The sequence below is a fragment of the Scyliorhinus torazame genome, chromosome 17 (genome assembly GCF_047496885.1).
Source record: "Scyliorhinus torazame isolate Kashiwa2021f chromosome 17, sScyTor2.1, whole genome shotgun sequence".
NCBI classification, from domain to species: Eukaryota; Metazoa; Chordata; class Chondrichthyes; order Carcharhiniformes; family Scyliorhinidae; genus Scyliorhinus; species Scyliorhinus torazame.
This window is the reverse complement of record NC_092723.1, coordinates 14,814,908-15,391,623: the sequence shown is the minus strand read 5'-3', so window position 1 is coordinate 15,391,623 and position 576,716 is coordinate 14,814,908. Positions and strand designations below refer to the sequence as shown.

The window sequence follows — 576,716 nt, the reverse complement described above, 5'->3', positions numbered from 1 at the left end:
CAGAGTCCTTAATAGTCCCCCATACTGGACAGATTAGCAATTTCCTTCCCTGAGGAAGATTATTTGGGAAAACAGATTAATTTTTGCTACAATCTGAAGGCTACATGGTCACCAAGAACGAGGCAAACTTTCATTCAACATTTATTTACGCCGGAATTCTTCAGCCAATGGGATTCTCTGTTTCCAAGGGTAGCGCGCCCTCACCCGGGTTCCCGGCGGAGTGGGGAGCCTTCAATGACAGGAAATCCCAATGACAAGCAGCGGGAGCAGAGAATCCTGCCGCCAGTGAACGGCTCGCTGCCAACAATCGCGCGGCGAGGCGTGCTGAGAATCCAGCCCGTAATTTCAGTTTGGGATTTCTGCGGTGAGTAACTCACCTCCTGACTCCCCAAAGCCTGCCCACCATCTACAAGGCACAAGTCAGGAGTGTGATGGAACATTCTCTATTTGCGTGGATGAGTGCAGCTCCAACAACACTCAAGGAGCTCAACACCATCATGGGGAGGTTACAGAAGTGGTTTACTAGGATGTTGCCCGGTAAGGAGGGCATTAGCTGTGAGGAGAGGTTAGATAAATCCCGTCTGTTCTCACTGGGATGACGTAGGTTGAGAGGTGGCTTGATTGAGGCCTACAAATTATGAGTGACATGGACAGAGTGGATAGTCAGATGCTCTTTCCTGGGGGAGGAGGGTCAAGTACTAGGGGACATAGGTTAAAAGTGTGGGGGGAAAGTTTAGAACAGATGTGTGAGGCACGTTTTTTTACACAGAGGATGGTAAATATATGGAACACGCTGCCTAGGGAAGTGGTGAGAGCAGGTACGTGATGCACGATCAATGACCACCAAAGCGAGGTTGTAGTCCAACTGAAGGCTTTAATAAGCTAGATGTTTCCCCCAGCAGCTCAGGTACATAATGAAGGCTGCTGGGGCGGCACGGGCTCTTATACCCCGTCTAGCAGGGCGGAGCTACCATGCATCCTAACCAATAGAAAGCATACAGTTTCCACCAATGGTGCTCCAGCCTATCAGGTACCGTAATACCTCTAATGCCACAGTACGATAGTGGCATTTAAGGGGCATTTAGAGAAATATATAAATAGGGTGGGAATGGAAGGATACGGACTCCGTAAGTGTTTGCCGTTTTAGTTTAGGCAGGTACCATGGTCAGCGCAGGCTTGGAGGGCCGAAGGGCCTGTACCTGTGCTGTATTGTTCTTTGATCTTGGTTCTTTGTATAACAGCCCGCTTGACTGGCACCCGCTTGACCGGCACCCAAGCCACCACCACATTCAACACCGACACACAGTGTGTATCGTCTACAAGATGCACTGGAGCAACTCTTAAAGGCCCCTTCGACAGTACCTTCCAAACCCGTGAACTCTACCACCAGGAAGGACTAGGGCAGTATGGGTACACCATCACCTGCAAATTCCTCTCCAAGCCACAAACCATCCTGACTTAGAATTATATCGGCATTCCTTCACTGTCACTGTGCCAAAATTCTGGCAGTGCCTCCCTAACTGTTTCGTGTTCAAAGATAGCAGAGCAGTCTCAGTTCAATTCTCTATTTGCATTTCAAAACCCGAGCACGAACAGCACTGAGGGTGTTCCTACACCACATGAGCTGCAGTGGTTTCAGGAAGCAGCGCAGCGCACCGCCACTTTCTCATGGGCAATTCAGGACGGGCAATAATTGCTGGCCTAGCTAGCAACACCCATATCCCATCAACAAAAAAGTAATGAATGACTTGAATTTAAATTCCCACACTGCCACATGGGATTTGAACTCCTGTCTCCAGAACATTTGACTCGGGAAAACTCACCCAGCAGCACAACTACCATCCTATGGCACCGTCGGGAACCCCGTGGGTGTGGGTGCGCTTCCGGCGGCCCGGAGGATTCTGCCGACGGAGAATTCCGCCGGAAAAGTATGGCCTTGGGAGCAGGAACTGGGGATGGGTCTGATTAAAACCAGGGTTAAGTAGTACTCCTCTGTACCATGAGAGTTAATTTGAGTTGGAGCAGAATAAGACAGGGAGAGAAATACAGTATTATATATGGGTCTTAATGTGTGGGAGGACATTGAGGTGATCCTTTAGACGAAACTACAGGGCAGATGTGGAGATGATTTTCATGCATTGAATGCTTCAGGGCTACAAATTCAGACCACAGAACCTGTCAACAAATACAATATGGTAACTCAAAGGATTGTGCACTCTGCTGACGTGTCGAACCACTCTTGACTCTGAATCCAAAAGTTGGGTGTTAAAGACCCGGCAGAGCCACGAGCTGTCTCTCCACTGCAGTGCTGAGAGAGTGCTGCACTGCCAGAGATTAGGGTGAGACATTAAACCAAGGCCCCGTTTGGCCTCCCAGGTGGACATAAATTGTCGGGTGTCACTATTTTTACGAAGAGCAGTAGAGATCCCCCCCAGTATCTTGACCAATATTTACCCCTTAACCCACCTCACTAAAAACAGATCGCCTGGCCAATCACCGTCGCTTATGGGAGCTTGCTGCATGAAAACTAGCTTCCACATTTCCTACATTACAATTGCAACCACCCATAAAAAGGAAAACTTAATTTTCCAGTGTTGGGGGATGTCCTGAGGCTGTGAAAGATGCCAGAAGACATGCAAGACTTTTACATAAGGGTGAGTGAGAGTGACCGCTATCCATTGTACAAGTCTCACATCTGATTCCTTTGGCAGTAAAATCGTCGATTTTCTGGTCATCATATTCCTTGAGTAGTTGCCGCTGTTCTTCTCCTACCTGCTCCTACCTGCTCCATGGCAGGGTAGTTTTACAGGGTTAGACGGTGTCAAGCGCAAAGGGGAAACAATCGTGTTCAATATCTTGGTTGGGTTTCACTCGCTACTGCATGTCGACACCTGCAGCTTTAATAATCCCCTCCACCAATCACTCGGAATAGCACCTATCATCTTATGTTGTCTCTCAGGTTTTGGGCTAGATTCTCCGATATTGAGGCTATGTCCGGAGGAAGTGACTAGTTCTATGATGAAAAAAATCGTCAAGGCCCCAGCATCGACCCTCCCAACGGTAAGCGGCTAGCAGCTGTAGCTATCTGGGATGGCCACTTCTCGATTACAAAATGGACACTCTGCAAAGATTGCAGGGAAAATGGACAATACTGAGAAAGCAAGCAGGTGCAAGGTTTGTCTGTTGATTGGAGCCGTAGCTCCCAGACAAGACCGATACTGCAAAACCATTTCCATACGAATGAGCCATCCCCGGGAACAAAAAGGTAACATTTAAGTAAACAATACCAAGACACACACCCCGGCGCCAGAGGAGACCAGAACAAAGCAGGCTAACGGCCACCTAGGGCACGCCCAGCAATCAGGGTATCCACCCCTCTATTGGGGGAAATCGATCGGAACGATTGGGAAACGGCCCAATTAATTGGGGCCAAGTTCAAGGCCCGCCCAAAAGCGCGTGAAGCCCCTTTTGGGTATAAGAAGAATCCCCCAAGAGAGAATCGCTCTCTTGTGGCTCCGGCTCTCACCGAGGAGAGACCTGCCCAACAGCAACATCAGAACAAGTAAGTCCAAGGTCAACGCACGCTACCAGACAGACGCTCCTAGCTGTTATTCCGTACCAATCCGACCCCAGCAGCGTCAGAACCGAACAACGTTCATTGCTCCTCTGACTGAGTGGCCGCCCGAAGCTAAGTATAGGCTTTTAGCAGTAGTGATAGTTTAGTCTGTAGTATATGTGCATGAGTATATTTAACTGTATTTGTAAATAAATGAGCATTGACTTTGAACTAACTAACTGGTGTATCGAGTCTTTGATCAGTATTCGGTTTGAACCTTGTGGCGGTATCAAGAGATACCTGGCGACTCGAGAGCAAAACGTAATTATAATTAAGGAACGCGACCATATTGGCCGCCACCTTCAGAGCCAAATAAAGAGAAACACAATTAGCAACACAGCCGCACCACGTAAAACACACGCCCTTTACGAAATAAACGGCCAGAGAATTGCTGGGTCCGTGGCCGCGCATGTACACAGCGGTCGCACCGTACAACATGGCGCCGGCTGCGCGCGTATCCGACCTGCCAGATAGTGCCCCCCTGGACACCCCTTCGCCACCCCCAGACCACCCCGCACCAGAGCCCCCAGCCCCCGCCGAAGCCAATCAAGTCAGCGGCACGGCTTCCCCCGACTGTGACGGTGCTGGACACAGTCTGCAGCCGCAACGCCGGGTTCACGAAAACCGAGAGCACACGTGCCCCGTGCCGTCGTGAAACCGACCCATCGGGGGCGGAGCATCGGGGAAGGGCCTTCAGGTGACATCCTGAGGCTGTCCCAACGGTGTGCCGAGTGCTCCTCGATGATGCCGTTTTGGAGGGGGTGGTGCATCCGAAAACAGGCGCCGCTCCCGATTCGGTCGTAAAAAGGGATTCTCCGCCCGATCGCCGAATACGAAAGCAGAGTCGGGGAACAGGGAATCCCGCCCCTTGTTCTTGGTTCAAGTAGCCGTTGGACAAGTAGCCATTCTTATGGTGGGTAGAAATTGTTCCACCCCCCTTAGGGGCAGCACCGTGGCGCCGTGGTTAGCACTCCTACCTCACGGCGCCGAGGACCCAGGTTCGATCCCGGCTCTGGGCCACCGTCCGTGTGGAGTTTGCACATTCTCCCCGTGTTTGCGTGGGTTTTGCCCCCACAACCCAAAGATGTGCAAGCTAGGTGGATTGGCCGCGCTAAATTGCCCCTTAATTGGGAAAAATGAATTGAGTACTCTAAATTTTAAAAAAAGAAATAAAGAAAAAAAAGGAAAAAAAAGAAATTTCCCCAGAAGATCTATTTTTTTTACATTGTACATGACTGAAGCAATTTTAAGTGCTACCTTTAAAGGCCCACAGATACACCAGCATTGTGAGCTACTAATCCAGTAGATTTGGGTTATTGATCTGACAAATTAGGTTCAAATCCCACTGCAGCAATTGTGAATTTAAATTCAATTGAATAAATAAAACTGGAAAAAGAGGTAGTCTATTCAAACTATTGAATTGTTGTCACCACCCATCCAGTTCACGAGTGTGATTTCGGCAAGGATATGTGCCATCCTTACCTGGTCTGGCCTAGATGTGAATCCTGACCTTCAGCAATATGGCTGATTCTGAACATACCTTCTGAGGTGGACTAGTGAGACCCTCAGTCTTATTCAAGACAATAGCTGGCAGCTCGCCACCATCACCATCCCAGGTACCTTGCCAGTGATGTCCACATTCTGTGAATGAATAAAATTCTGGGCTGAATCATCCTCTGGGTTCAGAAGAACCTGACCTGCACACCAGGGCCAGGTTTGCAGTGCAGTTTGTCAGCCATCCTGGAATGCATGAGGAATGTGGGGACAAAGTGGGCCAGTTAGAAGATCTGCCTGGGTTCTGCAACACAATATCCCAGCTCCCAACTCTGTTTAAAGTTCCTTAAACCTCACCCTTTACCTCCCCCCTCCATCCACTCCCATATTAGTCTATGCTCCCTCAGATCGCCATGCCAACAGCCACCTCCATGCTCCAGATGTATCCTCCAAATCCACTCACCATCTCATAGAAGCTTTCATATAGTTGAAGCATAGGAAAAATGCATTCTGTCATGCATCAACAAACCAGAAACCACACCAAATCTGTTATTGTAACTTCTTGAAATTGTAATTCAGTCTCAGGTGAATGGAACCCATTAGCACTTGAAACTCAGCGCCAAGCATTCAGAACGGCTACAGTTATCCAAACAGTAAGACCATTCTTGGGACAGGAAAGAACCACAAATGCTCATTTCAATTTCAAATCAGAGTGCCTGCCAATCGATATAAGGAAACAGGTGGTTAAATGTTTTCAAGTGTCAAAATTGCTCTTCCTTTAATCGGCTAAAGTCATTTAAATCACAGTAGAAAATATGACAACACAGGCTGACCGGAGGGTATTTTATAACATTTTTTCACTGCATTATGTTTCTTTTTTTTAAATTTTATTAGCTTTTATTTTATTATTAGCTAATTTTATTAGCTTTTTCAAATTTTTTCTTATACATAAATTACATTACATATATTTAATTAACATTTAACAATCCTTTCCTCAACCTGAAAATAATTAATTTACTGACTACCCCCTCCCATTTTAGCTGCTGACTGAGGTTAATTGCTTAAAGTGAGACATAAATGGACGCCATTATTTTTTGAAATTAATCATCGTTCCCTTTAAACTAAATTTGACCTTCTCTAGGCTCAGAAACTCCATTAAATGTCCCAGCCATACTGAGGCACAGGGTGTAGAAACTGACCTCCAACCCAATCGGATCCATCTCCTCGCTACCAGCGAGACAAAGGCTAAGACATCTGCCTCTGCCTCTGTCTGGAGCTCCGGCAAGTCCGATACCCCGAATGTGGCTCTCATTGTCTGGGTTCTAGGTCCAACTGTAACACTGCCGACATGGTGCTAAAGAAGGTGTTCCAGAATTTCCTAAGTTTCAGGCACAACCGAAACAAGTGTACGTGATTGGCCGTCCCCCACCCCCATCTGTCGCAAATGTTCTCGACCCCTTTAAACAGGCGACTCATTCACGCCCTCATTAAATGTGTTCTGTGAACTACCTTCAATTGTATTAGTGCCAACATCGCGCATGAGCTTGATGCATTTATCCTCCGTAATATTTTGTCCCAAAGCCCTTCTTCCAACGTCTCCGCTAATTCCTCCTCCCATTTGGCCTTAATCCTATCCAGAGATTCTGATCCTGCATCCATAATTTTTTTATAAATAGCAGAGGTAACTCTCCCTTCTATCCCCAAAACCATCAACATCTCCACCATCAAAGAAGAAGGGGGTAATATTGAGAACGTAGGGAAGATCTCCTTTGTGAAAGGAGCTTACATTTCTCCCTCAATTCATCAAATGTTGCAAAATGACCTTCAAGAAACAACTCTTTCAATATGATCACACCGTTTTTCTCAGTGTCTATTCTTGCAAGTTTAAACAGATGGTTTCCTTGGACTGGCATTAGTTTCGACCCTTCCCCGAATATAAAATGTTTGCCAAACTGCTTCCGTATCTTCAGTGTTGACAGTACATCCAGGCTCTTTGAGTATCTCCATGCCGTCAGTGAGAGTGACACTGTAGCCAGCTCCCACAGCCTCGAATCTGTACATGTCCCTTCCTCCATCTGCACCCATCTGGCACCCTACCCCACCATTGAACCTTCTCGGCATTCGCTGCCCAGTAATAGTGCCTGAGATTCGGTTAGTCCGCTCGATTGTCGCTCCCTCTGAAGTAACGATTTACGAATCCTAGGAACCCCATCAGCCCATATAAATGAAGAGCTCAATCTTTCTACCTCCATAAAAAAAGCTTAAGATGAAAAGACCGGGTGACATTGAAATAAAAGTAAAAACCGCGACTGAACATTCATTGCTACCTCTTTTACTCGGACCGCAACCGATAGGGGCAGACTATCCCACCGTCGTAAGTCTTCTTTAACCCTTGCTGTGAGGCTTGTAAAATTTAATTTACGGACCTGAGCCCAGTCACGAGCTACTTGTACCCCCAAGTATCTAAAGTGGGAAGTTACTGATCGAAATGGCATGTCTTTCACGCTTTGGCCTTCTCCCGGTGTTGAGATTGAAAAGCTCTCACTTTTTCCAAAATTTAACTAATAGCCTAAGAAGGTTCCGAACCTTTTTAGCAGTTCCATAATGTTTCCAATCGTAGGTAACAGGTCAGATATATATCAAAGTAAATCGTTGGCGTGCAATGATTTACTGTGTTCGCCCCTCATTATCCCATTTATTCAAGTTCCTCAGCCCAATGACCAAGGGTTCTATCCCTAAAGTAAATTGTAGAGGGGACATGGGGCACCCCTGTCTGAATTCCGGTTCTTGCTCCATTGGAAACGCACTGTAATTTATGTGAACAAATACACATGGCTGGTTAATGTAAGGATTAACTTACCTTGAAACGTAGGATGAATACCAGGAGGGTGTTTCCTCGTGAAAGGATAACTAGAATTATGGGACACAGTTTAAAAATAGTATAAAACTACGAGGTCTCTCTTTTAAGACAGAGATTAGGGAAAAGAAATTCTCACGGAGAATTTGTAGTCCGTGGTATTATCTTCCCCAGAAAGCAATGCAGGCTGGGTCCAACGGAGGCTGAGATAGACAGAGTTTTGATAGCCAAGGGAGTCAAATGTTACAGGGGACGGGCAGTAAAGTAAGAGTCGAGACCACAGCCAGATTAGCCAGGATCTTATCGAATGGTGGAGCCGGTTTGAAGAGCCAAATGGCCTATGTCTGCTCCTGAGTCCTATGTTTCTATGACAGATCCTTATGATGAATCAAGGCATTAATAATAGTGACAATCGAAGGTGTAAAAACATTTTACACTTACCTTTCAGAATGTTCCAGGCTCATTCAAAGCATTTTGTTTTCTACACAAGCTCTCAAACCTGGTATATTTTTAATGGGCTTCCAGAACATTGAATATGGTATGGGGGGAGGAAACCGATCTGCGGGGGGATGAGGATGAGGTTTGAGTTTGAACTACTCCCGACACACAGAAAGGCCCCGCACAGATCACTGGCTGACACCTCGCACTCTCCCCACCCTATCTTCATGCTTGTTCCTCAGGAGCCCCTGGCACCCAGCAGCAAACCCCTTCATGTCCAGTTGTGGTGCCCACCCCTGCCACCTCCGATAGACCCCCCCCCCCTCTCCCCACCCCGGACCCAGCAAGCGTGTGGCTCACAATGCCCTCTCTTAGTCTCTGCAGAAAAAGATAGCTCATATTAAATGGGAAAGGGCCAAGACAGGGAGGCGGAATCCCAGGAATCCAAGTGCTCACCTCCTGTGAGGAACAGGTCCTGGGAATTGGCCGGAAAAGAGCATTCACCGACAGTGAGGTTGGCCTTCACCCGGATGACCTGTCTCAAGTGAGTTGTTCATGTCAGACAAAATGATCTTTCCCTCTCAGTGACCACATGTCCATTGTCTCGCAGGATCTCCATCTGGTGAGGCCGGACCACCCAGAGACACCCCGCCTCCCGCCACCCAAGGAGGAGAGCTCTGAGGAGACCAACGGCGAGGCATCACAGCTATCACCGCAACGTCCGTCAGTGCAGAGACACACACCTTCCTGAACCTTGCAGCCATGGGCGACATTCGCGGACAGGCTTCTGGGGCACAATCTGCTGAGCACCGCACAGTTGCTGATGCACATCAGGTGGAGGCAGGAACATCCGAGATAATCAGCAGCCGGAGGTCTGCTGGATCCCAGGACTCAGCCAGGTCCCAGTCAGATGTCGAGCCTCTGGACAAGCTTTTCCCAGAGCTGATTCAGATGCTAGGACATGGCCGTAAGACTCAGGAGGTGCATCCCAGCGACTGCATATCCGATTGGAAAAGTCCCAAAGGCTTCAATCTCATTGCCGGCAATGCTTGGCACCAAGGCCAACACTGCTAGGCTGGCGACCGCAGAGGATAATCTGGAACACGCTGTCTGCGGCTTGAGTGGTGGTGTCCAAGGTATGGTTCAGTCGACGCAGTGACACTGGTAAGTTGGGCGGGGCCCTCCGGCTCCAGGCCCTCCAGAGGACATGCGCCAAGAACATCAAAGGTCAGAGGGCGAGGAAAGCAGCAGGTTGCCTCGATCTCTGATACGCATGCTGGTGACACACCTAGACATAGCAGTAAACAACAAAAGATCGCGAAGAGAGAGGAGCACTGAGTAGGCACTGCCGGGGTGGGGGGTTGGGGGTCATTATCTGTGGATAGGGTGAATGGAAGTGTCAATAATTCACTATTGAAACATGTAACACCTGATACATGTGAAGCCTCTGTCATGGTAATTTTCACAGTGGACCTGTCTACATCCCCACCCTCTGCTACCTCCACCCAGCAGCCCCCCCCCCCCCCCCACCCCCCCCCAGCCAAAGTGGTCCAAGATCAAAAGCGCCCGATACAGACCCCGTTCAGAGGATGGGTGTGATGCGCTGTCAGCAGAGAGAGAGGAGTCAGACTTTGGCATCGACCGAGGAGCACCAGAGCTTTCCTCACAGTGAGTTGTCATCACTCTCCTGCCTTGTACATAATAATAATATAATAATCTTTATTAGTGTCACAAGTAGGTTTACATGAACACTGCAATGAAGTTACTGTGAAAATCGCCTAGTCGCCACATTCCGGCACCTGTTCGGGTTAACAGAGGGAGAATTCAGACTGTCCAATTCACCTAACAAGCATGTCTTTCAGGACTTGTGGGAGGAAACCGGAGCACCCGGAGGAAACCCACGCAGATACGGGGAGAACGTGCAGACTCCGCACAGACAGCGACCCAAGCCGGGAATCGAACCTGGGACCCTGGAGCTGTGAAGCAACAGTGCTAACCATTGTGCTACCATGCTACACAGCCGCCCAGCAGTGCCAGGGTGTCACCCTGCCCAGAGGGCAACCACCTGGGGGCGTTTGATCACCTGGGAGACCCCCCCCAAGTGCCGTTCCGCCCGTCTGATCCCCATCTGTGGGGACCAGAGCTTGATGGCGCTCACCTCAGGTCCCCGACACGAAGGGGTCAGATCCCAACGCCCCGGGTAGATCAAGCGATCTGCATATTAGAGTGAGACGAGCTACTCGCTCTAATATGCAGATTTGCCAAATACTGATCCCGCCCACAATGGGTGGTAGATGCCGCCCACAGTCTTTCGCACATCTAAACAGGCCTCCTCACCGAGACGAAAATTCAGCCCCACAAGTCTGTTTTTTCCTTCACTGCAAGTGCCGTCGGGCACATTTCAATTTGGTTGCGGATGTTTAGTATCGCTATTCAGCAGCACTGGAACATTCAGTTAGCATCTTTAACTTAGCAAAGCTATCCCAAATAGTTCCACATGAACTCTATTAGAAATAAGGCTGTAGCTGAGCCACCTAAGATATTAGGATGGGTGACCAATTAAGGTGTGACTTGAAGGAGGAGAGAGAGATGGGGAGGCGGAGAGGTGAAGATGTGGAGAGGAGAGAGAGGTGAAGATGTGGCGAGGAGAGAGAGGTGAAGATGGATTTGTTTATTGTCAGGTGTACCAGGGTACAGTGCAAAGTATTGTTCTGCGTGCAGCTCAGATAGATAATTCCGTACATGGAAAGAAAATACAGAAAATACACAATGTAAATACATAGACACAGGCACCGGGTGAAGCACACAGGAGTGTAGTACTACTCAGTAGAGAATATGTGTCAAGAGATCAGGTCAGTCCATAAGTGGATCATTTAGGAGTCTGGTGACAGTGGGGAAGAAGCTGTTTTTGAGTCTGTTCGTGCGTGTTCTCAGACTTTTGTATCTCCTGCCCGACGGAAAAAGTTGGAAGAGTGAGTAAGCCGGGTGGGAGGGGTCTTTCATTATGCTGCCCGCTTTCCCCAGGCAGTGGGAGGTGTAGACAGTCAATGGATGGGAGGCGGGTTCCTGTGATGGACTGGGAGGTGTTCACGACTCTCTGTAGTTTCTCAGGGGCTGGTTTAGCACAGTGGGCTAAACAGCTGGCTTGTAATGCAGAACAAGGCCAGCAGCGCGGGTTCAATTCCCTTTCCAGCTTCCCCGAACAGGCGCCGGAATGTGGCGACGAGGGGCTTTTCACAGTAACTTCATTGAAGCCTACTTGTGACAATAAGCGATTATTATATTATTATTATGGTATTGGGCCGAGCAGTTGCCATACCAAGCTGTGATGTGGAGAGGGGGGGGAAGAGGGGAAAGGTTTAGGGAGATAGCTCCAAAACTTAGTGCATTGTGAGTGACGGCGTGGCCAACAATGGCAAAGCAATGAAAATCGGGAATATGGGAACGGCCGGAATTTGAGGACAGCACAAATGCCTGAGGCTTGTAAGTTCGGAGGTTGGCGGAATGAGGCCATGGAGGCACTTGAATACAATGTTGAGAAGGTTAAATTCAAGGCATTGCCAGGCTGGGAGCTCAAGGAGGTCAGCGATTCCTTCGATGCGAGTTAGAGCTACTGAATATTGCATTAGCAGACCCAAAGGTTCTTGAAGTCAAAGCCATCCGAAGATGGTCTATCACTATCATCGACCAATTCTTGGTTGATTGAATGTGTGCCATTATATGAGCTTTTAAGCACCTTGTCAAGATGATATGAAACTTTCTAGCTGGAAGTAAGAAAGGAAAACATCCTTCTATTGATTTAGAAATCTCAGTTAGCGTAAAAGAGCAAAGAGAACTACAAGGCCTGTCGATGTTGACTTGTCAACCATTGAGGGACATGTAGGTGAGTGACATTTTTATTTATTTATCTGTTTATGCATAGGTTGTGGGCGACTCTAGCAAAGTCAATATTCATTGATAATGTGAATTGCTGCAGTCTACAATGTGAACGCTGTTAGGTCGGGGTTTAGGACTGGCCCAGTGGTGATGAATGAACGGCAGTCATGACAGCCAAGTAATTGGCCTCAGGAGCTAACATCATTGATTGATGGTTTCCCACAGGTCTATACAATCGTTGTTTTAAAGGGATAGGTAATGTTACATGGCCCTCAGCCTTAGCAACGAGACACCATAAATGTGGGCAGTACCTTTGTGTCTCTCTGAGGATGGGAAGTGAGGCAGGTGGGGCCTGCAAATATTGGTGTTGGCAGGCATGTCAGGGGCTGAGCAATTCAGGCTGGCCTCGATACCCACCTTGCCTACCTTGCGTCCTCAGGGGACCCATAGGCAGACTGGAAAATCTCAGTCAGCCACTTGACAGTAAACCTTTGTCCGCTGTTAAGTCCTTTCAATGGATTAACCATTGTTTCAAGCCCTTCCAATAGCCCCTCTGACTCTGATCCTGCCTCAGTGAAAATGGCCTGTGATTTGATGAGTGAATCTTTGTACCTGCCCACTCAGAAGAGGGCAAAAATCCTGCCCCAAAAGTTTAATAATCTTAATTATTAGTGTCACAAGTAGGCTAACATTAACACTGCAATGAAGTTACTGTACAATTCACCTAACAGCATGTTTTTCGGGACTTATGGGAGGAAACTGGAACACCCGGAGAAAACCCATGCAATCACAGGGAGAACGTGCAGACGCTGCACAGACAGTGACCCAAGCCAGGAATCGAACCTGGAACCCTGGCGCTGTGAGGCAACTATGCTAACCACTGTGCTACCGTGCCATCCCCAAGTTCAGGTCAATGACATTTACAGCAGAACTGGGGAAGTTAGATACCGAATAGGCTTGGAAGCGAATGAAAGGCAGGATGGGAAAAAGAACAAAAGGTAAGGTCATCGAGAGGATGGGACACATAAGAAATTAAATGACAAATGAGTTAGTGGGTGCAAGGCCAAAGGACGGAGTAAGGGGTGAATAAAGGAAGAAAAGATGCGCCACGAAGAGGTGCAAATAACAAGCTGCTGAAGAGCTATTAGCCGAAAGTAAAAGCAAGGGAGAAACGAGGGTGTAATGGAAATCTGTAAATAAAGAAAGAAAATAAGATGAAGCAGAGTACTGGCTGAAATGGTTGAATATAATGTTGGGTCCAGAAAGCCTCAGCAAAGGTCAAGACCAATGAGGCTTACCCACGACTTATAAAAGTTTAGTAGATTTACTGGGTTCCCTGTTTCTGAGGCTGAGTGCCCGCGCTAACGGAGAATCCGTGGTGCTCCACGACGGGGAAATGGGCGCAAATTCCGCACCGATCCCTGTATCGTTGAGGGGTTGGCACCGGCACCGCATGGAACACCCGCGAATCGTGCGGAGAATGGCTGGAGAATGGCCGGGTCCCGGGCCGCGCGTGTGCCAGGCTGGCGAGCTGCAGCCACGCACGCCTACGCCCCCACCAGTCACGCTGGGAAACATGGCGCCGGGCGTGCTAAACAGCATACAACCTCACAGCCCACACCCTGGCCACCCCCCCACCCCCCCCACACTCCCCCCAGCCCTAGCAGAAGCCCGCCAGCCAGCGGCATGGATCCCGGCTGAGTGTGGCAGTGCTGGTCACTGTCCTCAGCCGGCACGCCAGGTTCCCAACCGCTGGGAGCACACGTGGCTCGCGCCGTCGGGAACTCGGCCCATCAGGTGCGGAGCATCGCAGGTGGGCCGGGCTGATGGCATGCCAACGGCATTGCGGCTGCTGCGGCACGATGCGGAACACCCTCTTTATTGTCACAAGTAGGCTCACATTCACACTGCAATGACGTTACTGTGAAAATCCCCTCGTCGCCACATTCAGGCGCCTGTTCGGGTACACAGCGGGAGAATTCAGAATGTCCAAATTACCTAACAAGCACGGCTTTCTGGGGCACAATCTGCTGAGCACCGCACAGTTGCTGATGCACATCAGGTGGAGGCAGGAACATCCGAGATAATCAGCAGCTGGAGGTCTGCTGGATCCCAGGACTCAGCCAGGTCCCAGTCAGATGTCGAGCCTCTGGACAAGCTTTTCCCAGAGCTGATTCAGATGCTAGGACATGGCCGTAAGACTCAGGAGGTGCATCCCAGCGACTGCATATCCGATTGGAAGAGTCCCAAAGGCTTCAATCTCATTGCCGGCAATGCTTGGCACCAAGGCCAACACTGCTAGGCTGGCGACCGCAGAGGATAATCTGGAACACGCTGTCTGCGGCTTGAGTGGTGGTGTCCAAGGTATGGTTCAGTCGACGCAGTGACACTGGTAAGTTGGGCGGGGCCCTCCGGCTCAGGCCCTCCAGAGGACATGCGCCAAGAACATCAAAGATCAGAGGGCGAGGAAAGCAGCAGGTTGCCTCGATCTCTGATACGCATGCTGGTGACACACCTAGACATAGCAGTAAACAACAAAAGATCGCGAAGAGAGAGGAGCACTGAGTAGGCACTGCCGGGGTGGGGGGTTGGGGGTCATTATCTGTGGATAGGGTGAATGGAAGTGTCAATAATTCACTATTGAAACATGTAACACCTGATACATGTGAAGCCTCTGTCATGGTAATCTTCACAGTGGACCTGTCTACATCCCCACCCTCTGCTACCTCCACCCAGCACCCCCCCCCCCCCCCCCCCCCCCAGCCAAAGTGGTCCAAGATCAAAAGCGCCCGATACAGACCCCGTTCAGAGGATGGGTGTGATGCGCTGTCAGCAGAGAGAGAGGAGTCAGACTTTGGCATCGACCGAGGAGCACCAGAGCTTTCCTCACAGTGAGTTGTCATCACTCTCCTGCCTTGTACATAATAATAATATAATAATCTTTATTAGTGTCACAAGTAGGTTTACATGAACACTGCAATGAAGTTACTGTGAAAATCCCCTAGTCGCCACATTCCGGCACCTGTTCGGGTTAACAGAGGGAGAATTCAGACTGTCCAATTCACCTAACAAGCATGTCTTTCAGGACTTGTGGGAGGAAACCGGAGCACCCGGAGGAAACCCGTGCAGACACGGGGAGAACGTGCAGACTCCGCACAGACAGTGACCCAAGCCGTGAATCGAACCTGGGACCCTGGCGCTGTGAAGCAACCTGCTCCGATTCCGGCATCGGAAGCCATTCTCTGCCCGATCGCCGAACCCGATTTTGGCGCGGGCTACGGAGAATCCAGCCCGATTTTCTTTATCGAGACCCTTAACTACTTCAAAGGTTGGTGCATGTTGCACCTACACCTCTCTGTTCCTTTGTAAAATTGCACGCACATGTCAATCTGGAAAACTAGGAAAACTGGTAAATAGCTTTTAAATAGTTACCAACCCGCAGCATTATATTGTGGAAAGCAACACTGCACACAGGCCTCTCTCTGATCAAGGTCATTGCTGCAATAAACTGAATGCCCTTTATTATATTGGATCTCAGGATTTATATTTGTGTTTTGGGATCATAATTCTACAATTCAATTTCTTTTTTGTGAAAACAAACCCAGGGGGCTTATGAGCAATAAATGCATTGCACTGCGAGCGCTGCTGTCCATGGGCTAACCAGGAAGTTAGCTACAATTTGGTCTAACTATCTTTCAGCTGGCCTTCTCCTCCCTTCAGGTACCACGGAGACCGTGGATTTCTATTGGATTGATCCACGATTATATTTGGCAAAGTACTCCTGCAGCACAAGGTTTGCTGTTGCCTTGTGCAGTATGGCTGACCAGGAAACATTTCTGCCCTTTGCCACTTGTCACCAGGCCCATTGGAAGGATTTACAGGCTAATAATCAATTTGTTCAGCCACGTTGGGGTTTTTTTTGTATGGGTTTACAGGATTTGGGCGTCGTTGGCTAGGCCGGCATTTATTGCCCACCCCCTAATTGCCCTTGAGAAGGTGGAGGTGAGCTTCCATCTTGAACTTCTGCAGTCCCCAGGGTGTAGGTACACCCACAGTGCTGTTCGGGAGAGAGTTCCAGGATTTTGATCCGACGACAGCAAAGGCACGGGCGATATATTTGCAAATGGTTTGGAGGGGAATTTCCAGGCGGCGGCCTGCCACGTGTCTGCTGCCCTTGTCCTTCTAGATAGTAGTGGTTGTGGGTTTGGAAGGTGCTGTCTAAGGAGCCTTGGTGGGTAATGCACACCGTCCATGACTGTCAAGCCCTGAAGTGGGACTCGAACCTGGACTTTCTGGCCCCAAGGTAGGGCTACTACTCCTGCAGCACAAGAACTCCTTCAATTACACCGCAGAGGGAGAAAAACCGAAAGTATGCAGAAGTGGTGAATGTAGAAGATTTTAAAGGAGGAAGTGACCTCTGAGTGTGCAAGGGGGCGCTGCTGGGCAGCAGTCAGTCAGACCCCAGCCCAGGAAATACAGCTCTGAAGAAGGTCCAGACGGACTCATAATGTTAACTCTGTTTCTCTCTCCCCAGATGCTGGCAGACCTGCTCAGTTTTCCAGCATTTTCTATTTTTATTCCAGGAAATTCTGATTTATTTTTTTTGTGATAACTCGGGTGCGTCCCACTGACGTCTATGGGGGTTTGGCATGCTCCACACCCTCTGCTGCTGGGGAATCCATCGTGGGCAGGTGTGCCGGTCGCCACCGGTGGGACTGCAATGGCCAGAAAACTCCGGTCACGGTTCGTTTTGCACCGTCAGATATTAATGATCCCTCCCTCAACCTTTCCACCCCTCCCACCCCCCTCAAGATGTTTCTGAAAACTGCTCTCTGGCTACCCTGACCTAATGTCCCTGTATCTGGCCCGGTGCCAGATTTTGTTTGCCAATTGCTTCTGTGAAGCAATCTGCAAGATTGAAAGCACTGTATAGTAAATGTAATTAGCTATAGTCCATGAGGGACCATTAGCAACTCTCTGTTGGAGAGAGGGACACAATTGGTTACAGAGCTTGAGGGGCATCACCCTATATCAAGCATGAGGTGCGACAAGGAGGCCGTCTTCCATAGCTGCCACATCAGACACAGGGATTGGATTGAACCCACACCATTTGGCATTATATGCCACCATTAGCTATCTAGCCAACTGAGATGACTGACCCCACAAAACCCATTGTATATGAAAGGAAATTGTTGTTGGCCTGGATAATGGAGGCAATGTTGCAGCAATAGGCTTGCTTAAGTCATAAATGACAGGCATGAAAAACAAAACAACTAATTTCAAAAACATTTTTTTAAAAAACAACTTGGTTTCTATTACGCTGAAGAACAGGAAGACCCTTGCGTGATAATAGGTGGACTATCATCTGTATATAATATGAGTAGTTCATCATCACTGTAAATTCTACGATCTATGTTCTGCATGTGTATTATAAGTTAAATGTTTTACTGTTGTAGTTCTACCATCCGACCAGCAGATGGGATGAGTACAGAGTCTCAGGACTCGGGATGCACCATGTGCTCCTTCAGAAGATGTTTGTTAGGAGTTGATGGCAGTCGCATATTAGAGCACCTCTGATGTATCTCAGTGTAAGTTCATGTTAGACATTTTAGTTATTCGTTAATGTAGTGTAGGTAATAAATAGATTTGTTAATAAAACAAAATTTAATGTTCTTTGTTCACATCAGCCCAATCAAAGAACATTACACCTTGTGCTTAGATCGTCTACAATATGATCAGATAACAAAACAGGCTTGAGAGTCTGAATGGCTTGTGTCCCTGTGTTTCACCTCACGCCTAAATTATCCTGTAAAGTTTGAGCTGTTGCTGGAAGCTCTTTGAATCAACTCACCCTGCAAGAGGTCTGTAAGTTGGTTCTGTATGATTTCTGTCTGTAAGTTTGTTCTGTATGGTTTCCCTGCTGATATATGGTGCCAGTTTGAGAAGAATACGTCCGATTGCGTTACAGCAGCTTTCGAGAGATTACTTGAGATTGATTTTACAGGCAAATTCTATTATCTTTTCCAATACAACAGAAGTGGCAAATGTTCTCATTAAATGTACTATTTCTTGCATAGTTGAAATATGTTGCCCCACTCAAGTAATCTATCCCAAGCTTCAAACAATATATCAAAAATAAATTAAATCATATTTCTGCACTCGTGTTCCATCTGTTTTATAAATGTCTGCTTTGAAAATATATATAAGTACAAAATAATGCTTGAGCAACACCAAAGCAAGTTTGTTTTCTGCAGATTTATCCACCAAAGCATTGAGAATGTTGAAGTGTGATGTAGAGATGCTGAACAACATAGCTCTATTTCTCCATGTGTATAATACTTGAGTGAGTAAACAAGTGTTCTTTGCCTTGATTCACACCATGCAGCATCTCACCCATCTCCCTATATGGTAGGTGTCACAAGGGTGAAGCAGACAATTGCTCCAAGACCTCACGTTCATCTGGCTGGCCTCTCCATCTTGTACAATCCATAAACATGAGCTCACCCCAAACTCACACCACGCCCTGTTCACATACCATTCTATTTGTTTGTGGCTTTTTCATAGCGTATCTTCACACATTTGTTTCCCTCTAAGGGAATAGTGGTCGAATGATTTGTGGCTGCTTGTCAGCACCATCAAACCACGTCATGAATTCTCCTTCCATGGCCAAGAGGTCCTGGTGTGGACCTGAACCCAAAGCCTCTGGCGTAGAGGTAGGGAAGCCACCCACTGTGCCACAAAACCCTACCCTCGCTGGCCCACATTGGTTCCCAGTCCAGCAAAGTCTGAATTCTAAAATTCTCGTCCTTATTGACAAAGCCAACTCGGTAACCTCTCCCAACTCTCTGAGCTTTCAGAGCTCCTCCAATCCTAGTCTCCTCTGCATCCCTGATTTTAACTGCACCACCATTAAACAACAATATCTTCATCTGGGGAGGTGGTGGCATAATTCTTAATGTCGCAAGGTGTGTAACCCAGAGGACCAGGCTCTGGGGAACGAGAGTTCAAATCCCGCCCATAACGGTTGGTGGAATTTAAATTCAACTAAAATCTGGAATGAAAAACTAGTCTCATAACAGTGACCATGAAGCCATTGCTAATTGTTGTAAAAACCCATCTGGTTCACCAATATTCTTTAGAAGGTAATTTGGCATCCCTACCTGGTCTGGCCCTCATGTGACTTCAAACCCCATGTGGTTGGAGCTTGAACGTGTTCCATCGAATCAGTTGGTCGTCGAGGATCCAAATGCTCCACAATCGAACAATCAGTACTTTAGTTCTGTCTTTTTTTTCTAACCTAATCTAGCTAGTATTGTTCGTTTAAAGCCAACCTGGTACCATCTTTTGTTAATTTACCGTAGTGTGTTTAATAATAATATAATAATAATGATCGTTTATTGTCAAAAGTAGGCTTCAATGAAGTTACTATGACAAGCCGGCACATTCCGGCGCCTGTTCGTGGAGGCTGGTACGGGAATTGAACCCGCGCTGCTGGCATTGTTTTGTATTGCAAGCCAACTATTTAACCCACTGTGCTAAACCAGCTTGCACTACTGAGCGTTACATGCGTTGCTCAATCCAGTTGCTGAAGAGGCTTTCTGTATCTTGATGAAAAAGACTCAAAGTCTTCCAGAGGTATTGAAAGGTTTATTGAGTAACTAAATTAACAACTGCGTGAGTTCTTTACTTAAAGATCACTGCAGTTGACTCTTCACTGCCCTCTGAGATGGCCCCAGCAAACCATTCAAATCAAGGACAATTAGGGATGGGCAACAAATGGTAGTCCTGCCAGTGATGGCCACATCCCATGAAAGAATAAAATCTGCATGGACTATAAACTCTGGATTTTTCTCTTCCTTTAAGATGCTGATGAAAAACGCACTTTTCCGATCAAATATTTGGTCACCTGTCCTAATATCCTCTGATGTGTTTCAGTGTCAAATTGTGTCTGATAATGCACCCCCCCCCCCCCCACCCCCCTCCCCGAGAAGCATCTTGACATTGAGCTACAGTAAAGGAGCCGTGGTTTGATAAAAGAGGTAGAATGTCAATGGGCAGCTTTTAATGGATTGTAGAGTAACATAGATTGTAGAGTTTATTGATCTGGAACAAATGATGAGGAAACTTCAACCAGCACAAAACCAAGTGACTTCCTTGTGCCAGGACAAAGAGCACAAAAGGAAGCAGAAAACTGATCTCCAGATAAAATCTTGCTTCATAGAACTGCCAGCCATTCAGAGGCCAGCAGCTTTCTACATTGGCAGTGCCAAGCAGGAGTGGTGGCCACTGCTGGTACTGCAGGTGGGCCAAAGTGATCTCTCGGAGTGCTCTCTGGAGCAAGACCGACAGGCCGCAGTGAGAGGGGTTGGGTCCATGGTGGATAGGGCTGGGGGGGAGGCGTGACTCCGATTGACACAGGGAGCCTGGGAAGGAGGTACCCACTCCTTTCATTGACCAGTTCACTTGTCAGGGTGCACATCGTGCATGTGCCTCTCTAGCTGACTGTTCTACTGGAGTGGCAGTAGAATGAGAGTGTTAATTGGTTATTAATTGCTCTCTAAGAGCCTCAATTGAGCTACAGGTAGGCGATTCACCTGACATCTCCCCTGCCACCCATAAAATAGTGGTAGGGCAGGAGTGGTGGACAGGCAGCAGGTTTGCCACCAATGGCCTGCGCCCTTAGTTACAGATCCACCCATTTGTTTCCTGCCCATCGGTGGCCTATAAAATTCAGGCCGTTTTTTTTAACTCCATGATAATCTTTCTGAATTGCTGTTGGCAGCACTGTCCTGGAAATTATCATTCAATTCTTGGTAGACTCCAAGGTAATCCAGGAGAGTTGGTAACAGCAACTTGCAATTGCACAACATCTTCAATAAAAAGAACACGCCATTGTGGTCCCCACCCCCAGTTCTTTTGAATACAGCTATTTATTGGTTATAAAAATATTGGAGATTGAGGAAACTATCAAGAGTGAATTAATCAGATAACAGAGTATTTTTCTTCCTAATTGGTGGAGTATCATGAGGATATACATGTTGGCTGACCAGAAAACAAAATTTGACAAAGAACCACATCAGATTATTAATAGTATTAACAGTAAAAGAGGAGTGAAGGATAGAGTGGGGCCCGTAAGGGACAAGCAGGATAAACTGCTCACTGAAGCGGAGGGTATGGCAGTGGTACTAAATGAGTACCTTGCTTTTGGCTTCACCAAAATAGAAGATGGTGATAATTGCCCAGTTGAAAATATGGGTGTTGAGCAACTGAGCAGCGTAGTGATAGATGAAGAAAAGAGGCTAAAAAGGCTGGCAGCACTTCGGGTAGAGAAGTCGCCAGGCCCAGATGGGATGCATCCTAGATTACTGAGAGAGGTAAGGGAGCAAATGGCAAAAAGATTTCCAGGCCTCTCTGCACATAGCATTAGTCCTGGGACACTGGAGGGTTGCAAATGTGATGCCATTGTTTAAGAAAGGGACAAAGGATAACCCAGGAAATTACAGGAAAACCCAGCTTGACATCAATAGTGGGAAAACTATAATACGAGATAAAATCAATATATACTTGGAGAAAAATAAGTTAATTTTAGACAGCCACCATGACTTTGTCAAGGGCAGGTCATGTCTGAAAAATTTAATTGAGTTCTTTGATGAGGTGACATAAGCAGTAGATGAGGGTAATACCGTGGATGTTGTATATTTGGACTTTCAGAAAGCATTTGATATGGTGCCACATGGCAGGTTGGTGAATGAATTAGAAATGTTTGGGACTTATGGATCCTTGGCAGCATGGATTAGTAGTTGGCTAAGAGATAGGAAACAGAGAACGCGATTTACCCAAAAGGGAACAGAGTCCCCGAGCGAACATGTTTAGCCGCATGTTTACGGGTGCTTACAGTGCTGGGAAACACATGGCTATTCAACACGAATATTGTGTTCTGTTCTGGGCAGACATGTAGGCATATCTCAGAGAAGTTTAAAAATAATAGTGAAAATGGGGGATTTCAACTTCCCCAAAATTAACTGGGGTAGCCGTGGTGTGAAAGGTTTAGAGGGAGCAGAATTCTTAAAATGCATCCAGGAGAACGTTTTAAGCCAGTATGTAGAAGGCCCTACAAGAGAGGGGGCAGTCCTGGACTTAATTTTCGGTAACAAAGCTGGGCAAGTAGTTGAAGTATCAGTGGGGGTGCAATTTGCAGACAGTGATCAGAACTCCTTTAGATCTGCAAGCTCTCCCAAACAGATCCTCTTTTTACATCTCATAATCGTACTCCCTATTATGTATTTTCTTTTTCTTTTCTTTTCATGTCCTTCATGATCTGTTTGAGCTGCTCTCGGTACATGTGACACTAAACAAATCCAATCCAATCCAAAGATTGAGTTGGAAAAGTACAAGGATGGGTCTGAGATCAAAGCGTTAAACTGGGGAAAGGCCGATTTTAATAAGATCAGATATGATCTGGCCAGCGTGGACAGGAAGCAGGCATGTTTAGGTAAATCTGTGACAGAACAGTGGGGCACATTCAAGAAGAAAAGACGGAGGGCACAGGATCACCATGTTCCAATATGATAAAGGGCAGGACCAAGCAATCCAGTGAACCCTGGATATGGAGTGATATACAGCATTGGTTCAGGAGTAAAAGGGAGGCTTATGGCAGATATCGAGGGCTCAAAACAGCTGAAGCCCAAGAAGCATATAGAATGTCTAAGAGGGAACTTAGGAGAGCAAAAAGTGGACATGAAAGGACATTGGCGAGTAAAATAAATGAAAATCCCAAGTTATTTTACAAGTACATTAAGAGTAAAAGGATAACTAGGGAAAGAATGGGGCCCATTAAGGACCACGGGGGTAATTTGGCTGTGGAACCGGAGGATGTAGGTAGGGTTCTAAATGAATACTTTGTGTCAGTGTTCACTCGTGAGAGAGTAAGTGTGGGTTTAGAAATCAGGGAGAAGGACTGTAATAAAATTAATGAGATTAACATAGACAGAGAGGAGATTCTGAGTGGTCGGCAGGCTTAAAAGTAGACAAGTATCCAGGGCCCGATGAAATGTATCCCAGGCTGTTGAGTGAGGCGAGGGAGGAAATAGCAGGGGTGCTGGCAATAATTTTCAATTTCTCTTTGGCCACAGGAGGACTGGAGGATAGCCAATGTGGCACCATTATTGAAGAAGGGAGGAAGGGATAAACCAGGAAACTACAGGCCGGTCGGTCTAACCTCAGTGGTGGGGAAACTATTGGAGACAATTCTGAGAGACATAATTAATCTGCATTTGGAGAGGCAGGGATCAATCAAGAACAGTCAACTTGGTTTTGTTGAGGGGAGGTCATGTCTGACCAACGTGATTGAATTTTTTGAAGACGTGACCAGGTGTGCAGGTGAAGGCAATGCATTTGACATAGTCCACTTGGACTTCAGCAAGGCTTTTGATAAGGGCTCACATGGGAGACTGATAGCAAAGGTGGAACCCATGGGATCCAAGGAAATATGGCAAATTGGATCCAAAATTGGCTGAGTGCCAAGAAGCAGAGGGTGATAGTGGAGGGGTGTTTTCCTGACTGGAAGCCTGTGTCCAGTGGGGTCCCACAGGGATCAATGCTGGGGCCCTTGCTGCTTGTTTTGGATATGAATGTAGGAGGGCTGATCAGTAAGTTTACAGATGATACAAAAATTGGTGTGGTGGTAAATAGTGAGGAGGCTAGTCTTCGATTACAGGAGGATATAGATGGGCTGATCAGATGGGCTGATCAGTGGTAAATGGAATTCAATCCGGATAAGTGTGAGGTGATGCACTTGGGCAGGATAAACGAGGAAAGGGAATACAGGATAAACGGCAGGACCCTGGGAAGCACCAAGGATCAGAGGGACCTTGGTGTGCATGTACACCCGTCCCTTAAGGTAGCAGCACAGGTGGATACAGTGATTTAGAAGCCATATAATATACTTGCCATAATTGCCCGAGGCGTAGAGTTTAAGAACAGGGAGGTTATGCTGGAACTAAAAGATTATCATCCATATCATCATCATCATTATCATCAACTGTATAAAATGTTGGTTAGGCCACAGCTAGAGTATTGTGCACAGTTCTGGAATCCACATTGCAGGAGGGATGTGATAGCCCTGGAAAGGGTGCAGAGGAGATTTACCAGGATGTTGTCTGGGCTGGAGAGTTTTAGTTATTTAGGTTATTTAGCTAGTGGAGAGAGATTGGGTGACTTTTCCTTGATGCAGAGGAGACTGATAGGGGAAATGATTGGGATGTATTAAATTATGAGGGGCACAAATAGAGAAGAAGGAAGGAACTTTTCCCCTTGGTGGAGGGGTCAATAATGACCAGGGGGCAAAGATTTAAGGTAAGGGGCAGGAGGTTTAGAGGGGATGAGAGGAAAACCTTTTTACCCAGAGTCCGATGATAGTTTGGAACTCGCTGCCTGAAGGGTGGTGGAGGCAGAGACCGTCATAGTATTTAAGAACTATTTAGATGGGCACTTGCGATCCCAAGGCACACAAGGCTATGGACCAAGTGCTTGAAAATGGGATTAGAATGGTTAGGTGGTTGTTTTGACCGGTGCCGACACATTGGGCCGATGGGCCTTTTCTGTGCTATACGATTCTATGGCCACTTTATTTAAGGAAGGATGTTAAAGCCTTAGAGAGAGTGCAGAGGAGATTTAGTAGAACGATACTAGGAATGAGGAATTTTAGATATAAGGAAAGATTAAAGAAATTGGGCTTTTTCTCCTTGGAGCAGAGAAGATTAAGGGGTGACCTTATTGAGGTGTTCAAAATGATGAACAAGGTTTAACAGGGTAAAGAAGGTTATTTTGTTTTCACTAGTTGCCAAGTCAGTGACTAGGGTTGGGGGGGGGGGGGGGTGGGGGGTGGGGTCACAAATTCAAGATTGTCAGCAAAAGAGCTAGGAGTAAGATGAGGAGAAACCTCTTTACTCAGAGAGTTGTTGGGGTTGGGAATGCGCTGCCTGGGAGAGCGGTGGAGGTGGATTCCATAGGAGGTTTCAAAAGAGAGCTGGGTATATATTTGAATGTGATGAATTTAGAGGGCTATGGTGATCGGGTTGGGGGATGGGACTGGCCGGGTAGCTCTTTCAGGAGCCGGTGCAGACACGATGGGCCGAATGGCCTCCTTCTGTGCTGTAAAATTCTATAATTCCTATGATTCTAAGATGATTTCAGGGCAGATGACCAAAAGCCTGGTCGAAGAGGCAGGCTTAACGGAGGGTTTTAAAAGAGAGGGGGGGGGGCAATGAAGTGGAGGGAACTGCAGAACTGCAGAGCCCAGGCTGCTGAGGTCAGCGATGTTCAAGAGACCATGGCCGGGATTCTCTGCCCTGCCGCACCTACATTCCGGCCCGGCACCCCCCCCCCCCCCCCCCCCCCCCCCCCGCCGGCAGCAGGATCCTCCTTCCCGCCAGCTGACTAATGGGGTCTCCCATTGTGGGGCCCTCCCTGTTGTGTTATGCTTCTTCATGTAGCATAAGCTGCTTCCTTGATGTATACTCTGACAAAGGAAGGTTCCGACTTGGAGATAGGTTGAACACATTTATTGAACAGTTAACAATTCTCCTACTTGAGTTCGACTCTCCTGCTGATCTTACTGTAGTAACTCAATCTAACTAACCAGTCTGCTCTAAGCCATGCGGTGGGTGTGATGCTTCCGATCTGCCCCGTCTCTCTGAGTGTCACCTTTGGAAAAGAGAAAGAGCATGTATGCCCTGTCCTTTTATATGATGTGGAGATGCCGGCGTTGGACTGGGGTGAGCACAGTACGAAGTCTTACAACACCAGGTTAAAGTCCAACAGGTTTGTTTCGATGTCACTAGCTTTCGGAGCGCTGCTCCTTCCTCAGGTGAATGAAGAGGTATGCTCCAGAAACATATATATAGACAAATTCAAAGATGCCAAACAATGCTTGGAATGTGACCATTAGCAGATGATTAAATCTTTACAGATCCCTTTTATATGGGTTGCCCCTTTGTGGTAGTGTCACCTCTGGGTGTCTTGACTGCCCATTGGTCGTGTCCTATTCTATGTGTTCATTAGCTGTATGTCTGCATGTCATGACATCTCCGGTGCTCCCTCTAGTGTCTACTTAGTTGTAGTGTATTTACCTTAACCCTTTGTGCATTTATAGTGATCACCACACCCCCCACGCCATCTGGAAATCAGCGAGCGTGAGTGCCAACGGAGAATCCAGCCCCAAAATCCCCAGAGGCTTGAGGGGCTGGGGGAAATCACGGAGAGAGGGAGGAACAAAACACGAGAGGGATTCGAAAACAAGGGTAAGAGTTCCAAAACTGACAAACGCGAGGAGTCATAGAAGAAGGAGATCAGGTCAGGAGGGGTGTGTCTTTTGTCTTAGTGAAGCTACCCTTCATCAAGATTAAAATTCCATCTCTCTTTTAGTCAGTACATTTTTCCTCTTCTCGAATTCCCACGTCCAACCAAAGGGAGGCTTTCGAACTAAATGGCTTCCCTTTCCTGAGGCAACGCCATCCTGAAAATAAATAAGTGTCATGTGTGTGTGATGCTATTCCCAGTCATTCTAGTGTATGAAAATGAAATGCGCTCAAGTGTGCAGCGTTATGGTGACGGTTTTATTGCACACGGCAGAGCTTTTCCTGAGCATAATCTCAATGGGCTCTGAGCAGATAGTCAATAACAGAAATGATTAAAATTAAAACCCACACCACATCCAACTCCAGAATTATTTCCAAATAATCCCAGTCATTTGGGCCAAATATGAAGTTTCAACATTTTAAGGAGATTGGGTTCAATTTCCTCAGCCGCTTGTTGAAAATGCATTAACTTCTTATTCATTTTCATTTCGTTTCATTTCTTTCAAAACTCAAGATAAGCTCCATTTCCAAACGTGACAGCGAGACTTTTAAGCTGCATTTTGAATTTGATAAGAGTTGAGGGAGCCTGCCCTGATTGCAACCACTATCCTTCTAATCCTATCTGCCCTCGCCATTTCCTTTGTCTATTTCTATTCTGTTGCCTCTTCTGCCATTTTCAATCTATCAGGCGATGATAGCCTTGCTGCTTGAGCAAGCTTTGAATTGGAGGAGCTCAGAAAGAAATAACATCCTGTCATTCATTTTTGACAAGAGTCAAAGTCTGTGAAATGCTGTTTGCTTTCAGAGAAGGAGCCAATGCACTTTTTGAACTCCTGCTTAAAAAGGTCACAGCCAAGCTGACAAATGAAATCCTGAGGGGGAAAAAAGGTTATTCAGATATTCCACAAACATTTCCTCCAACTTAGGTGACTGTATTCACTGCTGGGTTGCAATATTATAGCATGATAAGGCTGTATGGTATCAGTGGGGGGGGGGGGGGGGGGGGGGCGGAGAGTTTGCAAAAGCAGAGCGACCTGTGGGAGCAGTGGGGTGGGGAGGGGGGGGGGGGGGATGCGTGTGAGGGTGGGACTGGCAGTGGTGTGGCATGGTGGCGACAGTTGAGAAAATGTATTGGGTAGTTGGCTTTGTAAATAGGAACTTGAATGCAAGAACAAGTAAGACTGTTAAAACATTTCAAATCACTGGTTAGGTCTCAGCTAGAGTATTGTGTCCAATTCTGGGCACTATAGTTTTGGATGGGCAGCAAAGCCTTGGAGATGGTTCAGAGGAGATTTTACACCATGGCGGCACGGTGGGGCAGTGGTTAGCCCCTGGTGACTGTCTGTGTGGAGTTTGCACTTTCTCCCAATGTCTGCGTAGGTTTCCTCCAAGGGGCAGTGTCAGGATAGGACCTAGTAGGAACTCCTTGGGGGATGGGCTGCGTATATGTGTGGTGGGCTGGGGGGAGAGCAGACAATTGTGTGGGGGGGGGGGGCAGCATCTGCCAGCGATGATTGTCAGGGGGTGGGGGGGGGGGATCAGGGATCTGCCGCCGATGACTGTTGGTGGGGGGAGCCCGTGACCGCCAAGATGTGGTCCGGGTGCAGCACAGGTCAGGGCATCCTTTGAAGATGGTGCCCCGATCTGTTTGAAGCTACTTCCGGGGTCTAATAAATCCTGCCTCATCAGAGTGATGCCGGTTACTATGCCCACTCACTTTTTTTTCCCAAGAAGCTGAAGATTCCTTGAGAAATCCCATTGGCAGAGACGGGCTTCACTCTGTTTTTCTCACCTGGACTGACACCTGGCCATTTTTTGGTAAGGTTCTGCCCTGAGTGTTTCTATTCCACAATCCATTCTGCTGCAGTCAGCCATTTAGATCCGGATAGCCCAAGACTCCATCGCCGGTCGATGATGAGACAGTTAACCTCAAATAGGACAGAGATACTGTCACTTCAATGTCAGCTTCAGCACTGCTGGGTCAGGGAGAGAAAGGGACAATCCCAGGGGCAGGCATGGTACCTGTTTTTATTTTGACTTCTATCCAGTAGCCAAAATGTCCACGGGCATGGATGTCGGGTCAGGGTAGGATCACGGGTGGTTGGGAAGCCCTCGTTGCCAATATTCGCAAATGCGGAGAGGCCATTGAGTTGTGGGTATGCTTCCGACAGACGTAACCGTATTCCAGAAAAAAACCCCAAGCCAAACCACACCTTCCGAAGAACAAAAGAACGAAAAACAAATTGTTGCTCCGTCGACAGGAATGACGTGCGATGACGAGTTGCTGGAAATCTTCACTGCTGCAAAGTGTTGGAGATTTAGATCTCATTATTTTCGATGGTGCCCTTTGAGACTTGCCTGATGTTGGCGCTACTCCCCTGACGGAGGCTTGACAACTGTTAATGAACAACCTTACCAAATAATTATATGCAGGAGAATCCCATTACTGTCAAATATACCCATTATAGAGAGAGCAGCGATTCTACTGTTACTGGCACCCCGCTGCTGTGTGGCTCTGGTAAATATCACCAGACACGCTCTCAAGGTGCCTGAGTGACAGGGCAATGTTCTGATCATGGTTGTCCACGGAATGAATCGCTGTTTCAATCGTGGCCATGTTTGAAGGGTAATCTCAGCAATCAATGGCTGAACTGACCATCCAGGCATTGACACTGCTAATTCTAGCTCCCTCATCTGAATAGTAGGGCAGGCTGTGACGAAAGTAGAGCTACTAGCCCACAAGCAGCGGTAATCTATTGAGGCCTATTATTGGAGGCCAACACAGAATTTCCTGTTGGCCTCTATGTGCCTGGAGGCAGTGGAGGTCAGTACAGGTTTAGTGGAATTTTTTGAGGACATTAACAGTGTGGTAGATAACGGGGAGCCAATGGATGTGGTATATCTGGATTTCCAGAAAGCCTTTGACAAGGTGCCACACAAAAGGTTGTTGCATAAGATAAAGATGCATGGCATTAAGGGGAAAGTAGTAGCATGGATAGAGGATTGGTTAATTAATAGAAAGCAAAGAGTGGGGATTAATGGGTGTTTCTCTGGTTGGCAATCAGTAGCTAGTGGTGTCCCTCAGGGATCAGTGTTGGGCCCACAACTGTTCACAATTTACATAGATGATTTGGAGTTGGGGACCAAGGGCAATGTGTCCAAGTTTGCAGACAACACTAAGATAAGTGGTAAAGCAAAAAGTGCAGAGGATACTGGAAGTCTGCAGAGGGATTTGGATAGGCTAAGTGAATGGGCTAGGGTCTGGCAGATGGAATACAATGTTGACAAATGTGAGGTTATCCATTTTGGTAGGAATAACAGCAAAAGGGATTATTATTTAAATGATAAAATATTAAAACATGCTACTGTGCAGAGAGACCTGGGTGTGCTAGTGCATGAGTCGCAGAAAGTCGGTTTTCAGGTGCAACAGGTGATTAAGAAGGCAAATGGAATTTTGTCCTTCATTGCTAGAGGGATGGAGTTTAAGACTAGGGAGGTTATGCTGCAATTGTATAAGGTGTTTGTGAGGCCACACCTGGAATATTGTGTTCAGTTTTGGTCTCCTTACTTGAGAAAGGACGTACTGGCGCTGGAGGGTGTGCAGAGGAGATTCACTAGGTTAATCCCAGAGCTGAAGGGGTTGGATTACGAGGAGAGGTTGAGTAGACTGGGACTGTACTCGTTGGAATTTAGAAGGATGAGGGGGGATCTTATAGAAACATATAAAATTATGAAGGGAATAGATAGGATAGATACGGGCAGGTTGTTTCCACTGGCGGGTGAAAGCAGAACTAGGGGGCATAGCCTCAAAATAAGGGGAAGTAGATTTAGGACTGAGTTTAGGAGGAACTTCTTCACCCAAAGGGTTGTGAATCTATGGAATTCCTTGCCCAGTGAAGCAGTAGAGGCTCCTTCATTAAATGTTTTTAAGATAAAGATAGATAGTTTTTTGAAGAATAAAGGGATTAAGGGTTATGGTGTTCGGGCCAGAAAGTGGGGCTGAGTCCACAAAAGATCAGCCATGATCTCATTGAATGGTGGAGCAGGCTCGAGGGGCCAGATGGCCTACTCCTGCTCCTAGTTCTTATGTTCTTATGTTCTTATGTTCTTATGGATGTTACCTCCGCATAGCTAGCCAGAGCGAACGCTCTGGGCTGGAAAGGCCTCAAAGCATCCCTGCTTTCAGCTGCGGCCACAGACCCACTCTGTGAAGGGATTTCTTGGGACTGTATCAACAGAAACAGGGGCAAAATTCTCCCCCAACGGCGCGATGTCCGCCGACTGGCGCCAAAAACAGCGCCAATCAGACGGGCATCGCGCCGGCCCAAAGGTGCGGAATGCTCCGCACCTTTGGGGGCCGAGCCCCAACATTGAGGGGCTAGGCCGACGCCGGAGGGATTTCCGCCCCGCCAGTTGGCGGAAACGGCCTTTGTTGCCCTGCTGCGGCGCATGCGTGGGAGAGTCAGCGGCCGCCGACAGTTTCCCGCGCATGCGCAGTGGGGAGAGTCTCTTCTGCCTCCGCCATGGTGAAGGCCATGGCGGAGGCAGAAGGGAAAGAGTGCCCCCACGGCACAGGCCCGCCCACGGATCGGTGGCCCCTGATCGCGGGCCAGGCCACCGTGGGGGCACCCCCCAGGGTCAGATCGCCCCGCGCCCCCCCCAGGGCCCCGGAGCCCGCCCACGCCGCCTGGTCCCGCCGGTTAATACCGGCTTTGATTTACGCCGGCGGGACAGGCAATTTCTGGGCGGGACTTCGGCCCATCTGGGCCGGAGAATTGAGCGGAGGGTCCCGCCAACCGGCGCGGCCTGATTCCCACCCCCGCCCAATCTCCGGTACCGGAGACTTCGGCGGGGGCGGGATTCACGGCGGCCAACGGCCATTCTCCGACCCGGCGGGGGGGTCGGAGAATGACGCCCCAGATGTCAGACATCAGGGGCGAAATTCTCCCCCAACGGCACGATGTCCGCCGACTGGCGCCAAACACGGCGCCAATCAGATGGGCATCGCGCCGGCCCAAAGGTGCGGAATGCTCCGCATCTTTGGCGGCCTAGCCCCAACATTGAGGGTCTAGGCCGACGCTGGAGGGATTTCCGCCCCGCCAGCTGGCGGAAATGGCGTTTGTTGCCCCGCCAGCTGGCGCGGAAATGCGGCGCATGCGTGGGAGCATCAGCGGCCGCTGTCAGTTTCCCGCGCATGCGCAGTGGGGAGCGTCTCTTCCGCCTCCGCCATGGTGGAGGCCGTAGCGGAGGCGGAAGGGAAAGAGTGCCCCCATGGCACAGGCCCGCCCGCGGATCGGTGGGCCCCGATCGCGGGCCAGGCCACCGTGGGGGCACCCCCCGGGGTCAGATCGCCCCGCGTCCCCCCCCAGGACCCCGGAGCCCGCCCACGTCGCCTGGTCCCGCCGGTAAATACCAGCTTTGATTTCGCTGGCGGGACCAGGCAATTTCTGGGCGGGACTTCGGCCCATCCGGGCCGGAGAATCCAGCGGGGGGTCCCGCCAACCGGCGCGGCCCGATTCCCGCCCCTGCCCAATCTCCGGTACCGGAGACTTTGACGGGGGCGGGGGCGGGATTCACGGCGGCCAACGGCCATTCTCCGACCCGGCGGGGGGTCGGTGAATGACGCCCCAGTTTCTCCACATTGCCTCACTATGAATGCTTGGCTGAACTCTGAGACTCACTAATGGATTAGCACAGCAGGGATCTATTTTCGCAGGCTAAAGTGGAGTGTTTGCTTTGATTTGTTGGGCGAATTCTCCGTTTGGGAGACTAAGTGTTAACGCTGGGTCCGAATTGCGCATGGTTTGCATTCCCATTGGGGGCGCTTTTGGGGGAGCAATCCAGGACATGCTAATGGGTTATCACTCTGCCCCTGTGTATCGACAGCAATTCACATTCCCTGCCGGCATCGGATCCGCTGGAGCCAGAATTGGTGCTGGAGAACTTGACAAGCTGGATCTGCTGAAAACACTTCACTCCTCACACACGCTCTCATTCCAGCCGAGAAGGTGGCAGAAGGGAGGACTGCTCCATGGATCACTGAGACTAAGCTTGATCGAATGCTGGATGTGGTGGAGAGGAGGCGGAACGCCCTCTTTCCCAGGGTGGGCAGGAGGCTCCAGCCCGCGATTATCAACCAGGCCTGGGCAGATATGGCCGAGGCGGTCAGTGCTGTCATGCCCGCCAGGCGGACTGGAACGCAATGTCGCAAGATGATGAACGCCCTCCTTAGGGCAGCTTGGGTGAGTCACCACCATTGTGCCCCTGGCATTACTCCTGTCCCTCACTCCTTATATCACACCCCCGCTCACAAAGAGGCCAATCAAAACCCACCTGCCCGCATCTCCCTCACGTCCCACCCCACACCAAACCCCAACACCTGTAATGTCCTCTTTAGGCACGTACCATGCACACACATGCCACCAGCTACAGAACCCCCCTCAATGTAACTCACCTCCATGTGTCTCACCGAGTTTTTTATGTGTCCCCTAGGTAAAGGCAACCCATTTCAGTAGAGAGCGGGAGAAGACTGGAGGGGGTGTCCTAGACCTCATGGCTCTCAACCCTACTGAGCAGATGGCTATTGAATTAGCTGGGGATGGACAGGAGTGGGCTATCTCCGAGGCATAGGTCGGCATGTGACAGCCAAGTGAGCTCCCAATGTAGAGCTCCCTATAGCAAGTGAGTCAGCTGTCATGCAAGAGTGCCTTTAAGAAATTGATGTGTAAGCAATGTACCTTTAAGAAAACAGTGATGTCAGAGAGTGGGTGGAGCTCAGCTCAGGTCAGCCATTTTGCAGGTTTGGTTTTGCTGTTTGAAAAGTGCCTGGCTGGTTTTGCTGTGAGCAGTTTAAAAGTGCCTGGCTGGTTTTGCTGAGAGCAGTTTAAAAGTAGAAAGCCACTTTGAGACAGCAGCTTGAGACGTTCTGGTTTACTGTGATCTACTTGAAGGGAGAAAGCCAAGTTTGAGAAAGCATCGTGGTTGTGTCTGTGGGTTTCCAGAGAGCTGCATGAAGAAAGCAAGGTGCTGGAGCTGAAGTCACCCAAGCTAATATATCTCTGCCATAAAACAGAAAAAATATATATCCTTTAACTATAGACCAGTGAGCCTTACTTCTGTTGTGGGCAAAGTCTTGGAAAGGTTTATAAGAGATAGGATGTATAATCATCTGGAAAGGAATAATTTGATTAGAGATAGTCAGCACGGTTTTGTGAAGGGTAGGTCGTGCCTCACAATCCTGATTGAGTTCTTTGAGAAGGTGACCAAGCAGCTGGATGAGGGTAAAGCAGTTGATGTGGTGTATATGGATTTTAGTAAAGCGTTTGATAAGGTTCCCCATGGTAGGCTGCTGCAAAAATACGGAGGCATGGGATTCAGGTTGATTTAGCAGTTTGGATCAGAAATTGGTGAGCTGGAAGAAGACAAAGGGTGATGGTTGATGGGAAATGTTCAGACTGGAGTCCAGTTACTAGTGGTGTACCACAAGGATCTGTTTTGGGGCCACTGCTGTTTGTCATTTTTATAAATGACCTGGAGGAGGGCGTAGAAGGATGGGTAAGTAAATTTGCAGATGACACTAAAGTCAGTGGAGTTATGGACAGTGCGGACGGATGTTACAAGTTACAGAGGGACATAGATAAGCTGCAGCGCTGGGCTGAGAGGTGGCAAATGGAGTTTAATGCAGAAAAGTGTGAGGTGATTCATTTTGGAAGGAATAACCGGAAGACAGAGTACTGGGCGAATGGTAAGATTCTTGGCAGTGTGGATGAGCAGAAAGATCTCGGTATCCATGTACATAGATCCCTGAAAGTTGCCACCCAGGTTGAGAGGGTTGTTAAGAAGGCGTACGGTGTGTTAGCTTTTATTGGTAGAGGGATTGAGTTTCGGAGCCATGAGGTCATGTTGCAGCTGTACAAAACTCTGGTGCGGCCGCATTTGGAGTATTGCGTGCAATTCTGGTCGCCGCATTATAGGAAGGGTGTGGAAGCATTGGAAAGGGTGCAGAGGAGATTTACCAGAATATTGCCTGGTTATGGAGGGAAGATCTTATGAGGAAAGGCTGAGGGGCTTGAGGCTGTTTTAATTAGAGGGAAGAAGGTTAAGAGGTGACTTAATTGGGGCATACAAGATGATCAGAGGATTGGATAAGGTGGACAGTGAGAGCCTTCTTCCTCGGATGGTGATGTCTAGAACGAGGGGCATAGCTTTAAATTGAGGGGAGATAGGTATAAGACAGATGTCAGAGGTAGGTTCTTTACTCAGAGAGTAGTAAGGGCGTGGAATTCCGGCTTGGGTCACTGTCTGTGCGGAGTCTGCACATCCTCCCAGTGTGTGCGTGGGTTTCCTCCGGGTGCTCCGGTTTCCTCCCACAGTCCAAAGATGTGCAGGTTAGGTGGATTGGCCATGATAAATTGCCCTTCGTGTCCAAAATTGCCCTTAGTGTAGGGTGGGGTTACTGGGTTATGGGGATAGGGTGGCGGTGTTGACCTTGGGTAGGGTGCTCTTTCCAAGAGCCGGTGCAGACTCGATGGGCTGAATGGCCTCCTTCTGCTCTGTAAATTCTATGATAATCTATGGAATGCCCTGCCTGCAACAGTAGTGGACTCGCCAACACTAAGGGCATTCAAATGGTCATTGGATAGACATATGGACGATAAGGGAATAGTGTAGATGGGCTTTAGATTGGTTTCACAGGTCGGCGCAACATTGAGGGCCGAAGGGCCTGTACTGCGCTATAATGTTCTATGTTCTAAGTTCTATGTTTAAAGGTGTTAAGTCTCTTGGAAGTTTGAAGGAACATTTTAAGGAGTTATTTACTGTTGCAATATTTTCTGAGTTATCTTTGAAGTAAGGGGTGTTAAGAGATCCAATGTTTATTTAAGATGTTAAGTTGAGTTCATGGAATAAACAGTGTTTTGTGTTTAAAAACCCCCGTGTCCATAATTGTAATCCCACACCTAGGGAAAAAGCCGTGTGCTCGGAAAAGCAACAAATACATTAAAGGGTGAGGTTGGTTGAACTCCATGATACATTTTGGGGTTCTGAAAATGCCTCGCTCCTAACAATTGAGGGCTCGAGGGGGATAAAAGTCTATCTATTGGATTGGATTTTGTGAACTTAAAGGCAGTGAAGGATTGTTGCTTTTCCGGTGTGGTATTTTAGTTTAAGTGGTGAGAGTGTTGTGAACAATGGCTCTTTCAGGCTCAGAAGTTTTTGGGGGTGGAGAATGTCACACGTAGTACTTTACAGACAGAAACGAAAAGCAGACTATTAGATTTGGCAAGAATATTGCAGTTAACATTACCTGACAAAATGCGAAAAATGAGGTAATTATGGTGGTGGTTAAGCATTTAAAGTTGCCTGAGATAGAGTTTGACTCATTGGAAATGGCAAAAATTCAGTTGCAAATTAAACAAATGGAACATGAGAAAGAATTAAAGCGGCTGGCATACGAGAGTGAGAGAGAGGAAAAAGAAAGAGAGAGAGAGGAAAAAGAAAAGGAGAGAGAAGAAAGGAGAAAAGAAAGAATAGCCCTAGCAGAACAAAAAGAAAAAGAAAGGGAGATACTGATCAGGGAGAAAGATAAAGAGAGGGAGTTTGAACTTCAGAAACTGGCCATGAAACATGACAATCAGTTTAAAATTTGCCAGGCGTAAAGGGAAACGTACAGTTGGATGATAGTGATGAGGATAGTGAGAAAGAGCGTCATAGTCGAAGGCTTGGTGGGAATCTATTTAAATATGTCCAAGCATTGCCAATGTTTGACGAGAAGGAATTGGAAGCCTCTGTCATTTAATTTGAGAAGGTAGCTAAACAAATGAAATGGCCACAGGACATGTGGGTGTTACTGGTTCAAACAAAACTGGTAGGTAGAGCTAGTGAAGTGTTTGCATCACTACTGGAGGAGGTATCTGGAACGTATGAGGAGGTGAAGAAATCCATCTTAAGTGCATATGAGCTCGTGTCTGAAGCTCACAGACAAAGGTTTAGAAATTTAAGGAAAGAATTTGGTCAAACGTACATGGAGTCTGAAAGGCTCAAACAGAGTAATTTTGATAGGTGGATAAGGGCTTTGAAAATAGACCAAACGTATGAAGCTCTCAGAGAAATTATACTTTTGGAGGAGTTTAAAAATTCAATTCCTGATGTAATGAGAACTCATGTGGAAGAACAGAGGTTTAAAACTGCGAGATTAGCAGCGGAAATGGCAGATGATTATGAACTAGTTCATAAATTAAAGATTGGTTTCCGACATCAGTTTCAGCCGGTGAGGGATAGAAACTGGGGACATGAGAAATACTCAAGTGGTAAAGGTAAAGGTGATCTGATGGGAGACAATAAAGAGAGTTTAGATTAAAAAGAAATCAGGAGGGTGAAAAAGAACTGAAAAGTTTCAAATGTTTTTCACTGTAATAAACTAGGCCATGTAAAGTCACAGTATTGGTGGTTGAAGAAAAGCACTGGGAAGGCTGATGTGGTAAAACAGGATAAGAAAGTGGGATTTGGTAAAGGAAAGCCCAAGGGAAACGAACGAGGTGCAAACGATTGTACAGCCTGTTCAAGAAGTGATTGTTAAGAAGGTGCCAGATGTATTTAAAGAATTTACTTGTGTGGGTAAAGTTTACTCATGTGTATCAGGAGGAGTAGGTAAAGAAGTCACAATTTTAAGAGATACAGGGGCTAGTCAATCTTTAATGGTAAGAGATGAGGAATTATGTAGTTTGGGAAGAATGTTGCCAGAAAAGGTGGTGATATGTGGAATTCAGGGTGAGAGGAGTAGCGTTCCTTTATATAAGGTAAGGTTGGAAAGTCCAGTGAAGAGTGGTGAAGTGGTAGTAGGAGTAATAGATAAACTATCTTGTACAGGAATACAGTTTATCTTGGATAATGATGTAGCTGGATCACAGGTGGGAGTGATGCCTACTGTAGTTGATAAGCCAGTGGAAAATCAGACAACTGAAGTGTTGAAGGACGATTATCCTGGGATCTTTCTGGATTGTGTCGTAACAAGGTCACAAAGTCACAGGTTAAGACAAGAGGAGAAATCAAAGAGTGAAGATGAAGTTGAAGTGCAATTATCAGAAACTATTTTTGATCAGATGGTTGAAAAAGAACAAGAACAAGTGAAGCATGAGGCGGATATTTTTAGTTCAGGAAAATTGGCAGAGTTACAACAGAAAGATGTAGAAATAAAATGGAATATCAGAAAGCATATACAGAAGAGGAATCTGAGAATATACCAGAGTGTTATTACCATAAAAATGATGTCTTGATGAGAAAATGGAGACCTTTACATATGCAGGCGGATGAAAAGTGGGCAGAAGTTCAACGAGTAGTATTGCCGGTAGGGTATAGAAAGGAGGTGTTGTGAGTTGCACATGAGGTACCAGTGGGAGGTCATTTGGGAATAAGGAAAACTCAAGCTAAGATCCAGAAACATTTTTATTGGCCTGGACTACATAAAGATGTAGTTAAATTTTTTCAATCATGTCACACATGTCAAGTGATAGGGAAACCTCAAGCAGTGATAAAACCAGCGCCCTTAATACCCATTCCAGCATTTGAGGAACCTTTTACAAGGGTCCTAATCGATTGTGGAGGACCGCTTCCTAAAACAAAAAGTGGGAATCACTATCTTTTGACTATAATGGATGTGTCTACTAGGTTTCCAGAGGCCATTCCAGTACGTAATATTACAGCTAAAAGGATTGTGGAGGAGTTACTTAAATTCTTTACTCGATATGGACTACCCACAGAAATTCAATCGGATCAAGGAACAAATTTTACTTCAAAGAAATTATGGATAGCTTAGGAATAAAACAATTTAAATCAACTGCGTACCATCTAGAATCTCAGGGAGCTTTAGAAAGGTGGCATCAGACATTAAAGACAATGTTGAGGGCGTATTGTCAAGAATATCCAGAGGATTGGGATAAAGGAATCCCATTAGTATTGTTGGCAATTAGGGATGCATCTAATGAGTCGACCAAATTTAGTCCTTTTGAACTAATTTTTGGTCATGAGGTAAGAGGACCACTTAAATTAATTAAGGAAAAATTGGTGGGTGAGAAATTGAAAATTACACTATTGGATTACGTGTCAAATTTTAGGGAACCATTAAATAGAGCAGGTGAATTGGCTAGACAACATTTGAAAGTTGCACAAAATGTGATGAAACGGATAGCAGACAAGAAATCCAAAGTTCGTAGATTTGCCAGTGGGGATAAAGTTTTAGTGTTCTTACCAGTGGTAGGGGAGCCTTTAAAAGCTAGGTTTTGTGGACCGTATCAGATTGAAAGGAAATTAAGTGAGGTGAATTATGTGGTAAAAACACCAGTAGAAGGAAGACTCACCGAGTGTGTCATGTGAATATGCTTAAAAGGTACTTTGAAACGGAAGGAGAGAAAAAGGAGGTTTTAATGATTCTAGCTCGAAGTGACAAACCAAATCCAGATGACTGTGAATTTGACGTATCTCAAATTAAATTGGAAAATGCGGATGTTCTTAAAAATTGTGATGAATTGTTAAGTTACCTTCCAGAGGAAAAACAAACTGACCTGAAAGAGTTACTGATATCACATGGGCAAGTTTATAGAGATAAATTGGGAAGTACTAAAATGGCTATACATGATGTAGATGTGGGAAATGCTGTTCCTATCAAACATCCATATAGACTTAATCCTTTAAAATTGGCACAAGTTAACAGAGAGATTGAGAGCATGCTGAAGAATGGCATAATTGAAGTGGGTTGCAGCCAATGGAGCTCACCCATAGTAATGGTACCTAAACCAGATGGTACCCAATGGTTGTGTGCGGACTATCGAAAGGTGAATGCAGTTACAAGAACGGACTCTTATCCTGTCCCACCATTGAAGGATTGCATGGAGAAAGTGGGCCAATCTGCTTTTGTTTACAACTTCCAGACATGGAAAGAATATTTTAAACATCGTATGGAGTTCTTCGATCGACATCAGGAGGCGGCGATGATGAACCTAGCCAAAAGTGAATTTGGAGAAGTCCGAATTACTTTCCTTGCGGAGTTTCCGATACCCTCAAGACGAAGGGAAATAATGTGATTTCTTAGCATGAGTGGATTTGATCGAACATTTGTGCAAAGGTTTTGTGGCGTGATTACTCCCCTGATGGACTTGCTAAAGAAACTTTAAAAATTTCAATGGACAGCGGACTTTCAACAGGCATTTGACTGCCTGTAAGCAGTGATCACGAATGTTCCTGTATTGGAGAATTGCAAGGGACTCTGTGGTCAGATTGAACTAAAGTATCTGATTCTAAAGAGAAATGCCGAGGAGTAGAGGAATGGATGGATCATGCAGAGACTTTGTTCAAAGAGGCTGTCAATCAAGAAGGATTTTGGTTGGAGGAAGAAGAACAAAGAAAAATGGACTATATTATTATACCTGTTTGCATGTGTTGTTTTTTAAAAAAAAAAACGAAGATGTATATTTACTGTGTGCATTTCTTAGTGGATGGTGCAAAAGTGAAAAATGAAACCATCTTGAAGTTGATGGTTTATTTTTTTTTCTTGGGGGGAAGTGTCATGCAAGAGTGCCTTTAAGAAATGGACGTGTAAGCAATGTACCTTTAAGAAAACAGTGATGTCAGAGAGTGGGTGGAGCTCAGCTCAGGTCAGCCATTTTGCAGGTTTGGTTTTGCTGTTTGAAAAGTGTCTGGCTGGTTTTTCTGAGAGCAGTTTAAAAGTAGAAAGGCAGTTTGAGATAGCAGCTTGAAAAGTTCTGGTTTGCTGCGATCTACTTGAAGGGAGAAAGCCAGGTTTGAGAAAGCAGCGTGGGTATGTCTATGGGTTTCCAGAGAGCTGCATGAAGAAAGCAAGGTGCTGGAGCTGAAGTCACCCAAGCTAATATATCTCTGCCATTCTACAGAAAATATATATACCCTTTAATCTGATGTGATACTGTTTAAAGGTGTTAAGTCTCTTGGAAGTTTGAAGAAACATTTTAAGGAGTCATTTACTGTTGCAATATTTTCTGAGTTATCTTTGAAGTAAGGGGTGTTAAGAGATCCAATGGTTATTTCAGATGTTAAGTTGAGTTTATGGAATAAACAGTGTTTTGTGTGTAAAAACCCACATGTCCATAATTGTAATCCCACACCTAGGGAAAAAGCCGCGTGCTCGGAAAAGCAACAAATCCATTAAAGGGAGAGGTTGGTTGAACTCCATGATACATTTTGAGGTTCTGAAAATGACTCGCCTATAACACACCCCTCTCCCCTAGTCCACTCCTTCCCAAAATCTCACCATGTGTCTTGTCTTTTGTCTCGCAGGACAAACCAACAGACCATGTCGGCCCCTTTGAGGTGCCTCGCGCCCAGCCACAGCCCCAGCACGCACCGGAGCACCAGTCCGGGAATGACACCGACTTCACTGCACTGCACTCAGCTGCATCCTCCACCATCGCAGAGACTATCACCTCGGTGGGTCATATTAGTGAAGAGGTTCCTGACTTTCTGGTGCGCATGTCACACATGTTGCAGCACATCATGTGGAGGTAGGGAATCCTGACCCCAGGAACCAGCTGTAGGCTGATAGTATGACCCCTTCACTGGTGAAGGTGCACATGTAGAGCCAGGATCTACAGGAGGGGGTGTCAGCAACTTTCCAGTGCCTGCAGACACAGCTAGAGGAGTCCAACTGCAGGAGATGGTGCCGACAATGAGTAGTACCCAGGCCAACGCTGAACGGGGGACGTCTGGGATGGAAGCCTTGGGTCAAAATATCACAGCCATGGGTCAAGATTCCAAGCATTTGGGCAATCTGTGCAGTCAATGGCTGAGGCTCAGGTCAGGGGAACCCAGTCACAGGCAGCCATGTCCCGGGCCCACATGGCCATTTCTGCGACACCCCACAGCTTGGTCCATCCTCAAAGCGCTACAATTTTTCCACAGTTTTTCAATCTTTTTTTTTAACCTTTTCTCTCTCTCCCTCAACAGCCATGGTGACCAGTCCCTGTTTTTAAATACCGATAGCAAACCACGTGGGCGACTTCCGCCTGAGACGTGCGAAGCACCGCGGTGGTCCGGAGCATTGCGGGTCAAGCACGCTGAAATACATTGAAATGCGTGCAAATGCCGATTTTGCATGCTGCCACTGGTGCCGGGCGAAAACCTTGTTATCGCCACCACCGATATCAGTGCCAAGTACGGACTTCAAATCTGCCCTGACATCTGATCCTCCACCCGATCGCGGTTCTCATTTACGGCTTTGCATGGTGGAGAACTCCGCCCATTGACATCTTTGTGATGTTCCATTGAGTTATTTTTGAATTGTTTATTTCAATGTCTGTCCATTTATTTGGCGGTGAAGAAGTGAGCTAAAACGTCTGTTGTCCAATCCGCGATGGCTCTGTTTGAGTGATACTTCTATAGTCATGCGGTGTCTGGACAGAGTAAATAGGAAGACACTGTTCCCACTGGTGGAAGGGTGAGAAGCAGAGGGCAGCAGCTCAAAGTGATTGGCAAACGACCCAGAAGCATCATGAGGAGACACCTTTTCTACGCAGTGAGTGGCTAGGGTGTGCAATGTACTGGTAGAGAGTGCAGCGGGGGCAGATTCAATCAAGGCTTTCAAAGAGGAATTGGTTCATTCTCTGAAGAGAAAGATTTTGAGGGGTTTCGGGAAAAAGGCAGGGGAGTGGGACTGGCTGAGTAGCCCTTACAGAGAGCCAGCATGAACATGATGGACCGAATGGTCTCCTGTGCTGTTACAGTTCTATGGTTTTACAAACTGCTGCAGTGTATTTGCTGTATTATAATTTTTCAGCTGCAATGGGGCAGCAGGGGTAGAAACCTCAATTTAGAGGCCATCTGGGACACATACTATAGAGTTCTGCAAGTTTAATACACAAAGTTTTCTGAGTGCCATTGCATTGTTGACCAGTGATTTTGATGGTTGAAGGGGCTTGGACTGGCAGCTAAGACTCCCGGCAACTGTATACAGTGGCAAATTGAGGTCAGCTTTCAGGGCGAGCTGTCGCGCCGCTAAGCCTGATCAAGGTTGACCAGCAAGAGGGCGATTTCAGTAACTGTCCCTCATTGGGAGAGAGAGACTCGCCGTCTCAAATGCCCCAGTCTAAATAAAACAAAATGTGTCACAACTGGTTTAATCACTCGTAACAGGATCACCACAAATCGGCTCAGAACAGAGCAAAGACAAAGGACCTTGGACCAGCAAATAAACTTTTGCTGTCATTCCCATACCACGACAATGACCAGACAAAGCAGCAAGTAGAAAGTTTGCGCTCTTTCGAGGATAACGCGGAAGGACTTTTCCTCTCCCGCGTTTCTTCCCACTTCCATCTTTCCCCAATCACGGACGATGTATCCCAAGGAAGGTGCAACAAGTGCTGGACATCCCCTATTATTTCACAGCTGAACCCAATGTGATTCTCACTTGATATCCCTGCACATGTCCATCGGGGGCGGGGGGTGGAGGGGGGGCGGGGGGGGGGGGGGGGAGTCACTAGACAGAGTTCAGTGAGGTCATCCTGAACAAAAGTCACCAAAAAAGTGTGCCAGGATACGTGTAAAAGAAAGAAAAGAACGACTTGCATTTATATAGCACCTTTCTCAACCTCGGGGCATCACAATGTGCTTTACAGCCAATGAAGCACTTTTGTAGGAACCACAACAGCTCATTTGTGCACAGCAGGATCCCACAAACAGCATTGCGATAACAAACAGGAAACATGGTCAGGTTGACTTCTGAAAAATAATGGAAATCCTCACTAACTTCATTTATACTATTGCATTTATATAGCACCTTTTTCAAACCCAGGACAATTCAAAGTACTTTATAGCCAGTTAACTACTTTTTAAATGTGGTCAGTGTTATGTCAGCAGACACAGATGAATAGAACGCCTCATTCACAGCAGGTGGAATAGTCTAATCTTACCTGGTCTCTTCTTGGTGGTCGCTCCCCTTTGCTCCTTAATGACAGCCCTCAGCCTCCATCTCAACCTGCTCTGCCAACATAGCTGGCTCTGGAAATCGAATGTAATCCTTTGTGAGGCTTACTATGGTGTCTCATTCCAGCTTATTCCAGCGTTTGTGTGGAATTGTCACTGTTCCAGGAGCTTCTGGGCAGGAGAGGTCAATCTCCAGGACACTGCTGTGAACAATACCCAGGCAGAATAACACAGGAGGCAGAAAGAAAATGCGCTGCTCTTCATTGAACATTTGAACAACAGATGCGTGTAAGGGAAAGCAAACTCATTTTGTTTGATTGGTTTGGTTTGGTCTATTGCCACGTGCACCGAGGTACAGAGAAAAGTATTGTCCTGCGTGCAGCTCAGACAGATCATTCTGTACATGAAAAGAAAACACATAATAGGGCAAACATAAAATACACAATAAATACATAGATGCAGGCATCGGGTGAAGCATACAGGAGTGTAGTACTGCTCAGTAGAGAACATGTGTGGAGAGATCAGATCAGTCCATAAGTCCATCAGTCCATAAGAGGGTCATTTAGAAGTCTGGTAACAGCGGGGAAGAAGCTGTTTTTTCATCTGTTAGTGCGTGTTCTCAGACTTCTGTATCTCCTGCCCGATGGAAGAAGTTCGAAAGTGAGTAAGCCGGGTTTTTTGATTATGCTGCCCGCTTTCCCCAGGCAGCGGGAGGTGTAGTCCAATGAATGGGAGGCGGGTTTGCGTGATGGACTGGGCTGTGTTCACGACTCTCTGAAGTTTCTTACGGTCTTGGGCCGAGCAGTTGCCATACCAGGCTGTGATGCAGCCCGATAGGATGCTTTCTACGGTGCATCTGTAAAAGTTGGTAAGAGTCAATGTGGACATGCCGAATTTCCTTAGTTTCCTGGAAAGGTTTAGGCGCTGTTGGGCTTTCGTGGTCGTGGGTAGTCCAGGACACATTTTTGGTGATTTGCACTATCAACCATCTCCACCTTGGCCCCATTGATGCAGACAGGGGTGTGTACTATAGTTTGCTTCCTGAAGTCAACGAGGGAGAAATAAATTGAAGGATATAGCGATGGGGTTAGGTGAAGAGAAGGCTCAGGTGGAGCACAAAAGAAAACATGGACCAAATTGTCCCTTGCGCGCATAATCCAGGCTGGCGCTACTCTGCTGCCCTGTCGGAGGTGCCAACCTCCGTGGTACGGTGGCACAATGGTTAGCGCTGTGGTTAGCATGGCTGCCTCACAGGGCCAGGGACCCGGGTTCAATTCCGACCTCGGGTTACTGTCTGTGCGGAGTCTGCACGTTCTCCGCTTGTCTGCATGGGTTTTCTCCGGGTGCCCCGGTTTCCTCTGATGTGCAGGTTAGGTGGATTGGCTGTGCTAATTTACCCTTGATGTCCAAAGAGGTTAGTTGGGGTTACGGGGATAGAGCTGGTTGTGGACCTCGGTGGGGTGTTTCTTGGGAGGGTCAATGCAGATTTGATGGGCTGAATGGCCTTCTTCTGCATTGTAGGGATTCTCTGAGGGATTCTAACCTTCGGATGAGCTGTTGAACCAATCCCTGTCTACCCAAATGGTAAGAAAGATCCCATAATACTATTTCAGAGAAAAACAGGGACTTCTCTCTGGTGTTTTGATGAAATATTTATGCATCAACGAACGCCTAAAATACATATGTCACCATTATCATTGGAATGTTTGTGGGAGCTTGCTGTGAGCAGATTGACAGCCACATTCCCACCATCCAGCCGTGGTGACACTTCAAAGTATTTAATTGGCTAAAGACAGCTTTATGATGCCTTATGGTTGGAAACACCAAGGGCGGGATTCTCCGCCGGCGGGATTCTCCGTTTTGCGGCCACCCGGGGGTTTCCCGACGGCCCACTCTGGGAAACCCCATTGACCGGCTGGCGTAACGGAGAATCCCGCCGGCGGATCAGGGCAGAGAATCCCGCCCCATATGAATGGAAGTGTTGCTTTTCCATTATTCTGACATTTCCCTTAATTACCTGCATCCCTTTAAACTTCACCAATTTAAGAAGGAAATAGATATATTTCTTGACTCTAAAGGTGTTGAGGGATATGAGGAGAGTGCAGGAGTATGGTGTTGAGATGAAGGATCAGACATGATCACGCTGAATGGGTGATGTCGTGTTATGCACTCTGGGATAACATAGGCTGCAACTGGATGCAGCTTTAACCAAAAGATACTCCAGACCTTGAAGTTAGTTCAATCTGATTTATTGAACCAGTAGCACAGTTAGCACAGTTCTCTATGAGTTCGACTCTCTGCTAACCTAAGTGTGGTTACTCTGTCTGACTGAACCAGACTAGCTCTTAGCCACGTGCTGGAGGTGTGATACTGTACATACACCCTGACTCACTCTGTAGATGTTCATCAGTGGAAAGAGGCGGAGTGTGAGTGCCTCGTGCCTTTTATAGTGAGTTGCCACCTCTGAGTGTCCTGCCTGCTCATTGGTCATGTCCTGTTCTCTGTGTTCAATAGCGGCCTGTCTGTGCCTGAGTGTCTATCATTATCTGCATGTCTGCATTTCATGACATCTCCCTTTTTAAAAAATGTTTTGTTGGCATATGGGAACGTGTTTACACGTGAAGACAGCTGTCTAACGTGAGAAAACAGAACATAGCAAACAAAACAAATGTTCATAAGTCCGGTCTCTGGGGCTTGCGTCTGATCCTGGTCGACCGCCGGAGAGGTGGTGGTGGGGACGACGGCGCCTTGACAGGCGGGATGGAAGCCTGACTGGTGGCCTCATAGTTCGTGGTATCAGGAGGTGGCAAAACAATGGACGGAAACGGAGAAGAAAGCGGTTGCGGGCAGGCAACTTTGCGCAGTGCCCGTCTGTTTCGTCGCACAACAGAACCATCAGCCATACGTACAACATACGAGCGGGGTGCAGCCTGTCGAACAACGACAGCTGGAGCAGACCAGCCACCATCCGGTATCTTGATCCTGGCAGTGTCTGCTGGGGATAAATCAGTGGCATGAGCATCATAGCCCTGCTTTTGCTGGTTTTGGAGCTGCTGCACCTCCTGCAGCACCGGGAGGTGATCCAGGTTGGGCAAGTGTATGGCTGGAAGTGTCGTCCGCAGGTCCCTGTTCATCAGGAGTTGAGCCGGCGACATGCCAGTGGACAGTGGGGTCGCCCTGTACGCAAGCAGCGCGAGGTAGATGTCAGAAGCAGAATCTGCGGCCCTGCAGATGAACTGTTTCACAATGTGCATCCCTTTTTCAACCTTCCCATTGGACTGCGGATAGTGTGGGCTGGAAGTGACATGTTTGAAATGGTATGACTTGGCAAACATAGACCACTCGTGGCTGTTGAAGCACGGGCCATTGTCACTCATGACAGTGAGTGGGATACCATGCCTGGAGAACGTCTCCTTACAGGCCTTGATGATGGTCTGAGATGTGAGGTCTGAGAGCTTCACGACTTTAGGGTAATTGGAGAAATAGTCAATAACCAACACGTAGTCACGACCATTCGCACGAAAGAGGTCGATGCCAACCTTGGACCACGGGGAGGTCTCGATTTCATGCTGCTGGAGCGTCTCCTTGCTCTGCGCTGGCTGGGAGCATTGACAGGTCGCACAGTTGAGGACCATGTTTGAGATGTCCTGGCTAATGCCGGGCCAGTAGACAGCCTGCCTGGCTCTGCGTCTGCACTTCTCGACGCCCAGGTGTCCCTCATGGATTTGGCGGAGCACCAAGCTCTGGAGACTGAGTGGAATAACAATCCGGTCCAGCTTGAGGAGGATACCATCAATCACCGTCAGGTCGTCCTTTACATTGTAAAATTGAGGGCACTGCCCTTTCTGCCAGCCATTGGCGAGGTGGTGCATGACACGCTGCAAGAGGGGGTCTTTGGCTGTTTCCTCGCGTATACGAGCCACCTTCTCATCAGACGCCGGGAGGGTGCTAGCACACAGCTGCACCGTGATTCAATCTGCCGGATGATTTCCAGCGGTACTCTAGGCAATGTGATGGAGCGGGACAATGCATCAGCGATGATGAGCCCCTTGCCAGGCGTGTACACTAAGTCAAAGTCGTACCTTCTGAGTTTGAGGAGGATGCGCTGCAACCGAGACGTCATGTCGTTCAGGTCCTTGTGGATAATGTGGACCAGAGGCCTATGATCCGTCTCGACAGTGAATGTTGGCAGGCCGTAGACATAGTCGTGAAACTTGAGAATGCCAGTGAGAAGACCCAGGCATTCCTTCTCTATTTGCGCAAAGCGTGTTTCGGTGGGCGTCATGGCCCTCGATGCGTCGGCTACTGGTGCCCAGGATGAAGTGGCATCGCGTTGAAGCAGCACCGTACCAATGCCATCCTGGCTCGCATCTGTCGAGATCTTCGTCTCCCTGCCTGGGTCAAAAAATGCCAAGACAGGTGCAGTGGTGAGCTTGACTTTCCGCTCCAACCACTCTGCCTGATGTGCTGCCTGCCACTCGGCAGTGGACGTTTTCACCAGGTTTCGTAGGGCCATGCTGTGTGAGGCCAGGTTTGGGATGACCTTGCCCAGAAAATTGACCATGCCCAGGAAGTGCAACACCGCCTTCTTGTCTTCAGGGACCTTCATGGCTGCGATGGCCTTGACCTTGTCTGTGTCCGGGCGCACGCCCTGCTGAGAGATCTGGTCACCTAGGAACTTGAGTGTCGACATGCCAAAGCAACATTTGGACCTGTTCAGCTTCAGGCCATTGGCGTGGACACGGCGGAATACCTGCTGGAGTCGGGAAACATGCTCTTCAGGGGTCATGGACCATATGATGATGTCGTCCACGTACACATGAACCCCTTCAATGCCCTCCATCATCTGCTCCATGATGCGATGGAAGATCTCCGATGCCGAGACAATGCCAAACGGCATGCGATTATAGCAGTATCTGCCAAACGGTGTGTTGAAGGTGCAGAGCCTTCTGCTGGACTCATCCAGCTGGATTTGCCAAAATCCATGTGAAGCATCTAACTTGGTGAAAAACGTGCGTGTGCCATCTCACTGGTGAGTTCCTCCCGCTTCGGGATGTGGTAGTGTTCACGCATTATATTCTTATTGAGATCCTTGGGATCAATGCCGATGCGCAGGTCTCCCGACGGCTTTCTAACACATTCCATCGAGCTGACCCAGTCAGTCGGTTCGGTTACCTTGGAAATGATGCCCTGTTGCTGAAGATCCTTGAGCTGTGCCTTCAGGCGCTCCCTCAGCGGAGCCAGGACCCGGCATGGTGCGGGGACCACTGGCTTGGCATCAGGTCGTAGCAGAATCTTGTATCGATATGGCAGCGTGCCCATCCCGTCAAACACATCTGGATACTGAGCGAGGATGTCGTCAATGCCGGCCTGAAGATCCACATTGGAGGATGGCGTTGTGTAAACCCGCTGCACGAGGTTCAGCTGCTTGCAGGCATGTGCGCCAAGTAGGGAGCCCTGTCTGGCTTGACAATTTCAAAACGAAACCGTGCATGGGTGCTCCGGTTGGAGACGAGTAGATGGCAGGATCCCAGTGCCGTGGTGGCATTTCCGTTGTAGTCCAGGAGCCTGCAGGCTGCTGGAAGGACCTTGGGGGGGCTTTGTGATGCGTTTGAAATCTGCCTGTGAGAGGAGGTTGGCAGAAGCTCCTGTGTCCAGCTTAAACTGGATGGAGCAGTGGTTGACCTGCATCACCGCACGCCATTCGTCCGCAGAATCCACAGCGAGGATGGATTGAATTTGTGATGAGTTGGATGAGGCATATTCACATTTGGTAATGATGCCCACACAGTAAGTGGAGTCCAAGCATTCTTCCTCTGGATCCATTGTGCTGCCAGGATCAGAATCCTGTAATCGTTGTTGCACACTCTGAATGCGCCGTCGTCGGGATTGGGAGCGCTGGCCCCTGACTGGTGGTGCAGACCTGCACAAGGCTGCATAATGTCCAGGCTTCCCGTAGTTTAAACATCGCCTGCCTCTTGGAGGGCAGTTTTTCTTTAAGTGGGCGTTGCCACAGTTCGAGTACGTCATGACGTCGGTATCCTGACGCTCCGTGCGTCGTCGCACATGCGCAATGCGGGTGTTGGCTGCTTCGTTATCCCGTTCGCATCGCGCATGTGTGGGACCCCGGGAAAAGCACATGAAATGGCCACTTTCATCAATGCTGAGGCGCTGCATCCGGGAGATGGCCTGCTCACTCTCTGCCTCATGGGAGGCAAGTTTCTCATTTTCAGCCGATTTGTACTGGGCATAGCGATTTTTGGCGTGCTCATGCACTGTACATGTTTCAATCGCGACAGGCAGGGTCATATGCTTGATTTTCAGTAGCTGCTGTCTGAGGATCAGAGTGAACTCCAAAAATGATTTGGTCTCTGATTATGGAGTCAGCAATATCACCAAAGTTGCAGGACAGCGCTAGCAGGCGGAGGTTAGTTAAGAAGGAGTTGAAATATTCATCTTTACCTTGTAGACGCTGTTTGAATATGTAGCACTCGAAGATTTCATTGGTGTCCACTTCACAGTGACTGCCAAACTTGTCCAGGATGGTCTGAAACTTTGTCTTGTCCTGGCCTTTGGTGAAGGGAAAGGAGTTGAAGGGTTCGATGGCTTGATCACCTGCTGTTGAGAGGAGAAGCGCGATCTTCCTTGCATCAGACGCACCCACGAGGTCTGAAGCTTCGATGTACAGCAGAAACTTTTGCTTGAATGTCCGCCAGTTGGCACTGAGATTGCCGGAGGTCCTGAGCTTGTGAGGAGCCTGAATCTTCTCCATGGTGCCGGGATACATTCGCTGGTCGTCACGGAACGGACTGAGATAAACCACCTAGATTAAGCAGTCTCCTGGTAGCATGTTGTGTTATGTACTCTGGGATAACACAGGCTGCAACTGGGTGCAGTTTTGACCAAAAGATACTCCAGACCATGACGTTAGTTCAATCTGATTTATTGAACCAGTAGCACAGTTAGCACAGTTCTCTATGAGTTCGACTCTCTGCTAACCTAAGTGTGGTTACTCTGTCTGACTGAACCAGACTAGCTCTTAGCCACGTGCTGGAGGTGTGATACTGTACATACACCCTGACTCACTCTGTAGATGCTCATCAGTGGAAAGAGGCGGAGTGTGAGTGCCTCGTGCCTTTTATAGTGAGATACCACCCCTGAGTGTCCTGCCTGTGCATTGGTCATGTCCTGTTCTCTGTGTCCATTAGCTGCCTGTCTGTGCCTGAGTGTATATCATTATCTGCATGTCTGCATATCAGGTGAAGCAGGCTCGAAGGGCCGAATGGCCTACCCCTGCTCCTATTTTCTATGTTTCAGACGTACCTTTTCATCCCAGCTGCAAAAATCAAATTCTCCACAGGAGCCCCTCAGGAACATTGGGTGGAATTAACACTCCTCAATCCAGGTAAGTGGAGCAACCCATTTGAAATCATTTGGGTGTAAATTGCAGCATCCAGAATCAAAACAAATCTACCTTAGTGCCTCGAGAGGGAAGAAGCGTATGTGAGGCTTGGAGCTGAGGTAGAGAAACAGCCGAGGAGACGAGAGTTGGCATTGGATGGCCTCGATGGTATGACATATAGAAGCAAGGGCACCCTTTGTCACAGTGCGGAAGACATCGCAGGTGCAGTATTCCCAACAGAGTGAGTGCATAATGGCAGTTCATCCCTGTGTAAGGATGAACTGTGAAAGTAGAAGATCTTGGGAAGGTGAGGAGTCTTGTCCGTTCTCCGATCCAAGCATAAATTCCTGGCTGCAGGGTCCATGCACCCCACCCTCCAGCTGGAAGGAAGAACAAGATTCGGACCAACCATGGACAGGGCTGATGGGTGGGGACGGAGCGCGCAAGCCAAGGAATAGAATTCTCAGTCACTGAACAATTGAAGAACTCACGTTGAGAGGCTATTATCGTCAGTTTCAATTTAGGTTCAACAAGGTTGTGCATAAATATTATGAGACTGGAATAATAGTTGCACTTGACTGCTAGCTTCAGTGAGAAATGCACAAAGCATCACCCCTGGGAGCTTCGTACAACAGGTAAAGAGCATCATTATCCTTTTTGCTGCAGGGCCATTTTCACGCATCTATTCAACACTACTGTAAGAGATGTCAGAGGGGCTCCTGTTGGTAACATTTTTTACCATTGATAGAAAACAGTACATCCATTCCATTAAAGGTCTCCTACCATCTCTCTTTTCAGAGAATTGTGTAGTATTTTCGGAGGAATTTAGATTTTTAGGCATCAGGTTCTTAAGGGGAACAGAATGTCCAGGCTGGACAAAAGAAACTAGGGCCTGCATTGCCCGCTGATCGAGTGTGCGTGCTCGGCGGGCCTAGAAATGCCCGCAGTGTTTGTTCCACCCGTGAATGTCGGGATGATGTGGTTTCCTGCCTATTTGGCGGCACGGTAGCATGGGGGTTAGCACTGTGGCTTTACAACACCGTGGTCCCAGGTTCAATTCCCAGCTTGGGTCACTGTCTGTCTGCGGTTTCTTCCCACAAGTCCCCGAAAGACGTGCTTGTTGGGTGAATTGGACATTCTGAATTCTCCCTCCATGTACCCGAACGGGCGCCGGAATGTGGCGACGAGGGGATTTTCACAGTAACTTCATTGCGGTGTTAATGTAAGCCTACTTGTGACACTAATAAAGATTATTATTATAATGGTCATCCAGCATGAAATTCAGCCTGACATTGGTGCAGCGCTAACTGCAGGGCAGGAACGTGGCGGGTGTCAGGTCGAATGTTGCCCCGGAAGGGGGTATAAGACGAGCCGCAGCCACCTCCCTGAAGGCTGGCAGTAGTGGGTGGAGCCGAATGAGCTGCCGACGAGAGAGTGGAAAACCCAGTTACAAGTGATAGCCTCAGCACTCGGCAGGCAGGATGCCAAGGCTTGTGGGCACTCTGCCCCATGACCCCCAGACGACAGTCTGCACGCTGTAGTGGAGGCAGCAAGTACCCAGCAAGCATGGTGTGGTGCGCCACACATAGATCCAGTGTTGGAAAAGGTTGAATGATCTTCAGCGCTTCACAAGGGTGATGGCGGCGCTTAGGAAGAGAGATGCATAGTGTCAAAGGGAACATATCCCTGTGCAAGTCAAGTTTGGGAGATTTGGCTATTCCCCTTGTGTGTATGGAAGGGTGCGGAGTCCCACTCTGACGGGCACTTGAAGCTGGTTGTACCTGCACAGGCATTTAATGAGGATGCTCTTAATGACACAAGCTGTTTCTCAAAAGTGCCACCCTCAGGACTCGCCACTATAAACTTTTATAGTGTTTATGTCATGCCCCTTTGTGGTGATGCCACCTCTGAGTGTCCTGACTGCCCATTGGTTGTGTCCTATTCTGAGTGTCCATTGGTTGCATGTTTGCATATCATGACATTTCCCCCCCCTTTTTTTAGATGTATATACATGTGAATGTGTCTGTCTAATGTGACTGACTGAGGAATACAGAACTCAACAAACAAAGTCCAGTCTCTGAGGCTTGCGCCTGATCCTCGTCGACCGCCAGAGAGGTGGTGGATGGGATGATGGTGTCTTGACAGGCGAGTGGGAGGCACGACTGGTGGTTCGAGGTGTCTGGAGGTGGCAATTCGACATGTGGAAATGGAGGGGAAGGTGGTTGTGGGCACGCAACTTTTCGCAGTGCCCTTCGATTCCTTCGCACAATGGAGCCATCAGCCATACGTATGACATAGGATCTGGGCGCGGCCTGTCGAACAACGGCAGCCGAGCAAACCACCCACCATCCAGTATCTTGATCCTGACCGTGTCTGACGGGAATAGCACGTCCAGATCGGTGGCGTGGGCGTTATAGCCCTGCTTCTGGCTGTGGCGAAGCTACTGCATCTTCTGCAGCACCGGGAGGTGATCAAGGTTGGGCAGGTGTATGGCTGGAAGCGTCGTCCTGTAGCATCGTCCCTGTTCATCAGTAGTTGAGCTGGCGATATGCCAGTGGACAAGGGAGTTGCCCGGTAAGCAAGTAGTGCAAGGTAATCTTCTAGATTACTAATTTAGTTCTAGTTTATAATCATCTAGATAGGAATAATATGATCAGGGATAGTCAGCATGGCTTTGTGAAGGGTAGGTCATGCCTCACAAACCTTATTGAGTTCTTTGAGAAGGTGACTGAACAGGTAGATGAGGGTGGAGCAGTTGATGTGGTGTATATGGATTTCAGCAAAGCGTTTGATAAGGTTCCCCACGGTAGGCTATTGCAGAAAATACGGAGGCTGGGGATTGAGGGTGATTTAGAGATGTGGATCAGAAATTGGCTAGCTGAAAGAAGACAGAGGGTGGTGGTTGATGGGAAATGTTCAGAATGGAGTACAGTCACAAGTGGAGTACCACAAGGATCTGTTCTGGGGCCGTTGCTGTTTGTCATTTTTATCAATGACCTAGAGGAAGGCGCAGAAGGGTGGGTGAGTAAATTTGCAGACGATACTAAAGTCGGTGGTGTTGTCGATAGTGTGGAAGGATGTAGCAGGTTACAGAGGGATATAGATAAGCTGCAGAGCTGGGCTGAGAGGTGGCAAATAGAGTTTAATGTAGAGAAGTGTGAGGTGATTCACTTTGGAAGGAATAACAGGAATGCGGAATATTTGGCTAATGGTAAAGTTCTTGAAAGTGTGGATGAGCAGAGGGATCTAGGTGTCCATGTACAGAGATCCCTTAAAGTTGCCACCCAGGTTGATAGGGTTGTGAAGAAGGCCTATGGAGTGTTGGCCTTTATTGGTAGAGGGATTGAGTTCCGGAGTCAGGAGGTCATGTTGCAGCTGTACAGAACTCTGGTACGGCCGCATTTGGAGTATTGCGTACAGTTCTGGTCACCGCATTATAGGAAGGATGTGGAGGCTTTGGAGCGGGTGCAGAGGAGATTTACCAGGATGTTGCCTGGTATGGAGGGAAAATCTTATGAGGAAAGGCTGATGGACTTGAGGTTGTTTTCGTTGGAGAGAAGAAGGTTAAGAGGAGACTTAATAGAGGCATACAAAATGATCAGGGGGTTGGATAGGGTGGACAGTGAGAGCTTTCTCCCGCGGATGGAAATGGCTGGCACGAGGGGACATAACTTTAAACTGAGGGGTAATAGATATAGGACAGAGGTCAGAGGTAGGTTCTTTACGCAAAGAGTGGTGAGGCCATGGAATGCCCTACCTGCAACAGTAGTGAACTCGCCAACATTGAGGGCATTTAAAAGTTTATTGGATAAACATATGGATGATAATGGCATAGTGTAGGTTAGATGGCTTTTGTTTCGGTGCAACATCGTGGGCCGAAGGGCCTGTACTGCGCTGTATTGTTCTATGTTCTATGTTCTAAGGTGTATGTCGGAAGCGGAGTCCGAGGCCTTGCGGATGAGGTGCTTAACGATGTGCACCCCTTTTTCGACTTTGCCATTGGACTGCGGATAGTGCGGACTGGAGGTGACATGCCTGAAATTGTAGCTCTTGGCAAACGTGGACCATTCTCGACTGTGGAAGCACGGGCCATTGTCACTCATGACGGTATTCGGGATGCCATGCCGTGAGAATGTCTCTTTACCGCTTTGATGACGGTCCGTGAGGTGAGGTCTGGCAGCTTCAGCACCTCAGGATAGTTCGAAAAGTAATCGATGATTAGGTTAATGCCAACCTTCGACCACGGAGATGTCTCTAGGTCATGTGGTTGGAGCGTCTCGTTGCTCTGCGCTGGTTGGAACCTCTGACAGGTTTCACAGTTCAGGACCATGTCCGTGATGTTCTGGTTGATTCCGGGCCAGTAGACAGCTTGCCGGGCCCTGGGTCTGTACTTTTCTACGCCCAGGTGTCCCTCATAAACCTGCCGCAGCACCGTGCTCTGGAGACGTAGCGGGATGACTATCCTGTCCAGCTTGAGCAGGATGCCATTGATCAGCATCAGGATGTCCTTGACGTTGTAGAATTGAGGGCATTGCCCTTTCTACCAGCCATTGCTAAGGTTGTGGATGACTCGCTGCAACAGGGGGTCTTTAGCCGTCTCTTCTCGAATGAAAACGATCCTCTCATCTGTTGCCGGGAGAGTGCTTGCACACAGTTGTCCCTGCAATGCAATGTGCTGGATGATCTGGGTGAGTTGATGGAGCGGGACAATGCATCGGCGATGATGAGCTCCTTGCCAGGTGTGTACACCAAATTGAAATCATATCTCCGGAGTTTGAGCAGAATTCTCTGCAAACGAGGCGTCATGTCGTTCAGGTCCTTTTGGATGATGTGGACCAGAGGCCTATGATCCATCTCAACAGTAAATGTTGGCAAGCCACAGACATAACCATGAAATTTGAGGATGCCGGTGAGAAGACCTAAACACTCCTTCTCAATCTGCACATATCTGGTCTCAGTGGGTGTCATTGCCCGTGACGCGTATGCCACGGGTACCCAGGATGACGTGTCGTCTCTTTGAAGCAACACCGCCCCAATGCCATCCTGACTCGCATCTGTGGATATCTTGGTCTCTCGGTCTGGATCAAAGAATGCAAGGACGGGTGCAGTGGAGAGCTTGGCTTTCAGCTCCAGCCACTCTGTTCGGTGCTCCGCCTTCCACTCAAAGGCGGTTGATTTTTTCACCAGGTTGCGTAGGGCCGTGGTGTGTGTGGCCAAATTCAGGATGAACTTGCCAAGGAAATTGACTATTCCCAGGAAGCGCAGTACTGCCTTCTTGTCCTCGGGGACTGTCATTGCCTCGATGGCTTTAATTTTATCTGTGTCCGGGTGCACAACGTGTTGCAAAATCTGATCACCCAGGAACCTCAGCGTGGATGTCCCAAAACAGCACTTGGACCTGCTTAGCTTGAGGCCATGTTTATGTATGCATCGGAATACTTTCTTGAGTTGCGACACATGTTCCTCTGGGGTTGTGGACCAGATTATGATATCGTCAACATAGACACGAACCCCTTCTATTCCCTCCATCATCTGTTCCATGGTACGATGGAAAATCTCTGATGCCAAGATGATACCAAATGGCATTTGGTTGTAGCAGAATCTGCCAAAAGGCGTGTTGAAGGTGCAGAGCCTTCTGCTGGATTCTTCAAGTTGGATTTGCCAAAATCCTTGGGTTGCGTCCAATTTTGTGAAGAAGCGCGCGTGTGCCATCTCACTTGTGATTTCTTCCCTCTTTGGGGCAATGTTCCCGCATACTGTTTTTGTTTAGATCCTTGGGGTCAATGCAGATGCGTAGGTCCCCCAAAGGCTTCTTTGCACACACCATCGAGCTGACTCAGTCGGTTCGTTCAGTGACCTTGGAGATGATGCCTTTTTGTTGTAGACTCGTGAGCTCTGCCTTCAGGCGGTCTCTCAGTGGAGCAGGGACACGTCGTGGTGCGTGGGACCACTGGCTTGGCATCAGGCCGCAGTAGCATCTTGTACTCGTACGGCAGGGTGCCCATCCCGCTAAACACATCTGGGTGCTGGGTTAGGATGTTGTCGATGCTGGCCTGAAGATCCGACTGGGACGGCGTCGTGGTGTAGACCCTTTGAATGAGGTTCAGTTGCTTGCAGGCGTGCGCACCTCGCAGGGACGCCATGTCTGGTTTAACAATCTCGAAGCGTACGCTTGCTTGTGTGTGTCGGCTGGACACTGCAGATGGCAGGACCCCAGTGCCTTGATTGCGTTTCCATTGTCGTCCAGGAGTTGGCCGGCAGCTGGAAGGATTGTGGGCGGCTTCTTGATTCTCTTGAAGTCCACCTGCAAAATCAGGTTGGCGGAGGCACCTGTGTCCAGTTTGAACTGGATGGGGCAGTGGTTGATCATCATCACTGCGTGCCATTCGTCCTCGGAATCCACGGCCAGGATTGATTGGACTCGCAATGTGTCCGGTGTGGCGTATTCGCACTTCGTAATAATGCCCACTCGGTAAGTGTTGTCCAGGTATTCATCATCTGGATCCGTCGCGCTGCCTGTTAACACAGCTCTCAAATGAGTTCGACTCTCTGCTAATCTAACTGTAGTAACTCAGTCTAACTGTATCAGCTTGCTCTAAGCCACGAGCTGGGGTGTGATGCTGCTGATCAACCCTGTCTAACTCTCTAGATGTCTGTCTGTGGAAAGAGGCAGGGTGTGAGTGCCTCATCCCTTTTATAGTGTTCATGTCATGCCCCCTTGTGGTGATGCCACCTCTGGTGTCCTGACTGCCCATTGGTTGTGTCCTATTCCGAGTGTTCATTGGTTGCATGTCTGCATATCATGAGACCCACATGCAGGTGATACAGGAAATGGGTGCCATAAATATTATGTAGCCATTATATTCCACACTTGGAATATTGTATACAGTTCTGGTCACCCAATTAAAGAAAGGATATTATTAAACTAGAAAGAGTGCAGAAAAGATTTACTAGGATGCTACCTGGACTTGATTGTGTTATAAGGAGAGGCAGGATAGACTGGGCCATTTTTGCGTAGGAAGCTTAGGGGTGAACTTATCATTAACATAGAATTTACAGTGCAGAAGGAGGCCATTCAGCTCATCGAGTGTGCACCGGCCCTTGGAAAGAGCACCCTACTTAAGCCCCACACCTCTACCCTATCCCCTTAACCCAACCCAACCTTTTTGGACATTAAGGGCAATTTAGCGTGGCCAATCCACCTAACCTGCACATCTTTGGACTGTGGGAGGAAACCGGAGCACCCGGAGGAAACCCACGCAGACATGGGGGAGAACGTGCAGACTCCGCACAGACAGTGACTCAAGCCGGGAATCGAACCTGGGACCCTGGAGCTGTGCAGCAACTGTACTAACTACTATAGAGGTCTGTAAAATAATGAGGAGCACAGGTAAAGTAGATAGTCAACATCTTTTCCCAAAGGTAGGGGAGTCAAACTAAAGGGCATAGGTTTAAGGTGAGAGGGGGGAGATACAAAAGGGACCAGAGGGTGGTGAGTGTCTGGAACGGGCTGCCAGAGGCAGTAGCAGAGGCGGGTATAATTGTGTCTTTTGAAAAGCATTTAGACAGTTATAAGGGTAAGATAGATAGAGGGATATGGGCTTAATGCGGGCAGCTGGGACTAGCTTAGTGGTAAAAACTGGGCGGTATGGACAAGTTGGACCGAAGGGCCTGCTTCCATGCTGTAAACCTCTGTGACTCGCTGACTCTATTAATAAACACAGCAGGGTATTCGGACAAAAACTATCCTTACCCAGAGAGTGGTTAGAATGTGGAACTCACTGACATGAAGTGTGGTTGAGAAGGAGAGTGTTGATGCATTTGAGGAGCAGATAGATAAGCACTTGGGGAGAGAGGAATAGAACGTTATGTTGATGGAGTTAGCTGAAGAAGGAGGTTTATGTGAAGCATAAACATAAGAACAGGGATGCTTTGAGGCCTTTCCAGCCCAGAGCGTTCGCTCTGGCTAGCTATGCGGAGGTAACATCCATAAGAACATAAGAACATAAGAACTAGGAGCAGGAGTAGGCCATCTGGCCCCTCGAGCCTGCTCCGCCATTCAATGAGACCATGGCTGATCTTTTGTGGACTCAGCTCCACTTTCCGGCCCGAACACCATAACCCTTAATCCCTTTATTCTTCAAAAAACTATCTATCTTTATCTTAAAAACATTTAGTGAAGGAGCCTCTACTGCTTCACTGGGCAAGGAATTCCATAGATTCACAACCCTTTGAGTGAAGAAGTTCCTCCTAAACTCGGTCCTAAATCTACTTCCCCTTATTTTGAGGCTATGCCCCCTGCTTCTGCTTTCACCCGCCAGTGGAAACAACCTGCCCGCACCTATCCTATCTATTCCATTCAGAATTTTATATGTTTCTATACGATCCCCCCTCATCCTTCTAAATTCCAACGAGTACAGTCCCAGTCTGCTCAACCTCTCCTCATAATCCAACCCCTTCAGCTCTGGGATTAACCTAGTGAATCTCCTCTGCACACCCTCCAGCGCCAGTACTGGCATAGGCCTGGTGGGATGCATAACCCATTTCAGTATTTTCTGTTACTTTGTGTAATGGATGCCCATAAAGGGTGCATAAACTGACAATAGCAAATAAATTACACAGGGAATTATGGTATTTGGATCCTCTGCTCTCTGCTGCTCCGAACCTGCCTCCAGCTTGGATTTCTTGCACCTCACAGATAGAATGTAATGATCCCTTTAAATCTTTAACTTTTACATGAGGACAAATGGGATACTCCACGACCACACCGCATTGTATCACCCCGCGTACAATGGCTTGGCTGAGCGGGTGGTCCAGACGTTCAAACGTGGGGTGAGCAAGCCGACCATGAGGTCCCTCGACATGCATTTGGCACATTTTCTCTTCCACTACCGCACCACAACGCGCGGCACCACCAACGTGGCGCCTGTGGAGCTCCTTATGCGTCTTCGACTTCGGATTCATCTCAGCTCACGCTGCCCAATATTGGCGAGATTTTACGCTGTGGACAGGAGCAGACGGAGCCTGGCCCTGGTGGGCGTGCACCGCCTCAACAGTTCACGCCGGGCGACACGGTCCACGTGCACGAATTTGGGGACAGCGTGAGGTGGGTCTCAGGCGCTATCGTTCGGCAGACTGGGCCAGTATCGTGCCGCGTCTGTGTGCAGGACCGGGAATCGAACAGGCACCTTGGCCACCTCTGCAATAGAAGCTCCACATTGAACAACGCCCTTTTGGAGGGCCCTGGACACCCCAGCACCATCACCTCCGACGCTCTCCCACGGGAATCTCGATGTCGAGATGCCAGGTGCCAATGATTCAGACTCCGAGATGGAGGCGCCGCCACTGGATGTTGCCGGGGACAACTCTTCAGACGACCAGCCACTGGGGGCAGTGTTACCGAGATGCTCAACGTGGAAATGTCGGTCCCCTAAGTGCTCTGCGCCCTCTGACGCTGCCCTGACGACGCCCGAACGGCTGCTGCCGGCTAATCAGTGCAGGGTCTCTCCTCCACGCCCTCCTTTGGCGGGTGCATTTTCGGACTTGTGGGTGGTGGTGGGGGGTTGTGGGGAGTTGTCATGTTCTGTAACTGGCTGAAGTAAATGATAATCTACAGAACATCTAGTTTAAATAATTTATTATGAAACAACTTTGTGATAAAGCCAACTAAGATAAATAAAATAGTAAACTACTAACACTAATTAACTATTGTAGAGCTACTGCAAAATGTGTCGATCCCTTAGCACAACCTACAACTGACTCCCCAGCCGCAGGGTCACGCAGTGGGTTTACACTGCCACCTGGTGGTCGGAGGTTGTGCATAGCATTATGCACATACTTGCTTTATGCATATCAGCACAGGAGGAATATTGTAACCTACAGGAGACCCACAGGGCCAAGCCAATTAGGCTCCCCATGAGTATTGTGGAGTATGAGCCTCCCCGCTGAGGGGCGGAGCTCCCGCATCAGCAGGGGAGCAAATCAGAAGATAGAAGCCCCGGCACGATTGTAGGCAGGGGGCAGGTAGTCCCTTCCGGGACCAGTCTACATAGAATCTTCGTTCTACGTCCCTAAACCTTTTGTTTCCTTACATTCCTGTTTGGTCGCTTCCTCAAATCCAACACATTCCGTGATCATTAAGTCCTGGGGTTGGACTTAAACCTGGAGCTTCTGGCCCAGAGGTAGGAACACTGCCCACTGGGCCACAGGATCGGCACGTAGAATCTTAATAGACCTCAAGTCATGCACACTAACCACATGCTGTTCATTATGGTACCACAGCAACTGTTGTGAACGAGCTCCTACAAAATCTTGTTCTGTTTACCGTCAAGCATGGAATTACTTTAGTTTGCTCCATTGTCCATTCCTTAATCTCAAGACAATGTTGACTATCTCCCCTCATAACACAACGACAAAAAGAGAAGAGCAGGCATGAATCCCACAACCTGCACATTCAGCAGAAGCTAAATAACGGAGCCAGGTAAATTGTATCCAATCTTGAAGGATTGGAAGTGAACAACTTTCGGGCTGTTTTGCTATTTCTGGTAAATGAAAGTAAAACAAAAACATGAATCACATGAGGTAAAACTAAATCCTAATCCTCCATATTTACGCACACTACTCTGGTATCTTAGGTGAACACAATAACAGGATTAAGTTTGCAACCCATATGGTTGTCAGTTGCGAATTGTCTAGCAATTGGCGAAAGCTCAGAGAGATACTGGCAAGGCAGATTAGAGCATTGAACGGCCAGGTTTCAAATTCAATCTTTGTTACTGAATCATCTCGACACAATGGCACCTCCTTCTTGTCCCACAAGGGGAGCCTTAAAATTTAATGAACTCGGTATGCTTTATAAACTGACAATATTCCGCGCCAGTAAATCTGCATATGAAATCAATGCAGAGGCCACAAATCTTTTAAGCACATAGTTGACTATTAAATTTTCACTCTCTTGGGCTGGTACTTGCTGTGGGAGCAGACTTGGCCACTGGTCCATGAATTTTACTGTTTAACTATTTGCCGAATGCCAGTTCTTTTTTCGAATTGGCGACTGGTAGCGGCAGGATGGCTAGCAGCACGTGACTACAACAACAATTTGCATTTATATTGCACCGTTAACATATTAAGTAACCCAAGGAGCTTCATTGCCCTGTGTGGTGTTCTTTGAAGTTCAGTTCCTAGGGTGGTTGGCATAGTGTTCACAAAGACCACAACTAGCTTTTGTATTAAACAAAGCTTAAGATTTATTGACGCCACTTAATTGAAATCGACCTCTTAGTTCCCATATAATAAACAATTGACAATAAATATACTATCTACACTCATCCCCCACTAATCTCTACACTAATACAATAACTATGATCTGCTCTCACGCAGTGGTTAGCACTGCTGTCTCACGGCCCCAGGTCACTGTCCGTGTGGAGTTTGCACATTCTCCCCCTGTCTGCGTAGGACTCATCCACACAACCCAAAGACGTGCAGGAAAGGTGGATTGACCCGTTAAATGGAAAGAAATAATTGGGTACTCTAAATTTAAAAATAAATAAATAGATTTGGCAAATCAGATTGGTAATAATACCAGAGAGGAGGACTTCCCGGAATGTATACTGGATGGTTTTATGGACCAATACGTTGAGGAACCAACTAGAGAACAGGCCATTCAGTGGGCCAGGATACCAAGCGGTCTAAGGCCCTGCATTCAGGTTGCAATCTCCTCTGGAGGCGTGCGTTCGAATCCCACTCCTGACGTTGACTTTTACGGGCGGCACAGTGGTTAGCACTGTTGCACATCACCAGGGTCGGGGTTCAATTCCTGGCTTGGGTCACAGTCTGTGCGGAGTCTGCACGTTCTCCCCGTGCCTGCGAGGGTTTCCTCCGGGTGCTCCGGTTTCCTCCCACAAGTCCCGAAAGACGTGCTTGTTAGGTGATTTGGACATTCTGAATTCTCCATCAGTGTACCCGCATAGGTGCCAGAATGTGGCGACTAGAAGCTTTTCACAGTAACTTCATTGCAGTGTTAATGTAAGCCTACTTGTTACAACAAAGGGTATTGTGTAATGAGAAAGGAATAATTGGAAATCTAACTGTGCAAGGCCTCTTAGAGCTGAGCGACCATAATATGACAGAATTCTTCATCAAGTTGGAGAATGACGTGGTTGATTCTGAGACTAGGGCCCTGAGTTTTAATAACGGAAACTACGATGGAATGAGGTGCGAGATGGCTATGATGGATTGGGAATAGTTACTCAAAAGGTGGAAAGGCAGTGGCAAGCATGAACTGCAACAGTTTTTCATTCCTGTCCGACGCAAAAATAAAACAGGACACGTGGCCAAACCATGCCTGACGAGGGAAGTTCGAGATAGTATTCGATGCAAGGAAGAGGCATACAAATTGACCAGAAAACGCAACAGGAGCAGTTTAAAAATCAGCATAGGATGACCAAGGGATTGGTTAAGAAGGGGAAAATAGAGTACAAGAGTAAGCTTGCAGGTGGCATGACCGGCCGTAAAGGTTTCTATAGGGATGTGAAGTGTTAAAGATTGGTGATGATAAATGTAGGTCCCTTACAGTTAGAAACAGGGAATATAATGGGAAACATGTTATGGCTGAACAACTAAACACATACTTTGGTTCTGTCTTCACAAACGAGGACACAAATAAATACCAGAAATGTTGGGGAACGCAGGGTTTTGGTGAGAGGGAGGACCTGGAATAAATCAGAATTAGGGAAATGGTGTTGGGAAAATTGTTGGGATTGAAGGCCAATAAATCCACAGGGCCTGATAAGCTACATCCCAGAATACTTAAGGAAATGGCCCTAGAAATAATGGATGCATTGGTGGTCATCTTCCAGGATTCCATAGACTCTGGAACAGTTCCTACAGATTGGAGGGTAGCTAATGCAACTCCACTATTTAAAAAGCAAAGTAGACAGAAAACAGAGAATTATAGGCCAGTCAGCCTGAAGTTGGTAATCGGGAAAATACTACAGTCCATTATAAAAGTTTAATAGCAGACCACTTGGAAAACAGTGGCATAATCGGACAGTGTCAGTATAGATTTACAAAAGGTAAATTATGCTTGACCAATCTACGGGAATCCTTCAGGGATGTAACTGGTCGACTTGATGGGGACGGGGGGGGAGGTGCTGTGGATGTCGTTTATTTGGACTTTCAGAAGGCATTCGATAAAGTCCCACATCAGAGGTTAGCATGTAAAATTAAAGCAAAAGGGATTAGGGGTAGCGTATTGAGATGGATAGAAAACTGGTTGGCAGACACGAAACAAAGAATAGGAATAAGCACGTCTTTTTCTGAATGACAGGAGTAACTAGTGGGGTACCGTAGGAATTGGTGCTAGGACCCCAGCTATTCACAATATATATTATTGACTTAGATGAGGGAAATAAATGCAATATCTTCAAATTTGCAGATGACCCAAGTTGGGTGGGAGGGTGAGCTGTGAGGAGGATACAGAGATTTGGACAGGCTGAGTGAATGGGCAAATGAATGGCAAATGCAGTTTAATGTGGATAAATGTGAGGTTATCTACTTCATAGCAAAAACAGGAAGACTGATTATTATCTGAATGGCTATAGGTAGGGGAATGTGCAGCTAAACCCGAGTGTCCTAGTCGCTGAAGTTAATCAGGCAGGTGCTGCAGGTGGTAAAGAAGGCAAATGTTATGTTGGCCTTTATAGCGAGTGGATTACAGTACAGAAGCAGGAATGTCTTGCCACAGTTATGCAGGACCTTGGTAAGGCCACACCTTGAATATCGGCTGATAATTTCCTGTCCTATCCCAGACTTAAGCCAATGGTCTGCCGCAGATGCACGGCGCGACGAACTGGAAGTGCGGACGCATGGGCGTGCATGCTGGAAGCGCAACACATTTAAATTCCCTGTCCAGCTATCCTTCCACCACTGCACAGAAGAGACAGATGGAAAATCCTGGGACGGCGCTAACTTGGTCAACCCCATGTCAGGGGAGTTTTTAACTTATTTTGTTTGCGCATCTTTTTCTTGGTCCAGGGTCATCGAGCTAGAGCCATGATTTTTGCAGGTTGATGTTTTATTTTATTCGTGTTTAGCATTTATAAAAATGTTTAAAATGCAGATCGAGTGAAAGGAGGATATGTTTTTATTTTTTTAAACTTTGGTTTGTCCTGAGGATGTTAATTCCATTAAAGGAACTACAATGGATAGAATGGGTTTGGAGTGTATGTAATCTTTGGCGATCACTATCCAGTATGAGTGTCCATCTAAGATGCTCCATGTTACTCATCAGGGTTCTGTGGGTCCATGGGTGGCCGATGAACCTGATCTTCGAGCTGCATCTTCATTCACTCACTTGGCAGGAGTTTCCAAAAGGTGGGATCGGCCCTTGGACACTAGATATTGCATTCAGCAGCTGCTGCCTTTGGACTTTGAACTTCCAAAATTAACAATTGATGTGGCTAAACCTTCTCTCCCTTCTCATCTCACTGCCTCCCTCTCTCCCTTTCCCCCTCTCTCCCTTTCCCCCTCTCTCCTCTTACCTCTTCTTTCCACCCCTCCACAAAATGTCAAGTACTTACTCGGCTTATTCCCAAACTCAGACAGTTTTTGCTTTGTGAACTCTAGCCTGCTGTGTCAATAAAGAGTCAAGATCCACCCTACCTGTGTTAACCAGCTTCAGCAATTGCCAGCTCGGAGCCTTCCTGTACCTCTCTTCTGCCTTGATCCCAGTCGGCACAGGCTCTCGAACATTCTCCACCTCTTGTAGGTAGTGTAAGAAATAACCAATCCCCTAGCATACGCTTTGCAGGTCTCTCCCAAGGTCAGAGATCACAATGCTCCCCATAGAGCAAGAGGATACAAAGCGCAGGATAACCTTAGTCACAAAAAAATAATCAATTCCAGTGCAACATTGACGAGGGTCTAGGATACAAAGTCCTCCACACATCCAGATACCCCGGGCGGGATTCTCCGATCCTGGGGCAAAGTGTTGACGCGGTCGTAAACACCGGAGCATTTTACAACGGCGTCATCTGACCCCAAGGAGCAGCGATCCTGCGCCACACAGAGGGCACTGCACTGGAGTGCATCAAGCAGCTCCAGCTGCTGATACGGGCGCCAGCATGGCCGGCGCGGGTCCAACATGCGCACAACGGCAGGCGTGGATCCGCGCATGCGTGTGGGTTGCCGTCTCTGTGCCGGCCCCCAGGCAACATGGCGGAGTCCTACAGGGGCACGGCGCGGAGGAACATAGGCCCCCCTGCAATTAGCCCACCGGCCGATCGGTTGGCTCCGATCGCGGGCCTGGCCAACGTGGAGGCCCCCCCGGAGTCGGATCCCCCCCACCTCCCCCCCCCCCCCCTTCCACCAGGATGGCCCCCGCAGACAGAACGCCGAGGTCCCGCTGGGTCGGACCACACGCGAACGACGCCGGCGGGGCTCGGCTGAACTTGGCGGGCATTCGGCCCGTCGAGCTCGGAGAATCGCTGGGGCGCGGCCCCCGACCGGCGGCGCATCACTGGAGAATCGGCGGCCCGGTGTTGCAGTAGCGTTGCGGGATTCGCGCCCCCCCCTACCCGGTGATTCTCCAACCCGGCGCGGGATCAGAGAATCCCCCACCCCCCCCATTTCTTCACACGCCAAGGCCAGCACTCGCGGCTACAGGGTGGGGGGAGATGCTAGTAACCTGGAGCTTGTCCATCAAAGGGTTCAGAAGACAATTAAAGTCTCCACCTACAAAATAATTAGCCGAGGTCAACTCTGCAAAGTCCAAAAAAGTCTGTGTGTTAAACTCCAGGGAGTAGTTCGGCCAGGCCATATACATTCATCATTGAAACGGTTTCGCCATGTGCTAACCCCTTGACAATCGCATACCTGCTTCCCTTATCTCTAACACAATTCTCCATTTTGAAGGGAACATTCTTGTTCACCAAAACTGCCACACCCCTGCTGCTCGTGCAGAAGGCAGCCAAGAAAGACCCGCCCCACCCAATCCCGCCTTAACGCTAAGTCGTCCAAGTGAGTCTCCTGTAACAAGACCATGTCCACTTGCTCCATCATAAGGAAGGAAAGGGGGCGGGATTCTCCGACGGCGGGATCCTCCGCTTCGCCGGCAGCGCACTCACGCCTGCGGATTTCCCGATTGGCCGGCTGCCGGGATGGGGGATCCCACTGCCGGCTGGGGCGCGCCGTGTCAGTAAACCGGTCTGGCGGGACGGAAAATCCCACCCAGGATTTTTTTTCCTTTTGATAGGATGATGAATTCCACATAAATTCCAACAGCAAAGTCTAAAATTAATTACCGCCATTGCATAGACCCCCCAGAAAAAAAGTAGCATCGGACGTTCGTGCCACATTCGGGGGGGGGGGGGGACATAATACCCCTCCCCCATCTCAGCACCAGAGGCACCAGAATATACCTACCATGTCCTTCGCTCGGATAAAAGGCCTGCCTGTACCCTTGCAGGATATCGTCAATAATATAGAAACCCAAACATAGCAAAAAAGCCAAAGAATCACATCCACATTAGTTCCAATAGAACCTTTCTCAGCAAAGATGAGGACCGGTTGGGCTAACCCCACGGCCGTATTGTCATTTCCATCAGGGAACAACCTCCTTAACAAGAAGAAGAAGAAAAAGAGCAACAAGGGATTGGTCCCCAAATGGCCCTCCTGCATTTTGAACCCACTTCTGATGAGCTTTACCCTCCACCCACCTATCGGCAATGGCACCATTCGGTTCTAACATGATTAAAGAGAGGATATAATAAGAAAAGACGACGGGTAATTAACACGCGGCACAGTTACCACGAATAATAATCAAAGTCCCTGGAACGCTCAAGGACAAGAGAAAGCCATTCATTAGAGCGCTCAAATGTTAACCCCTCCCGTTGAACAGGATACATGACAATTTAATCAGACATGATGGGGAGCAAGTCCAGGTTTTAAATTTTCCAAGCGATAGAATATCAATGCAATCCCTGCCCTTTATGGGCTTAATGAAGGCCAAAGCACCGGTCAGATCGCCAAAAGAATGAACGGAGTTGTTGGATACCACTGTCAGGGTCGCAGGATAATGCCGGACATAATTCATTGCACCTGCCTTGACTTGCCTCCGAACTATTTCGTCAAAGCCTCGACGCTGCAGCTGCATTGCTGCCGAAAAGTCCTTGAAAAAGGAAATCCAGGCAGCACGGTGGTTAGCACAGCTGCCTCACGGCGCCGAGGTCCCAGGTTCGATCCCGGCTCTGGCTCACTGTCAGTGCAGAGTTTGCACATTCTCCCAGTGTTTGCGTGGGGTTCGCCCCCACAACCCAAAAATATGCAGGGTAGGTGGGCTGGCCACGCTAAATTGCCCCTTAGTTGGGAAAAATGAATTGGATACTCTAAATTTATTTTAAAAACGAAAAAGGAAACCTTGTTCCTTTGTGTAGTGTGGTCCACCGCATCTTTCCATCTCCAGGGCACTCTGGCGGTCTATAAAATTGTGGAAGTAAAAAGGCTTGGGGCGTTGACTGTTCTTTAGCCCACGATGTTAAGCGTAAGGTCCTGGCATGGATAGAGGATTGGCTGACTGGCAGAAGGCAGAGAGTGGGGAGTAAGGGTTTTTTTTTCAGGATGGCAGCCGGTGACTAGTGGTGTGCCTCAGGGGTCTGTGCTGGGACCACAACTTTTCACAACATACATTAATGATCTGGAAGAAGAGACTGAAGGTACTGTTGCTAAGTTTGCAGATGATACAAAGATCTGGAGAGGGACAGGTAGTATTGACGAAGGAAGGAGGCTGCAGTAGGATTTGGACAAGCTAGGAGAGTGGGCAATGAAGTGGAAAATGAAAGACAATGTGGAAAAGTGTGAGGTTATGCACTTTGGAAGGGGGAATTTAGTCATAGACTATTTTCCAAATGCTTAGGAAATCAGAAGTACAAAGGGACTTGGGAGTCCTTGTTCACGATTCTCTTAAGGTTAATGTGCAGGTTCAGTCGGCAGTTAAGAAGGCAAATGCAATGTTAGCATTCATGTCAAAAGGTCTAGAATACAAGACCAGGGCTGTATAAGGCTCTGGTCAGACCCCATTTGGAGTATTCTGAGCAGTTTTGGGCCCCGTATCTAAGGAAGGATGTGCTGGTCTTGGAAAGGGTCCAGAGGAGGGTCACAAGAATGATCCCTGAAATGAAGAACTTGTCGTACGAGGAACGGTTGAAGACTCTGGGTCTGTACTCGTGGGAGTTTAGAAGGATGAGGTGAGATCTTATTGAAACATACAGGATACTGCAAGGCCCGGATAGAGTGAACTTGGAGAGGATGTTTCCACTTTAGGAAAAACTAGAAACAGAGGACACAATCTCAGACTAAAGGGACGATCCTTTGAAACGGAGATAAGGAGGAATTTTTTCAGCCAGAGGGTGGTGAATCTATGGAACTCTTTGCCGCAGAAGGCTGTGGAGGCCAAATCACTGAGTGTCTTTAAGGCAGAGATAGATAGGTTCTTGATTAATAAGAGGATCAGGGGTTATGGGGAGAAGGCAGAAAAATGGGGATGAGAAAATATCAGCCATGTGTTGTGGGAGAGGTGTTTTCAGACCCCAAAATGTATCATGGAGTTCACCCAACTCCCACCTTTAATGGATTGTTGCTTTTGAAGTACACGGCTTGTTCCCCAGGTGTAGTATTACAATTATGAACATTTGGTTTTTAAAACAAAACAATGAACATTGGATCTCTTAACACCCCTTAATTCAAAGATAACCCCAAAAATAATACAACACTACCCAATCCTGCAAACTGTTCCCTTACAAATCCAAAAGACTTAACAAATCCTTCAAACAGAAGCACAGTAGATTTATATTCAATACTGAGACCTTTTTACAATTCCGATTTCACCAAAGGATTAAGAGATAGTCCTTCATGGTAGAGATCACCAGCAATGCAGCTCACAGCCACACCCAAGCTTTCTTCAAACTGAAACTAAAAACTTCAAAATGGCCGAGCTGAAGCCCAGCTCCACCCACACTCTGACATCACTGCATTTCTTAAAGGTACATTGCTTCAACATCCATTTCTTAAAGGTACTCTCACATGACACATGATTGAATGGCGGAGCAGACTCGATGGGCCGAGTGGCCTAATGTGCTCTTATGTCTTATGGTCTTATCGTCTTTAGCCCCAAAGGGGCGCCCTTTATAATTTGAAGCGCCCAGCCTTCACATCCAACTTGCGAAAACATGGCAGCCATAAACTACAGGCTTCAGCTGAAGAAGCAAAAGTTTTGATGTTTAGAATTCGTCCTCTGTTTCTTTGAGCTCGTTATTAGTATTCTGCAGCGCAGCCTCGCGAGCACTTACATTTCTGTTAGCAAGCCGAGTCTGTGATGCATTACTCAGATAATGGTTTCAGTCATCACTTTCAGCGCCTCAACAGGCGGCGGGGTTGAGAGACCACTTAAGGGTCAACTCGCCATATTGAAAAGGTGGCTCCACAACGCCTCTCCCACCACCCCCCCCGCCTCCCCCGCCCCCTCCCCCCCCCCCCGCCCCCCCAGCCCGTGGCGAATCTGACTGCGCAATTTTGTCGTCTGATTTCTTCACGTCTTTTGGCATTTTTTCTCTCCAATGCTTATCCAAAAATCTTCCAGGGACATACTGCTAAAAATTAACTTGTGGATTAGGCGAGCATATGCCGGGAAAACGGGATAAAAGATGGATTATAAAGCAAGTGGCGGCAGAAGCCCTGGAAAAGGTGCTATTCCCGTGCCCATCGCAGGGCGGCATGGTAGCACAGTGGTTAGCGCTGTTGCTTCACAGCGCCAGGGTCCCAGGTTTGATTCCCAGCTTGGATCATTGTCTGTGCGGAGTTTGCACGCTCTCCCCGTGTCTGTGTGGGTTTCCTCCGGGTGCTCCGCTTTCCTCCCACAAGTCCCGAAAGACGTGGTGTCAGGTAATTTGGACATTCTGAATTCTCCCTCGGTGTACCCGAACAGGTGCCGGAATGTGGCGACCAGGAGATTTTCACTGTAACTTCATTGCAGTGTTAATGTAAGCCTACTTGTGACAATAATAAAGATTATTATTACGTGGTCCCCAAAAGACCATTTTGAAGATGCGTTTCCCTCAGAGTTTTGTCTTGTCCCAGGGATTTTGCTGCCTGCAGTGTCTTGAAGCTGAATCCTTAATTCCCGGAGACTCCAGGGCAATCCTGGAGAGTTGGCAACCCTAGTTTAATTTCACCACTGCAGACACTGTCATCTTTAATCATAGCATTAACAGGCTTTTGAGCAGTTTTTGCCTCCCCTGACATATCACCAGCAGTCTGCTATCCACATTTAAAAAAAAATAATAATAATTACCCTCATTAAGCAGCTCCTCCAGCTGAGTGATAACTGCTTGCTCTGCTAATTATGCATTGAGCTTTAACCAACGGATGGGCTCTATTGGAGTGGTAATTATTTGTATGTAATCATTTCCTCCTTTTACATCACCTGTCTTTCAAAGTTAGACATCATATAGATTAACAGCTCTGCTGTTTCCTGTTCTCTTGCTATGTGGAGAGAGCTGCAATTTTATTAAGACTTTTAATCAGATAATGTTGTTTACTTTTGGCCTGACGCCTGTCATGGCAACCTGTCTGAAATCGGATGGATTTCAATCTCAGCATTATTCTTTTCAAACCTGGGATGTCAGTCTTCCATCAGGTTACAGTAGGATGTGATCTATTAATCTCTCCTGGGACATCGAGTAGCATTAAACTGCAGGATGTGTGCCAGAGTACAATCCGAGTAATCGAGTCTTAAAACACAGGAAAGTCATTGGGTTCACTCGGTTTTGAGGTGCTGGAGCCAATGATTTTCGGCCTTCAAAAGGTTGAAGTCGAGCACTTGTGGCCGACCAGTGTTGCCAGTGCTCCCTGGCTGCCAAAGGCCGGATGTGCGTTCATCTCTCATTCACTGGACTCCCAGCCATAGGGCTGCACACCATTTCTAGGTGACCACACTCCTCTAACACTATGTGATGATGTGGAGATGCCGGCGTTGGACTGGGGTGAGCACAGTACGAAGTCTTACAACACCAGGTTAAAGTCCAACAGGTTTGTTTCGATGTCACTAGCTTTCGGAGCGCTGCTCCTTCCTCAGGTGAATGAAGAGGTATGTTCCAGAAACATATATATAGACAAATTTGGCATCTTTGAATTTGTCTATATATGTGTTTCTGGAACAGACCTCTTCATTCACCTGAGGAAGGAGCAGCGCCCCGAAAGCTAGTGACATCGAAACAAACCTGTTGGACTTTAACCTGGTGTTGTAAGACTTCGTACTGTGTGATGGACAGTGATACAGTGGCTGGATTGTCCTCATTTCCCAAAGGAAATAGGGTTCCAACGCTGCTGCAGTGGTGAGGTGGTGGTGAGTGGTATTGTCACTGGACCAGTAAGTAAGTGACCCAGAGTAATGCTCTGGGAATCCAGGTGCAAATCCTGCCACTGCAGGTGGTGACATTTGGATTCAATAAAAAAATCTGGAATTAAAAGTCGAATGAAGACCATGAAACCATTGGCGATTGTCGTAAAAACCCACCTGGTTCACTAATGTCCTTTAGGGAAGGAAATCTGCCGTCCTTACCTGGTCTGGCCTACATGTGACCCCCAGACCCACAGCAATGTGGTTGACTCTTAACTGCCCCTCAAGGGCAATTAGGGATGGGCAATAAATGCTGGCACAGCCGGCGTCGCCCACCTCCCATGAACTAAGAAAATAAAATCTGGCTAATACATCATAATCTAAAAATAAGAGCCACATCATCAGAGATAAATTACCAAACACATAAAGGCTGGTGAAAGTTTGGAACTCTCTTCCACAAATGGCAGTTGATTCCGATAATAATCTTTTATTATTGTCACAAGTAGGCTTACTTAACACTGCAATGAAGTTACTGTGAGAACCCCTCGTCACCACATTCCGACGCCTGTTCGGGTACACAGAGGGAGAATTCAGAATGTCCAATTCACCGAACAAGCACGTCTTTCGGGACTTGTGGTAGGAAACCGGAGCACCCGGAGGAAACCCACGCAGACACGGGGAGAACGTGCAGACTCCGCACAGTTACCCAAGCTGGGAATCGATCCTGGGACCTCTGAAGCAACAGTGCTAACCACTGTGCTACCGTGCCACCCATCTATGCCCCCTGTGCATTTAATTTGAAAGTTATAAATTTATGAAGAAATAACGCGCAAATGAAGGTATATGGAATTAGGTTAGAGATCAGCCCATGAATTTACGGAATGTGACAGAAGAGGCTTAATGTCCTCCTCCAGTCCCTATATTACTATCAGCATCACCTGGAGGTCGAAGGGAGTAACAGTCCGGATTCATTCACTAGAATGTCAAGTGTGAGGTATATAGGGGGTGATTGTCCAATATGGAGCCCAAGTGTTTGCGCCGTCGTGAACCGGGCCCGGGTCCGACCGATTCTGGCCCCCACGGGGGGGCTTCAGCCGCTCCAGCCTCCTTTCGCGCCGCCAAATGGGCGCCACGCCAACCCGCGCATGCACAGTTGAGTTGGGCAGCGGCAACCTGCGCATGCGTGGGGGACTTCTTCAGCGCGCCGGCCCCGACTCAACATGTCGTCGGTGTTCAGGGGCCGACCGCGCCAGAAAGTAGGCCCGGGAGGGGGGGGGGGGGCGGTGGAGAGGCCAGCCCGTCGATCAGTGGGCCCCGATCGCGGGCCAGACACCTTCAGAGGCCCCCCCTCCGGTGAAGGAGCTCCCCCCCCCCCCCCCCCCCCCCCACAGGCCGCCCCCCCGACCCTTCGCGCAGAGTTCCCGCCGGCAGTGACCAGGGGTGAACCGTGCCGGCGGGACTCTGTCGCACCGGCGCGGCCGCTCGGCCCATCCGGGCTGGAGAATCGCGCGCCGGCGCCGTGGTGCGGTTGCGGCGATTCTCCGGCCCGACGCGGGGATCGGTGAATCGCCCCCATACCTCCCCCACTGGAATGCAAAAAGGGGCAAAATGATTCATTTCTCCATTAGCTGCTCAAAGTTAAGATACGTGGTGTCATCTTTCCTCAACCCAAATGGATTATAACAGATCAATAAAATGTTCAAATTTAAAGAAAGCAGCTGTATTGCTGTGGCCACTGATGCAGGGAGCTGAATATTTGGTTGCATAAACTTTATTAGAGGTTCCAGAGTTGTTTAGGCGCGAGAAACCCTAAACTGGCCAGGTTGGACTTTTTTTGGAATGAAGGGAAGTGGATTTAAGTTTGAAGATCAGCCATGTTCCTCTGGCAGACTCAAGGAGCCCCCATTTGGCCCACCCCTAGATCTAGTGGCCAAAAATGTCTGAGTTTGGGAAAAACACTTCCTACTCCCCATGATCCCGGAATGTGCAATAGAGAAAAAACTGCAAGTCAAAGGCCTGTCTTCATGGACAAATCTCTATTGAGTTCTCAGTGCTTCACATCTCTCATGTTGAACTAACAAAGTATTATTACTCACAGTTAGAAGTAGTAACTGAGTGCTGTTAATTATATACCAATTGCATTATATTATACACAGGTGGCGGGAACTCATTGGGGTTTCACTTGAGCAGATAGAAAGTGACATGCATTGAAACTGATTGCAGTTGAGTTAGGAGATGTATGCTTGTAATGTTTCTCATTGTAAATAAATGTCAGGATGAGTAAAGATTGTCCTCCAGTTCTATCCTTCACAAACTGGCTTTCTTGAATATGCCAAGTACCAAATAAATTTATTTCAGTACAAGGTGCTTCACAAGACAAAATAAAGTCGCAACCATGTCTTGGGTATAGTGAAAAATGGAGCCAACTTCTTAATGTGCCTTCCTCAACCGCTATCCTTAACTGGGTATTTTGCCCATTATCGTCACTTTGAGGATTAGGGGTTCGGTGTGGTGGTCCCTTTGCGGTTATAGAGAGGATTCCACTGTTGTTTTTTTTTGTCCAAATGATGTGGGCTTCACTGGCTGAGCCAGCATTTATTACCCATCCCTGAGGGATATTGCTGTGGATCTGGAGTCACATGTAGGTAAGGATGACAGGTTTCCTTCCCTAAAGGGCAGTGGTGAACCCGATGGATTTTTAAGCTACTCGGCAATGGTTCCATGGTCACCTTTTGGACTTTTATTGAATTCAAATTTCACCATCTGCCCTGGTGGGATTCGAACCCAGGTCCCCAGAGCATGACTCTGGGTCTGTGGATTACTAGTCCAGTGACAATACCACAACGCCACTGCCACAATACCACACCGCCACAGGGTAGCACGGTAGCATTGTGGATAGTACAATTGCTTCACAGCTCCAGGGTCCCAGGTTCGATTCCGGCTTGGATCACTGTGCGGAGTCTGCACGTTCTCCCCGTCTGTGCGTGGGTTTCCTCCGGGTGCTCCGGTTTCCTCCCACAGTCCAAAGATGTGCAGGTTAGGTGGATTGGCCATGATAAATTGCCCTTAGTGTCCAAAATTGCCCTTAGTGTTGGGTGGGGTTACTGGGTTATGGGGATAGGGTGGAGGTGTTGACCTTGGGTAGCGTGCTCTTTCCAAGAGCCGGTGCAGACTCGATGGGCCAAATGGCCTCCTTCTGCACTCTAAACTCTATGATAATCCCGTGTTGACATTAAGATCTGCACGTAGCCTGAGCTTGGGAGTTTTCATAAATTCATTACTGCTATTCTAACTAAAATTTATGCATGAAATTTCTATCTGATTTGCTAAGTTCATAGAATTTACAGTGCAGAAGGAGGCCATTTGGCCCATCGAGTCTGCACCGGCCCTTGGAAAAAGCACCCTACCTAAGCCCACACCTCCACCCTATCCCCGTAACCCAGTAACCCCACCTAACCTTCTTGGACACGAAGGGCAATTTATCATGGCCAATCCACCTAACCTGCACATCTTTGGACTGTGGGAGGAAACCGGAGCACCCGGAGGAAACCCACGCAGACATGGGGAGAACGTGCAAACTCCGCACAGACAGTGACCCAAGCCGGGAATTGAACCCTGGGTCCCTGGAACTCTGAGGCAACTGTGCTAACCACTGTGCTGCCGTGCTGAAGAATATTTCCTTGGTGATAAACTGAAAATCAGTGCTACACTTCCTTTATTGAATGGCGCAGGATTGTACTCCTTGGGTTAAATCATGTGCCATTGAACAATTATCATTAATGCTCAACAAGAAATTCAGCTCAGCCTTCCGCCCTCCTTTAAGCCCAGCCTGCCGCAGTCCTACTGAGGCTGAGAGGACAGAACTAGAGCAAGGTGTCAGCAGTAAACTGCAGCTGATGGTGAAGTGAACCCCAGATGAGACAGATGTGCTCCCTCTGTCAGCACACAGTGAAAAGGCAAACACGGATCCCGGGATCAGTTCTGAAACGCACGGAGGATCGGCGAGTATTGAAAGTCCGAGAGATCTAGGTGTACATGTCCACAGGTCACTGAAAGGGGCAACACAGGTGGAGAAGGTAGTCAAGAAGGCATACGGCATGCTTGCCTTCATTGGCCGGGGCATTGAGTATAAGAATTGGCAAGTCATGTTGCAGCTGTATAGAACCTTAGTTAGGCCGCACTTGGAGTATAGTGTTCAATTCTGGTCGCCACACTACCAGAAGGATGTGGAGGCTTCAGAGAGGGTGCAGAAGAGATTTACCAGAATTTTGCCTGGTATGGAGGGCATTAGCTATGAGGAGCGGTTGAATAAAGTTGGTTTGTTCTCACTGGAACGACGGAGGTTGAGGGGCGATCTGATAGAAGTCCACAAAATTATGAGGGACATAGACAGAGTGGATAGTCAGAGGCTTTTCCCCAGGGTAGACGGGTCAATTACTAGGGGGCATAGGTTTAAAGTGCGAGGGGCAAGGTTTAGAGTAGATGTACGAGGCAAGTCTTTTACACAGAGGGTAGTGGGTGCCTGGAACTCGCTGCCGGAGGAGGTGGTGGAAGCAGGGACGATAGTGACATTTAAGGGGCATCTTGACAAATACATGAATAGGATGGGAATAGAGGGATACAGACCCAGGAAGTGTAGAACATTGTAGTTTAGTCGGGCAGCATGGTCGGCACGGGCTTGGAGGGCCGAAGGGCCTGTTCCTGTGCTGTACATTTCTTTGTTCTTTGCTCTTTGTAACATAAATTGGAGCTGACCACCAGGCAGAACAGTGTCTCCGTGGTGGACGTTATTTCGCTTCCAATTCGCAGTCTCTGCCTCCAGCTGGTGGACAGGATGGAGAATGGGCTAAATGAATGCCACGTTCCATTAGAGGCAAACACATTGGTACCAGGGATAGGTTCTGGGTGAGGCTGACAGAGGATCTGTGATTGACATTATGTGCCCGGAGCTTAAAGCAGCCCAGGTTCGATGTTCCTTTTAGTTAACAGAGGGCCTGGGGGTGGGGGAGAGGGGTGGGGTGGTGGAATTCTAGCAAAATAGTCTCAGTGGGTAACTATGAAACTCAAGATTGCTCCAATACTAATAATGATTAATTATAATGTGGCGCGGCAAGGTGGCACAGTGGTTAGCACTGCTGCCTCACAGCGCCAGGGACCTGGGTTTAATTCCCGCCTCAGGTGACCGTCTGTGTGGAGTATGCACCTTCTCCCCATGTCTGCGAGGGTTTCCTCTGGGTGCTCCGGTTTACTCTCGCTGTCCAAAGATGTGCAGCTTAGGTGGACTGGCCACGCTAAATTGCCCCTCAGTGTCCAAAGGTGTGCAGGTTAGGTGGCGTTACGGGCATAGGGGCTAGATAGTGAGCCGGGGTGGGGTGCTCTTTCGGAGGGTTGGTGCAGACTCGATGGGCCAAATGGCCTCTTACTGCACTGTCAGGTTTCTATGGTCCAGAATAGCAATTAGGATGGCACAGTAACACAGTGGTTAGCACGGTTGCTTCACAGTGCCAGGGACCCGGGTTTGATTCCCGGCTTGGGTCACTGGCTGTGCGGAGTCTGCACATTCTCCCCGTGTCTGCGTGGGTTTCCTCCGGGTGCTCCGGTTTCCTCCCACAGTCCAAAGATGTGCTTGTTAGATGAATTGGACATTCTGAATTCTCCCTCTGTGAACAGGCGCCGGAGTGTGGCGACTAGGGGCTTTTCACAGTAACTTCATTGCAGTGTTAATGTAAGCTAACTTGTGACACTAATAAAGATTGTTACTATTATTATTATTATGATTATTATTATTCGAAGAAAGACAAACTGGAGGATCGGGCTTGTTGCTCCAAGGTGTGGTTTGAGATTTAGTGGAGGAATGTGTCTGTGCTGTACCTGAATGTGGAGTGCTGGGAAGCTCCCTGAAAATGGGGCTACGTTCAGTTCCCCACACCTTAGAGAGGAACAAAATACAGTCCATGCAGACTTCGCTGCTCGCCTTGGCACTCTCGTCTCTGAGTGAGAGGATTGTGGCTTCAGGCCTGTCTCCGGGACATGAGTACAAAATCCAGAACTTCACCCAGTGTCAGCACTGAGATCACCTCTAGTCTTGAGACATTACGCAGAGGTCCTCTCAGATTCTCATGGCGCCATTATGAAATGCAGTCGGGGAGTTCTACCTGGTGCCTTTGTCAATATTTATCCCTCAGCCAACTTGAATGGAAATGGAAATCGCTTATTGTCACAAGTAGGCTTCAATAAGTTACTGTGAAAAGCCCCTAGTCACCACATTCAGGCACCTGTTCGGGGAGGCTGGTACGGGAACTGAACCGTGCTGCTGGCCTGCCTTGGTCTGCTTTCAAAGCCAGCGATTTAGCCCAGTGTGCTAAACCAGCCTAAACAGGCAACCTGCTGAACAGATGTACTTCCTATTACCTTATTGCCGTCTGTCAAGCCTTATTGTGTGTAAACTGGCCGCTGTGCTTCCCACATCAATGCTGTACAGCTACACTTCAACGATTACTGCAATGGATGGCTTATGCTTTAGGACTTTGCGAAAGGTGTTACATAAAAGTTTTACGAGAGCATTCATCCAATTTGAACACAAAAGTGGAGAAGCAGCTTCTGTCAAAAGGGGGAGCAGAGTCTCAGGCAAAGCGGTTAAGGATACATTAATTTATTTCCCCTCAGTTAAACTGCCCACCAAGGTTTGAAGGATCGGGTGTAGTGTCATAATATGCAGACATGCACAGAATGAGAATCAAACAGGCAGCTAATGAATACAGAGAACAGGACATAACCAATCAGCAGGCAGAACACTTGGGGGTGGTTTCCCACGATAAAAGACACGAGGCACTCACACTCCGCCTCTTTCCACTGGTGACATCTACAGTGTGAGTCAGGGTGTACATATCATATAACTCCTGCAGCACGTGGCTAAGAGCTAGTCTGGTTCAGTCAGACAGATTAATCACACTAGGTTAGCAGAGAGTCGAACTCTCAGAGGATTGAGCTAACTGTGTGACAGGTTCAATAAATCATATTGAACTAACTTCAAGGTATGGAGTATCTCGCAGGTAAAACTGCATCCAGTTGCAGCCCGTGTTATCTCACTGTGCTTAACACGACATGAAGGTCATCTAATTTATGTAAAGGGGGGGGGGGTCATAAATCAAATGAGAACATTTACCTACCCCAGGTGGTATGAAACTCCCATTTCAGTGGGTAATGTGTCTGACTGCCAAACGGCACAGCTGTCACTGCTATGGGACCCAGCACACTGAGCGGAGGTGAGGAAGCTGCTCACTTGGGTATCCCAGCATTCCTACACACGTCCTCTTTTAGCAATGAATGCAAGCCGAGATTTCCATCCCAAACCCCAGTATATGTCCTTGAGGATGTTCGTGGCCTGGCACATCCCTACCTAGGTCGAATCTACAGCCCTCCCATTGCACCCTCAGTGGCAGTGCACTGGGGGAAATGCAGATTTTCGGCCCCCAAACTTTGCTCCTCTGCTTATGCCCGTTAATTCTTCTCGATAAAATAACTGATCAATCAACGGAACAACGCGTGAAAAACGGCAGCACAGAGAAATTGCAACATGGGGCAGAATTTTACCCCCACCCCCCTGCCGGTGAGTTTGTAGGTACAGGGCGTGGGGGAGTGCGGGTGGTGGGGGGGGGGGAGCATTAGGTTCCTTGTTAGGCTTGCCGCTGGGTCCTAACCTCAGCTGGCCTTTCTTCACTTTAAAACTGGGGCAGGAGAAGACTTGGTCACCCAGTCCATTCTTGAGGCCCTGAAGTGGTCAACTGGAAGCAGTGTCCTGCCCAGTCCCAGTGCCCTGGCTGGCGGGAGCAGTTCCGGAAGATGGGCGGAGCCTGAAAGTAATTAGGTTCAGGCCTCCGGCTGGAGGTGGGGGTGGGGGTTGTCTGCACCAGCAGCACACTTTTAACATTGGGCACACCTCTTAAAGTCCATTATCCACAGGACCGCCCTCTACACCCCCCCCCCCCCCCCCCCCCCAACCTCTCCACTGACACCGCAAGACCCCACTATCAGGCCTCTGATACCCAAACCACAGTGAGACTCCCAAAACAGATCTCTTCCTGGAGGCTTAGGACTTAGGGTCTGGGTACAGGAACTAGAGAGCTGTCTGCCAATCTGCCCCGCCGATCTCTGAATCAGGGTTTCCTCCCGAGTGAGATAAAGGACTGTGGCTGCAGCTAATTATTGCTCATCCGAGTTTGAAATCACCACAGGGCAGACGGTGTTGGAGGGTGTGTGTTCCCCACCGACTGGTTCAGATGGCGGGAAGGGAAATGACACCGACCAAAATATCTTAACTATGGAGAAAAGAGCAACACAGGAAATTTGCAGCTCAGTGAAAAACTGCAGTTCAGAGAAACTGCAACTCAGAGAAACTGCAACTCAGAGAAACTGCAACTCAGTGAAACTGCAACTCAGAGAAACTGCAACTCAGAGAAAACTGCAGCTCAGAGAAAAACTGCAACTCAGAGAAACTGCAACTCAGAGAAACAGCAGTTCAGAGAAACAGCAGCTCAGAGAAAACTGCAACTCAGTGAAAAACTGCAGCTCAGAGAAAAACTGCAACTCAGTGAAACTGCAACTCAGAGAAACTGCAGTTCAGAGAAACTGCAACTCAGAGAAATCTGCAGATCAGAGAAAACTGCAACTCAGAGAAACTGCAGTTCAGAGAAACAGCAGCTCAGAGAAACAGCAGCTCAGAGAAAACTGCAACTCAGTGAAAAACTGCAGCTCAGAGAAAAACTGCAACTCAGTGAAACTGCAACTCAGAGAAACTGCAGTTCAGAGAAACTGCAACTCAGAGAAATCTGCAGATCAGAGAAAACTGCAACTCAGAGAAACTGCAGTTCAGAGAAACAGCAGCTCAGAGAAAACTGCAACTCAGAGAAAACTGCAGCTCAGAGAAACTGCAATTCAGAGAAAACTGCAGCTCAGAGAAAATTGCAGCTCAGAAAATTGCATCTCCGAGAAAACTGCAGCTCAGTGAAACTGCAACTCAGAGAAACTGCAGTTCAGAGAAACTGCAACTCAGAGAAAACTGCAGATCAGAGAAAACTGCAACTCAGAGAAACTGCAACTCCGAGAAACAGCAACTCAGAGAAAACTGCAACCCAGAGAAAACTGCAGCTCAGAGAAAACTGCAGCTCAGTGAAAAACTGCAACTCCGAGAAACTGCAGCTCAGAGAAAACGGGAACTCAGAGAAAACGGCAGATCAGTGAAAAACTGCAACTCAGTAAAACTGCAACTCAGAGAAACTGCAGCTCAGATAAAACTGCAGCTCAGTGAAAAACTGCAACTCAGAGAAAAACTGCAACTCAGTGAAAACTGCAGCTCAGAGAAAACTGCAGATCAGTGAAAAACTGCAACTCAAGAGAAAAACTTCAACTCAATGAAAACTGCAGCTCAGAGAAAACTGCAGCTCAGAGAAAAACTGCAGCTCAGTGAAAATCTGCAGCTAAGAGAAACTGCAGCTCAGAGAAAACTGCAACTCAGAGAAACTGCAGTTCAGATAAACTGCAGCTCAGAGAAAACTGCAACTCAGTGAAAAACTGCAGCTCAGAGAAAAACTGCAACTCAGTGAAACTGCAACTCAGAGAAACTGCAGTTCAGAGAAACTGCAGTTCAGAGAAACTGCAACTCAGAGAAAACTGCAGCTCAGAGAAAAACTGCAACTCAGAGAAACAGCAGTTCAGAGAAACAGCAGCTCAGAGAAAACTGCAACTCAGTGAAAAACTGCAGCTCAGAGAAAAACTGCAACTTAGTGAAACTGCAACTCAGAGAAACTGCAGTTCAGAGAAACTGCAACTCAGAGAAAACTGCAGATCAGAGAAAACTGCAACTCAGAGAAACAGCAGCTCAGAGAAAACTGCAACTCAGAGAAAACTGCAGCTCAGAGAAAACTGCAGCTCAGTGGAAAACTGCAGTTCAGAGAAACTGCAACTCAGAGAAACTGCAGTTCAGAGAAACTGCAACGCAGAGAAAACTGCAGCTCAGAGAAAACTGCAGCTCAGAGAAACTGCAATTCAGTGAAAACTGCAATTCAGTGAAAACTGCAGCTCAGAGAAAACTGCGGCTCAGAGAAACTGCAATTCAGAGAAAACTGCAGCTCAGAGAAAATTGCAGCTCAGAAAATTGCATCTCCGAGAAAACTGCAGCTCAGTGAAAAACTGCAGCTCAGAGAAAAACTGCAACTCAGTGAAACTGCAACTCAGAGAAACTGCAGTTCAGAGAAACTGCAGTTCAGAGAAACTGCAACTCAGAGAAAACTGCAGATCAGAGAAAACTGCAACTCAGAGAAACTGCAGTTCAGAGAACCAGCAGCTCAGAGAAAACTGCAACTCAGAGAAAACTGCAGCTCAGAGAAAACTGCAGCTCAGTGGAAAACTGCAGCTCAGAGAAAACTGCAGCTCAGAGAAACTGCAATTCAGTGAAAACTGCAATTCAGTGAAAACTGCAGCTCAGAGAAAACTGCAACTCAGTGAAAAACTGCAGCTCAGAGAAAAACTGCAACTCAGAGAAACTGCAACTCAGAGAAACAGCAGTTCAGAGAAACAGCAGCTCAGAGAAAACTGCAACTCAGTGAAAAACTGCAGCTCAGAGAAAAACTGCAACTCAGTGAAACTGCAACTCAGAGAAACTGCAGTTCAGAGAAACTGCAACTCAGAGAAAACTGCAGATCAGAGAAAACTGCAGCTCAGAGAAACTGCAATTCAGTGAAAACTGCAGCTCAGAGAAAACTGCAACTCAGTGAAAAACTGCAGCTCAGAGAAAAACTGCAACTCAGAGAAACTGCAACTCAGAGAAACAGCAGTTCAGAGAAACAGCAGCTCAGAGAAAATTGCAACTCAGTGAAAAACTGCAGCTCAGAGAAAAACTGCAACTCAGTGAAACTGCAACTCAGAGAAACTGCAGTTCAGAGAAACTGCAACTCAGAGAAAATTGCAGATCAGAGAAAACTGCAACTCAGAGAAACTGCAACTCCGAGAAACAGCAACTCAGAGAAAACTGCAACTCAGAGAAAACTGCAGCTCAGAGAAAACTGCAGCTCAGTGAAAAACTGCAACTCCGAGAAACTGCAGCTCAGAGAAAACGGGAACTCAGAGAAAACGGCAGATCAGTGAAAAACTGCAACTCAGTAAAACTGCAACTCAGAGAAACTGCAGCTCAGATAAAACTGCAGCTCAGTGAAAAACTGCAACTCAGAGAAAAACTGCAACTCAGTGAAAACTGCAGCTCAGAGAAAACTGCAGATCAGTGAAAAACTGCAACTCAAGAGAAAAACTTCAACTCAATGAAAACTGCAGCTCAGAGAAAACTGCAGCTCAGAGAAAAACTGCAGCTCAGTGAAAATCTGCAGCTCAGTGAAAATCTGCAGCTAAGAGAAAACTGCAGCTAAGAGAAAACTGCAGCCCGGGAAAACTGCAGCTCAGTGAAAATCTGCAGCTCAGTGAAAAACTGCAGCTCATAGAAAATCTGCAGCTCGGGAAAATTGCAGCTCAGTGAAAAACTGCAGCTCAGAGAAAAACTGCAGCTCAGACAAGGCATAGGTCTTTAGTTCAATCTAACATCGTGTTAACCCACAGTGAAAGTATGTTCAACAGTTTCTGACTTAATAAAATACTGTTGCACTATTTTAAGTGTTGGTGGCCTATATGTGTTCCACGGATCCAGAGCACCCAACACATCAGCACCCTCAGGGTCCCATTAACCTTAACAAGACACACTGTGGCAGCGTACAGAAGGTGGATCCAGGTGAAGCAGGACATCCCGAATGCCCACAGAGTTCCGAATAAATATTTGTGATCCACCCTGCTGTCGAACGCATTGTCAAGAGACAGGAGGGTGCTCGACAGACCCGCTCTCTGGGAATGGTGGACTAGGTCACTGACCAGGTGGATGTTATCGTGAATGTTTCGGCCTGATACAGTGTCAGATGGGTCAGGGTGGATCACGTGGTCCAGCATGGTGCCAAGGCAGAAAGACTTTGCCTTGGTGAAGATTTTGTAGTCCATGCGGAGGAGGAAGATCGAATGCCAGTTAAGTAGACGGAGATCCCCTTCTTGGTAGTAACAGCCCTGCGCCACAAAACAGTGTAAGGTTTTCGGGCAATTCGGCCCTTTTTGGACTGCCCAAGAATAAAACCCAGAGACTGTAAACTGGACACTTTTCAGCCAAAGGAACGTAACCAAATTTCCCAGCAGGCTTGGTCCGCTGAGCTGAGTAGGGGCACAGGTATTTACAAACCCCCCCCCAGGAGCTACAAGGAAGAAGGAGCCAGACAACTAGATAAGATTAAACACAGAGACAAAGGGGCATGGTAATGCTGTAAGGGGCCTGCCTGCAAGCAGGACAATGGGATGGTCATAGCCCCATGCAGATGTAAATGACTTGGCCTCCACCAGAGCAGAATCCAATCAACACCCCATCAACATAGCAGTGATCTCCAGAGCAGATGGAAGACTTTGAAAATCTTCACAAGGGAGCTCAACCTCGTTATCTCAAAAAGCAGACTGGAGGCGGACCTAGGGGAGGTACTCCTATCTTGACAGGTCTGACAGGCTCAAAGGGGGCAGGACCAGCGGGAACTTTAAAACCTTATGGATTCAATGCAAAAGGGGCTGGCCGAACACAGGAAAAAGCCAGGTAAAACGGATATAAAAGGGGCTGTGTTTCGATTGAGGGTCTCTTGGCTCGACCTCTCCACCTTTGACTTGACCTCTGCAGCCTGTGACTGTAAGTACCCTGCAGCAGCTTGCGAAACTCCCTTGACCTTGATAGTGGTTGAGGCTTTGGGGAAGGGGGACTTGATTTGTGTTCTGTGTCATTGCTAAAACTGTGTAACAATAAGATTTTTCGTTGTGTCCGTTATAGTACTTTCTGAATAGACTTAGTTTGTGTTAGAGTTTAAGATTTTATTATAATTTCTTCTGTTTGATGATTTTGACCTGGGTTTTGCAATAAACCTTGATTTGCTGATAATTGGAGTCGTTTAAATTCTTCAATCTCTCACCAGCGATCTCTGACCAAGTCATTGTTAAATATTCTCACCTTAATTCCGGGTTCAAGAATCTAGGGTCATCTTGAGCGATTCACTCAGGACAGGCTGCTGGTTAGGTAATAAACAGCAGTGTCCTATTCTCTCTCTTGGGAAAGCTACTCCAGCGAAGTAGGAACCGGGTGGGTGTTGCACCACCGGCAAGAGAGAGAATCACCTGGGCAGTGGTGGGGGTCTGGATATCTGTGTGATATAAGCCTCAGGCTTCCGGTTAGGGATAAACGGCAGGCTTGATTCAGTGCTCTCTTCCGTGGAGGTGTCCCAGTGCGGCATCCCCTGGCCTCTGAAGTTTCAGTGCCAGCTGGAGAGAGACACACACAGATACTCAAACCCCAGATATCGGCCCAGTAGTGGAGTAGCAGAGATGGCACCCTCTACAACAGGCATCTCCCTGGTCACGGTACACTCCCCTAGGACTCCCGTATTGACATTCCAAACATCCCAGAGCGCCTTTAAGAACTCCCCCACGGTCAGCCCCATCCAGCTCTTGGGTCTTGCCCCTGGAGAGTCTGTCGAGGACACTCGCCAGCTCCCCCAGATTGATTGGGGCATCAACATTTCTGGCATCCTCTGAGCTAAACTGTGGCAGGTCCTCGCACAAAACACTGCTGGCATCCTCGCTGGACGGATCTGGAGAAAAAAAGGCAGCGTGGATGTTCTGGCTGGGGCCAGGATGCCCTCCGGATCCGCGATGAGCGATCCGTGGCTGGCCAGCAGAAAAAGGAGCTGAATGCGGACCCAATTTTTTTTTACCAGTGAGTAGAAGCAGTAATTGTGGTCCAGGTGCACCTTAAGGAGGGATGACTCCTTAAGGCCGAATGCGATCGGTGCCACCTTGGACCATACCTCCCCCAGTCAATGGATTTGAAGGAGGAGGGGTTCAGTGGGGGTGAAGGACAGGACATTACAGAGGATGATCCTCTGGGTGGCAGCACCGAGAAATTCCACCTCCGGGAAGGTGAACCCCTTTCCCAGGGTGAGGTGGACCTCCCGCTCAGTTCAGAGAAATTACAGCTTTGCCATACATTTTAGAGGCCCTGACAATGACCAAGGGGCCATTGCCTTTACACAGGCCTCTGTTGTCATGGTGGGGTGGGTGTTGCACTTCATCCCTAGTTTTACTGATACTGATTTAAAAGGTTGCGGGGGGCCTGGAAAGTCGCCACTCCCCGAACAGGCGCTGGAATGTGGCGACGAGGGGCTTTTCACAGTAACTTCATTTGAAGCCGACTTCTGACATGCGATTTTCATTTCATTTCAACTTTCCTCTCCTTGGCGGGATGCTCCCAATGCCGTGCCGTTTGGGAGAATCGGCGTTCGCGCCGGATTTTCACATGACGCGGTCCGACCCCGTTCCACCTTTCTCCCAACCGGCTGAGAACGGCGTCATCGAGGTCGGAGCCGCACCTCCCGGAGAATCGCCCGAGGTGCTAAGTCTTGCGATTCTCTGAACCCCCCCGCTATTCAGCGGCCCGGATGGGCCGAAGCCCCCGACAGCGAGACCCCTGGTCACGCCGTCGCTGTTCACTCCTGCAAAATACATTCGTCAGCCAGTCGTGCTGGCTGACGTTGCGAGGGAGGGGGAGGAGGGGGGGAGAGGGGGTAGGGGCAGGGGGGAGAGGGGGTAGGGGAAGGGGGGAGGGGGGAAGGGAGGGGGAGGGAGTGGGGGGGAGGGGGAGGGAGTGGGGGGAAGGGAGGGGGAGGGAGTGGGGAAGGAGGGGGAAGGGGGGAAGGGGGAGGAGGGGAAGGGGAGGAGGGGAAGGAGGAGGGAGGAGGGGAAGGGGGAGGGGGAAGGGGGGAAGGGGGGAGGAGGGGAGGGGGAAGGGGGAAAGAGGGAGGGGGAGGGGGAGGGAGTGGGGAAGGAGGGGGGGAAGGGGGGAAGAGGGAGGGGAGGGAGTGGGAAGGAGGGGGGGGAGTGGGGAAGGAGGGGGGAAGGGGGGAGAAGGGGAGGGGTGAAGGGGGGAGAAGGGGGAGGGGGAAGGGGGAGGGGGAAGGAGGAGGGGGGGAAGAAGGGGGAGGGGGGAAGGAGGAGGGGGAGGGGGAGGGGAAGGAGGGGGGTAGGGGGAGGGAGGGAGAGGGGGGGAGAGGGGGGAGGGAGGGGAAGGAGAGGGAGGGGGAGGGGAAGGGGAGGGAGGGGGGTAGGGGGGAGGAGGGGGAGGGAGGGGGGTGGAGGGAGGGGGTGGAGGGAGGGGGGTAGGGGAGGGGGGGAGGAGGGAGGGGGGTAGGGGGAAGGGGGAGAGGGGAAGGAGGGGGGTAGGGGGAGGGGGGAGAGGGGAAGGAGAGGGGGAAGGAGGGGGAGGGAGTGGGGGAAGGAGGGGGAGGAGGGGGAAGGGGGGAAGGGGGGAAGGAGGAAGGGGGGAAGGAGGAGGGGAAGGGGGAGGAGCGGAGGGGGAGGTGTGAAAGGGGGAGGGGAAGGGGAAAGGGGGAGGGGGAGGTGGGAAAGGGGGAGGGGGAGGAGGGGGAAGGGGGGGAAGGAGGGGAAGAAGGGGGAGGGGGGAAGGAGGAGGGGGAAGGAGGAGGGGGAGGGGGAGGGGAAGGAGGGGGAGGTGGGAAAGGGGGAGGGGGAGGGGGAGGGGGGGAAAGGGGGAGGGGGAAGGGGAGGGGGAAGGGGGAAGGGGAAGGGGGGAGGGGGAGGGGGGAAGGAGGAGGGGGAGGGGGGAAGAAGGAGGGGGGAGGTGGGAAGGAGGGAGGGGAGGGAGGAGGGGGGAAGGAGGAGGAAGGTGGGGCGGGAAGGGGAGGGAGGAGGGGGGGAAGGAGGAGGGAGGTGGGGGGGGAGTGGGAGGGGGGAAGGAGGGAGGGGGAGGGGAAGGAGGAGGGGGGGGAAGGAGGGGGGGAAGGAGGGAGGGAGAAGGAGGGAGGGGGAAGGAGGGGGGGAAGGAGGGAGGGAGAAGGAGGGAGTGTGAAGGAGGGAGGGGGCGGAGGAGGAGGGGGCGGAGGAGGAGGGGGGAAGGAGGAGGTGGAGGAGGAGTAAGATTGGGGCAGGGCCATGGCAGGACGGTGGCGAAGCCACGCCTGCAAGTTGAGGTCATTCTGATGGGCAAAGGCCACTGGTGCCGCCATCCCTCGCGGCCACACACCTTGACCTTGGGTGCGCCCAGCCCCCCCCCACCCCGGTGCCGCAACAGCCAGCTGACTGAGACCATCTCTGGGAAGGGTCAAGGCGACACACATGCCAGTTCCCTCGAGGGTATGGCCAGCCCACAGTGGCGCATTGAGGAGGGATGGGCAAAACTGGGCGGTGGGCGGTTACTGTGGGCAGGGGTCAGGTTGCCTACATGTCTGTAGCGCGACCAGACAACCGGGGAACACATGTATCCCATGGTACCTGGCTGTGAGTTGTCAATGTGCCATCGTTAAACATGTTGTATCTCGCCCCCCCCCCTTGCAGATCATAATGTTTGGGCTCCAGCCAGCGATGTTTGCCACCGTGACGGGAGCTGCTGTCCTGCAGGTGGCCCTTTGGCAGCGTCGACGCAGGCGGCTCAGAGCAGCAGCGGCGGCTGCAGCAGAGGGACCGGCTGCAGAGGGCCCCGTGCCACCCGCTCAGGCTGCAGGCCCGCCCGCCCGCCCGCCCGCCCACCCACCCCACAGGTGCAGGAGGAGGCAGAGGGGGACGATGACCACCACATCGTTGGGGATGCACAGGACGAGGATTCTGATCTTGATGGGGTGCAGGGGTGGAGGAGCAGGTGGTGGTGTCCCATGAGGTCTCGAGTGTACCGTCACCGCATGTCCTTCGAGGACCTGCCGGACAGAGCATGCAGGAGGAGACTCCGGATGAGTAGGGAGACCGTCGCACATGTATGCCACCTCATGGCACACCTGGCACCACATGGAACGGGGGGAGGACATGCTATCCCGGTGGCCGTCAAGGTGACGGTTGCCCTCAACATCTACGCGACGGGGTCGTTTCAGGCACCGAGCGGGGACCTGTCTGGTATCTCCCAGGCATCGGTGCATCGGTGCATTGCCCTGTATGCCATCACCGACCGGTACATCCAGTTTCCAGAGGACCGCGCACACCAGGATGCCCGGGCAGCGGGATTCGCCTCTGTGGCCAGGATACCAGTGGTCCAGGGGGTGATTGATGTGGTGCACGTCGCCATGCGTCCACCATCGGAGAACAGGACCTACTCCATGAACATTCAGGTGGTCTGCGACCACCGCATGCAGATCATGCACGTGTGCGCCCGGTACCCCGGCAGTGTGCATAATGCCTTTATACTGGCGCAATCCTTCATCCCCGCCATGTTCGAGGGACCACCCCGCACCCCCCCCCCCCCCCCCGGCTGAGGGGCTGGTTGCCGGGAAACGGGGGTTACCCGTTGCAGTCGTGGCTGATGACGCCTATACGGAGGTCACAGACCAACGCGGAGACCCGCTACAATGAGGCCCATGCAGCAACCGGGGGTGTTGTGGAGAGGTGCTTTGGCCTCTTGAAGATGCGCTTCAGGTGCCTGGACCGATCAGGAGGGGCCCTCCAGTACCATTCAGTGATGGTCGGCCGCATAGTTGTTGTCTGCTGCGCCCACACAACATAGCCCAGCAGAGGGGCGATGTCCTGGAGGAGGAGGCACAGGGGGAGCCCGATGAGGGCGATGCATCTGTACATGAGGAGGAGGGGGAGGGGGTGGGTGGTAACAGGCGCGGCATGGGGGCTGGATATGGCCGGGAGGCTGCACGGCGCCACCGGCTTGGCGAGCGAGCACGCGAGGCATTGATCGCCGCACGTTTCACCAACTAGGGGGGAGGGCATCGCTCAGCAAGGCACTTGCACCATCGTTCCACCCAAACGCACCACCCAGCAACCCCCACATCCCGCACCATTCGACAACCCTAGCTCCCACACCACCACATGCACAGCACCGTACACCTGTGGCACATGGGGTGGTCTCACACAGTTGCTTGTGTAAGCGGGTGTGATCAGTGTCATGTTGAATGATGACAACCCGCCTCACCGTTGTACCGAACTTCGACCCCAGCTCGAATAAGTCCCCTTCACGACCCCTCAGGCACCGGACATAGCACAGAGGCATCTAGGTTTGGTGTAACAGTGACTTTAATCGTGACATTCACACACAAGTGCCCTAGCCCCTATAACTAAGCTGTGCCCTGAACCCGTGCCAACTTACTACGTGTCTACCTCCACCTGCTGTACCGATTCGGCTGTGTGGTGCGCACCAGTCAGTGTCCCAGAAGCCTCATCACTAATGTGCCCAACCGAGGTGAGGGTATCTGCGATGGTGGAGGGTGTGGGTGACAGCAGTGACGCAAGGTCTGTGTCCTCATCGGATCCCAGGTCTGGGGTTTTACTGGGTCGAGCCTTAGACCGATGGATGTTGTCTCCGGCCCATGTGAGGGGCCGTGTCCGGTCTGTCCATCTGTTTGGCCGTCCTCTGTGCATCACTGTCCAGAGTCCCCGTCCTCCGTGCGTCACTGTCCAGAGTCCCTGTCCTCTGTGCGTCACTGTCCAGAGTCCCCGTCCTCTGTGCGTCACTGTCCAGAGTCCCTGTCCTCTGTGCGTCACTGTCCAGAGTCCCCGTCCTCTGTGCGTCACTGTCCTGTGTCCCCGTCTTCTGTGCGTCACTGTCCAGAGTCCCCGTCCACTGTGCGTCACTGTCCAGAGTCCCCGTCCTCTGTCCATCACTGTCCTGGCTCTCCGTCCTCTCTTCGTCCGCTTCATGGCTGTCAGTGTCCTGACTGTACGTCCTGTGTTCGTCAGTGTCATTTGTGTCGGTCCTCTGTGCGTCCGTCTCCTGTGGCCCGGCTTCGGAAGAGGGCCCTCCTGTCCGTCTTCCTTCCCCTCCCTGGCGTGCGTCCCTGTGGGCAGCTGGACGTGGACCTGGACGGCGGTGGCTTGTCTGAGACATTCCGAGATGATTGGTAGCTGGCCCTGGAATACACAATAAAGCATGTATCGTTAGACACGCGGGGCCGGGTGTGAGGGGGTGGAGGGGGCAGTGTGAGGGGGGTTAGAGGGTAGAGGGGTCAGTGTGAGGGGGTTAGGGGGTAGAGGGGTCAGTGTGAGCGGGTGGAGTGTGAGGGGGGTTAGGGGGTGGAGGGGGCAGTGTGAGGGGGTTAGGGGGTGCAGGGGTCACTGTGAGGGGGGGTTAGGGGATAGAGGGGTCAGTGTGAACGGGTGGAGTGTGAGGGGGGTTGGGGGTGGAGGGGGCAGTGTGAGGGGGGTTAGGGGTTGGAGGGGACAGTGTGAGGGGGGTTAGGGGGTGGAGGGGTCAGTGTGAGAGGGTGGAGTGTGAGGGGGGTTAGGAGGTGGAGGGGACAGTGTGAAGGGGGTTAGGGGGTGGAGGGGTCAGTGTGAGAGAGTGGAGTGTGAGGGTGGGTTAGGGGGTGGAGGGGACAGTGTGAGGGGGTTAGGGGGTGCAGGGGTCACTGTGAGGGGGGGTTAGGGGATAGAGGGGTCAGTGTGAACGGGTGGAGTGTGAGGGGGGTTGGGGGTGGAGGGGGCAGTGTGAGGGGGGTTAGGGGTTGGAGGGGACAGTGTGAGGGGGGTTAGGGGGTGGAGGGGTCAGTGTGAGAGGGTGGAGTGTGAGGGGGGTTAGAGGGTAGAGGGATCAGTGTGAGGGGGTTAGGGGGTAGAGGGGTCAGTGTGAGCAGGTGGAGTGTGAGGGGGGTTAGAGGGTGGAGGGGGCAGTGTGAGGGGGTTAGGGGGTGCAGGGGTCACTGTGAGGGGGGGTTAGGGGATAGAGGGGTCAGTGTGAACGGGTGGAGTGTGAGGGGGGTTGGGGGTGGAGGGGGCAGTGTGAGGGGGGTTAGGGGTTGGAGGGGACAGTGTGAGGGGGGTTAGGGGGTGGAGGGGTCAGTGTGAGAGGGTGGAGTGTGAGGGGGGTTAGGAGGTGGAGGGGACAGTGTGAAGGGGGTTAGGGGGTGGAGGGGTCAGTGTAAGAGGGTGGAGTGTGAGGGTGGGTTAGGGGGTGGAGGGGACAGTGTGAGGGGGGTTAGGGGGTGGAGGGGACTGTTTGAGAGGGGTTAGGGGGTGGAGGGGGACAGTGTGAGGGGGGTTAGGGAGTGGAGGGGACAGTGTGAGGGGGGTTAGGGGGTGGAGGGGTCAGTGTGAGGGGGGTTATGGGGAGAAGGGGGCAGTGTGAGGGGGGTTAGCGGGTGGAGGGGACAGTGTGAGGGGGGTTAGGGGGTGGAGGGGGCAGTGTGAAGGGGGTTAGGGGGTGGAGGGGTCAGTGTGGGGGGGTTAGGGGGTGGAGGGGGCAGTGTGAGGGGGTTAGGGGGTGGAGGGGGCAGTGTGAGGGGGGTTAGGGGGTGGAGGAGGCTGTGTGAGGGGGGTTAGGGGGTGGAGGGGGCAGTGTGAGGGGGTGGAGTGTGAGGGGGTGGAGTGTGAGGAGGGTTAGGGGGTGGAGGGGTCAGTGTGAGGGGTGGTGGTGGGGGGGTTAGGGGGTGGTGGGGTCAGTGTGAGGGCGGTGGTGAGGGGGGTTAGGGGTGGTGGGGTCAGTGTGAGGGGGTGGTGAGGGGGGCTAGGGGGTGGAGGGGTCAGTGTGAAGGGATGGTGAGGCGGGTTGGGGGCTGGAGGGGGCAGTGTGAGGGGGTGGAGTGTGAGGGGGGTTAGGGGGTGGAGGGGGCAGTGTGAGGGGGTGGAGTGTGAGGGGGGTTAGGGGGTGGAGGGGGCAGTGTGAGGGGGTGGAGTGTGAGGGGGAGTTAGGGGCTGGAGGGGGCAGTGTGAGGGGGTGGAGTGTGAGGGGGTTAGGGGGTGGAGGGGGCAGTGTGAGGGGGTGGAGTGTGAGGGGGGTTAGGGGGTGGAGGGGGCAGTGTGAGGGGGTGGAGTGTGAGGGGGAGTTAGGGGCTGGAGGGGGCAGTGTGAGGGGGTGGAGTGTGTGGGGGGTTAGGGGGTGGAGGGGTCACTGTGAGGGCGGTGGTGAGGGGGTTTAGGGGTGGTGGGGTCAGTGTGAGGGGGTGGTGAGGGGGGTTAGGGGGTGGAGGGGTCAGTGTGAAGGGATGGTGAGGGGGGTTGGGGGCTGGAGGGGGCAGTGTGAGGGGGTGGAGTGTGAGGGGGAGTTAGGGGGTGGAGGGGGCAGTGTGAGGGGGTGGAGTGTGAGGGGGAGTTAGGGGCTGGAGGGGGCAGTGTGAGGGGGTGGAGTGTGAGGGGGGTTAGGGGGTGGAGGGGGCAGTGTGAGGGGGTGGAGTGTGAGGGGGGTTAGGGGGTGGAGGGGGCAGTGTGAGGGGGTGGAGTGTGAGGGGGAGTTAGGGGCTGGAGGGGGCAGTGTGAGGGGGTGGAGTGTGTGGGGGGTTAGGGGGTGGAGGGGTCACTGTGAGGGCGGTGGTGAGGGGGGTTAGGGGTGGTGGGGTCAGTGTGAGGGGGTGGTGAGGGGGGTTAGGGGGTGGAGGGGTCAGTGTGAAGGGATGGTGAGGGGGGTTGGGGGCTGGAGGGGGCAGTGTGAGGGGGTGGAGTGTGAGGGGGAGTTAGGGGGTGGAGGGGTCAGTGTGAAGGGATGGTGAGGGGGGTTGGGGGCTGGAGGGGGCAGTGTGAGGGGGTGGAGTGTGAGGGGGAGTTAGGGGGTGGAGGGGGCAGTGTGAGGGGGTGGAGTGTGAGGGGGAGTTAGGGGCTGGAGGGGGCAGTGTGAGGGGGTGGAGTGTGAGGGGGGTTAGGGGGTGGAGGGGTCACTGTGAGGGGGTGGAGTGTGAGGGGGGTTAAGGGGTGGAGGGGGCAGTGTGAGGGGGTGGAGTGTGAGGGGGGTTAGGGGGTGGAGGGGTCACTGTGAGGGGTGGAGTGTGGGGTGTTAGGGGGTGGTGGGGGCAGTGTGAGGGGGTGGAGTGTGAGAGGGGTTAGGGCGTGGAGGGGTCAGTGTGAGGGGTGGTGAGGGGGGTTAGGGGTGGATGGGGCAGTGTGAGGGGGTGGAGTGTGTGAGGGGTGGGAGAGGTGAGGGGCTGAGGGAGTGTAGCCAGGCAGGGGAGTCTCACTTGGTGCTGCGTCTCCGATCTGGCATGGCACGACCTGGCGGGTGGCGGCTTCCCCAGCGAGATCCAGAGCCCCCTGCTCATGGTCGGTGAGAGGGTGCAGAACTGGTGATCCCCCTCCGGTTCTTGCACACTTACGATGGTTGTGGGCTGTCTTATCCTGCGGGGGGGGGAGCATCGGAATTAGGCGGTCCGCACCAAGACGCGTAGATGTTGGCAACATTATGACTGGGGGGGAGGTCACTGGGCACCACGCCTCGGCGGCTCACAAGGGCGGCGTGGTGCCCATGTGCGTCGTGTGGTACGTGGTGCCCCCCTCCTCCTGCGTGGGCAGGGGGTGCGTGGCACGTGGTGGGTGGGGTGGGGGGAGGGAGGGGTGGGGTGTGTCCCGGGGGAAATCCTGGGGTACTTACCCTGGCTGCCCTCGTGAGGCCGTGGAGCTTCTTGTGACACTGCTCCCCCGAGCGCAGGCTGTGTCCCACAGCGCCAACAGTGATGCCCACATCACGCCAGCTGCTCCTGACTGTGCTGGCCGGGTACCGGTGACCACGTCTTGGGCACAGGGTCGCCCTGCGTCCAGCAGTGTCTCCAGGTCATTGTCCCGGAACCCTGGGAGCGGCGGGGCGGGGCGCAGCCATCTCTCTGTGACGGGGCCTGTGCGCGGTGTGGTGTTGGGTGCTCTGGTGCACAGATGAGCCAACACAGTTGTATGTGGTACAACTCTATTTTATTTTAACTCTTATAATACAGTTCGTTCTGGATACTCTGCACGTGCTGTCTCCCTGAGTGTGTCGTGTAGCAGGTCTGTCCTGGTCCTCCTCTCCAGCTAATACTGACCACCAGGTGTCGTGTTTGTGCTTTTATATCTTTCTGTGATTGGTTGTGGTGGTGTGTGTTCTGATTTGTCTGTTGGTGTGTCTATCATGATGTGTGTGTTTGAATATCATGATACGCGGATCGCACACATAAAATGGCACGGCGCCGCGTGATCCGGGAGCCACGTGAAATGACGTGACCCCGTGCCAAATTTTTCACAGGAAGAGAATACGGGCTCAAAATGGCCTCCTGTGAGTTGAATTCCCCCTTGGAACGATTAGGAACTTCTAGATTCTCTCATGTGCTTATTCCTGGAAAATGAGCATTAACCTGCCGATATTTTTGTGTTAGTGGCTGTGTAACATCTGAATATTGAAGAATTGGGCTGTTGTTCCCTGATACAAGGCTATATATTTTCCAGATATATTTTAGTCAATGCAAGAATGGTTCCTTTTAATCAGAGAAAAGTGGATGATTGAAACAAAATAGTTTCTGCAGGCATTGGTGGCAATAATGTAGAGCTTGATGTTTATAGATGCATGGATAAAGAGAGCTTCTGTTATATCAGGGAGGAATGGACAGAGTATGGGAGGGGGGATGGAGGACAGGACAGAGGGAGGGAGGGAGGGACGGACAGTGGTGGGAGGGATGAAGCAGGGAGGGACAGCTGGAGGGAAAGAGGGACATTTGGACAGAGGGGGATGGGGAGAAGGAGGGATGGAGGGCGAGATGGACCGAGGGAGGGACAGACAGAGGGAGGGAGAGAGGGACGGAAGGGTAGACAATGTGAGGGATGGAGGGACAGTTGGAGGGTGGGAAGGATGGAGGGAAGGATGATGGAGGAAAGGATGGAAGGAGGGGGCCAACAGAGGGAGGAAGGGCTGGACAGAGGGAGGTATGGAGGGAAGGATGGATGGAGGGAACATACATCCGAAGGTGCAAATCTGGAGCTGGAATAGGCCACTCAGTCCCTCGAGCCTGCTCCACCATTCAATAAGATCAGGGCTGATCTGATTGTAACTTCAACCCTACATTCCTGCCGACCCCCGATAACCTTTCACCCTTTGTTGGCTAATAATCTATTTAGCTTTGCCTTAAAAGTATTCAAAGCCTCTGCTTCATAGCTGATTATTTTTAAACAGTGTTTTGTTCTAGATTCTCCAACAGACGAAGCCTCCTCTTCACATCCACCCTGTCAATACCCCTCAGAATCTTAATGGTTTTGATCAAATCACCTCTTATTCTTCTAAAGTCCAGCGGATACAGGCCTAGCCTTTCCTCATAAGACAACCCACCCATTCCTGGTATTAGTCTAGTGAACTTTCTCTCAACTGCTTCTAACTAATTTATCAATTTCCTGGGCAGCACAAGTGGATAGCACTGTGGCTTCACAGCGCCAGGGTCCCAGGTTCGATTCCCGGCTTGGGTCACTGTCTGTGCGGAGTCTGCACGTTCTCCCCGTGTCTGCGTGGGTTTCCTCCGGGTGCTCCGGTTTCCTGCCACAGTCCAAAGACGTGCAGGTTAGGTGGATTGGCCGTGCTAAATTGTCCTTAGTGTCCAAAAAAGGTGAGGAGGGGTTAATAGGTTACAGGGATAGGGTGGAAGTGAGGGCTTAAGTGGGTCGGTGCAGACTCGATGGGCCGAATGGCCTCCTTCTGCACTGTATGTCCTATGTTCCTGAAATAAGGGGACCAATACCGTACACAGTACTCCAGATGTGGTCTCGACATTTCCCTGTACAACTGAAGCATAACCTCCCTACTTTTGCATTCCGTCCCCCTCACAATAAATCAGAACATTCTATTAGCTTTGCTTTTATGTCCACAGAGGAGTCCACATTAGAGAAACTGTTTGTTTATTGCCAAGAAACTATTTACACGTTTGTACACCCAGGTCCCAGTCAGGCCTTCTCTGCTTGGCTCCCACACGGGGTGAGCTTTTATACATAGTGCCCATGATCCCGCTAATGGGGACCCCCGCTCTCAGTGGGGAAGTTCGTATTCAACTAGACTCACGGGGTGACTAATTGGTCCGAACCCATAGGTCTCGCTCACGTTTATAATACTTGCTGTATACTACGTTCTTGTGATTCATGCATTCGCCGAGAACCCTCTGCAGCTCACAGCCCCGCAATCTCTCACCATTCAGATCATCAGCTTCTTCTCTATTCTTCTTGCCAAAGTTGACACCTTCACATTTGCCAACATTATGCCCCATTTGCCACTTAACCTGCCCATGACCCCTTTGTGGCCTCCTTACGTCCTCTTCAGAGGGGAGGAAGGAGGGAGGGACGGATGGACCAGACAGGTGGAAGGAGGGAATGGAGGAAGGACAGAAGGAAGAAATGAGGGAGGGAAGGAAGAAAGGATGGACAGACAGGTGGAAGGAGGGAATGGAGGAAGGACAGAAGGAAGAAATGAGGGAGGGAAGGAAGAAAGGAAGTCACACATGAGTGCGGCCTCAACCGGGACCTGGGATTCATGTTGCATTACATTCATCCCCCACCATCTGGCCTGCAAAATCCTACCAACTGTCCTGGCTTGACACAATTCACACCTCTTTAACCTGGGGTTACCCCATCTCTGGATCTGTAAAGATTTAATCACCTGCTAATGCTCGCATTCCAAGCATTGTCTGGCATCTTTGAATCTGTCTATATATATGTTTCTGGAACAAACCTCTTCATTCACCTGAGGAAGGAGCAGCGCTCCGAAAGCTAGTGAGATCGAAACAAACCTGTTGGACTTTAACCTGTTGTAAAACTTCTTACTGTGCTCACCCCAGTCCAACGCCGGCATCTCCACATCATGCCTTTTATGAGCAGAGGGCGTCACAGCTAATTAAGCACTTTCGAAGTTGTAATGTAGGGTGATCCAGCTAACATCCCTTGGTGATAGTTGGGAGGTGGTTGTGTGAAATATTAGTGTACTATCGCTTCCAATTCCATGGAGACTGTTGTCCAGATGTTGCTGCTTGAATGTAGGTTTGATGTTGTGGAATGATGATCACAGGTCTTGTTGAAGTGCAGTGTCCTTTAATTGAAATGCATAGTTAGTATCACAGTGAACAAACAAAGAACAAAGAAATGTACAGCACAGGAACAGGCCCTTCGGCCCTCCAAGCCCGTGCCGACCAGACTGCCCGACTAAACTACAATCTTCTACACTTCCTGGGTCCGTATCCTTCTATTCCCATCTTATTCATATATTTGTCAAGATGCCCCTTAAATGTCCCTATCGTCCCTGCTTCCACTACCTCCTCCGGTAGCGAGTTCCAGGCACCCACTACCCTCTGCGTAAAAAACTTGCCTTGTACATCTACTCTAAACCTTGCCCCTCTCACCTTAAACCTATGCCCCCTAGTAATTGACCCCTCTACCCTGGGGAAAAGCCTCTGACTATCCACTCTGTCTATGCCCCTCATAATTTTGTATACCTCTATCAGGTCGCCCCTCAACCTCCTTCGTTCCAGTGAGAACAAACCGAGTTTATTCAATCGCTCCTCATAGCTTATGCCCTCCATACCAGGCAACATTCTGGTAAATCTCTTCTGCACCCTCTCTAATGCCTCCACATCCTTCTGGTAGTGTGGCGACCAGAATTGAACACTATACTCCAAGTGTGGCCTAACTAAGGTTCTATACAGCTGCAACATGACTTGCCGATTCTTATACTCAATGCCCCGGCCAATGAAGGCAAGCATGCCGTATGCCTTCTTGACTACCTTCTCCACCTGTGTTGCCCCTTTGAATGACCTGTGGACCTTTACTCCTAGATCTCTTTGACTTTCAATACTCTTGAGGGTTCTACCATTCACTGTATATTCCCTACCTGCATTAGACCTTCCAAAATGCATTACCTCACATTTGTCCGGATTAAACTCCATCTGCCATCTCTCCGCCCAAGTCTCCAGACAATCTAAATCCTGCTGTATCCTCAGACATTCCTCATCGCTATCCGCAATTCCACCAACCTTTGTGTCGTCTGCAAACTTACTAATCAGACCAGTTACATTTTCCTCCAAATCATTTATATATACTACAAAGAGCAAAGGTCCCAGCACTGATCCCTGTGGAACACCACTGGTCACAGCCCTCCAATTAGAAATGCATTCCCTCCATTGCTACCCTCTGCCTTCTATGGCCTAGCCAGTTCTGTATCCACCTTGCCAGTTCACCCCTGATCCCGTGTGACTTCACCTTTTATACTAGTCTACCATGAGGGACCTTGTCAAAGGCCTTACTGAAGTCCATATAGACAACATCTACTGCCCTACCTGCATCAATCATCTTAGTGACCTCCTCGAAAAACTCTATCAAGTTAGTGAGACACGACCTCCGCTTCACAAAGCCGTGCTGCCTCTCACTAATACGTCCATTTGCTTCCAAATGGGAGTAGATCCTGTCTCGAAGAATTCTCTCCAGTAATTTCACTACCACTGAAGTAAGGCTCACCGGCCTGTAGTTCCCGGGATTATCCTTGCTACCCTTCTTAAACAGAGGAACAACATTGGCTATTCTCCAGTCCTCCGGGACATCCCCTGAAGACAGCGAGGATCCAAAGATTTCTGTCAAGGCCTCAGCAATTTCCTCTCCAGCCTCCTTCAGTATTCTGGGGTAGATCCCATCAGGCCCTGGGGACTTATCTACCTTAATATTTTTTAAGACACCCAACACCTCGTCTTTTTGGATCACAATGTGACCCAGGCTATCTACACCCCCTTCTCCAGACTCAACATCTACCAATTCCTTCTCTTTGGTGAATACTGATGCAAAGTATTCATTTAGTACCTCGCCCATTTCCTCTGGCTCCACACATAGATTCCCTTGCCTATCCTTCAGTGGGCCAACCCTTTCCCTGGCTACCCTCTTGCTTTTTATGTACGTGTAAAAAGCCTTGGGATTTTCCTTAACCCTATTTGCCAATGACTTTTCGTGACCCCTTCTAGCCCTCCTGACTCCTTGCTTAAGTTCCTTCCTACTTTCCTTATATGCCACACAGGCTTCGTCTGTTCCCAGCCTTTTAGCCCTGACAAATGCCTCCTTTTTCTTTTTGACGAGGCCTACAATATCACTCGTCATCCAAGGTTCCCGAAAATTGCCGTATTTATCTTTCTTCCTCACAGGAACATGCTGGTCCTGTATTCCTTTCAACTGACACTTGAAAGCCTCCCACATGTCAGATGTTGATTGGCCCTCAAACATCCGCCCCCAATCTATGTTCTTCAGTTCCCGCCTAATATTGTTATAATTAGCCTTCCCCCAATTTAGCACATTCATCCTCGGACCACTCTTATCCTTGTCCACCAGTACTTTAAAACTTACTGAATTGTGGTCACTGTTACCGAAATGCTCCCCTACTGAAACATCTACCACCTGGCCGGGCTCATTCCCCAATACCAGGTCCAGTACCGCCCCTTCCCTAGTTGGACTGTTTACATATTGTTTTAAGAAGCCCTCCTGGATGCTCCTTACAAACTCCGCCCCGTCTAAGCCCCTGGCACTAAGTGAGTCCCAGTCAATATTGGGGAAGTTGAAATCTCCCATCACCACAACCCTGTTGTTTTTACTCTTTTCCAAAATCTGTCTACCTATCTGCTCCTCTATCTCCCGCTGGCTGTTGGGAGGCCTGTAGTATACCCCCAACATTGTGACTGCACCCTTCTTATTCCTGATCTCTACCCATATAGCCTCACTGCCCTCTGAGGTGTCCTCTCGCAGTATAGCTGTGATATTCTCCCGAACAAGTAGCGCAACTCCGCCTCCCCTTTTACATCCCCCTCTATCCCGCCTGAAACATCTAAATCCTGGAACGTTTAGCTGCCAATCCTGCCCTTCCCTCAACCAGGTCTCTGTAATGGCAACAACATCATAGTTCCAAGTAGTAATCCAAGCTCTAAGTTCATCTACCTTACCCGTAATGCTCCTTGCATTAAAACATATGCACTTCAGGCCACCAGACCCGCTGTGTTCAGCAACTTCTCCCCGTCTGCTCTGCCTCAGAGCCACACTGTCCCTATTCCCTAGTTCTCCCTCAATGCTCTCACCTTCTGACCTATTGCTCCCGTGCCCACCCCCCTGCCATACTAGTTTAAACCCTCCCGTGTGACACTAGCAAACCTCGCGGCCAGGATATTTATGCCTCTCCGGTTTAGATGCAACCCGTCCATCTTATACAGGTCACACCTGCCCCGGAAGAGCTCCCAGTGGCCCAGATAACGGAAACCCTCCCTCCTACACCAGCTGTTTAGCCACGTGTTTATCTGCTCTATCTTCCTATTTCTAGCCTCACTGGCACGTGGCACAGGGAGTAATCCCGAGATTACAACCCTCGAGGTCCTGTCTTTTAACTTTCTGCCTAGCTCCCTGAACTCCTGCTGCAGGACCTCATGCCCCTTCCTGCCTATGTCGTTAGTACCAATATGTACAACGACCTCTGCCTGTTTGCCCTCCCACTTCAGGATTCCCTCTACCCGTTCGGAGACATCCTGGACCCTGGCACCAGGGAGGCAACATACCATCCTGGAGTCTCTTTCACGTCCACAGAAGCGCCTATCTGTGTCCCTGACTACAGAGTCCCCTATTACTATTACTCTTCTGCACTTTGACCCTCCCTTCTGAACATCAGAGCCAGCCGTGGTGCCACTGCTCTGGCTGCTGCTGTTTTCCCCTGATAGGCCATCCCCCCCGACAGTATCCAAAGGGGTATATCTGTTCGAGAGGGGGACAACCACAGGGGATTCCTGCACTGACTGCCTGCCCTTTCTGGTGGTCACCCATTTCTCTGCCTGCACCTTGGGTGTGACCACATTTACATAACTGCGATCTATGACGCTTTCCGCCACCTGCATGCTCCTAAGTGCATCCAATTGCTGCTCCAACCGAACCATGCGGTCTGTGAGGAGTTCCAGTTGGGTGCACTTTCTGCAGATGAAGCCATCCGGGACGCTGGAAACCTCCCGGACCTGCCACATCTCACAGTCAGAGCACAGCACCCCTCTAACTGACATTGCGTCAATTAATTAAAATTAAAATTTAAATTTGTCTTTTTTTTAAATACTTTTTTTTAAATTTCAAAGTTACTGTCAACTATCTGTTTCCTAGCACTAGATTTCTAATAGAAATGCGATAGCTAACTATAATACTCTCCGATCTCTGGCTTAGATATCCTCTAAATTATAATTAAGTTATTATGTTTAATTAGTTCCCAAATACTCAAATTTTTTTTAAATTTAGGTTAGAATCCCAACCAGCCACTCTGGCCACAGCTTTTCTGTGATGTCACTTCAGTTTCCCCCCGACACACACAATTTGAAAAAAGGTATAAAAGTAAAAATAAGTAAAAATCACTTACTTACCTTCTTACCTTCTGAGTGTCTTAGATGTTCTCAGGTTCTCTCGCTGACAGAGACTGCTCCTCCACCTCCGAACCTTGACCTGCACAATGCTAATAATATAATAATAATATAATATGGCACTTACCTTACACCAATGGGTCTTATTATTAGGTTAGAGGAGGAGGGAGGGTGGGAGACACTACACGTGTAGTGTCTCGGGTTTCCTCTCCACCAGAATTTATTAGTGGTTCTAATGTTTCAGTGGGTAACTATTTGTCCTGAGCGACCTGTCTCTTCTACCCTCCAATCGATCGGCAAGTAGGTGCCCGCTGTCCTAGATCTCCCCCCTCTGAAGTGTCTAACAAACAGAAAGCTCCAGTATTCAATGAAAGATACTCTGATGTACTCCAAGCTGCTTCCTATTCTGCTCAATCACCTCCTGTACCCCGCCAGCCTGGTCTTTGCTGTTGTAAATTTGCACGTTTCACATTAATTGTCACATAGCAAGCAAGGAATAGACCATTAATGTGGGTTCAATATGTTAATGTGCATTAGACCTGTTTATTGCACACTGAGTGCACAATTAGTGCGTGTATCAGCCGTGAGGGAATGTTGAACCCTGAGCCACGTTCCTTCTGTCAGTGCTTTTCTGAAGATTTAATTCCCTCTTTCTTTGGAGCTGTATTTGGCTTTATTATTCGCTAGATATAAGTGTACAAAGGTAATCACCCGGTGTGATACTCAATTGTACAGACCATGAAATTGTATGCTTAACGCTAGATCCTTGCTGAATTAACAGACTAAGCTGCTATTGGGAGTTGCAATTAACTCCAATCTCCCTGGATTGGAAATGGGGGGAATTATCAGCCACGGTTATGCTTCGCTGATCACCAATCAAAGGCCTTTACTGACAACTAAAGACAGGACGGTCTTCGGACGCAGAAGGAAAGGAAAACGATGGAGCTTTGCCAGCCCTGGTGTCCACACTCACATTTTCCCAGCGGGGTTCGCTGTGTAGTGACTGGGGGCAGGTAGCCTCCAGCTGGATTCTCAGACTCAGAGCGATGGGGATAGCTCCCCGACCATTGGCCTGACTGAGATCAGCTGGCAAAACTCAAGCCAAGGTACGGAACTGCGGGCTTACAGCTGGTCTGCTTGAGGACTCAAAGCTGATCACGTGCTCCCGCTTTCACAGAAGAGTCATATTTAACTTGCGGCATTAACTCTCCGGGGGGGGGGGGGTGCGATTTTCTGGCAGTTCTCGCCAGCGGGATTTTCCGGTCCCGCCATTGGCCAAACCCAGCATGGGTTTCCCGGCGGTGCTGGGTGGGAGGGGATGGTGGATTCAATGGGAAATCACATTTATAACATCCCGCCTCCTGCCACCGAGACACATGCCACGGGGGGGTTACGGATGGGGGAGGAGATATGGAACCCCCCCCAACCCACAACCCACAACCCCCCCCCCCCCCCCCCCCATGGCCATAAACCGCCACGTAGGTATAGCCGGTATTTCACCCTCACTGCCCACTCTCCCCATCGCCCCCACATTCCATACCTGCAAGTTCCCCCTTTAATGGCCAGGGTGCTCCCCCGCCCGACCCCCACCACATGGAAACTTCCTCCAATGGGGCTCCCAGAGGACCCAACCAGGGATGTACTTCTGAGGCTGTATACGGCTCCGGTCAGACCCCATTTGGAGTATTGTGAGCAGTTTTGGGCCCCATATCTAAGGAAGGATGTGCTGGCCTTGGAAAGGGTCCAGAGTAGGTTCACAAGAATGATCCGTGGAATGAAGAACTTGTCGTATGAGGAACGTTTGAGGACTCTGGGTCTGTGCTCGTTGGGGTTTAGAAGGATGAGGGGGGATCTTATTGAAACGTACAAGACAATGTGAGGCCTGGATAGAGCAGACGTGGAGAGGATGTTTCCACTTGTAAGAAAAACTAGAAGCAGAGGACACCATGTCAGATTAAAGGGACGATCCTTTAAAACAGAGATGAGGAGGAATTTCTTCAGCCAGTGTGTGGTGAATCTGTGGAACGCTTTGCTGCAGAAGGCTGTGGAGGCTAATTCACTGAGTGTCCTTAAGACAGAGATAGATAGGTTCTTGATTAATAAGGGGATCAGAGGTTATGGGGAGAAGGCAGGAGAATGGGGATGTGAAAATATCGGCCATGATTGAATGGCGGAGCAGACTCGATGGGCCGAGTGGCCTAATTCCGCTCCTATGTCTTATGGTCTTATGATCTAATCCCTGGCACTGCCCCATGGTACAGGTTGGCACTGCCAGGTTGGCACTATCAACACGTGCCAGGGCACTGCTTGGGCATGTCCCTCTCCCCCTGGAGGTTACACTTACATTGGCGCCCACGGGGAGAATACCCCCTGACTGATTCATGTATTCAAATAGCGATGCCACAATCAGCAAGGTGTGAATATTCAGTGAGAGGAGGATCATGTGGAGGTGGGATGTGGCAATGAAATGCTAGGGCGGACAGTGGGGCTGGGCAATTAGATGGAAATGTATGCAAAATCATTACAGTTGAGTTTGCGGCCTTTGTAGGCATGAACCTCATGACGTCACTGTCAAGGGGCGTGAAAAATCGGCAAAGGCGATCTCGTGTTTCTCTGAGTAGTTCCAGCATCGTCTGTTATTTTTTAACTCTTTTACCCTTTTGAGGTAGTCAAGAGATTGAGACGGGACCTCATGAGGGAAAGGTTGTATGTCATCACCTCTTCTTCTGTTTCTATAAATCTGTATCACGCAAGTAAATCATAGAGTCAGTGGATCGTGCGCTGTGTAGCTGATATCTGTGACAGTAATAACACTTTCCCTCTTTGTTACTGTCCAACACTGCTCCGTGATTGGAAAGGGTGCAGAGGAGATTTACCAGGATGTTGCCTGGTATGGAGGGAAGATCTTATGAGGAAAGGCTGAGGGACTTGAGGCTGTTTTCGTCAGAGAGAAGAAAGTTAAGAGGTGACTTAATAGAGGCATACAAGATGATCAGAGGATTTGATAGGGTGGACAGTGAGAGCCTTTTTCCTCGGATGGTAATGGCTAGCATGAGGGGACATAGCTTTAAATTGAGGAGAGATAGATATAGGACAGATGTCAGAGGTAGGTTCTTTACTCAGAGAGTAGTAAGGGCGTGGAATGCCCTGCCTGCAACAGTAATGGACTCGCCAACATTAAGGGCATTTAAATGGTCATTGGATAGACATATGGATGATAATGGAATAGTGTAGATGGGCTTTAGATTGGTTTCACAGGTCGGCGCAACATCGAGGGCCGAAGGGCCTGTACTGCGCTGTAACGTTCTATGTTATCTCATACAATCCCTCAAACCTTTGCACAGTAGTAGGTAGCAGCCCTTTTTATTTTACTGTTACCCAATGTTCACTATTAATAAGTGCCCAATTTTACAACATTCTATTGGCATCCAACAAACTTGGTTGAAGGAAATGATTCCTTTAAACCTGGTTTCTGTGTAATCTCTGTGACGCTCTGTCAGTGCTTGTTCATTAGGTCTGACAATCACAAAAGCACTCTGAAAAAGCTATACTATTTCCTCCAATACTTCATTGTTGCTGGGTTTTTATTTTCTGCTCATCGCTGCATTGTTTTTTTTTTCAATGTAAACTGGCAAAATTAGCTGACTTGAGGAAGCACGTGTTCCTGTCCCTAACACTGAACATATTCCACCCGTCAAACATGTTCCCGATTGTATGAGCGACGATGTTGTGGGCTATGAATTTTTCATCATGTCCCAAACAATTTGTCATTCAACGCATCATCAGTTGAAGCTGGAATAGTCAATGAGAATCGAAAAATAAACTCGAGAGGAAACACTTTGGTTTATCCAGCACCTTTCGTAATTTCAGGGTTTCTCACAGTGCTTGTCAAGCAGTGGAGTAGCTTTTGAAGTGCAGTTACTGTTGTGATGTAGGAAACTTGCGAGTTAATTGGTGAGCGACAAGCACCCAAAAATTGCAATGTGATCACGACAAGATCATGGCCGCGATTCTCCGTAGCCCGGCGCCAATATCGTAATCGGCGATCGGGCGAAGAATTCCTCCCGATGGCCAAATCGTGGGCGGCGGCGGTTTGACGCTGGTTTTCGAAGCTCCGTCCCCTCCGAAATGTCATCATCGTGCCGCACGCCATTGTAACGGCGTTGGCACGTCATCAGCAGGCCCTCCCGCAGTGCTACGCCCCGATGGGTCGAGTTCCCGACCGGGCGGTTGACGTGTGGTCTGAGCGGTCGGGAACCCAGCCTGGCGACTGTGGGTTGTGTCCAGCGCCGCCACACTCGACCGGGATTCATGCCGTTGGCCGGGAGGGGGACCTCCGCGAGGGCAGGGGGGGACTGGTGGGGGCCGGCCAGGGGGTGGCCAGGGAGTGGCCTGTGGGGTCGCATTTGGCGGGTCGGGTCCCCGCGCGGCCAGCGCCATGTTGCACAGCACGACCGCTGCAGGTCATCGCCGTGCGCATGCGCCTCCACGGACCCGGCCATTCTCTGGCCATATTCGGCGCGGGAGTCAGGAGTTTTACCCGGCGCCGCTGCTAACCCCTCACCAGTCCCAGAATCGGTGAGGGTTCGGCGCCGATTGTGGTGTCGTAAAGCGCCCGTGAATTCTCCGTTTCAGCCGGCACTTAGCCACGGGAACGGAAAATCCAGCCCCATTTATTTCAGGTTTTTGTTGAGGGACAAGTTTTGACACAAGGCTTGACTTCCTTTTTCTTCTTGAAAATAATGCCACACGACCGTTTATGTCCACATCAGAGGCCCACTAACAATACAGCACTCCCTCAATACTGCACTGTAATTTGTGCTCAGGTTTCCAGAGTGAGACTTAACCCCACCACTCTCTGATTCGGAGGCAATGCATGCCAGCCACTGAGCCATGGCTGACTCTGCTGCCATGAACACTGGACAGAACAAGGTTAATGTTCCAAAACGCCCCATTCAAATCCATAATGAAAGAGAATTCTAGGAAGGGTGCAATTGGAATTCTTAGTAAACACCTCAGTTTGTGGAAGTGCCTCTTTGATCCCAGGTTGTCATGGAGAGCGAAATTCAAATAGAAATCCAATGAGTTGTTGGGGGGGGGGGGGGGGGGTTTCTGCAACTCCCACAGAAAAGACACAGTTCATAGAGAAGAACAGAAACTGCTGCTGAGGCGGAGGAACAAGGCTGTTAAAGACCAAGCGGGTTCTTTTAAGGGTTTGGTTTCTGTAAAAAGAGAAAGTGAACGGATCAGACTGAGCTGGCGAAGATTTAAGGAACAGGGAGTCATCACCTTATTGGAGAATTGGATCAGAAGTCTTGGGTAGAGTGGAAGGATTGTTGAAGGACACTGGAAGTTTCAGCTGACGTGGCGAGCCTTTGCTGGAGAGGTGGGATGACTTTGGGATGTTCCTTCAGTGCTGTAGATCAGCCAGAAGAAGGGTAAAATCACTTTGTAAGACATCTAAATCAGTTGCATTTTTTCGCTAATGCAAAATATGCCCTTTTCTTTTTGATACATCAGTTGCCTGTTAATTAATGCTTGAATTAGGTTTATTTTATGTTTGTTTGTTACCAGAGAGGTTTCTTTTTTAAAAAATATATTTTATTCAACTTTTTTGGCCAAACAAAACAATACAAAGGTTTTCCTTTTTACAACAGTAAAACAATATAAATAACAGTGGCCGTTTTTAACAAATAAATAAATAATATATAAACTAAATGGCAACTGCCATATCAAAAATAATAACTCTCCAAAAATAAAATCCAACAATCCAATATGCATAGCCTAATACAAATATCTATACAAAAACACCCCTGAGGACCCGCCCGGGCCCTCTTTCCCCCCCCCCGGCCCCCCCCCCCCGGGTTGCTGCTGTCACCTTCCCATTTCCTTTATCGTTCTGCGAGGTAGTCAATGAACGGTTACCACCGCCTGGTGAACCCTTGAGCCGAACCCCTTAGTGCGAACTTTATCCGTTCTAGTTTTATAAACCCTGCCATGTCATTTATCCAGGTCTCCACGCCCGGGGGTTTGGCATCCTTCCACATAAGCAATATCCTTCGCCGGGCTACTAGGGATGCAAAGGCCAAGACATCAGCCTCTTTCGCCTCCTGCACTCCCGGCTCTTCTGCAACCCCGAATATAGCCAACCCCCAGCCTGGCTCGACCCGGACCCCCACCACCTTCGAAAGCACCTTTGCCACCCCCACCCAGAACCCCTGTAGTGCCGGACATGACCAAAACATGTGGGTGTGGTTTGCTGGGCTTCTCGAGCATCTCCCACACCTATCCTCTACCCCGAAAAATTTACTGAGCCGTGCTCCGGTCATATGCGCGCTGTGTAAAACCTTGAATTGTATCAGGCTTAGCCTGGCGCACGAGGACGACGAGTTTACCCTACGTAGGGCACCAGCCCACAGCCCCTCCTCAATCTCTTCCCCCAGCTCTTCTTCCCATTTCCCCTTCAGCTCATCCACCATGATCTCCCCCATTCCCTCATTTCCCTGTATATATCCGACACCCTACCATCCCCCACCCATGTCCCTGAGATCACTCTATCCTGAACCTCCTGCGTCGGGAGCTGCGGGAATTCCCTCACCTGTTGCCTCGCAAAAGCCCTCAGTTGCATGTACCAAAATGCATTCCCTTGGGGCAACCCATATTTTTCCGTCAGCGCTCCCAGACTAGCAAACGTCCCGTCTACGAACAGATCTCTCAGTTGCACAACCCCAGCTCTTTGCCATGCTCAAAATCCCCCATCCATTCTCCCCGGGACAAACCTATGGTTATTTCTTATCGGGGACCGCACCGAGGCTCCCGTCCTTCCCCTATGTCGTCTCCACTGCCCCCAAATTTTTAGTGTTGCCACCACCACTGGACTTGTGGTGTATTTCTTCGGGGAGAACGGCAACGGCGCCGTCACCATTGCTTGTAGGCTGGTTCCCTTGCAGGACGCCATCTCCAATCGCTTCCATGCCGCTCCCTCCCCTTCTCCCATCCACTTACACACCATTGAGATATTGGCGGCCTAGTAGTATTCACTTAGGCTCGGTAGTGCCAGCCCCCCTTATCCCTGCTACGCTGTAAGAACCCCCTCCTCACTCTCGGGGTCTTCCCGGCCCACACAAAACTCATGACACTTTTCTCAATTCTCTTGAAAAAAGCCTTCGTGACCATCACCGGAAGGCACTGAAACACAAAGAGGAATCTCAGGAGGACTACCATTTTGACCGCCTGCACCCTACCCACCAGTGACAGGGGCACCATGTCCCATCTCTTAAAATCCTCCTCCATCTGTTCCACCAATCTTGTTAAATTAAGCCGGTGTAAGGTTCCCCAACTCCTGGCTATCTGAATCCCTAAGTACCGGAAATCTCTTGTTACCTTCCTCAGCGGTAAGTCATCTATTCCCCTGCTCTGCTCCCCCGGATGCACCACAAACAACTCACTCTTCCCCATATTCAATTTGTACCCCGAAAATTCCCCAAACTCCCGGAGTGTCTGCATTATCTCAGGCATCCCCTCCACTGGGTCCGCAACATATAGCAATAAATCATCTGCATACAAGGATACCCGGTGTTCTTCTCCTCCCCTGAGCACTCCCCTCCACTTCCTGGAGCCCCTCAGTGCTATGGCCAGGGGCTCAATCGCCAATGCAAACAATAATGGAGACAGGGGACACCCCTGCCTCGTCCCTCTATGAAGACGGAAGTAATCAGACCTCTGTCTGTTTGTGACCACGCTCGCCACCGGGGCCCTATACAGCAGCTGTACCCATCCGATATACCCTTCTCCAAAACCAAATCTCCTCAGCACATCCCACAGATAATCCCACTCCACTCTGTCGAATGCTTTCTCGGCGTCCATCGCCACCACTATCTCCGCCTCCCCCTCTGGTGGGGGCATCATCATTACCCCTAGTAACCTCCGTATGTTCGTGTTCAGCTGTCTCCCCTTAACGAACCCAGTTTGATCCTCGTGGACCACCCCTGGGACACAGTCCTCTATCCTCGTCGCCATCACCTTGGCCAGGAGCTTAGCATCTACATTTAAAAGGGAAATGGGCCTGTAGGACCCACACTGCAGCGGGTCTTTTTCCTTCTTCAAAAGGAGCGATATCGTTGCCTCCGACATAGTCGGGGGCAGCTGCCCCCTTTCCCTAGCCTCATTAAAGGTTCTCGTCAAAAGCGGGGCCAGTAAGTCCATATACTTCCTATAAAATTCCACCGGGAATCCGTCCGGTCCCGGGGCCTTCCCCGCCTGCATGCTCCCAATCCCTTTTACCACCTCCTCCATCTCAATCTGTGCTCCCAGTCCCGCCCTCTCCTGCTCCTCCACCTTAGGGAATTCCAGCTGATCCAAGAATCACATCATTCCCTCCTTCCCTTCCGGGGGCTGAGCCTTATATAACCTCTCATAAAATGCCTTGAACACCCCGTTCACTCTCTCCGCTCCCTGTTCCATCTCTCCCTCCTCATCTCTCACCCCACCTATCTCCCTCGCTGCTCCCCTCTTCCTCAATTGGTGGGCCAGTAGCCGACTCGCCTTCTCTCCATACTCATACTGTACACCCTGTGCCCTCCTCCATTGTGCCTCTGCCTTACCCGTGGTCAGCAGGTCAAATTCCACATGTAGCCTTTGTCTTTCACTGTAGAGTCCCTCCTCCAGTGCCTCCGCATATTGCCTGTCCACCCTCAAAAGTTCTTTCAGCAATCGCTCCCTTTCTTTACCCTCGTGCTTCCCTTTATGTGCCCTTATGGATATCAGTTCCCCTCTAACCACCGCCTTCAACACCTCCCATACCACTCCCACCTGAACCTCTCCATTGTCATTAGGCTCCAAGTACCTTTCGATGCACCCCCTCACCCTTAAACATACCCCCTCATCCGCCAATAAGCCCATATCCATTCTCCAGAGTGGGTGCTGTTCTTTTTCCTCTCCTACCTCCAGGTCTACCCAATGTGGAGCGTGGTCCGAAATAGCTATGGCCGTATATTCCGTCCCTGTCACCTTCGGAAATCAGTGCCCTTCCCAAGACAAAAAAGTCTATCCGTGAGTATATTTTGTGGACATGGGGGAAAAATGAGAACTCCTTACTCCTTGGCCTACTAAATCTCCAGGGGTCTACCCCTCCCATCTGCTCCATGAAGTCCTTGAGCACCCTGGCCGCTGCCGGCCTCCTCCCGGTCCTGGACCTCGATCTGTCCAGCCCTGGATCAAGCACCGTATTGAAGTCTCCCCCCATTACCAACTTTCCCGCCTCCAGGTCCGGGATACGTCCCAACATACGCCTCATAGAATTTGCATCATCCCAGTTCGGGACATATACGTTCACCAGAACCACCGCCTCCCCTTGCAATCTGCCACTCACCATCACATATTTACCCCCACTATCCGCCACTATGGTCTTTGCCTCAAACAGTACCCGTTTCCCCACTAAGATAGCCACCCCCCTGTTCTTCGCATCCAAACCCGAATGAAACACCTGCCCCACCCATCCTTTACGTAGTCTGACCTGGTCTATCAGTTTCAGATGCGTCTCCTGCAACATAACCACATCTGCCTTTAATTTCTTTAGGTGTGCGAGTACCCGTGCCCTTTTAATCGGCCCGTTCAGCCCTCTCACGTTCCACGTGATCAGCCGGGTTGGGGGGCTCTTTACCCCCCCCCTTGTCGACTAGCCATCCCCTTTTTTAACCCAGCTCCTCACCCAGTTCCCACGTACCAGTGTATCCCCCCGACAGCACCCTCCCGCCTCGACCACCCCACCCCATAACAGCTCCCCCTTCTCCTTAGCAGCAGCAACCCAGTTAACCCCCCCTCCTTCCCCCCCTCCGCTAGATCCCTTTCTAGCGTAGTTGCACCCCCCATGTTGCTCCCAGAAGTCAGCGACCTCGGCTTCCCCCCTTGTCCTCGGCCCCCACTGTGCGAGGCCCCCTCCTTCCTGCGTCCCTTTTCCCGCCATAATTACCATAGCGCGGGAACAAAGCCCGCGTTTCCCACTCGGCCCCGCCCCTAATGACCGGCGCCCACAGTTCCTCATACTCTCCCCCCCCGCCCCCCCCCCCCCCAACATGGGGAAGAGAGAAAAGTTACAGGATCATCTCCCCCCCCCCCCCTTTTTCCTCACCCCACACAATCACCCCACCACTTTGTCCCAAAAGTTATTCCTCTCGCCAGACTATTCCAGCTTCTCGTCCACAATGAATATCCACGCCTCTTCTGCCGTCTCAAAGTAGTGGTGCTTCCCTTGGTGTGTGACCCACAATCTCACCGGTTGTAACATTCCAAACTGGATCTTCTTTTTGTGAAGAACCGCCTTAGCCCGATTAAAACTTGCCCTCCTTCTCGCCACCTCCGCACTCCAATCCTGGTATACGCGGATCACCGCGTTCTGCCACCTACAGCTCCGAGTTTTCTTCGCCCATCTGAGGACCGTCTCTCTGTCATTATAGCGGAGAAACCTCACCACTATAGCTCGAGGTATTTCTCCAGCCCTCGGTCTTCGAGCCAAAACTCGATAAGCTCCCTCCACCTCCAAAGGGCCCGTCGGGGCCTCCGATCCCATTAGCGAGTGAAGCATCGTGCTCACATATGTCCCGACGTCCGCCCCTTCTGCGCCTTCGGGAAGACCCAGAACCCTTAAATTCTTCCTCCTCGAATTATTCTCCAGTAATTCCAGCCTTTCCACACACCTTTTGTGCTGTGCCTCGTGCGTCTCTGTCTTCACCACCAGGCCCTGTATTTCGTCTTCATTTTCAGCAGCCTTTGCCTTCACGACCCGAAGCTCCTGCTCTTGGGTCTTCTGCTCCTCCTTTAGCCCTTCAATTGCCTGTAATATCGGGGCCAACAGCTCCTTCTTCAATTCCTTTTTCCGTTCTTCCACACAGCGCCGCAGGAACTCTTGTTGGTCCGGGCCCCATAACAAATGGCCACCTTCCGACGCCATCTTGCTTTGAGGTTGCCTTCCTTGCCGCTGCTCCAGAGGATCCTCCGCAATCCGGCCGCTATCCTCTCCCTTATCCATGCGTGTCCGGGGGGATTCCCTTCTGGTTTACCGCACAGTGTTTTTGGCCGTTTAAATTGCCGTTGGGGCTCCCATTAAGAGCCCGAAAGTCCTTTCCACCGGGAGCTGCCGAAACATGCGACTTAGCTGGTCATCGCCGCACCCGGAAGTCACTATATAGGTTTCTGTTGTGTTTGGCTCCTTGTACTTTAGGATGAACTCACCAAACACTTTGATCTGTCTAAACCAAGATTATTTTATTGTGTCTCGTGCGGTACATAGAACATAGAACATTACAGCGCAGTACAGGCCCTTTGGCCCTCAATGTTGCACCGACCTGTGAAATCACTCTAAAGCCCATCTACACTATTCCCTTTTCGTCCATATGTCTATCCAATGACCATTTGAATGCCCTTAGTGTTGGCAAGTCCACTGCTGTTGCAGGCAGGGCATTCCACGCCCTTACTACTCTCTGAGTAAAGAACCTACCTCTGACATCTGTCTTATATCGATCTCCCCTCAACTTAAAGCTATGTCCCCTCGTGCTAGACATCACCATCCGAGGAAGAAGGCTCTCACTGTCCACCCGATCCAATCCTCTGATCATCTTGTATGCCTCAATTAAATCATCTCTTAACCTTCTTCTCTCTAACGAAAACAGCCTCAAGTCCCTCAGCCTTTCCTCATAAGATCTTCCCTCCATACCAGGCAACATGCTGGTAAATCTCCTCTGCACCCTTTCCACTGCGTCCACATCCTTCCTATAATGCGGCGACCAGAATTGCACGCAATACTCCAAATGCAGCCGCACCAGAGTTTTGCACAGCTGCAACATGACATCATGGCTCCGAAACTCAATCCCTCTACCAATAAAAGCTGACACACCGTACGCCTTATTAACAACCCTCTCAACCTGGGTGGCAACTTTCAGGGATCTATATACATGGACACCGAGATCTCTCTGCTCATCCACACTGCCAAGAATCTTACCATTAGCCCAGTACTCTGTCTTCCTGTTATTCCTTCCAAAATTAATCACCTCACACTTTTCTGCATTAAACTCCATTTGCCACCTCTCAGCCCAGCGCTGCAGCTTATCTATGTCCCTCTGTAACTTGTAACATCCTTCCGCACTGTCCACAACTCCACCGACTTTAGTGTCATCTGCAAATTTATTCACCCATCCTTCTACGCCCTCCTCCAGGTCATTTATAAAAATGACAAACAGCAGTGGCCCCAAAACAGATCCTTGTGGTACACCACTGGTAACTGGACTCCAGTCTGAACATTTCCCATCAACCACCACCCTTTGTCTTCTTCCAGCTAGCCAATTTCTGATCCAAACTGCTAAATCACCCTGAATCCCATGCCTCCGTATTTTCTGCAGTAGCCTACCGTGGGGAACCTTATCAAACGCTTTACTGAAATCCATATACACCACATCAACTGCTTTATCCTCATCCACCTGTTTGGTCACCTTCTCAAAGAACTCAATAAGGTTTGTGAGGCACGACCTACCCTTCACAAAACCGTGTTGACTATCTCTAATCAAATTATTCCTTTCCAGATGATTATACATCCTATCTCTTATAAACCTTTCCAAGATTTTGCCCACAACAGAAGTAAGGCTCACTGGTATATAGTTACCGGGGTTGTCTCCACTCCCCTTCTTGAACAAGGGGACAACATTTGCTATCCTCCAGTCTTCTGGCACTATTCCTGTAGACAAAGATGACTTAAAGATCAAAGCCAAAGGCTCAGCAATCTCCTCCCTAGCTTCCCAGAGAATCCTAAGATAAATCCCATCTGGCCCAGGGGACTTATCTATTTTCTCACTTTCCAGAACTGCTAACACCTCCTCCTTATGAACCTCAAGCCCTCATAGTCTAGTAGCCTGAATCTCAGTATTCTCCTCGACAACATTGTCTTTTTCCTGTGTGAATACTGACAAAAAATATTCATTTAGCACCTCTCCTATCTCCTCGGACTCCAAGCACAACTTCCCACTACTGTCCTTGACTGGCTCTACTCTTACCCTAGTCATTCGTTTATTCCTGACATATCTATAGAAAGCTTGAGGGTTATCCTTGATCCTACCTGCCAAAGACTTCTCATGTCCCCTCCTGGCTCTTCTTAGCTCTCTCTTTAAGTCCTTCCTAGCTAACTTGTAACACTCGAGCGCCCTAACTGTACCTTCATGTCTCATCTTTACATAAGCCTCCTTCTTCCTCTTGACAAGTGTTTCGACTGCTTTAGTTAAACCATGGTTCCCTTGCTCGACCACTTCCTCCCTGCCTGACAGGTACATACTTATCAAGGACACGCAGTAGCTGTTCCTTGAACAAGCTCCACATTTCCATTGTGCCCATACCCTGAGGTTTTCCTCTCCATCCGATGCATTCTAAGTCTTGCCTCATCGCATCATAATTGTCTTTCCCCCAGATATAACTCTTGCCCTGCGGTATATACCTATCCCTTTCCATCACTAAAGTAAACGTAATTGAATTGTGGTCACTATCACCAAAGTGCTCACCTACCTCCAAATCTAACACCTGTCCTGGTTCATTACCCAGTACCAAATCCAATATGGCCTCGACTCTCGTTGGCCTATCTACATACTGTGTCAGGAAACCTTCCTGCACACATTGGACAAAAACGGACCCATCTAAAGTACTCGAACTATAGCATTTCCAGTCAATATTTGGGAAGTTAATGTCCCCCATAACAACTACCCTGTTGCTTTCGCTCTTATCCAGAATCATCTTTGCAATCCTTTCCTCTATATCTCTGGAACTTTTCAGAGGCCTATAGAAAACCCCTAACAGGGTGACCTCTCCTTTCCTGTTTCTAACCTCAGCCCATACTACCTCAGTAGACGAGTCCTCATCAAACGTCCTTTCTGCCACCGTAATACTGTCCTTGACTGACAATGCCACCCCTCCCCCTCTTTTACCACCTTCCCTGAGCTTACTGAAATATCTAAACCCCGGCACCTGCAACAACCATTCCTGTCCCTGCTCTATCCATGTCTCCGAAATGGCCACAACATCGAAGTCCCAGGTACCAACCCATGCTGCAAGTTCACCCACCTTATTCCGGATGCTCCTGGCATTGAAGAAGACACACTTTAAACCACCTTCCTGCCTGCAGGTACACTCCTCCAACTTTGAAACCTCACTACTCTCAACCTCCTGTATACTGGAGCTACAATTCAGGTTCCCAAGCCCCTGCTGAACTAGTTTAAACCCTCCCAAAGAGCATTAGCAAATTTCCCCCCCCCAGGATATTGGTACCCCTCTGGTCCAGGTGTAGACCATCCCGTTTGTAGAGGTCCCACCGCCCCCAGAATGAGCCCCAATTATCCAGGAATCTGAAACCCTCCCTCCTGCACCATCCCTGTAGCCACGTGTTCAACTCCTCTCTCTCCCTATGCCTCGTCTCGCTAGCATGTGGCACGGGTAACAACCCAGAGATAATAACTCTGTTTGTCCTAGATCTAAGTTTCCACCCTAGCTCCCTGAATTCCTGCCTTACATCCCTATCCCTTTTCCTACCTATGTCGTTGGTACCTATGTGGACCAAGACTTGGGGCTGCTCCCCCTCCCCATTAAGGATCCCGAAAACACGATCCGAGACATCATGCACCCTGGCACCTGGGAGGCAACACACCAACCGCGAGTCTCTCTCGTTCCCACAGAATCTCCTATCTATCCGCCTAACTATGGAGTCTCCAATGACTAATGCTCTACTCCTCTCCCCCTTCCCTTCTGAGCAACAGGGACAGACTCTGTGCCAGAGACCTGTACCCCATGGCTTACCCCTGGTAAATCCCCCCCCCCCCAACAGTATCCAAAGCGGTATACTTGTTACTAAGGGGAACGACCACAGGACATCCCTGTACTGACTGCTTCCTCCCAACCCTCTCACCGTCACCCATCTATCTTTATTCTTCGGAGTAACTACATCCCTGAAGCTTCACCTCTGCCTCCCGAATGATCCGAAGTTCATCCAGTTCCAGCTCCAGTTCCCTAACGTGGTTTCTGAGGAGCTGGAGATGGGTGCACTTCCCACAGATGAAATCAGCAGGGACACTGACGGCGTCCCTCACCTCAAACATTCTGCAGGAGGAACATTGCACTACCTTCCCTGCCATCCGCTCTAGACAAAAGAAAAAGAAAAAGAAAGAAAGAGCTTACCTGTTATTCACTCCCCTTCTCAGCAAGCACTCACTCAGCAACCTCTGCACGATAACACCTGAGGGAAAATAAAATAAAAACTACTTACCTGTAGGCTGTAACGTCACGGTTCAACTTCTTTTTATTTCTACCTGCCCTCAAGCCTTCCTCTTGATCTTTACAGCGGTTGGTTTTTTTTGGTTAGAGGAGGGGGAAGGGAGGGAAACACTGAGGAAGTGTTTCAGGTTTAAGTGTCACTTGACAACAGCTCCTCCACAAACCACCTTCAAGTTAGGGTGAGCACACGGTCGTATGCAGATTTCCCCCACAACAGCCAATCAGCAGCTCCACTCTACTGCCCTCTGCTGGATGCTTGTCTTCACTTGAACAGCTAGGGTCTCTTGCTCAGGTACACCTTCAAGTTAGGGTGAGCACACGTACGTATGCAAATGACTCCCGCAACAGCCAATCAGCAGCTCCGCTCTACTGCCCTCTGCTGGAGGTAGGATGACAATCTGATACAGAGCACGTTATCATGGAGTCTTACTACTACTCTGGAACTTGCAACTTCTTTTGACCTGCTACATGTACGTCTTACTACCCTCCACCTCGTGTTATTTTCGAGATGGCCGGATGGACCTCTCTTTACATACAGGTCCCCAGGTCATTTAACTTTGGCCTTGCGGCCGCATGGTGTGTCTGTACTGCCACCTGCTGGTTGGAGGTCTCACACCTTCCAACTGTGCTATGGCCCATAGGCACATCACCACAAATTTAAAAAGTAACATTTTGTCCATCAGTTTCTTTCTGTTGGCATTGTGGGGATTCATTACTTTTTTAGAAGTTATTGGTCTCAATGGGGATTATAGCAATGCTGTCAGGAGCACGAGGGTGAGAAACTGGAAAAGCTTAATGGCCACTGCCTGCTCCAAGAACGTCTCACGCCTCTACTATATAAATGAACTATATAACTTGTGGAATTAACCTTGGGTTTTGTGGCTTACAATGTGCCCAAGAGGTGCTTTTATCAAACTGAGCTTGAATAATTGGGAATGCAGCAGCAGTGTTGTCACCTGGGCAAACCCCTACAGAACACCGACATCATAGTCAAGCTGCCTTCATCAAAGCACTTAAACGTGAAGCTTAGTACCTCGTTGCCCATCACGTATTGCTCCTGAGAAGGAGACAATGAGCCTTTGCAGTTCCTGTGCTGTCGGGCAGAGAATTCCATGATTTTGACCCATTTGCAGTGAAGGAACAGTGATGTAGTTCCAAGTCAGGATGGTATTTGGCTTGGAGGGGAACATTGCCAGATGGTGTTATCAAGCTTCTGTTGCCCTTGTTCCTCTGATGGTAGAAGTCACAGACTTGGAAGGTGTTGAAGGAGCCTTGGTGAATTGCTGCAGTACATCTTGTAGAGGTTACACATGGGAGCCACTGTGTGTCGGTGGTGGAAGGGGTGAATGTTCAAGGTGGCGGATGGAGAGCTAATCAACTGGACTGCTTTGGCCTGAATGGTGTTGAGCTTCTTGAGTGTTGCGAAGCTGCACTCATCCAGGTGAGTGGAGAGTAATCCATTACACTCTTGACGTGCCCGTTGTGGGTGATGGACAGGTCTTGGGAAGCCAGGAAATGGAGTACTGGACAGCCCTGGAATGATTGAAATTAACAATTCCCCACAGGTGTGTGAATCATAATAGTTTTCAGTACGTGCCAAAAAGGATCATAACTTGGACAAAGTTTTTCTGGCAGCTCATAGTAATTAGGGCAGCATGGTAGCATGAGTGGATAGCACTGTTGCTTCACAGCGCCAGGGTCCCAGGTTCAATTCCCGCTTGGGTCACTGTCTGTGTGGAGTCTGCACATTCTCCCCGTGTCTGCGTGGGTTTCCTCCGGGTGCTCCAGTTTCCTCCCACAGTCCAAAGATGTGCAGGTTAGGTGGATTGGCCATGATAAATTGTCCTTAGTGAGCAAAAAAGGTTAGGATGGGTTATTAGGTTACGGGGATAGGGTGGAAGTGAGGGCTTAAGTGGGTTGGTGTAGACTCGATGGGCTGAATGGCCTCCTTCTGCACTGTATGTTCTATGTTCTATGATTGGGAGGAAGGAAATTGGAGATACACAAGAGTTGGAGGAGTACAGACTTCTAAGAGGATGGAGTGAGCTACACAGATCGGGAGGGGTGAGGCGTTGGCATTTAAGTCAATGTTGCCCAGGTGTAACATTACAAATCTTCAGACCCCCCCCCCATTCTCACCTGTGCTGGGTGCAGTAGAGCTGTCACAGGAAGAAAAAGAGATGTCGATTGGAAGCAATTCAGGGTCGAGCATTATTTATAATACTTTTGATTCCATTGGGGAATTGAGAAAAAAATCAAGTAGTAAATTTCCTGAGTGTGTGCTCAACCCTTTGCCAGCAATGAGCCAAAGTGGAAACAGGGAGAAACATTACAGGCCCATTTAAGTGAACAAGAGCTGGGTTTATATTTTATTATCTTTGCAGTCCGGCACACACAGAGAGGCCATAATTTTCACTGAAATAAGTGAGATGTAACAGGGTATGAGACACTGAGCAATGAACGTACGGGGAGCCAGAGGGGTGGCAGAAAAAATTTAATTACGTGCTTGCTGATATGACGCAGCTCCCTGCAAAGATACTACTTGAAACTAATATTTCAACATTGGTAAATATCTTGCAAACGAGTTTGTATTAATTCTCTGGTGTAACTGAGTTAATTAACATGCATCGCACGGACACCATCTTGGCCATTTGACAATGAGTCCAGCATTATGCTTAGCAACAGGTTGATGGAAGGCAATTTAAGAAGAAGGAAGGGATGTTTAACGGGCAGATGTTGGTGCTGCTTGGGCCAAGTTGTCCTGGTCACGCATAAAAGTAATTTCTACTACCACAATAACCATAGTGAAGGAGCATTTAAAATCTTCAACCTTTGAGTTACCAATGGGCTGCAAGGTGGCACTGGTTAAGGAGGAATGTCTCCTTTTTCATTGTGTGTTCTCGTACTTTCAGTCTTGCATATCCACCGCTGATAATGGCTCCTTTTTTTTCATTCATTTGTTCATTCATCTGATGTCACATCGCTGGCGATGCCAGCATTTATTGCCCCTGAAAGTGCACAGCGCTTGTTGAAACCCACATTCTAGGTTCTCAGCCTAGAAATCAGGGAATATAAAATGGCACAGGACAGAAGGATGCCATTCAGACCATCGAGGCTGCATCAGGTCTCTCTCGGGAAGCAACTCAATTAGACCCACTCTCTCGTTCTGTCCCCATATCCTTGCAATTTCTTTATCCTTCAAGTATTTATCTGATTCCCTTATAAAGCTGCCTGCAAGAGCCCTTCCTGTTATTTCCTTTGTTCCCATTAATTTTCTTTTATTATTTTTGGTCCCTGGACCCATAATCAGGATGTGCCTTTAAGCAGAAGACTCTGTTGAAACAGCTTGCTTGCCAGGACATCGTGTTCCCAGGTTTTATAATTTTGGAGAGACCAGGCCCCTCGGCACCGAGTGGATCTTAGGAATGAGCTTTGGAGGAACACGGTTTGATTGGTTAACCAGCAGTGGTTTGGACAGGAGCAGTGTTCTGCCTGACAATAGTCAGTGATTGGTTCCTGCATGATGCTTTCTGAGAGAACTTGACAGAAGTGTTTAGACCTTGGAAGTGAAAGACACTCTCTCTCTTTTTCTCTCCTGTTTACTGAAGTAAAATTGTTCTAAAAGCAGTGAGTGCCTGGCACATCCTTTGACGTGAACCTGAAATGATGCTGAGTCTGCAGAGAAAGTAGGCAGCCTTGCCAGAGATAACCATCTCGAGCCTAGAAGGAAGAAGTACCAAAACGAAAGCCTGAACTTCAGAAAGACAATAACTGGAAGTCACCCCAAGGCATCAAAAATCCTTATCCTTTTATTTATATTTTCTTTCCCTGTCCACCACCCTTTCCCATCTATCTGGTTTGCCTATGTGTGTGGGTGTAGAGAATGGGGTGAGTTAGAAAGGGGGGGTTGGAAAAACGGATTGGATAGTCAGTTACATTTTCTGTCCATTTATAGAATCTCGACAGTGCAGAAGGAGGCTATTCAGCCCATCGGGTCTGCACCGGCCCTCTGAAAGAGCACCCTACTGAGGCCCACTCCCCCGCCCCATCACCATATCCCCACCTAACCTGCACATCCCTGGACACTAAGGGCAATTTAGCGTGGCCAATCCGCCTAACCTGCACATCTTTGGACTGTGGGAGGAAACTGGAGCACCCGGAGGAAACCCAAACAGACACGGGGAAAACGTACAAACTCGACATAACCAGTCATCTGAGGCCGGAATTGAACCCGGGTCCCTGGTGCTGTGAGGCAGCAGTGCTAACCACTGTGCTGCCCAATGCTTAAATATAATGCAGTACATAATGAAAGGTTACTTGTGTTTTAAAATTACAATCTGGTGACTGTAGCTTATTGGGCTCAACCAAGGACCTCAGGTATTTTAAATAAAGGTCAGGATTTATCCGGTGGGAGACTATGTTCTCCCACCGGAGATGAATCATCTCTGATTTGCATTTGCGCCGAGAGTGAGAATCCAGAGGTGATTCACTATCCCTTGCCATGCAAATTTATGCATGGGGGAGGATTGCGAGGGATTCCCTCACCAATCCCGCTACTGGGCTGCCATTTTGAGCAGGCGGCCCGATAGCGAGGTCCAGCGGCTGGTCCCTCCCTCCGCCTTCCTCCCACAGCGTAATTTCATCCCTGCCCCCATGGTATTTGCTGGGTGACCACCCCCACAGCACAAGGGTGAGCTCAGCCCCCTCAACAGAGGCCCCCCATAAGAGAGCCCCCTACCATAGACCCCCACCAGAATAGGTGGGCAGGGTTCCTAGTGGGGATCTCTGTAAGCAGGTCTCTGGTGGGGTTCTCTCTTATGGGGGGGGTCTCTGGTGGGCAAGATTTGCGTTATGGGGTACGGGGCCCTCCGATAGACTTTGGGGGCAACTCCCTTAAAGAGTTACAACCTCGGCCCACCACATGGTCCACCGCACCAAGGCCACACTGGAAAATACCTGTACTAATTGTCACCTATGTGAATCCCGGCCCAAAGTACCAGAGAATCATGCTGACTTGGAGAATTGGTGCCCAGCCCAATGAAACGGGCACCGACCTCGATACTGCCACCAATGGGCAACCAGAGCATCAGAACGAAGATGCTGGAATCTCCGCCACATCAGAAACTCCGTTAGAGGTGGCGGGCTGCGGAGGATCCAGCCCAAAATCCAATTTCACCTGTGTTGTGACTCCGGGTCAACTGTGGCTGGAACTGACCACCCACTAGCCCAAGGTCTTGTGACACGCCAATGAATTTATTTCCGCCGCCCTATTGGACAATGCATTCTGAATTCTACCCATTTAATATGAAAAAAAGATTTTCGTCATGTCCCCTCTGGCACATTTATCAATCGTCTTAAATCTGATTGTCCACTCTCCAGCCATTGGAAATTGTTGCTCTTTATTTACTCTATTCAATCCATTTCTGATTTTAAACACAGTAACAAATCTCCACTTTGCCTTCTTTTCTCTAAGCAGAACAGTAATCTAAGATTATAGACTATAGATAAGCGGGCATGAATAGGACGTTAATACCATTGTTAAGTTGGTGTATTAATATACTTCAGTGTAATGTTCTTCTGGACAAAATCATTTGCAAAGTGGTAGAGGGAGGCACAATTCATTTCCATAGGGAGTTTTCCCAATTTCCGGCTATATTGTCTACAGGAGAACCCCTACACTGCCCCAAGCTGTTCAGTACAGTCTTCATAATTGTGATTCTGACAGGACGGCTAGCATAGAATGAAAAAACCGTTGATGTGTTGGGTGCTCTGCTACACAGACGAACCAACACGGTTGCGAATGGTACAACTCAGTTTTGTTGCTAACATTTATTTACAGTGGTAAACTGGTTATTGAGGTTCAATCATAACCCGAGAATCTGTGGACCTATTCCTAATACTATCTTGTAGTGGCACTCAGCACATGGTGGATGTCTGAGTGGCTTGCAATGAGCTCTGTGCCCTGAGCTGTCTCCTGCTGGAATGCTCAGGAAGTGTCGTGTTCCCTGTTTTGTACTGTGTATGCTCTTGCCTGGGATTGGCTGTGGTGTTGTGTGTGTATTGATTGGTCCGTTGCTCTGTCCATCAGTATGTATGTGCTATGATGTTTACCTGAATATCATGACAACCGCGATGTCCTATTTCACTCTCAAAGATAGTGTCAGCCTGTTTCCGGACATGTGTCAATGTAGGAAAATGGGAATCTCCTCCCGTTTTGTCTTTGTGCCCATTTCTCTCAGCGCTGTGCTGTACTTCCTGGTGCAAGGTTCACAATTGGAAGCAAGGGTGTTTACTTCTGCATTATGTAAGAATCGTGGATGGGATTGTCCGAAATGGAGGCAGAGTGTTCGCACCGTCGTGAACGCCGTCGAGGTTCACGACGGCGCGAAACGGCCCCTATCCCGACCGATTCAGGGCCCGATAATGGGCTAGGAGCGGCGCCGCGTCATTTACGCGTGCCAGGCTTTGGCGCCGCGTAAGGGCGGCGCCGCATACATGACGCGGCCGGCGCCGCATAACTGGCGTCACCCGCGTATGCGTGGGTTGGCCGGCGCCAACCCGCGCATGCGTGGTTGCCGTCCTCTCCGGGTCCGCCCTGCAAGAAGATGTCTGACGGATCTTGCGGGGCTGCGGAAGAAAGGAGGTCCTCCTTCAGAGATGCCAGCCCGACGATCACAGGCCAGACCCCATTTGAGGCCCCCCCCCCCGGTGCAGGATCCCCCCTCTCACCCCCCCCTCCCGCAGGCTGCCCCCCCAGCGTTCCCGCGCTGTTTCCGCCGGCAGCGGCCAGGTGTGGACGGCGCCGGGGGGAACCCGCCGTTTTGGGCAGGCCGCTCGGCCCATCCGGGCCGGAGAATCGCGGGGGTACCGGTGAATCGCCATTTTGGCTGTCTCGGGCGATTCACTGTACCGCGCCGCGCAAAACACGATTGTGCCGATCTGGCCGCTTCCGTGAACTGCGGGAGGGCGTCGGACCGGCGTTGCGGGAAAATTTGGCGACCCAGGCGATTCTCCCAACCGGCGCGGGAGCGGAGAATCGCGCCCCATACGTGCCAAAGAGCGAAGACAGTACGAAGTAAGGATGAATTCCAGGGTGCTTCAAAATGGCTCAGGTTTTTTTTTTGCAGCCCGTCAAAAGTAGCGTGGGCTTGGGTTGAAAACATTGACTGGCTGCTCCAAAAGTCCTTGCTTGGCTTGCAGTCATAGTTGCCAACAGCAATCATCTAATTCAACTGAAGCCGGCGCTAATTCAGATCAAAGGATTCATCTCCACCACACACTTGTTAAGATTTCAGTCTAACTGAATTACAAATGCCTCTGACCTTCTCTCCTGTGATCTATAGATTTTCAAACACATCCATTGCCTTGAATATTCAGTCCCCCCACCGCTGACGCACAGTGGCAGCAGTGTGTGCCATCTACAAGATGCACTGCAGCAAAGTGCCAAGGATCTTTTCACAGCTCCATCCAAAACTGTTATCTCAACCACCTCAAAAGACAAGTGCAGCAGACACATGGAAACACTACCATTTGCAAGTTCTCCTCCAAGCCACAGACTGACTTGGGAATACATAGAACATAGAAAAATACAGTACAGAACAGGCCCTTCGGCCCACGATGTTGTGCCGAACCTTTGTCCTAGATTAATCACAGATTATCATAGAATTTACAGTGCAGAAGGAGGCCATTCGGCCCAGTTCCTTCACTGCCGCTGTCCTGGAACTCTCTTCCTATCAGCACAATAGGTGTACCCGCACACCACATGGAGCGCAGCAGCTCAAGAAGACGGCTCACCATCACCATCCCAAGGGCAATCGGGGACGGGTGAGAAATACTGGTCTTGTCAGCAATGCCCACATCGTATGAAAGAATGTTTTTAAAAGTCCCAATCGAAGTCACTCAATAGCTGATCCCTAATGTTTCCAGGCCATTCTCCCACTCTGTTGAGCCTTCTGCCCGAGTCTATGGTGCAGGTACCTCGGTCAAAACAAGAGATGTAAATCGAGTCGGGGAAGAGAGGGCAAAGAATCAAATTCTTCTGCAGGCAGAGTTTGGTTCTAAGCTGTGAATCACTCTATGGTTCTTTTTTATAGCTTATACAATTGGGTTGAATCGTTCCGTCGGGAAAACAATGAGACATCACTGACCGGTCAAGCGGCCTGGCAAGATAAATGGACACTTCAGCCATATGTATCAATTCCTCCCTAATCCTCCCTTGTGAATAAATATTTAGTAACACATTTTTGGGCGGTCAGCCAGCTTTCTTGTGTGGGATAACTTGCAATTTGAAAATGGCATCCCCACAGGCTTGAAGTAAGAAATGATTTCAAAAATCGGCAGCAGAAAAGCCACCAAATTTGAATGGATGGGATATTGGAGATTTTGTCTAAACTACCCTACCTCACGCTTCCCCAATTAATCATCCTGAAGGGTCAGCGGCATCCCAGGTCCCCAGCCAATAGGATCCGGGCAGATTATCACAAAAATGTTGGGAGAGAATTATTTTCAAGGCCCCTATTACTTTTCTGGCAGTTCTACAGGGAGTGTGGACATTGGGCCATTTGTAGGAAAAAGTGCTGTCAGGATTTCTTTTTTAAAACTTGTGAGAAAACCCAGGTGAAGGTCCATCACACATTGTGTTGGAGCACCAAGAGGAAATAAAAACACAGATTGGAAAATGGAAAGGCTGAACCCTTTATTACACTTTGGCTTGGAGGGTTGTGCTCTTTGAAAGGCAACATTATTTAGGATATGATGGCAACCCTTTTACGGCAGTGCATAGGATATTTATTAGAACAGTCCAGGGACAATGGGCTTCAGTTAAGAGGAGAAGCTCGCATTATTTTCCTTGGAACAGAGAAGGTTACGTGGAGAGTTAATGGGACGTGTTCACATTTATGATTCCAGGGATGGTGGGACTGTCATATGAGGAGAGATTGACTAAGTTAGGATTGTTCTCGCTGGAGTTCAGATGAATGAGGGGGGATCTCATAGAGACTTATAAAATTCTAACAGTACTAGACAGGGTAGATGCAGGAAAGATGTTACCAATGGTGGGTGTCTCCAGAACCAGGGATCACAGCCTGAGGATTCAGGATAAACCATTTCGGACAGAGATGAGGAGTCATTTCTTCACCCAAAGACTGGTGGGCCTGTGGAATTTATTACCACAGGAAGTAGTTGATGCTAAAACATTGGATATTTTCAAGAGACGGCTGGATATAGCACATGGGGAGAATGGGATCAAAGGCTATGGGGAGAAAGCAGGATTAGGCTATTGAGTTGGATGATCAGCCATGATCGTGATGGATGGCGGAGCAGGCTCGAAGTACTATCTTCTATGCTCCTATCTTCTATGAAAATATACATGAGAGGTTTTGATGGAGTTGATGTGGAGAAACTGTTTCCACAGGCAGGAGGGTTGGTAACCAGAGGACTTCCCAAGTTTGGGAACATTTGGAGATGGGAGCTGTCACACTCGATCACAAAGGGAGGAAATCCAGGTATCAGGGCGCCAAGCTGACCCAGCCATGGTTCAAAGCTGGACCCAGCACCAATGTGTCGGCATCACCTCTGCCTGTATCACTGCAGGATTCATATTCCAAAGTTATTTTTATACCAGCAGAAGAATTTACGAGGAGAAAACCAAAAGCTTAAAGGCAATCCCATCAATACTTATAAACCAGAGAACAATGGCTCATTTTACTTTGAACCTCAATCAGTTTTCAATCTTTGCAGGCAATAATCACAGGCTGAAAGTGTACATTCTCTTTGAATTGAGATGACTGTATCTGAACTGCTGGTTTTTAGCCAAATTATCAGTGATCCCAGAGTCTTTTAGTTTCTCTAATGTAAGTGCCAAATTGATATGAATTAAAGCAAAGAACCTCTTCATCATCACCATCTCTCATTAACTTCTACATCAAAGAGAAGCAGCCGCATTAAATTGCCCGACATTTTTTAAATTCTGAGTTGCTTCAAGGACAGAAAATGATAATTGCCCCCCTTTGTTCTCCGTCAAAGAAATAACTTATATGGCGTCTATCTGGAGTCTTACTCAGAATGATTTGCATCACATGGTTGTTGTAGGCAAACACATTTTTGCACAAAATTAGGTCTCATAAGCTGCAGTCAGATGGATGATTCTTGCGACAATAAAGATTATTATTACATTGTCTTTGGTACCCACAACAAGCTCTATTTATTTAATTGCCCCAGACTCCATCCCACTCCCTGGCAACAGTTTGAAGACAAATCAGACCGTTAGCAAACTTCTGACCACAGATTTGTGCCATCACGAAGACTGCCCAGTTCCAATTCAGTAACATCGCCTGACTCAACCCTGCCTTGGCACATCTACTCCACAAACTCTTTATTACCTCTAGACGTGACTCTCCTGGTCAGCCTCTCACATTCTACCCTCTGTAGACATGTGGTCATGTAAATCTCTACTACACGCATCCTAACTCACACCAAGTCCGGTTCACATATCACCTCTGTGCTCGTCGACCTACAAAATTAGCTCTTGTTGAAACAGTGCTTCGATTTTTAAATTCTCACCCTTTTAAATTCTCACCCTCCATTATTGGTGGCTGTACCTTTGCCTGCTTGAACCTTCGCCTCAGGAATTCCCTCCCTAAAACTCTCTGCCTCCCTCACGTTCTTTCCCCTTTTAAGATGCTCCTTAAAACCTACCTCTTTGACCAATCCCCGCCCGTCCAGCCAGCGGGATCTTCCATTCCTGCCAACGGCAAGCCACTCCCTGTGGCGAAACATCTGGCGGTGGGATGGGCAAGTCGCGCAAAATGCCATGGACGTCAGTGGGACCGGAAAATTCCATTAGTGGCCAATGACGATCCACCTCCCACTGGAAAATACGTCACGGGGGGGGGGCGGAGTGCAGAATATCACGCCTCAGGTTTTTCCTCTTCTGGTCTAATATCTCCTTATGCAGTTCAGTGTCAGATTTTGTTTTATAATGCTCGTGTGAGACTCGAGGAATTTTATTCTGTTAAAGGCGCTATGTAAATACAACTTCTTGTGGTTCAGTAGCATGGTGATTAGTTTAATGGACTAAAGACCTAGAGCTGGATTCTACCCCCCCCGTCGCACCACATTTCTGTTTCAGCCCGCCGGCGGATGGCTCCGTTTCCCATTGTGGGGCAGCCCTAAGCCGTCAGGAAACCCTCAGGCTGCCGGCAAAATGGAGCATCCTGCCGGCAGAGAATCCGGCCCCTGGACTAATAAGGAGTTCAAACCCTAACATGGCGGTTTGAGGGTTTGGATTCAGTTCAAGAAATCTGGATCCATAAAGTGACTACAAAGTGCCGAATATTAATCTTCATTATTGTCACAAGTAGGCTTGCCTTAACACTGCAATGAAGTTACTGTGAAAAGCCCCTCGCTGCCACATTCCGGCGCCTGTTCGGGTACACCGAGGGAGAATTCAGAATGTCCAATTCACCGAACAAGCACGTCTTTCGGGACTTGTGGGAGGAAACCGGAGCGCCCGGAGGAAACCCACGCAGACACGGGGAGAACGTGCAGACTCCGCACAGACAGTGACTCAAGCAGGGATGGAACCTGGAATGCTGTGAAGTAACAGTGCTAACCACTGTGCTACCTTGCCACTGATTGACTGATATCCAATAGGGGGATAACAAAAAAATCGATGGAAGGAACCAGTGAGGTTCAGCTGGGTGACGGTTTCTTACTCTCAAAGGGTTGGCTCGTCAGTGATATATTCTAATTCCGTTGCTCAATGAGTGAGACACCAGGGGTGATATTCTTGGTCCGTCCTCATTTTCTGACATTCACCCTCTAAACTACAGTTAGCAAATGGTTGTGGGGGTTGTCATAATATACACCAGTATATCATGGTGCAGACACACACTGATGGACACACAGTGGGACCAATCAACACACACAACACTGCAGCCAATCACCAATTAGAGCACACGCACTATAAAGACAGAGGGCATCAGAGTTCCCGCTCATTCGAGCTGCAGCTAGCTAGGAGGACAGAGCTCACAGCCTGCAGCACAGACATTCACCATGTGCTGAGTGTATCGACTGGTTAGGACAAGGCAAAGGTCTTTAGTTAAAGCTAGTATCGTGTTAACCCGCAGTGAGAGTATGTTAAACAGTTAATGATTCAATAAAATAGTGTTGCACTATTTCAAGTGTTGGTGACCTGTATGTGTTCCACGGATCCAGAGCGCCCAACACAACAGAGGGGGGAGGGGGATGGGACGAGTCTGTGTAATCGGGAAGATGGGCAAATTCCTCACTGGTCAATCCTGTAACCGATGTTGTCTTTTTATTCGCATAATGGACAAAGGTGTTAGAGAACGTAGTGGGTTGGAATTGGACTTCGGTGAGGAGACAGAACGGGTGAAATTGCAGCTCCTGCCTATTCCGTGCGTGCAGACAATACTTGGTTACGTTGAAGTCAATAGGACCAAATATCAAATTAGGTTCATGAGGAACGACCATTGCAATAGCGTTCATTTGGCCTCCCGGCCCACCTCCAGTTTCACCCCCTCTTAATCATTGCAGATATAAGTTTCAGTCACTGACAATAGTCCGGCAGCGGGTTATTCAGGCAGATAAAACTCAGTCAAAACCCAAAGCTATGGAGCTTCTTTGCAAATGTAAATTTGAACTTAGCTCCTTGTACAAAGGTCCCACTACGTGATGTGACATGAGCAGTCTCACTGTTTTGAACAGAACCACGAACAATATTGTGCGCTAGTACCCTGCAGTCTTTGTATTTCATTGCTTACTCATACATGGAATCGTAATCATTCTCTCCTGCTTGCTGGTTGACAAGAAAAGCACATTTCAATAATCTAGAACTCATTAATCTAAGATGTCTATTCCAGTGTAGGGGTTATGTAAGGTGCTCCATGTATCAGCGTCTAACAATCATTTCTCCTCACACTCATTTCCGCACCTCCCATATTCATTTTTAAATGTGGGTTTTTATTCCCATATTTTTCCTCTCTTCATTATTCCCTTTCTTCTAACTGTGCCCTGCTTACAATGAATGCTGAGAGAGAAAAGAGAGAGGGAGAAGGGATTTGCTGTCAGGCCAGATCGCCAAACAGTCTGCGAAGGCTACTGTCATGAGTACAGGGGTGATTTTGTGGTCTGTCCCCATCCCACAGGAAGTAGAATTTGCAGAGAGTGCAGAGCAGGTGATTTTCCATCACATTAAAATTAATGATAAAGGAAAAATGATGACGCTTTATTGTGGTTTGAAATGATTTTTGATGCCGGAACATTCAGCAGCTTGTTACCAGCTGACAGAATCTGCAAAACAACAGCAGGCTATCACCATCTTCCTCCACTCTTTCTGTCCTCACGTGTTTATCCAGCTTCCTGCTAAATGATCTATTCGCCTCAGCTACTCCTCGCAGTGATGAGTTCCCAGTTCCAACCTGCGGCAGCACCTTCCAAATCCACAATCCCGACCCCCAAAAAGGACAAGGGCAGCCAGAGGCATGGGGAACACCACCACCTGCAAGTTCCCCCCCCCCAAGTCACACACCATCCTGACTTGGAAAATTGGTGTTTTTTCACTGCCGGAAAGTCAAAATCCTGGATTTTTAAATTTTGATTTTTAAATTTTATTAATCTTTATTGTCACAAGTAGGCTTACATTAACACTGCAATGTGGGCGTCACGTGGCACAGTGGTTAGCACTGGGACTATGGTTCTGAGAACCCGAGTTTGAATCCCAGCCCTGGGTCACTATCCGTGTGGAGTTTGCACATTCTCCCCGTGTCTGCGTGGGTTTCACCCCCACAACCTGTTGGCCAAGGAAGGGACATTCATAACACGGTTCAACGGGCCGATAATCAGCTCTGAAATCCTTCCACCGCTTCCCCCACTATTCCCCAAAAGAGCAAAAGTGTGTGTGAAGATAGGCTAAAAAGTACTATGGGTATGCTCTTGTGATGCAAAATATGCAACAAGAAATATCCTTGCTGTACGAGGTTTCCTTGCTGGAGATAGAGGTATAAATCTTACCAAAAAACAGCAAAATGTCTATCCTACACATGTTAACACACCCAGATCTAATACACGGTCAATTCCAGCCCCATTTGACCCAGACTCGCAATACAGTGAATTAACCAATAATTTATTTTAAAAATACTCAAAGTCTTTGGCCCTTGGCTGCCCAATAATTACAGTTACCAGGGGCAGGATTCTCCGAGTCGGAGAATTTCCGGGGAGGGGGGGGGCGCGAATCACGCAACCCCGCTCCGACGCCAGTCCGCCAATTCTCCGGTGACGCTGCCCCCCCACCCCCCCCGGCGATTCTCCGCTCTTGACGGGCCGAATGCCCGCCGAGTTCGGCCGAGTCCCATCAGCGCTGTTCACGTGTGGTCCTACCCGGCGGGACCTCGGCGTTCATGCTGCGGTGCTGCCCTGGTGTGGGGGAGGAGGGATCCGACTCTGCGGGGGCCTCCAAGGTGGCCAGGCCCGGGATCGGGGCCCACTGATTGGCGGGCGGGCTTATCCCGGGAGGGGGCCTATGTTCCTCCGCGCCGGGCCCCTGTAGGGCTCTGCCATGTCGCTTGGGGGCCGGCGCAGAGAAGGCAACCCACGTGCATGCGCGAACTCGCACCGGCCACAGTGCGCATGTGCGAACTCGCGCCGGCCGTGCTGGCACCCGTATCGGCAGCTGGAGCTGCGTGGGGCGCTCCAGTGCCGTGCTGGCCCCTTGCGCGGCGCAGGATCGCTTCTCCTAGGGGCCAGATGGTGCGGTTGTGAAACGCTCTGCCGTTTACGTCGGCATCAACACTTGGAGAATCCCGCCCCAGGTATACAGGGTTACAGCTGGAGCTTGTTTAGCACAGTGGGCTAAACAGCTGACTTGTAATACAGAACAAGGCAGCAGCGCGGGTTCAATTCCCGTACCGGCCTCCCGGAACATGCGCCAGAATCTGGCGACTAGGGGCTTTTCACAGTAACTTCATTGAAGCCTACTTTTGACATAAGCGATTATTATTATTAAATGTAAAAATAATTACTTTTTATTAATAAGAAGAACTGTAACCAGAAACATGCAGCAAATACAACTGGTTAACTATTATCCAGTTCCTAATTCCCCACTTTAACTTGCCCCCCCAACCCTCAACACACACACACACATACACACACAAACACAGAGGGGAGGAAAGGGGTAAACATCACGAGTAAAAGGAAAAAAAGTCTTTGTTTCAGATGGTTATTTCCAGCACCTCACTCCGACTTCAAACTTTGCTTTCAGTTCAAAGTTTTACTGTAGATTCATTCAGGTCTCTGTAGTTTCAGGAGTACAGCACTCACAGCCTTTCTGGAGAGAACACAGAGGAGAGAGTAGGTCCGTGTCCCTGTGCTGTCAGGTGTCAAACTGAGCTTCTTGGGACACCGAAAATCATTCCACTGGGATAGGATCCAATAACCACCTGTTACCGGGCAGAGCACAGCCTTTTGGCCAATTCATTGGCCACCAGCCAGTCAATCAAACCGAGTCCCAACCCATCTCTCTCTCTGGTGCTGAAAAATCTGAAGCTCCTGTTCAAACGAGCAGAGTGTTTTTTCCTGTAACTCCTGAATACCTCATCCTCTCTGCTGCTTGCATTAAAGACACATGTACATTAATCATCCAGGAACCAAAAACAATAATGGCAAAATAAAAGGAAGTGAAAATAAAGGGAATAAACGGGAAGGACCCGTACATACAGACATGCCCACAGGCCAGTTTTCTCACAGAGTCGTGAGGCACTTCGGCAAAACAAAAATGAGTGAGCGTCAGGGCCTCTTAGAGCTGGCATCTGGCTCCAAAGATATTGGGGCGCCATCTTTAAAGGGAACCCCAACCAATACTGCAGAGTAATGCCCCCCCAGCACACATAGCACATGTCACGGGGGCTGACCCCCCCCTCCCCTAGTTTGTACTTTCCACTCCCCCTGGCCAGCACAACTACCATCCCACCCCATACAACTTCTCAGAGGACAATCCTCTGGTACTGCCTCCTGACACAGGTTTGCACTTCCGAGATAGCAGTGCCAGATTGATGGCGCTGCTGGGCAATGCCAACCTGGTGGTGTCAATCTGTGCCATGGGTCAGTGCCAGGGCAATGCCCAGGCTTGGCCCTCTACCTTCTCCGGGTTAGGGAACAATCCAAGGGCATCGCCCAAACATGTCCTTCTACCCCCTTTGGGGGCTACTTGCCTTTGTGCCCCGGACGGGTTCTCTTGATTGTCTCATGTCATGTCCAACCTGTTGCAAATGTCGCCGAAGCGACATCACTTCGGCCAGGGTTCAAGATCTTGTGAAGGGGGGATCATTTACCTGGGGGCGGAGGAGGCTAATAAAACTTAAATAAATGGAAATTTATGGAAATGGGGGCAAGAATCTGCTGATGCTACCAGTGGGGGGCGGGGGGGGGGGGGGTTGGGAAACGCAGAGCTGGACTCTCCCAAAATTAGACTATGTTCCCAAGCCGGCGTACAAACGGTGGAGTTTTACTCCCGAGGTTCCTAGAAAAAGGTAAGGTGAATTCATTGCCCTGCCGGGGACTAGCAGGGACCTGGAGTGAATCTCGCAGCTTTTGCTGCAGATACGGGCGGCCGCACTTGCGGGTCAGAGGCCGCGCATGCACAAGACGGCGACCTCCAGCGGCCGTGCCGTGCTCCATGGCAGACTCGGACTGCAGAGCCAGACAAAAAAAAATAAACCCTCCGATCGACTGCGCACCCGAGCTTCAAACCTTTAATCGCCGGCCACATATAAGGCCCCCCCTGGTCTCCGATCCGCCCGCCCCCGACCAGGGTGGCCATGGACTGAGTCTGCAGCCGCCACGCGAGCATCCCGAGACCGGCAATAGGTGGTTAGTTCCACGCCATCAGAACTTGGCAGGTCGGTAGCGGAGGTTTGCTGAGCGGGCCTCGGGCAATGGGCCCCCGGCCGCGCGGCGTACTCTGCGATGACAGCGATTTTCGGTGTCCCGGAGAATCGCCAGACCTGCGCCGCGCCCGATTTCGACGTCAAACTGGATTCTCCGCCTCGGCGCCGGTCGCGATTACGGCGTCGGGCTGCGGAGAATCCAGCATGAGATCTCCGGTATCGTAGCTGATCCCGCAGACGGCAAGGTCAGCTTTAAGATGCCACCCAGTGTCTGATGAAGGCGGACTTTAGCTTCACTAGGCATCGTCACCGTCTAGGTTTTGGTGTTGTTATAAACATGCTACAAATCTGAATAGAAGCTGGGGTGAATGGTTCCTCGAAATGGGAATTGAAAAGATCCAAAAGGAAGTAATATATAGCTTCTTTCATAGCAATAGGACATCGTAAAGTACATTCCAAACAATAAAGTACTTTTGAATTGTTGTAATGTAGCAAATATGAATCCAAATGCTGTAGTGTGGTAAATTTGAATCAGTTACGATGGGAATGCAATTGTATAGTTAAAGATCCAGTGACAATGTTAATAGCGTCAATACTCATTACTGATCAGTCACAGAATCAGTTGAAAAAGGTGACTTTAGGGTGGCAGGTGGCGCAGCGGATAGCACTGGGACTATGGCACAGAGGACCCGGCTTCGAATCCCGGCCCTGGATCACTGTCCGTGTGGAGTTTGTACATTCTTACCGTGTCTGCGTGGGTTTCGCCCCCACAACCCAAAGATGTGCAGGCTAGGTGGATTGGCCATGCTAAATTGCCCCTTAGTTTTACTGGGTTATGGGAATAGGGTGGAGATATGGGCTTGGTGTGATGAACGGTTACTGTATTACTGTACCCTTATCATCATGTAAGGTGATGTCCCCTTTAAGACCGGGCTTGGAACCCTGGGGGACTCCGCCTCTGCCCACCTGGGAGCCATATATAAGGGGTCGCCTTTAGGGTGGCACCCAGTAAGCACCCGTCTCAGCACCAGGCTAGTTCTTAGCTTATTAAAGCCTTCTTTACCGTTTTACTCTCTAAGCATCGTTATTGAAGGTACACCAATTCAATAAGCTAAACTACACCAGGATGGACGCAGGCTTAAACCCAGAGAAGCTCAATCTGGAAGCACGAACACCGGAGGCAAAATAAATGTTTAAATACTGGCTCCAATGCTTCGAGGCCTACCCGGACTCCTCAGAGACTCCCATCCTGGGGCCACGCAAGCTGCGCCTATTCCACGTCCGGGTGAGTCACAAAATCTCCGCCTCGCTCGAAAAGGCGACTACCTACGAAGAGGCGGTTGAGTTATTACGCAAGCGGTTTGTCAAACCCATCAACGAGGTACATGCTCGGCATCTGCTCTCTACCTGCCGGCAGCGCTCGGGGGAATCGCTAGACGAATTTGTAGAAAAAAACTCCGTGCTCGCCAGGGACTGTGACCATCAGGATGTGACAGGGGAAGTCCATATGAACCTGCACATCAGAGACGCTTTCGTGTCCGGCATCCGCTCCACCTACATCCGGCAGCGGCTACTCGAAAACGGGGCAAAAGACCTCCAGGCAACGCCAACGCTCGCCTCCACGCTGAAAGTGGCCCAACATAATTTGGGCACGTACCCCGCGAGCCCCCCTCAGACTTCCCCAGACTTGGCCACGTTATGGGCCTGAACCGTGCGGCGACCCGCCCAGACCGGGGGGCACACCGTACTACTTCTGCGGGCAGGGCCAGCATCCACACCCACGCTGCCCAGCCCGCTCCGCCATCTGCAGCGACTGCCGGAAAAAGTGTCATTTTGCGAGGGTCTGCCTGGCCAGACCCAAGGCCAGAAACACAAAGAACAGCAGGCCCGAAAATCAGGCTCACAGGCCCGCAGGCTTCACAACGCGGCTGCGAATCGACCTGACACGCCCACGTCCGATGCGTCATCCGCCTCGTGCGAATCATGGGGGCGGCCATCTTGTCGGTGGCCATCTTCGTGACCCGACACATGCGACCGACGGCGGCGGCCATTTTACAAATCCGACTCGGCTGAGGACTCGGACTACCCGCAACTGGGAGCGATCACCCTCGACCAAACTCGGCCAAAACATCTGCAGAACTCAATGATGAAGGTCCAGGTCAACGGGCGCGACACTGCATGCCTTTTCGACTCCGGGAGCACTGAGAGCTTTATTCCTCCTGAGAAGGTAAGGCACTGCTCCTTGCGCACCCATCCCGCGTCCCAAACCATAGCCCTCGCATCCGGGTCGCACTCAGTACAAATCAAGGGGTACTGTATCGCGGATCTCTCAATCCAGGGCGCCGAATACACCCGTTTCAAACTGTATATCCTCCCTCGCCTCTGCGCCCCCCGGCTGCCCGGACTGGAAGCCTGACACTGAAGTTTGGCAGACTCGTGCCCCCCCTCACGGTGTGCTGCCTTGCGACACTGTAAGTCGCACCCCCCTCTCTATTCGCGAACCTCACTCCTGACTGTAAGCCCGTCGCCACCAGGAGCCGGCGCTGCAGTGCCCAAGACATGACTTTCATCAAGTCAGAGGTCCAGTGTTTACTGGGAGAGGGGGTCATCGAGGCGAGCAACAGCCCTTGGAGCGTACAAGTGGTGGTAGTCCGGTCCGGGGAAAAGAAACGAATGGTCGTGGATTATAGCCAGACCATAAACCGCTTCACGCAGCTCGATGCATACCCCCTTCCTCGTATAGCAGAAATGGTCAATCGGATCGCCCAATACCGGGTATTTTCCATGGTCGATCTCAGATCCGCCTACCACCAGCTCCCCATCCGACCGAAAGACCGCCCCTATACTGCCTTCGAAGCAGCCGGCCGGCTCTTCCACTTCCTCAGGGTCCCCTTCGGCGTCACAAATGGGGTCTCCGTTTTCCAAAGGGCGATGGACCAAATGGTGGACCAGTACAGTTTGCGGGCTACATACCCGTACTTGGACAATGTCACCATCTGCGGCCATGACCAGCAGGATCATGACGTGAACCTCGAAAAGTTCCTCCAGACCGCCCGAGCCCTCAACCTGACCTATAACGAGGAAAAATGCGTTTTCCACACAACCCGGCTAGCCATCCTCGGCTATGTTGTGGAAAACGGGGTCCTAGGCCCAGACCCCGACCGCATGCGCCCCCTAAAGGAACTTCTCCTCCCCCGCAGCCTCAAGGCCCTCAAACGGTGCTTGGGGCTCTTCTCCTATTATTCCCAGTGGGTCCCCAAATATGCGGACAAAGCCCACCCATTCATAAAGACCACGATATTTCCCCTGTCAGCTGAGGCCCGATCGGCCTTCAGCCGCATCAAGGCCGACATCATCAAGGCCGCTATGCACGCGGTGGACGAAACTATTCCCTTCCAGGTAGAGAGCGATGTGTCAGACATCGCCCTGGCTGCTACCCTCAACCAGGCAGGCAGACCAGTAGCGTTCTTCTCCCGGACCCTCACCGCCTCCGAGATTCGGCACTCTGCAGTCGAGAAGGAGGCACAAGCCATTGTGGAGGCTGTGCGGCACTGGAGGCATTACCTAGGCGGTAGCCTTTATGTTCGATAACACACAACGGGGCAAAATAAAAAACGATAAAATTTTGAGGTGGAGGATCGAACTCTCCACCTACACGTACGATATCAAGTATTGTCCAGGGGAGCTCAAAGAGCCCCCAGATGCCCTGTTCCACGGCACGTGCGCCAACGCGCAGGAGGACCGCCTGCAAGCTATCCACAATGACCTCTGCCACCCGGGGGTTACCCGGCTCGTCCACTTTATCAAGTCCCGCAACCTACCTTACTCAACCAAGGAGGCCAAGGCCATGACCAGGGCCTGCCAGATCTGCGCGGAGTGCAAACCGCACTTCTACCGGCCAGACAAGGCTCGGCTCGTGAAGGCTTCAAGGCCCTTTGAGCAACTAAGCGTGGACTTCAAGGGCCCCCTCCCGTCCACCAACCGCAATGCCTATTTCCTTACTGTTATCGACGAGTTCTCCCGCTTCCCATTCGCCATCCCCTGCCCCGACATGACCTCAGCCACGGTGATTAAGGCACTGCACAGCATCTTCACCTTGTTTGGTTTCCCCGCTTATATCCACAGCGACCGGGGTACATCGTTCATGAGCGATGAACTGCTTTAGTATCTGCTCTGCAAAGGCATCACCTCGAGCAGAACGACCAGTTATAACCCGCGGGGAAACGGGCAACTGGAGAGTGAGAACGCGACAGTGTGGAAGGCTGTCCTTCTGGCCCTACGGTCGAGAAGTCTCCCAACCACCCGCTGGCAGGAGGTCCTGCCCGACGCCCTACACTCCATTAGGTCGCTCCTCTGCACGGCCACGAAGGAGACCCCTCACAACCGCTTGTTTGTCTTCCCCAGGAAGTCCACCTCTGGGGTCTCGCTTCCACCTTGGCTGAAGGCTCCGGGACCTGTTCTTCTCCGGAGGCACGTGAGGAGCCATAAAACGGCCCCCCTGGTTGAGAGGGTCCGATTACTACACGCAAACCCCAGTTACGCCTACATCGAATACCCCGACGGCAGGCAAGATACGGTTTCCCTCCGGGATCTGGCACCCGCTGGATCCTCCACTACAGACGCCCCCTCCCTCACAGCTCCCCTGCGGGACCCGGCACCCACAACACCCCCCCCCCCCCCACTCCCCCCCCCCCCCCCGGTCCCACTCCCCGTCGGTGGACACTGACCGCACGCGCCCCCTAGCACCCCCCCCCCTCTACACACCCCGCCGGCGCTGGCACCACTATCCCCAACCCCAGCTATTTCCCCTGCGCCCCGATCCACCTACCCCGACCCGGACCAAGGCTCCGACCACCGTGCTCCCGGATGTACTCTCAACTGAGACGTCGTGTCTGCCGCACCACCGCCTGAGCTGAGGAGGTCGATGAGGACGATCAGGCCGCCGAAATGAATGGACTTATGATGGCACTTCACCCCCACTGGACTTTTTAAAAAAAACAGGGGATGAATGTGATGAACGGTTACTGTATCACTGTACCCTTATCATCATGTAAGGTGATGTCCCCTTTAAGACCGGGCTTGGAACCCTGGGGGACTCCGCCCACCTGGGAGCCGTATGTAAGGGGCCGCCTTGTGGGCGGCACCCAGTAAGCACCCGTCTCAGCACCAGGCTAGTAAAGCCTTCTTTACCGTTTTACTCTCGAAGCGTCATTATTGAGGGTACAACCCTTGGGCAGGGTGCTCTTTTCAATTCCAGCCCCACTTAACCCGGAGAGACAGAGAGAGAGAGATGGCACGGTGGTACAGTGGTTAGCACTGCTGCCTCATAGCGGCAAGGACCCGGGTTCAATTCCAGCCTCAGTTGACTGTCTGTGCGGAATCTGCACGTTCTCCCCGTGTCTTTATGGGTTTCCTCCAGGTGCTCCGGTTTCCTCCAAAGATGTGCAGGTTAGGTGGATTGGCTATGCTAAATTGTCCCTTTCTGTCCAAAGGCTAGGTGAATTGGCCACGCTATTGCCCCTTAGTGTTTAAAGCGTTAGGTGGGATTACGGGTTTAGGGTGAGGGAGTGAACCTAGGTGGAGTGCTCTTTCGGAGAGTCGGTCCAGACTTGATGGGCTAAAATGTGTGCTTCTGCACTGCAGGGATTCCATGATTCTTTGGGCGTGATCGCACGGCCACGCTGCACCCAAAAAACAATCAATCTCCCTTGGCTTGGAGACCTTGGGCGAGCGCCGTTTAGTACTGGTCTCCACAAATGGGGACCAGATGGAACGGCACTCTTGGCAGTCTCCCAGGGGACTTGAGATCCCCAGATGGAAACCTTTGGTCAGGGTGATACCCAGACACTGCTGGTGCCACCTGGGTACCCGAGCAGTGCTAGCCTGGCAGTGTCACCTGGGTGCCAGCCTCGAACTGCCAAGGTTCCCATAAGACATTTGCAGCTGGCAGGGACAGGGGAACTACCAGGGTGCCATGTTGGCACTGCCAAGGTGCCAAGTTGGCATTTCTGTGCGTTGCCGATCAGGCTGGAGGTGCCCTGCATGGGTACCGTGGGGGGGGGGGGGGGGGGGGGGAACAATCCCAAAACACGTTTGGGCTGTGGGGGGGTTTGGAGGTCATGTCGGGGGTCTCGGAGATTGGGGCACCATTTGATACATGGTGTCCCGATCCCTCACTGCACTGAGGAGTTCCGGCAAGTGGAGCTCCTCAATGCACAATACAGGGCTATGTGCAGCCTTGGCTGTACGTTCCCTGCTAAGGTCCCTTGTTTAACGCTGCAAGCGCCGGGAAGGACGCGGCTAAGCGCGCTCGCAGTGGGACTTTGTTCCCATTTGGTTAAATCGCGCTCTATGTGAATAGCAAAACCAAGAACAGCTGCCACCCGAAAGCAAAAATAGAGAAACGAAAGACAAAAGCTAAAATCAGCAAAGAGCAAGGATACAAAATGAGAGCAGGGATTGCTTTCTAAAAGCATTGACCTCAATATTGAGCCCAGAAGGCTGCAAAAGTGCCCGTCTGAAGGATGAAGTTCTGTGTTCCTCGAGCTTGCATCGAGCTGGGCTGGAGCACCGGGAGAGGTAAAGGACCAAGAGGTCAGAGTGCGATCAAGGGGGTTAATTAAAATTACCGGTGACTGGAAGCTCAGTCTGATGCTGGCAGCTTGACTGGAAGTGCTTTGCAAAGCGATCGCCCAAGCTGCCTTTGGTCTGCCCGAAGCGGAGACAACCACATCATAAGCCAGAAATGTCCAAAGAGACCTGGGGATTCAGGTGCATGGATCCTTATAATGCCAGGAACAGGAATAGAGGCAGAGAAGCTTTGCTGCAGCTACACAAAACCCTGGTAAGACCCCACTTGGAGTCACTGTGAGCAGATCCGGACACTCCACCTTTGGTAGGATACTTTCCCTTGGAGGGAGTGCAATGTAGGTTTACAAAAATGCTACCTGGACGACAGGGGTTAAGTTACGAGGAGAGATTACTCAAAGTAGACCTGTTTTCGCTGGAATTTAAAAGGTTAAAGGGTGACCTGATCGAGGCATTCACGATATAAAGAGGAAAAGATAAACTATATCCACTGATTGGAGATTCTAAAACGAGGAGGCATGGTCTAAAAATTAGGACTAGGCCGTTCAGGAGAGATGTTAGGAAGAACTTCTTTACCCAAAGGGTGGTAGAGGTTTGGAACTCCCTCCCACACACAGCAGTTGAAGCTGGACCACTTGTTAATTTTAAATCTGAGAGAGATTTTTGTTGAGCAAAGATATTAAGGGATATGGGCCAAGGGCAGGTATATGGAGTTAGGTCACAGGTCAGACATGGTCTCATTAAATGGCAGGACAGGCTCGAGGGGCTGAATGGCCTACTCCTGCTCGTGTGTTCCTCTGCTTCTATTTACAGTACACCCAGTTCTGACTTTGAAGCATTAACTCTGCTTCTCTCTTCCCAGATGCAGCTAAACCTGCAAAGTATTTCCAGAATTTTCCCTGGCCCAGTGAGGCAGCAGTGCTAACCACTCGGCCACCATGCCAGTAGAGTGGGATTCCTCTTGGAGACCTCTCCAAATTCGAGGAGCTGGGAATATTTGTAAAAGGCTAGGTGTGTGGTGCAGGGGGCTTTGGGATGGACAGCAGTTATGGTAGAGCTGAGACAAACCTGAAAGGTGCCCTGATGGGGGTGGGGGGGGGGGGTGGGGGAAATGCCAATGCTGCCAATCTGCACCCTCTACTTTGCCTCCCTGCTTCCTCTGTGCACTCTACTGTCCAAGACCCCCACCCTTGAAGTAAAATGTTCAACTGAGGCTCTGTCCATCCTCAGTTGAATATAAAAGATCCCACAACTCTACTTTGGAGAAGAGCAGGGGAGCTCTTCCTGGTGTCCTGGTAAATATTTATCGTCAACCAATGTCACTGACACACAGGTGATCTGAAAACTCTCATTGATGTTTGTGGGATCCTGCTGTGCGTAAATTGGCTGCCGTGTTTCCTGCAGGCCTGCTGTCAACTAACCTTCAAAAGGCAGATCATTGGTTGCATTCCACTTTGCGATGTCCCATTACAAAATGCAAGTTTGCTCTTTGTTTACAGAATTACAGTGCAGAAGGAGGCCATTCGGCCCATCGAGTCTGCACCGGCTCTTGGAAAGAGCACCCTACCCAAGGTCAACACCTCCACCCTATCCCTATAACCCAGTAAACCCCACACAACACTAAGGGCAATTTTGGACACTAAGGGCAATTTATCATGGCCAATCCACCTAATTTGCACATCTTTGGACTGTGGGAGGAAACCGGAGCACCCGGAGGAAACCCACGCACACACGGGGAGGATGTGCAGACTCCGCTCAGACAGTGACCCAAGCCGGAATCGAACCTGGGACACTGGAGCTATGAAGTAATTGTGCTATCCACAATGCTACCGTGCTGCCCACTCTCCTTCTTTATCTCTATCCTTCTTTCCCAATAAGCCTGTCAGCTGCACGGCCATGGATAATGACCTTTCTGACAGCTGCCGAGAGGTAGGGACCCGCTATCACGATCAGCCACGATCAAATGGCGGAGCAGGCTCGATGGGCGACTGGCCTAATTCTGCTCCTTGGGTTTGGCTACCTGGAGCCAGTGTTGGCCCTCTGAATCGCAGTTCGCGGTTGCACCATGTGAAAGGCTGCTCGAGCTGTGAACCATCAAGTTGCTGCGATGAAGTGCACAAGCAAATAAAAAAAGCAATAATAATGCCGCTACTTGAAAATAATCCTCTACATTCTTCTAATTTAGCAAAAGCCCTCTGACAATACATGTTTTAATAAGGCGCTCGGTTTATTTATATAACAGCCTGTTATGATTTCAACTCATGTGCTACTTTTCATTTCAATTTGTATGTCAAACTCGTCCAATTTTTATGGTGATAAAGGAAAGATCTTAACAGTTGAACCCGTATATATATAAAATCCATTAGTCAGTATCCACACACAATTGAACACTTTATGTAAAGCCTTATGCTGTGTAGGGTTACTATGGGGAAAATTGCTCTCATATTTATTCAGCACGCCTGGGGAGCAGTCATATATTTATTGTTCAGCAGGGAGAGCATCTTCAAACAATGAACACATCCTTCCCTGTCCTGTTTAGTTCCACTTGAATGACGCTTGAGTGATCTTGCACCATCTATTGCTCAGAGCTGCTGGGGGAATGGGGTGGGGGGGGGAGACACAGGGCTCCCCCTCTCCCTTATATTGTCTTTAGAAGCAGCCCTCCATGCCTTTGGCGACAGTAAACCCAGTGGGTGGCACGCTTGCTTCCGAAGCAGATAGTTGTGGGTTCTCGTCCCTCTTAATACACGTTAGTGAGCTCAGGCCGACACTTCAATGCAGTGCTGAGGTAAACGCTACAGCGGCCACTGACTTATATTTATCCCCTTACACCAACTTTCTGGTCTTCATCACGTTGCTGTTTGTGGGAGTTTGCTGCAGTGTTTCCTTCATTACAGCAGGGACTACACTTCACAAAGTAATTCAATCTGTGATGAATGCGAGAAATTGTCATATTTTATATTTTTTGCAGTGGTGCTATTAAAACGGGGTTAAGATGCATGCAGACAGTATTACTGCTAGAGCGGTGATTAAGGTGTCGTAAAAGTGGGGTTATCATTGATTTGCAGGGGAAGTGTTGCACTGATAGAATATTGTTTACATTTGAAGCGCCCCTGGGATGTTGATAATCTATGAGGCGGATTGTGTTTAGAGAGAGTCACAGCATGCAAAGTGCCCCTTCAGCCCATAGTGCACCCACCGGCCATCAAGCACCTATGTACTCAAATCCCAGCACTTGGCCCGTGGCCTTGTATGCTATTGCATTTTAAGTGCTCATCTAAATACTTCTTAAATGTAAGGGTTACCACACCTACCACCTTTTCAGACAGTGAGTTCCAGATTCCCACCACCTACTGGGTGAAATCATTTTTCTTCACATCTCCTGCAAAGCTCCTGCCCATTACTTTAAGTCTATGCCCCCCGGTTACTGTCCCCTCTGCTAAAGGGAAAAGTTCCTTTCTACCTACCCCATCTACACCTCTTATAATTGTATACACCTCAGTCAGGTCCCCCTCAGCCTTCTCTGCTCTGAGTAAATAACCCCAAACTAACCAGCCTCTCTTCTTCACTGTAATTCTCCAGACCAAGCAAAATCCTGGTAAATCTCCTCTGCAACCTCTCCAGTGCAATCACATCCTCTCTATGGTGTGTCAACCAGAACTGCCCACAGTGCTCCAGCTGTGGCCTAGACCCAGCTGTGGCCTAGTCAGTGTATTATACAGTTTCGTCATAACCTTCCTGCTTGGCTAAGAAAAGGCAAGTATCCCTTATGCCTTCTTAACCTCCTTATACACCTATCCTGCTGTCTCAGGAATCTATGGACATGCACACCAAGGACCCTCTGATCCTCTGTATTTCCTTGCGTCCTACCATTCATTGTGTATTCCCTCGCCTTATTAGTTATCCCAAAATGCATCACCTCACACTTTTCAGGGTTAAATTCCATTTGCCACTGTGCTGCCCACCTGACCAACCCACCTATATCATCCTGTAATCTAAGGCTTTCCTTCCCACTATTTGCCACACCACTATATTTTGTGTGCTCTGTGAAATTACTGATCATACCTCATACACACACATCTAGACCATTCATGTGTATTACAAACAGCAAGGGACCCAGCACCGGTTTCTGCAGAACACCACTGGACGCAGGTTTCCAGTCACAAAGACAACCTTCGACCATCACCCTCTGCCTCCCGCCACTAAGCCAATTTTGGATCCAATCTGCAAAATTGCCCCAAGGATCCCATGGGCTCTTACCTTCTTGACCAGTCTCCCATGCGGGACCTTGTCAAAAGCCTTACTGAAGTCCATGTGGTCTACATCAACTACACTACCCTCATCTTAGTGTTGGGTGTCTGCCCTTAGTGTTGGGTGAGGTTACTGGGTTATGGGGATAGGGTGGAGGTGTTGACCTTGGGTAGGGTGCTCTTTCCAAGAGCCAGTGCAGACTCGATGGGCCGAATGGCCTCCTTCTGCACTGTAAATTCTATGATAATCTATGATAATCTACACATCTAGTCACCTCCTCGGAAAATTCAATCAAATTTGTAAGACATCATCTCCCTTTGGCAAAGCCGTGCTAATTATCCTTGATTAATCCTTGTCTCCCAAGTGGAAATTATGGTTCACGAGCCTGTAATTTCCTGCTTTTTCCCTACTTTCCTTTGTGTATAATGGTAGCACATTACCTGTCCTCCAGTCCTCTGGCATCTCTCCAGTGGTCAGAGAAAATTAAAAAATGATTGTCAGAGTCTCTGCAATCTTCTCCGTTGCCTCCACAGCAGCCTGGGATACATCTCATCTGGGCCTGGGGATTTATCCACTTTTAAGCCTGCTAAAACTGTTAGTATCTCCTCCCTCTCAATGTCAATTTGTTCAAGCACATCACAGCCCCCATCCCTGCTTTCTATACCCATGTTGTCCTTCTCTATAGTGAACACAGATGCAAACCTCCCCTATGTTTAATGGCTCCACACACAGACTTCCATGTTGACCCCTAATGGGCTCTACTCTTTCCCTGGTCACCTTCTTGCTCTTAATATACTTGTAAAATACCTTTGGATTTAGGGTAGCACAAGTGGATAGCACTGTGGCTTCACAGCACCAGGGTCCCAGTTTTGATTCCCCACTGGGTCACTGTCTGTGTGGACTCTGCACGTTCTCCCCTGTGTCTCCGTGGGTTTCCTCCGGGTGCTCCGGTTTCCTCCCACAGTCCAAAGACATGCAGGTTAGGTGGATTGGTCATGCTAAATTGCCTTAGTGACCAAAAAGGTTAGGAGGGGTTGTTGGGTTGCAGGGATGGGGTGGAAGTGAGGGCTTAAGTGGGTCGGTGCAGACTCGATGGGTCGAATGGCCTCCTTCTGCACTGTATGCTCTATGCTCTATTTTCCTTCATTTTGCCGGCCAATGCTTTTTCGTGTCCCCTCTTTGCTCTCCTAATTTACTTTTTCAGTAACCCCCTGCACTCTCTATAACCCACTAGGGCTTCCACTGCTTTGCAGCCTCTTTTACAACACCGCCCCCACCCCCTCTTGTCTTGTCTGAAGATTCTATAGCCCAGAATATGCCAGTTATGTCCCTCCTCAACCATGTCTCTGCGATAGCAATAATATCATATTCTGATGTGTTAATCAACACCCTCAACTCATCTGCCTTACTCACAAGACTCCTTGCATTCAAATAGATGCCATCCAGCCTTGCCATACTACTCCCTTGTGCCTTAACCTGTCTATAATCTCTCTGCCTTCCAGACTGACTTGGCCTTTCTTCGATATTTGGCTGTGCATCACCCCCTACTCTACCTGCCAAATTAATTTAACCCCCCCCCCCCCCCCTCACTCCCAACAGCATTAGCAAAACTCCCAGCAAGGATGTTAGTCCCATTCCGGTTGAAGTGAAACCCTTCCAACTTGTACAGGCCCCAACTACCCCAGAAATGGACCAGTGATCCAGGAATCTGAGGCCCTCCTTCCTACACCATCTCTTTAGCCACACACCCATCTGCTCTATCCTCCTATTCCTATACTCATTGGCACCTAGCACTGGAAGTAATCCAGAGATTACAACCTTTGAGGTCTAGCTTTTCAATTTGCCATCTAGCTCTCTAAATTCCGATTGCAGGATCTCATCCCTATCTCGTTGGTATCAATGTGAACCACGACTTCTGTCTGTTCAACCTCCCCCTTCACAATTCCCTGCAGCCATTCAGTGACATCCCTGAACCTGGCACCAGGGAGGCAATGCACCATCCTGGAGTCACATCTACTGCGGCAGAAATGCCTGTCTGCACCCTCACTATTAAGTCACCTACCACTATTGCTCTTCCAGTCTTGCTCCTTCCGCCTTGTGCAGCTGAGCCACATACATTGCCGTGAACGTGGCTTTGGCTGCGCTCCCCAGAGTAACCGTAACTTCCACCGCTTTCCAACACAGAATAACGGTTCTTGAGTGAGAAGCTCTCTCACGATTTTCTAACTACCTGCCTGCCTCCCTCCCTTCTTCCGCCAATGTTTGGTCCTGGCTAAACAAGTCAAGGGACATCCTGCAAGAAGAGTCAAAAGAATGCCTTATGCTTTGGGTACAGATGATGTAGTTAATGGGAGGAGCCAGGTCTGTTTGCAGAGGCAGTTGATTCTAAAACTCTCATCTGGACAGAAGTGTTTCAGTTTGGTCCTGGAAGGTTCTCTCTCCAAAGAAAAACAAGTAGAAATATGGGGCGAAATTCTCCCGAAACGGCACGATGTCCGCCGACTGGCGCCCAAAACGGTGCCAATCAGACGGGCATCGCGCCGCCCCAAAGGTGCGGAATGCTCCGCATCTTTGGGGGCCGAGCCCCAACATTGAGGGGCTAGGCCGACGCCGGAGGAATTTCCGCCCCGCCAGCTGGCGGAAACAGCCTTTGGTGCCCCGCCAGCTGGCGCCAAAATGACATCCCCGGGCGGCGCATGCGCAGGAGCGTCAGCGGCCGCTGACAGTTTCCCACGCATGCGCAGTGGAGGGAGTCACTTCCGCCTCCGCCATGGTGGAGACCGTGGCGGAGGCGGAAGGGAAAGAGTGCCTCCATGGCACAGGCCCGCCCGTGGATCGGTGGGCCCCGATCGCGGGCCAGGCCACCGTGGGGGCACCCCCGGGGCCAGATCGCCCCACGCCCTCCCCATGACCCCGGAGCCCGCCCACGCCGCCTTGTCCCGCCGTTCAAAAAGTGGTTTAATCCACGCCAGTGGGACAGGCAATTTATCGCCGGGTCTTCGGCCCATTCGGGCCGGAGAATCCAGCGGGGGGGGGCCGCCAACCGGCGCGGCCCGATTCCCGCCCCCGCCGAATATCCGGTACCGGAGACTTCGGCAACCGGCGGGGGGTCGGAGAATGACGCCCCTGTTTGTTAACTTTATTCATGAGTGGTATTTGAAATACGCTGATTTGCTTAATTGGAATATAGTGGAAGGTTTAGGAACTAAGCTAAGGTTTACTATTTTACTGAAGATCTGTTACAACTGTTAACTGTAAAGCTATTTCTCTGTTGTTAATGTGGTTAATTCTGTGTTTAAATTAAAATTTGTTTTCACATAAAAGATACCTATTGGTCAATGTTATCACTCCTGGGGTGCAGTAACAATTCCTCATAGTTTTACAAATTGCAAAAGTTGGATTCTAGTCTGGGATCCTAACAATTAGCTGTGCCGTGCTTTGGAATGTTCTGAGGTTGCAAAGAATGCTATATAATCGCAAATTAAAAAAATCAAGTTTCCACAAACGAAGCCCAGGCCTCACTTGTCTTTTGCTGCTAGCGTGCTCTAGGCTAAGCTCATTTCCTGTAAGTTCAGGATCTCGAGCAGGTAATAGCAGTGTGTTCAGTATCCATTTCTTCCCCTGCCCAGCATTGTCCTCTGTTACCTTGCAGCGTCTAACAGATTCATCCCTTTTGACTTTTCTCTTCTTGTTCAGCCTAGTTGATTCCTGCAGCTGTTAATTACTACAATTTAATTTACAATTCAAACTCGCTGAAAGCACTCACAGAGACATGAAAGACTGCACATTAACCTTGCCTACTTGACAGCCTGAGAAAGCATTTGAATGCAATAGCAAACATGCTTAATCAGTGTCTTGAAAACTCCATTTTATCTTGAACCCGTGAATAGAGACACCATCTGGTGTTGCATTGAGCAGTAAAAAACAAGAATTAATGCCCCAGATCAAACCACTACGGTATCTAAGGCGAGGGTTTCCTGCATTCATTGTTTCCACTTTATTTGCCTGAACTTGGTCAAAGTAGAGCTAAAGATCAAGAAATTTCCTTAACAAAAGGTTTTTCCCAATTAAGGGGAAATTTAGTGCGGCCAATCCAACTACCCTGCACATCTTTTTGGGTTGTGGGGTGACACTGGGAGAATGGACCTGGGGCCGGAATCGAACCTGGGTCCTCAGCGCCGGGAGGCAGCACTACTCAGCACCGCGCCACCCCAAGATCAAGGAATTTCAATTGTAACTTGCATTCAGCAAAAATTGAATAGTGGCTATCCATTGTCCTAATTTAGAAAGTGTCGCCCTGAAAATTAGGCCCACCCACTAAACCGGCCTACTGCCTCCCGCAACTCGAATTAATCATCACTGTAAGCTCCCACTAATTGCATCCATTTGTGGGTCTTTGAAGATACTCTAAAATTAACCGTTTATTGGGCGCAAGGACACCAACAGATAAATTTTAAAAGCTTTTAACAATTATTTTGCCTTTAATTCGCCAAGAGAATGGCTCCCATACACCAATGAAATGAGGAAATCCAGCAGAGCAGAATGCCAGGGCCTCCACTTCACATCTCATTCAAAAGGGCGGCACGGTAGCATATAGCTAGCACTGCTGCTTCACAGCGCCAGGGACCCGAGTTCGATTCCCGGCTTGGGTCACATTGTTTGCTGCCTAAAGACCTCAAAAACCATGACGGGATTGGAACCTGCACCCCAGAATATTACCCTGGACCTCTGAATTACTAGTCCAACGGCAATACCACTAAGCCACAGCCTCCGTCTGCGGATTCTTTCTTTCAAGGAGCAAATTCTTCTTTATCTTCATGGTTCCCCACCTTTACCTGGCCAACTCTGCTGCCATTTCCTTCTGGAGTTCTGTCTGTCTCTGGTGAGTGAGTCCAGGCTACAGGGGACATAACCCTAAATGTAGAGCCAGTCCATTCAAGGGTTATGTCAGGAAGAACGTCTTCACATAAAGCGTGGTGGAACTTCTGTTATTATTGTTGTGGCTCTTGGAAGTGGTCATCACGAATCAAGATTAACATTAAGCTATCTATGTACAATACAGATTCAGCACGAGGCTCTACATAGAACTATCCATCTCCATGCTCTGTTGTCATGTGATCTTATGTCACTAATGATGTAGACTATATGTTTATATATTTAGCATTAATCCTTCATACTCCAGAAATTTGGAATTCTCTCCCCCAAAAAGCTCTTGAGGTTGGGGGTCAATTGAAGATGGCAGAATTAAGATGGATATATTTTTGTTAGGCAATGGTATTAAGGGTTGCAGAACCAAAAAAGATACTTGGGGTTAAGTTAAAGACCAACCGTGAGCTAATTTAATGTTGTGACAGGCTCGAGGGGCTGGCTCACCCAGACTCGTTACCTTTCTAAATGTACCAACCTTTGCTCCTGCATCGGGGTACTGGCTGGCCAGAGTTTCCTGCACAAGGAGACTCCAAATACAACACCCCACCCACCCCACCACGCGCCGACATTGCCTCATCATTGGGCAAGGGATGGTAGAAGGTCCTCATCTTAGTAGTGTAGCCATCCGGGATGGCCACTTCCCGATTACAAAATGGACACTTTGCAAAGATTGCAGGGAAAATGGACAACGCTGAGAAAACAAGCAGGTTCAGGGTTTGTCTGCATATTGGAGCCGCAGCTCCCAGACAAGACCAAAGCTGCAAACCCATTAGCATACTAATGGTCCATCTCCGGGAACAAAAGAGTAACATTTGAGTAACCGATACTAAGGCAGACACCCCAGCGCCAGAGGAGACCAGAACAAAGCAGGCCAACGGCCACCTAGGACACGCCCAGCCACCAGGGCACCCACCCCTTTTATTGGAGGAAATCGATAGGAACGATCGAGAAACGGCCCAATTAATTGGGGCCAAGTTCAAGGCCCTCCTAAAAGACCCTTTTGGGTATAAGAAGGATCCCCCAAGAGAGAATCGTTCTCTTGGCTCCGGCTCTCACCGAGGAGAGACCTGCCCAACAGCTGCACCAGAACAAGTAAGTCCAAGGCCAACGCTCGCCATCAGACAGACGACCTTAGCTGTTCCCCTTCACCACTTCGACCCCAGCAGCCTCAGAACCGAACAACGGCCATTGTTCCTCTGACTGAGTGGGCGCCCGAAGCTAAGTATAGGCTTTAGCAGTAGCGATAGTTTAGTCTGTAGTATTTGTGCATGAGTATATTTAACTATGTATGTAAATTAATAAGCATTTGACTTTAAATTAACTAACTGGTGTATCGAGTCTTTGATCAGTATTCGGTTTGAACCTTGTGGCGGTATCGAGAGATACCTGGTGACTCTAGAGCAAAATGTAATTAGAATTAAGGAAGGCGACCATATTGACTGCCATATTCAGAGCCAAATAAAGAGAAACACAATTAGCAACATTTACTGGCGACCTCTGACGGGACTCGACTTAGAAGTGGCCTAGTCACTCCGAGAGAACCCAAATTTTAATTGGAATCCAATTGGAAACAGAAAAACCACAAGTGTAAGAATGATACTGATCAAACCTCCAAGATTCGGAAGTGTGTTAATGTATGCGTACTAACAGGGATATAAGGTAAACCTGAGAGATTTTGTTGCGTAAGACTGTTGGGAGTTTAGTCGGCCGGAAATTAGCATAAGCCGTACCCGTGTTTACATCACAACTTTATCACCCCCTGTTCCAAATTCAGTAGAGAACCCAGAGATAGAGAGAAAATGGCAATGAAAGCAATGGAACGCCTTATGAACCCCCAAGAATTCGAGGTCGCAGCGACCAGTAGAGTAGGATAGTGTCCCGTATGGGAAGAGGAAATCAGAAAGTACCTCAAAGGGAAAGGATGGCGCCTTTGGAGCGAATTCTGCGCGAATGATGAAACCGGTCTCGGGAGTATAGGACATACTTGGTGGGAGAACCTGTCAGAGATCCACAAGAAGAGCTTAGGGAAAGCTCGCAAGCCGATGGCAATCGTGTCCTGCTTGGCACAATTGCGAGGCACAGAGGACGTCATTAGGACGCTCCGTAGAGAGATTGAGGAGAGAGACAGAAATAGTGAGGGAGATGTGAGCGAATTTGAGAAGGAGAATAAGGAGTTAAGAGAACAGTTAGCAGCAAGGGACAGAGAGGTGGATGATGCCAAGTAGGCACACCAGTCTTGCCTCGCCCATTTGAGTAGTTTTCAGACCTAGTATGATAAGGCCTACCAGGACACGCAACACACAGTCGCAAAGTGTCCATTTTGTAATCGGGAAGTGGCCATCCCAGGTGGCTACAGTAGGCCAGGTGGGAACCCTCAAAGGTATCCGACACATTTCCATCTGCCTCTCAAGTGTTTGGCCAGATTCCCACCAAAGTCCGCAGGGGATTTGACAAAAACCCACACGGAAATTCGGGGTTGGCGTCATTAGGAAAGGAGTGGGGGAGGAACAAACAGAATATCCTGCCAACCTCTGCCAGATAGACCAGATAGAAGGAGGACTCGGGAGAATTGCTCATTTTCAACTCCCCCACCAGATCTATTTTAAAGCATTAAGGATTATCCAAGTTCTATTGCCTCACCCCACAGAAGAATTGAAGCAGGGATATTTTGTTTTTTTAAACATTCTTTTCAGTGGAATATCATTCAACAGAGAATCATTATAAAATGTAGTTATTTACTAATGTTTCCTCTACCTTTTAGAAGGTAAAGATTGAGTGCTAAATGATTGCAGTTTGAGAACTCAACCCACCAATTATTGTTTGGCTTCATGGGATTCAGGTAAGTGGGAGAATCTGTTGCTCTAACTTAAAGGGCGTCAACATATTGAGAAAATAATCAGGAGGGTTTTTCAACTGGTTAAAGAGGGAAATAGGCTCTCTGTTTGTGAATTTCTTCATTTCTTCATGGGATGTGGGTGCCTCTGGCAAGGTCGGCATTTATTGCCCATGCCTAATAGTCCTTAAATGCCTGGCCTTTTCAGGGGGCAGATAAGAGTCAACCGCATTGCTGTGGGTCTGGAGTCACATGGAGGCCATATCACGGAAGACGTCCAGGCAGAAATTGACAAATTGGTGCGCTGTCCTGAACGGGGCATCTAGCACTTCTTGGATGCACTTAAGTGATGCTGACTGGGTCCGAGTGGAGCCTGGAATGAGCCACTGACAAAGACATTAGTCCAGTGGTCACCTTTGTTGCTGCTGGCATGGTCCTGGCAGCTACAGGTCCCCCTGCAGACGCTGGCAGATGTGAGCAACCACATTCTGGGACATCTTAAAGCACCTCTGGTATTGCCGTTCATTCATCTGTAGGTGGCTGCCATGCCTGCAATATACCTGTGGCCGGGCCAATGCTCGTCAATGCACTGGACCCGAGACACCAGCATTCTGACCTTCTTGAGGTCCTGCTGCCTCTTGCTGCTCAGGTCGTTGCTCCTATTGGCCCTGGACTAACCTGCACTGTTCCTCTTCATCAAGGCAGGAGCCAGTAGAAAGACAGTGTTGCCTGGAGCCTGAATCACCTAGGTTTCAGTGGATCTGTGAACGAATTGCAGTAATCCGTCTGAATGACATTTTCTTTGTCGATTTGCCTCCAGCCCATAAGCCACAAATCCAGTGATCAGCCCTGTGTCTGGTATCTTTCTAGACATGATATCCCCACCCCAACCCTTCCAGGTAAAGGATATCCTGGAGGAACAAAAATCCATCCACTTCCTGTTCATACATGACTGTGTGTGGAAACATTGTACATTGACCAGGCTGATGACAGCCATGCTTGTGAACCCTCCTCAGACACTGTTCAGCTTACCTCCATTACCCTTGAGACTCTACAGACAGAGACTGGTGCCAGACCTAACCACATGTGCTCTTATCAGCCATGACCATTTCCCTGGGAGGATGGAGGTTTGGAGCCGGGGGTTTCCTGCCGTCCACAACAAGTGGCCAGTGGAGACAGTCGCCCACTTCCCTCCCTTCACCCCTGCCTCTGCCAGCAGCAGATGCCAATCAGCGCACAAAATACATCAGATCCAGAACATGATGGGCTCTCACTGGAATGTGATCCATTAGACACGGAGCAATGCTGGTTTACTGGGCGCTGGAACCTCGAGAACAGAGCTCAGCTGTGCCTGGGTCTCCACAGAATGGACTCAGAATTAATATGGCGCTGCGTCACCTGGCCCAGAAATGAGGCATTAACGCCTCCCATAGGAAAAGAGAAACCTGCCATATTAAATGCTTAAGAGGCTTCACAGAGTGACTAACAAATTTGTGAGCTTCTGCGACTAACTTCCCGCCCCCCCCCCCCCCCCCCCGCCAAGAGACCATTCACTAACCCCCCCCCCCATCAGCCTAGACCAAATCCTTGAATCATGGACCACTCATTCAGACCCATCTCTTTCCACTGGATTTTATCCCCCCCCGGCAGCGTGTCTCCAACTCCTTCCCTCTTCCCCCACCCAGTGGACCAGCTATTCAAATCTCCATTCCATTGGGTGGGACCGTACTATTTTGCCAGGCTGGGGAGGCTGCAAAATATTGTCCTCTTGAGACATTTTCTGCCAAGAGAGGCCATTCACCATTGGGACCAAGACATGCGTGACATACTTACCATCCTAACATGACCGGGCCTGTCTGGATTTCTTCCTCAGCCTCCCTCCCCTGTCCAACCTCCACTCCACCCTTCTCCCTCTTCCACCCCTCAGCCTCCCTCCCCTGTCCAACCTCCACTCCACCTTCTCCCTCTTCCCCCGCTCAGCCTCCCCCCCCTGTCCAACCTCCACTCCACCTTCTCCCTCTTCCCCCCCACCTCATTCTCCCTCCCCCGTCCAACCTCCACTCCAACCTTCTCCCTCTTCCCCCCACCTCATCCTCCCTCCCCTGTCCAACCTCCACTCCACCCTTCTCCCTCTTCCCCCGCTCAGCTTCCCTCCCCTGTCCAACCTCCACTCCACCTTCTCCCTCTTCCCCCCACCTCATCCTCCCTCCCCTGTCCAACCTCCACTCCAACCTTCTCCCTCTTCCCCCCACCTCATCCTCCCTCCCCTGTCCAACCTCCACTCCACCCTTCTCCCTCTTCCTCTGCCTCCCCCCCCCCCCTTCAACCTCCCTCCCCTGTCCAGCCTTTGCTCATCCTGACTTCTGGGCAGCAGTTCTAAGTCATGGAGCTGACGTTTCTGAGCTGTGCACAGGAAGGACAAGCAGCGACTAATCACCGCAAACTCAAACCCGTCAGGGGAATTCCCCCTGGATGCAGTCAAAAATGTGAACATTCTCATTTCTTATTGGCAGAGGAATTAATCAGGATTTTTTTTTTCGTGTGAGCTGGCCTTTTAATGAACATGCATGGCATGCAAATGCATGAAAAAGGACTTCCCAACATTGCTCACCAGGCAGCTCGACCCACCTTAAGTGTCCCGAGGACCTAATTGCAAACGTTCACCCCACCATTGGGAAACTAACTCTTGGCCTCACGTTAAATTAAGTTTCCTACTGCAGATGGGACCTGAAGATTCGGGCCTAGGTGTGTGTGAGTCTGGGTATGTGGGAGTATGTGAGTCTGAGAGTGAGTGAGTATGCTGTGCGCGAGGGTGCATGTGAGTCTGTGAGTGAGTACGGCTGTGTATGTGTGAGTGGGTTTGTGAGTGTGTATGTGTGTCCGTGTGCATGTGGCAGTGTGAGTGTAAGGGCCAGATTCCCGCACACACCCAAATGGTCGGTGGGAACCTGAGGCGGAAGACCTGCCCTCATTACTGACGTCACATTTTTGTTGGCAGGGGAAGGAGGTAGTGCATGAATCACACAGACGGGAGACCCGCACTCAGCTGCACCATTCAAAATTTGTGCTGAGCTTGAAGAGGCCTAATTTTAACTGTTCGAGGCATCTTTATCTGTAGTGAGGGAATCACAAATTTGTGGAGTGGACCATAAACATTTTGAAGATTAGGTAAAGTCTGTTTAAGTATCATGATCTTAAGTGTTTAAAATCACAATCCTTTTAAACATGAAAAAAACAGACTGAAGCTGCCTGAGTTGAAAAACACATTCTGCTAGGGTGCTTTGATTGACAGGCCATCTAGTGGAGGTTAAGAAAAAAGCATTATCATCTGTTCCTGCATTTCCAATAGAGTTCTTTGTTGACATTTTCCAAGGGCAGATAGCACAGCTAAGATTATTCTGAATGTTTGGCTGAGTTTCAACATTCTAAACGTATCTATCTTAGTAGGGGCCTGAGTTCACATTTTATTGTTAGTTTAAAGAGGCTTTTATCTGTCTTTGATGTGGTTCATGAACAGTACTTTGTTTTTATAACAGATTGAACATTTGAGGGGAATTAAAAGCTTTGAATAGCTTTCATGAATTGGAGCTTTTCTTAGTGTCAAGTGCGTCAAAATGATACTTTCATTAAATTGTTAGAAGTTTAATTTTCTTCTTCTCATGGCCCTGAGGTCTCCCCAAAATGGATAGGGGGTGAATGGCTAATGAGGTGGCATGGGAGTAAGAGGTGGCATGAGGGTATTGTTACTCTGTTTCGGTCCCAACAACGTTGGCAATACTGTGAGTATTTCTATTTATCTTAATGAACCACAAGCCTTCCCTTAGAGATCGGAGAGTACTGTATTTAGCTTTCACATTTATAGTAGAAATCTAGTGCGAGGAAACATATAGTTAACAGTAACTATTTTTTTAACTTTCAAATTTAATTTACTAATTAATTGATGCAATGTCAATTAGAGGGGTGCAGTGCTCTGACTGTGAGATGTGGCAGGTCCGGGAGGCTTCCAGCGTCCCGGATGGCTTCATCTGCGGAAAGTGCACCCAACTGGAGCTCCTCACAGACCGCATGGTTCGGTTGGAGCAGCAGTTGGATGCACTTAGGAGCATGCAGGTGGAGGAAAGCATCATAGATAGCAGTTATATAAATGTGGTCACACTCAAGGTGCAGGCAGTCAGTACAGGAATCCCCTGTGGTTGTCCCCCTCTCGAACAGGTATACCCCTTTGGATACTGTCGGGGTGGATAGCCTATCAGGGGAAAACAGCAGCAGCCAGAGCAGTGGCACCACGGCTGGCTTTGATGTTCAGAAGGGAGGGTCAAAGCGCAGAAGAGCAATAGTCATAGGGGACTCTATAGTCAGGGGCACAGATAGGTGCTTCTGTGGACGTGAAAGAGACTCCAGGATGGTATGTTGCCTCCCTGGTGCCAGGGTCCAGGTCCAATATTGACTGGGACTTACTTAGTGCCAGTGGCTTAGACGGGGCAGAGTTTGTAAGGAGCATCCAGGAAGGCTTCTTAAAACAATATGTAGACAGTCCAACTAGGGAAGGGGCTGTACTGGACCTGGTATTGGGAATGAGCCCGGCCAGGTGGTAGAAGTTTCAGTAGGGGAGCATTTCGGGAAAAGTGACCACAATTCAGTAAGTTTTAAAGTGCTGGTGGACAAGGATAAGAGTGGTCCTAGGGTGAATGTGCTAAATTGGGGGAAGGCTAATTATAACAGTATTAGGCGGGAACTGAAGAACCTAGATTGGGGCGGATGTTTGAGGGTAAATCAACATCTGACATGTGGGAGGCTTTCAAGTGTCAGTTGAAAGGAATTCAGGACCGGCATGTTCCTGTGAGGAAGAAGGATAAATATGGCAATTTTCGGGAACCTTGGATAACGAGAGATATTGTTGGCCTCGTCAAAAAGAAAAAGGAGGCATTTGTCAGGGCTAAAAGGCTGGGAACAGACAAAGCCTGTGTGGAATATAAGGAAAGTAGGAAAGAACTTAAGCAAGGAGTCAGGAGGGCTAGAAGGGGTCACAAAAAGCCATTAGCAAATAGGGTTAAGGAAAATCCCAAGGCTTTTTACACGTACATAAAAAGCAAGAGGGTAGCCAGGGAAAGGGTTGGCCCACTGAAGGATAGGCAAGGGAATCTATGTGTGGAGCCAAAGGAAGTGGGCAAGGTACTAAATGAATACTTTGTATCAGTATTCACCAAAGAGAAGGAATTGGTAGATGTTGAGTCTGGAGAAGGGTGTGTTGATAGCCTGGGTCACATTGAGATCCAAAAAGACGAGGTGTTGGGTGTCTTGAAAAATATTAAGGTAGATAAGTCCCCAGGGCCTGATGTGATCTAGCCCAGAATACTGAAGGAGGCTAGAGAGGAAATTGCTGAGGCCTTGACAGAAATCTTTGGATCCTCACTGCCTTCAGGTGATGTCCCGGAGGACTGGAGAATAGCCAATGTTGTTCCTCTGTTTAAGAAGGGTAGCAAGGATAATCCAGGAAACTACAGGCCAGTGAGCCTTATGTCAGTGGTGGGGAAATTACTGGAGAGATTCTTCGAGACAGGATCTACTCCCATTTGGAAGCAAATGGATGTATTAGTGAGAGGCAGCATGGTTTTGTGAGGGGGAGGTCGTGTCTCACTAACTTGATAGAGTTTTTCGAGGAGGTCACTAAGATGATTGATGCAGGTAGGACAGTGGCTGTTGTCTATATGGACTTTAGTAAGGCCTTTGACAAGGTCCCTCATGGTAGCCTAGTACAAAAGGTGAAGTCACACAGGATCAGGAGTTAGCTGGCAAGGTGGATACAGAACTGGCTAGGTCATAGAAGGCAGGGAGTAGCAATGGAAGGATGCTTTTCTAATTGGAGGGCTGTGACTAGTGGTGTTCCGCAGGGATCAGTGCTGGGACCTCTGCTGTTTGTAGTATATATAAATGATTTGGAGGAAAATGTAACTGGTCTGATTAGTAAGTTTGCAGACGACACAAAGGTTGGTGGAATTGCGGATTGCGATGAGGACTGTCAGAGGATACAGCATGATTTAGATTGTTTGGACACTTGGGCGGAGAGATGGCAGATGGAGTTTAATCCGGACAAATGTGAGGTAATGCATTTTGGAATGTCTAATGCAGGCAGGGAATATACAGTGAATGGTAGAACCCTCAAGAGTACTTTGAAAGTCAGAGAGATCTTGATGTACAGGTCCACAGGTCACTGAAAGGGGCAACACAGGTGGAGAAGGTAGTCAAGAAGGCATATGGCATGCTTGCCTTCATTGGCCGGGGCATTGAGTATAAGAATTGGCAAGTCATGTTGCAGCTGCGTATAACCTGAGTTAGGCCACACTTGGAGTATAGTGTTCAATTCTGGTCGCCACACTACCAGAAGGATGTGGAGGCTTTAGAGAGGGTGCAGAAGAGATTTACCAGAATGTTGCCTGGTATGGAGGGCATTAGCTATGAGGAGCGGTTGAATAAACTCGGTTTGTTCTCACTGGAACGACGGAGGTTCAGGGGCGACCTGATGGTGGTCTACAAAATTATGAGGGACATAGGCAGAGTGGATAGTCAGAGGCTTTTCCCCAGGGTAGAGGGGTCAATTACTAGGGGGCATAGGTTTAAGGTGCGAGGGGCAAGGTTTAGAATAGATGTACAAGGCAGGTTTTTTACACAGGGGGTAGTGGGTGCCTGCAACCCGCTGCCGGAGGAGATGGTGGAAGCAGGGACGATAGTGACATTTAAGGGGCATCTTGACAAATACATGAATAGGATGGGAATAGAGGGATATGCACCCAGGAAGTGTAGATGATTGTACTTTAGTCGGGCAGCATGGTCGGCACGGGCTTGGAGGGCCGAAGGGCCTGTTCCTGTGCTGTACTTTTCTTTGTTCTTTGTTCTTTGTTCTTATGTCGATCAAATGACCACACAACCAGTTAGTTCAAAGGATGGTTTATTTACATATAGAAGAGTTACCTCAACATGCAAACACAATATCTACTAAGAGTTAAACTACACCGATCAGCTATAATACCCTATACTTAACTTCAGGGTGACCGGCACTGTGTAAATGGATAAGGCCTTTACCTGGATTTCACTTGGCTGGTTTGAAGAAAGTGGCTCTGTCTCTGCTGGGCTCATCCGTCAGGTAGCGATCGTTGGTCTTGAACTTAGCTGGCTGTTCCTGCTGCAATTGGGTTGGCACAGGCCGGATCCAAAAGAGACAGAACACATGACTGTGTCCTCTTTTATCCGTCTGGGATTTCACGCTCTTTGAGGCGGTCCTTAACATTGGACCCAATAGTTCGACAGGGCTCTGATCGCTGTCTTCGATTTTGGCCAATAAATGGGCGGCTGCCTTGGTGGCTGGGCGGGTCCTTAGCGGTCATTGACCTTGGCAGTTGGGCTTTCGGAGTAAGGGGAGTGGTGCCGATCAGTCTGTGGCTGTACCGGTTGCTTGATTGGAGTCCTATTGTCCTGGGAAAATGGGCCATTAAAATGGAAACGAGCGGGGGTTTCGATCAGGTCTGGTTACCTGTGTTTTGGATACACACAATCTCTGTATCAGTCTGAGTCCTGGGTTGGCCATAATTCTCATGGTCCTTTGCAGGTGGCCATCTTAGATGGCTACAGTATGAGGTTGCAGAGTGGGGCATAAATTGATATTGAAGCGTAATGGGGAAGAGGCATGCGAGTAGGTAGAAGGGTGAAGGTGGTGAATGTTGAGGGCTTACCCCTCTTTTCACAACTGGATCCATGTCCATAGAACTGAGGCAGATCTGCCAACAAGCTCTGTGAGTCAGGAAAATTTCTGACTTGAGTTGCCCGCCTTGGTGGGAAAGGTCCAGCCAAATTGTGACAGCATGTGAGTGTGTGTGAAAGTGTGTGTGTGTGGGAGTTTACGTGTCTGTAAGTGTGAATATGTGTGTGTGATTGTGCATGTGTGAATATGAGTGTGCACGAAAGTGAGTTTGTGTGTGAATAATTGACATGTGTGAGTGTGGAAGTATGATTAAATGTATGTGTGCATGTGACTGTGTGTATGCATGACATGTAAGTATGTGTGAGCATGTGTGTGTGGTAGTCTGAGTGTGGCAGAGTGTGTTTGTGCAAGCGTGTGAACATCTGAATGTGAGCTGTAAGAGCTGAAGTCACATGTAGGCCAGACCAGGCAAGGGCGGCAGATTTCCTTCCCTAAAGGATATTACTGAACCAGAAGGGTTTTTACGACATTGACAATGGTTTCATGGTCATCATTAGACTTTTAATTCCAGCTTTTTTATTGAATTCAAATGTCACCATCAGGATTTGAACCTGTGCCCCCAGAGTATTACTCTGGGTTTCTGGTTTACTAGGCCAGTGACAACACCATTACGCCACCGCCTCCCCTATGTAATTTGAATGTGTATAGACATGTGAACTTGTATGTGTGTGAGCGTGACTGTGTGTGTGAGCATGTTACTGTGTGTGGTTGAGTGTGTATGTGTGAATATATGTGATCATGTGAGTGTGTATTAGTGTACATATATGAATCTGTGTTTGTGTATGTGAGAGTGTGTGAATGTGTGTCTGTGAACATGTGTGTGTGGGTGTGAGTACATGAACATGTGTGTGTGCATGCATGGGCACGTGTGTGAGTATGACTGTGTGAACCTGTGTGTATGCTTATATGAGTGAGTGTGTTTGGTGTGTATGTATAAGTGTGTGATCATATGTGGGTGTGTATATGTGAGCCTGTAGGTGTAAATGTGTGTGTGTATGCGTGTGTGAGAGCATGTGAATACATGTGTGTGGGCATGTGAGTGCATGGCATGTGTGTGTGAATGCGTATATGTGTGATTGCGTGAGCATGTGTGTGATTGATTGCTCATGTGCGTGTCTGAGTGAGTGTGTGAGTGTGTGTGAACATGTGATTGTGTGTTGGTGGATGAGTGTTTGATCATGGGTATGTGTCTGAGTGTGGGAGTGAGTGAGAGTTTGAGTGAGTGCGTGATAGGGATGGATTCTCTGCCACGCACCACCGACACGGGAGTTCTCTATGTGGCGGAGAATCCAGCCTAGTCAAAGACAGTTAAGTGCTCTCCCTTCCTCTGCAGAAAGCACTTCACTGCATTTGATGTGTTCCAAGAGCTGTCAATCATAGCTAATGTTTATAAACATTGTGGTTAGTTTACAGCTGGTTACTTGAAGTCTACTCAAGCATGAAGGGAAATGAGATTGAATAATCCATGGCTGTGTGTGCAAGCTGCCAATCACAGCCTAGGAAAATCAATCTGACATTGATATGAATGAAAGCCTTGCAGATCAAAGATCTGAGGGTGTTTACACCCAGCTGCTATGGCTTTCCCTTTCCAGGAATTGACAGGTGCTGCTTTCTGTGCCTGAGCCAGCAGGTAAGTTTTAAAGCAGTGATTTTTTAAAATCATTGTCTGGACTGCTCTCCATCTTCCAGGCAGTGGTCTCTGTAATATAGAGTTTCCAGGCAGGGATCTCTGCAATGGGGGCTCCCAGGCACCGGTCTCTGTAAATAGAAGTTTCCAGGCAGGCGTCTCTGTACAGAGAGTTTCCAGGCAGGGGTCTCTGTAATGGGGGCTCCCAGGCAGGGGTCCCTCTTATGGGGGATCTCTGGTGGGGTTCTCTCATAGAATCATAGGTGAATAAAATCTATACAGTGCAGAAGGAGGTCATTCGGCCAGTGCAACTGCACCGATCCACTCCGTCATATCCCCGTAACCCCATAACCTAACCTGCATACCTCTGGACACTAAGGGGCAATTTATCATGGCCAATCCACCTAACCTGGAAACTGGTGCACCCGGTACCACCTATACTGTGCCAACATGCCATCCCTCTCATATGGGGGGGGGGGGGGGGGGGTCTGGTGGGGGTCTCTATTGGGGGTCGTGGGGGGGGGGTCAGATCAACCTCATTCTGTGGGAGGGAGGGTAACCCAAATAATCCCATGGTGAGAGGGGGCGCACTTGCTTTGTGGGGGGGTGAAGAGGGGGTTCGATAGTGGAATCCACAACGGAATCCCACGCATTCCCCGCCCCGCATAAATTTGCATGGCAAGGGATGGTGAATCATCCCTGGCCGCCGCGAATCATCCCTGGCCGCCGCTCCCAGCACGAATGCAAATCAGAGATGATTCACCTCCGACGGAGAACACTCTCCCAAACAGAGGATTCCGGCAATAATATATCTATCTATAAGTGTATGAACGTGTGTGCTATTTGCACAGGCCAGATACACAACCGGTTGAAGACTATATCAGTCACCTCCTAGGTTACTTGAAGAATGCATTGCTTGACTCATTAGGTCATCGACCCTATTCCTTTGTGTTTGTTTTTCATTTTCTGATCTGCCTCCCCTTCTAGCCATTCCAAATAAGCCTGCTGAGATACTGGTATAACAGAGAGCTGGATTTGATGGTGATTGTGTGCTGCGGATTCACTTACCGAGAGATTGGGCCAAGATTGCAAAATACGTTTAACTTGGGGCCTCAAAGGGGCATTCGTGAGAAGAGATCTTCATTTCCATCTGTAACAGCGAGGTTTGGATTTAGGTCCCAGGGGTGAAATGTAACATCAGCTCGTTCACATCCTAAACAAGCGCTGCGGAATATTCCATGTTTAAATACTCTGCAGGGGGCTGTGATTAACTGCTGCAGAATATTCCCCAATTCCCAGTTACCAGATCCTGTATTTAGGACTGAGTTAGAGACAGACCAATATATGATCAGCCAAATTTATCATCAGTGATGCTGTCTGGTAAGTATGAGTATGAGATGGTGGGCGAGGGTGCATGGGTGGGAGGGGTGGCGGGGGGGGGGGTGGTGGGGGGGGTGGCAGTGAGGGGACTGCGGTAGACGTGAGTGTACTTGTGGTGATCCCAGGATCGCAGCCTGTGAGTTACCTCATAGCTCAACAGCCTACTGCCAACAACAGTCCTCCTCTTCATTTGTTCTCAAGTTGTGGGGAGCATCATGAGGTGCTGAGGTGATCGTCCCCAGTGGCCCTGGGAAGGTGATAATGGGACATATCCCTGAACCACGGCAGCCCCCTGTGGTGAGGAAACCCCGAGGCAGTGTCAGCTGGCAATTCCTAATAATCGTCAAGAAACCCTGCGCGCGACATGGTGACCTAGTGGTTAGCACTGCTGCTCGATTCCAGCCTCGGGTGACTGTCTGTGCATTCTGCCAGTGTGCGCGTGGGTTTCCTCCGGATGCTTCGGTTTACTCACACAGTCAATGGATGTGCAGGTTCAGTGAGATAACAGGGAGTGGGCCACGGGAGGGTGCTCTTTCAGAGGGTCGGTGCAGACTCAATGGGCCGAATGCTCTGTAGAGATTCTAACAGTGATACATGCCCAGGTTAAATGGTGTGTGACGTGGTGGGCGACTCAGGGATTATGGTGACCCAATGACATTGGGTTTGTTTCTCTTCTTTACAAAGAGCAGAATTTTCTTGACCTGCGCAGCCCAGGACTGGAAATTTTCGCCCGAGGTCAAACGGGTCTTTCAATTGTCCGTCAAATTGTCCATCCTGCCAGCCACAGGTCCTGCGTTGGGCAGTACTGGAAAATGTACCCCAAAGTATTTATAGCACAGACACGGACCCTTCAACCCAACACAGCCATGTCAGTGTTGATTACATTAATGCCAGTGCTGACCACATCCATGACAGTTTTGACCACCTCCATACCAGTGTTGACCACCTCCATGCCAGTGCTGACCACATCCATGCCAGTGTTGACCACATCCATGACAGTTTTGACCACCTCCATACCAGTGTTGACCACATCCATGCCAGTGCTGACCACATCCATGTCAGTGTTGACCACATCCATGCCAGTGTTGACCACATCCATGCCAGTGTTGACCACATCCATGACAGTTTTGACCACCTCCATACCAGTGTTGACCACATCCATGACAGTTTTGACCACCTCCATACCAGTGTTGACCACATCCATGCCAGTGCTGACCACATCCATGCCAGTGCTGACCACATCCATGCCAGTGTTGACCACATTCATGCCAGCATTGACCACATCCAAGCCAGTGTTGACCACTTCCATGCCAGAGTTGACCACATCCATGCCAGTGTTGACCACCTCCATGCCAGTGTTGACCACATCCATGACAGTTTTGACCACATCCATGCCAGTGCTGACCACATCCATGCCAGTGCTGACCACATCCATGCCAGTGTTGACCACATCCATGCCAGTGTTGACCACATCCATGACAGTTTTGACCACATCCATGCCAGTGCTGACCACATCCATGCCAGCGTTGACCACATCCATGACAGTTTTGACCACATCCATGCCAGTGTTGACCACATCCATGCCAATGCTGACCACATTCATGCCAGTTTTGACCACCTCCATGCCAGTGCTGACCACATCAATTCCAGTGCTGACCACACCCATGCCAGTGCTGACCACATTCATGCCAGTTTTGACCACCTCCATGCCAGTGCTGACCACATCAATTCCAGTGTTGACCACATCCATGCCAGTGTTGACCACATCCATGCCAGTGCTGACTACATCCATGCCAGTTTTGACCACCTCCATGCCAGTGCTGACACATTAATTCCAGTGCTGACCACACCCATACCAGTGTTGACCACATCCATACCAGTGTTGACCACATCCATGCCAGTCTTGACCACCGCCATGCCAGTGCTGACCACATCAATTCCAGTGCTGACCACACCCATACCAGTTTTGACAACCACCATGCCAGTGCTGACCACATCCATGCCAGTGCTGACCACATTCATGCCAGTTTGGACCACCTCCATGCCAGTGCTGACCACATCAATTCCAGTGTTGGCCACATCCATGCCAGTGTTGACCACATCCATGCCAGTGCTAACCACATCCATGCCAGTGTTGACCACATCCATACCAGTTTTGACCACCGCCATGCCAGTTTTGACTACCTTCATGCCAGTTTTGACCACCTTCATGCCAATGTTGACCGCCTCCTCCAATATGCTTCATCTAATTCCACCAACATATCTTTCTACTCCGTCCTACCTTGTGTTTTTACGCATGTTCCCCTTAAATGTATCTATTCTGCTCAGGTCAACAAGTCCCTGGGGTAGTGAATTCCACAATCGATCCACTCTCAGCGTGAAGCAATTATTTTGATTTCCTTATTGAATCTATTAGCGACTATCTTTTATTTATGATTACTAGTACTGGTAAGTGGAAACATCTTCTCTACATTAACCCTACCAATCCCTGTCATAGTCTTTTAGTCCTCGATGAGACCATCTCACATTCCTCAGAGAAAGATTGCTTGTTTTAATACCTTTTTGTTTTTTTCTATATTTCTTCCCTAAATTCTATATGTTTTTGTTAAGAAAACATACATATAATAAAACAAATGCACAGGCCAAATTCTTTTCAACAATATTTTCTTTCAACCTTTTCAACGTTTTCACATTTTCACACAAACTGTACCCAACTCACCCTCCCCCCCCCCCCCCCCCCCCCGCACCCCGCCTTCCCCCCTTACCCCTAGGCAACAACCAGGTCCCCCAACGTGCAAAATGAACAACCCCCATCTCTGGGGGAACCCCCTCATCTTCCCCTCTCAGAACAAATTTTGCACTTTCCAAACCCACAAACTCCAACAGGCCCCCCCACCCACTCCGAGGCACTAGGGGGGAGAAGCTGATCTTCACCCCAACCGGAAGCGACGGCTAGCGATCAACGAGGCAAAGGCTATGACGTCTTCCCCCGCTGCCGTCTGCAACTCCGGCAGGTCCGACACCCTTAATATGACCTCAAGGAGACCCGGCTCCAATTCCATATGCAGAACCTCGGACATAGTGCTAAAAATGACCCCCAATATCTCTCCAACATCGGGTAGGACCAGAACATATGGACATAAATGTCTGGGCCTCTCCCATACTGCTGATATCTATCCTCCACACCCTCAACAGCCGGCTCACCCTCAGCCTTGTTAAGTGAGCCCTGTACACCACTTCTAGCTGAATCAACCCCAGCCTCGCACATGAGGTTGAGGCAATGGCCCTTTGCAGCACTTCGCACCATAACCCTTCCTCCAACCACATCCCCAACTCTTCCTCCCACTTGGCCTTAATCCCTTCCATAGACTTCTTATCCTCTTCCATGATCCTACCATAAATCGTTGAGACAATCCCACTCTCCAATCCCCCCACCCCCCCCTCCCACCAACAGCACCTCCTCCAGCAACGAGGAGGACGGTACCACCGGGAAACTCGGAAAAGCCCTTCTTGCGAAATTCCCCACCTGCATATACCTAAAGCCTTCCTCACGCTGCAGCCCATACTTCACCCCCAACTCCTCTAGACTTGCAAATCTCCCCTCCCCCCCCAGAAACAAATCCTTCATCTCTTTCACCCCTTTCTCCTCCCATCCTCGGAACCTCACGTCCATCCTCCCTGGCTCAAAGCCATGATTGCACACGCCAATTATTCTCAGCTGTATCTTTCCAACTTCAAATCATAGGAGCAGGGGCTGTTTAGCACAGGTCTAAGTTGCTGGTTTTGAAAGCAGACCAAGACAGGCCAGCAGCATGGTTCAATTCCAGTACCAGCCTCCCTGAACAGGTGCTGGAATGTGGTGACTAGGGGATTTCCATAGTAACTTCATTTGAAGCCTACTTGTGACAATAAGCATTTTTAATTTCATTTAAACAAAGAATCATGTGGTTTCCTTCCATTTGCTTTTGTCTATCTGTTTATTATAAATACCTGGTTTATGGTAATATCTTGGAGGTGGTTTTGATTCTGGGAAGATTGGCGTTGACTGTAGAAAATGGGACAAAAGCAATTAAAGCCACAAGATAGATAAAGCAGCTTGAAGACTCTTACATTTAAAATGTTGGGGCCATATTGACTCAAGGCGTTAACATCTGGAATGGTGAGATCATAAAGCAGAGGGTGGGCTTACTTCGCTGCAGAATTGGAGACACAATGTCTACACTGCTTGCAAAGAAATGCAGCCCAGAGAGTTATTATGTTTTCGGAGATAAAAGTACAGTTATTTTAAAAGCATTCAATGAGCCCTGGAAGACTATGCCATCATTGAGCTTCAGGAAATTATTGGGTTTCAATTTATTTGTGCGTTTGCTGGGGACGGTTGGGGGGGGGGGGGTGGAATGGGGTGTGTTCCCTGCAGCAGGTGAAAGGGCCATATTAAAAAGGTGCTGCTGTCAACAGGCTCCAGGCAGCAAAGGTATTGCTGTTAGCTGGTCCTCTGTAGTGGAGGCTTGGGTGAATATCCAGAAGCTGTTTGATGGTTCTGGGCAGTTAGGACTCAGGAGAAGTCCTGGTGTGCTGAAAAGGTGGATGAAGGTCACTAGCTCCATGCTAGGAAGAACTAGGGCCCAGGTGAAGCCCTGGGAGCCATTTGTAGCTTGGTGTAATAATAATCACTTATTGTCACAAGTCGGCTTCAATGAAGTTACTGTGAAAAGCCCCTAGTTGCCACATTCCGGCACCTGTTTGGGGAGGCCGGTACAGGAATTGAACCCGTGCTGCTGGCATTGTTTTGCATTACAAGCCAGCGGTTTAGCCCACTGTGCTGAACCAGCCCCTAGCTGGAGATATTGGAGTTTGGTGAAATTGTGGAGCAGTGCCAGCTAGCTGGCTAATAAAGAAGCTCGCTGGAATTGCACCAGTAAGTAAAGGCTAGGGGGCAAACTTGGAAATCTAGGGAAGCAGAATCTCAGGGGGTGAGACTGAAATCCTGGGAGATATGCAGTCATTGAGACAGTTCAAGTTGGGGCACTTTGAGAGAATTAAGGGACTTGATCTCTGAACGTGAAAAGTTTGGCATCTGACATGATGGAGGTAGAGTTTCTATGAGTTTGGTTGACTCAATGTTTGGTGACATTTGAGTGGGTTGTTAAGAAATTCATGGGTTCTGTCTTGGTCTCATTTTCTATTTATTGTGCAGGGTAGTTTGTTCGACCACGCTTTTCTTTTTAAATCACATCCCATCTTAAAGCTGAATGTGAGAGTATGAGGATAGATTATAAATTGTTCTATCTTCCTGATCTTGTGTGCAAAAGTTTACTTCTGTTTGTTCAAAGCCTGCAGAATCTTGTGGCTTTATTCTCTTCGCAAATGTCTTGGATCCCAAACTTGGTATACTTTAAACAAAATGTTATTGGTCCCTAACTAGATCACAGCAAAAACCCGGGGATCTGGTCCAGGATCGTAAAAGGTTATAGAAAGAAATCCAGAGATGGGGGCAAGGGTTCGATTTGACCAGTTGTGGAGCGATTTGGAGGTACAAGGTCGAATAATGAAAACATCCAACCAGTAGTTGCAACCCTGTGGAGAACCCCACTGTGATGATATGCATAAGCAATCATGTGGAAAGTGATTATCAAGACCTCCAAACAGCAGGTGGCAGCACAGAACAACCACATGACACTCTTACCTCAGGGAGTTGGTAGATGGTCTTCGTAGTGAATAGTCACAATTTGTAGTAGCTCTTAGATTATTTATAATAGGTAGTTGTTTTTGATAATATTCTTATGGTTATCTAGCCCACGTAATTGTTCAACACTAAAAATTTAATCTAGTCAAGAACTAGGGGCGTCATTCTCCGACCCCCCAGCGGGTCGGAGAATGGCCGTTGACCGCCGTGAATCCCGCCCCCGCCGGTTGCCGAAGTCTCCGGTACCGGATATTCAGCGGGGGCGGGAATCGGGCCGCGCCGGTTGGCGGGCCCCCCGCTGGATTCTCCGGCCCGGATGGGCCGAAGTCCCGCCGATAAATTGCCTGTCCCGCCGGCATAAATTAGAGTACCTATTTACCGGCGGGACAAGGCGGCGTGGGCGGGCTCCGGGGTCCTGGGGGGGGGCGCGGGGCGATCTGGCCCCGGGGGGGTGCCCCCACGGTGGCCTGGCCCGCGATCGGGGCCCACCGATCCGCGGGCGGGCCTGTGCCGTGGGGGCACTCTTTCCCTTCCGCCTCCGCCACGGTCTCCACCATGGCGGAGGCGGAAGAGACTCTCCCCACTGCGCATGCGCGGGAAACTGTCAGCGGCCGCTGACGCTCCCGCGCATGCGCCGCCCCGACATGTCATTTCCGCGCTAGCTGGCGGGGCAACAAAGGCCGTTTCCGCCAGCTGGCGGGGCGGAAATCCCTCCGGCGTTGGCCTAGCCCCTCAATGTTGGAGCATTCCGCACCTTTGGGGCGGCGCGATGCCCGTCTGATTGGTGCCGTTTTGGGCGTCAGTCGGCGGACATCGTTTGGGGAGAATTTCGCCCCAGATGTTCTTTAGTGCAATTATTGTGACACTGGCCAAGCAACAGAATGTACACTGCTCCACATAGAGTCAGCGTCATTTCAAAGTGGAATGACTGAACTGGACGAGGGGGATTCCACTCACTGGGGTGGGGGCACGTTGGGTGGGGAACGGGAGGGAAGCGAGCTAAAGGTTACAGCAACAAGAGTGAAACCAGGAGCTCATTATGAGCATGAAATAATGCCCGTGAGTCATCATGGTTGGACCCTCGCCCTGTGACTCCATGCTGCAGTGTGTTGCAGATTCCCCGACGGCGTACCTGAAACAAGGCGTTGGCTTTGAGGGCGCAATCTCAAACCAATCAAAGCAAAACACTGATGGTTAATATTTCCTTGTAATGTGCCACAAGGTTTACAGTTCATTTTGTCGGCTTAATAGAGGGGAATAAATTACTGACAACGCTTTGCTGCCCAATAATATCTGTGGGAAATTATTTTAGTCAAGGAAAGTGTAGGTCATAGGTCATGGATCATCGAATTTACAGGGCAAAAGGAGGCCATTCGGCCCATCGAGTCTGCACCGGCCCTCGGAAAGATCATCCTGCATAAGCCCACACGTCCACCTTATCCCTGTAACCCATTAACCCCACCTAACCTTTTTGGATACTAAGGGCATTTTTTAGCATGTCCAATCCACCTAACCTGCACATCTTTGGACATTAGGGTCATTAGAAAAATTATGCCAAGCCTTCTGTTATTGTGAAATCTTTATCATGGCTTGTTCTGCTCTGTTCTAGACTATACTTCATTCACAATTCTCACGGCTTGCCTTCAGTGAATGGAAACATGTTTCTGTGACCTCTGTGTTCATTGTGCCTTATCCAACCTTCTCACAGACTCAACATGTAACAAAAATAATAATTATGTTCTCAGAAGATTTAGCCCTTTCCTTAACGACTCTGGTTACCTAGGTGAATACTGGGTTATTGGAAACACTACCTTGCTCTGGAGATTCTGGGACCCCAGTACAAAGCACGTACAGAAAAGGCACTGTGTTAGAAAAATGATATGACAAGTCAAACACGTGTATCTTTCACAGAAAAAAAAAGGGAATCCTCCAAGGTTGAAGGAGTTACCATGGTTACAGAGCAACCAGATGAAAGGGCCATCAAGATCTAGCCAAGCGATACACGAGAACAAAGTGTTTCCGACTGATCTTTCACAGTGTTCAAGTTCCTGCGATATCCGTTTCAGGATTAGGAGCTGGCTGCAGGAATAGGGAATGGACTCGCAGGCAAGGCCACATTGACAAGCAAAGGGGCAGCACGATAGCACAGTAGTTAGCACTGTTGTTTCACAGCACCAGGGTCCCAGGTTCAATTCCCGGCTTGGGCACTGTCTGTGCGGAGTGTGCACGTTCTCCCCGTGTCTGCGTGGGTTTCGTCCGGATGCTCCGGTTTCCTCCCACAAGTCCCGAAAGACGTGCGATTCCCGCCCCCGCCAAATCCCCGGCGGCGGAGAATTTGCCAGCCGCCGGGGGCAGGATTCACGCGTCCCCCGGCAATTCTCCGACCCGGCGGGGGGTCGGAGGATCCCGTCCGTTGTGAGGACAAAGGAATTCTCATTCCAAGGAAGGTAACTGGTCAAGAATGGATAGCAAAGTAAGACTGGATAGGTGTTCTTGGGTTTGCTTTTGCCAAGGGGCAAGACAAGATGCTATCAAGCTTCTCTTCTGTTTTCTGTCATTCTGAGAGGCTGATGGTTGAGAGACTCTCGGATGAAGACAGCAAATCATTCTTCCGAAGGGCTGCTTCATTCAAAAGGAGCATTGGTAAGGGAATTGGTTCCACTATCTTGAATCTTTGATATAAATACATTAAATGCTGGACATTCTCAGCAGGAACTGGTTGCATCTGTGGAGAGAAAAACAAAGTTTACTTTTCAGGTCTGAGACCTATCATCAAGCCTGTTGGCTGGAATATATGGGTGCTGTGATCCTGGCCACCACTCCACTAAACAAACACTGACCAAAAGGTCAGGGGGGAGCATGCCCTCCATCCTGGCGGCTGCCCAAAGCAATTTTACACGAGGAACAGCTTCAGGGCACAATATACCGGCCGCCTTGCACCTGAACGGGAGCACGACGCGGCCAGTAGATGCCGGGAAAGGCTTATTCGGACTTCTCGACAGCCAACATGCCTCGCGAGATCTACCCATATCTCGGAAGGCATCACGATCAGGTTCCCGCCCACAATGGGCAGGACCAAGCCTCGCATGCCGAAGTAGGTTTAAAACCCGCTTAGGTGTGCTGATCTGGATATATCCGGCTCCTGGCATCTACCAGCCTCCCCGGGGAATCCCCAGCCGGGCGCTGTTCAGTGCTGGTCCACACAAACATGGACCGGGGAGCTGAGCCCACCGACCAGACCGGCTCTTCAGAGATCGGACCACCACTTTGAAAGGGTGCCCCAATCTCTAAGTGGGGGCCTGGGTCCCCTACACCCCCCCACCCACGAGCAATGTTACCCCCCACACACACGGGCATTACCCTCCACCCCCCCCCCAATCGAAGGCACTTGCGATGGGGTAATAATAATAATCTTTATTAGTGTCACAAGTAGGCTTACATTAACACTGCAATGAAGTTTATGTGAAAAGCCCCGAGTCGTCACATTCCGGCGCCTGTTCGGGTACACGGAGGGAGAAATCAGAATGTCCAAATTACTTAACAAGCACGTCTTTCGGGACTTGTGGGAGGAATCCGGAGCACCCGGAGGAAACCCACGCAGACACGGGGGGAACGCGCAGACTCCGCAGACAGTGACCCAAGACGGGAATCGAACCCGGGTCCTGGCGCTGTGAAGCAACAGTGCTAACTACTGTGCTACCATGCCGCCCTTTTGTTGAGGGCTCCCCTTTCCAGGTCTTCAAACACCCCATTTGGGGCTCCTCCCCTTCCAGGATCCCCATACTTCAAACCACCCCCCCCCCCCCCCCCCCAACCTTCCGGTCGACAAGGCCGGGACTACAGGCAGTTCCGCCATGCCGAGGAGCCCTGCTAAGTCAGGGGTCTCAGGGACGGGGACGAGTGGAATGGGAGGGGAGGGGGTGGGGGGAGCAGGTTGAAGAGGCTGGGGGTGGGGTGAATTAAAGAAGGGATAACCAGGGGTTTGGAGGTGTGTGAATCAAATCAAATCTGGAATTAAAAGTCTATGAAAACATTGCCATAAAAATCCAAGGGGTTTACTAATGTTCATTGGGGGAGGAAATCTGCCAATCCTACATGTAACTCCAGGTCTACAGCAATGTGGTTTACTCTTAAATCCTGGCCCAGCCAGTGACACCCAATGACTTTAAACAAAATGGTATAATATGTGCATTTGTGTTACTTGGAGGAGATAATAGAGATGTTTGAAATTACAAAAGATTTTGATCAGGAGAATGTTTTCCTATTAGCAACCGAAGGAGATAAGTTCAAAGTAGCTGGCAAAATACAGGGACACTCTGTGAGGAACCTTCTGTTCTCAGCAGCGAGTTATGATCTGGAATGTGTTGGTGTGTCGCCTGAAAGGTCATATTCAATGGGGACTTTCAAAAGGGAATTGGATACTTGAAAGGCTGGGTGGGGTGTGGGTATCATTATGGGACGGTGGGACAGGGGTGGGGGTGGGGGGGGGGGGGGGGAGAGGAAATTGCAGGTCTGTGGAAAAGGGGCAGAGGAGTGGGGCGAACATGATAGCTTTATGAAAGGGCAGGCGTGGGCAGAATGGACCTCCTTCCAGAGCGTTCTACGATATGTCAGCAGGCCTCACAGCATCCGTGGAGATAGAAGGGAGGTAATCTTTTGTGTCTGGACGACTGTTTGTTAAATACTCAAAACCTCAACTCCCTCCTCTCTTCACAGAGGCTGTCAGACCTGTCATGATATGCACTCATGCTCATAATGAGATACAGACAGGCAGTGACAGACACCCAGTACAGCCAATCAACACACAGGACAGAACACAACCAATCACCAGGCAGAACACTAGAAGGTGGTCTCCCACTATAAAACACACAAGGCATCAACACTCTGCCTCTTTCCACTGGTGACAACTGTAGTGACAGTCAGGGTGTATATATCAGTTAGCACCTTCTACACGTGGCTCAGAGCTAGTCTGGTCTAGTTAGTTATAGTAAGCATGCTTAGATTAGTAGAGTGTCAAACCCACAGCGAACTATGTGCATAGCAAGTTCAATAGAGCGTATTGAACTAACATCAACATTTGGAGTCTACTTCAAGTACAACTGCATCCAATCGCAGTCCGTGTTACCCCTGGGTGATTAACACGACAAGACCTGCTGAGATTGTCCAATATTTTCTGTTTTCGTTTCAGATCCCACAGTCCGCAGTCGTTTACTTTTATATTCTGCGAAAAGTTTCTGATGTAGGGTGTAAGAGAATTGGAGCTCGATATTCCTCCCGGGTGGGATCAACACCGATGATGGGTTTGGTCAAGGTAGGATTTCCGCAGTGCAGGCAACCCTCTACCTGCCTGGCCATTCACTACAGCTACTGGAGAAGGTGTCAGTGGGCCAACCACCACATCGAGGGAGCAAAAACCCCACGCCTGCAAGAGCAAGGATTTCAAAGGAAGACTTTCATTCATCAACAAGTCCTTCAAGTTCCAATGAATGGTGGATGGAAGGGATAGGTTGTAGGGTTCTACCCCTGAAGGAGTTGTTATAGAGCATAAAAGATCATTCAGGCCCTGCTGGAGCCATCCACAATATGCAAGCTTGTCATTTTCTTAGATCAGCTTCCCCACCTCACTCAATATTGTCATCTGTGCCGAGCAGCAGAGTTTACTGCGCTGATTAAAAGATGTATTTCTCTGCGGGGACACGTTGAGGCTTGGTGTCTATTTGTTATGTTGATAATAATGACTAGCCAAGAAAATGAAATTGGAGAACTAGATTGCTTTGGGACTATATCTATTTAGTATTTTATAAGGATTCGGCATGTCATGTCCTCGAGTGGTTTATGAAGGGATTCTGGGAAATCTTTCCTTTATAATTGGCCTCTATTTAAAATCTTCAGTGGCCAATTTTCAGAACAAAGTCACAAATGCGAAGACAGGGATGTTTTACTTTTCTTTGAGAGTAGCCACTCTCTTCGGCTCATCATAACAAAGAACAAAGAACAAAGAAAAGTACAGCACAGGAACAGGCCCATCGGCCCTCCAAGCCCGTGCCGACCATGCTGCCCGACTAAACTACAATCTTCTACACTTCCTGGGTCCGTATCCTTCTATTCCCATCCTATTCATATATTTGTCAAGATGCCCCTTAAATGTCCCTATCGTCCCTGCTTCCACTACCTCCTCCGGTAGCGAGTTCCAGGCACCCACTACCCTCTGCGTAAAAAACTTGCCTCGTACATCTCCTCTAAACCTTGCCCCTCGTACATCTACTCTAAACCTTGCCCCATCATCTTCCACCTCTGGTGCTCTTAGAGGCAGAACCTCAAAATTATAGCTCGGCCTTTCAACGGTGATATCCGGAGTCGCTTCTTCACACACAGAGGCCGGGGTTCACAGATCCGGGTCCGCCCCGCAACCGCGGCCAGCGAGGACGGGGGATTTGGCCCCCAGCCAAAACTCCATTCGCCGCGGCGGGGTTGGAGAATCCCGCCGACGAGCACGGATGGAGAATTCATGCCAAAGTCGTGGAAACCTGGACTTGCCTCTCCGCAAAACCGTCAAGGCTGGGGGCCGAGCAAAATTTCCAAGGCTGAGGTTGATGGGGGTTTGGCTCGCCAAGGGTTTGAACATGGAAACATGGCCTGTAAATGGAGTCAAGATAAAGGTCATCCGTGATCCGCTTGAATGGGAGGAAAAGCGGAGGGGCTGAATGGCCTACTCATGTTTCACAGTGCCAGGGTCCCAGGTTCGATTCCGGCTTGGGTCACTGTCTGTGCAGAGTCTGCACATTCTCCCCAATGTCAATGTCCGTAAGATCTTTCTCTCCAATGCCCTCGGATCTCAACTTTGGCCTTCCACAGGGCCCTTTTTGTGGGTCAGTCACTTTCTGAGCATACTGATAGCTCATCATCTGGAAGATGCCCAGCATTGTTGTGTTAGCCTTGTACTGGCACACAGTCCATTCCTCGTTACTTCCCCTATCTTTTCTACACCCTTCAGCCTAACATTCGACATTATATCCTTCAGCATCACATTCTGTAGCACAGTAGTTAGCACGGTTGCTTCACAGCTCCAGGTTCCCAGGTTCGATTGCCGGCTTGGGTCACTGTCTGTGCGGAGTCTGCATGTTCTTCCCGCGTCTGCATGGGTTTCCTCCGGGTGCTCCGGTTTCCTCTCACAAGTCCCGAAAGACGTGCTGTTGGGTAATTTGGACATTCGGAATTCTCCCTCAGTGTACCCGAACAGGCGCCGGAGTGTGGCAACTAGGGGATTTTCACAGTAACTTTATCACAGTGTTACTGTAACCCTACTTGTGACATTTATTATGGGCCAGGGTTTAGAGAACACCAAAGTATACCATGGAGTTCACCTGACCCACAACGTTTAATAGATTTTGGTTATGGGGAGCACAAGGGCCCACTTTACAGGTGTGATGCAACAGAGAGCTAAAAGTATTTTTAAACAAAATCAATGTTTATTCTATGAATCCCGTTAACATTTTATAAACACAGTAAACAGTTTATCACCTACCAACCCTGACAACCCCCCAAAAGATACTGTACTCTGTAGATAACCCTTAATAACTTCTCAAACAACATCCATAAGTTAAACCCTTTTTAAATAAAATCAGCAGGTTTAAATTCTCTACAGAAACAAGAATTACTTTGAAATCATCAAGTGATTTGGAGACATTCTTTAGATTACAGAGAGAGATCATAACATCTTCGTGCTGTGAATGCAGCTCTCCAACTCTGAAAACGGAACTAAACACACTGCAGCTGCCAGCTCAAAACGAAAGTAAAAGCAGGGCCAAGCTCAGCTGCACCCACACAATGACATCACTGCAGCCATTTAATGAAACACACTTTTCTTAAAGGGACTCTCTCATGACTCAATGATAAAGATTATTATTATTAAAACTACGTTTTAATCTTCAGCACAGTTGGCTACAACATTAACAAGCACGTTGACTGAGGCTCTAGGTAGATCTAACTTTGTTACTTCTACCCTTATTGCACATTTTAAGGAGCGGGGTGGCGTAGACGGTTTATTATTGGATTATTAGCTAACTATTGGAGGTGAGCAGCAAGGCAGGTACCTTTGCTTTAGCAAGTGAGACGTTTGCAAGGGGGTCCAATTCATGGGTCACTGATTTTGATTCAGGCCAGAGGCGTAATGGCTGTTTCAGGGACTCAGGATCGCAGCTGTGGGTAGAACTAACACAATAAGTGACAGTTGCATCGAAAAGGTGGAGACGGGTGGGTTGACGTGAAGGAGATCATTTGGTGCGTTGCTTGACATCAAGATCATGACCCAAAGTCAGCTGACCAAATGAGCCAATCACTTTGCAGTCCAGAACATCGGGTAGATGAGAAGCAAACGGAGTTGGTCCTTGGGCAATTCGGCGGCGTTCCATTCAGGAACCCTGGTATGAGTCATCAAGAATTTGTTTAAGATGGAGTAGTGAATGTGAGAATCCATTGATGACTTTTTAAGGCCTTTCTGGCTGAATGAGCAGAGGTGGCCAGTTAGCCTTTCCTCAGCATAATTATCTCGTGACCTTGTGAATCTGATGCAATATTTGCACCTCGTCATAATTCTGGAACCAATCAGGGAGTCATGCGACATTGAGACGGAACACCAACTGCTGCAATGTTTCCATCAGTACTAGACCATTACACAGCTGTCCAGGTACCGGTAAGTTTCACATTCTGATCCAGGAAGCCATGCAGAGGTAAGGGCAGAGTGCAGACCCTGCAGCACAGTAAGATCCCAGTCAGTCATTTCATTCTAGGGGGTGGGGAGGGAGGGGCGACATATCGATTCATCAGATGTTCGTCGTCAGCCAGTAGGGTTGGCGACCGTGGCTTAATTGGTAGCACTTTTGCCTTTAGGAACATTGGAACAGAAGTAGGCCATTCAGCCCGTCATTTAATACAATCATGGCTGATTGGACACTTGAATGCCTTTTACACCCACTCTCCTCATAATCCTTTACGTTAATGTTCACCAGAAATACATTAATCTCTACTTTAAACATCCTCAATGACTGAACTCACACAACCCTCTGAGGTAGGGAATTTCAAAGATTCATAACCATCTGTGCAAAGTAATTTCTCCTCATCTCGGTCCTCAGAGGCTTCTCCCTTATTTTGAAATTGGGTCCCCTGGTTTTGGACTCCCCAGCCAAGCGAAACATCTTACCTGCATCGGCCCTGGCTATTCCTTGAAGTATTTTGTAGATTTGAATGTGATCACCCCTCATTCTTCAAAATGCTAGGGAATACTGGCTCAGTTTTCCCAATCTCTCTCCGTAAGACAATCCCGTTGTCCCCGGATCAATTCCGGTGGACATTCGTTGTGCTCCCTCCATGGCAATAGTATCCATTCCGAGGTAAGGGGGCCAAAACTGCACACAATACTCCAGGTGCGTTCTAACCAAGCTCCTACACAATGGAAGCAATACCTCACTTACTGCTGCACCTTAAGTCACAGGGTTCGTGTTTCAAGTCCCACTCCAGGATTTGAGCACAAAAATCAAGTCTGAAGCTCTACTGCAGTATTGAGGGAGCGCTGTGCTGTCTTTCAGGCAAAATGGTACAGCAAGGCCCTCTCAGGTAAGAAAGATTCCCTAGTTTTGAAGAAGAGTAGAGGAGTTTAGAAGAATGAGATTTTATTGATACATTTGAGATAGAGTGCATACGGGCAGATGTTTCCCCTTGTGGAGGAGATGAAAACTCAGGGCCATAGTTTCCTTTGAAGACAGGAAGGAGGAGAAATCTTTTCTCTCAAAGGATCATCTGTCTGTGGAGTGGAGGCTGGACCATTGGATGTTTTCAACGCTGAGTTAGATAAGTAGATTTTTGATGGACAAGTGAGTCAGTGATTATAAGAACATAAGAAACAGGAGCAGAATTAGGCCATTCAGCCCATCGAGTCTGCTCCTCCATTCTATCATTGCTGATATGTTCCTCATCTGCTACCTACAATGTTACAGACCAAGAGCTGGGGCGAGATTCTTCGGCCCCCCGCCGGGTCGGAGAATCGCCGGGGGCTGGCGTGAATCCGCCCCCGCCGGTGGCCGAATTCTCCGGCACCGGAGATTCGGCGGGGGCGGGAATCGTGCCGCGCCGGTTGGCGGGCCCCCCCCCCCTCGGCGATTCTCCGGCCCGGATGGGCCGAAGTCCCGCTGCTGGAATGCCTGTCCCGCCGGCGTGGATTAAACCACCTCTCTTACCGGCGGGACAAGGCGGCGTGGGCGGGCTCCGGGGTCCTGGGGGGGGCGCGGGGCGATCTGGCCCCAGGGAGTGCCCCCGCGGTGGCCTGGCCCGCGATCGGGGCCCACCGATCCGCGGGCGGGCCTGTGCCGTGGGGGCACTCTTTTCCTTCCGCCTTCGCCACGGTCTCCACCATGGCGGAGGCGGAAGAGACCCCCTCCACTGCGCATGTGCGGGGATGCCGTGAGTGGCCGCTAACGCTCCCGCGCATGCGCCGCCCGACAATGTCATTTCCGCGCCAGCTGGCGGGGCACCAAAGGCCTTTCCCGCCAGCTGGCGGGGCGGAAATCAATCCGGTGCGGGCTTAGCCCCTCAAGGTTAGGGCTGGGCCGCTCAAGATGCGGAGGATTCCGCACCTTTGGGGCGGCGCGATGCCAGACTGGTTTGCGCCATTTTTGGCGCCGGTCGGCGGACATCGCGCCGATTACGGAGAATTTCGCCCCTGGATTGCGAACTCAGCCAGAGCGTCTCCTCCCTTGAACACATGATCGGGGAGCGGGGGTAGCCAATTTAGCCTCCCGAGCCTAACACCCTCAATGTGATCATGGCTGATCCCATTCTGGCCTCAACTCCACCGTCCTGCCCGTTCTCCATAACCCTTCAACCCATTACCAATTAAAAATCTGTCCAGCTCCTCCTTACATTTACTCACTATCCCTGCATCCACTGCTCTCTGGGGGAGCAAATATGGGGGACGGACAGGAAGGTGGAGTTGAGACCGCAATCAGATCAGCCAGAACCTTATTGAATGGCGGAGGAAGCAGGTTATCGAGGGGACGAATGGTCTACCCCTTCTTCTAAGTCCTATGTTCCTATGTAGGGGCTGGTTAGCACAGGGCTAAATCGCAGCACGGTTCAATTCCCGTACCAGCCTCCCCGAACAGGCGGCGGAATGTGGCGACTAGGGGCTTTTCACAGTAACTTCATTTGAAACCTACTCATGACAGGAAGTGATTTTCATTTCATTTCATTCATTTCATTTCATAAAAGCAGGGGATTTATCCCTAATGCCTCAAATCAACATCACAAAAACAGGTCATCTGGACATTATCACAATGTGGTTTGTGGGAGCTTGCGATGCGCAAATTGGCTGCTGCATTTCCTGCATTACAATGACTACATTTCAAAAGTACATAATTATCTGGAAAGACATCCAGTGATCATGAAAAGTGCTGTTTCTTTCTTTTTTATAAAGTAGCCTCGTACTTCCAGCCTGCTGGAGGAAGTGGGAGGGAGTTGCTCCTCCAGAGCTGAGAGCTCCGTAAGTTCATTTATTGGGCTGAGGAGTTGCTTTAGCTGAACACTGGAGATTGCTGCATTTCAAAGTGGAGTGTGAATGCAATAGACGCCCACAAAGATAAAAGGGGTGGATTTATTTATCAGTCGGCACCTTGCCAATCAGCCAGGAAGGAAAAGTGCAAAGCACCTTGTGGCTGGGATATGAACTTGCAGTTATTCAATAAGAATATCGATTGACCTCATTTGCTCAGCACTGCCAATTCTTCTGAGATATCCCCCATGTTATAGTCTGAAACTATCCAGAATACAGCCTCTGGTTAATCTGATTGAACTCATTTTCAATACATCAGCTCGTAATGAGGGCTTTGAACAGCAAGATTTCCTTTTCATTCTTAAAGCTCGGTATGAACACATCAGAGGTTCAGAGTTCACCTTCTTCAGCACATAGAAAATAAGACAAACATTATTGTTCTCTATCTCATTGTATCAATACCAACACGATCATTAATTCAACACTGCAGATGTTCAACCACATGAAGCGGTGTACTCGACTGAAGAGTCAATCACCCAAAGCGTTAAATAAGAGGGCAATACATAAACAAACAAGCAGGAATTCTCTTTATCCTTTCAGTAAAGGAACAAGCAACTAGGCTGGTTAGCGTTTATCCAACTTTTTCCTTCCTCTCGCAATTTTCCACCTTCCTTCCTGGAAGGCAGATGTCCATGCTGCGATTTGATTCTACAGGTATTGGCACCCCCTGTACATCAGCTTGACCTGACTGGTTATGGGGAGGCCATACTCATCTGTGGCATCAACAGTTGGGCCAGATATTAATTATGCCTTGTGCCAATCCTGTTCCTTACCCATTGTGTTTTCCAGTGAATGGGTTCTGAATAATAATAATCTTTTGTTAGTGTCACAAGTAGGTTTACACCAACACTGCAATGAAGTTACCATGAAGATCCCCTAGACGCCACACTCCGGCACCTGTTCGGGTACACGGAGGGAGAATTCAGAATGTCCAATTCACCTAACAAGCACGTCTTTCAGGGCTTGTGGGAGGAAACCGGAGCACCCGGAGGAAACCCACGCAGACACGGGGGAGAGCGTGCAGACTCCACACAGACAGTGTGACCCAAGCCAGGAATCAAACCTGGGACCCTGCGCTGTGAAGCAACAGTGCTAGCTACTGTGCTACCGTGCCGATCTGGGTCTTGTAGGGTATCAGGGTATACGGCCTTGGCAATGGGAGAAACATAGCACTTCTTGCATGTAACAGGTCTAGGCCTGGCCGTTCAGACAGCTGACTAACGTCACTGGACTTGCTCCAGTTGTGTCAATGGGGCTGTGCTTGCTCACCCACTTTATGTAACTGCTCAGACACTGGGAATTCCACTGGATTCTGGTTCGTTTGGGTACAATGGAGAAGAGGACTGTGGGAGTAGGTGCCATTCTGCAATGGGTGCTGTGAGAAATCTTTGCTACTTCACCGTTGTAATGAATGTGGGAATTTTGGCTATATTAGATTGTAGGTATTTGGTGAAGTAAGGGTTAAAAGCCTGGGTTAGACTGTGTTTGACTGCTGCAGTCTTGTTTTTAAAAGAATCTTGATTTAAAAGACAACAAAGCTTTTAGGAGTCTTGAGGTGCAATTAACCATCGTAAAAGGTTGGGCTATTGCAATTTTGTTTTGGGCAAATAACGCCCAAATTCTCCAGGTGCTGCAACTGAGCATCCAACTTTGTGAGCAAGGCGTAGGGGATGGGTCGTGCCCTGAAGTATCTGGACTGGTCCTCTGGGACCATGTAAATGCGTGCTTTGGCTCCTTTTATCTTGCCCAGAGCTCCTGGAATACCTCCGGATACTTTTCAAGGACCTCATCCAGATGAGCAGATGAGGTACCGTTTCCAAGTCAACGATATCCCTGGAAAGGTAATCCTCCTGACTGCCTGAGGGCCCCCAACTGTTGGCCAGGTTCATAGTGCCAGTCGGATAATCTTCTGTCAATCGAAGCCAATCACGGCCCAACAGATTAGGCCCTGGCTCTTGCACCAGGATAGCCTGACTGTTTGTTGCCTGTGGGGTCACCGGGGCCATGGTGGTTCCTATATTGCATATAGGTTCCCCAATTCCCAATCTGGCCTTGGTGTTGTGCAGGTTCAATGGCAGGATTCCCGTGCGGAGCCGGTAGAAGGCCTGCTGACGGATGAGGAAGACAGCCGCCCCTGTGTCTATCTCCCTCGCTATGGGGTGTCTATTCACCAGTCGTTTAACTTGAATCGGCACCACTTTTGGGACCGTGATGCAGTTCATGATTTGCTCCTCAGGTGGGGCCACACGCAAGGCCCTGGCTCGAGGCGACCTCATTATCTGTCCAGGACGGCACATTCCCTGCCGATACTGGTGGCCTTAGTTGCCACGTGTTCTACCTCTACAGGCCTGGTAGTGTTGCTGGAGCTTGTGCTCAGGGGAGGTGCCCCGCTGTTCCCCGGCTGCCCCTGAACACTGAGTCCGGCCGCGCTGTTGTGCCGTTGGTTGTCCTTTTGGAGATGACCTGACTTTTGGAGCATGCCCTGAGATGCTGCTAGAGTCTGGTATGGAGGTCGAGCAACGCTATGGACACTGTAGTTAGTCCATGTAAGCGCAGAGATCCTGAACCCCTTTTTCCATGCTCTCGCGGGACAGTGCTAGCTGAACGGCTCTTTTTAAATCCAGCGTAGACTCCGCCGACAGCTTTGTCTGTGTGCCCACATTATTAATTTCGGACGCCAGCCGATCCCTCAGCATCTCGGAAAGGGAGGGCCCAAACTCACAATGCTCAGCCAGCCATCAGAGTCGAGTCGGGCAATCGATAACTGACTCCCCCGGGTTCAAGCAGCCGTGTGGAGCTCCTTTCCAGGGATATCGTTGGCTTGGAAAAAGTACCTCATCTGCTCTGCGTACTGAGCCCAATCTTCCAGGACTGCCTCAAAGGCCTGAAAATTCCTGAAAAGCAGCATACGTAAAAGTCAGTTCCACACGGTGCTGTACGACAATCCTCCGGAGCAGCTGGGACGTCCAGAATCGGAGTTAAAATTTCTTTAACCTCATCGCCAGAATGAGATTCCTCCATCTGAGGTTTTTGGAACAAGAGCAAGTATAAGGAAGAAATTAGTTGCTGGCATTTAGATAACTTTATATTAGTAGTTGGCACTGTTGTAATGGAAGAAAGCAGCAGGCAATTTGTGCTCAGCAGGGGCCCACGAACATCACTGAGATAATGACCAGATAATCCGATTTTTAGTGGGGTTGAATGAGGAATAAATATTTATCAGGGGACACCAGAACAACCCCAAGCAATTCTTCAAAATATCACCAAGGGGCCTTTTACACCCACCTGAGGAGGCAGACAGAGCCTCAGACTAACTTCTCATCTAAAAGCATCATTTCCAATGCTGCAGCATTCACTCAGCACTGCTCCGTCCGCTTTGACTTTGTGCTCAAGTTACCGGAGTTGAACTTGAACCTATACCTTTCCGAATCCCAAGTAAGAGTGTTACGTTCTCCGCCAATGTTGGCATCTCGCCAACCTTAGGATGGTCAAGATGCACAAGCGATTTGATGCGTCTGCTCGTTAGTATCATAGGTCCACAAAGGAAGACAGAGGCAAACAAACCTCTGTTTGACATATACGTTCATCGAGAATGGGAGATCAGCGAGGACAGAAAAGAGCATTCACGATATTTAATTGGGAAGAGGAACGCTTAATTCAAATGATGCATGCGGATGATTGAGCAGCAAGTAGCGCAGCTCGGAGGCAGCACAGTAGCATAATGGTTAGCACTGCGGCTTATGAACGCCAGGGTTCCAGGTTCGATTCACCGTTGTGTCACTGTCTGTGTGGAGTCTGTACATTCTTCCCGTGTCTGCGTGGGTTTCCTCCGGGCGCTCCGGTTTCCTCCCACACACCAAAGATGTGCAGGTTAGGTGGATTGGCCATGCTAAATTGCCCTTAGTGTCCAAAAAGGTTGCGTGGGGTTACTGGGTTACGGGGATAGGGTGGAGGTGTGGGCTTGGGTGGAGTGCTCTTATCAAGGGCCTGTGCAACTCGATGGGCTGAATGGCCTCCTTCTGCACTGTAAATTCTATGATCCATGATTCACACCAGGATGGATGTTGGTTAGCCTAGCTGAGGAATGTTTCAAATTCCGAGGGGTGCACATCTCCAAAAGCCTGTCCTGGTCCACCCACGTCGACGCTACCACCAAAAAAGCCACAACAGCGCCTAAACTTGTAGCCACCTGGGTTGGCCAACGCCCGACCTAAAATGGAGGACAGCAAAGGCTGCAGGGAAATTCAGCCAACACAGGCAGAAACTAGCAGGTGCAAGTTTACTGTGTATTAAACTCTGCAAAAGCCCAGACAGCATCGATACAAGCAGCCATCTGCATAATAATGTAGCAGCCATCTACATACTAATGAGCGATCCTCAGGTACAATCGAAACATTTGGGATAAACAAAGCCAAGCCAGACTCCCCGGCGCCAGCAGGAGCCAACACAGAAGAGGTTAACGGACACCTCAAGACCGCCCATCGATCAGGGAACTGCTTCAGTATTGGAGAAATCGAACCAAGCGATTGGAACGAAGTCCAATCACTTGGAACCAGGTACAGGGTCCACCCCGAAGGGCGGGAATCCCCTGGGGACTCTAAAGTTAAGCCCCCAAGTTCAAATCGTCCTTCTTGACCGGGTCACTCAGCAACGCGAACCAACCCTTGACAGTGACCTGTTCAGCTGCCGCCGAGATCCAGTAAGTCTTAAGTCAATGCTCGCTACGAGATAGGCGCTCCTAGCTACCAGTCCGTACCAACTTCGAATCCCGCAGACTCAGAACCCGAACAAAAGGCCATTTGTTCCCCTGACCTGGTGGGCCAGTCCGAAGCTAAGTATAGGCCTGTTAATTATCGAAGTAGCGTAGAAGTAGAATTTATGCATGAGTAGCGATTACTGTGTATAATAAATGTGCTTTGATTTGAATCTTACTAATTGGTGTATTGAGTTATTGATCATAACTTGAACTTGAACCTTGTGGCGGTATCATAAAGATACCTGGCGACTCGAGAGCAAAGGTTATAAACCAGAGTCAATTGAACCAACCAAAAGTTAGCAACATATTACTCCGGTGGCTAATTCTTCCTCAGGAAACTAAGGAAATTCGGCATGTCCACATTAACCCTTACCAACTTTTACAGGTGCACCATAGAAAGCATCCTAGCGGGCTGCATCACAGCCTGGTATGGCAACTGCTCAGCCCAGGACCGCAAGAAACTTCAGGGAGTCATGAACACCGCCCAGTCCATCACACGAACCTGCCTCCCATCCATTGACTCCATCTACACCTCCCGCTGCCTGGGGAAAGCGGTTAGCATAATCAAATATCCCTCCCACCCGGCTGACTCACTCTTCCAACTTCTTCTATCAGGCAGGAGATACAGAAGTCTGAGAACACGCACGAACAGACACAAAAACAGCTTCTTCCCCACTGTCACCAGACTCCTAAATGACCCTCTTGTGGACTGACCTCATTAACACTACACCCTGTATGCTTCATCCGATGCCAGTGCTTATGTAGTTACATTGCATATGTTGTGTTGCCCTATTATGTATTTTCTTTTATTTCCTTTTCATGTATTTAATGATCTGTTGAGCTGCTCGCAGAAAAATACTTTTCACTGTACCTCGGTACACGTGACAATAAACAAATCCAATCCAATCCAATGAGTTCTGAGATTTTGGTGGGATTTTCCGGTCAATTTTGACCGCTCTCCGAATGGGAGATGGGCTGAATAGACTCTCTCATCTGTAATTCTCTTGCGGTCGTGCCATGCTTCACACCAGCCTGATGAGTTTCTTCGATCGGAATTAAGACGCTGCTGGCAAACAATCTTCTCATTGTAAATTGCGAGAGTGTGGCCTCCTTCAGGGAACAATGGGCTTCTTTCCTGCTAGGTCTCTTGCAAGAACAATCAATTAAGGCAATGAAATCCCCATCGCTGCTTCCGACAAAAGCCTCAAGAAGTCAGAACTGCATTATTCCCTCATGATTTGCAAAGAGCAATGATTGTTTTTAACTTTCCCGTATCGTAGCAACACTTTGTACGGCCCACACGCCAACTGTTCTTCATTAAACCGTCACTAAGACACTCCACAAAGGAGAAGCCAGCAGCATTCCATTATAAAGAAGGCAGGATTCTATGTATTGATTGGTTTGGGTTTCAGCTCAGTCTGTAACAGTCAGTACACATCCTTTATTACAGCCAGGCGCCCGAGAGCTTTGAACCCATCGCTTGAAGTGTTTGCAACATCCACAAACTCATTTATTACTTGTGTTAGCTTTTAGTCTAGGATGCAACATCAGCTGGGAATTTTCATTTTTTTTTCAAAGTGTTGTCTCGGGTGGGAAAATGATGCGCTACTGGATTTTCCCGCCACTTTTTTAGCACGTGGAAAGAATTGGTGGTAGCGAGCCCCCCTGAGCCCACCCAGCCGGCAACGTCAGCCTTCCAGGTAGCCCCGACCCAATAGAACGAAAGGTAAAAACAAAAATCTCCACGACGGACATGGAGACACCCTCCCCCCCCCCCCATGAACACGGAGACCCCCCTTCCCACCCATGCACATGGGGAACCCCCCCCCTACACAAACATGGAACCCCCGCCACGGACACAGGGAACCTCCCCTTCCCCTATTGGCTACTGGGAACCACCCTCCCTCATGTATCTCCCCAGAGGAAGCCCCCTAGAGGCATGCCCCTCTGCCCCCCAGGGGCTGTACATACCTGTGCACCCCTGCTGGGTTCTTTTCACCAGATTCACGTTGGTCCAGACCTGTTGTACACATCGCTGACATGACATCGCGTTGGTGGGGAGAGGAAACCCAAATATAGGGGGATGAAACCCACTAATGATAAAACAATGTGTTTAAATGGGGTTTTCTACCATTATATCACCGGCGGGGGAGGGGAGGCCCTGAGATGATCGCATCGCAAGATGTCGACGATGAGAATCTCGTTTTTTGACTCTCGCGAAATTTTGCGTCCCTGTCGCTATTTACACCCTTGGCAAAAGGGGGCGCAAAATCTGAGCCATCGAGTCCCACAAAGTGCCAGTGAGGTTTACTGTGTGATGTGTTATATTTTAAGGTTCTTATTCAAGGGCACCACTTTGGTTGCCTTGCAGGCTAGCAATTGCTATCGGGGATACAAAGACATTCTTGTGACCTCCAAGTACCAGCCTTGTCTCAGCGTGGGCATTCTCACTATGTCGCGAATCAAGCCCGTTGCCCCTGCAGTCCAACGTACGGCCCTGATGAAGCCAGCACCAATGGCAAACAAGAAGGCCACTCAGGCCATAACAACATAAAACATTTTCATCAGACAACAAACAGAACATAACATGTTTGGCAAAGTCACACAGACACAAAGCAACAATTTGATGAAAGTAATGTAGAACGCCTTAAACGTACGCTTGCGAGTGCTACATCTTGGTGCACCCCGTCCCCTTCACTTAGACGTGCAGCTTGTCCGCCAGCGTGAGGCATGTCTGCACCCCATGCTCAACAATGATGGGACGGGAACCTAACAGCGGTACAAGGGGTGGGATTCTCTAATTCTAAGGCTAAGCGTTGACGCCGTCGTAAACGCCGTCGCATTTCCCAACGGCGTCAACATGGCCTCAGGAGCAGCAATTCTGACCCCTACAGGGGGCCAGCATGGCACTGGAACGACTCACGCCGCTCCAGCTGTCAATCCCGGTGTCAGATGGGCGCTGCGAGTCCACGCATGCGCAGTGGGACCGGCGCGATTGCCGCGCATGCACGGTGGCTCTCTTCTCCGGGCTGGCCCCGACGCAACATGGCGTAGGGCTACAAGGGCCGGCGCGGAACAAAGGAGGCCCCCAGCTTGAGAGGCCGGCCCGCCGATCGGTAGGCCCCGATCGTGGGCCAGGCCACAGCGGAAGACCCCCCCGGGGTCGGACCCCCCTTCCACCCCAACAGGCCGCCGGCGGGACTCGGGTTTTCTTGTACGGCCACTCGGCCCATCCCGGGTCAAGAATCGCCGACTTCACCCCAGATTCCTATCAGAAGTAGCTACAGAGATAGTGGGTGCCTTGGCTGTAATTTTCCAAAAATCCTTGGATTCTGGAGAAGTACCGGAGGATTGGAAAACAGCCAATTTGACACCCCTATTCAAAAAGGGAGGGAGGAAAAAGTGGGAAATTATAGTTCGATTAGCCGCACATCTACTGTTGGAAAATTGTTGGAATGAATTGTTAAGAGAGTAATAGCGACGCATTTGGAAAAGCATAATGTAATCAAGCAGAGTCAGCATGGCGTCATGAAAGGAAAATTGTGTCTGATGAATTTATTAGAGATTTTGAGGAAGCCTCAACCAGCGTGGATAGAGGGGAACCAGTAGATGTGCTGTATTTGGACTTACAGAAGGCGTTCAACAAGGTTCCTCACAAAAGGTTAAGTCATAAGATAAGAGCCCATGGTGTTGGAGGTAGTACATTGGCATGGATAGAGAATTGGCAAATGGGCAGGACAGCGAGTGGGGATAAGGGTTATTTTTCAGGTTGGCGACCTCTAACCAGTGAGGTTCCACAGGGATCGGTGCTGGGACTGTAACCGTCCACAATATATATGAATGACTTGGAGGAAGGGAGCGAATGTATTGTAGCCAAATTTACAGATGGTGGAAAGGCAAGTTGTGAGAGGGATGCAAACCGTTTGCAGAGAGATATTGATAGGTTAAGTAAGTAGACCAAAACATGCCAAATGGAGTACAATGTTGGAAAACATGAAGTTGTTCATTTTGGAAGGAGAACAAAAGAGCAGAGTATTACTTAAATGGAGAAAAACTGCAGAAAGCTGCAACACAAAGAGACTAGGGGGTACTTGTGCGCGAAACCCAGAAAGCGAGCACACAGGAGCAGCAGGTAATCAGGAGGGTTAATGGAATATTGACCCTTATTTCAAGGGGGTTGGAATATAAGAGTCAGGATGTTTTGCTGCAACTGTACAAGGTATGATGAGACTACATCTGGAATATTGTGTGCACTTTTAGTCCCTAATTTAAGGAAAACATTGGGCTGGATTTTCCGTTTCAGCGGCTAAGTGCCGGCTGAAACGGAGAATTTGTGGGTGTTTTACGATGCTAATATCGGCGCTGAACCCTCACTGATTCCGGGACCGCTGAAGGGCTAGCAGTGACACTGGGTGAAACTCCCACCTCCCGCACCGAAAACAGCCGGAGAATGGCCGCTTCCCAGGCCGCGCATGCGCACGGCAATGACATGCAGCGGTCGCACCATACAACATGGCGCTGGCCATGCGCGGACCCAGCCCGCCACCCGCAACCCCCCTGGCCACCCCCCACCAATCCCCCCCCAGCCCTTGCAGAAGCACCCCCAGCCAGCGGCACGGATCCCGGTCAAATGTGGCGGCACTGGACACAGTGCACAACCACCCATGCTGGGATCCCGACCGCTCAGACCACACGTCAACCACGCGGTCAGGAACCCGGGCCATCGGGGGCGGAGCATCGCGGGAGGGCCTGCCGATGACGCGCCAACACAGTTGCAACGGCGTGCGGCACGCAATGCGATTACGCCATTCCGAGGGCGGAGCATGGTTGACCGCCATCAAACCAGCGCCGGCCCCGATTTGGGCGTCGGAATGGATTCTCCGCCCGATCGCTGATTACGATATCGGCGCCGGGCAACAGGGCATCCAGCTCATTATTTCAGTGAAGGCGGTTCAGAGAAGATTCGCAAGGATGATCCTGGTTTGAAGGAATTGTCTTACAAGCAAAGGTTAAACAGGTTGGGACTCTAATCATTGGAATGTGGAAGAATGAGAGGTGATCTCATTGAAACTTACAGAATTCTCAAAGGGTTTGATAGGGTAAATTCTGTGAGGATGTCTCCCCTCGTGGGAGAGTCTAGGCACAGAGGGCAGAGTCTCAGAATAAAAGGGTGCCAATTTAAGACTGAGATGAGGAAGAATTTATTTTCTCAGAGGGCTGTGAGTCTTTGTAGCTCTTTTTCACAGAACGGTAAAAGTCTTACAACACCAGTTTAAAGTCCAACAGGTTTGTTTCAAACACCAGCTTTCGGAGCACTGCTCCTTCCTCAGGTGAATGAAGAGGTGCTGAACGGCACTGGGTGAAACTCCCGCCTCCCGCACCTCTTCATCCACCTGAGGAAGGAGCAGTGCTCCGAAAGCTAGTGACATTGAAACAAACCTGTTGGACTTTAAGCTGGTGTTGTAAGACTTCTTTCTGTGCTCACCCCAGTCCAACGCCGGCATCTCCACATCATGGCTACTTTCACAGAACAGTTAGTGAAGCCTTCTCCCGTGCCTCCATTCAAGCCTCCTGAGCCTCCCACCTGAATGCCCAGCCTTAAGTGCCCGGCCGACAGGGACTCCTCACCCTACCATACACTGGTGCATGGGATGCACATTAATATGTCACCCTTGAGCATCCATACTGATGCCCACCGTCCAAACCTTCCATTCTAAGTGACATAATGGTATTGTAACTGGACTAGTAATCCATAGACCCAGGCTAATACTCTGGGAACCGGGTTCGAATCCCACTATGGCAGATGGTAAAATTTGCATTCAATTTTTTTAAAATCTGGAATGTGGGGCGAAATTCTCCCCCAACGGCGCGATGTCCGGCGACTGGCGCCAAAAGCGGCACCAATCAGCCGGGCATCGCGCCGTCCCAAAGGTGCAGAATGCCCCGCACTTTTGGGGGCTGAGCCCCGACATTGAGGGGCTAGGCTGGCGCCGGAGGGATTTCCACCCCGCCAGCTGGCGCGGAAATGCGGCGCATGCGCGGGAGCGTTAGCGGCCGCCGACAGTTTCCCGCGCATGCGCAGTGGGGAGAGTCTCTTCCGCCTCCGCCATGGTGGAGGCCGTGGCGGAGGCGGTAGGGAAAGAGTGCCCCCACGGCACAGGCCCGCCCGCGGATCGGTGGGCCCCGATCGCGGGTCAGGCCACCGTGGGGGCACCCCCCGGGGTCAGATCGTCCCGCGCCCCCCCCCCCCCAGGACCCCGGCCACGCCGCCTGGTCCCGCCGGTAAATACCAGCTTTGATTTACGCCGACGGGACAGGCAATTTCTGGGCGGGACTTCGGCCCATCCGTGCCGGAGAATTGAGCGGGGGGTCCCGCCAACCGGCGCGGCCCGGTTCCCGCCGCCGCCTAATCTCCGGTACCGGAGACTTCGGCGGGGGCGGGATTCACGGCGGCCAACGGCCATTCTCCGACCCGGCGGGGGATCGGAGAATGACGCCCTAGTAGTCTAATGGTGACCATGAAACCATTGTCGATTGTTGTGACAACTCATCTGGTTGCCTAATGCCCTTTAGGGAAGGAAATCTGCCATTCTGACCTGGTCCGGCCTCCATGTGACTCCAGACCCACAGCAATGTGGTGGACTCTTAAGTGCCCTTTGAAATTCAGTTCAATGGGCAATAAATGCTGGCCCAGCCGGCGACACCACATCCCCAGAACGAATAAAAAGAAATGTTAGGTTGATATTCACCCTTGTGGAATGCAGAAGATAATTAAAGCGGTTCTGGCACTGTATCCAGTTGCAGCACTCTGTATCCAGTGCCCGCTCTCCAATGCAGCCACCTCTCTCCATGCCCTCTCGGTCTGGTGGAGTACCCTCCGCCTTCCAGCCTACAGCATTAGTACATCATGTCAGGCACTCCCTGCCTGTACCAGAACCCACAGGCTGTCAATTGTGAAGCTTGGGCTGCATGCCCACCAACACCGGCAGCCCACCTGCCGTGATCACCTGGCCGTCATAAGGTTCAATTTGCAATGCCGTCTTGAACAGCCTTATGGTCCTCCCTCCCATGCTCCTTCCTCCCAATCTCTCGGACCCTTTCAGCTGCCTGGACTGCTTTTATTTTCCCTCCAGGTCACCAAGCTCCTGCCATCGGCGGGGGACCTACATCCGGATGCGATTCATGTTGGCCGGCGCTTACTACGCCAACCAGCGTGACATCCCGTTCTCCTGATCTAAACTGCTTAATTTCATAAAAATTAATTTTATGCTAAAATAGCGCACAGCAGAATGTCGTGTGAACATAGAACATAGAACATAGAACCAGCGCAGTACAGGCCCTTCGGCCCTCGATGTTGCGCCGACCTGTGAAACCACTCTAAAGCCCATCTACACTATTCTCTTATCGTCCATATGTCTATCCAATGACCATTTGAATGCCCTTAGTGTTGGCAAGTCCACTGCTGTTGCAGGCAGGGCATTCCACGCCCCTACTACTCTTTGAGTAAAGAACCTACCTCTGACATCTGTCCTCTATCTATCTCACCTCAATTTAAAGCTATGTCCCCTCGTGCTAGACATCACCATCCGAGGAAAAAGGCTCTCACTGTCTACCCGATCCAATCCTCTGATCATCTTGTATGCCTCAATTAAGTCACCTTTTAACCTTCTTCTCTCTTAACGAAAACAGCCTCAAGTCCCTCAGCCTTTCCTCAAAAGATCTTCCCTCCATACCAGGCACCATTCTGGTAAATCCCCTCTGCACCCTTTTCAATGCTTCCACATCCTTCCTATAATGCGGCGACCAGAATTGCACGCAATACTCCAAATGCGGCCGCACCAGAGTTTTGTACAGCTGCAACATGACCTCGTGGCTCCGAAACTCAATCCCTCTACCAATAAAAGCTAACACACCGTACGCCTTCTTAACAACCCTCTCAACCTGGGTGGCAACTTTCAGGGATCGAGGTACATGGACACCGAGATCTCTCTGCTCATCCACACTGCCAAGAATCTTACCATTAGCCCAGTACTCTGTCTTCCTGTTATTCCTTCCAAAATGAATCACCTCACACTTTTCTGCATTAAACTCCATTTGCCACCTCTCAGCCCAGCGCTGCAGCTTATCTATGTCTCTCTGTAACTTGTACCAATCATCCGCACTGTCCACAACTCCACCGACTTTAGTGTCATCTGCAAATTTACTCACCCATCCTTCTACGCCCTCCTCCAGGTCATTTATAAAAATGACAAACAGCAGTGGCCCCAAAACAGATCCTTGTGGTACACCACTAGTAACTGGACTCCAGTCTGAACATTTCCCATCAACCACCACCCTTTGTCTTCTTCCAGATAGCCAATTTCTGATCCAAACTGCTACATCACCCTGAATCCCATGCCTCTGTATTTTCTGCAGTAGCCTACCGTGGGGAACCTTATCAAACGCTTTACTGAAATCCATATACACCACATCAACTGCTTTATCCTCATCCACCTGTTTGGTCACCTTCTCAAAGAACTCAATAAGGTTTGTGAGGCACGACCTACCCTTCGCAAAACCGTGTTGACTATCTCTAATCAAATTATTCCTTTCCAGATGATTATACATCCTATCTCTTATAAACCTTTCCAAGATTTTGCCCACAACAGAAGTAAGGCTCACTGGTCTATAGTTACCTGGGTTGTCTCTACTCCCCTTCTTGAACAAGGGGACAACATTTGCTATCCTCCAGTCTTCTGGCACTATTCCTGTAGACAAAGATGACTTAAAGATCAAAGCCAAAGGCTCAGCAATCTCCTCCCTAGCTTCCCAGAGAATCCTAGGATAAATCCCATCCAGCCCAGGGGACTTATCTATTTTCACACTTTCCAGAATTGCTAACACCTCCTCCTTATGAACCTTAAGCCCTTCTCGTCTAGTAGCCTGAATCTCAGTAGTCTCCTCGACAACGTTGTCTTTTTCCTATGTGAATACTGACAAAAAATATTCATTTAGCACCTCTCCTATCTCCTCAGACTCCACGCACAACTTCCCACTACTGTCCTTGACTGGCCCTACTCTTACCCTGGTCATTATTTTATTCCTGACATATCTATAGAAAGCTTTAGGGTTATCCGTGATCCTACCTGCCAAAGACTTCTCATGTCCCCTCCTGGCTCTTCTTAGCTCTCTCTTTAGGTCCTTCCTAGCTAACTTGTAACTCTCGAGTGCCCTAACTGAACCTTCATGTCTCATCTTTACATAAGCCTCCTTCTTCCTCTTGACAAGTGTTTCGACTGCTTTAGTAAACCATGGTTCCCTTGCTCGACCACTTCCTCCCTGCCTGACAGGTACATACTTATCAAGGACACACAGTAGCTGTTCCTTGAACAAGCGCCACATTTCCATTGTGCCCATCCCCTGCAGTTTTCCTCTCCATCCGATGCATCCTAAGTCTTGCCTCATCGCATCATAATTGCCTTTCCCCCAGATATAACTCTTGCCCTGCGGTATATACCTATCCCTTTCCATCACTAAAGTAAACGTAATCGAATTGTGGTTCACATTGTAATATGGCACGTTTAAATATCTAGCTTCATGTCTCTTATTCAACATTCACAATGGAAAAAGCTAGACAAAAGTAATCCCATTTAGTTTCTGAACATAAAGAACATTTCCCCCACATTATTCCCTGCTGCGATCACGTCTGCTCAATTTCAATAGAGCTGAAGCTCAACGAAAAATTATTAGACACTTTCTAGTTCAGTGACTACCCGAAGTATCAGCATCAGTACTCGAAGATTTTTTTTTAATGAATTCACAGCACCCAATTATTTTTTTCCAATTAAGGGGCAATTTAGGGTGGCCAATCCACCAAACCTGCACATCTTTGGGTTGTGGGGCTGAAATCCACGCAGACACGGAGAGAATGTGCAAACTCCACACAGACAGTGACCTGGGGCCAGGATCGAACCTGGGACCACAGCGCCATGGCATTAGTGCTAACCACTGCACCACCATTTACCAATGGCCAGCTCCTTGACACACATGAATGTTTTGGGTGCGCTGAACATCAGGCAACTTCCTATTGTCCGATACACAATTTCCCTGCCTTAAGGACACATAGAACAAAGAACAAAGAAAAGTACAGCACAGGGACAGGCCCTTCGGCCCTCCAAGCCCATGCCGACATGCTGCCCTTCTAAACTAAAATCTTCAACACTTCCCTGGGTCCATATCCCTCTATTCCCATCCTATTCATGTATTTGTCAAGATGCCCCTTAAATGTCACTATCGTCCCTGCTTCAACCACCTCCTCCGGCAGCGAGTTCCAGGCACCCACTACCCTCTGTGTAAAAAACTTGCCTCGTACATCTCCTCTAAACCTTGCCCCTCGCACCTTAAACCTATGCCCCCTAGTAATTGACCCCTCGACCCTTGGAAAAAGCCTCTGACTATCCACTCTGTCTATGCCCCTCATAACTCTATCAGGTCGCCCCTCAACCTCCGTCGTTCCAGTAAGAACAAACCGAGTTTATTCAACCGCTCCTCATAGCTAATGCCCTCCATACCAGGCAACATCCTGGTAAATCACTTCTGCATCCTCTCCAAAGCCTCCACACCCTTCTGGTAGTGTGGCGACCAGAATTGAACACTATACTCCAAGTGTGGCCTAACTAAGGTTCTATACAGCTGCAACATGACTTACCAATTCTTATACTCAATGCCCCGGCCAATGAAGGCAAGCATGCCGTATGCCTTCTTGACTACCTTCTCCACCTGTCCATAAACCACCCATGGATCAAAAATGTAACAGTAAAATTAGACGGTAGTGGAAATAAGGGAATAAACAGGAAGGACCCTTACACTTTGTCCCTTTGTCTTAGGTCCACAATCCCTAGTGCAGTACTAAGGATGCGCAGCACTGTTGGGTGTGCCGCCTTACAGCTCAGACGTTTAAACCTCGTCATACTAGTTCAAAGAAGAGCAGCAGAATTCTCCCCGGTGGCCTGAGCAATACTTATCCCTCAATCAACATCATTGAAAAACAGATTATCTATTCAGAAAAGTTTATAAGTCTACTGCTTGCTTCATTGATACGATCAGCAGAATTTGCCAGCACAATTAGAAAACTAGTCAATACACTATTTGCTAAAATACTACTTGTGAACTAGTAATAGCTGATTGGGTTTATACAGTGTAACAAATCATGGAAACTACCTGGTAAAATCTAATTTGGAATATTGATCTTTCAAATTATATTGATTACACTTAAACGGAAAAAGACATTCATTTGAATTGCTGCATAATCCTACACATTTTTTACAGAAAGGGAATGGACATCTGGAACTACAACCCCCCCCCCCCCCCCCCCCCGGCCCCCACCCTCACCCAAAAGTCAGGGTAGCAATTGAAGCTTTTGAGACTGAAGGTTCTTGCTGATTAGGAGCGTCAAGACAAATGGAGCAAAGGCAAGAAAACCGAGTTGTGGTGTTGGGCCGATCAAACGGCAGGACAAACCTGAGGGGCTGATTTACAAAGCATTTACTGCGCAGAAGCATGGTAGACGGCACGGGGGCGCACTGATTAGCACCGCTGCCTCACAGCGCCAGTAGCCCGGGTTCAATTCTGGCCTCGGATGACTGTCTGTGTGGAGTTTGCACGTTCTCTCCGTGCCTGCGTGTGTTTCATTCGGGTGCTCCGGTTTGCTCCCACAGTCCAAAGCCGTGCACGTTAGGTGGATTGGCCTCGCTGAAATGCCCCTCCGTGTCCAAAGATTTGCATGTTACTTGGGGATATGGATTACGGGGATAGGGCAGCGAAAGGGCCTAGCTAGGGTACTCTTTCAGAGGGTCGGTGCAGACTCGAAGGGCCGAATGGCCTCCTTCTGCACTGTGGGAATTCTAGATACAACCTTTTAGATTCTAGAAACCATTTGCCCTGACTGGTCCAATTCTACTCTTTATGCTCCAGACAACTCCTCGTCATATGAGCCCATATCCTTCTATCTCTTTCTCCCTTATTTGCCTATTCAGCTTCTCTTCGAATGTATCTGCACTACTCCTGGCGCTTGGCGAGTGAGTTCCACATTCTCACCACCCTCGTGTGAAAACAAATTTCAATTGAATTCCTTATTGGATTTATTAGTCTCAGCCTCACATTTATGGTTCCTGGTTCTGATCTCACTAGCAAGTAGACACACTTCTTTGTTTATTTGTTTATTTGTTTATTGTCACGTGTACCGAGGTACAGTGAAAAGTATTTTTCTGCGAGCAGCTCAACAGATCATTAAGTACATGGGAAGAAAAGGGAAGAAAAGAAAATACATAATAGGGCAACACAACATATACAATGTAACTACATAAGCACTGGCATCGGATGAAGCATACAGGGTGTAGTGTTAATGAGGTCAGTCCATAGGGGGGTCATTTAGGAGTCTGGTGACAGTGGGGAAGTAGCTGGTCTACTTCTGACCCAAATTTCCTTCATGTTATTAAGGGTGTGCTGTTGCTACTTTGCTCCAGCATTTCATACTTGAAGGGAGCCGCACAGTCACCAAGGTCCCCAAGCACAAATCTTGCACATTTAATTGCACACTAAATGTAGATTCTGCCAGGACTCAGTAAGATAGGCAGTCTGGAACCAGATCTTCCTAGCAGGTGGTCTTCGCAGCTTTGCATTTGGTTTGCTGGTGACTGTACAACAGCAACAGCATCTGCTATAAAAATACTTTTTTAGATTACGCCTTCAATGTAATAAAAATGTATGATGAGGCACAATTTGACACCAAGCAAGTTGGGCTGTTCCTGGGTATGTAGGGATTTATTTTGTGAGGAGAGGTTGAGTAGGTTGGGCCTGTACACATTGGAGTTTAGAAGAATAGAGATGACCTGATTGAGACATATCGGATTCTAAGGAGCCTTGACAGGGTAGATGCTGAGAGGTTGTTTCCCCTTGTGGGAGAGTCTAGGACCAGAGGGCAGAATCTCAGAGTAAGGGGGTCGCCCATTTGAGACAGAGATGAGGAGGAATTTCTTCTCTCAGTGAGTAGTGAATCTGTGGAATTCTTTGCGGCGGAGAGCAGCAGAGGCTGGATCGTTAAGTATGCTCTAGGCAGAGGTAGACAGATTTTTAATCAGTAAGGGAATCAAGGGCTATGGGGATAAGGCAGGAAAGTGGAGTGGAGGATGAAACCAGATCAGTCACAAACTCATTGAACAGCTGAGCAGGCTAAATTGCCTACTCCTTGGACGCAATTCTCCCCTACCCGGCGGGGCGGGGGATACCGGCGTAATGGAGTGGCGGGAACCACTCAGGCGTCGGGCCGCCCCAAAGGTGCAGAGGTCTCCGCACCTTTAGGGGCCAAGCCCTCACCTTGAGGGGCTAGGCCTGCGCCCGAGTGGTTTCCGCTCCGCCGGCTGGCGGGAAAGGCCTTTGGCGCCACGCCAGCCAGCGCCAAAAGGTCTTCGCTGGGCGACGCATGTGCGGGAGCATCAGCGGCTGCTGACGTCATCCCCGCGCATGCGCAGGGGAGGAGGTCTCTTCTGCCTCCGCCATAGTGAAGACCATGGTGAAGGCGGATGAAAAAGAGTGCCCCCATGGCACAGGCCCGCCCGCGGGTCGGTGGGCCCCGATCGCGGGCTAGGCCACCGTGGGGGCACCCCACGGACCCCGGAGCCTGCCCGCATGGTGAATATGGAATGGAATGGAAGTGCCACTGGAATTATGGATCCGGCCAGGAGTTGGTAAGTTTTGGGATCTGCGGCCAGAATGTGAATGAAGTGTTGGGATAGCAAGGGGGGAATGCTGTACTGGAGACCAGACACTGCTGTGTGGAAATAGCACACTTTACAGTCACTTTATGTTTATTACATTTGTAGGTCTGCCATGGATGAGCTCCTTCACAGTAGGAGAGAGAGTGGGTATTAAGGAGAGACGGAGTAATTATCTGCAGGAGAAATGGAACTGGTACTGACTTGGTAACAGATATCCCGTTCTACATTCACACTCCCACTGCCTGAAACCTCATTCACACCCCCACTGCCTTAAACCTCAATCACACTCCCACTGCCTTAAACCTCAATCACACTCATATTGCCTAATCCTCATTCACACTCCCACTGCCTGTAACGTCAATCACACTCCCACTGCCTTAAACCTCAATCACACTCCCACTGCCTATTCCTCAATCACACTCCCACTGCCTAATCCTCAATCACACTCCCACTGCCTAATCCTCAATCACACTCCCACTGCCTAATCCTCATTCACACCCCCACTGCCTAATCCTCATTCACACCCCCACTGCCTGTAACCTCATTCACACTCCCAATGCCTAATCCTCAATCACACTCCCACTGCCTAATCCTCATTCACACTCCCACTGCCCGAAACCTCATTCACACCCCCACTGCCCGAAACCTCAATCACACTCCCACTGCCTAATACTCATTCACACTCCTATTGCCTAATCCTCATTCACACTCCCATTGCCTAATCCTCAATCACACTCCCATTGCCTAATCCTCATTCACACAACCACTGCCTAATCCTCATTCACACTCCCACTGCCTAATCCTCATTCACACTCCCATTGCCTAATCCTCATTCACACTCCCATTGCCTAATCCTCATTCACACAACCACTGCCTAACCCTCATTCAGACTCCCACTGCCTAATCTTCATTCACACTCCTATTGCCTAATCCTCATTCACACTCCCATTGCCTAATCCTCAATCACACTCCCATTGCCTAATCCTCATTCACACAACCACTGCCTAATCCTCATTCACACTCCCACTGCCTAATCCTCAATCACACTCCCACTGCCTAATCCTCATTCACACTCACTCCCACTGCCTAATCCTCATTCACACTCACTCCCACTGCCCAATCCTCATTCACACCCCCACTGCCTGAAACCTCAAACACACTCCCACTGCCTGTAATCTCAATCACTCTCCTATTGCCTAATCCTCATTCACACTCTCATTGCCTAATCCTCATTCACACCCCCACTGCCTAATCCTCATTCACACCCCCACTGCCTGTAACCTCATTCACACTCCCAATGCCTAATCCTCAATCACACTCCCACTGCCTAATCCTCATTCACACTCCCACTGCCCGAAACCTCATTCACACCCCCACTGCCTGAAACCTCAATCACACTCCCACTGCCTAATCCTCATTCACACTCCTATTGCCTAATCCTCATTCACACTCCCATTGCCTAATCCTCAATCACACTCCCATTGCCTAATCCTCATTCACACAACCACTGCCTAATCCTCATTCACACTCCCACTGCCTAATCCTCATTCACACTCCCATTGCCTAATCCTCATTCACACCCCCACTGCCTAATCCTCAATCACACTCCCACTGTCTAATCCTCATTCACACTCCCACTGCCTAATCCTCATTCACACTCCCATTGCCTAATCCTCATTCACACTCCCATTGCCTAATCCTCATTCACACCCCCACTGCCTAATCCTCATTCACACTCCCACTGCCTGTAACCTCAATCACACTCCCACTGGCTAATCCTCATTCACACTCCCACTGCCTAATCCTCATTCACACTCCCCCTGCCCAAAACCTCAATCACACTCCCACTGCCTAATCCTCATTCACACCCCCCACTGCCTAATCCTCATTCACGCTCCCACTGCCCGAAACCTCATTTACACTCCCACTGCCTAATCCTCATTCACACTCCCCCTGCCCAAAACCTCATTCACACTCCCATTACCGAATCCTCATTCACACTCCCATTGCCTAATCCTCATTCACGCTCCCACTGCCCGAAACCTCATTTACACTCCCACTGCCTAATCCTCATTCACACTCCCCCTGCCCAAAACCTCAATCACACTCCCACTGCCTAATCCTCAATCACACTCCCACTGCCTAATCCTCATTCACACTCCCACTGCCTAATCCTCATTCACACTCCCCCTGCCCAAAACCTCATTCACACTCCCACTGCCTAATCCTCATTCACACTCCCACTGCCTAATCCTCATTCACACCCCCACTGCCTAATCCTCATTCACACTCCCACTGCCTAATCTTCATTCACACTCACATTGCCTAATCCTCATTCACACTCCCATTGCCTAATCCTCATTCACACTCCCATTGCCTAATCCTCATTCACACTCCCATTGCCTAATCCTCATTCACACCCCCACTGCCTAATCCTCATTCACACTCCCACTGCCTGTAACCTCAATCACACTCCCACTGCCTAATCCTCATTCACACCCCCACTGCCTAATCCTCAATCACACTCCCACTGCCTAATCTTCATTCACACTCACATTGCCTAATCCTCATTCACACTCCCATTGCCTAATCCTCATTCACACTCCCATTGCCTAATCCTCATTCACACTCCCATTGCCTAATCCTCATTCACACTCCCATTGCCTAATCCTCATTCACACTCCCACTGCGTAATCCTCAATCACACCCCCACTGCCTAATCCTCATTCACACTCCCACTGCCTAATCCTCATTCACACCCCCACTGCCTGAAACCTCAATCACACTCCCACTGCCTAATCCTCATTCACACCCCCACTGCCTAATCCTCATTCACACTCCCACTGCCTAATCCTCATTCACACCCCGACTGCCTGAAACCTCAAACACACTCCTATTGCCTCATCCTCATTCACACTCCCACTGCCTAATCCACATTCACACTCCCACTGCCTAATCCTCATTCACATTCCCACTGCCTAATCCTCATTCACACTCCCATTGCCTAATCCTCATTCACATTCCCACTGCCTAATCTTCATTCACACTCCCACTGCCTAATCCTCATTCACACCCCCACTGCCTGTAACCTCAAACACACTCCTATTGCCTAATCCTCATTCACACTCCCACTGCCTAATCCACATTCACACTCCCACTGCCTAATCCTCATTCACACTCCCACTGCCTAATCCTCAATCACACTCCCATTGCCTAATCCACATTCACACTCCCACTGCCTAATCCTCATTCACACTCCCACTGCCTAATCCTCATTCACACTCCCATTGCCTAATCCTCATTCACACTCCCACTGCCTAATCCTCATTCACACTCCCACTGCCTAATCCTCATTCACACCCCCACTGCCTGTAACCTCAAACACACTCCTATTGCCTAATCCTCATTCACACTCCCACTGCCTAATCCACATTCACATCCCCACTGCCTAATCCTCATTCACACTCCCACTACCTAATCCTCATTCACACCCCCACTGCCTGAAACCTCAAACACACTCCTATTGCCTAATCCTCATTCACACTCCCACTGCCTAATCCACATTCACACTCCCACTGCCTAATCCTCATTCACACTCCCACTGCCTAATCCTCATTCACACTCCCACTGCCTAATCCTCATTCACACTCCCACTGCCTAATCCTCATTCACACTCCCACTGCCTAATCCTCATTCACACTCCCATTGCCTAATCCTCATTCACACTTCCACTGCCTAATCCTCATTCACACTCCCACTGCCTAATCCTCAATCACACTCCTATTGCCTGAAACCTCAATCACACTCCTATTGCCTAATCCTCATTCACACTCCCACTGCCTAATCCACATTCACACCCCCACTGCCTAATCCTCATTCACACTCCCACTGCCTAATCCTCATTCACACCCCCACTGCCTGAAACCTCAAACACACTCCTATTGCCTAATCCTCATTCACACTCCCACTGCCTAATCCTCATTCACACTCCCACTGCCTAATCCTCATTCACACCCCCACTGCCTAATCCTCATTCACAACCCCACTGCCTAATCCTCATTCACACTCCCATTGCCTAATCCTCATTCACACTCCCACTGCCTAATCCTCATTCACACTCCTATTGCCTGAAACCTCAAACACACTCCTATTGCCTAATCCACATTCACACTCCCAATGCCTAATCCTCATTCACACTCCCACTGCCTAATCCTCATTCACACTCCTATTGCCTGAAACCTCATTCACACTCCCACTGCCTAATCCTCATTCACACTCCCACTGCCTAATCATCATTCACACTCCCATTGCCTAATCCTCATTCACACTCCCACTACCTAATCCTCATTCACACTCCCACTGCCTAATCCTCATTCACACCCCCACTGCCTAATCCTCATTCACACCCCCACTGCCCAATCCTCATTCACTCTCCCATTGCCTAATCCTCATTAACACTCCCACTGCCTAATCCTCAATCACACTCCCACTGCCTAATCCTCATTCACACCCCCACTGCCTAATCCTCATTCACACCCCCACTGCCTAATCCTCATTCACGCTCCCATTGCCTAATCCTCATTCACACTCCCATTGCCTGTAACCTCAAACACACTCCCATTGCCTACTCCTCATTCACACTCCCACTGCCTAATCCTCATTCACACTCCCACTGCCTAATCCTCATTCACACTCACTCCCACTGCCCAATCCTCATTCACACCCCCACTGCCTGAAACTTCAAAGACACTCTCATTGCCTAATCCTCATTCACAACCCCACTGCCTGTAATCTTAATCACTCTCCTATTGCCTAATCCTCATTCACACTCCCACTGCCTGAAACCTCAATCACACTCCCATTGCCTAATCCTCATTCACACTCCCCCACCCATAACCTCATTCACACTCCCACTGCCTGAAACCTCAATCACACTCCCCCTGCCCAAAACCTCAATCACACTCCCCCTGCCCAAAACCTCAATCACACTCCCACTGCCTAATCCTCATTCACACCCCCACTGCCTAATCCTCATTCACACCCCCACTGCCTGTAACCTCAATCACACTCCCACTGCCTGTAACCACAATCACACTCCTATTGCCTAATCTTCATTCACACTCCATTGCCCAAAACCTCAATCACACTCCCACTGTCTAATCCTCATTCACACTCCCACTGCCTAATCCTCATTCACACTCCCACTGGATAATCCTCATTCACACCCCCACTGCCTGTAACCTCAATCACTCTCCTATAGCCTAATCCTCATTCCCACTCTCATTGCCTAATCCTCATTCACACCCCCACTGCCTAATCCTCATTCACACCCCCATTGCCTAATCCTCAATCACATTCCCACTGCCTAATCCTCATTCACACCCCCACTGCCTGTAACCTCAATCACTGTCCTATAGCCTAATCCTCATTCCCACTCTCATTGCCTCATCCTCAATCACACTCCCACTGCCTAATCCTCATTCACACTCCCATTGCCTAATTCTCATTCACACCCCCACTGCCTAATCCTTATTCACACCCCACTGCCTGTAACCTCAATCACTCTTCTATTGCCTAATCCTAATTAACACTCCCATTGCCTAATCCTCATTCACACTCCCCCTGCCCAAAACCTCAATCACACTCCCACTGCCTAATCCTCATTCACACCCCCACTGCCTGTAACCTCAAACACACTTCCATTGCCTGAAACCTCAATCACTCTCCCACTGCCTGTAATCACAAACACACTCCTATTGTCTAATCCTCATTCACACTCACTCCCACTGCCCAATCCTCATTCACACCCCCACTGCCTGAAACCTCAAACACACTCCTATTGCCTAATCCTCATTCACACTCCCCCTGCCTAATCCTCAATCACACTCCCACTGCCCAAAACCTCATTCACACTCCCACTGCCTGAAACCTCAAACAAACTCCTTTTGCCTAATCCTCATTCACACTCCCCCTGCCTGTAACCTCAATCACACTCCCATTGCCAAATCCTCATTCACACCCCCACTGCCTAATCCTCATTCACACCCCCACTGCCTAATCCTCATTCACACCCCCACTGCCTTATACCTCATTCGCACTCCCACTGCCTTATCCTCATTGACACCCCCACTGCCTGAAACCACAATCACACCCCCACTGCCTTATACCTCATTCGCACTCCCATTGCCTAATCCTCATTCACACTCCCACTGCCTAATCCTCATTCACACTCCCACTGCCTGAATCCACAATCACACCCCCACTGCCTGAAACCTCAAACACACTCCTATTGCCTAATCCTCATTCACACTCCCACTGCCTAATCCTCATTCACACTCCCACTGCCTAATCCTCATTCACACCCCCACTGCCTAATCCTCATTCACAACCCCACTGCCTAATCCTCATTCACACTCCCATTGCCTAATCCTCATTCACACTCCCACTGCCTAATCCTCATTCACACTCCTATTGCCTGAAACCTCAAACACACTCCTATTGCCTAATCCACATTCACACTCCCACTGCCTAATCCTCATTCACACTCCCACTGCCTAATCCTCATTCACACTCCTATTGCCTGAAACCTCATTCACACTCCCACTGCCTAATCCTCATTCACACTCCCACTGCCTAATCATCATTCACACTCCCATTGCCTAATCCTCATTCACACTCCCACTACCTAATCCTCATTCACACTCCCACTGCCTAATCCTCATTTACACCCCCACTGCCTAATCCTCATTCACACCCCCACTGCCCAATCCTCATTCACTCTCCCATTGCCTAATCCTCATTAACACTCCCACTGCCTAATCCTCAATCACACTCCCACTGCCTAATCCTCATTCACACCCCCACTGCCTAATCCTCATTCACACCCCCACTGCCTAATCCTCATTCACGCTCCCATTGCCTAATCCTCATTCACACTCCCATTGCCTGTAACCTCAAACACACTCCCATTGCCTACTCCTCATTCACACTCCCACTGCCTAATCCTCATTCACACTCCCACTCCCTAATCCTCATTCACACTCACTCCCACTGCCCAATCCTCATTCACACCCCCACTGCCTGAAACTTCAAAGACACTCTCATTGCCTAATCCTCATTCACAACCCCACTGCCTGTAATCTTAATCACTCTCCTATTGCCTAATCCTCATTCACACTCCCACTGCCTGAAACCTCAATCACACTCCCATTGCCTAATCCTCATTCACACTCCCCCACCCAAAACCTCATTCACACTCCCACTGCCTGAAACCTCAATCACACTCCCCCTGCCCAAAACCTCAATCACACTCCCCCTGCCCAAAACCTCAATCCCACTCCCACTGCCTAATCCTCATTCACACCCCCACTGCCTAATCCTCATTCACACCCCCACTGCCTGTAACCTCAATCACACTCCCACTGCCTGTAACCACAATCACACTCCTATTGCCTAATCTTCATTCACACTCCATTGCCCAAAACCTCAATCACACTCCCACTGCCTAATCCTCATTCACACTCCCACTGCCTAATCCTCATTCACACTCCCACTGGATAATCCTCATTCACACCCCCACTGCCTGTAACCTCAATCACTCTCCTATAGCCTAATCCTCATTCCCACTCTCATTGCCTAATCCTCATTCACACCCCCACTGCCTAATCCTCATTCACACCCCCATTGCCTAATCCTCAATCACACTCCCACTGCCTAATCCTCATTCACACCCCCACTGCCTGTAACCTCAATCACTGTCCTATAGCCTAATCCTCATTCCCACTCTCATTGCCTCATCCTCAATCACACGCCCACTGCCTAATCCTCATTCACACTCCCATTGCCGAATTCTCATTCACACCCCCACTGCCTAATCCTTATTCACACCCCACTGCCTGTAACCTCAATCACTCTTCTATTGCCTAATCCTAATTAACACTCCCATTGCCTAATCCTCATTCACACTCCCCCTGCCCAAAACCTCAATCACACTCCCACTGCCTAATCCTCATTCACACCCCCACTGCCTGTAACCTCAAACACACTTCCATTGCCTGAAACCTCAATCACTCTCCCACTGCCTGTAATCACAAACACACTCCTATTGCCTAATCCTCATTCACACTCACTCCCACTGCCCAATCCTCATTCACACCCCCACTGCCTGAAACCTCAAACACACTCCTATTGCCTAATCCTCATTCACACTCCCCCTGCCTAATCCTCAATCACACTCCCACTGCCTGAAACCTCAAACAAACTCCTATTGCCTAATCCTCATTCACACTCCCCCTGCCTGTAACCTCAATCACACTCCCATTGCCAAATCCTCATTCACACCCCCACTGCCTAATCCTCATTCACACCCCCACTGCCTAATCCTCATTCACACCCCCACTGCCTTATACCTCATTCGCACTCCCACTGCCTTATCCTCATTCACACCCCCACTGCCTGAAACCACAATCACACCCCCACTGCCTTATACCTCATTCGCACTCCCATTGCCTAATCCTCATTCACACTCCCACTGCCTAATCCTCATTCACACTCCCACTGCCTGAATCCACAATCACACCCCCACTGCCTGTAACCTCAATCACACTCCTATTGCCTAATCCTCATTCACACTCCCACTGCCTAATCCTCATTCACAGTCCCACTGCCTAATCCTCATTCACACCCCCACTGCCTAATCCTCATTCACACTCCCACTGCCTAATCCTTATTCACACCCCCACTGCCTGAAACCTCAAACACACTCCTATTGCCTAATCCTCATTCACACTCCTATTGCCTAATCCTCATTCACACCCCCACTGCCTAATCCTCATTCACACCCCCACTGCCTAATCCTCATTCACACCCCCACTGCCTGTAACCTCAATCACACTCCTATTGCCTCATCCTCATTCACACCCCCACTGCCTGTAACCTCAATCACACTCCCACTGCCTAATCCTCATTCACACTCCTTTTGCCTAATCCTCATTCACACCCCTATTGCCTAATCCTCATTCACATTCCTTTTGCCTAATCCTCATTCACACCCCCATTGCCTAATCCTCATTCACACCCCCACTGCGTAATCCTCAATCACACCCCCACTGCCTAATCCTCATTCACACTCCCACTGCCTAATCCTCATTCACACTCCCATTGCCTAATCCTCATTCACACTCCCACTGCCTAATCCTCATTCACACTCCTATTGCCTGAAACCTCAATCACACTCCCACTGCCTAATCCTCATTCACACTCCCACTGCCTAATCCTCAATCACACTCCCACTGCCTGAAACCTCAATCACACTCCCACTGCCTAATCCTCAATCACACTCCCACTGCCTAATCCTCATTCACACTCCCCCTGCCTGTAACCTCAATCACACTCCCATTGCCTAATCCTCATTCACACTCCCCCTGCCTGTAACCTCAATCACACTCCCATTGCCTAATCCTCATTCACACTCCCCCTGCCTGTAACCTCAATCACACTCCCATTGCCTAATCCTCATTCACACCCCCACTGCCTAATCCTCATTCACACAACCACTGCCTAATCCTCATTCACACTCCCACTGCCTGTAACCTCAATCACACTCCCACTGCCTGTAACCTCAATCACACTCCGATTGCCTAATCCTCATTCACACTCCCACTGCCTAATCCTCATTCACACTCCCACTGCCTGTAACCTCAATCACACTCCCACTGCCTGTAACCTCAAACACACTCCTATTGCCTAATCCTCATTCACACTCCCCCTGCCTGTAACCTTAATCACACTCCCATTGCCTAATCCTCATTCACACCCCCACTGCCTGAAACCTCAAACACACTCCTATTGCCTAATCCTCATTCACACTCCCCCTGCCTGTAACCTCAATCACACTCCCATTGCCTAATCCTCATTCGCACTCCCATTGCCTAATCCTCATTCACACTCCCACTGCCTAATCCTCATTCACACCCCCACTGCCTAATCCTCATTCACACTCCCACTGCCTGAAACCTCAATCACACTCCCATTGCCTAATCCTCATTCACACTCCCATTGCCTAATCCTCATTCACACCCCCACTGCCTAATCCTCATTCACACAACCACTGCCTAATCCTCATTCACACCCCCACTGCCTGTAACCTCAATCACTCTCCCATTGCCGTAAACCTCAATCACACTCCCACTGCCTAATCCTCATTCACACTCCCACTGCAGAAGCCTCAAACACACTCCCATTGCCGTAAACCTCAAACACACTCCCACTGCCTAATCCTCATTCACACCCCCATTGCCTAATCCTCAATCACACTCCCACTGCCTAATCCTCAATCACACCCCCACTGCCTAATCCTCAATCACAGTCCCACTGCCTGAAACCTCAAACACACTCCCACTGCCTAATCCTCATTTACACTCCCACTGCCTAATCCTCAATCACACTCCCACTGCCTAATCCTCAATCACAGTCCCATTGCCTAATCCTCAATCACTCTCCCATTGCCTAATCCTCATTCACACTCCCACTGCCTAATCCTCATTCACACTCACTCCCACTGCCTAATCCTCAATCACACTCCCACTGCCTAATCCTCAATCACAGTCCCATTGCCTAATCCTCAATCACTCTCCCATTGCCTAATCCTCATTCACACTCCCACTGCCTAATCCTCAATCACAGTCCCACTGCCTGAAACCTCAAACACACTCCCACTGCCTAATCCTCATTTACACTCCCACTGCCTAATCCTCATTCACACACCCACTGCCTGTAACCTCAATCACTCTCCCACTGCCTAATCCTCATTTACACTCCCACTGCCTAATCCTCATTCACACCCCCACTGCCTGTAACCTCAATCACAATGCCACTGCCTTTAACCTCAATCACTCTCCTATTGCCTAATCCTCAATCACACTCTCATTGCCTAATCCTCATTCACACTCTCATTGCCTAATCCTCATTCACACCCCCACTGCCAAATTCTCATTCACACCCCCACTGCCTGTAACCTCAATCACACTCCCATTGCATGTAACGTCAATCACACTCCCACGGCCTAATCCTGATTCACACTCCCACTGCCTAATCCTCATTCACACCCCCACTGCCTAATTCTCATTCACACCCCCACTGCTTGTAACCTCAATCACACTCCCACTGCCTGTAACCTCAATCACACTCCCATTGACTAATCCTCAAACACACCCCCACTGCCTGTAACCTCAAACACACTCCCATTGACTAATCCTCAAACACACCCCCACTGCCTAATTCTCATTCACACCCCCACTGCCTGAAACCTCAATCACACTCCCATTGACTAATCCTCAAACACACCCCCACTGCCTAATTCTCATTCACACCCCCACTGCCTAATCCTCATTCGCACCCCCACTGCCTGTAAACTCAATCACTCTCCTATTGCCTAATCCTCATTCACACTCCCCCTGCCTGTAACCTCAATCACACCCCCACTGCCTAATCCTCATTCACACCCCCACTGCCCGAAACCTCAATCACACTCCCACTGCCTGTAACCTCAATCACACCCCCACTGCCTAATCCTCATTCACGCTCCCACTGCCCGAAAACCTCAATCACACTCCCACTGCCTGTAACCTCAAACACACTCCCACTGCCTAATCCTCAAACACACTCCCACTGCCTGATCCTCATTCACGCCCCTATTGCCTAATCGTCATTCACACTCCCACTGCCTAAATCTCATTCACACCCCCACTGCCTAAACCTCATTCACACCCCCACTGCCTAATCCTCATTCACGCCCCTATTGCCTAATCGTCATTCACACTCCCACTGCCTAATCCTCATTCACACCCCCACTGCCTAATCGTCATTCACACTACCACTGCCTGAATCCACAATCACACCCCCACTGCCAAATCCTCATTCACGCCCCCACTGCCTAATCCTCATTCACACACCCACTGCCTAATCCTCATTCACGCCCCTATTGCCTAATCGTCATTCACACTCCCATTGCCTAATCCACAATCACACCCCCACTGCCTGAAACCTCAATCACACCCCCACTGCCTGAAACCTCAATCACACTCCCACTGCCTAATCCTCATTCACACTCATATTGCCTAATCCTCATTCACACCCCTATTGCCTAATCCTCATTCACACTCCTATTGCCTAATCCTCATTCACACCCCTATTGCCTAATCCTCATTCACACCCCCACTGCCTGTAACCTCAATCACACTCCTATTGCCTAATCCTCATTCACACTCCCACTGCCTAATCCTCATTCACACTCCTATTGCCTAATCCTCATTCACACTCCTATTGCCTAATCCTCATTCACACCCCTATTGCCTAATCCTCATTCACACTCCTATTGCCTAATCCTCATTCACACCCCTATTGCCTAATCCTCATTCACACCCCTATTGCCTAATCCTCATTCACACTCCCACTGCCTAATCCTCATTCACACCCCTATTGCCTAATCCTCATTCACACTCCCACTGCCTAATCCTCATTCACACCCCTATTGCCTAATCCTCATTCACACCCCTATTGCCTAATCCTCATTCACACTCCCACTGCCTAATCATCATTCACACTCCTATTGCCTAATCCTCATTCACACTCCTATTGCCTAATCCTCATTCACACTACCACTGCCTAATCCTCATTCACACCCCTATTGCCTAATCCTCAATCACACTCCTATTGCCTAATCCTCATTCACACCCCTATTGCCTAATCCTCATTCACACTCCTATTGCCTAATCCTCATTCACACCCCTATTGCCTAATCCTCATTCACACCCCCACTGCCTGTAACCTCAATCATACTCCCACTGCCTAATCCTCATTCACACCCCTATTGCCTAATCCTCATTCACATCCCCTTGCCTAATCCTCATTCACACCCCTATTGCCTAATCCTCATTCACACCCCTATTGCCTAATCCTCATTCACACCCCCACTGCCTGTAACCTCAATCACACTCCTATTGCCTAATCCTCATTCACACCCCTATTGCCTAATACTCATTCACACTCCTATTGCCTAATCCTCATTCACACCCCCACTGCCTGTAACCTCAATCACACTCTCATTGCCTAATCCTCATTCACACTCCCACTGCCTAATCCTCATTCACACCCCTATTGCCTAATCCTCATTCACATCCCCTTGCCTAATCCTCATTCACACTCTCATTGCCAAATCCTCATTCACACTCTCATTGCCTAATCCTCATTCACACTCTGATTGCCTAATTCTCATTCACACTCCCACTGCCTAATCCTCATTCACACTCCCATTGCCTAATCCTCAATCACACTCACTCCCAATGCCTGAAACCTCAAACACACTGCCACTGCCTAATCCTCATTCACATCCCCTTGCCTAATCCTCATTCACACTCTCATTGCCTAATCCTCATTCACACTCTCATTGCCTAATCCTCATTCACACTCTCATTGCCTAATCCTCATTCACACCCCCACTGCGTGTAACCTCAATCACTCTCCCGTTGCCGTAAACCTCATTCACACTCCCACTGCCTAATCCTCATTCACACTCCTTTTGCCTAATCCTCATTCACACCCCTTTTGCCTAATCCTCATTCACATTCCTTTTGCCTAATCCTCATTCACACCCCTATTGCCTAATCCTCATTCACATTCCTTTTGCCTAATCCTCATTCACACCCCCATTGCCTAATCCTCATTCACACCCCCACTGCCTAATCCTCATTCACACCCCCACTGCCTAATCCTCATTCACACTCCCACTGCCTGAAACCTCAAACACACTCCCATTGCCGTAAACCTCAATCACACTCCGATTGCCTAATCCTCATTCACACCCCCACTGCCTAATCCTCATTCACACTCCCACTGCCTGAAACCTCAAACACACTCCCATTGCCGTAAACCTCAAACACACTCCCACTGCCTAATCCTCATTCACACCCCCCACTGCCTAATCCTCATTCACACTCCCACTGCCTGAAACCTCAAACACACTCCCACTGCCTAATCCTCAATCACACTCACTCCCAATGCCTGAAACCTCAAACACACTCCCACTGCCTAATCCTCATTCACACCCCCACTGCCTGTAACCTCAATCACACTCCCATTGACTAATCCTCAATCACACTCACTCCCAATGCCTGAAACCTCAAACACACTCCCACTGCCTAATCCTCATTCACACTCCCATTGCCTAATCCTCATTCACACCCCCACTGCCTGTAACCTCAATCACTCTCCCATTGCCTAATCCTCAATCACACTCCCACGGCCTAATCCTCATTCACACTCCCACTGCCTAATCCTCATTCACACCTTCACTGCCTGTAACCTCAATCACACTCCTATTGCCTAATCCTCAATCACACCCCCATTGCCTGTAACCTCAAACACACTCCTATTGACTAATCCTCATTCACACCCCCATTGCCTGTAACCTCAAACACACTCCCATTGACTAATCCTCAAACACACCCCCACTGCCTAATTCTCATTCACACCCCCACTGCCTAATCCTCAAACACACTCCCATTGCCTAATTCTCATTCACACCCCCACTGCCTAATTCTCATTCACACTCCCACTGCCTAATTCTCATTCACACCCCCACTGCCTAATCCTCATTCACACCCCCACTGCCTGTAAACTCAATCACTCTCCTATTGCCTAATCCTCATTCACACTCTCATTGCCTAATCCTCATTCACACCCCCACTGCCTAATCCTCATTCACACTCTCATTGCCTAATTCTCATTCACACCCCCACTGCCTAATTCTTATTCACACTCCCACTGCCTAATTCTCATTCACACCCCCACTGCCTAATCCTCATTCACACTCTCATTGCCTAATCCTCATCACACCCCCACTGCCTAATCCTCATTCACACTCCCACTGCCTAATCCTCAATCACACTCACTCCCACTGCCTGAAACCTCAATCACACTCCCACTGCCTAATCCTCATTCACACCCCCACTGCCTAATCCTCATTCACACTCTCATTGCCTAATCCACATTCACACTCCCACTGCCTAATTCTCATTCACACCCCCACTGCCTAATCCTCATTCACACCCCCACTGCCTGTAAACTCAATCACTCTCCTATTGCCTAATACTCATTCACACTCTCATTGCCTAATCCTCATTCACACCCCCACTGCCTAATCCTCATTCACACTCTCATTGCCTAATCCACATTCACACTCCCACTGCCTAATCCACATTCACACCCCCACTGCCTGAAACCTCAATCACTCTTCTATTGCCTAATCCTCATTCACACTCCCACTGCCTAATCCTCATTCACACCCCCACTGCCTGAAACCTCATTCACACTCCCACTGCCTAATCCTCATTCACACTCCCACTGCCTAATCCTCATTCACACCCCCACTGCATGTAACCTCAATCACTCTCCCACTGCCTAATCCTCAATCACAGTCCCATTGCCTAATCCTCATTCACACCCCCACTTCCTAATCCTCAATCACACTCCCACTGCCTAATCCTCAATCACACTCCCACTGCCTAATCCTCAATCACACTCCCACTGCCTAATCCTCAATCACTCTCCCACTGCCTAATCCTCAATCACACTCCCACTGCCTAATCCTCAATCACACTCCCACTGCCTAAACCTCAATCACACTCCCACTGCCTAATCCTCATTCACACTCCCACTGCCTAATCCTCAATCACACTCCCACTGCCTGTAACCTCAAACACACTCCCATTGACTAATCCTCAATCACACTCCCACTGCCTGAAACCTCAATCACACTCCCACTGCCTAATCCTCATTGACACTCCCACTGCCTAATCCTCAATCACAGTCCCATTGCCTAATCCTCAATCACACTCCCACTGCCTGTAACCTCAAACACACTCCCACTGCCTGAAACCTCATTCACACTCCCACTGCCTGTAACCTCAAACACACTCCCAATGCCTAATCCTCATTCACACTCCCACTGCTTAATCCTCAATCACACTCACTCCCACTGCCTGAAACCTCAATCACACTCCCACTGCCTAATCCTCATTCACACCCCCATTGCCTGTAACCTCAAACACACTCCCATTGACTAATCCTCAAACACACCCCCACTGCCTAATTCTCATTCACACCCCCACTGCCTAATCCTCAAACACACTCCCACTGCCTAATTCTCATTCACACCCCCACTGCCTAATTCTCATTCACACTCCCACTGCCTAATTCTCATTCACACCCCCACTGCCTAATCCTCATTCACACCCCCACTGCCTGTAAACTCAATCACTCTCCTATTGCCTAATCCTCATTCACACTCTCATTGCCTAATCCTCATTCACACCCCCACTGCCTAATCCTCATTCACACTCTCATTGCCTAATCCACATTCACACTCCCACTGCCTAATTCTCATTCACACCCCCACTGCCTAATCCTCATTCACACCCCCACTGCCTGTAAACTCAATCACTCTCCTATTGCCTAATACTCATTCACACTCTCATTGCCTAATCCTCATTCACACCCCCACTGCCTAATCCTCATTCACACTCTCATTGCCTAATCCACATTCACACTCCCACTGCCTAATCCACATTCACACCCCCACTGCCTGAAACCTCAATCACTCTTCTATTGCCTAATCCTCATTCACACTCCCACTGCCTAATCCTCATTCACACCCCCACTGCCTGAAACCTCATTCACACTCCCACTGCCTAATCCTCATTCACACTCCCACTGCTTAATCCTCAATCACACTCACTCCCACTGCCTGAAACCTCAATCACACTCCCACTGCCTAATCCTCATTCACACCCCCATTGCCTGTAACCTCAAACACACTCCCATTGACTAATCCTCAAACACACCCCCACTGCCTAATTCTCATTCACACCCCCACTGCCTAATCCTCAAACACACTCCCACTGCCTAATTCTCATTCACACCCCCACTGCCTAATTCTCATTCACACTCCCACTGCCTAATTCTCATTCACACCCCCACTGCCTAATCCTCATTCACACCCCCACTGCCTGTAAACTCAATCACTCTCCTATTGCCTAATCCTCATTCACACTCTCATTGCCTAATCCTCATTCACACCCCCACTGCCTAATCCTCATTCACACTCTCATTGCCTAATCCACATTCACACTCCCACTGCCTAATTCTCATTCACACCCCCACTGCCTAATCCTCATTCACACCCCCACTGCCTGTAAACTCAATCACTCTCCTATTGCCTAATACTCATTCACACTCTCATTGCCTAATCCTCATTCACACCCCCACTGCCTAATCCTCATTCACACTCTCATTGCCTAATCCACATTCACACTCCCACTGCCTAATCCTCATTCACACCCCCACTGCCTGAAACCTCATTCACACTCCCACTGCCTAATCCTCATTCACACTCCCACTGCCTAATCCTCATTCACACCCCCACTGCCTAATCCTCATTCACACTCTCATTGCCTAATCCACATTCACACTCCCACTGCCTAATCCTCATTCACACCCCCACTGCCTGAAACCTCAATCACTCTCCCACTGCCTAATCCTCAATCACAGTCCCATTGCCTAATCCTCATTCACACCCCCACTTCCTAGTCCTCAATCACACTCCCACTGCCTAATCCTCAATCACACTCCCACTGCCTAATCCTCAATCACACTCCCACTGCCTAATCCTCAATCACTCTCCCACTGCCTAATCCTCAATCACACTCCCACTGCCTAATCCTCAATCACACTCCCACTGCCTAATCCTCAATCACACTCCCACTGCCTAAACCTCAATCACACTCCCACTGCCTAATCCTCATTCACACTCCCACTGCCTAATCCTCAATCACACTCCCACTGCCTGTAACCTCAAACACACTCCCATTGACTAATCCTCAATCACACTCCCACTGCCTGAAACCTCAATCACACTCCCACTGCCTAATCCTCATTGACACTCCCACTGCCTAATCCTCAATCACAGTCCCATTGCCTAATCCTCAATCACACTCCCACTGCCTGTAACCTCAAACACACTCCCACTGCCTGAAACCTCATTCACACTCCCACTGCCTGTAACCTCAAACACACTCCCAATGCCTAATCCTCATTCACACTCCCACTGCCTGTAACCTCAATCACACTCCCACTGCCTAATCCTCATTCACACTCCCACTGCCTAATCCTCATTCACACTCCCACTGCCTGAAACCTCATTCACACCCCCATTGCCTAATCCTCATTCACACTCCCACTGCCTAATCCTCATTCACACTCCCATTGCCTAATCCTCAATCACACCCCCACTGCCTGTAACCTCAATCACACTCCCACTGCCTGTAAAGTCAATCGCACTCCCACTGCCTAATCCTCATTCACACTCCCACTGCCTAATCCTCATTCACACTCCCACTGCCTAATCCTCATTCACACCCCCACTGCCTAATCCTCATTCACACCCCCACTGCCTTATACCTCATTCGCACTCCCACTGCCTTATCCTCATTCACACCCCCACTGCCTGAAACCACAATCACACCCCCACTGCCTTATACCTCATTCGCACTCCCATTGCCTAATCCTCATTCACACTCCCACTGCCTAATCCTCATTCACACTCCCACTGCCTGAATCCACAATCACACCCCCACTGCCTGAAACCTCAAACACACTCCTATTGCCTAATCCTCATTCACACTCCCACTGCCTAATCCTCATTCACACTCCCACTGCCTAATCCTCATTCACACCCCCACTGCCTAATCCTCATTCACAACCCCACTGCCTAATCCTCATTCACACTCCCATTGCCTAATCCTCATTCACACTCCCACTGCCTAATCCTCATTCACACTCCTATTGCCTGAAACCTCAAACACACTCCTATTGCCTAATCCACATTCACACTCCCACTGCCTAATCCTCATTCACACTCCCACTGCCTAATCCTCATTCACACTCCTATTGCCTGAAACCTCATTCACACTCCCACTGCCTAATCCTCATTCACACTCCCACTGCCTAATCATCATTCACACTCCCATTGCCTAATCCTCATTCACACTCCCACTACCTAATCCTCATTCACACTCCCACTGCCTAATCCTCATTCACACCCCCACTGCCTAATCCTCATTCACACCCCCACTGCCCAATCCTCATTCACTCTCCCATTGCCTAATCCTCATTAACACTCCCACTGCCTAATCCTCAATCACACTCCCACTGCCTAATCCTCATTCACACCCCCACTGCCTAATCCTCATTCACGCTCCCATTGCCTAATCCTCATTCACACTCCCATTGCCTGTAACCTCAAACACACTCCCATTGCCTACTCCTCATTCACACTCCCACTGCCTAATCCTCATTCACACTCCCACTGCCTAATCCTCATTCACACTCACTCCCACTGCCCAATCCTCATTCACACCCCCACTGCCTGAAACTTCAAAGACACTCTCATTGCCTAATCCTCATTCACAACCCCACTGCCTGTAATCTTAATCACTCTCCTATTGCCTAATCCTCATTCACACTCCCACTGCCTGAAACCTCAATCACACTCCCATTGCCTAATCCTCATTCACACTCCCCCACCCAAAACCTCATTCACACTCCCACTGCCTGAAACCTCAATCACACTCCCCCTGCCCAAAACCTCAATCACACTCCCCCTGCCCAAAACCTCAATCCCACTCCCACTGCCTAATCCTCATTCACACCCCCACTGCCTAATCCTCATTCACACCCCCACTGCCTGTAACCTCAATCACACTCCCACTGCCTGTAACCACAATCACACTCCTATTGCCTAATCTTCATTCACACTCCATTGCCCAAAACCTCAATCACACTCCCACTGCCTAATCCTCATTCACACTCCCACTGCCTAATCCTCATTCACACTCCCACTGGATAATCCTCATTCACACCCCCACTGCCTGTAACCTCAATCACTCTCCTATAGCCTAATCCTCATTCCCACTCTCATTGCCTAATCCTCATTCACACCCCCACTGCCTAATCCTCATTCACACCCCCATTGCCTAATCCTCAATCACACTCCCACTGCCTAATCCTCATTCACACCCCCACTGCCTGTAACCTCAATCACTGTCCTATAGCCTAATCCTCATTCCCACTCTCATTGCCTCATCCTCAATCACACTCCCACTGCCTAATCCTCATTCACACTCCCATTGCCTAATTCTCATTCACACCCCCACTGCCTAATCCTTATTCACACCCCACTGCCTGTAACCTCAATCACTCTTCTATTGCCTAATCCTGATTCACACTCCCCCTGCCTGTAACCTCAATCACACACCATTGCCTAATCCTCATTCACACTCCCCCTGCCTGTAACCTCAATCACACTCCCATTGCCTAATCCTCATTCACACTCCCCCTGCCTGTAACCTCAATCACACTCCCATTGCCTAATCCTCATTCACACCCCCACTGCCTAATCCTCATTCACACAACCACTGCCTAATCCTCATTCACACTCCCACTGCCTGTAACCTCAATCACACTCCCACTGCCTGTAACCTCAATCACACTCCGATTGCCTAATCCTCATTCACACTCCCACTGCCTAATCCTCATTCACACTCCCACTGCCTGTAACCTCAATCACACTCCCACTGCCTGTAACCTCAAACACACTCCTATTGCCTAATCCTGATTCACACTCCCCCTGCCTGTAACCTCAATCACACTCCCATTGCCTAATCCTCATTCACACCCCCACTGCCTGAAACCTCAAACACACTCCTATTGCCTAATCCTCATTCACACTCCCCCTGCCTGTAACCTCAATCACACTCCCATTGCCTAATCCTCATTCGCACTCCCATTGCCTAATCCTCATTCACACTCCCACTGCCTAATCCTCATTCACACCCCCACTGCCTAATCCTCATTCACACTCCCACTGCCTGGAACCTCAATCACACTCCCATTGCCTAATCCTCATTCACACTCCCATTGCCTAATCCTCATTCACACCCCCACTGCCTAATCCTCATTCACACTCCCACTGCCTGAAACCTCAATCACACTCCCATTGCCTAATCCTCATTCACACTCCCATTGCCTAATCCTCATTCACACCCCCACTGCCTAATCCTCATTCACACAACCACTGCCTAATCCTCATTCACACCCCCACTGCCTGTAACCTCAATCACTCTCCCATTGCCGTAAACCTCAATCACACTCCCACTGCCTAATCCTCATTCACACTCCCACTGCAGAAGCCTCAAACACACTCCCATTGCCGTAAACCTCAAACACACTCCCACTGCCTAATCCTCATTCACACCCCCATTGCCTAATCCTCAATCACACTCCCACTGCCTAATCCTCAATCACACCCCCACTGCCTAATCCTCAATCACAGTCCCACTGCCTGAAACCTCAAACACACTCCCACTGCCTAATCCTCATTTACACTCCCACTGCCTAATCCTCAATCACACTCCCACTGCCTAATCCTCAATCACAGTCCCATTGCCTAATCCTCAATCACTCTCCCATTGCCTAATCCTCATTCACACTCCCACTGCCTAATCCTCATTCACACTCACTCCCACTGCCTAATCCTCAATCACACTCCCACTGCCTAATCCTCAATCACAGTCCCATTGCCTAATCCTCAATCACTCTCCCATTGCCTAATCCTCATTCACACTCCCACTGCCTAATCCTCAATCACAGTCCCACTGCCTGAAACCTCAAACACACTCCCACTGCCTAATCCTCATTTACACTCCCACTGCCTAATCCTCATTCACACACCCACTGCCTGTAACCTCAATCACTCTCCCACTGCCTAATCCTCATTTACACTTCCACTGCCTAATCCTCATTCACACCCCCACTGCCTGTAACCTCAATCACAATGCCACTGCCTTTAACCTCAATCACTCTCCTATTGCCTAATCCTCAATCACACTCTCATTGCCTAATCCTCATTCACACTCTCATTGCCTAATCCTCATTCACACCCCCACTGCCTAATTCTCATTCACACCCCCACTGCCTGTAACCTCAATCACACTCCCATTGCATGTAACGTCAATCACACTCCCACGGCCTAATCCTGATTCACACTCCCATTGACTAATCCTCAAACACACCCCCACTGCCTGTAACCTCAAACACACTCCCATTGACTAATCCTCAAACACACCCCCACTGCCTAATTCTCATTCACACCCCCACTGCCTGAAACCTCAATCAGACTCCCATTGACTAATCCTCAAACACACCCCCACTGCCTAATTCTCATTCACACCCCCACTGCCTAATCCTCATTCACACCCCCACTGCCTGTAAACTCAATCACTCTCCTATTGCCTAATCCTCATTCACACTCTCATTGCCTAATCCTCATTCACACCCCCACTGCCTAATCCTCATTCACACCCCCACTGCCCGAAACCTCAATCACACTCCCACTGCCTGTAACCTCAATCACACCCCCACTGCCTGTAACCTCAAACACACTCCTATTGCCTAATCCTCATTCACACTCCCCCTGCCTGTAACCTCAATCACACCCCCACTGCCTAATCCTCATTCACACTCCCCCTGCCTGTAACGTCAATCACACTCCCATTGCCTAATCCTCATTCACACAACCACTGCCTAATCCTCATTCACGCTCCCACTGCCCGAAAACCTCAATCACACTCCCACTGCCTGTAACCTCAAACACACTCCCACTGCCTAATCCTCAAACACACTCCCACTGCCTGATCCTCATTCACGCCCCTATTGCCTAATCGTCATTCACACTCCCACTGCCTAAATCTCATTCACACCCCCACTGCCTAATCCTCATTCACACCCCCACTGCCTAATCCTCATTCACGCCCCTATTGCCTAATCGTCATTCACACTCCCACTGCCTAATCCTCATTCACACCCCCACTGCCTAATCGTCATTCACACTACCACTGCCTGAATCCACAATCACACCCCCACTGCCAAATCCTCATTCACGCCCCCACTGCCTAATCCTCATTCACACCCCCACTGCCTAATCCTCATTCACGCCCCTATTGCCTAATCGTCATTCACACTCCCATTGCCTAATCCACAATCACACCCCCACTGCCTGAAACCTCAATCACACCCCCACTGCCTGAAACCTCAATCACACTCCCACTGCCTAATCCTCATTCACACTCCTATTGCCTAATCCTCATTCACACCCCTATTGCCTAATTCTCATTCACACTCCTATTGCCTAATCCTCATTCACACCCCTATTGCCTAATCCTCATTCACACCCCCACTGCCTGTAACCTCAATCACACTCCTATTGCCTAATCCTCATTCACACTCCTATTGCCTAATCCTCATTCACACTCCTATTGCCTAATCCTCATTCACACCCCTATTGCCTAATCCTCATTCACACTCCCACTGCCTAATCCTCATTCACACCCCTATTGCCTAATCCTCATTCACACCCCTATTGCCTAATCCTCATTCACACTCCCACTGCCTAATCCTCATTCACACCCCTATTGCCTAATCCTCATTCACACTCCCACTGCCTAATCCTCATTCACACCCCTATTGCCTAATCCTCATTCACACCCCTATTGCCTAATCCTCATTCACACTCCCACTGCCTAATCCTCATTCACACCCCGATTGCCTAATCCTCATTCACACTCCTATTGCCTAATCCTCATTCACACTACCACTGCCTAATCCTCATTCACACCCCTATTGCCTAATCCTCAATCACACTCCTATTGCCTAATCCTCATTCACACCCCTATTGCCTAATCCTCATTCACACTCCTATTGCCTAATCCTCATTCACACCCCTATTGCCTAATCCTCATTCACACCCCCACTGCCTGTAACCTCAATCATACTCCCACTGCCTAATCCTCATTCACACCCCTATTGCCTAATCCTCATTCACACCCCTATTGCCTAATCCTCATTCACACCCCCACTGCCTGTAACCTCAATCACACTCCTATTGCCTAATCCTCATTCACACCCCTATTGCCTAATACTCATTCACACTCCTATTGCCTAATCCTCATTCACACCCCCACTGCCTGTAACCTCAATCACACTCTCATTGCCTAATCCTCATTCACACTCCCACTGCCTAATCCTCATTCACACCCCTATTGCCTAATCCTCATTCACATCCCCTTGCCTAATCCTCATTCACACTCTCATTGCCAAATCCTCATTCACACTCTCATTGCCTAATCCTCATTCACACTCTGATTGCCTAATTCTCATTCACACTCCCACTGCCTAATCCTCATTCACACTCCCATTGCCTAATCCTCAATCACACTCACTCCCAATGCCTGAAACCTCAAACACACTCCCACTGCCTAATCCTCATTCACATCCCCTTGCCTAATCCTCATTCACACTCTCATTGCCTAATCCTCATTGACACTCTCATTGCCTAATCCTCATTCACACTCTCATTGCCTAATCCTCATTCACACCCCCACTGCGTGTAACCTCAATCACTCTCCCGTTGCCGTAAACCTCATTCACACTCCCACTGCCTAATCCTCATTCACACTCCTTTTGCCTAATCCTCATTCACACCCCTTTTGCCTAATCCTCATTCTCATTCCTTTTGCCTAATCCTCATTCACACCCCTATTGCCTAATCCTCATTCACATTCCTTTTGCCTAATCCTCATTCACACCCCCATTGCCTAATCCTCATTCACACCCCCACAGCCTAATCCTCATTCACAACCCCACTGCCTAATCCTCATTCACACTCCCACTGCCTGAAACCTCAAACACACTCCCATTGCCGTAAACCTCAATCACACTCCGATTGCCTAATCCTCATTCACACCCCCACTGCCTAATCCTCATTCACACTCCCACTGCCTGAAACCTCAAACACACTCCCATTGCCGTAAACCTCAAACACACTCCCACTGCCTAATCCTCATTCACACCCCCCACTGCCTAATCCTCATTCACACTCCCACTGCCTGAAACCTCAAACACACTCCCACTGCCTAATCCTCAATCACACTCACTCCCAATGCCTGAAACCTCAAACACACTCCCACTGCCTAATCCTCATTCACACCCCCACTGCCTGTAACCTCAATCACACTCCCATTGACTAATCCTCAATCACACTCACTCCCAATGCCTGAAACCTCAAACACACTCCCACTGCCTAATCCTCATTCACACTCCCATTGCCTAATCCTCATTCACACCCCCACTGCCTGTAACCTCAATCACTCTCCCATTGCCTAATCCTCAATCACACTCCCACGGCCTAATCCTCATTCACACTCCCACTGCCTAATCCTCATTCACACCTTCACTGCCTGTAACCTCAATCACACTCCTATTGCCTAATCCTCAATCACACCCCCATTGCCTGTAACCTCAAACACACTCCTATTGACTAATCCTCATTCACACCCCCATTGCCTGTAACCTCAAACACACTCCCATTGACTAATCCTCAAACACACCCCCACTGCCTAATTCTCATTCACACCCCCACTGCCTAATCCTCAAACACACTCCCATTGCCTAATTCTCATTCACACCCCCACTGCCTAATTCTCATTCACACTCCCACTGCCTAATTCTCATTCACACCCCCACTGCCTAATCCCCATTCACACCCCCACTGCCTGTAAACTCAATCACTCTCCTATTGCCTAATCCTCATTCACACTCTCATTGCCTAATCCTCATTCACACCCCCACTGCCTAATCCTCATTCACACTCTCATTGCCTAATTCTCATTCACACCCCCACTGCCTAATTCTCATTCACACTCCCACTGCCTAATTCTCATTCACACCCCCATTGCCTAATCCTCATTCACACTCTCATTGCCTAATCCTCATCACACTCCCACTGCCTAATCCTCATTCACACTCCCACTGCCTAATCCTCAATCACACTCACTCCCACTGCCTGAAACCTCAATCACACTCCCACTGCCTAATCCTCATTCACACCCCCATTGCCTGTAACCTCAAACACACTCCCATTGACTAATCCTCAAACACACCCCCACTGCCTAATTCTCATTCACACCCCCACTGCCTAATCCTCAAACACACTCCCACTGCCTAATTCTCATTCACACCCCCACTGCCTAATTCTCATTCACACTCCCACTGCCTAATTCTCATTCACACCCCCACTGCCTAATCCTCATTCACACCCCCACTGCCTGTAAACTCAATCACTCTCCTTTTGCCTAATCCTCATTCACACTCTCATTGCCTAATCCTCATTCACACCCCCACTGCCTAATCCTCATTCACACTCTCATTGCCTAATCCACATTCACACTCCCACTGCCTAATTCTCATTCACACCCCCACTGCCTAATCCTCATTCACACCCCCACTGCCTGTAAACTCAATCACTCTCCTATTGCCTAATACTCATTCACACTCTCATTGCCTAATCCTCATTCACACCCCCACTGCCTAATCCTCATTCACACTCTCATTGCCTAATCCACATTCACACTCCCACTGCCTAATCCACATTCACACCCCCACTGCCTGAAACCTCAATCACTCTTCTATTGCCTAATCCTCATTCACACTCCCACTGCCTAATCCTCATTCACACCCCCACTGCCTGAAACCTCATTCACACTCCCACTGCCTAATCCTCATTCACACTCCCACTGCCTAATCCTCATTCACACCCCCACTGCATGTAACCTCAATCACTCTCCCACTGCCTAATCCTCAATCACAGTCCCATTGCCTAATCCTCATTCACACCCCCACTTCCTAATCCTCAATCACACTCCCACTGCCTAATCCTCAATCACACTCCCACTGCCTAATCCTCAATCACACTCCCACTGCCTAATCCTCAATCACTCTCCCACTGCCTAATCCTCAATCACACTCCCACTGCCTAATCCTCAATCACACTCCCACTGCCTAATCCTCAATCACACTCCCACTGCCTAAACCTCAATCACACTCCCACTGCCTAATCCTCATTCACACTCCCACTGCCTAATCCTCAATCACACTCCCACTGCCTGTAACCTCAAACAAACTCCCATTGACTAATCCTCAATCACACTCCCACTGCCTGAAACCTCAATCACACTCCCACTGCCTCATCCTCATTGACACTCCCACTGCCTAATCCTCAATCACAGTCCCATTGCCTAATCCTCAATCACACTCCCACTGCCTGTAACCTCAAACACACTCCCACTGCCTGAAACCTCATTCACACTCCCACTGCCTGTAACCTCAAACACACTCCCAATGCCTAATCCTCATTCACACTCCCACTGCTTAATCCTCAATCACACTCACTCCCACTGCCTGAAACCTCAATCACACTCCCACTGCCTAATCCTCATTCACACCCCCATTGCCTGTAACCTCAAACACACTCCCATTGACTAATCCTCAAACACACCCCCACTGCCTAATTCTCATTCACACCCCCACTGCCTAATCCTCAAACACACTCCCACTGCCTAATTCTCATTCACACCCCCACTGCCTAATTCTCATTCACACTCCCACTGCCTAATTCTCATTCACACCCCCACTGCCTAATCCTCATTCACACCCCCACTGCCTGTAAACTCAATCACTCTCCTATTGCCTAATCCTCATTCACACTCTCATTGCCTAATCCTCATTCACACCCCCACTGCCTAATCCTCATTCACACTCTCATTGCCTAATCCACATTCACACTCCCACTGCCTAATTCTCATTCGCACCCCCACTGCCTAATCCTCATTCACACCCCCACTGCCTGTAAACTCAATCACTCTCCTATTGCCTAATACTCATTCACACTCTCATTGCCTAATCCTCATTCACACCCCCACTGCCTAATCCTCATTCACACTCTCATTGCCTAATCCACATTCACACTCCCACTGCCTAATCCACATTCACACCCCCACTGCCTGAAACCTCAATCACTCTTCTATTGCCTAATCCTCATTCACACTCCCACTGCCTAATCCTCATTCACACCCCCACTGCCTGAAACCTCATTCACACTCCCACTGCCTAATCCTCATTCACACTCCCACTGCCTAATCCTCATTCACACCCCCACTGCATGTAACCTCAATCACTCTCCCACTGCCTAATCCTCAATCACAGTCCCATTGCCTAATCCTCATTCACACCCCCACTTCCTAATCCTCAATCACACTCCCACTGCCTAATCCTCAATCACACTCCCACTGCCTAATCCTCAATCACACTCCCACTGCCTAATCCTCAATCACTCTCCCACTGCCTAATCCTCAATCACACTCCCACTGCCTAATCCTCAATCACACTCCCACTGCCTAATCCTCAATCACACTCCCACTGCCTAAACCTCAATCACACTCCCACTGCCTAATCCTCATTCACACTCCCACTGCCTAATCCTCAATCACACTCCCACTGCCTGTAACCTCAAACACACTCCCATTGACTAATCCTCAATCACACTCCCACTGCCTGAAACCTCAATCACACTCCCACTGCCTAATCCTCATTGACACTCCCACTGCCTAATCCTCAATCACAGTCCCATTGCCTAATCCTCAATCACACTCCCACTGCCTGTAACCTCAAACACACTCCCACTGCCTGAAACCTCATTCACACTCCCACTGCCTGTAACCTCAAACACACTCCCAATGCCTAATCCTCATTCACACTCCCACTGCCTGTAACCTCAATCACACTCCCACTGCCTAATCCTCATTCACACTCCCACTGCCTAATCCTCATTCACACTCCCACTGCCTGAAACGTCATTCACACCCCCATTGCCTAATCCTCATTCACACTCCCACTGCCTAATCCTCATTCACACTCCCATTGCCTAATCCTCAATCACACCCCCACTGCCTGTAACCTCAATCACACTCCCACTGCCTGTAACGTCAATCGCACTCCCACTGCCTAATCCTCATTCACACTCCCACTGCCTAATCCTCATTCACACTCCCACTGCCTAATCCTCATTCACACCCCCACTGCCTAATCCTCATTCACACCCCCACTGCCTGTAACCTCAATCACACTCCCACTGCCTAATCCTCATTCACACTCCCATTGCCTAATCCTCATTCACACCCCCACTGCCTAATCCTCATTCACAGCCCCACTGCCTGTAACCTCAATCACACTCCCACTGCCTAATCCTCATTCACACTCCCATTGCCTAATCCTCATTCACACTCACTCCCACTGCCTAATCCTCATTCACACCCCCACTGCCTGTAACCTCAATCACACTCCCATCACCTAATCCTCATTCACACTCCCACTGCCTAATCCTCATTCACACTCCCATTGCCTAATCCTCATTCACACCCCCACTGCCTAATCCTCATTCACACGCAATCTCACTGAATTAATGCTCATTCACGCTCACTCTCACTGAATTAATCCTCATTCAGATTCACTCTCACTGCCTGAAAGCTCAATCACACTCCCACTGCGTTAATCCTTTTTGCTTCCTGTCTGCTAACCAGCTTTATATCCATCTCAAGGCACCACCCGCAATCCCATGTGCTTTAACTTTACATCTTATCTGCGATGTGAGACTTTTGTAAGGCCACAGAGGAACCACGCCGAGTAATTCAAAGAAAATTAGTTTAGTTGCAATGACTATGATATACATTACATGTTGGATCCCAACTGGGTCCGACTTGCTGGTGCCTAGCTGACCGGCTTGATACACCATACACCTATACATTGTTCAGAGGTTCCCTCGCCCCCTTAATGGGGGAGCTCGGATTCTGCAAGGTTCACGGGGAAGTTAATTGTTCCCATCCCGTAAGAACCTTGCGGGAAATAACAGCGACTTTGTCGAAAGCCTTCTGAAAGTCAAACAAACTACATCCACCGGTTCTCCTGGGTCAGCTCTACTAGTTACATCTTCAGAGAATTCTAGTAGATTTGTCAAACATGATTGTCCTTTCGTAAATCCATGCTGACTCTGTCTGATTATACCACTGCTTTCCAAATGCTGTGCTATGAAATCCTTGACAATTGACTCTCGCAATATCCCTACTATCGACGTTAGGCTCACTGGTTTGTAGTTCCCTGTTTTCTCTCTACCTCTCTTTTTGAGTAGCGGGGTTATATTAGCTGCTCTCCAATCTGTAGGAACCATTCCAGAACCTCGAGAATTTTGGAAAATAACCACCGATAAATCTACTATTTCTGGGGCCACTTCCTGAAGTAATCTGGGGTGAAATTTATCAGGTCCTGGAGATTTATCCTCCTTTAATCCCATTAATTCCCCCAAAACCATTTCTTTACTAATACTAATTTCCTTCAGCTCCTCACTAAACCTTGTGTTTCTCAGAACGTCCGGTACATTATTCATGTCTTCCTTAGTGAAGACAGAAGCAACAAAGTACAAATTTAGTTCCTCAGCCATTTCTTTGTTCCCTGTTATGAGTTCCCCCGTTTCTGACTGTAAGGGGCCTACATTTGTTTTTATCAATCTTTTCCTCTTTACATACCTATAGAAACTTCTGCAGTCAGATTTAATGTACCCTACTAGCTTACTTTCATATTGCATTTTCCTCTTCTTAATCAATCCCTTGCTGAAACTTTGTCCACCTTTGCTGAATTTTAAACTGTTCCCAATCCTCTGATCTATTTCTTTTTCTTGTTAATTTGTATGACTCTTCTTTGAATCTAAATTCTATCTCTAATTTCCCTTGGAAGCCATGGTTTGGCCAGAGTTCCCTTTCAACTCTTGCATCAAATAGGAATAAACAACTTTTGGAGTCTGCCTCTTCATTCCTTGAATGCCTGCCATTGCCTGTCCACTGTCCTTCCTTTCTGTAATGTTTCCCAGTCCATCACAGCGAACTCATGCCTCATACCATCATAGTTACCTTTATTGAGGCTCAGGACCCTGGTCTGTGAATCAACTACCTCATTATCATAGTATAGTGTTCAATTCTGGTCGCCACACTACCAGAAGGATGTGGAGGCTTTAGAGAGGGTGCAGAAGAGATTTACCAGGATGTTGCCTGGTATAGAGGGCATTAGCTATGAGGAGCAGTTGAATAAACTCGGTTTGTTCTCACTGGAACGAGGGAGGTTGAGGGGCGACCTGAAAGAGGTCTACAAAATTATGAGGCTTTTTCCCAGGGTAGAGTGATCAATTACTAGGGGGCATAGGTTTAAGGTGCAAGGGGCGAGGTTTAGAGGAGATGTACGAGGCAAGTTTTTTACATGGAGGGTAGTGGGTGCCTGGAACCCGCTGCTGGAGGAGGTGGTGGAAGCAGGGACGATAGTCACATTTGAGGGGCATCTTGACAAATACATGAATAGGACGGGAATAGAGGGATACGGACCCAGGAAGTGTAGAAGATTTTAGTTTAGACGGGCAGCATGGTCGGCACAGGCTTAGAGGGCCGAAGGGCCTGTTCCTGTGCTGTACTTTTCTTTGTTCTTTGTTCTACCCACCTTGATAAAAAATTCTATTGTATTATGGTCACTCATCCTCAAGGGTTCTCTCACAACTAGATTCCCAACTAATCCTTTCTCATTGCACAATACCCAGTCCAAGATGGCTGGTTCCCTTGTTAGTTCCTCAATGTATTGGTCCAGAAAACCATCACATATACACTCCAGAAATTCCTCCGCTAGTACACTGTGACTAATTTGGCTCACCTAATTTATATGCAGATTAAAGTCACCCACGTTCCTTTATCACATGCATTTCCCATTTCCTGTCTAATGCTGTTCCCAACATTACCACTGCAGTCTGGTGGTCTGTATACCACCCCTATGAATGTTTGTCTCCCCCTCGGTGTTTCTTAACTCGACCCAAACAGATTCCACATCATCTGTGCTACTGCAGTGTTAATGTAAGCCTACTTAATAATAATAATGTTTATTAGTGTCACAAGTAGGCTTACATTAACACTGCAATGAAGTTACTGTTACAATGTCTTCGTCGCCACACTCCAGTGCCCGTTCGGGTACACTGAGGGAGAATTCAGAATGTCCAATTCATCGAACAGCATGTCTTTCGGGACTTGTGGGAGGAAACCGGAGCACCCGGAGGAAACCCACACAGACATGGGGAGAACGTGCAGACTCCGCACAGACAGTGACCCAAGCCCGGAATCGAACCTGGGACCCTGGCGCTGTGAAGCAATAGTGCTAACCACTGTGCTACCATGTGACTCTAATAAATATTATATCTTTCCTCAATATCTTCTTCAATAAATAATGCAACCCCACCATCTTTTCCTTTCTATCTGTCCTTCCTAAAAACCGATTCACCCTCAATGCTTGGTCACCTTGGAGCCATGTCTCCATAACCTCAGCTATATCATACCCCTTTACATCTATCTGTGCAACTAATTCATTCCTTTTATTTTAAATAAATACCCCCTAGCAGTAGTCAGGATGTGAGGCAGAAAATAAATCAGGAGATAGAAAAGGCATGTAAAAAAGGCAATATTACAATAATCATGGGGGACTTCAATATGCAGGTGGACTGGGAAAATCAGGTTGGTAGTGGATCCCAAGAAATGGAATTTGTGGAATGTCTAAGAGATGTTTTTTTGGAGCAGCTTGTGACAGAGCCTACGAGGGAACAGGTAATTCTGGATTTGGTGATGTGTAATGAGGCAGACTTGATTAGGGAACTTAAGGTGAAGGAACCCTTAGGGAGCAGTGACCATAATATGATAGAATTTACCCTGCAGTTTGAGAGGGAGAAGCTGCAATCAGATGTAAAGGTATTACAATTAAATAAGGGTAACTACAAAGACATGAGGGGGGAGCTGTCCAGAGTTGATTAGAAAATAACCTAGCAGGGAAGACAGTAGAACAGCAATGGCAGGAGTTTTGGGGGATTATTAGGGAGGCACAACAGAAATTCATCCCAAGGAGGAGGAAACATGCTAAAGGGAGGACAAGGCATCCATGGCTGACGAGGGATGTCAAGGACAGCATAAAGGCTAAAGAAAAAGCACACAAAGTGGCGAGGATTAGTGGGAAACCAGAGGATTGGGAAGCCTTTAAAAGCGAGCTGAGGACAACTAAAAAGCAATAAAGCGGGAGAAGATGAAGTACGAGTGCAAGCTAGCCAGTAATATCAAGGAAGATAGGAAGAGAGTTTTTTCAATATATAAAAAGGAAGACAGAGGCAAAAATAGACATTGGACCACTGGAAAATGTGGCTGGAGAAGTAATAATAGGAAACAAAGAAATGGCAGATGAACTGAATAGTTACTTTGCCAAAGCTCCAGGAGAACCAGGGGGCAGAGGTGAGTTCAGTGACCATTACTAAGGAGAAGGTTCTGGGGGAACTGAAAGGTCTGAAGGTGGATAAGTCAACTGGACCGGATGGACTACACCCCAGGGTCCTAAACGAGATAGCTGAGGAAATTGTGGAGGCATTAGTGATGATCTTTCAGGAATCACTGGAGGCAGGAAGGGACTCAGAGGACTGGAAGGTGGCTAATGTAACACCACTGATTAACAAGGGAGGGAGGCAGAAGACGGGAAATTATAGGCCGGTTAGCCTGACTTCGGTCATTGGTAAGATTTTAGAGTCTGTTATTAAAGATGTGGGGCGGGATTCTCCGAGGCCCCGCCGGGTCAGAGAATCGCTGGGGGGCGGCGTGAATCCCGCCCCTGCCGCCCGCCGAATTCTCCGGCACCGGAGTATCGGCGGGGGCGGGAATCGCGCCGCGCCAGTTGACGGGGCCCCCCCCGGCGATTCTACGGCCCGTGATGGGCCGAAGTCCCTCTGGTTCTATGCAGGTCCCGTCGGTGTAAATTGGACTAGGTCCCTTACCGGCGGGACCTGGCAGCGCGGGCGGGCTCCGGGGTCCTGGGGGGGGCGCGGGGCGATCTGGCCCCGGGGGGTGCCCCCACGGTGGCCTGGCCCGCGATCGTGGCCCACCGATCTGCGGGCGGGCCTGTGCTGTGGGGGCATTCTTTTCCTCCGCGCTGGTAGGTGACCCCCCCCCCCCCGCAAATGCGCAGGGATGGCGTCAGCAGCCGCTACACTCCCGCGCATGCGCGGACCCGTGCCGGCCGGCATAGTCCCTTCGGCCCCGGCTGGCGCGGCGCCAAAGGCCTGCCACACAAGCTGGCGGGGTGCCAACCATTCCGGGGCGGACCTTGCCCCTAAAGGTGCGGAGGATTCCGCACCTTTGGGGGGGCCAGGCGCCCGAGTGGTTCACGCCACTCCGTCCCGCTGGGACCCCCCGCCCCGCCGAGTATGGGAGAATCCCGCCCGTGATCGCGAAGTACTTGGAAGTGCATGGTATAATAGGATTGAGTCTGCGCGGCTTTGTCAAAGCAAGGTCGTGTCTGACAAATCTCTTAGAGTTCTTTGAGGAGGTAACAAGGAAGTTAGACAAAGGAGGACGAGTGGGCATGGTTTATTTAGATTTCCAGGAGGCCTTTGACAAGGTGCCACATAGCAGACTGTTAAATAAGTTAAACGCCTATGGTGTTAAGGGTAAGATCCTGGCATGGATAGAGGATCGGCTGACTGGCAGAGGCAGAAAGCAGAGAGTGGGGATAAAGGGGTCTTTTTCAGGATGACAGCCGGTGTCTAGTGGTGTGACTCTGGTCGGTGCTGGGACCACAACTTTTCACAATATACATGAATGATCTGGAAGAAGGTACTGAAGGCACTGTTCCTAAGTTTGCAGATGATACAAAGATCGGTCGAGGGTCAGGTAGTATTGAGGAAGCAAGGGGGCTGCAGAAGGATTTGGACAAGCTAGGAGAGTGGGCAATGAAATGGCAAATGGAATACAATGTGGAAAAGTGTGAGGTTATGCACTTTGGAAGGAGGAATTTAGGCACAGACTATTTTTAAATGGGGAAATGATTTGGAAATCAGAAGCACAAAGGGACTTGGGAGTCCTTGTTCACGATTCTCTTCAGGTTAACGTGCAGGTTCAGTCGGCAGTTAAGAAGGCAAATGCAATGTTAGCATTCATGTCAAGAGGGCCAGAATACAAGACCAGGGATGTACTTCTGAGGCTGTATAAGGCTCTAGTCAGACCCCATTTGGAGTATTGTGAGCAGTTTTGGGCCCCGTATCTCAGGAAGAATGTGCTGGCTTTGGAAAGAGTCCAGGTTCACAAGAATGATTCCTGGAATGAAGAACTTGTCTTTTGAGGAACGTTTGAGGACTCTGGGTCTGTATTCATTGGAATTTAGAAGGCTGAGAGGGTATCTTATTGAAATTTACAAGATGCTATGAGGCCTGGATAGAGTGGATGTGGAGAGGATGTTTCTACTTGTAGGAAAATCGAGAACCAGAGGACACCATCTCAGACTAAAGGGACGATCCTTTAAAACTGAGATGAGGAGGAATTTCTTCAGCCAGAGGGTGGTGAATCTCTCTCCCACTGCCTGAAACCTCATTCACAATCACTCCCACTGATATAATACTCATTCACTATTTTTTTAAAAATATATTTTATTCGAGTTTTTTGGCCAAACAACAATACGTAGTGTTTCTTTTACACAACAATAAAGCAATATAAATAGCCGTGGCCAGTATTAAACAAATAAATAAATAATATATATAAACAAAAACAAATGAAAAACAAAACTAAATGGCAACTGCCTTGTCCAAAATAAATACTCTCCAAAATTACAGTCCAACAGTCCAATATACAATTACATATACCAAATACCTATACATGTACAATAACATCCCTGAGAGTCCGTCCGATTCCTCCCCCCCCCACCTCCCCCCCCCCCACCTCCCCCCTGGGTTGCTGCTGTCATCTACTTCTTTTCCATTCCCTCTATCTTTCTGTGAGGTAGTCGACGAATGGTTGCCACCGCCTGGTGAACCCCTGAGCCGAACCCCTTAACACAAACTTAATCCGTTCTAACTTTATGAACCCTGCCATATCGTTTATCCAGGTCTCCACCCCCGGGGGCTTAGCTTCCTTCCACATTAACAATATCCTGCGCCGGGCTACAAGGGACGCAAAGGCCAACACGTCAGCCTCTCTCGCCTCCTGCACTCTCGGCTCTTCTGCAACCCCAAATATAGCCAACCCCCAGCTTGGTTCGACCCGGACCCCCACCACCTTCGAAAGCACCTTTGCCACCCCCACCCAGAACCCCTGTAGTACCGGGCATGACCAGAACACGTGGGTGTGATTCACTGGGCCTCTCGAGCATCTCGCACACCTATCCTCTACCCCAAAAAATTTACTAAGCCATGCTCCAGTCATATGCGCCCTGTGTAGCACCTTAAATTGTATCAGGCTTAGCCTGGCACACGAGGACGATGAGTTTACTCTACGTAGGGCATCCGCCCACAGCCCCTCCTCAATCTCCTCCCCCAGTTCTTCTTCCCATTTCCCTTTCAGCTCATCTACCATGATCTCCCCCTCGTCCCTCATCTCCCTGTATATGTCCGCTACCTTACCGTCCCCCACCCATGTCTCTGAGATCACTCTATCCTGCACTTCCTGCATCGGGAGCTGCGGGAATTCCCTCACCTTTTGCCTCACAAAAGCCCTCAATTGCATATACCGAAATGCATTCCCTTGGGGCAACCCATATTTCTCCCTCAGCGCTCCCAAACTCGCAAACGTCCCATCTACAAATAGATCTCTTAATTGTACTACCCCAGCTCTTTGCCATGCTCCAAATCCCCCATCCATTCTCCCCGGAACGAACCTATGATTGTTTCTTATCGGGGACCGCACCGAAGCTTCCGTCCCTCCCCTATGCCGTCTCCACTGCCCCCAAATTCTCAATGTAGCCACCACCACCGGGCTTGTGGTGTATTTCTTTGGTGAGAACGGCAACGGCGCCGTCACCATTGCTTGCAGGCTAGTCCCCTTGCAGGACGCCCTCTCCATTCTCTTCCACGCCGCTCCCTCCCCTTCTCCCTTCCACTTACACACCATTGAAACATTGGCGGCCCAGTAGTACTCACTTAGGCTCGGTAGTCCCCCCCTATCCCTACTACGCTGCAAGAATCCCTGCCTCACTCTCGGGGTCTTCCCAGCCCACACAAAACTCATAATGCTCTTCTCAATTCTTTTGAAAAAAGCCTTCGTGATCACCACCGGGAGGCACTGGAACACAAAAAGGAATCTCGGGAGGACCACCATTTTAACCGCCTGCACCCTACCTGCCAATGACAAGGACACCATGTCCCATCTCTTGAAATCCTCCTCCATCTGTTCCACCAACCGTGTTAAATTAAGCCTATGTAATGTACCCCAATTCTTGGCTATCTGGGTCCCCAGGTACCGGAAGTCCCTTGTTACCTTCCTCAATGGTAAATCCTCTATCTCTCTGCTCTGCTCCCCCGGGTGCACCACAAATAACTCACTTTTCCCCATGTTCAGTTTATACCCTGAAAAATCCCCAAACTCCCCAAGTATCCGCATTATCTTTGGCATCCCCTCCGCCAGGTCCGCCACATATAGCAACAAATCGTCCGCATATAGAGATACCCGGTGTTCTTCTCCCCCCCTAAGTACTCCCCTCCACTTCCTGGAACCCCTCAGTGCCATGGCCAGGGGTTCAATCGCCAGTGCAAACAATAACGGGGACAGAGGACATCCCTGCCTCGTCCCTCTATGGAGCCGAAAATAGTCAGACCCCCGTCCATTCGTGACCACGCTCGCCATCGGGGCCCTATACAGCAACTGTACCCACCTGATATACCCATCCCCAAAACCAAATCTCCTCAGCACCTCCCACAAATAATCCCACTCCACTCTATCAAATGCTTTCTCGGCATCCATCGCCACCACTATCTCCGCTTCCCCCTCTGGTGGGGGCATCATCATTACCCCTAGCAGCCTCCGTATATTTGTATTTAGCTGTCTCCCCTTCACAAACCCAGTTTGGCCCTCATGGACCACCCCCGGGACACAATCCTCTATCCTCATTGCCATTACCTTGGCCAGAATCTTAGCATCCACATTCAGGAGGGAAATGGGCCTGTATGACCCGCATTGCAGCGGGTCTTTTTCCTTCTTTAGGAGGAGCGATATTGTTGCCTCTGACATAGTCGGGGGCAGCTGCCCCCTTTCCCTCGCCCCATTAAAGGTTCTCATCAGTAGCGGGGCCAGCAAGTCCAAATATTTCTTATAGAATTCAACTGGGAATCCGTCTGGTCCCGGGGCCTTCCCCGCCTGCATGCTTCCAATCCCTTTCACTGCTTCCTCCGTCTCAATCTGTGCTCCCAGCCCCACTCTCTCCTGTTCCTCCACCTTAGGAAATTCCAGCTGATCCAGAAAGCACATCATTCTCTCCTACCCGTCCGGGGGCTGTGCTTCATATAATCTTTCATAAAATGCCTTGAACACTCCATTCACTCTCTCCGCTCCCCGCTCCATCTCCCCCTCCTCATCTCTCACCCCCCTATCTTCCTCGCTGCTCCCCTTTTCCTCAGTTGGTGGGCCAACAACCTACTCGCCTTCTCCCCATATTCGTACTGTACACCCTGTGCCTTCCTCCATTGTGCCTCTGCCTTACCCCTAGTCAACAAGTCAAACTCTATATGTAGCCTTTGCCTTTCCCTGTATAGTCCCTCCTCCGGTGCCTCCACGTATTGTCTGTCCACCCTCAGCAGTTCTTTCAACAACCGCTCCCTTTCCCTACCCTCCTGCTTTCCTTTATGTGCCCTAATAGATATCAGCTCCCCTCTAACCACTGCCTTCAGTGCCTCCCAGACCACTCCCACCTGTACCTCCCCATTATCATTAATTTCCAAGTACCTTTCAATACACCCCCTCACCCTTAAACACACCCCCTCATCTGCCAATAATCCCATGTCCATTCTCCAGGGTGGAAGCTGTTGTTTTTCTTCCCCTATCTCCAGGTCCACCCAGTGTGGAGCATGATCCGAGATGGCTATAGCCGTGTACTCCGTCCCCGTCACCTTTGAGATCAGTGCCCTTCCCAAAACAAAAAAATCTATTCGTGAAAATACTTTATGTACATAGGAGAAAAACGAAAACTCCTTACTCCTAGGTCTACTAAATCTCCAGGGATCTACTCCTCCCATCTGCACCATAAAATCCTTAAGCACCCTAGCTGCAGCCGGCCTCCTTCCGGTCCTGGACCTCGATCTATCCAGCCCTGGGTCCAGCACCGTATTAAAGTCTCCACCCATTACCAACTTTCCCGCCTCTAGGTCCGGGATGCATCCTAACATACGCCTCATAAAATTGGCATCATCCCAGTTTGGGGCATACACGTTCACCAATACCACCGCCTCCCCTTGCAGTTTGCCACTTACCATCACGTATCTGCCCCCACTATCTGCCACTATAGTCTTTGCCTCAAACATTACCCGCTTCCCCACTAGTATGGCCACCCCCTTGTTTTTTGCATCCAGCCCCGAATGAAACACCTGCCCCACCCATTCTTTGCGAAGTCTAACCTGGTCTGTCAGCTTCAGATGCGTCTCCTGAAGCATAACCGCATCTGCCTTAAGTTTCTTTAGGTGTGCGAGTACCCGCGCCCTCTTAATCGGCCCGTTCAGCCCTCTCACATTCCACGTGATCAACCGGGTTGGGGGCTCTTTACCCCCCCCCCCCCCTTGATGACTAGCCATTTCCTTTTTCAATCCAGCTCCTCACCCGGTTCCCACGTAGCTGTATCCCCCCCAGGCGGCGCCCCCCCGCCCTGACCCCCCCCCTCCCATACCAGCTCCCCCTTCTCCCCAGCAGCAGCAACCCAGTTAACCCCGCCCCCCCCCCCCCCGCTAGATCCCAAGCTAGCGTAATTGCACCCCCCATGTTGCTCCCAGAAGTCAGCAAACTCTGGCCGACCTCGGCTTCCCCCCGTGACCTCGGCTCACACTGTGCGACGCCCCCTCCTTCCTGCTTCCCTGTTCCCGCCATGATTACCATAGCGCGGGAACAAAGCCCGCGCTTCCCATTTTGGCCCCGCCCCCAATGGCCGGCGCCCACAGCTCCTCATCCTCCCTCACCCCCTCCCCCACGACATGGGGAAGAGAGAGAAGTTACAGGGTCGCTGGTTTAACAATCTGGGAAGTCTTCTCTTCCCCCTTTTCCCCCCTTCATCCCACAAATTCACCCCCCCCCCTTTTGTCCCAAACGTTCTTTTTCTTCTGGCCCGCTCACTCCAGCTTCTCCTCGACAATAAATGTCCACGCTTCGTCTGCCGTTTCGAAATAGTGGTGTTTCCCTAGATGTGTGACCCACAGTCTCGCCGGCTGCAACATTCCGAATTTGACCTTCCTTTTATGCAACACCGCCTTGGCCCGATTAAAGCTTGCCCTCCTTCTCACCACCTCCGCACTCCAATCTTGATACACGCGGATCACCGCATTCTCCCACCTACTGTTCCGAGTTTTCTTGGCCCATCTGAGGACCATCTCTCTGTCCTTGTATCGGAGAAATCTCACAACTATTGCCCGAGGAGTTTCTCCAGCCCTCGGTCTTCGCGCCATAACTCGATAGGCTCCCTCCACCTCCAGCGGACCCGTGGGGGCCTCCGATCCCATTAACGAATGCAGCATTGTGCTCACATATGCCCCAACGTCCGCCCCCTCTGCACCTTCGGGAAGACCAAGAATCCTTAAGTTCTTCCTCCTCGCATTGTTCTCCAGCACCTCCAGCCTTTCCACACATCTTTTGTGTTGTGCCTCGTGGATCTCCGTTTTCACCACCAGGCCCTGTATGTCGTCCTCATTCTCAGCAGCCTTTGCCTTCACGACCCGAAGCTCCTGTTGCTGGGTCTTTTGCTCCTCCTTTAGCCCCTCAATCGCTTGTAATATCGGGGCCAACAGCTCCTTCTTCATCTCCTTTTTGAGTTCATCTACGCAACGCCGCAGGAACTCTTGTTGGTCAGGGCCCCATATTAAACTGCCTTCTTCCGACGCCATCTTGCTTTGTGCCTGCCTTCCTGGCCGCTGCTCTTGAGGATCCACCGCAATCCGGCTACTTTCCTCTCTTTTTTGCATCCGTGTCCGGGGGGGATTCCCTTCTGGATTACTGCACAGTGTTATTTGTCGTTAAAATTGCCGATGGGGCTCCTATTAAGAGTCCAAAAGTCCGTTCCACCGGGAGCTGCCGAAACGTGCGACTTAGCTGGTCATCGCCGCACCCGGAAGCTAATACTCATTCACACTCACTCCCATTGCCTAAATCCTCAGTCACACCCACTGTTTGATTCCTCATTCACACTCACTCCCATTGCCTAAATCCTCAGTCACACCCACTGTTTGATTCCTCATTCACACTCACTCCCATTGCTTTAATCGTCATTCACACTTACTTCTACTGTTTTATTCTTCATTCATATTCACTCCCGCTAATCTGATCCACACAGCACTCACTCCCACTGCCTTGATCCTCATTCACTCTCAGTCCCACTCCCTTAATCCTCATTCATTCTCACCTCCACTGCCTGAATCCTCATTCACACTCATTTCCCCTGACTTAATCCTCATTCGCACCCCCTGCCACTCCCTTATTCCTTATTCACACTCACTTTACTCATTATTCATTCTCATTCCCACTGCCTTAATCCTCGTTACCACTCACTCACATTGCCTTATTCCTTATTAACGCTCGCTCCCGCTGCTTTACTCATCAATCACTCGCATTCTGACTTCCTTAATCCTCATTACTACTCACTCCCATTGACATTTCCCTCATCCACTCTCACTCCGACTGCCTTAATCCTCGTTACCACTCACTCACATTGCCTTATTCCTTATTAACGCTCACTCCCGCTGCTTTACTCATCAATCACTCGCATTCTGACTTCCTTAATCCTCATTACTTCCCACTCCCATTGCCTTATCCCTCATTCACTCTCACTCCCACTGCCTTAATCCTCGTTACCACTCACTCCCATTGCCTTATTCCTCGTTAACGCTCACTCTCCACTGCCTTAATCCTCATTACCACTCACTCACGTTGCCTTATTCTTCATTCACACTCATACCCATGCCATTACCTAATTTAATCGCAATGATTACCCCTATTTTAATTTGAACCCTTGTCATGTCAACAATTGTACAGAACCCCTCTCTTGTAACCTCTAATTCATACTGAGTTTCAATGTCTTAAACTCTTAGTTACACTGACGTCAAAGGATAGTTTTTTGGAATCAATGCAGGATCCCACTGTCAGCTGTTGCTGTTGCGAAGCCAGGTGGTACAAGCGGAGGTTCTTGCAAGGTTTTCCACCGATAGCTAAAATTAATTTGTAGAAAATCAAACCCCTCCCTGAAGCCCTGGTAAGTGCTCCCAGGACGGTGCTGCCTGCCAGGGCTGAAAATTCATAATATATACCTCCCAGAGTTATGATTTTATCCTGTATTAATGCTACCATTTCAATAACTCAGATCAAAATCAAGGCTCAGACTTCTTAATCCTCAAGTGTGCTGAGGCCCAGATGCCTTAATCCTCATTTACATGGAGACTGAGCAGTTTGTAAACAATGTCTGGACCCACAGAGTAGTTTGTGGCCTTTGCAATAAGTGCATTTGAAGACTTCTGTATCATACAAATGTTCAGATGTGTTTAGTTGAGGTGTGGGCAGTTTCCCTGCTGAGCGTTGCTGTTATTTGGACACATGAGGGTCATTTTTGAACTGGCAATGTCAGCACTTGAGACCACAGTGCGAACTGTAGTACCAACACCCACCATAACCCTCCCCGGCCCCGCCTGAGAGGGCATTGCAATTTCAGTGAGTGCCAGCTCCCTGCAGAAGAGGACGGGCCGTAAAAACTGAATGGCCTTCTTCGCTTGGCCAGGCTATGTCTGCCACCTCCAGTCTCCCACTGCGCCCCCTCACCCACCCTCGCAGGTCCAAGGTAATCTCTCGCCCAGAGGTTGCCCAGGTCGCCCAGCTGTCACGAGGTCCTCTTTCCAGCCCAACAACCCCCTGGGTGCCCCTCCAGTCTCAACTCTGCACCCCACACCCCTGCTCCCACTGCCGACCATGCCACTCCTCAACCCTGTGCTACTTACACTCTCCCATCGATCACAGCTGGCATGAAAGGGCACAGCCACCCAGAGTCCTTCTGGAGCTCCGCACCATCACCCCATATGAGAAAAGAGCCCTTGAGCCAACCAGGGAGGAGCAAGACCGCTCCTCTGCTGTTAGTGAACTGGGGGCAGTGAGCAAAAGTGAAAACCCTGAGGACAAGCAGTCATTCCTCAAACCTCACATGAGAAAACATCTTGCATCGTTTACCCCCGTCAGGCACTAATACCATCTCCTTTCCATTTCAATCGGGACCATCATCGTGACCCCTGGATTCAACAGACGCGAGCAGGTCAGAGGGCAATTTCTCAGTCATCATCATCGAGGGGGCGTAACAGCTGATGGTCCACAGGAAGGGAGGCAGGGAATTCCCAGGGAACCGGCACTCAGAGGGATGCCTGAGCCCGGGACATTGCTGATCCCCGGGCCGGTGACTTGCCCCCTGGGTCCGGTCAGCTTGAGCTGATGGAACTTCAAAGGCAGAGTTGCGAGAATCAGGAAGAGATGACAGCATCCATTCTCAAACTGCAAGGCCAACTGGAGGAGTCCACTCGCCTTCTGTCTGAGGAGGTGGTGCCATCACTCCTACACAACGAGGCCAACACTGTGAGGGTGACATCTACAGTGGAGACCTTGCTGCAGGATGTGCACTGGCGGGGGATTTCCACTTCATGACTGAAGGCCCGGCCTCCATGGCTGAGGGCCTGACCTCCATGGCGGAGGGCCCGACCTCCATGGCTGAGGGCCTGACCTCCATGGCTGAGGGCCTGACCTCCATGGCTGAGGGCCTGACCTCCATGGCGGAGGGCCCGACCTCCATGACGGAGGGCCCGACCTCCATGGCTGAGGCCCTGACCTCCATGTCTGAGGGAAGGATCTCCATGGCTGAGGAAAGGATCTCCATGGCTGAGGTCCCGGCCTCCATGGCTGAGGGTCCGGCCTCCAGGGCTGAGGGCCTGACCTCCATGTCTGAGGGAAGGATCTCCATGGCTGAGGTCCCGGCCTCCATGGCTGAGGGAAGGTTCTCCATGGCTGTGGACCCAACCTCCGTGGCTGAAGGAAGGATCTCCATGGCTGAGGGCCTGGCCTCCATGGCTACGGGCCCGGCTTCCATGGCTGAGGGCAGGACCTCCATGGCTGAGGGCATGAGCTCCATGGTGCAGGATTTCAAGTGTACAGTGCAAGCACCAGTCGGATTCCATGAGTGTCCTTGCCAGAGGACAGCGGGGCTTCTGGATCTCACTCCTGCTGCTCCTTGATCCCATGGAGGAGCACAGGGGCCTGTGGGCACCCGAAAGAAAGAGGATCGGCATGATGCAGCCCGGGCCCTCCACCCTGGGGTGTCCAGTCCATCCCCTCTGTGAGTGCCACACCTCCAGCACTGAATATTGAGGTGGGAAGCACTGCAACACCCGCGTTGCCCAAAAATGAGCTTGAACCCTCACGCTCCAGGCCAGGGGAGGCCCACCAAAGGTGTGGATGCCAGGAAAGCACCTCAACCTCAGCTGTGGATCCTGGGGAAACACCTAGACCTAGTGGGATGTTCAGAAGAATAAGAAACTGTCGGTAACTAGTGGGCACAGGTGAGCAGAGAAACTAGTTAAGATAGGTCACCACTATCATAAAACACGTGTAAACAAACATTGCTTTGCTCACCAGTAGATCCTCCACCCTGACATTTCACAGCGCCCTGCTCCGTGAACCCTGTAGTGATATGGCTATATTTAGACATGGAAAGGGTTAATAATTACATCTCAGTGTAACACAACCACTAGAGGGCAGCACTAGATCCACTGTGAATATGAGAACTCAAAGGGTCTTGGGTCTCTTCCAACCAGGAGTGACTAGACAGTAGAATGTTAGAGAGATAGATCACAGCATAGTTTAGTCTAAATTAGTTGATACTTTAATATAGATTACTTGATTACTGGTTATAATTCTGTGGATTGTGCAAACTCAATATTAACCAATTCATTATTCAATAAATCAGTTTTGCTTTAAGTTAAAGATTGGTGGTTTCTTCAGAATCGCACCATCAGACTATTCTGGATTAAAAAGCAAAGAGTAATGATATATTACCAAAGAGTAATCTAACAAATCCCGCACACTCGGGGTTTCATCTCTGTGCAGTGTGAGAGTGGCAGCACCATGTCTCTCCCACCTTCCGCATTGACGACTGTGAAGACGCGCTGATGCTGACACGCTATGGCATTGGCATCTTTCCCTGGTATCGGGCAACATCACGGAAACCTACAGCGGGCACCACTATGGTGAGATCACAGTCCCCAGGGTTAGAGATCTCCTCACCCCTAGTCCTGCTCATCCACAAACCTAGAGGCTTTTGGCATCCCAACCGGACGGCCCAAGCGGGCCCTGGCCATGGCCTGAGGTCCTTCCTCCTCCTCCCCTGCAGGTTGCCCCTCGCCACCTTCCTCGACCTCCTCCTCATCCGAGGAGATGTGGCACTCCTGCATATCCTCCTGTTCTAGGTTGTCTCCTCCTGTTCTGAGTTGTCTCTTCCTGTTCTGCATTGTCACCTCCTGTACTGGGTTGTATCCTCCTGTTCTATGTTGCCTCCTCCTGTTCTAGGTTGTCTCCTCCTGTTCTAGGTTGCCTCCTCCTGTACTGGGATGTATCCATCTGTTCTATGTTGCCTCCTCCTGTTCTAGGTTGTCTCCTCCTGTTCTAGGTTGTCTCCTCCTGTTCCAGGTTGTCTCCTCCTGTTCTAGGTTGTCTCTTCCTGTTCCAGGTTGTCTCCTCCTGTTCTAGGTTGTCTCCTCCTGTTCTGGGTTGTCTTCTCCTGTTCTAGGTTGTCTCCGCAGCACCAAAGTTGTGGAGATCGCTGCAGGCCACAATTATGCGGGACACCCTCTCGGGGCTGTACTGGAGGACCACCCCGCCCAGCTGGTCCAGGCACTGGGACTGCATTTTCAATTGTCCAATAGCCAAATCGACCAGCATGAGCCTCTTTGTCACATGTCTCCTCCTCAGTTTGTTAGCTCCGCACTGTCATCATCAACCACATCCTTCTTCGGTACACCTTGTCTCCAAAGAATCATTAAATCATAGAATTTACAGTGCAGAAGGAGGCCATTCGGCCCATCAAGTCTGCACCGGCCCTTGGAAAGTGAACCCGACCCAAGCCCACACCTCCACCCTATCCCACACTTCCACCCTCTCCCCGTAACTACACCAAACCTTTTTTGGACACTAAGGGCAATTTAGCACGGCCAATCCACCTAACCTGCACATCTTTGGACTGTGGGAGGAAACCGGAGCACCCGGAGGAAACCTATGCAGACACAGGGAGACCCCACACAGACAGTGACCCAAGCCAGGAATCGAACCTGGGACCCTGGAGCTGCGAAGCAACTGTGCTAACCACTCTGCTACCGTGCTGCTGAAAGATCCCTCCAGACGCTGCTCTCCCTCAAATACGGCTGGGATCTGCGAGTGCCCCAAGTTGTAACTGTCCTGGACGCTCCCTGGGAACCTGGCACACACCTGCATGATTCGCATTGTGTGGTCACAGACGATCTGGGCATTGAGGGAGTGGAAATCCTTGCAGTTCATAAATGACACAGCATGATGCCATGCAGGGCGCAGAGTCACATGTGTGCAGCCTATCACAACCTGCTCCTGGGGCATGCCAGCTTAGTGGGCGAGGCCCATTGCCTGGCGCTAATGGTCCCAGTCCAGGTTGGTATACATGTCTGCTCTGACACAAAGGGCAATTGTAGCCTCCCAAATACATCTGTGTGCGACTGAATGGGAGATGCCGCACAGATCCACTGGTGCTGCACTAAAACGAACCTCTCGCACAGAGGTTCAGAGCAGCGGTGACTTTCAGAGCCACGGGCAGTGGGTGTTGTCCCATTCCATGTGGTGCCAGCTCTTGCAGGATATGGCAAAGGTGGTCCATTGTAACCCGGGACAGGTGCAGTCTTTTCCGGCACTGTGGTGCCGACATCTGCAGGTGGGAAGTGTGATGTCGGAAAACCCTTTGCTGATACCGTCTCAAACGGGGCTGTTCTCTCTGTTGTGCTAAACCCTCTACTCCTCTGGGACCTCCGCCCATGCGCCTCCCCCTTAGTGAGTGCCTCTCCACTAAACCTCACACCCTCCCCCTCACACTGATACAATCCCCATTCCAGTCCCTCTCAACTCCATCAGGATTACCTTCCTGGACACCCAAGAGTCTCACTGGCATATTTCACCTGGCCATTCCCAAACACCCCCCCCCCCCCCCAATCCTTGTATTAGGTGACAGGGCTATTGAGTGGGTGAATGAGACCCACATCTGCATCCTCACAGAGCACCTCAAAGAAGCCCCCGCCATGGCCTATAATCAAGGTTTAAATTGCATATCATGCAAATGAATGCCTTTTGTGGCAGATGAGGCATAACTGAGTAAATTGAAGCCTGCAATTAGCATGACAAGCGCACATCGAGAGGGCACCCTCATTCACTCATTTCACAGCCGTACACACTTATTCCTGGGACAAAATTCTTATACAAATGATATTCAATAGATCTTAACCCCCTTCCTCCTCAGAGTTCTGTCCGAGTGTGGGGTTTTACTCATAGTTTAATTGTGCTTCCTCATGTGAGAGGGTCTTCATTTCTCATTAGGCTGGGATGCAACTCATTGTGAAAGCCCCACCCTGCCCTTTCAGTCTGGTCTCTCATGGGACCCCAATCAGGAACCTCACAGTCGCCCTCCCAGTGCTGACCCTCAGTATTCACCTCCTCCCACCCACTTACCAGCTCCCAGTAAGGTTGGGCACTCCCTCAGTGGTGATTTGGTCACAGGCTCAGCAAGGAGAACACAGAAAGCAATGCCTGCATGCCAGCCTCCAGACCCTCCAGGCACCCCAAATTGAATGGAAGGTAAGACCTGAAAGCACCCCCCCCCCTTACCCCCCCCCCCCCAACCCCCACCCCTCCACGAGATTGAGTGATTGAACCCACCCCTGACCTCGAGTTGAACTTATCTGTCCCCCATACCCTCTCCAGTGCAAGCTGAGCAGTGAAAAGCCTGGAGAATCATGGTCATCCTAAGCGTTCGCCTCCAATATCCCCCCTCGGAGGTGAAGCCAAGAGGGTCACACTTTTGTAGACCTGCTGTAAATCACGCCTGCGCACGGTAAACATTCCGTGAGGGAGGATGGTCTGGAGAAAGTGCTCGTTACTGACATGCTAATGTATTCAAATGTATTTCCCAGGCTCCCATGGCGCAATTCGTATTACTCCACTGGAGAGCGAGGGTGAAAATTGCATCACCCAATCGTGCTGGAGAGAAACATGCTTTTTAATTCTCTCCGGTATTTCAGCCGGTGCCGAATTTCTCACAGGCAGAGAATACAGAATCAAAATTACCCCAGAGTTTCACTGAAATTGGTTGGCACACAGTGTTTACTGAAATCTTGATAGTGATGTATTGGGTGTTCTGGATGCATGGAACAATTTCAGGCCACCAACACTTAAAATAGTGCAACACTATTTTATTCAGTTAGAAACTGTTGAACATACTTTCACTGTGGGTTAACACGATGTGAGATTAAACTAAAGACCTATGCCTGTCCGAACCAGTCTATGCACTCAGCACATGGTGAGGACCTGTGCTGTAAGCTGTGAGCTCTGTTCTTGCAGGAGGCTGCAACCCGAATGAGCGGGAACTCTGATGCCCCCTGTCTTTATAGTGAATGTGCTCTAACTGGTGATTGGCTGCAGTGTTGTGCGTGTTGATTGGTCTCGCTGTGTGTCCTTCAGTGTGTGTATATCTGCACCATGATGTACTGGTGTATATCATGACAGATAGGTTGCTGAGAAATCCATGGATTCTGTCTTGGTTGCATTTGCTATTTATTGTACAGAATGGTGTGTTTGACAAGTTGACATGTACCCCCATATTAACCATAAAGGTGAGAGAATTAGACAGATATTGAAAATTGTTTTATGTTTATCACCTTGTATTGTAAAGTTTATTTTTCTTTGTTCAAAACCCTTGTGACTTGATTCTCTTTGCAAGTGCATTGAATACTAAATGTTGTCTACTTTAAACAAAACATTATTGGTCGCTAACCAGATAGTACCAAAATCATGAGGGTCTGGGGCGAAATTCTCCGACCCCCCGCCGGGTCGGAGAATCGCCGGTGGCTGGCGTGAATCCCGCCCCCGCCGGTTGCCGAAGTCTTCGGCACCGGATATTCGGCGGGGGCGGGAATCGCGCCACGCTGGTTGGTGGGCCCTACTGCTCGATTCTCCGGCCCGGATGGGCCGAAGTCCCGCCGCTAAAATACCTGTCCCGCTGGCGTAAATTAAACCACCTACCTTACCGGCGGGACAAGGCGGCGCGGGCGGGCTCCGGGGTCCTGGGGGGGGCGCGGGGCGATCTGGCCCCGGGGGGTGCCCCCACGGTGGCCTGGCCCGCGATCGGGGCCCACCGATCCGTGGGCGGGCCTGTGCCGTGGGGGCACTCTTTTCCTTCCGCCTTCACCACGGTCTCCACCAATGCTGAGGCAGAAGAGACTCCCTCCACTGAGCATGCGCGGGAATGCCATCAGCGGCCGCTGACGCTCCCGCACATGCGCTGCCCAGAGATGTCATTTCCGCGCCAGCTGGCGGGGCACCAAAGGCCTTTTCCGCCAGCTGGCGGGCGGAAATTCGTCCGGCGCTGACCTAGCCCCTCAAGGTTGGGGCCCGGCCCCCAAAGATGCGGAGCATTCCGCACCTTTGGGACGGCGCGATGCCCGTCTGATTTGCGCCGTTTTGGGCGCCAGTCGGCGGACATCGCGCCGTTTCCGGAGAAGATCTCAGACCATATCACCACCCAGGATCTGCCTTCGCAGAGAAATCTCAGGATTGGTGCAAATCCTACTTTTTCCTGACTCACCACCAGTGCCGATTTTACTCCAGGTAAAAATAGCCCCAGTTCTCTAACAATATGAGAGAAGTACCATAGAATCATACAGAGTGGACGCGGTGGCCTAGTGGAAATGGCACTGGACTTGTGTCGCGCACAAAGACTCCGAGAGATGAATAGAGTGAAGTCGATGAGGCTTTATTAAGCGTGACTGTTTCCCCCGCAGTTCAGTAGTAGACTACCTGCGGGGGAGGGCTCCAGGTACTTATACTCCGCCTTCAGGGCAGAGCAAGAGGTCAACGTCCAACCAGGACCCGGGATCTGTCAGCCAATGACATCATGGCTTCACAGTCCCACATGACCCCTAATGTATACTACCACATTCACCCCTTGTTAAAAATGAACCCGGCGGGGTGATGCTTCGCATGGTGGTAAGGGTTTACAAGGCTGGTCCTGGGAGGAAAACTTTCAATATAACAGTATGTACAAGGTTTTTTTTTGTTTCAACTATTTACAGCAATCGTCAGGAAAAGACAAAATATTCTCATTAAAAGTCCAGATTGTACTGTTAGATCGACACCACGAGTCGGTCGGGCGGTCTGGTCGTCCGTGTCGATCACCTCGGCCCCGGTGGTGGTGGTGCTTGTTCTGGTGTTGTCTTCTCCGGGAGCCTTACGGTTTCAGCTTGGGCTTTATTCCTGGTCGGGCCTGGGAGGAGGACTGATCCTCCTGGGAAGGGGGCGGTCGCGGGGTGCGGCGGTGGCAGGAAGGGGGGGGGTTGGATGATTGGTGTCGGGGTGGTGTGTGTGTTGCCGGCGGGCGCCAGATCTCGCAGAGAGACCGTGTCCTGTCGGCCGTCGGGGTACTCCATGTAGGCGTATTGCGGGTTCGCGTGAAGGAGGTGAACCCTTTCGACCAACGGGTCCGACTTGTGCGCCCGCACGTGCTTTCGGAGCAAGATGGGTCCTGGGGCCGCCAGCCAGGTCGGCAGCGACGTTCCAGAGGAGGACTTCCTGGGGAAGACAAGGAGGTGCTCATGAGGCGTTTGATTAGTGCTAGTACACAGTAGTGACCGGATGGAGTGGAGGGCGTCCGGAAGGACCTCCTGCCACCGGGAAACTGGGAGGTCCCTGGACCGTAGGGCCAGTAGGACGGTCTTCCAGACCGTGTCGTTGTCCCTCTCTACTTGCCCGTTCCCCCGGGGGTTGTAGCTGGTCGTCCTGCTCGAGGCTATCCCGTTGCTGAGCAGGAACTGGCGCAGCTCGTCACTCATGAAAGAGGACCCCCTGTCGCTGTGGACGTATGCGGGGCAACCGAACAGTGTGAATATGGTGTTCAGGGCTTTAATGAATGTGGCCGCGGTCATGTCAGAACAGGGGATGGCGAATGGGAAGCGGGAGTACTCGTCCACCACATTAAGGAAGTATATGTTGCGGTCGGTGGAGGGGAGGGGTCCTTTGAAGTCCAGACTAAGGCGTTCAAAGGGGCGGGAAGCCTTAATCAGGTGCGCACCATCCGGCCTGAAGAAATGCGGTTTGCACTCTGCGCAGATGTGGCAGTTCCTTGTGACTGTACGGACCTCCTCTAAGGAGTATGGGAGGTTGCGGGACTTGATAAAGTGGAAAAACCGAGTGACCCCCGGGTGGCAGAGGTCCTCGTGGAGGGTTTGGAGGCAGTTAATTTGTGCGTTGGCACATGTGCCGCGGGATAGGGCATCGGACGGCTCGTTCAGCTTTCCGGGACGATACAAGATCTCGTAGTTGAAGGTGGAGAGCTCGATCCTCCACCTTAAGATCTTGTCGTTTTTGATTTTGCCCCGCTGTGCATTATCGAACATGAAGACTACCGACCGTTGGTCGGTGAGGAGAGTGAATCTCCTGCCGGCCAGGTAATGCCTCCAATGTCGCACAGCTTCCACTATGGCTTGGGCTTCCTTTTCCACTGAGGAGTGGCGGATTTCTGAAGCGTGGAGGGTTCGGGAGAAAAAGGCCACGGGTCTGCCCGCTTGGTTAAGGGTGGCCGCTAGAGCTACGTCGGAGGCGTCGCTCTCGACCTGGAAGGGGAGGGACTCGTCGATGGCGCGCATCGTGGCCTTTGCGATATCCGCTTTGATGCGGCTGAAGGCCTGGCAAGCCTCTGTCGACAGAGGGAAGGTCGTGGTCTGTATTAGAGGGCGGGCCTTGTCTGCGTACTGGGGGACCCACTGGGCGTAGTATGAAAAGAACCCCAGGCAGTGTTTCAGGGCTTTTGAGCAGTGCGGGAGGGGAAATTCCATGAGGGCGCGCATACGTTCAGGATCGGGGCCTATTATCCCATTGCGCACTACGTAGCCCAGGATGGCTAGCCGGTTGGTGCTAAAAACGCACTTGTCCTCGTTGTACGTGAGGTTCAAGGCTTTAGCGGTCTGGAGGAATTTTTGGAGGTTGGCGTCGTGGTCCTGCTGGTCGTGGCCGCAGATGGTTACATTGTCGAGATACGGGAACGTGACCCGCAACCCGTGTTGGTCAACCATTCGGTCCATCTCTCGTTGGAAGACCGAGACCCCGTTTGTGACGCCAAATGGGACCCTTAGGAAATGGTATAATCGCCCGTCTGCCTCGAAGGCTGTGTACTTGCGGTCACTTGGGCGGATGGGGAGCTGATGGTAGGCGGACTTGAAGTCCACGGTGGAGAAGACTTTATATTGGGCAATCCGATTGACCATGTCGGATATGCGGGGGAGAGGGTACACGTCTAGTTGTGTGTACCTGTTGATGGTCTGGCTATAGTCTATGACCATCCTTTGCTTCTCCCCTGTCTTCACTACTACCACCTGTGCTCTCCAGGGACTATTGCTGGCCTGGATTATGCCTTCCTTTAGTAGCCGCTGGACTTCGGACAGAATGAAGGTCCGGTCCTGGGCGCTGTACCGTCTGCTCCTAGTGGCGACGGGTTTGCAATCCGGGGTGAGGTTCGCAAACAAGGACGGGGGTTGCACCTTGAGGGTTGCGAGGACCGCAGATAGTGAGTGGGGGTATTGGGCCGCCGAATTTGAAGGTAAGGCTCTGTAGATTGCACTGGAAGTCTAATCCCAGTAATGTGGGGGCGCAGAGTTGGGGAAGGACGTGGAGCCTGTAGTTTTTTGAACTCCCTCCCTTGCACCGTTAGGGTAACTATGCAGAAACCTTTGATCTGTACGGAGTGGGATCCTGCAGCTAGGGAAATCTTTTGTGCGCTGGGATAGGTGGTCAAGGAACAGCGTCTTACCGTGTCGGGGTGGATAAAGCTCTCCGTGCTCCCGGAGTCGACTAGGCATGGTGTCTCGTGCCCGTTTATCAGCACCGTTGTCGTCGTCGTCTGGAGTGTCCGGGGCCGAGCTTGGTCCAGCGTCATTGAAGCCAGCCGTGGTTGTAGTAGTGGAGCGTCTTCTTCGAACCCCGTGGAGCCGTCGACACTGGGGTCCGTTGTTGCCGTCCAAGATGGCGTCGGGGATGAACAAAATGGCTGCCCCCATGCATCGCACATGGCTGGGGGGTCACAAGACGGCGGCGGGGGTGGACAAAATGGCCACCCCCATGCGTCGTACAGGTCTGGGGTGGTCCAAGATGGCGGCGTCCTTCCTCCCCTCGTGGTGGCCGGGACCCAAAATGGCGGCGTCTGCGGGTCGCACATGGGGCACTGGGGGGGTTGGGGAGCGTTAGGAACGCGCGGGGCTCCCTCATCTCTGGGGACAGCGGTGGTCGGGACCCAAATTGGTAGCGCCGGCGGGTCATACGTGGGGCGCGGGGTGGGGGGGGGGGCGTTTGGGGGGCGTTAGAGCCACGCAGAACTCCCTCTTCTCCGGGTAGAGCAGTGGTCGGGACCCAAAGTGGTAGCGCCGGTGGGTCATACATGGGGCGCGGGGGGGGGGGGGGGTTGGGGAGCGTAAGCGGCGTGCAGGGCTCCCTGTTCTCCCGGGACTGCGGTGGTCGGGACCCAGAGCGGCTGCGCCTGCGGGTCGTACATGGGGCGCTGGGGGGGTTGGGGAGCGTAAACGGCTTGCAGGGCTCCCTGTTCTCCCGGGACAGCGGCGACCTCGCGGGACCGGCACACAACCGCGAAATGGCCCTTTTTCCCGCAGCTCTTGCAGATTGCTGCGCGGGCCGGGCAGCGCTGCCGGGGGTGTTTCGCCTGGCCGCAGAAATAGCAGCGGGCGTCCCCGGTGCGACTTGGTGTTTGGACCGCGCAAGCCTGTGGGGTGTCTGGGGGTGGGGGGTGGGTTTGTCGCGACAGGTACGTACGGAGCCCAATGGGCTGCCGCGCGGTCGGGGCCGTAGGCGCGGGTATTATGCGCGGCCACGTCTAGGGAGGCTGCTAGGGCCCGTGCCTCTGAGAGTCCTAGCGACTCTTTTTCTAGAAGTCTTTGGCGGATTTGGGAGGAGTTCATACCTGCCACAAAAGCATCGCGCATTAACATGTCCGTGTGTTCATTTGCGTTCACCGACGGGCAGCTGCAGGCTCGTCCCAAAATTAGTAGCGCGGCGTAGAATTCATCTATCGATTCGCCGGGACTTTGCCGTCTCGTTGCAAGTTGATAGCGAGCGTAGATCTGGTTTACTGGGCGGACATAGAGACTTTTCAGTGCTGCGAACGCCGTCTGGAAATCCTCTGCGTCTTCGATGAAAGAGAAAATCTCCGTGCTTAACCTCGAGTGCAGGACCTGTAGTTTTTGGTCTTCTGTGACCCGGCCGGTGGCCGTTCTGAGATAGGCCTCGAAACAAGTCTGCCAATGCTTGAAAGCTGCTGCCACGTTCACTGCGTGGGGGCTGATCCTCAGGCATTCCGGGATGATCCTGAGCTCCCTAGTCCTTTTTAGGCACGCTTAATAAATTGTAGCGCACAAAGACTCCGAGAGACGAATAGAGTGAAGTCGATGAGGTTTTATTAAGCGTGACTGTTTCCCCCGCAGTTCAGTAGTAGACTACCTGCGGGGGAGGGCTCCAGGTACTTATACTCCGCCTTCAGGGCGGAGCAAGAGGTCAACGTCCAACCAGGACCCAGGATCTGTCAGCCAATGACATCACGGCTTCACAGTCCCACATGACCCCTAATGCATACTACCACAACTTGTAATTCAGAAATCCTGGCTAACGCTCTGGGGTCCCGGGTTCAAACCCCACAACGGCAGATGGTGAAATTTAAATTCAATTTTTTTTTTAAATGCGGAATTAAGTCTAATGATGACCATGAAACCATTGCGGATTGTCGTGTGCCACCCTTACCTGTGACTGCAGACCCACAGTAACATGGTTGACTCTTAACTGCCCTCTTGAGATGGCCGAACAAGCCACTCAGTTGAAGGGCAATTAGAGATGGGCAACAAATGCTGGCCCAGCCATTTACGTCCACATCCCAAGAACGAATAAAAGTTTTAAGGGGTTATTCAGTTCATCGCGTCTATGGTGGTTTGTTGTTTGGACTATCCAATTAGTTCCATTCCTCAGCTGTTTGCTCATATTTCTGTAAACGATCACCCCTCGGGGATGGACCCGATATTAATTTATTCAGCTCCTTTTGAAAGTAATTGTCGACCCTCCTCCCTCTCAGGAAAAGTTATCTTTATTTTAAAAAACAATAATCTCTCCCTCAGAATGGCTCATTGGAGTAACCGTGCTGAATAAAATGAGTTAAAAGCTGGGTCAGGGATGGTGGGAAGTGCAGAACTTACTTACTGATAATCTCTAGCTCACAGAATGATTCAGGAGTCTCTGCACAATCGAGTGACGCACAATGGAGGGTGTTGTAGGCGTCAAAGATGCTGCAGTCGGAGGTGTGTCGGAAAGCAGTCCTTTTCCAGTTTTCAATGGGGATTTCTCTTTCTCTTTGGATGGGAAAGGAGTAAATCATGCAGAGGAGGTAACGTGTCCACCAGTGTAATTTCATTGTTCTGCCATGCTGTGATTTTCTGTAAAACTCTCAAGCGTTATGATTGCTGCACCCTGACAATACGGAGCGGCTTTTCACGCACAGTCAACCTCCTGATTTGCCAGCCGTTTGTCAGGCATGGCTCAGTGAGTTGCATTCTTACCTCTGAGTCAGAGGATTGGGCAGATGTCTGAGCATCCCCTCCAGGCTGACACTCCAGTGATTCAGTACAGATGACCTCACCAGTCAGATGTCAAAGAGGCAAGCGATCAGTGGGTGACACACTTCCCTCTGAGTCAAAAGGGTGTGAGTTTGCGCCCCTCAGACAGAAAATCTAAGGCGATGCTGCTGTGAAGCACTGAGGGCGTGCTGCACTGTCGGAGGGAGCTGTTTTGTTTTTCAGAAGATGTGAAGATGCCGGCATTGGACTGGGGTGAGCACAGTAAGAAGTCTTACAACACCAGGTTAAAGTCCAACAGGTTTGTTTCAAACACTAGCTTTCGGAGCACTGCTCCTTCCTCAGGTGAATGAAGAGGTGGGCTCCAGAAACATATATATAGACAAAGTCAAAGACACAAGACAATGCTTTGAATGCAAGCATTTGCAGGTAATCAAGTCTACAGGTCCAGACCGAGCAACTGGAGAGAGGGATAATTACGGGTTAAAGAGGTGTGAATTGTCTCAAGCCAGGACAGTTGGTAGGATTTCGCAAGCCCTGGCCAGGTGGTGGGGGTGAATGTAATGCGACATGAATCCAAGAACCGATTGAGGCCATACTCATGTGTGCGGAACTTGGCTATAAGTTTCTGCTCAGCGATTCTGCGTTGTCGCGCATCCTGAAGGCCGCCTTGGAGAACGCTTACCCGAAGATCAGAGGCTGAACGCCCTTGATTGCTGAAGTGTTCCCCGACTGGAAAGGAACATTCCTGCCTGGCGATTGTCGCGCGATGTCCGTTCATCCGTTGTCGCAGAATCTGCATGATCCCGCCAATGTACCACGCTTCCGGACATTTCTAGGGCATCTTTCGTACGAAAGGGATATGGCGCTCGACTCATCGATCAACAGTTCCAACGTGCCACAACAAAAAACAGCACCGACCTCCTCAGAAGACAAACACGGGAAACACCTTCAGAAGGAAGTGAACAAGAGGATTTACACTTCATTGAGGAGGTTGAAGTATATGTGTCTTCAATCACTCAGCACTTACCAGCGACTGCAATAAAGTTGCAATAAATAAAGCAAGCCCGGAAAAGAATGAAGAATGTTTTCAAATCCAAGAATATTGTCTGCAAATGTTACATTTGTTTGTTGTCACAAAGAGAAATGATATGGAGGCAACCACACTCTGGATTCTTGTAAAACACAATAAGAGGTTTAACATGAGATGTTGCTCATACAATCAAGATGGTGATCTGCTCAAAGCCTATGCAAACATTCCGCTGGCGTCACGACACATCACGTTACACATAACCAACAGGAGTTCCCAGATACTTAACAGGAAAGATGCAGACTGTATCCCAGTAATCCGGTACTCCACCAGTTTTTGGAACAATGCAAGCACCTCACTGTCAATGATGACTTACTAGTCTTCAACGAAATATTACTCATATCGAGATGGCTACAACTTGATATTCTTCAAAGATTTCACCAAGGATATTTAGGAATTAGAAAGTGTCATGCGAAGGCTCAATAAGCAGTCTGGCGGCCAGATATTATTTTCTGATTGGAAGAAATTATGCGGCACGGTAGCACAGTGCGCAGCATAGTTGCTTCACAGCTCCAGGGTCCCAGGTTCGATTCCCAGCTTGGGTCACTGTCTGTGCGGAGTCTGCATGTTCTCCCTGTGGTTGTGTGGGTTTCCTCCGGGTGCTCCGGTTTCCTCCCACAAGTCCCAAAAGACGTGCTGTTAGGTGAATTGGATATTCTGAATTCTCACTCTGTGTACCCGAACAGGCGGCGGAATGTGGCGACTAGGGGCTTTTCACAGTCACTTCATTGCAGTGTTATTGTAAGCCTACTTGTGACAATAAAGATTATTACGAATATAATTGTTCTGCTTGTCACGTAAACAGCCAGGAACAAAAAGAGCCTCTATTACTTTTTTGTTTTTCATCAAGTGCCTAGGGAGAGGACAGTACGGTGGTGCAGTGGTTAGCACTGCTGCCTACGGCGCTGAGGACCTGTGTTCGATCCCGGCCCCAGGTCACTGTCCATGTGGAGTTTGCACATTCTCCCCGTGTCTGTGTGGGTCTCACCCCCACACCCAAAAGATGTGCAGGGTAGGTGAATTAGCCATGCTAAATTGGCCCTTAATTGGACAAAAAGTAAATGGATACTCTAAATTTAAAAAAAGATGCACTTATTTGAATTTATGAGGAAAATCTTCCTTATCGATTCTGATTATTATTCACAGTGTATTGAAGTAGATTGATTGCACAGTATCCTGGCATAAGCAGTCATTCAATCCTCGAGAGAATTTATTCGACTCATGGTATTACCAACATTGTCGTGTTTGACAATGAAGAATTCACAAAGGAGCAATTACAAAATTTCACAAATGAGTGCGGCTTTATTCATGTAACCAGTTCACCTCGTTATCCTCAAGCAAATGGAGAGGCTGAAAGAGAGCTACAAACTCTTTGGCAGATCTTAATCTGACTCTTCTGGGTTATCAATCCTCGCTACAGAATGGTTCCTCATCGGAGTTACTGATAGAGGTTGAGAACACCGCTTCCATCTATGACACACAAATTCACACCCAATGTCACCACGGGCAACCATGAGGGGATAGAACAGCATGAGGAAGAGCAGAGAAACAACCAGACTGGGAACTTTAATCGCAAGCACAGAGCATGTGAGTTCCCAATGCTGAAGTTCGGGGAGAGCGTCTGGATCTGAGACCAACAGAGGGAAGATACAATTGTACAGGGTTGAGGCAGGCTAGGGTGTCGCAAGGAGAACCTGCAGCATCTTAGGGGGAGATATGGGATGGAAATATAAGGGGGATAAAGACTTGGGGGAGATGTAGAACAAAGGGCTAACATCGGTTAGCACTGCTGCTTCACAGCGCCAGGGTCCCAGGTTCAATTCCCACTTGGGTCACTGTCTGTGTTGAGTCTGCACGTTCTCCCCGTGTCTGCGTGGATTTATTATTAGAAGCATACATGATGTTGATGTAATAATGATGTCAGATCACATGACTTTGAAGGGAAAGCGATCTTGAAGAAAGTGGAAACTCTTACCTTGAGTGGAGGTTCAAATGTATAAACACTTTCCGTAAATAAATAATTTTGATTAAAAAGATTGTGGACTTGAGCTTTTGGGAGACCGTAGGCGGGATTCTCCGAATGGGCGCGATGGCCCGATGCCGGAGTAAAAAACAGCGCGAACCAGCCAACTTACCCTGCTAGGTCCTGCCGTGTGGGACCATGTCCAATCCACGCCGGCGGGACTGGCCAAAAACGAGCAGCCGCTCAGACCATCGGGGCCCGGAGATTTGCCTGGGGGGGGGGCCGTTGCCGGCGTGGTCCCCGCCCCCGCCTGAAAACCAGCGCCGGAGTGTACGGCAGCATGTGTCGGAGCGGCGGTGCAGGATTCTCACCGTCCCCCAGGGATTCGCCGACCCGGTGGGGGGTCGGAGAATCCCGCCCCAGACACCCCCTAAACCTGCCTAAACACCGACCACACAACAAACCAGTTTCTTGATTAATATTTAAGCCTCAATCAACGACACAATCAACTTATTATCATATTGCAGTTTTTGGGAGCTTCCTGTGCGCAATCTAGCTCCTGTTCTTCCCATATTATAACAGTGGCTACACTTTCAAAGTACTGAAAAGCATTATGGGACATCCTGAGGTTGTGAAAGGTGCTAAATAAATGTACGTCTCCGCTTGGTTATGACTGTTGATGAAATAATCTGAGGGAGCTGAATTGTCCATTTAAAGACACGAAGAATGAGGTAAAAAGCCAACAGATTGTGCCTAATGTGTCCGATAGGCAGGGAGTGGAGAATGGAGAAAGTGGATGGGAAGGCAAATAATTGAAAACCAACAACAGCCTCGAAAAGAAGAGTTCGAACTGGCACTGCACTGCAGGAAAGGTCTTTGTCCGCGATGTGGAGGGCTAGGGTTAGGGTTAGGGTTAGGGTTTCAAGATTGGTAACTTTCTTCTGCTCATCGTTTCAATTAGATTCCACGTCATTTGGCTCATAAAAACTATGCATCTGGTGTAACGTAGATTAATATAGTATGAGGAACTGTGTCCACATTCCATAATATTCGGTGAGCAAACATATAGTTCAATGTCAAGCAATGAGTTTAAAACAAACCTGCCGAGGAAGTGTGAAATCCAAAGGTAAATGCTCATAAATCAGCCTTTCCAACCCACACTCAAGACCAGGGCCACAGGTTTGTAGTCAGTGAATAATCAAATTATTGTCAGAGGTAGGTTCTTTACCCAGAGTGTAGTGGGGGCATGGAATGCACTGCCTGTGAAAGTAGTTGAGTCGGAAACATTGGGGACCTTCAAGCGGCTATTGGATAGGTTCATGGATTACGGTAGAATGATGGGGTGTAGATTAATTTGTTCTTAATCAAGGACAAAAGTTCGGCACAACATCGTGGGCCGAAGGGCCTGTTCTGTGCTGTATTTTTCTATGTTCTATGTTCTAAATTCTATTCTATGGATTGGGTTTGCGATATTTATTATTGATCAGTGAAGGCACTTCTGATTCCATTTGCTTATAATTATCCCAATGGATTATGGAAAGGTCACTGTTATAACCTGCCTGCTTACCATTGGCTGGGGACTAACGACAATCCCACAATCCTGTGGGAGTATGAGCTTCCCCAATGAGGTGGGCGGAGAAACCATTAGTAAACTCCTAGTATAAATAAAGCTGGCCAGTTTAGGAACCAGCAGGAAGGAGTGTGCAGCGAGGGAAATTGCTGCTCCTGTTATATATATATGTTATTGTAAATAAATGTTATTACTTTGTATCCTTAAAACTCGTGCTGGATTCTTTGTGGCCCTCACAAAAGTCACAAATAAAATTCTACTCTTGTGTTACACATTTTCTTGGGATTTTCCTGATATGAGTGTATAAGAAATACAACAGACAGTTCATTAAGGTCACGGTCGATCTAGGCTGTGCAATTAACTTCGTTTTCTGCCTTCCCCCTGCACCTCCTCCAGTAACCATTGGCTCCCGTGTCAATCAAAAATCTGTCTAACTCAGCCTTGAATGTATCCAGTCACTCAGCCTCCACTGCTCGCTGGAGAAGAGACTTCCAAACACTAATCACCTGGGAGAAATGAAATGAAATGAAAATCGCTTATTGTCACAAGTAGGCTTCAATGAAGTTACTGTGAAAAGCCCCTAGTCGCCACATTCCGGCGCCTGTTCGGGGAGGCTGGTACGGGAATTGAACCGTGCTGCTGGCTTGCCTTGGTCTGCTTTCAAAGCCAGCGGTTTAGCTGTGTGCTAAACCAGCCCCTCCCTCCTCAGAGGGAGAACAACTCCCTCCTCATCCCGGGCGGGATTCTCCAATAATGGGGCTATGTACCCACGCCAGCGTGAAAAGCGGCGGCAACCACTCTGGCGTCAACGGTCCCCGACAATGGGGAATGCTCCCCTTCCTAGGGGGCTAGATTGGCGCCGGAGTGCTCTAGCCGGCGCAGAACGGCCGACGTGTTTCCGCGCATGTGCAGAGGTTCCCTTCTCCACGCCATCCCCCGGGCAATATGGGGAGCCCTACAGGGGCCCGGCGTGGAGGAACAAAGGCCACCACCGAACTGCCCACCCGCCGATCGGTAGGCCTCAATCGCGGGTCACGCCACCGTGAGGGCCCCTCCCCCGGGGTCGGACCCCCCCCCCCCCTTCCAGGCCAGCCCCGCAGACACACCTTCCAGGTTCCGCCATGTGGGACCTGAGTAACCCACGCCGGCGGGACTCGACCGAACCCGGCAGCCATGTGGCCCATCGGGGCCCAGAGAATTGCTGGGGTGGAGGGGCCACTTTCAAAGGCCCCCGACCGGCGCGGCGGGAATCCCGCGGGCACCCGCGAATCGGCGGGGGATAATCGGGAAGCTGGCGTTGAGGCGCCGGGGCGTGATTCCCGCGTTCCCCCTCAGCGATTCGCCGACCCGGCGCGGGGTCAGAGAATACCGGCCCCCTTATTTAGAAACTTCGACCCCAGTTCTAGATTCCCGCACAAAGGGAAACATCCGCTCTGCGACCACCCTGTCAAGCCCCACTCGAATCTTATATGTTTCAATAAGATGTTTCATTCTTCTAAACTCCAACAAGTATTGATCTCACGTGCTCAACCTTTCCTCATAAGGCAAAATGCTCATCCCAGGAATCAGTCGAGTAAACCTTCTCGGAACTCACTCCAATGTAACTATGCGCTCCTGAGGTAAGGTGACCACAACTGTACACAGTGCTCTAGGTGTGTTCTTAGCTGTAGTGTGACTTCCCTATCTTTATGTCCCATCTCCCTTCCATTGGCCAAAATTGTATTTGCTTTCCTAATCACTTGCCTGTACTTGCACGCTGACCTTCTGTAATTAATGTACAAGGACATCCAGGACTCTCTGTACCGCAGCATTCTTGCAGTCTTGCTCCATATGTAATCGCACTCACATTCCACAATTCCAATCATTTTCCCGTGAGAAAACATTGGTGGCCGGTTTATGGTCCATTCTATCCCAACTTAAGGCAAATTCCCATGAAGGGGACTTATCTAAATCTTGTGCTGTGGCTATGGAGCCTTAGTCTTAGATGCCAATTGGCATTTGTCATCAGTATTTATCATTCATCGTCTCACCTCTTCTTTTGCTTCTCCTTCATATTTAGGTTTAGATTTATTGTCACGTGTACCAAGGTACAGCAAAAAGTATCGTTCTGCATACAGTCCAGACAGGTCGTTCAACACATGAAAAGCATAGGACGTATGAAAATACGCAATGTAAGTACATTGACATAGACATCGGGCGAAGTACACGGAGTGTAGTACTACACAGTAAAGAAGATGTGTGGAGAGATCACTTCAGTCCAGAAGCGGGTCATTCAGGAGTCTGGTAACAGCGGGGACCAGGACAAATTGTTGTTGATGTGTACACCTATGAATTTGAAGCTATCAATCATCACTTCGGCACCATTGATGCAGACAGGAGTGTGTACGACACTTCACTTCCTGAAGTCAATGACCAGCTCTTTAGTTTTGCTGACATTGAGGGAGAGATTATTGCCATTACACCATGCCACTAGGTTCTCTATCTCTCTCCTGTACTCATCGTTGTTTGCGATCAAGTCCACTACAGTCATGTCATCAGCAAACTTGGAGATGGAGTTGGAGCAGAATCTTGCCACACAGTTGTATGTGTATAAGGAATATAGGAGGGAGCCAAGTGCATAGCCTTGCAGGGCCCTGGTATTGTGGAGGAGGGTGTCATTGTTTATCGTTTACTGATTGTGGTCTATGGGTCAGGAAGTTCATTGTATTTCTCAGAAATATCAATAACATCTTCTTCATGGGGAGCATCCACCTCACAGAAGGACAATAACAACTTGTCTTTATAATGTGACCACTGTATACTGTAGTAAAACATCTGAGGCACTTCACAGGAGGGTTTTAAACAGAACATAACTCCAAACCATGTAAGGAGATATTAGGACAGGCTAATAGCTTGGGAAAATATATAGACCAGGAATGCAAAAGTCACATGCCAAAGAGTTACAGAAATGGTTTGAGGTGTGTCTTAAGCAGAGAGATATGGAAGTGAAGCTGTAAAGAAATAATTCCAGAGCTTATGTCCCAGGCAGCTGAAGACTTAGTGGTGGAATGATGAAAATCAGGAATGCTGAGGAGGCTGAAATTGGAGGAAAAATACATCTTGGAGGGTTGTAGGGCTGGATGAGGTTATTAAGCTAAGGAATGTTGAGGTCATGGAAAGATGAGAATCCTAAAATCCCTTTAGATTGCCCTAATCATTAAATGCTGCCCAATAAATGCTGCCTATCTCCAAGCTTGCATCGTGATAAAGTCCATTTGAGAGAGAACATGAGAACATAAGAACTAGGAGCAGGAGTAGGCCATCTGGCCCTTCGAGCTTGCTCCGCCATTCAATGAGATCATGGCTGCTCTTTTGTGGACTCAGCTCCACTTTCCCGCCCGAACACCATAACCCTTAACCCCTTTATTCTTCAAAAAACTATCTATCTTTATCTCGAAAACATTTAATGAAGGAGCCTCAACTGCTTCACTGGGTAAGGAATTCCATAGATTCACAAGAAGTTCCTCCTAAACTCAGTCCTAAATCTACTTCCCCTTATTTTGAGGCTATGCCCCTTGTTCTGCTTTCACCCGTCAGTGGAAACAACCTCCCCGCATCTACCCTATCGATTCCCTTCATAATGTTATATGTTCTAAGTTTTATATAAGATCCCCCCACCCCCCGCATCCTTCTTAATTCCAACGAGTACAGTCCCAGTCTACTCAAGCTCTCCTCGTAATCCAACTCCCTCAACTCTGGGATTAACCTAGTGAATCTCCTCCGCACATCCTCCAGCGCCAGTACGTCCTTTCTCAGGTAAGGAGACAAAAACTGCAAACAATACTACAGGTGTGGCCTCACTCACACATTGAATCGTAATCTAGAAGTTGACAGTTGCAACAATCTTTACAAGTTGCCCTCCTTCACAATTGATTGACAATATGAACATATATTCCCATTCAGCAATGTTATCAGCCAGGATTTGGTTTTGACATGCCAGCCAATCTGACTGGGCAGTTTGGACAGCCTCCGAGTCCACTGTGACTGACAATCCATGCCTCTCTACATTTAGTGTTTATTTACCCTTCAGAATTTGCCATCAGCCTGTTACGTAAAAATAATAACATTGCTGATTTGTTGCTTTTATGAAAAGCAAGACTTACAGCAAAAAGGTTCCAGGTGCGATTTAATGGCCACACTGCTCCCGAACGCAGCATGGCCGAGAAAAGCCGGAGACCCCGATCCCAGGATTTACCTGGCTCGCAATGCCTCGCAAAATCTAGAGTGATCTCACGAGGCATTGCGACGTTACTGGGCAGCACGCAGCACAGTGGGTAGCACTGTTGCTTCACAGCTCCAGGGTCCCAGGTTCGATTCCCGGCTTGGGTCACTGTCTGTGCGGAGTCTGCACGTTCTCCCGTGACTGCGTGGGTTACCTCCGGGTGCTCCGGTTTCCTCCCACAAGTCCCGAAAGACGTGCTGTCAGGTAATTTGGACATTCTGAATTCTCCCTCCGTGTACCTGAACCGGCACCGGAGCGTGGCGACTAGGGGCTTTTCACCGTAACTTCATTGCAGTGTCAATGTAAGCCTACTTCTGACAATAAAGATTATTATTATTATAAATCCCGCCCATTGTAGATGGGTTCACTTTTTCGCAATTCTGCATATTAAAGCGAGACAGCTCGTCTCACTTTACTGTGCAGATTAATGAGTTATCTGAGGTGTTACGGTCTATCTCCTTTGCCTCGGAGACCTCTGGCGAGCGCCGTTCAGTACTGGTCTCCATGGCACTCGTGGGGGTCTCCCAGTAGGTTGGAGCCCTTTGGGCAGGGTGGTACACTAGCACTGATGGTGTCACCTGGGCACCCTGGCTCTGGCAGCCTGACACCCTGGCATTGCCAGACTGGCCACCTGGGTGCCAGTCTGGCACTGTCATCTGCTTCCAATCAGCAAACATAGATTATTTTACAGAAAACAGAGTCTATTTACCCAGTGCTTCTACCAACTGCAGCAAACAGAACTCATAGCCACACGTACCAAAAATACTTATCCAGCAAAATGCAGTGACTGGAGGAGATTTTCAGAATACAAGTTACAAGCAATTCCAGTCACTTGTAGCAGTGTAGTCTCCCTGTCACTTGTAGCAGTGTAGTCTCCCTGTCACTTGTAGCAGTGTAGTCTCCCTGTCACTTGTAGCAGTGTAATCTCCCTGTCACTTGTAGCAGTGTAGTCTCCCTATCACTTGTAGCAGTGTCGTCTCCCTGTCACTTGTAGCAGTGCCATCTCCCTGTCACTTGTAGCAGTGTAGCCTCCCTGTTACTTGTAGCAGTGTAGTCTCCCTATCACTTGTAGCAGTGTCGTCTCCCTGTCACTTGTAGCAGTGTAGTCTCCCTATCACTTGTAGCAGTGTAATCTCCCTGTCACTTGTAGCAGTGTAGTCTCCCTATCACTTGTAGCAGTGTCGTCTCCCTGTCACTTGTAGCAGTGCCATCTCCCTGTTACTTGTAGCAGTGTAGTCTCCCTATCACTTGTAGCAGTGTCGTCTCCCTGTCACTTGTAGCAGTGTAGTCTCCCTATCACTTGTAGCAGTGTAATCTCCCTGTCACTTGTAGCAGTGTAGTCTCCCTATCACTTGTAGCAGTGTCGTCTCCCTGTCACTTGTAGCAGTGCCATCTCCCTGTTACTTGTAGCAGTGTAGTCTCCCTATCACTTGTAGCAGTGTAGTCTCCCTATCACTTGTAGCAGTGTAATCTCCCTGTCACTTGTAGCAGTGTAGTCTCCCTATCACTTGTAGCAGTGTCGTCTCCCTGTCACTTGTAGCAGTGCCATCTCCCTGTTACTTGTAGCAGTGTAGTCTCCCTATCACTTGTAGCAGTGTAATCTCCCTATCACTTGTAGCAGTGTAATCTCCCTGTCACTTGTAGCAGTGTAGTCTCCCTATCACTTGTAGCAGTGCAGTCTCCCTGTCACTTGTAGCAGTGTAATCTCCCAGTCACTTGTAGCAGTGTAGTCTCCCAGTCACTTGTAGCAGTGTAGTCTCCCTATCACTTGTAGCAGTGCAGTCTCCCTGTCACTTGTAGCAGTGTAGTCTCCCTATCACTTGTAGCAGTGTAATCTCCCTGTCACTTGTAGCAGTGCAGTCTCCCTGTCACTTGTAGCAGTGTAGTCTCCCTGTCACTTGTAGCAGTGTAATCTCCCTGTCACTTGTAGCAGTGTCGTCTCCCTGTCACTTGTAGCAGTGTAGTCTCCCTATCACTTGTAGCAGTGCAGTCTCCCTGTCACTTGTAGCAGTGTAGTCTCCCTATCACTTGTAGCAGTGTAATCTCCCTGTCACTTGTAGCAGTGCAGTCTCCCTGTCACTTGTAGCAGTGTCGTCTCCCTATCACTTGTAGCAGTGCAGTCTCCCTGTCACTTGTAGCAGTGTAATCTCCCTGTCACTTGTAGCAGTGTCGTCTCCCTATCACTTGTAGCAGTGCAGTCTCCCTGTCACTTGTAGCAGTGTAATCTCCCTGTCACTTGTAGCAGTGTAGTCTCCCTATCACTTGTAGCAGTGCAGTCTCCCTATCACTTGTAGCAGTGTAGTCTCCCTATCACTTGTAGCAGTGCAGTCTCCCTGTCACTTGTAGCAGTGTAGTCTCCCTATCACTTGTAGCAGTGTAATCTCCCTGTCACTTGTAGCAGTGCAGTCTCCCTGTCACTTGTAGCAGTGTAGTCTCCCTATCACTTGTAGCAGTGCAGTCTCCCTGTCACTTGTAGCAGTGTAGTCTCCCTATCACTTGTAGCAGTGTCGTCTCCCTGTCACTTGTAGCAGTGTAGTCTCCCTATCACTTGTAGCAGTGTAGTCTCCCTATCACTTGTAGCAGTGTAGTCTCCCTGTCACTTGTAGCAGTGTCGTCACCCTGTCACTTGTAGCAGAGCAGTCTCACTATCACTTGTAGCAGTGTAGTCTCCCTATTACTTGTAGCAGTGTAATCTCCCTGTCACTTGTAGCAGTGTAGTCTCCCTGTCACTTGTAGCAGTGTAGTCTCCCTATCACTTGTAGCAGTGTAGTCTCCCAGTCACTTGTAGCAGTGTAGTCTTCCAGTCACTTGTAGCAGTGTAATCTCCCAGTCACTTGTAGCAGTGTAGTCTCCCTGTCACTTGTAGCAGTGTAGTCTCCCTGTCACTTGTAGCAGTGTAGTCTTCCTGTCACTTGTAGCAGTGTAATCTCCCTGTCACTTGTAGCAGTGTAGTCTCCCTTTCACTTGTAGCAGTGCAGTCTCCCTATCACTTGTAGCAGTGTAGTCTCCCTATCACTTGTAGCAGTGCAGTCTCCCTGTCACTTGTAGCAGTGTAATCTCCCAGTCACTTGTAGCAGTGTAGTCTCCCTATCACTTGTAGCAGTGTAGTCTCCCTATCACTTGTAGCAGTGCAGTCTCCCTGTCACTTGTAGCAGTGTAGTCTCCCTATCACTTGTAGCAGTGTAATCTCCCTGTCACTTGTAGCAGTGCAGTCTCCCTGTCACTTGTAGCAGTGTAGTCTCCCTATCACTTGTAGCAGTGCAGTCTCCCTGTCACTTGTAGCAGTGTAGTCTCCCTATCACTTGTAGCAGTGTCGTCTCCCTGTCACTTGTAGCAGTGTAGTCTCCCTATCACTTGTAGCAGTGTAGTCTCCCTATCACTTGTAGCAGTGTAGTCTCCCTGTCACTTGTAGCAGTGTCGTCACCCTGTCACTTGTAGCAGAGCAGTCTCACTATCACTTGTAGCAGTGTAGTCTCCCTATTACTTGTAGCAGTGTAATCTCCCTGTCACTTGTAGCAGTGTAGTCTCCCTGTCACTTGTAGCAGTGTAGTCTCCCTATCACTTGTAGCAGTGTAGTCTCCCAGTCACTTGTAGCAGTGTAGTCTTCCAGTCACTTGTAGCAGTGTAATCTCCCAGTCACTTGTAGCAGTGTAGTCTCCCTGTCACTTGTAGCAGTGTAGTCTCCCTGTCACTTGTAGCAGTGTAGTCTTCCTGTCACTTGTAGCAGTGTAATCTCCCTGTCACTTGTAGCAGTGTAGTCTCCCTGTCACTTGTAGCAGTGTAGTCTCCCTGTCACTTGTAGCAGTGTCGTCTCCCTGTCACTTGTAGCAGTGTAGTCTCCCTGTCACTTGTAGCAGTGTAGTCTTCCAGTCACTTGTAGCAGTGTTGTCTCCCTGTCACTTGTAGCAGTGTAATCTCCCTGTCACTTGTAGCAGTGTAGTCTCCCTGTCACTTGTAGCAGTGTAGTCTTCCAGTCACTTGTAGCAGTGTAATCTCCCAGTCACTTGTAGCAGTGTAATCTCCCTGTCACTTGTAGCAGTGTAGTCTCCCTGTCACTTGTAGCAGTGTCGTCTCCCTGTCACTTGTAGCAGTGTAGTCTCCCTGTCACTTGTAGCAGTGTCGTCTCCCTGTCACTTGTAGCAGTGTAGTCTCCCTGTCACTTGTAGCAGTGTAGTCTCCCTGTCACTTGTAGCAGTGTAGTCTCCCTGTCACTTGTAGCAGTGTAGTCTTCCAGTCACTTGTAGCAGTGTTGTCTCCCTGTCACTTGTAGCAGTGTAGTCTCCCTGTCACTTGTAGCAGTGTAGTCTCCCTATCACTTGTAGCAGCGTCATCTCCCAGTCACTTGTAGCAGTGTAATCTCCCAGTCACTTGTAGCAGTGTAGTCTCCCTGTCACTTGTAGCAGTGTCGTCTCCCTGTCACTTGTAGCAGTGTAGTCTTCCAGTCACTTGTAGCAGTGTAATCTCCCTGTCACTTGTAGCAGTGTAATCTCCCAGTCACTTGTAGCAGTGTAATTTCCCAGTCACTTGTAGCAGTGTAATTTCCCAGTCACTTGTAGCAGTGTAATCTCCCAGTCACTTGTAGCAGTGTAGTCTCCCTGTCACTTGTAGCAGTGTAGTCTCCCTGTCACTTGTAGCAGTGTAGTCTCCCTGTCACTTGTAGCAGTGTAGTCTCCCTGTCACTTGTAGCAGTGTAGTCTCCCTGTCACTTGTAGCAGTGTAATCTCCCAGTCACTTGTAGCAGTGTAATTTCCCAGTCACTTGTAGCAGTGTAATCTCCCAGTCACTTGTAGCAGTGTAGTCTCCCTGTCACTTGTCGCAGTGTCGTCTCCCTGTCACTTGTAGCAGTGTAATCTCCCAGTCACTTGTAGCAGTGTAATCTCCCTGTCACTTGTAGCAGTGTGGTCTCCGTGTCACTTGTAGCAGTGTAGTCTCCCTGTCACTTGTAGCAGTGTAGTCTCCCTGTCACTTGTAGCAGTGTAGCCTCCCTGTCACTTGTAGCAGTGTAATCTCCCTGTCACTTGTAGCAGTGTCGTCTCCCTGTCACTTGTAGCAGTGTAATCTCCCTGTCACTTGTAGCAGTGTAGTCTCCCAGTCACTTGTAGCAGTGTCGTCTCCCTGTCACTTGTAGCAGTGTAATCTCAGTGACTTGTAGCAGTGTCGTCTCCCTGTCACTTGTAGCAGTGTAATCTCCCAGTCACTTGTAGCAGTGTAATCTCCCTGTCACTTGTAGCAGTGTGGTCTCCGTGTCACTTGTAGCAGTGTAGTCTCCCTGTCACTTGTAGCAGTGTAGTCTCCCTGTCACTTGTAGCAGTGTAGCCTCCCTGTCACTTGTAGCAGTGTAATCTCCCTGTCACTTGTAGCAGTGTAATCTCCCTGTCACTTGTAGCAGTGTAATTTCCCAGTCACTTGTAGCAGTGTAATCTCCCTGTCACTTGTAGCAGTGGGGTCTCCCTGTCACTTGTAGCAGTGTAATCTCCCTGTCACTTGTAGCAGTGTAATCTCCCTGTCACTTGTAGCAGTGTAATCTCCCTGTCATTTGTAGCAGTGTAGTCTCCCTATCACTTGTAGCAGTGTAATCTCCCTGTCACGTGTAGCAGTGTCGTCTCCCTGTCACTTGTAGCAGTGTAGTCTCCCTATCACTTGTAGCAGTGTTGTCTCCCTGTCACTTGTAGCAGTGTAGTCTCCCTATCACTTGTAGCAGTGTTGTCTCCCTGTCACTTGTAGCAGTGTCGTCTCCCTGTCACTTGTAGCAGTGTCGTCTCCCTGTCACTTGTAGCAGTGTAGTCTCCCTGTCACTTGTAGCAGTGTAGTCTCCCTATCACTTGTAGCAGTGTTGTCTCCCTGTCACTTGTAGCAGTGTAGTCTCCCTATCACTTGTAGCAGTGTTGTCTCCCTGTCACTTGTAGCAGTGTCGTCTCCCTGTCACTTGTAGCAGTGTCGTCTCCCTGTCACTTGTAGCAGTGTAGTCTCCCTGTCACTTGTAGCAGTGTAGTCTCCCTATCACTTGTAGCAGTGTTGTCTCCCTGTCACTTGTAGCAGTGTCGTCTCCCTGTCACTTGTAGCAGTGTAGTCTCCCTGTCACTTGTAGCAGTGTAGTCTCCCTGTCACTTGTAGCAGTGTAGTCTCCCTATCACTTGTAGCAGTGTTGTCTCCCTGTCACTTGTAGCAGTGTAGTCTCCCTATCACTTGTAGCAGTGTAGTCTTCCTGTTACTTGTAGCAGTGGAGCTGAGTCCACAAAAGATCAGCCATGATCTCATTGAATGGCGGAGCAGGCTCGAGGGGCCAGATGGCCTACTCCTGCTCCTAGTTCTTATGTTCTTATGTCACTTGTAGCAGTGTAGTCTCCCTGTCACTTGTAGCAGTGTAAACTCCCAGTCACTTGTAGCAGTGTAGTCTCCCTGTCACTTGTAGCAGTGTAGCCTCCGTGACACTTGTAGCAGTGTAGTCTCCCTGTCACTTGTAGCAGTGTGGTCTCCATTGGGGGAAATTGAAATTGTTGAAGTTAACCGAAGGTTTAAGACATGGCAGGAGATCTCAGACCCGTGTCATGCTCCTCGTGTGCGATGTGGGAGCTCAGGGACACGTCCACTGTCCCTGGCTCCTTCATGTGCATGAAGTGTGTCCAGTTGCAGCTCCTGTTAGACCACTTGACGGCTCTGGAGCTGCGGATGGACTCACTTTGGAGCGTCCGCGATGCTGAGGACGTCGTGGATAGCACGTTTAGCGAGTTGGTCACACCGCAGGTGAAAGGTACTGAGGGAGATAGTAAATGTGTGACCAAAAGACAGAGCAAGAGTAGGAAGGCAGTGCAGGTGTCCTCTGCGGTCATCTCCCTGCAAAACAGATATACCGCTTTGGATACTGTTGAGGGAGATGGCTCACCAGGGGAAGGCGGCAGCAGGCAGGTTCATGGCACCGTGGCTGGCTCTGCTGCGCAGCTGGGCAGGAAGAAGAATGGCAGGGCTATAGTGATAGGGGACTCAATTGTAAGGGGAATAGACAGGCGGTTCTGCGGACAAAATCGAGACTCCAGGATGGTATGTTGCCTCCCTGGTGCAAGGGTGAAGGATGTCTCGGAGCGGCTGCAGGACATTCTGGGGGGGGGGGGGGGGTGAACAGCCAGCTGTCGTGGTGCACATAGGCACCAACGATATAGGTAAAAAACGGGACGAGGTCCTACAAGCTGAATTTAGGGAGCTAGGAGTTAAACTAAAAAGTAGGACCTCAAAGGTAGTAATCTCAGGATTGCTACCAGTGCCACGAGCTAGTCAGAGTAGGAATGTCAGGATAGAGAGGATGAATACGTGGCTCGAGAGATGGTGCAAGAGGGAGGGATTCAAATTCCTGGGACATTGGAACCGATTCTGGGGGAGGTGGGACCAGTACAAACCGGACGGTCTGCACCTGGGCAGGACTGGAACCGATGTCCTAGGGGGGGTGTTTGCTAGAGCTGTTGGGGAGAGTTTAAACTAATGTGGCAGGGGGATGGGAACCGATGCAGGAAGTTGGAAGGTCGTAAAACAGGGACAGAAATAAAAGGCAGTAAGGGGGAAAGTGTAAGGCAGAGAAGCCATAGTCAAAAATCAAAAAGGGTGACAGTACAAGGTACAGTGACTGAGGGGAGCTCAGTGAATAGGACCAGGAATACTAAAATAAATAAAACGGGAAGTGAAAACATTAATGGTAAGCGATGCGGCAGGTTGTTACAGGAAGATGTGGGTTCGACGACAAGGAAAATTAGGAGAAAGGTTAAGAGGAAATATAACTTAGGAGAGGTTACTGATCGAGGTGTTAAGATTCAGAACAGAGGTAAAAAAGCCAACATAAGTGTACTTTACCTGAATGCTCGTAGTATTCGGAATAAGGTAAATGAGTTGATGGCGCAAATCATCGTGAATGACTATGATTTAGTGGCCATTACTGAAACATGGTTAAAGGATGGTCACGACTGGGAGTTAAATATCCAAGGGTATCAAACTTTTCGGAAGGACAGAGTGGATGGTAAGGGAGGTGGTGTAGCTCTGTTATTTAAGGATGACATCCGGGCAACAGTAAGGGATGACATCGGTGCTATGGAGGATAAGGTTGAATCCATTTGGGTGGAAATCAGGAATAGTAAGGCGAAAAAGTCACTGATAGGAGTAATCTATAGGCCACCAAATAGTAACATTATGGTGGGGCAGGCAATAAACAAAGAAATAACAGATGCATGTAGAAATGGTACAGCAGTTATCATGGGGGATTTTAATCTACATGTTGATTGGTTTAACCAGGTCGGTCAAGGCAGCCTTGAGGAGGAGTTTATAGAATGTATCCGCGATAGTTTCCTCGAACAGTATGTAATGGAACCTACGAGGGAACAAGCGGTCCTAGATCTGGTCCTGTGTAATGAGACAGGATTGATTCAGGATCTCATAGTTAGGGATCCTCTCGGAAGGAGCGATCACAATATGGTGGAATTTAAAATACAGATGGAGGGTGAGAAGGTAAAATCAAGCACTAGTGTTTTGTGCTTAAACAAAGGAGATTACAATGGGATGAGAGAAGAACTAGCTAAGGTAGACTGGGAGCAAAGACTTTATGGTGAAACAGTTGAGGAACAGTGGAGAACCTTCCAAGTGATTTTTCACAGTGCCCAGCAAAGGTTTATACCAACAAAAAGGAAGGACGGTAAAAAGAGGGAAAATCGACCGTGGATATCTAAGGAAATAAGGGAGAGTATCAAATTGAAGGAAAAAACATACAAAGTAGCAAAGATCAGTGGGAGACTAGAGGACTGGGAAATCTTTAGGGGGCAACAGAAAGCTACTAAAAAAGCTATAAAGAAGAGTAAGATAGATTATGAGAGTAAACTTGCTCAGAATATAAAAACAGATAGTAAAAGTTTCTACAAATACATAAAACAAAAAAGAGTGGCGAAGGTAAATATTGGTCCTTTAGAGGATGAGAAGGGAGATTTAATAATGGGAGATGAGGAAATGGCTGAGGAACTGAACAGGTTTTTTGGGTCGGTCTTCACAGTGGAAGACACAAATAACATGCCAGTGACTGATGGAAATGAGGCTATGACAGGTGAGGACCTTGAGAGGATTGTTATCACCAAGGAGGTAGTGATGGGCAAGCTAATGGGGCTAGAGGTAGACAAGTCTCCTAGACCTGATGGAATGCATCCCAGAGTGCTAAAAGAGATGGCTAGGGAAATTGCAAATGCACTAGTGATAATTTACCAAAATTCACTAGACTCTGGGGTGGCCCCGGCGGATTGGAAATTAGCAAACGTGACACCACTGTTTAAAAAAGGAGGTAGGCAGAAAGTGGGTAATTATAGGCCAGTGAGCTTAACTTCGGTAGTAGGGAAGATGCTGGAATCTATCATCAAGGAAGAAATAGCGAGGCATCTGGATGGAAATTGTCCCATTGGACAGACGCAGCATGGGTTCATAAAGGGCAGGTCGTGCCTAACTAATTTAGTGGAATTTTTTGAGGACATTAACAGTGCGGTAGATAACGGGGAGCCAATGGATGTGGTATATCTGGATTTCCAGAAAGCCTTTGACAAGGTGCCACACAAAAGGTTGTTGCATAAGATAAAGATGCATGGCATTAAGGGGAAAGTAGGAGCATGGATAGAGGATTGGTTAATTAATAGAAAGCAAAGAGTGGGGATTTATGGGTGTTACTCTGGTTGGCAATCAGTAGCTAGTGGTGTCCCTCAGGGATCAGTGTTGGGCCCACAACTGTTCACAATTTACATAGATGATTTGGAGTTGGGGACCAAGGGCAATGTGTCCAAGTTTGCAGACGACACTAAGATAAGTGGTAAAGCAAAAGGTGCAGAGGATACTGGAAGCCTGCAGAGGGATTTGGACAGGCTAAGTGAATGGGCTAGGGTCTGGCAGATGGAATACAATGTTGACAAATGTGAGGTTATCCATTTTGGTAAGAATAACGGCAAAAGGGATTATTATTTAAATGATAAAAAATTAAAACATGCTGCTGTGCAGAGAGATCTGGGTGTGCTAGTGCATGAGTCGCAGAAAGTTGGTTTTCAGGTGCAACAGGTGATTAAGAAGGCAAATGGAATTTTGTCCTTCATTGCTAGAGGGATGGAGTTTAAGACTAGGGAGGTCATGCTGCAATTGTATAAGGTGTTAGTGAGGCCACACCTGGAGTATTGTGTTCAGTTTTGGTCTCCTTACTTGAGAAAGGACGTACTGGCACTGGAGGGTGTGCAGAGGAGATTCACTAGGTTAAACCCAGACCTGAAGGGGTTGGATTACGAGGAGAGGTTGAGTAGACTGGGACTGTACTCGTTGGAATTTAGAAGGATGAGGGGGGATCTTATAGAAACATATAAGATTATGAAGGGAATAGATAGGATAGATGCGGGCAGGTTGTTTCCACTGGCGGGTGAAAGCAGAACTAGGGGGCATAGCCTCAAAATAAGGGGAAGTAGATTTAGGACTGAGTTTAGGAGGAACTTCTTCACCCAAAGGGTTGTGAATCTATGGAATTCCTTGCCCAGTGAAGCAGTAGAGGCTCCTTCATTAAATGTTTTTAAGATAAAGATAGATAGTTTTTTGAAGAATAAAGGGATTAAGGGTTATGGTGTTCGGGCCGGAAAGTGGAGCTGAGTCCACAAAAGATCAGCCATGATCTCATTGAATGGCGGAGCAGGCTCGAGGGGCCAGATGGCCTACTCCTGCTCCTAGTTCTTATGTTCTTATGTCACTTGTAGCAGTGTAGTCTCCCTGTCACATGTAGCAGTGTAAACTCCCAGTCACTTGCAGCAGTGTAATCTCCCTGTCACTTGTAGCAGTGTAATCTCCCAGTAACTTGTAGCAGTGTAATCTCCCAGTCACTTGTAGCAGTGTAATCTCCCAGTCACTTGTAGCAGTGTAATCTCCCTGTCACTTGTAGCAGTGTAATCTCCCAGTAACTTGTAGCAGTGTAGTCTCCCTGTCACTTGTAGCAGTGTAATCTCCCTGTGACTTGTAGCAGTGTGGTCTCCCTGTCACTTGTAGCAGTGTAATCTCCCTGTAACTTGTAGCAGTGTAGTCTCCCTGTGACTTGTAGCAGTGTGGTCTCCCTGTCACTTGTAGCAGTGTAGTCTCCCTGTCACTTGTAGCAGTGTAGTCTCCCTGTCACTTGTAGCAGTGTAATCTTCCTGTCACTTGTAGCAGTGTAATCTCCCTGTCACCTGTAGCAGTGTAATCCCCCAGTCACTTGTAGCAGTTTGGTCTCCGTGTCACTTGTAGCAGTGTGGTCTCCCTGTCACTTGTAGCAGTGTGGTCTTCGTGTCACTTGTAGCAGTGTAGTCTCCCTGTCACTTGTAGCCGTGTAGTCTCCCTATCACTTGTAGCAGTGTAGTCTCCCTGTCACTTGTAGCAGTGTAGTCTCCCTATCACTTGTAATAGTGTAGTCTCCCTGTCACTTGTAGCAGTGTAGTCTCCCTATCACTTGTTGCAGCGTGGTCTCCCTGTCACTTGTAGCAGTGTAGTCTCCCAGTCACTTGGAGCAGTGTAGTCTCCCTGTCACTTGTAGCAGTGTAGTCTCCCTATCACTTGTAATAGTGTAGTCTCCCTGTCACTTGTAGCAGTGTGGTCTTCGTGTCACTTGTAGCAGTGTAGTCTCCCTGTCACTTGTAGCAGTGTAGTCTCCCTGTCACTTGTAGCAGTGTAGTCTCCCTGTCACTTGTAGCAGTGTAGTCTCCCTGTCACTTGTAGCAGTGCAGTCTCCCTGTCACTTGTAGCAGTGTAGTCTCCCTGTCACTTGAGGCAGTGTAGTCTCCCTGTCACTTGTAGCAGTGTAGTCTCCCTATCACTTGTTGCAGCGTGGTCTCCCTGTCACTTGTAGCAGTGTAGTCTCCCAGTCACTTGGAGCAGTGTAGTCTCCCTGTCACTTGTAGCAGTGTAGTCTCCCTATCACTTGTAATAGTGTAGTCTCCCTGTCACTTGTAGCAGTGTAGTCTCCCTGTCACTTGGAGCAGTGTCATCTCCCTGTCACATGTAGCAGTGCAGTCTCCCTGTCACTCGTAGCAGTGTCGTCTCCCTGTCACTTGTAGCAGTGTGGTCTCCCTGTCACTTGTAGCAGTGTAGTCTCCCTGTCACTTGGAGCAGTGTAGTCTCCCTGTCACTTGTAGCAGTGTAGCCCCCCTGTCACTTGTAGCAGTGTAGTCTCCCTGTCACTTGTACCAGTGTAGTCTCCCTGTCACGTGTAGCAGTGTAGTCACTCTGTCACTTGTAGCAGTGTAGCCTCCCTGTTACTTGTAGCAGTGTAGTCACTCTGTCACTTGTAGCAGTGTAGCCTCCCTGTTACTTGTAGCAGTGTAGTCACTCTGTCACTTGTAGCAGTGTAGTCTCCCTGTCACTTGTAGCAGTGTAGTCTCCCTGTTACTTGTAGCAGTGTAGTCTCCCTGTCACTTGTAGCAGTGTAATCGATCAGTCACTTGTAGCAGTGTCATCTCCCTGTCACTTGTAGCAGTGCAGTCTCCCTGTCACGTGTAGCAGTGTAGTTACTCTGTCACTTGTAGCAGTGTAATCTCCCTGTCACTTGTAGCAGTGTAGTCTCCCTGTCACTTGTTGCAGTGTCATCTCCCTGTCACTTGTAGCAGTGTAATCTCCCTGTCACTTGTAGCAGTGTAGTCTCCCTGTCACTTGTAGCAGTGTAATCTCCCTGTCACTTGTAGCAGTGTAGTCTCCCTGTCACTTGTAGCAGTGCCATCTCCCTATTACTTGTAGCAGTGTAGTCTCCCTGTCACTTGTAGCTGTGTAGTCTCCCTGTCACTTGTAGCAGTGTAGTCTCCCTGTCACTTGTAGCAGTGTAATCTCCCTGTCACCTGTAGCCGTGTAGTCTCCCTGTCACTTGTAGCAGTGTAGCCTCCCTGTCACTTGTAGCAGTGTAGTCTTCCTGTCACTTGTAGCAGTGTAGTCTCCCTGTCACTTGTAGCAGTGTAGTCTCCCAGTCACTTGGAGCAGTGTAGTCTCCCTGTCACTTGAGGCAGTGTAGTCTCCCTGCCACTTGTAGCAGTGTAGTCTCCCTATCACTTGTAATAGTGTAGTCTCCCTGTCACTTGTAGCAGTGTAGTCTCCCTGTCACTTGTAGCAGTGTAATCTCCCTGTCACTTGCAGCAGTGTAGTCTCCCTGTCACTTGTAGCAGTGTTGTCTCCCTGTCACGTGTAGCAGTGTAATCTCCCTGTCACTCGTAGCAGTGTCGTCTCCCTGTCTCTTGTAGCAGTGTGGTCTCCCTGTCACTTGTAGCAGTGTAGTCTCCCTGTCACTTGGAGCAGTGTAGTCTCCCTGTCACTTGTAGCAGTGTAGCCCCCCTGTCACTTGTAGCAGTGTAGTCTCCCTGTCACTTGTACCAGTGTAGTCTCCCTGTCACTTGTAGCAGTGTAGCCCCCCTGACACTTGTAGCAGTGTCATCTCCCTGTCACTTGTAGCAGTGTAGTCTCCCTGTCACGTGTAGCAGTGTAGTCACTCTGTCACTTGTAGCAGTGTAGCCTCCCTGTTACTTGTAGCAGTGTAGTCTCCCTGTCACTTGTAGCAGTGTAATCTCCCTATCACTTGTAGCAGTGTAATCTCCCTATCACTTGTAGCAGTGTAGTCTCCCTGTCACTTGTAGCAGTGTAGTCTCTCTGTCACTTGTAGCAGTGTAATCTCCCTATCACTTGTAGCAGTGTAGTCTCCCTGTCACTTGTAGCAGTGTAGTCTCTCTGTCACTTGTAGCAGTGTAATCTCCCTATCACTTGTAGCAGTGTAGTCTCCCTGTCACTTGTAGCAGTGTAGTCTCCCTGTCACTTGTAGCAGTGTAGTCTCCCTGTCACTTGTAGCAGTGTAGTCTCCCTGTCACTTGTAGCAGTGTAGTCTCTCTGTCACTTGTAGCAGTGTAATCTCCCTATCACTTGTAGCAGTGTAGTCTCCCTGTCACTTGTAGCAGTGTAGTCTCCCTGTCACTTGTAGCAGTGTAATCTCCCTGTCACTTGTAGCAGTGTAATCTCCCTGTCACCTGTAGCAGTGTAGCCTCCCTGTCACTTGTAGCAGTGTAATCTCCCTATCACTTGTAGCAGTGTAGTCTCCCTGTCACTTGTAGCAGTGTAGCCTCCCTGTCACTTGTAGCAGTGTAATCTCCCTATCACTTGTAGCAGTGTAGTCTCCCTGTCACTTGTAGCAGTGTAGTCTCCCTGTCACTTGTAGCAGTGTAGCCTCCCTGTCACTTGTAGCAGTGTAATCTCCCTGTCACTTGGAGCAGTGTCATCTCCCTGTCACATGTAGCAGTGCAGTCTCCCTGTCACTTGTAGCAGTGTAGTCTCCCTGTCACTTGTAGCAGTGTAGTCTCCCTGTCACTTGTAGCAGTGTCGTCTCCCTGTCACTTGTAGCAGTGTGGTCTCCCTGTCACTTGTAGCAGTGTAGTCTCCCTGTCACTTGTAGCAGTGTAGTCTCCCTGTCACTTGTACCAGTGTAGTCTCCCTGTCACTTGTAGCAGTGTAATCTCCCTGTCACTTGGAGCAGTGTAGTCTCCCTGTCACTTGTAGCAGTGTAGCCCCCCTGTCACTTGTAGCAGTGTAGTCTCCCTGTCACTTGTACCAGTGTAGTCTCCCTGTCACTTGTAGCAGTGTAGCCCCCCTGACACTTGTAGCAGTGTCATCTCCCTGTCACTTGTAGCAGTGTAGTCTCCCTGTCACGTGTAGCAGTGTAGTCACTCTGTCACTTGTAGCAGTGTAGCCTCCCTGTTACTTGTAGCAGTGTAGTCTCCCTGTCACTTGTAGCAGTGTAGTCTCCCTGTCACTTGTAGCAGTGTAGTCTCTCTGTCACTTGTAGCAGTGTAGCCTCCCTGTTACTTGTAGCAGTGTAGTCTCCCTGTCACTTGTAGCAGTGTAGCCTCCCTGTCACTTGTAGCAGTGTAATCTCCCAGTCACTTGTAGCAGTGTAATCGATCAGTCACTTGTAGCAGTGCAGTCTCCCTGTCACTTGTTGCAGTGTCATCTCCCTGTCACTTGTAGCAGTGTAGTCTCCCTGTCACTTGTAGCTGTGTAATCTATCAGTCACTTGTAGCAGTGTCATCTCCCTGTCACTTGTAGCAGTGTAATCTCCCTGTCACTTGTAGCTGTGTAGTCTCCCTGTCACTTGTAGCAGTGTAGTCTCCCTGTCACTTGTAGCAGTGTAGTCTCCCTGTCACTTGTAGCAGTGTAGTCTCCCTGTCACTTGTAGCAGTGTAATCTATCAGTCACTTGTAGCAGTGTCATCTCCCTGTCACTTGTAGCAGTGTAGTCTCCCTGTCACTTGTAGCAGTGTAGTCTCCCTGTCACTTGTTGCAGTGTAGTCTCCCTGTCACTTGTAGCAGTGTAATCTCCCTGTCACTTGTTGCAGTGTCGTCTCCTTGTCACTTGTAGCAGTGTAAACTCCCAGTCACTTGCAGCAGTGTAATCTCCCTGTCACTTGTAGCAGTGTAATCTCCCAGTAACTTGTAGCAGTGTAATCTCCCAGTCACTTGTAGCAGTGTAATCTCCCAGTCACTTGTAGCAGTGTAATCTCCCTGTCACTTGTAGCAGTGTAATCTCTCAGTAACTTGTAGCAGTGTAGTCTCCCTGTCACTTGTAGCAGTGTAATCTCCCTGTGACTTGTAGCAGTGTGGTCTCCCTGTCACTTGTAGCAGTGTAATCTCCCTGTAACTTGTAGCAGTGTAGTCTCCCAGTGACTTGTAGCAGTGTGGTCTCCCTGTCACTTGTAGCAGTGTAGTCTCCCTGTCACTTGTAGCAGTGTAGTCTCCCTGTCACTTGTAGCAGTGTAATCTTCCTGTCACTTGTAGCAGTGTAATCTCCCTGTCACCTGTAGCAGTGTAATCCCCCAGTCACTTGTAGCAGTTTGGTCTCCGTGTCACTTGTAGCAGTGTGGTCTCCCTGTCACTTGTAGCAGTGTGGTCTTCGTGTCACTTGTAGCAGTGTAGTCTCCCTGTCACTTGTAGCCGTGTAGTCTCCCTATCACTTGTAGCAGTGTAGTCTCCCTGTCACTTGTAGCAGTGTAGTCTCCCTATCACTTGTAATAGTGTAGTCTCCCTGTCACTTGTAGCAGTGTAGTCTCCCTATCACTTGTTGCAGCGTGGTCTCCCTGTCACTTGTAGCAGTGTAGTCTCCCAGTCACTTGGAGCAGTGTAGTCTCCCTGTCACTTGTAGCAGTGTAGTCTCCCTATCACTTGTAATAGTGTAGTCTCCCTGTCACTTGTAGCAGTGTGGTCTTCGTGTCACTTGTAGCAGTGTAGTCTCCCTGTCACTTGTAGCAGTGTAGTCTCCCTGTCACTTGTAGCAGTGTAGTCTCCCTGTCACTTGTAGCAGTGTAGTCTCCCTGTCACTTGTAGCAGTGCAGTCTCCCTGTCACTTGTAGCAGTGTAGTCTCCCTGTCACTTGAGGCAGTGTAGTCTCCCTGTCACTTGTAGCAGTGTAGTCTCCCTATCACTTGTTGCAGCGTGGTCTCCCTGTCACTTGTAGCAGTGTAGTCTCCCAGTCACTTGGAGCAGTGTAGTCTCCCTGTCACTTGTAGCAGTGTAGTCTCCCTGTCACTTGTAGCAGTGTAATCTCCCTGTCACTTGCAGCAGTGTAGTCTCCCTGTCACTTGGAGCAGTGTCATCTCCCTGTCACATGTAGCAGTGCAGTCTCCCTGTCACTCGTAGCAGTGTCGTCTCCCTGTCACTTATAGCAGTGTGGTCTCCCTGTCACTTGTAGCAGTGTAGTCTCCCTGTCACTTGGAGCAGTGTAGTCTCCCTGTCACTTGTAGCAGTGTAGCCCCCCTGTCACTTGTAGCAGTGTAGTCTCCCTGTCACTTGTACCAGTGTAGTCTCCCTGTCACGTGTAGCAGTGTAGTCACTCTGTCACTTGTAGCAGTGTAGCCTCCCTGTTACTTGTAGCAGTGTAGTCACTCTGTCACTTGTAGCAGTGTAGCCTCCCTGTTACTTGTAGCAGTGTAGTCACTCTGTCACTTGTAGCAGTGTAGTCTCCCTGTCACTTGTAGCAGTGTAGTCTCCCTGTTACTTGTAGCAGTGTAGTCTCCCTGTCACTTGTAGCAGTGTAATCGATCAGTCACTTGTAGCAGTGTCATCTCCCTGTCACTTGTAGCAGTGCAGTCCCCCTGTCACGTGTAGCAGTGTAGTTACTCTGTCACTTGTAGCAGTGTAATCTCCCTGTCACTTGTAGCAGTGTAGTCTCCCTGTCACTTGTTGCAGTGTCATCTCCCTGTCACTTGTAGCAGTGTAATCTCCCTGTCACTTGTAGCAGTGTAGTCTCCCTGTCACTTGTAGCAGTGTAATCTCCCTGTCACTTGTAGCAGTGTAGTCTCCCTGTCACTTGTAGCAGTGCCATCTCCCTATTACTTGTAGCAGTGTAGTCTCCCTGTCACTTGTAGCTGTGTAGTCTCCCTGTCACTTGTAGCAGTGTAGTCTCCCTGTCACTTGTAGCAGTGTAATCTCCCTGTCACCTGTAGCCGTGTAGTCTCCCTGTCACTTGTAGCAGTGTAGCCTCCCTGTCACTTGTAGCAGTGTAGTCTCCCTGTCACTTGTAGCAGTGTAGTCTCCCTGTCACTTGTAGCAGTGTAGTCTCCCAGTCACTTGGAGCAGTGTAGTCTCCCTGTCACTTGAGGCAGTGTAGTCTCCCTGCCACTTGTAGCAGTGTAGTCTCCCTATCACTTGTAATAGTGTAGTCTCCCTGTCACTTGTAGCAGTGTAGTCTCCCTGTCACTTGTAGCAGTGTAATCTCCCTGTCACTTGCAGCAGTGTAGTCTCCCTGTCACTTGTAGCAGTGTTGTCTCCCTGTCACGTGTAGCAGTGTAATCTCCCTGTCACTCGTAGCAGTGTCGTCTCCCTGTCACTTGTAGCAGTGTGGTCTCCCTGTCACTTGTAGCAGTGTAGTCTCCCTGTCACTTGGAGCAGTGTAGTCTCCCTGTCACTTGTAGCAGTGTAGCCCCCCTGTCACTTGTAGCAGTGTAGTCTCCCTGTCACTTGTACCAGTGTAGTCTCCCTGTCACTTGTAGCAGTGTAGCCCCCCTGACACTTGTAGCAGTGTCATCTCCCTGTCACTTGTAGCAGTGTAGTCTCCCTGTCACGTGTAGCAGTGTAGTCACTCTGTCACTTGTAGCAGTGTAGCCTCCCTGTTACTTGTAGCAGTGTAGTCTCCCTGTCACTTGTAGCAGTGTAATCTCCCTATCACTTGTAGCAGTGTAATCTCCCTATCACTTGTAGCAGTGTAGTCTCCCTGTCACTTGTAGCAGTGTAGTCTCTCTGTCACTTGTAGCAGTGTAATCTCCCTATCACTTGTAGCAGTGTAGTCTCCCTGTCACTTGTAGCAGTGTAGTCTCTCTGTCACTTGTAGCAGTGTAATCTCCCTATCACTTGTAGCAGTGTAGTCTCCCTGTCACTTGTAGCAGTGTAGTCTCCCTGTCACTTGTAGCAGTGTAGTCTCCCTGTCACTTGTAGCAGTGTAATCTCCCTATCACTTGTAGCAGTGTACTCTCCCTGTCACTTGTAGCAGTGTAGTCTCTCTGTCACTTGTAGCAGTGTAATCTCCCTATCACTTGTAGCAGTGTAGTCTCCCTGTCACTTGTAGCAGTGTAGTCTCCCTGTCACTTGTAGCAGTGTAATCTCCCTGTCACTTGTAGCAGTGTAATCTCCCTGTCACCTGTAGCAGTGTAGCCTCCCTGTCACTTGTAGCAGTGTAATCTCCCTATCACTTGTAGCAGTGTAGTCTCCCTGTCACTTGTAGCAGTGTAGCCTCCCTGTCACTTGTAGCAGTGTAATCTCCCTATCACTTGTAGCAGTGTAGTCTCCCTGTCACTTGTAGCAGTGTAGTCTCCCTGTCACATGTAGCAGTGTAGCCTCCCTGTCACTTGTAGCAGTGTAATCTCCCTGTCACTTGGAGCAGTGTCATCTCCCTGTCACATGTAGCAGTGTGGTCTCCCTGTCACATGTAGCAGTGTAGCCTCCCTGTCACTTGTAGCAGTGTAATCTCCCTGTCACTTGTAGCAGTGTCGTCTCCCTGTCACTTGTAGCAGTGTGGTCTCCCTGTCACTTGTAGCAGTGTAGTCTCCCTGTCACTTGTAGCAGTGTAGTCTCCCTGTCACTTGTACCAGTGTAGTCTCCCTGTCACTTGTAGCAGTGTAATCTCCCTGTCACTTGGAGCAGTGTAGTCTCCCTGTCACTTGTAGCAGTGTAGCCCCCCTGTCACTTGTAGCAGTGTAGTCTCCCTGTCACTTGTACCAGTGTAGTCTCCCTGTCACTTGTAGCAGTGTAGCCCCCCTGACACTTGTAGCAGTGTCATCTCCCTGTCACTTGTAGCAGTGTAGTCTCCCTGTCACGTGTAGCAGTGTAGTCACTCTGTCACTTGTAGCAGTGTAGCCTCCCTGTTACTTGTAGCAGTGTAGTCTCCCTGTCACTTGTAGCAGTGTAGTCTCCCTGTCACTTGTAGCAGTGTAGTCTCTCTGTCACTTGTAGCAGTGTAGCCTCCCTGTTACTTGTAGCAGTGTAGTCTCCCTGTCACTTGTAGCAGTGTAGCCTCCCTGTCACTTGTAGCAGTGTAATCTCCCAGTCACTTGTAGCAGTGTAATCGATCAGTCACTTGTAGCAGTGCAGTCTCCCTGTCACTTGTTGCAGTGTCATCTCCCTGTCACTTGTAGCAGTGTAGTCTCCCTGTCACTTGTAGCTGTGTAATCTATCAGTCACTTGTAGCAGTGTCATCTCCCTGTCACTTGTAGCAGTGCAATCTCCCTGTCACTTGTAGCTGTGTAGTCTCCCTGTCACTTGTAGCAGTGTAGTCTCCCTGTCACTTGTAGCAGTGTAGTCTCCCTGTCACTTGTAGCAGTGTAGTCTCCCTGTCACTTGTAGCAGTGTAATCTATCAGTCACTTGTAGCAGTGTCATCTCCCTGTCACTTGTAGCAGTGTAGTCTCCCTGTCACTTGTAGCAGTGTAGTCTCCCTGTCACTTGTTGCAGTGTAGTCTCCCTGTCACTTGTAGCAGTGTAATCTCCCTGTCACTTGTTGCAGTGTCGTCTCCTTGTCACTTGTAGCAGTGTAGTCTCCCTGTCACTTGTAGCAGTGTAGTCTCCCTGTCACTTGTCGCAGTGTCGTCTCCCTGTCACTTGTAGCAGTGTAATCTCCCAGTCACTTGTAGTAGTGTAATCTCCCTGTCACTTGTAGCAGTGTAATCTCCCAGTAACTTGTAGCAGTGTAGTCTCCCTGTCACTTGTAGCAGTGTAATCTCCCTGTCACTTGTAGCAGTGTAGTCTCCCTGTCACTTGTTGCAGTGTCGTCTCCTTGTCACTTGTAGCAGTGTAGTCTCCCTGTCACTTGTAGCAGTGTAGTCTCCCTGTCACTTGTTGCAGTGTCGTCTCCTTGTCACTTGTAGCAGTGTAGTCTCCCTGTCACTTGTAGCAGTGTAGTCTCCCTGTCACTTGTCGCAGTGTCGTCTCCCTGTCACTTGTAGCAGTGTAATCTCCCTATCACTTGTAGCAGTGTAGTCTCCCTGTCACTTGTAGCAGTGTAGCCTCCCTGTCACTTGTAGCAGTGTAATCTCCCTGTCACTTGTAGCAGTGTGGTCTCCCTGTCACTTGTAGCAGTGTAGTCTCCCTGTCACTTGTAGCAGTGTAGTCTTCCTGTCACTTGTAGCAGTGTAGCCTCCCTGTTACTTGTAGAGGTGTAGTCTCGCTGTCACTTGTAGCAGTGTGGTCTCCCTGTCACTTGTAGCAGTGTAGTCTCCCTGTCACTTGTAGCAGTGTAGTCTCCCAGTCACTTGTAGCAGTGTAGTCTCCCAGTCACTTGTAGCAGTGTAGTCTTCCTGTCACTTGTAGCAGTGTCTCCCAGTCACTTGTAGCAGTGTAGCCTCCCTGTCACTTGTAGCAGTGTAATCTCCCTATCACTTGTAGCAGTGTAGTCTTCCTGTCACTTGTAGCAGTGTAGTCTTCCTGTCACTTGTAGCAGTGTAGCCTCCCTGTTACTTGTAGCAGTGTAGTCTCCCTGTCACTTGTAGCAGTGTAGTCTTCCTGTCACTTGTAGCAGTGTAGCCTCCCTGTTACTTGTAGCAGTGTAGTCTCCCTGTCACTTGTAGCAGTGTAGCCTCCCTGTCACTTGTAGCAGTGTAATCTCCCTATCACTTGTAGCAGTGTAGTCTTCCTGTCACTTGTAGAAGTGTATCCCAGTCACTTGTAGCAGTGTAGCCTCCCTGTCACTTGTAGCAGTGTAATCTCCCTATCACTTGTAGCAGTGTAGTCTTCCTGTCACTTGTAGCAGTGTAGCCTCCCTGTTACTTGTAGCAGTGTAGTCTCGCTGTCACTTGTAGCAGTGTAGTCTCCCTGTCACTTGTAGCAGTGTAGTCTCCCAGTCACTTGTAGCAGTGTAGCCTCCCTGTCACTTGTAGCAGTGTAATCTCCCTATCACTTGTAGCAGTGTAGTCTTCCAGTCACTTGTAGCAGTGTAATCTCCCAGTCACTTGTAGCAGTGTAGTCTCCCTATCACTTGTAGCAGTGTAATCTCCCTGTCACTTGTACCAGTGTAATCTCCCAGTCACTTGTAGCAGTGTCGTCTCCCTATCACTTGTAGCAGTGTAGTCTTCCAGTCACTTGTAGCAGTGTAGCCTCCCTGTCACTTGTAGCAGTGTAATCTCCCAGTCACTTGTAGCAGTGTAATCTCCCAGTCACTTGTAGCAGTGTAGTCTTCCAGTCACAAGTAGCAGTGTAATCTCCCAGTCACTTCTAGCAGTGTAGTCTTCCTGTCACTTGTAGCAGTGTAGTCTTCCTGTCACTTGTAGCAGTGTAGTCTTCCTGTCACTTGTAGCAGTGTAGTCTCCCTGTCACTTGTAGCAGTGTAATCTCCCTGTCACTTGTAGCAGTGTAGTCTTCCTGTCACTTGTAGCAGTGTAATCTCCCTATCACTTGTAGCAGTGTAGTCTTCCTGTCTCTTGTAGCAGTGTAGCCTCCCTGTTACTTGTAGCAGTGTAGCCTCCCTGTCACTTGTAGCAGTGTAGCCTCCCTGTCACTTGTAGCAGTGTAATCTCCCTGTCACTTGTAGCAGTGTAGTCTTCCTGTCACTTGTAGCAGTGCAGTCTCCCTGTTACTTGTAGCAGTGTAGTCTTCCTGTCACTTGTAGCCGTGTAGTCTCCCTGTCACTTGTAGCAGTGTAATCTCCCTATCACTTGTAGCAGTGTAGTCTTCCTGTCACTTGTAGCAGTGCAGTCTCCCTGTTACTTGTAGCAGTGTAGTCTTCCTGTCACTTGTAGCCGTGTAGTCTCCCTGTCACTTGTAGCAGTGTAGCCTCCCTGTTACTTGTAGCAGTGTCGTCTCCCTGTCACTTGTAGCAGTGTAATCTATCAGTCACTTGTAGCAGTGTCATCTCCCTGTCACTTGGAGCAGTGTAGACTCCCTGTCACTTGGAGCAGTGTAGTCTCCCTATCACTTGTAATAGTGTAGTCTCCCTGTCACTTGTAGCAGCGTAGTCTCCCTGTCACTTGTTGCAGCGTGGTCTCCCTGTCACTTGTAGCAAGTGTAGTCTCCCTGACACTTGTAGCAGTGTAGTCTCCCTGTCACTTGTAGCTGTGTAGTCTCCCTGTCACTTGTAGCAGTCTAATCTATCAGTCACTTGTAGCAGTGTCATCTCCCAGTCACTTGTAGCAGTGTAATCTCCCTGTCACTTGTAGCAGTGTAGTCTCCCTGTCACTTGTAGCAGTGTAGTCTCCCTGTCACTTGTAGCAGTGTAGTCTCCCTGTCACTTGTAGCAGTGTAGTCTCCCTGTCACTTGTAGCAGTGTAGTCTCCCTGTCACTTGTAGCAGTGTAATCTCCCTGTCACTTGTAGCAGTGTAATCTCCCTGTCACTTGTAGCAGTGTAATCTCCCTGTCACTTGTAGCAGTGTAATCTCCCTGTCACTTGTAGCAGTGTAGTCTCCCTGTCACTTGTAGCAGTGTAGTCTCCCTGTCACTTGTAGCAGTGTAATCTCCCTGTCACTTGTAGCAGTGTAATCTCCCTGTCACTTGTAGCAGTGTAATCTCCCTGTCACTTGTAGCAGTGTAGTCTCCCTGTCACTTGTAGCAGTGTAGTCTCCCTGTCACTTGTAGCAGTGTAGTCTCCCTGTCACTTGTAGCAGTGTCATCTCCCTATCACTTGGAGCAGTGTTGTCTCCCTGTCACCTGTAGCAGTGTGGTCTCCTTGTCACTTGTAACAGTGTAGTCTCCCTGTCACTTGTAGCAGTGTGGTCTCCCTGTCACTTGTAGCAGTGTTGTCTCCCTGTCACCTGTAGCAGTGTGGTCTCCTTGTCACTTGTAACAGTGTAGTCTCCCTGTCACTTGTAGCAGTGTAGTCTCCCTGTCACTTGTAGCAGTGTAGCCCCCCTGTCACTTGTAGCAGTGTAGTCTCCCTGTCACTTGTAGCAGTGTAGTCTCCCTGTCACTTGTAGCAGTGTCATCTCCCTGTCACTTGTAGCAGTGTAGTCTCCCTGTTACGTGTAGCAGTGTAGTCACTCTGTCACTTGTAGCAGTGTAGCCTCCCTGTTACTTGTAGCAGTGTAGTCTCCCTGTCACTTGTAGCTGTGTAGTCTCCCTGTCACTTGTAGCAGTGTAGCCTCCCTGTTACTTGTAGCAGTGTAGTCTCCCTGTCACTTGTAGCAGTGTAATCTCCCTGTCACTTGTAGCAGTGTAGTCTCCCTGTCACTTGTAGCAGTGTAATCTCCCTGTCACTTGTAGCAGTGTAGTCTCCCTGTCACTTGTAGCAGTTTAATCTCCCTGTCACTTGTAGCAGTGTAGTCTCCCTGTCACTTGTCACAGTGTCGTCTCCTTGTCACTTGTAGCAGTGTAGTCTCCCTGTCACTTGTAGCAGTGTAGTCTCCCTGTCACTTGTAGCAGTGTAGTCTCCCTGTCACTTGTAGCAGTGTAGTCTCCCTGTCACTTGTAGCAGTGTAACCTCCCTATCACTTGTAGCAGTGTAGTCTTCCTGTCACTTGTAGCAGTGTAGTCTCCCTATCACTTGTAGCAGTGTAACCTCCCTATCACTTGTAGCAGTGTAGTCTCCCTATCACTTGTAGCAGTGTAGTCTCCCAGTCACTTGTAGCAGTGTAGTCTTCCTGTCACTTGTAGCAGTGTAGCCTCCCTGTCACTTGTAGCAGTGTAATCTCCCTGTCACTTGTAGCAGTGTAGTCTCCCAGTCACTTGTAGCAGTGTAGTCTCCATGTCACTTGTAGCAGTGTAGTCTTCCTGTCACTTGTAGCAGTGTAATCTCCCTGTCACTTGTAGCAGTGTAGTCTTCCTGTCACTTGTAGCAGTGTAGCCTCCCTGTTACTTGTAGCAGTGTCGTCTCCCTGTCACTTGTAGCAGTGTAATCTATCAGTCACTTGTAGCAGTGTAGTCTTCCTGTCACTTGTAGCAGTGTCTCCCAGTCACTTGTAGCAGTGTAGCCTCCCTGTCACTTGTAGCAGTGTAATCTCCCTATCACTTGTAGCAGTGTAGTCTTCCTGTCACTTGTAGCAGTGTAGTCTTCCTGTCACTTGTAGCAGTGTAGCCTCCCTGTTACTTGTAGCAGTGTAGTCTCCCTGTCACTTGTAGCAGTGTAGTCTTCCTGTCACTTGTAGCAGTGTAGCCTCCCTGTTACTTGTAGCAGTGTAGTCTCCCTGTCACTTGTAGCAGTGTAGCCTCCCTGTCACTTGTAGCAGTGTAATCTCCCTATCACTTGTAGCAGTGTAGTCTTCCTGTCACTTGTAGAAGTGTAGCCTCCCTGTCACTTGTAGCAGTGTAATCTTCCTGTCACTTGTAGCAGTGTAGTCTTCCTGTCACTTGTAGCAGTGTAGCCTCCCTGTCACTTGTAGCAGTGTAATCTCCCTATCACTTGTAGCAGTGTAGTCTTCCTGTCACTTGTAGCAGTGTAGCCTCCCTGTTACTTGTAGCAGTGTAGTCTCGCTGTCACTTGTAGCAGTGTAGTCTCCCTGTCACTTGTAGCAGTGTAGTCTCCCAGTCACTTGTAGCAGTGTAGCCTCCCTGTCACTTGTAGCAGTGTAATCTCCCTATCACTTGTAGCAGTGTAGTCTTCCAGTCACTTGTAGCAGTGTAATCTCCCAGTCACTTGTAGCAGTGTAGTCTCCCTATCACTTGTAGCAGTGTAATCTCCCTGTCACTTGTACCAGTGTAATCTCCCAGTCACTTGTAGCAGTGTCGTCTCCCTATCACTTGTAGCAGTGTAGTCTTCCAGTCACTTGTAGCAGTGTAGCCTCCCTGTCACTTGTAGCAGTGTAATCTCCCAGTCACTTGTAGCAGTGTAATCTCCCAGTCACTTGTAGCAGTGTAGTCTTCCAGTCACTTGTAGCAGTGTAATCTCCCAGTCACTTCTAGCAGTGTAGTCTTCCTGTCACTTGTAGCAGTGTAGTCTTCCTGTCACTTGTAGCAGTGTAGTCTTCCTGTCACTTGTAGCAGTGTAGTCTCCCTGTCACTTGTAGCAGTGTAATCTCCCTGTCACTTGTAGCAGTGTAGTCTTCCTGTCACTTGTAGCAGTGTAATCTCCCTATCACTTGTAGCAGTGTAGTCTTCCTGTCACTTGTAGCAGTGTAGCCTCCCTGTTACTTGTAGCAGTGTAGCCTCCCTGTCACTTGTAGCAGTGTAGCCTCCCTGTCACTTGTAGCAGTGTAATCTCCCTGTCACTTGTAGCAGTGTAGTCTTCCTGTCACTTGTAGCAGTGCAGTCTCCCTGTTACTTGTAGCAGTGTAGTCTTCCTGTCACTTGTAGCCGTGTTGTCTCCCTGTCACTTGTAGCAGTGTAATCTCCCTATCACTTGTAGCAGTGTAGTCTTCCTGTCACTTGTAGCAGTGCAGTCTCCCTGTTACTTGTAGCAGTGTAGTCTTCCTGTCACTTGTAGCCGTGTAGTCTCCCTGTCACTTGTAGCAGTGTAGCCTCCCTGTTACTTGTAGCAGTGTCGTCTCCCTGTCACTTGTAGCAGTGTAATCTATCAGTCACTTGTAGCAGTGTCATCTCCCTGTCACTTGGAGCAGTGTAGTCTCCCTGTCACTTGGAGCAGTGTAGTCTCCCTATCACTTGTAATAGTGTAGTCTCCCTGTCACTTGTAGCAGCGTAGTCTCCCTGTCACTTGTTGCAGCGTGGTCTCCCTGTCACTTGTAGCAAGTGTAGTCTCCCTGACACTTGTAGCAGTGTAGTCTCCCTGTCACTTGTAGCTGTGTAGTCTCCCTGTCACTTGTAGCAGTCTAATCTATCAGTCACTTGTAGCAGTGTCATCTCCCAGTCACTTGTAGCAGTGTAATCTCCCTGTCACTTGTAGCAGTGTAGTCTCCCTGTCACTTGTAGCAGTGTAGTCTCCCTGTCACTTGTAGCAGTGTAGTCTCCCTGTCACTTGTAGCAGTGTAGTCTCCCTGTCACTTGTAGCAGTGTAGTCTCCCTGTCACTTGTAGCAGTGTAATCTCCCTGTCACTTGTAGCAGTGTAATCTCCCTGTCACTTGTAGCAGTGTAATCTCCCTGTCACTTGTAGCAGTGTAATCTCCCTGTCACTTGTAGCAGTGTAGTCTCCCTGTCACTTGTAGCAGTGTAGTCTCCCTGTCACTTGTAGCAGTGTAATCTCCCTGTCACTTGTAGCAGTGTAATCTCCCTGTCACTTGTAGCAGTGTAATCTCCCTGTCACTTGTAGCAGTGTAGTCTCCCTGTCACTTGTAGCAGTGTAGTCTCCCTGTCACTTGTAGCAGTGTAGTCTCCCTGTCACTTGTAGCAGTGTCATCTCCCTATCACTTGGAGCAGTGTTGTCTCCCTGTCACCTGTAGCAGTGTGGTCTCCTTGTCACTTGTAACAGTGTAGTCTCCCTGTCACTTGTAGCAGTGTGGTCTCCCTGTCACTTGTAGCAGTGTTGTCTCCCTGTCACCTGTAGCAGTGTGGTCTCCTTGTCACTTGTAACAGTGTAGTCTCCCTGTCACTTGTAGCAGTGTAGTCTCCCTGTCACTTGTAGCAGTGTAGCCCCCCTGTCACTTGTAGCAGTGTAGTCTCCCTGTCACTTGTAGCAGTGTAGTCTCCCTGTCACTTGTAGCAGTGTCATCTCCCTGTCACTTGTAGCAGTGTAGTCTCCCTGTCACTTGTAGCAGTGTCATCTCCCTGTCACTTGTAGCAGTGTAGTCTCCCTGTTACGTGTAGCAGTGTAGTCACTCTGTCACTTGTAGCAGTGTAGCCTCCCTGTTACTTGTAGCAGTGTAGTCTCCCTGTCACTTGTAGCTGTGTAGTCTCCCTGTCACTTGTAGCAGTGTAGCCTCCCTGTTACTTGTAGCAGTGTAGTCTCCCTGTCACTTGTAGCAGTGTAATCTCCCTGTCACTTGTAGCAGTGTAGTCTCCCTGTCACTTGTAGCAGTGTAATCTCCCTGTCACTTGTAGCAGTGTAGTCTCCCTGTCACTTGTAGCAGTTTAATCTCCCTGTCACTTGTAGCAGTGTAGTCTCCCTGTCACTTGTCACAGTGTCGTCTCCTTGTCACTTGTAGCAGTGTAGTCTCCCTGTCACTTGTAGCAGTGTAGTCTCCCTGTCACTTGTAGCAGTGTAGTCTCCCTGTCACTTGTAGCAGTGTAGTCTCCCTGTCACTTGTAGCAGTGTAATCTCCCAGTCACTTGTAGCAGTGTAGTCTTCCAGTCACTTGTAGCAGTGTAATCTCCCAGTCACTTCTAGCAGTGTAGTCTTCCTGTCACTTGTAGCAGTGTAGTCTTCCTGTCACTTGTAGCAGTGTAGTCTTCCTGTCACTTGTAGCAGTGTAGTCTCCCTGTCACTTGTAGCAGTGTAATCTCCCTGTCACTTGTAGCAGTGTAGTCTTCCTGTCACTTGTAGCAGTGTAATCTCCCTATCACTTGTAGCAGTGTAGTCTTCCTGTCACTTGTAGCAGTGTAGCCTCCCTGTTACTTGTAGCAGTGTAGCCTCCCTGTCACTTGTAGCAGTGTAGCCTCCCTGTCACTTGTAGCAGTGTAATCTCCCTGTCACTTGTAGCAGTGTAGTCTTCCTGTCACTTGTAGCAGTGCAGTCTCCCTGTTACTTGTAGCAGTGTAGTCTTCCTGTCACTTGTAGCCGTGTTGTCTCCCTGTCACTTGTAGCAGTGTAATCTCCCTATCACTTGTAGCAGTGTAGTCTTCCTGTCACTTGTAGCAGTGCAGTCTCCCTGTTACTTGTAGCAGTGTAGTCTCCCTGTCACTTGTAGCAGTGTAGCCTCCCTGTTACTTGTAGCAGTGTCGTCTCCCTGTCACTTGTAGCAGTGTAATCTATCAGTCACTTGTAGCAGTGTCATCTCCCTGTCACTTGGAGCAGTGTAGTCTCCCTGTCACTTGGAGCAGTGTAGTCTCCCTATCACTTGTAATAGTGTAGTCTCCCTGTCACTTGTAGCAGCGTAGTCTCCCTGTCACTTGTTGCAGCGTGGTCTCCCTGTCACTTGTAGCAAGTGTAGTCTCCCTGACACTTGTAGCAGTGTAGTCTCCCTGTCACTTGTAGCTGTGTAGTCTCCCTGTCACTTGTAGCAGTCTAATCTATCAGTCACTTGTAGCAGTGTCATCTCCCAGTCACTTGTAGCAGTGTAATCTCCCTGTCACTTGTAGCAGTGTAGTCTCCCTGTCACTTGTAGCAGTGTAGTCTCCCTGTCACTTGTAGCAGTGTAGTCTCCCTGTCACTTGTAGCAGTGTAGTCTCCCTGTCACTTGTAGCAGTGTAGTCTCCCTGTCACTTGTAGCAGTGTAATCTCCCTGTCACTTGTAGCAGTGTAATCTCCCTGTCACTTGTAGCAGTGTAATCTCCCTGTCACTTGTAGCAGTGTAATCTCCCTGTCACTTGTAGCAGTGTAGTCTCCCTGTCACTTGTAGCAGTGTAGTCTCCCTGTCACTTGTAGCAGTGTAATCTCCCTGTCACTTGTAGCAGTGTAATCTCCCTGTCACTTGTAGCAGTGTAATCTCCCTGTCACTTGTAGCAGTGTAGTCTCCCTGTCACTTGTAGCAGTGTAGTCTCCCTGTCACTTGTAGCAGTGTAGTCTCCCTGTCACTTGTAGCAGTGTCATCTCCCTATCACTTGGAGCAGTGTTGTCTCCCTGTCACCTGTAGCAGTGTGGTCTCCTTGTCACTTGTAACAGTGTAGTCTCCCTGTCACTTGTAGCAGTGTGGTCTCCCTGTCACTTGTAGCAGTGTTGTCTCCCTGTCACCTGTAGCAGTGTGGTCTCCTTGTCACTTGTAACAGTGTAGTCTCCCTGTCACTTGTAGCAGTGTAGTCTCCCTGTCACTTGTAGCAGTGTAGCCCCCCTGTCACTTGTAGCAGTGTAGTCTCCCTGTCACTTGTAGCAGTGTAGTCTCCCTGTCACTTGTAGCAGTGTCATCTCCCTGTCACTTGTAGCAGTGTAGTCTCCCTGTTACGTGTAGCAGTGTAGTCACTCTGTCACTTGTAGCAGTGTAGCCTCCCTGTTACTTGTAGCAGTGTAGTCTCCCTGTCACTTGTAGCTGTGTAGTCTCCCTGTCACTTGTAGCAGTGTAGCCTCCCTGTTACTTGTAGCAGTGTAGTCTCCCTGTCACTTGTAGCAGTGTAATCTCCCTGTCACTTGTAGCAGTGTAGTCTCCCTGTCACTTGTAGCAGTGTAATCTCCCTGTCACTTGTAGCAGTGTAGTCTCCCTGTCACTTGTAGCAGTTTAATCTCCCTGTCACTTATAGCAGTGTAGTCTCCCTGTCACTTGTCACAGTGTCGTCTCCTTGTCACTTGTAGCAGTGTAGTCTCCCTGTCACTTGTAGCAGTGTAGTCTCCCTGTCACTTGTAGCAGTGTAGTCTCCCTGTCACTTGTAGCAGTGTAGTCTCCCTGTCACTTGTAGCAGTGTAACCTCCCTATCACTTGTAGCAGTGTAGTCTTCCTGTCACTTGTAGCAGTGTAGTCTCCCTATCACTTGTAGCAGTGTAACCTCCCTATCACTTGTAGCAGTGTAGTCTTCCTGTCACTTGTAGCAGTGTAGTCTCCCTATCACTTGTAGCAGTGTAGTCTCCCAGTCACTTGTAGCAGTGTAGTCTTCCTGTCACTTGTAGCAGTGTAGCCTCCCTGTCACTTGTAGCAGTGTAATCTCCCTGTCACTTGTAGCAGTGTAGTCTCCCAGTCACTTGTAGCAGTGTAGTCTCCATGTCACTTGTAGCAGTGTAGTCTTCCTGTCACTTGTAGCAGTGTAATCTCCCTGTCACTTGTAGCAGTGTAGTCTTCCTGTCACTTGTAGCAGTGTAGCCTCCCTGTTACTTGTAGCAGTGTCGTCTCCCTGTCACTTGTAGCAGTGTAATCTATCAGTCACTTGTAGCAGTGCCATCTCCCTGTCACTTGTAGCAGTGTAGTCTCCCTGTCACGTGTAGCAGTGTAGTCACTCTGTCACTTGTAGCAGTGTAGCCTCCCTGTTACTTGTAGCAGTGTAGTCTCCCTGTCACTTGTAGCAGTGTAGTCTCCCAGTCACTTGTAGCAGTGTAGTCTCCCTGTCACTTGTAGCAGTGTAGCCTCCCTGTTACTTGTAGCAGTGTAGTCTCCCTGTCACTTGTAGCAGTGTAGTCTCCCTGTCACGTGTAGCAGTGTAATCTCCCAGTCACTTGTAGCAGTGTAGTCTCCCTGTCACTTGTAGCAGTGTGGTCTCCCTATCACTTGTAGCAGTGTGGTCTCCCTGTCACTTGTAGCAGTGTCGTCTCCCTGTCACTTGTAGCAGTGTAGTCTCCCTGTCACTTGTAGCAGTGCCATCTCCCTGTCACTTGTAGCAGTGTAATCTATCAGTCACTTGTAGCAGTGTCATCTCCCTGTCACTTGTAGCAGTGTAATCTATCAGTCACTTGTAGCAGTGTCATCTCCCTGTCACTTGTAGCAGTGTAGTCTCCCTGTCACGTGTAGCAGTGTAATCTCCCAGTCACTTGTAGCAGTGTAGTCTCCCTGTCACTTGTAGCAGTGTGGGGCGTCATTCTCCGACCCCCCGCCGGGTCGGAGAATGGCCGTTGGCCGCCGTGAATCCCGCCCCCGCCCCCGCCGAAGTCTCCGCTCGCGGAGATTGGGCGGGGGCGGGAATCCAGCCGCGCCGGTTGGCGGGACCCCCCGCTGGATTCTCCGGCCCGGATGGGCCGAAGTCCCGCCCAGGAATTGCCTGTCCCGCCGACGTAAATCAAACCTGGTATTTACCGGCGGGACCAGGCAGCGTGGGCGGGCTCCGGGGTCCTGGGGGGGGGCGCGGGGCGATCTGACCCCGGGGGGTGCCCCCACGGTGGCCTGGCCCGCGATCGGGGCCCACCGATCCGCGGGCGGGCCTGTGCCGTGGGGGCACTCTTTCCCTTCCGCCTCCGCTACGGCCTCCACCATGGCGGAGGCAGAAGAGACTCTCCCCACTGCGCATGCGCGGGAAACTTTCGGCGGCCGCTGACGCTCCCGCGCATGCGCGGGGAAACTGACAGCTGCCGCTGACGCTCCCGCGCATGCGCCGCATTTCCGCGCCAGCTGGCGGGGCAACAAACGCCATTTCCGCCAGCTGGCGGGGCGGAAATCCCTCCGGCGTCGGCCTAGCCCCTCAATGTTGGGGCTAGGCCGCCAAAGATGCGGAGACTTCCGCACCTTTTTGCCGGCGCGATGCCCGTCTGATTTGCGCCGGCTTTGGCGCCAGTCGGCGGGCATCCCGCCGTTGGGGGAGAATTTCGCCCCTGGTCTCCCTATCACTTGTAGCAGTGTAGTCTCCCTGTCACTTGTAGCAGTGTCATCTCCCTGTCACTTGTAGCAGTGTAATCTATCAGTCACTTGTAGCAGTGTCATCTCCCTGTCACTTGTAGCAGTGTAATCTCCCTGTCACTTGTAGCAGTGTAGTCTCCCTGTCACGTGTAGCAGTGTAATCTCCCTGTCACTTGTAGCAGTGTAGTCTCCCTGTCACTTGTCGCAGTGTCGTCTCCCTGTCACTTGTAGCAGTGTTGTCTCCCTGTCACTTGTAGCAGTGTAGTCTCCCTGTCACTTGTCGCAGTGTCGTCTCCCTGTTACTTGTAACAGTGTAATCTCCCTGTCACTTGTAGCAGTGTAATCTCCCTGTCACTTGTAGCAGTGTAATCTCCCAGTCACTTGTAGCAGTATAGTCTCCCAGTCACTTGTAGCAGTGTGGTCTCCCTGTCACTTGTAGCAGTGTAGTCTCCCTGTCACTTGTAGCAGTGTAGTCTCCCAGTCACTTGTAGCAGTGTAGCCTCCCTGTCACTTGTAGCAGTGTAGTCTTCCTGTCACTTGTAGCAGTGTAGCCTCCCTGTTACTTGTAGCAGTGTAGTCTCCCTGTCACTTGTAGCAGTGTAATCTCCCTGTCACTTGTAGCAGTGTAGTCTCCCTGTCACTTGTAGCAGTGTAATCTCCCTGTCACTTGTAGCAGTGTAGTCTCCCTGTCACTTGTAGCAGTGCAGTCTCCCTGTCACTTGTAGCAGTGTAGTCTCCCAGTCACTTGTAGCAGTGTAGTCTCCCTGTCACTTGTAGCAGTGTAGTCTCCCTGTCACTTGTAGCAGTGTAATCTCCCTGTCACTTGTAGCAGTGTAGTCTCCCAGTCACTTGTAGCAGTGTAGTCTCCCTGTCACTTGTAGCAGTGTAGTCTCCCTGTCACTTGTAGCAGTGTAATCTCCCTGTCACTTGTAGCAGTGTGGTCTCCCTGTCACTTGTAGCAGTGTAGTCTCCCTGTCACTTGTAGCAGTGTAGTCTCCCTGTCACTTGTAGCAGTGTAGTCTCCCTGTCACTTGTCGCAGTGTCGTCTCCCTGTCACTTGTAGCAGTGTAGTCTCCCTGTCACTTGTCGCAGTGTCGTCTCCCTGTCACTTGTAGCAGTGTAGTCTCCATGTCACTTGTAGCAGTGTAGTCTCCCTGTCACTTGTCGCAGTGTCGTCTCCCTGTTACTTGTAACAGTGTAATCTCCCAGTCACTTGTAGCAGTATAGTCTCCCTGTCACTTGTAGCAGTGTGGTCTCCCTGTCACTTGTAGCAGTGTAGCCTCCCTGTTACTTGTAGCAGTGTAGTCTCCCTGTCACTTGTAGCAGTGTAATCTCCCTGTCACTTGTAGCAGTGTAATCTCCCTGTCACTTGTAGCATTGTAATCCCCCAGTCACTTGTAGCAGTGTAGTCTTCCTGTCACTTGTAGCAGTGTAGTCTTCCTGTCACTTGTAGCAGTGTAATCTCCCTGTTACTTGTAGCAGTGTAATCTCCCTATCACTTGTAGCAGTGTGGTCTTCCTGTCACTTGTAGCAGTGTAGTCTTCCTGTCACTTGTAGCAGTGTAATCTCCCTGTTACTTGTAGCAGTGTAATCTCCCTATCACTTGTAGCAGTGTGGTCTTCCTGTCACTTGTAGCAGTGTAGTCTTCCTGTCACTTGTAGCAGTGTAATCTCCCTGTCACTTGTAGCAGTGTAGTCTCCCTATCACTTGTAGCAGTGTAGTCTCCCTGTCACTTGTCGCAGTGTCGTCTCCCTGTCACTTGTAGCAGTGTAGTCTCCCTGTCACTTGTCGCAGTGTCGTCTCCCTGTCACTTGTCGCAGTGTCGTCTCCCTGTCACTTGTAGCAGTGTAGTCTCCATGTCACTTGTAGCAGTGTAGTCTCCCTGTCACTTGTCGCAGTGTCGTCTCCCTGTTACTTGTAACAGTGTAATCTCCCAGTCACTTGTAGCAGTATAGTCTCCCTGTCACTTGTAGCAGTGTGGTCTCCCTGTCACTTGTAGCAGTGTAGCCTCCCTGTTACTTGTAGCAGTGTAGTCTCCCTGTCACTTGTAGCAGTGTAATCTCCCTGTCACTTGTAGCAGTGTAATCTCCCTGTCACTTGTAGCAGTGTAATCTCCCTGTCACTTGTAGCAGTGTAGTCTTCCTGTCACTTGTAGCAGTGTAATCTCCCTGTCACTTGTAGCAGTGTAGTCTCCCTGTCACTTGTAGCAGTGTAGCCTCCCTGTTACTTGTAGCAGTGTAGTCTCCCTGTCACTTGTAGCAGTGTAGTCTATCAGTCACTTGTAGCAGTGGCATCTCCCTGTCACTTGTAGCAGTGTAGTCACTCTGTCACTTGTAGCAGTGTAATCTCCCTGTCACTTGTAGCAGTGTAGTCTCCATGTCACTTGTAGCAGTGTCATCTCCCAGTCACTTGTAGCAGTGTAGTCTCCCTGTCACTTGTAGCAGTGTAATCTCCCTATCACTTGTAGCAGTGTAATCTATCAGTCACTTGTAGCAGTGTCATCTCCCAGTCACTTGTAGCAGTGTAGTCTCCCTGTCACTTGTAGCAGTGTAATCTATCAGTCACTTGTAGCAGTGTCATCTCCCAGTCACTTGTAGCAGTGCCATCTCCCTGTCACTTGTAGCAGTGTAGTCTCCCTGTCACTTGTAGCAGTGTAATCTCCCTGTCACTTGTAGCAGTGTAGTCTCCCTGTCACTTGTCGCAGTGTCGTCTCCCTGTCACTTGTAGCAGTGTAGTCTCCCTGTCACTTGTAGCAGTGTAGTCTCCCTGTCACTTGTCGCAGTGTCGTCTCCCTGTTACTTGTAACAGTGTAATCTCCCAGTCACTTGTAGCAGTATAGTCTCCCTGTCACTTGTAGCAGTGTAATCTATCAGTCACTTGTAGCAGTGCCATCTCCCTGTCACTTGTAGCAGTGTAGTCTCCCTGTCACTTGTAGCAGTGTAATCTCCCTGTCACTTGTAGCAGTGTAGTCTCCCTGTCACTTGTCGCAGTGTCGTCTCCCTGTCACTTGTAGCAGTGTAGTCTCCCTGTCACTTGTAGCAGTGTAGTCTCCCTGTCACTTGTCGCAGTGTCGTCTCCCTGTTACTTGTAACAGTGTAATCTCCCAGTCACTTGTAGCAGTGCAGTCTCCCTGTCACTTGTAGCAGTGTGGTCTCCCTGTCACTTGTAGCAGTGTAGCCTCCCTGTTACTTGTAGCAGTGTAGTCTCCCTGTCACTTGTAGCAGTGTAATCTCCCTGTCACTTGTAGCAGTGTAATCTCCCTGTCACTTGTAGCAGTGTAATCTCCCTGTCACTTGTAGCAGTGTAGTCTTCCTGTCACTTGTAGCAGTGTAATCTCCCTGTCACTTGTAGCAGTGTAGTCTCCCTGTCACTTGTAGCAGTGTAGCCTCCCTGTTACTTGTAGCAGTGTAGTCTCCCTGTCACTTGTAGCAGTGTAGTCTATCAGTCACTTGTAGCAGTGGCATCTCCCTGTCACTTGTAGCAGTGTAGTCACTCTGTCACTTGTAGCAGTGTAATCTCCCTGTCACTTGTAGCAGTGTAGTCTCCATGTCACTTGTAGCAGTGTCATCTCCCAGTCACTTGTAGCAGTGTAGTCTCCCTGTCACTTGTAGCAGTGTAATCTCCCTATCACTTGTAGCAGTGTAATCTATCAGTCACTTGTAGCAGTGTCATCTCCCAGTCACTTGTAGCAGTGTAGTCTCCCTGTCACTTGTAGCAGTGTAATCTATCAGTCACTTGTAGCAGTGTCATCTCCCAGTCACTTGTAGCAGTGCCATCTCCCTGTCACTTGTAGCAGTGTAGTCTCCCTGTCACTTGTAGCAGTGTAATCTCCCTGTCACTTGTAGCAGTGTAGTCTCCCTGTCACTTGTCGCAGTGTCGTCTCCCTGTCACTTGTAGCAGTGTAGTCTCCCTGTCACTTGTAGCAGTGTAGTCTCCCTGTCACTTGTCGCAGTGTCGTCTCCCTGTTACTTGTAACAGTGTAATCTCCCAGTCACTTGTAGCAGTATAGTCTCCCTGTCACTTGTAGCAGTGTAATCTATCAGTCACTTGTAGCAGTGCCATCTCCCTGTCACTTGTAGCAGTGTAGTCTCCCTGTCACTTGTAGCAGTGTAATCTCCCTGTCACTTGTAGCAGTGTAGTCTCCCTGTCACTTGTCGCAGTGTCGTCTCCCTGTCACTTGTAGCAGTGTAGTCTCCCTGTCACTTGTAGCAGTGTAGTCTCCCTGTCACTTGTCGCAGTGTCGTCTCCCTGTTACTTGTAACAGTGTAATCTCCCAGTCACTTGTAGCAGTGCAGTCTCCCTGTCACTTGTAGCAGTGTGGTCTCCCTGTCACTTGTAGCAGTGTAGTCTCCCTGTCACTTGTAGCAGTGTAGTCTCCCTATCACTTGTAGCAGTGTAGTCTTCCTGTCACTTGTAGCAGTGTAGTCTCCCTGTCACTTGTAGCAGTGTAGCCTCCCTGTCACTTGTAGCAGTGTAGTCTCCCAGTCACTTGTAGCAGTGTAGTCTCCCTGTCACTTGTAGCAGTGTAGTCTCCCTGTCACTTGTAGCAGTGTAGCCTCCCTGTCACTTGTAGCAGTGTAGTCTCCCTGTCACTTGTAGCAGTGTAGTCTCCCTGTCACTTGTAGCAGTGTAGGCTGCCTGTCACTTGTAGCAGTGTAGTCTCCCAGTCACTTGTAGCAGTGTAGTCTACCAGTCACTTGTAGCAGTGTAGTCTCCCAGTCACTTGAAGCAGTGTAGTCTCCCTGTCACTTGTAGCAGTGTAGCCTCCCTGTCACTTGTAGCAGTGTAGTCTTCCTATCACTTGTAGCAGTGTAATCTCCCTATCACTTGTAGCAGTGTAGTCTTCCTGTCACTTGTAGCAGTGTAGCCTCCCTGTTACTTGTAGCAGTGTCGTCTCCCTGTCACTTGTAGCAGTGTAGTCTCCCTGTCACTTGTAGCAGTGTAGTCTCTCTGTCACTTGTAGAAGTGTAATCTCCCTGTCACTTGTAGCAGTGTAGTCGCCCTGTCACTTGTAGCAGTGTAGTCTCCCTGTCACTTGTAGCAGTGTCGTCTCCCTGTCACTTGTAGCAGTGTAGTCTCCCTGTCACTTGTAGCAGTGCAGTCTCTCTGTCACTTGTAGAAGTGTAATCTCCCTGTCACTTGGAGCAGTGTAGTCTCCCTGTCACTTGTAGCAGTGTAGTCTCCCAGTCACTTGTAGCAGTGTAGTCTTCCTATCACTTGTAGCAGTGTAATCTCCCTATCACTTGTAGCAGTGTAGTCTTCCTGTCACTTGTAGCAGTGTTGTCTCCCTGTCACCTGTAGCAGTGTGGTCTCCTTGTCACTTGTAACAGTGTAGTCTCCCTGTCACTTGTAGCAGTGTAGTCTCCCTGTCACTTGTAGCAGTGTAGCCCCCCTGTCACTTGTAGCAGTGTAGTCTCCCTGTCACTTGTAGCAGTGTAGTCTCCCTGTCACTTGTAGCAGTGTCATCTCCCTGTCACTTGTAGCAGTGTAGTCTCCCTGTTACGTGTAGCAGTGTAGTCACTCTGTCACTTGTAGCAGTGTAGCCTCCCTGTTACTTGTAGCAGTGTAGTCTCCCTGTCACTTGTAGCTGTGTAGTCTCCCTGTCACTTGTAGCAGTGTAGCCTCCCTGTTACTTGTAGCAGTGTAGTCTCCCTGTCACTTGTAGCAGTGTAATCTCCCTGTCACTTGTAGCAGTGTAGTCTCCCTGTCACTTGTAGCAGTGTAATCTCCCTGTCACTTGTAGCAGTGTAGTCTCCCTGTCACTTGTAGCAGTTTAATCTCCCTGTCACTTGTAGCAGTGTAGTCTCCCTGTCACTTGTCACAGTGTCGTCTCCTTGTCACTTGTAGCAGTGTAGTCTCCCTGTCACTTGTAGCAGTGTAGTCTCCCTGTCACTTGTAGCAGTGTAGTCTCCCTGTCACTTGTAGCAGTGTAGTCTCCCTGTCACTTGTAGCAGTGTAACCTCCCTATCACTTGTAGCAGTGTAGTCTTCCTGTCACTTGTAGCAGTGTAGTCTCCCTATCACTTGTAGCAGTGTAACCTCCCTATCACTTGTAGCAGTGTAGTCTCCCTATCACTTGTAGCAGTGTAGTCTCCATGTCACTTGTAGCAGTGTAGTCTTCCTGTCACTTGTAGCAGTGTAATCTCCCTGTCACTTGTAGCAGTGTAGTCTTCCTGTCACTTGTAGCAGTGTAGCCTCCCTGTTACTTGTAGCAGTGTCGTCTCCCTGTCACTTGTAGCAGTGTAATCTATCAGTCACTTGTAGCAGTGTAGTCTTCCTGTCACTTGTAGCAGTGTCTCCCAGTCACTTGTAGCAGTGTAGCCTCCCTGTCACTTGTAGCAGTGTAATCTCCCTATCACTTGTAGCAGTGTAGTCTTCCTGTCACTTGTAGCAGTGTAGTCTTCCTGTCACTTGTAGCAGTGTAGCCTCCCTGTTACTTGTAGCAGTGTAGTCTCCCTGTCACTTGTAGCAGTGTAGTCTTCCTGTCACTTGTAGCAGTGTAGCCTCCCTGTTACTTGTAGCAGTGTAGTCTCCCTGTCACTTGTAGCAGTGTAGCCTCCCTGTCACTTGTAGCAGTGTAATCTCCCTATCACTTGTAGCAGTGTAGTCTTCCTGTCACTTGTAGAAGTGTAGCCTCCCTGTCACTTGTAGCAGTGTAATCTTCCTGTCACTTGTAGCAGTGTAGTCTTCCTGTCACTTGTAGCAGTGTAGCCTCCCTGTCACTTGTAGCAGTGTAATCTCCCTATCACTTGTAGCAGTGTAGTCTTCCTGTCACTTGTAGCAGTGTAGCCTCCCTGTTACTTGTAGCAGTGTAGTCTCGCTGTCACTTGTAGCAGTGTAGTCTCCCTGTCACTTGTAGCAGTGTAGTCTCCCAGTCACTTGTAGCAGTGTAGCCTCCCTGTCACTTGTAGCAGTGTAATCTCCCTATCACTTGTAGCAGTGTAGTCTTCCAGTCACTTGTAGCAGTGTAATCTCCCAGTCACTTGTAGCAGTGTAGTCTCCCTATCACTTGTAGCAGTGTAATCTCCCTGTCACTTGTACCAGTGTAATCTCCCAGTCACTTGTAGCAGTGTCGTCTCCCTATCACTTGTAGCAGTGTAGTCTTCCAGTCACTTGTAGCAGTGTAGCCTCCCTGTCACTTGTAGCAGTGTAATCTCCCAGTCACTTGTAGCAGTGTAATCTCCCAGTCACTTGTAGCAGTGTAGTCTTCCAGTCACTTGTAGCAGTGTAATCTCCCAGTCACTTCTAGCAGTGTAGTCTTCCTGTCACTTGTAGCAGTGTAGTCTTCCTGTCACTTGTAGCAGTGTAGTCTTCCTGTCACTTGTAGCAGTGTAGTCTCCCTGTCACTTGTAGCAGTGTAATCTCCCTGTCACTTGTAGCAGTGTAGTCTTCCTGTCACTTGTAGCAGTGTAATCTCCCTATCACTTGTAGCAGTGTAGTCTTCCTGTCACTTGTAGCAGTGTAGCCTCCCTGTTACTTGTAGCAGTGTAGCCTCCCTGTCACTTGTAGCAGTGTAGCCTCCCTGTCACTTGTAGCAGTGTAATCTCCCTGTCACTTGTAGCAGTGTAGTCTTCCTGTCACTTGTAGCAGTGCAGTCTCCCTGTTACTTGTAGCAGTGTAGTCTTCCTGTCACTTGTAGCCGTGTAGTCTCCCTGTCACTTGTAGCAGTGTAATCTCCCTATCACTTGTAGCAGTGTAGTCTTCCTGTCACTTGTAGCAGTGCAGTCTCCCTGTTACTTGTAGCAGTGTAGTCTTCCTGTCACTTGTAGCCGTGTAGTCTCCCTGTCACTTGTAGCAGTGTAGCCTCCCTGTTACTTGTAGCAGTGTCGTCTCCCTGTCACTTGTAGCAGTGTAATCTATCAGTCACTTGTAGCAGTGTCATCTCCCTGTCACTTGGAGCAGTGTAGTCTCCCTGTCACTTGGAGCAGTGTAGTCTCCCTATCACTTGTAATAGTGTAGTCTCCCTGTCACTTGTAGCAGCGTAGTCTCCCTGTCACTTGTTGCAGCGTGGTCTCCCTGTCACTTGTAGCAAGTGTAGTCTCCCTGACACTTGTAGCAGTGTAGTCTCCCTGTCACTTGTAGCTGTGTAGTCTCCCTGTCACTTGTAGCAGTCTAATCTATCAGTCACTTGTAGCAGTGTCATCTCCCAGTCACTTGTAGCAGTGTAATCTCCCTGTCACTTGTAGCAGTGTAGTCTCCCTGTCACTTGTAGCAGTGTAGTCTCCCTGTCACTTGTAGCAGTGTAGTCTCCCTGTCACTTGTAGCAGTGTAGTCTCCCTGTCACTTGTAGCAGTGTAGTCTCCCTGTCACTTGTAGCAGTGTAATCTCCCTGTCACTTGTAGCAGTGTAATCTCCCTGTCACTTGTAGCAGTGTAATCTCCCTGTCACTTGTAGCAGTGTAATCTCCCTGTCACTTGTAGCAGTGTAGTCTCCCTGTCACTTGTAGCAGTGTAGTCTCCCTGTCACTTGTAGCAGTGTAATCTCCCTGTCACTTGTAGCAGTGTAATCTCCCTGTCACTTGTAGCAGTGTAATCTCCCTGTCACTTGTAGCAGTGTAGTCTCCCTGTCACTTGTAGCAGTGTAGTCTCCCTGTCACTTGTAGCAGTGTAGTCTCCCTGTCACTTGTAGCAGTGTCATCTCCCTATCACTTGGAGCAGTGTTGTCTCCCTGTCACCTGTAGCAGTGTGGTCTCCTTGTCACTTGTAACAGTGTAGTCTCCCTGTCACTTGTAGCAGTGTGGTCTCCCTGTCACTTGTAGCAGTGTTGTCTCCCTGTCACCTGTAGCAGTGTGGTCTCCTTGTCACTTGTAACAGTGTAGTCTCCCTGTCACTTGTAGCAGTGTAGTCTCCCTGTCACTTGTAGCAGTGTAGCCCCCCTGTCACTTGTAGCAGTGTAGTCTCCCTGTCACTTGTAGCAGTGTAGTCTCCCTGTCACTTGTAGCAGTGTCATCTCCCTGTCACTTGTAGCAGTGTAGTCTCCCTGTTACGTGTAGCAGTGTAGTCACTCTGTCACTTGTAGCAGTGTAGCCTCCCTGTTACTTGTAGCAGTGTAGTCTCCCTGTCACTTGTAGCTGTGTAGTCTCCCTGTCACTTGTAGCAGTGTAGCCTCCCTGTTACTTGCAGCAGTGTAGTCTCCCTGTCACTTGTAGCAGTGTAATCTCCCTGTCACTTGTAGCAGTGTAGTCTCCCTGTCACTTGTAGCAGTGTAATCTCCCTGTCACTTGTAGCAGTGTAGTCTCCCTGTCACTTGTAGCAGTTTAATCTCCCTGTCACTTGTAGCAGTGTAGTCTCCCTGTCACTTGTCACAGTGTCGTCTCCTTGTCACTTGTAGCAGTGTAGTCTCCCTGTCACTTGTAGCAGTGTAGTCTCCCTGTCACTTGTAGCAGTGTAGTCTCCCTGTCACTTGTAGCAGTGTAGTCTCCCTGTCACTTGTAGCAGTGTAACCTCCCTATCACTTGTAGCAGTGTAGTCTTCCTGTCACTTGTAGCAGTGTAGTCTCCCTATCACTTGTAGCAGTGTAACCTCCCTATCACTTGTAGCAGTGTAGTCTTCCTGTCACTTGTAGCAGTGTAGTCTCCCTATCACTTGTAGCAGTGTAGTCTCCCAGTCACTTGTAGCAGTGTAGTCTTCCTGTCACTTGTAGCAGTGTAGCCTCCCTGTCACTTGTAGCAGTGTAATCTCCCTGTCACTTGTAGCAGTGTAGTCTCCCAGTCACTTGTAGCAGTGTAGTCTCCATGTCACTTGTAGCAGTGTAGTCTTCCTGTCACTTGTAGCAGTGTAATCTCCCTGTCACTTGTAGCAGTGTAGTCTTCCTGTCACTTGTAGCAGTGTAGCCTCCCTGTTACTTGTAGCAGTGTCGTCTCCCTGTCACTTGTAGCAGTGTAATCTATCAGTCACTTGTAGCAGTGCCATCTCCCTGTCACTTGTAGCAGTGTAGTCTCCCTGTCACGTGTAGCAGTGTAGTCACTCTGTCACTTGTAGCAGTGTAGCCTCCCTGTTACTTGTAGCAGTGTAGTCTCCCTGTCACTTGTAGCAGTGTAGTCTCCCAGTCACTTGTAGCAGTGTAGTCTCCCTGTCACTTGTAGCAGTGTAGCCTCCCTGTTACTTGTAGCAGTGTAGTCTCCCTGTCACTTGTAGCAGTGTAGTCTCCCTGTCACGTGTAGCAGTGTAATCTCCCAGTCACTTGTAGCAGTGTAGTCTCCCTGTCACTTGTAGCAGTGTGGTCTCCCTATCACTTGTAGCAGTGTGGTCTCCCTGTCACTTGTAGCAGTGTCGTCTCCCTGTCACTTGTAGCAGTGTAGTCTCCCTGTCACTTGTAGCAGTGTCATCTCCCTGTCACTTGTAGCAGTGTAATCTATCAGTCACTTGTAGCAGTGTCATCTCCCTGTCACTTGTAGCAGTGTAATCTATCAGTCACTTGTAGCAGTGTCATCTCCCTGTCACTTGTAGCAGTGTAGTCTCCCTGTCACGTGTAGCAGTGTAATCTCCCAGTCACTTGTAGCAGTGTAGTCTCCCTGTCACTTGTCGCAGTGTCGTCTCCCTGTCACTTGTCGCAGTGTCGTCTCCCTGTCACTTGTAGCAGTGTAGTCTCCATGTCACTTGTAGCAGTGTAGTCTCCCTGTCACTTGTCGCAGTGTCGTCTCCCTGTTACTTGTAACAGTGTAATCTCCCAGTCACTTGTAGCAGTATAGTCTCCCTGTCACTTGTAGCAGTGTGGTCTCCCTGTCACTTGTAGCAGTGTAGCCTCCCTGTTACTTGTAGCAGTGTAGTCTCCCTGTCACTTGTAGCAGTGTAATCTCCCTGTCACTTGTAGCAGTGTAATCTCCCTGTCACTTGTAGCAGTGTAATCTCCCTGTCACTTGTAGCAGTGTAGTCTTCCTGTCACTTGTAGCAGTGTAATCTCCCTGTCACTTGTAGCAGTGTAGTCTCCCTGTCACTTGTAGCAGTGTAGCCTCCCTGTTACTTGTAGCAGTGTAGTCTCCCTGTCACTTGTAGCAGTGTAGTCTATCAGTCACTTGTAGCAGTGGCATCTCCCTGTCACTTGTAGCAGTGTAGTCACTCTGTCACTTGTAGCAGTGTAATCTCCCTGTCACTTGTAGCAGTGTAGTCTCCATGTCACTTGTAGCAGTGTCATCTCCCAGTCACTTGTAGCAGTGTAGTCTCCCTGTCACTTGTAGCAGTGTAATCTCCCTATCACTTGTAGCAGTGTAATCTATCAGTCACTTGTAGCAGTGTCATCTCCCAGTCACTTGTAGCAGTGTAGTCTCCCTGTCACTTGTAGCAGTGTAATCTATCAGTCACTTGTAGCAGTGTCATCTCCCAGTCACTTGTAGCAGTGCCATCTCCCTGTCACTTGTAGCAGTGTAGTCTCCCTGTCACTTGTAGCAGTGTAATCTCCCTGTCACTTGTAGCAGTGTAGTCTCCCTGTCACTTGTCGCAGTGTCGTCTCCCTGTCACTTGTAGCAGTGTAGTCTCCCTGTCACTTGAAGCAGTGTAGTCTCCCTGTCACTTGTCGCAGTGTCGTCTCCCTGTTACTTGTAACAGTGTAATCTCCCAGTCACTTGTAGCAGTATAGTCTCCCTGTCACTTGTAGCAGTGTAATCTATCAGTCACTTGTAGCAGTGCCATCTCCCTGTCACTTGTAGCAGTGTAGTCTCCCTGTCACTTGTAGCAGTGTAATCTCCCTGTCACTTGTAGCAGTGTAGTCTCCCTGTCACTTGTCGCAGTGTCGTCTCCCTGTCACTTGTAGCAGTGTAGTCTCCCTGTCACTTGTAGCAGTGTAGTCTCCCTGTCACTTGTCGCAGTGTCGTCTCCCTGTTACTTGTAACAGTGTAATCTCCCAGTCACTTGTAGCAGTGCAGTCTCCCTGTCACTTGTAGCAGTGTGGTCTCCCTGTCACTTGTAGCAGTGTAGTCTCCCTGTCACTTGTAGCAGTGTAGTCTCCCTATCACTTGTAGCAGTGTAGTCTTCCTGTCACTTGTAGCAGTGTAGTCTCCCTGTCACTTGTAGCAGTGTAGCCTCCCTGTCACTTGTAGCAGTGTAGTCTCCCAGTCACTTGTAGCAGTGTAGTCTCCCTGTCACTTGTAGCAGTGTAGTCTCCCTGTCACTTGTAGCAGTGTAGCCTCCCTGTCACTTGTAGCAGTGTAGTCTCCCTGTCACTTGTAGCAGTGTAGTCTCCCTGTCACTTGTAGCAGTGTAGGCTGCCTGTCACTTGTAGCAGTGTAGTCTCCCAGTCACTTGTAGCAGTGTAGTCTACCAGTCACTTGTAGCAGTGTAGTCTCCCAGTCACTTGAAGCAGTGTAGTCTCCCTGTCACTTGTAGCAGTGTAGCCTCCCTGTCACTTGTAGCAGTGTAGTCTTCCTATCACTTGTAGCAGTGTAATCTCCCTATCACTTGTAGCAGTGTAGTCTTCCTGTCACTTGTAGCAGTGTAGCCTCCCTGTTACTTGTAGCAGTGTCGTCTCCCTGTCACTTGTAGCAGTGTAGTCTCCCTGTCACTTGTAGCAGTGTAGTCTCTCTGTCACTTGTAGAAGTGTAATCTCCCTGTCACTTGTAGCAGTGTAGTCGCCCTGTCACTTGTAGCAGTGTAGTCTCCCTGTCACTTGTAGCAGTGTCGTCTCCCTGTCACTTGTAGCAGTGTAGTCTCCCTGTCACTTGTAGCAGTGCAGTCTCTCTGTCACTTGTAGAAGTGTAATCTCCCTGTCACTTGGAGCAGTGTAGTCTCCCTGTCACTTGTAGCAGTGTAGTCTCCCAGTCACTTGTAGCAGTGTAGTCTTCCTATCACTTGTAGCAGTGTAATCTCCCTATCACTTGTAGCAGTGTAGTCTTCCTGTCACTTGTAGCAGTGTAGCCTCCCTGTTACTTGTAGCAGTGTCGTCTCCCTGTCACTTGTAGCAGTGTAGTCTCCCTGTCACTTGTAGCAGTGTAGTCTCTCTGTCACTTGTAGAAGTGTAATCTCCCTGTCACTTGTAGCAGTGTAGTCGCCCTGTCACTTGTTGCAGTGTAATCTCCCAGTCACCTGTAGCAGTGTAATCTCCCTGTCACTTGTAGCAGTGTAGCCTCCCTGTCACTTGTAGCAGTGTAGTCTCCCTGTCACTTGTAGCAGTGTAGCCTCCCTGTTACTTGTAGCAGTGTCGTCTCCCTGTCACTTGTAGCAGTGTAGTCTCCCTGTCACTTGTAGCAGTGTAGTCTCTCTGTCACTTGTAGAAGTGTAATCTCCCTGTCACTTGTAGCAGTGTAGTCGCCCTGTCACTTGTAGCAGTGTAATCTCCCAGTCACCTGTAGCAGTGTAATCTCCCTGTCACCTGTAGCAGTGTAATCTCCCTGTCACCTGTAGCAGTGTAATCTCCCTGTCACCTGTAGCAGTGTAATCTCCCATGTGACTTGTAGCAGTGTAGTCTCCCAGTCACTTGTAGCAGTGTAGTCTCCCTGTGACTGCAGACTTAAAATAATCACATTTGAGGCAGGTCTGTTAACTGATCCTATGAACTGCACATTCACTTCAGAGTATTCTGGAAACCACATTCACATTGTGCATGGAGTTCGAGTTGCTTTGTTCTGCATACTGCCTCTCAACTGCTGAACAAAGTGCACTTTCCATTAATGCCAATTGTTTGCTTTTAACTATAGCATGCAATTCAATTATTGTCGCTACTTTACTGAAACTATACATTACTCGCAATTTTAAATCACAAGTGCATGATAGAGAATACCAATGAATTTTAATAGTTCTATAATTTACAGCACTGTCATCTGAATACCTGTGGTTGATTTGCAATAAAGCTTTTCTCTTACAGAGGGGAGTTATTGACCCTGCTTTTAATAATGCCTGTCTCTTAATAATTCATTTGAATGGTGATTTACTATTTATACACTAATGCTTCACACTTGTGATTAATTACCATGCGAAGTGTCACTCAGGAATTATTCTGGCAATGTTGCTCTCCTCACCAGAATGACAATTGATCAGTGAGTGCAAGATGTGCAGAAATATCCAATGTAAATCATGGCTGGGCGGGTAGCCTCTGAGTCAGGAGGTTGTGGCTTGAGGCTTCACTCTAAAAACCTGAGCACAAAATCTATTCTGGCACTCCCAGGGTAGCATTGGAGGAGTGCCGCGCAATGCTGCTTGTCACCTACCAGATGAGATATTAAACCAAAGCCCCCTTCGGCCTCAGACGGATTTGAAGATTTCATGACATTATTTTGAGGAAGAGCAAGGGGATTTCTCCTGGCTATCCTGGCCAGTATTTATTCCTCAACCAATATCACTAAAACACATTGGGCATGATTCCCTGGTCTCCGACGCCAAAATCACATTCGGCGATCGGCCAGAGAAGCCACGTTGGCGCCGAGAATTGGGGGCGGCACCGCTTTCACGATGCTCCGCCCCCTCCAAAACGGTGTACTCTAGGTGAACACCGCACTCCGTCGGGACGGCCTCAGGATGTTACCTGAGGCCCTTCCCCCCCGATGCTCCGCCCCCGATGGATCCAGTTCCCGACCATTGGTCGCGTGTGCTATTTGTTTTCGGGAACCCGGCGTGGCAGCTGTGGACTAGGTCCAGCACCGCCACAGTCGGGGGGGGGGGGGGGGGGATGTAGCCGATCCGTGGGCTTGGGGGGCTTTGGTGGGGGCTGAGGGCACTGGTGGGGGTTGGTCCGGTGGTGACGAGCCTGGCCAAAGGTGGTCAATATTTGGCAGGCCGGGTCCTCGTGTGACCGGCCCCATGTTGCTTCGCCTTCTGGGGAGTGTTGAGGAGAAGGCTAGAAGACAGACTGTAAGAAAGATAGTGTGAGTGAGAGTAGATCATAGTTATTGTATTAGTAGAGATCAGTAGCAGATGAGAGCAGATTGGATGTTTATTATCAACTGTTTATTATATAGGAGTAAGTGTCGAATCCAATGAAGTAGTGTAATTAAATCTTTAGCTTTGTTCAGTATAAAAGCTAGATGTGGACTTTGTGAACACTACGCCAACCATCCTCGGATCAGAACCACAAAGAACACCACATAAAGGTGACCATGAAATCATTGTCGATTGTCGTAAAAACCCCACCTGGTTCTCTAATGTCCTTTAGGAAAGGAAATCTGCGCCCTTACCTGGTCTGTCCCACATGTGACTCCAGACCCACAGCAATGTGGTTAACTCTTAAAATGCCCTCGGTGATGGGCCATAAATAGTGGTTAGTTTGGATAACATTAACCCTTACAGTTCTGTACATTTCTCATAATGTCTCACTTTAGACTTTTAATTCCAGATTTTTATTGAATTCAAATTCCACCAACTGTCCTGGTGGAATTCAAACCCAGGATGTGTGCTCAGTCCTCTACTGTACTCCCTAAACACAAACGACTGTGTGGCAAGATTCAACTCCAATTCAATCTATAAGTTTGCAGATGATATGACTGTGGTGGGTGGTATCTCAAACAACGACGAATCAGACTACAGAAGGGAGATAGTTCACTTGGTTGCATGGTGTACCGAAAACAACCTCTCTCTAAATGTCGGAAAGACCAAGGCACTGATCATCGACTTCAGGAGGTGTAGCACGACACCCCCCCCCATCTACATTAATGGCTCCGAAGTACAGATGGTCGATAGCTTTAAGTTCCTGGGGATCACCATCACCAACAGTCTGTCCTGGTCCATTCACGTTGATGCAACAGTCAAGAAAGCCCAACAACGTCTCTACTTCCTACGGAAGCTAAAGAAATTTGGCATGTCTGCATCGACTCTCAGAAACTTCTACAGATGTGCCATAGAGAGCATCCTATCTGGCTGCATCACAGCCTGGTATGGCAACTACTCGGTCCAAGATCGCAAGAAACTGCAGAGTGTGGTGAACTCAGCCCAATGTATCACACAAGCTTGCCATCCTCCCATTGATTCTGTATATACCTCCCGCTGCCTCAGAAAGGCAGACAGGAATGTCAGAGACCCCTCACACACAGGTTTTGCCCTCTTTTAGACCCTTCTATCTGGCAGAGGATACAGGAGTCTGAAGACCCGCACATCCAGACATAGGAACAGCTTCGTCCCCACGGCTACCAGACTCCTCAACGACTCCCCCTCGGACTGATCTGTTCCCTGTAAGAACACTATTCACAACGCCCTATGCTGCTCTTGTTTGGCCCTTGTTCTGCACTGTAACCAATCACTATTTGTTGATGTACCATTGTCAATGATTATTCTTTTGTCTACTATGTACGTACTGTGTAAGTTGCCTTGGCCGCAGAAAAATACTTTCCGCTGTACTTCGGTACATGTGACAATAAATATCAATATCAATACCAATAAATGCTGGCCCAGCCAGCGACACTACATCCCACGAACAAATAATAAAAAACATCCACTTGTCATAAACCTCTGGCCTGAGCAAAAGAAGTGAAACGTTCACAATTTTTTTGAATAGCAGAGGACGTGAAGTTCACCTTAATTCAAGATTAGCATAACTTTCCCAAAGAGTTAGAAGCCATCCCAGTCATCTGGGCAGTATTAATTACCATAGCATTACCCTGGGTCTCTGGATTGCTAGTCCAATGACAATAACACTATGCCACTGACTCCCCTGAGTTTCCCCACTTACCCCCACAACACAAATATAAAATTAGAACAATTTTTTCTATCCTCCGATAGCTGACTTAATAGACATCTGGAGGGGCTGTGGTACTGAACCACCCGGAGCAGAAGATTCCCAGATTCAACCTCTGGTTCAGATAGTCTCAACCGACGTTGATGTTACAACTCGTCTCAATGCTAATAGCTGAGAGAGAGAAAGAAAGAGAGAGAGCGATTTGGCGGAAAATAACTGGGGTTTTCACTCATGGTCACTTACTAACTCGCAAGAGTTTCCTGCAGAAGGTGGGAGAGAGATGGTCAGAGTACTTGGCCACTCGAGAGATCCCACATGCTGTTGCAGGCACTCACAGAATGCCTTCAACCATGGGTGTGATAGCAGAGTGCTTCTGGTTCTGAACCAGTAACGAGAGTCAGGAATCCAAATACCACCAGGGCAACTGGAGAATTTAAATTCAATCTTTTAGAACAAATCGTAAATAAAAAGTCAGCATAACAGCCAAATGACCAAATGTTTTGCGAAAAACCCATCCAGTTCGCGAATGTTTGTTTGCGAAGGAAATCCATCATCCTTACCCAGAATTGTCTATATGTAACACCAGACCTTTGGCAGAATGTCTGACTATTAACTGCTGTCTGAAACAGCCTGACAAATACTTAGTTGTGTTCAAGAAGGTGTTTCACCACAGGCTTCTCAGGGGCAAATAGGAATGGACAATAAACGCAGGCCTTGCTCCCATCCTGTGAGTGGATAATTAAACAAATACAGCGCCTGGTGAAGTTTCCCACCCACTTATCTTGCACTGTGAAGACTACCAGATGCAGAAGAGCTATCCTCGAGAAAGAGTTTAAAATAAGTGGGTGTTATACATGATTTATCACACTATTAATACAGGCCTCATATCTTATGAATTACATTGTCATAAGTGAGTTATGTGGTCCTGCATCCTCAATTTGAGACATCAGGTCTGGTTAAGCAAGAAGAATGAAATGAAGACAGAAGATGACAGGCAGGCATGATGAGCTGATCATCTTCCCAGTGGGATAACAAGGTCAATTCAGGTCTTCTAGAAAATGGCCAAAGCAGAAAGGTTAACCTGTCTGTTAACTATCAGAAGCTGACCTGACCTGCTCCCAGTATTTCTTATGTTTATTCTTTACTCTATGGGTGGTAGACTTTTGCTAAATGCTTTCGCTTCAAACCTTGTTCGAACCTTGGGATGCTTAAATGTGCGACATGACTGCAAGTTGTAGGGCAGCACGGTGGCGCAGTGGTAGCACTGCAGTCTCACGGCGCCGAGGTCCCAGGTTCGATCCTGGCTCTGGGTCACTGTCCGTGTGGAGTTTGCACACTCTCCCCGTGTTTGCGTGGGTTTCGTCCCCACAACCTAAAGATGTGCAAGGTAGGTAGATTGAACATGCTAAATTGCCCCTTAATTGGAAAAAATTAATTGGGTACTCTAAAGTTATAATTTTTTAAAAAATGACTGCAAGTTGTTGTTGTACACAAGGCACGTGGTTTTGTTTTTTATTCGTTCATGGGAGGTGGGTGTCGCTGGCTGGGCCAGCATTTATTGCCCATCCCTAAATTGCCCTTGAGGGGGCAGTTAAGAATCAACCACATTGCTGTGGGTCTGGAGTCACATGTAGGCCAGACCAGGTAAGGTTGGCAGATTTCCTTCCCTAAAGGGCATTAATGAACCAGATGGGTTTTTACTACAATCGACAATGTTTTCATGGTTTTTATTGGATTCAAATTTCACCTTGTGCCATGGGGGGATTCAAACCTGGGTCCCCAGAGCATAACCCTGGGTCTTTAGATTATTAGCTCCCCCTTCCGGGATTTTCAGTGTTAGGTATTTCACGGATTTATTTCCCGTAGTCTTTTCTGCAAAGAATGTGCTGTGAGAGTTAAAATCATAGAATGGTTGCAGCACGGAAGAGGCCACTCGGTCCGTCGTCCTGGTGCTGGATCTCTGCAGGAGCAACACAGCTAGTCCCACTCCTCTGCTCTATCCCCCAAGCCCCACCATTATTTTTCTTTAGGTGTTCATCCAGTTCCCTTTTGGAAGCCCCAGTTGTATCTGTCAACACCATACTCAGGCATCCCAGGGTCACATTCCAGATGTGGTCACTGTTTGATTATATCACGTGGATGAAATGCATCAGGGGGCTTGCAATGTATAATTCCCCGCATGGGACCTACGGGGCGGGAACGCTCGTCTTCCCAGTACTCCTTGTGGAGTACAACTTCCATCTCTAGGGGCGGGGTACCTCAATTAACCAATGTACAGTAAGGCACCGACGAGAGAGAGGAACCCGGAAGGGATCTACCGGCTGGTCTACATATAGTTTGTGCAAATAAAACTTTGTTCTTATTTTACTCAATGTGGACTCTCTGTGTCCTTATTAAAAAATGATGAGGGATAAAAGGGTTAAATTGCAAGGACTGGTTGCTGAGTAAATACCGAAAATGCTGGAAAAACCCACTAGGTCTGGCAGCATCTGTGGAGAGAGGGACAGACTTAATGTTTCAAGTGGGCATGGCTCTTCTTCAGAACTGCACAGACTAAGCTTGTACTCCCTCTAGTGTAAAAGATGATTGAATGATTTAGTAGGGTAGACAGAGTGAAATTATGTCTGCTGGGCCAGGAGTCCAGAGCAAGGGGGCTTAAACTTAAAATTAGAGTTAGACCATTTGGGGGCGATATCAGAAGCCAGAGCAGCCATGACTGAATTAAGCGGCAGAACAAGTTCAAGGGGCTGAATGGCCCAATCCTCCTATGTTTCCGAATGTACTGAGGCCAAAACTGTTTTTCCTTTTTTTTCTACATTTAGAGTACCCAATCTTTTTTTCTCCCAAATAAGGGGTAATTTAGCGCGGCCAATCTACGTAACCTGCACATCTTTGATTTTGTGGGGGTGAGACCCACGCAGTCACGGGGAGAATGTGCAAATTCCACACGGGCAATGACCCAGAGCCGGGATCAAACCCGGGTACTCAAAACTTTTTTTCGAGATGGCAGATGAATATATGTCCTTATTAATTTCCTATTAAGACAAATATGCCAATTTTCCCAACAGAAAATTAATCCTAAATCTGAATTGTGTTAATCTGAATAAAGGTGAGTAAAATGACAGCCAAAGCAATGAGGTTTAATTCTGGTCTAAAAGCTTCCCTTAGTTCTTAGGAGATAAGGAGAAAATGCATAACTGCTGACGTACGTGGAATAAAAATATGGGGCGGTGCAACGGCACAGCGTTTAGCACTGCTGCCTCACAGCTCCAGGAACGCGGGTACAATTCCGGCCTCGGGTGACTGTCTGTGTGGAGTTTGAACTTTCTCCCTGTGTCTGCGTGGGTTTCCTCCGGGTGCTCCGGTTTCCTCCCAAAGATGGGCAGGTTAGGTGGATTGGCCTTGCTAACTTGCCTCTTAGTGTCCAAAAGGTTAGGGGGCATTGCTGGGTTACGGGGATAGGGTGGAGGCCTGGGCTTAAGTAGGGTGCTCTTTCCAAGGGCCAGTGCAGGTTTGATGGGCTGAATGGCCTCCTTCCGCACTGTACATTCTATTCTATTCTAAATGTTGGACACTCACATGGCAGTTCTGAAGAATGATCTCATGCTCAGCGTTTCTCTTTGAAATAAGGACTAACTTCTTTTTTGTTTCCAACACTTTTGGTTTTATTGCTTAATTTGTGGATCTTTTAATGATACCCGTCTCCAGTGATGCTTCATCTGCTGTAAAAACCTTCATCAACGTCTGTAATAATTCCAGGAGGCGGGGACTGAAAGGCCAAACTTGTTTATTACAAACTGAAAATAAAGCCGCCAATGCGTCCCACCGGCACGTGTGTGCCCGCTACCCTGGGACCGTGGATGACAGCTCCAGCCTGAGGCACTCGGAGATCCCTGGCGTCTTCGAGGCCCACCCCAGGACGACGGCTTGGCTCATGGCGGACAAGGGACACCAACTGAGGTCATGGCTGAAGACACTGGTGTAGAGGCCCAAGACTGAGTCGGGCACCCGAAATAATGAGGCCCACGCTGCCACCTGTGCTGCCACTGAGTGGTGCATCGGGCTGCTCAAGAAGCGGTTCTGATGCCTCCACCGCTCTGGCGGTGTCCTTCAGTGGGAGAGGATGGTCGACGATAGGTCACAGTGCGCTGGTCTGTCTACTGCTCCAAAAGGAACTAAGGATGCTGAAGTTATATTGACCTTAAACCTTTTTCCCCTGGAATACTGCCTGACACTTGCTTCCCTAATATTCCTAGCTTTCTTTACTCAACCTCCCGACTCCCCATGTATTTGCCAGCTTGCAATTGTCTCCAATTGCTCAAAAACTATGTAACCAATGCCTGGAACTCACCCCCACCCCCCCCTCCCCTCCCCCCACCGCCGATAAGAGCCCGTGTATCGTAGCCCTTTAAGGGGCGTTTCCCTGAAAGCGTCATGTGACCTGCTGACCCAATGGGGAGCAGAGTTGGAGACTCACTCGGACTTGCCTGGACTGGTTCCAGCAGCCGGAGTTTTGGGCCTGTGGAGCTAAGACCTTTTTTGCTTGTTCTGCCACAAGCACAGTTGTCCTGATCATAAGCTTTTGTTAATTCACTGACCTGAGTTTGGGCCTTACGTCGCTACACTACATTGGCGACGAGGGTACATTGGAAGACCTTCGTGGCCAGCTGAAATTCAAGACCAGGCTTCTTTTGGATCAAGACTGCAACAGCAAAGTATGAGTTAAGCACGTCTTTGATTGGGAAACCCAAAGTTCTTGAGTCCCAACATGGAGCACTGGGCTCAAAGCATCAAGCGCCTTAAATTATTCTTTAGAACCAACGGAAAAGAGGGGGAGGGAAAACAATAGATTATCCTATTGCCAGTATGCAGAGCAGGAATGTACAACTTGGTTTGGAGCTTAACTTCTCCGGAGGCCTCCGATACTAATGTTTTCGGGCAGCTTGAGGCATTAGTAAAGGAGCACCTTCATCCCAAATCGTCTGTAACCAGGCAACGGTATATATTTAACTCAACTAGTACGAACCCGAGAGAATCTTTCACAAAGTTGGTGGCCAGATTAAGACAGCTGGCTGAACAGGGCAATTTGGAACCAAGCTCCAAGATAGGTTCAGAGATAGACTGGTCTGTGGGGTGAACGATTTGACCCTACAGAAAAAGCTGCTGACTTAAATGGATGTTACATTAGCCAAAGCCATGGAGTTTGCACAGGAAATGGAGATTGCTGAGAAGGATGCTATGCAACTACAGAGTGTGCAGCATTGCAAGGTGAATATTCTTGGGGGAAGAGCCCCTAGCGAATTTGGCACCAAAGCTGAGACATCGGAGGACCACACAAGCAGAAGCAGTGAACAAGAGCGGGAATAAAGGGACAGAAGACAGGGTCAGTTGATACAGAGAGGGGAAGAGTGTTAGCAGTGCGGGGGAGAGTACCATCAAAAAGCGTTTAGATTTAAGAGCGTAGTGTGTTTCGAATGCAGCCAGAAGGGCCACACTGGCATTCATTGCAAAGAGAGGAAGAACCGATGGGGGACGAACAGAAAGAAAACAACCCCGACTAAAGTGCGTAATATAAAGACCAACTCATAGAGTGACTCTAAAGATAGGCTTAGTGTTCAGTAAAATAATGTAAGTGTGTGTAAATCCGCCCTGTCATAGCTGAATTACTGGTCAATGGCCTTCCACTCCGCATGGAAGTGGATGTGGCTTTGACCACTGTGACGGGAGAACATATGAATAAATATGTGAAGGGCGGCCCCCAAGAAATGAAGTTGAAAGACACATCGACAAACTTAGTTACATATACAGGCGAATTATTAAAAATATTGGGAACTGAATCCGTGCCTGTGATGTACCGGCATCAATCGACTCAACTACCTATCATCATTGTGAAGGGCCTGATCCCAACCTATTGGGATGGGATTTGTTGAGCTAGATAAGATTAAATTGGCCAGAGATCTTCAACATAATCAATGATAGTTTCCAAGAGGCTTTAAGGAAAAACAAAAGGTCTTTTGTAATGAACTGGGGAAAATATGTGATGTCAAAACCAAGATTTATGTTAATTCAGACTTCACTCCTAAATTTGTTAGAGATCGCTGCTGTCCTACACTTTTCGTGAATGAGTTGAGGCAGAACTGAAGTGGTTAGAAGAGTTGGGAATAAAAAGGCCAGTACAATTCTCAGAGTGGGTAGCCCCTATTGTTTCTGCGGTAAAGCCATACAGAATGGTTCGCATCTGCGGAGACTACAAATTAACTGCAAACCAATTGGTTACCCAATCCCAAAGTTTGAGGATTTACATGCAAAGTTAGGGGAGGACAAAAATTTACCAAACTTGACGTGAGTCACGTGTACCAGCAGTTGGAGCTGGAAGAATTAATTAAAGAAGTATGCAACAATAAATACTCACAAGGGTCTCTACCAATATACTCGGTTGTCCTTTGATGTTTCATCAACCTGTCCCATTTTCCAATGAACCACAAAGAGTTTGCTGCGGGGTGAGAGGGAGGGGAAAACTCTAACAGGTAGCGGTAGCCATGAGGAACAATTCATAAAGTGTATTTGGGACAGTTTCCTCAATCAATTTGTTTTAGATCCAACCAGGGATCAGGCTATTTTGGATTTGGCAATGTCTAATGAGACAGGTTTCATAAGCAATCTCAGAGTAAAGGCAGTGACCATAACACACATTTAGAATTTAGCCTTCAATTTGAGAGTGAGAAACTTGGGTCAGAAACAACTTGAATAAGGTTCATTAAAAAGTAATCAGTTGGCTGGAGTAGACTGGGAAAGGAGTTGGGAATAGAGGGATACGGACCCAGGAAGTGTAGAAGATTTTAGTTTAGACGGGCAGCACGGTCGGCACAGGCTTGGAGGGCCGAAGGGCCTGTTCCTGTGCTGTACTTTTCTTTGTTCTTTGTTCAGCAGGAAGGACGGTTGATCAACAATGGCAGGCGTTTCTGATCTTAGTTCATGACTGACAACAGGAAGAAGGATTCTAGGAAGGGAATAAATCAACCACGGTGAACCAAGAAAATGAAGGGTAATATTAAACTGAAACAAAAAATATATAATGTGGCAAGGATTAGTGGTAAATCAGAGGATTAGGAAAGTTTTAAAAGCCAACAAAAGATGACCAAAATTAATAAAGAGGGAGAAGATAAACTATGAGGTTAAACTAGCAAGTAATATAAAAATGGACAGCAAGAATTTCTTTACTCTGTCTCCGCTCTTTCTCTGCTCCCATCCTCCCCTTTACCCTCTCTGCCACCCATTCTCTCTCCTTCACTCTCTCCCCCTTCACCTCCCACTTCCTTTTTCTCCCCTTTCTCTCCTCCACCCATGTCCCTTCTTACTCTGTCTCTTCCTCCCCATTGTTCTGCCTGCTCCCTCTCTCTCACTACCCTCTCCACCTTCCTGCCCCCTGTCTTTCCCCCTCTATCACTCCCTCTCTCTCCCCTCCCCCTCTTGCTCCACCACTCCTGCCCTACCACCACTCCATCTCTCAACCCTCCTTTGCTCCCCCTACGTCCTACCCTCTTTCCCCTCCTCCCTGTCCTTTTCTCCATTTCCCCCTCTCTCCCCACATGCTCATTACTCTCTCTGCCTGGCCCTCTCTTCTCCTCACTCAGTCCTCAAGCCTTTCTCTCGCCCCCACCTATCCTTTCCCATTACCTTCTCATCCCATCCCCTTCTCTCTTCCCTCTCTTCCCTCCCTCTCTCTCTCACCCCCCCCAACCTCTCCCCACAACCTCTACTCTCGCTCCCCTCTTTCTATTTCCCTCATCCATTTCCCTCTGCACCTCGCTCCCCCTTTCTCCTCTCTCACATGTCTTTCTCCCCCACCTCTCCCCCTTCATCGTCCTTCCTATCATTGCCCTGCTCCTGTCCCTCTTCCCCCTCCCTCTCTCTCTTCCCTGCTACTTCTCTCCCCATCCCTTTCCCTCCTCACCATCACTACCCCTCCCTCTCTCTCTTCCGCTCCCTCTCTCGATCCCCTTCCTTCGCCTTCCCACCCACTCTTTCTTCCTCCATCTCTCACCCTACTCCCTCCCTCTAACCCACCTCCACCTATCTCTCACCCCCTCCATCTCTCTCCATTCTGTGATGATATGCATAAGCAATCATGTATATAATGATGTAAACGACCTCCGACCAGCAGGTGGCAGTGTAACTCTACCATGTGACTGTACCTCGAGGGTGTTAGTCGTGTTAGTGGATAGTCATATTTGCTCTAGGATAATTTAATAGTATTAGTAGTTTGTAATATATTTCTTAGAATTATCTTTCCCAAGTATTTGTTTTACAATAACATATTTTAACTCGTCAAGAACTAGATGTTCTATTGTGCATCATTCCTACCGGCCAAGCACAAGAACATAACACACTCCTTCTCCCGCCCTCCCATTATCTCACACCACCCTCCCTCTCTCCCTATCCATCCCTCTCTCCCCCTCCCTCTCTTTCTATCCCCCTCTGTCTCAATCTCTCTCTGCCTCTCTCCCTACATCGTCCTCCCTCTCCCCCTGCCCTCCCGCCTCTCCTCCCTCCCTCCCTCTCTCCTCCCATCTCCTCCCACCGCTCTCCTCCCCTTCCCTCCTACTCTCCTCCTCCCTTCCTCCTTCCCTGCCTCACTCCCCTCCCTCCCTCTAATCCGCCTCCATCCCATCTCTCACTACCCTCTCCTTCTTTCTCCACCCCCCTCCCTCCCTCTTCCTCCCATTATCTCATTCCTACCTCCTTCTCTCCGCAACTGTCCCTCTCTCCCTTTCGCTCCCTCTCTCCCCCTCCATCCCTCTCTCCTCCCTCTCCTTCCCTCCCACTCTCCTCGTCCTCCTTCATTCCTTTCCTCGCTAACTCCCCTCCCTCCTTCTAATCCACCTCCATCTACATCTCACCCCTCTCCATTTCCCTCCACCCCTCCCTCCCGCTGTCTCACCCCTCCCTTCCTCTCTCCCAATCCCCCCCCATTGCTCCCTCTCTCACCATCGCTACCCCTCTCCCTCTGTACCCCTTCCTTCTCAACTCTCTTCCTCTCTCACGTTCTCTCCACTGTCCTCCCTCTCTCTCCACCTTCCTCCCTATCTCTCCCCCTCCTGTTTCCCTCCCTCTCGCCTCCTTTCTCCCACCTCAATCTCCCTCTCTCCCTCTCTCTCTCGCCCTCCCTTCCTCTCTCGCCCTCCCTCTCTCTCACTCTCCCTTCCTCTCTCTCACCCTGCCTCCCTATATTTCCCCCTCCCTCCCTCTCCCCTCACACTTCCCTCACGCTTCCCCTCACTTACATCTCCCCACCTTCCATCCTCTCTCCCTCTTCGCTCCCTCCCTCTCCCCCTCCGACACTCCCTATCCCCTTCTCTTTCTCCCTCTCCCTGTACTACACACTCTCTCTCTCTCTGCACCTCCCTCCCTGTCTGCCCCTCCTTCCCTCTGTCCAGCCCTCCCTCCTCCTCTCCTCTGAGCTCCCTCGCCCCCTTCTCTCCCCACCTCTCTCCCTCACAACCCTCTCCCTTTTTCTTACCCCCTCTTCCTTTTAGCCCCATCATCACCCTCTCCTCTCACCCCCCACCCACTCACACTCTCCTCTCACCCCCCATCCACTCACCCTCTGCCCTCGCCCCCACCCACTCACCCTCTCCTCTCACCCCCCACCCACTCACCCTCTCCTCTCACCCCCCACCCACTCACCCTCTCCTCTCACCCCCCATCCACTCACCCTCTGCCCTCGCCCCCACCCACTCACCCTCTCCTCTCACCCCCCACCCACTCACCCTCTCCTCTCACCCCCCCCCCACCTACTCACCCTCTCCTCTCACCCCCCACCCACTCCTCTCACCCCCCACCCACTCACCCTCTGCCCTCACCCCCCACCCACTCCTCTCACCCCCCCCCCCACCCACCCTCTCCTCTCACCCCCCCACCCACTCACCCTCTCCTCTCACCCCTCACCCACTCACCCTCTGCCCTCACCCCCACCCACTCACCCTCTTCTCTCACCCCCACCCTCTCCTCTCGCCCCCAATCACTCACCCCGCTCTCCCTCTCCCTCATCCCCCCCTCTCTCCTTCCTGGATGACAATCTGCCCAGGACACACAGACACAGCCAATGAGAGCTGGGTGGCAATGTGACAGTTTTGCGCTCAGAAGCCGATAGGCTGCAGAGTGAGGGGTTGGCCGGAGCGCAGGCAATTACAGATGACTACAGTGTGGGCATGGGTGACATGAATATTCCAGCTGTACCCAGCTAGTGAGGGAAGAGGGGAAGGTGAACAGAGAGGAGGGCGGGAGAGGGAGAGAGAGCAGCAGCAGAGAGGGAGGAAGAATTCTGGAACCTGTGGGATCTGAAGGCTGGTCAGCATAATTGGTGAGTGCGTGGGAGAAGGCAGCAGCCCGATGTGAAGGTAGCGGCTGCCGGATTGACTGCGAGCCTGTCTGAGGGATGGATGTGGGCAGAGCTGAGCCTCAGCTCTGAGCAACAGCCTGACCCGGAGAGGGGACATCAGCATCCGCGGTGAGTGCCTGAACTGTTCTCAGAAACACACAAAATGTAAATGGGGCTTTCTGAATGCTCGGACCTGGCGGTGGAGAATGATGATGATGCGCTGGTGAGGGAGACAGAGAGAGGAGCTGGGAAATGACACAGGATAAAGTATGTTTGATTCAGATGGGGAACAAATGAGTGTGTGCGCTCCCGTATGATTTGTGCACAATTATCTTGGTGGCACTTTACATAAATGGAGCGAAAAGCGTTTCAGTAGAAGTGGCTTGAGGGACAGTTTGCGTCTGTTTAATGTCCAGGGCAACATTCCAGGGAGCCATCTGGAAACTGACGGTATTCTCGTGTCAATAACCAGCCGATTCGGATCAGTTTCTGGGGGAGCTTTCTGCAGGTCCCCCTACTCCCACCCCCCAAGTCCACCACCGCCCAGCGCAACCCAGCACCCACCCACCAGAGCCCAGCAGAGCTCAGCACACAACCACAGCCCAGCCTAGCACCCACCCACCAGAGCCCAACACCCACCCAGCACAGCACCCACCCAGCAAAGTCCAGCACAGCACCCACCCACCAAAGCCCAGCACCCACCCACCAGAGCACAGCACAGCCCAACACCCACCCAGCACAGCACCCACCAAAGCCCAGCACAGCCCAGCACAACCACAGCCCAGCACAACACCCACCCACCAGAGCCCAACAGCCACCCAGCACAGCCCAGTACACAAACACAGCCCAGCCCAGCACCCACCCGCCAGAGCCCAGCACCCACCCAGCACAGCTCAGCAAACAACCACAGCCCAGCACAACCACAGCCCAGCACTGCACCCACCCACCAGAGCCCAGCAGCCACCCAGCACAGCCCAGCACACAACCACAGCCCAGCACAGCACCCACCCACCAGAGCCCAGCACAGCCCAGCACAACCACAGCCCAGAACAGCACCCACCCACCAGAGCCCAGCAGCCACCCAGCACAGCACAGCAGAGCTCAGCACACAACCACAGCCCAGCCTAGCACCCACCCACCAGAGCCCAGCACAGCACCCACCCAGCAAAGCCCAGCACAGCACCCACCCACCAGAGCCCAGCACCCACCCACCAGAGCCCAGCACAGCCCAACACCCACCCAGCACAGCACAGCACCCACCCACCAAAGCCCAGCACAGCCCAGCACAACCACAGCCCAGCACAACACCCACCCACCAGAGCCCAGCAGCCACCCAGCACAGCCCAGTACACAAACACAGCCCAGCCCAGCACCCACCCGCCAGAGCCCAGCACCCACCCAGCACAGCTCAGCAAACAACCACAGCCCAGCACAGCCACAGCCCAGCACAGCACCCACCCACCAGAGCCCAGCAGCCACCCAGCACAGCCCAGCACACAACCACAGCCCAGCACAGCACCCACCCACCAGAGCCCAGCACAGCCCAGCACAACCACAGCCCAGAACAGCACCCACCCATCAGAGCCCAGCAGCCACCCAGCACAGCCCAGCACACAACCACAGCCCACCAGAGCCCAACACCCACCCACCAGTCCCCAACACCCACCGAGCTCAGCCCAGCACACAACCACAGAACCGAACCGCACACACCCACCAGAGCCCAGCACACACCCACCAGAGCCCAACACACAACCACAGCGCAGCACAGCACCCACCCACCAGAGCCCAGCACAGCTCAGCAAAGCCCAGCACACAGCCCAGCCTAGCACCCATCCACCAGAGCCCAACACCCACCCAGCCCAGCACACAACCACAGCCCAGCCCAGCACCCACCCACCAGAGCCTAGCACAGCTCAGCAAAGTCCAGCACACAACCACAGCCTAGCCTAGCACCCATCCACCAGAGCCCAACACCCACCCAGCCCAGCACACAACCACAACCCAGTCCAGCACCCACCCACCAGAGCCCAGAACCCACCCAGCACAGCCCAGCACACAGCCACAGCACAGCACCCACCCACCAGAGCCCAACACCCGCACAACCCAGCCCAGCACACAACCACAGCCCAGCCCAGCACCCACCTACCAGAGCCCAACAGCTACCCAGCACAGCCCAGCACACAACGACAGCCCAGCACAGCACCCACCCACCAGAGCCCAGCACCCACCCACCAGAGCCCAGCACAGTCCAGCACAACTCAGAACAGCCCAGCACACAACCACAGCCCAGCCCAGCACCCACCCACCAGAGCCCAGCACAGCCCAGCACACAATCACAGCCCAGCCTAGCACCCACCCACCAGAGCCCAACACCCACCCAGCACAGCCCAGCACACAACCACAGCACCCACCCACCAGAGCCCAGAACCCACCCACCAAAGCCCAGCACCCACCAACCAGAGCCCAGCACCCACCCACCAGAGCCCAGAACTCACGCACCACAACCCAGCACAGCCCAGCACACAACCACAGCCCAGTCCAGCACCCACCCACCAGAGCCCAACACCCACCCACCAGAGCCCAGAACTCACACACCACAACCCAGCACAGCCCAGCACACAATCACAGCCCAGTCCAGCACCCACCCACCAGAGCCCAGCACCCACCCAGCACAGCCCAGCACACAACCACAACCCAGCACAGCACAGCACCCACCAGAGCCCAGCACCCACCCACCAGAGCTCAGCACAGCCCAGCACAGCACCCACCCACCAAAACCCAGCACCCACCCAGCAGAGCCTAGCACAGCCCAGCACAGCACCCACCCACCAGAACCCAGTACCCACGCACCAGAACCCAGTACCCACCCACCAGAGCCCAGCACCCACGCACCAAAGCCCAGCACCCACCCACCAGAGCCCATCCACCAGAGCCCAGCACCCACCCACCACAGCCCAGCACAGCCCAGCACACAACCACAGCCCAGCACAGTACTCACCCACCAGAGCCCAGTACAGCACCTACACACCACAGCAGAGCTCCCACCTACCACAACCCAGCTCAGCCCAGCACAGCACCAACACACCACAGCCCAGCAGAGCCCAGTCGAGCACCCACGCACCACAGCCCACCACAGCACAGCCCCCACCTACCATAATTCAATTCAGCCCAGCACAGCCCAGCATAGCATCCACCCTCCACAGCCCAGCAGAGCACAGCTCCCACCCAGCACAGCCCAGCACAGTCCAGCATGGTACCCACCCACCACAGCCCAGCACAACCACAGCCCAGCACAGCACCCACCCACCAGAGCCCAGCAGCCACACAGCACAGCCCAGCACACAACCCTAGCATAGCACCCACCCACCACAGCACAACACCCACCCACCACAACCCAGCAGAGTCCAGCACAGCATCCACCCACCACAACCCAGCAGAGCCCAGCACAGCACCCACCCACCACAGTCCAGCAGAGTCCAGCACAGCATTCAATGCACAATTTAGCCCCACCAGCCCGTCTCTTCCTGAACGACACTGCAAGAATTGCGAGGTGAAAAGAAACGTGTCCGTGCCCCGCACAAACCCCCATCACCCCCGCCTCTCTCTTTCCACCTCTTTTTGAGGGTTCACATCTGTGGAGGGGGGTTCCCTAAATGCGGTGTGACCGTATCATAAAAAGACGAGAGAGAAAGAACTCTCTGAAATAAGAAAGCGTGGATTCTAGGAGGCTGAGAATGAGATTGAAAAGGACAATTGTGTTCTGGCCAGGATCTGTGTGTATTGCTGCTCTGTCTGAACGGGCATTGGGCAGGGGGCATTGGGCAGTGGGACATTGGGCAGGGGGGCATTGGGCAGGGGGCATTGGGCAAGAGGCATTGGGCAGTGGGACATTGGGCAGGGGGGCATTGGGCAGGGGCATTGGGCAGGGGGCATTGGGGAGGGGTTGGGGAGGCATTGGGCAGTGGGACATTGGGCAGGGGGCATTGGGCAGGGGGCATTGGGGAGGGGTTGGGGAGGCATTGGGCAGTGGGACATTGGGCAGGGGGGCCATTGGGCAGGGTGGCATTGGGCAGGGGCATTGGGGAGGGGATGGGGAGGCATTGGGCAGTGGGACATTGGGCAGGGGGGGCATTGGGCAGGGGGGCATTGGGCAGGGGGGCATTGGAGATGGGTGCATTGGGCAGGGGGGCATTGGGCAGGAGGACATTGGGCTGGGGTGGGCAGGGGGTCATTGGGGAGGGGGGCATTGGGCAGGGGGGCATTGGGGAGGAGGGCATTGGGCAGGGGGACATTGGGCATGGGGGCATTGAGCAGGGGGTGAAGGGGGGCATTGGGCGGGGGGGGCATTGGGCAGGGGGTCATTGGGGAGGAGGGCATTGGGCAGGGGGGCATTGGGCATGGGGGCATTGAGCAGGTGTTGAAGGGGGCATTGGGAAGGGGGCATTGGGGGAAGTGTGTTAAGTGAGTGTGTGTGTCAGTTAGTGAGTGTGTGTCAGTTAGCCTGAGAAAGTATAAGTGTGTCAGTGTGTGGGTGTGTCAGGTGTGTCAGTTAATATGTGTGTCAGTGTGAGAGTGTATGAATGTGTCAGTGTGTGAGTGTGTTTGTGTGAGTGGGTCAATTAGTGTGTGTCAGTCAGTGTGAGAATGTATAAGTGTGCTAGTTACTGTGTAAATATGTTAGTGTGTGAGTGCGGCAATTATTTGTTTGTGTCAGTTAATGTGAGGTGTATGAGTGTATCAGTTAGTGTGTGACTGTGTTAGTGTGTGTGTGTCAGTTAGTGTGTGTGTGTCAGTTAGTGTGTGCGTCAGTTAGTGTGAGTTTGTTAGTTAATGTGTTTGTGTCAGTGTATGGATGTGTTAGTATGTGTCAGTGTATCAGTGTGTGTCAGTTAATGTGTAGGTGTGTTAGTGTGAGTGCATCAGTTAGTGTGTGTGTTTGTGTGTGTGTCAATTAATGTGAGAATGTATAAGTGTGTCAGTTAGTGTGTGGGTATGTCAGTTAGGTGTGTCGGTTAATGTGTGTGTCAGTGTGAGAGTATATGAATGTGTCAGTGAGTAGGTGTGTTAGTTAGTGTGAGAGTGTCAGTTGGTGTGTGGGTGTGCCAATTAGCGCAAGTGTGTCAGTTAGTGTGCGTATGTCAGTTAGCGTGTGGGCAAGTTAGTTGGTATAAGTGTGTCAGCTAGTGTGTGTGTCCATTAGTGTGAGAGCATGTCAGTTAGTGTGCAGGTGTGTCAGTGTGAGAATGTATGAGTGTGTCAGTTAGTGTGTGAGTGTGTTAGTGTGAGTGTATCCGTTAATATGTGAATGTATCAGTGTGTCAGTGAATGTGAGTGTGTCAGTTAGTGTATGTGGGTGAGTGTGTCATGAGTGTGTCAGTTAGTCTGTGAGTGTTCCAGTTAATATGTGTGCCAGTTAATGTGTGTGCCAGTGTGAGTGTGTCAGTGTGAGTGTGTCAGTGTGAGTGGATGTGTGTCAGTTAGTAAGTGTGTCAGTATGTGCCTGTGTGAGTATGTCAGCTAGTGTGTGTGCGATATGTGTCAGTTAGTGCGTGTCAGTTACTTTGTGTGTGTGCCTATTAGTGTGTGTAAGTGTGTGGGTGTTTCAATTAGCCTGTGAGTGTGTCAGTTAATGAATATGTCAGTTAGTGAGTGTCATTGTATGTGTCAGTTAGTGTGAACGTGTCAGTTAATGTCTGCGAGTGTGTCAGGTTGTGTGTGACTGAGTGTGTCAGTTAGTGTGTGTGGGGGGGGTGTCAGTTAATGTGTGTCAGTTAGAGAACGCCAATTGCTATGAGTGTGTCAGTTAGAGCGAGTGTGTCAATGAGAGTGAATATTTCAGTTAGTGTGAGTGTGTGCGTGTGTGAGTGTGTTCGTGAAGTTATGAATCTCAGGTGTTTGTGTCTATAGTGTGATCAGGACTGCACTGCCCTAAAAGCTACTGGAAGCACATTCAATAGAAACTTTCAAACGGGAATTTGTAAAGGGAACAGGGCTTTGGAGAAGGGACTGGAAAGTTGATCCAATTCAAAGAGCTGGCACCAGCTTGATGGGCCTAATGGCCTTATTCTGTGCTGTGTCATTCGATGGGCTCTGTTCGTATGTGCACAGTTGTGTATACCTTTTTTTGTATGTATGTGTGCACAGATGTATGTTAGTGTGTACAGTCTGTGATGGCCAGATGTGTAGGCAACTGTCTGAGTATATGTGGCTGTTGTATGTGTACATGCTTGCATGTGTATATGTGTGAAGTATACCAATGTTTGCCAGATGTTTGTTATTGTAAATGTTTATATGCTAAGTGTGGGGGCATGTATGTTATTGCATGGATGTGTTCCCACATGTCAATGTATGGATGTCTTTGGATGGATGTGCCTCCCTGTACTGCTTTGTGTGTGCCAGTTTTTGCAAATGGATGTGTCCATGTATTTGCGCATCCTTAATGATCTGTGTTAGTGTTTTCACGTGTATGGGTTCAGGGTGATGGGGTGTTTCTCTTTGAATCTGGAGTTTAATGAAAGCTCTCCCCATCAAACAAATGTCAACATTGGGATTTTGCACCAAAGGTGAAATTGAATGGGAATGAAATTGGTTCCAAATATGGTGGAGTTTGGACGGCAATGGTAGGACTGGGCTTGTGCTTCTATAACACTGTACATGACTTCAGGATGAGGGCAAAGGGTTTTACAGATAATGAAATACTTTATTTTGAAGTCGCTGGTGTAATTTAGGAGTCCCGGTTGCCAATTTGCACACATCCAGCCCGTACAAAGACTGAAACTGTATCGAACCGATAATTTGCCAATCTAGTAATGTTGAGAAATGAATATTGGCCAGGGCACCAGTTGAGAACCCCCTTGCTTTTCTATGGAAAGATTCTGTTCCCCCCCCCCCCCCCCACCCCACCCCCTTCCTCCAACTGAGACGGCAGGCAGGCACAGCTCAATGACAGCACCTCTGGCGGTGCCTCTGTAGATTTTTTGTGTTGAAGTTCTCTGGAGTTGCTCTTGAACCAAACCCAGTGATTTGAGCAGGAACAAGCTCATGCTTTGGGGGTAAGTCAAGGAAGGGGGGTCAGACGAGGCTGCCAATGGATCTCGGCAGTCTAACCCCCAGTCAGCCCACTCCATGCAGCTTCTCCGATGGAGAATTGTGAAGCACCTGGGAGGCAGGCCATCCTTTGGTATTCCCAGCCGCTCAGTCCGCAGCGCTTTTATCTTGGGGGTGGGTTTGAGTCCCAATTCCAGAGGCTCGAGTGGGCAGTGCGGTTCCCAGGGAGTATCATCAGACTGTGAAAGGTGCTAGTAAAACTGAGGACCTGTCCACCCTCACAGTTGGAGAAGAGCAAGGAAATTTTGCCGGGCGTCCTGGCAAATATCTCTGCCTCAGTGGGTCAAGAAATAAAAACAGATGATCTGGTCATTATTGCATGTTTAGCACAGTAGGCTAAACAGCTGGCTTGTAAAGCAGAGCAAGGCCAGCAGCGGGGTCCAATTCCCGTACCAGCCTCCCCGAACAGGTGCCGGAATGTGGCGACTAGGGGCTTTTCACAGTAACTTCATTTGAAGCCTACTTGTGACAATAAGCAATTTTCATTGCTGTTTGTGTAGGGGGCCTGCTGTGTGCACTGTCTATGTTACAACAGCGGTCACACTTGAAGAAGTACTTAATTGGCTGTAAAGCATTTTGGGATGTCTTGAGGTTGCGAATGGAGCGCGATAAATCTGAATAATTCCAAGTGGACCCTGCGAGACTCCTTCAGGAAAAGGGGGAGAGGAAGGTCATGCTCAGTGGGCATTGTCAGGGACAATGCTCGCCAATACATCATCAACGTGAGTGTGGTGGTGGCTGGACCATTATGTGTGAAGCAGGGAAGTGTATTTGATCCTGAATAGGCGAGTCTCTGTGTGCACGGTAGGAGTGCAGATGTGTGTCACTGCATCATGGTGTGTGGGAGTGTGTGTTTGCACACTTGCTTTAGCAAGAGCTCCTCACTCTGGGAGGTTCATCTCTGACCCCCGCCCCCCCCCCCCCCCCCCCCACCGCATTAATTAAAATACTGAGTTTGTGACAATAACACTGTGGCTGCTTGTTCTTGTTAAGATCTGTTTCGTTTGTGACAATTGAAATCGGAAAAAACCCTTCAGTTATGTCTTTATCTCACACAAGCTGCCACATGACAGCGACATTGGATTAGAAGCGCGAAGATAAAATTAGTTGTTCAAACCTATATATAGATCTCTAATGTCTGGGGAAGTGTTTAACTGAAACCATTCTGAGTTCTTGCAACCACATCGCCATCTGAAAGACCTCTGTTTTTTCCTCCAGTGTTCTCCACCGCTCAGCAGAAGATGGTGAGGGTTCCCCGGGGCGCTACCTTCTCACTCAAGTTGTCCATTCTCACCAGGCAGGGTGCCCATTACTGCTGTCATGGTAGCTCGGTAATCTCGGGGCCCAAAGGCCCTCACCAAGAACTCTTGTGCTCTTCCAAACCTGTCCTCGTGTCAAGCAGTGGCTCGCTGGACTTGCAGCTCCTGAATCAAAAGATTTGGGGGTTGGAGTCCGACCCCAACAGACCTGAGCAAAAGAATAGCCATGGCTATCATTTCAGCGCAGTCCTGAGGGAGTACCATGGGCGGCGCGGTAGCACAGTGGTTAACACTGTTGCTTCACAGCAACAGGGACCCGGGTTCGAATCCTGATTTGGGTCACTGTGTGGAATCTGCACGTTCTCCCTGTGAAGAATTGGGGAATCTTTCTCTTCAACCAACATCACTAAAACAGATATTCTGATCATCATCACATTACAATCTGCAATTGCTGAGTGCAGTTTGCTTTGCACATTTCCTTCATTTTTATATCGGATTGAAATTTCTTCCTTCTCGGGATTTGGGCGTTGCTGACAAGGCCAGCGTTTATTGTACACGTGGCTGATTTCCCATGAGAAGGATGAAGTTTGTTGAACTGCTGAGGCCTGTGGGGTTAATAAAGCTGTTAAGGAGGGAGTATCAGGATTTTGAGACGGCATTGAAGAAGGAACGATGGTACATTTCCCCAGTCAGGATGGGGTGTGACTGGAAAGGGAACCTGGAGGCAGAGGTGCTTCCATAGAATCATACAATTTACAGTGCAGAAGGAGGCCATTCGGCCCATCGAGTCTGCACCGGCCCTTGGAAAGAGCACCCTACCCAAGCCCATGCCTCCGCCCCATCCCCGTAACCCAGTAACCCCACCCAACCCTTTGGACATTAAGGAGTCAAGTTTAGCATGGCCAATCCAACTACCAACCGCACATCTTTGGACTGTGGGAGGAAACCGGAGCACGCGGAGGAAACCCACGCACACACGGGGAGAACGTGCAAACTCCACACAGACTGTCACCCGAGGCCGGATTTGAACTCGCGTCCCTGGAGCAGTGAGACCACTGTGCCACCGTGCCGCCATTAGTGTCGGTCATTAGTTTGGGTGTTGCTGATGAAGAATCAAGTGCAGCCTGCAGATATTCCAGTATGCCAATAGTGGAGGGAATGGATATCATTGGTCCAGTGTATTTCTCTAGTCTTGGTGGTAAGCCATATTAATGGAGTGTTGTATTGGGGGCTTTTTCATAGAATCATAGAATCCCTACAGTGCAGAAGGAGGCCATTCAGCCCATCGAATCTGAACCGACCCTCTGAAAGGCCTCCCTACCTGGGCCCATTGTCCCACCCAATCCCCATAACCCAACCTAACCTGCACATCCTTGGATACAAAGGGGCAATTTAGCATGGCCAATCCACCTAACCTGCACATCTTTGGACTGTGGGAGGAAACCGGAGCACCCGGAGGAAACCCACACAGACACGGGGAGAACACAGTCACTTCAATTTGATTGGGCTGCGACCCATTTGTCAATACTGGGCGCAAAAAATGTGAACCATTCCCCCAAATCCCACCTCACGCCCTTCAACATTCGTTGACTCATTCTGCCGAGCTTCCTATATGGGTTTCTGTTGATCTATCTGCTGCCCTTGCTCCAGACCTATCTCCCAGCCTATCTCCATCAATCCATGTTAAACAAGGGGATATTGCTGCAAAATGATTCCCTGTTCTACCGGCTCTTGGTGCTGCAGTGATGGTAATTGCGTTCACACCCCTCTCCTGGCCCTCCCCCATTGTTGAGATGTGCCAGCTCTCGTTGAACTCAGCAGCTCATAGAGATGGTGACCTGTCAACCCACGTTGGTACCATTCAGTACTTTGGTGCTGTGCCGTGTTGGAGTTTAAAAAAAAACATCCGAATTAGAGGTTCTTTTCCTTTTTCCGGAGATGCGTTCCGTGCCAATTGCTGTTGTAATGGGCTTGACTGTGTTCCAGTAATTATGATTGTAATCAAGCTCGCAGGCAACCTGATGTTTTTGCAAACTGTAGAGGGTGTCAGCGATGCCTCCGGCAGCGATAGTGTATAACCATCCCGGGCATTCATTTTATTACTGTAATCGCAAACAAAAAATTAATTTTGTAAATCTAACCAAAGGCATGTTTGAAGTTAAGTAGTATTCCCTTTATTCCAGAGATCTTCAAAACTGATCTCGCTCAGTGTTCTGCATCCACCACACACAGTCTCAAGTAAGTCCATCTTCTACCTAAGTAGTTCTGGGATGCGAACTGCAAATTCCCGCCAGTTAGCATTCCTTTGCCAGGCATTGTAATTGATCTTGGTTTGAGGTTGTGTGTCCAGGGATTTGTGTACCCCCCCCCACCAACTGAAAGTGTGCCCATGTGCATGGTGGGGAATGAAGTAATGCTTTTCCGCCCCCGCACCCACCCCAAAATTCCTTGGGGCTTAGACATTATGGAAACAACGCTCTCTTTAAGAATGGGAGGAAATTGGCAGGTGGGTGAAAGAAAGCTTTTACTGACCCATCTTCAGGGCCTAAGATTCCTTACAATTCTTTCAGAGGGAGTGAACATTGCCGGCTAGGCCAACATTTATTGTCCATCTTTAATTGTCCTTGAGAAGGGGGCGGCACATGGCCCAGTGGTTAGCACTGGGACTGCGGCCCTGAGGACCCGGGTTCTCGAATCCCGGCCATGGGTCATGTCCGTGTGGAGTTTGCATATTCTCCCCGTGTCTGCGTGGGTTTCACCCCCACAACCCTGAAGATGTGCTGGCTAGGTGGATTGGCCACACTAAATTGCCCCTTAATTGGAAAAAAAACTAATTGGGTGCTCTAAATCTATAAAAGAATTATCCTTGAGAAGGAGAGAGCTGCCGCTTTGAACTGCTGCAGTCCATGTGGTGTAGGTACACCCATATTGCTGCTGGGGATGGAGCTCTGAGCTTTTGACTTGGTGACAGTGAAGGAATGACCGTACACATCCGAGTCAGGATGTTGTGCGACTGGAGGGGATCCTGCAGATGGTGGTGTTTCCCATGCATCAGTTGCCCTTGTCCTTCTAGGTGGTAGAGTTTGTGGGTGAAGAAGGTGCTGCCAATGGAGCTTTGGCAAGTGGTTGCAGTTTAAGTTGTGGTATGGTACACACAGCTGCCATTCTGCGCCGCTGGTGGGGAAAGTGAATGTTGGTGGTTGGGATGCTAATGTCTCGAAGAGGGTGTTGAGTTTCTTGAGTGTTGTTGGAGCTGCACTCATCCAGGTAAGTGAAGGGTATTCCATTACACTCCTGGCTTTCGTCTTGTATTTGGTGGCAGGTTTTGGGGAGTCAGGAGGTGAGTTAATCACTGCCGAATTCTCAGCCTCTGATCTGCTCTTGTAGCCGCAGTATTTATATGGCTAGTCCAGTTCAGTATATGGTCAATATATGGTAACCCCTAGAATGTTTCTGCACTGTTCAAGAGAGGACGAGTCCCTGGACATTATCAATCTCCTACAAGAGAGGATCTAACCATCGCCCCTTGACATTCAATGGCATTACCATCGCTGAATCCCCCACAATTAACATCCTGGGGGTTAGCATTGATCAGGAACTGAACTGGACTAGCCATATTAATCCTGTGGCTACCAGGGCAGGTCAAAGGCTAGGAATCCTACAGCGAGTAACTCACCTCCTGACCCCCCAAAGCCTGTCAACCATCTACAAGGCACAAGTCAGGAGTGCAAAGGAATACTCTCCACTTGCCTGGATGAGTGCAGCTTCAACAACACTCAAGAAGCTCAACACCATCCAGGACAAAGCAGCCTGCTTGATTTCCACCCCTTCCACAAGCATTCAAACCCTCCACCACCGAAGAACAATGGCAGCTGTGTGTACCATCTACAAGATGCACTGCAGTAACTCACCAAGGTTGCTTAGACAGCATCTTCCAAACCCACGACCACTACCATCTAGAAGGACAAGAGCAGCAGATACCTGGGAACCCCACCACCTGGAGGTTCTCCTCCAAGTCCCTCACCACCCTGACTTGGAAATATATCGGCCGTTCCTTCACTGTCGCTGGGGCAACGTCCTGGAACTCCCTTCCTACCAGCACAGTGGGTGTACCTACAGCTCAAGGACTGCAGCGGTTCAAGAAGAACATTTGCCATCACCTTCTGAAGTGCAACTAGGGATGGGCAATAAATGATGGCCTAACCAGCAATGGCCACATCCCATAAATGAAATAGAAAAAATTAGCCACACTCTGTGTCCAACGACAAGAAGTCCATACATATGTTTAGTGGTACCCACCGTCTTTCTGCACCTTCACTCATTCCAGTTTACACATTTCCTTCTTGGAATGACCAGCCCCAAATATTTCCCAGTAGACAAACACATCCTTTGTACACCAGGTGCCACACTTAACCCCCTTCTCCGTCTCGTGATCCTGAACAAAACCATGGTCCAGTCCTGTTGCCAGAGCAACCGGCAGTCACAAATGGATCCTGAGTTATTCCTCCCATTGGTTCAAAGTGTGTGTGTGTGGGGGCGGGGGGGGGGGGGGGGGGGGGGTGCATGTGGAAGAACACAATTTCGAAACATTTCCACTGAAAGGAACAAAACACCATCTTCTCAAAGCATCTGGGGACCCGGACCATAAAATGAAGTCTTCTTTGCCAGCTGCACCAAAATCCTGAGCTCAAAATAATAATTTTAAAACGTATGCCTCATTGTGTTCCTGAGAGGTGTAAATTAATGCCTTGATTGAGAGGTGGTCATGTTAATCTGGCTGTCGATTGATCTTCAGTAAATGACTGCTTAATATTCTGCAGCAGGACATGAGAAATGTTTCACACCACGGAATCGTTAAATGGAGGTTTAAGAAGCAAAAAAAAAAATTTTGAAATATGTACAAGACAGTGAGTAATTGAGTCTGTCCCTGTAAAATAAAACACAAATTGTGCTCACACCACCCACATGAACTATCTGCTGCCTGCACCGTCCGACCCGTTCTTGGCAATCTCTGCCATGTTGCCCAACCCAATGAAATCTAGGATATTCAGCTACAAAGAAAGCATTGCCATCCACTACATCAAGACATCTTAAGCTGATTTACAGTCAATAAGGTGCCCTGAAGTGTAGTCACCATGGTAACGTAGGAAATGGGAAAACCAATTTGCACATAGCAAGCTCCCCCGCAAAGGTACCTGTGGGCAGTGAGAGTGGTGAAGAGCTTCAAGACGGAATTCCAGAGCTTGAGACCCAGGAAGTTAAAGGCACAGCTGGCAATTGCGCAAAAATTGAATTCAAGGTTCCGGAAGAGGCCAGACTTGGGAGTGTGTGGTGATCGTGGAGGTGTGTAGGGGGCTGAAGGAGACCACAGGATAGGGAAGGTTGAGGGATTTGAAAGCAAGGAGGAGAATTTGAAAATTGAGGCATTGATTAACTGGAAGCCAGTGAGGATCAGCGAGCACAGGGGTAATGCGGCTGGGCTGGACAGCTGGTTTGTGATGCAGATCAAGGCCAACAGCATGGACCCCGTCTTCTCAAACTTGCCCCTCGCCTGAGGTGTGGTGATCCTCAGGTTAAATCACCACCAGTCAGCTCTCCCCCTCAAAGGGGAAAGCAGCCCATGGTCATCTGGGATTCTGGCGACTTTACCTGCTCACTTACTAATGGGTGACCAGAACTGGAGACGGTCAAATCTGGATATAACAACACTAAAGAGAGGAAGCGTATTATATTGTGCATTTAGAAATAGCTATGTATATAGATGCACACTTCATTCTATAAAGGATCACTAATGCATGGTATTGAGTTAAAAAGACAATGATTCAATCGATTGCTCCGTAGAATGGTCACTAACCATGGGAATATCAGGTTGAATTTGAACTCCATGCTAGCACATGTGATTCTTGATAAAGTGCAATGCATTGTCTATTCATTTTTAAAGAGCATTGAGTGATTTTGATTTGCTTTACTGTCTCACAGCTGGCATGCTGAGCTTGAGAGGCAGTGCGACGCAGATGACAAAGTAATAAAAATGATAATGTGCGGAGGTTGCTGCTTTGTTGGACTTTCACAGTATCCGATTTTCAACCTGGCGTCAGGGAATAAAGGGTTTTCTCTGCCGTGAAACCATTGGGTTAGAATTTTCTGAAAAGGGGTCAACGGATGACACCAGCCATCAGTTATATTTGCCCTTGACCTGTTTCATTTGTCCGTGAGCTCTTCAGTGCCATGTTGCAGGAAGTGTGAGATGGAATCAGTGCGATACTCTTTACAGGGTCTGGCTCCTGGCCTCATAACCAATCAATTTGACAGATTGTCAACGATTGACGAGTTTGAACCAGGCACTGGAAGTTAAAATAGTGAATCTCATGTCAAATCGGGTAGAAAAAATGAAATAAAGTGAGGGAAATTAAGAGAGATATTTTTTTAACAAAGAGACAGAAAGAAACATGAACATTTAAATGTCTCGCAAGTCAGAGCAGTTTCCCCTCAGTACAACAGTTGGAGTTTCGGCATCTAACCACATATCACTGGAGTGAGACTTGAACCAACATGAACCCGACTCACAGATAAGAGTGCCACTCACCAAGCTGTGCTCGCCAAAGCAGCAATTTCTGACCTGGTTGTCATAAGCTTCCTTATGTTTTCAGGGTTGCAGGGATATGCAATGTGTGCGTGTGTGCCCTGAGACGTCGCCCACCCAGTGTTGGGTCAGATTGTCCTCTCAGGTCACTTTGGGGTTCTCTGATCCTCACATTGGGTGACGTGGTGGCACAGAGGTTAGCACTGCTGCCTCACAGCGGCAGGGACCCAGGTTCAATTCCGGACCTTGGGTGACTGTGTGGAAGTCTGCACATTCTCCCCGTGTCTACGTGGGTGTCCTCCGGGTCCTCCCACAGTCCAAAGATGTGCAGGTTAGGTGGATTGGCCATGATAAATGGCCCCTTCGGGTCCAGGGATGTGTAGGTTAGGTTAAGGGGTCATTGGGATATGGCGGGGATATAAGTGGGTTTGGGTGGAGTGCTCTTTGAGAGGGTTCATGCAGACTCGATGGGCCATTTCATTTTTCATAGAATTTACAGTGCAGAAGGAGGCCATTCGGCCCATCGAGTCTGCACCGGCTCTTGGAAAGAGCACCCCACCCAAGGCTCACCGAATGGCCCCCTTCTGCACTGTAGGAATTCTGTCTGTCTGTCGGTGGTAGCTCACATGTTTCAGAGCGGTGCGGGGCTGGGTGGGATTGTGACAAAGAAGGAGCCTCGGATCACAGCCTGGATCAGCAAAATGAGCATACTCTTTCACTCCCTTGATGATGGTTCTCAGCTCTGTCGAGTACACAAGGAACAGATCCACACAAAAAAACATGGCATTGCCAGGAGCGGCCAAACCCTTGTCTAAAAACAGAGGGGGGCAAAAGAGGCCAAACCATTGGGTGCCGAACAATTTTGAGTTCAGCCTTGCTGCTGAATGAATCATTTTGTCAGGGCCACAGGTTTTGACTTTTCCAACAAGGACGGGCTTTTCAAAGTAAGGTCCAGCAGGCACGATTAGGGGGCGGGGGGGGGGGGGGGGGGCAGCAGGAGATCCCGCAGCAATGGCACCATAGTCACTAACAGCCTTCACACAATCAGGACATAACAGTGCAATGATGGTCAGTGCCTGCATTAGGAGCGGCTGGGGAAATGCAATTCTCTGACAAATGGAAAGCACCAAATGTCAGATATCACTTCATGATTTATATAGTCGCCTGGACCAATCAATTAGTTGCCAGTTTGTAACTCACTTCTGGGAATTTAGTGCCCTGTGTAGCAATTGTCTGAAGCCTTCCATTGCAGCCTCAGCTGTACTCCAGCCATAAATGCCTGTGGTCTCCATATAGTAACCATCTCGACCCCATAATTAGACTTCAGGCCGTAATTCATTCCCAGGCACACACGCATTCACCTCGGCACCTCAGTACTACTTCATTGGCTGCAAAGCCTTTTGGGACATCCCTAGGTTGCGAGAGGCCCTTGAAAAATACAAATCCTTTGTTTATCTGAAGCTCAGAATTAGTTTGTTCTCTGTAACTCACGCCTGGAAATCTATAATGGAAAACAGACAATGTTGGAAAATGCCTCATCTGTGGAGAGACAGTGCCAATGCCTGCTGAGGATGTCCAGCATTTTCTGTTTTTAGTTCAGGTTTCCAACATGTGCAAAAAATAGCTTTCTACTGGGAAATGTGTGTTCCATCATTTATCTCAGGAAGGAAAGACTTGTGTTTCTATCGCACTTTTTGCTACCACAGGACATCTCAAAGTGCTTCACAGTCAATGAGTGTGTTGAGTGCAGCTACTGTTATAGGGATATAACCAACCAGCAATATCTCACACAAGGCAACAAAATATTGATAAGATAATCTGTGTTGGCAAGGGTAGCTGAAGGGTTAAGGTTGACCAGTAGAAACCAGTTGTATGAAGTGCTGTGTGATCTGGCACCCGGAGTCTCCATTTAACATCTGATCCGAAGGAAGGTGTATCTGACAGCGCAGCACTCTGTCAGTACAGCACTGAAGTGGCAACCACGATTATGAACTCAGGTCACTTAAGTGGGACTTGAATGAAATGAAAATCGCTCATTGTCACGAGTAGGCTTCAAATGAAGTTACTGTGAAAAGCCCCGAGTCGCCACATTCCGGCGCCTGTTCGGGGAGGCCGGTACGAGAACCCACAGTCTCGGGATTCAAAGGTGGGAATGCAACCCACTCGAGTTGCTGCACAAATCTCAAAATTGCACAAAGTATCGAAACTCCTGAATTCCACTTCAGCATGTAGCTCAGATCCAGATATCCATTATTCCATTTGTAAAAACACTCAAACCTCTTAATTAAACTCCACTCCCAGTAAGTCGCTTCCTGCATCGCTATCCCTGCTGCCCTCCTTACATCCATCCTTGCACACTCATCCCCTCTTCCCTATTCCTCATCTAAATGCTGCCCCTTGACAACATTGTACAAAAGCTGATGACGCCCAACTCTGCCACACCGCCACCTCTCTCGTCTCCTCCATTGTTGCTCAGTCAACATGCGGCTTATCCGACATCCAGCTCTGGATGAGGAGAAATTTCCCCTGGTTCAATATTGGGAAGACCCACACCATTATTTTCAGTCCTCGTTCCAAACTCTATTCCCTTGCAAACGATTCCTCCACTTTCCCTGACAACACTCTGAAATTGTGCCTGCCTGTTCGCAACTTTGGTGTCACACTTGATCAGGTGATGAGTTTCCAACTGTGTTTTTATGACATCTCTGAGGCCACTTATTTCTATCTCCGTAAAATTGCTTCAGCCCGTGTCAGTTTGTCTGCTGCTGGAACCCTCATTCATACCTTTGTTACCTCTGGACTCAACTATTCCAACATGTTCCTGGCTCATCTCCAAAGTTCCACACACTGTGAACTTAAGGTCATCCAAAACTCTGCTGCCCATGCCTTGACTCTCAGCCAGTCACGTTCCCCTATCACCCCTGTGTTCGCTCACCTCCATTGGTTACCAGTCAAGAAATGTGCCCTGATTTTTAAATTCTCATCCTTGATTTCAGATGTCCCCCTCTCATGACCTCATTCTTCCATATCTCTGTAATCACCTCCAGATTCACAACCCTCCGAGATATCAGCGCTCCTCCGATTCTGGCCTCTGGTGCATTCCCCATTATAATCTCACAACCACTGGGGACTGCACCTTCACTGCCTACATCCCAAGCTCTGGGATTCCCTCCCTACAGCTCTCCGGCACCCCCCCCCCCCCCCCCCCGCTACCTCAATGTCCTCCTTTGAGACACTTTGTAAAACCTCCCTCTTTGACTAAGCCTTTGGTCATCTGATCAAATATCTCCTTATGTGGCTGGGTGTTATATTTTGTTTTATTATGCTTGTGTGAAGCATCTTGGGACATTTCATTACATTAAAGGCATGATAAGTTGATATTAATTCGTCAAGATATAAATTCTCCTTTTCTTTATAATGCCATGATTCCCTTACAGAATCACAGAGAGCCACAGAATTGATACAGTGCAAGAAGCTATTTGGCCCATTCTGTCTGCACCAGCTCTCTGAATTAGCAACTCACCGAGTGCCATCATCCCTCCTCCTCCCAGTAACCTGCCACATGTTGCTGTTGTCCCTTTCATTCCACAACCTACAACGTGCTCACAAGTCTGTTGTGCGGCGCTGTACCAAATGCCTTTCGGAAGTTCATGTCCATCACATCAACAGCATTGCCCTCGTCAACCTTCTCTGTTACTTCTTCAAAAACCTCCAGCAGGTAAGTTAACCAAGCTCTCAAGTAATCCCTGCTGGCTTCCCTTAATTCATCCACATTCGCCCATGTGACTATTAATCTTGTCCTGAATTATTGATTCCGACCTACCAAAAATCTATTAATCTCAGTCTTAATATTTTCCAGTGACAGCTGTGGTGATCTTTGTGAGATTGATTTCAGGATGGAAAGCATAGTGACCACAAAGACACTTGAAGTTCTTTTCATGAATTAAACTAATTTTATTTACACTACTTGATTTAAAGTTCAACACTTATTCCGATGGCAAACAAATATATTATTAAACGACACTCACTGACACTTTCTCTATATTATAACTACAACCATATTCTATCTTCTCTAGCTCTGCAATGCACTCTGCTCCAGTCTCCTCTAACCCCACTCCTGGTACCATGTCATGATCTTTGTGAGGTTGGCATCAGGATGGAAAGCGTAGTGATCACAAAGATACTTGAAGTTCTTTTCATGAACTAAACTAATCTTATTTACACTACTTGATTTAGAGTTTGACACTTATTCCTATGGTAAAGAAAGATATTATTAAACTACACTCACTAACGCTATCTCTATGTTCTAACGACAACTATATTCTATCTTCTCTTGCTCTACAATGCACTGTACTCCAGTCTCCTCTAACTATAATCTATCCTCTCCAACTCAAGCACCCAGAAATCGAAGAGTCAGTGCAATTTATAGTACTGTCCCTTAGCTCCCTCTAGTGGCTAATTTTAATATAACATTAACTCTTCATATGCTGTACATTTGTAAAATGTCACAACAGCTACGTTACTCACTGGGATGATGCCACGTGCCAACTAACTTCAGGAGGGCTGAAACATCTTTGTAAGTCAATGTATCTGTTACTTCAAAAACAAATGATAGACAGGACTGATGGCGATGGTGTTGGAGGTACTGCCTTTCTGATGGGAAGTTAAAGATGGGCCTCTGTTTGCCCTCCCAGCTGAATGTAAAAGATTTCATAGCAGTATTCCGAGGAAGAGCAGAGAGAGGAGTTCTGTTGGGTGTCCTGGCCAATGCTACTCCTTCTGCTAGAGGGGTAATCTGGTCATTATCGCATTGCTGTTGGTGGGAGCTTGCTGTGCATAAATTGGCTGCTGCATTTCCTATATTACAACAGTGACGATACTTAAGCAAGTACTTCATTGGCTGTAAGACAGTTTGGGGCATCTTCAGGTTGTGAAAGGTGCTTATATAAATGCTGACTCAGTAGTAGCAGCTTAATCTTTACATAGAACATAGGACTGTACAGCACAGTACAGGCCCTTCGGCCCACAATGTTGTGCCGAACTAGTCTGAAACTAAGATAAATCAACCTACTCCCAATCATTCTAGTGCACTCCATATGCCTATCCAATAACCGCTTGAAAGTTCCTAAAGTGTCTGACTCCACTACCATGGCTGGGAGTGCGTTCCACGCCCCAACCACTCTCTGAGTAAAGATCCTACCTCTGACATCCCTCCTATATCTTCCATATGACCCCGGCTGCTCCCCTCCCCTCTCCTCCTACCTAATAAAGTCCTTGGGCGAGATTCTCCGACCCCCCGCCGGGTCGGAGAATCGCCGGGGGCTGGCATGAATTCCGCCCCCGCCGGTTGCCGAATTCTCCGGCACCGGAGATTCGGCAGGGGCGGGAATCACGCCGCGCCGGTTGGCGGCCCCCCCCCCCCCCCCCCCCCGCGATTCTCCGGCCCGGATGAGCCGAAGTCCTGCTGCTAGGAAGCCTGTCCTGCTGGCGTGGATTAGACCACCTCTCTTACCGGCGGGACAAGGTGGCATGGGCGGGCTCCGGGGTCCTGTGGGGGGCGCGGGGCGATCTGGCCCCGGGGGGTGCCCCCACGGTGGCCTGGCCCGCGATCGGGGCACACCGGTCCGCGGGCGGGCCTGTGCCGTGGGGGCACTCTTTTCCTTCTGCCTTCGCCACGGTCTCCACCATGGCGGAGGCAGAATAGACTCCCTCCACAGCGCATGCGCGGGGATGCCGTGAGCGGCCGCTAATGCTCCCGCGCATGCGCCGCCCGGAGATGTCATTTCCACGCCAGCTGGCGGGGCACCAAAGGCCTTTTCCGCCAGCTGGCGGGGCGGAAATTAGTCCGGCGCCAAACCTAGCCCTTCAAGGTTGGGGCTGGGCCCCCCAAGATGCGGAGGATTCCGCACCTTTGGGGCGGCGCGATGCCTGAATGATTTGTGCCGTTTTTGGCGCCGGTCGGCGGACATCGCGCCGATACCGGAGAATTTCACCCCTTATTCTTGTAAGGACAAGACTTGTGCACTCTGTGTAAAGTGTTTGATATATTGAATGTAATGGGAAGGTCCGACACAACGACCAACAAAAACACGCAACTAGAAAAGTACATTCAACCCATAAATCCCAGTTTTTCAGCTGACTGTGTACAATCCATTTATAACTCATCTGAGCCATTTGATTAGATTACAACCCAATCAGATTATCCTACACTAGATCAGATCAGATTAGAGAAAATTAGATTACACTACAGCGGTTCCTAGGTCTGTTCTGCAAAGATAAATAGATGTGCGCAGCATTGATCTACAAATCGCATCTTTCTCTCTCTTGCATTCTCTCTCTATGACGACACCTTTTACTGATCGAGAGTTTCAGGAAAGGGCTATTCATGAAAACCTTTTGAGCACTGCGCAACCTCAAAGAACAAGAACAAAGAAATGTACAGCACAGGAACAGGCCCTTTGGCCCTCCAAGCCCGTGCCGACCATGCTGCCCGACTAAACTACAATCGTCTACACTTCCTGGGTCCGTATCCTTCTATTCCCATCCTATTCATATATTTGTCAAGATGCCCCTTAAATGTCCCTATCGTCCCTGCTTCCACTACCTCCTCCGAGTAGCGAGTTCCAGGCACCCATTACCCTCTGCGTAAAAAACTTGCCTCGTACATCTACTCTAAACCTTGCCCCTCTCACCTTAAACCTATGCCCCCTAGTAATTGACCCCTCTACCCTGGGGAAAAGCCTCTGACTATCCACTCTGTCTATGCCCCTCATAATTTTGTATACCTCTATCAGGTCTCATCTCAACCTCCTTCGTTCCAGTGAGAACAAACCGAGTTTATTCAATCGCTCCTCATAGCTAATGCCCTCCATACCAGGCAACATTCTGGTAAATCTCTTCTGCACCCTCTCTAAAGCCTCCACATCCTTCTGGTAGTGTGGCGACCAGAATTGAACACTATACTCCAAGTGTGGCCTAACTAAGGTTCTATACAGCTGCAACATGACTTGCCAATTCTTATACTCAATGCCCCGGCCAATGAAGGCAAGCATGCCGTATGCCTTCTTGACTACCTTCTCCACCTGTGTTGCCCCTTTCAATGACCTGTGGACCTGTACTCCTAGATCTCTTTGATTTTCAATACTCTTGAGGGTTCTACCATTCACTGTATATTCCCTACCTGCATTAGACCTTCCAAAATGCATTACCTCACATTTGTCCGGATTAAACTCCATCTGCCATCTCTCCACCCAAGTCTCCAGACAATCTAAATCCTGCTGTATCCTCCGACAGTCCTCATCGCTATCCGCAATTCCACCAACCTTTGTGTCGTCTGCAAACTTACTAATCAGACCAGTTACATTTTCCTCCAAATCATTTATATATACTACAAAGAGCAAAGGTCCCAGCACTGATCCCTGTGGAACACCACTGGTCACAGCCCTCCAATTAGAAAAGCATCCCTCCATTGCTACTCTCTGCCTTCTATGGCCTAGCCAGTTCTGTATCCACCTTGCCAGCTCACCCCTGATCCCGTGTGACTTCACCTTTTGTACTAGTCTACCATGAGGGACCTTGTCAAAGGCCTTACTGAAGTCCATATAGACAACATCTACTGTCCTACCTGCATCAATCATCTTAGTGACCTCCTCGAAAAACTCTATCAAGTTAGTTAGACACGACCTCCCCTTCACAAAACCGTGCTGCCTCTCACTAATACGTCCATTTGCTTCCAAATGGGAGTAGATCCTGTCTCGAAGAATTCTCTCCAGTAATTTCCCTACCACTGAAGTAAGGCTCACCAGCCTGTAGTTCCCGGGATTATCCTTGCTACCCTTCTTAAACAGAGGAACAACATTGGCTATTCTCCAGTCCTCCGGGACATCCCCTGAAGACAGCGAGGATCCAAAGATTTCTGTCAAGGCCTCAGCAATTTCCTCTCCAGCCTCCTTCAGTATTCTGGGGTAGATCCGATCAGGCCCTGGGGACTTATCTACCTTAATATTTTTTAAGACACCCAACACCTCGTCTTTTTGGATCACAATGTGACCCAGGCTATCTACACCCCCTTCTCCAGACTCAACATCTACCAATTCCTTCTCTTTGGTGAATACTGATGCAAAGTAGTCATTTAGTACCTCGCCCATTTCCTCTGGCTCCACACATAGATTCCCTTGCCTATCCTTCAGTGGGCCAACCCTTTCCCTGGCTACCCTCTTGCTTTTTATGTACGTGTAAAAAGCCTTGGGATTTTCCTTAACCCTATTTGCCAATGACTTTTCGTGACCCCTTCTAGCCCTCCTGACTCCTTGCTTAAGTTCCTTCCTACTTTCCTTATATTCCACGCAGGCTTCGTCTGTTCCCTGCCTTTTAGCCCTGACAAATGCCTCCTTTTTCTTTTTGACGAGGCCTACAATATCACTCAAAGAACAAAGAACAAAGAAATGTACAGCACAGGAACAGGCCCTTCGGCCCTCCAAGCCCGTGCCGACCATACTGCCCGACTAAACTACAATCTTCTACACTTCCTGGGTCCGTACCCTTCTATTCCCATCCTATTCATATATTTGTCAAGATGCCCCTTAAATGTCCCTATCGTCCCTGCCTCCACTACCTCCTCCGGTAGTGAGTTCCAGGCACCCACTACCCTCTGCGTAAAAAACTTGCCTCGTACATCTACTCTAAACTTTGCCCCTCTCACCTTAAACCTATGCCCCCTAGTAATTGACCCCTCTACCCTGGGGAAAAGCCTCTGACTATCCACTCTGTCTATGCCCCTCATAATTTTGTATACCTCTATCAGGTCGCCCCTCAACCTCCTTCGTTCCAGTGAGAACAAACAGAGTTTATTCAATCGCTCCTCATAGCTTATGCCCTCCATACCAGGCAACATTCTGGTAAATCTCTTCTGCACCCTCTCTAAAGCCTCCACATCCTTCTGGTAGTGTGGCGACCAGAATTGAACACTATACTCCAAGTGTGGCCTAACTAAGGTTCTATACAGCTGCAACATGACTTGCCAATTCTTATACTCAATGCCCCGGCCAATGAAGGCAAGCATGCCGTATGCCTTCTTGACTACCTTCTCCACCTGTGTAGCCCCTTTCAGTGATCTGTGGACCTGTACTCCTAGATCTCTTTGACTTTCAATACTCTTGAGGGTTCTACCATTCACTGTATATTCCCTACCTGCATTAGCCCTTCCAAAATGCATTACCTCACATTTGTCCAGGTTAAACTCCACCTGCCATCTCTCCGCCCAAGTCTCCAGACAATCTAAATCCTGCTGTATCCTCAGACAGTCCTCATCGCTATCCGCAATTCCACCAACCTTTGTGTCGTCTGCAAACTTACTAATCAGACCAGTTACATTTTCCTCCAAATCATTTATATATACTACAAAGAGCAAAGGTCCCAGCACTGATCCCTGTGGAACACCACTGGTCACAGCCCTCCAATTAGAAAAGCATCCCTCCATTGCTACCCTCTGCCTTCTATGGCCTAGCCAGTTCTGTATCCACCTTGCCAGTTCACCCCTGATCCCGTGTGACTTCACCTTTTGTACTAGTCTACCATGAGGGACCTTGTCAAAGGCCTTACTGAAGTCCATATAGACAACATCTACTGCCCTACCTGCATCAATCATCTTAGTGACCTCCTCGAAAAACTCTATCAAGTTAGTGAGACACGACCTCCCCTTCACAAAACCGTGCTGCCTCTCACTAATACGTCCATTTGCTTCCAAATGGGAGTAGATCCTGTCTCGAAGAATTCTCTCCAGTAATTTCCCACACTCGTCATCCAAGGTTCCCGAAAATTGCCGTATTTATCTTTCTTCCTCACAGGAACATGCCGGTCCTGTATTCCTTTCAACTGCCACTTGAAAGCCTCTCACATGTCAGATGTTGATTTGCCCTCAAACATCCGCCCCCAATCTATGTTCTTCAGTTCCCGCCTAATATTGTTATAATTAGCCTTCCCCCAATTTAGCACATTCGTCCTCGGACCACTCTTATCCTTGTCCACCAGTACTTTAAAACTTACTGAATTGTGGTCACTGTTACCGAAATGCTCCCCTACTGAAACATCTACCACCTGGCCGGGCTCATTCCCCAATACCAGGTCCAGTACCGCCCCTTCCCTAGTTGGACTGTCTACATATTGTTTTAAGAAGCCCTCCTGGATGCTCCTTACAAACTCCGCCCCGTCTAAGCCCCTGGCACTAAGTGAGTCCCAGTCAATATTGGGGAAGTTGAAGTCTCCCATCACCACAACCCTGTTGTTTTTACTCTTTTCCAAAATCTGTCTACCTATCTGCTCCTCTATCTCCCGCTGGCTGTTGGGAGGCCTGTAGTATACCCCCAACATTGTGACTGCACCCTTCTTATTCCTGATCTCTACCCATATAGCCTCACTGCCCTCTGAGGTGTCCTCTCGCAGTACAGCTGTGATATTCTCCCGAACAAGTAGCGCAACTCCGCCTCCCCTTTTACATCCCCCTCTATCCCGCCTGAAACATCTAAATCCTGGAACGTTTAGCTGCCAATCCTGCCCTTCCCTCAACCAGGTCTCTGTAATGGCAACAACATCATAGTTCCAAGTACTAATCCAAGCTCTAAGTTCATCTGCCTTACCCGTAATGCTCCTTGCATTAAAACATATGCACTTCAGGCCACCAGACCCGCTGTGTTCAGCAGCTTCTCCCCGTCTGCTCTGCCTCAGAGCCACACTGTCCCTATTCCCTAGTTCTCCCTCAATGCTCTCACCTTCTGACCTATTGTTCCCGTGCCCACCCCCCTGCCATACTAGTTTAAACCCTCCCGTGTGACACTAGCAAACCTCGCGGCCAGGATATTTATGCCTCTCCGGTTTAGATGCAACCCGTCCTTCTTATACAGGTCACACCTGCCCCGGAAGAGCTCCCAGTGGTCCAGATAATGGAAACCCTCCCTCCTACACCAGCTGTTTAGCCACGTGTTTATCTGCTCTATCTTCCTATTTCTAGCCTCACTGGCACGTGGCACAGGGAGTAATCCCGAGATTACAACCCTCGAGGTCCTGTCTTTTAACTTTCTGCCTAGCTCCCTGAACTCCTGCTGCAGGACCTCATGCCCCTTCCTGCCTATGTCGTTAGTACCAATATGTACAACAACCTCTGCCTGTTTGCCCTCCCCCTTCAGGATTCCCTCTACCCGTTTGGAGACATCCTGGAGTCTCTTTCACGTCCACAGAAGCGCCTATCTGTGCCCCTGACTATAGAGTCCCCTATTACTATTACTCTTCTGCGCTTTGACCCTCCCTTCTGAACATCAGAGCCAGCCGTGGTGCCACTGCTCTGGCTGCTGCTGTTTTCCCCTGATAGGCTAACCCCCCGACAGTATCCAAAGGGGTATATCTGTTCGAGAGGAGGACAACCACAGGGGATTCCTGCACTGACTGCCTGCCCTTTCTAGTGGTCACCCATTTCTCTGCCTGCACCTTGGGTGTGACCACATTTACATAACTGCGATCTATGACACTTTCCGCCACCTGCATGCTCCTAAGTGCATCCAATTGCTGCTCCAACCGAACCATGCGGTCTGTGAGGAGCTCCAGTTGGGTGCACTTTCTGCAGATGAAGCCATCCGGGACGCTGGAAGCCTCCCGGACCTGCCACATCTCACAGTCAGAGCACAGCACCCCTCTAACTGACATTGCGTCAATTAATTAAAATTAAAATTTGTCTTTTTAAAAAAATATTTTTATAAAAATTTCAAAGTTACTGTCAACTATCTGTTTCCTAGCACTAGATTTCTAATAGAAATGTGATAGCTAACTATAATACTCTCCGATCTCTGGCTTAGATATCCCTCTAAATTATAATTAAGTTATTATGTTTAATTAGTTACCAAATACTCAAATTTTTTTAAAATTTAGGGTAGAATCCCAACCAGCCACTCTGTCCACAGCTTTTCTGTGATGTCACTTCAGTTTCCCCCCGACACACACAATTTGAAATAAGGTATAAAAGTAAAAATAAGTAAAAATCACTTACCTTCTGAGTGTCTTAGATGTTTATTCTCGATTATTAGACCCGTGTGCTACCACCCTGCTAGAGACGCAATCTCGATCTTTTGCTTTTATTTATTCCCACGGTGTCAGTAACGTTGGAAGTCCACATTTATTTTCCATCTCGAGTTGCCTGTAAAAGTTGCCGTGCCTTTTCTTATCCAGTTTCAATCGCAGCTCAAATTTCCATCTTCCCTCTAATTTCACCGTCCTCCCAAACCTCGACCACCCCCCTCCCCCCACCACCCCCCTATCATAAGAGCTTGGTATGGTTGCAGCTCAGAACACTATTCAGCACATCATGTTGGATTGGTTTATTGTCACGTGTACCGAGGTGCAGTGAAAAGTATTTTTCTGCGAGCAGCTCAACAGATCATTAAGTACGTGAAAATAAAAGAGAATGAAAAGAAAATACATAATAGGGCAACACAAGGTACACAATGTAACTACATAAACACCGGCATCGGGTGAAGCATACAGGGTGTAGTGTTAATCAGGTCAGTCCATAAGAGGGTCGTTGAGGAGTCTGGTAACAGCGGGCAAGAAGCTGTTTTTGAGTCTGTCCGTGCGCGTTCTCAGACTCTTGTATCTCCTGCCTGATGGAAGACGTTGGAAGAGTGAGTAAGCCTGGTGGGAGGGGTCTTTGATTATGTTCACACTGACACTCTGCGTGAGCAACTCTGCTAGTGCGACTTCCCACTGTGGCCCGACAATACCTTCCCAATAATGTTCCTTTTGAAAGCCATGATTTAATCTTCTCCAGCACTTTTCCAGGTCCTAACCACCCTCCAGTCGCATTTCCTTCTTAAATCGGCGTCGAATGGTTCGCGACCATTCTACCAACAAGGGAAGTCTGCCTTGATCTAATCTGTCGAGACCTCTCATGATTCTGAATTGCTCTTTCAAATTTCTCCCCTTCCCACCCCCCACTTCTCTGAGGAGAACTGCCCTCAGCTTCTCCAATCCATCCAATTAACTGAAGTTCCTCATCCCTGGAAACCAGCTTGCAAATCCTTTCGGCACCCTCTCGAATCACGGAAGCACAGTGGGTAACACTGCGCCAGGGTCCCAGGTTCGATTCCGACCTCGGGTGACTGTCTGCGCGGAGTCTGCACGTTCTCCCCGTGTGTGCGTGGGTTTCCTCCACATGCTCCAGTTTCCTCCCACAGCCCAAAGATGTGCAGGTTAGGTGGATTGGCCACGCTAAATTGCCCTTAGTGTCAAAAGGTTAAGTGGCATTACAGGGATAGGGCAGGGGAGTGGGCCTAGATAGGGTGCTCTTTCAAAGGGTCAGTGCAGACTCGATGGGCCAAATGGAGGGGTTCTATGGCTCCCATGCCTTCACATCCTTCCCAAAGTGGTGCCCAGAATTACACCCACTCCCAAGGCCGAACATGTGTCTGGATTCTCCGCAGCCCCGTGCCGAAACCGCGTTTGGCGCGGGGGCGGAGAATCAATGTCCGGTGGGTGCCGCTCCCACGATTATCCGGTCCCCGGAGAATCGCTCGTGCGCGGTTTACGCGGGGCGGCTGGGGGGGCCATTGACAGAGGCTCCCCCCAGCGATTCTCTGGGCGGCACGGTAGCATTGTGGATAGCACAATTACTTCACAGCTCTAGGGTCCCAGGTTCGATTCCGGCTTGGGCCGCTGACTGTGCGGAATCTGCACATCCTCCACGTGTGTGCGTGGGTTTCCTCCGGGTGCTCCGGTTTCCTCCCATAGCCCAAAGATGTGCAGGTTAGGTGGATTGGCCATGATAAATTGTCCTTAGTGTCCAAAATTGCCCTTAGTGTTGGGTGGGGTTGCTGGGTTATGGGGATAGGGTGGAGGTGTTGACCTTGGGTGGGGTGCTCTTTCCAAGAGCCGGTGCAGACTCGATGGGCCGAATGGCCTCCTTCTGCACTGTAAATGCTATGAATGAAAACTGGTCGAGTTCCTAATGGCGTGGTTCTAACCACGTATTGCTGGTCGGGAACTTCGGGTGGCGACTGCGGACTCAGTCCGCGGCCGCCCTGGTGGGAGGCGGGGGATCGAGCACCGGGGGGGGGGGGGGGGGTTCACATGGGCGGCCGGGGCAGCCATCGGGCGCCATCTCGAGGGGGGGGGGGGCTACATTCTCGATGTCGATCCGCGGTCCTCGTCCTCCACGGCGCATGGCGCGACTACCTTCAATGATTTTGGTGTTCCTGCTTTTCCCCATTCTAAAATCTCCCACCCATTCAGTCAGGCCTCCTCCCGTGGCCTCAATCGTTGACATCGACCGCCTCCAGCCCCTTCCTGAGAGCCGCAGAACGATAGAAAATGTACGCCTTAGGAGAAGCCCATTCAGCCCATCCTGTCTATGCTGGTCCCACCTTAATCCTACCTCCCTGATCAGCAGCCCTGTCCGGGAATTCTACACGCCTGTTCAATTTTCGCGACAGAACAGGAATTCCAGGATTGAAAGAGTTACCATTAGATCGCGGGGGGGCGGGGGGGGTCGCTGCCGTTAGGACTTGGACAAATAAACAGCCAGCTGTGTGGAACAGCTTGCTATTACAAAGCAGCGCAGGTGATATTTCAAAAGTGGGTTGCAATGTGTGTGATAAGCCACTTTTTAATTTATAAACTGCTGTCACCTTTACTTTAAAAGGATGGAAATTGCTGTGTAAATATTTCCTGATCGCACTTCACAGCAGCTGTGAGGTAAAAATGTCGGGGAGAAAAGCAATTCAGAGCAACAGGCTGCAATTGTGTCACATCGCACTTCCATCTCCTCGCTAAAATACAGCCAGCTGCCACTGGTGCTCAATGCTCTCCCAGTGGTGAGGCAATAACGGCAACAAAACAGCTTTCGGCGCACGTCTCAACAGTCAATTCTTCACCCTGCCTTCCTTTCCTGGACTCATTCTTAAAAAATTCACCTGATTGTGGGCTATCGAAAGAAAGACTTGCATTTACATAGCACCTTTCAAGGCTGCCAATGTTTCCATGCGCCTTACAGCCAATGAGGTACGGTTGAAGTGTAGACTCTGTTGTAATGTAGGCAGGCGATTTGTGCACACCAAGCTCCCACAGACAGCGACATGATAATGACCCGATGATTCTGTTGTTGTGATGTTGATTTGAGGGTTAAGTATTGGCCCGGACACTGGGGAGAACGGCCTGCTCTTCTTCAAAATAGTGCAATTGGATTTCATGCATCCACTCGAGAGGGTATCTCATCGTGCCCTATCCATGCTAACTCATGCTCTCCATCCACCCTTATAGACCGCATGCGAACCTAATGCCAACTCTTGTCCTCACTCATCCCTATGGACACTTATAGCTCCCGTTCCAACTTAATGCCAACCATGTCCCTCACCCCCACCTCTATGGTGTCTTATAGCCCCATGTTAACTCAAGGCCAACTATGCCACATACTCACCCCATGGCCCTTTATAGTTCCCATGCCAACTTAATGCCAACTTATATCCCCCTTGCACCAACCTTTGCACTTTCACCCTCCATGCCAACTCACCCTGTATTCACCGTAGGCAGACCTCAGGAGTCATGTTGAGATTAAATAAAATGTATGTCCAAATATCTATTACAGCTTTATTATAGTAAAAAAATACTCCTATTTATGAAATCCCATTCAAAACGTTAAAATCCCCTGAAGACCTAATGGCTTTTAAAAACAGACTTGTTCTCATAACCCCACACTATTATTAAATAACCTCTTTGAGCTGCCAATCGAACTTACAACTCCCCTCTCTTCTGGGATAATTGTAGGTTGTGGAAAGCATCAAAGCCTTAATAGTAATAGCATTCAGGGTCATGTCAACAATCAGCTATTGTAATTGTTAGAACAGAGAATTTTCAATCCTCACTGACACCAGCCTCCAAATTTTTCTTTTAAGGGATCTGGATTTAAATAACTTGGCAGTTTATTAGTTCTACAGATGTTACATGCCCTTCACAAGCCTTTACATCTTCTCCATAAATTTGTTACTCCCACACCGTAGGTTCAGGTCCATGCAAGAGCGAAAATGGAGTACAAAAATAACATACAAAATAGGAGCAGAAGTAAGTAATTCGGCCCCTTGAGCCTGCTCCGTCATTCAACATAATCATGGATGATATGTTTATGTATCGAATTCCACAGGCCCACCTACCCCCAATGACTTTTGATCCCCTCGTCTAACAGGATTATCTTTACTTCCACCTTTAAAATATTCAATGACCCTGTCTTCTGAAGCAGAGTTTCAAATTCGCACAAGCCTCTGAGGAAAACATTTCTCCACATCTCTGTCCTTGAAGAGTGACTCCTAATTTTAAAATAGTGTCCCCTCGTTCTGAGTTCCCCCACAATGTCCACCTTGTGGTAAGACAACCCGCTCATTCCAGGTATCAATCTAGTAAATCTCATCTGAACCGCCTCCAAAACATTTACATCCTTTCTTAAATAAGGAAATCAAAACTACACACATTGGGTGAGATCTTCCGGTCTGTTCCGCTGATGGTGCACAACGGGTCTCCCGTCGGTGTGGGCTGGATTCAATGGGAATTCCCATTGACAGTGGTAGGACCAGAAGATATCGCCACTGGCCACATGCTGGCCACCTTCCACCGCCGTGAAACACACCACAGGATGGCCAGACGGGGCCTCAACAATGCCCTGTATAATTGATGCATAACATCCTTACTGATATGTTTAATTCCTCTTGTAATAAAGGAAGGCATTCCATTCATTTTCTTAATTATTTGCTCCATCTGCATACTCACCTTTTGCGACTCATGCACTAGAACACTTGGATCTCTCTGCACCTCAGAATTCTGCAGTCGTTCTCTGTTTAAGTAATACTCTGCCTTTTTATTCTTCCTGCCAAAGTGAACAACTTCACATCTTCCCACATTATATTCCATCTGCCCACTCACTCACCCATCTCTATCCGACTGCAACCCCCTATGTCCTCTGCCCAACATATTTTCATACCTATCTTTATGTGATCTGCAAATTTAGCTACCGTGCCTTCATGTCCCTCAACTAACTCATTGATATGTGTTGTAAAAAGTTGAGGCCCCAGCACAGATCCATGCAGGACTCCATGCGTCACATCCTGCCAATCTGAAAATGACCCATTTATGCTTACTCTCCGTTTCCTACCAGCCAACCACTCTTCCATCCAGGCTAATATGCTATCCCTACACCTGTTATAGCCTTTCATGTGGCACCTTATCAAATGTCTTCTGGAAATCCAAGTACAGTACATCTACAGGGTCCCCTTTCATCAACAAGATGTTATCCTTCAAAATACTTCAATAAATTAGTTAAAGATGATTTCCCTTTCACGAATCCATGCTGACTCTTCCAGATTACCTTGAGTCTTTCTAACTGCCCATCTATAACCTCCTTCATGATTGATTCAAACGCCTTCCCCACAGCTGGCCTCATGCAAGCGGGCCTTTATTTTTCTGCTTTCTGCCTCCCTCCCTTATTGAAAACAGGGGTTATATTTGCCACTTTGCAGTCTGATGGAACCTTTCTAGAATTAAGCAAATTTGGGGAAATTAACACCAACACATCTACTGCCTAATTAGCCACAAAGACCCGAGGATGAAGTCCATCGGGACCCAGAGACTTGTCAACCTGCAGCTCGACCAGTTTTCTCAGTACCACTTCCCGAGTGATTGTAATTTCACCAAGTTCCTCTCTCCCTTCCACCCCCTGATTTACAGCTATTACTGGAATATCTTTTTGTATCTCCTTAGTGAAGACTGAAGCAAAATATTTGTTCATTTCATTTGCCATTTCCTTATTACCTAATAGTAACTCCCCCTTCTCACTCTCTACAGGACCAACACTCACTTCACTTATTTTTTCCTGTTTAAATATCTGTAGGAATTCTTGCGATCCATTTTTACATTTCTAGCTGGCTTCCTCTCAAACTCGAATTTAATTCTCCTGATTAATCTTTTAGACATTCTCTGCCATTCTTTACATTCTGACTAATCATCTGACCTGCCATTTATCTTTGCGCAGTTACATGGCTTTTCTTTAAGTCTGATGCTTTCGTCAACTTCTTTAGTTAAGCACGGATGGTGGGTCCTCCCCTGAGCTTTTTTTCATAGTACGCATTATGTAGTGGCACTTCAGACATCGTCAAGACACTTCAGGCTTTGTTAGGAACAAAATGTATTCACTGGTAAAGAGAAACTATTTACAGGGGTTTGCAGCCCTAGGCTGCCCTGGAGCAGCAGCTTCAGCATTTTCAGTCCTTACGTGCTTAGCACATACCTTCCAGGTGTATTCTGCCCACGAGCCGATTCCACCCTCTGGAGTAATCACCTGCTCTCGGTCCCCATCGCTCCCTGAAGCCAGGTAACCCTCTTCTGCTGTGCTGTCTTAAAGACAGTAAGAAGTCTTACAACACCAGGTTAAAGTCCAACAGGTTTGCTTCGATGTCACTAGCTTTCGGAGAGTCACAACCAACACTACATCACTCCCCCTTCAACTGTTTTGTACAATCATCAAAACGAATCTACTCGAACCCAAAATTTGGCTAAACATTATGCACACAAGTTAGACATTTGCAAATCTATGTAGCGATTGTTCAATATTGAGATCTTGAGACTTGCATTTAACATAGCACGTCTACTAATAGGTTTCATTTTCCAATCCTTCAGTCAGCTGAGAGCCGCATAGTCTGTATCTGGTGATTAAGCTGTTTTCTTTGGTTTCGGATTCACCCTCTCAGCAGGTGCAGATTTTATTCTTACTCCATTTGTCTCCTGTAAACGTTGCTCCATCAGCGTGACTTCCAGCTCTCTGCAAGAGATTCCCAATCCCATGCCATTTTTTCGCCAGCTCAACACTCTGTTGCTGAAGACGTCGGAGTTCTTCCTCACTCACTGTGGGCTTTATTACTGCCCCAGTAACTTTCTCTTGCTGAAAAGGAATCACAATCACTCTTGAGTCCATCGCTCTGCTTTTGCAATCCATTCAGTTTCCCCATTTCTGAGTTTCTTCCCAGGCGAACCCAACATTCCCTTCTCACAACATTTGGCAACGAGCTCTCATTTCTCACGCTTTGCATGTTTTTAGACAAATGCCATGCTCCTTTTTTGTAGTTGCCTCGAATTCTACTTCTACGATTAACAGTTCTTGTTTTATTTATTGGACAATTCTCCTGAATTGCTAACTTGTTCCAACAGTTGTGTTCTCTGTTTGGGTTTGTTCATTGCTATGTCCTCCCCAGCACCCTCAAAGGGCTAAATTGCCCTTTGTGTCCAAAAATTGGTTGAGTGGGGTTGGTTGAGTGGGGTTACTGGGTTATGGGGATAGGGTGGCGTGGGCTTGGGTAGGGTGCTCTTTCCAAGAGCCGGTGCAGACTCGATGGGCCGAATGGCCTCCTTCTGCACTGTAAATTCTATGAAACATCAGACAGTTTCTCCCTCTTTGTGGAATACCAATCCACAGAATCCATAGAATCCCTACAGTGCAGAAGGAGGCCATTCGGCCCATCGAGTCTGCACCAACCCACTGTAAGAGCACCCTCCCTAGGCCCACTCCCCTGCCCTAACCCCATAACCTCACCTAACTTGCACATTTTTGGACACTAAGGGACAGTTTTTGGCATGGCCAATCCACCTACCCTGCACATCTTTGGACTGTGGGTAGAAACTGGAGCACCCGGAGAAAACCCGCGCAGACACGGAGAGAACTTGCAAACACCTCACAGCCACCGAAGGCCGGAATCAATCCCAGTCAAAACCTTGCCGATAACCACTGTGCCGCCGTTCTCAAGCTCATTTGTATTTTTCATTCAATTGGATCTCTAAAGAATGCCCAATAATAGCTCTGGAACATGATAGCTCTATTCTAATTTCTACTTCAACGGTATGATGATGCTTGTAGTAGATAATACCGGATGTCCTACATGAGCACCCTGGATCAAATCTTTGATGCGTTTCACTCTGAGATGAGCAGTTCTCTGACCCTTGACAAAACTGATAGCATCCATTTCATGGGTTTTCCTTTGCTCTACTCGAGTGCTACGCTATGAGCTCTGTTGCTGAGTTCCGCTTGTGCTTTTTCCCTCAACCCTTTTTACCCTTTATTCATATCTTCATACTCTAACTCCAGTTCCCTCACCGTTTGTTGATGAATGTTGTACTGTCTCTTACTGGCCTGAATAGATTTCCTAGCTTCACAATGCTTGTTTTTCTTTCGTTCTTGACTTTGATGTACTTGGGCTGCTTTACATTTAGATTAGGGTCACAAACTTTTAACTCATTTTTTATTTTGCCACCTGACTTGAAGGGCCAATGGGGACCGAGAGCGGGTGATCACTCCAGGGGGTGGAGTCCTCTTTTGGGCAGAATATACCTGGAAGACAGGAGTAAGCACATAAGGGCTGGAGCAACCAGACTCTCCTCCAGGACAGCCTAGGGCAAGCCCCTGTACATCGTTTCTGTTTATCAATAAATACATTTTGTTCCGAATTACACCTGAGGTGTCTTGACGACACCAGTGCCACCACATAACAGTAGAAATATACTTATTCCGGGTATTCTGAAATATCCCCTAAATGTCTGCCCCTGCTTCTCTGTTAATCCATCCTCTAACATAGTATTCCAGTTCACTTCAGCGACCTCAACTTTCAGGCCCACATAGTTTCCATATTTAAGTTTAAAATACTCGTCTTAGACCCACTCTTCTTCCTTTCAAACTGGATATAAAACTCAATCATATTGTGGTTGCTGCCACCTAGGGGTGCCTTTACTCTGAGGTCATTAATTAAGTCCAATACAACCTGCTGTCTGATTCGTTACAGAATGCACCCCTGTAAGAAAATATCTCAAAAACATTCTATGAATTCTTCATAAAGACGTGCTGTTAGGTAAATTACGCATTCAGAATTCTCCCTCTGTGTACCCGAACAGGCGCCGGAGTGTGGCGACTAGGGGATTTTCACAGTAACTTCATTGCGGTGTTAATGTAAGCCTACTTGTGACAAAAATAAAGATTATTATTATTGTGATTACCAATCTGATTTTTCCAGTTTATGTGTAGATTATGATCACCGATGATCATTTCTATCTCTTTGTCACATGCATCCAATATTCCTTCTTCCGCATTTTATACTACATCGTAGTTCCTATTTGGGGGCCTGTAGACCACTCTCATTAGTGAGTTTTCCCCCTGCTATTTCTCATCTCCACCCACACCGATTCTGCATCCTGACCTCCAGGGCCATGGTTATCTCTAACTATTGCATCAATGCAATCATTGATGAACAGTGCTACCCCTCCACCTTTACCTAGCTTCCTAGTCTTCTTGAACATCACATACCTCTCAATATTAAGGGCCAAATCCTTGCCATCTTCTTTGGGTTTAAGTCATATGCATCACACCCCACTGTCCCGCCCTCCCCCTACTGGTGAAAATAGGATCTGTTGGAAATGGGCCTTTCGAATCCGGGTCCGGCTCGTCATTTTTAAAGGTCAGTGGAGTCTCCGTGACTGCGAAAACCCAGGCCCAAGAGTTTAAACTCTACCAGGGCAGCTGGAAATTTCAAATTCAAATAATTAAATAAGAATGTGGAGAAGAAAGCTCACAACCAGCATCCTGGGGGTTACCATTGATCAGAAACTGAACTGGACTAGCCATATTAATACTGTGGCTACCAGGACAGGTCAAAGGCTAGGAATCCTACAGCGAGTAACTCACCTCCTGACAAGGCTCAAGTTAGGAGTGTAATGGAATACTCTCCACTCCCCTGGATGAGTGCAGCTCCAATAACACTCAAGAAGCTCAACACCATCCAGGAAAAAGCAGCACGCTTGATTGCTCCCCCTTCCACAACATTCAATCCCTCCACCACCGACGAGCAGTGGCAGCCGTGTCCATCTACAAGATGCACTGCAGTAACTCGCCAAGGTTGCTTAAGCAGCACCTTCCAAACCCACGACCACTACCATCTAGAAGGACAAGAGCAGCAGATACCTAGGAACCCCACCACCTGGAGGTTCCCCTCCAAGCCGCTCACCACCAAGACTTGGAAATATATCGCCTTGGAGATATGTTCCTTCACTATCGCTAGGGCAAAATCCTGGAACTCCCTCCCTTACAGCACAATGGGTGTACCTACACCTCAAGGACTTCAGCGGTTCAAGAAGGCAGCTCAGCACCGCCTTTTGAAGGGTAACTAGGGAAGGGCAATAAATGCTGACCTAACCAGCGACGCCCACATCCTGTAAATTAATTTTAAAAATATGCCAGTGACGATGACCAGGAAACTACTGGATTGTAGAAAAAGCCATTTCGCTCAGTAATGTTCTGAAGGGAAGACAATCTGACGTCCTTTCGCTGCCCAACCTCTATACGACTCGAGACACACAGCAATATTATTTTCTCTTAACCGCCCTGTAAAATGGCAAGCAAGCCACATGGTTGCAGCTAAATCACTATGATGGACTGCAGCGGTCCAAGAAGATGGCTCATCATCACCTCCTCCAGTGCAATTGGGCAGTAAAAACTGGCCTCTTAATTAGCACCCCCATCTTGTCAATAGATAAACAAAAAGAAATTATGGTCCTCGGATGTACTGAAGTCGGTTCATCCGAGATCACCCAAAGTCAAATGTACGCCCCACAGATATTTCATTGTTGCAGCTCGTGTTAACGAGCTTTAACCAACTATTAGTTGATGGCTGTGAACAGGCCAGTGAACAATCGTGTGGCCCATTCTAGTTCCAGCAATAGAAGCTGCTCAATTCCATCCTGAACGTCGGGGATGAAAAGACAAGAGATACGCCCTTCAAACTCCCGGGGAACGGGACCCTTCCAAATCCTGAGAATCGAGCATCGGGAGGAAATAGGTCAATTATGAGAAAGCTTTGGCTTCCCCCCGCACTATGATCTTTACCATCAATGTTATTCAGGACCGTGAGAAGTTTGGTACCAATCGTTCAAAATGGCGCCAACTTGTCCACCCAGCTGCGATGCATTTTGAGTCCAAAAGCCTTGGTGAAGTCGGCAGCGCGGCAACAGGGAAGAAAGGAAACAAATCCTGCACTCCGGATCGGGACATCCTGCCCCATCTATCCAACGATCTGCAGGTCGAGATAGCGGCCCGTTCAATCACCCCATGGCAGAAACCGGCGAACCTGATTAGACGCCATCCTCGAATCGCGGGGCAGCTGATGCCATCATGAACTTTAACCCCTTCATCTCTCACTGTTGGTTCTCCATGGCCACCAGCAGGCTCTTGCCTATTTAGTCAAGAAGGCATTGAGACGGTGATGGGCAGAGGTTTATTTGGCAGTGGAAGGTTGCATCGGAATCCACTTGTGTCTTCATCTGACATTCACTGCTCTGCACTTTCCAGCAGTGTGTGGTGATCAGTGAGCCACGTTATGGTTCTGCCCACTGTCACTACAGCTGCAGTCAGACAATGAATGGAGAATCTGGGACATTGGCTTATACATCTTACACTAGGCTGTGCATTTATCCCTGAAACCACGTCGGGAACCCAATTGCTCACTTTTAAAGATATAATGATAATCTTTATTAGTGTCACAAGTAGGCTAACATTAACACTGCAATGAAGTTACTGTGAACATCCCCTAGTCGCCACAATCCGGCGCCTGTTCGGGTACACAGAGGGAGAATTCAAAATGTCCAATTCACCTAACAAGCATGTTTTTCGGGACTTGTGGGAGGAAACCGGAGCACCCGGAGGAAACCCGCGCAGACCCGGGGAGAACGTGCAGACTCCGCACAGACAGTGACCCAAGCCGTGAATCGAACCCGGGTCCCTGGCGCTGTGAAGCAACAGTGCAAACCACTGTGCTACCGTGCCGCCAGATAGAAAACATACATTGGTCATTCTAGCTTCAGCACAAAGTTTCACTGCAGAATTTCAAACTCAATAGCAGTCCAGTGATACATACTTTATCAAGATAATATCGGCACCATCACCCTCAAGCAGACCGATATGTCTTCCTGTTTGGATAGAAGCTTCCAAAAGCATAGTCGCTGAATAAAATCCTGGAATTTCCCACCTAATATGTCTACTTTGAGCCCTACAGCTCTGAAAAACCAGCAACATCTTTTCAGAGTAATCTAGGATGTGCACAGTCGCAGCCTTACGCACGTCGAGCCCCATCCCAAATTCAAACTGAACAAAAACACTGTGCTGTGCATTGAATAATGGCCAGAGTAAGGCTGTTACTTAAAACATTGATTCTAGTTTGTCAATAAACTCAATATCCATTATCCCCAATCCAATCTACACCAGACAAAGCAATGATGACTTTCCAAGACCTGCCTCATCCATTTGGTGTTACGGTGGTGAAAGAGAAAATGCTGGAAAATCTCAGCAGCTCTGGCAGCATCTGCAGGGAGAGAAAAGAACTAATGTTTCGAGTCCAGTGACTCTTTGTCAAAGCTTTGTCAAAGCTTCAGCTTTGACAAAGAGTCATCGGACTCGAAACGTTAGCTCTTTTCTCTCCCTACAGATGCTGCCAGACCTGCTGAGATTTTCCAGCATTTTCTCCTTGGTTTTAGATTCCAGCATCCGCAGTCATTTGCTTTTGTCTGGTGTCGGTGAGATTGGTGTTTTGTGATCACACTTTCGTAGTGGTGATTTGACAGACAATGCGTATCTTGTGGGCTGTGGGTGTTCTTTGATACTGGTGTCAGAACCAGCTAGCACCTCCAGAGTTCCACTGCAGGATGGCCATGGCTACCAATCTGCCATCTTTTCCTGCCATGATTGAGTTCCACGTCAGTCAGCTTTAAACATCTCGGGCGTCATTCTCCGACCCCCCGCCGGGTCGGAGAATGGCCGTTGGCCGCCGTGAATCCCGCCCCCGCCGAAGTCTCCACTCCCGGAGATTGGGCGGGGGCGGGAATCCGGCCGTGCCGGTTGGCGGGACCCCCCGCTGGATTCTCCGGCCTGGATGGGTCGAAGTCCCGCCCAGAAATTGCCTGTCCCACCGACGTAAATCAAACCGGGTATTTACCGGCGGGACCAGGCGGCATGGGCGGGCTCCGGGGTCCTGGGGGGGGGCGCGGGGCGATCTGACCCCGGGGGGTGCCCCCACGGTGGCCTGGCCCGCGATCGGGGCCCACCGATCCGCGGGCGGGCCTGTGCCTTGGGGGCACTCTTTCCCTTCCGCCTCCGCTACGGCCTCCACCATGGCGGAGGCGGAAGAGACTCTCTCCACTGCGCATGCGCGGGAAACTGACAGCGGCCGCTGACGCTCCCGCGCATGCGCCGGGAAACTGACAGCGGCCGCTGACGCTCCCGCGCATGCGCCAGCTGGCGGGGAAACAAACGCCATTTCCGCCAGCTGGCGGGGCGGAAATCCCTCCGGCGTCGGCCTAGCCCCTCAATGTTGGGGCTAGGCCGCCAAAGATGCGGAGCATTCCGCACCTTTGGGCCGGCGCGATGCCCGTCTGATTGGCGCCGGCTTTGGCGCCAGTCGGCGGACATCCCGCCGTTGGGGGAGAATTTCGCCCCTCGTCAGTGTTGTCAAGAGTAACCTAACTCCCAAAATATAAAAAAAATCCTCTTAGTACATTGAATGCTGTGTTGTTTCACAGTAGCCCTCAACGTTTCAGGAATTCCATTGATCACGTGATACCAGGTGGTGGCTGATGTGTTGGGTACGCTGGGTCGATGTGGACTGTGCAGCGAGAGACAGACCTCCAACACTTGATAAAATGCAACACGATTTTATTTAACATCTAAACTATTATACATGATCAACTGTGGGTTGGCATTATGCTGACTTGACTAGAGACCTGATAATAGCCTAACCAGACTTACTAGCTACCACACGGTGTTTGCACTGGCCAGCTCACTAACTCTGACTGTCTCAGAGGCTGGGTCCCGAGAGAGCGGGAAAACTGGTGCCCTCTGGCTTTATAGTGGTTGTGTGCTGTCTGGTGATTGGCTGCTCTGTTCTGTGTGCTTCCTGGTCATCCTGTGTGTCAATCATTGCCTGTCTGCACTCCATTACATACATATTATGCCAGTGGCCTCTCTCTCGAGACGCTCCAACAGCACAGTGCTCTGAAAGCATGAAAATGTAAGAAATAGGTCGAGCCTGGCATAGCAGCTGAATCCCGGGAGAGACCCAAATCAGACTTCACGCAGGGCATGGGCCGATCGCGAGTCACCCGCCTCGCTAAGCCAGGAGCGACCTGGATCACGCCCTTGCTAGGCGTGATCCAGATAATTATATTTAAATAAGCCATGAAGTTCATTTAAATATCCAGATGCCGGGGTGCCAGGTTGGCACTGCCAAAGTGTTAGGGCACTTCCCAGTTGGCAGGCTGGCAGTGTCAGCACGCCATGCCCCCCATGGGAGGGGCGATTGGGGGTGTCTGATAGTACTGAAGAAGGGTTGGGGAGGTGAGGGGGGGGGGTGGTGTAGAAGGAAATCCTGAAAGGGGGGGTGTAGAGATCGGGGCAGTTGTTTAAAATGGCGCCCCAGTCTGTGAGGAGACAGTCCTGCTGGCGAGCTCAGCTCTCCAGCGCAGGAAATCTCTTCAAGCGTAACCTCAATGGGGAGAAACTTCCCTAGGCCCCAAAAAATAGCGAAGTGGTCAATAGCGGTGTCACTCCCAGCACTGCAGCCACCGAGAAACACCGCGCTAAACACACCCGAAACCGGACTCTGAGTTTTTTTCAGGTGAACCGCGCCCTGGGGCTGGATTCTCCATTATTGGGACTATGTCCCCACAGCGGAAAAACTGGCATTAAAGGGCCACCTATCCCGAGTCCTGCAGGAGGCCAGCAGGGACGGGCCTCCGCACTTCTGAGTCTGAGGCCGCGCATGTGCACGCCGGCGGCCTCCAGCGGCCGCACTGTGCTCCATGGCGGACGCAGACCGCGGAGTCGGACCCTGAAAATAAACCCCCGATCGGCCATGCGCCCGACCCTCAACGCCCGCACAAACATTTCCTGGCCACCTGTAAGGCCCCCCCCCCCCGCCCTCCGATCGGTCCGCCTCCCACCAGGGCGGCCGCGGACTGAGTCCACAGCCGCCACGCGAGTCTCCCGACCGGCTGGACCTCATTAGATCCATGCCATCGGGACTTCGGCCGGTCAGGGGCAGAGAACAGCGGAGCAGGCCTCTGGCAATGGCCCAGTTAGGTCCTAAGCGACGCTTTTCGGGGTCCGCAGAATCGGGGAACCATGCGGGAAAGTGGGTTCTCCGCCCCCCGCGCTGGCCGCAATTTCGGCTGCGGCGAATCCAGCCCCTAGAGTCTAAAAATCCATCAATCTCAGTCTTCAAAATTTTCAAAAACAGCACACCCCTCTGGGGCATAGAACTCCAAAGTTTCACCACTCTCTGAGTGAAGAAATGTCTCCTCATCTCAGTCCGAAATGGTCGACCCCTTACACTGGAACCATGACCCCTAGTTTCGGGAGGGTGAAACAGCATCTCGGCATCTAGCATGTCAAACCCTCTAAAAGATGTTGTGGACTTCGAACAGATCACCGCTCGTTCTTTTAAACTCCAGAGACTATCGGTCCCTTCTACTCAAAATTGGGCGTCAGATGGTTGGCAGGCTCCATTTAAGTGTGTTGTGAAAGACAGAGTTTTAGTCAGTCGGCTAGCTCTTATCCAAGGGTCCTGATTGGTTTACTGTTCACTTTACGCTGACGAAAGTTCATTTTGTCAAAGATAATACGAAGAAGGAGACTGACATTTAAAAAAAAAAAATGTTGTCACCCCGAGGTGTGGAGATGCCGGTGTTGGACTGGGGTGAGCACAGTAAGAAGTCTTACACCACCAGGTTAAAGTCCAACAGGTATTTTCGAATCACTAGCTTTCGGAGCACAGCTCCTTCCTCAGGTGAATGAAGAGGTGGGTTCCAGAAGCATATATATAGACAAAGTCAATGATGCAAGACAATACTTTGAATGCGAGTCTTTGCAGGTAATTAAGTCTTTACAGGTCCAGACGGAGCAACTGGAGAGAGGGATAATCTCAGGTTAAAGAGGTGTGAATTGTCTCAAGCCAAGACAGGTGATAGGATTTCACAAGCCCAGGCCAGATGGTGGGGGTGAATGTAATGCGACATGAATCGAAGGTCCTGGTTGAGGCCGAACTTGGCTGGAAGTTTCTGCTCGGTGATTCTGCGTTGTCGCACATCCTGAAGGCCGCCTTAGAGAACGCTAACCCGGAGATCAGAGGCTGAATGCCCTTGACTGCTGAAGTGTTCCCCGACTGGAAGGGAACATTCCTACCTGGCGATTGTCACGCGATGTCCGTTCATCCGTTGTTGCAGTGTTTGCATGGTCTCGCCAATGTACCACGCCTCGGGACACTCAAGAAGCTCGACACCATCCAGGACAAAGCAGCCAACTTGATTGCCCCTCCTTCCACAAACATTCAAACCCTCCACCACCGACAAACAGTGGCAGCCATGTGTACCATCTACAGGATGCACTGCAGGAACTTGCCAGGGTTCCTTAGGCAGCATCTTCCAAACCCACGACCACTACCATTTAGAAGGACAAGGACAGCAGAGACCTTGGAATGCCACCATCTGGAGGTTGTCCTCCGAGTCACTCACCGCTCTGACTTGGAAATATATCGCCGTTCCTTCACTGTCAATGGGGCAAAATCCTGGAACCCCCTTCCTAACAGCACCGTGGGTGTACCTACCCCTCAGAGACTGCGCCAGCTCAAGAAGGCAACTCACCATCACCTTCTGAAGGGCAACTAGATATGGGCAATAAATGCTGGCCTAACCAACATCCTGTAAATGACTTTTCAAACAAATCCAGTCCTGAAGCTTGGGAATTCCCTCCCTAAACCTCTCCTCCTCCCATTTGCTTTGACCATGTTTTTGGGCACCAGTTTCAATGTCTCCTGCTCCCCCTCAGCGTCACCCTTTGTCTGCCTCTGCTCCTAGGAAGCACCTTGACATGCTTTGTTACATTAAAGGCTCTACATAAATGCAAGTTGCTCCATCCGAGGTGTGAGAGAGGTTGGTTTTCTAGATATTAATAGGGTTTTAATTGCAGAAAATGTTCAAGGGAGTTGAAACCCTCATCAATATGCTGATGTTACACAGTTTGCTTTGAGCTGTTCTCATGATATTTGTTGTTAATGACATTTAGTGCCTCATTTAAATTAGATCCATGATAATCACAGTGCTGGCACTTTAACATGCAAGAAATGTGTCCACTGAACCCTTCAAGAAATAAACTCTTCTTGGTCTAATACAATGATTGAAAGCTTCAGAGCTATGGCTAAAGTCTGCCCAGAAACAAAAGGAAAGATTGGATTGTATGGGATTGGATTTGTTTATTGTCACGTGTACCGAGGAACAGTGAAAAGTATTTTTCTGCGAGCAGCTCAACAGATCATTAAGTACATGAGAAGAAAAGGGAATAAAGAAAATACATAATAGGGCAACACAACATATAAGCTGCGAATATCCTACAGGCCTGAGAGCCAAAGAACAATCTGTGGGATAGCTTTGAAAATAAAAGTGTTGCAAAAAAACCACCAGGCCACGCACTATGTTTTGACCACCTTACACACAAGTGAGGCCAAGAATGAGTTTCCCCCTCCTTCAACTTGTGCGAGAACTGGTATCCACTATGTCACCATAGAAAGCATCCTATCGGGCTGCATCACAGCCTGGTATGGCAACTGCTCGGCCCAGGACCGCAAGAAACTTCAGAGAGTCGTGAACACCACCCAGTCCATCACACAAACCTGCCTCCCATTCATTGACTCCATCTACACCTCCCGCTGCCTGGGGAAAGCGGGCAGTATAATCAAAGATCACTCCCACCCGGCTTACTCACTCTTCCAACTTCTTCCATCGGGCAGGTGATACAGAAGTCTGAGAACACGCACGAACAGACTCAAAAACAGCTTCTTCCCCACTGTCACCAGACTCCTAAATGACCCTCTTATGGACTGATTTCATTAACACTACACCCTGTATGCTTCATCCGATGCCAGTGCTTATGTAGTTACATGTATATGTTGTGTTGCCCTATTATGTATTTTCTTTTATTCCCTTTTCTTCTCATGTATTTAATGATCTGTTGAGCTGCTCGCAGAAAAATACTTTTCACTGTACATCGGTACACGTGACAATAAACAAATCCAATCCAATCCAATTAGTAGAATAGGAAGTTTGGTGATTCCAGTCCAAAATACTCCTATTGGGCCACATGCCTGGGGTTCCACAGTGCGATTTCCTGAACATACATTGTTCCTGATCTGCCACCATCATTGACAACCCCAGCCTTGCACAATCACCTCACACCTAAATGAAAACTCTTATAAAACAGAAACAAAGTCATTGGGTGGGGTTCTCCATTCGCCAATGCGAAATCGAGAAAGGCGATTGGGCGGAGAATCGTTTCTGACGCCAAAATAACGGCAGCCGCCGATTTGACGCCAAATCACAATGCTCCAGCACCTCAACAGCGGCGTCAATGCGTCCCGGAACGCACATAAAGTGAACACCGTTTTAACGGGCCGGACCCGATATTCTCCGGGGCCTCTGCGATCCTCCGCCTCCGATGGGCCAAGTTCCCGATGGCGCAGTTCAATTGTGCTTTTAAACATCATGAAAGCGGCGTGGCAGCTGCTGAGGGAGCGAGAGAGGGCGTACGGGAGGTATCCAACATCGCCATAGTTTGCGGACACTTGTGCCGCTGGCCGGGGAGCTTTTGCAAGGGCCGGAGGGAGTAGCGGGGGGTGGCCAGTAGGTGGGCTGTGCGGTTGGGGTGGATGGGCAGGGAACACCATTTGCGCATCCGGCAAGGCAGCCATGCAGCTGCACATACCGCTAACAGCCCATTTTGAACTTAGTGTCACGGGTGGTACAGGTCTCCCCCCACCCCCCCGCCCCAGGGCACCCGCCCTAGATGCCCTCTGGCCCCAGCTGACCCATCAGCTGTATGGGCACGCTCCAGCACAACCAGTGTCATCTTGTTGACCGGGATGAGTGTGTGTGGGGAGTGTAATGTGTATGTGCGGCTGCAGCGTGTCAGTCTCCCAATTGTCAATCACGGACCTGCCGAATCCAGCACTGTTTTTCATTGGAATCAATTGTGTTCCACGCGGCACCGTGCTAGCCCCTTAATAGTAGCGGAATCAGTCCAGGTGTGGCGCCAGTTTTGCTGTCATGAATTCTGCAATGGCGTCAACACTTAGTCTCCGAAATGGAGAATGCCGCCCACTATCTTTGCCTTTGTAACATGTATGTCTGAGCTCTGGCATTAGGGACCACCAACTCCAACTAATGAGAACAACTGGAGAAAAATATAGACAGGCAGATAAGCTTTATTGTGATGTATAAACTTAAAAAAAAAAATTAGTGTACCCAATTCATTTTTTCCAATTGAGGGGCAATTTAGTGTGGTCAATCCACTGTTGCTGATTTTCTCCTTGGTTCAATTGCTCTGTTTTATTACCTTTGCTCTTGAGTCACCAGGTATCTTTATGATACTGCCACGAGGTTCAAGTCCGAGTAATGATCAATAATCCAATACACCGATTAGTAAGATTTAAATCAAAGCACATTTATTATACACAGTAATCACTACTCATGTATAAATTCTACGTCTAAGCTACTTCTACACCCAACAGGCCTATACTTAACTTTGAACTGGCCCACCAGGTCAGGGGAACAAATGGCCTTTCATTCGGGTTCTGAGTCTGCGGGATTCGAAGTTAGTACAGATTGGTAGCTAGGAGCGCCTATCTCGAGCATTGAATTAAGACTTACTATTTTGATGATCACTGGAGTCACTGCACCGGTCACGGCCAATGTTGGTTCCTCTTGCTGGGTGACCCGGGCAGGAAGAAGGGAGCAGTGAAGAGAATGATTTGAGCTTGGGGCTCAACTCTTATAGTCCCCAGGGGCTTCCCGCTTTTCGGGGCGGACCCTGTACCTGGTTCCAGGTGATTGGACTTTGTCCCAATCGCTTGGTTCGATTTCTCCAATACTGGAGCGGTTCCCTGATCGATGGGCGATCTTGAGGTGCTCGTTCTCCTCCTTTGTGTTGGCTCCTGCTGCCGCCGAGGAGTCTGGCTTTGCTTTGTGTGTCCAAAATGTTACTTATTGTTCCCGGGGATTGCTCATCAGTATGTAGGTGGCTGTTTGCTTTATGCTGATGGTTGCTGGTATCGATGTTGTCTGGTTTTTGCAGAGGTAAATACACAGCAAACCTGCAGCCGCTGGGTTCTGTCTTGTTGGCTGACTTTCCCATCAGCCTTTGCCGTTCGCCATTTTAAATCGGGAGTTGGCCACTTTAGGTGGCTACACCACCTACCCTGAGCATCTTTGGGTTGTGGGGGCGAAACCCACGCAAACATGGGGAGAATGTGCAAACTCCACACGGACAGTGACCCAGAGCCGGGAACGAACCTGGGACCTCGGCGCCTTGAGGCAGCAGGGCTAACCGACTGCGCCATCGTGCTGCCGAGTGACTTATAAACTTACCAGATCGAGCAATTGTTCATTATACTCTTCAGGTGAGCTGGAAGCTTTTAGCTTTGATGTAGATGTGATCACAGTTGCCTCCATAAATGCGCAGCCAGTCACAACCAAGACTTTGGGGGAAACAGAAATGATAAAATGTGCTGTGATTTATAATGATATAGAGGTACCAATCACTTGTAATGGATAATGTTAATACATTGTGAGTTCATTTACTTAAACTAGGCACATAAGAACATATATACATGGGTGGAAAACCTATAGACAGCTGTGAGTCGTGTACTCTGTCCACAGGCCAGAGTGACACTGAGGCTGGATAACATGATACACTTCCCTTCCAGTGATGTCATGCTGCTATTCCTTCAAGGCATATCACAACATCCCCCTTTCTTTTTAAATATACTTTCCTCCCCTTCCAAAGAAGAATAACTATTTACAATCTGTGTTCATACTTAGTTACCATAAGTGTGTAGAACTGATAAATCTATGAGTCTCTAAAGCACAGAGGTAACCTGATGGCACGTCCAGGTCTTGTAATGATGACCTTGTCTGGAGGTTTCTTTCATTGCTCACAGTGATCTGTGGGATTGTCGTCCTTAGATGTTGATCTTGGTTGCATTTGGGATCAGACCCTCGATGGAGAGACAGTTGTGCAGTGATAAAATATCACCGGAATAATAATCCAGAGGCCCAGGCTAATGCTTTGAAGACGTGAGTTCAAATCCCACCACAGCAGCCGCTGGAATTATAATTCAGCTGATAAATCCGGAATTATATAAGACCAGTCTCAGTAATGGTGATTATGAAACTATCATTGATTGTTGTACAAACCCATCTGTTCACTAATTCCCCTTTAGGGAAGGAAATTTGCCAACATTACCTGGTCTGGCCTACATGTGACTCCAGACACACATTAACGTGGTTGACTTTTACTCGCCTTCTGAAATTGCCTAGCAAGCCACTCAGTTCAAGGAGCAGGTAGGGATGGGCAACAGATGCTGGTCTTGCCAGTGACACCTTTATCCCATGAAAGGATAAATAGATCAACAGGACTGCATGGAGTGGTTGAAGAGCTGGAACAAATCTGATTTGTCTTCAGTTATGCCTCACCAATGGGCTTTTGACTTCATAGGACCTTGCTGGTTCAATGCGTCCTCTGTGGGATCCTGAATGAGAATATGTTGTCCCAACACTATACTTGGCAATTCGGTACCCGCATTTTTACCCTGCATGACGGTCATCTGGGGCGGGATTCTCCCATCCGGCGGCAGGGGGTCTACACCGTTGGAAACGCCGTTGCGTTTCACGCCGGCGTGAACGGGCCGCTGGGTGTACCAATGCTGGCCCCTACAGGGGCCAGCACAACACTGGAGCGGTTCACGCCGCTCCAGCCACCCATCCCGGTGCGAGCTGTGCGCCGCGCCAACCCGCGCATGCGCGGTGGCCTCCCTCAATGTGCCGGCCCCGACGCAACACGGCACGGGAGTTCAGGGGCCGGCACGTAAGAAAATAGGCCCGAGGAGCCGAGAGGCCGGCCCGCCCATCGGAGCCCCCCCCCCCCCCGGGGTCAGACCCCCCCCCCCCCCACAGTTCGCCTCTCGACCCTGCACGGCAAATCGGCGGCCTAGCCGTGTAGAGCGGCCCGCGACCGGCGCTGCGCGGAGAATCGCGTGCCGCCGTCGGGGCGGCGTGGCACGGTTGCGGGGATTCTCCGGCCTGGCGCAGGGCTGGGAGAATCCTGCCCCTGGTCTTTCAGTTTCTATTTTCTGAGAGGCCAAAATGGGACTGAGTAGGTCGATTGGAACCCTGTGGTCTGCTGAACATGATCTCTTGTCTGTGATGGAATATTTTCACTTCAGGGTGTTGCTCTCAGATGTAACATTGCAATCTGTAGATCTTGTTTCACCTGTCTACATTTGAGAATTATGGATATTACCATATGAATTATTTGTTCAGCTGATTCCTTTGATCTAGTGGAAGGAGAAGAAGCAGTTTGATTGATATTCCATTTCTCATACACAGCCTAAGGCGGCTTACCAATAAATTGTGGATTGCTGTCCATAATGGGCGGCACGGTAGCACAGCGGTTAGCACTGTTGCTTCACAGCACTAGGGACCCGGGTTCGATTCCCGGCTTGTGCCTCTGTCTGTGCGGAGTCTGCACGTTCCCCCCGTGTCTGCGTGGGTTTGCTCCGGGTGCTCCGGTTTCCTCCCACACGTCTCGAAAGACGTGCTCGTTAGGTGAATTGGACATTCTGAATTCTCCCTCCGTGTACCCGAACAGGTGCCGGAATGTGGCGACGAGGGGATTTTCACAGTCACTTCATTGCAGTGTTCATGTAATAAAAGACTATTATTATTCTAATGATCTCTTGGGGCAGCACGGTGATGCAGTGGGTTAGCACGGCTGCCTATGGCGCTGAGGACCCAGGTTTGATCCTGGCCCCGGGTCACTGTCCGTGTGGAGTTTGCACATTCTCCCCGTGTCTGCGTGGGTCTCGCCCCCACAACCCGAAGATGTGCTGGTTAGGTGGATTGACCACGCTAATTGGAAAAAAAACAATTGGGTACTGCGGGAGGGAAATATTAGGAGAGATGATCAGAAGATTGGTCAAAGAGATAAATTTCCAGGAACATTTTTGAGGTACAAAGGAGGAGAGTTTTAAGCAGGGAACAACAGAGCTTTGGGCTTAGGTAGTTGTAAGCGGGGCTGCTAATAGTGGGGCAAAGTTGATGACTATAGATTATCTGCAGATGACCCCTAAAATAACTCCAGTAATCTTTTATCTCGTTGAATGCAAAGTCTAAAGCTAATATTCCATGTTGTATATAGCTCAACTGTGACTGTGAATCAAAACCGAAATAAAGCTGCTGCAATAATAGATGACTTCACACAGGGGATAGATGGAGAGTGGGGATGGAGCTACCTCAGTGAGATGTTCACAAACGAAAGATGATTCAAGGGTGTTGCAGTCTGCCTTTGAGGGATGTAAGCATGACATCACTAGAAGGAAAGTGTGTCATGTGATCCAGTCTTAGTTTCATGTTTGCTCTGAGCAGAGCACACACACGCACAGCTCTGATGTCTTCAAGCTTTGTAGCCATGAATAACTTTCCTCGCCTGCATGGTCCTAATAAATGAACCAACAGTGTGTTAACCAAATAGCTTATGAGCGATTGGTGCCTTATGTCTTGTACAGCAAATAGGCCCAAGGTATTTTATCATTTTAATAACACAACAAAGGGAATCCGGGCTGGCAGCTGTGCCTATCTCTCATCTCAATGGGAGGCGTGGATACAATTGCAATGTTTGTTGCTTGTGTTATTATAGCTTTTACCCCCCCTCTTTGTTTCATGCTGCTTTACGCTGCATTAGGTTTCATGGCCATCTGCCTTTGAGTCACAGATCCAGAAATGTTTTAATTTAGGCACCAGCAACCTAAGGTTGACTAGTACTTATTGTTTTGTCATTCCCTCAAGGTGTGAAGGTAGCAGCAGTGGGTTAGTGAATATATTCCTGGACTGGGAATTCAAGAAACATGGCTGGATAGTCCGGAGCTTGAGTATTCAAGTCCCATTGTGAGAATTTGAATTCAGTTCGGAAAACTTGGGAATGAAGAAAAATGGTATCAATAATATGGCACAAAAGCAGAAATTAATGGAGATGCTTAATCCAGGAGAGAGGGAATTTACGGGTCATAGGGGGCGCGATTATCCCAACGGGACTCTTAAGTGCCGACGCCGGAGTGAAAACCGGAGTGTTTCACTCCGGCGTCGGAGGCCGCTCCCAGCCCCCTATTCTCCCGCCCCCGGGGGGCTAGGAGCGGCGTCGCGTCATTTACGCGCGCTGGGCCTAGGCAGCGCGTAGAAAGCGGTGCCGCGTAAATGACGCGGCCGGCGCCGCATAAATGACATCACCCGCGCATGCGTGGTTGCCGTCCTCCCCGAGGCCACCCCGCAAGTAGATGGCGGATGGATCTTGCGGAGCGGCGGAGGAAAGGAGATCCTCCTTTAGAGGTGGGCACCGATCGCGGGCCAGATCCCATTGGAGGCCCTCCCCGGTGCAGGAACCCCACTTTCCCCCTCCACAGGCCGCCCCCTCAGCGTTCCCGCGCAGTTCCCGCCGGCAGCGACCAGGTGTGGACGGCGCCGGCCGGAACCTGTTGTGTTGGGGCGGCTGCTCGGCCCATCCGGGCCGGAGAATCGCCGCTCACCTTTTGCAAACGGCGAGTGGCGATTCTCCCAGTGGCCAGCCGTGATTCTGGTTTGGGGGGGGGGGGAATCGCGTGCGGGTGTCAGGCCCCGGCGATTCTCCCAGCGGCCAGCCGTGATTTTGGTTTGGGGGGGGGGGAATCGCGTGCGGGTGTCAGGCCCCGGCGATTCTCCCACCCGGCGTGGAGGGATAATTCCGCCCAGGATGCATAGGCACAGGAGTAGGCTATTCGGCCCCTCGGGTCTGACCCGCCATTCAATGAGATCATGGCTGATCTGTGATGTAACCCCATTTACCTGCTTTTGGCCCACATCCCTTAATATCTTCGCTTAACAAAAATCAGATTTAAAATTAACATCTGTTCCAACTTCGAATGCTGCTTGTGGGAGATGTTTAATGTTTCAGTTCTGGTGAAAGGTCATCGCTCTGAAAGTGGAACCCTCCTCCTGTGTCCAGAGGTGCAGCCTGAGTGATCGTGGATTGGAATTCTGTGAAGCTCTAATGTACCGGGCCTCGATGTGAGCCATAACTGAAGTGAAGACCCCCCAGCACCTTCCCTAGACAGCTCGAGAAGGACAATAAATGCCGGCCTTACCAATGATAGCCACATCCTGATAATGAATTCTGAAAAAAGTTATTATCAATATTAAATCCGCAATCCCAACCCAAACACATTTGGCCTTCCGGGTTTGTACCTGGCAAAAGTGATAATTCGCAGCTGGCAAGGTGAGGACAACGGCATTGATATTCCTGACACCCCCCCCCCCCCCCCCCCCCCCCCGTGCATAGATGGCAACAGATGTGTTTTGCAGCCAACAAGTTGTGAAGCAGTCTCAAAACAGTTTTACTGAAATTTTATCACCCGTGTGTGTGTGTTGTGATTTTCAGCAATCTTTATTCATAAGAATGTCTGAGTAATTGACTCAAAACTCTTCCAGGTTAATTTGCAATCGTTAGCATATCTTCAGGCTGAGAGGCGAGATCTACCTGACGTTTAGTTCCACCAAATTCCATTGTTGTATAAAAACAATCTCAACCAGTTAAGGACACCAGTTAAGATTCTATAATTTAGTTCACTGTTGCTGGCTGAGGGAATGAAAAAGAAAGCAATGGTGACTCGCTTTCTTCCTCAGACACCAGGGGTGTCGTGTTGGGTGGTCCGATGCACAAATGATCCAACACGGCTGTCGATGGTACAACTCTGTTTTATTGTCTTAAACAATAACAACTACTAACTGCTGGCTGAGGTTCGTGCTTCGCCAGCTAACCTGTCGACCCAGCCCTATCACTATCTTGGTGAGGCACTCAGCACATGGTGTATGTCTGAGTGGCGCGCTGTGAGCTCTGTGCTCTGAGCTATCTCCTGGTAGAATGAGCGGGAACTGTGGTGTTCCCTGTTTTATAGTGCGTGTGCTCTCACTGGTGATTGGCTGCGATGTTGTGTGTGTGTTGGTTGGTCCAACTACCTGTCCATCAGTGTGTGTGTGATTGCACCATTAAATATGTTAATGTGGATATCATGACATCCCCCCTTTTCACAAGGATATGTGCCTACATGCTAATAAATGTAAGTGTGTACTGAGTGCATCTGAGTATGTGTGATTGCACCATGATATGCTGATGTGGATATCATGACAAGGGGTTGGATTCTCCATTTCAGGGACTATGTCCCCAGGCCGTCATAAAAACTGTGTCCTTTTAAGCCAGAAAAACTGGTGTGAAAAGGCTACATATTCATAGCCCTGCAGGGGGCTAGCAGGGACTCGTGAATCTAGCAGCTTTAGCTGCAGATATGGGCCCCCGCACTTATGGGTCAGAGGCCGTGCATACGCCGCCGCCGGCCTCCAGCAGCCCTGCCGTGCTCCACGGCAGACTCAGACCGCAGAGCTGGACCTCCTAAATCGTGCCCCCGATCGGCCGGGCTCCCGACCTGGACCGCCCACCCAAAAATAACCCGGTCCCGTATGAGGCACTCCATGCCCTCCAATTGGACCACCCCCGACCGTGGCGGCCGCGGACTGAGCCCGCAGCTGCCACCGAGTATCCCGAACGGCAGGACCAGATTAGATCCGTGCCGTCGGGACCTTTGGCCATCAGGGGGCGGAGATTAGTGGGGCGGGCCTCTGGCAATGGCCACAGGTGGGTGTAACGCAGCACGGCGTACTTTTCGGGGGCCGGAGAATCGTGGTACCAGCGCCGGTCCCAATTCCGTGTGCGAAAGTGGATTCTCCGCCCCGGCGCCGGACGCGGTTTTGGCGTCGAGGTGTGGAGAATCCAGCTCCAGTTACACCTGTTGCAGAGAGGCATGCGAGGGGATATAAGATGAGGATGGGGGGGGGGGATTGGATTTGTCTGTGATGGTTGCTGCAGATGTATAGCTTGCCGTTACCAAGCCAATACATGAAGATGGGCCGATCAGACAAAGTCACCAATTGGTGCCCCAATCAGTACCTTGAGGAGAAAAGAGCAGAAAGCTTGTGGGAAATCCGATGAAGGAAAACGTTAATAAAATGTGTATATGTCTGTGGTTTGTTAACACTTTCTGAAGAAAGGCGAGGAAACTCTGGCTTAAAATCTAACGGAGACACACAGTCTGCAGACCTGCAGGCAGCTCACGCAGTATAATCAGTTGATTAAATCGGATAACTCTGTTGAACTGGAAACCAGACAGCAATTATCAGTCAGTGCCTGGAGCAAATGTAGGGGGGTAAGAAATCAGTGCTGTTTATTGTAAAAAACAAAAAAAAATCCTTTCTACAGATCGACACCGAGAGAATTGCAATATCTTGCAGAATTTGAAGTACTGTAATGGCTGGAACGTATTGTAGGATTTCACAAAAGGGGAGAACGTTTTAAGTTTTGAGAGATTTGAACTGTTTATACATAAATGGTGGTAAAATGAGTGTGAGAGATTATTGAGTGGGGTTTGAAGCCACGGTTTTGTGACTCCGAGGTGAGGGTGCTTCCCACTGAGCCGCTACTGACACCTAAAGAATAACTTTTCCAAACAAACTTTTTCATGAACTTGCTGCTGAAGGGTCCCAACTAGTGCGGGACTGACTCCCGTGCCACTCGTTGCTTGTTCCCCAATTTGTTACAGGAGAACTCCTTTACCCTTCTTTACAAATGGAAAGAGCCCCATAACTGTCTTACTGACAATTGTATTCATTCATGCGATGGATCAGTCAGGGGCAAAGCCAGCATTTATTGCCCATCTCTAATTGCCCTCGAGAAGTTGGTGGTGAGCCGCCTTAGATGAATCATAGGATAGAATAATAGAATCCCTACAGTGCCCACCAAGTCTGCACCGACCCTCTGAAAGAGCACCCTACCGAGGCCCAGCCCCGCCCTATCCCCATCACCCGTGACCCCGCCTAATCCTTTGGACACTAAGGGGCAATTTGGAATGGCCAATCCACCTAACCTGCACATCTTTGGACTGTGGGAGGAAACCGGAGCACCCGGAGGAAACGCACACAGACACGGTGAGGACGTGCAAACTCCACACAGTCACCCCCAAGGCTGGAATTGAACCCAGGTCCCTGCCGCTGTGAGGCAACAGTGCTGACCACTGTGCTGCCTTCTTGAATATAGTTGTGTGACATGTTAGCCCATACCAGGGGGCAGTTAAGAGTAAACCAGACTGTGAGCCTGGGAGTCTGGACTCACATGTAGATCTGACTGGGTAAAGGCGGTAAATTTCCTTCTGTAAAAGACATCAGTGAACTAATTGGGTCTTCATGACAATCTCATAGTACCATGGTCACCATTACTTATGTTGGGGCAGCACGGTGGCGCAGTGGTTAGCACTGGAGTCTCACGGCGCCGAGGTCCCAGGTTCGATCCTGGCTCTGGGTCACTGTCTGTGTGGAGTTTGCACATTCTCCCCGTGTTTGCGTGGGTTTCGCCCTCACAACCCAAAGATGTGCAGGGTAGGTGGTTTGAACACGCTAAATTGCCCCTTAATTGGAAAAAATGAATTGGGTACTCTAAATTTATATTTAAAAAACATTACTTATGTTGGCTTATTATCCAAGATTTTAATTGAATTTATATTCCTCAGCCTCGGTGGTGGGATTTAACCTGTATCTACAGATTAGTCCAGGCATCTGTGTTACAAAGTTAGTAACATAATTACGATGGGGTGCAGAGGAGATTTACCAGAATGTTGCCTGGTATGGAGGGAAGATCTTATGAGGAAAGGCTGAGGGACTTGAGGCTGTTTTCGTTAGAGAGAAGAAGGTTAAGAGGTGACTTAATTGAGGCATACAAGATGATCAGAGGATTAGATAGGGTGGACAGTGAGAGCCTATTTCCTCGGATGGTGATGTCTAGCATGAGGGGACATAACTTTAAATTGAGGGACGATAGATATAGGACAGATGTCAGAGGTAGGTTCTTTACTCAGAGAGTAGTAAGGGCGTGGTATGCCCTGCCTGCAACAGTAGTGGACTCGCCAACACTAAGCATTCAAATGGTCATTGGATAGACATATGGATGATAAGGGAATAGTGTAGATGGGCTTTAGAGTGGTTTCACAGGTCGGCGCGACATCGAGGGCCGAAGGGCCTGTACTGCGCTGTAATGTTCTATGTTCTGTAACCCACTTTTGGTCCCTGGAATTGGCACTCATTACATTGGCCTTACTACATCTGCAACAATAGCCGATTTCTATCCCTGTATTTTCCGAACACCTCTCACCCTGCGGCATGTCAGAAGAGTGGAATATAATTCATTGCTTTCTGGGGGAGAAGGACGGATGAGTATCGCTTTTCTGTAGAATCGCCAGATCAGTTGATTTTTATTCCCCCCCCCCTGGGAGTCTTACCTCCTCCTTCTGCTGCGGCTGCTGCTACTCAGCAGTTCTGTCAGGACGCCAAGCTGAAAACAGGAGAGAGGAGAGGTATGCTGCTCCACTTCCAACGCTGAAGAACAGTCATCTAGAAAAAGTGTATCCCTGGCAATTACCACCCCAGGCCACGAGTTGTTACAAGAAAGAACAGGCAAATCTAAGCACTAGCAAAAGTGTGATAACCTACCTTTTGCAAGCTACATAACATCACTTAACATCTGTGGTGAGCACAGTACTCCGGGCATAAGAGGGGATGAGTCTAATTAGTGAAGTGAACAATTCAAATGATCGGAAGTGGTTGTGTGATTGCCGAATAGGTTAACAGAAATTAATTAATTCTGGAGGCTAACGTTGCTGGAATTTAATTACAATGTGGCTCGATTAGAAATCTTTGACATTCACTTGTAGCATTAAATGTCACAGTAAGCCTTTCACTTTTACATTTTCTTGCATCTTTTCCTCCCCAGAGGGATTATAAATTTGAGCAGGAGGGCAACTATCAACCTGTGAAATTAAACAAATGCTGGAATAATCAAAGGAAATATAATGCTATTCGCTTCACGCACTGCATCCTTTCCAAGGAGCGGAGGCTCCGTTCTAAGCCCGGCTTGGCTTGTTTTGAATATGGTTGGCAGGGAGCAACTCTTTGGTTAATGGGACTAAAGCCAAGTGGCACCTTGGAAAACATCCGAGGCTGAAATAAGTGAGCAGGAACAGTACGTTGCAAAGCATAGCATATTGATCAGAGGCTGTGAAAGGTAGCTTGGAAATTATGCTTTGTTGATGAGAGTGGAGGTGGAGACAGTTGAACAAATCCTTACAGGGTGGCATGAAATGTAAACAGGTTTGAAAAGGACAACTTGCATTTATATAGCAGCTCTATTGCTGTAAGCAGCCCCAAGAAACTTCACAAGAACCTCGCGAAACACAATTTAACACCAGGACACATGATGATCAAACCATACAGTAGGAGGGGGTCCTTCATCCCCTTCTGTTCTTCATCTCCAGTTATTTTCACAAGGGGTCCTCCGACATCACCTTCCAAAACCGTGAACTCTACCACCAAGAAAGTCAAGGGCAACAGATACCTGGGAACCCTCCCCCCACCTGCAAGTGCCCCTCCGAGTCACTCACCAGCCTGACTTATGTCGCCGTTCCTTCATTGACACTGGGTTCACTCCTAACACCATTGTGTGGGTGTACCTACACCGCATGGGCTGCAGTGTTTCAAGAAGGCAGCTCACCACCACCTTCTCGAGAGTAATTAGGTAGGGGCAACAAATGTTGGCCCAGCCAGCAACACCCGCATCCCACGAAAGAACAAACAAAAGCTCTTCTACTCTTTCCAGACAACCCGACCATTTCTTTCTGCATAGAATTTCCCTTTGAAAATTACTGCTTGAATCTGCTTTCACACCACCCTTTCGGGTAGGGCATTCCAAATCATCATAACTCATTGAGTAAAACTAAATTGTCCTCACCTTCCCTCTTTTTCTTTTTGTTAATTACCTGCCCGTGGAAATAGTTTCTCCCTCTGGACTAAATCAAAACTCTTCATAATTTTGCAAACGTCAATTCCTTCCACACAAGTTGGGGGTGAAATTGGTTTGTACCCAAGATCAGGTGGAACAAGCTGATCTCCTATTGAGCTAAACTCAAAAGGCCGGGGGTTTCCAACCCTGCCCGACGATGGGACCTTGTAGTCTCGCCAAAAGTTGATGAACCTTTGACATCCCCTCCCCCACCCGCCCCAACGTGGCTGACCCTGCCGTGGTGAGGCCGGATTATCCCAGCCGAAATTTCTAGCTGTAAACCTTGACAATCGGACAAAATAACCCACTACTCGCCATTTTAACTTGAAGGCCCAGAAGAATGGCGCAGGATATGGACGAAGTTGAAAAGAGTACATGATAGACTAGATGATACTGTCCCTTTATGATGATGGATGATGGGCAGCAGGTTCCAAGGGAAATCGGTGCTGGCTGTGGCTGGCTCTAATGTAAAATGTAACCATCCTGGTACTAAAGTGCATCATCGTCCTCGATCTCCATTGTTGATCGAAAACTCGACAGTATTTGATGTAATATTGCACTGTTCTAGTCCTGAGGTGGTTTTGCAGGGATTTAGTGCAGGTAAGAGACGTCATTTAATTACATTTTTAGTGGTATATCTGTCAAAGAAATTGCCTTAAAATACAAATATTAAACACCATTTTTGACATCATTGTCGATATTCAACATTTAGAACTGATACTTTAATGGCAGCTCAATCTAAATTCAAATATTCACAGCTTATTATTATAACATAAAAATTCCAATAAATTTTGAAACTTGTCAGTAAAATGTTTCATCCTGTGTAAGAACTGGTAAAAATACACCACAAAGAATGTTCTAGATAGGGGCTTTCACAGGACGAGGAACTGAAAAGAAGCACAACTGACCTTTGGACAGGTTGCGATTCTCATCAATCAAACCTCACTAAATTAGTCTGGTGAACTTTCCTGGCGTGAGTCAGAGCAAACTGGCCTTAAGGTTTCAAAAAGGAAAATTAAGATTCCCTTTCCCATTCTTCCCCCCCACCCCCCTTGCAAAATCCGTTTATTCGCAGCTGGCGACATTTCCTGCAGAGTTCAATGAATCGCTTCAAGTCGAAAGGCACATGGAGTTCCCTTATCTCTGAGTTCAATAAATGCAAATTGGTGACTTATCCACCTGTGAGAACTCAGCGCCTCTGGGAGAACCAATGGACTCTTTCGCATCCGATCGTTGGCACCTCTGTTGGAGAGGCTCAACAGGCTGAAGGGAAGACCTGATGGAGGACTTCAAGGTTAAGAAAGGGTTTGACAGGGTTGACACAGATAAAATGCTTCCACTTCTGGGGGCAGTCCGCAGCTGAGGATCCCAAATATAAGAACAGCCATTAACAAAACCGATCGGAAATTTAGGAGAAACATCTTTACCCAGAGGGTGGTGAGAACGTAGAACACACTGTCTTAAGGGGTAGAGGTGGCCAGCATTGGTGCATCTAAAGGGGGAGCTCGATACATACATGAGGGAGAAAAGAACACAAGGTTTTACTGACATGGTGAGATGAAGAGGGATGGGAAGAGGCTCACGTGGAGCATAAATGCCAGCATGGACCTTTCGGGTGGAATTGTCTGCCTCACTGCTGCGTAATGTGTAATTTCCCACCGCCTGAAGAAACACATAATAACCTGTTTCCAATGGTGGGCTTATCCAGTTGAGGGCACAGGTAGTGTGGGTGACACATTATCATGTCATTTGAATTGCTTGTTTAATTTATCCAATGAACAGACAGCATCCCATTTCTTTGTTTCCTGGATCTAATTATCAGAATTTCTTTCTTGAAATACACCGAGCTGGGGTTTGTGAAATCACAAAGGCTGTGTGATCCAGACTTGGAACCATTTTATATCTTCCCTGATGTTAAATACCTTATTAGTGACATCTATTTGCTGTCGTTGGTTGTATCAATGTGTAACGTAATGATGCGATAAGGAGCTTACATAAAGCAAGACTGCCACATAATGTTCCAGAAACCACCACACCTCAAATTAAATACTCTTGCTTTAATCTCTTTTATGATGTGTGATGAGGTAACCAATCTGCTCACAGCAAGCTCGCACAACAGCAATGTGATAATGACCAGGTAATCTGTTTTAATGTTGTTGGTTGAGGGATAACTATTGGCCCGGACACCAGGGATAACTCCCCTGTTTCTCTCCAATAGTACCATGGGAACCTTTGTGTTCTCGTGAAAGGGTAGATGAGGCCTCAGTTTAAGGTCCCATCCAGAAGATGGCACTTCTGACAGTGCAGCACTCCTTCCGTACTGTGTCAGCCCGGATTCTGTGCTCAGCTGTCTGGAATGGGACGCAAACTCATAACCTTCTGACTCAGAGTTGAGAGTCACGGCTGATATCAGACAATCAGTATCAGGACACATGGTCGAGGAGGTAGGTTTTAAGGAGCATCAAAAAAAATCTGTAGTAGTTTCTCCTTTAAAACGGAGTTGAGGAGAAACTACTTCTCCCAAAAGGTTGTGAATCTGTGGAATTTTCTGCCCCCAGAATGTGGTGGATGCTGGGACAGTGAGTAAATTTAAGGAGAAGTTAGACATATTTGTAATTGGTAATGGGTTTAAGGGTTATGGAGAACGGGCAGGACAGTGGCGTTGAGGCCATGATGGGATCAGCCATGATCACAGTGGAGGTATTTAGGCTTGGGAGGCTAAATTGCTTACTCCCGTTCCTAGGTCATGCGTTCTCGGGAGGAGACGTTCTGGCTGAGTTCGCAATCCAGCTCTTGGTCTGTAGCATTGTAGGTAACAGATGAGGAACGTATCAGCCATGATAGAATGGCGGAGCAGACTCGATAGGCTGAATGGCCTAATTCTGCTCCAATATCTTATGAACTTAGGAAAAGGGGAAGAGTGAGCAATTCGGTTTGGGAGGGAATTCCCAAGCTTGTTGGGATCCAGGCAGTTGAAGGCATGTCAGCCAATATTGGAGTGATGAAAACTGCGGATGCGCAAAATGCCAGAAATAGATGACCAGGAGATCTCAGAGAGATATGGGGCTGGAGGAAGTTACAGAAATTGGGAGAGGGGCGAAGATTTGAAAACAAGGATGAAATGTTTTAAATCGAGGTGCAGCCTAAAGGCCATTGAGCACTGGGGTGATGGGTGAACAGGGTTTGATGTGAGTTTGCATACAGGCAATGGAATTCCAACAAGGCCTGGGGAGAAATCCACTTGGGAGTTCTCCCGATTTTCCCAGCTTTGGGGGAACAGCTACAGCAATCTTGGCAAATCCAAAGTCTTAGACACGGGTTCTACCTTTTCTTCATCAAAGTATCTGCAACTCTTCACCGAAGCAAAGCAAAGCTGGAGCACATAAATCCACCCCCTTAAAATCCTTGAAATGCCAATTTACGGATGAAACGCCTTCTTCTGGCATTGTTGTTATCTTTTGAGAAGGAATTTAATGCCAGCCAAAATTCTAACGTGCATTGTTTTGGATCCTGGCAGGGTGGTACAAAGAAATAGCCCAATGGACAACCAAAAGCTGGGCGACAAATTCACCATACACTGTTATGCAAAGCAGGCAGTATCATAATGGCTGCCTGTTGTGTACCCGCCTGTCACTCCACTCCATTAACACTGCCCCAGGCCAAACCACTAACACACTACTCATGCTGTAAACTTACTTTCTGAATGCAGAAATTATTAAAATTACCATTGCCCATCTCAGTGTGAGAGAATCTGTTCTCAAAGCAATCCTGTTCGAAGAGCAGAGGCACTGTCTGGACAGTAGTCCTCAGATGTATTTGAGGCAGTAACTAATGATGCTCCCTGGAAGTTTTTTTGCCTCAGTTTCTCAAAAGAGACTCCATTGAAAGAACTATTTAGGATTTGGGAGTGTTTACGTATAATGCAAGTTGTTGCATGTTTGCAGGTCTGATGTATATTTTATATGTTTGATTTTCCTCAGAGCAATGAAGAGATTGCACGAGTTTCTAAGTGTACAACAAGAAATAGTTTAAAAAAATATCTGCAATCACAAAATGCCTGCCCGTGCCTAATCCCAGCTCTCGCCTTTAGGTCTTTCTTTATTCACTTGAGCTCTGAGCCAACATCCAGGCTTAATTAATCAAGCGCAGTAAGCATTGATCATTTATCAGACTAACGTAATTGAACACTGATGCACGATCAATGACTACTAAAGTGAGGTTGTAGTCCAACTGAAGGCTTTAATAAGCGAGATGTTTCCCCCAGCAGCTCAGGTGCAGAAAGAAGGTTGCTGGGGCGGCCCGGGCTCTTATACACCATCTTGCAGGGCGGAGCTACCATACAGCTTGACCAATGGGAATCATACATTGTCTACGAATGGTGTTCCAGCATTTCTAGGTACCGTAATACCTCTACACAGACTACCACAAACACAGAACAATTAAATGCCATACAAATAGGAACAAGTGTGGCCCATTCAGCTCCTCAAGCCTGCTCCTCCAATGAATCAGACCATGGCTGATCTGTACTTCAACTCCATTTTCCAATCTTTGCTCCATTTCTCTTGATAGCCTTAGCCAATGCAGAAATCTTACTGGTTTCTGTCCTGAAATCTCCAATTGACCCCAGCATCCTCAATTTTTTGGCGGAGGGAATAGCAGCCTTCCAGAGCCCATTGTTTGAACCAATGTTTGCTGATTTCAAGGGCACTGCCTCTTCTTCTGGATTGCCATTCCTCCCTGCCCCCTCCCCCACCTGTGTCCCCCCCCCCCCCCCAATGGAGGGAATAGTTTATCGGTAAGTACCCTATCAAATTGTTGAATACACCTATTAGGGCTGGTCGTTGGCGTTCACTTTTCCTGCTGGCGGCGCACCCCCGCTCTAGGGTTTCCCAGTGGAGTGCGGTGGTTTCAATGGGAAATCCCATTGACAGGCGGGGGGAGGATAGAATCTTCGCCGCCAGCGAATACCGTGCAACCGAGAAACATGCGGCTGGGGAACCGGAGAACCCAGCCCTAGATCAGCCCCCTCCGTCTTCTGTACGCGAATATAAGGTTATGCAACCCGTCCTCATAACCTAACCCTCTAAGCTCCAACCTCTGTGCCAACGATAGCCTTTGCGCATGTTTTTCCCGTTAATAAATTTGTTTATCATTTGTAGCTGGAATGCAATAGTTAACAGAGTGGTGTTTTTCTTTAAAAAAAACCTCTGGCGAAAAGTCTCATGGTAAAAGGGTCGCTGTAGATCCTGCAGCACACACTAAACCAGTCGCTCCGCGCACAGGAGCAAATGCCAACTTACGGGAGAGCTAGATTCACTTCTGGAAAGGACATTGAGAAACAGGAGCACGAGTAGACCAACTCATTTCAGAGACTGACTCCCAATATTCTGTCTTTGCTGCAGATTTTCAGCATTCATAATCACTTTATCGTTATGTCTGGTTGTGGAGGAAAGTAAATTACAGCCATTAAATTAAGCATGACAATTTCTCATACTTAAAGTTACGACACAGATTGTCAGCCTTAACTGAACTTTCAACTCCTGTGCTGCCTCCATGGTTTTGCACAGCCATCAGCCAAAAGACATTTGCATAAAATAACCTTGTGCATTTTCTCTTCGTGGAAATATAAAAAGCGTTTATTCAATCACGCTCCCGCCAAGGATTTGCGTGGGGACATTCTAAGTGGGCTTGATTTAATTTTCACTGCCCTGTTGATTGACATCTGTGACAAATGCTTATTACTTGTCACTACTCAACTCCCTCAGACTGTCTCCCATACAATGCAGCAACATTACCGATTGGAACAAGGTCTGGATGGAGTGACTGCGGGAACAAGCGGTTTAGCTGTTTCCTTGGAGCAAAGGAGGTTGAGGGGCGATCGGATAAAAGTGTGGAATCTGATCAGCGAATCATGGAATGGTGACAGCACCGTGCAGAAGGAAGCTCCGTGGCCGATCGTGACTGTGCTGGCTCCCTTACAAGAACAGTTCACCTCATGCCTTGTCCCCATAGCTCTTCCAATTTACCTCTTCAGATAATGACCCAAATCTCTTTTGAAAGCCATGATTGAAGCCGCCTCCACCACACTCTCAGGCAATGCATTCCAGATCCTAACCACTCGCTGCCGAGTTTTTCCTCCTTTTGTCACCTTTGCTCCTTTTGTCATTCACCTTGAACCTGGTTCTCCATCCTTCCAGCGAGAGGAGGAGTTTCGCCCTTCCTATTGTCTCCCTATACCCCTCATGACTTTCTACACCTCTATCAAATCTACTCCCAGCCTTTTCCTCTCCCAGGAGAATAGCCCCAGCCTCTCCAATCTATCCACACCACGCACGGTCCTCATCCCCAGAATCATTCTGGTGAATCTTCACTGCACCCCCTCTAGTGCCTTCACATCCTGCCTGAAATGTGGGCCGGAATTCTCCAGCTGTTAGGGTTCTCTGTCCCCCGCGGCCATCGCACCCCTGCCCACGGGGTGTCCCGGCAGCGTGGGGTGGCTTCGATGGGAAATCCCATTGACAAGGGGTGGGGGTAGAGCATACCGAGAAACTGTGGGTTGGGCGACGGGAGAATCCAGCCCGTGGTGCCCAGAGGCGAACCAATGTTTTATCAAAGTTTATCAGAACTTCCTGGCTTTTGTACTCGATGCCCCTATTTATAAAGCCCGGGATTCTGCATGCTTTATTAACGGCGCTCCCAACCTGTCCCGTCACGTTCCTCGATGATTTGTGCACTCAGAACACTCTACCCTGGAATCCTATTTAGAGTTGTATCTTTTGGTTAACAATATAATAATCTTTATTAGTGTCACAAGTAGGCTTGCATGAACACTGCAATGAAGTTACTGTGAAAATCCCCTAGTCGCCACACTCCGGCGCCTGTTCGGTTACACAGGGGGAGAATTCGGAATGTCCAAATCACCCAACAAGTACGTCTTTCGGGACTTATGGGAGGAAACCGGAGCACCCGGAGGAAACCCACGCAGACACGGGTAGAACGTGCAGACTCCGCACAGACAGTGACCCAAGCCGGGAATCGAACCCAGGAATGCTGCGTCTGCAGTGTTGGTGGAGGCAGGGCCGATAATTGGTTTCTAAATCTAACTACATGGGCACTTGAGGGAAATAAACTTGCAGATCTTCGGGGATAGCGAAGGGGAGAATGGAACTGACTCAATTGGTCTACAGGGAGTCAGCATGGATTTTATGGGCCGAATGGCTTCCTGCACTTCCATAGCGACTCTATATACAATGGGATGGGAGAGAAGGAGATATGTAACAGTATAACTTAGATGCCACCTCTTCTGTATCTCTTCACTTAATAAATATTTTATGTTTTCAGTTTGAACATTATTATCGTGAATGGGGAAGCCTTGTTTGGAGGAGTTACTGAGCTCAGTAGACTTAGGAAATTGCACTTTCGTCAATTAAGGATGCAATTATTTGTTCCTGGAATTCCTCCACAGACTTACCAACACTTGCTATTATTGGAAGAATATTCCACAACAAAATATAGAAATAGTCATAAAATTAATAGGATCTTGTAGTTAATTGGAGCGTATTTAAATAATTTGAATTTTAAGAACCCAATTATCTTTCGAAGGATGTGTAGCCTACAAGTTTGAAATCTGAACGTTTAGTTCATAAAGAAATGCTGCGGCATTCTCCATCGGCGGGATATACCACTTTGCCGGCTGTGCACCCACGCCTGCGGGGTACCGACGGTGTGGGGCGGCCACAATGAAAAACGGGGCTGGCGGAAGGGGAATCCCGCCCATGGGGTTTAGGCCGTAACAAGCAGATGTTTGGTGAGCAAAGTTCTGAGTGCAGAGGCAAATAGAGTGTCACCGTTATTCAGGGCCAGAATGGGGATGGTTGTGTATTTTGCTGCCAATTGCACCTGGAGTGGATTAAATATGGGAGGCACGATTGGGAAATTTGCAGTTGACACAAAAATCAGCAGTGCGGTGGATTGTGAAGAGGAGAGCTGTGGACTCCAGGCTGACAAAAGATACCTGGGATCTGCACCTGAAGGTCTGTGATTTTCAAGGCTAGGAACTGGGTCCTGGAAGATGGGATTTGAATGGGCAGACATGAGGGGAGGAATGGCCTCTTTCTGCACCTTAACCTTTCCATGGCGGTTATAATGCCATAAGTGACTTCACACATCTATATCTAACTACCCTTCACTCACTCCATTTTTCTGGAGAGATAACCTTGCCCGGAGTTGTTGCTATAGTTCCGGTCATGAACTAGATTTCCTCTAATTCATGGAAATCTTCTAATGTAGACTCTGTAGACTGTTTGCTGATAAAAAAAAAAATCTGCTTGCTGAGTAAGTAAACATCGCCGTTAAATGGATAGTTGCCTTAAGTACTGTCTCTCCACCAACCTGTTGGCAGTTGGAGTGACGTCAGTCGGCACTTTCCGCAAAACAGGTCCTTGAAGTCTCAGTTTGGGTTCAGCATCAGCTATAAAACCTCCTCAACTCCAATAACCAGGTGTCAGCAGAGTAGGAACAGGAGTCAAGGGTTATGGGGAAAAGGCAAGAGTCAACATCAGCCCAGTCGTGATCTTATTAGCAGGCTCGAGGGGCCGAATGGCCTACACCTGAGCCTATTTATTCTGTTCTTATGGGAAGCTGAGATGGTGGACAGAGAGAACAATCCACATGACCTTTTTCAAATTCTGGCAGTCTCCAATAGTCAAAGATTTGAATTAAGTCTTTTTTTTTTCTCCTCCGCTCTCAAGAAGATCAATTTATTTCTAAGAATTAAAGATGTCAGGACAAAGAATAATGAGAAGAGCCACCGAGGAGAGCTACAGGAAAAGGCCAAAGAAAGAACCAGAGCAACATTGAAAAAGAAGGTTTGACTGCTGTGGTGCTGAAATGGGGAACAGGCACATCCGGGCTAGGAGCAGGAATAGGCCATTCAGCCTCTCAAGCCTGCTCCTAGCCCGGATGTGCCATTCAATAAACAGCAGCTAGTGGGTGCAATGATGATTGGGGAATAAAGAAAGACTTGCAACTTTGCAACTTCATGGTCAGTATTTCACGGCCCCTGTCTCCGGGCAGGATATTACGGTCCTGCCCAACTGAATGGAGATTAAAATGGCCGATTGCATCCGCCAGGGGGGACATGCCTCACGACAGGGCCGTAAACCCCTGGCCCATGTCCAAAAAGCACTTTAAAGCCAACAAAATGTTTTTTGAAGTCTCGTCGCTGTTGTAATGTACGAAATGGGACAGCCAATTTGTGCACAGCAAGCTCTTTAAGACAGAGATAGGTAGGTTCTTGATTAATAAGGGGATCAGGGGTTATGAGGTGTTGCTTTGTTTATCTGGTTATCAATATGGCGGTCAATATGGTCGCCTTTCTTAATCCTAATTACGAGTATACTTTCAGAGTCGCCAGGTATCTCTCAATACCGCCACAAGGTTCAAACCCGAATCCTGATCAAAGAGCCAATACACCAGTTAGTTAGTTCAAAATCAATACAATATTTACACACACAGTAAGATCGACTCATGCACAACAGTACTACAAACTAAACTATCTCTAACGCTAACACCCATACTTAACTTCGGGTGCCCACTTAGTCAGAGGAACAATGGCCATTGTTCGGATCTGAGGCTGTTTGGTTCGAAGATATACAGGAGAACAGCTAAGGTCGTCCGTCTGGTAGCGAGCGTTGACCTTGAACTTACTTGCTTCTGGTGATGCTGGTGGAAGGGTCTCTCTGCTTTGAGAGCCAAATCCAAGAGAGCGAATCTCTGGTGGGGGTTCCTTCTTATACTTGGAGGGGCTTAGCGTGCTTTTAGGCAGGCCTTAAACTTGGTCCCAATTAATTGGGCCACTTCTCGATCACTGTTATCGATCTTGACCAATAAAGGGGCGGGTGCCCTGATGGCTGGGCGTGTCTCAGGTGGCCGTTGGCCTTGCTTTGTTTGTGCTTTTCGGTTGGGGAACTGGCGCCGGGATGTCTGCAATAGTATCGGTTACCTGAGTGTCATTCCTTTGTTTCCCAGAGATGGGCCATCAACAAACTAATCGACCCATTGTTTCAATTCCGTCTGGGAGCTGTTTCCCAAATATACATTCAGGCTCTGTGCCTGCTTGTTTTCTAGCATTGTCCACAGTTCCCTATATTCTTTGCGAGCATCCATTTTGTATTCTGGAAGTGGCCAACCCAGATGGCTACAGGGGAGAAGGCAGCAGAATGGGGACGAGAAAAATATCAGACATGATTGAATGGCGGAGCAGACTCGAAGGGCCGAGTGGCCTAATTCTGTTCCTATGTCTTATGGTCTTATGGTCACCATCTTACGTAACTGCTCGCCGAGAGAATGTGTAGGAGGTTAGAAGGCTGAAGACCTACAGCAAATGGAGATTGTGCGGAAGAAGAAAAGGGTTAGAAAATCTGGAGAAATGAGATGGGTTTTACCGCGTAACCCCCTGAGATGCAGCTTTGCAATATTGCTCACCTCAATTGAGTAAAAAGCCATTAGTTTCTGGTTGATCAAGTGTAGGCCCAATTACTTAAATAATAAAAGAAAAAGATATTTGATTTAGTAAATGACTGATTCTGCGTCTGAGATGAGTTATTACAGTGATAGAGATGATTTATCTTTTTAGTGAAACAGTCATCTTCCCTGGACACCACAATAATTTGCAGCAGAATAAGCAATGGACAATGCAAAATAGATATCTCTCCCTTGCCCTGTCTTAATTATTATGGAAGAAAGAAACAAAAGATATCCCAAAGCCCTGGAGATCATTAGGATGCAGTGGGTGCACAGGAATGCAATCAAAACGTGGGTGAGAAAAAGTTGCCGCAATTAATCTTTTTGGATTTGAAGAAGTATCTTGATATAGTAAATGGATTAAAAATTCCAGGTTTCGAAAATGTATTGACATTCTGTGTGCCTCGTTACAATTCCAATCCACTTCATTTTCCCCTCCGTACATATGGGAAGAGATGTCTTGCACCCATTGGTGGCTTTTGAAGAGGAGACTCGAGCCTGCTTTTGAAAACAAATAATGATTTAAAGAAACAAGCATCTCAGTGGGTTCAGTCAAACTGCTCCCATCTGCAGAGCATTCTAGGCCATATGTTACTGCAGAGGTACAGAAATCCAGCTGTAATGTCTGCTGTGGCTTCCTTGTTGAGTTTGGGAGAATTGTTCAACAGGAACAGGGCAAATGGAAGTAGAAATAGGCCTTTTGGCCTCTCGAGGCTGCTCCGCCATTTAGTTAGATCATAGCTTATGTCCTCCCTCAACGCCTTTTTCCTGCACTATCCCATATTCCTTGTTGTCTTTGCTATCTAGAACTCTATCGATCTCTGTCTTGAACATGCTCAATGACTAAATCGCCACAGCCCTCTGGGGAACAGAATTCCAACGATTTTCCATGCCCGGAGTGAAGCAATTCCTAATCTCAGTCCCAAAAGGCCAACCTCTTATTCTCAGGCTGTTTCCCTTGGTTTCAGACTACAGCCCCCTCCCCAGTACCCCCCACCCCCCTTATCCTCATACAACCAAGCCCAGGAAACATCCTTCCTGCACCTTATCAACATCAAATTCTGGGAAGGATTCACTTTGTGACAGCTAGCATCTTACGCTTTAGCGCAGCACACTGGAAGACACGTCTTTTGGGTGAGTGCAAATTGAGTTCCTCGATCTGACCAGTCAGGATGGATGTCAAAGATCCTTGGACACTATTTTTGAAGAAGAGCAGGCACCCTCGCAGCACCCTCGATTCCCTCGAGCTCTTCCGCAGCACCCTCGATCGCTGTCACTAGAAACAGATTATTTGATCATTTATTTCCTTGCTCATTGTGGGATCTGACTGTGTAAAAATTAGCTGCCACATTTCCTACATTGCAACAGTGACTATGGTTCCAAAGTGCTTAATTTGCTGTCAGATACTTTGGGACATCTAAGGTCAAGAAAGACGCTCTGTTCATGCGAGTTCTTTCTCTCTGTGCTGTGGCAGAGCTGGCAAATGTTCAAGGATATTTGAATGGCATATTTTGAAAAGAAGCTTCTTTGAAATGGACATGATGTGGCGATGCCGGCGTTGGACTGGGGTGAGCACAGTAAGAAGTCTTACAACACCAGGTTAAAGTCCAACCGGTTTGTTTCGATATCACTAGCTTTCGGAGCACTGCTCCTTCCTCAGGTGAATGAAGTATGTTCCGGAAAGATATATATAGACAGATTCAAAGATGCCAGACAATGCTTGGAATACGAGCATTAGCAGGTGATTAAATCTTTACAGATCCAGAGATGGGGTAACCCCAGGTTAAAGAGGTGTGAATTGTGTCAAGTCCTGGCTTGACACAATTCACACCTCTTTAACCTGGGGTTACCCCATCTCTGGATCTGTAAAGATTTAATCACCTGCTAATGCTCGCATTCCAAGCATCTTTGAATCTGTCTTTATATATGTTTCTGGAGCTAGTATAAAGCTAGTGATATCGAAACAAACCTGTTGGACTTTAACCTGGTGTTGTAAGACTTCTTATTGAAATGGACAGGAAGTGAAGAGAGGGCTTGGTTGGTGGCGTGAGGTCATTTGAGAATTCCATTCAAATCTTGGCTCAATAAAGGGACAACAGTCAGCTCGATTTGAGGGCTTCGCCTTTCAGTAATCCTGACCCAATTCCAATTGGGCCTGAGTCCGCGGGGAAAAAAGGCTGTGAATTAAATACCGATGAATGCAAAATCCTGGGTAGCCTCTTTCGGGAATGTTAATGGAGGAATTGGAAATATCATAGCGCTGCAGGACAAGGTGTTTACCTGGTTCTGGGTTCAGGATCGGAATGGAAAGAGAGGGAGGGAACCTCCACACCTGAGGGCTCTCGATTGGTCAGAACAACAGGGACAACTCCCCAGCTCTTCAAAATGGTGCAATGGGATCGTTTGCACACACACTGAGAGAGCCTCCTCAGCACTGTAGTGAAATATCAGAGGCCCATTGTTACCGGGTAGGCCTTTCCTCGAATTCAAGGTGAAGGGGGCAAGCTGTGGTGATTTCCTCTCCTTCCAAACTGGATAAATAATCACGCGTCACGTTACAGCTGAATTTCTGTACCTTGCTGTAACATTTGGCTTATAATGCCTGGCAGATGGGACCTGTTTGACTGTCATCCATTGTGAGATGCTTATTTTAAAATCATTGCTTGCTTTCAAAAGTAATACTACTCACATTGGGGGGAGTTGATATCACTAATGGGCATGAGAAGGTTTCCCTGTTGTGTTATGCTTCTTCATGTAGCATAAACTGCTTCCTTGATGTGTACTCTGACAAAGGAAGGTTCAGACTTGGAGATAGGTTTAACACATTTATTGAACAGTTAACAATTCTCCTCCTTGAGTTTGACTCTCCTGTTAATCTTACTATAGTAACTCAATCTAACTAACCAGTCTGCTTTAAGCCATGCGGTGGGTGTGATGCTTCCTGATCTGCCCCTGTCTCTCTGAGTGTCACCTATGGAAAAGAGAGAGAGTATGTGTGCTCTGTCCTTTTATATGGGTAGCCCCCTTGTGGTAGTGCCACCTCTGGGTGTGTCTTGACTGCCCATTGGTCGTGTCCTATCTGACTGACCTATTGGTTGAATGTCTGTGTGTCATGATGTCTCTGGTGCTCCCTCTAGTGTTCATTCAGTCGCAGCATACCTACATTAACCCCTTATGTATTTACAGTGATGCATATCACCACATCCTCCCTTTTTTCGTGTTACATATTTTCTGTACTACGTTAAAGAAAATTGAACAAAATAGGTAGATAAGTGATGACATGTACAAATCATAATGACAGTGATGATTATACAATACCAAATAATATGTATGAGTCCAAAGTTCATGAATTAACATGGTCGAGTGGCTTTCTTGCTTTGTTGTTGAAGTGGTGATGTTGATGGTGGCATGTCCTTGTGGATGCCATTAGTGTCCCTGTGCTTAAGGAACCAAGAAGTGGACAAATCACTTTGTTGTCTGATTTGGACTCTTTTTTTTCGATGCTAGTGGTCGCGATGCAGTATGTCATCTGTGTTGTCCGACCTGAACTGTTTCTTGTGATTGCGATATTGATGCAGTATATCATCTGCCTTGAAAGCAGCTATTCTTGTTTGTTATGCTTCTTCATGTAGCATAAGCTGCTTCCTTGATGTGCACTCTGACAAAGGAAGGTTCAGATTTGGAGATAGGTTTAACACATTTATTGAACAGTTAACAATTCTCCTCCTTGAGTTTGACTCTCCTGTTAATCTTACTATAGTAACTCAATCTAACTAACCAGTCTGCTCTAAGCCATGCGGTGGGTGTGATGCTTCCTGATCTGCCCCTGTCTCTCTGAGCGTCACCTATGGAAAAGAGAGAGAGTATGTGTGCTCTGTCCTTTAATATGGGTAGCCCCCTTGTGGTAGTGCCACCTCTGGGTGTGTCTTGACTGCCCATTGGTCGTGTCCTATCTTACTGACCTATTGGTTGAATGTCTGTGTGTCATGGGGCGAAATTCTCCGACCCCCCGCCGGGTCGGAGAATCGCCTGGGGCTGGCGTGAATCCCGCCCCCGCCGGTTGCCGAAGTCTCCGGCACCGGATATTCGGCGGGGGCGGGAATCGCGCCGCGCCGGTTGGCGGGCCCCCCCACTCGATTCTCCGGCCCGGATGGGCCGAAGTCCCGCCGCTAAAATGCCTGTCCCGCCGGCGTAAATTAAATCACCTACCTTACCGGCGGGACAAGGCGGTGCGGGCGGGCTCCGGGATCCTGGGGGGGGGTCGCGGGGCGATCTGGCCCCAGGGGGTGCCCCCACGGTGGCCTGGCCCACGATCGGGGCCCACCGATCCACGGGCAGGCCTGTGCCGTGGGGGCACTCTTTCCCTTCCGCCTCCGCCACGGTCTCCACCATGGCGGAGGCGGAAGAGACTCCCTCCACTGCGCATGCGCGGGAATGCCGTCAGCGGCCGCTGACGCTCCCGCGCATACGCCGCCCGGAGATGTCATTTCCGCACCAGCTGACGGGGCACCAAAGGCCTTTTCCGCCAGCTGGCGGGGCGGAAATTCGTCCGGCGCCGTCCTAGCCCCTCAATGTTGGGGCTCGGCCCCCAAAGATGCGGAGCATTCTGCACCTTTGGGGCGGCGCGATGCCCGTCTGATTTGCGCCGTTTTGGGCGCCAGTCGGCGGACATCGCGCCATTTCCGGAGAATTTCGCCCCTGATGTCTCTGGTGCTCCCTCTAGTGTTTACTCAGTCGCAGTGTACCTACATTAACCCCATGTGTATTTACAGTGATGCATATCACAACATTCCCTGTGAGTAATATCCTTCTCACTTTGTAAAAATAAAACAGCCTCAAATTTCTAACTGAGTGTAATGACTTAGGCCAGGCCTTTGAGATTGGCCAATTAGAATACGAGTTCCCTGATTAGTAGCCCAATCAGGAAACCCTCCTTTCTCTGTATACAAATGGGAGTGTCATATCCTCTGCGCTCCCAGTGTAGACAGCAAGCTGAATGCACCTGGGTGTTCGGCTGTTGGATTTGTAAATAAAAGGAATTCTGGCGAAGGGACTTCTGCCTCAGTGAGCTTAATGCACTGAGTTACCTTAAACCATGCGTAGTATTAGGGTGTTGAGGACTGTAAGGGTTAATGTGGAACTGGGGAACCAGTATCACCCATATTATGATGTTGGGAATCACATTGATGTCGTAGGGCAGTAATAAGTCTGGCAGGAGTTGGCATTCGATCCCGGCTCTGGGTCACTATCCATGTGGAGTTTACACATTCTCCCCGTGTTTGCGTGGGTCTCACCCCCACAACCCAAAGATGTGGATTGGTTGCGCTAAATTGCTCCTTAATTGGAAAATAATTGGACGCTCTAAATTTATTTTTAAAAAGAAGTTGGCATGGAGATGGCACCTAGTCAAGATTGTATCCTATATTTCGATATTTATTTCAGCATATCTTCACACCCACATTGTCTTTTACCCTTTTTGGGAAAATAGTGGGGAAGTGGTGGAAGGTTTGCTGATTTGATTATCAGCCCATTGAACCATGTTGAACGTTCCTTCTGTGGTCTCAAGTCCTGGCATTGGACTTGAACCCAGAGCTTCTGGTCCAGCAGTAGAGCTGCTTCCACTGCTTCCACAAGGCCTCCTGCTATAGAAATATAATTATGTATTATTAATAAACAGTTAATGTTCTATCATACAAGTCTCGAAGACCTCTTCATGGGACAGCATGTCCTGCTCTCATCCCCTCCTCTCCTCAATTCGTCAAATTAATGCATTCTGGAACATTGGTCATCATTGTCTCCATCATCGGAAATTTCTCATCTTGCAGATGGCTGAGTGGAGGGGGGACATCGGTGTTGGCTTATGAGTCCCACCTTAGTCCTGCACTTACGCAAGTGAGGACAGCAGTTGACAGCTGTCAGGATTGGTGGAAGATTGTGGGCTCGAGCCGCTACCCTCTCTTTCTGTCTCTCTCACCGTTGTCTCTCAATGGCTCACCTTGTTGACTGGAAGGTCTTGGCTCTCATTTTGACAATGGATCGCCATTTTTGTCATGATTGGGCATCTGTTTCCCATGTGTTGGTGTCAATGGAGCAGGCTATCATGGAAGCTTTGAGATTGCCTTTGAAATGCTTCCTCTGGTTCCCATGTGAACAGCCTCTCTGACGAAACTCTGGGAAAAGTACCTGTTTGGAGAGCCGCAAGGCAGGCATTCTGATAACATGTCTTGGTCCAACACAGCTGAGGTGAAACCATTCTTTATATATAAATGATGAATACTAACACGTGCGTGGTTCTTTTGCCACCTGATGCCTCCACAACCAGTAATCTAGATGCAGGAACGGCGGTTGATGTTGCACCCCCTTTGCCCGCTACATTCCTATCACCCTCTCCCCCAGTCTCATCCTGGTACAGATCAGCTCATTGGCACAGACAGGGGATCAAACTTTATATCCTCTTGGTCCATATCCCTCTGATCCCCATATTGGGATGACTTTTAAGTGGCTGGAAGTTGGAATCATCTCCTAACAAAGGGAGATACTGTGGGGAATTCAGGTCCAGACTGATTTCCTGGTCGATGTTTGAAGACAAAATTCCCATTATTTTGCCTGAAAATTGGCCTGTATTTTTAACTTTTTTTTCACGCTCACAGCAGAATGTGTAGCTTATAAACAGGGTTGAAAACGTGTCTATAATTGCAATCCCCAAGACATTGAAACTGTGTAAGACAGATTGGACGGACCATGGGGTCCATTTTCACTCATCATTGTTCGTACCTAACCCACACTGTTTCTGAATGTAGTGCCGTGGATTTCTCAAAGCACAGGGATGGGAATAAACTACCATGATTTACAACAACAGAGCCAAAATCCCAATGAATCCAAGAAACACCATCCTTCTATTAATGTCAGAGTGAAACGGTTTCTCTGCATGTTCCTGGCAGCTAATAATTCCAATGGGAACTGTCAACTGCACAGATTATTTGCTGCATAAATACTTTGTCATAAAAGTAATAGATTAAAATTCAGCCACTTGTTTTATCAATGAGCATTGTCTTCCATCACCATACACCCACCTCCATCCCCCACAACACACTGAAAGGCCTTACAATAATAATTTTAATTTAAAATACGTGAGAATTCATATTGTTCTTTTGGTAACATATGAATAATTTCAGCCGTGGCTCAAACCCACATGGACTCAAAAATATAGCCCATTCCTTTCTTCAATGGGAAGCTGAACAAAGACGTAATTTGCTTAATGAAAACTGTCGCAAGTCAACTCTCTCTATTTGTATTGATGACAAATTACAGTATCCACTAGCAAACCTTCATTACTTTTGAGACCAAAATTGCAAGTTAAAGCTTGGAAGCTGTTTTTCTCGGGATTAAAATACTCTCTGTACTACAGAGTTATACATTGGAAATTGTATGCACGCCCACTCTAAGCTCTTGATTTATTTGATCAGTGGCAAAACCACATTAGCCTGAACTATATAGTCTGGCTAAGTTATAAATCAGATTTATTATACGTAATACATTTACACAGAAGAAACATAACCGGTAGATAAAAAAACACAATGCAGCACTTACATTTATGCCAACATTTTTAACTATGTCCAAAACCGAAATAATCAACAATTGATTTCTTAAGTTATTTTTTTCTAAAGAATACTTATAACTGATTCTTTACCAAGACTGCAGGCTGGCGCCAAGAACGGAGGTGGGAGGGCACAGAGTGTTGTGCGTTCTCTCTGCTTGCCAGCGCCTGGCTCTAGTTATCAAATTTAAGGAGGCAGGAGTGGTCGGAAGGGTTAGGTGCCTGGAGATGGCCATCTGGCAGCAGACTGGGAGAGGAGTCGGGGGGAGGGGGAGGGGGGAGGGGGAGGGGGAGGGGGGGAGGGGGAGGGGGGGAGGGGGAGGGGGAGGGGGGAGGGGAGGGGAGGGGGGAGGGGGATGGGGAGGGGGGGAGGGGGAGGGGGAGGGGGGAGGGGAGGGGAGGGGGAGGGGGATGGGGAGGGGGGAGGGGGAGGGGGAGGGGGGAGGGGGGGGGAGTGGGGGGGGGGCAGTGCTCCATGTAGGCTGGGGTTTCCTTTTATTCACACCCTCCGCTGCCTCCGGTTGGAAAATCCTGCCCCTAGTTTTCTTTGATTTGGACGGAGCATGAGGGATTGCTGGGGTGGTCGGTGTGCTTTCAATTATCGTCAGTCAGCTGCCAGCTTTCTGTGTTCTATATGTTTGACACATCAAATATACTGTCCCAGAATTTCCTGGCCATTTGCACCATGCGAGCAGCACATTGAGACCTTTGAACCCGGTTCAAGGCCCAAGTACCCCAGGAAATTATGGCACAGGCTGACTGGTGCCATTACCTAGGCAACACATTAATTTCTTGGGCGTCCCACAACACTCCACCATTTCCTTTGCCACACAGTCAACATTTACCTGTAAATACAGTAGATTTTCCATCATTAAAATCAAAGCTGGTTGCGAATTTATTTAACGAATGTTAAAGAACAGGACTAGTGGGCTCTCTAATTTCATCCTCAATAATCCGGAATAAAAACACTCAGAAATCACACTTGTTCAGGGTCAGTTTCAGCCATCTGTCCCGTTCATCCATTATATCGACATTTTTGCGATGGAAGCACTTCTGCCTGCTGAAAATAATAAATTGTAGTATGCGTCATATTTTAGCAACAGAGAATTGAGCGCAAAATCCAGGTGAACACTCCAGTGCTGCACGGAGAGAGCTCAGCACCATTTTTCAAATGAGACATTAAAAACTGATGCCCTGTTTGCTTTCAAGCGATGTAATAGATCCCACGGCACTGTTTTGAAGAAGGACAGCCCAGCGAACATTCACAATCCCACCACTGCCAGACGCGAACCTGGATTAAATAGATCAAGAATTTCTACAAGCTCGTACCAGGAATAAAATGACCATAAGAGCCTCTGAATTGTCATAAAGACACGACTGAATCGCTAAAGTCCTTCAAAAAGAACTTGCCACTCCAAAAAAAGGCTGGTCTACATGTAATTCCCCTCTGAACAACCTAGTTGACTGTCGTTGAGGTGATCTAATTCAGGGCTTTTCAAAAGTGCGGGTCGCGACCCACAGGTGGGTTGCGAACGTGTGTCACGGAGCGATCGGTCGCGGTGTTCCAGCGTTGGCACCGATCGCGGGAGAAGCACCCAACAGCCGCTAACGGCCTTTTTGCTGAGAATGGCGGCTGCTTTTTAAATAGGAAGGAACTCGGGCTGTGTGGAGTCTTCCGGCCAGGAGCGGCAGTAGCGAGCAGGTCACACATACACTGAACATCAAGCGTCCTGGATGGAGGTGCTTTTGGCTCCAAATCGGGAAGAAGAGTTTCTTCCATTTTCTTGCTGCTGGCAAGCAAGAGGACTGAGAAGGTGAATGACTTTCACACAAGTAAGAGATGGCCAGAGACACAAATAGGCAGTTGACCTACTGGCCAGGATCTCACAACTGAATCTGCTGGAGAGAGCTGCACAGGAGAGTCCAGGGCAGGACAGAGCAGTGCTAGTGTTAGCTCTGTACAGAGCTCCAGGGACTCGGGTTGGCAGCCTACAAAGAAGGAACTTAACTCATGATAAAAGCAGTATAAAGATGATTTCTTGAGGTATGGGGCATGATTCACCCAAATAATTTCCAAGTGCCATTTTGGGCGCGTTTGGTGGGGTGTTTCCCATTGGCTTCTTGGGTGAGATCCAGACCAGTGTTCACCCACATTTTGTCATTTTTTGGGGGCCTTGGGGTGTTTCTCCCTGGTCTAGTCCAAACTTAGGAATGTTTTTATAACTGGAGGGCTGAACCCGCTGGCCAGACCGGCTCCTCAGAGATTGGGCCGCCATTTTTAAAAGGTGCCACGATCTCTAAGTGAACTTTAGAGTCCCCACGACCCCCACCCACGGGTCTACAATGGTCTGGGAGACCCCTCGGTGCCATTACGCCTGGTCCACATTTGTGTAGACCAGCACGAAACGGCGCCCGGCCAGGGGCTCAATGGGAAGGCCGTGGTCCTGGGAGCCCAGAGAATCCCGCACATGCATATTTAAATTAGCCTAATGGGGTCTCTCGCCAGATTCAATGGCCTTGTCACGATACCAAGTCGGGCACAATGAGGCCACTGAATCGCACCCATTGTTTTGTCAATTGTACCAATATAAATAAGGATGCAAAGCCCATGTGTGTCGTATGCAGGGAAGTTTGAGAGAAATTTCAGAATTTGAAAGAGAAGTGATGGATGAAAAATTCCGTTTGAGGTTGAAACCCAGAGTCAGTTTTTAACTTAGACCTGACTCCAAATGAAAAGACCACGCTGCTATGATAGCACATTAAAAACACGCCCACAGCCCATGATGCTGTCAGCATTTTGGAGTAGCTTCTCCCAGGAGTATCCAGTGCTGAGTCAAATGAGCATTTGTTTTGCTATTGCCCTTCACGACGACCTACATGGGCGAGGTTGGATTCTCCAACTGGCTGAAGTCTGCACCTGAAGTTCGCACTGTCCTCTCCTCCCGTGAACCTGACTGGATTGAGATCGTGAGGACCAAGCAGGCTCCCCTTCCACATGCAGATAAGCGAACGTGGTGTGTGTCCCAATAGTCAGCCGGCATTGGTCCCGAAGGTCGGTTGGCGTGGGTCATGAAGGTCGGCTGGTGAGGGCCCCAAAGGCCAGCCGGTTAGCAAAAGTGGGGGCCGGGAAAAAAAGTTTGAAGGACACTGCTCCAGCTCATACCTATCATCACCTCAGTCCAGGCAGCAAATGCATCCTTGACAGCCATAACCATCTAAAGAATATCTTTTTATGTGGATTGTGACGACATCATTTAGATCTGAATCTATGCCCGTAGAACCTCACACAGTAGTTATTACACACAGTTAACATGGTGCCGAAACTAGTTCACAGCAATACAAAACAGTAGCTTAACTTTACTGAATCGTTCGAGGTGGGGTGGGGAGGTGGGGGGGGGGGGGGGGGGGGGTAAAATTGGACCCAGCCAATAAAGTTGAGCAGATGTAAGTGAGTTGAGTTTGAGACTACATGCAAAAGACTAAGCTTCCAACAAAGTGACAGTCAGTATGATGAATCTATTGTATTTCCTGTGATCAATTACCTCTGCAGTGATAAAAATAGAGGAAAGCTTGTGAATTGTTGCATATTTCATCTGAGAAAGACCAACAAGAGTCCTGCTGATGATTGCTACTTATTTTTATGGTAACTGGTGCGCAGGCGTCATGATTTTGTTGGTGATCCAGTATCGGCTGCTGTTTGCACAGAGGAACTTTGGGGTTTGCCAAATTGGTCCGGAATTTGCTGGAGCGTGTGTTCCTGGTTAGTCAGACTTCCTGCTTCGCCCGAGAGCCTTTTTTGCACTGTCAGCTGCTGGTCGTGCAAGCACATAATTCACGGCAAGGGCAGTGAGAGCTCAGTGAGCACCACAACTGGCATCTATCTCCTCAATCCAGGAGATTTAAAGATCGCAAAATAAATGGAGAAAGGACTGGAAAAGAGGGTGAATTAGGTTGGGTGAATTCAGTGTCGATTCCGGTACAGAAAGAGAACTAAGGAGTGAAGGAAAATTGGACTATTGGATAAATAGGCGAAGGAAAAGTAAGAAAAAAATATAAAAATTAAAAATTTTACATTTTGGAACCTGAAGAAATGAGAAGCCACGTTTTTAATTGGGCACCTTCTGGGCACCACAGTGGTTAGCACTGCTGCCTCACAGCGCCAGGGTCCCGGATTCGATTCCTGGTTTGGGTCACTGTCTGTGTGGAGTCTACATGCTCTCCCCGTGTCTGTGTGAGTTTCCTCCGGGTGCTCTAGTTTCCTCCCACAAGTCCCGAAAGACGTGCTTGCTAGGTGAATTGGACAATCTGAATTCTCCCTCCGTGTACCCGAACAGGTGCCGGAATGTGGCGACTAGGGGCTTTTCACAGCAACTTCATTGCAGTGTTAATGTAAGCCTACTTGTGACACGAACAAAGATTATTATTATAGAGTTTATTATCCTTGAGTTTATTATGGGAGTGGGAAGTGGGCCTGGTTGGAATGCACTTTCGGAAGGTCGGTGCCGACTCGATGGTCCAAATGGCCTCCTTCTGCACTGCAGGGATTCTATGGAGTCTCTGGGCAGAAGGTTTGGTTGGGTAACACTAACAATTAGCTTGTTGCTAAAATTTCTAGACATCTTTCTGCGGCAAGTTTAATAGGCAATTAAAGGTTAATTAATTGCAGCAACTTTATGGATGGAATTTTAAAGTTGGTGAGCGATTGGTGTTCGGCGCAATCTTGAACATTGATTGGCAGTGAGCAGGACTTCTGTCTACCCTCGGAACAAAGTCCTGCCTGTGAGAACTGTCGACCAACCTGATTCAACCCAGCCAAACACAGTGCTGCAGTGGCCAGGAGCGGTACTGCAGCACTCTGCCTGGGACTGAGTCCTGGGACCTTCGAGAAGGTAAATCCTGGGGGTCTCAAGGACAGGAGGGTAGAAACAGAGAAAAATAGAAGATAGGAGCAGGAGGAGACCATTCTCCCTTCAAGTCTGCTCCACCATTCATTATGATCATGGCTGATCATTCCAACTTAATAGCCTGCTTTTGCTTTGCCCCCTCCCAATATTCATTGATCCTTTTCACAGCAAGAGCTATTTCTAAGGGTAGGGGACACCCTGTGGGCTGGGAGGGAAGCGATCACAGCATGGGGTGGGGTAGGCCAGGGGGAGTGGGGGGGGGGGGAGCTTGGAGCTCCAGTGCCCCGGCGGGAGGGCACCCCAACTCTGAGGGGCCTTCAGAGTGAGACACACTCCCCCCCCCTCTTCCCGCGCGCGATTGGGGAATGCGGAAATGTCCGTTTCCCACTTTCCCCACACCTGCTCCCGCCAGCCTAAAATTTGAGTCTGGGTGCATTAGGACCCTTAAGTGGCCACTTAAGGACCTGAAGAGGTGATTGGGTGTGTTCGCCGCCTGAGGTACTGCCCGCCCAAGCATGAAATTGGATTTGGGTTTGAGTGGGCGGGTTCCTACGCGGAATCCCATCCATTCAATTTTATGCTCCTCCCACCTCAGAACCTGCCTTGGCGGGGATGGTAAATTTCTGCCCTGTGAAACTCACAGGGAGGTTCAGTGAAATAACCCATAAGCTGGGAAGAGTCTGGATTTTCTTTTGTGTAATACCCCTTTAAGAAGTAATTTGGCTGGGGAGTGATCTGAAAGTTTCCTCATTATAACATCATTAGAACAAAGAACAAAGAAAAGTACAGCACAGGAACAGGCCCTTCGGCCCTCCAAGCCCATGCCGACCGACCATGCTGCCCGTCTAAACTAAAATCTTATACACTTCCAGGATCCGTATCCCTCTATTCCCATCCTATTCATGTATTTGTCAAGATGCCCCTTAAATGTCACTATCGTCCCTGCTTCCACCACCTCCTCCGTCAGCGAGTTCCAGGCACCCACTACCCTCTGTGTAAAAAACTTGCCTCGTACATCTCCTCTAAACCTTGCCCCTTGCACCTTAAACCTATGCCCCCTAGTAATTGACCCCTCTACCCTGGGAAAAAGCCTCTGACTATCCACTCTGTCTATGCCCATCATAATTTTGTAGACCTCTATCAGGTCGCCCCTCAACCTCCTTCGTTCCAGTGAGAACAAACTGAGTTTATTCAACCTCTCCTCATAGCTAATGCCCTCCATACCAGGCAACATTCTGGTAACTCTCTTCTGCACCCTCTCTAAAGCTTCCACATCCTTCTGGTAGTGTGGTGACCAGAATTAATTCCAAGGAAGGCACAGGTGGCCAAAGGTTACAATGGGGATTAACAGATAAGAAGCAAAGGGTAAACAGAAAGCTCACTGCTGTGGATTTGTGTCAACCTGTTTTTCTTTCTGTTTCACAGCTCATAATACATAGAGAGTCTATGTGTGAGAAAACAAGTAATATTCTCTCCAAATGGAGCCGTTTTTTATTTGGCAGTCTTCGAACGGAATTTCCTTCTGAAACCTCTCCACCTCTTTCTTCCTTTAAGGCATAGCTTAAAACCTGCCTCTTTGAACAAACGGTTGATCACCTATCCCAATGTTTCCTTCTTTGGCTCGCTGTCAATTCGCATGTCTGATTACGCCTGCTCCGTTGTGCCTTGGGACGTTTTGCTGCATTAACAGGGGCTACGTGAATGCAAGTTGTTGTTGTTGGAACATTGGCCGCGATTACTTTGCACTGCGAACGTGCTGTCAACTTTTCCATCACTTGCATTCATTCTTGAAAGGAAGTTTTGTTATGGAGCCAGCATTCCCTAGGAGGTAGCATAATTACACAGTACAATCTGGTGGAAAGGATGTGACATTTTCACACTCAGGGCCAGTTGGGGATGTGACGTGGGTTCAACGATCTGCTTCCGGCTGGTGCCAACTTTCAACCAACTGCTCAAAATAGTAATGGGGGAGGGGGAGGGGCTGTGACGAGAGACAAAAGGCAACAAACAATCAATTTAAGTGAGTTAGGTAAGCGAATCATTTGATAATGCGGTCATGAAATCTCAATGCTGTTTCAATGCTATTTTTACATCAAAGAACAATTGGGCCACAATTGGCTCAACTAATAATAGCTTGTGATCAACACATTACGTTAATAATGCGCAAATCGGGCTCAATCCTGTGGGAATGAAGAAATACCCTATGAATTGCCAATCACCATACATTGTTGGACAATTCCTCCTGCTCCACCATCAGCCGTGCAAAAATGATATGATACCTCTTCAAAACCAGGATCTAGAGCTTCGGGCCTGGACAGCTGTAGGCACAGCTGCCAATGGAGGATTGAAGGAAGTGATCAATGCACAAGAGGCTGGAATTGAGGGTATGTATCTATCTCCGAGGGTAATAGGGCTGGATGAGGTTTTGGAGATTTTGCATTGAAATACTAAAGCAGTTTTGCATTCTCGGGGATGTTATCTTTTAGGTACGACACTAAACTGAAGATTTGTCTGTTCGTTCTGCAAACACATTACCAGATCCTGCGGTAGGTGTGGCATTGCCAAATTTCTTTCGAACAGAACTGGCAATGTTCCCGAGAGTCACGGCCATTTCAAGCCTTCTGCATTGTCCTGAAGCTTTCTTGATCACGTTGGGAAAATCTCTAAAGTGTCTTTTTTCCACATTCGCCACAAGTATTTATCTTCAGGAGGAATTTCAGAAGTTGGGTGTGGGGACTGGCGGTGCTCATAGAGTGCACCATCTGCAGGGTGAAATGGGCGGAGCGGATCATTTGATCTTTTCCACTCTCATCCGAACATTTGGGGCGCAATTTAGCGAAAACATTCCAAGAGTACGGTGGGGCGTTTCTCAACAGCCACGTTGGTGAGATCGTGGCCCATGTTCAACGGCACTGAGTGCCAAAAATGAACCTCCATGAGATTCTTGTCATTACTGGCTCCCTCGCCGTCTGATTCACCTGACTTCACACTAAGGTGTGCCTTATCTTCTTGCCAATGAGGAATGGGCCCTGGAAATCGCGGAGATGTCCTAGGAGAGAGCAGTCACTGACAGCGAGGTTAGCCTGCGTCACAGAGGTGAGGATCCACTGTCCCTTCACCCAGATGACCCCTGTAAGTGAGTTGTTCATGTCAGACACAATGATGCTTCCCTCTCACTGACCACGTGTCCATTGTCTCGCAGGGTCTCCATGTGATGAGGCTGGGCTATCCGGACTCGTTCCCCCACCTGCCACCCACCTCGGAGAGCTCTGAGTAGACCATCATCGGGGCGTCACAGCTTTCACCCCACCTTCCGCCAGAGCAGAAGCACACACGCCAGTGGGCGACATTAGTGGGCAGGCTTCTGGTGCACATCAGGTGAAGGCAGGAACATCCAGGGGACACACCAGTCGGAGGTCTGCTGGATCCCAGGATTCAGCTGGGTCCCAGTCAGATGCTGAGCCTCTGAAGATTATCCCAGAGCTGATAAAGGTGATAGGACACAGCCGTAACATTCAGGAGGGGATGACAGGGACATTTCAGTGACTGCAAAGTCGACTGGAAGAGTCCGAAAGGCTTCAGGTGCAGGAGATGGCATTGACCATGCGTGGCACCGAGGCCAATACTGCGAGGGTGTTGACCACAGTGAAAAGCCTGGAGCACGACGTCCACATCTTGCGTGGTGGTGCCCAAGGCATGGCTCAGTTTATGATGACCATGGCTGAGGGCCATGACATCATGTCCCAGTCACCGAGGGACATGACACAGATGCAGGTGGACATTGTTGAGGTACTCCGGAGCACGGCCCAGTCATGGAGGACCATCGCTGAGGGCGTTGACACCATGGTGCAGACAATGGGGAACCACCAGGACTGGTAGAGCCTGATGACCACTCCAGTTGCCCCTCCATCCATGGAGTCTCCCAGGGCCCTAAGGGCACCGTCAGGGAGGAGGATGCGTTGGAGGCCAACCCGGGACCTGCCACCAAGGAGACGCCAGTGGTCTCCAGTTCTTCCGAAACCCCCCTCCTGACATTGGCACATCTCAAGTGAAACGGGCAGAGTAGGGTGGCACTGCAATGCCTGTGAGCCGGCTGGTGCCCTCCGGCTTCAGGTCCCCTGGAGGTCGTCCACGAAGGACCTCAAAGGCCACAGGGCCTGGAATGCAGCTGCTGCCTCCACCTCTGAGGTGAATCCTGGGGAAATACCGAGATGTGGCACTAGACCACGAAAGATCAAGTGAGGAGCACTGAGTGGGCACTTGGTCTCCGCCTCGATCTCAGACCTCCGCACCAATGTCATCAGCCAGGACCTCAGAGGGCATCCCTTGTCCCCGAAGAGTCAACCCGTCATCCTGGGGTGGTCCTCGAAGACGCCGGGGATCTCTGGGTGCCCCAGAATGTAGCTGTCATGCACGCTCCCTGGGTAATGGGAACACACATGCACGACGCGGAGGTGGTGGTCGCACACGATCTGAACATTCGGGGAGTGGAACCCCTCCCTGTTAATAAAGGGCACTTCTTGATGCCCCAGTGCGCACAGGGTGACATGCGTGCCATTGATCGCCCCCGGACCATCACGACGATGGCAGCAAATCCTGCAGCCCGCACTTCTTGGTGGGCCTGGTCCAGCTCAAAGGCATCCGCACTAGTTAGGCCCCATTTAGAATACTGTGAGCAATTTTGGGCCCCACACCTCAGGAAGGACATACTGGCACTGGAGCGGGTCCAGCGGAGGTTCACACGGATGATCCCAGGAATGGTAGGCCTAACATACGATGAACGTCTGAGGATCCTGGGATTATATTCATTGGAGTTTAGGAGGTTGAGGGGAAGTCTAATAGAAACTTACAAGATAATGAACGGCTTAGATAGGGTGGACGTAGGGAAGTTGTTTCCATTAGCAGGGGAGACTAGGATCTGGGGGCACAGCCTTAGAATAAAAGGGAGTGACTTTAGAACAGAGATGAGGAGAAATTTTTTCAGCCAGAGAGTGGTGGGTCTGTGGAATTCATTGCCACAGAGGGCGGTGGAGGCCGGGACGTTGAGTGTCTTTAAGACAGAAGCTGATAAATTCTTGGTTTCTCGAGGAATTAAGGGCTATGGAGAGAGAGCGGGTAAATAGAGTTGAAATCAGCCATGATTGAATGGTGGAGTGGACTCGATGGGCCGAATGGCCTTACTTCCGCTCTTATGGTCTTATCACCTCCTAGATGCACCTTTAGGCTGTAGATTGTGGTATGCTCACTCGAGCCTTTGAATGAACAGGTGGTATAAGGTTGAGGGCTGCGGTAACCTACATGACCACTGGGAGCAGATGTCCTCCTCCTCCATGGGATGCCAAGTCTGCAAGGACGTGGCACAAGTGCTGCACTGTCTCGCTTTTGAGACAGTGTCTTCTGTGGCACATGCTGCCCGTCAGCTCAATGGTTGACCAACAACACCTGCACACCTTGGGTTGTCGCTGGCCTCCCCTTCTGGGTCCCTTCTCAGCCTGAGGGGCGGCTGAGTCATCAAGGTGTGCCGCGGCCCCTGCATATTGGGTGCTGCCTCCAGCCTGCGTTGTTGCTGCTGCTGCCTTCTCCGCCGTCTGCCCACCTCGGCTGCCACCAGCAACACGAGGGCAGCCGCTGCGGGATGGACACCAACAACCATCTTGGTATCTGTAAGGAATTGGAGAAGGAGGGAGACCAGCAATCAGTTAGGGCTTCCACCCCGGGACCCTTAAATCTCCCAAGCCACCCCCACACTTGTCCCGCCTTCTCTCAGAACGCCATCCAGCGAGCCAGTTGTGCTGGGGAACTTCACTCTGCACACTCACCCCGACCACACCAGGAGCCCATCGATCCCGTAACCCAGACTTCTGTTGGGAACATTCGGGAGGCCATACTCAGGTGCCCTTCCCTGATCCACACACTTACTGTTTGGTCACAAGAGGAGCTCAACGCTGGCGCCTGCTCTTTAGAGTTTGATTATTGGCAGCTGTCTCTATGTTGCTGATGTTCCTCGAGTTCAGACACAGTGTTCAGACATCAACGTTTGCTTGACATGCAATGCACTAATCATCCTCCGAGACATGGCACGTGTGCCCCTGTGGAGGCACTTGAGGGTTGAGGAGAGTGAAGTTCTATCACAACTAACAAGACCAATTTGTCAGTTGAAGTACCCTTCAGCTGTGAAGCTAGAGGCTGCTCACAGTCAAAGGGAGTGAAGTTAACTTTCATGAGAGAAGCCGTAGTAGGGCTCTGTCCTGGAAGAGTTTGGTTGGATGGACAGACTGCAACTCTGTTTGCCCCTGTTATGGGTGTCCACAATATTTAAAGATGGCTTGAAAACCTCACAGACGCCAAGTCCCTTACCCCCTCAGCCCAGTGGCGACTCCCGACCTTGAACACTTCAGCCCCCTGACCAAGCCCAACCTCCCCCAAGGGGACCCTCACCCGTGCCCCCCCCCCCCCAACCGCACCCCCCCCCCCTCCCTTAGCACTGGGGCAGCAACTCCGGTAGGTACCCTTGAGCTGCATTCCGGAAAATTGAAATGGTTACTCACCTCCTCACTCCCCCTCAGAAGCCATCGCACCAGCTTCAGGTTTTTGAAAAGGAATACTCAACAACAACGCATGATTTCTCGCTGGGGAGAGTGGGTAATACCCAGGAGGCAATCGCTAAAGAGATTGAAATTAATGCAAATGACGGTTAATTATATTCTCGCCAATTTTGGGCGAGATCCGGAACTCGGCATCGGGAGCGAGCCCGGTGAATTGCAAACTGGTTCGCACGCAGCGCGAAACTCGATTTTGGCCTTTCCAGCTATTTACCCGGAGCGCCCAGCTCTCTGCCGGGCACAATGCGGTGGTTAAATGGCACCCTTTCTTTTATAGCTGACACTCCCGTGCAGTGCTGAGGGAGTGTGGCGCTGTTGGATGAGGCATGAAATTGAGGCCCCATCTTCCATCTCAGGAGAATACAAAAAGGTCCCATCATACAAAAGACCGCGTATTAATTATCCCACAACCAGCCAGAACTGAAAGAGGTCATCTGGCCATTATCTCATTGTACTTGTGGGATCTTTGTTGTGTACCATTGGCAGCTGCATTATAGACCAGAGAGTTGTCCTAATACGCAGGCCAAGAAATGTCCCATGAGCTTCATTACCTGAGTGCACATCAACACATCATTGCTATTTATGGGATGGCTGAATGGGTTGTCATGGCACCAAAATACTGTTGAACAATGCACTTCAAAAAGAAAATAAAATCAGGTGAATTCTAGGGCAGCAAGGTGGCACAGTGGTTAGCACTGCTGCCTATGGCGCTGAGAAACTGGGTACGATCCCGGCCCCGGGTCGCTGTCTGTGGAGTTTGCACGTTCTCCCTGTGTCTGCGTGGGTTTCACCCCCACAACCCAAAGATGTGCAGGGCAGGTGGATTGGTCACGCTGAATTGCCCCTTAATTGGAAAAAAAAATTGGGTACCCTAAATTTATTTTTTAAATTCATTTGTGAACCTTTCATGTTGAAACTCTGGGGACTAGTGCGAAGATTATTCTTTGTAGATTACTGCAGTAAGGTGTACTCTGCTCCGTACTTCAGGCTGTGCATTCCTTTCTTACCAACTCGCAGGACAAAAAAGTCTTCCCATCCTGCCTCTGGTTTTGAATAACAATTGCAAATCATTTTCTGAAAACAAAAACACTATCTTCTTTTGGTTAACTGGTGTCATCTTCCGGGAGTGATGCCAAGTGAGTCCCTGAAACTAGGGGCGGAATTTTCCGGGGTTTGTTTTCAAAGTGTTGGCTCGCATGAGGAAAGGGGTGTGCAGCTTGCCGGCTGCACTGGCCGCTTTTCCCGTCATAATTTCCCACACTTCAGAGCCAGCCCCGATGGCAACGACGGCCTTCTGTAGATCAGGGCGCCCTTTTAAAGGGCACCGCAAACTAACAGAATAAAAAGTACAACCAAAGACCCCCCCCCCCCCCCCGTGCACATGGAGAACCTAGTCCCCCACAGACATAGGAAAGCCCCCGACCCCTATGGACCTCCCAGAGGAACCCCCACTCCTCGGCACTGCCCCGGCTGTACTCTTGCATTGCCCCCCTAGTACTAGGAGGCAGTGCCCTTTACTGCCCGGGTAAGTCCCTCCCCAAATCGGGAGTTGTACTTAGTTGTGAACCCCCGGCATGTTTTCTTTGTAAGGTTCATGTTTCTCCTGACCGGTAGTAAACCTCGGCGGTGTGACGTCACGTGGGGGAATGATACTGCGGGGAAGCCCACAAATGTTATTGAAATGTATTTAAATGGGGTTCCTGTCATTGTATGGACGGAACCCCATTACATCACTGGCGGGGGGGTCGGAGACAATCGTGTTGCGGGATCTCGCCGGTACAAATCTCGTTTGCGGCCTCTCGTGAGATTTTGTGCCCTCGTCGCCATTTACACCCGTGGAAAATGCGGGGGAGGGAGGTGTGTGGTTGGAATTCCGGCCTGTGCCAATATTTGTAGAAGGCTCCCCGGGAGAGGTGTCCAATAAATATTGTGATCATGATTGCAGGGAGTGAGTCATTGATGGTTATTTTGATTAATTGGCAGTTAAATCAGAGATATGGGATCATACCCCTGGTATCCCCCTCTCCTGTTTCTCTATCCATTGCAGGCAGCTGATCATACACGCTCCCATTACACTGTTTCCCAACGACAAAACTATCCCCAATATTTTCCGGGGTTCTCTAGTCGAAATGAGATGTTGTTTACAGAGAGTCCCACGCAGAAGGATTTGGAAATGACTGTTGCGGTAAACAGCAAGCACGCTCACCAAAAACCCGATTATACAGAGTGGTCGGCGTGTGGAAGTTCAGTTCCAGGAGCAGGTAAATTAACCAGCTGCACAATCCCAGCAGGCACCTTTACTCAACATGTATCCTACAGAATGGTTTATCCTGCCTTTGTGTCTCAGTTCTAGAGGCATATGCAGGAGCAATGCCCAGGAGAACACAAATATCTCTCGCATCCTTTGTCAAAATAGGAACAAATCTGCAATGTCCTTTGGTCACATTCTTTTGAAATGAAATGAAAATCGCTTATTGTCACAAGTAGGCTTCAAATGAAGTTACTGTGAAAAGCCCCTAGTCGTCACATTCCAGCGCCTGTTCGGGGAGGCTGGTACGGGAATTGAACCGTGCTGCTGGCCTGCCTTGGTCTGCTTTCAAAGCCAGCGATTTAGCCCTGTGCTAAATCAGTTCCTTTGTGCCTTGCTCCAGCATCGAGCCACATATACGAACAATGACAGACTGGAAAAGATCCTCTGCTGCAACCAGGGTATTTGGCACCTTGTTATTGTAGAAGACTGGAGAAGACCCCCTCCCGGAAAGTCCTCAGTACGTCACTGAGGGCCTTTCAGAGGCCAAGCTGCATTTGGGTGCAGGAACTGAGCAAATACCTTCCAATCATTGAAACTGAGAATCAGACTGAAAATTCACAATGAGATTTGGAATCATTGATGCTACCAACAGGGTGGCTATGGACTGTATTGGTCTTCAATTGCCATGGTAACTAATGTTCACTGCTGTCCTCCCACAGTTAATTGAAGGATGGAGATGTTTAATTTGCGTTTTTTTTTACTTTCTTGCCACCGATGACATTGTCACTGCAGCTTGAGGGTTCATTCGCTGGAACAAATATTTCCATCTATGTTTATTCACGGCCATCCTCATTAATGGAACTAGTCTTTACATACATTATTGAATCAAACTCGCCACTTAAGCATTCATACAATTAAATCTCTGGCTGTTCTAACCAAGGGCCATTAACACAATACCCCACAAAAAGAGTAGCAGACTGTGCTTTCATTTGACCCCCAGCTATACTTTCTCAAGTACTTAATTATTTTGTCGGTGGGAAATGGCAGGGGCTCACATTGAGTTGAAGTCTGGTCACTCATTTCCGTGTGTTTTTTATAAAAACATAGGCATTTATTTTTGATTCTTTACGTCCTCCACCCCCAGGTCTTACAGGGAGGAGTGATTGTGGATTCGGTGTAAGGCACGTTATCAGAGAGAGCCACAGAAACCCAGCATGCCTCTACACTCAGCGGATAAATTAAATAAATGAGAAAATAAATTGTTCCCAGGCCTGATCCACTGCCTCGGTATGTGAGCCAAGAAGCTAAAAATTAGTTCACTTGGCTTCTGTTTGACGCCGCCTTGGTCCTTTCGTGGAATATAAAATATCAGCTTGTTGGGGTTTCTTTTCTCAGGAGCTTATTATATTTTTTAAAAACTTGATCAGGCACCCCCATGTAAGGTTGGCAAGACTGGTCGGACTCATTCATTGAGTAGGTCAGGTCTACAGTGCAGAAGCAAAGGCCTTTCAGCACATTTGCTCTCCTCTGGCTCTCATGCTCCACACAAGTGTCTCCATTTTAACCTACAAACATAGCAACAATTTATATTTATATGGCACCTTTAATGCAATGAAAAGCTCAAAGGCACTCAAGCCCCTTGACATTCAATGGCATTACCATCACTGAATCCCCCAGTATCAACATCCTGGGGGTTACCATTGATCAGAAGCTGAACTGGACTCGCCATATAAATACTGTGACTGCAAGATCAGGTAAAGGCTAGGAATCCTGCAGTGAGTAACTCACCTCCTGACCCCCCAGAGCCTGCCCACTATCTACAAGACACAAGTCAGGAGTGTGATGTAATACTCACCACTTGCCTGGATGGGTGCAGCTCCAACAACACTCAAGAAGCTCAACACCATCCAGGACAAAGCAGCCCACTTGATTGGCACCCCATCCACAACATTCAATCCCTCAAACACTGACGAACAGTAACAGCCATGTGTACCATCTACAAGATGCACTGCAGGAACTCACCAAGGTCCCTTTGCCAGCACCTTCAAAATCCAGGGCCATTACCATCTAGAAGGACAAGAGATGCAGTTACCTGGGGACACCACCTGACTTGGAAATATGTTGTAATTCTTTCACTGTCACTGGGTCAAAATCCTGGACATCCCTCCGTGGAATGGACTGAATTGAATTGGTTGGAAACTGACATCGGTGATGCTGGACACCTTCGCAGGAGACCTAGATGAATCATCACTCAGCACTTCAGGCTGAAGATTGTTGCGAATTCATCTTCCTTATCTGTTGCACTGACGTGCTGAGCTCCTCTATCATTGAGGATGGGAACATTGTGGAACCTCCTCCTCCAGTGAAGTGTTTAATTGTCCATGACCACGACTGAATGCAGAACTTCGATCTGATCCGTTGGCTGTGGGATCGCTTAGCTCTGGATATTACTTGCTGCTTATGCTGTTTGGCACACAAGTAGTCCTGTGTGGAACCTCCAACAGGTTGACACCTCATTTTTTTTTAGTATACTGATGCACGATCAATTGCACAAAGACTAAAGTTGGGTACAGTGGAGGTGGCACCGATGGCGGTGGCAGCGGTGCTGATGCTGGCCAGTCATCGGGGAACTCCGGGAGCGTGCCGAAGTCCTCTTCGTCCTCTTGTGCGGAAAAGGGGAGGGTGGGGGCTGGTCTGGTGGGGTCAATATTGGCGGCGCGGTGGCAGGTGGGGGGGGGGGGGGCGTGGCGGGGGGGAGGGGGGGGGTGTTGAGGTGGAACCTGACGGTGCCAGGTCCCTGAGTGAGACAATATCTTTGCGGCCATCGGGGAACTCAACGGAGGCATATTGAGGGTTGGCGTGGAGCAGGTGAACCCTGTCCACCAAGGGGTCCGTCTTGTGGAGTCGGACGTGCCTACAGAGAAGGACCGGTCCTGGAGCAGCGAGCCAAGTCGGGAGCGACATCCCAGATGTGGACTTCCTGGGAAAGGTAAAAACACATTCATGGGGTGTGTTATTAGCGGCGGTGTACAGTAGTGACCGGATGGAGTGTAGAGCGTCAGGGAGGACCTCCTGCCAGCAAGAGGCTGGGAGATTCCTGGACTGTAGGGCCAGCTGGACGGCCCTCCAAACCGTCCCATTCTTCCGTTCTACTTGCCCGTTTCCCCGGGGGTTGTAGCTGGTCGTCCTGCTGGAGGCTATACCACTGCTGAGCAGGAACTGACGCAGCTCATCGCTCATGAATGAGGATCCCCTGTCACTGTGGATATAGGCGGGGAAACAGAACAGAGTGAAGATGGTGCTGAGGGCCTTGATGACGGTGGCAGACGTCATTTCGGGGCATGGGATGGCGAAGGGGAATCTGGAGTACTCGTCGACCACACTGAGAATGTACGTGTTATGGTCGGTGGAGGGGAGGGGCCCTTTGAAATCCACGCTGAGGCGTTCAAAGGGGCGGGAAGCGTTCACCAGACGCACACGGTCTGGTCGGTAGAAGTGCGGCTTGCACTCCGCACAGACCTGGCAGTCCCTGGTGACTGTCCTTACTTCCTCGACGGAGTAGAGCAGATTGCGAGCTTTGACCAGATGGTACAATCGAGTGACCCCCGGGTGATAAAGGCTGTCGTGTAGGGCCCGGAGTTGGTCCACTTGTACGCTGGCACATGTACCTCGGGAGAGGGCGTCTGGGGGCTCGTTAAGTTTACCGGGGCGATACAAGATCTCGTAATTATAGATGGAGAGCTTGATTCTCCACCGCAAGATTTTATCATTTTTGATCTTGCCCCGCTGTGTGTTATTGAACATGAAGGCTACCGACCGTTGGTCCGTAAGGAGAGTGAATCTCTTACCGGCCAGGTAATGCCTCCCATGCCACACAGCTTCAACGATAGCTTGGGCCTCCTTTTCGACAGATGAATGTCGAAGTTCAGAGGCATGAAGGGTGCGGGAAAAGAATGCCACTGGTCTGCCTGCCTGGTTTAGAGTGGCGGCAAGGGTGTCATCTGAAGCTGTTCTGCTTAGAAAAGCAGTGACTTGTCCACTGCACGCATCCCAGCCTTGGCGATGTCTGCTCTGATGCGGGCGAAAGCGTGTTGTGCCTCGGCCGCGAGGGGGAATTGGGTGAATCATAGAATCATAGAATTTACAGTGCAGAAGGAGGCCATTCGGCCCATCAAGTCTGCACCGGCTCTTGGAAAGAGCACCCTACCCAAGTTCAACACCTCCATTCTAGCCCCATAACCCAGTAACCCAATCCAACATTAAGGGCTGGACTGAATGGGTGGGCGGGCCTTGTCCGCATAGTTTGGGACCCACTGGGCGTAGTAGGAAAAGAACACCAGGCAGCGTTTGAGGGCCTTGGGGCAGTGGGGGAGGGGAAGTTCCATGAGGGGGCGCATGCGGTCAGGGTCGGGCCCGAGAAGTCCGTTTTGGATGACATAGCCGAGAATGGCTAACCGGGTCGTGCTGAACACACACTTCTCTTTGTTATAGGTCAGGTTGAGAGGAGTGGCCGTGCGGAGGAATTTATCGAGGTTGGCATCGTGGCCCTGCTGGTCATGGCCGCAGATGTGACATTATCTAAGTACGGAAAGGTGGCCCGCAAACCGTACTGGTCGACCATTCGGTCCATCTCTCTTTGGAAGACCGAGATCCCATTTGTGACACCGAAAGGGACTATAAGGAAGTGGTAGAGGAGACCGTCCGCCTCGAAGGCAGTGTATGGCCGGTCCGACTTCCAGATGGGGAGCTGGTGGTAGGCGGATTTCAGGTCAATTGTTGAGAAGACCCGGTACTGCGCAATCTGATTGACCATATCAGATATGCGTCGGAGGGGGTACGCGTCGAGCTGCGTGTACCAATTGATGGTCTGGCTGTAGTCCACGACTATCCTGTATTTCTCCCCAGTTTTAACCACTACCACTTGAGCTCTCCAGGGGCTGTTGCTGGCCTCGATAATACCCTCCTTAAGCAGCCGCTGGACTTCGGACCTGATGAAGATCTTGTCCTGGGTGCTGTACCGTCTGCTCCTAGTGGTAACGGGCTTGCAATCCGCAGTTAGATTGGCAAAAACGGAGGGAGATCGACCTTGAGGGTCGCGAGGTCGCAAACGGTAAGGGGGTTAAGGGCCCGCCGAATTTGAGGGTGAGGCTCTGGAGGTTGCACTGGAAGTCCAGGCCCAACAGGAATGCAGCACAGAGATTAGGAAGGACATATCCAGGAACTCGCCTGCCAGCATCTGTTGTACAAATGAGTGCCACCCACAGGTGGCCGGTGTATATATTGCCCCGGTGAGGGCAGGGCCAGAGGCGGAGCCCACCGGGGTTCCAGTACAGTACCTGGAAGTAGACTGTATTATCATTTCCAGGTCCTAGGTCACAGCACTACACAGACAGTTCATACTTAGGTGAATACATTCACCACACCTCAGCTAGGGGGAACAAGTCTTTCCTCTCTCCCCTGTCTAGGCCCCTCATAATTCTGTACACCTTAATTAGGCCATCCCTCAGCCTCCTCTGGTCTAAGGAAAACAACCTTAGTCTACCCAACCTCTCATTGCTGCAAATTTCCAGCGCTGGCCACATTATTGCAAATCTCTTCTGCACTCTCTCCAGAGCAATTATCTCCATCCTGTAATGTGGTGACCAGAACTGTCCACAAAACTCCAGCTGTGGCCTAACCAGCATTTTACAGAGTTCCGGCATTCCATCCCTGCTCTTGTATTCTATACCTCAGTCAGTAAATAATGCATTTCATGTGCTTTCTTCACAACCTTGTCCACCTGCCCTGCCACCTTCAGGGGCCTGTGGACATGCATTCCAAGGTCTCTCACGTACTCGACTCCTCTCAATACCCTTCCATTTATTGAGTTGGATTCTCCGCACCATTTGGATGTGGGTGTTGCGGGCTGGGCCTGCATTTATTGCCCATTTCTCTTTGAGAAGGTGGTGGTGAGCTGCCTTCTTGAAGCACTGCCGGCCATGTGGTGTAGATACAGCCTCAGTGCTGTCTGTCTGACCTCAAGTAAACAATTGACTGACCAATCTTTCACGATTAGCGTTGTTCCATTGAAAAAGTCCCCATTTTTCAAGCCTTTCCTCATCATATCTTTCCATTCTGTCACCACTCTGGTAAATCCTCACGATACGTTTCGCAAGGTCCTCATAATCCTCCTCTAATTAGATGCCAGGGACTGAATGCAATACTTCAGCTTTGTTACCTCCTTGTTAACACTTGGCTCTGAAAGTGTTCGGTATTTCAGCGAAGTTACAATGTTCCCTGATACACCATCAATAACACCCGACGAGTGATGAACGTGACTGAGGCTTTAATACACTAAACAGCAAACCTCATTCCTCTGGACCCGAACTGGGTCTGGAGGTGGAGACTTGCCACCTTTATACAGAAGCCCGAGGGGAGGAGCCACAGGCGGAGCCAGCCTGGACAAGCACCATACAATATAATGCAATAACGTGGTTTACCACATTCCCTCTGATTTGTTTTTGCTGCACTCCGTCTCTTTGTCACACTGCGTGGTCCCTTTAAGATGGCTGCACAACCATAAACTTGTGCACACCATAAAGGGATGTTGATTTTGGGGTGCTGTACCCCCGCGGCAGCTTGGAGGGAGAATTGCACAGATCCCTGCGGCACACCACTGTCTTGACAATCTGAAAGTGATCCATTTAGCGTTCTACCCCCCCTCCCCCCCCCCGCAGTCTTTCCACGTGGCTAGTTTCCCAACGCCATGTGCTTTCATCCATTTCCAATAATAAATTGTTTAGGAAAATCCTTGGGTTGCTACCTGTCCACCTTTGTCCAAGAAAGGGAGGCCTTTTCTTTCGGGTGTGTCCAGAGCAGGTCAGAGCTACAGATACATCGACTTGTCCTGTATTCCAAGAATAGGGGGCACGATTCTCCACTCCCACGCCAGTTGGGAGAATCGCCTGGGCCGCCGGAATTTCCGGGGACGCCGGTCCGACGCCCTCCCGCGATTCTCCCAAGCGGCGGGAACGGGCCGGTCGAGTTTCGCGGGCTGCAGGCCGGAGAATCACCGGAGACACCCAAAATGGCGATTCTCCGGCACCCCCGCTATTCTGATGGGCCGAGCGGCCAGGCCAAAACGGCGGGTTCCCCCCGGCGCCGTCCACACCTGGTCGCTACAGTCATGGGCGGTGCGTGAACGCTGGGGGGCGGCCTGTGGGGGGGCGAGGGGGGGATCCTGCACCGGGCTTCACCTTGAATGTGGGGTGGCCCGCAATCGGTGCCCACCGATCGTCGGGCCGTCTTCTCTGAAGGAGGACCTCCTTCCTTCCGCGGCCCCGCAAGATCCGTCCCCCATCTTCTTGCGGGGCGGATTTGGACAGAATGGCAACCACGCATGCGCGGGTTGGCGCCGGCCAACCCGCGTATGCGCAGATGATGTCCGTTATGCGGTGCCGGCCGCATCATCTATTCGGCGCCGCTTTTACGCGGGCGACAAGGCCTGGCGCGTGTAGATGACGCGGCCCCGATACTGGCCCATTGTCAGGGCCTGAATTGGTCGGGACCGGGGCCGTTCCACGCCGTCGTGAACCTCAACGGCGTTCACGACGGCGCGGCCACTTCGGCGTGGGGGTGGAGAATTGCGCCCAGGGTCATTGGCACATCGTGGTTTGGCATCAAGCTACTTTTTCTTTTTAAATTTAGAGTACCCAATTCATTTTTTTCCAATTAAGGGGCAATTTAGCGTGGCCAATCCACCCAGCCTGCACATCTTTGTGTTGTGGGGGCGAAACCCACGCAGACACAGGGAGAATGTGCAAACTCCACACGGACAGTGACCCAGAGCCGGGATCGAACCTGGCACCTCGGCGCCGTGAGGCAACAGGGCTAACCCACTGCGCCACCGTGCTGCCCCCCCAGGCAACAAGCTACTTAAGTCCTCACTTAAACATAGAAAATAGAAACAGGAGGAGGCCATTCGGCCTCACACGCCAACCATTTTGAGCACAGAAAGGTCCCACAGGCAGCAATGAGATGATGACCGGGTAGTCAGTTTTCGTGATGCTGGTCAAAGGCTTGGCCACCAAAGATGGGGCCAAAGGCAATCAGGGGTGCACAAGAGGCAAGATTGGAGGAAATCAGTGCTCGGGAGAGACTGTGGGGCTGGAGGAGGTTACAGAGATAGGCAGCACACACACCAATCACGCGTCCAGATAACAACATTATCCTGCCTCCCAGCCCACATCACTTTCAGGCTCGCTGGAATGATTTTTGCAATCAGTCCACGGAGGCAGAGGTCCCTTCACCAGATTTCCTTTTATTAACAAATCCATCAGCAATACGACCAGCTGCATTCCGTCTGCTGTCTACACCGGGAGGGCAGAGGATCTGACACTCCCTGTTATATACAAAGAAGAGGTTCCCTGATTGGCCCCCTAATCAGGGAACTCGTATTCCAATTGGCCAATCTCAAAGGCCTGGTCTCAGTCATTACAGTTTTGAAGACAGAAGTCAATTTCTCCCACCTCATCCACCTGTCTGACGAGGCGCAAACACTAATTGTAGGAGGGTGAATTGTGACAAGGATGCAGGGATCCTACAGCATGATCTGGACAGGTTGGGCGAGTGGGCAAATCAAAAGCAGATGAAGTATAATTTGGATAAGTGTGAGGTTATTCACTTTGGAAGCAAAAACGGGAAGGCAGATTACTACCTGAACGCTTATAAATTGGGAGAGGGGAGTGTGCAGCGGGACCTGGGTGTCATTGTGCACCAGTCGCTGAAGGTAAGCATGCAGGTACAGCAGGTGGTAAAGAAGGCTAATGGTATGTTGGCCTTCATAGCGAGAGATTTTGAGTATAGAAGCAGGGGGGATGTGTTGCTGTAATTGTACAGTGCCTTGGTGAGGCCCGCTTGGAGTATTGTGTGCAGTTTTGGTCTCCTTTTCTGAGGAAGGATGTTCTTGCTCTAGAGGGAGTGCAGCGAAGGTTTACCAGACTGATTCCAGGGATGGCGGGACTGTCATATGAGGAGAGATTGACTCGGTTGGGATTGTTCTCGCTGGAGTTCAGAAGAATGAGGGGGGATCTCATAGAGACTTATAAAATTCGAACAGGACTAGACAGGGTAGATGCAGGAAAGATGTTACCAATGATGGGTGTGTCCAGAACCAGGGGTCACAGTCTGAGGATTCAGGGTAAACCATTTCGGACAGAGATGAGGAGATATTTCTCCACCCAAAGAGTGGTGAGCCTGTGGAATTCATTATCACAGGAAGTAGTTGATGCTAAAACATTGAATATATTCAAGAGGCAGCTGGATATAGCACTTGGGGAGAATGGGATCAAAGGCTCTGGGGAGAAAGCAGGATTAGGCTATTGAGTTGGATGATCAGCCAGGATTGTGATAAATGGCGGAGCAGGCTCGAAGGACCAAAAGGCCTCCTCCTGCTGTATCCATGTTAGATCTGAGGGGGTGGGGTGGGGAGAGAAAGATCAGGGAAGAGTGGCGGAGTTACATTAGCCTGGGAGAGAAGGAAATCTCATCGAGTAGGCATCTGTGATCGTCTCAGCGTTGAAACGGAACGCCAGGTGAAGGAAGAATGTGGGTCTGAAAATGAAGGATTAGCGGGGATGAGGAATCGCTCAGCAGGGTCTAAGAAAGAATGCAGGCGATTCAGGGAGAGAGAGAGAGACAGCCTGTGAAGACTATTTAATTCCCCCGCCCCCAGCATACATCCCGTTCACAAATAATGAAAGAAAGCTGCAGAAATCTCATCAGTGAGGTGTCATAAATCCTGAAGATTTATTAATATTCATTTGTATTCCACCCGGGATTATTAGCCTGGGGCCAGATGCAATTAATTTCTCAATTGAGCCTGCTGAGTCGCCTTGGAAAATAAGTTTTAAGAATAAAGAATGAGGGCCTCAGTGGCCTGTCTGAATACAGCCGGGAAATTTCGCCCATCACTTGCTATTTAATACCAAACGGCACCTGCAGATTTACATCTTTGATCTTTGAGCTGCTTCTCTTGTAGTCCTGTGGGGAGCTTTGGTAAATTTTGGTGTTGATTAATCTGTGAAAATAGAGGGGATGAAACATGTGGTGAACGTATTACGGCAGCCATTCACCACTGTATTACATGACATCACATTGTACTATGCTGCTGCCCTTGTGGGCTCCACCTATGGACCATTGTATTACATTACATTGTGTCATGTTGGTGCCCTTGTGGGCTCCGCCCCTGGCTCCGCCCCCTCGGGGGAGGTACATAGATCTGCTGCCCTGCAGGCGGCTCTCATTGCAGAGCAGTCGCAGGCAGGCACAGTTCTAGCTGATCAAAACCATTGTTCACTTCAACTCTCCATCTCGTGTGAATTGATGATCGCATCAAAACATACTCCCTGTTTTCTGTAACCATCTCCTCTAACCTGACAAGTCTGAGAGCTCAGCGCTCTTCCGAATGTGTCCTCCAGCGCATCCCTGACTGTGCTCATTCCGGAGTGCAGACAGCCATGCCTTCAGTTGCCTGGGGCCTAAAGCTCTGGAATTCCCTCCCTAAACCACTTTGCCTCTCTCTCTCTATCTCTCTCCTCCTACAGAGTGCTCCTTAAAACTTACCCCTTTACCAAGCATTTTTACCAGCACTTTCTGACATTTCCTTTTATGGCCCCGTGTCAATTTCTTTTTTGATAATGCTCCTGTGAGCCATCTTGGGAATTTTTACTCTATTAAAGTTGCTGAATAAAATACAATTCAAAGTCTGTGTTCTGAACTGTGACCCCCACAACAAAGTGTGACTTAAATTTACAAGGTTTCGACTGCTCAACCAAAACTGAATGGGCCGGATTCTCAGTTTCTGCGGCTAAGTGTTGACGCCAACGGAGAATCCGTGGACTTCTACGACGGGAAAATCGGCGCCGATTCCGCGACCGGCACCATCGAATCCCATGAAAAACGGTGCGGGACTCGCCGGGTCCGTGATGGACACTCACAGGACTGACACGCTGCAGCCGCACTTCACCAATACACCCCCCACACACACTGATCGAGGCCAAAAATATGGGACAGGTTGTGGTGAAGCGCCCACACAGCTGATGGATCAGCTGGGACCAGAGGGCACCCAGGGGGTGCACCAGAGAGGTCACCTATCCAACCCAGGCTACCAGATTTAAAGCTGCATGGCTGCCTTGCCGGCTGCGGTAATGGTGTTGCGTACCCGTTCACCCCAATCCCACAGCCCATTTCCTGGCCCCCCACCCCCCCCCATTACTCCCCACAGCCCTGGCAGAAGCCTTCTGTTGGCGAAGTATGGCCATGCTGGTCACTGTCCGTATGCCCTCTCTTTCTCAACAGCCATCACACCAGGTTCGCGATGTCTGAGAACACACGTGGACCGCGTCGCCGGGGAGGAGTAAGTCACCCCTTTCCTCCCCAACCCCAGGTACAGTATGTTGTGTTGGGTGCTCTGGATCCGTGGAACACATACAGGTCACCAACACTTGAAATTGTGCAACACTATTTTATTGAATCATTAACTGTTGTAACATACTCTGACTGTGGGTTAACACGATACTAGCTTTAACTAAAGACCTTTGCCTTGTCCTAACCAGTCGATACACTCAGCACATGGTGAATGTCTGTGCTGCAGGCTGTGAGCTCTGTCCTCCTAGCTAGCTGCAACTCGAATGAGCGGGAAATCTGATGCCCCCTGTCTTTATAGTGCGTGTGCTCTAACTGGTGATTGGCTGCGGTGTTGTGTGTGTTGATTGGTCCCACTGTCGGTCCACCAGTGTGTGTCTGCACCATGATATACTTGTGTATATTATGACACAGTACTGAACTGAGGTGGTGACACAGGAAGGTCCATGGATCCAGCAGCACGGTGCCGTCCATGAAGCGCGGTTCAGCACGGAGCTGGCGCGCGGGAACCGGTCTGCCCCGGCAGAGTGGTGAATGGCACATCAGGAGCAGTGCGGCACCATGACAGAAAGGCTTTGTTGCACTCTTCTCAAAGTCTCTGGCAAACTGAGGGGCGTCTTGCGCGTGCCACTCATTAGCAATCGGGATTTGCCAGTGTGATTTCCTGCTGGCATGCCGCAAGATTGGGAGGCCTGACGGGACATCGGCGGGCAGCTGTTTTAATGAGCATCCATGAGATGGACGTGAATGCAAATAACCTTCATGCCACCTGCCAGCGGGGTGACCAAACCACCATTAAAACATCAATGGGAGAATTGCGGCATAACTTTCCTCCGACGGGTTTCCGGCCTTTTGGCTCCGGTCGGATTCTCCGCGCCCACCCTACACCAAACCCGCCGTGGGCACGTTGGGAGAATTCCATCCTAATTGTTAGTGATACTTTCCAGCAAAGCCAGTTTTGTTTCTAGGAATACAGTCGGGAGTGAAGGACATTTCGAAAGAGAACAGGGAATGATTGCAGATATTGCAAACTTAAATGCAGTAAAGAAGTTAATGAGACTATTATTTTGCTTGGCTTTAAAGTCAAAACAGTTAGTGTTGACTTCGACTTCTTCTTCGCATTTTCACTCCTTGACAGAGCATAGAACATGGACAAATTCTTACCATCTAATCGCACCTTGGGCCAAACTCTCCCGTTGTTGCCATGTACAGCCCTCGGCTCTCATCTCCTTTTCTGTATCTCGCCTCCGTGTGTTTCTCGGTCTGCCTTGCGTTCTCTTTCCTTGCGGGTTAGTGTAGGCTATGACAAGCTAATTAACCTTGTCCATACGGCCAGAATGGAAGACAAGACCCGCCACTGACCGGGTACACGTTCTGGAGAAGCAATATTTCAACGAACAAGTGGCCAACTTATGGAACATACTCCCTGGGGAACAGTGAAGAGAGTTAGTATTGATTCATTCCAGTGCAAATTAGATAGTTGTTTGAGAATTTCAAGATTCATATGTCAGTAATGTGACATGCTACATGCTGTTTGAAAAGGAAGGGGTGACATTTGGACCTTTTGCTATCAAATCTTTCCACCAGTGGGGTTCTCCTTGTTCTGCTCAGCCTGTTTTGGTCTAATTGGCAAAGGTTGGTACTGATTTGACAACCAAGGTATCATCCTGACTTGGAAATATATCGTCCTTCTTCCAACATGGCTGGGTCAAAATCCTGGAACTCCCTCCATAACAGAACTGTGTGTGTACCTGCACCGCATGGACTGCAGTGATTCAGAAGGCAGAACACCATCACCTTCACAAGGGGAGTTAGGAATCGGTAATAATTGCTGGCCTAGCCAGCAACACCCACATCACATGAGTGAGTTTAAAAATTGTCCCTGGTCTTTCCAACGTGCTGGTCAGGTCACACGTAGAACAGTTTTCAGATTTGCTCGCCATACAATTCCGAAATGTTTGAGTATTGGAAAGGGCACCATAATTATCAGCAAGATTGAGCCCAAGAGTAAAAAGAGTGAGTTACAAGGAAAGGAGGGAGGGTAGCTCATGGTAATTCCTTTAGCAATTGTGTGATGCAAATCCACCTCAAACCTCCCCAGTAGAAGCCCCTGGCATTGCCAGGGGGGCGGTGCAGACACAGCAAGGGTAGCATGCCAGGCATGACCCACTCCGCCTGGGGGCTGTATTTACTGTACACGCAAAGCGGGTTCATTTCAACAGGTCCCCATTTGTCCATCCGTGTTGTGAACCTCACCGATCTGAGGTCACACCAGCGAGGAGGGATTTCCCCACCTCCGGAGATGATATCGCACCAAGAATCACAAATACTAGCGGGCTTTGCACAGTAACTTCATTGAAGCCTGCTTGTGACAATAAGCAATTATTATTATATTTCAATGAATGGTAATGGGGCACCCCCCATTTCATAGCAGGGACCCCGTTATGTCACTGGTGGGGAGGGGGACGATCTCAGTGAGAAATCCCACTGGCGTGAATGTCGTTTTGGGAATCCCGTTGGATTCTCCGCCCATTCCGGCTTTCCTGCAACTCAAATAAAACAAATCGGAAACAATTCGCAGCACTAATATACCGTTTTCCAATCATTCCCAACAACTGGGCGGGATTCTCCATCCAGCGGGATTCTCCGTCCTCACCAGCGGGGCGGACAGGCAATGAAGAATCCTGGCCCTCATCACGGAAGGGCCCAATTCACTCTACCACGTTGTACGCACAATCCAACCGGGCTCCAACTCTACCAATTGAGGCCCAACTTAAGCAATCCATCAACCAAAAAATGTCTGAGTTTACCAGCTGTTTTTATTGGCTCCACGCTCCAGCTAGTTAGGAAGCCTTTTCCCTTGAGTTATTTATTTCAAATGTGCAAGGATAAATAATTAAATAAGCTCAACAGTTGGCCGAGCCCACAATTAAATAAGGCTTGGGAGTGCATTACGACTCCAGCTGATTCCTGACTTTACTTAATTATCCTTTGGAGCATGCAATTGAAGACATCAAATGGGAAACAGCCCAGGATAAAGCCTGGACAGTGATACACAATGTAAAGGAGGAATTATGAACTAGAATACCATGAGAGTGGAAGGGAATTAGCTCACAGAGCGAATGGAAAGGTTGGCGCGGGGTGGGGGGAGGGGGGGAGCAAGGACACTGCTTTGAATCATAATGCACCAAGTGTCACCCATCATCAGAAGGAGAAAGATGCAAGAGCTCAAGGGCTCTATAAGCAACGTACGACAGTACAACGAGTAAAATATTAATTGGTGCAGAGAAGGTGAAACCATTTTAATACATCAATGAAGCCCATGAAAATAAAGCCAGAGGAAATAAATGTAAATGAATGATAAGCAAACTTAAAAACAGGATTGGGAAGAGACATGTTATTCGAAGTGATAAAAATTTGAAACAATCTCCCAAGTAAAGTAACAGACAGCCTGACGTTTGGATTATTCAAAGTACAATTAGATTTGGCGATGCAAGTTAACATTCTCAACTCTGTGGAGGGTTGAGCTTCAATGGGCCGGAATGACCTTTCTTATGTTTGGCATTTCCCTATTTTATGTGTCATGTGAGAGTACCTTTAAGAAATGGGTGTTTACGACTGCAGTGATGTCAGAGAGTGGGTGGAGCTGGGCTGTCTGTCAGCTTTTTTTACTTTCGTTTTAGGCTGTTTGCTGCAGGGTGTGTTTTAGTTTTGTTTTCAATGTTGGAGCTGAAGCCAGACAGAGCAGGTGTACTAATGATCTCTCTGCCATGAAAAGACTATCACTTGATCATTTGGTGAATTCAGAATTATAAATGTTCTCAGTAGTGAATGTAAACTTAATGTGCTTGTGTTAAAAGGTGTTTCTTTTGTCTTCTGGATGTTGTTTGGGAAGTTATTAAGGATTACTTAGTGTTGTATTCTTTGGGGGTTGTATTTGAATTGATGGTTGCTAAGATGTTCACCGTATGTTTTAGAAAGGTTAACTTGAGTTCATAGAATAAACATTGTTTTGCTTTAAAAAATACTTTTCCATTTCTGCTGTACCACACCTGTAGAGTGGGCCGTGTGCTCCCCATACCACAATCTATTAAAAGTTGTGGGTCAGGTGAACTCCATGATGCACTTTGGGGTTCTCATAAACCCTGGCCCATAACATATGGCAATTACCTAAGCATCCAGTTCAGTACACCTGAGCTTGCGTACGAAACACCAACTGCACGTGGCTGGGATGGGCGGGGGGGGGGGGGGGGGGGGGGGCGGGGCGGGCGGAGCGGCAGAGTTAATTTTGAGGTTTGCCTTTGTAACTCTGCATCAGGGGCGATCATTCAAAATTCTGGGCTGTTTTCTTCCCTTTCACCGTTTTGCTTTTGTGGACTAGCTCATGGGTGATCGAAGACCGTGCGGTGATCAGCGATGCACTTCTGTAGCTCTCGTTCAGAAATTCAGCGGACAACCAATAGGAAAAACACTTGGCTGGTTCCAGAGACTAGGAATTATCGTATCCCCTGATGCCTCTTTCATCTTATCTGTCAAAACGGTGGATTTCTGCTTGAATTTTCCGTTAGTCAGTGCCCACCAGCTCCCTAAAACAGTCCCTTTTGTACATTTGCCACCCTCTGCATCCAGTACTTCAAACCATGCTTTCTGTGCACACTCCTTCCAAGCTTGAGGCTGTTCCAGATTGCTATTCTAAACAGAGCAAGATCAGTAAAAATGAAATGCAGCAGGAAAGACAGCGGAGGTGGTACAAGCACATTCCAGATTCTTCCCATTTCATTCCTCTATGGTTAATCTCAATTTCATTTCAATCCATCTTTTTTTTTATTTCATGTCCGCTGTTTCTTATTTTTCACACCAATTTCTTCCGATGGAGGGGGGGGGGGGGAAGCTTCGCAAGATTGGCCCCGACCCAGGCTTGGGTCACTTAATACCATGCGGCTAAACCCAGGGCCTGCGTTTATTCACAGCTCCCTGTGATATTTACCTTGAGTTCAGTCCTTCTCTTGTGGCTGTTCTCCAAATTCAACAGGGACACAGCAGCGCGCATCTGACTCTCACTCCTACGTTCCTACAAAGGTGCACATTTTCACCAAATGTCCTTTCGGGGGTGTTGTGTTATGTACTCTGGGATAACACAGGCTGCAACACGATGCAGCTTTGACCAAAAGATACTCCAGACTTTGAAGTAAGTTCAATGTGATTTATTGAACCATTAGCACAGTTTTCTATGAGTTCGACTCTCCTGCTAATCTTGCTATAGTAACTCAGTCTAACTAACCAGTCTGCTCTAAGCCACGTGGTGGGTGTGATGCTTCTGATCTGCCCCTGCCCTACTCTCTAAGTGTCGCCTGTGGAAAGAGACAGAGCATGTGTGCCCTGTCCTTATATATGGGTTGTGTAATGCCCCCTTGTGGTAGTGTCACCTCTGGGTGTCTTGACTGCCCATTGGTCGTGTCCTATTCTATGTGTTTATTAGCTGTATTTCTGCATGTCATGACGTCTCTGGTGCTCCCTCTAGTGTTTACTTAGTCGTAGTGTATTTACATTAATCCCTGGTGTATATACGGTGATGCATATCACTACAGGGGGAAGGCAATCTGTCGCCTTTGACCTCTGCAGCTTATTATGCGGGACTGGTGTCCCACACCAATTCGGTTGTCTTCTGAACTATCCCAAGCCATTCACTTGTATCAAACCATCACCATTGATTCTAATAATGTGACTTGCCACCCATCTTCCAAGAACTAGGGAAAGGCAATAAATTCTGGCCTTGCCAGTGACAATTTTCTTTTCCATTTAAAAAAAATTTGAGGTGTCCAATTTTTTTTTTTCTCAAGTAAGAGACAATATAGCGTGGCCAATCCACCTACCCTGCACATCCTTTTGGTTGTGGGGGTGAGACCCATGCAGACACGGGGTGAATGTGCAAACTCCACACGGACAGTGACCCGATGCTGGGATCGAACCCGGGCCCTCGGCGCCTGAAGCAGCAGTGCTAACCACTGTGTCATCGTGCCACCCGACAGTTTTGGTGTTGGAGCGGGGGTTGTGGTGGGGCGGGGTGGTGGAGCGGGTGTGGGTGGAGGATGGGATGGTGGTGGAGCGGGGGTTGTGGTGGGGTGGGGGTTGTGGGGTGGAGGATGGGATGGTAGTGGAGCGGGGTTGATGGTGGAGCGCGGGTGGTGGTGGAGAGGGGGTGTGCGGTGAAGCGGAGGTGGTGGTGTAGAGGGGGGGTGGGGTGAAGGAGGGGTGGGGTGGAGCGGGGGTGGGGTGGACCGGGTGTGGGGTGGAGGATGGGATGGTAGTGGAGCGGGGTTGATGGTGGAGCGCGGGTGGTGGTGGAGAGGGGGTGTGGGGTGAAGCGGAGGTGGTGGTGGAGAGGGGGTGTGGGGAAGAGAATGGGGTGACACATGTGCCATGAGGAACTGCAACTCCGCGACGTCTGCTTTGCTGTCTAGATCTCTGTGAATCCTGCCCCAGCATCAACACCGAGGGCTGAATTCTCTGATTCTGCGGCTATGTCCGCAGGATCCGTCTGGTCTTACGACCAAAAAGGCAGCGCCACCCCCACACCGATCCTTCGCCCGGTGGGGCATTAGCAGCTGCGCCACGTAAAGCCCAGGCTTTACCTGCAGACACAGCTGCAGAATGGCTGGGTCCATGGCCGCGCATGCGCACCTCAGCGGCCTGTAGAGGACCCGGCCTGCCAAAAACTGGCCCCCCCATAACCCGCCTCGCCACCCTCAGACCACCCCCCAATACCGTTGTAGCCCCCCCTGCCAGAGGAATGGCCCGTCCCCCCCCCCCCCCCCCGACTGAGGCGGCGCTGGACACCGTCCGCAGCCTCCACGCGAGGTCCCTGAAAGTTGTGAGGACAGGTGTCCCGCCTCGCGGGGACTCGGCCCATTGGGGGCAGAGCATCGGGGGAGGGCCTCAGGTGACGTCCTGAGGCCGTCCCGACGGCGTGGTGGGTACTCCTCGAGTATGCCGTTTTTGAGGGGGCGTAACATCGGAAAAGCGGCACCGCCCCCAATTCCAGCGTAAAAATGGATTCTCCGGCTGACCGCCGAACGTGATTTTGGCGTCAGCGGTCGGAGAATCCAGCCCCTCGTGTCAGGAACTCATCCGAAAGACGGTACCACTGCCACTGCTGCACCCTCGCAGTACTGCACCAAGACTGTCAGCTCAGAATTAGTGCTGAAGCCTCTGGACTGGATCTTGAAACTCCGACCTCCTGACTCAGAAACAGGGGCCACACTTGTTTCCACGGCAGCCAGGAGTTGTTGCGGATGCATTTCAGCATTCTATATCAAATTTATTTTTGAAAGGCTGCACAGAATTTCAGCAGATAGCACATACTCATCTTTGGAAGCTTTCTCTCTGATTGTTCTCCCTGCTGCCAGAATGACTTGCTGTGTAGTCGCCTGAAACCATTTCTCTTGTATACGGATGTTCAAGTGCAGAATTAGCCGCCGCTTCCCGAATCAGGATTGCCGAGCAGATATTAGCTCGTGCCATCACTATTTTTCCCCAGTCTAATCCTCCGTCGCCAAGTTTGTGCAGCCACACTTGCCACTTTTTGGGACAGCTGTTACTCACCTCGGTTGCCTCCAGGTGAAATAAGTTGTGTGACGCTGTGCAGTGTACAGGTAAGTGCAAAACTCTCCTCAAAATAACACCGTGAGAAAACTGATTGTGCAGATCATAGAATCATGCAGATCGCATGAAGGAGGCTAATCAGCCCAATGTGCCTCTGTGCAGCCCTTTAAGAGATCGATCCATTTTGTCTGTCTCGCCTTCCTATTCCCCATGGATGTTGCATGATTCCCATACTGAGCACTTCTCTATCCCAAATTGAATTGCGTAAAACCTACAGCATTGAAACAGGTCCACTCCAGTGATTACGGCTCCACCATAGCCTCTCTCTACCTTTCATCATCTAACCTTATCAAGCACACCCTCCAATTCCTCTCTGACTCCTGGGCTTATCAAATTTCCAACTGAATTTCTGTGTAGGGGCTTAGGTCACTGTCTGTGCGGAGTCTGCATGTTCTCCGTGTGTCTCTGTGGGTTGCCTCCGGGTGCTCCGGTTTCCTCCCGCAGTCCAAAGATGTGGATGGGCCATGATAAATTGCCCCTTAGGGTGTGGTTGCAGGAATAGGACGGGGCATTGGGCCTAGGTAGGGTGCTCCTTCAGAGGGTGGGTGCAGACTCGATGGGCCGAATGGGGATGATGACTCTATGATTCACTCGCACCGGTGAGGCAGTAATTCATATCCCACTCCAGAGACGTCCGTGCTAAAATCAAAATAGTGAGCCCCTGGCAGTGTACTGCAGCCATGATGTGGAGATGCCGGCGTTGGACTGGGGTGAGCGCAGTAAGAAGTCTGACAACACCAGAATCACCTGAGGAAGGAGCTGTGCTCCGAAAGCTAGTTATTTGAAACAAACCTGTTGGACTTTAACCTGGTGTTGTAAGACTTCTTACTTTACTACAGGACTGAGGGAACCACCTTTGGAGTGAGGTATTCATCAAACCAAGGCCCTGTCTGCCATCCATCTGGGGCGAATGTGAAAGGGGTTTATTCCTGGTGCACTGACCACTATATATCCCTCAATTGGCATCACAAAAAAAGAATTAGCTGATAATTATCTTATCACGATCTGTGGGATTTTGCTGTGTACAAACTGCCTGGCACCTCCATACATCACAACAGCAGCTACATTTCAGAAGTACTTCATTGGCTAGAAAGTGCTTTGGGACATCCTGAGACCATGAAGGTGCAAGAAGTACAATCCCATTCTTCCCTTTTTTACATCCACCCATGCTATTCACCTCAGGCTCTCTGTGTGCTTGTGTTTCCCAGTCTTTGGGTAAAGATGTTTCTCCTGAATTCCCTGTTGTGTTTATTAGTGACTGTCTTATACCAAACTCCGCAGGTTTATAGGCATTCTCGAGCCAGTTAAACACACAGAGGATCCACCAGTTGACAGAATTACAGAACAGTTTAAACCAGTGAAGCAGGTCTGTAACCCGTTTATGCTCTTCCTGTTGCAAAATCCACCTCTTTGATTGGGAGGCGATGCCTCAATGTCATGGCAACAAATAAAGAAACAAAAACAAATTCATACACTCACCAGTATGTATGGGTGTGCACATTGAGACACAAGCATACATGCGCACACAGGCATGCACGTGCACAGGCACACAGACATTTTTGCACACACACAGACACAAGCACGTGCACACACACACACTTACATGTGCACAAAAACAGGCATGTGCATGCACACATACACACAAGGATGCGAGCACACAGACAAACATGAACGCGTGCACACACAGACAAGTATACGTGCACACACAGACAAGCATGCGCACTCACAAACAGATAAGCATGCGCACGCACACACACATACACAATCATGCGCGCACACACACACAAGCATGCACGCCCACAAACACACTAGCATTCACGTGCGCACACGCACAAACATGCACACACAGACAAGATTGCATGAGCACACACGCACAAGCATGTGCACACACGCACACACACACAAGCATGCAAACACACACACTCGCACAAGCAGGTGCACACACAGACAAGCATGTGTGCGCACACACAAGCACATGTATGCGTGCTCATGTGCACACAAACATGCCTCGCACACAAGCATGTGCACACACATGCACACACAAACACATGCATGTGCACACATGCACAAGCATGTGTATAACATAGAACATTACAGCGCAGTACAGGCCCTTCGGCCCTCGATGTTGCGCCGACCTGTGAAACCACTCTAAAGCCCATCTACACTATTCCCTTATCATCCATATGTCTATCCAATGACCATTTAAATGCCCTTAGTGTTGGCGAGTCCACTGCTGTTGCAGGCAGGGCATTCCACGCCCTTACTACTCTCTGAGTAAAGAACCTACCTCTGACATATCTCTTATATCGATCTCCCCTCAATTTAAAGTTATGTCCCCTCGTGCTAGACATCACCATCCGAGGAAAAAGGCTCTCACTGTCCACCCTATCCAATCCTCTGATCATCTTGTATGCCTCAATTAAGTCACCTCTTAACCTTCTTCTCTCTAACAAAAACAGCCTCAAGCCCCTCAGCCTTTCCTCATAAGATCTTCCCTCCATACCAGGCAACATTCTGGTAAATCTCCTCTGCACCCTTTCCAATGCTTCCACATCCTTCCTATAATGCGGCGACCAGAATTGCACGCAATACTCCAAATGCAGCCGCACCAGAGTTTTGTACAGCTGCAACATGACCTCATGGCTCCGAAACTCAATCCCTCTACCAATAAAAGCTAACACACAGCGCGCCTTCTTAACAACCCTCTTAACCTGGGTGGCAACTTTCAGGGATCTATGTACATGGACACCGAGATCTCTCTGCTCATCCACACTACCAAGAATCTTACCATTAGCCCAGTACTCTGTCTTCCTGTTAGTCCTTCCAAAATGAATCACCTCACACTTTTCTGCATTAAACTCCATTTGCCACCTCTCATCCCAGCGCTGCAGCTTATCTATGTCCCTCTGTAACTTGTAATATTCTTCCGCACTGTCCACAACTCCACCGACTTTAGTCTGCAAATTTACTCACCCATCCTTCTACGCCCTCCTCCAGGTCATTTATAAAATGACAAACAGCAGTGGCCCCAAAACAGATCCTTGTGGTACACCACAAGTAACTGGACTCCAGTCTGAACATTTCCCATCAACCACCACCCTTTGTCTTCTTCCAGCTAGCCAATATCTGATCCAAACTGCTAAATCACCCTGAATCCCATGCCTCCGTATTTTCTGCAGTAGCCTACCGTGGGGAACCTTATCAAACGCTTTACTGAAATCCATATACACCACATCAACTGCTTTACCCTCATCCACCTGTTTAGTCACCTTCTCAAAGAACTCAATAAGGTTTGTGAGGCACGCCCTACCTTTCACAAAACCGTGTTGTCTATCTCTAATCAAATTATTCCTTTCCAGATGATTATACATCCTATCTCTTATGAACCTTTCCAAGACTTTGCCCACAACAGAAGTAAGGCTCACTGGTCTATAGTTACCGGGGTTGTCTCTACTCCCCTTCTTGAACAAGGGGACAACATTTTCTATCCTCCAGTCTTCTGGCACTATTCCTGTAGACAAAGATGACATAAAGATCAAAGCCAAAGGCTCAGCAATCTCCCCCCTAGCTTCCCAGAAAATCCTAGGATAAATCCCATCCGACCCAGGGGACTTATCTATTTTCACACTTTCCAGAATTGCTAACACCTCCTCCTTATGAACCTGAAGCCCTTCTAGTCTAGTAGCCTGAATCTCAGTATTCTCCTCGACAACATTGTCTTTTTCCTGTATGAATACTGACAAAAAATATTCATTTAGCACCTCTCCTAACTCCTCGGACTCCACGCACAACTTCCCACTGCTGTCCTTGACTGGCCCTACTCTTATCCTAGTCATTCTTTTATTGCTGACATATCTATAGAAAGCTTTAGTGTTATTCTTGATCCTACCTGCCAAAGACTTCTCATGTCCCCTCCTGGCTCTTCTTAGCTCTCTCTTTAGGTCCTTCCTAGCTAACTTGTAACTCTCGAGCGCCCTAACTGAACCTTCATGTCTCATCTTTACATAAGCCTCCTTCTTCCTCTTGACAAGTGTTTCGACTGCTTTAGTAAACCACGGTTCCCTCGCTCAACCACTTCCTCCCTGCCTGACAGGTACATACTTATCAAGAACACGCAGTAGCTGTTCCTTGAACAAGCTCCACATTTCCATTGTGCCCATCCCCTGCAGTTTTCCTCTCCATCCGATGCATCCTAAGTCTTGCCTCATCGCATCATAATTGCCTTTCCCCCAGATATAACTCTTGCCCTGCGGTATATACCTACTCCTTTCCATCACTAAAGTAAACGTAATCGAATTGTGGTCACTATCACCAAAGTGCTCACCTACCTCCAAATCTAACACCTGTCCTGGTTCATTACCCAGTACCAAATCCAATATGGCCTCGCCTCTCGTTGGCCTATCTACATACTGTGTCAGGAAACCCTCCTGCACACATTGGACAAAAACGGACCCATCTAAAGTACTCGAATTATAGCGTTTCCAGTCAATATTTGGAAAGTTAAAGTCCGCCATAACAACTACCCTGTTGCTTTCGCTCCTATCCAGAATCACGTTTGCAATCCTCTCCTCTACATCTCTGGAACTTTTCGGAGGTCTATAGAAAACCCCTAACAGGGTGACCTCTCCTTTCCTGTTTCTAACCTCAGCCCATACTACCTCAGTAGACAAGTCCTCATCAAACGTCCTTTCTGCCACTGTCCTTGACTAACAATACCACCTCTCCCCCTCTTGTACCACCTTCCATGAGCTTACTGAAATATCTAAACCCCGGCACCAGCAACAACCATTCCTGTCCCTGCTCTATCCATGTCTCCGAAATGGCCACAACATCGAAGTCCCAGGTACCAACCCATGCCGCAAGTTCACCCACCTTATTCCGGATGCTCCTGGCATTGAAGAAGACACACTTTAAACCACCTTCCTGCCTGTCGTTATACTCCTGCAACTTTGAAACCTTACTCATGACCTCACTACTCTCAACCTCCTGTATACTGGAGCTACAATTCAGGTTCCCAAGCCCTTGCTGAACTAGTTTAAACCCTCCCAAGGAGCATTAGCAAATTTCCCCCCCCCCCCCCCCCCCCAAGGATATCGGTACCCCTCTGGTCCAGGTGTAGACCATCCCGTTTGTAGAGGTCCCACCGCCCCCAGAATGAGCCCCAATTATCCAGGAATCTGAAACCCTCCCTCCTGCACCATCCCTGTAGCCACGTGTTCAACTCCTCTCTCTCACTATGCCTCGTCTCGCTAGCACGTGGCACGGGTAACAACCCAGAGATAATGGGCGAAATTCTCTCCCAACGGCGGGATGTCCGCCGACTGGCGCCAAAGCCGGCGCCAATCAGATGGGCATCGCGCCGGCCCAAAGGTGCGGAATGCTCCGCATCTTTGGCGGCCTAGCCCCAACATTGAGGGGCTAGGCCGACGCCGGAGGGATTTCTGCCCCGCCAGCTGGCGGAAATGGCGTTTGTTGCCTCGCCAGCTGGCGCGGAAATGCGGCGCATGCGCGGGAGCGTCAGCGGCCGCTGTCAGTTTCCCGGCGCATGCGCGGGAGCGTCAGCGGCCGCTGTCAGTTTCCCGCGCATGCGCAGTGGGGAGAGTCTCTTCCGCCTCTGCCATGGTGGAGGCCGTGGCGGAGGCGGAGGGGAAAGAGTGCCCCCACGACACAGGCCCGCCCGCGGATCGGTGGGCCCTGATCGCGGGCCAGGCCACCGTGGGGGCACCCCCCCGGGGTCAGATCGCCCCGTGCCCCCCCCAGGACCCCGCAGCCCGCCCACGCCGCCTGGTCCCGCCGGTAAATACCAGCTTTGATTTACGTCGGCGGATCAGGCAATTTCTGGGCGGGACTTCGGCCCATCCGGGCCGGAGAATCCAGCGGGGGGTCCCGCCAACCAGCGCGGCCCGATTCCCGCCCCCGCCCAATCTCCGGTACCGGAGCCTTCGGCGGGGGCAGGGGCGGGATTCACGGCGGCCAACGGCCATTCTCCGGCCCGGCGGGGGGTCGGAGAATGACGCCCAATAACTCTGTTTGTCCTAGATCTAAGTTTCCACACTAGCTCCCTGAATTCCTGCCTTACATCCCTATCCCTTTTCCGACATATGTTGTTGGTACCTATGTGGACCAAGACTTGGGGCTGCTCCCCTTCCCCCTTAAGGATCCCAAAAACACGATCCGAGACACACACACATGGACACACATACACACTCACACACATGCATGTGCACACACATGCATGTGCACACACATGAAAAACATGTGCGCATACACAAGCACATGTATGCGTGCCCATGCGCACACAAACATGCCTTGCACACAAGCATGTGCACACACATGCGCACACAAACATATGCACACATGCACAAGCACAAGCTGCACACAAGCACACACACATGCACAAGCATGCGCACACTGGGCAGCCTGCCACTGGCGGTCTAAATGTGGTCTCCCGTTCTATGTACCGCCCTGCCCTGCTGTCGAGAAACCCGTGGTGGGCATTTACCATCAGTGGGACAGGAAGATTCCGACGGGAAGAACAGCCAGAAAATTCTGGCCTTGGTCTGGGATTTTCGAAGCTGCCGCGGCAGGACTCCCCGCTGGGGATATGGCAGGGTAGCCAAAGGTCCACTGATGTTTGGCAGGACTCGAGGATCCCGGTGGTGGGTGTTGCTGAAAGCTCCCGGCTCTAATTTAATTTAATACCGCCAAGACTTTTCCCAAACTTGGGAGAGTCCATTCCCGCACCCTTTCCCCCACACATCCCACCCCACCCACCTCACCCCTTCACAATTGTGGACAGGGAACAAGAAATAGGTTGTTGTCTGATGGACAATTCCTCCTTCAGTTCAGACCATAAGATGTGGGCCACTCAACACATCAAGATTATGGCTGACCTGATATAACCCTCCAATCCATATTCCCACCTTATCCCCCAGAACCCTTGATTCCTTTACTGATTAAAAATCTGACTATCTCAACCTTGAGCATACGTAATGACCCAGCCTCCACAACTCTCTGTGGGGAAGAGTTCCACAGATTTACTACACTCCGAGAGAAGAAATTCATTCTCATCGCTGTCTTAAATGGAAAAACCCCTTACTCTGAGATTCTGCCCTCTGGTTCGAGACTCTCCCACAAGGGGAAACAACTTCAACATCTACCCTATCAAGCCCCCTGAGAATCCTATATGTCTCAATAAGGTCGCCTCTCATTCTTTTGAACTCCAATGAATACAGGCCCAACCTACTCAACCTCTCCTCATATGAAAATCCCTCCACACCCGGGATCAACCGAGTGAACCTTCTCTGGACTGCCTCCAATGCCAGAATATCTTTCCTTAGATAAGGGGACCAAAACTGTTCACAGCATTCCAGGTGTGGTCTAACTAGTGCCTTGTATAGTTTTGGCAGGACGTCCCTATTTTTATATTCCATTCCCTTTGAAATAAAGGCCAACATTCCATTTGCCTCCCCAATTACCTGCTGAACTTGCATGCTAGCTTTTTGTGATGTATACATGAGACAAATCCCACTGAGCTGCTGCCTTTCTCCATTTAAATAAAGTTCAGCTCCTTTATTCTTCCTACCAAAGTGCGTAACTTCACATTTTCCGACGTTATCTTTTTTTATTTTTCTAATTAAAGGGCAATTTAGCGTGGCCAATCCACCTAACCTGCACATCTTTGGGTTGTGGGGGTGAGACCCACGCAGACATGGGGAGAATGTGCGAACTCCACGCGGACAGTGACCCGGGGCCGGGATCGAACCGCGGTCCGCGGCACTGCGAGGCACTGCGCCACCGTGACGCCCATTTTCCTGCATTATAGTCCATCTGTTGTCCATTCACCTAACTTGCCAATATCCCTCTGTAAACTCTTTGCGTCATCCTCACCGCTTGCCTTCCCGCCTATTTTGTGACGTCCCGTAAACTTGACATTAATTTCCCTCGTCCAAGTCGTTAATATATTTGTGAATTATTGTGGTCCCAGCACAGATCCCTGGGGTGCTCCACTAGTTACAGGTTCCCATCCTGAAAATGTCCCTCTTACCCCAACTCTCTGTCTTCTATCAGTAGCCAATCCTCTATCCATGCTAATATACTGCCCCCAGCACCTTGGGCTTTTATCTTATTAAGTAGCCTTTTGTGTGGTACTTTATCTATTCTGTAATTACATTTAATACACACCAAATATTTCAGAACAAGTTATAGAAAATGCTTATTCATTTATATATTAATAGAGGTATCATCAACTTCAAATGATAAAACCAAAATAAATATCCGGACGCACAGCTCTCATCACGGTCAATGTTGAGCAGTTGGCACACACCTCACTTCACTCGCCCTCGCTTTACGTATGTATCACTTCAGTCACACCGGCAGGAAAAAAATTACGCGGACGGAAATCAGCGGAATGTGGCAACCCTGCACAGGGACAATGGTCAACAAAACGTCTTGTGGGCAGCGCTCAGAACCCAGATGGACGCATGTGGCCCAGGTAGCCCACCATTGCTCTCACCTCTTTAACATTGCAACCTTTCTTGAGTTGCTCCTATTTTGTCCTTTTCGTAGAACGATACAATCTCGGAGGTGACCTTTCAGCCTAACAGGTTCATGCTGCTGTTAAAGCTGCACAAGAGCCTCATCCCACCCGTCTTCATCCAATCCCCTTTAACATATCTTTCTAATCCTTTCTCCCTCGCATGCTTACCTAGCTTCCCATTCGATACATCTGTGCTATTTACCTTAAATATTCCCAAGAGGGTTGTAGGGCTGGAGGAGATTGTATTGGGAGGGAGGGGCGAGGTCATGGATCAATACATTCTGTCAGTGCAAGGTTTTCCAATCAGCTGCCCACTATAATTAGTGGTCAAACCGCTACTCTCTGACTGCCATCCGGCAATCTCCCATCAGCGATGGCTGGAGAGAGGAAATTATTGAGTTAATTCAAAAACTACGTGATGACAGCCAAATTTTGCACAATGGAAGAGAATGGAAAGTGATTGTTTTCATTGGAGTTCAGCATAATGAGAAAAAATGTAAAATTTGTGTTTGGGGAGGCGTACAGCGTAACACCCAGACCACTAGAGCTGCATGTAATTTGGGTAAATGAGAAGAAATTAATCAATTGAGATTTCAGGCCATGGGAGCAAATATAAAGCGAGATAGGGCAAACGCTCCTCAACCTCTCTGTCTTAGAACAGCAGCATTCGAGTCATCAGTACTTGCTTCTGCAGGCAACTCAATCCAAACATGATTATGCTGAGGAGCTTCGCGACAGAGTATAAATGTGTGTGCTCACCGAGCTGCAGCCATTTCGGCAGCAGCTGTAGGAGGCAACACATCTCTGCTTAATAAATTGATGCACTATCAATTACGATGAGACGAGAATAGAGAGTAATCGAGGCTTTATTAAGCAGAGATGTGTTGCCTCCTACAGCTGCTGCCAAAATGGCTACAGCTCGGTGAGCACACACATTTATACTCCACCTACTGGGTGGAGCCAGCAGGCAAGGATCTACCCCCGTACCAGTAGTACAGGAGCCTTACCGTATTACTTTTCATATGTGCAATATATACAAACAGTGGTGACTACCACAACAATGAAGAAGCCAAAATAGAATCCCGTCAGCCCGAACTGGATGTTACAGAAGTGCCATGCGATAGAGCTACAAGCAAGCTCCATTGAGAAAAATGTGGAGTATCCTTGAGCAAGGAGTAAAAACATAACATAAGAAAAAAGTGAGAGTATTGCAATTGATTATTTATCTTGGCGTGTCAAGGATATTCTTTTGTTGGATGTGGCATTTGAAGGAATGTAAGAATCAATACGAGTACATAAGAGAAGTGCCTTCCATTTGACAAATTGCTCACAAATGCACACTATAGGGCTCTCAAGTCAATTCTGGTTCATAGCTGATGACAGCAAGATATCTGGTGTATCAAATACTTTTGGATCAATCGCACTGACTGAAAGATGGACTGCAGCAGGAAACACCCACCCACCCCCGCCGGAGCACACCTCCATGATATAGGGCTGCGGGGGGGTTAATGGGTGAGTGCAGAAATTGGCAGCCTGCCTGGCATATTCAAATAGATCATAGGTATTCAGAAATGGGGAGAAATGTTTTCCCGCAGCGTCTGTGAGATCTTCTTCCCCAGAGAAGAGTAGAGGCAGGACCATTGGCTATTTCTAAGGCAGAGGTCGATGGATTCTTGACAAACAAGGGAGTCGAAGGGTATCGGGGTAAGAAAGATCATGGCATTGAGGACACAATCAGATCAACCATGATCTTACTGAATGGTGGAGCAGACGTGCGGGGCCGAATGGCCCACCCCTGCTCCTAATTCCATTGTCCATTCTCCATGTCTTCATCTGTTCAGAAATAATCTTGGCGAATGTTTACCTGTAAATTCCTGGCCAGAAACATGCCCTGTGTTGCCGCATTATACAGAAACACCAGGCGAAGAGCAAAAGACCCAGTGATGTCTGCCTATTTCTGTTAGAAGATCATCTATTGCCAAGTGACTGATAAGGACAGTGGGAATAGTGGCTCCTAATTGTACATAGCAACAACAATTGAGAACTTCACTGCTGAGGTCTAAACGAATGGTTCGAACCATGCCCATACATCTGCCCTCCTGCCTTCTTCCTTTGATCATGTCTTTGGTGAATCCCCAGTTATGAATCGTTGATTATGACTGTTAAACTGCGGAGCAGGGGGATTTTGTTAGGAGGAAGAGCCTGGAACAGTTCTTCAGCTTACTTTCTTGCAGGCATTTGGCAGTGGCTTTGCGTAAAATTAGCCCTGGGTTTGTGAAGGATAGATGCCTGCCACACTTGCATACACTGCGACCTGACATAATGCCTTTCTCACCGATCTCAACCTTTCTGTTTTCAAAAGGTTGCTGCCTTCCGATTTAAAAGATGTCTTGCCAACCCTGTTTGGGGGGCAAGGAACAATGGAAGCCACAAATCACATCATCTTGCCTGAAGCATTTCACAATATTTACATTAATGATGTGGATGAGGGAATAGAGAATTGTACATCCAAATTTGCAAGTGGGAAAAACAATTCTGCGTTCCTATTGTGCTTTTCACAAGCTTAGCAGCGAGTGAAGAGCTATAGTCACTTCTCTAATGTCGGTGACAATTAAAACGATGCTGCAGCTTAAAAGGGTTAATTTAGGAGTTACGGGTTGCACAAACATAGCTTGCATTCCTTTGGAGGGTGGAGGGTTGATGTGGTGCCGCATCCTTGCCTCAGAGCTGGAGGCTCTGGGTTCAGATTCCACTCCAGGACTCTATGGTTGTGCAAGGTGTGTTCCTAACGGACAAACAGATTGATTATCAACCTTTAAATCCTTCCAAAGCACCTATGGCGGGCGGCAAGAGCGGGAGAGTCTCCTGAACCATACTTGATGTACAGTGACACCTCTATATCTATAGCTTCAAGTAAAAAAGGTTAGTGACCATTTCCAGGTAAAACGGATCATAGAAACAGGCAAGGCCTTTGTCTCAGGCTCCACTAGGCATGGGAAAATAGAACATAGATGGTTTAAGACAATTAACGGATTTGATAAGAAATGGTAGAAAATACTAGGGTTAGGGTTAGGCGTGGCCCAGAACCAGGGTTAGTTACTGCAAATCTGCCTCTCTTGCTCTGCCTTTCAAGTTAAGGCTTCAGTCGAGTACAAGCACTTTCCAAGCTAAAGAAAAAGCCACAGAGAAGTTTAAATGGTCATAGAATTGAGCAGCCTCGGGGGGGAGGGGGGGGGGGGGGGGGGGCTGTGGTTGTAGGTGGGGTGCAGCAAAGCAAATGGTCATTCTTTCCGAGCACCTCCACTGTCAAGACGTGAGCGTTCTGCCATGGTCAGCAGGAACCCGACTATTCTATATTCATTTCTGGGAATATTCTCGGGGGATGGGTCTTTTAATGCGCTCCAGCTCAAGTACTTTCCGTTCACGCGTGAACGAGCTGATGAAGGCAGAGCAGGGCAGGCAAGCAGGGCTCAAGAGATTATCGCACATCAATGCAGAGGAATTCAAAAAGAAGCGTGTGCCATTTAAGTGGCGTGAGTGGAATATTTTTAAAGTTGCCGGTGTTTAGCGAGCAGTTTATGGGGGAAAATGCCTTTTAAGAAGTACGTGGACCATTTAGCCGCTGAAATAAAAATAATGGGCTCGCACATGGGCGGTAATGTGGCACTGAGCTCGGCTTTGCTGCTCTGTAACGCCCCTGACTTCATCCGCAGCCATACTTCTGTAAATCCAGCTTTTTGGCCAGTCGAACACTGCTGTCTTCGAAGGTGGTTGGTGTCCCAATCCCCTGGGGAGCGCCATCACACAGGGGTCGACTCTCCACTTGGAGGAAACCTCAGTCCGCTATAGCTCCTCCTTCCCCAATTAGCACAGACATGATCCCCCTCAGATCATGGGTTCTCCACACTTTTTATTTTTTTTTATTTTTTTTTTTTAATTTAGAGTACCCAATTCATTTTTTTCCAATTAAGGGGCAATTTAGTGTGGCCAATCCACCTACCCTGCACATCTTTGGGTTGTGGGGGTGAAACCCACGCAAACACGGGGAGAATGTGCAAACTCCACACGGACAGTGACCCAGAGCCGGGATCGAACCTGGGACCTCGGCGCCGTGAGGCAGCAGTGCTAACCCACTGTGCCGCCGTGCTGCCCGGGTTCTCCACACTTAATGCCAATCAAACATCTCTTAAAATCTCTTGAGCTGTCAATCCCCCCCTTTTAAAATACTTCAGCTGGCCCAGGTTTCTCTGATGGTCCACTCCACATATCGACCAATCTTTTGTGAGTTTTAAGTTCCATTTTAACTTGGGGTGTGCGGGATTGTCAACCTCGCCCAGCGTGTGGCTCGACCAGTCCCAAGCTGGGAGGATTGAGATAAGATTGAGATAAGGCTCTGGGGAGAAAGCAGGATTAGGCTATTGAGTTGGGTGATCAGCCATGATCGTGATGAATGGCAGAGCAGGCTCGAAGGGCCAAAAGGCCTCCTCCTGCTCCTATCCTCTGTGTATCTATGTATCTTTGAGATTTTATTGAACTGTTCAAGATAATAATCATCTTTATTATTGTCACAAGTAGGCTTACATTAACACTGCAATGACGTTACTGTGAAAATGCCCTGGTCGCCACACTCCAGCACCTGTTCGGGTACACGGAGGGAGAATTCAGAATTTCCAACTCACCTAACAGCACGTTTTTCAGGACTTGTGGGAGGAAACCGGAGCACTCGGAGGAAACCCACGCAGACACGGGGAGAACATGCAGACTCCGCACGGACAGTGACCCAAGCCGGAATCGAACCTTCGGACCATGGTGCTGTGAAGCAACAATGCTAACCACTGTGCTTCTAGACAGAGCAGGTAGAAACTGCTTCCTTGGGCGGCGTGGCGGCACAGTGGTTAGCACCGGTGCCTACATCCTGAGGACCCAGGTTCAATCGCGGGCCCTTGTCACCGTCTGCGTGGGTTTCACCCCCACAACCCAAAAGATGTGCAGGTTAGGTGGATTGGCCCCAGTAAAATTGCCCCTTAATTGGGGAAAAAATAATTGGGTACTCTGAATTAAAATAAAATACATATAAAAAAAAGAAACCGTTTCCTTTGGTGGGAAGGGTTGAGAAATAGGGGATAGAGATTTGAGGTGGTTAACAAGAGGATCAAAGGCGACATGAGGGGAAACGCTTTGATGCAGCAAGTGGTTAGGATCAATGCATTACCTGCTGGAGGAGGTAGATTCAATCATGTCTTTCCAAAGGGAATTAGATAAGCACCTTAGTGATAAATAAGCTTATTTTCAGGGTTACAGGGAAAGGGTATGGAAGTAGGACTCAGTGGGGTGCAACATGCTGTAACCATGCGATAATTCTATAACTCCCTCCCAAACCCACCATGAGGCCAGAAAGACAATGTTAAAGAGCCAGGAGAAGTGATGCAAGCAGGGTGAGTGAAGTGAAGTGTGATTAAACGGGAGGCCCGTGGCTTCCTTGAAGCAGGGTGCCTCTTGAGAACCACTTTTTCTCTTCCTGGCCTACAAGGATACACTTAAAAGATAAAATTGACTTCCCTTTTCCGGAGGCTCTGTTCCGGGCTTGTTGCCCCTCAGCACCTATTTTGAGGCCGACTCTCTGTCAGCGGTTCGAGTGAGAACATTGACCCCTTTTATCTCCACAGACGGGGGCCGTACAATATTGCTGTGTTCCCCAACATTTTCTGCTTCAGATTTCCAGCATCCGTCTATTCGCTCCCCGCGTGACCTGGCCTTTAATGTCTCCAAAGGGCAGTTCTCTTCCCTCAGTCATTCTTTGTCCGACAACATGCAGATCAGTCACGTGAGCAGCCACACAAATCGACAGGGTCCAAATCAGGAGGTTTCCGCAACATAGAATTAACGATGGACAAGAGTTTCAGAGCAACACGAAAGAGCAAGAATCAGGAATTCACCGCAAGCACGACAGGATTGAAAGTAAATTGGCTGAACGCTTCAACCCAGCCATCTTATTGTTTTCAACTGACTTCCTTACATCAATTCCCTGCAGTGTTGATGTTTTTGTCATAAATAAACACAATATACCGAACAGTACCTGACTTCAGCATTCCCATTCTATTTGTGCGCTCTGTCCCAACATGAGAAATGGATTTCACTCTCATTTTAGGAATTATGTCAAGATCAAATGCACAATCATTAATTGGTTGAAAGGGGTACCTTTGTTTCATTAATGCTAAGAATTAGGAATGATCCAGTTTGGGACCAGACTTGCTGTGTATGCACTGTGCGGTGTGGGTGCTCGGCTGTGAACTCCAGAAGGACCACCCGTTTCATTCTCCTGCCTATGGTGAGTCAGCTGATCCCCATTCAGGACAACAGTTCATATTTTAATTCATTATAATTTAATATAACAGTTAATATTTAATGCAATAATAACAAGCACCAAGATGTGGCTCGGCTGGTAGTGGGAAGGGCCCACCCCATCAGGTCCTTCAGGCACATCCGAAGTCTCTGCGCCATCGCTCGCTGCCCCCCAGGCGGCTGCATGAAGAGGCCGTCGCTGCGTGCGGACTGTGTCTTTGCGAAGGAGGCCTGGAAAGAGATGCGACGGATTTGGTCAAGTTCATCCTGAGTCGTTCTGACTCTGTGCCGCATGGGCTGTTCCCAGGGACATACCGAGACAAATATTCGCCAGCTGCCGGAGGATCGTCTACCCGGTGGAAGTCGCCCTTTAGCCCTCCCGAAACCTGTTGGTCGGCCAGTACAGAGGGGCGTCCATGACTGAGCATTGCAGGCATTCCAGGGCCCAGGGCTACATGCTGACAGATGTACAAAAGCTTGAGGCAGCCGCCAAAATGACGCTACGGGGGAAAGCCACTGTCCAAGGCCTTTTCAGCCTTAAGCTCGGGGCTGTTGGACAGAAATTGAATGAATATAGTGAATATCACAATTTTACTGAGATATATCAGAATGAAATATGCTTCATGGGGAAAAGTTGAATATTATTGCACTTTCCATAATGGGCATTTTGAAATGTTCTTTTAGATATTTTATGAATAAAGTGTATTTATGGGGAGGAAAAGGTTCATATTTTGGATCCACGCAGGTTTTCAGGATGAAGACTGCATTGTTTCCACTGTTGCCAGTGAAGTGCCAAAACCCAAACTCATTCATTCAAAGGAAGAACTGGCCTTGAGAATGAGATACAGTAACATCTGCCAGGAGCAATGGACACGCATGTCAATGCAGATTGGGGACTGAAGGAGGAGAGGAGAGAACGTCAAGCAAGCAGTGATGGGTGACACGAGCGGAGATGGCGAAGGCGTTACAGACAGTCTTCAGCGCTACAGTTCTACATACGATGAACCCGTCTTGACTAGGAACGAGGGGTTGCATGGGGTTCTAACAAAGGCACTCATGATTTTAAAGGGGGCTGACACCATTGATGAAGCAAAGGACAAGAGGGCACAGGTTAAAAGTTAGGAGGAGAGGAGTTCAAGGGAGATATCAGGCTGAACACCTTTCCCACAAAGTTTTGTGCAATGAATTCCCAATGTAGACAATTGACGCAGACAGTAACAAACATAGAATGAAGATGTCCTCTGTGCCCTGCATGTAACAGAATCAATCACCCATTTATGAAGAATGAGTGTATGATTCTATTGCATATCAGATTAGTATGCAGAGGACAATTTGCATTTATATAATCTCTCTTGCAAGCAGAAAGGCAGCTCTAAGAACTTTTTAACAAAGATGCCCTCCAGCCTCTTTCTCAAAGGAATCAAACTTACTGCATGGAATGTCGGATGGGTCATTCCACTGCCTCCACCCTCCCCCTCCCCGCCAAAGGAGAATTCTAGGAGAAAGTGACGTTGATATCACTCATAAAAGGATGGGGTTTGTTCCAAATTGAAGTATCTCCTTCCCAAATCTCCTCACGTTTTCCCACCTCCCACTCCGGTCAGGAGCAGAACGATTGGCCAAGTTGACAATGAGGAGGCTAATTTTCACCCATTTCCTGTTCCATCAGCTGTAGAGCTGAGTGACCAGGAAAGGACACTCCTTTCCAAGTCAGAGAACAGTCAGCGGAAAGTGGGTGGTGAGTGCGAGGGCGGGGGGGGGGGGGGAGACAGTTGGCAAAATATTTAAGAAGCCAGGGTAGGTAAGTTAGGTGCCTCCCTCATAAACTGTCTTCCCCTTCTCTCTGTGTCTCTACTAAGATATCATTTCACTTTGACTTTGGATAGGTAGTAATGGAGCTACAATGCCACTTAATGAAGTACGTTGCCCGCGATTAACCTTTGTAGCTGCACAAAATACGTCAGTTCATGGTCTTGGCATCTGCCCAGGCTTGTATTATTGGCCTGTATTCTACCTTGTAAAATCTTCCATTTAATTGTGGCACATCAGGACATTACCCCTCATGCGGAACAGTGTGTATGACCTGCTGAACTACAGAAAGAAATAGACTCAGTTTGCGCGTGATTTGTCACTTATCATTACTGTATCGTGCTCCTGCTCCATAAAGGCAGAAGGACACCCCACCAACAGCACAGCTGGTTCAATTGCAAAGCTGTTAGATATTAGTTTTGATCCCCTTTCTGTGATAAAATCAGTTGTGGTGATTAAGCGCTACAAACCAAAACTCACAATAAATCCCCTATGCTCACATTGGTTCCCAGTCCAGCAATGTCCCGATCTTAAAATTCTCATTCTCATGTTCCTCATGGCTTTGAATCCTCCCTGTCTCCATAATCTCCGTTAGCCCTGAACCCTCCAAAACCCCTACAGTCCTTCAATTCTGGCCTCTTGTACATCGCTGATTTTAGAGGCTACACCTTCGGCAGCCGGTGCTTCAGTTGCCAAGGCCCTAAGTTCTGGTATTCCCTCTGAACGCCGCCCCCCCCCCCCCCCCCCCCCCCGCCCCCAGTCCCAGAGATGTTTGCACAAGGGGGGGTGAAGGTCAATATAGGTCAATCAGGTTTAGAGGGCAGGAGAGGAGAAACGAGGAATGAAACGGGGAAGATTGCAAGTGAGGATAGAGTCATAGATGTATACAACATGGAAACAGGCCCTTCGGCCCAGCTTGTCTGTGTTGCCCAGTTGCTATCACTGAGCTCGTCCCATTTTCCTGCATTTGGCCCATATCCCTTATACATGGAGACAAGTGAGACTAGCTTAGTGTTAGAAACTGGGGATTGGAGAAGATTGGGGTTCGGGACAGGGAAGCAGTTGAAGGGAATTGGAAGGGGTTTTTGGAGGATGGATGGGGGGGGGGGAGTGGGATAACGAAGAAGATGAGGGGAATGGGAAGGTGTTGGTGAGGATAAGAAAGGGGAGGTGAAGGGTGAAAACCTCTTATGAAATAAGGTAAGGAAAATTTTGACCGTGGACTGAGGGCAGGGGGGAGGTTACTGGTGACCATACCGCCTCCTGGTGCGTATGCTCATGAAGAGAACAAAGAGAACAGGCTGTCCTAGAAATACAGGATAAAAGATGTCCCTTTTAGAAACACAGTGCAGTCAAAATAAGGGACAGTCCCTTAAAATAGGGGACAGTTGGAGAATGGGGAGGATGGAGGAGGGGAGTAGGGGAGATGGAGGAGGGATGAGGCGGTCAAGAGGAGAGAGAAAAAGAGATGGTGAGCAAAGGCTAGAAAATTTACTCAACAGTAACAGTCAGCCCAGGACAAAGGAGCCCACTTCGTGGGCACCCCGTGCATCCTGTTCACCATTCACTCCCTCCACCACTGACACACAGGAGCAGCCGTGCGTACTGTCCACAAGATGTACTGCAGCAACCCACCAAGACTCATTCAGCAACACCTTCCAAATCCAGAACCTCTACCACCCTGAAGGACAAGGGCAGCAGATGCACGGGGACAACCCCCACCTGCAAGTTCCCTTCCAAATCACACACTATCCTGACTTGGAGACAAATCGCCGTTCCTTAACTGTGGCTGGATCAAAATCCTGGAACTCCCACTCTGGGCGTACCTGCAACACAGGGGCTTCAGCGGTTCAAGAAGGCGGTTCGTCACCACCTTCTATGGGGCAATTAAAGATGGGCAATAAAATGCTGGCCTAGCCAGCGATGCCCACACCCCATGAAAGATTGGAAAATAGCTCAGATTTCATAGAAATCATAGAATTTACAGTGCAGAAGGAGGCCATTCGGCCCATCGAGTTTGCACCGGCCCTTGTCTTGTATGGGGGTTGGAAATCCTGGTTGGGGGCTGGGGGTGGGGTGGGGCAGGTCTATAACCCATAGACTCAATCGTATAGGAGAGGGTGTAAATGGCTGCACCCGAGTTGGAGAGGACGAGGAACCGGGAAGGACGAGGAATTTTTCAGCGTTTCCTTTACGGTGAAAGCTGTGAGAAATCAAAGCGACAGTGTTCACCACCTGATTCACAGAACCATGAATACAGATAATGAACAATTAGCCGAGGTTATTTGACTATTCAAATTCTGCCAATGTTACATCAGGTCACAGAGAGACAAATCTTTGCAGTTCACTGATGCCAACTTATTTTTTTTAGATAACAGTAGCAAGTGGCCCATATGAAATTAAATCTGTTTCTACTTCAACTGGTTACCTGAAAGGTTCATTTTCTTCCCGACAGATGTGCAAAGCATTGAGTGAAAATCATTGCTTCTATTGAAATCTTAGTAGAACAAAGACTTGCATTTACGTGGCACCGTCCACAGCCACGGGACGTCGCGAAGCTCTTTACACTCAATGGAACTCTTTTTGAATTGCAGTCATACGGTGGTAATGTGGGAAGCAGAGCGTGCAGATTCCACTCTGCAAGTTCCAACCAGCACCAGATAATCTGTTTTTGTGATGTTTATCGAGGGATGAATGTTGGCCGGGACACCGGGGATAACTCCTCTGCTCTTCTTTGAAATAGTGCCGTGGGATCTTTTACATCCGCCTGAGACAGCAGGTGAGGCCTCGGGTTAACATTCTCATCCACAATGAGAACAACTCTCCCATTGCTGTGGCGCCGATTGCAATGTTCAGTGTGTGACAGAGAAGTTGCAACATTGAAAATTCCTGTTGCAGTGCCTCTTACAGGTGCAACTGGTACTATGCACAGGTAAAATGGTTCCGGGGGATAGGAAAGAGCATCTGACTATCCACTCTGTCCATGCCCCTCAATATCTTGTAGACCTCTATCAGGTCACCTCTCAACCTCTGCCATTCCAGTGAGAACAGACCGTGTAATTATTGTGTAATTCCTACATGCATTGGATCTTCCAACGTGCATTACCTCACATTTGTCCAGATTAAACTCCATCTGTCATTTCTCCACCCAAGACTCCAGCCAGTGTATATCCTGCCGTATCCCCTGACAATCCTCTTCACTATCCGCAACTCCACCAATTTTTGTGTCGTCTGCGAACTTACTAATCAGACCAGCTACATTTTCTTCCAAATCATTTATGTACACCATGAACAACAAAGGCCTCAGAACTGATCCCTGTGGAACCCCTTCCATTCAGAAAAGCACCCTTCTACTGCTACACTCTGTCTTCTGAGACCAAGCCAGTTCTGTATCCAACTTGCCAGCTCTCCTCTGATCCCATGTGACTTCACCTTTTGTACCAGTTTACCATGAGGTACATATTGATAAGAGACTTCAGTTGCTTGGATAGATTGGCTGGGGTTATTCCGCTTGGCTAAGAGTAGGTTAAGAACAGATATGATGGAGGTGATCAAAACCATGAGGGGTGTGGAGAAAGTGGAAAGAGCAAAAGGATTAATAGCCAGAGGGCACAGATTTAAGGCAAATGGCAGAAGAAGCAACAGTGACGTGAGGGAAAACCTTCAGTGTCCCAATTGGTTATGTTCTTTGTTGCAACGCCTGAGAATCTGGTGGTTGCAGATCCAATCATGGTCCTCAAAAGAGAATTGGCTAATTACCTGAACAGAAAACAAACTGTAGGGCTATGAGGAAAGGCAGGGGAGTGCGGCTAAGTGAATTGCTTTTGCAGAATGTTGGCACGGACACAGTGGGCCAAGTGGCTTTCTTTTGTGCTGTAACCATGCTGCGATGCTATACAATGGGATTGCCCAGAGGGCCATGCGTAACACAAAGCTGATAGTTCCAAAGTCAAACATAGCTACAAAACACAACACCCAAGGCTTTCTGCACCTAACCCCTAACATCCCTTAATAGGGGCACATTTTCAGTGAGGTGAGAATTTCACCTGCCCCAAAACTGTCCCCCTGACTCTTGCCTCATTTTTAGCCCAGGCTGAATACGATGAAGAGAAGAGCCGGCCTGAGCATATTTTGCCATTCAATAATATTGTTCTTTAGTGACATTTAAGGGGCATCTTGACAAATACATGAATAGGATGGGAATAGAGGGATACGGACCCAGGAAGTGTAGAAGATTGTAGTTTAGTCGGGCAGCATGGTCGGCACGGGCTTGGAGGGCCGAAGGGCCTGTTCCTGTGCTGTACTTTTCTTTGTTCTTTGTTCTTTGTATATCTCAGCTACTTTGTATTTTCACTTCTTTCACCTGTTTCGGTCCCAATTCCGTTAAATGCTCAACAAAAACCAATTGATCTCCTCCTTGATATTTCCAAACGTTCCCAAGCCTCAGCAGCTTCTTGAGGAGGACTGTCCCTCCATAACCTCCTTCAGCCCCTTAACCTACCGAGATATCTGCACTCCTCCAATTCTGCCATCTTGAGCATCCCCAAATTTACTTCCTCCATCATTGGCGACCACACCTTGAGCTCGCTGGGCCCGGTGCTCTGAAATTCCCCTCCCGGCTCCTCTCAAGACATTCTTTTAAATCCTCTTTCACCATGGCTTTGGCCAAATGACCTTATATTTCTTTACCTGACTTGGTGTCAAACTTTGTTTAATAATGCTCCTGCAAATTGCTCCTTGGTACATTTTATCAGCTTAGAGGTGCTATATAATTATGAGTTCCTGTTGATTTGTCCGCTATGTGAAAAGATTCTTCCTGAACGGCCTCACCCTAGTTTTGGAGCCCAACTTGCTACAGCACCAGGCATAAACACAGGAGCCAGAGTAGGCCATTTGCCCCTTGGAGCTTGCTCCGCCATTCAATATGATGATGGTTGATCCTCTATATCAATGCCACACTCCTGCATTCTCCCCATACCCCTTGACGCCTAATGTGCCTAGAAGCTGATCTATTTCTTTCTTCAATATATTCAGTGACTTGACCCCCACAACCTTCTGCATGGAGAATTCCATTGGTTCACCACCCTCTGATGGGCATTGTGGGAACGACTGTTCCACATTCCAAAACAAAAGTATACCATTCTGCATCTTGTTATTTGCCACTTCTGTTTTGAAAGTGGTCGTTGAAGATTTTTTTATTGAGTTAAGTTAAAAGAACATAATTCCTGGAATCTCTGGCGTTACCCCAAAATGGCCGAGATTTGCGATTGCTCCCACCAAAGGAAATTATTTTTCTCTACCACATATCAACTCCTTTAATCACCTCAATTAGACTATTAATTAATCTTAACCTTTTGTATACAAGGGAGTATAGAGAACTCAAAGAGAACTATGTACAGTTTTGATCTCCCTATCTCAGAAAAGATGTCAATGCATTAGAAGCAGTTCAGAGAAGGCCCACTCAACTGATACCTAAGATTGAGGGTTTATATTTTCAGGAAATGTTGGAGAGGTTAGGACTGTATCCATTGGATTTAGAATAATGTGATATTATTGAAATTATAAGATCCTGAGGGAACTTGACAGGATGGATGGAAAGATGTTTCCCCTGGTGGGAGAGACTATAGGGCATGATCGAAAGGCCTTGTGCATCCGACTCAGTGACGCAATGAGGCTGTTAAATCTCGCGCGGGAACGCCTTGTGAGATCTAACGAGATCTCGCGAGATGTCACGATCTGGATCTCACCCACGTTGGTACTGCCAGGGTGTCTGGGTAGCACTGCCAGGCCTCCAGTAGCTCTGTCAGGATGCCATGCCGGGTGCCACATTGACCATGCCAGGTATCAGGCCTGGAAGTGACCTTAAGAGCTGAGACGAGGAGAAGGGTCTCAAGGAGTCCCAAGAGCTAAGTTGGGGCATTGAAGGAGGAGGGATCCAGAGTATGCGGTGGGATGTCCGAGGGTGGCTCGAGATATTGGGGTGGCATTTCAAAATGGTGCCCCAATCTCTTCCTGCACTGTCGTGCTGAGCTCATCAGTACAGGAAATGAGGTAAGCGCAGCCTCGGCAAGATGTTCCTCACGGGGCCCGTTTGAAAGCGGTATCGTTCAGCGCCGCGAAAGATCCCGCTATACATGCCCAGAACGGGACTCTGGTTTTTGTGCGATAAATCACACCCTATAACTAGGGGACACAGTTTAAAAATAAGTGGTCTCCTCTTTAATCTAGAGACTAGAAGAATTCTTCTCTCTTAGAGGGTCATGAACCTTTGGAACTCTCTTCCCCGGGCAGTAGCGGAGGCAGATGTGGATAGATTCTTGACGAACAGGGGAATCAAAGGTTATCAGCGGGGTGGGGGTTAGGCAGAATGTGGATTTGAAGGGAACATGGTTTTGTTGAAGCGTGGAACAGGTTCAATGGGCCCAATGCCTCACTCCTATTCCCAATGGGTAATATGTTACTTGTTTGTTAGACATTTGAATGTAATGCACTCATTGGGGTCCAGGTGATGCTGGCAGTCCAAGGATATAGAGACAGTGAAGAAGGAGCTCGACAATGATTTACAAGGGCAGAGCCAGAACTGAGAAACTGAACCGCCTCTTCACTCTAGAAAAGAGAAGATAGAGGGGCAACCTTGTGGAGGTCTTTAAGATTATGAAAGGGCTTGATAAGGTAGAGAAGATGTTTCCACTTGTGCAGAAGTCCAAACCCAGGAGCCTTTGTCGTCAAAAATAAATCCAGTGGGGAACTCAAGGCAAACCTCTTTATCCAGAGAGTGGTTCGAATGTGGAAATTGCAACAGGGAGTAGTTGAGATGAATGTAGAAATATTTAACGAGGAGTCTGGATAGGCATGTGAGGATAAGAGGAATAGAACAATATATTGATAGGGTGAGATGAAGTTAAATGGGCAAATGCTCTGTGGAGCATCAGCATGGTCATAGACAAGATGGGCTGAATGCCCTGCTTCCCTGCTGTAAATTCTGTGCTTCCTATAAGCCAAATACCATGAGTTATGCCATAGATGCTCTCTGGTTTATTTAATTTCCCAGCATTACTTGTAAAGGGAGAAATGCTGTGCAAGGTATTCTGGGTCCATAAAGGTGACTGAATGTCGAATTCCAGGACATCATTCAACCCTGACCAGTCCATTCCACAAATTACATTGCCATGTTCCCAGTAGGGCTGAGTCCATTGTGATCTGCACAGTATTAGATCAGCTCTGTCTATACTCATCCCCATAACACTCAATCTATCTTGTACTTGAATCATTGACCGGCTCTTTTCCAATAGAGTTCGCTGATATATTATTAAGTATCCTTTACGAAGGTTTACCGTTATGTGTGGGAAATAAGGCTTCTGAACTGTAGTCTGGCTCAACGCTTGTGAATTGGTAATGATAACCTCCAGTACTGTACACTCATTATTCAAATCACGCAAGGTGGGAGCATCCTGGAAACTTCATTTGTGAAGAGACTCTACTATACAATTTTGTATTGGAGGCAATAGAAATGAAATTTATCCATGGGACGGACTCTGCCAAAGGATCTGCTGTTCCAAGCCGTAAGAGGTGCCAATCAATGTTGCCAGCATTCACTCCCTAGGCTCAAATGTAGCGAAGGGCCATTTAGCTGAGGTACCAATGAGGTGTCAGTTGCCTGTATTACGGTGCGCAGCTACAGGAAATGAGAACATTAAAGCACAGAAGTAAGAACACAAACAGAAGTGCCGCTGCCGGTTTGGCAGACACAAACCCTATTGAGTGCAAAGGAGTGACACAAGGCAAAATATGTCTTGTACAAACACAATCTGACAGGATAAGGTAACTAAAGAATAAATGTATCCACCATGATACAAGCCAAGGCCAAGCACTGGAATGGATGCTACGAGATCACAAACGTCGAAGGAGTTGTGTGAATGAGGGTGGGCTGCTGTGACAGTAAAACCTGCACACTAAAATTTGTCCGGAACCTCAGTGCGCAGGGATTGTAGACTGGATGAGCATTTGAAACGCCATAGCATCCAAGGCTGTGGATAGAGTGCTGGGAAATGAGATGAGAATGGATGTCCGGCGCTGACATGATGAGCCGAAGGGCCTGTTTTTGTGCTGTAAAACTCCATCACTCAGGTGACCAAACCCAGTTCCATCCACGGGCCAAGGAAAACTGACCACCTCACGCACTGTACCTTACTCATGTAATCTCCTGCGGCCAAGTTCCAAAAATAGCTCCCCCTCTAATCTCCGAGGATAATCAGAGCCAGGCACCATTTCTGCACCTAGTTCCATGCTGGTCCCACTGGCTTTCAACATCCGGGTTGTACAGCTGGTCATAATAGCAAAGCAAGCCTTGCTCTCTAAGCCGGGTGGTCAAGAAGGCCAGACCCAGTGAGTGTTTATTTTCAATTCCTTTTATACTTTCTCTCTCTCTCTGACCTGAGGCTTTCGATCACTGGCTTTAATGCATGGGGCAAATTAATCACAGCTTACATTCCTGCCACCCTCCCGGTGCGCAAGGCGTTGCCTCAGGGTATTTTATGTGAAGCAGCAGCTGGAGACCAAAGGCAGAGTTGACAGCAAAATAAAACTTTGAGGAAAGTTCGGAAGCAGAAGAGAAGGATCAAGGTGAATGGAACTCGGCAAATTACAGAAAGCAGGGGATTATATGAGAGGCAGGCACAGAAGAGCAAAGGAAATGGGGATAAGGGAATCCTATGTGCAAGAGGAATGGAGGGGACATGCGGGATTGAAGAGACGAGGTTGGGTGAGGCACACGGAAAGGTTTAAAAGTGAGACAAGAATTTTGAAGCTTGCTAAGATGTTGCTGCTGGCTCCAAAACCCAGCCATGTTAACTCATCACAAGGGGGCTCTGAAAAATAGCTGGGGTGTTGATACCAGGCTTCACCTCTTCAAACGTGCATCACTTTTTGTTTTTACATTAATTCTTGACATTGTTGGCAAGACTAGCATTTGTTGTCCCTCCCTCGAAGGTGTGCAGTGTAGGTGGATTGGTCACGCTAAATTGCCCCACAATTGGAAAAATAAAGAATTGGGTACTCTAAATTTATTTACAAAATAGTGGTGGCCTGCCTCCTTGAACCATGTGGTGAAGGTGCTTCCGCAATGCTGTTAGAAAGGGAGTTCCTGATTTGGATGAATCTACAGCAATATATTAGTGAGAATGGTGTGTAACATTGAGGTGATGGTGTTCCGAACCCTAGCATTGCGCAAGTTGGAAAGGCCATAAGTTTGGGAGGTGTTGCTGAAACGTCTTTGGTGAATTGCGACCGCCCTAGGGTTTTCCTTCTAAATCTTCTCCCTGTTCGCCGCCCACTAATAATTCAACAAATTCAGCAAAGCGAACCCTCCCCTCCGCCTGCCCCTCTCCAGAAACACCCTCCTTTGCCTTTTCAATCGCTCCACCTCACCGATGCGCCTTGATCAAAATAAGCTCCCCCCCATAATTACCTCCTTCAGCGCCTCCCACAGCACAGAGGCAGAAACCTCCTCACTTTTATTAAGCTCAACATAAGTGCGTATAGCCACCCTAATCTCTTTCATGCCCCCTGATCAGCCAACAATCCCACGTCCAGCCTCCACTGCGGTCGCTGGGGACCCTCCTTTCTCTACATACAAATCCATAAAACACGCATGATCTGACATCACCATCGCCAAATACTCTGCCCCAACCACCCCGCCAACAATGTCTTGTCCATATGTCCTCCGGTATATCAAAGTAGCATTCCTTTCCCCCATGTGTGATCCACAGGCGAGCGGGGCACATCATCCCGAACTGCACCTGATTTCTAAAAACGGTCCTCCTTGGCCGTATTAAATCCAGCCTTTGCTTGGCCAGCTCTGCTCCCAAGTCCTGGTAAATACAAACCGTAAGACCTTCCCAGGTGCATTCCCGCTCTCGGTTTCCTCCTCAATGACCGGTGTGCCCGGTCCACCTCAGGAGGGCAGTCGAAGACCCCCACCTGCACCAGCTTCTCAAACATCTTGGCCATGTATTCCATGATCCTCGTTCCCTCAGTACCTCCAGGCAGCCCCCACAATCCTCAGCGTCTGCCTCCTTGAGCAGTTCTCCAAGTCTTTGATCTTCTCCCTCATCTTTTTCCGACCATCCGTCTTCATTGACATTCCTGCCTCCAATGAGGCAATCCGCTCCTCATGGTCAGTCACCATCTCCTCCACCTTTTGGGTCAACGCACTCTGCGCCTCCCGTCTCTACTCCACTCTCCCCAGGTCAGCCCGAATCGGCCCTGCAACCCTCGCCAAGTCCTCCAAGGCCGCCTGCCTCTGTTTTTTTAAACTCAACCAACTACTCCATTGCTGGCAATGGTGACATAGGTCCCTCTGCCATCTTTTCCCCTGCTACGCCACGCGTGTCCTCCTGTCCTGAAGCGTGCTCCTTATTTGACACACTCCTCGTCTGGTACCCCTTTAACATTCCCAACCGAAGGAGATGGGTATCCCTCACCCTTTAGCATTCCCACTTTATCCACTTGCAACTCCCCTGTTAAATGGGCAGAAAAGGTCCAGAAAATCCGACCTCAGGCAGGAAGCACCGTATGTGCGACCTCTCACTCCATGTCCGCCACCGGATGTCCATTTTGGTCTATTCATGAAATGAAAATCGCTTGTCACAAGTAGGCTTCAAATGAAGTTACTGTGAAAAGCCCCTAGTCGCCACATTCCGGCGCCTGTTTGGGGAGGCTGGTACGTGAATTGAACCGTGCTGCTGGCCTGCCTTGGTCTGCTTTCAAAGCAAGCGATTTAGCCCAATGTGCTAAATTTACAGCATCACAATTTAACCTATGTAGCTCCTCCCCAAAGGGGTCTATGCTCTGTCTTGCTCTTTTGAATTGCAAATCTCCTTTCTGACATTGAGGTTTGATGGTTATAGGGTGGTGCAGGTGGAGATTTCAAGCTTGAGAGTGGGCTGTTTGCCAGCTCTTTCAAACTGGGACTATTGCATTGGTACTGAGAGATAGTTAGAGGGAGGGAGGGGGGAAAGCACTTACTGAGCTTGACAGCATGCAGGAAACCAAATTAGCATCAGTAGAGATCATTAATCCAGGGTGCTTCAGCAATAGTGTCATTTCAATTGTGCATGTGTTAATTCAACTCCCTCAAACACTGCATTCACTCACTCTCGCAGCCAAAAATATAAATAGAAAAATCTAACCAGCAATTAGAATTCATTAACATTGTTTGAGGGGTTTAATTTCCGCTATAAACTGCTCAAGTGTCAGTCTGGCATTTGCTGATGGCACTCTCGCCTCCCAGTCAGAAGGCTGCGGGTTCAAGCTCCACTCCAGGCAAGCCCTGGAGTACATAATCTCGGCTATGATTCAGTGCGGTACCGAGGGAGTGCCAGAGACGTCAGTCAGCTGAGATATGAAGGTGCGATCTGACTTTTCAATTCAGGTGAATTTAAACGCTTTCTTTCAAAGGAGAGTGTCGGGTTTCTTGAGTCTCCTGACCTCCCAGGAAACTCCACGGGTTACCTCTATCCAACCATTGATTGCAAGTTCCTTTTTGCAGGGATTTGCAAAGTTGCCCACCACGTTCTCCTACAGAGGAGCAGTGATGAAAGAAATCCATTGAATCACGGAATGGTTACAGCAAAGCAGGCCATTCGCTCCATCAAGTCCTGTCATTTCTCTGTAGGCCTGTGACTGTTTTTTCCCCCCAGGCAATTATCCAATTCCCTTTTGAATTCCATGATTGAATCTGGCTCCACCACACTCTCAGGTAATGTATATCCGATGCTAATCACCGGCTGCATGAAAACTTTCTTTTTTTTAAAATAAATTTAGAGTACCCAATTCATTTTGTCCAATTAAAGGGCAATTTAGCGTGGCCAATCCACCTAGCCTGCACATTTTAAGGTTGTGGGGGCGGAACCCATGCAGACAATGTGCAAACTCTATCCCGACAATGACCCAGAGCCGGGATCGAACGTGGGACCTTGGCGCCACAAGGCAGCAGGGCTAACCCACTGCGTCACCGTGCTGTCCAACCGGCTGCATCAAAACGGTATTCCTCATGTCGCCATTGCTTCTTTTGCCATTCGCCATCAATTATTAAATTCATTGGCCATGAATGGCGGGATTTTCCAGACCTGTCCCCTGGGGGACGGGATATTCCCGCTCAAAGTCAACTGACCTGTTGGTGGCCCAAAAATTCCGTCTCATCCGCAACGATTCCAGCGATGGACAGGATGGAAAAATCCCACCCAAAGTATTTTAGGGCATCCTCCTACTGTGTCAGAGCAACATATAAATACAAATTCTTTAAAATCTTCCATTCAGCGATGGTGAGAAACTAGCACAAAGGCATTAATCACCAGGCCTGCAGCATCCATGGCGAGGGAAGTGGCGTTGACATTGAGTCGAATATGACTTCTCCAGAAGCGAAGGAGGGTAGAAAAGTGGGTGGGATAATACGAGGGAGGGGTGTGTGGAGGTGGGAGGCAGAGTGGGACTCCTGCCCCTCACCGGGGTCGACGTCCCACCTCCCGAATTGGCTGGCAACTTCATCAGTGCTGGCAGTGCCAGTAGGGTATCAGTGGCCACTGCTGGGACTGCAGAAGAGGAAGAAGACCAATACCCAGAGTCCTTCAGCAGGAGGGTTTGGGTAGGTTAGGGAGAGGGGCAGGAGGGAGTGGGCAGAAAGGAAGGGGGTGGTTTGACCTTGGCAGGGGGCGGGGGGGCACCCCACGGTCGGCAAAGGGCAGCCCCCGAAGAGCGAACCCTCCCTTCCAATATTTAAATTGGTAAGTGAGAAATTTAGGCAGCCTGCTCTCGCACGGCGACTCACACCAAACATTTGATGGCGTGGGCAGCACACTGTCAGGGTTAATTGGCTTGACAACAAACCTAATTGACCCTTGATTATGTATTCAAATATGTTGGGCAGGCTGCCAATTTCAGTAAATGGCCTGCCTCTTATTCTGGGCCTATGTGCCCTGGCTTTCGACTCCCCATCATGGGGAAACATCCTTCCTGCATCGACCCTGTTGAGCCCTGTAATAGTTTTGTATGTTTGAATGAGATTTCCTCTCATTCTTCTACACTCTAAAGAATACAGACCTCCTCAGTTTCTCCACATAGGACTATCCCGCCATCCCAGGAATCCGTCTGGTGAACCTTCATTGCACTCCCTCTTTGACAAGTAAATCCTTCCTTGGGTAAGGGGACCAAAACTACACACGATTTTCTAGGTGCAGTCTCACCAAGGCTCTATACAATTGCAGCAAGACCCTTTACGGCTGTATTGAAATCCTCCTTTAATGAAGGTCAACATATTATTTCCTTCCTAATTGCTGGTTGCACCTGCATAATAGCTTTCAATGACTCGTGAACAGTTACATTCAGGTGCCTCTGCACATTAACACTTCCTGATCTCCCCCTATTTAAGAAATACTCTGAGCGGGATTCTCCGTTCCACCAGCCCTGTTTCCAAGCGCGGCGCCCTCCCGCTGGCAGCGGGATCCTCCATTCTCGCAGCCGGCCAATGGGGTTTCCCATTGCGGTCACCCCGGTTCACCGGCAAACCCAGGGCCATGAGTGCGCTGCCGGCAAAGCGCAGGATCCCGCCGAAGGAGAATCCCGCAATCTGCATTCTTGTTTTTCCTACCAAAGTGGATAACTTCGCATTTTCCCGCAATATATTCCATCTGCTATGTCTGTCTAAATCCCATTCAAGCCTCTTTGCGTCCCCTTCACAACTCACGTTCCCACTTAATTTTGTGTCATCAGCAAATTTGGAAATAGTACAATTGATCCCCACGTCCAAATCAATGAACAGCTGGGGCCCCAAACAGTGATCCTTGCGCAACCCAACTAGTCACAGCCTGCTAACCCGAGAATAGTCCATTTATCCCTACTCTGTTTTCTGCCCATTAACCAATTCTCAACCAGTATATTACCTACATAGCATGTGCTCTAATTTTCCTTACTCCCCTTTTGTTCAGCGCCTTAACGAAAGCATTCTGAAAATCCAAAAACACAATCTCCACTGGTTTCCCTTATCTATTCTGCTAGTTACACCCTCAAGAAACTCCAACAGGTCTGACAGATGTGATTTCCCTTTCATAAATCCATGTGGGCTCTGCCCAATGTTTCCATTACTTTCTAAGTGTCCCGTTATCACATCCCTTACAATCGATTCCAGCATTTTCCCTACAAATGACGACAGGCTAACAGGTCTGTAGTTTACCGTTCTCGCGCTCCTTCCTTTCTCAAATAGTTGGGCTACATTCGCCACCTTCCAATCGACAGGGACTGTTCCAGCCAGAATCTATAGAATTTTGCAAGGTGACCACCAATGGATCCACAATCTCCACAGCCAGCTCTTTCAACACTCTGGGATGTAACTCATCAGGTCCAGGGGATTAATCAACCTTGTGTCCAATTAATTTCTCCAGTACTACTAAAATCAATCTTTCAGTTCCCCATGTTCACTAATCCCTTGTTCTTTAGTATTTTGGGGATGATTTCTGCATCTTCCTCCATGAAGACAGACAAAATATTTGCTTCCCTTCTCTGCCATTTCCTTATTCCCCATCATCACTTCTCTGTCTTGCCTGTGATGGATGTTTGTCTTTGTTAAACCTTTCCATTTTACATTCCTATAAAAGCTTTTACAGTTTCATTTGTTTCTCACCAGTTTTACTCATATTCTGTTTTCTTTCTCTTTATCAGTTTCTCAGTCCACCTTTACTGAATTCTAAAGCATTCCCAATCCTCAGGCTCTCTACCCTTTTTTGGCCACTTTATAAGCCTCTTCCTTTGGTCTAATGCAATTTTTAACTTCCCTTGTTCGCCCACGGTTGCATCATCTTTCCTGTTGGTTTTTGTTCCTTAAAGAAGTGTACATCTATTGTAAGTTGGGTATTTTGTCCAATCATATAATCTGTTTTCTATGTCATTTCCCAAACTACCACAGCCAACTTGCCCCTCATGCCTTTGCAGTTTCCTTTGTTTAGATGCAAGACTCTAGTTTCAAATTCAGACACAACTCTTTCAAACTCAATGCAAAATTTTATCCTGTTATGATCACTCTTCCCTAAAGTCTCCTTTACAATAAGATTATTGATCAGCCCTTTCTCAGTACACAACACTATATCTAAAATAGCCCATTCACTTTCTGGTTCCTCAACATACTGATCTAGGAATCCATCTTGCCTACATTCCAGGAATTTATTACACAGCACTTCTGCTAGTTTTCCCCAGTATATATAGATTGCAGTCCAGCACTATTGCTGTATTACCCTGTTACATGTATCTCTGATTTCCCGATGAATACCATTTCCTACATTACTGCTACTATTTGCTGGCTTCGAAACAACTCCCACCAAAGTTTACTGCCCCTTGCTCTTTCTTGGCTCCACCCAAACTGATTCTGCATCCTGATCTTCTGATCTAAGGTCCTCGCTCATTAATGTACTGCATGAATGAATGAAAATGAAAATCACTTATTGTCACGAGTAGGCTTCAATGAAGTTACTGTGAAAAGCCCCTAGTCGCCACATTCTGGCGCCTGTTCGGGGAGGCTGGTACGGGAATTGAACCGTGCTGCTGGCCTGCCTTGGTCTGCTTTAAAAGCCAGCGATTTAGCCCAGTGAGCTAAACCAGCCCCAGTCCTCATCCTTTTATTTTATTTTAAACATTTTTTTTTAAATTTAGAGTCCCCAATTCAATTTTTTTCCAATTAAGGGGCAATTTAGCATGGCCAATTCACCTACATTGCACATCTATGGGTTGTGGGGGTAAGACTCATGCAGATATGGGGAGAATGTGCAAACTCCACCACGGACAGTAACCCGGGGCCGGGATTGATCCCAGGTCCTAGTGCTGTGAGGCAGCAGTGCTAACCACTGCGGCACCGTGCCGTCATCTTTTACTAACTGCACTACCCATCTCCTTTTCCCTTCTGTCTGTCCTTTCTAGGAGTTGAGTACCCTGGAATATTTAATTCCCAATTTTGGTCACCCTGCATCCACGTTTTTGTTTACTTCTATTTGTGTCCTGAATTTCTCTATCTTATTGTAAATGCTGTACGCACATGCCTTTAACGCTGCCTTTTTAACATTTTTCCATATTTTGACCCCGTTTGATGATGGCCTTTGTTTCCACTGTCTTTCAATTTTGCTTACTATTTTTCTTCCTGTTATTAACAGCTTTACTTTTCTGCTATCTGAATTCCCTCTCTGGTTCCCATCTCCCTAATTGAAACCCTACTCGACAGTACTAGCAAATCTTCCTGCAATGATATTGGTCACAGTCCTGTTAAGATGTTGTCCGCCCGGTTTGTACAGTTCTGCTCCAGGATTAATCTCAATGCCTCAAAAATCTAACGCCCTCCTTCCTGCACTATCTCTCCAGCCACACATTCATCAGTTCCATCTTCCTGTTTCTGTACTCACTGGCACAGGCGCTGGGAGTAATCCTGAGATTACTGTCTTTGAAATCCTGCTTTTTAATCTCTTTCCTAACTCTTTAAAATCTGCTTTTCAGGACCTCAGCTCTCTTTCCATTTATGTACTTGGTATGATGAGGATTGCTACCTTTAGCTGTTCATCCTTCCCCATAAGGATGTCCTGCAGGCATTCAGTGACATCCTTGTCCCTGGCACCAGGGAAGCAACATACCATGCTGGAGAGACGTCTATGGCCACATATACTATAGCATTCTCCCGCCACTATTTCTCCTCCACTCTTCTTTCGGGAATCCCCCCCCCACCCCGCCCCTCCTCCCGGTTGAGCAGCTAAGCCACCCGTGTTGCCACAAACTTGCCTCCAGTTGACATCCTTTGAGGAACCATCTTCCTCACCAATATCCAAAATGGCAAACCAGTCAATGAGCTATTGGGACAATCAATCACAGCAAAGTTCCACGAACCACACTGTGATAATGACCAGATGGTCTGTTTTGGGAATCCATATTAGGCAGGAGGACTCCCCGACTCTTCCAGTAGTACCATGGGATCATTTCCATCTACCTGAGAGGGCAGAGGGGACACGGTATTTAATAATTGACCTGTAGGGTCACACCTCCACCTGTGCTGCACCCTCTCAATACTGCACTCAGCTGTGCGCTCAGGAATTGAACCCGCAATCTCCCGAAAGAGAGGCAAAAGTGCTAGCAACTGAGCCAACATATGAAAAACGATGGGTTGTCTACCACCTCTGCCCCTGGAGAACAAGGCAGACGTTTAGAAAGCAGGATGGCAACAGTTAACAAAGTGATAGTCTTCCTTTGGACAAGAATCTCACAACTGCAGGGGAAAGGACCCAGGTATTGTGAGGATGGAGAATACTATACCCTCTGTCATCTACAGAGATAGTAACCTTGTGATCACAATTCCCACCGATTTTTGCTTTGTAAGTGTATGATTGATTGGCACTTGCAATATTCTCAGTGGGAATATCAGATTTTAAGGGACTCAGTGCTGGTCTGCCGTGATCATATATACATCTGGTGAAGGCTAATTATATCACTTTAAGACGGGGCAGCACAGTGGCACAGTGGTTAGCAGTGCTGCCTCACAGCGGCAGGGGCATGGGTTCAATTCCGGCCTCAATTTCCTCCTACAGTCCAAAAATGTGCCTGTCAGGTGGATGGCCATGATCAATTGCCCCTTAGTGTCCAAAGAGGCGGAGGTTAGGTGGGGGTTACGGGGATAAGGTGGGGAATGGGCCTAAGCAGGGTGCTCTTTCAGATTGTCGATGCAGACTCGATGGGCCGAATGGCCTCCTTCTGCACTGTCGTAATTCTATTCAAAGACAAGGGGGTGGATCGTGTCTGCAGAGATTTCTAAATCTTCATAGAACTGCGTTTCTTTTTGACATCTGTGCTGCCGTAATTTTGGTTACAAGTAAGCCTTGAGCTGCCAGATCTACAGGCGCGCAATTCCATTCTGCAGATTCCATGAGAAAGTATTCACACCGCTGAATAGAATTTCACAGCAGCGATCCAAAGCTTTATTACAAAAGGCTTTTTTTTCCACACAATTTAACCTTAAACCTCCCCCATACAAACCACTTACACTCTGGGAGCCTTGTGTCTTTTCTTTAAATTTTAATCAAGCGATCAGTTTTTGAATCCAACCCTCCGACAAATGTCCTTGTGGGGGGGAAGAAAGTGACAAGTATTTTTTTTTTAAGTTTAAAAAGAGGCGCGATGAAAGAGGAATGGCAAAATAGCAACTTGTTCAAAGCACACCGAGGGAATGGTGAAAGGTCCCATTCATGCATTTAGCAATCCAATTGCCTGAAAGGAATGGGCTTTGTTGTATAAAATTAAGTGGGTAATGCTGGTGAAAAACACACATAATAACCGCTCACCGCCTCTTGCGGGAGGTGACAAGGAAAGTGATTGGGGAAGTGGAGATTAGAATTCAGAACGTGTTCAATGGGCCTTGCCTAGGGGTAGTCTTGCATTGTCCAAAGGCACTCGATTTTTAGCTTTGTGACCATTTCCCACATCACAGAACAGAATTTTTTCTCGTTTGATAAACCGCACAAGCAGGGCTTTCGAAAGGCAGTGCCAAATAATTCAAAACTGCATTTAAAACAAAGAGGGAAGCAGTGAGAAGGTAAATAGAGCATTTATATGGTGCTTTTGTACAACCAGCCTACCATCTCAAAAGTGCTTTAAGCCAGGGACTGTGTAGTTGTTGCTGTTGTAATTCAGAAATGTGGCCAGCCAGTTTCTGCACAGTGATGCACTATCAATTACGAGGAGACGAGAGTAGAGAGTAATCGAGGCTTTATTACACAGAGATGTGTAGCCTCCCGCAACTGCTGCCGAAATGGCTGCAGCTCGGAGAGCCCACACAATTATACTCAGCCTACTGGGTGGAGCCAGCAGGCAGGGATCTACCGCCGTACCTGTAGTACAGGGGTCTTACCGTAATACCCGTCGTATGCGGTATATACAATACAACAGTGGTGACTACCACACACAGGAAACAGCAACGTGATAATAACCAGATCGTCTCTTTTTAGTTATGATTACTGGGGGGATAGAAATTGGCCAAGATACCAGGAATAATTCCCCTGCTCTACTTCAAATTGTGGCATGGGGTCTTTCGCAGTTACCTGAGCAAGTGAACACCTTTTGCGCCTTTACTTGATATAGTATTTTATTGAAAAAAGCATGTTCTGTATTTTTTTTGTGTTGAATATTGGGTCTTTATACATGGTTCAGGGTGGGCACGGTGGCACAGTGGTTAGCACTGCAGCCTCACAGCACCAGGATCCCGGGTTCGATGCCCGGCTTGAGTCACTGTCTGTGTGGAGTCTGCACGCTCTCCCCGTGTCTGCGTGGTTTTCCTCAGGGTGCTCCGTGTTTCCTCCCACAAGCCCCAAAAGACGTGCTGTTAGGCGAATTGGACATTCTGAATTCTCCCTCTGTGTACCCGAAAAGGCGCCGGAGTGTGGCGACTCGGGGATTTTCACAGTAACATCATTGCACTGTTAATGTACGCCTACTTGCGACAATAATAAAAATGAGAAAGATTATTATTAGGTGGATTGGCCACGCTAAATTGCCCCTCAATTGGAAATATTTTTTAAAACAGGATTTAAAAAAAACGACATGGTTCAAATGACAATGCACTCAAAAATGGATGCGGGCAAAGATGAATGATTAGCAAGTTGAAAAGGAAAGTAAAATCAGACAGAACATTTCCCCATTCAAATGGTAAGAGAATCTGTATAAGTTATCAGAGAAGGTCCTTAAAATGAACAGCAATGAAACAATTTTAACGAGACAATTAGATTCATAGAAAATGTATTCAATTTCCTAGAATTTGTAATGTGCCCCAGTGAGCCTTATTTACTTGTGCCGGTAAGCGGGGAGGGGGCAGAAGTTGTCGATCCCGAGTAAGGTGAATGCTCACAGTGACAGCGTGGTCTGCTGTTTTTTAAAAATATTCTTTCAAAGGCTGTGGGCATCGTGGGCAAAGCCAGTACTCGTTGCCCGCCTCTAAGTGACCTTGACCTGAGCGGCTTACCAGGCCATTTCAGAGGGCACTGCTGTGGGTCTGGACCACACGTAGGCCAGACCAGGTAAGAATGGCAGATTTCCCCTGGGTGCCAGCCTGGCACTGCCAAGATGCCCAGATGGCACTGCCAGCTGGCATAGGCACTGCCAGGGTGGTGTTGCCAAGCTGGTATTTTTTGCACATCTGCCATTGGGCCTGTGGGGTGTCTTGCATGGGTGTTGGGGCGGGCGAGTCTCCCATAGTGTGTTCGGGCTGGGGGGGGGGTTGCTTTGGAGGGTTTGGAGATCGGGATGCCATTTAAATATGGTGCCTGATCAGTTGCTACACTGGGGAGTACTGGCGAGCGGAGCTGCCCACTGTACAAAACGGGGCTATGAGCTGTCTCTACCAAGCGTTCCCCATTCAGGCCGCTTATACAATGTGAGTCGCATTGAATAGTCATGTGTTTCTTGGAACTGCGAGCTCTGGAAACACGTGGCTAAACCTGCTCGCTAGGGGTCTTTGTTCCCTTTTGGGAGACTCGGGCCTATTTGTGCTGTGAGACAAAACTGGCATTGTATTTTTTTAAGTAAAAATGTATCCCCCAAGGGCATAGCTCACAGTAAGTAAAGTCGCCATAGTCCCAGATGACCATTGGCTGCTTTCCCCTTTGAGGGGGAGAGCTGACTGGTGGCAATTTAACCTGTGGGTCACCACACCTCAGGCGAGGGGCAAGGTTGAGAAGGCAGGGTCCTCGTGAATAACCTTCCCAATAGTGGAGCTGTAACTCCGCTGAGTGGCTGTATTCTACGGCTACAGGACGACCAAAAGGCTTCACTCAGGCAATTCCTATTGGATCTGGTTGCATATTCATTTCAGTCATGAATGTCAACATAAAAAGCATGACCAATCATCACAACGAGAGGTACTGAATGCAAAACAAAATATAAATAAATTATGTTTCAGGGCTATAACGTTTAGCATGTCTCCAGGTTTATTTCAAATTGATGCATCCATTTCAAGACGTAAAATTAATTTGTGAATTGGATATAAATAAACCAGAACAAGGGCCACTTTAATGTAATCTGCCTTCTTTACAAAAATTAGCAACCTGTACAGTTGTCAAAAAATTCTTCACTCTGTGTTCTCTCCCATTCAGAGATGAGTGGTAATGATCAACTTCCTTCTTACCAAAAATGAACACTTCGGGCGGAATTCTCCTCCCCCCCCCCCCCACGGCGGGTGGAAGAATCGCCGGGGCGCCATGCGCGTCCCGCCACGCCGCCTCGGCACCTGCACGCGATTCTCCCACCAGCCCCCCCCCCCAAACCGGCGCGGCGTGAATCACGGCTGGCCACTGGGAGAATCGCCGCTCACTGTTTGTAACGGGCGAGCGGCGCTTCTCCGGCCCGGTTGGGCCGAGCGGCCTGCCCAACACGACGGCTTCCCGCCGGCGCTGGCCACACCTGGTCGCTGCCGGCAGGAACAGCGCGGGAACGCTGGGTGGGCGGCCTGTGGCGGGGGGTGGGGGAGGGGGGGAGAGGGGTTCCTGCACCGGGGCGGCCTCAAAAGGGGTCTGGCCCGCGATCGGTGCCCACCGATCGGCGGGCCGGCCTCTCTGAAGGAGGACCTCCTTTCCTCCGCCGCCCCGCAAGATCCATCCGACATCTTCTTGCGGGGCGGCCGCGGGGAGGGCAGCAACTGCGCATGCGCGGGTGACATAATTTACGCGGCGCCGGCCGCGTCATTTACGGGGCGTCGCTTTTACGCGGCGCCAAGGCCCGGCACGTGTAAATGATGCGACTCTGCTCCAACCCCCCCGGGGGCGGGAGAAAAGGGGGCTGGGAGCGGTCTCCGACGCCGGTGTGAAACACTCCGGTTTTCACTCCAGCGTCGCCGCTTAGTCTCCCGATGGGAGAATTGCACCCGTGATTCCTCAATGTGTAACGCTGCCTTGCATTCAACAAAGAACAACTATATTCTCAATTTACACCCTCCGCTCAAATGACCCTGTTATGCTTGATTCTTCAGTTTTGCAGTTCTGATTCACATCCTATCCTTTTCTTGCTACACTTCTGTGGTGGCCCGAGACATCCGGGCTTCCAGTAGTTACGGCTTTTATTGATGAAAGGCAAAGGCAGCTAAGCAACAGGCACAGAACGCAATATAATCACCGGCTCCGGGGTCCACACCGCCCGGGGCCTTGCTCCCAGGGCCTCGTGCAAACTCCCTATTGGCCAGGGTTCGTGTACTCCCATGAGATTGCAAAGAGCTGACTGAGACACAATGGGCCAAAATGGCCACCTCCCATGGTGCATCATTCTGCAAACATTGTCCAGGACACCGGGGATAACTCCCCTTTCCTTTGAATTAATCCCATGGCATTTTTTTTTTTTACATCCATCCGAGATTGGGGCCTCTCTTCCTCATCTTATTTGAAAGAAGCCTCAAACGAGCGCTCCCTTCGTCCTGGAGGGCACAGGATTAATCTTTATGCTCACATCCTGCAGTGGGGCTGGAACCCACTCGGAACTTGCCAACAGAGCCACGCGGACACTGAGCTTGAAAGGGTAGATGCTGAGAACATTTCCTGGTGGCGGGAGAATCTGGAACGCGGGGTCACCGTCACAGAATGAGGGGTTGCGCTTGTGGGACTGAGCTGAGGATAGCTTCCTTCACTCAAGGGTTTGTGAATCTTTGTGAATGTTGTGAATGTTCTGCCGTTGACTAGGTTTTTGGGCACTGAGAGAATTCCGGGATGTCAGGGACAACTGTGGGAAGGTGGAGTTGAGGTAAAAGATGAGCCATGATCTTATTAAATGGCGGAGCAGGGTTGAGAAAGGCCAGATGATTGGTCTGCTCCAGCTACTACTCCTTTCGTTGTGCCATTGAATGATCATTGTGACATTGTCAATGGTGGAGGCCAGCCACATTGTCAATTGCCATTCCATAACATTCTAATTTTAGGCTCAATTGTCGGTAATTGTTCAACTATCTAAGCCAAAATATTGTGAAATATGTCAAAATAAAGCCCCGACTTTGATTAGATGGAGAGCTTGCTCATAGGTGCATACCCCTGGAGGGCCGAAGAATCTGTACTTGTGCTGTATTGTTCTTTGTTCTTTGTTCCCACTGACAAAAAACAGAGATTTTAAGGAGTAAGTTTGCCATATACGTTGCCTCGGGACACTACCTTCCTGTTGCTTATCCAGCCAGAAGGAAACCTAAGTGCGGGACTGGTTTACAGAGTTGCCTGGAATTGAATGGGACGAACAAGTGAAAGCCCTTCAAACTCATTACTCATCGATACTACGATCCCAGACCAGACCAAACAGTTGCTAGGATACCGGACAGAAACCTCAATATTTTATTTGACTTGTAAGACTGTGAGGAAAGGATACTTCACTCCAGGAGTGAATACTTGCACAAATAGGGATATGGTACATTGAAACAAACTTTGTTACTGACATAGTATTAAACTCACTTTAACGTCATACAAGAAATAGCTGAGAATTACCCGTTAAACAGTGCTTAACAATAAAATGAAGCACTTTTTGTCCGAGCTGCTATCTTTTGTTTAAGAAGGGTAGCACTGTTTAAGAAGGGTAGCACTGTTTAAGAAGGGTAGCAAGGATAATCCCGGGAACTACAGGCCGGTGAGCCTTACTTCAGTGGTAGGGAAATTACTGGAGAGAATTCTTCGAGACAGGATCTACTCCCATTTGGAAGCAAACGGACGTATTAGTGAGAGGCAGCACGGTTTTGTGAAGGGGAGGTCGTGTCTCACTAACTTGATAGAGTTTTTCGAGGAGGTCACTAAGATGATTGATGCAGGTAGGGCAGTAGATGTTGTCTATATGGACTTCAGTGAGGCCTTTGACAAGGTCCCTCATGGTAGACTAGTACAAAAGGTGAAGTCACACGGGATCAGGGGTGAACTGGCAAGGTGGATACAGAACTGGCTAGGCCATAGAAGGCAGAGGGTAGCAATGGAGGGATGCTTTTCTAATTGGAGGGCTGTGACCAGTGGTGTTCCACAGGGATCAGTGCTGGGACCTTTGCTCTTTGTAGTATATAGTATATATGAATGATTTGGAGGAAAATGTAACTGGTCTGATTAGTAAATTTGCAGACGACACAAAGGTTGGTGGAATTGCGGATAGCGATGAGGACTGTCTGAGGATACAGCAGGATTTAGATTGTCTGGAGACTTGGGCGGAGAGATGGCAGATGGAGTTTAATCCGGACAAATGTGAGGTAATGCATTTTGGAAGGGCTAATGCAGGTAGGGAATATACAGTGAATGGTAGAACCCTCAAGAGTATTGAAAGTCAAAGAGATCTAGGAGTACAGGTCCACAGGTCATTGAAAGGGGCAACACAGGTGGAGAAGGTAGTCAAGAAGGCATACGGCATGCTTGCCTTCATTGGCCGGGGCATTGAGTATAAGAATTGGCAAGTCATGTTGCAGCTGTATAGAACCTTAGTTAGGCCACACTTGGAGTATAGTGTTCAATTCTGGTCGCCACACTACCAGAAGGATGTGGAGGCTTTAGAGAGGGTGCAGAAGAGATTTACCAGAATGTTGCCTGGTATGGAGGGCATAAGCTATGAGGAGCGATTGAACAAACTCGGTTTGTTCTCACTGGAACGAAGGAGGTTGAGGGGCGACCTGATAGAGGTATACAAAATTATGAGGGGCATAGACAGAGTGGATAATCAGAGGCTTTTCCCCAGGGTAGAGGGGTCAATTACTAGGGGGCATAGGTTTAAGGTGAGAGGGGCAAGGTTCAGAGTAGATGTACGAGGCAAGTTTTTTACGCAGAGGGTAGTGGGTGCCTGGAACTCGCTACCGGAGGAGGTAGTGGAAGCAGGGACGATAGGGACATTTAAGGGGCATCTTGACAAATATATGAATAGGATGGGAATAGAAGGATATGGACCCAGGAAGTGTAGAAGATTGTAGTTTAGTCGGGCAGTATGGTTGGCACGGGCTTGGAGGGCCGAAGGGCCTGTTCCTGTGCTGTACATTTCTTTGTTCTTTGTTCTTTGTTGTTCTTTTCATCTCCAATCAAGCAAACCTATATCAGGTCTAAACCAACTTTTAAATACAGTTAACAGATCCAGGAATACTTGCTGTGTAGGGATGTCTTGGAGAAATTGCAATGAGAGAGATCCTTCAGGAGCCAACCTGTAGGTTCTTGCCTGTGTCAAACTACTGTTTAACTTCCAAGCATTTGGCAAAAAGTTCCCGTTCTGGTCACAGTCAAGTCTTTAACCAAACTGTTTTTTACCGGGAGCTGCAGTTCTGTTCACACGTAGATCTAAACTAAACTCAGCAGCTGACTGCTTCAGCTTCTCAATCCTCCCATTAACCACATCATCTCTATCGCAATAACTGGGTTATAACCATCTGACTCAGGCTAAACGCAATGGGTGCAATTCAATGGAAATAATCTCTGTCCGGTTTCTGGCACGTTTAGCGGGGTGTTTCTCAGCGTCAGCAGTGAGAAGACTACTCGCAGATCAGGGTGCCATTTTTAAAGGCAGCCCCAATCATTCAACCCCCTTCAGCGGCCTCTGGACACCCCCAACTTCACCCAACGTTCCTCTTTCGGGGTCCTCGAATACCCCCCTCACCACGTCTCTAATGGGTAAGGCACCCGATCAGGTCTTCATTGCATCTGATCAGTGTTGTAAGCTGTGAGGTGGACAGTGTAGAACCTCAAAAGGACATAGACAAGTTGGTGGAGTGGGCAAATGGGGAGCAGGTGAAGTTCAATGCGGAGAAGTGTGAGGTGGTGCATTTTGGTAAGAAGAACATGGAGAGACAATACAAATAAGAGATAAAATTCTGAAAGGCGCGCAAGAGCAGAGGGACCTGGGTGTACCTGTGCAGAGATCATTGAAGGTGGAAGAACAGGTGGAGAGAGCTGTTAATGAAGCATATGGAATTCTGGATTTAGTAATAGGGGCAAGAGCAAGGAGGTTATGCTAAACCTAGACCTCAGCTGGAATATTGGCCGGGATTCTCCGTTCCCCCGCACCTCTCCAGTCTCCCCCGAGTCGATTCCCTGATCTACCTCAAGTCAACCCCTGGTCTTCCCAAAGTCAACCTCCCGGTTTCCCCAAGGTCACCCTCCTAATCTCCCCGAGTCAGCCCCCAGTCAACCCCCCCCCCCCCCCCGCCCCCAATCTTCCCTGTGTCAATCCCAATCTCCCCCAACTAGGCCCCTTGTACCCGGGGGTCTCTTCCCTCCCCCCCCCCCCCCCCCCATCACCTCGCCCAGTACACTGGAATCTTCCCTCGGGTCTCTGCTGACCAGGCCCCCGGCACCCTGGAATATTCGACCCGTTACCCCGCGGTCAACCCCTGGTCTCCCTCAACTAGGCTCCCGTTACCTTTCCAGTGTTACTCTGGTCTCCTTGGAGTCAGAATCAGTCAACTGCTGGTCACCGCCAGTCAGAGCCGGTACTCCCGTGTCAAAGGCTGGTCACCCCATGCCACAGCCTGGTCAGCCCCGCAGCAGACCCGGTACTCCTGTCAATACATGTCTCCCGCTGTGAGGGAGGGAGTTCCAGGATTTTGACCCAGCGACAATGAAGAAACGCCGATATATTTCCAAGTCAGGATGGTGAGTGACTCGAAGGGGAACTTCCAGATGTTTCCATGTGTCTGAGGTGGGGTGTAAACTATGGGGAATATTTTTTACCAGGACAATATTGAAATAATAACACTCAAAGCTGTTTTATGTCAAAAGTGTGAAAATTTAATCTAGATATTGCAGAGACGGATAAAAACTCCCTGGTGCTGAAATGCATTGAGATAGATTTTCATCTTCATCGCCTGGGCAGTAATCTAACAGAGCACATCGACAACCCTTTTATGGAACTACCTGACTTTATTCATTGATTTGAATGGGCTGGAAATCAGACAGGTCCCATAAAGGATGGAGATTATTGCAGTAAAAAAGGAAAGAAAAATTTACATTAATGTAACACCTTTCAAAACTTCAGCACGCTCCAGTGAACTTTACAGGCAATGATGTTCCTGTGAAGTCTCGTCATCGGTTGAATGTAGGAAAGGCAGCGACCGTTTCTGGCAGTGAGCTAAATGATCACGTTCTGTGTTTTAGATGTGGACTGGAGGATAAATATCAGCCAGGGGACTAACTCCCCTCGTCTTCTGTGAAAAGCTCATGGGCTCTTATAAATCGACCTGAGCGAGCCTGGTTTCTTAACATACATAGAATTTACAGTGCAGAAGGAGGCCATTCGGCCCATCGAGACTGCACCGGCTCTTGGAAAGAGCACCCTACCCAAGTCCACACCTCCACCCCATCCCCATAACCCAGTAACCCCACCCAGCACTAAGGGCAATTTTGGACACTAAGGGCAATTTAGCATAGCCAACCCTGAAGATACATCCGTGGTGGATGACACATTATAATGATTTGAATTGCATGTTTAATTTATTTGATGAACAGATGGTATTGAATGTTCTTGATTTAATTATCAGAATAGTTTCCTTAAAATCAAAGAAGTCGGAAAAATCAATTATGAAGATTGTTCGATCGAGACTTGCTAATATTTTCATCTCCCTGGATGTTAGATATGGTGATATAGTTGTACCAATGTATAAAATATTGGCGTGTTTATGCAGGTATTTGTACAGACCCTTTCACAGCCTCAGAATGTTCCAGAGCAATCCATTCAACAAGGTACTTTTAAATAATAGTCTTTATTAGTGTGACAAGTAGGCTTACATTAACACTGCAATGAAGTTACTGTGAAAATCCCCCATGTCACCACATTCCGGCGCCTGTTCGGGTACACAGAGGGAGAATTCAGAATGTCCAAATCACCCAACAGCATGTCTTTCGGGACTTGTGGGAGGAAACCGGAGCACCTGGAGGAAACCCACACAGACATGGGGAGAACGTGCAGACTCCGCACAGATAGTGACGCATGCCAGGAATCGAACCGGGGTCCCTGGCGCTGTGAAACAACAGTGCTAACCACTGTGTTACCGTGCCGCCCATGTGCAATTCACATGGCAGTTTGTGCACAGTAAGGTTCCACAACATCAATGTGATAATGACTGTGAAATCTGTTTTCATGAGGTTGGTTGGCAGACACTGGCAAGAAGTCCCTTGGTCCTCTTCATATTGTGCCATGAGATCTTTCCTGTCCAATCATGAGAGCAGATGTGAACATGGTTCAAGAGAATGACATCTCGCACGGTGCAGAACTCCCTCAGTGAAAAATGCAATGAAAGTCCACCATAGTCCCAGAGGACCATAGGCTACTCTACCCTTTTGAGAGCGAGAGCTGACTGGTGGTGACTTAACCCAAGGGTCACCACACCTCAGGCGAGGGGCCACTTTGAGAATGCAGGGCCTTCTTGGATAACCTCGGCGGAGTGTTGAACCCGTGCTGTTGGTGTCACTCCGCATCACGAACCAGCCATCCAGCCAACTGAGCTGACTGAACCACCCCTCTCCCCCACCCAAAGAATTCTCTCAGTACTGCGGAAAGAATGGCATCCGAGACACTTTGGAGTGGGAACATAACCTATGGCCTTCTCAATCAGAGGCGAGAGTACCTCACTGAATGATGGCTGACATGATGCAAGGTTTGAGGGGGGTGGGGGGGGGCGATGAGAGGAGGATATTATACACAGCACAATAAAACAGCTACAACTTTATGAAGCATTGGTGCCTGCTGTTATTAAGCTGCAAAGGTATTTGAATTTTAAAAGATCTTTCTTCAGGGTGAAAAGAAAACATAAGAGGCTGTGGGGCTGGTATCGCTTTATTTTTGTGGCCCTTAGTATCATGGTAGACAAACTGTTCCAAGCACATTGCATAAGCTATTCACCGTTAAAGATGTAATTCACTGCAGGGAACTGTCGTGCTGTAGGGCAGCAGAATCCAGCAAGAACTGAATAGCATTATGGATCGCCTGACATTCTACGTACCTTTGCAGAAGTGTGTTTAATTAGCTCACAAATAAACTGCTCCCTCTTAACCCTCACCTGCAGTCTGCATCGGCTGAGCCTTTGCAATGCAACGTTAAATGACAGGCACTTAACTGCGGTAAAGCCAGCACAGAGCTGCAGTCATTCATCAGATTGCTCCAGGGCTGTGAGATAGATGGCGAAAGCCAACAGGGTATATAACTGCAAGCGGAGAGAAAGAGAAAGCTGTTTGGGGGAATGATTCATCTCTCCGCTCCTCACAGGCACTGTAGCTGATGGAAGTCCAATTCACGACTCAGGGTCTCATCAATTAAATCGCTCTTCCATTTGTGTTTTTTATGGCTGCCTGTTTTCTAAAGGTCGTCAAGCCCATTGCGGCTCAGGGTTCTTCCTCGAGGGGCCCCCCCTCTTCCAGAAAAGATGCTTTGCACTTGCAGGCAATCCATTCAGGTTGCACGCCAGCCGATTATTTCTTTCGAGATCTGCAAAGCTAAAGACTGTCAGAAATGGCTGGGTTTATTTGTTTGGAATGTGCGGCCAATTTATTATGATGTGAATTGCACAATTGAGTGGAGGAACCAGGGCCTTCAGCGACAACAGGGGCACGATAATATAGGTGACTCTGGCTTATGCACTTCCGGATCTGAGGGTTGAATTTAGCACAGATTGATGATATGAAGGTCTCGAGCTTTTTCATCGACAGTCACCATTTGGTTTCACCTCAACCCCCAGGTTCCCAGCGAGCACAAATCCCAATTGCCGAGAATTCAACACCAGTCGGCACTAACTTGTCAATTTGACTCCAACAGCCCATAAAGACGCAGAGCAGAATATAAATCGCATTTCCATTTCTAACTAAAGCACTTGGGGGGGATAAGATTTTGAAACCTCCCACAAAGTGTGAATGAGTAAGGCAGAAATAATGCAAAATCAGTCACCAAACTATTCCTATCATAATCTTCGCCTGGTCCCTACCCGAGCAGCCAAATTGCCGAACTGGATCAAGGAGCAGACTCATTAAATTTGTAACGCAGTGTGTCCTACAACGTAGAACTCCATTCACCATTTAACAAGAATAATGTATGGACAATGTGCTGCACACACTCCATCCGGTTTCAATTAACGGTCTGGACAAAGTGGAACCGACACATAAGTTTGAGTTTATTTCTTTGGGTCTTCTCCAGGCCAATCTCAGTAATGGTGACCATGGGCGGGATTCTACCCTACCCGGCAGGGCGGGGGGTCCCAGCGTGATGGAGCGGTGGGAACCACTCCGGCGTCGGGCCGCCCCAAAGGTGCAGAAGTCTCCGCACCTTTAGGGGCCAAACCTTCACCTTGAGGGGCTAGGCCCGCGCCGGAGCGGTTTCCGCTCCACCGACTGGCGGGAAAGGCCTTTGGCGCCACGCCAGCCGGGGCCAAAATGTCTTCGCTGGCGAAGCGGGTCCGCGCATTCGCGGGAGCGTCAGCGGCTGCTGACATCATCCCCGCGCATGCGCAAGGGAGGGGGTCTCTTCTGCCTCCGCCATAGTGAAGACCATGGCGAAGGCGGAAGAAAAAGAGTGCACCCACGGCACAGGCCCGCCCGCGGATCGGTGGGCCCCGATCGCGAGCCAGGCCACCGTGGGGGCACCCCCGGGGCCAGATCGCCCCGCGCCCCCCCCCCCTCCCCTCAGGACCCCGGAGCCCGACCGCGCTGCCTTGTCCCGCCGTTCAAAAGGTGGTTTAATCCACGCTGGCGGGACAGGCATTCCAGCAGCGGGACTTTGGCCCATCGCGGGCCGGAGAATCGGCGGGGGTGGGCCCGCCAACCGGCGCAGCGCGTTTCCCGCCCCCGCCAAATCTCTGGTGGCGGAGACTTCGGGACACGGTGGGAGCGGGATGCACGGCAGCCCCTGGCGATTCTCCAACCCGGCGGGGTGTCAGAGAATCCCGCCCCATGAAACTATCATCAATTATCACAAAAACCTATCTGGTTCATTAATGTCCTTTCGGGAAAGAAATCTGCCGTCCTTACCTGGTCTGGCCTACATGCAACTCCAGACTGATAGCAATGTGGCTATTAACTGCCCTGTGCTATGACCCAGCCAAGCCTCTTAGTTCAAGGGTAATTAGGCAAGGCAACAAATGCTTGCTTTGCCAGTGATACCCACATCCCATCAAAGAATAAATATTAAAGAAAAGGCTCCACATTAGTCATCTGACATCAGACATGCCCTCCTCCTTCAAGATAGAACCGAACACCTCACTCCCAACCCCCAGCTCAAGCCTCTTACATTCTTCCAATCTAACCTGGCACATAGGGCATCACTTATTGAAATGTTGATAATTGGGAAATGTTGATGTACAAAAGGGACTTGGGGTCCCTGTGCACCAGTCATTGAAAGCAAGTACGCAGATACAGCAAGCAGTTAGGAAGGTGTTAGATCCCGACAGAGCGTCCACACAGAAGAGATGACAAAGGTTAACAAAAAAGGTTTATTTGCACAAAACTCCAAGAAACAATTCCGCCCCCGGAAGGATCTCCCGCCACGATCCACCTCCGGGGTCGGGGTTTTTATGTCCAGATTCTTCCCTTGTAAAGGTAAACCCTGCACCAGTTTGTGTTCTACCAAAGTTATGGGGAACCTAATGGTCCACACCCTCTGACCCTCATGAGGGTGACAATGCTCACACCTTCCCCCTGGACATTCCGGGGTGTCCATTATGGAGATTCCCCCAGGACGGAGCCATGTTTTTTTGGGTGGGACAACGACAACACCGTCCTCTATACTGAGCTCCACGAACTTTGTCGTGAACGCTTTCAGGTCATCGGGCAAAGCGCAATGTTGGGCCCCGTACAGGATGACGTGCTGGACATGGGCTAGCAGGGCACCCGTCTGGGGCCTGGCACGTATCTGGGAAACTGTGACGCGCAAAGTGTCCCTAAAATGCAAGGCCATGATGACTTTGTCGGCACTGGCGGGCGTCAGTGGCCTGGTTGGCAAGGGCAGGTGACTCGAGGTGTCTGCATGAGAGACCTGTATCCCAAGGCGGTGCTGTAACATGTATTTGTAAGCCGTAATCAATAAAGAACATCTTTGGATCCTCGCGGATGCGACCAGAGGGATTGCCCTATCCTCTTTGAGCAAACCCAACAGGGGCTTGTGATCCATCAACACCGTGAGTGTACACCCGTAGACGTATTGATGGAACTTTTTAACCGCAAATAATACGGCCAGACCTTCCTTCTCGATCTGGGCGTAATTTTGCTCGGCCGCAACGAAAGTCCGGGATCCGAGTGTGATGGACCGTTCGGCTCCGCCGTCCATTTGATGAGGCAAAACCGCTCCGATGCCGTAAGGCGAGGCATCGCAGGTGATCACCAATGGCCTGGCGGGGTCGACGTGGGCAAGCAGCTGCAAAGAAGAGAGCTACTTCTGCACCTCGGCAAAGGTTGCCTGCCGTGGCAGACCCCATGTTCATGCCTGACCCTTCCTTAGTAAATGATGCAGGAGGGCCAACGGGGTTGCAAGGTTCGGAATAATTTATTAATCCAAGGAATGAACAGAGCTCAGTGGGACCACCTAGAATGGGGGACTGCCGAATAGCTCGTACTTTGTCTTTGACGGGTGATGGCCGATTTGGTCCTCGCGGTAACCGAGGTACGTACGTTCCTGGGCGTGGAACATGCACTTCCCCCTCCGGAGCCAAACCCCACAGCCGAAGATCGGCGGAATACTTTGTCAAGATTTCTCAAATGCTCTTGGTCCAACGTTCCGGTGACCAAGGTAGACCGTGACGGTAAGCCCCACAGTAACAGCTTCCCCGAACAGGCGCCGGAATGTGGCGACTAGGGGCTTTTCACAGTAACTTCATTTGAAGCCTACTTGTGACAATAAGCGATTTTCATTTCATTTCAGTATGTTTTCCGTCACTGGCTGGAATATCGCACAGGCCGATGATACCCCGCAAGGCAATCGGGTGAACTCATACAAGCCCTGGTGTGCATTCACTCTTACGTATTTCCTTGAATCCAATGTCAGCTGGAGGTAAGCATGACTCATGTCGAGATTCATACTGGAATGGCCGCTGCTGAGCTTGGCTTAAAGATCCTCGATTCTTGGTACGTGGTAACAGTCTAATCGGGAAACCTGATTCACCATCATCTTGTAATCCCTGCAAAGGTTGACGGTGCCATCAGGCTTCCGCAAGGACGAGCACCACCCAGGTGGTGAATTGGACGGGCAAAATGATGCCCAAACTCTCGAGATGGTCGGGTCCAGCGTCCACCTTCCGTCCCGACGCATATGGAACTAGGTGGGCATGGAATTTTTTCTCAGTTGCGCCGATGGTCCACAGTGATTTGCGCCGTGGCTCCCCGGATGATACCCATCCCCTTATGGAAAACTTTGGGATATTTTGCAAGTATGCCGTTCAGTCCATCCAAGCACATCTGGAAAGTCTGCTGTCAGTTGAGGTGCAGAAGCTTCAGCCAGTGTTGACCCAGTAAGCTAGGGCCACCACCTCATAAGTCGGCCAACAGTAAGCATGCGGATTATTGTCCGTACGCAACGGGAACCACCACTGGGGCTGGTTTAGCACAGGGCTAAAGATCTGGCTTTTAAAGCAGACCAAGGCAGGCCAGCAGCACGGGTTCAATTCCCGTACCAGCCTCCCCGAACAGGCGCAGGAATGTGGCGACTAGGGGCATTTCACAGTAACTTCATTTGAAGCCTACTTGTGACAATAAGCGATTTTCATTTCATTTCAATGTCCCAGTAATTGCCAACAGCTCCCCTGTCTAGGTAGCCAAATGAGCCAGACAATATCTTGTCTGTTCAAGGCCTGTATTACCAATTCGAGCTGACGACTGAGATGGCGGCTCCTGTATCTAGCTCAATCACGATTTGGTGGCCATTGATGTGGAGTGTGACTCATATCAGGGCCACCCTCAGCGCAGCGATACAATTTAGATACAAAAAAATGTCTGCAATTGGGGACATACCTGGCGGGGTGGTGGGTGGGCAGATCATCTCGCAGGCGCCTCTCACCTTGGTCCAGGCGGTCACATGCATTGCAGACCCGGGGTTCCGGCTCTTCTGGGTTTGAGAAAACCACCCGTCTGGTATCCGGGCCATTCTGATTCCTGTCTGGCTCTCGGCGATTGGGCCCGCCTGGGTCAGGGGTTTGCGTCACTTGGACCGAAAAGGCGTTTCTCTGTGGGAGGTTGAATGCCCGAGGCAGAGGGCCTCCAAGCCCTGCAATTCCTACACGCTTTGGTCCATGCTTTCATGGGTTAGAGCCATCTCAATTGACCTCTTTAGGTCTAGGTTTGACTACTAATTTCCTCAGAGTCGCTGTGTTCCGCAAACTAACCTGTCTCGCAGCATTTCGGACAATGAAACCCCGAATTCGCAGAACTCCGTGAACATCTGCAGGTGAGCCAAAAGGTCCATCACAGTCTCCCCTGGGATCTGTCCGGCGATATTGAAACTGTAACACTGGATGATTACGGACAACCAGGAGTTGAAGTGTTTACCCAACAATGCGACCAAAATCCGTGAACGATAGTGTACCTGATGCATTGGGGTACTTGACCATGCTGCACGCGTCAACCCTGCAAGTTGTCAGGAGGACGAGTGTTTGCCGCTCACCCCCAACGCTGGTATTGGCATGAAAGAAATGTTGCATTCTTTCCACATGTTGTGACCAGTCGCCTGTATCCACATCACATGTTTCAAGCTTCCCTATGTGTGATGTCGGTGGGGTGGCCTCCTGAGACGTAAAAAAAAAAAGGGGGCAATGTTGGAGAATTAGGCGCCGCCTGCAGCTTCACTTTATCCTCGTCGCCAGTGTTAGATCCTGACCGAGTGACCGGGGGGGTCTGGTACAAAGGTCCACAGTCTCAGGGTATGGGGTAGGCCATTTTGGACTGTGATGTGGAGAATTCTCTTCACTCAAGAGGGTGGTGATTCCGTGGAATACGCCTCCCGTAAGGCTGTGGAGGACAAGGCACAATGTACTTCAGAAATAAATAAATTTCCAGGCACAAAAGGTGTCAAGGGGTCTGGGGAGAGACGGGTGTGTGGCGTTGTGATAGAGGATCAGACATAATCACATAGAACGGCAGAGCAGGCTCGAAGGATTAATGGTCTGGGCCAGCCCCCATTTTCTATGTTTCTAAGCAGTCGCAGAGTCTGGGATTCAGGGCTTCAGTAATCAGCTTTCCAACAGCCTTTAAATTGCTTATGCACTGACTCTATACCTAAAAGTATGACAATGCAGGCGTATCTGTATAAATTACAGCCACTGGTAAGTAATTGGGTAATTACTGAGGAGTACAATCAATATCAATAACAGGTTAACTCTGCTCTTGTTTCCAAAATCACGAGCATGCTTGCATCTAAGGTGAAGCTTTGTGTTTAGACAAAGAGGGAATGAGTCTGGACTGTGAATTATGTTTGATTCAATTCACAACAAAGTGCCAGAGCTAATAACACGGTCTGAGATCTATTTACAAATTAACTGGAATTACTTCGCTCCTAGTCCTCTACTTATTCCATTCCCTCCGACCATTTTTCGACAGCATTACCAATCTTTTCCCGTGAACCGAGTGGTCAATGTCCCACTTAACAGGAAAGCTCCATTTGTGTGAAATAGTGCAGCAAATTTTCCTTCCAGTTGTTCAAATGCGCAGATAGAGCATCTCTCCCTTGCAGAGAGGAGTGTGAAAGTCGGTGAGGTGGGTGCGGGGTATCAATAAGTGATCACAGTGTACAAGAATTCTCTTCCTATCACTCACTGGTTTGGTTTTTTGCTGTATTTCATCACTGTGTTATTTTGATGCTACAGAACTCGACAGAATGAATGAATGCCCTCACACTGCCGACAATGAACGGGCTGCATACCTGAGATAGATTATTTCTTCCAATTAGTACCCCATTGTATCCCCTTAGTACCCCAAAGATTGCTCACAGTTACTCTATTAATGGCGTCTGGGACATTCCTCATCAAAAACATATTTGGAAAGCAAAAGCGAGAGGCAATAAAGAAAGTATTTCATTCATATAGTGCCTTTCACAACCATAGGGCGTCCCAAAGGGCCTCACAACTAAAGATGTCAAATGCTTGGGTATCCCAAATCCCAGAAAAGAAACTTATAATACCTACTCTCTACGTATTTTTGAACTATGTATGAATTAAGAAAAGATGTGAAGGCCAGTGAAGGATGTCCCAGATGCTTTTGTGATGATTTTAAACAAAATTGAATGTTTATTAAACAGTTAAACAGGCAAGAAAGTCAACTAAAAACAATCTTGACTAAAGTAATGGTTACAAATGTAATATTTAAATGTACTCTGTTCCAAACCTGTATTTCCCCACCCTCAGAGCTAAACGTCCCCAAACAACATCCCATAAGTTTTAAACCTGTAAGCAAAGTCCGAAAATAGTTGCCACGCCAGGCACCTGTATGTCTTGGGGTTGCTTTCAATTTAGGATAGAGACAACTGGTTTCTCAAACAGGCTTTCTCCAGGCACAGCTTGGGAGTTGGCTCAGCTTCCTGCTGTGTGGGTTGCGGTCTCAAAAGAGCTCCTTTGCGTAGGGTGAACGTTGAACGTCTTTCCTTTTGATCTTCCACTATCTGAACTCACCTTCTCAAAAGTCATTCTCCATTGCCTTTATTACATGAGCTCACCTTTTAGAATGTGAATGTGAAATTCACCCCCATCTCCTCTTTTAAACTTTTACCATCTTACCTTTAACTTTTGACACACTATTCTCCATTGTTACCAACTTGCCTTTGATAAACATTTGTTTTTAATGATGCTCGGCTGATTGGCATATCATCAACTTAGCCAGCCTATCTTTCTACAATTTCTGTTTTTAAAATAGTTTATTTTTCTTTAAACATATAACCATCGGAACACATTCCCAATTATTTGGTTTCATGTCTTTCATTTTATCACAATTTCCTAACTCTACCAAAACAGAGAGATCAGCGAAGTAATTTAAAAAGTAAATTCAGAATAGTGATCCTTTTAGGTTGCATTCATGGATCCAGTGCACATTTGAGAAGGAGAGGAACTGGGCATACTCACTGGACATCGGCCATGGGATCAAGTCACACATGGGCAAGGACACCTCCTGCAAACTAACACCCACGACCTGTCCTTATCTGATGAATTAGTACTCTTCCATCTTCCTTTCCACAACATTTTGGCAATATTTTTGACATCAAATGCAATCAAAAATGTTCAAAGGCATCAAGTTCGCTCACTAACATCAAACGTGATCATCAGCCTGCATTGAGAAACAAAATGAAATTAATCACTTAAACAATATCTTAATTTATTAAGTTTTCCGTTTAGACCAAAAGAAGTTTCCATTTTACATGCATCAGAGTTCCATAAGATCCATGAAAAGCATAAAATCCAAGAAGACCATAAAAACCCAGATCCCCGTCTCTCTTCACCAACTCTCTTCACCCCACCCCTTGACTTCATCAACCTGAATACGCACCTCCTCCTGTCAGCCATTGCTGGTCCAGATCACTTGAAGTAACAGAGGCCTTCACCAGGCCCAACCAGCTCTGCGAGCAGAGTGCTCCAGTGTGTTGTTTGGGGGGGGGGGGGGGGGGTGATGGGGCAAAGAGAGTAGACGTTTGGTCAGGAGAGAGCGGGAAGAGGGGGGGAGTACGGAGTGGGGGCAAACGGCGAGGAGAGAGTGAGGAGGAGAAAGTGTGGGAGGAGAGGGGGAACAACATGGAGAGGAGGAGAAGGAGGGACAATGTGGGTTTTGGGGGGAGATGGGGGGGGGGGGGGAAACAAACTGCTGTGATCTGTTGCATAATATCGGGGTTTATACAGACCTGGAAAGTTATAAGCCTCAGGAAGAAAGAACTTGGGTTTCATTCTTTTTTAAAAATGATTCTACGATGGGATGTAGGTGCTGCTGTCAAGTCCAGCATTTGTTACCCATCCCTGAGTTCCCTTAGATGAGTGGCTAACTCGGCCAAAGCAGCGACAGCCACAATGCTGTGGGTCTGGAACAATGATGGGCAACCTGGGCTGGTGAGTGGGCCGCGTGAATTGCCCTCCTTCATCTCAGTGGGCTGCAAGATTGAAATCGGACTTGTTTACTAACTATCACCTTTAGTTACGATCCCAGCTGATGTTATAACTAGACGGAGAGATCCCAAAGTCAAACCCTAGCTCAAAAGACTATCGGCGGGATTATCCGTTCCCCAGACTAAGTGTTGATGCCCGCGCAGGATTCGTGGATTTCCACGACAGCAAATCCAGTACCGCACCTGGACCGATCCAGCAACTGTTGAGGGGCCGGCACTGGCACCACGTTGAACACAATCAATTCCACTGGTAAACGGCGCCGGATTCACCGGATTCACGATTGATACTCGGAAGACTGACAAGCTGCAACCGCGTATACTCATTACAATCCCCACACACACACCCATCCCATATGCAGACCACAGCAATGGTGTTCCATGCCCGTTCACCCCGTCCCCACAGCCCATCTCTTGGCCACCCCTCTGCTACTCCCCCCCCCCCGGCCCTGGCACGATTTGGAAAGCGAAACAGGTTCTCCGCCCAATCGTGTTTCCCGATTTTAGACGGCGGAGAATGCCGCCCCGTAACGTTTTTCAAAATCAAACATGGAGGAACAGACCCACGGAACCACTCTTACCTTGTTAACAACAAGAAAAAAACATTTATTAAACGTGAAAAAATTGGATGATGATACAATATACCTTCACCCTCCCTTTAGCTTGGCAATTACACATAGGTCTAGGATCAACACAGATTACAAAGTACATCTCAATCTACAGAGTCCCTTTTACACACACAAGATGAGTGCAGGCAAGCACATTCTCCACTCTGAATCCCAAGTGAATGTTTGTGGAAGTCTCGTCAGAAACCCCCCCAGGTGATTGCCACATGAGAGTTTTCACAATGCACTCCCAAAAACACACTTTAAAATCTTTTCTCGTAATTACATTTTCCTTTCGCCGTTTGCATTCCGAAATCCAGACCATTTTTACAAATTACTCTTTGAAACAAAGCTTCCGCTCCACTTCTAACAACGATACCGGTCCAGGATTTTCCACTACCCCTTTTAGGATTCCTTTGTCTTAACTGCTTTTATGCAAACTCCGAGGTCCACCCACCAATTTCCATAGTTATTTCAACTCGCGTTCCACAGGTTGTAATTAAATTCTCACAGACCTGAAATTCATTTCAGATATCTTTCTGGTGTCTGAGCCTTCTTCTTAGCTCAGCCTTTGAGGAGCAGGTCTCTATTCTTTTGAAAACTTCTCACCATTTCTCCAGTTTTGTTAACTAGCTGCTCTTCAGACCTCTGCAATTGTTTTCTCAACCATTACTCTATGGTATGGCTTTTCTTCTAGCAAAGCTGAGAGAGATGTTCCCTCTCTAGTCTTTTAAACCAATTGCTTCTAGCAGAGCTGTGAGTGTTGCCTTCTGTCTCACTACCTACCACAGCTACAAACAAATTAGCTAAACTGAAATGTAAAAGCTTCCCTGCATCACAAGGACCCAGTTGCTGAGCAACCACTGCAGGTTTATTTTTTCTTCATGCTGGAGCCCTCTCTAAGCACAATACAAACACATTTGGAACTCAGCCAACCACCACACATGCAGACACCTTTGTCCGGCATGATTATAACCCTTCCTGTCACAGAAACATTAAATTAAACCCACTTAAAAATATACCTTATTTCTAATGTTTACAAATATAAATCTCTCAAAACTATCTATTTTTTCCTAACATCCGTGAATAAGAATGAATGCATTTTATACATGGTGGGTATTTCATAACATGTTATAAAAAATGCTTAATCGTTCATATATTATTAGAACTGCCATTAACTTCACGTGGTGACAACAAAATAAATATTTACACTCAATTAGATGCAAAGGGAGCGCATGGTCCACACAGTCAATGTTGTTAGCAATCACTTCACTTGCCCTTGCTTTCCATGTAAGTCACTTCTGTCATACCAATAGGAAAGAAGCTACAGATGGAAACCAGCTGAATGTAGCAATTCTGCGTGAGGGCAACGGTCGATAATATGTCTCATGGGCTGCACTTAAAACCCAGATGGGCCGGCCACAAGTGGGCCGCGCGTTGTAGCTTGCCTCACATGTAGGCCAGGCCAGGCAAAGGACATTAGTGAACCAGATGGGTTTTTACAACAATCGATGATAGTTTCATCGTTACCATTACAGATAATAGTTTTCAATTCCAGATTTTGTTTATTAATTGAATTTAAATTCCACCAGCTGCCAAGGTGGGAATTGAACCCATGATCTCGAGCCTTTGCCTGGGCCTCTGGATCATTAGTCCAGTGACTTTACCACTATGCCAATGTCTGCCCTTAAATTCACAACCGTCAGGACATCCTTAAGTGCTTTCCAGCCAATTGCGTACCTTTGAAGCTTGAATTACGAAAGTAAGATAGGGGAACATTGCCACCCAAATGACACACAGCAAGGACCCAATGAAGTGTCCATAATGGGTCAGCATGGTAGGACAGTGGTTAGCACTGTTGCTTCACAGCATCAGTGTCCCAGGTTCGATTCCCGGCTTGGGTGACTGTGCGAAGTTTGCATGTTCTCCCCGTGTCTGCACGGGTTTTCTCCGGGTGCTCCGGTTTGCTCCAACAAATCCCGGAAGACTTGCTTGTGTGATGAACTGAACATTTTGAATTCTCCCTCAGTGTACCCGAACAGGCGCCAGACTGTGGCGACTAGTGGCTTTTCACAGTAACTTCATTGCAGTGTTAATGTAAGCCTACTTGTGGCAATAAAGATTTTTTTTTTTTAATTAATTATTTATCTAACTAGGCAAAGTAGTACTGGCACTTTAACTTAATCTGACTGAATGTCCTCATCTTGTAAACAGTGGAAATGATGCTGTCTGGTAACCTTCACTGGAGGTTGAGGACCCCGGTTGAGGATAAACTTGGACATGGTCCAAGGTGCACTCTATGACTGCATAATGGACTAATGCTTACTGTCTGGGCTCAGACATAAAAGGTTGGCCACTTCAGCAAGGGACTGGAGGATTGCCAGTACACCTTGGCAGATCATTGCCTTTGGTGAGTGGGTGGGTGGGGGGGGGGGGGGGGGGGGAGAGTGGGATATTGGGGAAAAGAGCAAACGAGCCTATAAATATTGTACATAGCTCATCAGTTGGAAAGTAGTGAAATAACATTCAATTCAGCAATAAGCTAAAATAAGCCAAAAATAATACATTCCTCCCTTTTCATGGCTGCAATTAAAACAGGAAGGAATTGCCCTGTCTTTCAAACTAATGATGAACTCTCATTGGGAACGCGGAGCAGATCTTTAATTTGTCTATCTCTGAAAAACGCAGGTATTGAGTCGATTTAGATGATGGATTTCAGGGGAACCTGTTTGTTGCTGAAGTTGTTCTTTAAATTATCTTTTGTTCAGCGGCAGCAGCGAGCACATAATGTGTAGAAGCAATAGGGCAACTTTAAATGAACTGGAAAATAAACAGTTTATGAATCCGGCATCATGCTCACACTGCTCACTTAGATTTGTTTTGTGAAGTCATCCATCAAGAAGATTGTAATCGCCCTCTTCCCTCTGAATTTACTGTCTTCCTCTCCCCCATCAGCCTCTACCTTTCCGTATAAATGCTCCAATTGTCTTTGTCTCTAAGAGGATCATCTCCTCCACTTCCTTTTAACCGTATCCCATCCCGCCTTCTAAACCCACTCTCTCTGCAAGTCATTTGCAGCTGAACTTTCATTCACCCACATATGGCCTTCTGTTCATATTCTTCTGCTCTTGCCAATTCTCAGTCATTTCCTCATTTCCACTTGTTCTGATAAAAACATCTACTCTCTCCCATCCCTTGGTTATTGGTCCCCGCATCTTTTTGCCCTCGGGTCCAAGGGCCATGGGCTTGAGCAAAGAGCCTAAAGCGCAATCACTGCCTGAGAGTGTGGTGGAGGCAAGGTTCAGCCAAAACATTCCAAAGGGAATCAGGCTGTTAAATCTGGAAAAAAGGAATATGCAGGATTAGAGTCACAGAGTCATAGATGTTTACCGCATGGAAACAGGTCCTTCGGCCCAGCTGGTCCATGTCGCCCAGTTTCTATCACTAAGCTAGTCCCACTTGCCCGCATTTGGCCCATATCCCTCTATACCCACCCTGCCCATGTAACTGTCGAATTGCTTTTTAAAAGAAAAAAAATTGTACCTGCCCCTACCACTGCCTCGGGCAGCCCGTTCCAGATGCTCATCACCCTCTGAGTAAAGAAATTTCCCCTCTGGTCTCTTTTGTATCTCTCCCCTCTTTAGCAATGGGGCTGGTTTAGCACAGTGGGCTAAAGAGCTGGCTTGTAATGCAGAACACGACCAGCAGCGCGGGATCAATTCCCGTACCGGCCTCCCCGAACAGGCGCCGGAATGTGGCGACTAGGGGCTTTTCACAGTGACTTCATTTGACGCCTACTTGTGACAATAAGTGATTATTTATTTATAAAACCTATGCCCTCTAGTTCTAGACTCCTCTACCTTTGGGAAAAGATGTTGACTATCGACTTGTTCTATGCTCCTCATTATTTTATAGACCTCTATAAGATCACCCCTAAGCGTCCTACGCTCCAGGGAAAACATTCCCAGCCTCTCCCTATAACTCAGACCATCAAGCCCTGGGTTATGGAGAGAAGGTGGGAGAATGGCACGAAGTTGCTCTTGGGGGAGCCGGTTCAGACACAGTGGACACAATAGCCTCGTTCTGTGCTGTGACATGTGATAATGTGAACTTAATTTAGCCAGCCATCATTAGACCTGCGAGGACACAGGCCTTCAGGCCTTATTGTCCTCTTCCAAAACCACCAACTACTAGAATAATCCCCGTCTTATTTTCTGTGGCTAAAAATCAGCTCATCATGCCCCTCGCTCCCATCCCCTCTGCCCTCAACACATGTAGAGGACGCATGTACTTGGAGCAGAGAATCACCTGGAAGTTCCTCTCCAAGCCTCTCACATCCTGGTTTTAAATTATATCGCTGTTTCTTCACTGTTGCCCAGTCTTGAACTCTCTCCCTAACTGCACTAGGGGTGTACCTCCACCACATGGACTGCAGTGGTTCAAGTTGGCAGTTCATCACCACCTTCTCAAAGACAATTAGGGACTGGCAAAAATAAATGCTAGCCTAGCCAAGCCAGCGATGCCCATTGACTGAATAAAAAAAATTAAAACCTCTTCTTGTATTCAGCTTTTGGTCAGCCTTCCTCCTTCGGCAGCCAGTTTTTTCATGTACCTCTTATGAAATGCCATGGAATGTTTCCCTGGAGTAAAATTGGACATCATAAAATGCTTGTGAAACTCCTTTGTCTGCATGGTAGCACAGTGGTTAGCACTTTTGCTTCGCAATGCCAGGGTCCTAGGTTCGATTCCCGGCTTGGGTCACTGTCTGTGTGAAGTCTATACGTTCCCCCGTGTCTGTGTGGGTTTCCCCCGGGTGCTCCGGTTTCCTCCCACAAGTCCCGAAAGACGCGCTTGTCAGGTGAATTGGACATTCTGAATTCTCCCTCTGTGTAGCCGAACAGGCGCTGTAGTGTGGCGACGAGGGGATTTTCACAGTAACTTCATTGCAGGTTAATGTAGGCCTATTTGTGACAATAATAAAAAATTATAATTATAATTCAAACATTTAATACAAACAGGTTGAACGTTTTATTGAAAGGTCAGACGGAGGAATTTGAGAAGAAGGTGTTAATATCATCCTTTCACCGTGTAGTTCAGGGTATATCGTGGCCAATTGACAAGAACTACTGAAAACATCTTCTCTGCTGAAATAATGCCAAGCCCTGGAAAATGAAGAGTAAATTGGTCCTGAATTAGTGCATCACAACTTAATATCATATGACAAAGTAATAGTTCATGCTAAATAACTGTTTAAATGGGGAACAATGATACAGATTCATTTGTCTTAGTGTTGCCTGGATTGATAATCATCCCTTTCACAATCTGAATGGGCATCCCTGCTGATTACAATACAAGTTGATATACCTTACTAATTAAGCTGATGACGTCTCAATTGAATGATAAGAAAAGTGTGTTTTCTTTTTGGCAATAATATAAATTGTACATCCGCGATTTCAAATATTGAAGACTGGATTTTATTAAAACATAATTAAATATGAATTGGTTCTTTCTTGGAAACTTCTGGGATTCTTCATCTCTCTGCCTTCCCGTCCTCATTCAACATTTGAGATGGGTATCACCTGAAGCTGATTCCCCCAGTTTCTTCTCTTCCCGTTTAACTCTTTCCACTCCATCGTTCTACAAGTACTCTTTCAAGGTGTCACTGGACCAGGAATCCAGAGGCCCAGGCTAATGTTCTCAGTGGATGTGTTCAAATCTCACTGCGGAAGCTGGTGGCATTTAGATTCAATTAATTAATAAATCTGGAATTGAATCTGGAACCTTGTTCATGGTAACCATGGACGACATGGCGGCACAATGGTTAGCACTGTGTTTCCTCTGGCTGCTCAGGTTTCCTCCCACAGTCTAAAGATGTGCACGTTAAATGGATTGGCCATGAAAACATTATCCCTCGGCGTCCAAATATATCCAGGTTAGGTGGGGTTACAGGGATAGGGCGGGTGTGGGCCTAGGAATGGTCGGTGCAGACTTGATGAGCCGAACGGCCGCTTTCTGCACTGGAGGGATTCTATGGATCGCATGACCTTTAACCCTTTAAACGCCCCTTGGAAGCCATTGGCGGCTCGACATGTTCATCATCGCATCCACCCCTCCCCTACTTACCCGCACCAAATGAAAAGCAAACAAGCTCTTCCTCTGACATCTTTACAAAAAAAAGTCTTGCATTTATATCTTGCTTTCAATGACCACTTGATGTCTCCAAGTGCTCCATCTTCAAGGCACAAGTCAGGAGTGTAATGGAATATTCTCCATTTCCCTGGATGAGTGCAGCTCCAACAACACTCAAGAAGCTCAGCACCATCCAGGACAAAGCAGCCCCCTTGATTGCTCCTCCTTCCACAAACATTCAAACCCTCCACCACCAATGAACTGGCAGCCATGTCCATCTAAAAGATGCACTGCAGTAACTCACCAAGGCTCCTCCGACAGCACCTTCCAAACCCACGTCCACTACCATCTAGAAGGACAAGAGCAGCAGATACCTGGGAACCCCACCACCTGGAGGTTCCGCTCCAAGTCACTCACCACCCCGACTTGGAAATATATCGCCGTTCCTTCACTGTTGCTGGGGCAACATCCTGGATCTCCCTCCCTTTCAGCACAGTGGGTGTACCTACACCTTAAGGACTGCAGCGGTTCAAGAAGGTGACTGACCACCATCTTCTGAAGGGCAACTAGGGATGGGCAATAAACGCTGGCCTAACCAGCGACGCCCACATCCCGTGAATGGATTTTAAAAATACAAGGGCTTGGTGTCAGGTGAGAGTATTGCTGAACAGGGGGTCCTTAGAAAGTTGTGAATGAGACAGAGGTGCTAAAGGCTAATTATGAGCAGAGTGAGAGCAGTCAGAGGATGTGGGCGCCGGTAGCAAGGCCAGCATTTGTTGTCCCTCCTTAACTGCTCTTGAACTGAGTTATTTGGCCATTCCAAAGGCAGTTAAGAGTCAGTCACTTTGCTGTGGGTTTTGGATGACAGATTTCCTTCCCTAAAGGGCATTTGCGAATCAAATGGATTTTTATGCCAATCGATGAGAGAATCAAAAGAATCCCTGCAATGCAGAAGGAGGCCATTCGGCCCATCGAGTCTGCACAAACCCCCTGAAGGAGCACCTTACCTAGGCCCAGACCCCCACCCAATCTACCTAACCTGCACATCTTTGGACTGAGAGAGGAAACCGGAGCGCCCGGGGGAAACCCAGGCAGACATGGGGAGGAAGTGAAAACGCCACACAGGCAGTCACCCAAAGTCGGAATTGAACCCGGGTCCCTGGTGCTGTGAGGCAGCAGTGTTAAGCACTGTACCACCCCGTATGATTAAATATGCTGGACGACATCTGGAGTTGGTAACAGGCAGCGCGCCATAGAAAAAGGCAAGTTCTAGTCATTTAGCCAGACTTTGCTAGAAAGGGAGGGCTTCAGTTTCCAAGTCTATCCCATCCCAGTGATGTGATCCAACCGGAGCTTAAGCCTATAATTCAATTACCTGTGATATTTTCTTTGTTTATCAAAAGTGACTAGCTGATAACGTGCAATCAAATTCTGGACCATATTTATGGAAGTGAGGGCTTAAGTGGGTCGGTGCAGACTCGATGGGCCAAATGGCCTCCTTCTGCACTGTATGTTCTATGTTCTATGTAACTAAAAAATATATATTTTAGTCACCTAAAAAGAGAAAACATGGAATGTGCATCTATCAGTGGCGCGATCAGAGCAGTACAACAGAAATTAGCTGTCAGGGTGTTTTTCATATCTATTTAAATATTTATTTGGACCTTTTTAAATTCATAATTCTTTTGACAGACAGTGTGACAGCCCCAGGAATATTTCAAGGAACCTACTCTGAAAGAATATTTCATTGTTTGTTTCAAAATAAATTTGAAGAACCCAATTCTTTTTTTTTCTAACTAAGGAGCAATTTAGCTTGGCCAATCCACCTGCTCTGCACATCCTTGGGATATGGGGGCGAGACCCACGCAAATACAGGGGGGGGGGGGGGCAGTGTGCGAACTTCACACGGACAGTGACCCGGGGCAGGGATCAAACCCGGGTCCTCGACGCAGGAAGGCAGCAGTGCTAACCACTGCGCCACCATGCCGTCCCTAAGAGTATTTGATTGTTGACAGGCCTTTATTCAGTTTTCATCACACGCTCATCAGGAGCCGGATGGAAATGGGTTTCAAATGGATTCTGTTAAATTCTGACCTGTACTGTGTTGAATCTCACGGCAACCAGATGCCAATAGTTTCTGATATTTAAAGAAAAATGGATTTTCCCACTTTGCTTCTGTATCTTGTGACACAGAGGCATCTTCTTTTAATTACAGGTTTCTGGAACCTTTCAATAGCAAAAGCAACAAACATCAGCAGAACTCAGGGCCAAGATATCAATTCCTACTGCCCGAACTCTGCTCAACCCCCAGCACGTCCTGCAGAGTGTTAACACAACCTGTCAGCAGTCAGCGGACTGTGTACCCTTCTCACCCACTGGGCTGGATTGTCCAGCACCCCCTGCCCCCCCCCCCCCGCCCCATCACCCCCGTGGTGTGTGTTCCAACAGTGAAGGCCCACCATTGGACGGCGGCAGGATCTTCTGCTCCCGTCGATGTTTACGGGACTTTGCGTGCCCCGTACCCACCAGCAGCAGGAAACAGGCCGCGGGGGTCACCATCGGCAGGACCAGCGGGGGTCACCATCGGCAGGACCAGCGAGGGTCACCATCGGCAGGACCAGCGGGGGTCACCATCGGCAGGACCAGCGGGGGTCACCATCGGCAGGACCAGCGGGGGTCACCATCGGCAGGACCAGCGGGGGTCACCATCGGCAGGACCAGGGGGGGTCACCTTCGGCAGGACCAGCGGCGGTCACCATCGGCCGGACTCAGAGGAGCCTGCCAGCGTGCTACTGTGCTAATCACTTGCACGGTAGCACAAGTGATTAACACTGTGGCTTCACAACGCCAGGGTCCCAAGTTCGATTCCCCGCTGGGTCACTGTCTGTGCGGAGTCTGCACGTTCTCCCCGTGTCGGCGTGGGTTTCCTCCGGGTGCTCCAGTTTCCTCCCACAGTCCAAAGACGTGCAGGTTATATCATAGAATTTACAGTGCAGAAGGAGGCCATCCGGCCCATCGAGTCTGCACCGGCTCTTGGAAAGAGCACCCCACCCAAGGTCAACACCTCCACCCTATCCCCATAACCCAGTAACCCCACCCAACACTAAGGGCAATTTTGGACACTGAGGGCAATTTATCATGGCCAATCCACCTAACCTGCACATTTTTGGACTGTGGGAGGAAACCGGAGCACCCGGAGGAAACCCACGCACACACGGGGAGAACGTGCAGACTCCGCACAGACAGCGACCCAAGCCGGAATCGAACCTGTGACCCTGGAGCTGTGAAGCAATTGTGCTATCCACAATGTTACCGTGCTGTGTGGTTAGGTGGATTGGCCTTAAGGATAAATTGCCCTTAGTGACCAAAAAAGGTTAGGAGCGGCTATTGGGTTACGGGGATAGGGTGGAAGTGAGGACTTAAGTGGGTCGGTGCAGACTCGATGGGCTGAATGGCCTCCTTCTGCACTATGTTCTATCTATCCTATGTTTTGCCCACAGAGTTCCTCGGCGGCAAATGTGGCAGAGACTGGGGGCTCCCGAGCCACACCAAGTGATGCATAACACAGAATTAACCAAAATTGCCGCAAATCGTCGTCTTATAGGCCGACAAGGCTGTCACGACAGACTCGGAATTTACAATGTTTTTGCACAGAGTGCTGGTTGAGGCGAGCGAGCCAGCGTTCGGCTCACCAGCATTCCTCACCGCATCGCAGGGCTGGAAAGACTCCGCATGGGTGGCCCACGGCGTCACGCTGGAAGGACAGGGCCGGGAAAAGCCGGCAATGCCAGGAATCCCGAGATCGTGTGCCATCTTTAAAGGACGACAGGGGGCGGTGCCCGGGTGCCAGGGCAGGAGCCTCCAACCTGTGCACACCTGGTGGGTTCCCTTTGCCTGGTTCCCGTTGTGCAAAAGCAGTTGTGAGCCTTGCCAGCGAGCGGGGCGACTAGCGGGGGGGCGGGGGGGGGAATCTTGAAGTGAGGGGGGGGGGGGGGGGGGGTGGGGGGGGGGGGGGGGGGGGGGGGGGGGGGGGGGCGGGGGGCGTTGGACGATAAGGCCTTTAATGAGATGTTAATTTGCTGAAAGGAGATTCCCGACCTTTCTGGGCGGGAACCTCGTCACATCGGGTGAGGCAGGGAAATACACAAAACGAGATCTGGCCAGTGAGATTCTGACTGGTGATAGTTTGCAGCCTAGTCCCTACTTGCGCTCGCGGCGAACACGGGTGCAGCATCGCGGCCTCTGTGTCGAAATCTCTGTTTTGGAGCACCCCTCGGAATTGCAGCGAGAGTTTTTATTGTGCTCAAGTACAATGTAAATGTGAGTTGTACGTAAATAAAACTAATATTCATTCAGTTTAATAAGGCGCTGAGAAAATGCCAAGCTGGCTTCAGGCAGTTCATGGATGAATCTTTTGTTGCTGCCCCAATGTGCAGTTGAATGGTACACACTCCGTTCAAATCTGCGATCCAGGTCAGAACCCAAGTCACAAGTTAAATTTGTGTCTTTCCACCAGCTGCCAGGACATGAAGGAAAAGAAGTTTCTCAGTACAGATCTGAGTGGATAAACAGCCTCAATACAAAACTGTCCAATATCAGAGAATCCCTACAGTGCAGAAGGGGGCCATTCTGGCCATCGAATCTGCACCGACCCTCCGAAAGAGTACCCTACCCAGGCTCACGTCCCCATCCCATCCCCATAACCCAGTAGCCCCACCTAACCTTTTGGACACTAAGGGCAATTTAGCATGGCCAATCCGCCCAACCTACACATCTTCGGACTGTGGGAGGAAACCGGAGCACCCGGAGGAAACCCACGCACACACTGGGAGAACGTGCAGACTCCTCACAGGCAGGGACCTTCACACAGTTACCCGAGGTCAGAATTGAACCCGGGTCCCTGGCGCTTGTGAGGCACTAACCACTGTGCCGCCGTGCTGTCCCGACCATGCCACCTGCAATAATTCTGTACTAATTGTGATTCAATTGGCAGTTGTACTCACAAAGGCCATAAGGTGGACTGTATATAGCAAGTGGCATCTGGTGGAGATGGCTCCTTTTAAAGTTTGGAATAAAGCAACATTATTCTGGCAACTTCGTCCTTCATCTGGCCGTGTTGAGAGTTGAGCTTGAGGCTGAGAGTAAGGGAATGGAAGCATAGAAAGCGTTCCAGCACTGGCACCGTGTATACAGGATTATCTCGGGACATTATCTATCCAGCCACTTGCTAAGTTCTGCAGAAATTGTGATTCGCATAAAATGACAGCATGTGGAATTGGAGGTAACCTTGTGAACTGGGTTGGTAATTGGCAGCTGAGGGCAGAGTGTAGAGATAAAGGGCGTGTTCTCTGTTTGGCGGGCAGTAACAATTGGCGTTACACAGGAATGTGTGGGCCTCAGCTTAGACCCCATCGATACTGATGGTGTAGAAGAAAGGATAGAATGATGTATATACGAAGTGAGGAGGCTTTGCAACTTGTCTGGATGGGAGCAAGAAGTTACAAAGAGACATAGAGATAGACTCATTGGGGAACATTATGGCAAATGAAGTTTAGTGTGGAGCGGCAGGGGGGTCACCCACTTTGGATCAGAATACTTTCTTAATTGTGAGGGAATAGGATTGAAGGACTTTACTGTTTATGTACTCAAGTCAATGGTAGTTAGTGAATTTATAGGTAGAGTATGGTCTATGAAGAATCCATGGCATAGTGATATCGTCACTGGACTAGTAAGCCAGAAACCATGGGTAATGCTCTAGAGGCCTGGGTTAGAATCCTAATGGAGAATGGCGGAATTTGAATTTAATAAAAATCGGGAATTAAAACCGTTGCTGATCACCGTAAAAGCCCACCTGGTTCACCAATGCCCTTAGGAGAAGGAAATCTGCCATCCTTACCTGATCTGGCCTATAGTTTTGGTCTCCTTCTCTGAGGAAGGATGTCCTTGCTCTCGAGGGAGTGCAGCGAAGGTTTACCAGACTGATTCCAGGGATGGCGGGACTGTCGTATGAGGAGATATTGACTACGTTGGGATTGTTCTTGCTGGAGTTCAGAAGAATGAGGGGGGATCTCATAGAGACTTATAATGATTGCTGCACCATAAACACGTCTTCTGTTACCCTCGACATCACGGTACCTCCATACCTGGTCCTACCATGCAAAAGGCGAATGTAACGCTGGCCATCACCCCGCTGGGTTCTTTTTAACAGGGGGTGAATGTGGTAATACCAGGTATTGCAGTACCTGAGAGGTGGATGACCATTGGCTAGACCTAGGAGCCTACCATTGGCTAACGCACATAGCTCCACCCTGAGAGGCAGGGTATAAGAACCAATGCCCTCCCAGCAGCCTTCACTTTCTGTATCGAAGCTGCTAGGTACAGTTCTAGCTGATTAAAGCCTATTAGTTATGACTCACCTTGTCTCGAGAGTAATTGATTTTGCATCACAGAACTAGACAGGGCAGATGCAGGGAAGATGTTACCAATGATGGGTGTGTCCAGAACCAGGGGTCACAGCCTGAGGATTCAGGGTAAACCATTTCGGACAGAGATAAGGAGACATTTCTTCACACAAAGAGTGGTGAGCCTGTGGAATTCATTACCACAGGAAGTAGTTGATGCTAAATCATTGAATATATTCAAGAGGCGGCTGGATATAGCACTTGGGGAGAATGGGATCAAAGCTATGGGGAGAAAGCAGGATTAGGCTATTGAGTTGGATGATCAGCCATGATCGTGATGAATGACGGAGCAGGCTCGAAGTACCAAAAGGCCTCTTCCTGCTCCTATCTTCTATGTGTCTATGTACATGTGACTTCAGACCCACAGCAATGTGGTCGACTCTCAAATGCCCTCTGAAATGGCCGAGCAATTCACTCGGTTCAAGGGAAGCCAGGGACACCCACATCTAATGAATAAAACAAAATGAATCAATACTGGGATGTTAGCCATCGCGAGAATGCTGACTTTGACACGTCTATCCTTCCCATGGATGTACAGGATCGACACTGGTGGTACTGCTCCAGGCCTTTGAGGAGGGACCCTAGGCCGAGCATTGGACTACTCAGTCACCTGGGGACTCGTTTTTAGCCTGAAAGCAAGTCGCCCTCGACTCCCGAGGGACTGCCTGAGAAGATGGGTGCAAAAGATAATCACAAAATCTGACCTTTATCTCAGGAGGGAATATAAGGTGAACAGAATGATGCATCAGTTACACAGAGGCTTGCTTAAACTCACCCTCACAGTTTAAAGAAACTCCTTAAAATCCAGCACTTTCACAGCCTCCCCTAATATCTCCCTGACAGTCGGTGCCACGGTTTCTTCAATAATGCTCCTGTTGGAGCACCTTTGGGACATTTCAATATGTGAGAGCTGCTTTATAAACACAAATTATTGTTGTTACAAATGTTTAAATCCCCCAGACATGGCTCACTATAAAATGTGAATTGACTTTAGGACACTGAGTGAGGAAGCAAAGAGCTTGCTGTCAAAGTGGCAAAAACAAACACAGGTTGTCACAATGTAGTTTTGAAGGAAATGTTGCTAATGTAGGAACAAACAGGTAAAAGTGAAAAGTTCGGAAGAGAAGCGTTTCAATGTTACAAACATCAGAATTTCTCAAAAAGAATGTTTTCCCAAAGCACGGGATGATGAGAAAAGGAAGGTTGAGCCACGAGAGATTGGGGCGGGATTCTCCGAGCCCGCGCCGGGTCGGAGAATCGGCAGGGACACGGGAAATTCCCGCCACTACGCTCCGACGCTGGGAAGCGACCGGAGAATCGGCGGCAATTGCGTTCCCACGGTCGCCACGGCGCCAGTCCGGGGCCACTGAAAGAGGCCCCCGTGGCGATTCTCCGCGGTCGACTGGCCGAACTCCCGCCAAGTCCCGCCGGCGTGGTTCCAACCTGGTACCACCCGGCGGGAGCTCTGACCCGCGGCCGCGTTGGACATCCTGGTGGGAGGGGGGGGCAGGGAGATCTGACTCCCGGGGGGGGGGGCCTTCACGGGTTCTAGGCCCACGATTGGGGGCCCACCTCCCTCCACGTGGGCCCACTGTAGGTCTCCGCCATGATGCACGGCACCGGCATGGAGCCGGCAACCACGCGCATGCCGACGGGAAGACGGCCATCACACACATGCGCTGGCGTCGAGGTGGTCGCTGCGTGCATGCACGGACCCGCGCCGGCCGTGAGGGGCTGCCTTTCGGCGCCGGAGCAGCGCGCAGCACTCCAGCGCCGTGCTGGCCCCCTGAAGACCGCTGAATTGCTGGGCCAAGAGGCCCATTGACGTCGGTGTGCACCACCCGTCAACACAAAATCCCCGAATTCTCACTGGATCAAATTGCCTACTGACTCAAAATATTTGTGGAAGATTTATAATAATCAGGGGCTGTTTAGCACAGGGCTAAATCGCTGGCTTTGAAAGCAAACCAAGGCATGCCAGCAGCACGGTTCAATTCCCGTAACAGCCTCCCCGAACAGGCGCCGGAATGTGGCGACTAGGGGCTTTTCACAGTAACTTAATTGAAGCCTACTTGTGACAATAAGCGATTTTCATTTCATTTCATTCATTAATTGGAGAAAGGCGGCCTGGCATTTTCATTTGGTCTCTCTCCGTTGATTCTCTCTGGGATAATGTCCTCCAGGATACTCTCGTTTGGCAGCGTTTAGCAAGCAGGAATCTTAACACTGTCTTGGGAAAAATGAGAAAGAGTGAGGGTTGTTTCATTCCACCTCACCTGACTGGGAATAATGCTCACGGCTCGAGTCACACTGGAGGCTTCCAGTAGTAACAAAGTGATTTAGTAAAGAGAGGCAAGGCTGGCATATGACAGGCACAGAACACAATAGGATGGGTCTTGTCTCTTTGGCTACGAGGTCCACACTGCACGGGCCCCCGCACCCAGGGCCCAGCGCTAACATGTTATTGGCTGGAGTTCGCGAGCTCCTGCGTGATTGGCCCCGAGTCGGTCACATGGGCTGCCGGACATGCCTCCTACAAGGAGCCATGTTACCACACTATCCAAATTCAACAACAAAACAAAAACAACATTTAACAGTAAAACAATTTGTTTGGTCTTTTATGTTGTGGAAAGATCAGCCATTTAAACCTACAGCAGCAACATTCCCGTACAAAATAGCTCACACAAAGTATTGAACTGGTTATATGAATTCCTGCTTGGTAAATTAATGCCTTGTAGCATTTGATAATTTGAGTTATGTATTCAATTATCTTTGCTTCTGTTGAGTCAGGTTCCAGACCATTTTACCATTTGAGTTTGATTAACTTTCACTGATAGAAGGTTCAGGAAAAGGAGTTGAGTGTTGAAAGAAAAGAAAGCAAGGCTAATTACTGTACTGTATAGCAGGCACCTGTGTGTGGAGTGTGTTACCAACACAACAGGAGCAATTGGGACTGATGCAACTGTGCCAGCAAATACTGGCTGAGGAATCACGCGGGGTTAGTGAATATTATCAAAAGTTGCCCCTGCACTGCCATTCTGCAAGGATCCATCTGCCACGCTTGAAGCGTGTAAAACATTTCTCTCACACTTTAATAAGCTTTTCTTCCTGCTGCTTTACCTCTTTCCAATTTTCTTCCTTCCTTTCCTGAAGGTGTTTCAATCCTTCCATTCCTTTGCCCCTTTTCTATCTCAGTAATCACCTCCAGCTCTGTAATACACACCCACCCAGTCACTACAAACTCTCTGTTCTCGTAACTCCAAACCCTTGCACGTCAATGCCCTCCCTATTTTTCTGTGCGAGTGATGCGCCATCAATGAATACAAGACGAGTAGTGAACGTAACTGAGGCTTTAATAAGCTAAACAGAAAGCCTCCTGGCCTCTGATCCCGAACTGGGGCAGGGGCGGAGATCAGCCACCTTTGTACCGGGCCCGAGGGGAGGCGGAGCCATCAGGCAGTGGTTTACCACATTACACGTAATACAGTAGCAGTTTACCACAACACATATAATATATGCTACAGTGGTTTACCACAACTAGGATCCTCCACCACCCCCGCCACCCCCAAAACCCCACCGCCTGGTCGGAAAGAGTGAATGTTCCCCAGTGATTAGGTTAGATTTGGAGCTTTAATTTTTTAATAGAACGCACTTATTATTTGATAGACTGCATATATATATATATAGATAAAATATACATATATATAAAGGGGACACAGATGACACTGTGGGGTTGTTGCAGAAGTGATTGTTGAGTACAATAAACTTGGAGTCAAAGAAATCAAGACTTGCTTTCTAGATCTTTTCATAGTGTTGCCATCGCAACTTAACACCATCCGTTGACTACACTCTCCCACATTTTCCCTCTCTCTTAAAACCCTGCTTAATATCTATTTCTTTGACTAATTTGTGGTCAATCCTCCTGATCTCAGAACATTAGAGTCCAATGTGCCGTCATTTTGAAATGAGCTATTCAATGAGACCCGCTCCCCAATCACGCCATGAATCTTTCCTTGATCAGTTCCAGCGTACAGATCGCTATTGAATCTGCTTCCACCACCCATTTAAGCAATGCATTCCACTCGCAATGTTCAAAAAAATGTTCTCACCTCCCTAACACCAAAATCAAAATGCACAGGATGCTAACCATCTGAAATATAGACAGAAAATTCTGCAGATGCTCAGCGGGTCAGGCAACATCTGTGACGAGAAACCAAATTAACATCTTTGCTTGATCACCAAGAAAGGAGGCATTACCGATGAGAGGGTCAGCAACCAAAAGGACATAAACTTAAGATAATTGGCAATTATCATGGGAGAAATGCTCCTCAATTTCAAAAATGCCCAAATTCCTTCACCTTCGCTGGCAATTTAAATTTCAGGGACTCAAATTCACTTCATATCTCACCAAAGGAAATGCTGTGTTTCCTTCCAACAGGTAAGATCTGTATACAGGGCCATTAGCTGAGCAACAAAACTAAACGGACCACAGTGTTTGATTGAAAGCAGACTAGGGCGGGATTCTCCGACACCCTGCCGGGTCGGAGAATCCCCGGGGGACGGCGCGAATCCTGCCCCGCCGCCCCGACACTGGCTGCCGTATTCACCGGCTCCATTTTTCGGGCAGGGGCGGGGCTCACGCCCCGCTGGTCGGAGGCCGTTAGCAGCGCCCCCCCCCCCCCCGGCGATTCTCCGGGCCCTGATGGGCCGAGCGGCCATCTGTTTTTGGCCAGTCCCGCCGGCGTGGGTTACGCATGGTCCCACACGGCGGGATTTGGCCGGTAAGTTGGCATGGGCAGTCCTTGCAGGGACGCTGGTGGATCCGACTCCGTGGCCCAGCCCGTGATCGGGGCCCACCGATCTGCGGGCGGGCCTGTTCCATGGGGGCACTTCTTCCTTCCACGCCGGCCCCTGTAGGGCGCCGCCATGGCCGGCACGGAGAAGAGTACCCCCTGCGCATGCGCCAAAATACGAAAGCCGGTCTGCGCATGTGCGGAATCACGCCGGCGGTTCCGCGCATGCACAAACTCGCGCAGTCCCTTCGCCGCCAGCTGGAGCGGCACCAACCCCTCCAGCATCCACCTAGCCCCCTAGGCGGGTGAGAATTCCTCACCTTGGGGTCCCATTGACGCCGGAGTCATTGACGCCGGTTTTCCCGCCGACGTGGGGGATTAGTCTCCAGAAGGGAGAATCCCGGCCTTAGTCTGGCCCCATATTCCTCTGGGTGCACCCATCTTTCTTCATACCTCTGAGAGATTCCTTGAGATATGTACCTATGTGAAAAGCAAGCTCCCACAGTGTTGGCTCATGCTGACCGGTTGTTCGCTGCTATGTCGCCCATGGGGGCGTGTAGAATCATGAAAGTACAGAAGGAGTCCACTTGCCCTACTGAGTTCATGTTGGTTCTTTGTAAAGTAATCCAGTCAGTCTCATTCCCCTCCCCCCCCCCCCCCCCCCCCCCCTACACTCTATCCCCAAAGCCCTGAAAGTTTATTCCCCTCAAGTGCCCCTCTAATTCCTCTTGAAATCATTACTTCCATGGGCAAGACGTTCCAGGTTATTACCACGTTCTGCATAACAACAGTTTCCCCTCCCATTCCCCTGGCATCTCGAAATGGCCTGCCCCGTATTCTGGGGCCGTGTCCCCTGTTTCCAGATTCACCAATTACAGGGAAGAAAACCTATCTGCATCTACCTTCAGCAACCTTTTTCCTCGGGTGGATGCAGCTGTTACAAGGGGGCAAAACTGTAAGGTTCAGGGTGGGAGATATAGGAGGGATGTCAGAGGTAGGTTCTTTACTCAGAGTGGTTGGGGCGTGGAACGTACTCCCAGCTATGGTAGTGGAGTCGGAAACTTTGCGAATTTTCAAGCGGTTATTGGATGGGCATATGGAGTGCACTAGAATGATTGGGAGTAGGTTGATTTGATCTTAGTTTCAGACTAGATCGGCACAACATCGTGGGCCGCAGGGCCTGTACTGTGCTGTACAGTTCTATGTTCCATACCTTGTCACCTTCTACAGGTTTCAATAAGACCACGTCTCATTCTTCGAAACCTGAGAGAATACAGGTCCAGTTTCCTCAATCTTTCCTCACAAGAGAGTCCCATCATCCCAGGGATTAGTCCAGTGAACTAATCTTTGTCTATCATATCTAAACCTCTCATCATCTTGTAAACCTCTATCGAATCTTTGCTCAATTTCCCTGTAGAGTGTGGTCACAAAGTGCATCACAACCCACCCCTTTTCTTGATGAGCTGATAAACATAGACTCTGAGACAGGACAGCAATGATTCTGGATTCTGGCCGAGTCTCCTGCTGGTCAGCTATAGCCCCTGATCAGCCAACCTGGATTGGACTGTGACACTCAGAAAATTTGGGGCATCAAAACCTTTCTCCTCTCTTATTTGGTGGGACTTGAAAAGGAGAGGGGATCGAGAGCCAGAGAGAGAGAAGGATACAGAGCACGAGAGATGGCAACTTACAAAAAAGCTTCACACTTTGGAAGGAGGAGGTCAGTGGAAGAGACACAAGCAGAGAATTGCAACAGTAGTCTTAAAGAGATATACGTATTAATTTCACAATCTTACCTTCCCAGTGGGAAACTGTGCATGAAGGAAGAAAAAAAACCCTGCTTGGGTAACAGAATAACTTAATAAGAAGAGAGAGATAAGTGCAGACTTCAGTAACTGATTTCCTCATATTCCCCCTGGCACCATTTTCTGGGTTTTGCCAAGACGAGGTTATGATAAGCAATTAGGAGAACTCCTAATGGAAATTAATGCAAATATGAGTTAGAAAAACAAAAGACTTGCATTTGCACAACTCCTTTCACCACCTGAAGGCACCCAAAAGAACTTCACATGCTACTTTTGAAATGTCGTCATTTTGAAACACAGGAAAGACAGCAGCCAATTTTCACACAGTGAGATCCCACCAACAGTAATGTGATAATAAGAACATAAGAACTAGGAGCAGGAGTAGGCCACCTGGCCCCTCGAGCCTGCTCCACCATTCAATGAGATCATGGCTGATCTTTTGTGGACTCAGCTCCACTTTCCGGCCCGAACACCATAACCCTTAATCCCTTTATTCTTCAAAAAACTATCTATCTTTATCTTAAAAACATTTAATGAAGGAGCCTCTACTGCTTCAATGGGCAAGGAATTCCATAGATTCACAACCCTTTGGGTGAAGAAGTTCCTCCTAAACTCAGTCCTAAATCTACTTGCCCTTATTTTGAGGCTATGCCCCCTAGTTCTGCTTTCACCCGCCAGTGGAAACAACCTGCCCGCATCTATCCTATCTATTCCCTTCATAATCTTATATGTTTCTATAAGATCCCCCCTCATCCTTCTAAATTCCAACGAGTACAGTCCCAGTCTACTCAACCTCTCAAAAACAAAGAACAACAAAGAACAAAGAAATGTACAGCACAGGAACAGGCCCTTCGGCCCTCCAAGCCCGTGCCGACCATACTGCCCGACTAAACTACAATCTTCTACACTTCCTGGGGCCGTATCCTTCTATTCCCATCCTATTCATATATTTGTCAAGATGCCCCTTAAATGTCCCTATCATCCCTGCTTCCACTACCTCCTCCGGTAGCGAGTTCCAGGCACCCACTACCCTCTGCGTAAAAAACTTGCCTCGTACATCTACTCTAAACCTTGCCCCTCTCACCTTAAACCTATGCCCCCTAGTAATTGACCCCTCTACCCTGGGGAAAAGCCTCTGACTATCCACTCTGTCTATGCCCCTCATAATTTTGTATACCTCTATCAGGTCGCCCCTCAACCTCCTTCGTTCCAGTGAGAACAAACCGAGTTTATTCAATCGCTCCTCATAGCTTATGCCCTCCATACCAGGCAACATTCTGGTAAATCTCTTCTGCACCCTCTCTAAAGCCCTCTCCTCGTAATCCAACCCCTTCAGCTCTGGGATTAACCTAGTGAATCCCCTCTGCGCACCCTCCAGTGCCAGTACGTCCTTTCTCAAGTAAGGAGACCAAAACTGAACACAATACTCCAGGTGTGGCCTCACTAACAGCTTATACAATTGCAGCATAACCTCCCTAGTCTTAAACTCCATCCCTCTAGCAATGAAGGACAGAATTCCATTTGCCTTCTTAATCACCTGTTGCACCTGTAAACCAACTTTTTGAGACTCATGCACTAGCACACCCAGGTCTCTCTGCACAGCAGCATGTTTTAATATTTTATCATTTAAATAATAATCCCTTTTGCTGTTATTCCTACCAAAATGGATAACCTCACATTTGTCAACATTGTATTCCATCTGCCCAACACTGATCCCTGAGAGATACCACTAGCTACTGATTGCCAACCAGAGAAACACCCATTAAACCCCACTCTTTGCTTTCTATTAATTAACCAATCCTCTATCCATGCTAGTACTTTCCCCTTAATGCCATGCATCTTTATCTTATGCAACAACCTTCTGTGTGGCACCTTGTCAAAGGCTTTCTGGAAATCCAGATATACCACATCCATTGGCTCCCCGTTATCTACCGCACTGTTAATGTCCTCATAAAATTCCACTAAATTAGTTAGGCACGCCCTGCCCTTTATGAACCCATGCTGCGTCTGCCCAATGGGACAATTTCCATCCAGATGCCTCGCTATTTCTTCCTTGATGATAGATTCCAGCACCTTCCCTACTACCAAAGTTAAGCTCACTGGCCTATAATTACCCACTTTCTGCCTACCTTCTTTTTTAAACAGTGGTGTCACGTTTGCTAATTTCCAATCCGCCGGGACCACCCCAGAGTCTAGTGAATTTTGGTAAATTATCACTAGTGCATTTGCAATTTCCCTAGCCATCCCTTTTAGCACTCTAGGATGCATTCCATCAGGGCCAGGAGACTTGTCTACCTTTAGCCCCATTAGCTTGTCCATCACTACCTCCTTGGTGATAACAATCCTCTCAAGGTCCTCACCTGTCATAGCCTCATTTCCATCAGTTACTGGCATAATGGCCGGATAATGTTTTACCGACGCTGGCTGAGGGATTTATCAGGCCCTTTGTTTAATCAGGGCCGTGGAAGGACCCAGTGACGCGACAAGGCCAATACATCTCCCAAGCAGCCTCGCGTGAAATTTATAATGCTCAAGTTGCCCGTGTGCCAGGTTGCCCGTTCCGGCGATCGGGCCTGGGGTGCCCTGCCCTTCTGAGGTGGGAGGCAGGGGAGCTCAGGAAGCCCCTGATTGGTAAGTTGGGGCATCGGAGGGGTCCGGAGGCTGCTGTGGGGGTTGGAGAGATCGGTGCACTGTTTAAAAATGGTGCCCTGATCCCTTCCTGCAATGGTAAGCTGAGCTCGTGGGTGCAGGAAATGAGTCTAAGTGCGGCTTCGGCGATGCGTTCCTCCCGAGGCCCGAGAAAGAAGCAGAATCCCGTTTAATAGCAGGATCATTCTCGGCACTGCAGGAAACATTCCACTAAACGCGCACACGATGGGACTCTGTTTTTTCCATTAAATCTCACCCTACGTGTTCCCGTCGGGAATGAAGAGTGTGCGATTCGCACTCTTGTTGGGGCTTGTATTCGGTAAGCGAGTCAGGACCTGCAAATGGACCAGCACTCTGCCGGCGTGAATTGAGAGTAACTCCCTGCCTGACGGGCGTTGTAGTCGCTGTGACCGGAAGTAGCGCCAAAGAGCCTGGCAGCTGGAGCTGTTTTAGGCGCTCCACTTACCACACACTCACTGCAGCTACACAGATGACTCAGAGCAGAACTGCAACCTCCGCCCCCCCCCCCTCCCCCCCGCGCGCCCCTCCACGAGTTTGGGAGTCCAAGGTAGACCAATCATTGCTCCATGTCAGCGAGGATTGGAGGGACTCTTCCTTTCCCAGGATAGGCCGCACACCCGGACCCGCCCTCCTGAACAGCACCTGGCTGAGGCAGTCAGTGCTGCCAACCTCACCAGGAGGAGACAGCTCGTGATTCTGAAAGGTGGGGGTCACTGGTGAGGCCCCTGCCCTGAGAGGGGCGATGTGCCAGGGAGGGTTCCAAAGGCCACAGTGCAGGTTTCCTCTGGTTGGGGTGAGCTCTGCTGATCCCCTCCTTCCTCTGCAGTGGGGGCAGCATTGCTGAGGAGTGCCAACGCCTGGTGGGCCCCCGATTGACCACGCCCAAACCCTTGATGATACAGCTGGGGTAAGAGGGTGTCCAGAGGGGTTGCCTGGGTAGGCTTCCAAATGACCTGGGGCTCTCTGTGCATTCAGAGCAGTCAGCAGTGTGAACAGCCAGGAGCACGTAAGTAGCCCCAAAGGATTGGAGCATGAAGTGCCCAAGACGTTAATGACATTAAATTCTATGCAACTGACGGTTTTGCATGGATCTGCCAGCCTGGGGCGCAAACATCGATATCGCCGCCTACGAGGAATAGGAGCATGGCGTCGGAATTGGCGCTGAGCGCAAAACGGATTTTTTTCCCCCATTTTGCACGACTCTCCGCCCGATCGCGGTTCCCATTTCCAGCGTCACGAAATGGAGAATCCGGCCCGGGATCTATTGGTGAGGACCAGACTTCGGCTTAATATCACCTCAGGGAGGCAGTGCCTCCAAAGGTGCAGCCCTCCCTCAGCGGGTGGGGCGGCCAAGGTTTTGCACACTTAAGTTCCTGGAGTCGGACTCGAACCCCTGGCCTTCTGAGGGAGACAAACAGAAAATGCGGCAGAAGTGTACACAGAGGGAGAAGGGACCGAAGCTTGAGGGCAGATCAATCATCCAAAGTGGATGAAAATTATCACCTACTTTCCATCCATCTCACTCTTAAAAATAAGCGTAGCATATCTGTTTGACTCCGTTTGATCATTCCTGCAGGCAGCTGTCCCACAGACATAAAAGCCTTTTTTGATATTTGTTCGTGGGATCTGAGCATTGGCAGCATTTGCTGCCCATCCCTCATTACCAAAGATAAAAAAAGATACACATCGAGGGACAGCACGTCCTCAATGACATGAGGCACTGAGAGACACATATCTGAATTGCTATCAAATGGCTCCTCTACATGCTGCTCGCGTACATACGATATCTCAAAGTACTTCACAGGACTGTAGAATACAGAGTCAAGGGAGAATATCCCAGAGATTTTAGAGAGTGGAGTGTAAGAGAGATGGATCAAAAGCTTCAGAAGTTTCTGTTCCACCAATGGAAGGTCAACGGGGATGGGAGTTTTTTTAAACTCACTTGTGCAATGTGGGTGTCGCTGGCTTGACCAACATTTATTCCCCATCCCTAATTTCCCTTGAAAGATTGTGCTGAGCTGCCTTCTTGAACCGCTGCAGTCCCTAGTGTTGCAGGTACACCCACCGTGCTGCTAGGGAGGCATTCCCAGCATTTTGACCGACCGACTGTGAAGGAACGGCCGATACATTTCCGCGTCGTCATGGTGAGTGACTTGGAGAAGATCCTCCAGGTGGTGGTCTTCCCATGTGTCTGATGCCCTTGTCCTTCTGGATGGCATTCCTGATCAGCTGACCCTAACTCCATCCCCAACTATCCAAAACCCAGTGGAAATAAAACATGGGCCGGGATTCTCCGCTACCCGGCGGGGCGGGGCGTCCCGGCGGGATGGGAACCACTCCGGCGTCGGGCCGCCCCAAAGGTGCAGATTTCTCCGCACCTTTAGGGACCAAGCCCTTACCTTGAGGGGCTAGCCCCGCGCCAGAGTGGTTTGCGCGCCGCCGACCGGCGGGAAAGGCCTTTGGCGCCACGCCAGTTGGGGCCGAAAGGACTTCACCGGCTGGCGGAAGTCCGCGCATGCGCAGGAGTGTCAGTGGCTGCTGACGTCATCCCCGTGCATGCGCAGGGGGGGGGTGTCTCTTACGCGTCGGCCATCGCGGAGGCTGTGGCCGAGGCGGAAGGAAAAAAGTGCCCCCACGGCACAGGCCCGCCCGTGGATCGGTGGGCCCCGATCGCGGGCCAGGCCACCGTGGGGCACCCCCCGGGGCCAGATCGCCCCGTGCCCCCCCCCAGGACCCCGGAGCCCACCCGCACCGCTAGTCCTGCCGGTAAGGTAGGTGGTTCGATTCACGCCGGTGGGACTGGCATGACAGCAGCGGGACTTCTGCCCATCGCGGGCTGGAGAATCGCCGCGGGGGGGGGGCGCCGACGGGCGCCAAATCTTCGGTGCCGGAGAATTCGGCGGCCGGCGGGGGCAGGACTCACGCCGCCCCCAGCAATTCTCTGACCCAGATGTGTGAATTAAGTAGAGGACAAAAGAAATCAAAGCAGGACTGGGCAAGAGGCCCGTTGAGCCTGCTGCAGCATTCAGTAAGATCATTGTTGATCTTCCACCTCAGTTCCACTTTCCCACCCTATCGCCCTGTCCCTCAATTCCCTTGGTGTCCAAAAATATATCAACCCGTGTTTTGAATATACTCAATAACTGAAAATCCGCTGAGAACTCTGAAGACACACAACTCATCGAGCGACAAAATTGCTCCTCATCTCAGTCCTAAATCCTCAGCCCCTTATCCTCGTTCTAGACTCTCCAGCCAGGGGAAAAACAGCCTTGAAGCATCCAACCTGCCACCCCCTCTGTCGTGTTATGTACTCTGGGATAACACAGGCTGCAACTGGATGCAGCTTTAACCAAAAGATACTCCAGAGCTTGACGTTAGTTCAATCTGATTTATTGAACCAGTAGCACAGTTAGCACAGTTCTCTATGAGTTCGACTCTCTGCTAACCTAAGTGTGGTTACTCTGTCTGACTGAACCAGACTAGCTCTTAGCTACGTGCTGGAGGTGTGATACTGTATATACACCCTGACTCACTCTGTAGATGTTCATCAGTGGAAAGAGGCGGAGTGTGAGTGCCTCGTGTCTTATAGTGAGATACCACCCCTGAGTGTCCTGCCTGCTCATTGGTCATGTCCTGTTCTCTGTGTTCATTAGCTGCTTGTCTGTGCCGCTCTGTATATCATTATCTGCATGCCTGCATATCATGACACCATCTAGTATTTTATACATTTCAATGGGAGAGAAACACTGGAAATGCTCACCAGGTCAGGCACCATCTAAAGAAATAGAGTCAAAACATTTCAATAATAACTGATGAATAATAATCTTTATTGTCACAAGTAGGCTTACATTAACACTGCAATGAAGTTACTGTGAAAATCCCCTCGTCGCCACATTCCGGCACCTGTTCGGGTTCACGGAGGGAGAATTCAGAATGTCCAATTCACCTAACAAGTACATCAGATTGAAAACCTCCAATTAGATCTCGCAAAAGTGTAACAGGTTTGAAGCAAGGACAGAGGTCGGGAAAAGGGGAAGGTAAAGAAAGAACAAAAAAAGATGCCCATGTATAATAACTGCAGCGGAAGCCAGGCTGGGCAAAACAAACGTTTGTTCGTGAACATAAAAGAAGGCGCAGCTGTGGTGTACAACGCTGTTGTCCCAATCCCGGGACCATTGGGAACACCGGGTGTCTGGATCTGCGTCGCAGTATTTAAGGTCTCGCTAGCGAGGCCTTATTGGACAAGGCTTCCGCCCACTCAATACGGCAACTCGTACTCTACAAAGCCCACGGGGAGATCAGTCGATGATCCCCTGTGGTCTTCATGGGAGCTATAGGACTGTGGTTGACACAGCAAGAAGTCTTACAGGTTAAAGTCCAACAGGTTTGTTTGGAATCACTAGCTTTCGGAGCGCAGCTCCTTCATCGGGAGACTCACCTGATGAAGGAGCTGCGCTCCGAAAGCTAGTGATTCCAAACAAACCTGTTGTTCTTTAACCTGGTGCTGTAAGACTTCTTACTGTGCCCACCCCAGTCCAACGCCGGCATCTCCACACTGTGGTTGAGTAGAGGGCAGGAAAGGTTAAATGGCAAAAGAGAGGATGGCAGAAGGGAGTGTTCGTAATGAAACAAAAGATTAATGTCGATGAGGTGCGAATGGCAAAAAGAGATTGTTACAATTAAGAACGAGGCTGATTAATATTTGCAGGGAAGAGCAATAGAAATACAATGTGGGCCATGTAGCCACCTAAATTGGCCAGCTCCCGATTTAAAATGGCGAACGGCAAAGGCTGATGGGAAAGTCAGCCAACATAGACAGAAACCAGCAGGTGCAGGTTTGCTGTGTATTTAACTCTGCAAAAGGCCAGACAACATCGATACCAGCAACCATCAGCATAACAATGTAGCAGCCATCTACATACTGATGAGCAATCCCCGGGAACAATAAGTAACATTTTGGACACACAAAGCAAAGCCAGACTCCCCGGCGCCAGCAGGAGCCAACACAAAGGAGGTGAACGAACACCTCAAGACCGCCCATCGATCAGGGAACCGCTCCAGTATTGGAGAAATCGAACCAAGCGATTGGGACAAAGTCCAATCACTTGGGACCAGGTACAGGGTCCGCCCCAAAAGGCGGGAAGCCCCTGGGGACTATAAGAGTTAAGCACCAAATTCAAATCGCTCTCGTCACCTCTTCGTCCTGCCCGGGTCACCCAGCAACGTGAACCAACATTGACCGTGACCGGTGCAGTGACCACCGACAGAAGTAAGTCTTAATTCAACGCTCGCTACGAGATAGGCGCTCCTAGCTACCAATCTGTACCAACTTCGAATCCCGCAGACTCAGAACCCGAACGAAAGGCCATTTGTTCCCCTGACCTGGTGGGCCAGTCCGAAGTTAAGTACAGGCATGTTAGTTGTAGAAGTAGCTTAGACGTAGAATTTGTGCATGAGTAGCGATTAATGTGTATAATAAATGTGCTTTGATTTGAATCTTACGAATCGGTGTACTGGGTTATTGATCATTACTCGGACTTGAACCTCGTGGCGGTATCATAAAGATACCTGGCGACTCGAGAGCAAAGGTAATAAAACAGAGCAATTGGACCAATGGAAAGTTAGCAACAGCCATTAAGCCAGAAAATGGAAATCAATAATGTCCAACTTTGTTTTATTTATTTTCAGTCTTACGCAATCCAGTGCAGAGAAAAGTTTGGAAACTAATTTAAAGCATCTGCCCCTGACTGACCCCAAGATGTCAGCATCCTGTGGGACTTCTATTTTTCTCTAGAAGTGAATTGCCAACACAGCTTTCCCATCCCTTGAGTTCTCTTCGAGCACGGCTTCTGATAGGCTGCTCGGTTGGACATGTTTCCAGAGGGTCTAATCACGTGATCTTTGACTCGTTTGCAACACACCCTCCTGTCACTGGGCACGAAGCACATCAATCATCATGATGCCCCGCCTTTGCATGCCTCTTCCACCCGATTGGTTGCCTGTTGGCTGTCGGTCAGTCCCTGCCTCCAACATTTTTACAATTAACAAAATGAAATAATCAAGAAGAGAAAAATTGGATTATTCCGGGAAAAATAAGGAAGAAACAACAGTTTTTAGCACCTCTTATGATTTTACTCCTGATTGGCAGGCTTAAATTCACCTGGAGGTTAACCTTTAACTCTTGGAGAGTGCGGGGCACGCCTGGAGAGTTGGCCAACGTTCTTTCCATCTTCTAAATGTGACAAGGAATGGGGCACGGCTGCAATGTAATGTACCAATGCTCCTTAGGAAATCTCAAACAACGTAGAGGTTGTAACCTCATCACTAGGGCGTGAAAAAAGATAATAGCTTCAATTTTCTCACACACACCAACTCAAACTCTTCTCAGGAGCAATTTGTGGGCAATTTGCAAAAATATTTTTCCAGCTCCCTAAGTGACTCACCCTGGAACTGAGTCATTAAATGAAGGAGCTGTTCGTGAACTACAGCTAGGATTTTTTTCATTCTTATTTGTTCATGGGATACGTAAGTCGCTGGATTGCTGGGCGACTCGGCGGCGCAGTGGTTAGTGCCTCGCGGCGCTGCGGACCCGGGTTTCATCCCGGCCCCAGGACACAGTCCGTGTGGAGTTTGCACATTCTCCCCGTGTCTGTGTGGGTCTCGTCCCCACAACCCAAAGATGTGCAGGTTAGATGGATTGGTCACGCTAAATTGGAACAAAATAATTGGGTACTTTAATTTTTTTTTTACAGTCTCTGGATTGCCCATCCGGGAAAACATTGAAGAGTAAAGACGACAAAATTCCCCAAAGGACATTTGTGAACCAAATGGGATTTTACAACAATCAACAACGGTTTCATGGGGCGAAATTCTCCGGTATCGGCGCGATGTCCGCTGACTGGCGCCCAATACGGCGCAAATCAGTTGGGCATCGCGCCGCCCCAAAGGTGCGGAATGCTCCGCATCTTTGGGGGCTAGGCCCGTGGCGGACGAATTTCCGCCCTGCCAGCTGGCGGAAAAGGCCTTTGGTGCCCCGCCAGCTGGCACGGAAATGACATCTCCGGGCGGCGCATGCGTTAGCGTTAGCGGCCGCTCAAGGCTTGCGCAGTCATTTCCGCCTCCGCCATGTGGAGAACGTGGCGAGGCGGAAGGAAAAGGCCAGGCCACCGTGGGGGCACCACTCCGGGGCCAGATCGCCCCGCGCCCCCCACAGGACCCCAGAGCCGGCCTGCGCCGCCTTGTCCCGCCGGTAAGGTAGGTGGTTTAATCTACACTGGCGGGACAGGCATTTTAGCTGCGGGACTTCGGCCCATCCGGGCCGGAGAATCACGGGCCAACCGGCACGGCGCGATTCCCGCCGAATCTCCAGTGCTGGAGAATTCGGCAACTGGCGGGGGCAGGGTTCACGCCAGCCCCCGCCGATTCTCCGACCCATGGTCTTCATTAAACTTTGAATTCCAGATTTTATTCATTCAAATTTTGCCATCGGCCGTGGTGAGATTTGAACCCAGGTCTCCAGGGGAATACCCCGGATCTCTGCATTATTAGTCCAGTGACAATACCACTAAGCCACTGCTTCCCCGCAGAGTGGAGTGGACTTAAAGTTTGGGTGAGGGAAGGAATCGGACTCAATCGAGTTGACTTCTAAATATGCTTCGGCACGATCAAAGTTCACACACTTACAGGTGAATCATAAAATCTTACAGCACCAAAGGAGTCCGTTCGGCCTGTCGAGCCTGTACTGACATTTTGAAAGAACCATTTGGTTTAGGCCCACAGTCCAGTCATTTTCCCCATAGTCTGCATATTTGTCCTCTTCAAGTAGATATCTAATTGCCCTTTGAATATTCCTGTGAAATCTGCTCCCGTCACTTTTTTCAGGTAGTGTATTTGAGATCATGTAATCATAGAAGGTACAGTGCAGAAGGAGGCCATTCGGCCCATCGTGTCTGCAACGGCTCTTGGAAAGAGCACTTCCAATTAAGCCCACGCCTCCACCCTATCCCCGTATCTCAGTAACCCCACCTAACCTAGAGCAATTTAGCATGGCCAATCCACCTAACCTGCACATCTTTGGACTATGGGAGGAAACCGGAGCACCCGGAGGAAACCCACGCAGACACGGGGAGAACGAGCAGGCTCCGCACAGACAGTCACCCAAGCCAGGAATCGAACCTGGGACCCTGGAGCTGTGAAGCAACCGTGTTAACCACTGTGCTATCGTGCTGCCCTTAATACCACTCTGCTCAAAATAAAATCTCTAAATTTCTCATCAGGTGCTTTTGCAAGTTGCCATTTATATCGAATACTGGCTTTGGACATCCCATGAAAGAATAAAGAACCTAATACCTTTGGTACCAATCCACTTGGCCGAGGAAAAACAGCTTCTCAATTTACGTTATCAAAAAGCTCATTATTTTGAACATTTCGACCAGCTTCCCCTTAATATTCCCTGCTCGAAGGAGAACGCTCTTGTCACATTCAATTGTTCATGGTTTGATTCTATGTGTTTGTTGACTGTTCTCTGTGCTGTTAGTCAACCATGAGAATGGCCACTGAGGAAGGGAAGCTAAAAATGAGCTGGCAGCCTATGCTTAAATCAGAAGCATTGTATGTAAAGCCACCTTTTGGACATAGAAACTGGTGTCATCTCTGCATATCTCTGAGGCACAAAATACGACAAATCTCAGCTTCTGCAATCTCTCCACGTATCTGAAGTCTGTCATTGCTGGTATTGCCCTAGTAGAGTTCCTCTGTAACATCCTCAGGGCTCTAACATCCTTCCTAAAGTGTGGTGTCCTGAATGCGATACAATATCCCAGCAGAGGATATTAAAGGTAATTGCAAATGTTTTTTGTATTCTGTGCCCCGATGTAGAAATTCAGGAATCCAATAAACTTGAGGGACACCGCCGTTGCAGGCCTCTCTTCAATCAGAAAAACTTCTGTTAACCACATTGATCTGAAAGGAAGCCTATTGTCTACCAGGTTATCGCCATCCTTTAATTCCACATGCTTGTATTAAGGGCGGGATTCTCCAACCCCCGCCGGGTCGGAGAATCCTCAGGGGGCTGCGTGAATCCCGCCCTGCCGCTCCAACAACGGCTGCCGTATTCTCCGGCACCGGTTTTCGGGCGGGGGTGGGGATCACGCCGCGCTGGTCGGGGCCGTTGGCAGCGGCACCCCCCAGCAATTCTCCGGGCCCTGATGGGCCGAGCGGCCGTCGGTTTCTGGCCAGTCCCGCCGGCGTGGATTGGACATGGTCCCACACGGCGGGACCTGGCTGGTAGGCCGGCTGGTGCTGTCCTCGGGGCGGGGCGCGGGGGGATCCGGAGGTGGCCCCGACGGCGGCCTGGCCCGCGATCGGGGCCCACCGATCTGCAGGTGGGCCTGTGCCGTGGGGGCACTCCTTCCTTCCGCACCGGCCTCTGTCGGGCTCCGCTATGGCCGGCGCGGAGAAGACAACCCCCTGTGCATGCGCTAGAATACTCCGGCGGTTCAGCACATGCGCTAACTCGAGCCGGCCCTTCGGCCTTTCCCCGGATGTGCGGAGGATTCCGCAACTTCCAGTCAGCCCGAGACCGGAGTGGTTCGCCCCACTGTTTACGCCGGTGTTGGGCCATCGCGGGGATTCGGGAGAATCCCGCCCGATATGTTTGTGATAGTTCATCAAAAGCCTTTCGGAAGACTGGCTGGATTCTCCGTTTTTGGGACAATGTCCCCACGCCATCGTGAAAACTGTGGGCCGGGATTCTCCAAGCCCGCGCCGGGTCGGAGAATCGGCGGGGGGGTCAGAGAATCGGCGGGGGGGTCGTGAGAATCCAGCCACACCGCTCCGACGCTGGGCCGCCGACTCTCCAATCGCACCCGCGCGGTTGCCGCAGGAACGGTTGGGGGCCGTTGAAAGCGGCACCCGCAGCGATTCTCCGCCCTCGCAGGGCCAAGTGCCCGCCGAGTACCGCCGCCGTGGTTTACATATCGTCCCACCCGGCGGGACCTCAGCGTTCTGGCTGCGGGGGCCGTCTTGGTGAGGGGGCGGGGTGATCCGGCTTCCAGGGAGGGGCCTCCATGGTGACCAGGTCCGCGATCGGGGGCTACCGATCGGCGGGCGCACTCATTCCGGGGGGGCCTATGTTCCTCTGCACCGGACCTCCGTAGGGCTCTACCATGTTGCGTAGGGGCCGGCGCGGAGACGGCAACCACGTGCCTACGCGGACACGCCGTCGCGCGCATGCACGGACCTGCGCCGGCCGTGAAGGGCCGGCTTTCAGCGCCGGAGCAGTGCACAGCACTCAGGCGCCATTCTAGCCCCCAACGAACAGGAGAATTACTGGGCCTGGAGGCCCATTGATGCCAGCGTTGCTCGCGCCGGTTTTGACTCCGGCGTCAACACTTGGCCGCGGTATCGGAGAATCCCGGCTCTGGTGTTTTACGCCAGGAAAACTGACCTCAAAAGGCCACAGATTCACCGTCTTGCAGGGGGCTAGCAGGCTGTCGTAGAGCTCACAGCTCTAGCTGCCAATACGGACCCCCGCATTTCCGGGTCAGGGCTACGCATGCGCATGGCGGCGGCCTTTAGCGACCTCGCCGTGCTCCATGGCAGGCTCAGCCCGCGGTCCTGGAACGGCAACATTGTGCCCTGCATCAGCTACTCACCCGCCCAAGACCCCCCCCCCCCCCCCGCACACATAGCCCGCAGCCCCAAATGAACCCCCCCCCCTTGCCCGCCGATCGGTCCTCCCCTTGGACTGAGCCCACAGCCGCCAGGTGAGTATCGCGGACAGTGGGACCATGTTAGAATCACACCGTCAGGAATGAGGCCGGTTGGGGATGGAGAATCCACGAGCACGCCGATTTTTGGAGGGCGGAGAATTGCGAAACCGGCGCCGGGCGTGAAAACGGATTCTCTGCCCCGTCGCCAAACGTGATTTTGGCATCGGGGTGCGGAGAATCCAACCCCATATTTCCATCAGGCGTGATTCAGCTAAATGGGAACAAAGTCGCAAAGCGAGCCAGCTGCCCTGATGGGATTCAAACCCATATTCCCACAGCATTACCCTGGGTGTCTGCATCACTAGTCCAGTGACAAACCACTGCACCTCCACTTCCCCAGATCTATCTACCACACTAGTACATTTCCCAGCACTGGCACCAGGCTGATTGGTCTACCGTTACCAGGTTTACCCTTCTCCCCTCTTTTTGAACACTGGTATTACATTTGCAATCCTCTCGTCCTCTGGAATCACTTCTGTATCCAAGGAGGATTGAACACTGTGATCAGAGTTTCTGATGTCTCCACCCTGGCTTCCCTCAGCAATGTAGGATGCGTGCAGTCTGGACTGGGTGACCTGTTGACATTTAGTGATGCCAAATTATTTAGTACCTCCACTTAAACTACTTGTATCTCACCTAATGTCTTTACTCCCCATCCCTCCCTGTACTGTGACACAGGCTGCAGGCCGACCAGAATGGTGTCCTTTATTTTGGCTGGGCCAGTATTTATTGCCCATCTGTAATTCCACCTTGAGAAGCTGATGGTCAGCTGCCTTGAACTGCTGCAGTCCATGTGGTGTAGGTCCACAGCGCTGTGAGGAAGGGACTTCCAGGATTTTGACTTAGTCACAATGAAGGAATAGTGTTGTATTTCCAAGTCAGTGTGCTGTGCATTTTCAAGGAGAACATTGTGGTATTCCCACCCAGCTATTGCCCTTGTTCTTCTCTCTGATAGTGCTGTGTACACGCACAGCTGCTACTGTGCGTTGGTGGTACAGGGAGTGAATGTTGAAGGTGGGATGGGGTGCCAATCAAGCGGGCTGCTTTGTCCCGAATGTTGTTGAGCTTCTTGAGTGTTGTTGAAAATGCACACATCCAGGCAAGTGGAGAGTATCCCATCACACTCCTGACTTGTGCCTTGTATATAGTGGACAAGCTTTGGGAGTCAGGAGGTGAGTTACTTGCTGCAAAATTCCCAGACTTTGACCTACTCTTGGAGTCATAGTATTTATCTATAAAAACCTTCATTAGTGTCACAAGTAGGCTTACACTAACACTGCAATGAAGTTATTGTGAAAGTCCCCGAGTTGCCACACTCCGGCGCCCGTTCGGGTACACTGAGGGAGAATTCAGAATGTCCAATTCACCAAACAAGCACATCTTTCGGGACTTGAGGGAGGAAACTGGAGCACCCGGAGGAAACTCATGCAGGCACAGGGAGAACGTGCAGACTCCGCACAGTCAGTGACCCAAGCCGGGAATCGAACATGGGTCCCTGGCGCTATGAAGCAACAGCGCTAACCACTGTGCTATATATGGCAAGTCCAGTTACGTTTCTGGCTCAATGGCCTGCACCAGCATGTTGCTAGTGGGGGATTCAGCGATGGTAATGGCACTGAATGTCAAGCGGAAATGGTTGAATTCTCTCTTGTTGGAGATGGTCATTGCCTGGCACTTGTGTGGATGATTGTTATTTGCCGCATGTCGGCCCGAGTCTGAACATTGTCCAGGTCCAGCTGCAGACGCACATGGAAACCTGCCAAGGGAAAAAAGCTGTCAAGCCCCTTCAAAATCTTTCATGCTCACACTTTAGAAAGGATGTCAAGGCCTTCAAGGGTTACAGAGGATATTTACTAGTATGGTATCAGGGATGAAAGATTTCAGTTATGTGGAGAGACTAGAAAAACGATGATTATTCTTCTTGGAGCACAGAAGGCGAAAATGAGGAAGGGTTTGGACAGAGCAAATTAGGAGAAACAATTTTCAGAGACAGAAGGGTTAGCAACCAGTGGAGACAGGTTCGAGGCGATTGACAAAACAACCACAGGGGACATGAAATGTATTAGATAGAAACACAGAACTTAGGAGCAGGAGTAGGCCATTCGGCCCTTCAAGCCTGCTCCGCCATTCAATATGATTATGGACGATCCTCCATCTCAATGCCATACTCCCGTTTGCTCCCCATTCCCCTTGATGCCAGTAAAATCGAAAAATTGATCTATCGCTTTCTTGAATACATTCTGTTACTTGGACTCCGCAGCCTTCTGTGGGAGAGAATTCCATAGTTTCACTACCCTTTGAGTGAAGAAACATTTCCTCATCACAGTCAAAGAGTTTCACATGACAGAAAGAGGGATTCATTGAATTTAAATTCCACCAGCTGCCATGGGGCTTGAACCCCTGCCCCAGAACTTTAGCGTGGATTTCTGGGTTACTAATCCAGGAACATTACCACTCTGCCACCATCTCCACCAGTCCTAAATGGCCTACCCCGTATCCTGAGACTGTGCCCCCTGGATCTAAATTCTCCAACCAGGGAAAACACCCTCCCTGCACCTGGTCTGTTTAACCCTGTTCGAATTTTATATGTTTCAATCAGATCTCCTCTCATCCTTCTAGTGACTACAGGCCCATCGAACCAATCTCTCTGCAGAGAACAGTCCCACCAGCACCGGTATCAGCCTCGGGAGCCTCCATTGCTTTTCTTCCAAGGCAGGTATACCTTTACTTAGGGAGGGAGACCAAAACTGCACACAATGCTCCAGGTTTTGCCTCACCAAGGCCCTCAATAACTACAGTAAGACATCCCTGCTTCTGAACTCAAATACTCTTGCAATGAAGGCCAACATATTATTTGCCTTCCTAATTGATTAATGCCTTTTGTATTTTCGTTGCCTATTGTACAAGGGCACCCAGATCCCTCTGTACATCCACACTTCCCAATGTATCACTATTTAAATAATACTCTTCCTTCCTGTTTTACACGCCAAAGTGTATAAATTCACCTTTGTCCTGCATCTGCCATGCGTTTGCCCACTCACTCAGCTTGTCTAAATCGCTTTCGTCAAGTCATGATGATCTGGGGTGCGCTAAGGTGGTGGAAGCAGATTCATTTACAACTTAGGCATAGCCACAGAATCGCAGAATGGTTACAGCACAGAAGGAGGCCATTTGGCCCGTTGTGTCCTGACTAGCTTTCCGAATGTGCAGTGCACCTAGTTCCATTCCCATACCTTCTCTCCCGAACCCTCCAGCCCCTCGCCACTCACTTTGTGAAAACGTTTCTCCTCGAGCCTCCATTCCTCCCTTCGCCAACTCACTCCAATCCAGGTTCTCTCGTTCTCAATCCTTCCAGTGGCAGCGACAATTTTTCTCTGTCTACTCTGTCCGGACCCCTCATGGTTTTGAATATCTCGATCGAGTCTCCTCTCAGCCTTTTTCTCCCCCTAGCAAACCAGTCCAAATGTCTCCAATCTGCCCAAGTAACTGAAGATCCTCACCCCAGAACCGTTCTTGTGAATCTTTTCCGCACTTTCTCGAGTACTTTTCAAAAGGCAATTGGATAAAAAATACGAAAAGGCCAAACATTTTGGGGTTCTGTTGAAAAAAAGAAGGGGAGAGGAACTTGGGCAGCACGGTAGCATTGTGGATAGCACAATTGCTTCACAGCTCCAGGGTGCCAGGTTCGATTCCCGGCTTGGGTCACTGTCTGTGCGGAGTCTGCACATCCTCCCCGTGTGTGCGTGGGTTTCCTCCGGGTGCTCCGGTTTCCTCCCACAGTCCAAAGATGTGCAGGTTAGGTGGATTGGCCATGCTAAATTGCCCTTAGTGTCCAAAATTGCCCTTAGTGTTGGGTGGGGTTACTGCATTTTGGGGATAGGGTGGAGGTGTGGACCTTGGGTAGGGTGCTCTTTCCAAGAGCCGGTGCAGACTCGATGGGCCGAATGACCTCCTTCTGCACTGTAAATTCTATGATAAATCTATGAATTAATTAGGCAACTCTTTCAAAATCCTAACACAGATTTAACGGGCCAAATGACCTCCTTCTGCGCTATGTGACTCCCCAGTGTCTCCTCAAGAACATCATCGAGATTGGTCATTTCTAATCATTTAAATGTCTCTTGTGTCTCATGGGATTATGTGGTGCTTTACCATTAAAAACAAATTGGGCGGGATTCTCCGTCCCACCGCACTGGTTTTCTGGTGCGGCGCGCCCCTGCTGGCAACGGGATTCTCCGTCCCGGTCAATGGGATTTCCCATTGTGGGCAGCCCCACGCCGTCGGGAAATCCCCGGGCGTGTGTGGTCTGCCGCCGCAACGGAAAATCACGACAGCGGAGAATCCAGCCTGTTTGCATTCGTCACCTTTGTCCGAACTCCAGCCCTACACTTTCTGGTGAGATCATCGCTTCCAAATGATCTCTAATAGGTGCATGATATGCAGTTTTACCGCACGGCCCCGCATTTTAGAATTCATGGTGCTAGGTGACCCAGTACTAGGTACCTGGTGTCGACAGCTCTGCGCCTCTATCAAAGGAAAAGAAAGTCTTGCTCGCCAGATTTTATTTGAACCCACATCCAAAATGGCAAAACAATCAAAGGGGCTAACCTTGCCTAGTTGGGAGTATCTGAACCTAATGCAAATCCCAGATAGTTATTACACGGGGCCCCGAAGACCTTTCTCAGCCAATTTAAGGCGACAGGTCTTGGCGACCTTGACGACCAGCTAAGTGACCTTCAAAAGGTAACTTGCAATGTGCCCCAGCGAAGACGTAAAATTGCTTTTTAAGCAGCGCGTATCGTGTGTGTTGCAATCTAGCTGTTGTAATCATACAGCTGCCCTCAGTCACATTTTTCTTAAACAAATTAACAGGCTTCACTGTTCAACAAACTGCAAAGGCTTTTCCATTTCAAAAAGAATCGATACCCAAATTATATCCTGTAGGCTTTTAGCGATGGAGCTTGCAATTGAACAATATTCCAGCCAACAAGTTGTGACTTATTTGTCGGAACGTGTCATACGGAATGTGTACAAGTGCAAAATCCTGCAGATGCTGGAAATCTGAAATAAAAACAGGAAATGCTGGAAATGCCCAGCAGGTCTGGCAGCGTCCGTGGAGAGAGAAATAGAGTTAACCTTTCGGACCTGTCACCTTTTCATCCTGCCTTTCAAAGTTCAATATAGTTCTGATATTTTTTTTTCATGACAAATCTAATCCTGAGGCAAGGTCTCATTGTGTGTTTCAGCCGCCAGCTGTCTCGCTTTCCTCTCTTGGGCGCACTGACTTGTGGTTTCAAAGTTGCTGCCCGTCCTCCTCACCTCACTGGTCTTGGGGCAGTGGAGCCAGTTACCATGGAAACATAGGAATGTACAACACTGAAAGAGGCCATTCAGCCCATTGCGCCCATGCTGACACTTTGGAAGAGCAGTCATGCTTAATCCCACATCCCCGCCTTTTGTCCGCGAGACAGTAGGAAGAATATAAGGAACAGGAGACGGGGTGGCATGATAGCACAATGATTAGCACTGTTGCTTCACAGCTCCAGGGTTCGATTCCCGGCTTGGGTCACTGTCTGTTCGGAGTCTGCACGTTCTCCCCGTGTCTGCGTGGGTTTCCTCCGGGTGCTCCGATTTCCTCCCACAGTCCAAAGATGTACAGGTTAGGTGGATTGGTCATGATGAATTGCCCTTAGTGTCCAAAAAAGGTGGGCTTGGGTGGGGTGCTCTTTCCAAGGGCCGGTGCAGACTCAATGGGCCGAAGGGCCTCCTTCTGCACTATAGGTTCTATGATTCCATGAGTAGTAGAGCAAACGCTGTCTTCAGCCCTGCTCCGCTATTCAGTAAGGACGTTCCTACACAATCCTCGTATCCCCTAATTTCCTTAGTTCGTCATCTTCAAGTAGCGATTCATTTCCCTTTTAAGAATATTTTTGGCATCAGTTTCCGCCATCTTTTCAGGGAGCGCGTTCAAGATCCCAACAACTCTGAGAGAAAACCTTTCTCCTCTTCTCAGCCCTGACCTTTTCCCAATGGTTTTCAAGCTATGAGCTCCGAGTTTGTAATAGCCCTCACGAGACCCATGGAACGACCTAATTGATCTCCCCCATGGGGCTGGTGGAGTACGAGCTTTCCCGCTAAGGGGCAGAGGCCTAGGAGTTGGAGCTCCTGAAACGAACACTTAAAAGCCAGCCCGGATTGGGACTGGCATGATCGGTAGCCCCGGCTGGGACCTCTGCGCTGTATGTATGTAAATCCTTACTTTTGCCTTTAGAATAAACCTGCGTTTATATCACCTTCTCCCGTCTCCTGAAGATTTTCTCGAGTTATCGAACGACTCGCAAGGGAGTATAGTTTTTCTCTGTGGCTGTAAAAAAATCACTGCTCAGATCGTGTGGCAGAGCTTGAATATAGGCCCCTACTGTGCCTCAAAGCTCAATATCGCTTTCCAAACTACATCTATGACATGAGTCACTCACCAAATAAATTGTTAATTGATTTCCTTCCCCATCCTGTGAACATTACTGTGACTGATCAGAAACTGGTATCTCCATGGATGCCACACAAGGCTTATTTCCTCCTTCAGCAGGGATGATAGGTTTAGGTTGAGACCTCAGGTCCGCTCCGCCTGTGACTATACGCGCCACCTGATGTGCTAAACCCCAAAGGTGCAGGATCTCAATTGCCAAAGAGAAAATGCTGGAAAATCTCAGCAGGTCTGGTAGCATATGTAGGGAGAGAAAAGAGCTAACGTTTCGAGTCCAGATGATCCTTTGTCAAAGCTAACAGACAAAGTGGGAAATATTTATACTGTGGAATGAGAATGAAAGATGAGTCATAGCCACAGAAACCCAGGGAAACCGGGTGCTAATAGTCATAGAAACCAAGGGAAAGTGTGCCAATGGCAGTCCCCAGAGAGAACAAAAGGTGTGAAAGGCCAAACTGCAGAGAAACTAACATCAGAGGGTATCAGACGATGTCAATTGGACGGCTATTTTAGCTCAGGTGGAACTGAGGCATCACAGTTGACCTCTGTGTTCTTGGACTCAGGGGGGAAGGATGGCCGAGGGTTTATTTTCTTGATCACCTTTGTTGAATTTGCAGTCATTTAGACTTTATCCAGTGGCGTATAAAAGCAAGCCAAGTTAAGAGATATTGTGTGTTCTATATATTTTCTATTTCAAAGTGACTTCCATTGTATTCACGTTAAACATTGGGCCTTGCTCCATTGTCCCCCGGATCGAGTAGTTTCCCCATATTCAGTTCCTAGACTTTAAGAATGGGGCACCTGTTGAGGTTAAGGAGGGTTGTCCCGTCCTTGACTGTGTCACACTTTCAGGAAGGGGAGAAAAATCTGGAGAAAGAAGAAGAATTATGGAGCACATCGGGATCCTCAGAGCAAAAATAACCTTCAAACGTACTGTCAGAAAACTCAGACTGGAACAAATATGTCCTGCATTCCAGTCTCAATGCAGCCTTAGATCCAATAATAATTTCTCTTATAGGTAGTGAAAGTCCCAGGTGCTACACAGGTGGAGGTTGGACCTCAGCAGGTTTCAGGAGAAGATTTTGGGGAGGAGGTGGGGGGAGGGTAATCACATGCATTGTCCAAGCGGTCGGTTCTAAATGTGGCTTTTGGAATGACCGAGTCAGTTGGGCTAAGAAAAAGGCTTCCGGGGGTTTGGGGGGTGGGGGGTGATTACTACATATTTGTGATGTTGATTGAGGATGAAATATTTTACAGGACATTGGGGTAACTCTCCTATCCTTCTTACTAATAGTGCCGAGACATTGTTTAATATTCACCCATGGTGCCTTGGGTCAACTCTTCCTCTGATAGAGTAGCACTCAATCAGTATTGCACTGGAATAATGTCAGTGCTACAACCTCCGCAGAAGTCACGGGGTGTGGCCCATCCGGTTCTCCATGATCTCCACAGAGTACGAACCTCCCTGGTAATGGGACGGGGCTTCTTCTTTAACAAGGGGAGCTCACACAGTGAAAAAAAACCGACCTGAGTGTAGGTCGGGCTTGGAGACTCTTTGGGGAGTGGAGGGAGAGTTAGTGCACATGTCAATAAAGCAGTATTTTGCGCCCTACCCTTCGTTCCATGTATGTCCACTCACTCTACAGATTCTATAGTCAGCTTTGCGTTTTGTGCCCAAGTGCTGGAGTAGGAGTTTAACCAACAACCTTCTGACTCCGAGGCAAAAGTTCTGCCAACTGAGCCCATGGCTGACCGAGGCGATAGAGAAAACACACAGCGAGTTCAGGGGTGAGGGACAAGGATGAGATACAAAACCAGAGAACAAAGAGACAAAAATGTTGGAAACATTTTGCAGGTCGGTCAATATCGATAGAGGGAACGACAGGTTAACGTGTGAGGTGGACATACATAAAGGACATCGCTCCCTTGACTGTTCCCTCCACATGTGCTGATTATGCTGCTGGAAACCTCAGTCTGTTCGGGTGGGTGTGTACTGATTCATTGGCACCACTGTGAAGAATAACAAATTCTCTTGATGCCGTGGCCAACCTCAACCAACATCACCAAAAACCAAACAACTCATCACGCATCAGCAGGACCTGAGTTTACCCATGTAACAGCAGTGACTATGCTTCCAAGTTGATTCATTGGCTGTCAAGTGGATGTGAAAAGCACTCTATATAAATACAGTCTTTTCTTTGCTCACCACACAGGTCGTGTGTCTTAGCTCAGGTATCTGTCATCTATCGAGCACAGGCTGATTCGTGTCATTTCTCCCACTGATTTATTTGAAAACTTTGCAAAGAAGGTTGATTTTACTGAGAAGAGTTCATCTGTATCAAGTCACTTTTTGCTAAGATCAGGTTTATTGTGATTAATAACAGAGTGAAGCCAAAACTGCACAGCTACACAGTAATATATTACAGACAAACTCCAGATGGAGAAGCTAAAAATAAGCAGTGCAGTGAGCCTGACCGCAGGGCTCACTCAGTAAGTGTGGTCTCAGCCACAGAAACAGACGCATAAATGTCATCTTTAGCCATTCTGGACAGAATGTCCTGTGTCCTGGAAGCTTGAGTTTGAGTATGAACAACTGAGTCAAGCTGACACCAGGGGCTGGATTCTCTGGTCGCCGATGCTGAAATTGTGTTCGGCGAATCCAAAATTCCCGCCAAAATCGGGGGCGGTGCCGCTCTCGCGATGCCCCGCCCCCTCCAAAGCCGCCGCGCCGCGTATCGACGGCCTCAGGCCATTTCCTGAGGCCCCCGCCCCGATGGTCCGCCCCCCCCAACCGGCCGCGTTCCTGACGGCGTGGATATCTCATGGTCTCACCCGTCAGGAGCTCAGCGTGGCGGCTGCGGACTCAGTCCAGCGCCGCCACAGTCGCGGGAGGGCCGATCCGCAGGCAGGGGGGACATTATTCGGGGCTGGGGGGGCACTGTGGGAAGGTGATCCAGGGCACGCGAGCTGGCCGAGGTGGGGGGGGGCGACTATTTTGTGGGCCTTGTCCGCGAGCGGCCTCTGCCATGAAGCACGGCGCGGTCGCTGCAGGCCGCCGTCGCACACATGCACGGCCACGTACCCGGCAATGCTCCGGGGCGTATCGGCAGCTAGATCCGGGTGCTCCACGCTGCCTCCCTGCTCGCCCCCAGCAACACGGGGAATCGGTGGCCGTTTTGCACCAGCTTTCCCCCGTTCCCAAGCCGGCGTGGACACACCGCCCCAGAATTGCAGAATCCAGCCCAAGGTATTTCCAAATGTACCTGCCGCCTTTTCCCTTGCCACTCAACGATCCTCCAACCCTATGGCTCATTTACACTCCCTTCTGATTCTGGATTAGTGTGTGTTGGCTCTTTCTCCTCTGCTGCACCATCAGTGCCTGAGCCATTATCCATTTCACTCTCCCTGACCGGGAACGAATGCCCCTCCCCCAATTGATTTTTCCATCTATTCAACTTAAATTCCTTCACACCTGTCGCCCATCACTCCTGAGCCTTCTGGCCTATATTGGCCCACCAAATTTGTGGGCAGCACGGTAGCAGTGTGGATAGCACAATTGCTTCACAGCTCCAGGGTCCCAGGTTCGATTCCGGCTTGGGTCACTGTCTGTGCTGAGTCTGCACATCCTCCCCGTGTCTGCGTAGGTTTCCTCCGGGTGCTCCGGTTTCCTCCCACAGTCCAAAGATGTGCAGGTTAGGTGGATTGGCCATTCTAAATTGCCCTAAGTGTCCAAAATTGCCCTTAGTGTTGGGTGGGGTTACTGTGTTATGGGGACAGGGTGGAGGTATGGACCTTGGGTAGGGTGCTCTTTCAAAGAGCCGGTGCAGACTCGATGGGCTGAATGGCCTCCTCCTGCACTGTAAATTCTATGAATTCCCGCCTTCCGCCCTCCCCATCCACACTCACCCACATTCCCCGCCCACCAGGCGAACAACACCATAACTTTAAAATTTGAGTCTTTGTTTTCAAATCCCGCCAAGACCTCTCTCCTCCTTATCTCTGTGGCCACCTCCAACTTTACAATATTGCAAGATTTCATGTGTTGATGAAATCCTGGGCCCGGATTCTCCAAAATCCCAGCCAAGTGTTAACGCCGGCGTAACCACCAGAGTGTTTCACGCCAGCATCAACGGGCCTCTTGGCCCAGCGAATCAGGGGGCCAGCATGGCTCCGGCGCTGACACGCGGCCCTGCACTGCCGCCGCGGGTCCAGCGATGCCCCTACAAATGGCAGCTCTGTGGGCTTAACCCTCTGCATGCGCAGGCGGCCATGCTGCCCCTTGGCCTTCAGGGTTCTGCTCCTCCCTTTGGTGAGCCCGGTGCCTCTGCCGCGCTCTTCTCCTTTCCTCTCCTGCTTGTAACCAATGCACCAGACAACAGGATTACCGGGCTCCATGTTCCTGATTATCTCCTCACCTGCAGTATCAAACAGCGAGATGTAAGGGTCAGCAATTGTTCCTGAAGGACAACTCTTGGTCAAGTCATTGCCTGTGGCAGTCACTCAAGGCCCCTGAACACATGCCAGAGAGTCCAGGCCACAACATGGATGCCCAGTGCCCCCGTCCAGCATTGACCCACGCCACATGACCATGTGGCTTTGGCATGGCGTTTAATGGATTGTCAATACTGCAATGTGTGCTGGGGGGAGGGGGGGGGAATTTCTGCAAATATTGACGACTCCAACGTACCCCGGAAAATACAATTTTCGAGAATCCCCGCAAACATTGATATAATCCTGAGCACCCCCATGAATATTGACACAATCCACATCATCCTCCCCAGCAAATATTGGCACACTCTCAGGAACGTGACAACCTGCTCTGCCCTCCCCACTTCATTCCCCACAGGGAACCCCCCCAAACTTATCGATACTCTCCTGAGAACACTGAAAATATCGGTACACTCCAAGGGACCTATTACTTCCAAAAGCGAATCAACCAGAAATGCACCACCGCTGCGGAGAACATCAACAAATATTAAGAATACAGAAACATTTTTTTTTCAGGCTTCCTCACCCCCCCCCCCCCCCTCCCCTTTCTGAACCCTCTTAAAAAACTCACTAGGGAACATGTCACGTTAAAAACCCATGTTCTAAAAAATAATGAATAGAGACACTCCTAGGGAGGCTGGGGGGGGGGGGATGGGTGTTGTGGGGACATGGGGGGCGGGGGGGGCGGTGAGAGTGGGTGTGGTGGGTGGTAACGAATTAAAGAACAACGCCATTTTTCACAAATGAAATCTCTGGCCCCATTCCAGGTTCTGCAGATATCGTCCTGGGAATTACTCTGCACATCAATCAGTGAGCGCGTGTCACAAAGAGAAATGCGGCGAATTAAAAGCGAGACATCAGGGTTAGATGGGATAAACTGGAAATCAACAAAGAACTGGACGAGGAAATTGCTGCAATTCTGGTTAATATTTCTGGCAGCGATGTAGAAAGTGAGAGCGAGGTTATAAAATATTATCCAAATATTCAGAAAGAGGCATTTATTTACATGAAATGCAAATCAGTTAGTTGAATAATAATAGAATTGTTCAGGAGTCTTTGAAAGGTCAACATCACTGTTTAATTACCTTCAAAAGGCCATCAATGGAAAGTATTACTCCTTTTAACTATTCCCTAGTCTATCCCACCTAGCCCTGGTGCTCCGCTTTGAGTTCTCCCAATTTCTGAAGACATGCAGTGTAAAATTATTCTCACGTCAGTTTTGCTGAATTTTTAATTTGTCCACAGATTTTGCTTGCACTGACTAATCGCATTATTTGTCCTATCTCTCCTCCAGCCCCTTCCATCCTAGCCAATAATTCTTCGACCCAACTTATCATCCAGTCAATCGCTTATTTTCTCATTTTAAAAAATCACCCACGTTTAACACAGCAAAATTCAAACCCATTTAATAACTTGATTTAATAATTTAGTGCTAAAATGGCGCAGAATTAGCCAAAGCAGACGACCAGTATGGGCGGCAAGCGGACCAAGGAAAGGATCCTCAGGGGTGAGGAACATTTCCGTTAGACCCACACCTGCCTGAAAACCACTCTGCATGAAAATCAACCGCATGGTTTGTGCAGGAAAAGGCTTTACGGGCAAATGATCTTTTCGCATTCCAAATTTTCTTACTCCCCTGTTCAAATTAATGTGTGTTTCTTTATTACAGAAACAAACTGATAGGAACAAGCTACAAGTTCTGTATGTTCCTTCCTTCGTTCCCGAAGAGCTGAATTGAGACTGTCAAGATCAATTTCCATATTCATCACGTTTGTCCCCAATTCTTGGATCCTTGTGGACTTCACTCAGTCAGCACCTCTGCCTGTTCCAGGTAAGGTTAGCAATAAGCTTCAAGGAATGAAAGTTGTGAAACCATTAACCAGAAACCTTACCCAGGAAACAAGCTCCCATAATTGAAAATCAGAACTGACATTTTCTCCGTCCCCATATGTTTTCATGCCTACTTCTTCTTCCGTTTTGGGCCTGAAGAGAGGGATGACCCGCACTACCATGATCTCAACCACGAGTCGGGTGAGGAGGTAGATCCCGAATCCACCCCAGCTGGAATGGGATTGAACCCCATGTTGTTGCCACCAATCTGATCCACACATGAGGAACCGGAAATTCCTGTGGCACCATACATTTCTACACGTGTGTTGTAGTCTGGAGCAACGAATCGTGATGGTAGAGGTTCCAACATTCTTTCCATCACATGGTTAGCCAGGAATCTCTCCCATTCTTACTGCCTGCCATTGATGCATGTTGGAAGAATTTACAAGTTGATATTCAACCATTTGGCTGCAATGCCATCCTGGGCGGGGGTGGGGGGTGGGGGGTACCATTGACCAGAAATATAAATACTGTGACTACAGGAGCAGGCCAGAGGCTGGGAATTCCGTAGTGAGTAACTCACATTCTGAATCCCCAAAGCCTGTCCATTATCTGTAAGGCAGAAGCCAGGAGTGTGATGGAATATTCTCCACTTGCCTGGATGAATGCAGCTCCATCAACACTCAAGAAGCTCGACACCATCCAGGAGTAAGCAGCCCGCTTGATTGGTACTCCATCCACCATCTTCAACATCGACTCCCCCCACCAACGACAGCTTTGACAGTGTGTACCATCTACAAGATGCACTGCAGGAACTCACCAAGGCTCCTTTGACAGCACCTTCCAAAGCTGCGACCTCAAATACCTCGAAGGACAAGGGAAGCAGTTGCATGGGGACACCACCACCAGCAAGTTTCCTTCAAAACTACACACCATCCTGACTTGCAACTATATTGCCGTTCTTTCACTGTCACTGGGTCTAAATCCTGGAACTCCCTTCCTGACAGCATTGTGTGTGTCCCTACACTACATAGACAGCAGCGGCTCACCACCACCTTCTCAAGAGCAGTTAAAGATGGGCAATAAATGCTAGCCTAGCCGGTGAGGCCCATATCCTGTGAATGATTTTTAAAAACCTTCCTTGGTCTGGAGTGTGACTTGAGCCCAGAGCTTCTGATTCAAAGGCAGGGATGTTCACTACCCACTGTGTCACTAGACCTTCATGCCTTTGAGCTGAACTGGTGAGATACTGGTCAAAGATTCCCATGTGGAGGTATGAACGAACTTCAAGTTGCAAACTGTCTGTCGTTGCTCACACTTGATGGGCATTTTGAAGGTGTCCAGTCATGATACTGTGCATCCAACAGTGAGCATGCATCGGCTGAAGACAATGGGATTAAATTAATGCTTCATGATATTACACTGGATACTATTAGAACTGCCCAAGAGGAATGGGGCATAAAGCAGTTATCGCCATATTTCACCAAAGCACTGGCTTGGAAACATAGCTGAGTCAAAGTGATTATAATGTAGCACTCAAAATCTTTATCACCCTTGAGCCATGACCCCAAGATTTACTCCATACGAACATGAATACAGAAGAAGGGATAAACGAAATGGCCCCTCGAGCCTGCTCCACCATTTAATAATGTTGTGGCTGAAATGATATTGGTCTGAACTCCACTTTCCTGCCTGTTTCCCATAACCCATGACTTCCTGAGATTTGAGCACAAATTCTGCCCCTCTCAATGGAGCTTTGAGGGAGCGCTGCACCAGCAGAGGTGCTGCCTTTGGGATGAAACATCAAGCCAAGGCCCCAACTGCCCTCTCGGGTGGATGTAAAAGATCCCCTGGTTCAAAGAAGAGCAAGGGAGCTCTCCCCAGTCTGAACAATATTTCCTGTTCAGCCACCATCACTAAAACGGATAATCTGATGACTGTAACAATTGTGGGAGCTTGCTGTGCACTAATCGTCTGCCACATTTCCTGTGCTAGAACAGTGTCTATTTCACCGGCTATAAAGCACTTGTAGGCATCTCAAGGTGAAAGGCATAGCATTAATACAAGTCTTTCATTCTTCCGCAAGGTGCTATGTTTGAACAAGTAGCTGATGGAGGTCGATGCAAGAAATAATAGTTGTTTTTTCAGCAGAGTACAAAGTCTTCCACAGAGACAATGCAAAGTCTTTTAAATCACTGAAACAAGAAAACAAACAGCAGCTTGTCAAATGAAACTGTGTACAAGATTCCATTTATTTCTCACCAGCCAAGGTTACCCTACTCCTCGCTCCCGAGGTCAAACGCATAAAAAAAAAACCAACACTGGACTCAAAGAAAAAAAGCATTTGCATATAAGCAATCAGGGCACCTGAATTCCTCGCGAAGAAACTGTCCCCTAGCGCAAATCCCAGAGTAGCTGTGGTAATGAAAATAGCATGAAATAACTGGCCTGTAATGAGCTGTTCTTTCCAGAGAAGCTGAAAATCCAACTGGCCAGGCACAGTAGGAACTGAGCAGTTATTCTCAATGTATTGTGGCAATTAGAGAGACTGCTCTCAATTGAAACATGCTACCTGCACTGGGAAATGAGATATAATCGTCTATATTAACCATCTCCAGCCTTGTTTATTTTTCTGCATATCCTTGGTGCATCAGTGCAAAAGAGAAGGCTGAATCATTTGCAGCCATCCTTAGCCAGATGTGCCGGATAATGCATCTCCGGCTCCTCCCGGGTTCCCCAGTATCACAGATGCCTGTCTTCCGCCAATCCGAATTATTCCACGTGACCTGTTTTAAAAGCTCATTTATGAACTGCGGGCATCGCTGGTTAGGCCAGCATTTACTGCCCACTGTTATTGCCCTTGAGAGGGTGGTGAGGAGCCGTGTTCTTGAATCGCTGCTGTCCATGTGCTGTCGGTACACCCAGAGTGCTGTTAACGCCAAGATTTTGACCCAGCGACAGTAAAGAAACGGAGATTTATTTCCAAGTCAGGATGGGAGTGGCTTGGAGGGGAACATCTAGGTGGTGGTGTTTTCAGGTATCTGCTGCTCTTATGCTTCTAGATGGTAGAGGCAGTGGATTTGGCAGGTGCTGCCCAAGGAGCCTTGGTGAGTTCCTGCAGTGCATCTTGTAGATGGTACACACGCCTGCCACTGTGTGCTGTGTGCCAGTGATGGAGGGAGTGAATGTTTGTGGAAGGGGTGCCAATCAAGTGGGCTATTTTGTCCTGGATGGCGTCAAACTTCTTGAGTGTTGGAGTTGCACTGACCCAGGTGAGTGGAGAGTATTCCATCACACTCCGCACGGTAGCACAGTGGTTAGCACTGGATAAAAGCAAATTACTGCGGATGCTGGAATCTTAAACGAATGAGAAAATGCTGGAAAATCTCAGCAAGTCTGGCAGCATCTGTAGGGAGAGAAAAGAGCTAACATTTCGAGTCCGATGACTCTTTGTCAAAGCTATAAGAAAGAGAAAATGGGAAATATTTTACTGTGGAGTGAGAATGAAAGATGAGTCATAGCCACAGAAACCCAGGGAAACCGGGTGCTAATGGCCACAGAAACCAAGGGGAAAGAGTGCTAATGGCAGTCCCCAGAGAGAACAAAGGATGTGAACAGTGGTTAGCACTGTTGCTTCAAAATGCTAGGGACCCGGGTTCGATTCCCGGCTTGGGTCAGAATCTGCACGGAGTCTGCACGTTCTCCCCGTGTCTGCGTGGGTTTCCTCCAGGTGCTCTGGTTTCCTCCCACAAGTCCCGATAGACGTGCTTGTTAGGTGAATTGGAAATTTTGAATTCTCCCTCTGTGTACCTGAACAGGCGCTAGAGTGTGGCGACTAGGGGATTTTTACAGTAGCCACAGCATTTATCTGGGCAGTTTCTGGTAAATGACAACCCTCAGGATGTTGATAGTGGCGGGGTCAGTGATAATGCTGTATTGAGTGTCATGGGGTGATGGTTAGATTCTCTCCTGTTGGAGATGGTCATTGCCTGGCACTTGTGAAGCGTAATTGTTACTTGCCACTTGTCAGCCCAAGACTGGATATTGTCCAGGCCTTGCTGCAGGCACTGGATATAGTAAAGTCTATGGGCCCTGATAACATCCCAGCAATTGTACTGAAGACTTGCCGCTCGCCTAGCCAAGTTGTTCCAGTACAGCTACATCACTGGTATCTCCCCAGCATTGCAGAAAATTGCCCGGGTGTGTCCGGTACACAAAAAACAGGACAGATCCAACCTGGCCAACATTCAGGCTTGGGCTGATAAGTGGAAGTAACATTTGTGCCTCACACGTGCCAGGCAATGGTCTTCTCCCCCAATTATCAACAGCCTGGGGCCTACCATTGAACAGAAACTGAACTGGACCAATCATATAAATACTGTGGCTACAAGAGGAGGTTAGTGTCAAGGAATCCTGTGGTGAGTAACTCATCTCCTGACTCCCTACATCCAAGGCTCAAGTCAGGAGTGTGATGGAATAAGCTCCATTGGCTTGATGAGTCCAGTTCCAACAACACTCGAGAAACTCAACATCGTCCAGCCACCACATTCAACATTCACTCCCACAACCACCAACCCACAGTGGCAGCCGTGTGTACCATGTGCAAGAAACGTACCATAGCTCCTTTGCAAACCGGCAACATCCACCACCTTGAAGGACAAGAGCTGTAGATACATGGGAACACCATCATCTGGGAGCTCCCCTCCAAGCCACTCACCATCCTAACTTCATAGAATCATAGAATTTACAGTGCAGAAGGAGGCCATTCGGTCCATCGAGTCTGCATAGGCTCTTGGAAAGAGCACCCTACCCAAGCCCACACCTCCCCCCATCCCCACACCTCCATCCTATTCCCCGTAACCCAACCTAACTTTTTTTGAACACTAAGGGCAATTTAGCATAGCCAATCCACCTAACCTTCACATCTTTGGACTATGGAAATATGTGGAAATACATTATCAGTCCTTCACTGTTGCTGTGTCAAAATCCTGGAACTCCCTCCTGAACAGCACAGGTAAGAAGTCTTACAACATCAAGTTAAAGTCCAACAGGTTTGTTTCAAACACTAGCTTTTGGAGTACTGCTCCTTCCTCAGGTGAATGAAGAGGTATGTTCCAGAAACATATATTTTGACAAAGTCAAAGATGCAAGATAATGCTTTGAATGCGAGCATTGGCAGGTAATTAAGTCTTTACAGATCCAGAGATAATCCAGAGTTTCTACTGTCATGTGAGAGTACCTTTAAGAACTGGATGTTTAAGCAATGTGCCTTTAAGAAAACAGTGATGTCATAGGGTGGGTGGAACTCAGCTCAGTTCAGCCATTTCGAAGTTTCAGTTTGGAAAAGTGCCTGGCTGGTTTTGCTGTGAGCAGTTTAAAAGTGCCTGGCTGGTTTTGCTGAGAGCAGTTTAAAAGTAGAAAGCCAGTTTGAGACAGCAGCTTGAGAAGTTCTGGTTTGCTGTGATCTGCTTGAAGGGAGAAAGCCAGGTTTGAGAAAGCAGCTTGGGTGTGTCTGTGTGTTTCCGGAGAGCTGCAGGAAGAAAGCAAGGTGCTGGAGCTGAAGTCAACCAAGCATATATATCTCTACCATAAAAGACCATCTCTGGATCATTTGGGTGATCTAAACTCATAATAGTTAAACCTTTAACCTGATGTGATTTTGTTTAAAGGTGTTAAGTTTGAAGGAGCATTTTAAGGAATTATTTACTGTTGCAATACTTACTGAGTTATCTTTGAACTAAGGGTTGTTAAGAGATCCATTGTTTGTTTAAGATGTTAAGTTGAGTTCATGGAAATAACAGTGTTTTGTGTTTAAAAACCCACGTGTCCATAATTGTAATTCCACACCTAGGGAACAAGCCGTGTGCTAGGAAAAGCAACAAATCCATTAAAGGGAGAGGTTGGTTGAACTCCATGATACATTTTGGGGTTCTGAAAACGCCTCGCCCATAACACTACAAATATGCAAGTAAGCAGACAAGATCCTGAAAGGGCTACAGATCACAAACCCACTCAAGTCATCCGACAACACAGACTTATCTCTGTATCTGTAAAGACTTAATTACCTGAAAATTACCGACTAGGGGGCATAGCCTCAAAATAAGGGGAAGTAGATTTAGGACTGAGTTTAGGAGGAACTTCTTCACCCAAAGGGTTGTGAATCTATGGAATTCCTTGCCCAGTGAAGCAGTAGAGGCTCCTTCATTAAATGTTTTTAAGATAAAGATAGATAGTTTTTTGAAGAATAAAGGGATTAAGGGTTATGGTGTTCGGGCCGGAAAGTGGAGCTGAGTCCACAAAAGATCAGCCATGATCTCATGGAATGGCGGAGCAGGCTCGAGGGGCCAGATGGCCTACTCCTGCTCCTAGTTCTTATGTTCTTATGTAAATGCTCGCATTCAAAGCATTGTCTTGCATCTTTGACTTTGTCTATATATATGTTTCTGGAACCTACCTCTTCATTCACCTGAGGAAGGAGCAGTGCTCCGAAAGCTGGTGTTTGAAACAAATCTGTTGGACTTTAACCTGGTGTTGTAAGATTTCTTACTGAGCTCATCCCAGTCCAACGCCGGCATCTCCACATCGGGGCTACAGCGGTTCACGAGACAGCTCACCGCCACGTCTCTAGGGCAATTCCCGATGGGAAATAAATGCTGGTCTCACCAGCGATGCCCACACCCCATAAAATGACACTGCAGGAACCACCTTCTTCTCATGTAGGGAATGTAACACTGACGCCATTGAGCCTAACCTGATCCTCAAGCACTGTCCACTGAGGTCGGGTTTCGAGGAGTCAGTGAACGGTGATTCAGAGCAGGAACTCTGGCTGATATTTCATTGATTGCATGTAGGGATTAAAGGCTAATTACAGCATCTTACAAGCTGAGATCGCCTTAACTCAACACAGCCTGGGAATCAAATCTGATTCTCAGTCACTCAGTGCTACACCATCACTCAACAAGCTATCAGAGGAATTAATCGGCCTTTACATCCTCCGTTCCGAATTTCATTTGCCTACATTGTGGCTCTATGATCATAACTGTGAGTTGGAAGGTGGGACGGAGGATTTTAGGATTTGCGAAAAGGGCAGCAACGGAATTCTCAAAGACTCTGCCTAAGCCGAACAGGCTTCCTTGCTGCAATCAGCCAACTTGACAGTCCGTCCAGCTCTCTGACAGGATGGAAACCAAGGACTGTGCTACGTGCGGGTGGGGAGATGTGGAGGCAGCAGGCTTCTCACGAGTTGCCTTATGGCGGGGTTGGCTTATGTGTCGGTAAGTCTGATGGAACAGGGGAACGTTTGCTGCCTCTCCCGGCCCACAAGCAGTGCTGTAAAGACATCCACCTGGTGAATCTAGCCCTTCATTCCTTCCTTCGGAGCCCACTCCTCAAACGTTAAGAATAAAGGCCACCTCAGGCACATCGAGTCCTTAAAATATTTTGATCAAACCACTATTCAGAGCGTGTTGGTCCCCTGGCATCCAACCTGCATCTTCCAAAATGGGATGTGGATTCTGGGGGCTTTTGCTCACGTTTAATGTTTAATCAGTTAGAATGTGGACTTTGCTCCCACAAAGAAAAGCTGAGATGAAAGGCAGATGAGGGGAAAAAGAATAGAAGGTGATGCTGATAGGATGAGATGAAGAGAGGTGGGAGGGGACTCGTGAGGGGCACAGAGACAAGTACAGACCAGAAGGGCCTGCATTGTCCAATCCACGTAATCTTTTGCAAGGCAAAGAATTTTGTGTGCGTTGAATAGGATGTTGAGCATCAAATCACTTGGTTAACAGAATCATGTTGGCACCAGATAAGGAGCCAGCACCTCTTTCGTCATTGCTGGAGTCCAGTGTTACAGCCACTGCCCAACAACAAGCCCAGTGTGGCCTTTGCTAAGTGTCGAGACCGCACATTATTGTACCAGGCAATCTCCACTGAGTGCAAGTGCACTCGTGTCAAAGAAACAGTAGCCCTTGTGGCATTGCACTGGGACATTCTTATTGGTCCACAGGAGGTTGAAGTACATCACTGGCTCACTTTGGAGTGATGTTGTCACACTGAGAATGACGGACAGGTCTAAACCACAGGCCTGTACCAATTACATTTTACTTGAAGATGATGCCCTTTTAAGATTTGTAGATATTTAAGCATTTTTGACATCAAAGAAAGACTTGCATAGCTATAGCACATTTCATGACCTTAGGACATCCCAAAGCACTTTACAGCCAATTAAGTACTTTTGAAGTGTAGTCACTGTTGTAAATTAACAAAAGCAGCAGCCAAATTGCAGCCAGCAAGATGGTAACGATCAGGTAATCTGTTTTTTTAGTGATATTAGTTAAAGGATAAACGTAGGACACCAGAGAGAAGCCCCTTGCTCTTCTTTCAATAGAATATCCTGGGATTTTCTGTGCCTACCTTCCAGTGCAGATGGAGAGAAAATAAATCCTTGTATTTAAAATCATAGAATCATGGAATTTACAGTTCAGAAGGAGACTATTCGGTCCATCGAGTCTGCACTGGCCCTTGGAAAGAGCACCCTGCCTAAGCCCACAACCTCACCCTATCCCAGTAACCCCACCCAACCCAACCCAACGTTTTTGGACACTAAGGGCAATTTAGCGTGGCCAATCCACCTAGCCTGCACATTTTTGGACTGTAGGAGGGAACCGGAGCTCCCAGAGGAACCCCACGCAGACACAGGGAGAACGTGCAGATTCCGCACAGACAGTGACCCAAGCCAGGAATCGAACCTGGGACCTTGGAGCTGTGAAGCAAGTGTGCTAACCACTGTGCTACCATGCCACCTGACGTTTATCCAGTGCCTCTCTGGAAATTCCAAATTGCTTTACAAGCACTGGAGTACTTTTGAAGTATTGTCACTATTATAATGTCAGAAATATGGCAGCCAATTTCTGCACAAGTTCCTGCAAACAGCAGTACGATAATGGCCTGATAATCTATTCATTGATTGAGGGATCAATATTGCCAGGAAGCCAAGGGTAACTTGTCTGTCCTGAAACAATGTCATGGGAGCTTTTAAGACATGAGACAGCAGGCAGGCCATCCGTCTAAAATATCATCTGAAAGATGGCAACAGTATTGCCTAAATACCGCAGAGGAGCTCCAGTCCAGGATTTGAACTCAAGCCCCGGAGTGGGACTTCCATTCATAACCTTCTGATCTCGAGTTGAGCGTGAAAGCCATCGAGCCATAGCTGATATTGTGAACAGTACAGAAATGAAAGAGGAACTTCAGGAGGGCATGGCAGACTGAGCTTGAGCCAAGTCGGGATAGTTCCCATCTAATTGGATGAGTATTCATAAAAAAGCGACAGCGAAAAGCCTCCCTCAGAGACTGAAAGTCCAGGATTCCTGGCCCCACTCACAGGCTGCCTGATTTTCGGAAATGACTGGAAAGGGTGTCTGTGTGGTCAAAAGCTCACACCCAGCACTTCTGACGTGCCCGCTTGATGCACGATCAATTAAACTCAAAGACGAGGTTGTAACATAACTGAAGGCCCAGCAGCTTCGGTACAGAATGAGGGCTGCTGGGACGGCACCGGTTCTTATACCCCGCCTGTCAGGGCGGAGCTACATACCAAACAGCCAATGGTAAACTCCTAGGTTTACCCAATGGTCTACAGCCTCTTGGGTACTGCAATACCTGATAATACCACACCGCTCTAGGCATGTCCTACTCCTGAGAGCGAGGACACCCATTACTCGTACCCGAGATTGAGGTTGGTAAATCTTTCTCTTTCGCACCCTGAGTTATCCAGCACCAGCCAACCTAAAAATTGAGGCTGAGCAGGAAAAGACCCTGAAGTGGCCAATAAGGGCCTTAACTGGGACAAGGGTGGGCTTCCTAATTGAGACCCTGCCCACCCCACCACAACATAGTGCACAAATCAGAGCGGGCAGGTCAGGGCAGCACAGCAGCACAATGGTTAGCACTGGGACTACGGCGCTGAGGACCGGGGTTCGAATCCTGGGCCTGGGTCACTGTCCGTGTGGAGTTTGCACATTCTCTCCGCGTTTGCGTGGGTTTCACCCCCACAACCCAAAGATGTGCAGGTTAGGTGGGTTGGCCATGCTAAATTGCCCATTAATCGGAAAAAAATAATAATTGGGTACTCTAAATTTATTTTTAAAATGTCAGAGCGGGCGGGGTGCCAGGGGGGATCCCATCAACACAATTTTATGCTCCCTCCTCCACCTCCACCCCCCCAACCACCACTCCCCGCCCTGCCCAACGCCACAAAATCCATTGGGGAGCGCAAAATTCGGGCAATAGTTTTATTGACGTTTGGCAACTCAAATGATTAATACATAGGGAAGCAACGTATTAGTGGATATAGAAATGATAAGGCCAATGGGCGGCGCGGTGGCACAGTGGTTAGCACTGCTGACTCACAGCGCCAGGGACCACGGTTCAATTCCGGCTTGGGCCACTGTCTGTGTGGAGTTTGCACTTTCTCCCCGTGTCTGCATGTGTTTCCTCCGGGTGCTCCAGTTTTCTCCCACAGTCCAAAGATGTATGGGTTAGGTGGATTGGCCATGTTAAATTGCCCTTTAATGTCCAGGTTAGGTGCAAGTTAGGTTATGGGATTACAGAAGAATTACATAGAACATACAGTGCAGAAGGAGGCCATTTGGCCCATCGAGTCTGCACCAACCCACTTAAGCCCTCACTTCCATCCTATCCCTGTAACCCCGTCACTAAGGGCAATTTAGCATAGCCAATCCACCTAACCTGCGCGTCTTTGGACAGTGGGAGGAAACCGGAGCACCAGGAAGAAACCACGCAGACACGGGGAGAATGTGCAGACTCCACACAGACAGTGACCCAGCGGGGAATCGAACCTGGGACCCTGGTGCTGTGAAGCCACAGTGCTAGCCACTGTGGTACCGTGCTGCCCAAAGAAGGGAAGGGTGGTTGGGTGAGTGAATATGGGTAGAGTGCTCCTTCGAAAGGTCGGTGCAGACTCGATGGGCCTCCCGCACCCTCGGGATTCTATGAATACATTTTCTTAAACCTCCCACTACACCATTGGCAACATGAAGCATTTGCCAGTGCCGTGTCTGTATTTGAATCTGTGTGTGTTGGGATTGAATTATAGAATCCCTACAATGCAGAAGGGGGCCATTCAGCCCATCTAGTCTGCACAGGCCCTCTGAATGAGCACCGTACCTGGGCCCTCTCCCCCACCCTATCCCTGTAACTCCACCTAACCTTTTTTTTTATTCGTTCATGGGAGGTGGGCTGTGCCAACATTTATTGCCCATCCCTAATTGCCCTTGAGGGGGCAGTTAAGAGCCATTGCTGTGGGTCTGGAGTCACATGTAGGCCAGACCAGGTAAGGAAGGCTGATTTCCTTCCCTAAAGGACATTAATGAATCAGATGGGTTTTTACGACAATCGGCAATGGTTTCACGGTCATCGTTAGAGTTTTAATTCCAGATTTTTACTTAGTTTAAATTCCATCACCTGCCATGGTGGGATTCAAACCCGGGTCCCTAGATTATCACCTTGGGTTTCTGGATTACTAGTCCAGCGACAATACCACTGCACATCCTTGGGCACTTAGGGGCAATTTAGCCGTCCAATCCACATCTTTAGACTGTGGGAGGAAACCGGAGCACCCGCAGGAAACCAACGCAGACACGGGGAGAAAAGCAAATTACTGCGGATGCTGGAATCTGAAACCAAAGAGAAAATGCTGGAAAATCTCAGCAGGTCTGGCAGCATCTGCAGGGAGAGAAAAGAGCTAAAGTTTTGAGTCCAGGTGACTCTTTGTCAAAGCGGTTGTAGCTTCTTGTCCAAACACAGATTTACTGCATTTGTTAAATTGCATGTCTCCACCTCCTCATGAGTCGCACTGTGCTGAATCTGTGGCCCACGATGGACATAAGCGACTATGACAGAAAATTAAAGCCTGACCTGATAAAAGGACAGATCCAATGAATGTCCTCTTTAGAGCAGGTACCGGGGCAGGTTTGGGGTTAATCGTGCAGATGTTATCGTGGAAACCATTTTCAGAAACAAAGACAAGGCACTAATCTCAGATGATGACAAGAATCGATGGTGTTTAAATAGCAAAAGGCAGAGAATTCTGTGGCAGAGGCAATGACTGGTTGGTAATGATCGGGTTGAAGATGGATGATTTGCAAAGTCAAAACGGACCCCTTTATGCCACGCTAACCAGACACCGTGCTTACACTGCAGTACATAATGGCCCTTTTAATGATTGGAAGAATCATAGAATGATTCAAGACAGGAGACCATTCAGCCCCTTATGTCAATGCTGGCTCTCTGCTACAAATACACAATTAACTCCGCCCTCTTATTGCCTTCCCATAGCCTGGTCATTATTTTCCCCATCTATGTATTTATCCAAATATCTCATGAATGTCATAATTGAATCTGCTTCCATCAACCATTCGGGCTCCTTTGAGTTGCAGAAGCGACCTAAATGTGTACCTCGATGCTCATTGGGTCATAGAATCCTTACAGTGCAGAAGGAGGCCATTTGGCCCATCGAGTCTGCACCCACCCTCTGAAAGAGCATCCCACCTAGGTCCACTCCCCTGCCCTATTCTTGCAACCCCACCTAACCTGAGGGACAATTTAGCATGGCCAATCCACTTAACCTGCACAACTTTGGACTGTGGGAGAAAACCGGAGCACCCGGAGGAAACCCACGCAGACACGGGGAGAACGTGCAGACTCCGCACTGACAGTGGCCCGAGGCCAGCATCGAACCGAGGTTCCTGGCGCTGTGATGCAGCAGTGCTAACCACTGTGACACCATGCCGGTCCAAGTTGGTTTTAGGTGCTCAGAAGATTGGCCAGCAAAGCCCTTCGCCAAAAGGACAGACCACACCATTGACAGTGCAATAATGGCTTCCCATTTCCACTAGGGAGGGAAGAGTAAAAAGTGTTACAACACCTGGTTAAAGTCCAACAGGTTTGTTTCGAATCACTAGCTTTCGGAGTAGCCATCTGGGATGGCCACTTCCAGAATACAAAATGGACGCTCGCAAAGAATATAGGGAACTGTGGACAATGCTAGAAAACAAGCAGGCACAGAGCCTGAATGGATATTTGGGAAACAGCTCCCAGATGGAATTGAAACAATGGGTCGATTAGCATGTTGATGGCCCATCTCCGGGAAACAAAGGAATGACACTCAGGTAACCGATACTATTGCAGACATCCCGGCGCCAGTTCCCCAACCGAAAAGCACAAACAAAGCAAGGCCAACGGCCACCTGAGACACGCCCAGCCATCAGGGCACCCGCCCCTTTATTGGTCAAGATCGATAACAGTGATCGAGAAGTGGCCCAATTAATTGGGACCAAGTTTAAAAGCGCGTGAAGCCCCTCCAAATATAAGATGGAATCCCCACGAGAGACTCGCGCTTTTGGACTTGGCTCTCAAAGCGGAGAGACCCTTCCACCAGCATCACCAGAAGCAAGTAAGTTCAAGGTCAACGCTCGCTACCAGACGGACGACCTTAGCTGTTCTCCTGTATATCTTCGAACCCAACAGCCTCAGATCCGAACAATGGCCATTGTTCCTCTGACTAAGTGGGCACCCGAAGTTAAGTATAGGCGTTAGCGTTAGAGATAGTTTAGTTTGTAGTACTGTTGTGCATGAGTAGATCTTACTGTGTGTGTAAATAAATAGTATTGACTTTGAACTAACTAACTGGTGTATTGGCTCTTTGATCAGTATTCGGGTTGAACCTTGTGGCGGTATTGAGAGATACCTGGCGACTCTAAAGTAAACATAATTAGGATTAAGGAAGGCGACCATATTGACCGCCATATTTATAACCAGATAAACAGAGCAACAGGAGCACAGCTCCTTCATCAGGTGAGTCACATCACGAGTCAGGATTCACCTGAGGAAGGAGCAGCGCTCCGAAAGCTAGTGATTCAAAACAAACCTGTTGGACGTTAACCTGGTGTTGTAAGACTTCTTACTGTGCTCACCCCAGTCTAATGCTGACATCTCCACATCATAGGGAATGGAGTGAAGGGCAAGGAGGTGGGAGTGTGGAGTGGGGGGAGCGGTTGGTAGGAGCCAACTAGAGCTCAGTGTTAATGCAGGAAGGAGAGGAAGGAAGACCAAGCAGATCTGGAATATTAATGCCGAGAGGATTTTCAGGATCCTTCCTGCTTTAGCGACTAAACTAGGCTGAAACCCCCTCGTCACGGTTATCCCTTTCTGCACCCAAAGGGCTGTGAAAACCTGAAATCCTCTCTCCTGTTCCCTTTCTTTTCTTATACTCTTTTCATGTCCTTTCTGTGGCTCTGTTCCAATTATGGCAATCAGTGGATTTGCCTTCTTTCTATATTGTCTTTGTCCTAATGCTTCGAGTCGCCAGGTATCGAATGATACCACCACAAGGTTCAACCGGCTATCGATCAAAGAGCCAAACATCAGTTAGTTAGTTCAAGGTCAAGGGTACTTTATTTACACACAATTAGTCATGCAACATGAACACTACTAGTTAACTACACCTATCGACTAAGACAACCTGTACTTAACTTCGGGCACCCGGCTTAGGTCAGAGAACAGTGGCTGCTGTTCGATTCTGGATCTTCTCGTGCTCGAAGGAGTAACTGCTGCTCAGCTAGGCTCATCCGTCTGGTAGCGAGTGTTGAACTTGAACTTGCTTCAGGTGTTGCTGCACTTGGAGATGGCCGTGACCGGGTTACCAGAACCAAGAGAGGACGAACATGTGGCAGGCTCTTCTTCTTATGCTTAGGGGCTTTCGCGCTCTTTTGGGCGGTCCTTCGATTTGGGCCTTGCTAATTGGGTGATCCCTGATCACTCCGTTCGATTCCTAACCAATAAGTGGGCAGGGATCTGGATGGCTGGGCGTGTCCCAAGCAGTCACTGACCCCGTTGCTTGTGTTTCCCTTGAACAGGGAGTGGCGCCAAAATTTCTGGGACTGTACCTATTGGTCGAGTACCAGTCCTTTGTTTTGGTGAAGATGGGTCATCAAATGTTAATCGGCCCCATTAAAATGCTAATTGGTTGGAGTTTTGATACCGTCTGGACTTCTTGCTTGCAAATATGCATTTCAGGCTCTGAGCCTGTCTGAGTCTTGGCTTGTCCATTTTACCCGCTAGGCCTTGCGAGTTTCTCTGCACCTAGTTGGAAGTGGCCATCCCAGATGGCTACACTCCCAAAGCGCTGTTCAGGCTCAGGGTCAATGAAAAATTTAGCATTGATAGGTTTTTGATTGTCACGGGGATAAAGAGTTGTTGAACCAAGGTGTGTAGATGAAGTTAAGATACAGATAAGCCATGATGTAACCATGATGCGGCAGGGTCAAAGGGCTAACTGGCCTCCACCTGCATCCAAGTGCCAATGGCATCTTCCGCCACCCTTAACGGTGAGGTTACAAGCATCAAAGTTCCCGGCACTATTTTCCCATTGGCAAGGTTCAGAAACAAATGCTTAAACAGAAATCACCTTCCTTCCGGGTGGTTTCCACACAAAAGGGAATGTGGCCCGAGTGCACGAAGCATTTCAAAGATAAAGTTGCTGATTGGAAAATATACCCCAATATCTCTCACTGCGAGCACTGAATGCCGGTACGGGCACACTTATTGCCGATTCCTTGCTGCCCTCTGCAGAAATTGTAGTGCCACCTCAGAGGGCGTTAATAGCGAACCACATTACTCTGGATAAGAGTTTTGTGAAAGCCAAATTAGGCAAGGGCAACAGATTATCCAATCAGTCTTGTTTTTAACAACAGTCTGCCAGCTTTTTAGGTCATTTTTATCGTGGTGTCAGCCTACAAATCACCACATTTATTGAATTCATTGTCACATAGCGACAATTTGTAAAATATCTGCTCATGGGATGTGGGCAGCATTATTATTGCTCATCCCTAGTTGCCCTGTGAGCCACTTTCGTGAACCTCGACAATCCATGAGGTGTAGTCCCACCCAAACTGCTGTTAGGAATAGGGTTACAGCATTTTTAATTAGCGATGACGAAGCAACAGAGTTACAGTTCTGAGACAGGATGGTGCTGTTCCTGCTGTCTTCATCCTTCCAAGTGGTAGAGGGCACAGGTTTAGAAGGTGCAGTTAAAGGAGCCTTGGTGAGTTATAGATGCTGTCTCTGTGTGGAAGGAGTGAATATTAAAATGGCGAACGGGGTGTCAATCAAGCAGATTGCTTTGTCCTGGATGATACCATGGAGCTACAGTCATCGCACTCCTGACATGTGCCTTTTAGATGGTGGAAAGACTTTTGGGCCATCATGAAGTGAGTTACTCACTGCAGAATTCCCTACCTCTGCCCTTCTCTTGTGGGTCGACTGGTGGAGACCATTAGATAGCATTGAGGAAGAGAACACCTCCTCCCTTAGCATCCCCATTCCCTTTGTGAGACTCCTTAAACTGGTTCTGATGGTCACACTCCCTCCAGGCCAGCAAGTTATATTTTCAGAGCAAACTTAAAATGTACAGCTTTTTAATTTACAGTTCTTCAGAGAAGTGCCTCAGTAGCACTGCTGAGGACTAAGTACCATATTGATTATGTTTGCTATGTTTATTAATCAATTCTTTATTTTATCATATAGATGGCATTTCAGCAAACAGTGCATCTTTTCCAAAAGCAGTTCACTAACAGGGACTATTATTCTGTTTCAGGAACAGCCCTCGAAGGCAATTATCAATCACTTAAGCGCAGGCAGCCTTTCTTCAAATGCTGAATGAAGCAAAATCGACATTCGCTGCCAGAAATCCCCAACTAATGGAGTGAGATGCCAATGCCTGTGAAGTGTGGATGACATCTTAGAGCTGCAATAACCTCCTGGTTCTAATTTTATTGCTTACCGCACACGTTAAAATGCCCTGTTGACATTTAAGAGATCTACATTCGGATATCACTGGAACCGTACCCTTATTGCGCTAACTGCGCCTTGAAAGACTCTCAAAGCTTTGATATCAACTTTAGAATTGGAAAAAAAATGTTGCTGAAAGAGTACGTGCTTATCAGCTTTGCAGCAGTGACATTAACTCAAGCAATACCTTGGCGTGTCAAATGTCCAAATGTGTGTGTTTGTGAAATCAAGCCTTGGTTCACACCAAGGTCAATGTACCAGGAGGCTCCAACCGTGGACTGCAATGATTTTTTAATGACCCAAGTTCCTGCCAATCTGCCTGAAGGAACACAGACGTTACTGCTGCAGAGCAACAGGATCGCGAAGATCGAGCCAGGGGAGTTGGAGCACCTGGTCAACCTGACAGAACTGGATCTGTCACAAAACAGTTTCTCTCAGATTGAAGACTTCAGCTTGAAGAACATGAACAATCTCCTGGTCCTCCATTTGGAAGAGAACCAATTGACTGAATTGTCAGGCGGCGGCCTCTCTGCCCTCAGAAACCTTCAGGAGCTTTATTTAAACCACAACCGGCTGAACAGCATTTCCGCCGGAGCGTTCTCTGGTCTGGTCAACCTCCTTCGGCTCCATCTGAACTCCAACAAGCTGAGGACCATTAAAAGTGAGTGGTTTGGGACCTTACCCAGCCTGGAAATCCTCATGATTGGAGAGAATGCAGTGGAGATAATTGAGGACCTGAACTTTAAGCCCCTCATCAATCTCAAAAGCCTTGTATTGAGTGGAATGAGCCTGAAAGAAATCTCAGATAACGCACTCGAGGGTCTGGATAATTTAGAAAGCATTTCTTTTTACGATAACAAATTACCCAAGGTCCCAAAGATGGCCCTCCGGAGAGTTCCAGATCTTAAATTTTTGGATTTGAATAAGAATCCAATTCAAAGGATCCAACAGGGTGATTTTACAGATATGCTACACCTGAAAGAGTTGGGCATAAACAATATGGAGGAGTTGATCTCCATTGACAAATTTGCTTTGGACAACCTGCCAGAATTGACCAAACTGGAGATGACCAACAACCCCAAACTTTCCTACGTTCACCCCAGCGCATTCCGTCTCATTCCTCAAATGGAAACCCTCATGCTCAACAATAATGCTCTGAGTGCCTTATACAGAAAGACCATCGAGTCCCTTTCCAAACTGCAAGAAATTAGCATCCACAGCAACCCCATCAGGTGCGACTGTGTCATTCGCTGGGTGAACACCAACGAAAACCGCATTCGCTTCATTGAGCCACAGTCGACCTTTTGCGTGGACCCACCAGAGTTCAAAAGACAAAATCTGAGAGATGTTCCGTTCAGGGAGATGACAGATCGGTGTCTCCCTCTCATTTCTTCCGAAGCTTTCCCCTCGCAACTCGCCACTGAAATCGAAGAGTCACTTGCCCTTCACTGCCGAGCATTTGCTGAGCCGGACCCTGACATTTATTGGGTGACACCATCTGGTGAGAAACTTTTGGCTTCCAGTGCGGCGGGCAAATACAGAGTGCGCCCCGAGGGAACACTGGAGATATCCAATATAACGACTTCTGAAGCTGGACTCTATACTTGTGTGGCGCACAACCTGGTTGGCGCTGACATGAAAAGTGTGACCATCAAAGTGAGTGGATTCTATCCGAACAACAATGAGAACATTCAGCTTTTCGTACAGGAAATGGAGGCGCACCATATCGTGCTGTCATGGATAATCACCTCGAATATAATATCCTCAAACGTTACCTGGTCACGTACAATGAGCAATAGTAGCTTGAATTCTGGGTTCACAGCCCGGATTCCTGCAGGTGTGCACATGTATAACCTGACTCATCTGGAACCACTTGCCGAATATGTGATATGTGTGCATGTGTCGTACATCCACCTCCACTACAGGATATCCTGCATCAGGATCAGGACCAAAGAGGCCAACCTAGCAATTGGCAGCAGCGAGATAAGATTGCAGTTTCTGATCACCTTGACTGCTTGTGCCTTCTTTGTGGCCACGAGCGTCTTGTGTCTTTGTGGACTCGTGTCTACGAGGCAGAAGGTCCAGGTGGAACACAGCTCTTTGGCGCTGTGCATGCAGAAGAACCTGTCCATCTCGCTGCATGGCATTTACCCTCCGTTCGTCAAGCATTGGGAACACAACAACTCGGGCAAAACAATAGCGGTGGAAGTTCAGTCCACGCCACTGGGTCCCTCCAATGACAACTTGTGTGAGGCCAATTAAGACAATCTTGACGTGAAAAAGGAACCCTTTGAACAGAACCCAAGCCAACCACAGACAGGCCTCCTATCTCTCTCCGGGTGACCGGGCAAACTGGATCAAGAGGGCAAACGATCGCACTTATGTCTGCCGAAGTGAAAGTGAATCCGGATCCCGTCCAGTTCTTTTAGGCGTAAGAGGGTTAACAGTTCTCGTAGCAGTAAAATCCCACCTGGTAGAAAACTCCCTTCTCTGTCCAACTGATGTCCATGTGTTTGTTCTTGTACTGGTTATGAACTCTGCTTATAGGAGACATATATAGGAAATCTGGGAAAGATTGAGACAAAAGCGGGATCATGCTGTTCAGAAATGTATCCAATTTCTTATGTAAAACGTTTGTGACCGTGTCGATAGAGAATCTGCTGTCTTTTTTTCGAGCCAAGCCCCACTTGAAAATCTGAATGGAAGTCCTGAGCCGGTTTACAACAATTTTTTACGGGAAGTACGTGCATATTTTTCTAGGTTCAGACGCACTTTGGTTTTGAGCTCTCCCCCCCCCCCCCCCCCCTTTTGCCCTTCCCGCTACTGCGGGGGACGGAGGACCATCTTTGAGCCACCGCGAAAGGATTTTGCAGTTTTCAGCCGATGCTAGTTTTTTCTATCACTGCACCATTTACCAAACTAATTTTCTGTAGATTTCCTGTACCGCTGACTGTCACTGCGCGTTAATAAAGAACGGGCAGAAATGCACAGGACCCTTGTGATTGCAGTATTTTCTGAATAAACAGCAACATAAAAAGAAAGTCGCAAGTGAAACTTGTCCCAACTTCTTCTTCCTTCAGACGTCCTCGTGTCGTGTTGGACAGTGTGAGGATACATTGAGGGAATGAGGTTCTTCTTTGATGTGGGGCGTTGGACTGGGGTGAGCACAGTAAGCAGTCTTACGACACCAGGTTAAAGTCCAACAGGTTTGTTTTGAATCACTAGCTTTCGGAGCTCCTTCCTCAGGTGAATTACGAGGTGGGTTCCAGAAACATATATATGGACAAAGTCAAAGGTGCAAGACGATACTTTGACTTTGTCTATATAAATGTTTTTGGAACCCACCTCTTCATTCACCTGAGGAAAGAGCAGTGCTCCGAAAGTTAGTGATTCGAAACAAACCTGGTGGACTTTAACCTGGTGTTGTAAGACTTCTTACTGTACATTTTGAGGGGAACTTTTTGAGGGCAGATTTAGCTGATGGGAGCGGATGGAATAATATAAAAGCAAACTACTGCGGATGCAAGAATCTGAAATAAAAAGAGAATTGCTGGAAAAACTCAACAAGTCAGGCAGCATCTGTGGAGGGGAAACAGACTTAGCGTTTTGAGTCCATACGGCTCGCAATGTTGGTTTTACAGACCTCCCAATTTTAGTCTTGACAGAGATCCCACAATTACCCACCAATGAGTTAAAAGGACTCCTTTGTCTTTTTAGAACATACAGTGCAGAAGAAGGCCATTCGGCCCATCGAGTCTGCACCGACCCACTTAAGCCCTCACGTCCACCCTATCCCCGTAACCCAATAACCGTTCCTAACCTTTTTGGTCACTAAGGGCCAATCCACCTAACCTGCATGTCTTTGGACTGTGGGAGGAAACCGGAGCACCCGGAGGAAACCCACGCAGACACGGGGAGAACGTGCAGACTCCGCATAGACAGTGACCCAGCGGGGAATCGAATCTGGGACCCTGGCGCTGTGAAGCTACAGTGCTATCCACTTGTGCTACCGTGCTACCCGTTTTATCTCACGTTTTCTCTTTCTCGTTTTACCGAGGTGGTTGACTCTTACAGAGTTCAATACAGACATCAGAAGCCACCCACTGCTTCATCCCAGGGAGGAGGGGCGTTCTCTACATATATGTGTTGGGCTGTTCCACTTTGAAGGCATCACAGCCAAGCCCGACTGACCACCATACAAAGCAATTCCCACAAGGGAAATTGGGATGTGTGAGGTTACTGGCAAGTAACCAGGAACGATTATCTGAGCAGATCTTTTCCTTGCTAGCCCAGAAGTGCCAAGAAGGGCCATCTCTTCACACAACAACAACCTGCATTACTATAGTGCCCCTGACATAGTAAACGTCTCAATGCACATCATAGGAGACAATGGGCAGAGAGGTTTTAAAGAGCATCTTAAAGGGGGATAGGCACATACAAACATATGAGTCAGGAGCAGGAGGAGGCCATTCGGCCCCTCAGGCCCGCTCTGCCAATCAATAAGATAATGGTTGATCTGATTGAGGCCTTAATTCTAAATTCCGCCTACCCCCACTGACCTTGTCAGTCAAGGACCTCTCTACCTTAAAAATATTCATTGTCCCTACGTCCACTGGTCTCTGTGGAAGAGAGTTCCAAAGGTTCTCCACCCTCTGAGAGAGAAAAATTCTTCTTATCTCCGTCTTTAATGGGAGATCCCTAAATTTTAAACTGTGTCCCCCTAGTTCTAGTAAGCCTAGTTTTAGGTAGAGAGTCAGGGAAGCTGATGCAATTCCAGAGCTCAGGGCTGGACACCAGAAGGGGCCAGAATTGGAGGAGTGGAGAGCTCTTGGAGGGTTGTTGGGCTCTAGCAGGTTGCGGAGATAAGCCAGGTATTATACTTTAACTAACTACGCCATGTAATAATCATCTTTATTAGTGTCACATTACATCACTGTGAAAAGCCCCTAGTCACCACACTCCGGCGCCTGTTCGGGTACACAGAGGGAGAATTCAGAATGCCCAAATTACCTAACAGCACGTCTTTCGGGACTTGTGGGAGGAAGCCGGAGCACCCGGAGGAAATCTACGCAGGCACGGGGAGAACGTGCAGACTCGGCACAGACAGTGACCCAAGCCGGGAATCGAGCCTGGGACCCTGGAGCTGTGAAGCGACAGTGCTAACCGCTGTGGTACCGAGCCACCCGTGTGCGGGAGAGGACAGGTTTTAAACGTAGTCAACTCAGAAGAGCACCTTTTGAAGGTTGTGTACAATTTGTGTGTCCTACCTTCAATAAGGCAGGGCTGAGATATTGGAGCGTGTTCGGGGAATCGTGACAGAATGACACTGGGATTTAAATCGGGTGATTCACAAAGCTGAACTTTGTATCTCAGGGGAAAATAATTCAAAGGTACTTAATCCAAGCCAGTAAAATAATGAGTGGCGTGGACAAGATGTGAGCATGTTATTTAATACAGGCTTTGATAGCGGGACGGGGGAACATGAGTTAACAAACCTGAAACCAGACTTAACATTAGATTAAGAAAAAAAAACGCTGGAAACACAAACCAGTTCAGGCAGCATCTGCAGAGAACACGTGAGGCTTTAGCATTTCAGGTGTGGAGCAGTGAACTGGATGATATTGCAGAGGAACACATTTTAAACAAGGAACGAAGAAGGGAAAAAGGAGAGGAAAATGAAATGAAATGAAAATCGCTTGTCACAAGTAGGCTTCAAATGCACACACACCCACTCACATACACCCACACGCACATCACAAGCACTTGTGTACACACCCACCCGCAGCCACACCTACACCCCCTCACAGACAAGCTCTTGCCACACACACATCTTCACCACACACACACATATCCACTGTTATGAACCCCGCTGATTTTCAATGCGAATCACACATACCAGAAGGGAAACTTGGAACGTCGGTTCTTAACCAATTATTTTTGTAATTTGGAAAATTATGTGAGAAAAGAGATGAAGCCCAGTGAGGAAAGGGGTCAGTCTTGTTGTAAATTATTCAAATATCAAAACATTCATTAAACTTTAAGACACACAACATGAAAGTCCCCAGTACAAAACAGCATTTACAATCAACTACAACAATGGTTACCCAGGCAGTATACTTAAATTAACCCCCAATCCATATATATCTACTTTCCTACACTGCCATAATACACCTTCCCCAAAACAACATCCCATAGGTTTTAACACTGTGAGCCAAATCCAGCAAATAATTCCCACACAGGCAAAGTAGCTTTCTACTGCAAAGCCTTCTTCCAGCCCAGCGTAGAATGTATGGGGTCTCATACAGGCACACACACACATTCTCACCACACACGCACATACTCACTGTTATGAACCCCGCTGATGTTCAATGCTAGGGCAACCTAAATAGGAGAAGGGAAACTTGGAACGTCAATTCTTCTGTTTTTCATTTTACACAATATGATTCTCTGAGAGAGCTCTGCTTTGAAACTAGCCATGGCTATAATCTAGGTATCTAGACTGCAAGTCTCCAAGGTATCTGTTTCACTCTGCTCCCCGGTTAATCTGCCTCTCACGAATGCCCAGTACAGCGAAATAGCTACCAGTTTCTTTTTTATCCATTCATTTACTTTTCAGTTCATTCCAACTTCCTAACACCACCCATATACATGCAACATCCCACACACCATCACAAACACGCATACGTGCATATCCACTCACATGCACATACACACATCAAGCCACACAGGCACCATACATGCATCCGCAAACATGCACATACACATTCCCTTCTCACAATTAAGCATGCATCTACACACAAACCCACGCGAACACATAAACCCGCACAAACACATAAAAATACCGGTGCACATCCACACAACTACACAAACTAAAGCACACATAAAGCACACTTACTGCATCCACAAACACGACACACACAAATCACTGCACACAAAATGTCACAATAGCACAAAGACTGGCACACATCTACACCCACAGAGCAAAATTAGAATGATGTGTGATGTTTTACAATGTAAAACAAGAATATTAAAATTAATAGATGATATTTGCAGATGGTAACAGGAGATATAAGGCGAGAAATCAAATAAATTAAAGAAACAGAAGGGGAAAAATTGGAAAACACTGGACTGCCAAGGCGAACTGGGAGGAGGGAGTGTCACAACAGATAGACCTGAGGGAGCACCATAACAGGGAGGCCCAAGGAAGCATCAAAATAGATAGGCCCGAGGCAGCACCATAACAGGGAGGCCTGAGGAAGCACCATAACAGGTAGGCCCAAGGAAGCACCATAACAGGTAGGCCCAAGGAAGCATCAGAACAGATAGGCCCGAGGCAGCACCATAACAGGGAGGCCCGAGGCAGTACAATAACAGGGAGGCCCGATGAAGCACCATAACAGGTAGGCCCGAGGCAGCATCATAACAGGGAGGCCCAAGGAAGCATCAGAACAGATAGGCCCGAGGCAGCACCATAAAAGGGTGGCCCGAGGAAGTACCAGAAAAGGTAGGCCCAAAAGGTAGGCCCAAGGCAGCACCAGAACAGGTAGGCCCAAGGCAGCACCATAACAGGGAAGCCCAAGGAAGCACCATAACAGGGAGGCCGAGGGAGCACCAGAAGAGGTAGGCCCGAGGCAGACCCAAAATTGGGTACCTGCTATGAAGCTGACATCAAATTTGGTCTTTAAGGCAGTTGTGTGAATGAGTGGGTAAGGAGATGTGGGAAATGGGATTGGGCAGAAGATGAAGAAGGAGCTCAAGGAAATTCAAGGCAGTTCCACCTCACCCCACAAGTAAGTTTTAAACTTCCTAATTTTGGCCTCTCCTGGCACTGATCTTCTTCCCTGTCGGGAAGCTTATAGCTGCCTGCCCAGGCTACTGAGTTAAAATTGCAGTCGATAATGTTATGAATACATAAGGATGGATTTCTCTGGCATTGGGCATGAATTCTTGCTGCCTATTTGAGCAGGTTAACAGCAGAAATCATCAACCTGTGTAAGTAACCTGGGCAATTGTAACTGCCCACACACACCCAGCTTCTGCTGGTAGAGTTATAACCATCCTAATTATTTTGCGTGAGGAATATTACGAATGGATTATTGGTTACTTGGCTGGATCAGGAATGTGTGAATGTTGCAGAGATTTTACCCAATTACATCCATGCAGCAATTTCCTTGAACTTAATCTTTTTGAAGGTTCCACATTTGGTTAGTTGCCTCCCTTAAGAAATTGAATAGCTAGGGTCGAGTTGGTGACGTTTGGCTAATTAAAGTCTTAATTAATGATCCGCACCAAAAACTCCTGCTGTCTCCCACTGAGAGATACACAAGTGTATATCTACAGAACGTACATGTGGTGCAGGTATTGTCATAATGACGGAAAGACAAAGATTTAGAAGCATTAGTACGGCACTGACAGGCTTCCCTGCCTGAAAAACAAATAGGTTAATCCCCCTGTTAGGGCAAAATAAAATTCAGACAAGATTTGTGGCCTTATACTTCCAGATGGCGTCCTGTGGATTGGAATTCGATTGGTGGAAAATGCTTGCTCGTTTCTGCCATTCATGTGATTTTTTGTTAAAATGTAGCTTTACCGCTTCCAGTCAGTTTCAGGGTTATAAGGCTTGAGAGCAGGAAAAGGCCATTCGGCCCTTCGAGCCTGCTCCGCCATTCAATGAGATCACGGCTGATCGGATTGTGGCTCCAACTCCACTTTCCTGTCTGTCCCCCATAACCCTTGACTCCCTTACCTATCACACAGGAGAAGTAAAGGGTTTGTGTTGGGGGGAGAGAATCTGCAGGGAGAAGTGTTCAAAGTTCAAAAATTGGACACCTGTCTCCAGCATGCCACTCTGCCCACCTCCCAACCCGCAGCCCCCCGCCATGCACCACCTTCCAGTTTTGATGGAAGTGGGTGTTGTAATGAGGGGAGGGCCATCCTCCGCTCCAGAGGCAAATAAGAAGAAGTAAAGATTTGCATTTAAATGACGGTTTTCACGCCCAACGGACCTCTCAAAACACAACACAGCCAAATGAAATACTTTTTGAAGTGTGCCCACTGTTGTGAAGCACGGAAACTAGTTTGCACACGGTCAACTCCCACCAACAGCAATGTGATAACGACCAGATAATCTGTTTTTTGTGATATTGGTTGAGGGATAAATATTCGGCAGGACTTCGAAATAGTCCTGTAATAAATCCACGGAGGCAGAAGTCCTGTCACCAGAATTCCTTTTATTTACAAACCCAACAGCTGAACAACTATGTCCATTCAGTCTGCTGTCCACACCGGGAGTGCAGAGGATCTGACACTCCCTGTTATATACACAGAAAGGGGTTCCCTGATTGGGTCACTAATCAGGGAATTCGTATTCTAATTGGCCAATCTCAAAGGCCTGGCCAAAGTCATTACAGTCCCATTGGATCTTTTACATCCACCTGAGCAGGAAGACAGTATCGCCAGGGACTCGGGTTCGATTCCCGGCTTGGATCATTGTCTTTGCGGAGTCTGCACCTTCTCCCTGTGTCTGTGTGGGTTTCCTCCGGGTGCTCCGGGTTTCTCCCACAAGTCCAAAAGTACGTGTTTGTTAGGTGAATTGGACATTCTGAATTCTCCCTCTATGTACCCAAACAGGCGCCGGAGTGTGTCGACTAGGGGCTTTTCAAAAGACTTTAACAGTGCAATGCTTCCTCGGTACTCAGTATTGGGGTGGCACAGTGGCACAGTGGTTAACACTGTGCCTCACAGCACCAGGGTCCCAGGTTCAATTCCAGCCTTGGGTGACTGTGTGGAATTTGTACATTCTCCCTGTGTCTGCGTGGGTTTCCTCCGGTTTTTTCCCACAGTCCAAAGATGTGCAGGTTAGGTGGATTGGTCATGCTAAATGGCCCCTTAGGGTGGGGTTGCAGGAACAGGATGGGGAATTGGACCTAGGCAGTGTGGTTGTTCAAAGGCTTGGTGCAGACTCGATGGGCCGAATGGCCTTCTTCTGCACTGTAGGGATTCTATAATTCTACTCCCTGGAGTATACCCAGGTCCCAGAATGGGACTGGAACTTAGAACCTTGTGATTCAGAAGCAAGTGTGCACCCACAGTCCAAAGATGTGCAGGTTAGGTGGATTGGCTAAATTTGTGTTCAAAAAGGTTAGGAGGGGTTACACGGTTATGGGGATTGGGGATTGGGTGGAGGTGTGGGCTTAAGTGGCATGCTCTTTCAAGGGTCGGTGTGGACTCGATGGGCTGTATGGCCTCCTTCCACACTGTAAATTCTATGGTTCTATGAACAATTGAGCTAAGCCTGAAATATATAAATATTTTAATGGGGCTCAAAGTTTATTGGTGTTTTCCATGTAATGTGTGGGCCAGGTTTCCCAAGACTCATGATTTGGAAGAAACAAGGGTCAACTAGTGGGAATTGTTTATTTATAACCCCCTAACCGTAAATACAGAAACAGAGGAAACAGGGACAGGAGTCGGCCATTCAGCCCTTCAAGCCGGCTCCACTATTCAATACGATCATGTCTGATCCTCCATCTCAGCACTATGCTCCCACACTCTCCCATTCCCTGTGAAGTCTTCAGAGGGATCAGAAACGTATCCATTTCCTTCTTGAATATTTTCAGCGTCTTGGCCTCCCCAGCCTTCTGTGGTAGAGAATCCCACAGGCTCACCACCCTCTCAGTGAAGAAACGTCTCCTCATCTCCGTCCTAAATGGTCTATCCCATATCCTGAGACTCTGACCCCTTGTTCGGGACCCCCCCACCCTCGGGACCCCCCTCCCTCCCAACAATACATTGTTGAACCATTCGCGATAAAGCTATTTTAGATCTAGAATTGTCTAATGGCGCAGGCGTAATTAGTAACCACACAGTAAAAGATCCTCTAGCAAACAGTGATTATAATAAAATTGAATTAATTTTAAGTATGAGCGTAACATACAATGGAGACCAAAACAAGATTCGTAAACTTCAACAAAGCTAATTATATAGTTATGATGGGAGGACTAACGAAGATTGATTGAGTCACTAGATTTAAAGGTATGGCAGTAAAATGAACAGTGGGAAACATTGAAGAATTGATTCAAAATTCTCAACAAAAGAAGGTTAATTAAAAAATAAGTAATGTGGGATTATAGGGAATGAGGAAATGGCAGAAGACATTGAACAGATATTTTGTAACTACCTTTGCAGGACAAAACGCAAACTACGCACTAGAAATAAGCCACCACCAAGGGGCTAATAAAGGGCAAGGAATTTAAAGCAATTGATAGGAGTGAAGAGAAAGCATTCAACAAACTTTAGAGATTAACAGGGAGAAACGTTTGTGAGGGAAGGGACACCTCCATTAACAGCCATCTTTTAATATCGAGCTCCCCCACCTCGCAAAAGGTCTGGCCACTCCAGATGCTGCCTCCAGCAAACCCCCCCCCCCCCCCCCAGCTTCTCCACAAACACTCCGACCCAACTTTACCCAGCTGACTCCCAGGCCTCCCCACCCTGAGACCCCTAAAACTTACCTGGTCCTGGATCTCCAACTCTGGGGATTGTTTGCCATCCCAGCCATGTCCACCGCAGCTTGTGACACTTTTGTGTCGAGGGAGATACTGGCCAATCAGTTTTCAGGCAGCACCTAGTAGGCGGGGCTTCCTCCCGAGTTAGGGGCGGAGGTTCTGCCTCCATCCAATGGATGGTCCCTGTAGCTGCAGGGACCCACTTTTACCAACAGGCCAATCTTTGGGACCCACGCCTGCCGACCTTCACGACCTACGCTGCCCAATCTTCGCGACACACCATTCTCGCTTACCTTTAATGTGACAGGGGAGGCTGCTCGGTCCTCACAATCTCACTTGCTTTGTCATTCAATGTTATATTTCTGATAATGACTTCAGCTGATGAGTTAAGTACTCACTGCATCGACTGAAGAAAATCAAGAGGTTTGTCCTCAAACACGTCAAGCTTACTTTTCAAATGCCTTTCAATTTTTGAGGATTTTAAACTCCCATTTGTCAGTACTTCCCTGCATATAACACACATGGGCTTTGCATCCTGATTTGCACTGGTGCTATTAACAAAGCCACACCTCAAGAAATCACTTTTACACTGCTTTATTCCCGATTTTTTCTTTTTTGGCTGTTCACCAGAGGCTCTGGAGCTCTGTACAGAACTAACACTAGCACTGCTTTGTCCTGCCATGGACTCTCCTGAGCAGCTCTCTCCAGCAGATTCAGTTGTGAGATCCTGGCCTGTTTGTGTCTCTGGCCCTCTCTTCCTTATACCAAAATGATTCATCTTCAGTTCTTCACAGTCCTGTTGCCTTGCTTGCTCTTAAACTGTGCTCTTAAATCTCTCCTCTGTGATTTTGGTGCCAAAAGCACAGATGTACAGGTCGAGTGATATCAGTGTACATGTGGGGTGCATGACCTGCTCTCTGCTGCCACGTCTGGCCAGAAGACTGCATTGTTCCATTTAAAAGCCGGTCGCAGCCGTTGGGCGAGTTTCCTGCGATCAGGAATGGTGCGACGCTCACTCCGTGACCCTCCTGACGCCTGCCCATGACCCACCCACGGGTCACGACTCACAGTTTTAGAAAGCCTATCTTAAATCGTATGAACCTGGTAAATGCTAATATTCAGAGAGACTTGTGTGTGCTCGTACAAGGAACACGGAAAATTAACATTCAGATACAGAAAATGATTAGGAAGGCAAATGGCATGCTAGTTCTATGAGAAGGAGACCGGTGTGCAAGAATAAGGACGTTTTGCTACAATTCCATTGGGTTCTGGTGAGACCACATACTGGGTTACCTGGCACAGTTTTGATCTGCAAATCCATGGAAGAATATATTTGCCTTGGGCGTGATACAGTTAACCCCCAAATGTTCACTAGATTGGTCCCTGGGATGAGAGGGTTGTCCTAAGATGAGAGGTTGAGGAATTTGGTTCTATATTCTCTGGAGCTTCAAAATAATGAGTCTCGTCGAACCATGCAAGCTTCTGGGGGGGTTTGACAGGGCACACACTGAACGGTTATTACCCCGGTTGGGGAATCTAGAACACAGACATATAGAGCTTGAAGGGCGTGAAACAGTTAACCCCCAACCAATTATCATGAAACAGTTAACCCTCCCGAACTGAAGGACATGAAACAGTTACCATGGGGCGGGATCCTCCGACCCCCCGCCGGGTCGGAGAATCGCCGGGGCCTGGCGTGAATCCCGCCCCCGCCGGTTGCCGAATTCTCCGGCACCGGATATTCGGCGGGGTTGGGAATTGCGCCGCGCTGGTTGGCGGGCCCCCCCCCGGCGATTCTCCGGCCCGCGATGGGCCAAAGTCCCGCAGCTGGAATGCCTGTCCCGCCGGCGAGAATCGAACCACCTCTCTTACCGGCGGGACAAGGCGGCGCGGACGGGCTCTGGGGTCCTGGGGGGGGGGGGGGCGATCTGGCCCCAGGGGGTGCCCCCACGTTGGCCCGGCCCGCGATTGGGGCTCTACCGATCCGCGGGCGGGCCTGTGCCGTGGGGGCACTCTTTCCCTTCCGCCTTCGCCATGGTCTCCACTATGGCGGAGGCGGAAGAGACCCCCTCCACTGCGCATGCGCGGGGATGCCGTGAGCGGCCGCTGGCAAAGTCAGTTTCGCGCCAGCTGGCGGGGCACCAAAGGCCTTTCCTGCCAGCTGGCGGGGCGGAAATCAGTCCGGCGCGGGCCTAGCACCTCAAGGTTAGGGCTCGGCCCCTCAAGATGTGGAGGATTCCGCACCTTTGGTGCCGGACAGATTCGCGCCGTTTTTGGCGCCGGTCGGCGGACATCGTGCCGATTGCGGAGAATCCCGCCCCACACACCCCATCCCTCCAATAACTCAAGATATACACTGGATGTTTCCAGTATTAACAAAAGGCTTTTCTGATGAAAGGCAAAGGCAGTTAAGTAACAGTCACAGAACACTGTTCTTAACACTTCAGCTCCCTGATCCACACTGCCCAGGGTCCTGCTCCCAGAGCCTCCTGCAAACTCCCTATTGGCTGATGTTCGAGCGCTCGCGTGCGATTGGCCCTGAGCTGCCAAATTAAAGGGGCTGTGCTATCACATCCCTCCCATCTGAAGTCCCTTATTGCAGCTACCCCAGAAAATAATATACAGGAGTTACAAATGAGATAATCCAGGTGAACCCTGGATTCACCTGAGGAAGGAGCAGCGCCCTGAAAGCCAGTGATTCGAAACAAACCTGATGGACTTTAACCTGGTGTTGTAAGATTTCTTCCTGTGCTCACCCCAGTCCAACGCCGGCATCGCCACATCATGTTTACCAGATATAGTTGCGTGCCGGCATCTTCATTTTAGTCTGCCCTGGTGAGCGCTATCACCTCTGACTTGTGTAGACGCCCGACTTTGTGCCCCATTCGTGGGTTCCAGTCCGGTACCGAAGACTGCGCCTGATGATCCCACCATGGGTCCCGCGGCCGTGCCACCCCACACTTGGCTAACCTCCCCTTCGGCCTCTCTATGGAGCTCAGTGGCCCCTTTTTCTGCAATTCCAAAAGCTAGAGGGCTTCTAGCCTGAAAGGAGCATCAGGCTTAAGTGCAGGCCTCTCAGTTCAAGGGCAATTAGGGATGGGCAACAAATGTTGGCCTCATCAGAAACACCTAAGACTAAAAAATGAATACATTTTTAGAAAATGGATAGTTTCCATTTTAAAATACAATCTTGGTTTAAGTCCCATTTTACTCCTGCCATTATGTTGTCTCTAAGTAACACACCTGCCCCATGTCCCTCCTTCCCTCCCTATCCTCTCGAAATACAGTACATCCTGTGTGAGTAGTCATCCACAGGCTACCAAGGGAATAAACAATTCTTTACATCCGTGGGACAAAGATTAGTTTATACAAAGGAACAGCGCTGAATAAGGCAATCAGTTCTTTAATATGCGGGAAATTCATGCTCGATCGGGTCTCTTTGGGGCAGCTTCAATGCATCTTGTCTTGGCTTCTTTGACTTTAGCCTCATAAAGCAGCCTTGCAGACATGGAAACTAACTCCATCAATGACCTGTGCATCGAAAATCCACTCCCGAGATATAATTGCTGCAGTTTTTGCACACCTGCCTCAATAGTCTTTGGCATTATTTGTACCAGTTAAGTGGCTACTCAGTCATTCGAGAAGTGAGAAATGAGCATTTTGACAGGGTCGGGTGGCCCAAGTGAGGTTCATGACACTCACCTTAAGGAAAGCATTTCACAAAATCATTGGCTGGGAAGTGGAGATGAGGGCCATTTTAAACGGCTGATGGTCACTCATGTGGAAAAAGAACAGGTGATTCGCCTGCAAAGGGGATAAAAATATATCCTTTGAGTCCTTCGATTTTCTAAATGCCGCCCGTGTATTTGTACTCATGGAAATGTGATGCCAACACTACCCACCTGGAGAAAGGAGGCGTGGCGGGAAGGCTGGGGACTGCATTCCCTCAAGGTTCGCCAGTCCTGCCATCATAACCTGGGGGAGGAAGCTGATTGCAGTGACCAAATATTTCCTCCTCTGAGAGAACCCAGATTTAGGGCATAGTAGAGGGAAATGAGGTAAGGTAAATAAAGTCGCCAGAGTCCCAGATGACCATAGGTTGCTTTCCCCTTTGAGGGGGCGAGCTGACTGGTGGGTCGCCACACCTCAGCCAAGATTGAGAAGGTGGGCCTTGAGGAATAACTTCAGGCAGTACGGGAATTAAACCATGCTGCCGGCCTTGCTCTCTAGTCAAGTGAGCTAACCCAACCCCTAGGGAAGCGAGGAGGCAGTTTTTCACCGTGGCGGCAATCTAGAGCCCTCGTGCCTCAAAAGGCTGTGGATGTGAGGGGGACAGTTGGAGGTTTCGAGATTATGATCCGTAGCGTTGCTGCTGGTTGAGGGTATGAAGGATCCTGGCGCCAATGCGGTTGGAGGTACAGTTCAGCCACGATCTAACTGCTAAGCAGAGAGGACTTGAGTGCACTGCTTGGCTTCCGCCTGTTTCTGTGTAACTTTGGCGGAAACCCTCTTTGCATTTGGAGCGGGACAGCAGAGTGGAAGAGGCCCGAGGAAATTCATCCCCAGGTATATGCTCAACCAATGGCTCAGTGAGTAAATGCTGCACCTAGTACAGCACTGAGCAATACAGACCAGGAACCCCCTCAGCAATAGGGGAGATTCCCCAGATAATCCATAAAATACATGGAACACAAACCGCATTTTTATTTTATTTTTTATTTTAATTTAAGTACCCAATTCATTTTTTCTAATTAAGGGGCAATTTAGCGCGGCCAATCCACCTAGCTTGCACATCTTTGGGTCGTGGGGGCGAAGCCCACGCAAACGCGGGGAGAATGTGCCAACTCCACACGGACAGTGACCCGGAGCCGGGATCGAACCTGGGACCTCGGCGCCGCGAGGCTAACACTGTGCCACCGTGCTGCCTTAAACCGCATTTTTAAACACACCAATGCACATGGAGGACCTAAATAGCATGCACTCATTCTGCACTCTTAATAAAAGAATTATTCTGAATCTTTAGTGCAAAAAGAGAAGGTACTTCTTTTTTCAGCAGTAAAACATATTTTGAAGTTTCTAGCCCTGAATGAGCAAGCCACAAGTCCCTTAAAGTACATCAAATAAAATGTTATAGTCACCAAGCGGCAAGGCTCACTGATTGGCCTTGCCAATGAGGGCCTCCATCCAGGACCTACCTGTCCGAGTAAACTGCAAACACTGATTGGAGAAAAGCTGACGGGCTGGCTCTGTGGTGTCACGTAGCTTCTGTCCTTCGGTCTATTATTTTTCTGTCATGAAAAGCATTTAATGACTCCACTTTCAGCAGTCTTTACCAGCTGCCAATCAGACATGGCAGGGGCTGCTTGCTGACTTTCTCCCATTGGTTTGTTTTGTCCAAGGCAAAGTTGAAATGGAGGAGAAAGGCAGTCAGCTGAATTAATGCACGAATTGAAAGAGGGAGGCAGTGGCATAGGGGTGTCTTCACTTGTCCACTAATCCAGAGTCCCAGGGTAACGTTCTGGAGGCCCAAGTTTGACTCCCACCAAGGCAGATGGTGAAATATGAATTGAATAAAAATCTGGAGTTAAAAGACCCTGGGCGAGATTCTCCGACCCCCCCGCCGGGTCGGAGAATCGCCGGGGGCTGGCGTGAATCCCGCCCCCGCCGGTTTCCGAAGTCTCCGGCACCGGATATTCGGTTGGCGGGTTCCCCCACGCGATTCTCCGGCCCGGATGGGCCGAAGTCCCGCCGCTAAAATGCCTGTCCCGCCGGCGTAGATTAAACCACCTACCTTACCGGCGGGACAAGGCGGCGCGGGCGGGCTCCAGGGTCCTGGGGGGGGCGCGGGGCGATCTGGCCCCGGGGGGGTGCCCCCACGGTGGCCTGACCTGCGATCAGGGCCCACCGGTCCGCGGGCGAGCCTGTGCCGTGGGGGCACTCTTTTCCTTCCGCCTTCGCCACGGTCTCCACCATGGTGGAGGCAGAAGAGACTCCCTCCAATGCGCTGCGCGGGAATGCCGTCAGCGGCCGCTAACGCTCCCGCGCATGCGCAGCCCAGAGATGTCATTTCCGCGCCAGCTGGCGGGGCACCAAAGGCCTTTTCCGCCAGCTGGCGGGGCGGAAATTCGTCCAGCGCCAACCTAGCCCCTTAAGGTTGGGGCTCGGCCCCCAAAGATGCGGAGGATTCCGCACCTTTGTGGCGGCGCGATGCCCGACTGATTTGCGCCGTTTTGGGCGCCAGTCGGCGGACATCGCGCCGTTTCCGGAGAATTTCGCCCCACGAAACAATTGTTGTAAAAACCCGTCTGGTTCACTAATGCCCTTTAGGGAAGGAAATCTGCCGTCCTTACCTGGCCTGGCCTACATGTGACTCCAGGTCCACAACAATGTGGTTGGCTCTTAAATGCCCCCTCAAAGGCAATAACGCCCATATCCCACAAAAAAACCTTTTAAAAAGAAATGAATGGTGAATATTTGGGTCCACCCACTGTGAATGCATTAAAAGCAAGGAGAGCTTTTTTCCAAACGTAGAGGGTGGTTACGGTCTGGAATATACCGGCTGAAAGGGTAATGGCGGCAGAGTCAAAGGTGACTTTTGGAAGGGAAGTCTTAAAGAGAATGGCTACATGAAATGAGAGGAGAATGGTCCGAGCTAGATTGCTTTTTCAGAGAGCCTGCACATGCCCAACCAGCTGATACCGTCTGCGACAAAATTATTCTATGACTCTATAGCTCAGGAATAATCTACTCTAAGTAGCCCAAAGAAGTTTCCACGCAACTCATGTTACACAGCGTTATGTAAAAATGCTTTTGGCCTCTTGACACATTCCCACCCCCTAGGGTGTAGGTGATACACGTTTAGGCGGGTGTTTACCTGCGCTCACAGCGCCGAGAAAGACCAAGCTATCAAATGGGACTTTGTTACAAACTGGGGCCTCAGATGGGATTGTCCCGCCAAGGCCGCACTTAGTCTCGTTTCCTGCACTGAGCAGCTTTGCTCGCCAGAATTCCTCAGTACAGGGGGAGATCAGGACACCATTTTAAAATGGCGCCCCGATCTCTCTTTGCCCCGATGGAGCCGCCAGACCTCCCAAAGCCCCAACTCACCGACAAGGGGATCCGCAGGCACCCCCGTTCCCCACATGGGCAGGGCACCCCCAGGCCTCCGATCCCTGGCACGGGCACAATGCCAGCCTGGAACTGCCACTGCCAGGGTGCCAGGCTGCCACTCTGTCCAGAGGACAACCACCCAGGGGCCCCGGAGCCTCTGGGAGACACCTCCCCAAGTGCCATCCCGACTCGTCCTCATTTGTGGGGACCAGTACTGGACGTCACTCATCTAAGGCCTCCAAGGTGAAGGGGTTCAATCCCAACATTTTGAGTAATTCAGGCAAGCTGCTCACTCTAACATGCAGAATTTCCAAATACTGACCCCCCCCCACCCCCACAAGGGGCGGGATCCAGATCACGGCATCTCTCGAAATCCCATTAGTTCTCATGAGGTATGGCGAGCAGAGGTAAATTCTGGAAGAGGCCTCTCCCAGCATTTCCAGGCCGCACCACACCCCTGTTTCGGGTGGGGTGTAGCTGGTAGATCGGGCCCGATAGCTCTGCTCGGAGTCTATTCATTGCAGTGTGATCTCCCTGTCATGCTTTGAGAGTTTGTCAACCATTTTCTTTTCCCGGAGAAATTATTTTAACATTTGAACCAGTTTTACAGATACCTCCAGGTCTACATGACCTTCTGCACTGGTGTTGGTCAACTGAGGTGGTCAGAGAAGAATTGTCCGGAGTATTTTGTTCCCCTTATTGGGCCTTTTTGTTTTTTTCCCTCTATTTTTGCCTCTCCCGGGATATCCCGTGACTGCTGGAGATAAGGGGCTGGATTCTGCGATTCTGGGGCTATGTTCCCACGCCGACGTGGGAACGGTGGCGTTTTACGGCAGACAAAAATGGTGTAAAACGGCCACCGATTCCCCGTGTTGCTGGGGGCTAGCAGGACGACAGCGTAGAACACCCAGCTCTAGCTGCCGATACACCCCGGAGAATTGCCGGGTCCGTGGCCGCACATTCGCACGCCGGCGGCCTGTAGCGGTCACGCTGTGCTACATGGCGGATGCAGCCCGCGGACCCGGCCTGCGAAATGGTGCCCCCTCCCCCTTGTCCGGCTCGCGTGCCCCGGACCCCCCCCCCCCCACAGTGCCCCTAGCCCCGAATAATGTCCCCCTTACCCGCGGATCGGCCCTCCCCCGAATGTGGCGCCGCTGGACTGAGTCTGCAGCCGCCACGCCGAGTTCCCGATGGATGAGACCCACGCCGTCGGGAACTCGGTTGGTGGTGGGGGGGGCGGAGCATCGATACGTGGCGCGGCGTTCTCGCAGAGTACGCCCCTTTGGAGGGGGTGGAGCATCGTGAAAGCGGCGCCGCCCCCGATTCAGTCGTAAACGTGGACTCTCCGGCCAATCACCGGACGTGATTTTGGCGCCGCCGACTGGAGAATCCAGGGTGTGAGCGGTGAGGGGGTGGTGCGGGAAATAGAAAAGTCCAGTCACAGTGCTCCGGCTTCGATTGTGGGACTGGATTGATGCACCTGCCGGCCTTTCCTGCCCCACAGAATATAGAATAGTGCCACACAGGAGGAGTTATTCAGCCCATTGAGTCTGTGTCAGCTCTTTCAAAGACCAATTGAGCTAGTCCCACACCCCTGCTCTTTCCCCCGTAACTTTACCCCTTTGAGTGTTTATCCACTTCCATCTTGAAGACTTCCATTAAATCTGTATTTATCACCCATCAGTCCTTGGATGCCAAATCGGGTCACTTGCAGTATAATAACGCTGATGTTGTCTCTAATTCTTTTGGTAATCAACTTAAATCTGTGCCCTTTGGTTACCAAGTCTTTAACCATTGGAAACTCTTATTTATTCCGTCGAAACCGTCATGATTTTAAACAGCTCTATCAAAGCTCCCATTAGCTTCTTCTATTTACCGCCCCCAGCGTTTCCGGCCTATCCACGTAATCCTTCAACACTGGGAGAGAAAACAAAAACATCTATCAGATCTCCTCGGTATTCTCTCTCCATCATTAGAAAATAAGAAATAAATGTTTCGAAACAGAGTAGACTCACACAGGTTTATAATTCTCAACAGTGGCCAGCTGTGACCCCGGGGACAAAGGGTTTATTTGTTAAAATGCCGCACGTTGCAGATTTGTATTAGAAGCAAGATGGACTAGTTGCTTTTGGCTATATAGACTTGTTGTGACCTGAAAAGAGACCAAGTACTGTGGTTATGTACGTTTACAACGTTAGTGCATGAAGCTAATGAGACAGTTCTGTCCCGAGTAAAGAGAGAGACAAATGATATATTCCACACCACGACTCTACAAGCAATAAAAGCCAAAGAGACTGAGAGGCAAAGGAAACCCCAATTTGAATGATACGGTACATTTATTGCACGGGTGATTGACCTACAATTTCGGGGCAGTGGAGCTTTTAATTTAAAAAATTCAATTTTTCAATGTTTTCTCTGCTCTGCCATAGATGGTATCACTTTGCTGACTCAGAATGTGAGCTGCACGCTGTCAAATGCTGATATTGCACTGTGTCTAAGTGCTGGTAGATACCTGCAGAATAATATTCTCTTCTTCCATCTTATGGATGTTAAACTAAGCTCTCCCTCTCTCTCAAGTGGGCGTTAAAGATGCCAGAGCACTATTTTGAAGAATAGCAAGGGAGTTTTTCCCCTTCGTCCACGTCACTATACAAGATGATCTAATCTTCATCAGAATATTGTTTGCGGAGCCTTGTGGTGCTCATATCGGCTGTCACATTTCATACATTCCAGCACTAAGACACGAGTTTTATTTAAATGTTTCCAATTGAGGGGCAGTTTGACGTGGCCAATCCACCTACCCTGCACATCTTTAGGGTTGTGGGAGCGAAACCCACGCAGACACGGGGAATACGTGCAAGCTCCACACGGACAGGGACCGGGGGCCGTGCCTGCGTACGGCCCAAGGCAGCTGGAGGCATGCCCGCCAACAACCTGTGGTGCGGGGGGAAAACAATCAGGAACGCGCGCAGGGCTAGAATTGGAGCAACAGAGATTTCTGGGAGGGTTCTGGGACTGGAGGAGATTGTAGAGATAGGGAAGGTTGAGTCCACGGAGCATTTTGAAAACAAGAATGATCATTTTGAATTTGAGGTGTTACCAGACCAGTAGCCAACGCAGATCAGCGTCAAATCGGAATGATAGGTGAAGGGGACATGGTGGGAGTTAGGATAATGGCTGTAGAGTTTCAGATCAGCCGAGGTTTACAGAGGTGGAAGAAGGGAGGCATGCCAGGAGAACATTGGGATAGAGATATCAAAGGCATGGATGAGGAAACATTTTAAAATAATGCTGTTCCTACCTACTCCACTGTTCTGCTGGCTTAACCTAGGGTATGATTACATAGGCCCTGGCAACTTGTTCAATGTTTGTGCCTCAATGATAACACGACAAAAGTACTTCATTGGTGTCGAGGGACTTCATGAGGTTGTAAAAGGTGTCAAAGAAATACAATTCCTTTCCTTTCCTTCTCCGACAACACAGAGAGTGAGTGCCGGATGGCCGTCCACTTGGCTGTGAGCTGTTTGTTTTTAATTTATTCTTTCTTGGGAATGTGGGCATCACTGGTCGGCCAGCATTAGTTGCCCATCCCTAATTGCCCTCAAGAAGGTGGCATTGAGCCTTTGCAGTATAGGGGCACCCACATTGCTGACTCTGTCCCACCTCTCAGCAGGGAGAAATGCTGACCTGACAATCAGGAATGGGTGTGATGGCTGACTGAAACCTCTGCACACCTGGAAGGCATTAAGTCAAATTATATCATTCTTCGTGTTCCCATTTCTGCGTTACTGCAGCACAAACTGGGGTAAAACAACAGCAACATCAACAAAAATATACAGCACCATTAACATAATAAAACACCTCAAGGTGCATACAGGAGCATTATAAAATTAATTATGACACCAAGCCACATAAGGGGATATTAGGTCAGATGGACGGCATGGGTGGCACAGTGGTTAGCACTGCTGCCTCACAGCGCCAGTGTTCCGGGTTCAATTCTGGCCTTGGGTGACTGTGTGGAATCTGCACCTACTCCCCGTGTCTGCGTGGGTTTCCTCCGGGTGCTCCGGTTTCCTCCAACAGTCCAAAGATGTGCAGGTTTGGTGGATTAGCTAAATTGCCCCTCAGTGTACAAGGATGTGTTGCTCTTTCTAGCTTTAGTCTATTTGCTCTGTTTCGGTCACCTTTGCTCATGAGTCGCCAGGTATCTTTATGATACCGCCACGTGGTTCAAGTTCAGGTTATGATTAATAACACAGCACACCGCTTAGTAAGGATTAAAACAACGGTCATTTATTATATACAACAAGCAATATTAATACCCTAATACTACTTTCTATATAACAAACCTATCACTACTGGCCAATACTTAACTTAGGAAGAGCCAACCAGGTCAGGGAAACGAATGGCTTATCCAATCAAATCTGGCCCACGGGATTCAAAAGGCTGCTACAGGTCGGTGGCTAGGTGTCTCTACCGGATAGCGATCGTTGGATTCACACTTACAGTGGCCGGTGGCTGGTCTTGTGAAGGTCTCGAGCAGGCGAAGATGCGAGAGAGAGAGATCTGGGGCGAAATTCTCCGTTATCGGCGGAAACTCCGCCGATCGGCGCAAAAAACGGCGCAAATCCCACTTGCGTCACGTCATAAAAATGGGCCGATAGTCTGCGGCCCGAAATGGGCTAGCAGCGACGTAACGGGATCCGCGCTTGCGCAGTGGTTCACGCCGTGCAGCGTCATACGCGCTGCACGGCGTGACGGCTCATAAGGCCGCGCAGCTCCCCCCCACCCGACCGGAACAGCCGACCGCAACACCCGACTTGATGGCTGGCCGTCGCTCAGCCCCGAGGTTCGAGTCACGCGATGTGGAGGCGCTCCTGGACGCGGTGGAGCAGAGGAGGGACGCCCTGTATCCCGGGCACGGCCGCAGAGTTGCCCCACGCCACAGCCGGCGTCTGTGGAGGGAGGTGGCAGAGGCCGTCACCGCTGTGGCCCTAACACCACGGACAGGCACCCAGTGCCACAAGAAGGTGAACGACCTCGTCAGAGCAGGCAGGGTGAGCCTCCCCATATCCCCCATATCCCCCCCTCCCCATATCCCCCATATCCCCCCTCCCCATATCCCCCATATCCCCCCTCCCCCATATCCCCCCTCCCCCATATCCCCCCTCCCCCATATCCCCCATATCCCCCCTCCCCCATATCCCCCCTCCCCCATATCCCCCCTCCCCCATATCCCCCCTCCCCCATATCCCCCATATTCCCCCCTCCCCCATATCCCCCCTCCCCCATGTCCCCCATATCCCCCCTCCCCCATATCCCCCCTCCCCCATATCCCCCCTCCCCCATATCCCCCATATCCCCCCTCCCCCATATGCCCCCCTCCCCCATATTCCCCCTCCCCCATATCCCCCCTCCCCCATATCCCCCATATCCCCCTCCCCATATCCCCCCCTACCCCATATCCCCCCTCCCCCATATCCCCCCTCCTCATATCCCCCCTCCCCCATATCCCCCCTCCCCCATATCCCCCATATCACCCTCCCCCATATCCCCCCCTCCCCCATATCCCCCCTCTCCCATATCCCCCCTCCCCCATATCCCCCCTCCCCCATATCCCCAAGTGAATCCAGCCCTAACCTTAACCTCTGCAATGCACGCGCAACCGATGGCGTGCATTCATATACCTGCCTAACACTGTTGCCTTTTACCCCTGCCACCACCCCCCCCCCCCCACAGGAGAAGCGCGCACACAACAATAGGGAGCATGTGAGGACTGGAGGAGGGCCCGCTGATGAGAGGCCACTGACCGTACAGGAGGAAACGGCCCTGGAACTGGCTGGCGGACCTGAGGACCGGGAGGTTGCTGATGCAGAGGTCGGGGCCCCACGAGCAAGTGAGCCACCAACAGCCCGTCCCCATATTCCCCCTCCCCTATATCCCCCTCCCCCGTATCACCTGATCACTGCCTGATGTCCAACCATGCATGCTTCATTGTGTATCGCAGGACCAAACGCCCAGGCACCCATCCCCGCAGATGCAGACCGCCCGCAGGATGCCCCTCGGAGACCACAGGATACGGAGAGACCCGCACCCTCCAGCATGCGACGCCCGCAGGATGCCCCTCGGAGACCACAGGAGACGGAGAGACCCGCACCCTCCAGCATGCGACGCCCGCAGGATGCCCCTCGGAGACCACGGGAGACGGAGAGACCCGCACCCTCCAGCATGCGACGCTCGCAGGATGCCCCTCGGAGACCACAGGAGACGGAGAGACCCGCACCCTCCAGCATGCGACGTCCGCAGGATGCCCCTCGGAGACCACGGGAGACGGAGAGACCCGCACCCTCCAGCATGCGACGCCCGCAGGATGCCCCTCGCACACCACGGGAGACGGAGAGACCTGGAGCAACAGGGAGACGACACCCCCGTCACGTGCGGGAGCGACCACCCAGCGATGAGGGGGGCAGCCACAGGCCCCCGTCACATCCGAGCCAGGACACCACTACCCAGGACACCACTATCCAGGACACCCCTACCCGGGACACCACTACCCAGGACACCCCTACCCGGGACAGCACTACCCGGGACAGCACTACCCGGGACAGCACTACCCAGGACACCCCTACCCGGGAAGACGAAATACCGGACAGTGACTCAGAGTGGATGGGTGGAGACGAACCCCCACCCCAAAGTGCCATGGACTCAGAGTGGGACGAAGAGCACGACACAACGCCACTGCTGTCACCAACACCCTCCACCATCGCAGAAACACTCACCACGGTTGGGCACTTTAGTGATGAGGCGTCTGGTACACTCACTGGTGCGCACAACACAGCCGTCCCGGTACAGCAGGTGGAGGTAGGAGCAGCAGAGGGACCGGGCGGTCGGAGGGCAGCCCAGGCCAAGCGAACATCTGCCGCCCAGATGGATCCCGGGTTCCTGCAGTTACCACACCCACACATAGATCCGATGCAACCACCGACACGGAGACGAGCGAATAGGGTGACGGGTGGCTTGCGGCGGCTGCGGTCGCAGGTGTAGGAGTCCACCCGCGTCCAGGAGCTGGGAGTGGTCCCGGTCATGCGTGCCACCCAGGCTGACACCGCACGGGTGGCATCCGCGGTGGAGGCAATGGGTGCGACGGTGTCAGACATGGGGAACGGTTTGCGAGGCCTGGGGCCTTCCGTGCAGGCGGCGTCTGTGGCCCAGGAAATGGCTGCCCTCTCACAGGAGGCCATGAGCCAGTGCCAGCGCCAGATGGCAGAGGCGCTCAACGCCATAGCCCAGTCTCAGCAGGCCATGGCCCAGTCTCAGCAGGCCATGGCCCAGTCTCAGCAGGCCATAGCCCAGTCTCTGCAGGCCATGGCCCAGTCTCTGCAGGCCATGGCCCAGTCTCAGCAGGCCATCGCTGAGGGCATCGGCGCCAGTGGCCATGTGCAAGCTGGCATCGCACTGTCGCAGACAGGGTTCGACAACCCCCTGGGCTCCATGGCTGCAAACCTGCAGACCCCTGTCGATACCAGCACGGGCCTCCAGGACTGGCAGCGCCAGATGTCGGGGGCGCGTCGGATGGCCAGTCCGTTCGCATCCCCCACCCATGTAGAGGCCTGGGGGCCATCGGGCACCCCGAGGGAGGAGGAGGTGGTGTGGTCCGTCCCGGCTCCCTCTGTAGGGGAGGTCCCAGTACACCGCGACACCTCGGACTCCCCCCCTTCCGTCCCAGGTGCATCGGGTGGGCAACGGGCAGGACAGGCTGGCAGCTCGCCATCCCAGTCGCCCGGGCCGCAGCCTGGCCCATCTAGGCCAGGACGCCTCAGGAAACGGCCGCCAAAGAGATCCGGTGTCAGAGGGCAGGAATCACAGGAGTCCACCTCCAGTTCTGCTGTACCGTCTGGGGAACCACGTAGACGTAGTCAAAGGGCCCGTAAGGCCAAACAATTAGACACTGAGTAAGTTGGCACGGGTGCAGGGCACAGATGAG

The 576,716-nt window shown here is 49.2% G+C and overlaps 1 protein-coding gene across 5 annotated transcripts; it reads left to right on the top strand.

The window, feature by feature from the left end:
* The first annotated feature begins 323,278 nt into the window (after positions 1 to 323,278).
* Positions 323,279 to 553,169, top strand: LOC140393742 (leucine-rich repeat neuronal protein 3-like). Of its 5 annotated transcripts, XM_072480086.1 has the most exons (4): positions 323,279 to 323,563; positions 523,061 to 523,153; positions 533,083 to 533,244; positions 549,922 to 553,169. In XM_072480086.1, exon 4 carries the CDS (start codon positions 550,242 to 550,244, stop codon positions 552,375 to 552,377), a length of 2,136 nt encoding a protein of 711 aa, XP_072336187.1. In that variant the 5' UTR covers positions 323,279 to 323,563; positions 523,061 to 523,153; positions 533,083 to 533,244; positions 549,922 to 550,241; the 3' UTR covers positions 552,378 to 553,169. The 5 variants fall into 5 exon arrangements, with proteins under 5 accessions (XP_072336187.1, XP_072336186.1, XP_072336191.1 ...); XM_072480085.1 differs by lacking the exon at positions 523,061 to 523,153; XM_072480090.1 differs by lacking the exons at positions 323,279 to 323,563; positions 523,061 to 523,153 and adding an exon at positions 529,929 to 530,172.
* The last annotated feature ends 23,547 nt before the right edge of the window (positions 553,170 to 576,716 follow it).

Bases quoted from the DNA above. Each gene is read 5' to 3' on its own strand.
- LOC140393742 (XM_072480085.1), top strand. From the start codon at position 550,242: ATGTTGCTGAAAGAGTACGTGCTTATCAGCTTTGCAGCAGTGACATTA.